The sequence below is a fragment of the Dermacentor variabilis genome, chromosome 8, assembly GCF_050947875.1.
Source record: "Dermacentor variabilis isolate Ectoservices chromosome 8, ASM5094787v1, whole genome shotgun sequence".
NCBI classification, from domain to species: Eukaryota; Metazoa; Arthropoda; class Arachnida; order Ixodida; family Ixodidae; genus Dermacentor; species Dermacentor variabilis.
In genome coordinates, this window is record NC_134575.1 from 12,047,091 (window position 1) to 12,516,263 (window position 469,173).

Consider the following 469,173-nt stretch of genomic DNA (forward strand, 5'->3'; position numbering starts at 1 on the left):
GCTGCTTACTAGGCGCAATAAGCGCACCTCGCGCAGTGTATTATAGTAAGCCACGCAACCAGGGCTACGTTTGTTATACTTATTAAACGGGTTAATTAGCTAGCTTCCATTAAGCCTCGGTTGGCGGGCAGTTGAGCGGGCGCTTCCTTCACTAGCAGCGCGTTAATCTTTGCCGCCGGTGCAGCGCAGTATATCCCCGAGCGACGTTCAACTGCTCCAAATTACCGCTCTAATTAAGTGAGCTGTCCTTCAAAACCGTGCGTTACGCGCGCCTGGGTACGTACGCCGTGTTCGAGAGTACATACGAGCGACACACGCCGACACGCACACGCAGTGAAACGTCGAACCGAGGCCGCGCCTCTGGGAACTACACTGCAGCGGGTCACCGTCAAAGGACGCGCCGACCGCTGTACCTATACGGCGCGGCAGGCCGCCGGGCACGGGCGTCCGCGGTGCGGCCAGTCTCGAATGACCGCGCGCAGCCGAGCGGATCGCGCGCTCTGCGAGACCGCACCGTGTGCGGTGGTACGGTACGTACACTACGCGCCACCACCTACGCGCACAGGAGAGAGAGGGGGGGGGGGTGAAACATAGAAGCGGTGACGACCCAGGAGCGTACCGTACCGCGTTTATTCGTGTAAGGCCCACACACGTGGGCTCTTCCATTAAACCCTTTTTGTCGGTAAGAAATTCTCACCGACGCTTGTACAATCGCAGCGGGCCAGGCAGGGGACAGAAAACGTTAACGAATAATTATGAACCACATTTTAAGTGAGCCGCTCTATATAAGCACGTGGTAAGCAGGCATCCATAAGCCCGCATGGCTCATCGTGCCTATACGCAGACGCCCACTATCAATCAGAAACAGCATGTCCTGGGTCAGTACTCGCTACGGAGACGTCACAGCTGAACGTAATCGGAACGTCGCTTCAGTTCCTGAGGTCTACGGACCCGCATAACAGACTCTGACAACGCTGAGCGTTATATCTGGACTGGATGCTCGCTTTGTGTGCCTTCGTGGGCCCCTTTCTGTTCCCTTGCCGCCCCCTTCCCCACGCAGCCAACAGAAACTGCCCCCATCTTTCGTTTATACTTTCACTGCCCGCAGCTTTCGTCTGACCAGCACGCGCTATCGAGGTATCCAAACAAAACTACGGGTCTCACACTAGCAAACACGGTATATAGCGCAGAAGCGCGTCTCAGATGCAGGACAGTGGAAGGGGCGAAGTTGCGCCCAGAGAGGCACGACACACGCTACAATGGGCTTCCCCGGACCTGTGCAGCGTTGCGGAAAGCTGCGGATCGAGCCGACATAAGCCAATCGCGCACCGAATTCACGCAGCTGTCGTCGCACGATAACGGTCTGCCATTCGCTGTCACGATTATGTCTGGCGTTGATTGGACTCTGCGTTTTCACGCGAGAGGAGTTTGTGAGTGAAGCGTTCTTCGCCGACATTCGAGCGCCGTGCTCGATCCCTGATTATATTTACAGCGCGCAAAATAACGAACCGACGAATATAACGATCCGCTACTGGAGGCGTTTCACCGTGGTTGTCAGATATGAGCACGCACAGCCGCCACGATGGAAACGCAGCTGACCGACACCATCCGGATAATACAAGAGTTCCGCACTCAGCCGTGACGTCACGCAGTGGACGGTCATCCTATAGTTCAACGCCTTCCAGATAACTGCTAGGCCTGCGCGTCACGTGACGTCATACATCCGAGCCTGGACTCGGCCACAGAACTAACGTACCTGCGTCACGAGCATGCGGCTTGGCTCAAGTCAGTCATCGTCATAGAGTCATCTTCATGACATCGCCAGCCTTTTCAACTTGGCCGTAACAAGGGCCTCTTCTAAAGATATCAAGGTCCTTCAGCTGTATCCATACTATACATGAGGGAGGTACTCACCAAAATACTGCGCCAGGGAGGCCAATTGCTGTTTTGGCGAGGGAGTGCCTATACAGAAGCTCGGTGGGCCCTGGTAATTTGGTTGCGCCATGACTAGTGTATCCCCACTGTGAGCCTGTGCGTGTTTTTCTTTTGTATTATTATATTCACTTATTTATTTGCCGACTTCAGGCGCCTCTCCAAGCCCGAGAAACGTACTGGCCGGGACGAGGATTCGAACTCGGGACCCTGAGTATAGAAGGCTGATGCTCTGCCTCTACTCCACGCAGTCTAGGATGGCAGAGAACAAGATGGCGTGATGAAAGTAGGAAATTTGCAGGCATACGACAGTGGCGGGTGGCGCGATTGAGACAAGGGAGATCGCTGGGCCTTCCTCCTGCAGTGGACACAAAATAGGCTGATGATGGCATATATGGCTGCTTGCTTTTTAACATCATCGCTCCATCTAAACCCTCACCCCCTTACGCCGAGTTTCCTCTCCAGCGTTCCTTGTGTTCCTCTCAACTTATCTGTTCAACGCGTTACGTAACATGTCCAGCTCCGCACGTTCGATCTCTCATCCGCGGTGAAAGTCTCGCTATATCTTAAATTTACGCGGATCACTTTTCGTCCCATCGCTCACTGCACCGATGCTTAGCTCCCTTCCGAACTTACCTGTTGTCTTCCGAGCTTCGGTGCCACTGACCAATGCGGGCAGAATGCAGAGGCTCATTGCGCAGGTATAGCGTGCGAATTCGTTTACGAAGAGTGGTTTGCAACTGGAGATTCGGCCTTGCTTTATAACGTCACGTCACGTGACTAGCATTCCTGGAACTTGTCCAGGAGGCGTTCACCCAGCCAGGCGCCGCGCTACGCTAAAGCACCGCCGCTTTGTTGTTTTCGCTGCAGCAATTTCCACAGGCTCCACGATGCTGCACCGTTTTAAGTGGCAGACGGAATACGCGCGCGACGGTGTCCTCCCGACCGCCTGTAAAATTGGCTACCCGAGAATGACGCGACAAACAGGGGGTATTGGGTGCAGCGAACAGTCCTGGAATGGAGGAGGAGGGGTACGCAGTGCACGGGGCCGCGCTTCGCGTACGGACCTCTACGTCGCCGTCGTCAGCTGAGCGTAATGGCGTCACGCTCGCGCGCTCACCGACCGGACCCCGAGGAGAGCTCGCCACCACACCCTCCTCGTCCTCCACCTCGTTTCACCACCGGACCACACACAACGTGAAGAGGACACCGGGGGAAGGGATCTCCGGGGGCCACTTTGAAACCGCCTACAACACCGCTGCGCACCCCGCATACCTTTTAAAACTCCAGTTCAACGGGCGGAAAAAACGCGCGCCGGTAACGATGTTTAGGGTGGAGTTATCGCGAAGGTATTGGCTGGCTGCCTCGCTCGCTAAAGGTTAACGCCGCTGTGGTGTACACGCTCCAGGAAATAGGGACCGCGTAGAACAGCGCCTGGACTGCAGGCTCAACTTGAAGGGACAACTATGAGTGTATTTAAAGGAATATGGCAACACTTGTGCAACAACACGAGCGCTCTTATAGGCTTGCACGCTGTGACAGAAAAAGACGCGAAAACAAAAGGCGGCTGGCAACGTTCCCCTAAAGTCCCCTAGTGGCTTGTATACAGTGGCTACGGCGTCACGCTGCTGAGCTATAGAGGGTTCCATCCCTGCCGCATTTCGATGAGGGCGGAACGCGAAAACGCCCGCGCATTGGGTGCACGTTAAACATCCCCAGGTGGGCGAAATTAATCCGTCAACCCCCAATGCGACGTGCCTCGTAATCGTATCGTGGTTGCGGCATGTAAAGCCCCAGAATTTAATTACCATATTTTGCTAAGTCTCCGGTACAGCTTGCCGTGAAGTCATGGATTCCAGCAGCGCCTGTTCGGGTTTAGCCTCCTACCGCGAGACTAGCGAAATAGTGCTTTAATACGGCGCAACGCACAGTTTAACACGAAGCCCGCGTATTCATATCAACTCGTGTTAAAACAAATTTCGCTTCGACAAATATTAGCAACAGACCCTCACTTCTGCCATTAGCAAGTTATGCTATACTGGCATGATCTGACCTTCACTCTCCGTCTCTCTCTTTTCGCAGTCTTTTTCGTATCCTACAGCTGACAGACGACGTAAACTATCAAACGATTTCCCCGTTATATCCAGTGCGAAGTATCCGTTATATCCGAACAACAATTTCCAAAAGCACGGAGGCATCGCCAAATAATGCCGTGTTTAGGCAAGGGCTCGAAGACCGCGTTGCGAGATTCTCACACCTTCAGTGGCTCGCGAACGGGAAAGCGCACATTGGGCAGGCACTAACTACAAGTCTACAGTTTTGACCTTTTTCAATACGACATCGCCGATGGAAACAATAAAAGTTAAGCGCCGCTTTACTGCGCGGTCGAGTAATATACGGGACAGGCGGACGACCCCGAGAGAGTAACACACACGCACTTCAGCCTTTCTTTCTCCGCCTCTGACAGGGCACACACAATATATATATATTGACTGACGGGGGCATACCACGGGTTCATTTCCTTGACCGCGGGGCAACTCTAGCTGACCGGACGCGCAGACGAACCCCCCGCTTGATTTACGGCGACGCTGGTGATGGTGCCTGCGGTGCACCGGTGTGGATACGCCACTGAGAGCGCTTCGATTTATGCCGGTCGCGGGACTCCTCCTAGGGTTGTGTATTTACGAGCAACCCCCACTCCCACCCCCCTGCGCTTCGCGAGTGTGCCACGCCTGGGCATGCAGGCGCGAGCATACTGGTCCTCCGAAACGGGACGGGGTGTCCTTTCCAAACGCTGTGCCCATATACCTCCCGTTCGAGACCACCCGGTCGTTGCGGTCAGTCTCGAACGTCCTCTTTAAAGACCTCTTTCTAGTGTTTTCTTGTCTAATTTTAAACGCAGAAAAATTGCAAGGTGGGCTTCTTTACAGCCTATATACCTATAGGGGAAGGAAGCTGGTCTTTCGAACTAGCGCTAACGTAACCGCCCACACACTCGGGAAGCTGAAGAGCAGAGTGCATGAGAATGTTTCCGGTGCGAGTGAGCTAAAACTGTCTATAAGACATACTGCGAGTTTGTGGACAAATGGTCCTAGTATTACAAGCGAGAAGAGCAGACGACATACTTCTGTTCGCTTCCTCGAGCAACAACTTCACTGTCGACCCGGACTTTGGTTCACTGAAACAATAAAGTTTATCTCTCTCTCAGTCCGAAGTGACCTTTCAAAACTTGACCATGGCTGTTAATCTTGCCTACAGCGAAAAATCACACCACTAGTACTCGTTGTCTTCTTCTTCTCCTTTCATTTCATTTTTTTTTTTTTTTTCTGCAGGGAGTTTGATGGAAGCTTTGCCGCATCATTGTGAGTTAGACTTAGCAGCCCGGTTACGCTATAGAGGTCAGGCTTAGTAACCAAACAACGGTAACTGGCCTTTGGTGGATTAGTAATCTAGATTTTCCATATTGATCAGTCATTCATATTGATAGTAATTCAAATTTAGTTATACTAGCGAGCTGGTTGCTATAGAGTCCAGTAAGACATCCCCGCGGCGCCAATTAACGGGCTCAAGAAATATGTGAGGTAGAATACCACAAACGCTGGACAACTGCCGACACTTCACACTGTTACGTCTCAACACCACAAATGCATTAATTGGGGTTTTGCCACGAATCAAACCACCACCCACCCATCAGCGCCTATCCAAAGGTCAACGCAGCGTGGACACCGACTCTTGACGGGTCCCACAAAAGTGCCTTCCCCGCACCCTTTACCTGGCAGCCTGAGAGAAGGATAAAAAGAAGGGGAACAACGACGACGACCTGAGAGTCACAGGTTGCTTTCTTGCCACATATTCCAAACCAGTCTCTTTGGAGGCGGTGTTACTGCGGGTTATTGCGAGCATGGGCGTGGTATCGCCATGAAGTCGAGAAGTGTGATTAGCTGCTGGACAGATTCAGATTGCCTAGTTAACTCACCTAGGCAAGACCATGGGATTAAAAGCGGAGACTCTTCGAGAGTGAAGACAAAGGGCCTTGATATAAACTTGAACGTTTAACTTGCTCCTGCATGAAGTGGGCTTCCGTACTGGAGCCGTGCAACTAAGCCACTAAACCCATTCCTTCATTTTCTACAACCTGACGTAGCAGTCGATGGGCTTGGTGGATTCTTTGCCTTAGAGCCACCCTAAGCCGCAGCACCCCCCTTTATTCAGAGAAGACCATGCTTGACTTCATCCTGGTGACGCCTATCGCGAACGTGCCCAAGACGTTCATTGCGTTTAATTCGGCGCGTTCACGGTCAGGCGTCTTCTATATAGATCAAGTCAAGCATGGGCTTCGTGTTAATGCGCATTTCTGAATAAGGGGGGGGGGGGGGGGCTAGCGTATGCAAAGGTACAGCCACATGCTGAAACCATATGCTGGTGGTGGTGGTGGTGGGGACATGATAGAACGTGTCCAGAAAAGCATATACCATAACCGCCTTCCTAACAACATCGGCACTGGATCTTGTTCCACCTATTTGGATTATTATGGGCACTGCCACCACATCGTTGCCGACGCAATCGCGCTCACCTTTCTGCTTCTTTTCCAACTCCTTCGTGTGATCGTTACCTGCCTCGAACTAATCAGTTGCATCGTGTTTTGAATTCTGCGCAATATCAGCACGGAGACCTTTGCTGCCTGTCATATAGCCAACATTTATTTCTCCACAGAATACAAAAATTCATTACACCGGTTATTTTCTTCGTCTTAATATATTTGATAACTCCCTCTCGTTGCTATTTTCAAAGCTTCGCGTTGTTGTATCATAGCAAGTTTGCCACATTGTTCATATCATTTTCTCCTCATTTTTCTATTGAATTTGCCTTGCGTTTTCTAGTATGTAAACTGCTTACTTCGTTATTAGTTCGTTATATCTGTACGTTTCTTTTTTGGCTTTTTTGCATTGAGTCCAGTTATCGTCATTTTTTTGTTAATCTTTCGCTTTTCTTGTTTACGTACATTCTCTTGTAGTTGTTTTATTTTAGTATTGAATTTACGCGTGTGGATGCACTCAGACCTCAGGGTTGTTCCCGGACACATTGATTGATTGATTGATTGATTGATTGATTGATTTATTTATTGATTGATTGATTGATTGATCGATCGATCGAACATTCGAGAGAGAAACTCGCCCCTTCGCCGTTCCATCGCTCCAGCGTGCGTGCTGTGTCGCTTTTCTTCAACGGGACACGAAGCTCCGAACGACGACAGTTCAAGCATCCTCTCTGCCGTGCGTCAAAGAGTACAACAGTGCCAAGCAGCAGCACAGGGGGGCCAAGCCCAGCAATGTCACAAAGGGACGCCGCTCTGCCGCGAGCACGGCGGTAATCCTATGAGGGTGCCGACAAAAAAAAAAAAAAAAAAAGCGCGACCGCAGAACTGCGTGTTTCGCGCAGGCTTTGCCGCTGAAACCCAACACGACGAGAATGCGTCCCGTTGCAGCCGCCGCGGGCAGGTCTTTTGTGCACGGTGTATACGTGGCTCCCTGCGACTCGACCACAACCGCGGTTCGGAGACGTCCCGGCGTGCGGGTTTGTTGAGCAGCGTGTGTGTACAATATTACGAGAGAATCCCATCATAGTGAGAGGATCTGAAGTTACTCGACCGATTCTTCTTTTTTTCTCCTTCTCTCTCTCTTTCAACCAGTGATGCCATGACATTTTCAACTTGGCTTCTTCATATGAAGGTTCAAACCCTCTAAACCTCGGGGAAAAAGGAAACTAATGACAAGCGTGAAAGCGCCCCAAGTAATTCACGACAATAACTGTTGCCACGAACCAGCTTCGATTTCGACACCCAGGAGTGGATGCGTCATAACGTCGTAAGGCACAACACACTATAATACCTAGCTCCGTTCCTGCGATCGCTGCCACTGCCGCTTGCGAGCACAGAAATAAGTATTTATTACCTTTTTTTTTGTCTTTCTCTTTTTCTTCTTCCCGCGCCACGTCATAGTGAATAATCTGCTACACGACGTCGGTACTGCTACACGGCGTCGGTAAATATCGCTCTGCGTCGTGCCGTTCCAATATCGTCTATGACACCAGGTCCGGAATTTCGAGACCAATTTCACTACAACATTGAGATATCTTGCGATGGGGTGTCTCCAACCATCGATACTTGCCAAGTCCCATCCTTTTTAGCTGCAAGAAGCAAGTGTACCATATAGAGAGTCTCTACGGCTTCAGAAACACGTGTCAGCAATTTTTTGAAACAGCCATATAGCTGCCAACTTTCGTAGCGTCTGTCACACAAACGGTCGCGTTTATCGTGATGACGTTTTCTCCCAACATGAAGTTCGCACAGCAGAATTCTCAATTCGTCCCATCCACGATCTGTGAGTAGCCGGTGACGTTGCCGTCAGCGATATCGTGGTCGTGCCGGCGTCGTTTGTCGTGTACGTTGTCGCGTTAGCTCTTGAAGCTTTTAGTAGGCACAAAAATTATTCTATTCCTTTTTTATTTTGTTTTTTTTTTCTTTTACGCGATACTAACACGGCTGAGAGCCCGTTGAAAGAAGCAATGAAAGGGTATATCAAATGAAGCTTAGTCATTGTGGATTACAGTTTTAAAAATGGAAACACACTTACTATCGCCCAGAATCTTGGGCTTTACGTACACAACTCGTCTGAATTCTAGCAAACAGTGTCTGCGCTTTACATTGCCTTCGCTTCTTGACAACTATGATACTAACAACTTTGATATTTCTGCTCGCACGTATTGCGAGCTAAGCGAAATGCATCCGTTATCTTGATTTGTACATATTGGCAACGTTATTCTCATATGAAATATTGTACTTTACCGATTGATCTTACTTTTGTTAGTTCGTGCTATATTTTACTGCCTGTGTAAGCTTATTTTGCGTGAATTCGGTGCGCTGTATCGCGCTCGTGCCAAAGTATACTTAACTAGGGACAATGACCTCGTCACGCTGCTTAACAGGAGTTTTTATCTGCAGTCCTACCACCAGTTTGTTGTGCATGGTGGCAAATAAACTCAGTTCATTTCAACCAAGCTTCATACGTATGAGCGAATGACGAACGTCAATGAAACCTTCGGCTCCTTTTTCGCGTCATAGCTGACAGCGGCTGAGCTGGACAATTTCATTATTTCCAAACGCATACTGTACGACAATGACTTTATCGGTTCCCCAGTTTTTTTTTCTTACAACTCATCAATAAACAAGGAAGGAAGGAAGGAAGGAGGGAAGGAAGGAAGGAAAAAGTGGAGAGGGAAAGGCAGGGAGGTTAACCAAGCAGTTAAGCTCAAGCGGTTTGCTACCCTACACATGGGAGTGGGATGGGGGGATGAAAGATGGGGAGGAGAGAGAGAGAGAGAACACAACACATAGCCCAACACACACATCGTCAGTTACAGTCCATCACTCTTGCGTGGTACGTGACATCACTGTCACAGCCGCTTGTCCAAGCCCGTCTCTTTCAAAAGCTGAACTAGTCCCTTCGTCGCCTTCAGCTGCGATGTCTTCTGTTGGCGATATGTGAAAATCGTTTCAAATGACAATAGTCTATTGTCAAGGTGCGCGAGAACGGACGCCAGTGACTATCTCTGAACACTATATTCAGGACAGGCGCACAGAATGTGTTCTAGCGTCTACTCGCAAAGACAGGCATTGCAGAGAGCGTTGTCGGCCATTCCAATGCGAAATGAGTAAGATTTCGTGAAGGCCACTCCTAGCCATAAGCGATAAAGCAGAGTGGCCTCTCTTCGGCGGAGTCTAGTTGGCACACAGAGATGCATCAAAGAGGGCAGGTGGTATCGATCAATAAACAAAATAAACTATATATATATATATATATATATATATATATATATATATATATATATATATATATATATATATATATAGTTCATTTTGTTTATCTTTTTTTTTTCAATTGGGCCGTATTCTACGACGATTCACCTTATTTCCCATTCTTTACGACCACTGCCATTATCTCTGACGTCACCGCGCAGCCGTTATCGGAGGTATTGGCAACTCGGTACGTCGGACATTAAAAAAATGGAGATTGGCCAATCGAAGCGGGTCGTTGCGAAACACCGTGCCTCGATCCGCCACATCGCTGTCCCAGCCGGCACACGTGAAGGCCCCCGCCGGTGGTGCCATTGCTGCTGCTCGGCGAGGCGGTCTCCCCCCTTTTTTTTTCTTCTTCTTTTGTTCTACCATTGAAATGACAATGAAAGAGATTTCGCCAACTTATAATGGTGACGGCAACTTATTTTCATCTTTGTTTTCCTTCTCAGGTCGCGAACGCGCAGCACAATGCGGCGGAACGACACATGGTGACACAAAAAGCGACGACAAACAAACAAAGAACAACATGAAAGAACGGGAGAGAAAGAGAGAGGAGAGGAAAAAAACGAAACAAGTGCAAGTAAACTACACGAGAAGAAGCAAACAAGGACACCTTTAATTTCTAAATTCCATTCGCTCCCCAAATTACAATGGCAGATAAAAATCAAGCACACAGCGGATGAAACCCGAACACGACGTATAACACAATGACTTCCCCCCGCCACCCTTTCTTCTGACTGGTTTAGCCTGTCTATTGTGTGGTACGACCTCGATCCCCTGGTGTAAATCCAGCAAAGGCAATAAATAACAAAGAAAACAAAAAAGAAAGCTGCAGCTTCGCCTTCGTCGGCGCAAGGCTGACAAATTGCACGACGTGACTTCCTAAATCGGTCCGTGCATTATGAAGGGCTCTCTCTCTCTCTCTCGACGCTCGGAATCGGATAGTGTGGTGCGCACACGTACGGTGCTAGCCTATATATACTTCCCGTCATTGCGCGCTTCTCCAGCATATATATATATATATATATATATATATAGTGATAAATGATAAAAACGAACAAGCAAATCACCTCAACAAGGACTATGACTAAGAGAAAGAAAAAATATATGACCATAATCAAGTGCGTACGGTAAATAACTTCAAGGGGTTCCGTAACGGATGTACAAAACATATATATTAGGGGTGCGCGAATATTACAAGTTTCGAATACGAATCGAATATTACACACCAACTATTCGTATTCGTATTCGAAAATTAACTATTTGGTACTTTCGTATATCGGTATATCGTATATCGTATATCGGTATATCGAAACCAAGCAAATGTTTGTTTTGCTTTGCTAAACCGACTATTAAAGTCGGGTTACCGTTCTCCGCCTTCTAAACAAGGTGTGCCAAATTATCGGAAGAGAAACAACGGGAAAAGCTCCAAGGCCGTGAGTGTTGGCGCTCGCTAATACACGTAGGGTAAAGTTTATTAGACAGACACAAACACCACAGAAAGTGAATGGGAAAACGGCGCCGCGGTAGCGCTCAATTGCTAAGAACGTCGCACGCGTAGTGCGAAGACGCGGGTTCGTATCCCACCTGCGGCCAGTTGTTTCTTTATATATATATATATATTATTACCATATCATCGAGCGATGCTCAAGAAACGAGCCGCCGCGAGAACGACGATGAAGTTGGTCGGTGCGCTTGGCGCGAGCGAGTGTCGGCCTGGCTCTCTGCTGGCTCTCTTCGCTGAAAGATCCTACAGGCCGGTTTGGACGATGGGCTTTGAGGCTACAGGAATTTTCATATTCCGTGGTGTACAAGTCTGGCCGCCTGCGCCAAGACGCTGACAGCTTCTCGCGTTACCCTGTTGACGATTCTGACTCCTCTAATATTGCCAGTGCTTCTTCTGTATTCTCTGTGTCGCAGCTGCTTCATTTCGCCGACGAGCAACGCCGTGACGCCTACATCAGAGCACTCATCGACCGTTTTCAGCACTCTCCGGCCGACGCTGCTCTACGCCTCTTCGTCCTCCACGACGGTACTCTGTGCCGTCGTAACCTTCATCCGGACGGCTCTGAGTTCCTACTTGTCATACCTAAACACCTCCGCTCCACCGTTATAGAAGAGCTCCACGACGCACCAACAGCAGGACATCTCGGCGTATCTCGAACCTATGACCGCGTACGTCGCCGTTTTTTCTGGCCGGGTCTTGCCCGTTCCGTACGACGTTACGTCGCCGCTTGTGAAGTTTGCCAATGACGCAAAAGGCCTTCCCAGCTCGCCGCTGGTTACCTGCAGCCGCTCGACATTCCTGCCGAGCCCTTTCATCGTGTCGGCTTAGACCTTCTCGGCCCATTTCCGGAATCTACATCAGGGAACAAGTGGGTTGCAGTCGCGGTGGACTACGCGACTCGCTACGCCGTAACCCGTGCTCTTCCGACCAGTTGCGCAACTGATGTTGCGGGCTTCCTCCTACATGATATCATTTTGATGCATGGTGCTCCGCGTCAATTGCTAACAGACCGTGGCCGTACGTTTTTGGCCAAAGTCATCGACGACATCATGCGTGCCTGCTCAATACGGCATAAGTTTACCACCTCCTACCATCCCCAAACGAACGGCCTCACTGAGCGTTTGAACCGCGCCCTTACAGACGTGCTATCCAAATACGTTTCCGACGACCACCGTGACTGGAACCTGGCTCTACCTTACATTACCTTCGCATACAACTCTTCCCGTCTCGAAACTGCTGGCTTTTCCCCGTTTTACCTCTTGTATGGCCGCGAACCAACGCTACCACTGGACACTGCGCTTCCGTCCGCCACAGCTTCAACTAGCGATTATGCCCGTGATGCAATCGCCCATGCTGACCACGCTCGCCAACTTGCGCGTGCTCGTGTACAAGTGTCTCAAGACAAGCAGAAACAACGCTACGACCTCCGTCACCGTGATGTCCATTTTGTGCCCGGCACCCTCGTGTTGCTTTGGTCACCTTCGCGTAAAGTTGGCCTATGTGAAAAACTCCTTTATTGTTACACAGGTCCATATCGCGTGCTCCGCAAAGTGACCGATGTCACCTATGAAATCGTTCTAGCCACGCCCACTACGTCCTCCGCTGTGACAACCAGTGACACTGTCCACATCGCCCGACTCAAGCCCTACAATTCTCCACACGCCTTGGATATTTAACAACACCGTTACGGTGCTTTTGCCGCCGGGGGGGGGGGGGGGGAGTAGTATTACGATATCATCGAGCGATGCTCAAGAAACGAGCCGCCGCGAGAACGACGATGCAGTTGGTCGGTGCGCTTGGCGCGAGCGAGTGGCTGCCTGGCTCCAGTGTAAATAGCCTGTAAATAGCCTCTTCTGTCTGTGTCTTTCGACACGCAACATTATTTATATATATATATATATATATATATATATATATATATATATATATATGGAATACGTACAGTTGGCATCAAACGTGTACGGACGTGGGACCCGAGAAAACATTGAAAATTTCGGAGCAGATTGTGCCCGTACGTAGACAGTAAAAAACCGTATACAATCGCATGTCGTTCGCATACACTACCGTAAAGGATGGAAGTCCGCATAATGTTATGTACACCCAGAGTGCGGAAATGTCCAGCTCTATCTCTGATTAAGCTGTTCGTAAGCTTTTGCCGCCAACTGCACATAACAAAAGCGCCCATTAAGCAAACAATAGTAAGGCGAATGACCGCACACACGCAGCTGTACATTAACGCTCCATTGCTTTCTTCCCTTTAAAAGAAAGGCAACTTCAAAAGCATACCAGCGGAAAAAAATAGTAAATCGAGGAAGTGAAAGAAGCGAAGAATGCTGCCCCGAGGAAGGGTTTGCATGGCGGCCGCCCCGACCGTAAAACGGCAACAATGCTGCGAGCCTCGGCGATAGGAGGCGACGAGAGGAAGTGCGATTAACAAAGGCGCCGAACCCGTGCTCAAAAAACCGCGATGAAAAGTGCCGGCGCTCTCCGCTTGGCAGGCAATTTTTCAGAATGGCCGCGTTAGTTCGGTTTGTTAACCCCACCCTTCTTTCATTTTTTATTTATTCATTTCTTCTTTAAATCTGCCACCGCAAGCTGCCAGAACCGTGCACCGTGTTAACGTTATTTGCGTCATGCGTGCATGCTGCACGTGGCAACCGCGTAAAAAGAAATTGCAGGACAGGGCCCTACTCTTGGGAAGTTTTGCAGACCATTAATTACATTTTTTGACCCAAATATTTTTTCTCCCTCCGTAAGGGCGCGCCGAGGCGCGTGCTGCTAATTGCTACCGGCGAAACATCCGAACGTTTTGCGTAATTAAAAAAAAGAAAGAAAATTCCGACGACAGTTCTCGATTTGTCGTACGCGCAGCTCGAATTAATCCATTTCATCGCGCGTGCAATTCCAGTCGCTGTTTCCTAACGAACATCGGGCAAGAAGTGCGAGGGGGGGGGGAGGGGCGGAGTATACACGGGCTGTATATCAGGAAGATGTACACAGCAATTCGAGAGTTCACGGAAACCCTATACTTTACCGCAAATTAGGAACCGAAATGACCGGCTGAGCGCAGCGCAAGCGCACGCCAGCGTCTGCTATGTAGTCCGACTGCACGTATCGAGAAACAGTTCGACGTACAAACTGTCAAAATGATTCTAGCTCGCGAAACTAGTACGCTCGGAAATGTGGACCCGGAAGGATCCCCCCCTTCTTCTATATATATATATATATATATATATATATATATATATATATATATATATATATATGCCTCTCTCTTTGTCTCTCTCTCTCTCTCTCTCTCTCCCTCTCTCTCTCGACACGCATGCAGTGTCACGTTGTAGCAGCGGCGCATAACAAGAGAAACACTGCCAAACTTTAGCGCGAGTTAGTGAGTGAAACTCTTCCAATATGGGCGAACTTGTAGCTCATATTCAGCTTGTGTATGACATTCTTTAGAGGCTGTTAATGCGCATAATCTACCAGCCGATGCTTTCGCGTTAGCGCACTTGTGCCCCCCGGGGCGGTAATCGTGGCTCTGTCGCTATGGCGTCCTGCTACATTAACTCGAGGTCGTTTGTTCGATTCCTGACCGCAGAGGCCGCATCACTATGGCGGCGTATTGAAAAACTCCTCGTGCGACGTTTGTATGAAGCGATGGACAACGGCAAGTGTTTACACAAGAGTGTACCCACTTCCCTCCCCCTCTTTCTTTTCGTCTCTTAAACCCCTTCTTCCGGGGGTTATAGGGTAGCAAACCGGACGTGCGTCTGGTTGACCTCGTTCTTGTTCCCTTGTGAAACGTCGCAACCCACTCTAGGGGATCGGCCATAAACCGGGCGCGGCGAGAAAACCCTTATCGATTCCTCTTTTTTTTTTTTTATAAATTAAGGTGAAACGAAATAAGTATCTTGCAAATGGGATATATAAAGCGTCTACTGCTACAGATATAAAAGATCAATCATGTAAGTGCTATACTTAAAAAAATATTTATGTGAGCATAATAAGAATTAAGAATTCTAGCATGCAATTCTTTTTGTCTCGCGCAGAAAGATGGCTGACCTCCTTTCCTTCCTTATATTCAAAAGGTCGTTGTAAAACGGTCGTTGTAAGTACTAAACGTACGTTAGTAATCGTTTGTTGTGAGAGCCACTAACTCGGTAATGCACTTACAGATGCAACTGAATTACATTTACGAACAATACAGTGGGGCCTACTCGATTTATAAGTACCGCTTCGATTGTCACATTAGGCCAATGGTATTGCAAAATCATAACAAGGTAAAATAATAGATTTGAAAAAAAAAAGATAAATAAACTAACGATACCTTTTCGTTATACATTAAGCATGAACTATTGGCATATGTAACGCTTTCCAGGAACATTACGGCCCAGTGACTCCGAGTGCATCAAGCAACGATAAATAACACATATTGATTAACGAAATATAAGCGCGACGCGACACGTACTCTAAGAGCAATTGTTCAATCGTATTTACAGACCTATGCACCGGTGAACACCAATGTATATGCATAAATAACCAAGGTATCGTACCCAAATTTCTAAAGCTTCCTGTTTGGGGTTATGTGTGCTGCGACATAACTATTAGCCCAGCATAATGAACGAAACAACGGTTCCTCTAAATCTTGCGTGAGACTGTCACAATAACTGCATCGTACACCACGGGCAGGCGAGGCAGTAGTGGCTTATAGTATAGTACATCAATTAGTATAAGCTAGTAAGAAGCCCTTCTGGCTCGTAACGGCAGCACTTACTAGCTTCTCCACTGCCAGGGCTCGAGGCCGTCTCCTCGGCAGTTGAATAGACTGGCTTCGACGAAGGCCGGAACGGGAACAGTTTACGCTCGAAACCATTCAAGGGCCGCACGGATTCGATCGCCGCCCGAGTGCTGGTATGTGTACGCGCACTGATTAATACGCGCCGATTAATGAAAGCTGTTAATCAGGCCCGCAGGAGAAGACGGTCCCATGCGTAGATATAGTTTCCAAGACCAACGCTCCAGCGACGCGTGCAGGGCCTATACACTCGGCCGCGATTTACGTTAGAGCCGCGTCTCGTTAGGAATAATGCACAATGCCGACGAGGGCCTTAACGCGCGCCTGTCGGGCGTGAAAAACGATCCACACTCCCCTGTACAACCGATTAAGTGGCCGCTATTAGCGAGATTCAACCAGAGATGAGTGCGCCCCCTGTACACACCAGGCCCTTCTCTCTCTCTCTCTGTCCTCTTTTTTTTTTCTTTTTCTTTACAACCTCCGTGTCGTAACCTGGACGGCTACACGACGTGCCCTGTGTGCCCAGGTTTTGCGATGCGCGCCCGTTCTCTGTGGCGCAGACGTCGGAATCTCGTCACCGCTAAGGTGAGCGCTATCTGCCGGGTCACTTTTTTCTTTCTGCTTAAATGTGCTCGCAGACAACAAAAGACATTCCCCTCTAGCTTTGTTGCATTAGAAAATTTCTCTAGGTATGGGTCTAGTAAGGGCAACAGCAAATGCACTGCAGACCATCAAAACGTAAAATTTACTCATATTTTCTCTCTACGGATTGCAGACGATATTACCAACAATATCAGATCGAAAAAGAAAAATAACGTATTTTCGCATTTCTTTATAGCGGCGCGAACATCGAGTGACACTCTTGTTTCTTGCGCAGCACTTCCGGTTCACCTCCTGTGACGATCGGGGACGAAATTCAACATAAATCAGAAAAAAAGAGTACAGTACAAAAATCGTGGGTTTCATTAGAGATATGATATCATAGCATAAGTTTAGTTACAAGGTGAGTTACTGAAATATCTGGAATAATTCGAATTAATAATAAATCACTGATTACCGCACACCAAAGCACAGGATCGTAGACTTTGGAGACCCGCCACGTGAGCACGACTTAGGCGAAATTCCTGGAAACCCGGAAGTAGAAAGCGGAAGTAATGACGTCACTAACGACGCCACACACAACAAGGTGTCACGATATTTAACCGGCTAATTAGTGGGAAAGTTGCCTGGCATAGACTGAACATCTACGTAGCAGAGCGGATGCAACGTCCCTCTCTCCTCTCTCGCTTCTCTCCCGGCGCTAACCTGCCCACTCACTCGCTCGCTCGCTTGCTCGCAACAGCTGCGCGCGCGCGCTCGTTACATGTTCTGACGTCAGCACCGGAGAGGGCGCGTAAGGTACGCTTCGCGCGCCGCTCGCTAGGGGGCTAAGCCCCACCAGGTGGCGCGCGCTGCACATTCTCCTTAGAGTTACTGTATATGCTACCTGCGGTAGCACATACAGTAGTAACTCTAATTCTCCTCGTCGGCATATCGTGCCAGGGGAGACACGTTCGCTCACCTAAAATTAAAGAACATCAACGCCGACGTGCGAGTGCCACTAAGAGACATCCAAGTCAAACAGGGTCGCCTATACCATTTTTTTCCCCTTTCTTTTGCGAAGGTATCAGGATTACAACGGGACCTTCGGGAACAGTCGCAAGAAAAGTTGGGTGACTAAAGCTTTCTTTTTTCTTTCCTTTTTCCCCTTTTACTTGTAACTTAATTCTCAGTCAATTGCGCCGATTAAAAATGCCTGGTGTCCTTACAACTTTTCACTTCGTATGTTCAGACGCTCGACTTTCTCCGTTCCATATCCAATCTCCATATCTCTTCCCACTGGCCCACGACGACCGCTTAAAGCTAGAGAAATGAGCGCGACATTAAATTAGGTATCTAGCCACAAGACAAAAGCGGTTCCAGAGGACTTAACTACCAACTTGCAAAAAGCAGCTTCGCTTTCCCATCACGCTCACGAGATTCTCCAGAGAAAAGACGACACCCCGCGAGAAGCCACACGCTAACAAGGAAGGGCCCAACAGTATACACTAAAACTACGTCAGCTGAACCTTAGAGAAAGGAAACGCTGACCAATCGAAGACGCCTCCTATACCCTCCCCCTCTATTTTTGACCCAATTCCGCCAGGAAAAAGAATGCCGATAAAGAAAAGTTCCTGCAATTTCCGCTGACACTCCGCAGGCGACTTTATTTTTAAAAGACCGTTATACACGTTTCGAGATTGCTACTCGCGTTTTGGCCGGTGCGCCAATGTGGCCAGCCCGCTTGGCCGCCACTCACAAGAAAACAAATTCTTAAAATTCATTGTAAGCCCTAACCGTACTTCAGCCTTTTTCGGCCTCATGCCCATATCCTGTATTTTTACCTCATCAACCATTATCATTGAAAAGAAAGGTGTCCAATCTGCGCATTTTACCAATGCTAACATATGGGGCAGAAACTAGGAGACTGACAAAGAAGCTTGAGCACAAGTTAAGGACCGCTCATAGAGCGACAGAACGAAGAATGTTAGGCGTAACGTTAACAGAAAGAAAAAGAGCGGTGTGGATCAGAAAGCAAACGGGGATAGCCGATATTCTAATTTACATTTATAGAAAGACATGTAACTGGACAGGTCATGTGATGCGTAGATCAGATAACCATTGGACCATTAGGGTTACAGAATGGGTGCCAAGAGAAGGAAAGTGCAGTCGAGGGCGGCAGAAATCAAGGTGGGGCGATGAAATTAGGAAATTCGCAATCGGTTGGCGCAGACAGGGGTAATTGGAGATCGCGGGGAGAAGCCTTCATCCAGCAGTGGACGTAAAATAGGCTGCTGGTGCTGCTACAGATGATGATGATGATTTTGTCGTTCTCCGTCTCCTTTTGTTCACCCTTGCCCTTCGCTGAGTAGCAGGTTAGAATAAAGTAGTAATTCAGGCCGGCCTCTCGTACTTCTATCTATCTATCTATCTATCTATCTATCTATCTATCTATCTATCTATCTATCTATCTATCTATCTATCTATCTATCTATCTATCTATCTATCTATCTATCTATCTATCTGTCTGTCTGAGCATCTATCTATCTATCTATCTATCTATCTATCTATCTATCTATCTATCTATCTATCTATCTTATAAGTCCACGAAGCGTTTCACTATTATCTCTTCGATAAACGAGCTTCTATAAACACCCCCGATGCAATAATGTTACAGGAAAGTACCTACATGCTCTTTTGCTTCTTTCATAAAGCAAGTAACGCAATCTCACGCCGCATCCAGGAGGGAAAAAAAGGTTTTCTAAACTTGATCACATGATCCTGTTACCAACGGATCATCTCAAAATATCCAAAGAAAATGTATGTTGATCTGCTTCAAGTGACACCAAGTTGAGACGACGCCAGAAGAAATCAGACCCTCTCTCTCTCTCTCTTCAAATGTGATCAGAGGATCTTGTTACCAAAGGTCATGACGCGTAGACGCTACCCTGTATTTCACAAGACCCCCAAAAATATATTTAAAAAGAACGAAGTGCAACGAGATGAATCGGCAGGGAATAGGGGCCACGCCACCTGAACCTCAGAGAAAGGAAGCTAGCTGACCAATCGGCCAACTTTATTTATTTATCTTTTTTCCACAAGGGGGCCGCCGAGTCGGGAAGAAAGAGAACTCGGACGAAAAGGCACCCGACGTTCCTGTGCTCGCGTGTGACACGACTGCTGGAAAGAGAGAGAGAAAGCCCCTCGCTGGTAGCTTCAGGAGCCCGGGGGTGCGCTCCCGGCGGCACGAAAGAAGTGCACGCGATCGATCAAGTTGAAAACAGATCGAAGACGATAAAGAAAATGAGATGGACCTGGAAAAGAAAAGAAAAAAAATATCAACCAGAACAAAAAAGAAAGGCTGAGACAAATGTCTGACGAGATGAAGAGAGAAAGAGAATGGGCAGAAGACCTCCCACATATCCGCCAGGAAAGACACCGATCTCTCACACAACTGGGCTCACGCGGGGGCGACAGGGCCGTAATCGCGGTTTCACATCGACCGCCTTCTTGTGGAAACGATGAGGAGCGAGGAGAATGAGGGTAAGAGAGATGAAAGGGGGAGGACTGAGACGGAAGAGGATATGGGAAAGGGATTGTGGCACGACGACAGATCATGCAGTCCCATCCTCACTGCGCACAAGAAGTTTTAAACTTGGGCCGGGGAGCAAACGCGGGCGCCGAGTTACTTTGGTGACAGCGGACAAGTCATGAGTGGGAGAGCGTGGGTTTGAGAAAGGGTGGGGAGGGAAAGAGGGATATAAAGGCAACTGAAAAGCGAATCAGGGAGAGAAGGCACGAGAACACGGGAAGATTGAGGCGAGAAGGGTGGGAGACCTCCGGGGAATGGACGATACGGAGAGAACGCGTATAGTTGGAGTAGATGAGATAGATATGGAATGTTATAGTCGCTGATATAGGAACGCAGTTTAACTGTCTCACTGGGGAAATGTGATCACCTTAACCGCGTTGTGAGGAAAGGGCGACATGGACAAAAAACACGAAGGAGGGGAGATGACGCCTCCGACAGAAGTAAAGCATAGCAGAGAATAGGAGAGGCGAAGAAAGACGTCGAAAGGAAGAGCAAGAAAGGGAAGGGATACGAAGGGAGAGGAGGAACATTCACCACAGACGCGACGCAAGAGGTTCAAAGCTTTACCCCAGCGAGGGGACAGATTAGACCAAAACGAGAAAGAAAGAAAGGAAGAAAGTTACGTAGGCAGACATCGAGACAGAAAAGGTGCGAGCAAGAAAATGAAACGGAGGGGGGCATCTATCGCGGACGACACAAGAACATGAGAGTTGTGGGAAAGATGGGGGTTGGCGGCAGCAGGAGGCCGGGCCACTTCCTCTGCTGTCATACCACCGTCTCCCTTCGTCGACGATGTAATTGGCTCGCTGTACGTATACACCCCCGCCTTATTAACCTGCGCGCTAATCGATAAATTACTCGAAGCGTTCCCCGCGTATTGATCACATCGCTGCAGCGGATAAAAATCTCACAGGACGAGCGACCTAAACACACGTGGAGCCGAGAAATTAGCTCTCGCGTTGTTCAGTCTTTTAATGAAGCGTCTTTATTGTCGCAAACGCAGGCCAACACGGTATGGCTGGCTTTGAAGAGCTGTCTCTTAAAAGACGTTGGCCCGTAGAAATTTTGTCAAATTTTCGTGGATTTTTTTGCCGCCTTAAGTACACTGAGTATTGGCATACAGGATGGATGCCTCTTTTTTCCGTGCATGACTTTTTCAAGGCGTGCTAGTGTATATAGGAATTGGGGATCGTAGGTTGAAAAGTATATATATATATATATATATATATATATATATATATATATATATATATATATATATATATATATATATATATATATATATATATTACTGAACATCACCTATTAACAAGGCCCTTTTTCGAAGGCATGTGGTACGTAAGAAACTCAGAACGCGCGGTCACGGTTCTGGTAGATAATGATTTGTACATAAGCTTCTGCGGGCGTATATGAATTTACGTGCATACAATAAAGCACAATTTTCCTGAACTATTCGCTAAATTTTGTAAATTAGACGCGAAACTTTACATGCTGCTACCTCATCCATACCATTCTTACGTGTAATCCGCACTGTTATGTTTCTTTCTCTTAACGTCGTGCCTGTTCTTCTTACTTTGATATAAAAAGGGCGCCCCACTTCTCAGCAGCTCGAGGAGATGAACTGCTCTCTCTCCGAAATCAGTTTTGCCCTGATAAGCGAGAAGAGCGGTACGTACGCGATTAGGCAGGCATAAAGACATGTTTGTTTTGTTTAAACACGCGAAAAAAGGGTACCACGGTAATTGAGCGTGGCAGCAAACGATCTTATCTGTCCGCATAGACACGTGCGCCAGCGAAATGCAGTCGGAAGTTTCCCCGGGGAGCAGCGCGGCCGCGACCACGTGTGAACCAATGAACGCGGGCACTGGACCGTACCGTTTATGCGGAGAGAGAAATAACTAACAAGTAGAAAGAAAAAGCAACAATGAAAAGACCGTCCACACACACCTTAAATTGCGAGTGCGCGAGATCGTTTTGTCATTTCGAGTGCGCGAGTTCAATCTCTCTCGCATACGGCGCCCTCTTAAGAGAGAACGCGCGGTTAGAACTTGGCTACCAATAACAGCTAAATTACGGTGTGAAGGCATGCCAAGTGGTTTTTCACGCGCAGGTGCCGTGCTATAGTGCCTCCTGTTAGTTACTTATTTCGCTCATTACAGAGCAGAGAGACGACTGCTGGCAACTGCGCCAGCTCGCTTCGATCACAGGCCATTGTCGGAGCACGCTGTTCTTTCCGCATTCCGCTTGTCCTTAGCATTCCCACAGTGGGGGGTAGCAAACAAGGCTCTGTTCCGGTTATACCTCCCTGCATTTCCCACCCCATTTCTAGCTTGCTTGCTTGCTTACTTGCTTAGTTGCCCTGATTGCGCACCTTTCGTGGGCTAAATACGCATTTTATTAACGATGATATACCTTTAGACAAAGCACACAAGACACAACAAACTTGGAATAGCAGACACTGAAAAGCAGCTCGTTGGTTTTAAGATAACAGTGAATCTACCGGCGATTCTGATGTAGCCAACCGTACTCTTGACTGATTACTGCCTTGCTTACACACACACACACACACACACACACACACACACACACACACACACACACACACACACACACACACACACACACACACACACACACACACACATATATATATATATATATATATATATGATGTTGGCGATCTTCCCTAATATAGGAACTTGTGCGCAATCAACTGCTCGAAGGAAGTGTACTCTCTAATGTCCTTTCAGCATCAGAAGATTTCCGAGTATACTTCCCAGTCCCACGAACAAAACTATTTCGTGCACAGAATCTTTCATGAGATTTGACGCAACATTTGTAAAATTGTAGAACGAGCCAAAATTCGCGAATTTTACGAACAATATTCGGGAGAGTAGCATGTCGTAATCCATCGCAGCACAGGGCGACGAGGGCACCGTTACAGACTTATATCGCAATAGGAATTATACGGACACTCAAAGCGCCTTCGCGCCGTCGCCTCCGCCGTGCTGCCCTTGCGTGGACGGCGCATTCGCGGCCCCCGCGTGCATGGTTAGAAAGTCTCCAGAGGCGGGCAGTGCGTTTGACTGCAAGGGCGACGTAGCCAGGTGGACTCGCCGTCGCGCCGCGCTCGATCGGCTCGGCCGAGACCAGCTGCAACGTTGCGACCGTTCCGCTGCCACCACGAGCTTGGTGCGCACGCACATGGGTGTTCCCGCTGAGCAGCTGCGCGCGTCATCCTACTGCAATTGTATGAAACTCTATACGGTGCGCACACTATACGCCGCGGTGTCAACACTGGTCTGAGCGGAGCGGGCATTAGACGTCAAGCTGCGAATCTGCCCAATCCTTTACCCGTGGGCGCCGACAAAGGCTGACGGATTTTCCGCCGAGGTGCGACGCCGCTGCCGACGTTCCTCATCATCGCGCTTACCGTCGTGAGACGCCTGGTATTTGCCAGGGTCCTGTTTCTGCAGCGCAGTAACCGCCGTTGTCTAGCGTGCTGCATTGCGCTACGTCACCTTCGCGCATTGTTAGAAGACCGCGCGAGTGGAGCTCGAGCGCTACGCACCAAACCTTACTGTCACTTTCAGTGATTCTCCTCAGGGCGAAACGGACTTCTTTATTTCTTTTTAAGGACAACATACCTGTACAAACGGCTTTAGCCTGAATTGGTGTTCATTGTGCTGTACGTGATATATACGCGGTGATAGGGCGCGGTGACCATGAACGGCTGTAATCGCGTGCCTGTGCACTCTCTTGGTACTTTATCATCTTTCTACAAACCCCTGCCCCTTTTGCCAGTGCAGGGTAGAAAACCGGATTTTTCGTTCTGGATAACCTCCTGCCTTTCTCCTTTCTTTCGCCTCTCTCTGTTGATAAAGTAAATGTGTTTAAGTTATATTGGTATAATTATTGCCTAATGTCTCCCTTCGAGAGCAAACCGTGCTGCACAACCACAAGAGCGATCAAACCAGATAAGAAAACGGCTGATTAAGGCAGCTTGATAGGCGCATTTTCCCCAAAAGTAAACAGCGCATGGCGGCAAGCGATTTATGTATTCAACAGAAATATACTCAGCAGAACACAACGTATACTCCCTTGAGCATATGCAGGCAGACCAGACATTGATTGATTGATTGATTGATTGATTGATTGATTGATTGATTGATTGATTGATTGATTGATTGATTGATTGATTGATTGATTGAAGCTCAATGATAATCGAGGACTAAGGGCGTGCATCAACGGTTTTCGCACAGTAACTACAACTGTTCTACTCAAACAAGTATTGAAAAATGAAGTTCAACGATAAAACCAATTTTTTTCCGCCTATGAAAGTAATTGGAAATAGAGCATTGCAGTGCAAACTTGGCACAGCGAACTGCACAGCAATGCAGTCATCAATTTTCAACTTGTGCGTTTGAATTATGAAGAAATCCAATTATTTCGGCCAGCCTGCGTCCGTAAACTCTAGCTTAAAGGCGTACGTATTAAACATACGGGGTAAAGTATCATCATTCATTGAACTGAATTATGGGGTTTTACGTGCCAAAACCACGATCTGATTATGAGGCACGCTGTAGTGGTGGACTCCGGAAATTTGGACCATCTGGAGTTTTCTTACGTGCACCTAAATCTAGACGCATGTTTCCGCATTTAGCCTCCATCGAAATGCTGCCGTCGTGGCCTGGATTCGATCCCGCGACCTCGTGCTTAGCAGCCCAACACCATAGCCACTAATCGCGGCGGGTAATGTAACCATTACGCAAAGGTGCTAAGGGTACGTGCCGCATAACAAAAGTAAAGTTAACAATGTATTGACGTTTATTGTACAGACATGTAATGTCATGAAAACACCACTGGCTCTGCAGTCTAATGGTTCCTTGGTTCTCCCATTGTTGACAACTATGTAAGTCTTCATCTTCTGGTGAACAATTTATATTGTTTTCATTACATTTCGCATTTCGTATCATGAAACTTCTCTCTCTCTCTCTTCATGACATGAAAAGCTATCGATAAACGAAATGCGAGCGAAGACCCACACAAACAATGAATGATGCATGTCGTGCAAGGCTGTCTTCGACAAAACGCGTTGCTAAGCACGAAGTCGCGGGATCGAATCCCGGCCACGGCGGCCGCATTTCGATGGGGCGAATGCGAATGTGTCCCCCACTATACGGCGCGCCTAATAATCAGATCGTGGTTTTGGCATGTAAAACCCCATAATTTATTTATTTTGATTTGTGTTTACCGAAACGCGTAACTTACAGATTCAGCTCACTGAAATTCATAAGGAGCGTCGGGGATAGTTAGTATGACAACACCTGGAAGCCCCAACTAATACATGGGGCCGTGCAACAAACCAACACTCGCGGTGCTTTGTTGAGCCCACATTTCGATTTGCATCAGATCGTAGTATATCGTCCATGAAATTTTGTCCACCAAAATCAGCGCACTAAACAAACTGTGAAATCCCTCAAAAGTTCAGCGGATTCCCTCATGTGACGTGCTGACGCGCACGAAAATGATGCATCTTTTTCTTTTTTTTCACAACGTGCGCCACGCTAGCTGTCCTTTATGGTCACCGAACAAAGCGGAGAGGTGCGTATGTTAAGAGCGACCAAGGTAAGTGTATAATATTACAGCCGTCTGTCCTGCTTACGGCACACCCTGCACTAAACACCCGCGTGCATTCCTGCACCAAGGCTGTTGTTTCTTTTTCTTAATACCTATAAGACCTATAAGCTTCGTGCATGTTACGCCACAAAGGTTATGTTCGAAGGTTTACGACCCTCACCTTTAAACAATTCTAGGGGTCAACTTCGTGCAGCGGTAGGGTTTGAGCACAAGGAAAGGTACGTAAACCACACCCATGCATTTAGCTTTTGACTTCGCCGATATAAAGAACAGCATTTTGCGATGGAATTAAATGTAAAACAAATCGCTTTCTTTAGATGGTCAGGCGCAGTATAGACGCTCCACTTTTGCAGCTATTGTGTGCGTCGTCTTTCGTGCCCTAAAACGGCATTTATGATTTCAATCATACCCGCGCAGCCAGCGTTTCTTTAATGAAGTCACACAGTTGGGAACACCGTCCTGTTACTTAACTGCCACATTAAGCCGGTCATTTCCACTTAATCGGAACCCTGACACTATGGCGTCGGTTGCGAGGTATCGCTGCCTGAACTACAGATGCCACTCTACCTGAACTTGAGGGCAAATTAGTTTCCACACGAAGCCTTCCATCAACACTGGTGGACAAAAAAAAAGAAAAGAATGCGTGGAACACTAATACGCGCATTTCGGGACAGATTCTCGTGGCAAAATCGACGCTTAGAATGTTGGCGAAGGTCAAGGCTAAATCTGCCACTTCTATATTTCCTTTTTTTTTTTAGATCGACAAGACTGAAATAAGGTCCTGAAACATAATGCAATCATAAACTACGTCCCCGCCGTTACAGGAGCCTCGTCCCCAACTTTGACATAAGTAACGCTACGCCATTCTTCGCGAGGTCCTGCACGACACAGAGCTCCGCCAACAGCTTGAGGCGCGGTACACGTCAGGCCGCACAAAAGAGCAGGCTCATACACCAAACCATAACGCAGACACATTCCAGACGGCTATACGGTAAAAGCTAAGCTGAACACGGGTTCTAGGCGGTGAACTCCTCAACAGGAGACACGACAATGCTTGCAGGCGACGGTTAAAAAAAAAAAGGCACTTTTGAAAAACGATAACCATAAAAGAAAACTACGCGCAACACGCCGCCATGCACCACTCGAAGGGTCTGTGACGGGTCAGCGGAAAGCCTCGAGCGCAGGGGAACCCTCCAGCGCACCACCGCCTTAACAGATAACAAAGCCACCAGCCGATTCGTCTGAAAAAGTAACAAAGAAAGATAAAAAGGAAAGGAAGATAAAAGCACCGGGCGAAAACGACCAAACGGGAGGAAACGTTGCTCCAGCAGTGAACAGCAGACGACGCGGCGGCGACTATAGTGTGTGGCGTCAGGATCTATGCGTTTCCCAGAACGACACCCGGCGCCTCCCGCCAACCCCGAGAGCTTCCCCGCTATGCACGGGAGCTCGCTCTTTCTTGCAGCCGTGCGATGCCATATTTATTTTTTCTTTCTTTCTTTTTTCGTGTATGTGCTCGCTAACTTTCTACGCACTCTTCTGCAAATTTTACCAGTTTGGTTGCTTTTTTCTATCTTTCTTCCTTCCTTTCCTTTTTTTGGGGGGGTGGAGGAGGGGGGGGGGAGGGAGCGCGCGCGGCACGTCATTTTCATGCCAAAAGACGCCCGTCTGCCGGCGCCCCTGACAGAAACAGACGGCGCTGTCAACCAGACGACACCACAACCGCAAAGGACGGCGTGTCGGGCGGTATCGTCTGCAAACTGTTCCAGCAGTTAGTTGGTGCATCGTCTGCTTGATTCCGCTACCAATCTGCGATGTCAGTTACCCTGACCAAACAGCAGGTAGGCTGACACAAGAACTAACTAGAGCTCACAGAGGTCAACCGCATTGTTAAACGTTTCTGTGTGCAAAGCTGCGTCCTTTGGCAGTTTTCGTTTTTTTCATGCGAGGCCGAAGCATTAAATTGGCGGCAGACCGACGCGCTCATAACGCAAACCTTCTTTACGTGGGTTTCACAATAACGCGGGGACATATGCGTTGACGTTGCGCGTATACCCAACATGCGCATGTTCTGGGTGGATCTCTGCATGGGGCGGCCACAGAACCGTATTCTATAGAACAAATGAGTCCGCTCAAAAGGTTGCGCGACCTGTGGTTCTTGCGACCTATGCAGTTCTTCGTTAAATTAGAAGCGTGATGCCTTACGAGGCGCCGAAATTAACATTTGTCGTGGAACTTGCATCCCGTAAACTTTTGCGGCTAACTGCACATGCAAAGAGCTACATTACAACCAAGGTGTGAAAAAAGGGGCGTGTTCAGATAAGTTCGGCCACGCATTTCCAGTGAACATATATAACGTTGTTCAATATATATATATATATATATATATATATATATATATATATATATATATATATATATATATATATATATATATATAAGAAAGGTCGTTACAACCCTACAACTTTGTAAATGGCATATTTGCGATTCAAGCAATAATGAAAAGTTAACTAATTAAAAGTCATTAACTAATACATCGTGATGAAAGAAATGCTGGCCTTAAGTACATACGACTACGGCTACTATGCAGTCGGTACGGTTTCTCTAGGGCTGTTGGGTATATTTAAAATCTTGGTCCAAGTTAGCTGTGTGTGTGTGTGTGTGTGTGTGTGTGTGTGTGTGTGTGTGTGTGTGTGTGCGTGTGTGTGTGTGTGTGTGTGTGTGTGTGTGCGTGTGTGTGTCGTAAGAAGCTAACAAACAACGACACTAAAGAAAACATAGGGGAAATTACTTGTATTAACTGCATTAAAGAAATGATAAATTAATAGAAATGAAAGTGAAGGCAGGTTCACACTCCACACCACGTGACAATGCCCCACCGTTCTTCCGCGCTGCGCCCATGCACGGATATTGCGATTCCTGTCTAAGTGTTTTCACGCCAAAAATATTCTGTCTTGTCAATCCTCGCTTTCCAATCCCATCCTGAAGCATTTTCGTGTCGCAAAAAAAAAAGGGGGGGGGGAAAGAAAAAGAAAGGAACCTGAAACCACGAGCATGCGCGGCCCACGTACACGGCGGTATACCGTTTATTCGGTCACGTTTCTCGCTCTGTAATTTCGACACGAAAGAAATGATGCAACATGTTTTTCCGGATTACATTATAGTTCAACTCAATAGCTTGAGGGTCTATTGAAGGCGAGCTCATTGGTATATGCATCCATGATAGAAGCGCTAAATAAGGACACGGACTAGAAGGAAGGAGACAGGACAAGTGCTGCTCCTGTCTTCTCCCTTTTAGTCCTTTCCGTGTCTTTAGCGCTGCCCTCTACCATACAGGTCAACAGACTTAATTTGGTAAGTTTTAAAGAAACTTGAGGATATGTTTTGTCAAGATTTTTCAATAGGCCTAAACTTGAGCGCTTTTCGTGCATTTTCAGTGCCTGAAATTTCAACGACTTTTCATAGCATATTTGGATAACCATTCTCATCACAGATACGGAGAAAAAAACAAGTATCGGCTTTGACCAACATTTTGCGATGTTACGTTCACGCTATTTCTTTTTCTTCCCATCATAGGGACCATACTATTTAATAACTAATCTGAATCGATGCTATCGACCAGTACTCTATCACTAAGTGCTTTTTAAAAGCCGTAGCCACAACACCTTTTCAGGGGAGCTAACCAAAATGCGGCAAAATTCTAAAAAAAGAAGTATCGCTTCTGACTGACCTGGCGCTTCCATATTTTTTCGTGAGGACAGGGCTTTTGCTTGTTTTTGTTTTTCGCCACACTAAGATTGATTTCGTCTCTCCTGGCATTCGAGCAGCAAGATATAATTTTTTGCTCAAAATTAAAAATGGTCACCGGACATGCGGGGCCGAACTTGGATATCTGAGCGCATCCTGGAAACAAGTGTTAGACCAACTCCATAACAGATGGAAATTTGCTTAATGTAATTATAGATCGTCCTGAGCAACCTATTGGACGGATTTGGTGGCAACAGTAAGCCGGCCGCCCGCTCGTCAAATGTGAGACAGCAGACGACGCACAACGCAAGTAAAATGTCGTAGCAGACGGCAATGGCAACGACTCGCACGGACGGTTAGGCCGCGCTGAGCCAACGGCGCGCCGTCTGCTAAAGGACTGTGCTTATTGCGCTGAGCATTAAAAACGCGAAAAACGAAAACAAATTAGGGGGGAGGGCAAATAACAAAGAAAATACATTCTCAGCCTTTTTTCGGCAGAGCGAATAATATGTAATCAAGTATCTACAACGCACCTGTTTGTGACGGCAAACACGCAACAAAGTTGCATTTACCCGACACTATTAGGAACACGCGCAACTTACACTCCCGTTTACCAAAGCTTCAATCTGATTGCCTCATTGCGCGTTGGCCACGTGTTAAGCTAAGCAGGGAACCCGATAAAGGATTAAGTGAATTCAGTGACAATGGTCAGTCGGGCGTCCGCTCATCAAGTGGGAGACACAAGCTGACGCACACAGCGGAAGCAGACGACAACTCATTCGAAGGGTTCGTCTGTACTACGCGACAGCCGACGGCGGCGCGTCGTCTGCTAATGGAGCGTGTTTGTTGGCCGGGGCTGACTGGAAGAGACGCGCGCGGAAGGACTTCCCGAGGGAGCCCGGGGTCCGGAGTGGACTGTGGTCGGGAGAGTGTGACGACGATAATGGGGGTGCCCTTTTCCCTTTCTCCCTCAGCTACGCGCGGACGGTTTGGAGACGTCGCGTTTCCTCTGTTCATCAGTCTAGATCAAGCCGTTATGAGCTTGACTCAATCACGTGTACGTTTGATGCATGTGGTATGTCTAATGCCATGACGTAACACGCTGGGGAGACGGCGACGGCCGGGAATAACATGCAAGAACCGAACTGCTGCATACGGATCCTATAGCATTTGAGGGGTACCGCATGCTCTTGGTAACAACGGATGCGACAACCACAACAATGCCAACAGAAAAATGGCATTTATTGCAACTTCTATACGAGAACAACAGCTGGCCGAAATACTCGCAAGGAATTGTTCCCTAAAGAGACGCGCAGAGGAATCAAGACATGCAAGGTTACCAGCGAATTTTCGCCCATGCTCAACACGCGTGTACAGTCACGCGAACGGGAGCGCGCCCGGGCGATCCTCCCGCAGAGCGCGTCACTTGGGTGAGTAGCTCGCCGATGTCCCGCAGCCGAAGGACAGTAACTCTAACAGGAACCAAATACGCACGCCACCACGCGGCGATAACATGGGAACACCCGCGCCATTTCTCATCGTAGCAACTACAATACGTCTGCCGCATGTGTGTTATGCAGAGAAGCTGAAAAGCAGAAGACGCAAGAATCATGCGGGCAAAACCAACCAAGAGATCGCAAGCATTGACTATCGGGGTAGTTGGTTCATTATCACTGAAAAAAGCGCTTCAGGTCGGGACGCAAGGGAAGAAGCACACGCAGACAGCGGAGTGTGTGTGTGTGGTTCTTCCTCTGTGTCCCGTCTTGAAGAGCTTTTTTTTTTTTTGTAATAACCAATCGAGTCAGGCGTCCCTACAGATTCAAGATATACTGCCAGCTGCAAGCAACCAAAATTCACCAGCTCGTTCAACTTCCGGCCCAGCTCCTCGCTCTCTACAAACGAACACTGTTCTTTCGATTTTCAAATCCCATCAACATAGCTCCTAGACATGGTATATCCTGAAGGAGCTGAAGAGACTCGTTCAGACGCCGGGAATTCATGTAGAAAGTAACATATATTCCACCTGCCGTGGTGGCGTAGTGGCTTTGGTGTTGCGCTGCTAAATTCGAGGTTGCGGGATCGAATCCCAGCCACGGTGGCCGCATTTCGATGAGGGCAAAATGCAAAAAAAAAAAAAAGAAACACCCGTGTACCGTGCATTGGGTGCAGGCAAAAGTAACACAGGTGGTCAAAATTAACACAGGGTCACCCACTATACAGCGTGCCTCAGAATTTATTATTAGGTGTTGGGTCACACGCGTGTGACCCAACACCTTCTTCTAACAGCCTTCTTCTAACGCAGAAGGCTGTCCCATAGTCAAAGACTGTATCGGGACCTCCTGTACAAGAACAGTTATTATAGTTAACATCTCAAAGTAACAGTAGCATATAATACAAGTATACAAGAAAAGAACGGTCACAGAACAAAATACAGAATTGATTACAAATAATAACAAGGTTTAGCATAGCTCAGGGTAGCAGGAAAAACTGTGCGGAAACAAAATACTAACAGTTTATTTACAACAACAAAAGAAAGAAAAAGAGAAGAAAAAATAAAGCGAACAACGACCGAATACAGTAAACCTTGTCGGTAATCTTTCAATAATAAATGCATTTTTAGCTCTCTTTTAAATTGTGATAAACATATTGTGTTTTTCATTATGAAAGGAAGAGTGTTCCATATTGACATGGATGTGAATTCTACAGTCTGTTTACCATAGTTAGTGCGGATTCTTGGTAAAAGAAAATTGTTATTCAACGCAAATCTGGTGGTACTATGAATCATCAGGTTAGATGGTGAAAATGGGATTGATGGTAGCTCATTATTCACAAATCTGTAGAAAAAAATACCTAGGTTGCATTTAGTGAGTCCGGGAATGGTAAGGATGTTATTCTCGTGTAGTAGGGAAGTGGCATTAGAAAAGCGTGGACAGCAATTAATTTTTCTTATGGCTTGGTTCTGAACTGTCTGGGGAGACGCAATATGAGTATTATAGGTGTTACCCCAACATATTATGCCATAAGTAATGTGAGAGTGAACAAAAGAATGGTAAAGTGAGAGTAACGTGGTACGTGTGAAGTAAGGGCGTGTTTTGATTAAGATGCGTATACCATAAGCTATTTTCTTTTTTATGTGAGCAATATGATTGTGATATATCAAATTACAATCAAGTAGAATACCAAGGAAAGATGAACATGAACATGGAGGAAGGCGGTGATGACCAGAAGTGATACGTGGTATGGATGGTGTGTTTCGCTGATGTGAAGAGAATACAACAAATTTAGTCTTAGTTGCATTAATTGATAACATGTTACCATTACACCACCTTAGCATATTTTCTAAGCCAGCATTTAACTTATCATAGTCATACCGTGGCTTTGGCACGTTAAGTCCCAGTATTTAATTAACTTATGATATATTAAAAAAAAACTATACCAAACTCAAGACGAAAGAGGCGCTGTGAACTTGGATGAGAGACTGAGATAATCTCATGGGTGGCGGCAATGCAAAAGAAATTTGATATGAGTAACTACTTAAGAGATAAAAAAGAAATCTGGAAAGAAACAATTTATGATAACCCAAAGAGAAGCTCATTATTTTTCGAAGCGAGATCAGGATGCCTTAGCACACTCACTTATAATGCGAGATACAAGGAGGAGGAAGCATGTGCTTGCTCCGGTAAAACTACGAAAACGATGGAGCATGTTTTCTTAGAATGTGACGATATCTGCCCAGCGATCGCTCAGGCACCTCTGGCTCCCTTGAAGCCCTTAGGTTCAGCGAGAGCAGGGGGAAAGTAAAGATGCCCGCAGTAGAGATTAGTAAGAGACGATTGGAAGATTGGAAGAAGAAAAGCAGGAAAACGACAAACAACGAAGGTGCACAAAAACAATGTTCCCAATAGGGGTTAAGAAAGTTTGGTGATGTGAATTCTTTGTGATTTCTTTCGTTCCCTCTTTCCTTTTTTCTTCTTTCTTTAGCATAGGTTGGACATTAGTCAATATAGTAACAAGAACTTGTTGGCGCAACCCACCACCCCGTTCCAAAACGAACGCTCATAACATCCATCCATCTATCCACGTACGAATGCTGCAACAAGCATCACAGCTAAGCACCGGTGTCAATGCCCTAATTTCTTTTTCGGGAAGATTAAAACGCGCATCCGAAGCCGTATGGCATATAATTTTCAGGACCATGGCGTAGATTGATTCCTACAAACGGTTTCATGAAGTCACACACCCAAACGCACAGATATATATATATATATATATATATATATATATATATATATATATATATATATATATATATATATAAGGTTAAAGAAAGAGAGGGAAATCTTCGGCAAAGAATTTGGGCGTCCGAGTTTACAATATACACGAGAAAAAAATGTTTTCAATCTGTCATCAGGGAGAACAAGCGCTGACTTCTCTGGCTGCAGGCATCGATAACGAACAGTCCATCGATAGCAAACTAAAAATGTGCACTCAGATATACAACTCAGAAAATCTCCAGGCTAGCGGCTCGTCGTCTGTTTCGTCTTATGTCATTGGATCGCTCCTGCCGCAACACAAACCAAGGCCGTTTCGTAACCAATATAGCAAAGGAAAATAGCGCAGACACCCCAAATCGCAACACACTGCTACCGGAGGTCCCGTAAGCCAACAATGAAACACTACCTGGTACGATCAAGTTAGACAAACAGAAAAGCTCTAGCAAAAAAAAAATATTATTATTATGATAATGCTCGAAAACTGCGCTAATAAGCACTTAATACTGCTGTAAGTGCAGTGTGCAGCAGTTCCAGTCTACTTGACATTCCACCCTCACAATTCCAGACTATCTCCAGCTGAAGTATATCCTTCGAAGTAAGCAGACGAGTGTAGTAGACTAACAAAAATTTAGCGGAATAAAAGAGGCGGCTGCAGTCTGTAGTGCGAACAGACGAACAGAGCAGACGGAACACAAATTTAGCAGACGAAAAACAAAAGACAACCTGGCTGCCGCAGACGATTCGCGACGCCTCCGGAGCAGACGACGCGCTTGGGCGCAGCAGTTGCACCCTTTTGGAAGGCCGCACTGAAGACGAGCGAATAAAAGAACCGCTTCACGGGCGCACCCCGCCACCCTGCAGCGCCGAACGAGGAGGAACCATCTGTGGCGTGTGTTTTTTACGACCAACTGCAGCGGCGGTTTCTATTTATCTTAGCTTCGACGCCGACGAAAACATCGCAGCCCCGAAGACGACGACGGTAAGGGTTGGGGAGAGACGGCAGCAGCTGCCTCGCTGGAACTTACTGACAGAAAGAAGCTCTTCATAAAGCCGGGGAGTCATCAAAACTCCGGACTGAGGCGGAACCCGCTGCGCCCCCATGGGGCCTCGAGAGTACGGCGCTGAGGGAGTAGAGGAAGCCACTAAAGCGAGACCGTACGGTGAAGTTCGACGAAAACCTGCTGCCCTCTATATGTTCGCCCATTATTCCTACGCGCGAGGGCATAGAATGTCGCTACCGATCAACATTGCGCATTAATTGTTTGATGTACGGTTTGGTGCGCCTGAAGGGACGGCGATCGTGCGGAAGAGGGGGGCAATGAGCTAGCACGTAACGCCTTCCATCTATACTTTGTTTCAACTGAAGCATAGATGCTTTTATTATTCTTTTTCCTCCAATACAGGATTCGTGCCAATTCTGACCGGCGCTGAAGCCAGTCTACTTTGACTGCCAAGAAGACAGCTTCGAGTAACAGCACGCATTTGGAAACGTCGCTGCGACAACACGCCCCCTTATGTCGCCAAAAAGAAGGGAAAGAAATGATATATATATATATATATATATATATATATATATATATATATATATATATATATATATATATATATATATATATATATATATATATATATATATAGAGAGAGAGAGAGAGAGAGAGAGAGAGAGAGAGAGAGAGAGAGAGAGGAAGTAGCTGAAAAGAAGAAATGCTATCGTTGCACTTTGAAACTTTGTGTGTGCGATTCTATAAAAAGAGCTTATTTCCATCGCACAAAAGGTCTCTTCTGCGTTTTCTTGTGGGCAGACGAGCTACCCGCCAAGCTTCCAGTGTACTTGCAGGCAGGCCACCATCTTGTTGGGGCAGCAATGAGTGTACTGTATAGGCCACTCTAGCAAAGTAGTCTGCACCATTTGTGACTTCGATTCTGTCTTCGCGAAGCTGTCTTCGCCGGATTCGTCAGAATTATAACGAAGCTTCTGTCCACTTTACTGTCATCGCGCTAGCCGTCTACGACGTGTGTCACAATACAGCCACAATTTACAGGGAACTAAGCGAAACATAAAAAACAGCGTTTTCTTCTTTTCTGTACATCGTAAATAAACCGGAATCGAATTCGCCTCTTGGGACGTCCTGCAGAGCGCTGCTCTGCGAAGCAGCATTTAAATAACGCTTGCTCTCTCTCTCTCACGAATACCCACGAGAGCGCCCAGGGCCGCCTAACCTCGATGATATTTGTGGCGCCAAGGCTTCGTCAACTGTGCTCGTGTTGCTGCGCTACTGGTCGACAATCAAGCCGCATGAAGAAGCCGCGACTTTCTGCGCGCTCGCAGCTGAAAAATCCTTGGCCCCCTGCCCCACCCCCCACCCCCTTATTTTTTTACCACATCGCGAGGCCTTTCACGCCCCGCGTCCTGCGTAACTGAAGATGTATACGTCCGCTGCATCAGCAGTGACAGCTATATACAGCGATAGTTGACGTTAACGAACCTTCACAGGAAACAAAAAAGATTTTTAAAAAAATTTGTTAAATATAAAGTAGGCGTGACAGGCACGCGCATTTGTGTTGTCCGTTTCCCTTTTCTTGGGTCAGTATCTGCCCGCCTACCTGTTTTCTAACATGAAACCCTACCAACTAGCTCAACATCCTGTCGTTCGAAGTTTTGTAACTGAAGCGTCACTAACTGAAACGCCTGTACACCAGATTTCCATCATACGGGCACTAAAGCGAAAGAAAATTGGGCTATACTAGTACAGTGGCTTGGGATAATACCAACAAAGGCGTTTTTTACGGTAGGAGGATGCTTGACAAACCAGAGAAACATGAAAGAAGTAAAGGCGGGTGGCGCCGCCACCTTGAAGCTCTGGTACAAGCCAGCTGTGACGTCACAGATTTTGAATGCGCCTGCTCGCGCTAAGTGGGCTCTAAATCGGTAAACATGGACTACATTCTATTCTAAAGGAATCAGAGACTGAACGCTGGTATGGCTTTGAGAACTCTTACTGCTCTGCAACGGGCTAAATACGAGAAAATACTGCGAAATCCATGACGTCACACTGACGTACCGGCTATGAGGTTTCGAAGCGAAAATCAGAACGATAACTCTCGCTTTCATTTTTTCGATCAGTATTTACTTATTTCCTGACAAACCAGCAAATGTGGAGTCTTGAGAAAACAATTAACCAAAGCAAACTTATCGATGTCTCTCTCAGACCTAAACCGTATGGCAACCCGAAGCATTTACTGACCGCTTCGTTACAACTGCAACAAACGTCAGGCACACTGCAGTGACCTTACTGTACGTGCATCGATGCCGCCTAATCCGCTGGTGTCGAGCGCCGATCCTCTGGCTTTGAATGACTCTAGGGCAATCGGCACGCCTCAGTTGAATAGTTCGCGCGCTCTCCTAGCTCTAATTCCTCTCCCCTCCTTCTCCCTCCGTCACGGCAACAGTTCTTGAAGAAAAGTACAACAGCGTGAGATCTGGTGCCATTGAGCAATAATATACCGCCGGAAAACTTCACAAATCGGGCATGGTGACCCGGTTGCGGAAAAGTTTGCGAAATAGAAGTTTGCCTCATGCTGAGTTTGTTCAACTCGGACTTATTATATCAATCAATCAATCAATCAATCAATCAATCAATCAATCAATCCGCTGGTCGGCCGGGCGGTCATCTTTTTTTATTGATTTTGGTGAATACATACATAATACCTGAACCAAGAGTCAACAGGCTGGTTGCCGGTCCAATTCAGTCTGCATGCGTACAATTCAATCCGCAATATTTTGCAGAAATTCCAACGTAACAACACCCTCGGAGAAGTTGAGACGACTTCGCGCGAGTTAAATCTTCGCTCAAGTGGAGCGGAATACCGTACGATTTCGCGCACTTTCTTAAGATCAAGCGGCAACCTGTGGCCGCGATGGGCTTGAATTCCGGCCCGCCGAGTCGAGGACATCGAGGTGCCTCCGGACGAGTGAACGACAAGCGCACCGACCGGCTCTACACCACTCTAATAAAGCCGGTCGTGGGCAAGCGCTACCCTCGACGGGCAAAGCGCAAGAGATCGCCAGGTGAGAAACACGTGTGCGCACCGCACCATGCTCGCAGCCTGCCACGGGCACAGCTGCCGCAGTAGCATACACGCCAAACTAAACTCCCGCCACAGGCGCCCCCCTCTCCACGGTGGTGTAGGCACGGCGCACCGAAACGGGACTCTGCCGCCTACCCACGAAGGAAGAAAACAAAACGCGCATATCGTTTTATTTATCCCCCCCCCCCCCCCCAACTTCCCCGATTCTTTGTCCTCTTCTCCTTTACGGTGAGACGGAAGTAGCTTTAATTTTAGACTTCGAGCGGCTGCACAGCTCTTGCGCGCGGGGCTAGGCACTAGTTTTGGAGGACCGCGCGGTGAGCTGCTGCGCAGCCGTACTACGCACAAAACGGGCGCTACTACACACGAGGTCTACGCACTCGGTGCCAAAGGGAAACCGACACGCATCCTACAGAGGTTGGTGCAGACCGAGTGAGGGGACTAAACTTGGGCACGTGGGCGCCTTGTATATTCGCGTCTTTCTTTCTCACCTTCGCGCACACCCTTTCCCTCTCTCTTTTATTCATCTTCAAGCCCGGATCGCAGATATATCAAGCGCCCTCACTCTATGGCCTCTGTTCTCCGTTCACAATCGGCGGCGCAAGCTTACAAATTCACGTCAGAAGAGACGCTGCACAGACCTCTGCCCGGTATAACGGTGCGCCGCGTTGGCACTCATTATAGGCGCTGGAAAGCGCCATTATGGTGGAACCTCGATGGTACCATCACGGTTGTAACTTTTTTTTGAGATGATATAGCTTCACTGTTTTCTAGTCATCGTCTCTTTGGCAGAGTTACAGCAACGACGGTTGTTAAGGCTACTGTGGCGTCTGTTGCAAGCCTCATCGTGTTTATCAGCATCGTTTTCTAGACGCATACAGAAATCGCTAGAAAAGTAGCTATTTGCTGCCAATCGTGATTCGACCCCCGGTCCGCGACGTCTGAGCCGTCGTGCCGTTCTCGGAACCATCACTGTCATCGTGCCGTCGTCGCGGTCGTACTTGTCGTAGTTTAACTTAGATCAACTGTATGAACTGTATGATGGCATTCTTCCAGAAGTCTATTTTAGGTAATTTCGCGTAAAATGTTCATACTTATAAAATAAAATGAAGGCCCAAGTTCCGTTTTGAGAATTTTTCGGCGAAACCATAGCGTCGGTACGTCGATGTGACATCACGCATTTCAATGTTTTCTCTCTCGCTCTTTCGTATTTGATTCGCAATACCTTGCACACATTGGCTCACAATAAAGGTCACTTTCTTTTGTATTTTTTATTTCAGTGTCAATCCTTAGTTGTTTCTCAAGTTATACAAATGTCGAATAATATGATGATTTCCTCTGGCCCTTGAGAAAGATGTACCCGGGTGGGCCATTATGTGGTCCATAGCCACAATATACTTGAAATTAGTCTATTAGGTGGAAAAGGAAAGGGAAAATACACCGTAAGTGACATAATCGGAAAAAAAGGAAACCGTCCGGTTTCCGGCGACTTGTTCAAGACCTGCCGTCTGAGCTCACTGGTTCAGGCGGGATAACGGAATTAAGATTCTCGCGGTCGCTGGAGAGCACATCTTTTGCTTAAACACTCACTTGTTCAGAAAAAAAAGTGGCAGTTTCGCCCGAAAGGCGAAGCATCGATTGCGATGGCAAATTAGTGACCATCTATATACACGAAGGAAACGTAGGCATAGTAAACAAATTAACAAGCACGGTGTCACGCGCGCACAAGCAAACATGAACACATCTCACTCGGTGACCTAGGAAAATCACTGTCAAAACGCTGGAGTGAGGAAGCACGGCAGCAGCAGCGAGCGAATTGACCTTCGTGCTGCGCCTCGCATCCAACGCGAACTAAGCCGCGGAAAGACAGCCCGCGGCAGAGTTCGTCCACGGCGCAGATGGGTTTAAGATACAGCGACCCGGAGTAGAATGCACCCCTGCCCTATCCTCCACCCCGGAGCATTGCGCGCGACGGAAGACGGCAAGCTTCCTCCCGCTTATCTCTCTTGCGTGCGCGAGATTGAGCCGCGATCCCCGGCTCACCCTCGCACGCTTCCACTCGCACATACTGCATAGGGCGCGCGGCGACGATTTTATCGCCCTTGGACTTTATATGGAACCTGACGGCGACGGGAGAAATGCGCCTGGAGCGTCCATATATTTGGTATCGCAATAAAAATGTTCAATGTCAAGCCGGAAGAAAGCACCGATCATAGAAGGCGTATGAAGCTGTCGACGCATCAACATCTCGGTGAGTCCACGCAGATTGCGGTTTCGGCCGTCTTCATCCCTGGCATTAATTAAGCTTCACTAGACAGGCGAAAACACTTGGACTGAGTGCTTCTATTTTGCTTAATAAATAAATTGTTCGTGTCTGTCTGTCTTGTAATTGGATTTGCCCGCAGGCGACCCCGTACACTTTTCATAATGGAAGGCTATTTATTCTTTTAAGCAGTAGCAGGAGTTACCGAAGAAGAGATGAAAAAGAGGAAATACTTTTTTTCCGCGATTTGTGAGTGGAGGCCTTTACTACAATATGCCGTTGTCAACACCATTTCCTGCAAAGCAGTTGCCTCTCGATGTAGCTTGCACATGTGTGTGTGTGTGTGTGTGTGTGTGTGTGTGTGTGTGTGTGTGTGTGTGTGTGTGTGTGTGTGTGTGTGTGTGTGTGTGTGTGTGTGTGTGTGTTTGTGTGGTTTAACGACTGTAAAGTAACGTATATGTTCTGCCTACTTGATTTGCAGAGTGTTTAACATCACTTGTTTTTTTCGTCCCCTCTGATTCTTCAACACGCGCTGTCGGTGATGCGACACAAATCAACGCACAAGCGCACCTGCCAGGTGCGTACACAGCCTACCGGCATAACAGATGGCGACGCAATTTCAGGTCATCCGTTAGCAGAGAACAAACCGGCTGGTTAATAAAACAGTAAGTTAAAACGAAGTAGTACAATGTTCGGTCAAACTGCGCCGATGTGACGACCAGCAGTATAGTACAGTTTTCAACGCGAATGCGCAAACTCGGCATGCTATCAACTCAACTGTCCCCAGCGCGCCACGTGCACCTGTAAATGATATACCTTTCCGCCAGCCTCCGGCCACGCTGGAAGACCGCACTGCTCAGCTCGAACCTGACAGCACAGCTCTGGGCCGTCCAGCTAGCCGAGGAAGCCGTTTCGAGACAAGGTCTCGGAACCGCGTCCGCGGCGGGTGCCCAGACCCACTAAAGAGACGCCGGACTCAAATCTTGTTGATTTGAAAATAAAAGTTTACGCTCCCGGTTTCGCCTGCAGCGATGACGAAACGTACCGAACTGTCGAACGAACAGGACTGACCGTAGCTGCTCTCAACGCCATACGAACTTCCATCAAGTTTATATATGACCGGCCAGTTCTTTAACGTCATTCAAGCTCGAGTTTGCTAAAGCCAGTGATCAAGTGATCATACTCGCAGAGTACGCTTTTAAGGGTGAACTGAATTTATTACACTTAAAAAATAAATGTAATCGAAAAAAAGCAAATGTAAGAATCAAGAATCAAGCAAGGCCCAAACATAATTGTTGCAGAAATTACTACAAGCTAATCATAATTGATCAGAGAATGACAATTGCAGCAGTGTTTCTGTTCAGAAACTACATACCCGTTACGTTAAAGATTCAAGTGAGCAGACGAAAAGCTAATTAAGGGAGTTGGAGAAAACTCCGACAAAAGCACTTTGCGGCAGTAAGTATAAACGACGCTCTTACGGCAAAGCGCCAGCGAGTAAGCAAAAATGTCAAAACTTACTTTTCGGCGTCCTGAGGCCCTTCTTTTTAGAAAGCGTCCGCAGAATCGCCGGAATATCCTCATTGCGTACAGCCTGGAAGAGCTGGTTCTCTTTCGACGCAGACGATACCGACGACGACGCAGACGACAACATACTCGAGGCGGGAGCGCGCACGCACTTCTTGGGGCGTAAACAGAGCTCTGTCAACACACGTTGAGCGCGGCACGGGCCGATTTGACGACGCTAGATTCACGGCTCGGTACGATCAATTATCACCGAAAGCGATAATCGAAAGTACGAGACCCACAAACCGCACCGCCCTCACATGCGCTGGCAGTCGCCGAGCCATGCTTTCGCTCTTCTCAAAACAGCAGAAGCAGAAGCAGCAATGGCGATGAACTACCAGCGCCGGGCGCCACTTTCGAAGACATCGCAAAACTCCGCGAAAACTTTCTCACCGCGCTGACTCGCGGCACGCAAACGACACGCACAGCATGGCACTGTCACCCTCGACGCCCATCACGCGTCCAAACACGACTTCAGCGAGAGTTGGAGGAGCCAGGGTCGAAAATCCGAACAGACGGCGCGGCGTCGACTCGCGGGTTCAAAAGCACGCGTCGTCGAGTGCCGTTGATCTCTCGGCGTGTTTACGCGCTTCCGGTGAACGCCACAGGCTGGCGCTACGGTCCAAGACAAAACGCGGAGCCCTTTTTCATAATAGCGCACACACCCTCCATGCATACCAAGTTCAAAACTTACCACATTCTTATACCAAAATTTTGCGTTTACAAATTGTGGCGCCACCTCTACGTAAACATTTAAACTATAATTTATTACATTTTGCTTTAAGTTACGAAAACGTTGATTTGCAAAGGTTCATAGAGAACGCGTAAATCTTTTACTTTGAATTTGTTGTTGGTAAGACGTGGCTGCATATTGAAGCCTACTGGAGTAACTTATGGTCCAAGAGGACGCCAGAATATACCCTGCCGCCTCGGCCAATCAGAGCAGGCCTTTCCAGCGCCGTTCTGGCTTCGAGAGTTTTCGAGCAGACGACAGCGTCGCGGGCGAGGCGTAGTGAAGAGAATGGAAAGAATGAGAGAATGAAGAATGGTCGTCTGCTTCTTTTTCTATGTTAGAATGTTTCGGATACTCCTTTTTTCTGCGTTACGATCTTTCGGCCTAGGCGTGCGGTTTTGCTTTGTGGCCTGTGCCGACTCCGGCGCAGGGTCTAGCTTGAGGGGAGAAAAACCTCCGCTGCTTTCTTCTTCATCTACTTCTCCGTCGGAGAAGTGGAGCGACGGCGAGCGTCCTTGGAATTTCTACTTCCTAGTTTCGCAGTTGCTTGCTTTTCGCTATGTTTACGTTTTCTTGATTCGCTTTCTCCGCGCGCTGCCGCCGCCACTTTCTCAGTTTATTTGCTCGTCCGGCTCCCCTCAACCGCACCACGATGGTACGGAGCATAGCGCGCCTTGCTTAAAGATAGGGCAGTGGGTGTGGCTTGCAAGAACGATAAGAGAAGAAACAAAATAAAGTACGCTTTTCAGATGCAGCACAGAGAGATCCCTTCAGAAACGATTGCTGTGGAAGCAGCAGCAGCAGACGACGACGAACAGAGTTTGCAGATGGCAGAGCCAACATGGTCGGTAAAGAAGAGTTGGGAATCGTCGCACGGCACGCCTCGTACAAGCGAGACCGTTGGAGAAATGAACGGTTCAGAATTCGGGAGAACGGAATAGCAGTACCGACTCAATTTGCCTCGTCCGGATAAAACAATTCACAGGCGGTGCGCTTGAAAAAGCACATGCAAAAGACGAAAACGTCAAAGAAACGAGTCGCACGAAGCAGCAGAGGAACTAAATGAAGCGCCTTCGTTGGGTCGCAGACGAACAATCTGCGAATGCAGACGGAAAAACATTCCGAGCTGTCTTCTATATACAAATGGGAGGTTCGTATCGCGCATTGGGGGAACAAAAAGCAAAGCAATTTCATTGGCGCGTTGGGCGGCGACCGATGGAATTGCGCGTTTATTAAATCAAACAGTGCACGTTTTGTTGTTCCGGCAATCGCTCTCTCCCCTGTAATCGGTCCCTTGATGTTCATTTCCCTTAGTGCATTTTCTGCCACGCCAGTACCGGCAATCAACTTTCCTAGCGCTTCTACTACACGCCTTACGAAGGCGCTGTAGATAACCGCAACAAAAACATAAACCAAACACCGTAATAAGTAACGGAGCAACAGTCGCTGGAAATAAATGGCCATCCGAGCTGCCCAAACGACTTGTACGAATGTTATTTCACAGAGTGCGGGCGTCTTACAGCCAAGAGGAAGTCAAAGCTAAGGGGGTGGCGCGTTTGACACTGAGCAGACGTGCTTGTACGCTGGGCTGGGGGCGTGCGGTTGAAGAGCCAAGGCTACATAGGTATATGTGATCGACTTAATACAGAAATAGCGTCCTGGAAACCATTGAAAGTCAAAGCACAGGGAAATGGGGACACGAGGAACGCTCGGGCGGGTGCTTCTTGTCTGCCGCGAGCTTCGTATAGAACCTGACAAAAGAAATAAATAGCCCCTCCAAAGAAATAAAAAGATAAAGTAAGGAAGACGAGAGAGAGAAAGCGTCGTTACGAAACGCCCTGCGGGATGATATCCATGTGCGTTCCAGTTCGTGCCGCAGTGAGAAAATCGTCCGCTCACCCCGCGAGCAGACGATGTCTGTCATTAGCAGAAGACGGCGTTTGTAAGGGCACGTGGAATGTATGCGGACGCATTCTCAAGCTACCGAAAATTATGCGCTCACGCTGGCTTTAGCTAATGTGAGCAATAATAACGCAAACACATTAACTCGAGCTCGTTCAACGAATTAGACGGTTGGAAAGAGATAAGCTAACGCGTGGTGTTTCCTGCTCAAGTCAGGTAGCGGCGCAGGCCCAGTTGGTTGAATATAAATACCTTTTACTAGGCAGAAGGATTACATATGCCTAATGGTTGCTGCCTCATGCAGCAATAAAGAAAGAAAAGAAGAAACAAAACGCAGGAGAGAGTTCGATGACAGTCGCACCTTCTTGCTGCGCTAGTAAACCTATGTCGGATTCAGCATCGGTAGCTGGGCTATAACGAGTCCCAACATCGGGTAGAAAGTCCAAATTTACTTCAATATTCGTAAAATGGCCGCAGTCGCGATCTTCGTCCCAGAGATCCGAACGGCGAGCAAGGAATCACGGGGGCACGCATCCCGCTTAAATGTGCATCGGGAAAGCATCGGGAAAGCATCGGGAAAGTCCTTTATCGGTCCCTGCTATCAAAGCCGGTGCTATATGGCCGGTGCGTTCTGCAGGCGCGGAAGTGGTGCCTCGCCGGCCGAAGTGGTAACGCGACGAACGATTTGGCAGAACTACGCGGCAGTGGTGGCGATCGATGGTGTATCGGCCACACCTGTAAACCAGTGTGCTGCGTTGCAGATTCTCATAACTTTTTTTTTATTGCGACAGCGTGCCTTCTGGCATAAATAATTATTCGCACGTGTATATACATGCCGGATTCGCGGGGGAAGTCCAGCAGTGTCCGGTGGTGAGGCCCCAATATCCACCTGTCTGCATCTGGCGGCCGACCTGGGGGGTGGTCCACATCGAAGCAGGTGTTTCTGGCGCAGGGCATGTAGAGAGGGGCAAGTCCAGACTTGAAACTCGCACCATGAAGGAATTTCGTGAAGTTCGCCAAAGAGTTTCAGCTGAAGCCTCCACATTCGCGACCCGCCCTGGTCACTTAGTACCTATGCATTTGCTGTGACATAGTTACTAGCGCTAACGAGACTAACGGGGAAAGAAAAAGTTGGGACAGGACAGAGCGCTCTCTCTTGTCCCAACCTTTTTTTTTCTGTTAGACTTATTAGCGCTAGCACCTATGTCACAGCAAATGCATGCACACCAACTAGCCCAAGTATCTGCATTAATTAGTACCCGTCGTGCTGCTAAGCCCGAGGTCGTGGGTTCGATACCCTGCCACAGCGGCCACATTTCGATGAGGGCGATCGAAACTCAAAAACCCTCGTGTACTGTGCATTGCGAAGACACTGAATAACTAAAGATTGTCAAAATTATTCTCGAGTCCCCCGCTGCTATGATCGTGTTCTTTTTTTTTTCTCCTGTACTTAAAGCAAGTTTCTAATCTGTAGAAGACTGTATCGAAGCTGATTGTGAAGAAAATGAAATAACCATAAGAAACACTCGAACGGCCAGCCGAACATTATACAAAGCATGAAAGTACAGAAAACTTAAGTACGAGTAACCATGTATGATAGTGCTTCACGGTGCTCCAGGTTCAATGATGAACCGCACACGGAAGTGGCACTTGCGGTACGCAGACGTAATCGGATGAACCAAAGCCCAACAATCGCCTTTTCTTTTTTCTCACTACGAGCAACGCGGGTCGTCTTATTCTTTTATTGATATCATATAAGGAGATGTTGACGCACAATTTAAGGCGCCGGCTACTCCTTATCTCTTGAATGGTTCCATCATACAACACACAGGGTTCAAGATTACATATGAAATAATCTTTCCACAGAAGCACCAGGACTTATCACGTAATGTGTTCACAGAAAGACTATGATATAATAAACACATGGTACATACAATATACAAGGTAAACGTCTCCACAGTTATGTAGATAAAAGTCTCAAAAATACAAACGATACTGTCTCCTAACGACACAGTCTCTAGTCAGCGGGGGGTACATTCATCGTGTAAATGCATTATCACGTATAGTCACAACAAAACAGTCAGCAACGTGTTCCTTTCTAGGGACACCTTGTACAACTATATATTGCACCATTGGCTTGAAACCTTTTCAAAAGCTCACTCGGAAAAAAAATTAGATGGAATGTTTTTCTTGGACACGAAGTCAGATGCATGCGATACTGTACGCAAACGGTTTAATAATATTGCTACGGAACAGTATTTGCGATCACGAAGAGGCGAGCAGTGTGAAGACGACTACGATTACAGGCTAGCGCGGGCTGTTACACCTTGGCCAAGCACGGCGTATTTTCTTGTAAATATACTTGTATATAGCTTTTCATCTGCGTCTTCCTACGTAACAATATTCTTAATTATATATTATTTAAACCATCTGCATACGGCAATTACAGTAATGCTTTTGAGAAAATCGTTCCCGATTGGAGATGGGTCGCTAACTTAGCCACTAGGCAACGCTGCCTAGTGGCTAATCAAGCTGCCCGTTCAGCCCGTACTGAGGACCACCATGTACCAATACCGTTTTCCTGAAACGGACGCAGCGCGTAAGCTCCGCCTGCTTGCTCGCCAGTGCACCACGTCGCAGTGGGATGAGCCACCATTTCAGGAATTAATTCCCTACTACACTCCATTGAACCCGCATTAAGCATTCGAGACCCATCGAAGCTTCGCCGTGGGGACGCCACACTTTTGCATCGACTGTGGTTGGGCGTTGCTTTTACCAAAGCCTATGCGTTCCGCATAGGGATGACCGACACCGCAACATGTGACCGATGCGGCCATGAAGAATCTATTGGCCATATACTGCCCGCAGTACAGTCCGCACAGGGAATTCCTTCGCCACGAACTCAAGCAGCTAGACAACCGACCACTATCGGAAGAAGGAATTCTACTACACGATCGACAGTACCTAACGTCACAGAAGAAGGCCGTGCAAGCGCTTCTGCGCTTCTTGCGATCTACCGGAGTGAGTGAGTGAGTGAGTGAGTGAGTGAGTGAGTGAGTGAGTGAGTGAGTGAGTGAGTGAGTGAGTGAGTGAGTGAGTGAGTGAGTGAGTGAGTGAGTGAGTGAGTGAGTGAGTGAGTGAGTGAGTGAGTGAGGTTAAGTCGGCTGGTCGGCCCCAGTCGCTCTTGAAGAAAACGATAGATGTTTGCAGACCAAAATATTTAAAGTATTTGTTCACTTAAGACAAATGTTTCCGAACATGATTCTGCTCAGGTTCATGTACAAACACGATCCTACTGCTTGCTCTGTTTATTAGCGACTCCTTCATGCGATTATTCTTTTTTTTTATACGTGTGCTATCACCTCCGACGACAGCTAATATTTTCGAACTACGAGTCGGCCTAGTTGGAACAGATTCATTTAAAAAAAAACTTATTGTGCGCAACATACAGGGACGAAGAAAAGGAGCAAAACAAGGACGAACGCTTTCCTCAGAAAAGGAAAGCGCTCCTCCTTGTGTTGCTCCTTTTCTTCGTCCCTCTTTGTTTGCACACAGAAAATTTCCTACCCCTATTTAACCAATCATGCAAGTGGAAATAGAGGCCTCACTATAATTATTGAACAAGAACTACTACTCACTTTTAGACGAACCCATGGGCATTGCTTGCAAGTCAACTATGGTTGCTTCGAAGTATGCCGACCAGACAGACTCCTGTATATAGCCTACACTTGCCTTGATAAATGTCTTCGCTCATACAACAACGAAAAACACCTACGTAGTGCCATCTTCGTAATGCGAAGATGTAACACGAGTTGAGTCTCATCACATCCTCGAAAATTGCTGCAGCGGCTGTCGTCTGCTTGTTCCGGGCGGTAAAACAAGCAAGGAATGAATACATGAACCGTGAACAAGAAGCCTGGAGGATACTCTATAGCCTCAATTAAGGAAATACGTCGAGTGTCTTCAGCCCACACAGATCAGCTGCGTGTTGCTAGAACAGAAACAAAACGAGAACATTGGAGTCAAAAGCTAATGAAAAGCCTAATGAACTGGTTCACGTTCGTCGCCACTCAGCATAATTATGTAAGGCAATCGACTAGAGTGATATACTACGCCGAGGAACATAACCATTATAGTTCACGTCGGAAATGAAATTTGGCTGTCTGCAAGCGGGCACTGCTTTCCATGTGTCGCACCGTTGAACATCCTGCTTCACTGCTAGTGATTGACAGCTAACGGCGATGACGCTGATGGACGGGATCAGCACTGTCGGGCGAATCATGCTCTTCTCGTGCAAGCAGACTGACAAGCCGAACGAAAAACGAAGAGACAGAGCAGATGTCCGAGAGGCGCTTTGTACTAGGACAGCTATGCAGAGGAAAGCAGACGTGCTCTCATGATCGCGTCGTCTGCTCGCTTATACCGTAACTTCTTGTGATTCGGCTGCCTCGAATATACACCAAACCCGATCGACGCTCTTCTTTGATCAGGCAAAAGACGCATCCTGCGATTATGTAAGGCACGTGTAACGCTACAGGCGAGCGGCAGTAGCGATACAATTCGCTCATACGGCAGCAGTGAACGGCCTAGCCGCGGGAGGCCAGCAGAAGGTCGTTCTCCACGCGCCGTCCGAAACCCAACGAACACACGGCCGACGGCAAAGCAGCTTACGCACTCTACGTATAACAACGCGACCGTTGTTTCCGCTATGATGCACATAGGTATTTATGTTGCATCTACAAGGGCAGCAGGCAGCAGCCACGACAGCTGACGTACCGAGCCAAAGCCGTTGTATATAGCGCGCGGTGACAGCTGTGCTGTGTGGCCCGGCCGAACGAACAGGACGGGTCCTCCCCCCTATACCGGAAAGCCGGCCGTAAATAAGTGATGAGACTGCTGCAGGCCTGCGGGCGTTCCATTTGCGAATTAGGCGTACGTCAGTGAGGGATCCACCTCCACGCGATTCCGCGTGCACTTCTTCAACCTACTCTCCCGCCCAACCCTCCTCCCCCTCCTCTCTCACCCACACACACACACGCACGCGCGTGCACGCATCGTATACTGATGTGCCCTGCTTGCTTCTTGTTCGCTTTCGCTTCGCTCCGCTGCATGTATGCCACTATACTGCCGCTGCTCCTTCCAGGAATGCCACTTGGCCATCAGCTTTTTACCCTCGCACTCGAGCAGGCCTTGGCTGGTTGCAGCGCCGAACACCTTGCGACGGCATGACGTTAAGTGCGAGCGCATCCCTACCGTGGTCGACGACAAAGAGCACAACGGTCGTCTGGTCGTCACCGTCCTACGCCAATCACGCTATCAGCGGCATGACGCGATCAACGTCGAGGAACTCTCGGAGGCACGGAATGCTCCCAGATACGCCGTGTGATAGAAATTGGGCGCAGCGCATTGCGATGGCTTTGTTTCCTTCGTGCCTTCCATTAGATATACCGGCTGCCTCTGACGCTTGAGCGTGTAAGCCTACGGCTTTCCCTGTTGTGCACCGCGACAGGTTCAGCTATACTTTAGCGCGCGACTCACTGCGGATTGCAGTCGAAATGGTTTGGATGATCTCATAACGCATTAATGCGGCTCTCCAGTTCTGCCATGCTTCGCGCGATGCGACTGGTGGCGAATAACTGCCTGGGGCAGTATTTGTCTGTCCTTTTTTTTTTCACCATTTTCTTTTACCCTTCTGCAGTCGGGCACCAAAATTAAAATTTTCTTACACCACACTGCAGGTAAACCCATGTCAAGGAAACGCGGAAGCTCAATGACTTTGTTTCGGTATAATGCGAAGTACATATGCGAGATCCCGATGGAGAAGCAAACAAAATCAACTTCCACAGACGTTATAACAATGTCACGTGTTTGTGGTGGCACTGCTACTCCGTGCGCGCGGGTGCGCTGTCACGTGGTATTTTTCATATTTCGCGGGCTTTCTTGATTTGCCGGGAAGGGTGAGCAAACACGCGATGGGTACACCTTGCTGGGGGAACGCCATTTCGACGTGTCTTACGGTTCTCTACAACCACCAAAGTTGACATCTCGACAATTAAAGCCACAATTATAAAGTTAGATGGATACTTTCAAATAAATAAATGATTCGTTTGAAAACATAGCGCAAGAACACTTGGATCCAGACACATGGGACAGACGAGAACGAATTCTACTTCCAAGTGTTGGTTTCGATGAACACACACAACGCCGATTTATACGCTCGTTCGAGCATGCATTCGTCACGCCACTTCTTCGTGTGAAAGCGCAAGGGCAACGCGTTGCATATCATCAAGAACTACCGCGCGGAAGTATTCGATGATAATTAAATCTATCATTCAGCTTATCATTTGTACCCCGCTGCAAAACGCACTCTTGTAACACTAATAAACTTCAGTTAGTATAGCAGCACATGATGATGCCTCGTCTCTCTTTCTCTCATTTGCGGCGCTGAAAGAAACCGTGCCTCAACATCCCTGATCACATGTGGCCCGGCAAAGTCAAATGTCAGCTCACTACAACCGTACTTCTTTTTCGGCTGTATACCTTTGCTCTACGTACGTGCACCCCAACGTCGTTCTGGACTGGTGCTTGCGTTGCGTCTGACTTGGAGCTCTTGCTGTAGTAAAACAGAACACGTTATACACTCGCATGGCATTCGCTCACACGTCATACCTGTGGAATGAGCATAGACCATTCCCGGGCCTATAAATATCAGTGGAGTCATCCAAGCCAATTGGCCTATTGCTACTAACATACGTCGATGTATAAGAAATAAATGTCGCGTCAGGGCGTCACGTGACAGCTGGTCGCTAGCGCAGTATCGCATCATAACGTAGAACGTTTGTGCTGCACACATTTAAGCTGTTCTTGAGCGGCGATGTACCGAGGTTCATGTTGAACTTCTTCGTTCGTTTTTCTTTTTAATTTCGGTCAGCTTGCATGGACGGGCCAAGGATTTTCCTCAGCCATGTGTGTTCCGTTTCTGTGTGTGCTTGTTTCCGGCCAGCAAGTGCAATTCACCTTTTTTTGTTTTTTTCTTCTCCCTGCAGCGTTAATTTAGCGAAGGAAGCTCGTAGATTCACAATTTGGCCAACCTGATGCATCGTGCCAGCTCTTCGAACTTGACAGAGTCGGCAGATTTTCGAAGCACCCGCGTTACCGACCCTCATCGTTTTTGTCTTTTATCTTTACTGTACACAGCTGCGATGCTGTTAGGTTTACGATGAGTAAGCGATACTGCCGCTCCCCAAGGTGCAGAGCCTAGCACAGCGCCAATCAGCTTAGAATACCGCTTCACTTAAATGCGTGCACCACAGCATGAGCCGATGTCGAGAGCAGGCGCGTACGCTTTCGCGTCTCTAAAAGGTCCTGCATTTCAAGCTCTCACGGGAGGCACCGCCTTTGCGAAGTTGCACGAGCCTTTGCAGACATTGAGACAGGGGCAGCGATATAGTTACAGGCATACTACTAACTACTACTACTACTACTACTACTACTACTACTACTAATTCTAACAATAATTATAATAATAGCACAACTATACTGCTGGTACAGTATATTGCATGCTACTCTTGCTGCAACCACTACTATTACTTCCACTAAGGAAAATTATGGTGATATCACCCATAGTGACTCTGCTAGTATACTGACGGCTATGATGATAGTACATCTATTACTAGTATTAAGCTTCGTATGGTGCAATTATTAACAATTATGCTAAGACGCCTCTTTCTTGGTTCAAGCGAGGCGCTCTCTAAGAATGCCACGTGGCAGCATCGCACGGTAAGTGGTCGTCACGGATTTCAACTGACAGGCGAAATAGCTAGCAGCACACGCATCGCCGCAACGCATCATCAGAATGGTTCAACTTACGCGCTCAATTGAGTGCGCGCACCCAGATGCACGCGTCGTTTATAACTGAAACGGACAAGAAGGCCGGCTCGTCTGCATGCGCGTGCAACCCGCAATAACATTCTTTTTCGGGCATTTCAGTTTTCAATTTATTTTTAACATTTCATTTCTAGTTTCGAGTCGATTTCGCTCACGCAAAGCGTCAAACATGAATTTACAGCTTTTCCAAGAACCCGCCTCCACTCCATGCAGAAGTTTTCCTTTGGTCTTAGTTTGCGTAAGCTTACGTCAGAAATGCAGACGTATCTCTACAAAGTGCGTCTGCAAATCGGGCGCGTTTTGCACCGCAGTCGGATCGGCGGAGCACTGCACAAAACTAAGGTGGCGGAAAACGCAAGCGCTCCCAAAGCGTTCCCCCCGCCGAGGCGCCCTCTCGTTGTGCGAAACGTAATTACTCGCACCTTCTCCCACGCGTTCACGCCGCGGTCCGGTTAATTTGATTTCGCATTCCCCAAGAAATATGACGCGCGCGAGCCTTCGCTCTGTTCCTTCTTTCGCGGCCGATGAACTTAGCGCCTTAATTCGGCACCGCTAACGAAAAAAGAGAGAGCTCGCCGCGCGTCGGCAGCTTGGTGCGATAAATTCTAAATTCAACCGAGTAAAATAGTTTAATGATAATAATAAGAGAGAGACAGAGAGAAATGGTTGAATGATGGAGCCGCACGTCTGCAGTAGGAAGTGCGTTTATTCAGTGAATGGCCCAATATATCTTTTGCATTGTTCCCTTTCTTTCGTTCTATTAGTCGATATTGCGAGATAGCCGTTAAAAGTCGAGGATACAGCAAGAGCTATGCGATCGGGTTAAACAAAAGCGAGAATTATTCTACCAGTTTTTTGTTAAACCACAGGGTTCTCATAGAAGGGACAGTGGAAACCTTATTGGAGGACTCTGACTGCATGCGGTGACAGCCGCGTTCGTGCAGTGCTTATGAAAGGAAAGCAAAAGACTGCCGGCGACGTGCGCCACTCCAAAAGAACAGCAGCATCTTCTCGTGACGTCACAAATTATAACGGCGCACGGACGAGTCCACATTTATCTATTAACTATTACGAAAACTAATTACGTAGCGTACTGAATCAGATTTATTGCAGATGAATGCGTAATATACGGTAATATCTATTCTTTTTTATTTTTTTGGCACAGCCCCCGACGAGCTCTACAACCTGATCTTAAAAAGCTGTAAATTCATGGTGCTGAATTTCGTTAACGTCACTAAATCTCTCGAGGTCTAAATTTATGCATTTTACTAATCGAACTTAATTCTTCAAACTTCCTACCTGTTAAGCGATGCTGTCGTTGAACTTACTTCGAGCTATCAGTACCTACCGGGTTCCGTTTCTGCAGTGATCTGACGTGGAAAAGCCACATCGACACCATCCTTGCATCTGCTAACCGTTGTCTTGGCCCCATCAAACGTAATCTGAAACACGCCTCGACGCACACGAGGACACTAGCCTACACTACATTAATTTCGCCCAAATGTTAAATACGCGTCAACTTTGTGGGACCCAGACCAAGAGTACACTGTTCATGACATTGAATCCCTGTAAAAATCGTTCTGCCATCGTTCTTATACAGCCATCGTTTCACGCTAGGAAACCTAACAGCATAATCATGCGCCCCATTTCTGCTTGAACCTTTGTGAAAGGCCTGCAGTATTTTGTAAATAAATAATCAAATCATGACACGATCCCCATGCACATATATATTTCCCAATTCATTCAACCACTTTCGCCGTGTGAATTGCGCACTTTGCGATCGGCTACTGCAGCGTCGAGACACTGAGGGGAACTTGCGGTGCCGGAACGTTCCCGAGTTGCTCGTCTAGTTAACTACAGATGCACAGCCAGACGAACTTACTCGATTGTTTAATTCTACTGTTATATACAGTTAGGGTCAGTATGAACAGTAGCACATTACTACGGCTGTGCACAGTGTTAGTAGAGTGCCGAAGGACATTACTGTACAAGAAAGGCTCATGAATGGCGATATAGTATACCCAAGAGCAGAACGCCTATGTCGTCACAAGAGATCCTGCGCTGGCGATATCTCAGAGCTCAAGAACGTCTCTGGTCCAGCGCTAGCTTTCTTTCAATTTCGCTCAACCGCAAGTATGTAAGCACGGTGCTTGTGACATCGTTATCGCATATATGGAGTGCAGATTGCGCTTAATCAGTGCGTCGACCAATAGATCAGAACGATAGACGAAAACACTTCGCTCACTAGACATCTGATAGAGGAATATACTAAGACTCACGGCAACATGTTTTTGTTACCCGTATCACTGTTGCCGAGCTAAAATTGCATTTTTATTCGTTGTTGCGTTTTAATTTTTGTTCTACTTTTCAATTTTCAATCCTTCTGTTACTTCCTTGTTTTTACAGCGTATATTGTCAATTTCGTTGGTTCATTCGCATTTTTTTTTGCAATAATCGATGTTTTACTTCGTTAAGTCGTTATTGCATATTGATCTTTATGTATGTATTTACTGTACTGCCCCCCTTACACAATGCCCCACGAGGGCTCTGTAGGGTACTTATAAATAAGTAACTATAAATAACTATAGCAGATCGTTCTGGTGGAGCTTGATATGTCGTAAAGCAGTAGGCTAAATACAAGAGTATTTGCATATACCGGGTGACAATTTTAAGTTTCACAGAATTCAAAGAAATATGGTAGGCAACCCTAATCGTTGACTTAGGTGCCTTCTCAGTGGCACTCGCACCTAGGCGTTGGTGTTCTTTAGGTTAACTTCAGGCGAACGCAACGGACGGGCCGATCTCGGGGGCAACAGTTTTCCATTAATTAGCCGGCTAAGTATGATGCCACCTTCTTGTGTGTGACGTCATTACTTCGGCTTTCCACTTCCGCGTTTCCAGGAATTTCGCCAAAGTCGTGCTCACGTGGCGGGTCTCCAACGTCTGCGATTCTGAGCTTCGATGTTCTAATTAACCCTAATTATTCCAGACACTTCAGTAACTGAACTTATAACTAAACTTACGCTCTGATATCATATCTATAAGGAAACCCACGAAGTTTGTACTGTACTATATTTCTTCTTTCTTTTTTCTGAGCTATCTTGAATTTCCTCCTCGGTCGTCTCAGGAGGTGAACCGGAAGTGCTGCGCAAGAAACAAGTGTCACTCGATGCTCGTGTCACTAAAAAAAAATCACCTGTCGCAGATAGCATGGTTTCATCCCTTGACCTGGAATATTCAAGGAGGAGGACATTACTTGCTCGAGATATAGAAACATATGCAGCTAACAGAAATGATCTAATGAACTTCTGCGTCAGTTACGTCATGGCTAGGGCTCCGTGTTTACGGATAAATCCGAAAAACACTCGGCGGTAAAATTTTTTACAATTCGGATTTATCCTCTAAACTCCGATTTTAACGGCCGATATGACCCTGTTCCGTTCTTTTTCGAAAGCCATTCGATAAAGGGTATGTTCTAAGCGATCATTAATACATCGGCCGGTCTGGCCGACATAAACTTGACCTCACGTCAACATTATCTCGTAGACCGCACCCATAGCACATTAACGAAGGGCTAACCCCAGGAGCGCCAGTCGACATCTTGATATACGGTCCCCTGGCGACAGCCTGCTGGCGGAAAGCATGGCATGCTAACATGACTCATTTCTGTATAGCGCGTGAATTTTGGGCAAGCAATATGGGAAGGAAACGAAAGCTTTCCAGCGACCACGTAAATGAACTTGGTGATTTTGAAGAGTCAACGTCATCTGAAGGAGTCATTGTTTGCAAGTTTTGTCGTGCGACAGATAGCATTGCCAATGGCAAGGGTGCCTCGAGAGTTGCGGAGAAACTACAATCACAACGCCACATCCAGCTGTGACGTCTTCCATCAGTGACGGCGATCTCATAAAGTATGTTTTCGTATATTATAAAAAGCTTTAAGGTTGTAATAAGCACAGACATAGGTGTTCTGTATTCAAGTATTTGTGATTGTGTGTATATGTGTTTGTGCATTCAAACCATCAAAACAACTAAAATACGCTTCGTCCGTTCTGCTGTTTTCGTGTTCAGCTATCACTTCTAAGATTTTGGAGTATTTAGAATAATGCAAAATTAAACTCCGAATTTCGGAAAATTGGGCATTCACGAGAAATAAACTCCGATAAAAGCCGAATTACCGCCAAAAAATAAACTTCGAAAAACATACTCCGAATTTCAAGAAATATAAACTACGAAAACTTGTAGCCCTAGTTATGGAACATACCGTGTAGACTCGTGTAAGGGCTGCACTTCCAACTTGGCAGTCCAAATTTTTGAAACAAAAATTCCATAGGAGAAGCAATCACGTTCGGTGCGCATAGGGACATTTTCACTTTTTGGCACTTTCACGTGCCGCGAGAGCTGCGCGTTGACCTCCGATGCAATATGGTACATCCGGGGATCCTGGGTGTGCGGTAGTCAACGGCACCATTTTGACCAAGAGGTTCGGTCCCGTGCAAGGGCCGCACCTCTTCAAAATTGTGAAAAAGAAGTGCGGCCTTCATACGGGTCTATACGGTACTGCAATTTACGAACGGTAGCCAGTGAGTTTGCCAGGCGTATCCACTGAGAATGAATTTTTAGGATGACACAAGTTTTGAGATGATATACTCATCGCCAACGTGTGCGACGAAATACAGGGGCATTCCAATTACTTCTGTGCTTCAATGCATAAAAGAGCGTTTTATTTTTAAAAAATCAGTGGTACAACAGTGCGTTTTTACAGCGAGTTTGATGTCGCATATATCGAAACCCGTGCCATCCTCAAGATGCGTCCTTAGTGAATTCGCCTTGCAAACAAACCGTCTACAATTCGTGCATTGCAATATGTGGCCTAAAGTAACTAATTGATAGGTTAATTGGTGATTTTATCAATTAGTTGATTACGTGTATCGATTTATTATGCAAGTAATATCCGCCTGTTTGGATATTCCTGCTGAAAGAATGGAATTATGCTATCTGCCACAAGTGACGTTTAAAAATTGTGTAAAACTTAAAAATGATCACCCTGTATGTGCTCAACATATGGCAGAAGAGGCAGTAAATGTCATGGTAATCACGATGATCCTCAGCTGTGGCGCTTAGCCATTACAGGCTAAGATGGTAAACAGACAAAGCGCTACACCACTTCGCCATCACTGTAATTAGGGCAACGTATTTTCTATAGGACTAGCCATATAACGCAAGCTCGGTAGATGCCCTCACGTTTATCTCCGGCAGCACTTTCCTTTAGGGCCAAGTGAACCTTTTCCAAACAACACACACTTGATCGAATGCACTCATATGCAAAGAAACGATACCGCGAATAAGAACGTGTGAAATATGCTTACAAATGTCTGTCCTGCTTTTATAGCTGAACAAACCCCACCACCACCCCCTAAACCTAATCCCTATATAAAAAAATTATGAAGTCGTATGCTGAACTTATTACAGACGTTTTCTAGATGCAGAGCGAAGACGTTGCGTACACTTCTTGCAAAGCTGTAGACGCTGAAGTTCGTTTTGGCTGCTTGCACTCGTCTACGAAATGTTCAGTGGGTATGCTCCTGTAATATCCAGGCACAAACAGACTCGCACTTGAACGCACAAGCAGAAACGACTCGACTGACCCAAAAGCTCGCGATACATGCTTGTGTCTCTGTGCGGCTTTGATAGCTGGGGGCCTTTTGGTGTTCGAGTCACTAATAGACGGACGCAAGCAGCCATCATGAATAATATAGACGACTACAGAAGCAATGCAATGGACCTGAAGAGGCCGAATTAGCAGGCGACATATCGCGCAGACGACGATCACTGCAGACGACGTACGTCCTTTCAGAAAGTGGTCATCCACGCTCGAGCGGGCACGAGCTGGGAACACAATGGCGCGAGCCGTCGCCCCAGGCGTAATTACACGCACCGAGAGCTCTTCTCGCCACCATTCGCGCCATTGTGTCCGCCCTGCGAATATTTCTTTATCGCGCTTTTTCAGGGGCGTGCGCGCTCGAGATTCCAAGCGTGCAGTTTGAAGAAAGAACCCGTTTTCAAAGCAACGCGGGCCGCAGTCGGTGCGTATGTCGTCTGCATAAAGGAAGCAGACGACTGGAAAACGTGAGCAGAACAGGTCGCGATGGTTCCAGCGTGCGTTGAGGCCGTTTCTTTTGATTTTTTTTCTCTTAGTGACATTTGAGAGGCTCAGGGAGATATCGTGGTTCAGGTGCGGTCGTGCGCAAGGCAGCCTTTCCGTACTCGTTGAGAACGTTTACTTACGTACAACACACAAAAGGATGCCAAGGAAAACAAAAACTCGACTGGAAACGCGTTCACTGTGCACCTCACAGTAACGTAGATCAATTGTTAACAGCAACAATCCCCGATATTTACCAGCGTTTACCTGCCTACATAATTGTCCTTCGGACTGTTGTATCCTTCCAAACATGATTAACCGCAAGATCTTGCAGGACAGCAACGCTTCGCTGCTTTCTCGGACGATGAAAGTCCATTTCAGCTTCTCACCTGGGGCCATAAATTATAACCACCCATTTCCTTTCCCTTTCTGTTCGCCCTTCATTGAATGTCGCTGCTATCACCGCGGGATCAGCAACTGGGCGCGCTGCGTGATAAGAACAGAATATGAAATTGAACGTGACGAAATGGGGGCCCTGGTGCCATATTTTAAACAATGCTTTTAAATTTTTCATTATTTGTGCCTTTTGCTTGCAAAGAGCCCCCCTCTTTCTTCCCTCTCTATCACTGGTTGACCGGCATCGGCCACTATGTGGAACTAGAGTTACTGTATATGCTACCACAGGTATACAGTAACTCTATGTGGAACATGCATAGTACGACCCCTATCGCCCAGATCCTTCCTCCGGCAATGCTTCTCTTACGTCGAACCGAGCAAGATCGAAGACAGCACACCATCGCTGACGACAGGTTCAATATTTCTTTATTATTATCAATAATGTCAGGAGAAAACGCGCATCGCAGGTGACAACAGCAACAATTAGAAAAATAAAACGACAGCATCACGAAACAACCGAAAAAAAAAAAAAGAAGTAAGGACAGGTACGAGGGTACATCTTTTTTTAACAATGTACAAGAAACCGCCGCACTATGCGCGGTGCCACAGTGTGAACAAGATTCGTGAAGCTACAGGCTACGTCGAGTGAACTGACCTTAATATAGCCCGATAAGTGCCAAGCAAAAAACGGCCGTTTATATTACATTACTTACACCGCGCTCTCTTATGGCGCTCTTTAATCGCCTATACCAAATAAGACAAGTGCTTCAGCATTCGCCTTAATTTTTAAACATATTCTGGCAGGTGTTCTTCGCCCCACGAGAATGTGTGTCACACTTAGAGTGTATTTCCCACTAAGAGGAAGCTTTAGCCCGGGCCCATCTCAGATGCCACCTATTCAAACACATGTGAAGCGCAGAAACGCTTTTCCGAGATAACCACTGGGCCGATTTTAACGAAAGCTTCTGCTTTTGAGACACAGAGAGATAAATTCTAGTGAGTGAAGGAAGTGGAATTTTTATTTCGGGCCTGGATTTAAAAAAAATAAAAATCGCCGAAAGTTGGCATGCGTGGTAAGCTTTAAAACACACATATATAAGCTCGAATTGTACAACTTCGTAGCTGTGTACCAAAAACAGATATCGCCCTTCTGTAAACTACATCTGTTAGCTCATCTAAAGCGGACAAGTTCGATGTATAAATTTAAAGCTTACATGCATTTGTTACAATACTTACAAGAATTTTGGAAAATACTTATTCACGAATTGGCAATATATTTTACAGCGGTGCATAGTATATCAATTGTGTCCGCTTCATATATGTGTTATTATTAAATGCAGATTTTAGATTTTTTTCTTGTTAATGAGCTAGAGTTGCAAGTTTCGTTTCTTATACATTTTGCAATTCTTTAATATTTATAAATATATAGTCAGCTTAAACTGAAGAATACCGGAACCAACTGTCATTAGATAATAAACATCTTTGAAATGTAACAAACCACACCGAAATCAGTACTGTAGTTGCCGAGAAAAACGCGTTCTCCTTTCCTATGTATTTAGATAGGATGCCCCCAAGTTAAACCTTCCACTTAACAATAAAGTCTGCAGCACAGCGTTTCGATTTTATACACACAGGGTGTCCCAACCAACTTAAGCCAAAGTTTAAATGTCCCAATTTAAACCAACGTTGAAAAAATATTCGGGCCGCGCCAAACGGTATCGCACATTTTTTTACGTCCTTTTTGATCTGTATAGTTAGTCAAGATTAATTAATCAACTCTGCAAGACTTCCAGCGCACGCTCCAGAAAAAGCGATGCACCTCTAAGAGGCCACGTGCGCCCTACAGGGCTCTCGAGTGGACTCCTGGGCACGTGTTCTGCGATGATCACTTCGGCGATACTATCGCCTCCGCGTGACGTAGTGCCCAACCACCCAATCAGCTCATCCGATTGTGCTCAACCAGCCAATCAGCGCGAACCTGATGGCGATGCTATCGCCGAGGCCACACTGTCGCCGAAAGTGATCATCGCGGAATACGTCCTCAGCTTAAGGCTCAGATCTTGTTAAGGCTTACATGTTGGAACTCAGTACCGCTTAAATTAATGCTCTAATCTTATCGAACAACCTACACGTGAGGCGGCAAAACACGAGTGTCTTGTGTGTTCGGTGAGCGTTCTGGCGATTGCACATGAAAACGATGGCCTGTCAGACAAGCGTGAAAAATCACAGCTGTAAACATCGGCCTTGCCCAACGAGCACCGGACACTTCCACTATGCTGTCGGAGATAAGCGAAGCAAGATAATGCGTAGCTTTTTCACTATGCTGGCTTCACAACAATATGGCGGCCGCGATAGCGCCAGTGAATAACCGCTATTAAAGTGAAGTTTACCAAAGGATGACTGCAATCATCATTATACGATAGCGCACGCTTCTTTTTCCTTTCCTTTCAGTGCAGCATGTGTGCAGAGGCACGGCGGCGCATGCGCAGATCTCCTCACAGAACGGACAGTCAGACACCACAACGATTCTAGTAGGCAAATCACAAAGCAACATTGCGATAGAACCTGAGATGCCTAAAAAAACGGTTTTTTTTCCCTGCCCCATCATGACAATATCATCAGGCCACCTCTGCTGGGTTGCCACGGCCATGTTTGTGAAAGGAAGCACCGAGACGCCCGACAGCGGCAACGAAACCAGCATCTCGCTGGCAAACAGAATGCCCCGAAAATGTAGTTTGCAGTGATGTGAAGTAGATAATAATGTCAGGTGGCTGTTCTCGTACTAAACAAACCGTCGTGGACTACTTGGCTAAAAGATTCTTTTACACCATCCCCTCCTTGTTTGAGCCGCACTGATGGCATGTAAAAAAAAAAAAAAAATTGCGCAGAGAAAAGTGCATGTATCAACGACAGCAGGGAATGAAAATTCTTAATGATTTGCCTCTCCTCAGAACTTCGATTCCCAATTATCAACGGCCCACAGACAGCACTAAACTAAGCCACCAAATAACCCATTACCCTCCTCCCACTGCAAGGTTATAACCCTTCACCTCCTACAACCCTGGAAATGAATCGTGTTTGTGCAATAAAAGTGGCTGAATAACTGTCAGTTTCCAGCGTGTAATCCACCGCATGTTCAGAGCATGTTTTGAACTCGAATGACGATACACAAGGATCCCTAGTTTTATGAACGACGAACAACCAGACAATGTGGCTTAAAGCTGTTTCTTTTTTTACACTACCGATCTCGCTTTCTCCACCACTGACCTGCAAGTGTAACACTGAGTAGACGACAACAGCTAAATGCCACTCAAAGCACATTACAAAGCGGCAAACAAGGACAACTAGTACAAGGAGACGTCCAATGAGGCAGGCCGCACTTTGTAAATGAGAATGCCGATCTTATGCGGCATGGACCACACCACCCTCTCAGGCCTACGCCCGGCAAACTATCAACTCTTTGTGGGAGTGGGTGAGCAAGGCTGGCTTGACCAGCAGGTTATGAACGTGTTTTTTAAAATATTTCTTTGTTTATTTTATGATCCCCACCATTGATCCTCCCTCCGTCTTAGGCTACTGAGCTATCCTTTTCATTAAAGTTCATTTTCTATTCTTCTCTCTGCACAAGCTTCCCAAAGCGCAAACACAAATAATCAAGGGTGTGATGAAAGTTTGCCTGGCATGGCTTGAAGTGAATCATGGTCACTGACCAAGTCTGAAGAAGAACCAACATTTCAGAATGACCCATGACTTGCAATGCCCAAGGCACGCTTCACCCATCCAATCTCGAAGGCCATGCATTGCCAATGGACAGAGCAAAGGCCTGGGGCATAATACAGTAACAATCTGTTTACCTTGACTTTATACCCTACAATTCGTTGAGAGCTGTTATCAGCAGTTACTGTAGTTTGCACGCATTCGACAGCGCTGAAAGATCTGAATTTTGAAGCAAAAGATTAAAAGCAGCAAAAACAGAATAAATGAAAAAGGACACCCCAGCCCTGTTAAACCTTGTCTTGTTCTTTAAGGACTGGTTGATATCAAACTAATATACCTATTAAAGCCTCTTAATGAAAAGAAGCAAACAAACTGGTTTTTGTTACACATGTGGCATTAAAAATCTGGACACGCACTACACTTCCTGCTGTGGGAGCACTAAGACAAAATTAAGTCTGTACATATGGTCACTGCTAAAGGGGCACTAAAGGCAAATACTAAATCAAGCTATAGTGATAGATTAGTGCTCGAAAATCTCTAAGGGGTCAATATTATCACAAACAGAGCCTTAATAATTGAGGAATTCAGGTAAATGCAGGACATCAATCATTAGAGACTCCCCCAGGACATTCAAGCACATGCCCGATGACTAAAGCACTCCTCAGTTAAATTCTGTCACTAGTACGCAACCACTCGTTGCACAAAACATCCTTGCGTTGTATTTATAAGACGAAATAAAATGGCTACTTGTCCAGTTCTATTTCATGTTTTGACAAAAGAACTCAATGAAATTACCCTTGACAGCGACTCAGGCGGTAGAATGGTTTCACTTTCGCTCGACTCTGCGCCGCCCACGCCTTAGCGTTTCAGTAGTTGCCTGATCGCGTAGTGCTGTGCTGGTTTTGCTGGCTCGCGACCCTCGCACAAACTGCAAGTAGCAAAGAATTCAACTTCCATGTGATGCCGCAGGATGCCCGAATGGTCTACGCCACTTGACCAAACAACAGATGGAGCAGCGAATCTACCGCTCTGTTTTGGCTTAGTATCACCGTCTGTCAGGCACCATTTTACTCACTGATGGCAGCAAAGGGCGGTGATGGTGTATGCAACTTCGCCACTCCCCCGGTTGGATGGCGGGAGATTTGAATTGTGATGATGCTATGCGGACCCTTCAGATGCACTTTTCTCATAAACTATGTCTTTTCTTGGCACGAAACAATTGTTGTGAGGTTTCTGCAATGGTATTTAAAGAGTCCACGTCAACTTAGTGTTTGCCTTTAGTGTCCCTTTAATTATCTGGCAACTAGTGCCCAGCACCTTAATGTACTACTTGCTAAATACATGCTTAGTCATGCCCAATGCGTTATTTTAAGAGCAGTGTCCCTAAAATTTGTAGCAGTCATGGAGCCCATGACACTCTGACAAGTTCCTTCAAGGACCATGTCCTTGCTGCTTTACAGTACACAGAGTTGGAAAGCACGAACATGCCAAGGGTTCCCACAACCTGCATTTAGTGCCCCAGTGACAAGCATGCTATACTTGAATTACATGCCCATATAACCTATTTCAAGCCCCGATGGGAAACTAGCAAGAGAGCTTCAAGTGACCTAAGTGCAACAAAACTGTGACATTCACAGGTCACGTGCAGGAACAACTGTTTTTTATGCTAATGAAACTCAACACATTTCATAGGAACCAAGCAATGCCAAAAGTTCAATGCCACTGAAAGAACACAGCTCTTAAAAGGAAGTTCACAGCGTGGGGAAGCAGGCATGTTACCTTAAGAATAATAGCAGCCCACAACTGTAATTACCACAACCAAAGAGATCACAGTCTGCTATGAAAATAACAGAAGGAAGAAGCGTTTGTCACAAACACTACACTGAAGGAAGAGAACAGGGTGCCAGACAAATAAAGAACAAGAATCCAATGTTCTTTGTACAGACTGACTTCAAAACATCCCTTCCAGTCTCCTGTTAAAGTCAACGCAATAATGACACTCAAGATGAGTCGACATGCATGTGACATGGCAAATCAGTTCTGCAGAATCCCGCAACGTGGAGGAAGTATCACGAAAGGAAAAAATTGTCGTCCACCTGAATGTAGTATGACGCTACAAAAGAAATCAATATGGATTTCTCATAGCGCTTTGCAGCATAGGAAAAGTTTATCCAGCTCCGCACCAGGGCTAGGATGAATTTTTCCTAACTGTGAAGCGTTCGTTATGAGAAACCCATATGGTTTTCCTTTGTAGCTTCGTGCTACGTTTGGATGGACGACAATTTTTCCCTTTCGTGCACATAACTGTGAATACTCCTTATGCACTAGCTCAGGTTGCAATTTTGTAAGAATGACACAAAAAAACAATGCCTTGGCAGTGTGATGATTTCCACACACTTTCTGCTGCTCCTTTGGAATGCAACACAAACAGCCACCTTGGAAAGGCTCCACAAACACAGGTGCAAAACCAAGCAAGACTTGAAATCTTGGCATCGCATGCTGTGGGTATGCGTTGCTAGAGTGCAACCTTGTTATACCAGAGTTGTCAAATGTCACTTATGAGCAAGTTATTAACAAAGACTCAATATTCCGTTCACTGGTCATCGCTGTTACCTTTCTGTGTTTTGGTTGTCGAAATTATGTGCCACTTCACGCATGTCATGAATGTCATGGCAGCATGCCTGTAATGGCACAGCTTGTGAACAAAGATAGCAGATCGTCTATGATACATTTTAGGTCACAAGATTTCCAGGTTTATACAACTAAGACGGCAAACACTGGTAACAGAATTTTCATATCACACCTCTTTCTTGTATAATTAGCATCTTTGGAGTATTCTTTTAAGGTTGCACTATAACATAAGAATGACGCCTCTCATCATACTTGTAGTTCATCAACAAAGGGAACCACAGGGACCTTGATGCATGCTCATCTATGACACATTCTTTCCCGAGAGTGGCACTAGTTAAAATACAGCCCTCACCATGAAACCAACTAGCCTACATTAAAAAGATTTTCTCAGTTGCACTGCTGTTTTCCCAACGATGCCAGGAACATTATATTAAAGCCATTTCGGCATAGCACATCAATGAACTCTAGCATGCCTCGTGAATGACAAAAATGCAAGAATGCCTCTTATTAGAAATAAAAGAATAAATAAAGTAGCTCACTTATGGACAAGTGTTTGTCACCTTGCCCTTCTTGATAATGCCACTCTAGAATATGACGCCCTATTTAATCAGAACCCTAAAACAACATCCCAGCTCACATTCAAGGCAAACCTTCCACCGTCTATATTTTAAGAAACGGCACTGCAGCCGCTTCATGGCATGGAATAGTTGAATCTCCAATCACCCAAAGACAACTATGTTTTTTTCACGACAAATTTGATTCTCAAGGGACATCACAGCATGCCTGCTGGCAGAAGTCTTAGATACAGGCTTGCTAGGCAGAACACCAAAAACATTTGAAAAAAATCCAGACACACGACCATTACATGGTAGTACCAGCAGTGATAAATGCTTTTGATCAAAGACGACATCATGCATAAATCACGCCTTGCAATGAGGCAGCACAGCTTAGCTTGGTTTTAGGGTATCCATTGTGAACTATATTATATATATATATATATATATAGGATGATCAAAAGTAACAGAAAATGTAATATTTTAATCATCTGCAAAATATAGGCTGTAGCAAGATTGTGTTCTGAAAAAAAAATGTACAAAAAGAACCCACTTTTCTTTTTATAAACAAGAGGTCTTTTAGTTATGGTTACACTTGTTGCCAACAGGTGGCACTTCAGTTGTATCACAACATCAGCTGGGCTGCAGCAGTGCCACCTCTCAAAAGCAAATGTAACTACTTAACATTTTTTGCAATAATTCGATGTGATTCTGTGCATTTCTGCAAACTCCACATCCTCTTCTGGTCTGTAGCTTCCAAATGATTAAGATTAGTTTTATGTTACAGTTTGATCATCCTGTATTTACACTCTAACCAAGTTCACCAAACAATTTGGCTGTTTTTCTTTAAGGGGAGACCTTGCTCTTTGGAGCTGAAAATTGGCCCAAACATCTTTATGTGTCCCACTGCTTCAGATTGATATAAAGCATTTATTCTTGCTTGACTGAATCCTTTTATCATACTTGATTGATCTAGCCTTTGCTATAATCATCATAAACATGTTGTGGAATGTTTTTCCTTGTTTTCTCAAAACCACACTTCCGGCGGTGTCCCTGTTTTGGAGTGATAATATTTCTGGTTCTACTTATCTTATCAGTACCATTATTTCTTTTGTCAGAAAGGTACACAAATAGAGAATATAGAAAAAACATTATAACATACATTTTCAGAAAGTACTTTGCCCTGGGTGTTACTAGGGGTCCACACTTCAAAAAGTTTGACATGCTGTAACTTTGGTTCAAATCAGTCTAGAGCATTAATTCTTGTACCACTGAATACTCCGATTACTCAAGATCATTTTTATATTCCGATACATATTAAACCATATATAGCTTAGTAAATAGCCCACCCCCAAACAAGTTTTGCATTTCTAAGATTTATAGAAATATATTTATTATGTAAGAAAACTGAACGTATATCTTAAATTAGCACATGGAAATACATAAACTATGCAAGTTTGATTAAAATCTACTTAGGAAAAAAAAAGAGTTCATAGATGCAGGGTCTCCCCTTAACAAGGCTCACAGATGCATCAAAAAATTCACACCTCTTATGCCATTACATGAACATCTTTAGGACTCGAACATGCTTTGCAAATGAGTTTAGAAAAGTTAAGATTTTTAAACAGACACCGATTGACTTCCTAGCCATTGACGATGTCAGGGTGTATGGTGTATTGATTACAGGCACCTTGCTTTTTTCTTTCATGCCCTACGGAGAAAGCCTTTGAGACCTAATAAGGTTATGAAATGGATAAAACGAAAACTTCTGGTCGCAGCTGAGCTGAAACAAGGAAAAAAAAAATTGATCTGCCAAAGTCACAAGAGATACGGCTGCTACTGTAATGCACTTTCCTGTACAAAGTCCACGGTCCACACCGGAAAAACGTGGTGCGAACCCGTGCTCCAAAAGTGAGCGGTAGCATCAACAAAAGTAATTTCAACTGCCCAACACCACCAAAATTACTCCTGTCACGGAATAGTCGTAATGCAGAGAGTTCAAAAAATAAATCTGTCCACAAAATGCCATGCACGAAACTCTGCTAACCCAACAACACTGTGCTGGCCAGTGTCGCACATTTTGCTTTTCACACTTTTTCTCCCTCCTCAACTTTACACGAACACATCTACAGTCGACCACATCGTCTTGTATACGGAAACATCACTTCCCTCTCATGACCGACCTCCCCTAACTTCTATACCCCTATGTCTACAAGGCGAACAGGCTGTTCTCCGTTTTCTCGTCCCGCTCCACGCGATTCCGGGATGGTGGTGGTGCGGGTGGCATGGTGGGTCCGCCGATGGATGTCGCTGTTGCCGTTGTGGATCCCGCGGTCACGGGAGGAAGCCGTTCCGCCGCAGCTGCTCGTTCTGCTAGGAACCGGTCAAACTCTGAACAAGAAAACCACGGGAAAGACGATAGAAGGGAAGGTGAATACTACCGCTACTGTTACTAAAAATAATGACTACAATAATAATAAGCAAAGCTGCCGCACATTTAATCAATTCATGAGTCTGCTCAGGGCCATTTTTTCTATAAACCAAATTATTTCAGCATGATAGAGGACGGAGAGAAGGAAAAGTAGTGATGACATGAGTGTGTGTGTCTCTCTTTGTGGGCAACTGTAGATTATGTTAAAATGTGCACAGAAAGAAAAGGCTACTTCAAGTACTACATTCGTGCGGATTAGGCAAAGTAGCTATGCACCTACTGGCTTTCTTTATCTCTACACTGTTGAGTGGGCTATTAAACTTCTAACTGAACTTCACATCTGCTGACAATTGTTGAAGAACAGCTATGTCAGCAGCCTTGTGGCAGGCCAGGTGACTCGCTTACAGCACCTCACAAACCTACTTTTGCAAAGATGCTGCTGCTCTGCACCCAGCTTACATTTCAAGAACTCTTCAATAACAGGTACCACATGAAGTCAAGTGTCTCACGAAATCTCGTCTGGTCGGGAAGAATCACGGCAAAAACAGGAAACGGACGCCGACCAAGGTGAATTTTTTTCCCCCTTTCTTTAACTGATGTTCTGGCCCCCACACGGGAGCCTTGTTCACAAAGATGAGCAAAGCAGGAAAGGACGAGGCTCTTCTTTCTGAACAAGGCTCACATGCGAGGGCTGCAACGTCAGTTAAAGGAGAAAATAAAATTAAAGAAATGTCACCTGCTTGGCGTCTGTTTCAAGTTTTCGCCAGGTACTACATGTTGCATTTCGAAATGCAGAAGGGAAATGCAGAATGGAAATCAGGGCATATTTACCTGTGCTGGTAATTGACTCCTGCCCAGTCTCGGAAGGCTAAGGAAAAGAGGTGAACGTTAATAGGTGCTTGCTACATGAACATGCACGCTGTACACACCACACCCTTTCATCACCACCGCATGAACAAGTGCTCACTTTAACAATCTGACTTGCAACCAGCTTTTGCAAACTATAACTTCTAGGAATCTGAGATTTCTGCTTGATTGAAACAATAAAGTTAGCCAGTTTGGAGCTGAATGAAATCGGCTCAAAGACAGAATTATGGTTCATCATGCAAACAGAGGTTACCAGTCATGTTTGAACATGGACAGGACCAGAAAATAAATACCAACAGGAACATCTCTGCCCCAATGCTTTCAAGATAATTGGGTCAGTTGCACTAGTGCCACCGACAAACAAACAGTATCCTGAACATACACCCTAGGCATGTTTGGCCTATCAGACAAGATTAATATCTGCAATCACGCAATCAACTGTTTATCAAGAAATTCTTTTGCGATTGAGGGCCAGAAGTTCGCAAACCACAGGGTCTACAAAAATAGCTCACGAGAAGTTTGTGTCTGCCAACCTTCTGTTGAGGAGGTATTGGCAGGCTAGTTTGTGTGATTTATCATTCATTGACGAGTCAACAAGTGTGCTGTATTCGAAACATTGTCTTATTTCCATATACCAGCACAGGCTGGAAATCTGAATTCCAGTCTTTGTGCCTAGGCTGAAAAATATTCAGCCCTTCCTTATGTCACACGATCCATAAACCTTTGACGTGAACCATACATTATTCGCATCCGTGTCCAGCTAGTCTCTTAAAATGTTCACTGCGACCTGGTTCACTGGTGGGCCACGGCAGTTATTCCCCCTATGTGGCTGTGCAGGGTTTTCCTGCAGTGAGCAAGTGACATCTTTGCTAGAAATGAACGAAGAGCTTCTGATCTGACAGATCCACTTTGAAGTTTAAAAGGAGCACAACTACCTGGTGACTACGGGTCACGACACACCAAAGGATAGCTATTTAAATCTGGTTTAATGGCGCAAAAGTGCCTTAAGCCATGTTGCGTCAGACACAAGGTGTTGAAAAAATAACGGTAGAGGCTGCAAAATATGTGTCGCTCTAAAGCCTATTCATAAAAACGGTTTCTTCGAGAAAGTTCAGAACTTCTGTAACTGGCCCAAGTGGTTCAACTCCCAAAATCGAAAGCGGGGTGTAAAGGTATCTGTAATTTGCATAATTCACGGAAGCGTTTTCTTCTTCCTCTTTCGATGTGTGGACATGTGATTACAATGTGCATCCCTGTTAATGGTTTCTGGCAGTTATCACATTTTGGTTGTTCTTTCTTTTTCAATGAATAACTGTGCGTGAGGTGTGTGTGCCTTATTCAAAGTTAACAATTCGAAGTCGGCACATGGTGTGCCTATTCAAAATTGGCTTCATCGATGTCATGTTGCACATGACTTTCACTGAAGCATTCTTGATGCTAACATGTTTTCTGTTCACCAAGGACAGATTTAGTAAGTTGCAGTTTGTTGTTTTCTCTCATTTCATTCACTTTGCCATTTGAAGGCCAGCACTTCGTGAATAGCTTGAAACCCGTCCCTAACTGGTACCTTCATCTTCAAAATAGTGTGGTGTTGGTACACCAGAGAAACTTGAAAAGTGACCCACCAGTAGGCCACAACGCACAGGAATCGAGGCTTCAAAAAGTGTTGTCGCAGTGAACATATTAATTCTTCTCATGCCTCAAATCCAGCGTTATTGGCAAACGCATGCACCGCATAGTCTAATAAGACACATGCAAACACGCATGCCCCAAAAAGTACGGCACATGCGTGCACCGATGCTCAATCAGTCGCGCTCTGAGTAACGAGCACCTACCTTTTCCCTTAGCCACTCTTCCATCTCGTCGAAGTCTCTCTCTCTGTGGCTCTGTCATGCAGCATCAAAAACAGCAGGGAAAAAAATAAAAACTCAAACGAGCAAACAAAAAAAGAAGAAACTGACCACCCACATGCCAGGCAAGCCTTTAAATTTCAGCCCAGAACAGAGAAAAATGTCACAAGAAAATGTGAGGAAAGAATCAGTATGTTTGCATGAGCAGCCTTAATAAAAGTTATGCAAGCTTTCTTTTTCATGTAATTTACCAGCCTCAGAGTACACTCTGCCGCAGATTGAAAGCTAAGCTCTGAATGTGGCCCGACGGCAACCTAGGGCGTATGGCAATCCCGTGGGAACCATAGTGTGATGAGCAATCTGGCAGCGCATTGTGCACCCGTCATGTAATCTGGTCATTTCATGTGGGTGTAGGATATCTTTATAGCCGACTGTGCATCACACTATGGTGAAATGCTTTATCCTAAAGCCCACAGATCCAGTCACGTTACCCATGGCTAGTTCACCTAATTGTGCTATTACTTCAAAAACTACTTTTCTTTTTCAGTGATTGAAAGTACATAGTACCCGGATAGTGCTATGCGGGCAAGAGGAGTGGAGGGGTGCATCTACACCGGTAGCCACCTATGTATTCGTAGCCCACTGATCAAGAACAGGATGTCTTTTCAAAGACGGTGAATGCTGGGGTGAAGTGTCTAGTGAAATGTAGGACTTTAGCAGAATACATCAGATAACGTACGGATGATTTCGATTTATCAATTTATATGTGCAAAATGATACCAACCCTTGAACATTATAAAACAGATTAAAAATCATGTTGGCTTGCAAGCACTTCGTGTGACAAGCTCAGTGTGGAAATCTCAATGTTCAAATGAAAGAGACAAGGCTAGGTACTCAGAGCCTATCCTGTTTCACCTTCCCAACTATCCACAACAAACCATCCCCTGTGCCTTTAATCGATCCTCTGCAAGATATTTAGCTTTTGTGGAAAGCTAATATGCTAAGCTTGAGGTAACGCTGGGGCACCACAATAATATACGTAAATGTGCAATTTGAAGACGACACAAGGAAGATGTAAAGATCACACACAAAGCACTTGTGTTACTGTCAATTTGCATGTTTACGTTTTACTATGACAAGCAAACTTGTCTAATAAACCCTTTCACAAGGAAAAAAAAAGAATATATATATATATATGTGTATATATATTGTAGCAGTTGCAGTATTGTAAAGAAAGATAAAAGATGCATTTAGTTGAAGCATTAATCTTAAATTTGGCTTTGAACATCTCACAGATAATGCCATGTTCAGTTATTAGTAAGAGTGGGCAAATATTCAGAAGTTTCAATATAAACCAAATACTGCACACCAACTATTCGTATTCAAAAATAATATATTCAGTATTTCAGAACAGTCGAAACTAACCGATTATATTGCAACAGAGAATGTTACATTGATTACTATTCTCCGTCTGATAAAGAAAGTATTGCAAATTATCAGAAGTGAGATGACAACAAAAGTTTTTGAAGTAATGCAGAAGCAAAGTGGATAATGCAAGCTTTCTTTTAGGTTTCACAGCGAAAGCCTACATGACAACCTGCGATTTTAGCTTGTACTCAGTCATTTAGTGTTTGGCAGTCTAGCTTTGCAGCAATTTTATCTTTTAACTACACTGCAACCTGTAATGTTTTCCTTGCAATGGGCTCTATTACAAATGTCTATGGTCCACAAGTACCAGCAGATTTTTTTCATCTTTGTTTTCCTTTTTCAGCAACCTTTAGTATTTTTCCGGCAGCCATTTATCCAGCGTTTTTACAAAGCTAGTCACACAGCCACCATTCTTCCCTAGAAAGCTGGTCTGCAAAAGGCTCTGAATTATAGAGAGGCAATTTGTGTAGTTTCTTTAATGGCAATTAAGTAATGTGTTCAAAAGTGACCTTTTGTCACTGACTGTTAGCTGTATCTTTTTTTTTCAAGCTATTCAGTACAATCATTGCACCTAAATATACCGAAATTCATGCTGTAAATATTTGCGTGTGAGCTTCACTATGAAATATTCAGTACCTACTGTTCGTATTTAATTTGTACTCAGGAAAAGTTGATATTCGCCCATCTCTAGTTATTAGTTGCTGAAATGTGTTGCTAAAGCTGTTAAGAGGCAAATGGACAGCTGCAATAAAGGTTAAAAGAGGTCACCTTTCATCATCAGGTCATCAAAATGACTTGCTGAGAAAATTTGGCAGTATGCAGGCCACACAAAAATACCTTTTTTGCACAGGAAAAGAAAATAAACAAAGCATAAAGACAGCAACTTAAGTTTTCTCAAGGTTCCTAAAGCTTAAAGGGACACCAAAGAGAAACAACAGACCACTTTGGTGTGATTAAGTGATCTTGAAAACTGTATTTTGGTTAATTTCACGATGATCAATTCATTATTAGGTGAGAAAATGAAGGTGAATGTCTTATTTTATCAAAATTTGCACCGAAACCCCACTGTTGGTATGAAAGTGTGATGTCACAGATTTCAAATTATCTCTTCATATTGGGGAAGCTGTGAGTCAGTAAATATTCTTGAAACTTACTAAGTTCAGTCTTTGGCTCTTTTAGAATGCAATGTAGTTTATATTTACCAATAAAAAATTAATAAGACCTGACCAGAGGTCGTCAAAATTTAAGATGCCATGATGGGTTAGTGTGGGAACTTTAAGGTGGCAATGCCATCCGTCTTTTTGTTTATGCATGTTTTTTCTCGTTTAGAAAGCCTTCTTTCACATTAAGAGTGGCTTTTTGTAGAAGGCTGTATTGTAGAAGGAACATTGTAGAAGGCTAATCTACTAATACAGCTGAAATTACTGTTCACTTTACTGCCCCCTTTAACTAGCTGCTGTACTTTGACAGATAAGTGTCAATGTAAGCAAAAAAAGGAAAGAAAGAAAAAATACCATGTGACGCAAAACAAGCAGCACGACACCCTGACGAGTCTCACCTCATGAAGGGTTTCCACTTCCACCTGGCGTTGTGGAGAAATCGAGCGTTGACATGGAAACAATGCAACAAGAAGCCAGCAAACATTGCACAACAACAACAACAGAATGTGGCGGACAGCCTCACAAGCAAACGATGACAGGCTGGTCCCAACACCATGCACCACACACTTCAAAATGCAAATCGTGCAAAGCTACAATTAAGTCAACTGCAACCCAAAAAACAAGCCAACAGGAGGCAAAAGGCTACTGAAGCTTCAGAACTCTGATATTGACGGTAAATTCAAGAAACATGTATTTCGCTGAACCACTGAGAGAATCAAAACAATTGCTAATTAATACCTTTAGCAATTTCTTTGTTGAGTATTTGTAGCACACACTGTGCAAACTGGCGAAATTCAAGTTGCCAGAAGCTCTTCTGTTTGAGCTGTAGTGGCAAACAAGTCTCAAGAAGCTTTAGCTTGAACATGTTGAAGTCTTTCAAGTCCCAACTATAACGACAGGAGGGCTAGAATATGAAAGTTCAACAGGACATATTTTTCACATTCCTTCATGTTGATGCTCTAGCTCTCCCATTGACGTAGCTGCACTTAGACTTTGACATGAATGTACGTAGCCCAAATCGCCATCTTGCTGCTTTAGCTGCAAATTCATCAGATGTTCAAAAACAAAAGCAGAAACGCGTTGACAACAGTGACACCGCCCCAAAAACATCACAGACGCACTCGTTGTGGATGCCGCTTTCCAAATACACTATTGCTCTTCGTTGTCAAGGCATTTTTGCTTTGACTTCACGTTAGTTACTTTTTCACCAGCTGTTGCATTACACTAGGAATGTCTGCTAATCCCAATAAGTTCACGTATACATGTGGACAGCACTCTGTTGAGTTATCATAAAGGTTAATGAAATAGTATTGTAAGAACCACACAAACAAAGGGTGGGACCACTAGGGAAGAACGTAAGATGGGCGTGCTCATTCTGTGTTCTTCCTAAGTTGTTCATGTCAACTTGCACCCTTCTTACAATGGACCGCATTTAATTTGCCTGCATCAGGGTCCTTCCGCAACTAAGGGCCAACTGCAAGAAAATTTTCCAATGCGTAAGAAGCCTACTTTCGGATAGTTCTGATAAACAGCAGCCTTGGTGCAAAATTGTTCATTTCAAATACTAGTCGATGCATACCAAAAGGCCCACAAAAGTACATATTTTTTATACCAAAAGTGAAAAATGTAAACCACAAAGCCATTACCATTAATTGGAAGTGATACATGACAGAATGTGCAACTCCTCCGCACAACTTTCGAGATTAATGGCTGCCCGCAATGTGCTGAAAAATTTCGAAGGCGAAGTGCTGTGACTTATATCCCAGCCACTAACCACCAGACGCACAATTTAGTGAAAGTGAAGTTTCGTTGCGGTTGGCCTTTAAAGGTACACTTTGCATAAGGGCTCAAAATAAATCCTGCATTCCTTTCGACTTCCTCGGAAACCTTACTGTTCCAGCCCATCCAAAGTCTATGCAGGCAGCTTCCAAGACGAGGCAAATGTAAGCACGCAGACAATCAAATGCACAAAAGTATTTTCGTAGCGTGCCACATGCTTAGGCGTGAATATGCTTTCGTGAACCCTTGGCAACATGCAAATGCAGAGCACACTGGAGGTCAGAATCCAGCTTTGCCACCTCTCACCTTCTGGCCTCTGACTTGTGCTAGTGCCCCGAGACCGACTGCGAGCTGGTCAATGTTGGTGTTGTCAGCGTACGTGCTGCCACTGTGATGGTCAAACACATAAAAATACTCAATTCGAGTTCAACTTTCGCAAATGCTTTCTTTGGCAAAATGTACTGACGATTTCAAGTTAAAATGGTTCCTTGGTCACTTCCGGTCAAATAACTTTGCACTCAGCTGGTGGTTGCACAGCACTAAGCAATGCTTTCCTGTGTAGTGGGGGTTACACAGGAAGCAACAGAAATAACAGTGGTCTTAATAAAAGTAAGGCAACCTTGGACACACACATGGGATGAGTTTGCATAGGTGACAACAGCGAGATTTGGCGCTTTTAACGTATAATGTAATGCACCTGACGCAACAACATGGAAAGGTACACTATGCTTAAAAGGACACTAAAGGCAAATATTAAGTCAAGCTAAAGTGAGTGCTCTAGAATATCTAAAGTGTCAATATTATCGTGAACAGAGCCTTAATAATCGAGGAATTGAGGTAAATGCAGGTCATGGTTAGAGACTCTCTCAGGATATTCAAGCACTTGCTCGATGACGAAAGCACTCCTCAGTTAAATTCTGTCACTAGTAGTTAACCATTCGTTTGCAAAAAACATCCTTGTGTTGTATTATAAGAAGAAATAAAATGCTACTTGTCCAGTTTTATTTCATTTTTGAGAAAAAACTCATTGAAATTATGCTTGACAATGACGCGGGCGGTCGAAAGGTTTCACTTTCGCACGACTCCGCACCCCCCACACTTTTGCGTTTCACTAGTTTCTTTATTGCACAGTGCTGCACTGGTTTTGCTGGCTCGAGAGACTCCTACAAACTGCAAGTAGCAGAGAATCCAACTTCCGTGTGATGTCACGGGATGCCCAAATGGTCTACGCCATTTGACAAGAAAGCAGCTGCAGCGGCAAATCTACCACACTGCCTTGGCTCGGTACCGCCGTCTGTCAGGCGGCGTTTTACTCACCAACGGCTGCAAAGGGCGGTGATGGCGTAAGCAACGTCACCACTCCCTCGGTTGGGTGGTGGGAGATTTGAATTTCAAAAAACGCATTCAGACCCTTCAGATGTAATTTTCTCGTAAACTAAATCTGTTTTTGGCGCGAAACAAGCGTTGCGAGGTTTCTGGAAAGGTGTTTAAACACTCCACATCGACTTAGTATTTGCTTTTAGTGTCCCTTTAACATTAGTAATTTTCCTCCTTACTGAGCCGGAAAATAAAGAAAGATAAATAAGAGAGAAAAAGAAAAACAAAGGGTCTTTTTCCGCAAAAATTATAAAATAAATTGCAGTGAGTGAGGTTGTGGGTAACATATTAACGAGAATCGCTGCTTTAACACAAATTGTGTGTTCCTTTTCATATTTGTGCAGGATTTACAATGCATGTACAGAAAGCTAGACACACACAACATGGCTGCAAGGCTTCAGCGAGATTGCAGAGTCACGCTTGCTCCCTCACCTGGGCTTAGTGTCGCTGCTATGCCGGGACTGCGCAAACATGTCAAACTCGTCGCCCGAGGGTTTGGCCGCCGGGTTTGAACCTGCCCCTCCAGTCCCAGCAGGTCCCAACGCTGAGAGTTTCAAGAAGAAAGTGGCCGTTATTGACAATCGTAAAGGAATGTGCACACAAAAAAAAAGGAACACAGAAGGCATGACCATACAAAAGTCGTGATCATCTGTCTCGCTTGGTACAAAATGAATGCAAATTGGATGCTTGTGAAATGGCTGACACTGGGTAGCTATTTTACACCTCAGAGGACATTACCAAATTCACGCTGTCCTGACCGAGTTCATCTCTACATTGAGTGAAATAACTGTGCTCCCCGAAATGCTAGACTTTATGCTTAAAGGCTGTCCTTTGTTATATTACTGCATTTATTAAAAACAGATGAACAGCTTCACATGAACATCTGCATGAGCTTACTCCTGTATTAATGTCACATTTTCTGAATGCTCTCATTAAAACTGCTTGCCACCTGATATGGCAGGCAGTGGGGCTTACAACTGCTAATCGAATTCAAAACAAGACACGTGAAAACGCAAGACTACAGTGATAAGGACACGGTAAGCCCTACAGCCAATCACCTGTTGGATCTCGGTGAACAGTGGCACTAGTTTCTTGCATTTTCACATATCTAACACGCACCATTCTGCCAACAAAATGGGTGTGAAAATTGCCTGCGTGTTATAATGAGACACAAAACCAAAACCGCGTTTGCGGCGTTGGCAACAAGAAACTGTCAGAGCTGTGAGATGCAGCATCATTGCCATCACAAGATGGTGGCAGAGCGTGCCTTCTTCAAGGTTGCTGCGGGTTTATTTTCTGCTCATCTACAATCACTTTCGAAGGTACTATAACTTTCGTGACTTTCGTGTGACTGAGTACTGGATGCGTCGGTGTATACGGCCGCCAACGTTGCTAGCACAGTGCCAAGTTTGCCATTTGCGCAGAGCGCCAGGAGCACTCGTGGCCACATATTTCAAGTCAAAAGCAGAGTCACATAAATTCTCGTGAAAGCAATAGCAGCAACTCCAAAAGTAATCACTCGCAAATACTGCCTTGCGTGCTTGGTATCTGTGGGCAATGAAATGCAAATGGCGACAACGACATGCCGCTTTCATTGTGAAAGCTCATTTTGAAAATTCAGAGGAAATTTAGTGGTAAATGTGAGAGAAATGCATTGCCATTACATCTCACCTCTTTGGGTTGCTGGGTTCACAATTAAAACAGCCTTCAGCACGTTGCAAAGTGTTGTTCAGAAGCTCACTCTTCACGCATCCTGCCTCTTGGACGAGCGAAGTGCAACTGACGGTGGTCTGGAGCAGACCACTGCAAGCTGCACCATCTATATATACAGGGTGTCCCATATAACTTGAGCCAAGCATTAAAGATATGCAAATGCCACGTAGCTGGACAGAACCAAGGTAATGTTGTTTGCCGTCGCTTAAAGGTACTCAGATTATTTTTTTTCATTTTGCCTCATTTTTTCATGTTGCTCTACAATTTTCTCATTGATACCTTTCATCTTATTATATTAATTCAGAAGTTGATTGATTAATTACAACTAATTATCTAATTTTATGGAATGAAAAAAATATCTGAGTATCTCCAAGTGACGGCAAACAACATTAACTTGGTTATGTCCAGCCATGTGGCATTTGCATACCTTTAATGCTTGGCTCATGTTACATGGGACATCCTGCATACACCTCTACCACGTGACTGGCTTCCTATACGTTACATTTTTCTACCTTTCACATATATTTTTTTCACGACGCATTAAGAACAGTTTCTCTTTTGTAAAAGAAATCCAGCACATCTTTTTTTTCTTTTAATCGCAAATGTGGGGACATACTATAATTTTCTTTTATAAATCAGGCACATATGACATTCAGATCCCCTCTCATTTTCTTTAAGCCCGCAGGAATTGGGTGTGCATTAGATTCATGGGCGCATTAGAATCAGGCAAATACAGTAAATTGTACTGGGTTGAAATAAAACATTTAACAACAACAACAACTAATGGACCAATCTTTCTCTCTCACCAAGCTTCTGGAGATCACTGGTTACATCTGGCTCACCCAGGTCGATGAGAGGTGCTGCATCTGCAGCGGATGAGTTCTGCAACAACCATAAGAACAATGAAGTTTCATTTACTAGTTGACCGATTGACTGATTGATTGATTGGCTTCAGCCTCCGTAAACCTTGCCTTGGCTACAAGAGACACAAAAATTGCACAGCTCTGGATTAATCTTGACCACTTGGTGCTCTTATGCACAGATATTTCTAAATACATGGCATTTTTGCACTTTGTTCCCATCAGAATGTGGCTTCCAAGGGCAGAAAGTGAACCGTTGCTTGGACATGCATCCTGTTAGTCGGATTTCCAGCCTGTAGTGGTACATACGTGACCAGCATAATGCTGTGTGGTTTTATGGGCTGGAGGTGCTAATTGTTTGGAAATTGCACTTAATCGCAGCGCCCTGATCTCGTGAATTTTCGAAGCCGACCGTACAATTAACTGTTTCCATAGGGAAGACGAGCCGAGCTCGTCAAGCAAGTATTTGCAGAAAAGACAAATGACTGGCCCAACTCATCCAATGCTGCTTTATTTCTCATGCAGCCCTCAAGACGATTTGAGCTCATCGATTGCTATGTGCTGGTAAACAACCACAGCTAGTGCAAGGAGCATATTCAAGATAAAGCACATCAATAAAAATCAAAAGCAGTGCCATCCTTAGAAGACAGCCGTCATCCTCCTCCTCTGCGATGCTGACAAAGGGTGCTGACTGCTGATATAGCCTCACGCTTTGTATTCTCGCCACTTAAAGGGACCCTAAAGGTTACTATTAAGTCAACGTGGACTGTTGAAATACCATCACAGAAACCTCGAAACGCTTGTTTCGTGCCAAGGAGAGACTTATTTTAAGAGAAAATGCGTTCTGAAGTGTCCGCGTGCATCTAGCGCAGTTCAAATCGCCCGCCCTCCGATCAAGGAGTACTGACATCATGGTCTCATAGTGACGTTGCGCCATCGGTGAGTAGAACGGCGTTCGCAGACGGCGCTACGGCTTTTCTGCGCAAAATGCAAACGCGCGGCCAGAAACAGAGCCAAGACAGAGCCGACAGCAGAGCGAAAGCGGGGGTATGGTGGCTAGCGGAAGGAGAAACGAATTACGTCCCACATTACGTCCCACGGCACACGGAGAGTCCGTTTTCGTTAAACTATACGCCGCTCGCAGCGTGGTCGGCGTGGTCTGTGAGAAGTGACGAGCCTTTTCGCACTCGCAACAGGGCATAAAAAAGTGCGAATCGACGCAAAACTCTGCCTAGAAACGTGCTTCGCCACAGCCAGGGCTCAATACGACCCAAGCTGGCACGACCCAGATGTCGTTTCCCGCACCGCCACCAGGCGCCGCTACTATACCTCAAATTCCAGCGCAAGACGCCCATAAGCTGGTACTTCATTCTATGACGCAAACTTCGATGCACGTCGCAATGGACCCTGACACCGACAGATTGGCTCGCGATGGTGGGCTCAACTTCAGCGATTTGCGCACCGGTGAGCGCGACCTGCTGCTGAGGGCTCGCACTGCCGGCGTCGTTGCGTACTACGACGGCGGCCTCGACACCGGCTCTCCGGAGCGGGAAAGCAACGAGGGCTTCCCACGACATCACATGGACGTGGCATTCTCGCTGCTTGTTCCAAATGAAAGTTTCGCGAGCCAGCAGAACCCTCACAGCACAACGCGATCACGAAACTACTGAAACTCTAAAGCGTGCGCGGCGCAGAGTCGAGCGCGCAGAGTCGAGCGAAAACGAAACCGTTCGATCACCCATACTACTCAAGGGTAACGTCAAAATGTTATTTTTTCTTTGAATCGAATAGACGTAGACAAGTAGCATTTTTTTCCGTCTTATAATCGAATGAAATTATATTTTTAATACAAGTAGTTGAGTATTAGTAACACAAATTATGAGGAGTGCTTTCGTCATCGGGCTAGTACCGGAATGTCGCTGGGGGGTCTCGAATCGTGTCATGCATTTACCTCTATTTCTCGGTTACTAAAGCTCTGTTCGCGATTATATTGACGCCTTAGACGTTCTAGAACATTGCTCTACCACTTTAACTTGAGTTTCTGGTAACCTTTAGTGTCCCTTTAACGTTGAAGAGAGACGTGTGAAATGCGAAAAGCGTCTTTGGAGTGTGTCTGCTAGTTCAACACTGCGTATGCAGAACCAACGGCGGTGCAAGAGGAGGAGAAAGGAGAGGGTGCTACTTTTATTTGATTTAGGGGCTTTAATTCGAGAGTGAAGCATGAACATGTATTTTTTTTTATCTGCCAGCTGTGGCATCTTTTGAGAGAGAAGTGAACGCTTCGAGTGACTTGAAAAAGAAAGTGAGGCAATGTAATGTGCTCAGGTTCTTCAAATGAGAATCATTTGGCAATACAGTGTGTTGGGCTGAGACATGTAAATAGGAAAAGCCACAACATGCAGTGAAACCCCCTGTGTGCAGTTTAGCCCACCTTTGTTGAAGCGAAAAATTATTTTTTCTCTTCAAATAAACTTCGCCTCTCCCACACCAACTTTTCCATAAGCCTCGCTTTATGTGACTATGAGAATCGTTTGCGAGGGAGAAAAAAATTGTATTTCAATTTGCAACTTCTTATTCCTTTTCTTTTTTACTGTCTCCGAAGGGCCCCTCACCAGGTTTGGACATTGCAAACAAACAAGCGCGGTTCGTAGATCACACGCTGACGATCCTGTCTGCAAAGTACCAAAGTGATGCACAGCTTGAACACAGCTGAAATTTCAAACAGAAGCCTGTGTGCCCTTCCCCTCAAGGAAGCACTGCTTCCCCCAGCCAGAGAGTCAAGGTCACATGCACAAATGCCTCTACACAAGACGTGCTGCATGAAACATCACCAATTATGGCGCTTGATAATGGTAAATCATCTAATGTGGAATGCACAATGCTGCCAGTGTAAGTGTGCTGCGCAGCAACAAAGGAAGAAAATTAAAAAAGAAAAGAAGGCAGGACTCGTCACGTAAACGTGGCTTGGTCCCTTGGACTCAGTATGGGAGAAATTGGCAAAGGAATGGTGCTTGAGGACGCTACCTGCTAGCAGTGGCACTCGCCTCCTGGTGGCATGGCAACACAACATTTGAATTTCTTATATGTCCTCTAATAATAAACCATTTTGAAATACCCCTTTGGTAAAACACTCCCTGGATGGGTTTAAAGGCTTAATGGAGGTTTGGTGGCAGAAAAGTAGGGAGGCAACAAACAACAGAGTTCCGAATTACGGCTCACAAAGTTTGATGCTTGGAATTTCCTGGCTGTAAAACAAGACAGATACCGCATTTACTCGCATAATAATCGCACTCACGTAATGATCGCACCCCGAACTTGTCACAGTGACATGTCGTTTGCCAAGTCTAGCTAATGATGATCACGCTTATCATCTGTCGAATGCTGTCAAATGCTATGCGAACGGCTCTTGAAGGCAAAGCGGTCTGCACGCACCAAACATTCTTATGCAGATGCCCCATTTCATTCCTTTCATCACTTTCCGCACTTCCATGAAAAAAAAAAAAAAAAAAAAAGCTAAAACCAAACTCGCCTTGGCTTTATTACTTGTAGGCTTCATAATAGTTTTAGCCAACAAAACAAAAAAGGCGCCTTTCGATTCTTCTCATCTGCACTCGTGGGCACGCAACAAATCGCGAGCAGCAACTGTGGTGGCCACGTTTACACTGATACGTTAGAAGTGTACCCTATCCATACGCCAACACTTGTAACACAGCTATGATATTCACCCACCCTTAGTGGAAACGTGTGTATTCGGATAGTAGTGAAGACAAATGCCGCAGTTTCCACAGCATGCCGGCCATGTGTTTCTATTTCACTGGCAGCTACAAGCGCCCATCCCTGTTTCTGTCCCTTCAAAGTGGACATGGCTATGTTATTGTCGCAAACTTGCCGATATTAACGGTATTATTCATTACTGATACGGGAGAAACTGTTTCAATGCGCGTAATGTACTCCCGAGAACAAAAATCTCGTTCGGCGCGTTCGGCTTGCTCCACCGGCTGCCATATTTGTTTTGCTGTCCCGCACTGTCACAGCGGCAGCTGCCTGCTTATTGACCTGTTGTCATCCCGCAGCAAATGCAGGATGAAAAAATAATAATAAAAAATTTTTTTCATGGGAAATTTAACCCGCGCAATGATCGCATCCCTGAATTTGCGTTGAAATTTTTTGACAGAAAGTGCTATCATTATGTGAGTAAATACGGTAAGAGATTTGGAAAAAGAAAAAGAAAAGGAAGAGAAAGAAAGAGAGAAGAAGAGAAGAGTTTGGGGGCTCAAGCCCACTGCCCCGTTTCGAAGTGGAGGCTCATAGCATCCATCTGTCCATGAAATCACATGTGTAGCTATGTTGGTATGCAGGAATGAAGATTTTTCAGTATATATTGGCACTGAAGGTGATCTGCACTGTCAGCTTCAAGTTACACGGTCTGCATGCAAGGAAACAAGCACTACTGTCACCTCATTCTGTGCAGTAGCCGTGGCAGAGGTGTCCTTGACTTGTCCCGTAACAATGGCTGTCCTCCGCTTCTCGAAGCGCTCGTAACGCAGAAACAGGTTGTTCATATCATCATTGATTCGAAGCAATTCCCCTGTCGTCAACAATGAAAGCACAAGAAACAATACAAAAACAGTACATCAAATTAACATGTTAAATCTACAACGAAATTTCACCACGTAAGAACCGTTGCCTGTTCAACATAAGTACATGCGACGCATCAGTGAGCCTCTAATCTTCTAATAAATGAAGCAAATTTTTAAAAATATGACCACATGCAATGGCAGAACACCGGGAAGCATGTGGAAAAGCTCGTGTTTCATTTATGAAAGCAACTATTTACAGCTTATGTATCTTTTTTTTGCTGCGATGCTACTGTTGGCTTGCTTGCTTATGAAGGTACAGATGTGGAATGGCAAATACCATGAAATCCCACATATAATACAAGCATTCTTTTTTCTGGATTTTTGCATGTGAAGTTTGCACGTCATACAATATCCAAATACCAAAGTCTACTGTGATTTAAGTGTTTTATTTCTAAAAGACAACCATACTTAGTCCTATTATAATAGGATAATTTTTGCCCTTCCTTCTTTCTACATTGGGGCCCCAAATTTGCTCCTTATATTTGGGTTCATATTACACGTGGTATTTTACAGTATATATTTGTCTGCATCTGCGAGAAAGTTGACACTCATGGTGATGCTGCTACCCGCTGCTACCCGCCTGCTGCTACCCGACCATCAATTGTACAGCAAACTTGCATAATCTCGACATCAATCAATTTGACCATTCTACCTAAAGTCCCACCAAGGTGACAATGCATGTACGAATTAATTGGCAGCTCGAAGTACTGGAAGCTGGAACACTGATGCCCAGATGAGCTTTGCACAGTGACATTTCACTGCAGAGTTGTGTAATAAAGTACAGTAGAGCCCAGTGTTAAATGAAACAGCAAATGAGTGTCTCGGGGCTGATCACAGCCCGGTTATCACAAGAACACCTTGGTAAAAACATTTTTTACTGATATAGGTTTGCCTGATATAGGATTGATGTGTGACAACCTGATATAGGTTGTCACACATCACAACCTTTCTTTCCTGTAAAGATACCTTTAGGCACTGTCGGTATGGGTACCAATTAGGTGTTCCCTTTAAGAATGGACCACACTGTACATTTGGCAAATTCACCGACACTGCATGCCATCATGTTTCACTTTTGGCTTAGTATAAGTAGTATTTCAGCAGCATGGAAGGAATTTGCACACCATTGCGCCATTCTTGTAAAAAAACACAGGGAAAACTTCACATCAGTGAAAACAGAAGAACAAGAAGAAATTAAATGGCATCACTGCAAGAAGTGTGCCCCTCGAGACTGTGTTACATTTAAATGGTGCCAACGCACCTGTGACTTCCTCGTTGGCCACCTTGTTGATGAGCTCCACCACTCTCGTCTGCATGGCATGGCACGTTTTCTGCAGCTCCTGGGAAGATTGAGCAGATGACCGGGAGGCCGTTAAGTAGACTGTGCAGATGACAGACTTCAACACAATATGTTTCTAAACACACACCCAAGCCTGCTTTTTTATTAGCTACGAAATGCCAAATGAATTGTTGTACAAGCCAACATCTTTCACAATTTTCAATTAGAAAGTGGCCAATTCATTAATGTGACATATGGCAAGGCGCCTGCAAGTGAGCTTCATTGTCATCATAATCTTGTATGCTAGCTCCACAACGAAGGCCTCTTTGAGTGATCTCCAATTACATCTGCTTTAACCCAGCTCCTACCATGCCGTGAGATGCCAATTTCCTCATCTTGTTTTACCACTTCACCTTCTGCTTTTCTCGACTACATATCCCTTCCCTTGATGCCGATTGTGCTACTCTAATAGAATGCTGATCATCTGCCATACATCGAGATTTCTTAGCCACTCCAGTTCACTTCCCAAAAGGGAGCACAATAGACACAGCAGAAGAGACCTGCAGGAGGACATACTTGAACTGGTCGGTGCATAAATATGTGTGGGTAAACAGTGTAAAGACGGCACACAGCAATGAACAATGACAGTGCGGCATGCTGATCAACAATTGTTTAATTTTACTGTCTGAAAAGCTCTTTACACACACAGCCTTATCCCTAACAAGCCTTTGATTTTATGGCCCGGAAACAACTTACACATACAACATACAAGGTTGTGCGTTGTGCCTATAAAGTCATTTTTCAGCAATAATGCCAAACAGTCGTTAGCGCATCGTCCTGCTGTGTCCTATGTTCGCACTGTTTACCTGCATGCAAAGATCTGTAGTTCATGAGGAAGCGAGCTCGAGACGAACGAGATCGTAACAATTTGTGCAAGAGCAGCTCGTTGATCTATCAGAAATGCGAGGTGCCTACTAAAGACTACAGGCACTGCGGCATCAGGTGTCCTCACCTGGAGCAGCTCCCACTCGCTGCGCTGCTCCTGACCGGGCACCAGTTCGGTCAGCATCTCGCCGAAGACTGTCATGTTGCGCTGGACGATGTCTAGCTCCTTGCGCAGCTTGTTCAGCTGCTCGGGTGTCAGACCCACGGGGCTTGGTGGCAGCGCTCCGGACTCCACCTCGCTTTGGGCCACGGGTCGGCCGTGGGCCGCATACGGGTTCACCCGAGGCAGTGTCGTAGGTGGCGGTGCTGTCAGCGGAACACTCTAGAGAAATGAATTTGTTAACAGATTTTTGGTTGTAGGCTTATGAGCTGCATACTGTGGAATCATGTTATAACAAAGTCGCATCCGACACAAGAATACCTTCGTTATCTCCAATATTCAATATAAACATATATAGTTGTTACATTTCGATATAAATAAAGAAAATTTCAGACATCCTACACTATATTCCACAGTTCATCACTCGCAAACTTTACTGTAGGTACATATTATATACTCTTTGCACACTAATATTGGTGAAAACCATTTGAGATTTACTTTATATTGGTTAATTTGTTACATCCAATATTCACTGAACAGAAAGACGGTGAGAGGATAAAATTTTTGCTTCCTTAGAGGGGGCACTGCAACCCTTTTTTTAACATGGCAAGAAAACGTTCTCGATCTGTAAACAATGATGCCAGGAACATTCCAGCCAAATATCATCCTGTGGCGTGCAGCAGAGATAATATTCACTTCATGCACACTCTCCAAAAAGTATGGCACACTGGCTTTTGAGGCCTTCTCTATTATGTCCAGCCTAAAATGCATGGCAACCTAGAGACAATGGGTGCAGGATGAGTTTGGACCAATGGCAACTTTATGCGGCGCCGCCGCGAATGTAATGGCATGCGACGGCTGGTTTGGGTGCAGCTAGCAGAGCCACCAGCTTGGTTGGTTGGTTATGGCACGACATTTCTTTTATTTTGCATTGCTGAAATACCACATGAAACCAAATTCAAGCAAACATGTTGAATTTATGGGCGCATGAGCAGTGACAGTGTTTGTTCGATTATATGGCAGTCCCGTTTATAAGGCGAGGGTGCCAGTTGCACGGAGCAAGAAACATTTAGAAGTGGAAACTCCGCTGTTTGCGGCGACCAGAAAAGGTCACAAGCTAGCGGAGCCATTATCATGCTGGCGGCCTGGAAAGAAATTACCGCCGTTTCGGTTGCCAGGACAACCGGTTGAGCGTGTTGCTCTCGTTCGGCCGCGCGCGCCTTACTTTTATTGAGGGCATGGAGGAAGTGGCCGGAGAGCGCGCCAGAGACGCCTGCCCAAGCGCTGCATTTTTTTCTTTCGCTGCGGCTTCTACGACGCGCCGCATGGCGCCGCCACTGCATACAGCCCCATCGGCGCATACAATTGTGACCTTATCTGCTCACCTGCACTCGCTCGCGCTGATGGGAGTTTCACCTCCTAAATGTCTTCCTCTGTGGCCAGTTGGAGGACCACAGAAAAGAAAATATTGCCTTATAGTGTGGCTTAGCCGCATCACGGCGCGCGCTGCCGTGAAGCCGCACAGTAGGACAAAATTCGCGCTGCTGTGAAGCCACACCTAAAGGCAAAATTTGCATATACGACAGGGGATGACTTCAAAACTTCGCCTTATATTCAAATAAATACAGTACTCAAACATGACTGAAGCTGGTTAAGTTATTTCCATCGTTTTAATCAAGGCCTCACCAGATGGAACGGCGAGAAGTCTCAATATGCATCGTCAGGAGGCAAGGGTACATACATTTCCGACACTACCTTGATTTTGTGTAGTTATTATAACCAAATAAAGGAGTCTTTCATTTGCAAAAGCTTTATGTTCGAAGTAAATGGTCGGTCTTCGCCTCCGCAGGCGTATTAGCTCCGGAGCTTGGACACTGAAGGCAAACATGCGGATTTGTAGTCGTCATTTTGCCATCTTCTCAGTGGCTGTCTTTTTCGTTTAGGGTACATTTTCCTTCCTCACGCTTCCCAGCGCTGGCTGGGTCTGCTACATGACTCTGTCTGCTCTGCACTGATGGCGAACCGCAACACAGTGGCATGCCCACCCTCGTTATCAATGTCAGCCTTACATGTGCACTGGCCGCCATCGCCGGTACTCTTCGCGCCAAGCTGTGCGAAATAGACGAAAACTTAAGATTGTGCTAGTCTATAAGACATTTAAGATTGCTGAAGAGTCTTAAAAAAAAAACAAGAAGAAGAACAAAGGAAACAGAGAATTGGATTGTACCTGACACATGTCTGATTGGTAAAAAAGAAATTTATTCTGGGATTTTACATGCCAAAACCACTATGCAATTATGGGGCACGCCATTGTGCGGAACTTCAGATTAATTTCGACCACTTGGGATCTTTTAATGTGCACCCAATGCATGGTACAAAGGCGTTTTTGCATTTCGCCTACATCGAAATGCGGCTGCAGCGGCTGGGATTGGATCCCGTGACCTTGTGCTTAGAAACGAAAGGAAAAACAAGGAAAGAAAGAAACGTACGTCTCTTTTTGTCCGTGACTCTTGTGCTGCTTCGCCAATCTACATGGTTAAACACACGACAATGTCAAATTGCACAGCAAAATAAACAACTGTAAAATAACCGTCGGAGAGTTTGCTGTAGTATACATTATTCGTGGAATGCATTTGCATCACAAATTGCACTAGTTTTCTGCTTGATGCCACAAATGTGGCCTGCCTTGTACAAGCAAGCTTCCTCAAAGGCGGATGCATGAAAATGCATTTTCTGGTTCGTCAGCACTTAAAAACCTCAGGGCGAAATCGCTGGAAGCGCCATGGGTGCTTCCAATTGCATATATTGACAGGCGAGGCACATTATCACACCCACTTCTAGAGGCACATTATCACACCCACTTTGCTAGAAGAATGTTCTAGCAAACACATAAGTGGGGGTGATAATGTGCCTCCCCTGTCAATATGTGCAATTACAGTTATCGACTGATAATTTGGACCAGGTGGGGACCATCTAAAAGTCTGAACGATCAAGAGCTGAAAGTAACGGATTTGATAGGAAATAAGTGAACTTATTCTACAAGTGTCAAGAAATGCTATTCATTGCACTGCTGCCTGCACTTATGCTTGTACACAGCCTGGCCAGTCTGTATTTTGACTGTTGTCATGCTGCTGCTACAGATGGATGAAAGCAAAGTCATTGCATGCACCAAACCTACATCCCCTGGCAACTTGAGCAAAGGTTGACTGTAATCCAACAGCCAAATGATCGTGAGTTTGCAACAGTCACTGCCTGCCACTTCCCTTTCTTTATTACCAACCTTGTCCGCACCAACATCGAGAGTCTGCCGTTCTCATCAGGTATGCATGCGAGCTTGTGCCCTTCCTACCAGCACATGCATGTACAAACTTTGCAGGCGTTTACAGAAGTTGCCACAGCCTGATCGTTCGAGAAACCAAATTCTGCTTCACGCATGCTGCTGTCAGTTCAGCCCGTGTGCCGTGATCGTACGCCCAATCTCTACGTAATCATTTACATGTATGAAAATATTCACAGCGAGCTTTCCAAGACAGCAAGCCGCTTGAAACCTCCGCCGGCTAGGCCTAACCAGCACGTCTCATTGGGAGTTGCCAACCAAAGTTGCGGTTTGGTGCCGAGTCAACGAAACACGTTGTAATGGCTGTACGGCACTAGGAAACCGGAGGAACCACCTTGATAACGTGAGGGCACGGGTGGCACAGGAAATACTCGAGTAGTGGCAACTTCATCTGTGGTCGCCATGTTTTTGACATCGAGTGTGTGCCAATCAGTCCGAGAAACAGAACGAGACAGTGTACAGCACGAGAAATTCCGGTCGCCGTTATAAGTTGGTTCTGTGGAGTTGGTGGCAGCGCTGCGGGGAATTTCGAATACTTGAGCAGGTCTGAAAAATTAGATTGCAACATTTTCTTGTTGTCTACTTCTTGCAAAGACCGCGGGTACTCGGACAATAACCTTTCTATATTTCTAAATTTAAATGGGTGCAAACATCCTAGTCGCATGCTTTCATTCTCGGTTATGTGCGGCTGCTTGGCCTACATATTTTCCACATGTGCAGCCTTTGAATAATGTTTCTTTCATTATAGTGCGGTACTGCTTAGAGTGTGGGTATTCGTGATTCTGGTGACTTATGCTATAAGCACTCTATGCTGTATTGTAGTGTAGTAGCAGTACTCTCTAGCATTCAGGGTGAATTGGATGAGTACCAGAGAGACGCTGGCACTCCCGGAATTTTCGACTCGCAAAAATAATGTGTTGAGAAAAATGAAAAAAAAAAAAAAAAAAACACTACTGAGAGTGCAAAAATATACGCTTTAAGTGACAAAAGCAGGTAGCTTTCTTCTAAAGCAGCATTTAAGGATAGCAAGCAAGTCGGAAAGATGCTCTTTCAAACAAGACCAGCATGGCTGGCTCTGATAAGTGCTTTTGGAATGGCAAACGGTACAAAACGTATTACAGTACAGTAAAACCTTGTTAAACCGTACCCGCTTAAACAGTAGTTCCGCTTAAACAGTAGTTCTGTTTTAAAAGTAGTAAAGTCAAATCCCTGACTCAGCGGCCATTGAACATAATGTGTTTTGTACCCACATAAACCGTACTAGCTTATTGCGTATGCATCGGTCAAAACGTAGCGTTTCCACTTTTCGTTGCGCAAACACGGCGGTGCGTCGTCTCCATCGAGCGGCCCAGAAGAACAAGACCCAGAGATCGGAACAATGGCCTCCAAGTGCGCTGCGCATTTGCGCGTGAAGCCACATCAACATCAACCTCATTTCAGCACTGTGCCAGAGAGATGCCGGAGAGCTGTGCGGCGTCATGCAAGTGAGTACTCGCGTAATGCCGAAGCTCGGATAAAAAAATGACGCTGAGTGCTCAGCACAGAAGAAAAATTAGACATCGTCTGTGCTATCGAACGTGACACGGAGAAGTCGGCGCTGGCACGTGATCGGGATATGCTGTTGACTACGGTGTGTGGCATTGGGAATGCGAAGAAGTTGCTCGGCACCGCTGCTGCGACCACGAAGAGATGTCAGCTACGAGCTTCGATTTTTCGCCATCGTTGCCTCTGCTGTTGCCGAAATGTCGACTAGCGACAGTGATGAGGACGGCATGGAAAGCGACAGCACAGGCAATTTAGGCCCGACAGTGGCAGAAGCTGCGCGTTACGTCAGCCTCATGAATGCAATCGTCGCGACGAGAACAGCACCCGGCAATGAAAAAGGCGCCCTGGGACTTCTGCAGCACTACTGCGCGCGTGCACGGAAAATACGTAATGCCAACAAGGAATCTGACATGCCAGTGTTTGCCGAGAAGAGGGGGCTGGCTGAAAAGCTGGCACGCAACTTCAGTAAGTTTGAGGCTGCTGTCGTCGTGCTAGGCCGCCGCAGCATCAAACGAAAATAACACTTTTGCCGCACGAAGTGAATAAATATTGCATGTTTTTTTCCCCTTTCATCGCACTCTCTCTGAGTTCCGTTTTCGACAGGTAAGTGGGCGATCGCATGCTAATTCGGTTAAACAGTACGACTGTTTAGTATATACTTTTTTCGAGCTCCGGCCAACTACGGTTTAACAAGGTTTCACTGTACTTTCATAGGCGAAACTGAGCATTTCAAGGTATATAAATACAGCGATTTCTTCCTCAATGACATGTCGTTTCGAAACAAGTTTCTTGCCAGCAGGTGCGCCATGATATGTATACATAGATAAAAAATAACAGAAATGAAAAACATACTAAAAAAAAAAATTTTTTTTGACTCATGGCTCTCTCAACACATAAAGGAACAGTTAAATGTGCGGGATTTGAACACAAACCTTGACAGCTTAGCTGCTTGTCTTGGCTTCGCTTGCTCCATGTATGGCGACTACTGAATTGACTAGAATTTAATTTCAATTTTAAGGAGGCAATAGCAATACATAGTAAGAAAAACATAGCTGTTTTCACTAATCCTGATGCTGAATTATCAAATTATCAAACAGCGCACTGTAGAAGCCGTAATTATGACTATCCCTATGCATTACATCTACGAGGTGAGTCACGGCGCTGTGAAGCTGTCAGAATAATCGAGTATGTCCAAATAATTGTTTACAACTGTAACATATCGACAAGCTAATTGTGCGTCTTTTTTTAAATTGATGCCCAGCCCTACTGAGTGGAGTACCAAATTCACAATGCCTGCGTGAAGACTTCTGCTGGTATGTACCCACCCTCTGCGGTGTGTAGATGGGTGCCATGGAGTCCAGGTCCGTCATGGGAAACTCGACGCCCTTGTTCTTGAGGTCGGTGTACACCTGGACGACACCCTGCATATCCGGGTGTGTGCGGAATGCATCTGCCCAACACTGAAATACAGAATGACGGCTCAGTTGTTCGGCTGCCAACGTGCACCGCAGGACCCGGCACTGCACATTGAAAGACAGCCTCGTACTTGCACAAAAAAAAAAAAAAAAAAAGAAACGCTGCTTTCGAGACTTAATTTAGCATACTAAGGACCCCAAGGACACAGAAACTTAAGACTGCTGCACCACCGTGTCACTTTATGTCCAGTTTAGCATCAGTTTTATGTACTTTTGTCCTTCCTGCTAGCTTATTACTATAACAAACCAACTAGCCCGTCAACTTGTACTTCAGCGACTATTTACAGTACGGTCTACTGTTAAAGGAGACGCCCACCTAGAACAGTCAAACCTCAGTGTACGAATACAGATACTACAGTGAATTGTCAGATGTAACAAAGTAGATCTAAAATGTTTCAGGCCGATGTCAGCATGTAAAGAATACATGCTCTCAACAAATATTGCATGCAACGAAGGTACCATTCGTTGGGTGTTCATTTAAATTTGACATTACATTGTTTTACTTCAATAAGGCAAATACAACTGAAACATTTGCCTTCATCGAAAAATTGGTTGAGGTTTAACTTTTGTAAACCTAGTTATCGTGAGCGAAAGGCCTGTTTGGCTTGGTTTTGCAAAGACTATGCACACAGTGTTTCATTAAAATTAAGCCACAAGTCTTTCCCACACTTTACACACGCTGCTGAATGGGTTGTCCGTGAAGCTGCAGTGAAACCTGGCTGTCACAGTCGAAGCTTTCCACCAGCCGAAGGGTGTGGTTCGTCAAATATTCGTTGTGGGTGCCGCTGCTTGTATCCACGGCTTTATCTTCTACTCCTTGTTGTTGTTCGTGTTGCTGAACGACGGCGGCAGCTGCAGTATCTTTGATTTTGGCACGCTTCCATGCTTGGTAAGCTTCTATATAACGTGCTAATCTGGCCCCCCTTTTCTCTGGTGTTTCGGCAGGCAACTTTGCCTTTGCTTGAAATTTCGCAGCCTGTCGTCTAGCTACATATACCGGATGATTGGATTCAGCCTGTCGCTTGAGCTGAAGCGCAGGCACAGACGGCCCAACTGGCGCGCCACCCATGGCGAGACTGAGTGACCAACCTTAGAGGGCCAAGCACAGGCAAAGCAGCCGTTATGAACCTTCGCCTAGTGACGTGGTACTGCAGAAGCGAGGCTTCGAGCAAGCGCAGCTGCGACGCCTCTCGGCAGCAGATCATGTAGCGTGATTGTCACACTTGCCACACTTGTGCTCCGGCGGCTCAAGGTCATTGCGACGTGATTAATGACCATTCGGCGTCTGGAGCGGTGCGGAGCTCAGTTTCACGGCAGCGAGATCTGCCGGAATAGCCCTTTCTGCGCCGATCGTTTCGGACCGATTTTCGCGGCAGCTGCCGCCGAATTCCCTCACCGTGGACCAATCAGAGTGCGACACAGCATTTCGAAAGATGGTGGCCAAGCCTGATGCGCTCGTCATATCGCAGTCTTCGAATGCGTCACGACATCGGAAATGCTCATCGAATTGGTGCATAACCGCCCCATCCTTTTCGACAAGTACCACGAGAAGCACAAGTACTAAGCGACCTGACAAGGTGGCACGATCAAGTTTCACGCGCTCTTGCAAAGCAGGACGAACCCACCAACGCCGGAGGCATCGTCTCTTCAGCGAATGCTTCTGCGCGTCACACATCGCCAGAAAAGCGCTTGCCGGCAGGCCTAGCAGTGCTGCCTCTTCCTGCTCAAGGTTTATTATTGTCGTTGTAAGCAGTGATGAAGCGGCCAAAATAAAAACATGTGAACTCTACGTGAGCGAAGATAACTGTGCAGTTTCAATAGGGTGTACTAGAAAGAGGGAGTGGGTCCACAGCGGACTTTCCACTGAGGATGTTTTTTATTCAAAAATTAGTGGCGCCATCGTTGCCTTCACCTGAACGAGCGGCTCCGCACACCGGTCGGATGCTTGTCGCGTCGGAGATCCTACCGCAGCTGCAGGGAGCTTTGACAGGCGTTTCACTCTGCTGCATCTAGTTCTGATACTTGGTGGCGGAAACAGTGATTTTCTTCCTCGCCAAACTGCACTCAATAAAATGGAGAAAGAGCGACGGAGACAATGCTAACGACACGACAACAATTGTGTGTCGAGCAGACGACAGCCACTTAGCCCGTGAGCTCGCCTCAGCCAATGGGTGTTGCCGAAACATGCGGAGCCTCAGGAGAAGGCGACAGCTGCACCGCCGCAATTTCATCATTCTTTGCAACACTCTCGGCGCTTGCCAAACCGTCCGCTGCACCCACTTCCCCATTCCAGTACCCTCTAGTTTTGTGCCACGGTAACATCCGGCTTAGCCCACACTTCCTTGGAGGTGAGCATCCTACATGGCAGATGGCTCTGTATTGCGTTCCGGCGGGGCGGTGGGCAAGCAGTGTGCAGACGCGAATTTCAGCGGCAGGTGAATTCCATTTGCTGTAAAGACCAGATTCCCCAGTGTGAACGTGCCATTAAAGTAGGGGCTGATATAATGTATTTGACTAAATTTATAGCAAAAAAAGAATTGTCTATGGGCTTTTATGTCATATCTGGGTGATAATGGATGAAAGAATGATAACTATACATTCATTTTAACAGTGACCCATACTATACTTTGACCAAAGGATAAATGAGCTACTTGTACCAAAGCAAAACAAGATACGAGACGTACCGGAAGGCTCTGGAATAATTTTGACCATCTGGAGTTCTTTAATGTGCATCTATGTCTAAGTATACAACCATTTTAGCACTCCACCCCCATAAAAGCATGGCTGCTGCATCTGGGACTTCAACCCGTGTCCTTGTGTTTGGCAGTACAATGCCACAGTCACTCAACCACCATGCTTACTTGTTGGCAGTCTTGTAGTAAGTGACCGCCGTAGCATATGAAATCGTGCTGTTGATGCCAACGTAGTTGGACCTTCCTCTCCTATCATCTCCGCCGCCCACCTCGGGCAAAATCGTTCCTCCGTACGGAACGGCACGTTCACTGCCGGGGTCATGTCACGGTGTCCCACCAGCAAGGGGGCCACAGGCACAGTGTCGAGGATGATGCAGACTGATGCGTGCAGACTTGTATCACATCTTGTGTACCGATGAGCACATCATAAACAGCTTATAGATACACTCACTCTCTCTCGTCCCCCTAACAATACTAACAATATTTTTATTCCCTTAGTTGCCCCAATTCTTCTTGATCACCGCACCAGTGCAGCATGCCACCAGCTCTTGACTCCTGCAAGTCACACGTGCTGACACGTCCCAGTCAAGTTTTCTCCCCAATGCAAGCTTTGTTATGCGCACCTGTATGAGGCTGAGCACCTTCTCCTGCACGGCAGTGGGTGGGTCGTTCTTGGGGCCAATCATCTTGACCAGGTCCTGGATAAAGTCCTTCTGCGACACCAGCAGGTGGAACCGACGGCCGCAGTTCTTCACACAAGTCTCCAGAACCTACAAATAAGCATTGGCAGCACTGTCAGCCCCTGAATGAAATGAGGACGGAAACAACGAGCGGGCTGGATACTAACGCAGAAATTTCTGTGGGAGAGCACGTGCCCTGGCTATGCCACAGCCCATGTGACATCAAGAGGCAATGAACCCGAGAAAGGATGGGGGAAATTAACAGTTGTCCAATTGAGCTGTATATTTATTAAAGTACTAGGGCTAAATTTACAATAAACTTGTTATTTTTAATAAAAGTGTGATGACAGCACAAGAGAGACGACCTAGCTGCTCATGGGAACCAAACCCACAACCTTCGTATGACGACCACAGTGTTCCTCCAATTAGGCTACAGTGATGGGTGTATTTATGTACATGCACTAACGTAGCCCAGAAAGTGTTAAGATAGTGACACTCATAACCATGGTAGCAAATATGGAATGTTCATTAAGTCACAGGTGTCCACATAGTATTTATATGAACCCCTAAGGCACAATAAGGAAAAAGAAAAATATCAGCTTGCTTTATAAGGAGAGAGAGAAAATGCATGTTGCACAAACCCCGACACAAGTTACATAATAAGCAACATTGTGCTGTCATTTAGTGATTGCAAATACTTGTGGTTACACAAACCTCCGTCTGCTGTCTCTCTACTGTTTCTTGTTCTTGTTGCCTGAAATGCTTTTTTCTTTTTTGCCCAGCAAGCCTTACCTCCTTTTTTTCATTTTCGAATTAATTTTTAAAAAAATGTTTTTTATTCCTTGCTGGCCATAATTTATAGTCACAGCCCCCTTCATTCTGTGAATGAAGTCATGTGGCATATCCACCAATGGGCTTTCACCAGAACAGGTGTTCCGAGTGTGAGGCCATAAAAAAAGCTGCCTCATCGCAGCAAACGCAGCTGCAGCTGTCTTCGGCAGACTGCAGGGACCTACTGCCCTGCCAGTTCCAGGCACACCTTATTTGCTTGACAATCTTTCTGCCTAGCCATACTTACTTCGTTTACTATATGCATGTAGGCTCTCTTAACATTACTTAAAGTGTGCTCTTCTCTTTCACTGTAAATGTTTTTTTTTCTTTCATAGTAGTAATTAGCAAAACTAAGCATTCCATTGTGTAAGGTGCAAGTACGATGACTAGAATTCGTGCAACTAGGTTCATTTATTCGTCATACTCGTATGACATAAGCATATCATCCTTCAAACGCAAGACTGGTCTTCCAAATCTTTCTGTGCGTCGTCGCATTGCCAGCCTTTGTCTGCTTCACCCGTTTTTTTCACAGCTTCCTCAATCGTGCACCCTAGATCACTCCACCGACACGCATATCCCACCGCACTAGCCATCCATATCAAATTGCACACTCACATGCTCACACTACCACCTTCGCTGTGTCATTTTTTTCTTGGTACAGCAGTGGACTGTAATGGCCTTCCCCGAGACGTTGCAGCAATCACGTGTCCATCAAGTTTTACAGAAAATGCCACAGCACACTGTTTCGCATAAAGAATTATTTGTAACCTTCATTTGTTAGCCAACCCCTTATGTAATACCCCCTAAACGGGGGTCTTCAAGGTAATAAAGTGATGTAATGTAACAAACACATTCTTGGGATTTTTTAGTTGGTTCTTCATGTTCAACCATATTTCTCCTATACTGGGTTCTTTACTGTCAGAATAAGCCAAGCACAGCAGTGACATCACCCTTGTCAACCTCATTGCTGTGCCAACCTGCTATAATATTTGGTTACTGCTTTTCCTGTGCACTGTCTCTCTGTCCTTGTACTTTTCCACTCTTAAAGGGAAGCTGAAACACTTTTCGAAAAAAATGAGTTCTCTGCGGCATTCTACAGTTTTGAGTCCCCTGAACACGAATATCTGGTTCAAAAAGGGCGGAAACAAGCGCAAGCGGCTGTTTTTTCAAGAAAATGCGCACCAGCGCCTCAGGGCATCGCGAGAACGCCGCTGTTGCCCGTGATTGGTCGGGGCCGCTGTGACGTCAATCGCGGCAGTCGCCGGTCGGCGCCGCCGCACGCCGCCGTTTCAGAGCGTAGCACGCTGTTCTACTCTGGCTTCAGAGCTGAGTTGTAAGCATTATGGAACGTTCTCGCTGTCTCGGACAGCTTGTATTTTCGCCGTACATGTTCAAACCGACAGCCGATACGGAAAACGATGGCAGCAATGGTGGTAACGGCGGCAACGACGATGTTGAGTGTGCCAACAGCGGGAGCTATTTGTGCACCTTCTCGCGCGTTGGAAATCTTAGCTGGTACATATGTTTTTTTTGTCATGTAGCTGCACGTTCTAATGACGAGAGAAAAAATGCGCTAATGTGTCACTGGGAACTTGCTGCTGGAAGAATGCCGAAGCACTAACTTCTCATTAGACTGTAAACACGGGTGCAATTCCGCGATGTCAAGCAGCTTGCCGCTGCTTGTCTAAAGTCCCGTGGTTTTTTGAGTGTTGATACACGATCGCGAACATAAGTGCCGCATTTCAAACCGCGCACATGCAGTGCTGCGAGGTACAGTCACGGAAGTTGCTTATCATACACATCCAGAGATGGCCAGAGGTATCATATGTGCAATATTCATACTATGGTTCGACGACTTTGCGATTGTGGCTCGATCAAGAATCGGTATGCGTGCTCCATGCTAGTGTTGACATAAAGATATTAGGCAGTTTTAGCACCGCCGTGTGGTAAACACTATAACTGCAACCGTACGTCGAATGTCACTAGGCAAGCCTATACTCCATTTCATACCTCAGGTGCAACACTGAGGAAGCTACGCACGAATTCCGGTCACTAAAGTTTATTACTGCGTGCGTTTCTGTCTATGCTTCGCAGCATGCCAGCGGCGTTTGCTCGCGCGAGCGTGCACGTGAACCTGCCGCGACGGGCAGCTTCACGAAAGAACATTTTACGAAAATCGCAAAAGAAAACAAACGTGAGCGGCAGCGGCGGCAGATCTCTCGTAGCGTCGTTCAGTAAAGCGCGGGACGGAAAGAGGCATGCCAGTACATGCCAGCACGCCGGTCCGGCAGCTCGGTCGCCGCGAATGACGTCACTCTCGCCGGTTCTCTCCTCTGGCAACCACCTCACCCGGCGCTCTGGGAAGCGATGGGGGCGTGTCCGCGGGGGTGATTTAGAAAGCGATTTCCGCCCCTTATATTAACAAAATGAAGAAAAAAATTTGGAACCGTAAATTATTAGGTCTGTTCTTCCCAAACCCAGCAATTCATGGAAACTGAAAACCGTTTCAGCTTCCCTTTATGTTTTCTTTTGTTGTTGTTCTATAACAAGAACTACAAGAACTAACCTTCACTTGTGGGCCTAGCCTTGACATATTGTTTGTTTGCTGTATGGTGATAAAACTTTACGCAGATACCACAACACACCATGCAAGGTGCAAAACAGGCAAGGTCAACAAACAAGTTAGAGAAAAACAGCATATTTTAGGCATTCACATACAACATTGACTATTTCAACGACATGCTCCACATTCTATGCAACCTCACATGGCATGTGCAGATAAACACCACACAAATGATGCAAACAAGTTAAAAAACAGTAATGTAATTATTTGGCCATGAGTGCCAAAACACGCACGCACATACACACTTAAAGAATATTGCGCTATACATGCAATCTGATATAATGCACGCTGACAAACAGACCCAATAAAAACAGTTAAAGGATGACTAATGAGACAGACATGCAGAATGTGGAAGAAGTGTTTGAGACTACAAATAATGCCTGCAATTACTCTACGCAGTTGAAATGAATGATGCAGCGAGCATTATACACATGGCCATGTTACAGCGCAGTTATCTATGTCGCAAAGATATCTCATGGCAGTACAACCCATCATGATGCCACCATATACCTCCATCACAGAGTCAATACTAGCCTTTGGCCATGAGTCCAGACAATTCTAACACCTACTTAAATTGCATGCTTTATGAGCAAAAATATGTACTCACGGTGAGAGCGTACATGACTACTGTGTAGTTCTTGCCCGCATTCTGCATGAGCCTCTTGCGTATTGCGCGGATTGCATCTTTTGGCCTGGGACAAACAGACAGGAAAGTTTGAGGTAATGGAAGGGTGCTTACCACCATTACTGCAACACAAAAATAGCAATTCATAACCATCATTTATTAAACCTTATAGACCCCTGTTGGGGGCATTACATTAGGGGAGAGCATACACAAGAAATCTTAGTTGAAATCAAGAAAAATAAATGGGGCATGGGCAGGACATGTAACGAGGAGGGAAGATAACCGATGGTCATTAAGGGTTACGGACTGGATTCCAAGGGAAGGGAAGCGTAGCAGGGGGCGGCAGAAAGTTAGGTGCGCGGGCGAGACTAAGAAGTTTGCAGGGACGACATGGCCACAATTAGTACACGACCGGGGTTGTTGGAGAAGTATGGGAGAGGCCTTTGCCCTGCGGTGGGCGTAACCAGGCTGATGATGTTACATAAGAAAAAAATATATATATTAAAGACAAAAGCTGGAAGTAGCACTACGTCCGAAGCAAAAGGGTGGGAAAGGATATACAAAGGCGTATAAAGTAAATGTTGATTCTTAAGACTGGGATGTCCATACAAACAGAATGAAACATGGCTGGAAACCCACTCCTACATTTATAAACTTTCTTGAAGCATTCAGACGAACACCACTGTGATGGACTTCACATGTACGATGAAAGGTGCCTCAAGTGAACTCACTGAATCACATTAAAAAAAACTTAAGCTTTTATTCTGAACACACAGATATATGGACACTGCAGGAAGACTGCAGTGACACTTAGACAGTACTTGTAAATATACACTTTATATATATATATATATAGACAATACTTATATTTGTACTTCTTGGGTAGTAAAATGATCATAGCAGAACTTTTTATTGGGCTAGTTGGTGCATGCATAAAGCAATAACTGTGGTGTTATTAAAACAATGAACACATGAAAAATGGCAGGAGGAATGCACACTCATGACTGGTTGATTTCAGGAAGGAAAGCAGCAATATAATTAAACGTACAAAGGATCACGTGCCAGCTTAATGGCAGTATGTTACCAATTCGATGTGCAATATCATGATTTGTAATTTTAAAAAATTCATTGAAGCAGTAAACAATCAGATTAACATGTCAGTGACACAAGCAACACTGCATTTTTTTTATGCGATATGCTTCGAGCAGTCCAAGCACAGCTGTGCCCTTGCACCTCCCAAATATCTTTATCACATGTAGTCGTGGTTCACACATGCGTGTATTACAGTGTGCAGGTAAACGAGCCCCACCATTAGTTCTAATATATAATTGGTGTTCCCGTGCACAGCCATGTATATCATGACCCCTTTGGCCTACACGGGCTTCTTCACAGGCGAGTGGAATTTCGTAAATGACACCAGTGGCACATTCTACAAACGGGCTGGCACGTTTCAACTTCTTTGTAGTATTCATACTGTCATGTTGTTCCCACCATGCTAGCACTTGTGGCTAATGCTTTAAAAATTTATTATCAGTAAACGTCAATCTTAGCCTTTCAAATTTTGTGCCCAAACTACAGCACTTTCTAGAAACATCAGCATGGTGTCACAAATGTAAAAATATTTTAGCACATTTAACTCCACAAAAGGTGCCAAAGTCATGTCTCTGCTTACCTTCAATTGCAGTGCCCCCATTTTTAATTAGTAGACAGCTACCTCACACTGAGCAGACCCTGGCAAAATCTTTGACAGGGGGAGGAGCTGGGGCAGTAATATCATCGTAGCTTCCCGAACCATATTTTTCTTTTACCTATTAAGTCTTGCTTACTTATGAAAGGGGGCGCCACTCACGATAAGCCCAACCTATGTTTCAGAAAGTACATCTACAAACATATACTTTGTTACAACCTAAGAATTCAGTACGAGCGCTGCCAATAGAACTGCTGTGCATTCGCTGTCTGTGCCTTCACATTCCAAAATAATTCACAAGACCCCATTACCGAAAGAAGTTTGCCTCTATCACTGCATTACGACAATGGGCAAACATTGCCCATTGCCATCTATGAAAGTTCTGTTTGAGTTGGACAGCAGTGTACTTCCCAGTGAAATCTTAGGTCAACACCAACTATACCTAAACTTAATATTTCTCTTTTGTGAACCCTTAAACTCAAACCCGAGCATGCCTAACGATGGCAGAGAGCAACCATGCAAAAATAGTACAGGCCATGTTTCTATGCTCACATTAAAATGAAATGAACAAATGTAAGAAACCCTTGAGACGATATGACCACCTCTGAATCAACTAGATCATAATGCAAAAGTTACCGGTGAAATTGAAGTCAGTGTAATCGTGACTAGCTGAAAGTACATTAAGGATGTAAATACTGCATAAATGGCATTACCCTTCATCGGTGTCGTTGACAATGTCGCATATCTCCATGTTGAGTGCCCAATTCTCTGAAGCCAGTGAGGCATCGGTTGCTTGCTCTGCAATAAACAGCCACAGGGGCTTTCAGAACTCTGGCTAAAACATTCACAACTGAAATGGCAGTCCTTATTTCATCTGATGCAAAAGATGCACACTGTCCCCAACCACCTCTTGGGGGAAAAAAAGGATAAAACTAGTAAAGCTAATCAGATACAGTGCTCTGCAAATAAAATTGCATTGCTATGCCAGAACAAAAATGTAAGTGAGAGGCTGATTATCACGGTTATTAGGGTAAATGAGGGAGTGATAAGCCTCAGACTGCAGCCAACATTCAACAAGAGGAGCCATCTTCATCGAGGCCTTGACGAAGACAGGTTCTCCAGTTGATCAGAAAAGTTGTCACCATGACTTGTCATCATTTAGTTACTTTACAAAATCAGTTCAGAGTGATGAAGTATTCTTTCAAATCGATATGTTCGTTAATTTCATGGTAAGCGGTTGATTACCAAAATATATGAAGGACAAATTCTCTTTTTTTAAATTTTGCGCAATACGCCAGCACATGAGTGTGATGTTATAGATTTCAATTTATTTTCTCATATTTTGGCATATGCGGAGCAGCAAGAGCTCTCAAAGTTCGGTCACTGGCTCCTTTATAATACAACGTAGTCCATCTTTACTGATATGAACTGCATCCAAGCAGATGCGTCTCAGTTTATGATGTCAAGGCAGGAACTTTGAATTGGTGTCAGTCACCTGTCTTTCATTTTTGCGTCTTTCTGGCTTGCCAACCCTCTTCTTATGGCAAGTGTGATTTTTATAGTATCGCGAAAGCTTAATTTATTTACACAGTCAAACCTGTATCTCTGTTTAGTGACCCATTAACTCACGTGGCAATGGTCCAAGTGCATTTTGGCCTACCTTGCATCTCAAGTCATTTAGAAAGCAAATCAACATAGCTTGAAAAAAATATATAATAAATTTAATATGTATGACATCTTCACTTGATGCATTCCCAGATTTACAAAGAAATGAATGTGAAGGAACAGCAAGAAAACTGTCAAGACATGAACAATCTACGTGTAATACAAACAGATTTTAAAAAAGATTTTTATATTTACGGAGCTCAAGATAATTTTAGCCAAGTTTTCCGTTCTCAAGTCAAATGTAACCTCATTTTGTGTGACGTTGTGAACATTCGACGAAGACATGAGGATGAGCACTAACTTTAAAAAGGACGTTTGGGCGAGTTGGTAAGCCATTTTAAACAGAACAGCGCATATTTTGACAGGTAAAAGGAGGGAGACACGACACGACAAGCGCTGACTTGCACCTGATGCAACACCCATGGTTATTCAGCAATTGCTTACACACGACAACAGTTGCAAGTCAGCGCTTGTCCGTGTCATGTCTCCCTCCTCGTCCCTGTCACAATACGCGTTGTTCCGTTTAAAACACTAACTTTAAACTGTTCTGCTTTTATTTTGTAGCGACATTTATAAATGTTGCTCCCAAAATAAACCGCACCATTTGGAAGTTTGCGCTTGTCTTCCTTTCTTCCTGCTTCTGTGTCTTAGTTTAACCCATGCGCTCCACACAAAAATTATGCAACACCAATCAGCCAAATAAGTTATGCTACTTCAGAAGAAACACATAGTGCTAATTTTCAAGCACATCTATGCTTAATTCCGTAAATGAACTTGCTATGTAGGGCTTTTGTAACCGTGCCCAATAGACAAATAAGTGCATGCCAGATCTGCCGCTTAGCTAGCCGCAGCTCTCTTCGTGTTTAAAGGAAGCTTTACAAGGAACGCTTCACAAAAGTGACAATCGCTTATGAACTGGATGGGGTTAGATTCAGCACACCGGAAGCTTCTAGCTCGCCCTGCAAACGAGTTTTGTTTAGCGGGCGACGGTATGATAGAGCAGGAAACTCATTCGAGTACGCACACAGATAGGGCAAATCTGCACAGATGGCTTTCTTTTTGTTGCGTGTGTTTATTTTCTGCACGTGCAGGCTGCTTGCCTTCATGTGCCGAAACAAATGACGAGAAAGCGTGTTGTTGTATATTTAAAGCCACAATCGTCCACGAGAAGCATACACCGTTTTCCATCAGAACTGTCTACGACCGAAAATGGCATGCGTTTCTGCTTTTCCAATTGTGTTCCTCACGCTGCCATGACTTCCGGCGACACTGTACCAATACGAGCCGGCTGAACGCGAAATTACTACAGCCACACCCATAGTTATTCTGCGATTGCTTACACACGGCGACAAACGCAGCCGCAGACGAGCCAACCCACTTGCGCGGTGATTCACGCGAATCAACGCTCACGCAAACCGCGGGCAACGCACCACGGACGCGAAAGGGAAAGCCGGCAAGTAGCGTAGTCGTTGTACGAGGAAACGTTCGCGCCTCAGTCGTCTCGCGTTCTCCCGAGTTTGGAACGACGACGAAGCACGATTGGGGTGGCTACCTTCCCCTTAGGCGAACGCCTCAACCACGGCATGTGAACGCCAGCTGTCAAGGTGCACCCGGTAATGGCCCCGCACTGCCCCCAAACACTTTCCCCTCGCAAGAAGAAGAAACGGAGGTATATCCTAAATATAGGCACGTCGGACCGGCCCCCTTGCGCTAAACAAAAGCGCTTGTCTTGGCGATTTCGTTCGCGTTTTCTAAAGCTTGGCCGTTATCAATTCGGTGTATGGGATGCGCTCTTTAGCCACGGGTAACGAGCTAGCACAGGGCTGCGTCAGCCGCACACACTCAGCGCGATTGCAGGGAAAACAAAAGCCCGGCACTCTATCCGCTCGCGGTTGTTGCCGAGCACCGGACCGCAGCGCATAGCGCACGACGGCGACGAGACGACGACAAGTCACACACACGCGTATCGCGACATCAACAAGTCACCGATAACGCGTCCCGTATATAGCAGCAGCGACTCGTCAGTGTGTTGTGCAAGGCTGTAGAACACAGCCCGACCTGGCAAGCGACCGACTAATTTCGGATGCAGGTGAAAGGCCCCGTCGTTTCCTGCTTCTCCGATGCGTGCATAAAAGTGAAAGAAATCCGCGCGACGTCGAATGGTGCGCTTGCTTGCCAACTAAACTCGACGGGCGGCTGTGCCCGCGGTCGCGCACACAAGCCACGACACAGATGCGATCACACTGGTTTGTGGTTTCACGATTAATTAACTATGAACGATCAATCTAGCCCTAAGTCACGCTTTGAGATCCTTCCCGCAGGACAATGGTTAAGGAGGAAACGGGAACCGTACGGAACTGCTTTCGCGAGCCTACAGCTGATTGACGCTCGGTGAACGAATTAAAGAAAATGAATTCATAGGTAGGCAAGGCTTACCTATCTTCTGGCCTACGGCCGTGTTGAAGGGGTTTCCCCCAAGTTGGGCCAAGAGCGCGGACATTTTTGCGAACTCCGTGGCTCGTCGTGTATTTTGAGCTCCGCAGCGGGTCGTCGCAGGAAACACAACGCAGGTGCCTATCGCATTAAACGAACGCCGTCCATTAGCGGCACGGCAAAACAGTTGTTTCGTTCTTCTCGTTCGATCAGTTTCGTATTCGAAAGAAAACGCCATCTGTTGCCGTTTCAAAGAAAACGAAATCGCAACAAACGTGAAACATGTTTTTTATCATTATTCTAAAACTTGAAATTATTTATTTAGCTCATTTATTTTAACTGTAAGGAACCTTCAGTGGTACAGCATCATAATTTTGCTGGTTTTACGTTGAGTTGTTGCATTATTCCTCCTGTAACTTGTACATTGTGTTTGTGAAACGGGGCCACTCCAATAATAAGAATAATAAACACATAGCAACTGAACGCATTTAGGCAGGTATTTTCTACTTATCTTTTTGTCTAACAAGTGCAGTAAGCACTCTTTAACACGATAAGCAATATCACCCAAAAAAGATCTAGCAGTCTTTCTAAAAATGGCGTCTACGCTTCAGGCTACACAAGACTGCAGCGCCATCTTTGTTCAACTATTTTCGATTTGTGAGTTTATCAGGAACGCAAGCGGCAGCCGCTCCCACTTGTTCGACGCTGCGCAGCTTTCGGGGTTCCGCCGACGGCGCGAATTTCTTTCGCTTACGCAGCGGTTGGCGTCGATAAAACAGAGCAGCTGTGTTCTTCCGAGAGTTTGTTTCCAGTGGATGAGAATCAAGAGACGACGTGTCTGCGATCCTCGATGAAAAGCAAGCATGATGTGGTGAACGTAAGCGGAAAACATGTCCACTAATTTATAGATATTCATTCTTTGTCAGCATCACTAAACCGTGCTAGCTGAACTAACCGAGTTACTCTACTGATTGCCAGGTTGTAGCGCTGTCGTTTTCGGATGATCCGATCACAATTAAGACCTCAGGAGAGCGATGTTTACTCAAGCCCCCAAAGACGGTGTAACATCATCGTCTGTTCTGCTTGTCGTTCTATTTTCTTTCGCTTTTATGTGGAGATCATCAAGCTCCAGTGGGGCGTCGGGCGCCTGCCAAGTTTTGCGGTATGCCGCAATTCCAGCTCGCACCCCCCTACCCCCGCCGTTGTTGTGCCTTGTACGGCGAATAATTCGTCTGCTCGTGGACGAGAGGCCAATGGCGTGCGCCTCCGTGAATGATGTCATAGCAATGTGGGCGTGGGGCCCGCGGGGCCGCGCCATCATCTGTGCACCTGTGCTGCCGCATTCACCGGCAGGCCGACAGAGACCGCCTTTTCCGCAAGCTCTTTGGTTTTCCGCAATTATCTGAAAGAAATTACTTGTATGGATAAGCTGGCTAAATTTAGGATTACTATGGCTGCAAAAATTAAATGCTTTGTGGCGGCATTTCTTAAAATAACTGGAAAATATTCTCTCATTTAATAAAACAATTGTTTACATGTTTTAGCTTTTATGCAAGTTGAGAGATGGCGCCAAAATCGCTTGTTGACCCATTTCTGCAAAAGTTTGTTTTGTCGTCTGCTCGAAAATTTTCACAGTTTGTTAGTGCTGAAAATGGTGACTGACGTTTTAACGCAGACCTGTAATTGCAGAGCGGAGCACTGTGAACACTGTGAACAATGGCAGCTCGAGATGCCGTGTGTGTTATCGTCAGCCGGGTTAGTCGGGTACGACGCCCGGAAAAATAGCTTTCGTTATCTTGCTTTTGTAGCCCGCTCTTGTCCCCGTGATATTTGCTCGGGTAGCCACCGTTCAGAGTCGCTGCTTTATCCCGGTCAAAGGCACAGAATGCTATTCTTCAATCATTGTATTGGACGAGAAATTGTCGTTACGTCGTCGTTCAGCCTTCCATAAAGCGAAGCGTGGAGCCTTTTTATTTTTTAGCCGTGACTTTTTTTTAGCTAGACCGACGAGAAATGAAGGATGACACTTATGACAGCAGGCAGGGTGACGCCTGTACGAGCCGTCCAGACGGCCAGATACCGTTGCGTCAAGCGTGAAACGATCTGCGTCTCTCTCTCTCTCTCTCTCTCTCTCTCTCTCTCTCTCTCTCTCTCTCTCTCTCTCTTTTCTACCTATGTGTGCTGCGCTGGCAATGAGAATCCATCCCTCTCTTTTCTTCTTTCGTTTTCTTTTTGATCTTGTGAATGTTGAGCACATTAGCATCATTGTGAAGCACTGGCGTGATCAAATGTATAGCTGGGTTTCTATTTCTACTTGGTTATGTTGTTCTTTTGTAGCCCAGACACACGGATCATTATAATGTGCAGCTCGGCTAAAAAATTATTGCTTGCAAATGTATGGCGGCGTCGTTTCCGGTTATGAAGAACTGTATTTACAGTCATATTTCTGCAAATTGGGTTTGCCATTCATTCTTGTTCTACACATTTCCGTTAATAAAATTTTCCCTCCGTTGTGCATTCGTTCCTTGAAGCTACAATGCACAAATACACAAAAAGACAATAATACCGGGTTTAAACACACGAGCAAGTGATGCATTTTCGAATGCTTTTTCGAGGCGGTTTGTGGGGTAATGTAGAGGCGCCGCGAAGACGGAGTGGCTCCAAAATAATTTCGTTCACCCGCGGTTTTTTAACGTACGACTATATAAGTACAGGAGCGTATTTGCATCTGCCCCATCTGAAAGCATTCGCGCGACAGGAAAACCAACCTGCAACCTCTTCCTGGTGCCCGTCATTGTCACGCTGTCGTTTTGCCACCGTCATCACTTCAGTAAAGTCAACCCGTTGTCAATCATGCCGTCGTTGTCGTTCCATCAACGTGAATCCTACTTGTGTCATACTCATGCTGTCATCACTCAGTCGTGATTATACCGTCTTGCTTAGTGCGCCATAGGCACTGTGCCCTCCCCACTCCTTTCTTTTTCTTCTCCATTGTAAAAACACTATTATTTACATATTAAATAGGCCCACGTCGCCTTCCTGCGTCGGGTGAGTCGCATGAGTCGCATGAGTCCCTTGCATTTAAATAGGATGACCTTATCATTCTCAACAAGCTCCATGACAGGAGTAATACGACAAAAAAAAAAACTGCTATGATAACGCGCGTTGATCATAGCGGCAAAAACAGCGCACTCCCTTCAGAAGCCTTGACGTATGGCCTTGTTGGTAAAACATACTCAAGATTGTTTTAAACGCATTCACGACCAGGACAACGAGGACTCGCTTGCCCTCGTTGCACGGGATGTATTTTTTTTTTATATATTTAGAGATGTCGGCTGAACACCTACAACAAATGTGACCATATATATTCGTCAGCGTTTTCGATATTCCAGACGTAAAGCGTAATAATAATAATAATAAAAAAAAAAACACAGACACCATGTAGTGTGTGACCTTGACCCCCAACACCGGCGCTTCTTTTGCATTTTGTGCATTTTACCGTCCCTCGGACAAATATAGGTAGACGCTACTTTTACTGTGTCATAGATGCAAACTTTCAGTAAAAACGGCTGCTGTTGCAGTTGCTGTATTACATATTAAATATCTTTTAACAAATTTTTTAAATATTTTTGTTTGAAGTGTTGAAGACTTCTCGTGAGAGTGACATGGTTGCTATAACTGTCACATCTGACAACAGCCGTCTGCTGCTTCCTGTTTTTGAAAGCAGACGACGTGGCAGCGGATATGCGTTCGCCTCAGAAGAGAGTGCACCGATATGCGCTCGCTCTCTCGATGGCTTATTGGTGCAATATCTGCCTTCCGCAAAGATTCGCTGCATGCTGACACTTGGGAAAACCATCGTCAAAATTTGGACGCAAAATGCGACAGAAAGAAGAGACACCACAACGCTGGTGTCTGCCTGGTGTCAGCGTTGTGGTGTCTCTTCTTTCTGTCGTGTTCTGCGTACCAATTTTTTCGCTGGTTTTCCCTATTGTCAGCATAAACCAACTGGCCCAGCATGCAACACTTCTAGGCTGCATGATGTTGGAATCAAGTCGTGCCGCGGGTCTCTACCGACGCTGGTCTCTAACTGACGCTGAATGCACAACATCGTGGGCGGGAAGTTGTGATAAATAATAATAAATTATAGTGCTTTACGTGCCAAAACCACTTTCTGATTATGAGGCACGCCGTAGTGGAGGACTCCGGAAATTTCGACTAAGTACACGGCTGTTTTCGCACTTCGTCCCCATCTAAATGCGGCCGCCGTGGCTGGGAAGTTTTCATTTTACAGGGGAAGGGGCTGGGGCCCGACCAGCTTTTACTATATATATAACTTTAATAACAGTTGCACTTGAAGAAATTTCGTGGTACCTCGAAGAATTGTTCACAGAATTTGACTGCCCGATATGAGTATATACAAGGCCTCATTGTAGGGGGCAGTTCACTTTCACAGCCGGAGAGCCCTCGCACCACCAAGAGACTGGCGACTCTCGGATGAGCCATGCGACAGGCCGATTCAGTTAAACACGTTAGCGAGATATATGTGTGTTTTGTGCGTATTAAGTCGTGCAAATACACACCAATGAAAAGCCATGTAACGCCTTGTGACAGCTTCAATACACAGAGATGCAATCAAGAAATATTTTCCTCACGAAAAGTCAATTGAAAAGACAACACGTAATATGTGTATAAAATTACGCAATTATGACAATGTATGAACAAAACTTATGACTAGAATTACTAGCATAAAGCAATGTGACTCCAAACGCAATAGTTTCATTACTTGTCGAAGCATGCTTTATGCCATTGGTTTGTCAGGCATACAAATAAACAAACTTATAAATAAATAAATAAATAAATAAATAAATAAATAAATAAATAAATAAATAAAAAGTACAGCGGTGTCTCAAAAGCGCGAATGGGTACACACCACAGCAAGCAGGAACATCATGTATTGCACGCGCTGTCATCGAGGGTGCTTGATGCGTGCTGTCCAATTTCCTGGGCTGTCTTCCCACGGCCCTAGTGTTGCAGATCGCGTAGTCTAAGAGACAGGGGGTAATCGGAGATCCCTGACAGAGGCCTTACTGTAGAGAACATAAATATAGGCAGGTGATGACGATGATGAATCTCGGGGCAAATCGCACGGCTGTACGAACCGTTAGCCCCTGCTGCATGCGTTCTTCGTAATGCCAGCGTGAGATATATTTACAGGTTTACGTGGTGCGTGCATTACATATTGTGCTTGTGCGCTTGTCATTTTAATACAGTAAGTGAATGTTTACTACAATTTATATGGCCGATATAACTAACGTATCGACTCGTGTAAGGGCCGCACTTGTTTTGTCGCGATTTTGACGAGCCTTACATGGGACCGGGCCATTTACTGTCGTGCTGTCGTGCATTTAGCTGTCGTGCGCGATCGGAATCAGCGCACCGAACTCGATTGCTTCTTGGTTGGGTGTTTTTTTTTTTAATATCCGCTGCAAACCTTCAGGGGTGCGGCCCTTACACAGGTGTGGCCCTTACATGGATTTATACGGTAAGAATCTTCCTTCATGTAATTGCCCTATAATTCGCAATCACTAATGCGGCGTCGCCTTTCCGGCGAAACTGCACCGTCCTTTTTCTTTTCTTTTTTACTGTGAGTCCGAGTATAAGCGATGCTGCGCATGACTGCTACTGATTCTGATTTCGAGTGAATCCGGCTTGGCCTCATTTCGGTTAGTGCGTGAATTTATATTTATATAAATTCAGTTATATAATTTATGACCCCTGCATGCAATTGATGATGTTTCCATCCCTAGTAAATGTTACAAATTAATAGAAGAGCTTTTCTTTTCATGAATCGTTATAATTGCGGACTGTAAAGAGAAGCGATACTGAGACACATCTCATTCACGCGCATTTCGCATGCCGTTAATAAAATACTCTTCCGAAGGGGTCACTGAAGTGCGCAGTTTTTTTCTTCAGGGTCAAAAAAGCACGCAAAACAATTTGAAGCGAGGTCAACATACATCAACATATTCATTCTCTAAGCACAGGCTATCCATACCATTAAAACTCATTGTTAATTTTCTACCCCCACCCCCACTTAGTCGGCGCCCCCTGTGCACAACCTATCTCGCAAAAAGGTTATGCTTTGACTAACTTTGAAAACTTCAAGTCTTCATGTACGCCTTACTGCCACTTGTGGCGTTAATTGTGATGTCCGTCACTCTCACGAAGCTTGGCCAGCGAAAGTTATTGCGCTTCGAATGTGTACCCTATACCTCATACTTTGAGATGTATGAAGTATACTCTATATTTCATACTTAGAGATGGCCGTAGCAGAAAAACGCAGTATCGTTGTATTTCATTTGTTTCTTTTTTATTTATTTTTGTCCACAGGTTTTACACATTACAGAGGGGACGAGCATATCAGAAAGTAAAAAATGAACATTCAGTCCCTAGAATTTAATATAATTTTGATGTGAACCGCTGATATGAAGCTTGGTCGATAAAAAAATATGGTTTTGTCTCGAATGTCCTATTTTCTTTTTAATAATCTGAGACATTCATTGTATTGTCTATCTGTTTGCGCTTCTGAATGCCGCGAACATATCTACTAACTAGCCCTGCTGACCATATCCTTCTGCAGTGCGGTTACGTGTTAACCTCCGGTGCCAATATTCATTGCATACAACTCGGTTAATCTGCGCCGAATGGGAGATAACGCGTTGTATAATAAGCAGATATGGTGAAACAATAGTAGGCGTCAGCAGCTGTGCATGCAACCGCGGGGGCAATTTAAGCGTCAGACACAACAGTGGACGACAGTCTACGGCGTTTGCACGAGAACGTATACACTCTTGACGTCAGCGGGACACACTTGTGTCGTGTCCTTCCTGTCCGTGTTCGTGGTTTTACGTTAAGTATACTATACGAAAATCTCACGATATATAGCAGCAAGTACATATCACTGTGCAGCGCGAAAAGAGTTGGTATAGATGCGCCAGCCTTCTTGCCGATTTTTGTGACGTCACAGCTGAGGCGACCTCCTTCCAATGCACCGGCGTTCCCCGCGGGAACTATGTTTCGGAGCGCGGAAGCACAGATTACAGGTGTCAATTGCGGTTGCGTGGCCGGAGTGGGTGGGGTGTGTGCATCGAATTCTATCACTTCCTATCGCACCTACTGTGCGATAGAATGTGAACGGCAGGAATAGAAAAAATAATGAGTGAATGTTTGATTGAATAAATAAGTAAATAAATAAATGAAACTTGCTGCTGCGAGAGTTGGTTATAGGTGGTTTGCACTGACACCATTGTGGCCGCCATCTTGGGGCACTAGCAGGTCGAGAAACTGCGTAAACGAGAAACGTGATTGCACGACGGGCGCGTCTTGCGCCGAGCGATAAATCGATAAGCGACGATCCGGTAAGGAAGAAAAACATTGTACGTGTGATAATATGGTGTACTGACGTCATCGTGGCCGCCATGTTTGCATATACTAGCACGATGAAAGGGTGCGTCCTCGACATCACGTGAGAACTAGCTATATCAGTAGCCCACCGTCAGTTGCACTATATATTTGTATATGTATATACGCACATATATATTCGAATAGTGCGAATATTGTACGAATATTTGAAAAGTTCGAGTGTTACCAAAATTATATTTTTACTATTCGTATTCGATTCGAAAAATAGATGTTCGAAAATGTTTGCATATTCGGTTGGATAAGAATATGCGAATCAAATAGAATGTATTGGTGGCTGTGCAGGAGCAAACGCAGTTCTTAGCATTTGTTTCTATCTCATCTAATAATATTGGGGCGATGTGCTGAATTTTGTGATGATTTGGTGCTGGTAGGTGAAACTTAGTTTGTAAAGCACAATTAGCCACTAAATGGCTGAACTGTGTGGAAAAGTCAGCCTCTCAGTAGGAAGGGTCGCGGCTTTGTGCACAACGAGGGTATATATATATATAGGTAATCTAAGCTGCCCCTTCCCCTTTCTACCTCTACCCCGTGACCGGCTTCCCACTTTTCAACAGAGACACTTAATTCCAATTTGACACTCCTAGTGGCGTCGCATTAAAACGACAGGACACCAGCACTGTCCTTTTCTGCGCGTCTTGTATTTTTCATTGCATTAATATTGCATCGTCGTCGCCGCAGTCTCATTCTTCCACGCAGGTAGTAGCTTCCCCGGGCTCCAGCTGCTGAAGTCCAAGCGGAGCGACTACACCGCCTCATGGCGTCGGGCGCCTACGCTGAGTTGCGGTTGCAGCAGGCCGACGTGCAGCGTCGCCTGCCGCAGGTGATGATGATGATGATGATGATGATGATGATGATGATGATGATGATGATGATGATGATGATGATGATGACACATACTCGCGGATAGGGATGGGTCAAGAATCAGAGTGGTCGCAGGGAAACAAACAACAAGAAGAACACCACCACCACCACCACCACCACCACCAACAACAACAACAACAACATAATAATAATAATAATAATAATAATAATAATAATAATAATAATAATAATAATAATAATAATAATAATAATAATAATAATAATAATAATAATAATAAGCAGCGAATTAAAACAAAGCCGTAGAAAAATGCAAGACTGCGAAATAAATAATGGTGTGTAATTGAGCAGTCAGTCCAGATGCATGGACGATTGCAATTAAACGAGAGGTGTTTGTTTGATTCACTTTCTTTCGCATCGACTGAAGGTGAAGAAGTCCTGCCCTTGCGAAAATATTTTCTCTAATGTAGGTGTCATTCATCGGCGTTTACCTAAGTAAAAAAAAAAAATTCCGAGGTTTAACTTACCAGAACCACAATATGATTATGAGGCACGCCTTAGGGGGGGGGGGGGGGCTGAGGGGGTCTCCGGAAAAATTTCGACCACCTGGGGTTCTTTATCATGGACCTAATATGCACGGTGCACGGGCGTTTTCGAAGTTTGCGCTCCCCATCGAAATGCGGCCGTCGCGGCCGGGATTCGATTCCGCGCCCTCGGCTCAGCAGCCCAGAGCCAAAGCCATTGTATAAGACACCAAGGCGATTTATCTATGTACCGGTACATATGGTGCATCTAGGAAACTTTCGTATCGAAGGATTACAAGTATAATAATGTAGTGCGTATGATGTATTTCTGCACATTTAAACAAGTGATCCTTTAGAGGATGTGTGCAAGTTACGTAGACGAAGAAAAAAGCAACACATATGCACTATATCTATGAATGTCTGGGGAGTCTTGCAGGGGTCAGCTTTAATCAAGGTTAAGCTCTCAGCGTGACGAAACATGATGTGCATGAATGAATCAACGAACGAACGAACAAATTAATTAATTGGTATGTCCGCGGTTGTCGTTGCACATGGACGTACGCGTAACTCGCGGTAGTTCAAGGAAGCGCAGACAGCCGAGAATCGTTAAACGCTTCACTATTGTGTCGAGCACCGTCCGAGGCCGAAGCGAAACTGAGCGCCGAAGGAAAAAGGGTCGCCCACTGTGGAGCGTGAGCTCCCCGAAACTATAGTGAAACCCGACACCAGTCTGGAGCAGCAGTCAGTTGCGTCGAGGATGTGACGGACCCGAGCGGAAGAGGATACAACATTAACTACATCGATCTTCGCCGCTGTTGGAAAATCGACAAGGGCTTTCATCAGCTAACGAGTACAGTATTTTGACCACGAACCCAAACTTAACTCTCTCGTAAAATGGCCGGTTGTCGGTATACGCTCCAAGGAGGCAGTCATCAATGGCCTCTTGCAGCGTGCACTGATCGCATTCCGGATAGTCCGCACGCCCGAGTAAGATGATGACGAGCCTCCTTCGTAAGTTCTGGCTTGCAGACTCCTTTTTAAAGCCCCGACTCTCGGTTTCAGCCTCAAGGGTATTTACTCTCCCCTCCACGATTTTCCTACCGATTCCAACCGATTGATCTGTCAGATCTATTTTCTCCCATTCATTTTCTTTTGTAGCTATGGTTTGCCTATTAACGTACATGTTAACCTTTCTCACGGCACTTCCTTTGCATGAATGTTACTATTTTGTTATTGTACTTTCATTTCTGTTGTCGCTCGTACAATACTCGCCCGTTTATTAATCCCCCGTAGTGGGTGTGCGCCGTAGCTTGCAACGATAGCAGCACCAGTTTGTGCAGAAGCATTGCGTGGATGTTCTGCATGGATGAAGGATATCATCCGAATCCATCGGCTCTCTATGGACTATAGGTGAAGTCGGCAATGACGGCGAAACAGGTGAAAATCCAGTAACCTGGTGCGGTATTCTCAAACGGTGCATTTTCGGGGATATGATCACTTTCTCGAGCTTTCGCGCGGCTCGGCACCCCTATTCAATTCCCATATGTATTAGGAAACTTATGCTCTATATTAATTTGGAATAATCCACCCATTTCTTGGCTAATCCCCCATCGTGCGTAGGACCCACACGAGTCACAGGCTACAACAACAACAACAACAACAACAACAACAACAACAACAACATCGTTCTGTGACAAGGTATACGGCGTTCGCGGCACTGTGCAATGACCGCGGCCGGCCATAGACGCCGACGCGTCTGGCGCCGGGTCACGTCTCCGAAGTCACGTCACGTCCCTGATCCTATCCGAGTACAATCCTATCCGAGCCGAGTCATGTCCTCGATCATATCCCCGAAAGTGCGCTGTTTGAGAATACCGCTCTCTGCATTCCGTAAAGGTGTTTTTGCATTTGAGAGCGCTGATTTGTCCCGTCGCTATAACCCGTTTATTACGACTATCAAAATGTTTATTGTACACCACAGTGAGATTAAACCACATCCTGCAACGAGGGAAGCTGCAGTTGAAAGGCTGCGCATTTCATGCACTTTTCGTGTCGTCTCTCGCAGCAACGATCATGTTTACTTGCCACAAAAGATTGGCAAAAAGAAAAAACAGAAACACCTTTGTCTTCACCATTAACCTTAAGGTTTACCCCTTTTTACGTCTCAAGGGTGAAGGTGATAGCCATGAGTCGAAACAAGCACCATTTATTTATTCATAAAGGTGTTAAATGTTCGGAGTACCATGATGCAAGAAGGCTTTCAATGTAGCGTATAGAGAGTATATACGTGACTTTACATACGCCTTATTGTGGCCCTATTCGCAGTTTCCGCTCTGCTGCAGGAGACAAGCTAATTGAGACAGCGCGTAGCTTTTGACCACGCTACCTGAATAACAATATGGGGGCCTCGATGACACCAGTCACGCACCCTAATAGTGTGTCTACTGAGATCCTCTAGTCTAGGCCAAATTCGTTGTTCTAAGGGGCGTGTCCGGATCACGAGAGAGTTATGATGCGGTTAAAGGTGCGGTTAAAGCCCCTTAAACTTCATAAAGCAGCGACACTCTCCTCCTCCGCCTTCACTCCTACTCGTTTCTCCTCTCTTTCATGCGCCCTCCTCGACCGTGGCGCCGCCTACACCGCTCGAGCGTAGCAACGGCGCCAACATGCGCTCCTCGCTACTCCGTAGACGCTTCTCGAGCGAAAATGGCGCTGAAGCACGGCGCGAAGTCCCACGTGATGCTATTAGGCCAATAGCAACGCGGCGTCGGCCTCGGCCAGAGCTCGCGAGGAGGCGGCATTCTTCAAAGCGTGCCGCTACTTTACGAAGTTTAAGGGGTTCTAGATGCGGCGCTAACGCCGCGACGTCTGGCGCAGGGCCTGCGCACCTGGACGGACGAGCTGCTGAAGCGGCAGGCTCGCGAGCTGACGTTCCACTTCCCGGACGACACGACGCGGCGCTACCTGTACGAGTCATGGATCAAGTACTTCGGCGGCGAGGCCTGCGTCGGGGCCTCCCTGGACAGGCTCGTGCTCAACTGCATCGTGGCTACGCCGTCGCCCTCCAATCCCGCGGTGCCCCTCTTCGTCGACATCGTCCTCGGCGGTGGAGGAAGCGCGCCGCGGCCTGTTGCGGCCCGAGGAGGAAAGAATTCGCCTGCAGCGGGCTCGCGTGGCGCCGCTCCTCCGAAGACCGTCGTCCCTTCGGGTGATTCCTTTGTTCACTGACGCAGATGTACTATGCAAAGCCTCCCTATCGAAAGAAACCCACATGCCTCATATACAATAATGCCACGTAAAAACGTGCATGTTCCCATATGTCATATGGGAACATGCGCGTTTCTTATGGGAACATGCACGAACAGATAAACCAAGCGCATTTGCGCTTGGTGTGTCTCTTTCTCTTACGTCCGTGTCTTTTTTGTTGCGCAATAATACTTCAGCAATGGATTACCAACTTGGCCCGGAATGATGCTGCCCGGAATTCGATGATGATGCCCGGAATTCGCATCCTGCGGAACCCGCAGGATGCGACTTTGGCACTCCCGCGTTCCTTTGTGTATTGTTGGTTTATTTTATATTTTTTCGTCACTTCTTCTCTGTGTGTGCTTTTCTTCCTTAGGTTTCTGTATCCCTTTAGCCCTTCCCCAGTGCAGGGTAGCACACTGAATATCTATTTCCCGGTTAACCTCCCTGCCTTTGGCGTCTCATTCATATCTCTCGCTCTTTCTCTAAGGGGTAACATATAAGAACCTGTATGTTCCCGTAGATCATGTGGGATATGTTCTGCGTGCTCCCCTTACCCAGTACATGAACTGATTGGGATCGCGTACGAAAACCTGTGTATTTCATATATCATATGGGAAAGGTCCCATATGCTCAAATAAGAATATGGGACTTGACCCATATGACATATGATGGAAAATACGGGGTTTTATACGGAATACCCAGTTCATGTACTGGATGTGAGGATCACGTGGAACATAACCCATGTGGTATATGAGATAACATACGGGATTCTGCATAGGACCTCCATATGTTCACGCGGGATTATTGAATGTGGCACGCATACGTCTTTTTTATAGGGTTGGGCAGGTATCCTCAAATTCAAAGTTTCAATTTGTAGCGGTTTCTGCGGTATACACAGTGATGTACTAAATTAGATCCACCATGAATTAACAAAGCATACATTCACGTTTGTCATGGAACCTTTGTCCCGCAAACTTTTGTGGCAGATTGCTTATTGTTAGATTGTTAGATCAACTTGACCAACAGAATGTGACCTTTTGAAGCTATACATACCGCATTTTAGACATCGGGACGCCTGAGGTTAACTTTTAGAACGTTTAAGGTCTCACTCGGGAAAAAGAAGAAAAGAGATGAAAATAAGAACAAAAGGGAAAGAGTGGGCACTGGGCGTGGCCCGAAGTAGACGCTTTCATTTTACGGACAGTTTTTCGAAATTATAAAAATTAACCACGTGTCTTTAAGTGATGAGCAGTGGTCAAACAAGGAATGTGTCACGCTGCAGCTAACGTATTCTTTATCAAGGTCAGGGGCTTGTCTTCGCTAACGAAGACAAGTATGCTGAATGCTGACTCTTGCCTGAGAAATAAATAAATAAATAAATAAATAAATAAATAAATAAATAAATAAATAAATAAATAAATAAATAAATCGCTCTTTACAGCAAGATGCGCTAGCTGTTTAGCGAAAATAGGTTGCTAGAGGAAAATTTTCTCCCTGGCAGCTTGACCATGCCCCAGCCACCCATAATGGAGCCGAAGACAGGTCGCACGCTGTACTTTCTTCGGAACAGCTGGGTTATAGGCTTAGGTTTGAATCACTAGCATTTACGTCTAGCATTTCGGTTGCTATTGATCCAGTCCCCACCTTCGAACACCTGTCTTGTTCGGAGCTCCATGCATTTGCCATTCGAGAATTACGAAGCTTACGGTAGCTCCCTCGGCTATATAATTCGGTTGTCTTATTAAAACCACAGAGTTCTTTAATTAACGTAGTGGTTGTCACATTATAACCTCTGCAGCTGGCGCACAGTAAGAGCACAAGTTACTTTCTTACCTACAGGTGAGACGGTCGTCAAGGATGTTCCTGCCGCGACGAAGAGCAAGAAAGACTCTGCCGGCAAGCGGCAGGACACGCCTTCGAAGGAGACTCAGTCAGTGGAAGCTCAAAGCAAAGACACCACGATGCCAGTTGGAACTAAAGTTGAAGACAAGAAACAAGCCGATAAAGACAAGGCGTCTATAGCTTCCGATAAAGTTGACTCGGCGAAGAGTGTCGCCAAAACAGACTCGTCTTCGAAAGAAAGGCCCGAAGAGACGAACAACGTCGCGGCCGATGTCCAAAACACCGAAAAGGTCTCCAAGACGTCCGCGTCCGAAGTTGCGGCCGTCTCAGCTAAACAGGATGACGCCAAGAAGCCTACGCCGGCGACTGCGCAGTCGGGTTCTAGCAAAGTCGCCAAGGTCACTTCGACTTCGGAAGGCGAAGAGAAGGAGAACGTCCCAGCAGACGTAGACGACACGTCGTCGGTGGAACTGCGCCGAGGTCCAAAGGACAGTGCTTCCAACAACAACACCGTTCACAACAAGTTCAGCTTCTTCAAGTGGCGTCCCCAGAGCCTGATGGAACGGCGCAAGACGTACGTGGGAGGCGTCAAGTTGCGCCGGAGTCTGATGGAAACCGGAAGCGCTCCTCCCAGGGAACGCGGCGCCGTCAATCGGCAGCCGTCGTTCGCCGCGCCCAGCGCGCTCAAGTTCCTGATCTACCTTTCGAAACTACTGGAAACCAGCAAGGAGAACCGCGAGGCGCTGGACGAAGCCGGCATGATCATCGGCTTCTGTTCCATGCTGCTGTCCCTGGTGTCCTTCAAGACGAGGACGCAGGTCGAGTCCTACTTCCGGGACAGGGTCGGCGGAATCCTTTCGACCGTCGTGCCATCCGCTTCCTTCCGCGGCGTCGTTCCTGTTCCGAACCGCCGGTTCCTGGAAGTGCTCCACGAGCAATTGACCAGAGGCTCGCAGCTTCAGACTCAGATCAGCGTCCTCGCCGTCTGCCAGTACCTATACTTCAAGGAAGCCGGGGACGGCAAGTTTCCGGAGCTGGACATGCGCTTCCTCAGAGAAGGCTACCTGAACCACACAATCGGAACGGGTCTGGGAACGCTGTCGCTGCTTCGAGCATTGCAGCAGAAGACCAAGCTGAACCCGGCGGCCATTCTCAGGTTCCTCAACTCTGACGTGACTCGCGAGTCTTGCGAGCGCGTTGAAGAGTTCCTCAAGCACCAGACGTCGCTGTCTGGGAAGAAGAACACCGGCAGGACATTCGGAAAGCCGCCCGCGCAGCAGCAACACACGTGGCCTTGGTGCCGCGTCGTCGACCCGAAGCAGTTCTCGAACCTGATGACCCGGGCTAACGCGTTTTACGCAGTGCGCGTCGTCTGCTGCCTGGACCCTCCGCCGGAAGACCGGATGTGGAAGAGCGTCGAGTTCGTACCGGAAGAGGTGAAGAAGCACGAACGCGAGTGGGGCGACATGTTCCGGCGGCACCTGAAAGACGGGAGCATCCGGAAGGCAAGCGACTCGATGTTGAAGCACCGGGAGGGCGAGTGGGCCCGGGCGCTGGACGCCATGTACTTCGTCGAGGACTTCGAGCTCCTCTCGGTCGGCTCGTACAAGAAGCAGAAGTCGTCGACGACGGACATCGACGGTTGTGGAAGCGATGGAACGACGACGACCACGACAGGCGGTACTGCGTAGTCGTTTACCTGTCGACGCGCGAAATGAACGAGACACGTACGTACGTGGGGCCAATACCTTCCGGAAGCTCAAATCCTGCGTGACCGTGACCTCATCTGCGTAAGCCTGCAATCCAGTAGCAAACGATGCTGTCCAAGGAGAAGAAACGCATAAAGCCACTAAACGTTGCCAGTGGGGTTGCCGACGTTGACGTCTCGGCTGTCAGCGTTGCTCAATATATCACTTCATGGACCGAAGTACGCAGCATTGAAGTTAACCACATGACTTTGGTAACGCTTCCATGGAAGGTGACTCGAATGGGAGGTGATGGTGTCGCATATTCCAGTGGTATCCCAGAAGATTCACTGAGCGTCGTACGCGAGTGCCATGTGTTTTATGACTATGTGGTGAACACTTACGTGCGTTCTTCGAGTGCCTTTGTTTTCGAAATCTACGTCACCTTGCTTCAACGCCCTCCGCCATATTAGGGCGCAACCAATTGGGTATAGCCATGGTTATACAATAGATACACGTACAGAAGTACAAGGGAAGGCAGGATTCAGTCCCTGACATCCATACCTTGTATTTCTGTCTATCCGTTTCACAATGCGCGTCAAATATTTTGACGTTGTGGGTTCCCGTGGTCGTGGCATTCTGGTGGTGCCACAGTTATTTTTGGAGCATAAATTTCTGGGTCGTGTGAATTGAAAGTGCCGTGAGAATTGTGGCTTCAAGAGGCAACGCACTATTTTGAAAATGAAATGGTAACCGCGGCATGCGGCACACGTAATCAAGGAGATACGCACATTATCCTTCCAGCGGCGCTTTAGCTCTTCCCGCTCATGTTCAGAATATCCGAAAGCAGCAGTTGATTGCTGGTGCTTGTAGCTTTGAATATCCAGGCAAGTATAGCGCTCGCATGTGTCGCACGATATCTTTAGGTGCCACCGCACAGTGGGACTGCTATCGCAGAGGTTATACGCCACGCGTACGATTTTTAACAGGTTTACTGAAGGACGCTGCTACACTGGCTATCTATAGGTTACGTTTCCCGCATATGAATCTTTCGTTTATTAACGCTGTCTCAGCACTAACCAACCGCGATGCAGCTCTTCTTGTCACTATAGGGCCTATAGGCGAAATTATGTTGCTTAGAATGAATGGTTCAGTGCACATTTGTCAAGCACGTGGTGTCAGAGCGGAGAGACAGGGCGTGGCATTACAAATACATTACGCTTACTAGTATAGGGTTTTATAGCAGATGTACAACAAATCCTGGCACAATAGGAGAGATTAGATCAAACAGCACGCCTTTAAAAATCGTCCTATGGCTCTGTGGTACAAACATAAGTATACCCGTACATTTGTGGTCCAATAAGAATGGAAACATTAATGACGTTTAGTACGCGAACCTATAAAACAGAAAGAAAGCGTTTTTTTCTGCGCTTGCCAATTTTTCGTTCTACATAGTTCGCGTCCTAAATGTCGATGAAGGTATCAACCAACCAGCCCAGCAACAAGTAGTGATACCAGAGGGAACGGCCGATCGGTCCGATAAAACAACGGCTACTGCAGAAATATAACATCCGATCAAACAACGGTCATTGCAGAAGTGCGACTTGAGACGTATAGACTCTCACTGTTAGGTGCAATAATAATAAAAACAATGAACACGCCTTACTTAGGCAGACAAAATCGAAAGCTTATCGAAGGAATTTGATATAAAATAGTAAATACCATACTGTGTACTAAGGACAAAAGGGACTCCCGTCGCGATGGCTATTCTGTGACGTTCTAACAATTGGCTGTCTTAACCCTTACGCACGTATACAAGCGCGCCTTTTTACAATACTTAGTATACGTATATATAGCAGCCTTGATGGACACGCACGTCATATTGCCTCCCTAATCATTAGTGAAGGTGGGCGCCATCTGAATCCCTTTCGAGGAGCTAGCTCTGTTTCCAGTAAAAGTGTCAGGAGGTACTGCCAGTAACAGACGACAGACGAAGTTACGAGCAGACTTACAGACTTGCCACACTTCCATCAGACTTTAGTTGCTGTACTTGATAAGTACCATAGTTCCATTGCTTTTGTCAAAGACCCTGCTACACTGGCGTTTCTTCATTACAGCATGAATGCTGGATGAACGGGCAGTACTGAACGCAAACTGCGTGTTCCGGTTCACAGTGGTCTTCAGAGTGCAAATGTACGTACTAATGTGCGTGCGTGAGGACATACATACATACATACATACATACATACATACATACATACATACATACATACATACATACATACATACATACATACATACATACATACATACATACATACATACATACATACATACATACATACATACATACATACATACATACATACATACATACATACATACATACATACATACATACATTTGGCGAGTCTTCGCCAACAGCACGACAACGAAGTCACGATGAGAACGACGACGACGAGTGCACGACGACAGCAAAACGATAACGACGATGACGACTGCGTACGACACGACAATGGCAACAAAATATTTCCCCCGCATTCCCCTTAGCCTGCCACTGAGAACGATTACAGAACGTTACAGTGTGACAACACTCCACAAAAGAATTGCGCAAGTGTTATGCTCTAACTTGGTTCCAATGGCGCATTGCTGCTCCGTCCCCGTAAAAGGTCCGTCATTGACGAACCAGCACGCTCTCATGCACGTGTTCGTGCGTTTGCTTCGTGTGACAATCATCAAACGTGTCAACAATTATTTTGATATATAGAATATGCGAAGAAGTAAAGACTGCAGTGCGGCCTTGTCTTGCCGTTTTCAAGGCAAAAGGGGGACTGCCTACGTGTAGTTCATGCCAGAGTGCTCATCTAAATGTGCGAGGGCACGTTCTCGTTTTCAGGTCGCTGCCACGTGGTATAATATGCACGCAACTACGCGGTGGTCGTAACGCAGCCGGTGCTGTGACGGCGCTGCCACACTTTCCTTGCAGCTGTGTGTTAAATTGTGGACATACGGTATACACGCGGCGTACGGTACGTGTGTGTGTGTGTGTGATTTTTAAAGGGGAATGGAAGAGATAAGTGCACTGCCGTAACTGTATCTCACAGGAGACGGTACGTCGCAGCCTTCAGCAGTGCACCGCGTGTATATATATATACTGACAATCAATGCCTCTATAGCTTAGTTCCTACTCCCTATACATAACACAATTTACAGAACAACGTCCTATGTACACGTCCACTGACACTGAGAGTTCAAAACTTACGCAGGGTTCAACAGGGTAAACGCGTACCTTAACAACATTTTAATCGAGAAATATATGCTACCTTTTCTATTTGAATGGTAATTATACATTACAGGGACGTGCAGGCTCAATATGGGTATCGAAGTGCCTTAAGGCTATTAAGATATAGATTTACGGCCGTCGCTATTTTCACCGCAGAGCGCGTAGCCGTATACAACATCGGCTCGAAGCAAAGGTTACGCTTGCTAAATTTTGCACGGCCTAGATGACCTTCAGCTCAACGCAACGCCAGCGCACTTGTAATAAAGCTAGAGATGACGAGTCGGTATTCGTCATGTCTCTGTAGCTCTCACACGTCGCCACCTTCGCGATCCTTTGCCGATGTACTACGTAGCTTCCTCGCCGACTTTGATTGTTTTATGCCGTTTCTCTCCACCAGATAACGGTGGCGGTTCGCAAACTGCTGGTGGCGAAACATGGCAAACGCATCATTTGCAAAGTGTCCACGCAATGAGGGACTAGTACAATGGCTACCCGCCGCTGTGCATAGCTCGGTGACTGTGGTGTTTTATATACTGAACACGATGTCGCAGGTTCGACTCCTTCGCTCGGGTCGCAGCGACGTCATTACGACGACTGTGATGCGAAGGTTAAAGAAGAACGTCTCAGTTCTCAGATTTCTGCGTGAATCGATTTAAATATTGGATTCAAGCGATTACCATGTTAAATTTGTTTGTTTCATTGTATTTTTGTGATACATTTCAATTCGTGCTGCCTGACTCATTTTTTCTTTGCATAATACACGTAGAAGCTATCCTTTCCCGCAAATTTGCGAGTGACATTTAATTTTTTTATGGTCATTTGCTTTATCCTCCAGCTTCTATAGTGGGCATAAGCAGTGAGATGAGAGGTACAAACAAGAGGATCGAGAAGCAACACCGGTCAAAATTTTTATCCCTAGCACTGATATATGAAACCTGTCATTTCTGGCGCGTAAAATTCAATCAGTTATCACTACGTTGATAATCATTCTTAAAAGAAAAGTGTCGGTGGTCTTGGTCGGTGGACAACAGCGCACAGTTTCTCTGGTCTGGTAGAACGCGTTGCGGTGTGATTTGTGTTTCGAATGAACGCAGTATAAATCACCGGGAAGTATATATATATATATATATATATATATATATATATATATATATATATATATATATATATATATATATATATATATATATATATATATATAACCTGATGGTGTCTGATGGATCTGCACCAAGGGTTTTGAAGAGAGAGTGCTACCTATTATTACCAGGAACTCTCAACTTTAGAACTTCGATGATGCAGAGATCTCTAGCTCGAGAGAAATGGTGCTTTCTGTTTTTTTAGCCCTTTACGGATTAAATGACGCAGCGTGGTCTACAGTTACAGAATCGTCTATCTGCTGGATGAGACAACGCGTAAACAGATGAGAAATGATCCAGCGCGCCAGACACGACAGTTTCTCGTCGTATAACGAAGATTTGTCGTTTCTTATACTTAGTCAGGGTACCGTCAGGCCACCTAAAATATGTCCCGCCCTTGCCTAAATGTAAAATTCAAAATCTTCATCGTGCAGCTGACTCTGTCTTTTTTTATATTGATGTGTGGTACATGCAGAGTGTTTATATATCTACAGTTATGCAAGAAGGAGAAAGATGATGTGTGCTAGTTTCTGATATTCAATGCCGTATACAAGGCTGAATTGTGGGGGCTGTTCTCGGCATGCCCATAACCTGTTTGTTGTTGTTATCACAGGAATTAATCACTTTTTGTCTGCGGATATTCTTACACCAAGATAGCAACCACCACCTCCTCCTCGGTAACGCCACTGATATTAACATTCCACTGTGTACATCCACAAATGGCGACTTCGTGTTGTTTTGTATGTGCCATATAAATATATTAGCAAGTGCGATGTAGACTTGCTGTTTATTCCAGTCATTAGGCGCAATGAGATGCGCCAGATGCAATAAAGTCTGTTTTCTTCCCACTGACCCGGCTTCTTGACCATTGTAAGTTTCCTAAATCCCAAGCTGGTGCTATGTGAAGCTACATCGAACTAGATCGTTGGAGCAGTACACCTGCGTCTCGTCTACAAAGGGCGCACACTGCTGTTAACCTAAATACGAAGCATTTCTTTGAGAACGCGTATGCTTTTGTACTTGAAGGGGTCACAAGACATAAGTGACTCTCTTTTAACTTGCCATGTACTGACAGCCGCTGACTCCGTAACCACGATATGAGGTCTCGAACGCGAACCTTATCGTAAGTTATCTATTTCATGCTACCAGATCGAGAGGCGCTCCTAGTACATCAGGACTCCTTGTACGTCATGGTCTCGGAGAAGGAGATCGCGCGCCGTGTTTCGCCGCGGGAGCGACAGATGGCGCCACCGTTCAGTCTCAGTCAAATTTGAGTTTCTTGTCTGGCGCCACTGCATACGGCGCGTACGTACTTTGGACAAAACCGGAAAGTTATGCAGCCAAATGCGTCATCCGATAGCGCACACAGGCAAAACATGCCTACACTGCGCGAAATTTCAGCGCGAAGGAGTCAGTGGAGAGGCGTAGGCGGTAGGAGTAAGGGCGTCAAGTGGGGTTACAAGATCGTTCGGTTTACTGGGATGGAGTTTCACACAAGGGACAGGGACGCGGACGAACATGTGCACAAACTCTCAACTACTCAAGCCATCCTAGTCACTGAGAATTTAGAATTGCTTATATGACTTTCATTCTCCTCTTTCATTTTTTTAATTAAAAAATTTTTGTCACCCTTACTTGCCTTATACATTTGACGTGCGCTTGTGAGCAATTAACAGTTCAAAGTGTGCGCACAAGTTTGTCCATGTCATTTTCATGGTCCTTTGTGTGAAATTCCAGTCCAGTAGACCAAACGAGAGTCAGTAACTTCGATTATTCCCATGTTTATTTACTCGAGTAATTTAGGCGACACATTTACAGCGTTAATATGAGCATGATACGTGAGACAGGCCTTTAAAGCTCTGTGCGCACGAGTGACTAACCTTCATAATTCGCTGAAGAGTATTCGGCTAAGCTGACTTTTCCGCAACAGCAGTATTTGTGGGGGGAAGCCCGCTTTCCGTTTCACAGACGGTGGCCAACATTATGGTAGGTGCGCGTGAAACCGTGCAGTACAACTGCCCGGCTTTGCACGACAGTGTGGATTATGCAGCACCACACCACCGGCGATGTAACGGAAGATGATAGGCTCAACGCTAAAAGGCAAATAATATGGATTGTAGAGAAGCAGCTGACATTCTAGCTGTGCACGCCATTTACTGTCGCGCGACAAACGTGACACAAGACATACAGAAGAAGCACCACAATCACAAGTATGATTTATTGGAAGAAATCAAGCACTTCTACACGTAGAGAGTGGCGGGTAAGCAGATACAACGAACAACTTGCACAGATTCCACGCGCAGGGTGAATTGATGTTATGCGAAGCATTTTGCAGGTGGCTGATCACCCAGCATCGTTCGGGGTTTCGCGAAGCGTTACCAAGTAGACGAGCTCATTTGTGTAAATCGAGTATAGTTGTGTGTGCGGCGCGAGTGCACGTGTGTGTGTGACGACAGCAGCACGACGACGACGACGCTGACGACGATCGTGTGACGTCAACGGCATGATTCCTACTACGTACGTTCGACGCGAATTTATACAACATACTGATTGTTGGGTACTTTATGGGTATCTAAAGGGCGTAAACGAGAGATACGCGGATTGGGACATGGTCTGCGACTACTTGTTATACAATAGTACGTACGTATGCATATGTCATGTGGCCTACGTTAAAACGGCGATGGCATTTGCACTGCAGCCATGAAATGTTAAAATGCGATCAACATGGGTCGTTCATGAACGCGGTACAGCATTGCACAGCTTCTACGTAGCGTTAGCTGCCGTGAGGACAATACTGGGTAATGAGGGCCGATCCCGAAGACTCTAACTCAGCGTCTCAAAATGCATGCTGTAACGAAGACAAAACACGAGAAACCGGCAAGTGGATCACGTGCCAATTGTCTCAAAGAGCTAGTCGGATTTGGCACGAGATGATTATATGCGTGTGATCTTGCCCGCATGGTTACAACATTGGGGTGCTGTGCTCGAAGTCAGACGTTCGATTTCACTGTCGGTTATGCGCTTCTTTTTATTAAGGCAGTCCGAAAAGAGGCGAGACAGCTAGCAACCTACATGCCTATCTAATAACCGCAAAGTGGTGCTCGGAATGAGGCAAACAATGCTTCGCATGAAAGGGAGAAGATAGAACAGAATCCAACGGCTATCACATGGCGTGTATAAAGGCGATTTTGTCTTTGTACAGTGATCCTGAAACCTGACTTAGACGTGTCGCGGCTCTAATGATTGAGCATGTATGTTTATTTCACCTAGTACGACATTCCACTCACGTCTACATTTCATTTATCTGTGTAGTAATGTTTCATTCGTTCTCTTGTCCTCGCTTCTCCGTTGGAACGTGAAGATTTTCGGACGATGATCGGCAGTTGTTGATCAAATGCAGACAGGAAGTGATGGAGAAAAGATGTACAAGAAATATTTATAGGTAAACTTTTCTATTTACATGGCAGGTTAAACAAATGCATTACAAACTTGAACAATTGAGAAACAAAGTCTCACTCTTCAACTCTCTCAATGACTGTTAGAGCCCAGACTCGTTCTAACGTACATAGTACGGAGGCTCACTGATCTATCCGCAATACTGATTTCAGCCAAGTCTGAAGGACAGCATGTCGTCCTGATTTTTATAGCCCAAATAGACAAAGAAAAAGGGCGGTCGGGCCGTTGGCCCGTCCCACAGATTCAGTTGCCAATGAGATGCAACAGTTTGTTAAGCCACAATCCAAAAGGATGGGCTTACTCTTAAAGGTAAACATATTGGAAAACAGAGCTATTTTCCTTATTCCCTAAAACTCCGTTGCCCTCTCGTTTCTGCGTAGTCAGTGACGGCTTCAGCAAAACACGCCAGGCCCCTACAAGCCGCCTCAAACTCCGATGGCGTCTCTAGACCGCAAATGTCTCAGAAGCCGGGGCATCGACACCGCGTGCTGCAGCCGCACTCAAGGTTTGTCCGCGTGAGAGATTTATGACTTTCCATGTCAGCCGAACTTATTGTCTACAAGACAAAGTTCTCCGAGTGCGTGTTTACAAGACGGCGCCGTCCGAATGTGCAGCTCACGTGCGCACTGCATGCACGCTGTAAGCTGTCACTCGGCACCGCGCGGGCTTTTCTCCGCACCCAGCATCAAAGGCCGCCGATTGCCTTCCGGACGCGCGGAAGAATAGATCCCCGCTCCGTACATGCAGCACGTGGTCAGTGTTGCTAAGCCCTTCTTAACCTCGGCAGCGCCTCCAATTAGCCAGGTACTCGGGAGCCAGAACCACAACACCGCGTACAGCAGTCCCATTCAAGGCTTGTCTGTGTGGCCCCGTGTGGCCGTCGGCGGACTGCCAACTCCGTGCGCACAATACCGACTTCCCTGAATCCGCACCTCGCTCGCCCCTGGCGCCTGCCATGACTCGTCACCCGACACCGCACGGTACTTCTGACCCCTCACAAAACAGAAGCGGTTGCCCCGCTGACATGGAGGGAAGTGAACCCCCTCTCTATACACAAAGCACGTGGGCGACTCGTTTAAGTACACAAACAATCAAAGCGGCCTTACAGCTGTTATGCTTTTTTTTTCTTGCTTCCTGCCTCCCATGCCATATGTCATGTATAGCAGGGCCCCAGACCCAGTCAAGCTACTGAGTGCGGCTTTTTGTCTGGGGTTCCTCCCAAATCTTTGGAGAATAAAATCCGATTCTTATTCTGCAGTAACGCTTCTGTGATCTCCCTTCTGCTCATGCCATGATGGCGATAGAGAACAAATGTGCTTCTCAAAGAGTGGCTGAGATCCACACGTGGTGCGACAGTAAAAGGGAGGCGGGGGAGGCAGCGCAGTGAATAGCTGCGTTCGCGCAGGCGTACTGTATTGTATAGCGTTCATTGGGCAACAGGCCAATATGGCTTTCGCTCAATCCCCAACTAGCCGAGCTTTCTATCTAGCTGAAATCAACATGAAGAATTGGAGCTTGGAAGGTCAGAGCAAATAATTGGCCGTATATTAGATTTACAGAGCCGGTACCAAGGGAAGGAAAACTCAGTCGAGGACGGCCACGGATTATATAGGTGGCTGGGTGAGATTTGGAAATTAGCAGGCGTATACAAGATGAAGCAGACCAACGCGCAGCAAGGATAACTGGAGATCCCTGGGAGAGCCCTTTTTCCTACAGTTGGGATAAGGATGATGATGATGATGATGATGATCCGGCGTCGTAGGTGAGTAAGCGAGGATCACACGCAGGAGACGCGCAGTTGCTAGTCCTCAGTTTATTATTGTGTTGCGCGTGTGGCGGCTCTAACGGCTCCAGTCAGGTGGCCGCTTGTGCTACGTTCAGCCAACAAGCCACCACATCTGTGCAGCATCGATTACAAAAAAAGAAAAGAAGAATAAGACACGTATGCTATAGTTTCCTTCGAAAGCAGTTACACCACATGATATCTTTGTCCGGCGAGGTGAGTTACTCCTCTTCCTCTTCTGCCTGCCTCTCTATCTCATATGCACACACAGTCACACACATACGCACACGTACAGTCAGCGTCAAAGGTTTACTAACCGTGCCGATTTGAGAAAACGTTCCAGTTTCCGAGCTGTTTGTGGCCGTAGATTGTAACGTGATTCAATACTATGTTGTTCGCATATATACAAGAGTACATGATGCAAGTCTGCATTCCAGGCCTCGTGCACAAGCCGCGTAAATATATTCAGATTTTGCTCAGCTCTTGCGGTCCGTAAGCTTCAGGCTCCGAGTATTGTTAAGAACGGCCCGCTGAGGTGCAAGTTTTGCCAGCCAGGTGCGACAGCGGCATCGACTTTTCCTGGAAGCCACCGCAACCCTCTAGCCACGGCGTCACTGAGTCGACTATGTGCGGAGAACAATACGCGCGTCCTCGACTCTCCGTCGCAGGAGCCGATATGAGTTCCACGAACCAGGCTTTGTGACGGAACACGCCACCGCCGACCCGGTCTGCTGTGAGCAAGGGAGTCCCCGAGGGAACGTAGTTGGAGGCCTTTTCCCACGCACCGTTCCTGACGTCAGCCCCGAGTTCTTCGAAGATCGTCTGACCTCGGTTGGGGACCGTGAACCTGTGCGGAAGTGTGTGTGTGTAAGCCCTCGCGCAAAGAGGCGGCTCGTCTACTGGTCGAACATTTCCCTCACCTAGGGATCGAGGGAGGACCGAGTGTTTATAAACCGCTGTTGTGCGGCTGCTCTGTACTTTCTCTCGCAATCATGCTAGACTGATGAACTGCAACGTCCTTATGTAGATACTGTAAATAAACCCATATTCCTCGTTCTTCATGAGAAGAAGTTCTTCCCTTCAACAACGTCCTCAGCGTGGATAAGTTGGACGACGACATGGTCCAGCTGCCATGTAATTCATGCCCGGCTACAATCTTGACAACGGGTTACGAGCGGTGGGATTGACCTCCCAATCCTCGCAGTATACGCGCGTGCTCATTCGACGCCACTACACGTATCGCACGAGGGCGCGCGCATAACACGAAATAGAAGCGAGATATAAGAAGGAAGAAAAAGCATGTGCTTGCTGTGGTAAAGCTAAGGAAACGATAGAGCATGTTTTATTAGAATGTGAAGACATCTGCGCAGCGGTCGATTTAGGCACCACTGGCCTCCTGAAGCCCTTGGGTTCAGCGAGGGCAAGGTTAAACATGTCCGCAATAGAGATTACTAAGAGGCGATTGGAATATTGGTGGAAGTAGGGAAACGACAGCAAACGGAGACGTACAAAAACAAAGTTCGCAATAGGCGGTCAGAAAATTTGGTTGTGGGAGTTAATATTGTTTTTTTTTCTTTATTCCTGTTTTAACCTAGGTAGGACATTAGGCAGTATAATAGCAGGAGCTTGGTGGCGCAACCCACCGCCCCGTTCCAAAGGGGACGCTCATAACATCCATCCATCTGGCAGCAGCAGCAGCAGCGGCGGCACAGAAACAATAGCGAGTGCGGGGCCGATACGCGGGGCGTAAGCAGAGCCACGGCTTTCGAGCCGCCCCACGCGACAGCAAGCGGGGCGTGCGGACGACGACCTCGCTGGGAATATCGTCTCGGATGTCGCGTGTGCGACCCTCGACGGCTCCGCGACAAGGCGCCGGCTCGCATTCCTGGCGCAACGCCTCGCCCTCGCACGGAATAAATACTACGCGCACAAACCACCCTTCTCGGGGGAAAGCTTTCGGCGCTGAGTCATCCAGACCTCTGGCATCGCCTGCCCGTCTTCGTTTTTTCCAACGCGATGCGTTATGTCACACACAACTTGTCCCTCGTCACGTGATGCCCCCGAGAACTGTCACATACCGATCGAACAAAGACGCTTCTTGACTCGCCACCAAAGAAGACTTGGTTTATAGCATAAGGTTGCCTACAAAGATTATACTAGAGGAAACTTGGGCGCCAGTGAAACGCAAGCATGGTGGTTCGAAAGAAAGTACTGTTCTGGACATTGTCATATTGCGCCATGTTGGTGAATTGTGCAATGGCGGCATTTCGAGCCCACAAGAGAGGTTATGGCAGCCCTCCGGGCCAATCGGAGCTGACAAGATGGCCAATTCGACGATCTGCAATATAGTAGCTCAGAATGGGAATGATGGGTAGTATATGGATTTGCCTAAACTATGTCCTTCAGGCTTGAAACGGCTTTGGAAACTGATAATATATTACGAAGTATTCCGTGATACATGCAACAATTCGCAATGATCGCGCATGAACGCAGTGACTTATTGCCTTGCTGTGTTTAGAAAATTACGATTGTTTGGAAAATTTAGAAGCTAAAGAGTAAAAAAAATAATGCTGCAAGTGTGTCTGAAGCCCGAAGAACGAAGATTGGACAACTCTAGCAGCTAACATCATTCACATGGTGGCTGAACGATCGCAGTGCCCGAATTGTCTTTGGTAATTTTTGTTGGAAGCCCTCCGAGCTGTGATACAACGGGCTTGAAACATCGCCGGAATCATCTTAGGGACTCTGGACTGAGGGTTCCTCCCATACTGCTCTCGCCATTCAAATATTATTAATAAAGATGTTTTACTCTCTCTTTCTCTCCGTAGTTTGTGGGCAGCTCTTCGGGGGACGCAGGCCTAGTAAATAAAGAGTACACTATAACTATGCCATTTGTTCATTAAATCGTTAGCGGGTAATGACAATACTTAACTTTTAGCGATCTAGAACTACAGTCATTGATGGATGGATGGAAACAACTTTATTTTTAATCCGGCAAATTTGACGACTCGGGCTCAGGTCTCCCATGAGGGGACTTCGAGGCCTTGCCTCGTCGCCGCAATTTGAAGGCTGGGTATGCCATGGAAACGACGAACGAATGGGATGCTGTGACGGGTCACGCGTGGTCTTAGTAATGAGCCGAGGATCACAGTTGTCCAGAAGACTACAATCAAAGAACTCTTTTGACCTGTGCCAGTGACTAAGGTCTCCATGAAACTCATGTTGAAAAACTATGGGACGTCAAAATTACAGAAGCTCTGAGGTGACGATGACTTAATTATTGACATCCCCTTTGAAACGGGGGCGGGGCTGTGATCAATTGTTACCTAGCCTGCTTGAAGTAAACGGTTAATTTATACATGCTTATCAATCTAGCATTTTGCATACACCTACTCGATCTTTTCTCTCTTCCTTAAAACATCTATTTCTACCTTGTGCAGTTACACATATGCCTGTAACGGATCCTGTCCCATCAATCCCTTCCGCTCATTTTTCCGCCACCAACATTATAAACGTCTCTTGCTTATCTAGACTGCAGACTGGTTAATGCTTCCTTCCGCTTTGAATCCCAAAGCTTGCGGAAGGTGTATGTTACCTACGGGTCTCACTGGGTGAATACATAATCCCATTCCTTTAGCATGTGACGATTGTCTCCGGATTTTTGCTGCAGCAGACACCTATGACCCACACCCCGTTGCGAATTTTTGTTCCGATATGTGTTTGTCCTTAGGCAACCACCAGCTCCGCCCTCACATGACAAGGTTTGTGAGGGCGGTGTTATCGTACAAAATTTCCTTTTTTTTTCTAATTTCTTTTTAGTCATTCTTGTAAATCTCTATAGTCTTTTTTGTTTCCATTCTCTACATTGGTGATGATGATTATTATTATGTTCAATGTCATCTCCTTTGAAGCGGAGAGGGGACAAATAGTCAGCTAGACTTCTTGATTTAATCAGGTTTTACTACATCCATGGATATTCTGTTGATGGTTGCGCCAGCTCGCTGTAGGCGAAAAAGTGCGAAACGTGGCGACCGCAAGAGTGACCTTAGTGTTCCCACCCGGAATACTCTGCCAACGTAACTATCGAAGCGAATGCCCCTAACAGGATAGTAAAACTCTATACATTCACGTATGCGAGAGTGTACAGTTGGAAACGGCACTTTTCTTTTTTCAACCATACGTTTGTCATTTCCAGCGCGCTTCAATAAAGTCACTCCGCGCGGAAACAACACAGTCTCCCTTTGTCTCGTGCTTGCTTGAGCGTCAGTTAGCCGAGTGGTCGTATAGTTCAGCTGCGCATGCGCAGTCACTCGCAGACAGGTTCGCTCGACGGGTGCATTCACTCGACTTGCACCACGGTGCGCAAAGGTCGCGGCGAGAATCGAGTCGTCAACGATGACCGCGAAACAATGGCTCCCAACGACCGCGCGAAATGCGAACCGGAAATGGCTGCGAGCGCCGCGAATGGTGCTTGCGTGCCGACGGCGCAATAGGTGGACGCCGATGCTATTGCGTTATTGCGTGCGGCTGTGCCACTCTCTCGCTGTTGTGTAGGCCTCGCGAAGGTGCGAGACTCACGAGAAATGAACTCCGGGGGTATTTTTCCTATACGTGCCGACACCACGATCTGATTGCGAGGCACGCCGTAGCGAGGGACTCCGCATTAACTTTGACCACCGGAGGATCTTTAGCGTGGCCCCGACGCACGGGATACGAGCGTTTTCGCACTTCGCCCCCATCGAAATGCGGTCGGGATTCGATCCCGCGACCTCGTGCTTAGTAGCGCAGCGCCACGGCCGCTAGTAAGTCACCGCGGCTGGTGAGTCACCAGGCTGCCTTTGTGGTAGCTGAAACGGGGTCGGCCATCCTACAGAGCGATACCCTCTAGAGATCCCATTGTCTTCAGTCCTTTGCGACGTAAACTCGGGAACTACTGCATAAAGTATTCGCGATGAATATGATGTCGGAGTCCCGCGGAAGTTTACGCAAATGTTTTAGTCATAGTCGTGCCGAGAACATCCCGGAAAACGGGCGACGAAAATCGCCTACGAGAACTGTTCCGAATAGAGCGAAACGATCTGAATGTCCGCGAGTCGGCATCGACGTGCAAGCACGATACGCCGTTTGACGTAATAGTTTTGCGGATACGCCGTGTTACGTCGTGACCTCTGCCTTTAGGCCAAGGACTTTTTACCATAACAAACGGGAGGAGAGGCCTATTTTGTTCAGGTACACGGAGAGATTGCTGAAACGCCCTTTATGCCCTTGAGCTGCCTTGGGGCGTCGGAAGGATAACCAAACTATCCTGGAGAGAGAGACAGCACTTAGTCGGCATTTGGCAAGAAAGGTGAGCATGATTTAAGTAGGAAATAAGATTTGAGGTCCGGCCTCACATCTCAATGAAGAATCTTTCGAAATGTTCCTTTCTTTCCCAGGGAACGTAAATAAGTGGAGTGAGTTTCAGCAGATGGGGTTGGCGGCAGTGCTGCAGATTCATTTCACGATGCTTTGTGTTCACCACAAGAGTGAAAGAAATGGTGCAGCGGGTAATGTTCAATTGAGTGAATATGAATGAATGAATCCGTATATTATCCATCATTGCCATGCTATCACAGAGTTTCCACCCAAAATTACTACAGAGGGCACTCTGGCGCGCCTAACGTTCAGCTAGCATGGCAATGATGGTTAGTACATAAACTTGTCTGATCTCCATGCGTGTGGATTCATTTGCTGCGCTTTGTCTGCCCAAGTTTTGAAACAATCATACATCTATAAATGCAGAAGGCAACGATACTCTGCGCATATGCAAAAGTATTGCGAATGTTTGCATTCGTAACGCATTAAAATGAACAATTCGCAAAGTCACAAAGCTCCATTGAAGCCGCAAAGACGAAGTCCAGTCAAATCCATGCGTTAACCATCATTCGTGCGCGCTGGTTGAACCGTGTTACGACCGGCCTGCCGAGGTAGTGACCTTCTAACCTCCATCAGCCCGCTGCGACGAATCGCTTCGTGAAGCCAACAATGCGCCCTCTTCGGACCGTCTTACGGCACCGGTAAGGCTGGACACGTTTAGCGGACGGAGTATTGTCAGCTGGTTCATTGTCGCCTTCACGGACCAATTCGAGCAAGAAGACTCCTGGAAAAGGGTGTTCTATACGGTGTATTTTTGAGCCCCTCGGATTGCAAAAATAACCTCAATAAAAATGAGGAAAACCCGCACCACCAAGGTATAGGCGGTGACCAACGGACTCCGGCAATCGTCACAGTGGTTTGACACACGCGGCAGCTAACTGCGGGCTCAGCTCTGGAATCGGGACGCGCCAGCTTGGGTCAAGCGTGACAACCCCTGTCCACGAGGCTTCACTCCGTTCGGTGTGTTCAGTGAAACAAAAGTGCGCGAATGAGTGCGTGACCGACTTTGAACGCTCCGATTGGACGAAGCTTGGACTGGCAGGGAGGACCGGCCGTTTCCGGCAGCTGCGTGTGCTTCGTTTTCAGTCATGCTACACTGATGAAATGTAACGTCCTTCACCCTTGATGTAGATATTGTAAATAGATCCCGTATTCCTCATTCTCTATGAGAACGAGTTCCACCCTTCAACAACGTCCTTAGGGTGAACGAGTCGGACGCCTGCATGGACCAGCTGCTCCTTATTACACGCCCGACCCCAGCTCTTACAACCGCCGTGCTTGCGGCGCCCATAGACACTACAGCGAGAGAGTTCTCACTGGTAAAAATTGGCACGGCTCTACGCTTAAAACGTGGCCTCTAAAATCGGGAAGCCAATCACGGAGGCCATGATTAAAGGAACCAGTCGCAAAACCCGCGCTCGCAGTCGACTTTTCGACCCGTCCCGAGCTCACGCTGTTGCTACACGCTTTTTCATTGCGCGCGCACGAAGTGCTCCAGCACGCGCCGGGCACGTGATCGCTAATACACCCACGACTCACCGGCGACTCGTCATGCCTGCCTCGGTGACGAACAATGTGAGTACGGGTGCTTTTTTCTTTTTTTGGCTCGCAACGACGACGTAACACGATACGTATCGTGCGTTCCGCGAAGTGATCCTGCTCGCGGCGTCCGGCTATATTACAGCATGTCTTAATGACGCTGCAGGGCCAGACGGAAAAGCGAGCGCTTCGCTTTCGATATACCCACGCACGCAACAGCGCGGTCCATTGCTCAAGTGTTGCGCAACCGCCCAAATGCGCCCTTCTCGAGTGTCGCTTCCTCAAGTTTCACTCACCATGTGCGAACGCTTTAACCACCAGCCCATCTCTTTGGAAGCTTCCCGGAGCTAAATTTCAGATAAAAAATAAATTAAGGGATTTGCCGCTCCATGTGGAGGCCATATTATGGCTATGAGGGAAGCTCGGGATTAATTTTGATGAGCTGGGATTCTTAAAACGTGAACATCGTCTCGTGTCCACCAGTGCGGACTGAGTTAACCAGATGGTCTTGTCCGTTATTAAATGCGAAATATGGTAAATGTGGCTACAGAAACCGCCGGCATCCCAAAACCACAGCTAGCGAAGAAAAAAAAAATGGAATTGCAAAACACTGTCGAAAGTCTATAACAAAATACCAAAACAGTAACAGAGCGAGTCCATCGATCACGGAGGGTGAAAAAAAAAAAAAAACATAAGGCCAGGCCATGTGAACATCGAGGAAATTAAAACTGCACGATTACAACGAAGGCTCCAAATAAAACAACAGACGAAGGAAGGAGACACGAGACAACCGCGTAGCGCCTACGTGGTTGTCTCGTGTCTCCTTCCTTTGTCCGTTGTTTTATTTTGCGCCTTCGTTGTAATCATGCAAAACCAACTCGCCCACCAGCACGTGCTCAGTAAAAATGCACATTGCATATATATACTGCTCACAAGGAATTTACCAAGTCTCCGTCCACGAGAGAATCCCATGGAGCCCACCATCGCTATTATTATTATTCACTCCTTTACGTCGTCGCACGAGTAGAAGCTGCATCAGTATACCGTATAGTACTTTATATAGCCCGACCCCCAAATCACACCAGCCTGCTTGTTCTTCGCGGTGGCCTGCGCTGCACGTTCCCTCACATTCTCAGTTGTGCTGTCGCACACTCCGAACAACTCCAAGCGCAAAGAACAAAATTTGCCTCGCAGGCCTTCCGAGAACCTTCCAAAGCGCCTTGAGCAGGTCCCTTTGAGGCCTCATTTTATACATCAGCACTGCTTGATCTCTCATGCGTGACCGTGAAGGCCCTCTTGCATCACTAAAGAAGAAAAGAAAAGCAGCAACAGAAGCAGCCGCACCCGCTATACATGACCGAAGCGAAAAAGGAAATGTAAACTTGTTTGTCTAAAAGCAGAGGGGGGGGGGGGGGGGGCGTCGCAGTGCAGCGTATACAGCGGGAACTACAGGGTCGCGTGAATCTCGTGTACGCTGCCGATGCCCAAGCACGCGCGTAAGAGCTTCGCAATTGATGGCTTTCACCGTGGCTACGGCACTGGCTGGCACGCCGAGACGGCTTGGCGCCAGAGGAAGCAATTACCCACGCCCCGTCGCAATCTTTTTCATAAATCGTTCCTCGGACTGCGAACGGGGAAGGTGTTCGCGCGGTGGAAAATGACGCCGATAATACGGCAAGGTCAGGCACGACGACTGGCTGCGGAAAACTTGCCGCGTTTCGTGCCTGCGATCCGTGCTCTATCGATTTATGATCAAAGTAATTTATTTTGTTGCATACACAAATTATACGCGTGTTAAGCTGTGTCTATGGACTACTGATAATTTCTGTAGACACTTCGACAGTTCATAAACACTCTGTGGCCCACGCTACAGACTGCAACAATGAACACTCTTTAGACACTCCATAAACTGCTAATAGCGTAGATATGGACTTATGGTTGTACGTATCTAATAAATTGTTCCCACGATGATTACAGTTAGATACAGGCAAACGGAAAAACTAGTCATACGCTTCTAGATCCTTGAGATATAATGACTACGCCGATGATTTTATTTGTACGGGAGAATGATTATATTTATTTTGAACTCCACTCACGGCGATTCACGATGCTACATTGCACAGAGTAGAATGCCCGTAAGACGCACAGATTGAAGTATAGTTCCCGCCGAAAATAGCGAAGCCACGCATCCTGTGCGACAAGAACAAGACGAGGTACTTCAACAGGAGAACACAAAGAACTCCAATAAGAGCCAGGAGATTCGAAAGTATAGAAAGTGCGAACTTTCCCTCTAAGTACGCCTAAAACACCGCAGCACTTTCGTATAGATTCCCAGAGTGCGATTCGGCCGCGGTGCTTTCGAAACAGAGCTGTACCTACTAAGCGGCTTTTCCAGTTTCTGCGACTTTACGACGCTTTAAGGAAAACAGTGTTAGTGTGAGCACGGAGAAAAAAAGGAAGTAAACGCTCACATAAAAAGAAGATGCTAAATCGAGCTTCAGTTTCGGACAAAAGCCATTCTGGCTGGCACTTCTTTTATTGCCACAATGAACAACAAGAAAAACACTACTATTTCGCACTCATTGAAGTACAACACACAACAGGCAATATATAAATTTATATATAATATATATGCAAAACAGGCACACAAACTACGATGCATATACAGTTGTAGAGCAGCAATTGTGTAAGCAAAGCCTCGGAATACAGACATTATTTGAGTCCTTAGGCGAAACCTCAAGCTGCCGTCACATGCTTAAAGGTCACGCGCGTGCTTCGACGGCACCGTACTCAAGCCAACCGGCGAGTAGAACGCGAACCAGTTTAGAATGGCCAAGCTAGAAACAGCTTCGTCTGCAGATGCACCGATTTGACGAGGAGGCCTGTATAGCCGAGGAGGACCGTTGTGGTTTGTGGGGGTCCGTGATGCAAGATGATATTGTGCCACTCACGACTATTACCGAAATGAATGTTCACGGTACTCGGTCGTTGCGCCGATCTCGTCGTTTGGCTATGAGCAGAAGGTTTAATGCAGCTTAAACCGCAAAGCGAAGCAATACGAGCTACCGCAATTCACGATCGGAGCGTGCGCAAATTGCTCCTCGGAGGTGCGGACTGCGAGCCGCGTTTATAACTAACACCAGGACCAAAGCTGTCGTTCAAAAGAAAAACTTCGCAGGTGCGTTAAAATTACCGATTCTCAACCTGCCACCACACACATGCGTTAAATGAATTTTAATGAGAGACGGCTCACACGTGTACTAAAACAAACCGAAGACGTGAACCGCCGCTAATATTTTGAAAGCAGCAGCGCCCGGTAACCGCAACGAAGTGAATATTCCTTTGGTCACGTCCGCCATAGCGAAGCGGCGATGGTCTGTTTCGCACAGCCACACCAGCGAAAGATTCTTGCTAGACGAGATGGTAGATACTTGCGAATGGACAGGAAGCTGTCGAGCGGACGCTTACACAAAGGAACAAGGTATACGGAATCACGAGACAGAAAAGGGAAACGCAGCCCGAACGCGAGGTTGACGGAGCGTACCGCGTACGGAAATTGGGCCACCAAAGATGCGTGACCGCGCCATCGTTGTTGTGAACAGGAGAGAGAAAAAAAAAAAAAGAGTTCCGTTGTCTTGACAACGCGTCACACTGATACCTCTTTCATTCTTTCGCGAATGATGATGCGAATGCGCCGCTTTCTTTTTTTTTTTTTTTTTTTTTTGTCGGACACCCTTGAGAATAAAATCAGTTGTAATTCTATAGCGCTCATCCTGTCCATTCCTTCGTCCATTGTGCAAGCGTCAGTTTGCTGGTGTCCCGTTCATTCGCAGAATGAATGAAAAAAGTTATTTAACTCTCATTAAAGGGAAGGGGGCAACGGCATAGAGGGTCTCCTCACTACATATCAGCTGCTTGAGGAAAAGGGGGAAGAACTATGCACGACACAGGACACGATCGCGTCGGCGGATTGGTTCCGGAAGCCAAAGCGATTTCAACATCGAGAAGAAGAGACCTCCCCCCCCCCTCCCCCACCGGTCGTTAGGCTCGATACATTCGTAGCTCACCGATTCTCCCCCGCCGTTAACCCGCCCCCCTTTCACTTCTGCACGCGTACCGGAGCGAGCTGGTAATTTGCGATTCGCCGCTTTCGTAACTCGAGGACTAGATAAATGCATCGACGGAGTAGTGCTCTCCGCCGAGAGGGACAGTACGGAGAAACACTAAATGAGTTTTCACTCATCAAAAAAGTGTTCTAAAACTCAATTTCCGTTGATTTCATTGCATAAGGGGGATTACTAGAAGAAAAAAAATCTAAGGGCAGCACCTTTATTTTTTTTTAATTTGGCCCCGATACCCTATGCGGTTACGTGAGTGTGACCTCAAGTATTTCAATTTTATTTGCGTATTTACGCTGTTGTCGCGCTGTAAAGGTTTTGACTAAAAGTTATAGCCTAATTTTACCGGTAAAAAGAAAAAAAAATTGACCATGCCCGAGCAGAAGCAGTCAATGACGTCAATATAAATTCAAGGCGGCGCGCCAGCCGTATTTCGTTTTGGTAGGCTCACCAAACATCCTGTAAAGGTGAGATTTACCTTCCCGTTGCTGTAGTACATTAATTTATTAATGCAGTCTTTCCCTTTTAGCGTCCCAGTAAGGCGGTAAAGAAGACCGCGTAAAACGTCATATTACACGCTATATTGCACGCACTTTTATTTTCTCACTTAACTAAAAAAAAGAAAGGAGGTAAGGGAAGGAAAACTGCGTCGGAGAAAACAGCTGGAGATATGGAAACAGGCTCGAATATTTGCAGACTTAGGCTTAGCATTCATTATTTCTAACTGAGTATCCTATACAGCGATACACATGCATTGTTCAAGAGATAACACGGTCTTAACATTCGCTACACCTGTCCGAGTACTCTATAGCGCGACACATGTAATATCTGAGAGATAACACGAGGTTGTTTTAACAGAGCATGCGCTGTGTAGCGAGACATCCTGTTTGGTGACGGATACGGGTTGGTGGTTGATACGATGTGACATGGAAAATAAGCTATGCGGCTGCCGTCGAATGCTCTAAAAAAGTCGTAGTAAGGTCCGCAGAAAAAGAAAATTCATCTGCACTATTTGAAATAATCAAAAAGCACCCCGTAAACAAGGCAAAAACTCTTAAGTGGTCACTTTGCAGGTACATAAAGACAATGATTTCGGTGGGAACACAAGTCTACTACCCACAAACATCCATACTGTCAAAAAAAAAAAAAAGAAGAAAACTCAATAACGGTAAATTTCACAATCTCTAAGCAAGCGTAAATACCAGAGCACCTGGCGTCTCTGTACCACCGAACCGGCGTCTGTATACTATCACGTTGGGACAAACATTTGTGCAAAAATAATGCTGTACTGTGCACATTCATGCGTGTTTTTGTCAAAGTGTGTTATTCAGTAATGACTTCACCGTTAAAAAAGAGGTAAGCTAAAAAAAAACATTGCGAGTAGTCCATTTTTGTTTGACTTTGAGTTCTTGTCGCAGGTACTGCTCCTGAATAATGTGCTCAACCCGTTGGCGCAATCACATGAGGCAGTAAAAACACAAAAGACCGTTTCTTCATGCCTACGTTCAAAGTGAGTGTTTCGTGCTTACTTGCTACATAGGTTTCTAGAGAGTATTCCACTGTCACAAAAAATGCCAAGTCACCAAAACTACTGCATCCTAAGGATATCAAAAGCACAGAAACAAGAGGAATTTGCGGGTGTAGAGTATGACCCAGTGGTAAAGGGAACGCCAAATTAATATTTTGGGACTAGTTACAGGCTTCACAAGAAGGCACAGGCACCAATTCTTGACCAACATAGGTCTGCCTAACGCGTCGCATCAAGCATTTATTTTTTCCCTTATGGGGTCAATGATACGTTCTAGTTATGTTGCTCTGCGTACTAATTAGCTGTTCCCTTTAACATTAGACAACACTGTACTGCGCAAAGCAGCGTCATAAAGCTCGCACACACGAAAATGTTTAAATAATACGCATTCTACAAGTAAAATGGGCGCACCGATGCGGGCAAATGGACACGCAGAAATGACGTTCATTGGGGCGTTAGAACGTTAAGAAAAAAAACCGAATGTTGTAAAGTTTAAATGGCATACGTTTGGATGACGTCAGGCATATGAAATGAATATTTGTGAAACTTTTATGTCCATGCTTCTTTTGGTGAAACTGAAGATAAAAAACAAACAAACAAATATCTGAAAAAAAGAGAAGGAAATCTATATATATGCTGTTCTATTTTCTCTCGACGATTGTGAATAAAAATGAGCGGCAGATGATGAACCCTAAAGTAGTATTATTTCAAAACAACACCACACGCGCGCTCGTGGCGCTGCAGCGCTTGCAAACACGATCCTTCGCTAGCGAAGCAAGTTGGTCCGTTCGAGATTTCGCGACACGGCATGCGCTGGAGCAACGTAAACCAGGAAATTCGCTTTCTCTCTCAACATGAGAAAACTATCCGCAACACTAACGAGTACTTGTTAACGGCAACAATTATGCACAGCCTATCTACAGCACACGAAATGCTGCCAGAGCTTGTCTAAGAGAAATTGTCATATTTGCCAAGCAAGTTCACCCACAATGAACAAGCGCCCTCGCACGTGGGCAAGGGGGGTTTGAGTGGAATCATTAGTGGTACTGTCATCACAGTGGTTTCGTCCACTGGCATCACTACACTTTGCACAGAAAAAAAAATAGCAGAGGGTAAACTGGATCGAGAAAATATGACCCACTTTGAGTATGCAAGATCGCGCGCTGTGGACCGAGTCCAAGCGCACCTCTCTCCTCCATTAAAGAAAGAAGGTATGGAAAGAAGGGCAATTATCAGAGAATTGCGATCAAAATCCTGCCTTAGGCATGTTTCTGTACGTTTTGTCCAAGTTGTTCGCTCACACAAGCACTTGTAAGAGGTATCTGACGCAAATCTCATGTTTGGCAAAACGAAAGCTTTTTCTTTTCGTTTTTACGTTCCCTCAGCTTTCTTCACAAATACTTTGGCCCCTTTTAGATAGCTCCGCGGCTGGTGCTATCGAAACGAAAAAAAAATTCTGCATTAGAGAAGAGGTTTGCATAGGTGGTGACAACCTTTCCTTGCAGGGATGCGGTTTAGGCAAGATTCTAGCAGGTTACACGTGACGAAGTCTGTAGGTTCCGTATTAGTGCGCACGGAATGGCGATTCTGTAACCCCTCGCACCGTCGCTGCTCTCAAGGAAAGGTCAGTGACATCTTTAGTCCGCCTGATGCAGGTAACTGGAATGAGCAGCGAAGTTTGCAATCCCTGCAGCGAACAACGTGACTGACATAATTCGTGCTGCATTGTGCCAATCTTGTCGCGTGAAGTAGTGTTTACAATGTATAAGGCTTTGTACCACTTGCAAGGTCTAGAATATTGTGCACAAATATTACGTGCCCTTCGTTGCCCACGTCATACCTCTCAGTGCTCTGAGCACCGCTCTGTCCGTTTTGGCGCACGCACTCCCACCCATTTTCTGCAAACAAAACCCATATCGCGAGCACTTAAACCGATTACGGCATCTGCTTTCGTTAAGTATCTTGGTTTGGCTCGAATGCAGATATCTCTCTCTGAACAACTCTCTACGGAGAGAGAAACAATATCCCCCCGGTAACCGCTACAAGAAACGACTCGATCTCGACAACTCTCGGGAAACGATCAGTGTCCCTGCCCAGTACGCCAACAAGTCGTCTGGACCGTGCTGCTTGTTGTTTTCTACCGTCTGCTGTCCCCCGTGTCTGTGCTGACGTCGTCATCACTGTTACGATGGTGGTGGACTCTCTGGTGACGAGGACTTTCCGTGGTCGTCGTGGTGACTTCCACAGATTCGCCGCCGGCTTCTTGTGTTCTGTGCTGGCGGTGGTGGGGGTGGTGATAGCGGTTCATCTCCCGTTCGTGTTGCGAAGCAGACGACTCTCCCTGCTGGCTCGCAGACGACTCCGGCTCGGCAGCAGACGCTGCGGAGTGGCTTCTTCCAGCAGATGACGCAGACGTGTCGTAGCGAACCCGGTCTCGGCGTTCGAGTGCCACCATGTGGCAGCACTTATGGAAGATGGTACCATGGTCGCCCACCACGCACTGCTCGAAGGTCCGCATAAGCCGGTGACCGTAGTCCGGTATCCGGTTTCGGCCGTAGAAGCCCATCTTCCGGTTGTGAGCCCGGTTCCTGTTCCGCATCCGGAGGCGCGCCGCGTAGAACTTGGCGAAGCAGTGGTAGCCCTTGTCGCCGGCTATCTGGCCCAGCATGCAGCACGTGATGTCCCGTTGGTTCTCCCAGCCTGCAGGCGAAAGACAAGAACGAGCCGGCGCATGAGTCGATACTTCGAGATATCTTTTGCGAACGACACCTTAAAGTTGCTCTACGAATGTAGTGCAAAACTTGTGAACACGGCGCATCGCTATGCTAGCATGCTTGCAAATTTGTCGATTTTTATGCAGTGTAATGCTTCGGCAATGACCGCCTTAGTGCTATTATTTTGTGGCAGAACATGATATATATTAATATTATGTATTAACAATGACTGCTGTACTGTCCGTCCAATCCGAAACAATAGGTCGCGCAAGGAGCGCTTGGATGAGGAGACACTGTTCGGTGGCCAAAAATGAGCTGTCGCACGTGGTTTGCATACATAAAGTTGTTAACGTATGTATGTATGTATGTATGTATGTATGCATACATGCATGTATGTATGTATGTATGTATGTATGTATGTATGTATGTATGTATGTATGTATGTATGTATGTATGTATGTATGTATGTATGTATGTATGTATGTATGTATGTATGTATGTATGTATGTATGTATGTATGAGCAGGGTCCTGCACATTTCGCGTAAGAGGAAGCCTTATTTTAGCTCAGGCCTAACTGCAATGCCGGCTATTCAAATACATGTGAAACGGAGAAACGCTTTTCTGAGGTAACCAGAGGGCCAATTGTAATGAAAATTGTTTATTTGAGAAAGAAATTTAAATTCTAGTGAATGTTAGAGGCGGAATTTGAATTAAGGCCTGAATTTCTAAAAGGCACTTTCCAAAAATTGCTAAGTCTGAAAATAATAGAAGCACGAAGTTTACGAATTTTTAGCTCTGCACAAAGAACAGATGTCGCAGTTTTGTAAACTGCATCCGTCAGAATGTGCAAAGTGGACAAATTTGATATATAAATTTATAACGTACGTGAATTTGTTACATTGTTTACGAGGACATTGGAAAAATCCTACTCACATATTAGTGGTCTGTTTAAGCGCCATTAATAATACATCAATTTTGTGAGCTTTAGATTTACTATTAGATCCAATTTACACAATCGTGATTGATTGATTGATTGAGTAACTTTTATTTTACAGTCCTGCAGAACGCGTATTAGCACGTCGCGGGCCGCTCCCACGTCGGGACCGACAGGCCTAGCCTGCCAGCCGCATCGTGGGCCTGCTGGACAGCCCAACGTTGCTCAGCCAGGAGTGGGTTGCGGAGGGCCGCCTCCCACCTAGTTGAGCTGAGGTCAGGGCTTGCTATAGAGATACATCCCCAGAGCATGTGCGAAAGTGTTGATCTATCCCCGCAAGCGGGGCACGCGTCGTCAGTGTAAATCTCCGGATATATCGCATGTAACGTGAACAGGTTGGGATAGGTTTCTGTCTGCAACAGTCTGACACAATCGTGATACCTTTCTTCAATGCTGAGTTAAGAGTTGTAAACTTGATAGTTTTGTTTTGTGAAAATGTTTGGTTTTTAAGAATTCTTATTAACAAATTTGATGGCCTAAATGGAAAATTCGCTACCAACAGTCACTAGATTTTAAATTTCTCTTTTAAATGCAGCAAACCTCATCCCTGACCGGCTGCTTTCTGTAGCTGCCGGCAGGCGGCGACACAAGTTTATGCTTGCGGCAGGAGGTCACAACCGCATAATGGAAGGCAACTTTACAAATCGTTCTTTAAAACCAGGCAATTAACTGTCGTAAGTGTTACACTGAATGACGTAGACTCCTAAATGCGATCCTTCTGCAATATTTTAGCAAGAACAGTGCAGTGGTAAGCGCAAGATGTATTTTGAAGCACTTTAAGCAATATATGGAGGACGCTGTATATACGTACGTACGTTGAAAAAAAAAACTCAAAGATGGGACAATCGGCTAAACGACGTATGACACAGCGATGACTACCCAGTTACATTTAATACGGCGACCACGACATATATAGCAGTAAACACTTAAGAAAAAGTAGCAATAGAGCAGGAAAACTCAAACGAAAAACGCTTGTGAGTAAATGCATCTGGCTTGTAGTACGACATGTGCCAGGAACAGCGCAGATATACACACGGACCGAAGGACACATGTGTTGCATCTAGAGTTAGTGCTGGTCGTGTCCTTGCACCGTCTGTTGTCTTTATTTACGGCTATTCCTTGCAGTGGAAGACGTGGAATCGGCGATGGGTAAGGTCAAAACAAAATACACTATACTGATGGGCGACTTCAATGCCAAGGTAGGCAAGAAGCAGGCTGGAGACAAGGCAGTGGGGGAATATGGCATAGGCACTAGGAATAGCAGAGGAGAGTTATTAGTAGACTTTGCAGAACAGAATAAGATGCGGATAATGAATACCTTCTTCCGAAAGCGGGATAGACGAAAGTGGACCTGGAGGAGCCCGAATGACGAGACTAGAAATGAAATATACTTTATACTCTGCGGTAACCCTGGCATCATACAAGATGTGGACGTGCTCGGCAAGGTGTGCTGCAGTGACCATAGGATGGTAAGAACTCGAATTAGCCTAGACTTGAGGAGGGAGTGGAAAAAACTGGTACATAAGAAGCCGGTTAATGAGTCGGCGGCAAGAGGGAAAATAAAGGAATTCCGGATCAAGCTACAGAACAGGTATACAGCTTTAACACAGGAAGAAGACCTTAGTGTTGAAGCAATGAACGACAATCTTATGGGCATCATTAAGGAGTCTGCAATAGAAGTCGGTGGTAACTCCGTTAGACAGGATAACAGTAAGCTATCGCAGCAGACGAAAGATCTGATCAAGAAACGCCAATGTATGAAAGCCTCTAACCCTACAGCTAGAATAGAACTGGCAGAACTTTCGAAGTTAATCAACAAGCGTAAGACAGCTGACATAAGGAAGTATAATATGGATAGAAATGAACATGCTTTCAGGAACGGAGGAAGCCTAAAAGCAGTGAAGAAGAAACTACGAATAGGAATGCGTTAAGAGACAAAGCCGGCAATATCATTACTAATATAGATGAGATCGTTCAAGTGGCTGAGGAGTTCTATAGAGATTAATACAGTACCAGTGGCACCCACGAAGATAATGGAAGAGGGAATAGGCTAGAAGAATTTTACATCCCTCAAGTAACGCCGGAAAAAGTAAAGAAAGCTTTGGGAGCTATGCAAAGGGGAAAGGCAGCTGGGGAGGATCAGGCAACAGCAGACTTGTTGAAGGATGGTGGGCCACCCTGTATACGCAATGCATCATGACCTCGAGCGTACCGGAATCTTGGAAGAACGCTAACATAATCCTAATCCATAAGAAAGGGGACGCCAAAGACTTGAAAAATTATAGACCGATCAGCTTACTGTCCGTTGCCTACAAAGTATTTACTAAGGTAATTGCAGATAGAATCAGTAACACCTTAGACTTCCGTCAACCAAAGGACCAGGCAGGATTACGTAAAGGCTACTCAACAATAGACCATATTCAAACTATCAATCAGGTGATAGAGAAATGTGCGGAATATAACCAACCCTTATATATAGCTTTCATTGATTACGAGAATGCGTTTTATTCTGTCGAAACCTGAGCAGTCATGGAGGTATCCAGGGATCAGGGTGTAGACGAGTCGTATATAAAAATACTGAAATATATCTATAGCGGCTCCACAGCCAACGTAGTCCTCCATAAAGAAAGCAAAAAAATCCCAATAAAGAAAAGCGTCAGGCAGGGAGATACGATCTCTCCAATGCTATTCACAGCATGTTTACAGGAAGTATTCAGAGACCTGGATTGGGAAGAATTGGGGATAAGAGTTGATAGAGAATACCTTAGTAACTTGAGATTCGCTGATGATATTGCCTTGCTTAGTAACTCAGGAAACCAATTGCAATGCATGCTCACTGACCTGGAGAGGCAAAGCCGAAGGGCGGGTCTAAAAATTAATCTGCAGAAAACTAAAGTAATGTTTAACAGTCTCGGAAGAAAACAGAAGTTTACGATAGGTAGCGAGGCACTGGAAGTGGTTCCAGATGGATCCAGGTGGATCCAGATCGTGAGACTGAAATAATCAGAAGAATAAGAATGGGCTGGGGTGCGTTTGGCAGGCATTGTCAGATCATGAACAGCAGGTTGCCCTTATCTCTCAAGAGAAAAGTATATAACAGCTGTGTCTTACCAGTACTCACGTACGGGGCAGAAACCTGGAGGCTTATGGAAAGGGTTCTACTTAAATTGAGGACGACGCAACGAGCTATGGAAAGAAGAATGATAAATGTAACGCTAAGGGATAAGAAAAGATCAGATTGGGTGAGGGAACAAACGCGAGTTAATGACATCTTAGTTGAAATCAAGAAAAATAAATGGGCATGGGCAGGACATGTAATGATGAGGGGAGATAACCGATGGTCAATAAGGGTTACGGACTGGATTCCAAGGGAAGGGAAGCGTAGCAGGGGGCGGCAGAAAGTTAGGTGGGCGGATGAGATTAAGAAGTTTGCAGGGACAACATGGCCATAATTAGTACATGACCGGGGTTGTTGGAGAAGTATGGGAGAGGCCTTTGCCCTGCAGTGGGCGTAATCAGGCTGCTGATGATGATGATTCCTTGCAGTATGTTTCAGCGAAGGCTGCTTTGTAGCTACACAATCAGAGACGAGGCTTTCTACGCGGTCTAAAATTTCTTTACACTCGACCTTAAAAGAGAAAAAAAAAAGGAGAAGAGCGACGTAAGGCTTTTTGCCGAGGACTACGTCGGCTGGAAACCTCGCGCCTGTGTTACGAGACACGGCCCACGAGAAAGAAGACTCCCGGTTCCGCGTAAACATGTTTGCCTCGTTCTTCCGGGCGCACGTAACAGCGATTTTTTTTCTCGCCCGACTGACAAGGACACGTGCTTGGGAAGATAAGTCCTCGGGGACGACTACGCGACGCGTCAAGCACGTCTTTCTCGCGATGTCGTAGCTTCTGTCTAAATTTCGAACGTTAGGTCCGGTCATTTTGAGCTCACGATTAAGCGCAATTCATGCGATGCGCGCTAACAATCGTGTCTGCTAAGTACTACATCGCTACGCGCCGCGGAAAGAGCTTAAATTTCACTCCGAACGCCGCTTGCCGCGCTCCCAGCCGGAGAGTCGATGTCCATCGCGCAAGTGCGCCTACGTACATGGCAGTTCTGTGACGTCACTCGTAGTGACACGTGACTCAGAGAATCATTCAAGGCAACATCAGTCATTTCTTTAATTTGTTGATTCAATAGACGAATTACACTTTAGAGAAATAACAAAACATACAAACCGAATCTCTGCGTGGTTTTTGTTTTACTTCGCACAGTAGCGAGAGAGATGTACTTTCGTTTCGTCTGCTTGTTCCAAAGTTATTAATCACGCGCGCAAGGATGGAACCTGTCATTTTCTACCGTGTCCCAGCGCTGCTCTTTCACCTTCTCGCGCCTGAGTGGGTACTCATGATTATGACACTGATTTATACCGCTAATCAGGTTTCTCGTGCTGAGCGCGCAAAATCGTTCGCCGCGCGAAACGAGACAAACGCAACAGCTCGCGCGCGAGACCGTCACCGGAAGTGCGTCACTCAGCAAAAAGGCTGGCGGTGACGCTCGCCTCCTGAAACCAACGTTTCCTGAAATTAAGGGTTCGGGGAATTTCAAATATTTCTATCTCTGCTATTAATGAACTAGCTTTAAAAAATTCTTGCGGTAGAACACTCCTTAGAGGGCACGTAACATCTTCAAGCCCGTTAAACAAAATTTGCTATGGGGCCTGGTGAGGGGTCCTTTGAAGAAAATCGGCAAACTCCAGTGGTCCCTCCGTCTTCTGAACTCATTTATCGCTACAGCGGCAGTGCCGAGAACGGCATCTTCTTTATGTCGAGTCCTTTCCAATATGACACTTCTCAAAAACAACTTCTTAGCAATGAGCGCGCAACATCTTAATCCGGTAAGGAATTTCCTCGTGGTTTCTTGAAATATTGCGCACATTCTTAAACATTAAGACAAGCGCCAGCTCAGTTGTTGGCGCTGTACATTGCAGCAGGGGGGCTTTATTTCGGTTCTTAGTGGCGATTCTCGGCCAATCCCACATGATGGGCATGAAGCGTTTACAGAGGCAAGCCAATTAATAAACCAACCAACCAAACCAACAGCGTAATAGAAATGACCGACACATCAAACATAATTAAAAGTTCTCAACTGCCGTCGCATGCAGTAAAACCACCGTAACACGAAAATACGGCGCCGATCGAAGCGGTAGGGACAGGGGGATGGCGCAGTATGATCTACCGTCTTTTCGCAGGACACAGCTTCCAAGGTTAGCTGTGAACGTTTCGGACGAACGCTAACGACCCTGTTTGGCAGGCTCGAGGCTTGTCATATCCCAGCGACGGTGAGACGTCGCCGAGTCGATTGATGGATGACGACAGCTAGGCGAAGAAGTTGTCACGGATCAGCGGACCACTTCCGGTCGCCTCCGTTTTTCTTTCGGTTTTCCACACCCCGAACTCGGATATACGACGCGCGGCTGTGGATGCTGCGCGGATCGTTATCGGTCCTTAGCCCTGTCAACCGCCGCCGGTTCCTACCGCCAAGAATACCTCTTCTCCCTGCGCGCACGCGCGCGGGAAAGTCGTCACGGAGTGACTGAACAAGCTATACGTCCGAGAACGAAGACGAAAAACGAGCGCTGGAGGGGAGGCAACGTGAGCTGAAATTTCAAGACGACACAACCGAGGAACGCTAGACCGGTTTGTGCTAGCAGGACGTCATTTCAAAGCCCCATACCAGCGTTTGCTTGCCAGAAAAAACATTGACTGTTGGCGAAGAAAACGAAGGTACATAACTCCGGTATTTGAATTTAGCGGCGACTAAACGTGGTGTCACGAATACTTCGCCGTGCTTTCGCACAGTTCGGCCGTTCTGGCACGAAAAGAAAACAGTTCTGAAAGGTTAATCGATGTTTCAAAGCGCATTAGACAAGGCGACAGAAAAGGACACAAATCGCTGTGTTGCTCGATTAAGCCTTTTAATTTCATCCTTCTTTAAATACGAACAATAAATGCGCCCCGGCAAGTCGACGTCGACATCCATGACGTCGTGGGCACATGGTGCGGAAATTTCAAGGCGCCGTCGCCCCCGGTCTATGATTCTTGCGTCTTTTACGTTTTGCAAAGCCTCGATGACACCGCAAGAATGGCCTATTTGGTGTCACGGAAGCAGACGTCGGCGAGCTCACCCTTGAGTCAACCTCAGAGCCACCCTTGAATCTCAGTGATCTCAAGCGAGTTCAAGTAGGTGGGAATATGAACGAGTCGAGATGAGTCCGCTTAGTGAGTCTGAATCGAAATGAGTCGAAATGGGCGGAAGTCTCAGTCAGTGTGTGTCCCAGTGTATCGAGCCTTGCGCGTGCCCGGGTGAGTTCAAGTAAGCGTGAATTACAAATGACTGAAATAATTTTTGAGCCCACGAGGCTCCACGCGAGGCTGGGTCCACGCTATCCCGACCATGACTTTATGTATCTATACGAGCAGGGTTGAGCCAATTATTCCGCGAGTCCTAGTAAGAGCCGATTTCGCGTATATGGGTAGGCCTGAGTGAGTATATGAATCCGTGAGCTTGTGAGTGAGTGAGCCTGCCTAAGTCTTATTTCGGCTGTTATTGTGAGTCGTAGTGAGTTCGCCGAGGTATGATTCCTGGAGGTTTCTAATTCGATTTGGAGATCTCAAGTTAGGGCCTGAGTGAACCTTAAGCTTGTGGTATAATTTGTGAGTTTGCCTGAGTGAGTTCTATCTATATTGTACATAGTTCCAGAGGTTCAATCTACAATTCTAGATCAACCTAGATCAACCTCCCCGCGCCTTTCTTAAATTACTTTTCATACTTTTAATTTTAACCTTACTTAAAGCGGCTGGTACCACTGATACCACATGAAGTGCGCTTAGTGAAGCCAACAGAACACATCAAAAAGAAAAAAGAGAACGAGAAGCAGGAGAAAAATAAACTGCTATATATGCAATGTATCAATAAAAATAAGACAAAAATGTTGACTTACTATGTGCATAGCATGCGTTAGCAAAAGAGAGAAAGCAAACCAGCAATGCTTGGAGATACGTAAGAGAATGAAACGACGAGAAGAAATAATAAGGAGGCAGCGAATGCTACCAAGTTCTCACGCATCTGTCCCGACGGTTTTCTACACGCGGAAAAATACAAAAGCAGGAGCAGGGCCGGGAACGAAACGTGAAACGTCCACAAACTCAGCGATGACATTGGCTGACGAACGCAAGTCAAAAAAGGAAAAATAAATGAGCAATGCGCACGACGTAGGAGAGACAGGCGGAGAACAGAAGGATCGTCTGGCGCTTCAACAAGCGTCGTCTGTAGCCGAGCAGATGGCCTGCGGACGCAGAAGAGACACTACACGAAAAAAAAAAAAGAAAGAAAGGTTCAGTGTCAATTGCAGGTGAAAAAATATCTAGTAAGAATCAGTAGCGGATTTTACTGCTGATGTAGCTTTCTATTGCGCGACTTTTAGCTCTCAAGGTCCTGAGAACATAGGTTCCTTGTGCCTGTGGCCCTCAATATAATTGTGTTTCCGCAAAGACTCATCCATCAGCCAGTAACGAGGACCCGGCGTATGCAAAATAAGCCGCAACGCACGATGAAGACTCACGCTATTCAGTAGTCAGCATCGATTGCAGCCAAGGTTTCAGCATCACAGATGAGACAACAGAAGAGGTCGTCTGCTTGCATGTTAACCGTGAGAGCGCGAAAAACGAGACAGGACGCAGAAAACGGTGGCGAAGTCACGTCACTTGGCTTTACTGGTAACAAAATCCGCATGTTTATTCACTAGCCTCGATCCCAATCCCTAACACTTGCAACATCGGTCAAACAAAACAAAGGAGGAGGAGGAGGAAATAACTTTATTGAGTCCTGAGGAAACGCCATGTGTAAACATTCTTTTCCGCTCAGAATCACAAACGGCGTTATATTCAATTCTGGGGTTTCACGTGTCAAAATCACACTCTCATTATGACACATACCGTAGTGAGGAACTCCGCATTAATTCTGACCACCTGGAGTTCTTTAACGCGCGCCTGAATCTTATGGGTACGTGAGTGCTTTTTTTTTTTCATTTCACTCCAGACAACTATAGCCCCGTGTTGCGTTTCGCCTGCGACACGTGGTTTTGCCGGCGCGACTGCGGCGGGGCGGCAGACATTTTGGCCCGATCGTCGTCGCCGCAACACTCATCGCCAGGTGTTTCCAGGCGCGACTGCGGCGATGCGACCGCCTAGGGATCATCCTCGCATTCCAGTCATTGTGCCCGAAACAGGCGATGCCAAAGCAGGGATCTCATTCCAGTCATTGGGCCCGAAACAGGCGATGCCAAAGCAGGGATCTCGTTCCAGTCATTGTGCCCGAAACAGGCGATGCCAAAGCAGGGACCATCCTCTCATTACAGTCATTGTGTCCGACCGGCAGCGCCACGACAGGGTGCTACGAGATCGTGCTCGACATGGTGCTACGGCATCGCTACGACAGTGTGCGTCACCATTAGCCCATTGTACATTCACGTGCTCGTCTTTTGAGGGGTTCCTTCTTGCCCTCAACTGCGAGAGTATAAAAACAGCTGCCCCCGGACGCCAAAAAGAGGGCTCCGATTTCTTCTGTTGAGTGAAGTGCTCTCCCGTCTCTCTACTTCGGTCAACCTGACCGCCAACTCTTTGCGATGTTAAAATAAACAAGTTGTTTTGTTGTTACCAGTCGACTCATGCTTTGCCGGGACCTTCGGATGCTTCCAGTTGTACCCCAGGCCGCCAGGCCAACGCTACCCTTGGGGCTTGCGACCCAGGTACAACCACGGGCGTCAGCGCCGAGTTCCCAACAGATCGTACCAGCAGTCCGATCCCAAACACCCGACGCACTTTTCTATGACCAGGGTGTCAGTGACCTTCCACTTATTTGTAGTGCTAACATCGCGGTGCTGTACAGCTCGAGGACGCATTGACAGTCCCATTGACGCATACTATATACTCAGCCAGGTGCCCAAATGTGTGCCTTGTCATTTCGCGTAGTCACGTGTCTGGCGGTCCAGTACATCCATTTGGCTGACGGTTCATCGTGCGAATACTCACTCGGGGTTGTGGGCGGCGTTGTCGTGATGCTGCTCTCTGCATCGCTGTCAGCGCCGTCTGGACTTGATTCGTCGGTGATTATGGCCCGCTCCTCAGAGTCCATATTCCGCAGGTAGTCTGCGAATGGCACCAGAGAAGAGCAAACAAAAATAAACGCACTGATTGGCTCGATCGAACAAGTTTTGACGATCATGTGCAAAAACAACCGCGTAAAAGTGTTTGCATCGGCTCGATCCTTTCGCGTCATGCCGATAAAGCCATGACGTTTCTTACAAAAGCCACTAGAGGCAACTCGGGCTATATTGTTCTATGGAAGTTACAAGTATGGTGATTTAGAGAGCACGGGAATGATGCGCGGTACATACATTTGCCCAAACTTCGTCCTCTGGCTTCATATGGCTATAGCTTTGTAAGTCTTCAAAAGAATATTGCATTGTAAATGCCAGAACTCGCAATGATTACACATGTGTGCAAACTCCGATTACCTTGCTATGTTTAGAAAGCTAGTAGTGCTAGGAAATTTAGAAAGAAAAGTAACAGTAAATAACGGGATAAGAATGTTCGAAGTCGTAAGCACGGAGATGAGACAAATATACGCGTAGTATAGTTGAGCGAAAGCAGCGCCAGCGTACCCTCTCTCTCTCTCTCTCTCTCTCTATTATATATATATAATTTTATTTGTAGGAAACGCAATGGCAAAGGCCTCGAGCAGCCCTGCCAGCCGCGGACGTTCACCTGCTCCGGCCCACCGATCTCTGGTTAACTTCCGCCACCGACAATATCCGATTTCAGGCACAGAATGGAATTTGTGAACGTTAGCAAGCACCATGACTCCTTTCCAGATCCCACGCACCACTTCATATTTATTGTGCCCCCAAAGTGCCCTATGTTTCACTGTTGATGCATTCCGCTTCCCTTTTATTTTCAGGTTGTCTTGGTGGGTGCTCGTTTATGTATACGCCGAGGTGTTTATATTGCTTGACTATGGGTATGACTCGCTGTTGAATTGACACCACGCAGTTACTCGTCTCGTCATTAAAGATCACAATTCCTGATTTCTCTGTGCTAAATTTAAGGCCTAGATTTGTCCTTGCGTTGCCACACATATTGGCCAGTCTCTGTAAATCTCTTGCATCGTCTGCTAGTAGCGCTGTGTCGTCTGCATACATCAGTCCGGGGACCACTTGCACCATTTGTCCATTACGCGTGTGTCATAAATCAAATCCTAATGGACTGTTTTCCAGTTGTCTTTTTATGCCTTTAACATTAAGCGTGAAAAACAGTGGAGACAAAGGGCATCCTTGCTTCAGTCCTTGGTGGATTTCCATCACTTCAGTACAATTTCGGCCTTCCCACACCATTTTTACTCGGTTGTCCCAGTGTATCTGCAAAAGGATAGATACGGTTGGTACGGTTACATGATCTTGGACCGCGCGAAGTGACGCGGATAGAGACTAGAAGCAGACATGTAGAGCGCTCGTCTTGTCTGCTTCTAGTCTCTGTCCGTGTCACTTGGCGCTACAGTCCATGATCATGTTCTATGTATCTCCCTCAGCACCTCCACGAAATCGCTATCTATGCCTTCGTGCTTGACAATATCCCACAACAACTCCCTGTGTATACGCTGTCGTAGGTTCCTTGTACACACACCGAAAGCAGCGCCATCGCGCGGACGTCACCCCTTCGCCAACCGGCGAACGGCCCAAACCCGGTTATATTTAGCAGACGTGTCGACGAAAAACGCCAGACGACCAAGGTTGTCACGATAACGGCGTACGAGGGGTCTTGGAGCTGAGGCGTAGACGAAATCAAAATGCGCACCACATGCGGGCACACGCACTTGTCAGCGTCAATATTTACTGATCGGCTGGAGAAAAAAAGAAAAACGAAAAAGAAGGCCTGAGCGTGGTCTTTCGGATCACGCGACAGTTATTTCTTTATGCTCCTTTTCTACCGCAGCGCGCGCACGCGCACACACACGCACACACACGCACACACACACACACACACACACACACACACACACACACACACACACACACACACACACACACACACACACACACACACACACACACACACACACACACACACAATCTAGAGAGAGAGGGGGGAAGGAAAGGCAGGGAGGTTAACCAGATTGAGTCCAGCTTGCTACCCTACATGTGGAGAGGGGAATAGGGAGTGAAAGAGAGAGAAAGAAAACATGAGTCTACACCGCACTTTCACAACTCTAGAAAAATGTGCACCATTTACGGGGCAAGCTCCCAATCAAAATTGGCATCTATCTAGCGTTTACGTTCTTTCACGCTGCGTTGCAAGTACTTTCAGATCACGTCATATCATAATTAAGAAGCCAACAAACAAATACGCCAAGGACAGCATAGTGAAATGATGATCTTGAATTGCAGCGCGAAGTGACACAGAGAGAGAGTAGAAGCAGACAGGACGAGCGCTACAGTTCAAGATCATGTTACCGTACCAACTCGCCCAACTTTCTATCCTTTTGCATAGGGAAATCACTTGTACTTACTCATTGACCTAAATAAGTGATAAATTAATGGAAAATGAAAGTGGATGAAAACTGAACGGCATACCTGTATCAGCGTGACATAGCGGTTCTGAGGGTAATAGAAGGAGCGCAGTGTGTTACGAGAGGAACCACACGCAATACAGATCATAATTTTTATTGTTGTTTGGGAGCAAGGTTAAGCCCCAAATGGTCTAGTGAGTAAAGCGTAGCTTTCTGGCACTCTTTAACAAAAGTTTGTACCCTTCACTCTTAAATATGTTTGCACACTTTGGGGCTTACCTTGTCTCACAACAATAATAATCTGTTTTGCGCGCCTTTCCTTTAACTCTGCGCGGCCGGTATAGTTCCAGGCCACATGCGCGTTATCAGCATGACATAGCATTATCTACGGGAAAGTAACCAGCGCGGAGTTTTCAAAAAAAGAAAGGGAGGGAGGGGGGAAACGCTAGCAAGGCAGACGATAATTGTTGTGGGACAAGATAAGCCCTAAAAGGCGCAACCTTTCTTTTGGTACCGTTTGGTGCTTATCGTATTTTAATATATGAACGAAAAGAAAGAAAACCGAGGGCCTAATTTTTATTAGTCATATAAAGCATATAAAGCATTGATAATCAAAAACAAGTTGACTTAATAGCATTAGATTTTTCAAAGGCGTTTGATAGAGTAACCCATCGAAAACTAATCAGCAAACTCAAAACAACTTTAGGCGATGGTTCCATTGTCAATTGGATTGAAGATTACCTAACCAACCGGTTTCAGTATGTTGTTGTTAACAATGAAATTTCTTCCATTGTACCAGTTACATCGGGGGTGCCTCAAGGGTGTGTCCTTGCTCCCACTTTATTCCTTATATTTATTAATGATTTACCCTCTAACATCCGCGTTAAAATGAAGCTTTTTGCCGACGACTGCATTCTTTATAATGAAATTAACTCTATGAATGACCACGTTGATTTAAACAGCGCCCTTCACGAGGTAGTGAAGTGGTGTAAAAAGTGGCAGATGGAGCTGAACATTAAAAAAAACTGCCTTTTTATCTATAACCCGCAAAAAACATAGGTCAGACTTCGAATACACAATCAATAATATACCGCTCACCCGAGTTCATGAGCTTAAATATCTTGGCTTGATCATTTCACATGACCTAAGATGGGAATCTCATATTAACAGTATCATACCATCTGCTTTAAAACGGCTGTTCTTCCTCAGAAGAAGACTTCGAGCTGCGCCACCGGAAATTAAACTGCTATCATACAACGCATTTATTCGCCCAGTTCTCGAATATGGTAACACAATTTGGTTTCCTTATAAACAACAGCTTATTAACAAACTAGAAGGAGTGCAGCGAAAGGCAATTAGATTCATCTTTAACAAATACAAGAATAGCGATTCACCTACCCAACTGCTAAAACAAGCCGGTATTCCTACTCTGCGAAACCGCGCCAAGCTAGCAAGACTAAAATTATTGTTCCAATTGATACACAATGCATTACGAATAAATACTTCGTTGTATATATCCCTAGCTGACACCAGACCTTCCCGCCATAAGCATTCATTAACACTTAAAGAATATGCATTTCGCACTGACTGTTTTAGATATTCGTTCTTTCCTCTTGCAATAAGAGAATGGAATAGCCTGGACCCCTTCATAACGACTAACACATCGTTGCCGAAATTTATAACCCTTGTAGAAGAGCTGTTGTGCAATAATTAGATTACGTTAGCCGGAAATAACACCACTCAAGTCATTGTATAAAATGAAATCTGTATGAGCATTGTATTTGCCTATGTAATTTCACCCCCTTTTGCCAAATGAAATGTACCCTTGTTTTATTTCCTACCATATGTGTAAATCTGCTTTGTGTCGATTGCAAATATTGTTGAAATCATGTAAACCTGTTTTTATCGCTATTTGTGAGTGTATAATATATGCCCAACCTGTAAAAATCCCGCTGGGATTGACAGTATCTGAAATAAATAAATAAATAAGCAGCCAACAAACACACCATGGACCGCATAGGGGAAATTATTTGTACTTATTAATTGAATTAAAGAAGTGATAAATTAGCGGAAAATGAAAGTGGATTAAAATACAGCTGGCCGCAGTTTTCATCCACTTTCATTTTCAATTAATTTATCGCTGTTCTAATTTAATAAATAAGTACAAGTAATTTCCCCTATGCTGCCCTTAATGTATTTGATTGCTGACTTATATAATATATATATATATATATATATATATATATATATATATATATATATATATATATATATAACGCACAATTTGGAGACGACTTCTCGTATGTGCCGTTTATATCGCGCAACTGAAAGAATGGCGAGCACAATGCAACAGCGACCTGACTAAAGTAGACACGTATTTCTGAGCCGTCTGGACATAAGGCGCCTTGATGCGCACGCTACAGTCTCAGTACTCAGTCACAATGATGAACAGAGCGCAGTTGGACAACCAAACTACCCTACTAAATTTACTATAGGGCGAAGTGTGGCGCTGCCATCATATAGCCGGCACACTGGAATGTCGGTTAGTCCGACCTTCGTATTTGCCGCCTTCAAACTCTCTTGTGACTCGCATTTACTGCCGTTCATTTGCCTTCGTCGGCCTGAATTGCGAAGCAATCCTTTATTTGTAAGCGCAGAAGGCACTAAGACTGCGCGCGCACGTGCAGAATTATTGCAGAACTACTGCGAATTGTTGCAGTTACAACGCAATATTTTGTTGAAAACGGACAATTTGCAAAATCATAAGACCGGTTGAAGTCAGAAGGACGAAGTTTAGGCAAATCGACGCACTTGTCCACCATTTCCATGCTGGCTCCCAAGGGTGATGACGATGATGATTTATTGGCATCTCTTTTGAAACCAGGCGGTGACAGTCACCTAACCTGCTCGAGTTACCCAGGTACGCTATCAATGCTCTTGAGTCCAGCATCTTTGTATACATCTACGAGGGCGAATCAGAAGGTCTTTGCCGTTATATTTTATTAGCCAAAATATGGTGCATGCAGGTGATTACGAGTACACATACTATACTACGTACCTAGTACACTATTTTTTCCACGTAGTTCCCGCACCGGTTCAGACATTTCAGACACCGCAGCCCCAAATTTTAGATGCCCCTGTGGTAGAATTTATGGCACGCCCCCTCCGCGAACGCTCATTGTCACGCAAGTCTTCAAGGCCTTTCGCGAACTCACGACACCACCACTTCACGCTTCTCAAAGCGGGACACCTTTCCCCATATATATATATACGTGGGCCGCATTTCCCTGTGCATTTCGATGGGCGTCCGTTCGAAAACGAATCACACTTCGTTGCTCGTACACTCTTAAACAAAATTGCACTCTTTGGGTCGTATCTTGCCACACAACAATAATCGTCGTCTGTCTTGTCGGCATTTCCTTTATTTAACGCTGCGAGCCCGGTACTTCCGAGCCACGAACGGCAGGCACGTTATCAGTATGCCATAGCATTCTCGACAGGAAAGTAGCGGGCGCAGCGTTTTCAAGAAAGGAAACGAAAGCAAGGCTGATGACAATTATCATTGTGTTAGAAATATAGACCCCAAACGGTGTACATTTGTCTAATTAGTGTACTGCGTGGACACGTGAAGCACAACCGCCACCTTCAACAACTGACAGCAGCGCCGTGCCGCAGAGCTACCGGCCCATGTTAACTTCGCATTTAAATTTTTTCTCTTCCTCAAAATTTCGCTTATCTTCCGTGTACCGCTACCTATGTCTGTAACGGATAAGGTCGTTACAGTTACAAGATTTACTATATAGGCTCCCAGCTCCCAAACAGGGAGCCTATACAGAAACTGTAGTTACACTAGCGCCACGGCAGAGTTCCCTCTAGTGAGTATTGTAGGGAACTCCGTGGTAATGGCCCCATTTTAAGGCCAGACTATAGTGCCTAGAATATACTGGCAACACCAAGCGTACAAAACAGGGTTTCACCTTGTGGCACAGAACCCACGCATAATGCATGGCACTGCATCACGTCCCGAAGCCGAAGCATGAACGCACTAAAGACAACAGAAGCGCGGCAAAGCGGAGTAAGGATATCGCCGGACAAATTCTGAAAAACAAACTCTTACACAAAGCAACGCGGAACTTCTGCGTCAACATCGTTCCCGTCGGCGCTGCAGATTTACATCCGGCCGTTTACATAATCGTTCGCTGCGTTCACAGCGCCGAGCTATTTATCTATAAAGGGTATATGCGTTCCGCGTGCGGCGGAAGTCCGCTTTCCAAGGCGACAGCTCTTAAATGGGAAACACATGTACATCGCAATCATCCGATTCGTCTGTCCACGCGATTAAAAAAAAAAAAAAGATGGCTGCTCGCGATCACCATTGGTTAGTATTCCTCGGGTGCGCTGGCCTCAACAAGGCCGACGTGCACGAGGAAAAATTTTTCGCTTGCGCCTGTTCCATCGAAGCGACCGTCGCACACAACTTACGTCTCCCAATCGGAATCCTCATCCCCGTCTGGGATCCTCACCAGGTCATGTTAATTGACGAAATCGAATCAGTACAATACTGTTAAGTTCGTTTCATCCTAGTTGACTACCATATCGCACTGCTAATGTTACATTAATGAAGACTACCCTTCAAACCTCATTATCTCTTCGCAGAAAGGAATCGCACATTTCCTTTTTTCCCCATAATATCTACTACCACAACGAATTTCTTCGCTTCCTTTGGATGCACCCAGCGCCTTATTATTCAGCTCGTCGTGATCACGTACCTAGATTTAACGTACCTCGTCACAAGTATTCCTTCCTGTAGTACTTCGATCGACTGGAATAATCTATCTACATCATTAGCAAAATGACCCCCCACTCGTTTCAAGAACGCATTAATTAACACGAAATAACGCGCGGTATGAAACTGTACAGTTGTATACTTATATGTGGACGTTGCCTGTTTCGCAAAGTGCACTTTGTGTATTTAATTACTCCGTATTATGTAAGCGATCTTTGCTCCCGGTTGTTATTGAAATATTACTATTTTTCAATACCTTCCTTCGTTTCCTGTACTATGAATGTTCAGAACTAATCTATCCTGCGCAACTCTAATAGAGCACCGGTTATCTGCCCTAGCTACGCATTATACACGACTATGCCCAACTCCAATTGTTCCTGTTCACCTCAACTAGAATATCAGCTACCGTCGCTCGGTCTCTAACCCCCCTACCGTTCTCTCACAAATCGCACATTTCAACGGAGCTCCGTGCCCTCGATGGGCAACGATCACTCCCGCCTGAGGTCAGAGGCAAGATCAAGGCGAACCCGATACCGTAGCACATGAGTCAAATGACGCCTAGCACGTCATTTGAGCGGTGGGAGGTACAGCTGACCGGCGATACCCTGGCGGGAGAAGAAGCTCCCGTCCAGCAAGTACGTCGAGCAGCCATGGCCAGTGGAGTCCTGGAATGAGGACACCACCCACTCGACCTCAAGAGCAACCACCTCGATGGTCCGAATAAATGTTTCTCTCTCTCTCTCAAATCCCACTGAAATGTGGGCGGGTCTGTATCGGCCAAACGGGCCGGTGTATCAACGACAGAACATGGGAGCACCGTAAATCGTGAGAAAAGGGAAGTGGGTCGAACTTGCCCCCTTCACCTCAGCGAGTGCAATTGTAAGCCGGTGCTCGGTGATATCAAGATCCTGGACAGAAGTCGCGATAAGTTGGCACGTGAGGTACTGGAGGCCTTTTTTATCGGTAAAAAAAGAAGAGGGGGGGAAGCATGTTGCAGTGACTCGTCGGTTGTCCTACGAAGAAAGGAAATTGAATTCGTGGGATCTTTCTTGTAACCATAAGGACCTAATAGGAAACAGCTAGGAGCGACACAATGTTCAGTTCTGCTTGGTGTGTTTGGTCATTTGGTTTTATTAGGCTCTATAAGTGCTCCTGGGTGTTGTTTCACTGCTCTGTTGTACTGTTGGTTTTGTTTAGTTGTTTTATTGGTTTTGACTCTGATTTTGCTATGAACGTGTGACTCTGCTAAGATTGCCTAACATCAGTAATGCTAATATTCATCACTGGGCTTAGGCAAAGGTCCCTTGGAAGATAGAAGATGCGTGCGGCCTTTGTATTTTTTTTTTCTTGACGGTTGGTTGTGATAAGCCGATTGTGCGATTGTCATGTGACAGAGTGTCCTTCATAAATTAGAGCACCGTTCTGTCCCATAAACAGTTCGTAGCCCAGCCTCTTTCCTGTCTTCTTGTATGTTTCCTCTGTGCATCTTCTGTTAGCAGTTTTTTTTTCTTAACGCAATGCACCAACTGGTCCAACAACGTGTTTTACTAAGAAAACTAATTCATAAATATACGCTATATACTAATTAATCTATAACTTAATATTTCATGCTTTGCTTTCTTTCGAATGTATTTTCCTTGGCGGGAAGTGAAGGTGACAAAATCTTGTTAATTTGCCGTGATGTACAGTCAACCAAAGAAGTTTATGGACCACGGGATCCCATAAAACTTTGAATTTCAGAGCAGCCTATAAAGGTAGCCAATAAAGCCATACATCACTATGTTGTTCGCAATTACTAGCAGCGGGTGGAAATGCAAACACAAGACTGCTGTGGGGCTGCGGAGATATGAAGCTTTTTCTCAAATTCCGTGGTCCGTAATATTTTGTGGGCGACTGTACGTGGAATGGTGTTTAGACTTTTAAGGGTTAAAGACACTTGGGGGAGATAGATTTAAGAAGCAATTAAATACTGTAATTGCTGTCAGGCGCCTCCATTGTGTTAGCGCTGGCGAGTTCTCATCGACAGTTCACATCTATTCTGCACTACACTGCACCCCCCCCCCCCACTCCCCCTTCAGAGCAGTCAACCAGACTGCTTTCCTAGTGAACCCCTCAGCATTTCATCTTTCACTTTCTCCTTCTGGGAAAGTCAGATGCGACGTCATGAAGAAACACTGGAATCGTGCGCATATTCGCTGCTGGACTTTATCCAAGCTTGCGCATTAGTTCGTGCAGAACAGCTGGAGTGGGTGGCACTCGAGATGGGGCGAAACGGCGCGATTTGTGGCGTGAATGTCCTCAGCGCTATCTGGTCTCCCTTGGAGCGAGATAAGCTACACGCACGAGGTGATAAAACGGGGAATAGCAGCACGATGTGTCGCATGAACGAGAACTTTTCTTTTTTACATTAATTGCAGTAGCACCAGGAGCAAACGAAACGCGAATCGACTTATAGAGGGCTGGTCAATAAATAAATAAATAAATAAATAAATAAATAAATAAATAAATAAATGGGAACTTCATACATCGTTAGGGGAAATGACCTAGTGGTTGTGGCTTTTCGCTGCTCTAGGTGCAGGGTTAGCACCTCCACTACGCTGTCTCTTATAACCTACTGTGCACATTAGAGACGTTAAGCCTACCCCCCCTCCCCCCCACATACACATATTTTATTTCACGATTGCTGTGATCCATGGGTTCGATGGCTACGGTGGTTGGCCACGATGGGTTCACGACATATCCGCGGAGTTGGTTTCCGCACAGGCTTATACCGCATTTAAAGATAACGTTGAATTGTGCGAACTGCACAAACTATGGATTACAAAACAATGTCGGCCATCAACCCGGGTACCGGTGTCTGCTCACGCGTGGTGCATCACGTGGTGCAGGTTCAACGAACTACACCACTCCGGTCCACCGCAGAGGCACAAACGAAACGAAAATACGACCAGGTCGCGGAACGACGACCTCCAACCGAAAGTACGCAGTACTTAACGCGACAACGGCGATAACGCCCCTGTGCTCGCAGAGCTGCATCCGACGCTCAGGAAGTTCCTGAAAACGATTACGAGGCCATTTGGTTGCACCGGACTAGTTATAATCTTACAAAACAGGCCCTCTAGGGCCAAGGCGGTGCGTGGTGGAGACCACTCGGCATCACAGAATCCCCATAAAAAAAAAGAAAAAAAGAAAAGAAGAAACACGACAAGCTGAGATCTGACCCCGCGATATCGCGGGGACGGTGACACGCAAAACTGGCCGAAACTGGCGCGCTCTCTCGCTGCTAATCGCTCGCGCTCTCGAGCCGTACCAATCTCCGAAGTGATCGCGCGAGAACACGTCACTGCCCTCGGGCAACATCCACCCCTCGAGGCAGCAGCGTAACACGGGGAGCTCCCTGGAAGTCAATTATTACGTCACCGTGGCGGTGGGCAATGAAAACACCAACGGCGAGGGAACGCTATAAGCGATGCCTGCTCGAACTTCGCGGCGGGGAGGGTGAGAGCGGGGTCAGAACGGTTAAGACTTCGCCGCTGCCCGCGGTCAATTTGACCCTCCCCCCCCCCCCCCTTCTTTGTGAGGCACGACGTGTCCCCGTGCACGTGCGCTGCTACCGTTCTGCAGCACCGCACGTGCACGAAAACACGTCGCCCCTTGCTTTGGAAGCTAGACACCCTGTCGTAATAATTGCGTGCAGCGCGGTGGAAGCTTAGAACGCAAATCGTCCCGCTCGGTGAACACAAAAGAGTGCGTACCACGTATCTGCGTTCACGAGGTCGGATGTTGCATGAAGCCTTGTTGGTGTGATCCATAATTCGTTACACAGGGCGGACTATCGCAGGACGGTCGGTCAGGAAGGGGACGACAGACGAGCTGCATCGGGCTGCTGTGCCGAGTACCAAGCGTTGGACTAACTCACGCGCGCTCGCACTCGTCGGCATTCATCACTCACGCTCCTGTTGGAGCCCAGTCGCTCCCTCGCGTCCACTGAAACTCACCCATGGGCGACATTTGTTCATCGTCACATCGCCCGGCACTCCCTCCATGTTCATACCCGCATCAACCCAAACTCACAGGCACTCACTGCCGTTCGCACTAGCGTCTACACTCACATCCTACGGCGCTCGCTAATGCCCGCATCTCCCGTCTGTGACACTGGTATGCAGCATACTCATAACATACAGGCTACGAGGCACGCCATCGCTCCGCAATAATTTGACCGCCTGGAGTTCTTTAACGTGCAGCCAAAGCACATGCAGAACACGAGCGTTATCGCATCGCGCATCCTACGTCGAAATGCGGTCGCCGTGGGCGGGAGTCGAACACGCGACCTCTTGCTCTGCAGCGGAACGCCACAGCCACTGGGCCTCCGTGGTACAGTGTCGCAAAAGTGCACAACACCGCGCACTTTAAACCGCGCATCGTTGCACGGTAATATTAGTGTCCGCAAACCGTGCACGATCGCGGTCTGCCCGCTCAGCCTCGCGTCCACAAACGCTGCACGGAACATCGAGCCAGAGCGCGGTTTGTGGGTTTCGGGTGGGCTCGTTGGCCATGCAACGGGAGCTATCGCTAGCGTGAGTGAGGGAGATCTCGAAAGCCGGGAGAGGAGGACGCGTGGCGCGAGCAAGGTCGCGCCACCCAGCCGTGCTCCAACATCTGCTCTGCGACCACGTGCCGGTCGCGCCACCCGGCCGAACAACCACGGGCACACGGGAGGGCACACGTCCCTTACGAAATAAATGGGGGGAGTCACGTGACCAGCAACAAGCTGAAAGGATCGTCCGGCGAGTTGTTTGCCGCGCGCACCTGGTGCTGTTATTGCGGAAACGCCGCCGATTCCGGCCTCGCGAAAGTATCGGACGGCATTCGCTTCGCTCGAACCGCCGACCAAACGCGGCTTCTCGGGGTTCGAAAGAAGTAACACACCATGCGCGCAGATTTCAAAGCGAAAGCTTTACTGGCCGCGAACTCGCGATTTCGCCGTGCCCGTGCACCGAGGAGGCACATGACGTCACACCACCTTCCTCGTCGTTGCGTTCGCCTCCGCTCGCTTCGCCTGCTGCGTCGCATGCCTGATAACATGTCGGAAGATTGAAAAGGAGAGCTCGTGCGCGCCGCAACCGCAGTTGAGGTGGCAGTATTGACGGCGACAATTCTGATAAGCAGGAGGAGGTCTGGAATCGACATCGGAACGAGATGAAGAGGAAATGAATCGCCCAGTGAACAGGCGAACAGCGCGCCGAACGTCTGACTAAACGCCGCAACATAGCTAGACAATCAGAGTATCCTGGACTTGCAATCAAGATTAACCATGGCTAACCATGCTATGCCTTAGCTTTCGCTACGTATATCCAGGCATAGCCGAGCTAAGCCACTGCCAATTTTTGTTTAACAATAACCACTGACGCATACTGTAACGAGCACCGGTGGTTTTTCGCGAATAAGGTCTGCAGAAATCCGCACGGTGGAAAACGCGCGACGTATCGAAAAATTGCCGTCAACCCGGTGACAGCATAAGAATTCAGCGCAAGCTCCGCCCACAAAACCGCACTGCACCTGTCCTCCGTGCCTCCGCGACGACGTCACAGAAATGAGCGAAGGTAATTGGTTGGCGCATCTATACAGCCTCTCTGTTGGACAACGGTGCATATACGGCAGCGTTCTTGAGTTGAGACCTTCTATAGAATACCGCGGAATAGTACAAATACAGAACACGGAATAGTACAGGTGCCCTCGAAGATTTCGACCTTGTCACGGGTATTCGTGCGATTTCTCCATACAGTCACTGTTATCCTGTTTGCCATTTGAATTTATGTTTCAGCTATTGAGTGAGACGCGCTCGCGGCTTCAGGTGACCATTGCGTCACAATTGTTGCAGCGTTCCTACACGCCGCACCTGTCGTCAACAGAAGTGCAGTGAGGTCCATTTCTAATAGGAACGCCTAAGTAGCATGCGAGTCAGTATATTTATACTGTCTACGATACTACTTAGGCTAAATTTGCAGTTTAAAGTGAACTTTTTGCTTAATACAAGAGTGGATGTTGCGACGCCTCAGTGGGACACCTTATTGATAAGGAGTGAGTCTGCAGGGCTTCCTCTTCGTTTTTTTTTTTTTTCGATTTAGCAGCTGCAATAAGCAATGTAATACTGATAAGGCGTAGTGGACCGCGTTGTACGCGACGCACGTCGCATCTTCTCGAATAGTCGCAACGACCGCCGGTTGATCAAGAACGCTGCACAAGGCGCCATAAAGAGGGGGGCAAACGCTAATTCGCGGCATTCGAACCGACGAGATTCAGTCTGTGCGAATGAGACTGATGAGCGCAATTATGACTAGCGAAGTTAGCGAAATTAACTTTTACCTGCAAACATCAGGACCAAAGCGCGAAGTTTCAACTACATTTTCATAAGCTGCAGTCGTCGAATGACGTCTTGTTCACGTGACCCGCAGGCCTACAAGCTATCTATAGAAGGTGCTGGCTCACCTTGACCCATGGTCCCGGGTAGTATACTGTACGGCGCACCATGCATGTGATTAGCGCTCCACACGTGTTACGCGCATGCGCCAGAAGTGGCTCTATTTGCCAGCAGATAAGGGTTCGACGCAATGCGCACTCGATATCGAGTGTTTGCAAGCATTAGCGGGAAAGTAAACTGGCGGCTTTCCGCGGGCTATGCGTTTCTTTTCCTTCCTTTGTGGGGTAAACGGAGAAGGACCACGTAATATACGAAGGTGACTCACAGCACCTCGCCTTGCTGACGGTCCTGAGAACACACACACACACACACACACACACACACACACACACACACACACACACACACACACACACACACACACACACACACACACACACACACACACACACACACACACACACACACACACTTGAGCACTCTCTCCATCTATATGCCGTCAAGGGGCAGTTGCCTGGAGCGCATTTTTCTCAGCGGTAGGTAGCGATGCCGTCTTTGTTTGTTAACGTAACATGACGATATGATAATAATAATGACATCTCGTTGAGGTCACGCAACGTGGCTGGTCAGTACAATGTGCGGCTTTAATTCATGCCGCGGCCTTTAAAATGGCGGCACATGCCTCTACAACTGTTCGCAAATGAGCTTTTTCGTTGACATGACGGCGTGACGACGATAATTTCTTGTTGGCTATTTCGACATCTGATCAGCGTCGGTGCGAAGTGTGGCACGAACAACGATTCGAGGCAATATTTTCACGCGTCCTCTCTGGTGTACCTCTGTCAAATGCGGGTCCGTGCTTTCAGTTGCTAAAGTTCTGCTGACTACGAATGACAACTGAAAGTGTGGGGCCAATTTCGTTATGAAGAGATGAGTATGGGGCCAATTTCGTTATCAAGAGTTGCATTTGTAGCATCTCGATGGCATGCGTACAGGCAGGGTTGAGCCCCGCAGTGTCGGGACACTGCTCCGAAAGCCCCACGTGACCGCCCAGTCTACCCAATTTCTATGGGCACAGGCGCCGTACTACTAAGTGAAGTTGTGGTGTTTAACGTCCCGAAACTGCACACTGGTTCATGAGGGTCGCCGTGGTGGTGGAAGGTTCCGGATTAATTTCGACAGCCCGGGGTTTCATCAAAGTGCAACCAATTAGAAGAACGGCGTGTGAGCGTTTTTGCATTACGGCACCACTGGGATTCGGCAGCCGCGGCCGGAATAAAACGGGCACCGTAGTTTCGATTTGCCACTTTAGGGGACTGTCACTTTCGTGACACGTGGCGTCCGGCGCGACTGGGATTCTACCCACCCGCTCGGCCAATCAACGTTAACCGATAGCGACATCCACAAATGCGATCGATCCGTAATAGAAATCAGGCACACGTCTCTGTGCACTCATGCTGCTGCCGTTTAGATATCCACACAATATGATGATTGCATGCGCATGGCCCCCTTTAAAAAACGGGGTGGAGGCATGCATTCCGCCAAGCTCGCTTTTTTGACCAGCGGAATATCAAATTAACTTATATTAGTCAATTGGCAAAAGGCCGCTCTACCGTGAAAGGATGCTTGGTAAGCCACAAAAGGCGCAACAAGAAATGGCAGCTGGCACAGCCATCGTGAAGTTTTCCCACCAGCTTGCTGAGACGACGTCGCGTGTCTCGGCCTATAATGTACAGGGTGTCCCGGCTAACTTCAGCCAGAGTTTAAAAATATGCGAATGCCACGTAGCTGGACAAAACCAAGGTAATGTCGTTTGGCGTCGCTCGGAGATACTCACATTATTTTTCGATTCCCCCTAATTAAATTAGTCTTAATTAATGGATGAACTTCTCAAATATTCTAGTTATATGAAAAGTGTAAATGAGAAAATTGTAGAGCGACATGAAAAACTTCCGACACAGCTTTCTGTTGTTGCTCGATACGTGCTACATAAATGTGTTTTTCCGAGCGCGACAGAAGCCCGCAAATACGTATTCGCGCATACGTATACGTGTATTCGCGGGCTTACCCTTACCGTCAAATGAGTGAAAAAAGAATTTCCGAAAACGACTTTACGAGTATAAAAACTGATTTACGGTTGCTTTACAGTTGAAACACGAGGGCTATTACGGGTAGCCATCTATATAGGTCAGTGTTGGCTACCAAGGCCTCCGGCAAAAGCGGCTTAGCCTTCTACAGCAATCCCCTGGTGGACACTATATGCAAACCTTCTTGTGGCGAGGAGTGACGGCACACGCGGTGGGTGCCGTATCTCCGCGGGCAACGTCGCCAGAGGTTTTACCCGGATTTTCCCTCAGGGAATGAGGCGACTGTTTGGACCTGACTGCTGGTACGATCTGTTGGGAACTCGGCGCTGACGCCCGTGGTTGTACCTGGGTCGCAAGCCCCAAGGGTAGCGTTGGCCTGGCGGCCTGGGGTACAACTGGAAGCATCCGAAGGTCCCGGCAAAGCATGAGTCGACTGGTAACAACGAAACAACTTGTTTATTTTAACATCGCAAAGAGTTGGCGGTCAGGTTTGACCGTAGTAGAGAGACGGGAGAGCACTTCACTCAACTGAAGAAATCGGAGCCTTTTTCTGGCGTCCGGGGGCAGCTGTTTTTATACTCTCGCAGTTGAGGGCAAGAAGGAACCCCTCAAAAGACGAGCACGTGAATGTACAATGGGCTAATGGTGACGCACACTGTCGTAGCGATGCCGTAGCACCATGTCGTGGCGCTGCGCAAGATCTCGTAGCAACTGGTCGTGGCGCTGCGCAGCACACTGTCGTGGCGCTGCGCAGCACACTGTCGTGGCGCTGCCGGTCGGACACAATGACTGTAACGAGAAGATGGTCCCTGCTTTGGCTTCGCCTGTTTCGGGCACAATGACTGGAACGAGATCCCTGCTTTGGCATCGCCTGTTTCGGGCCCAATAACTGGAATGAGATCCCTGCTTTGGCATCGCCTGTTTCGGGCACAATGACTGGAATGCGAGGGGGATCCCTAGGCGGTCGCATCGCCGCAGACGCGCCTGGAAACACCTGGCGATGAGTGTTGCGGCGACGACGATCGGGCCAAAATGTCTGCCGCCCCGCCGCAGTTGGCGCCGGCAAAACCACGTGTCGCAGGCGAATCGTAACAGACCGCCCCGCCGGGGAAAGGAGATCCCGATGGACAGGGGACTGCATCCGCTGTCCGGAGGGATGTCGCTCGATGATGCTCATAACCGAAGTCGGGCGTCCCTTGACGTTTCTTGAGCGCAGCGCACAGAGAAGGCCTCGTTCTCTCGTTCAGGTTCGCACGGGACACTGCAAAGTGACTTCGGGAGAGTTCACATTTTTGTTCTCGTTCCCGGCAAGCGTTAGAACTACGCTGAAAACTCAACCGCTCAGTCAGCAAGCACGGCACAACCCTCACTAAGCCCTGCCAGGCTCTTTCCCCTTTTTATACCAATGCCTAGTTCCTTACAGTAGTCTAGCATCACTCAGAACGCGTCCACAAATTGAAAAATTGCACTAGAAAGCATATCATCACTTTGAAACACTAAACAAAAGCAATATGTTAAAAAAAATCCTGCCTCAGGAAGAAAAACATCAGTAACAAACAATTTTGAGGCTGATTCCTACGTTAGGGGCTTCGACTTAAGCCATCGGCGTTACCGTTGAGACTCCCCTTTTTGTAACGCACCTCAAAGGAATATTGTTGTAAAGCGAGGCTCCAGCGCAGGAGGCGGCCATTTTTGGGAGAGATGGTCTGCAGCCATTGGAGAGGGCAGTGATCTGTCTCAATGATAAACCTCGAGCCGGCTAGATAGCATGACAATTTCTGAACGGCCCACACGAGACATGCACACTCTTTCTCGGTGGCGCTATACGCCTGCTCACGACTGGTCAGCTTACGACTAGCATACAGAACGGGGTGTTCTACTTCTCCATTTTCCCGTTGGCACAGTACAACGCCCATGCCTCGCTCACTAGCATCGCACTGAACAATGAAACCTTTTGTATAGTCTGGCGATCGTAGCACAGGCTGGCTTGTTAGGGCACTCTTTAGGGCGCTAAAAGCTCTTTCCTTGGTCTCGTCCCAGACGACTGTTTGAGGCTCTGTCTTTCTTAGAGCATCCGTCAGGGGAGCCGCGATATCAGAGTACCTAGGGATGTACCTCTGATAGTAGCCGGCGACACCTAAGAACGACCGAATATCGGTCTTTGTGCGCGGTTGCGGAAAGTCTCGCACAGCGGCCACTTTTATTTCAGAGGGGCGGCGACGACCCTGACCAATCATGTGACCGAGGTAGACAACCTCGGCCTGTGCTAACTGGCACTTAGGAGCCTTGACTGTCAAGCCTGCTTCGCGCAGGCGGGTTAGCACTGCCCGCAAGTGTGTCATATGCTCAGACCAGGATGCGGAGAATATCGCTACGTCGTCTAGATACGGTAAAGCGAATTCTTGCTGTCCCCGCAACACTTTATCCATGAGACTTGAAAAACAGTATGGCGCGTTTTTCAAACCAAAACTCAACACTTTAGGACGGAATGTTCCCATTGGTGAAATGAACGCCGCATACCTACTAGCCTCTTCTGTAAGTGGAACCTGCCAATAACCCCTGACCAGATCTAGGGTGGAAATAAACTGAGCGCTACTAACTTTCTCAAGGCGCTCCTCGATGTTAGGGATCGGATAAATTTGATCCTTAGTGATGGAATTAAGCCTGCGGTAGTCGACGCAAGGACGAGGTTCCTTGCCCGGTACCTCAACTAAAATCAAAGGGGAGGTATAATCACTCTCACCTGCCTCAATAACACCGAGCTGTAGCATTTTCTTTACCTCAGCCTCCATAATATCGCTCTGGCGGGGTGACACCCGATACGCCTTGGATCGTACTGGCTCTGTGGAGGTAAGTTCTATATCATGAGTAAGTACAGAAGTCCTACCAGGCCTCTCAGAGAACAGACCTTGAAACTCTTGTAATAGCTGGTGTAGTTCGGTTTTCTGCTCAGGCGACAGCGGTGTTTTACTGATAAGGTCACTAATGACTTGACCGGTGTCTTCCCTGTTCGTCACTGAGCCTAGTCCCGGAAGCTCGACCGGAAGCTCTTCAGGAACGTTTACCATCATGCACACCACTGCTTCCCTTTGTCTATAAGGTTTGAGCAGATTACAGTGGTAAACTTGCTGTGCTTTCCGCTTTCCTGGCAGACTTACCACGTAGTTAACGTCCGACAGTTTCTGAACAATTCGTGCTGGGCCCTCCCACTGCACGTCTAGTTTGTTGTTTAGCGATGTGCGCAATATCATGACCTCATCGCCAACCTCAAAACGACGGGCCCTGGCTGTCCGATCAAAATAAACCTTGGCCCTCTGCTGGGCCTTTGTCATTGCTTCACCTGACAACTCCTGTGCCCTTCTTAAGCGTTCGAGGAGCTTAAGCACGTACTCCACCACGACTGGGTCGTCGCCCCTACCTTCCCATGATTCTCGAAGCATGCGAAGCGGAGATCGAAGCGAGCGACCGTACACCAGTTCAGCTGGCGAAAACCCCGTAGCCGCATGCGGCGCGGTCCTTAAAGCAAACATCACCCCAGGCAGACACAGCTCCCAGTCAGTTCGATGTTCAAAACACAACGCTCTCAACACGCGCTTCATGACGGAGTGGAGCTTCTCAACGGAATTCGACTGTGGGTGGTACACTGAGCTGTGTAGCAGCTTTACCCCACACCTTTCGAGAAAAGTTGTCGTCAAAGCGCTAGTAAACACTGTGCCCTGATCTGATTGAATTTCTGCAGGAAAACCAACTCGCGCAAATATGGACAGTAGTGCATTAACTATCTCAACTGAGCTGAGTTCTTTAAGCGGCACTGCTTCAGGGAACTTTGTCGCTGGGCAGATCACAGTCAAAATGTGTCTGTACCCCGTGGCTGTTACCGGCAGAGGTCCCACAGTATCAATAACGAGCCGTCTAAAAGGCTCCGTAATGATAGGTACCAATTTCAACGGCGCCCTCGATTTGTCCCCTGGTTTGCCCACCCGCTGACAAGTGTCACATGTCCTCACGAAATGGTCTGCGTCCCGAAAACACCCTGGCCAATAGTACTCTTGCAAGAGACGGTCCTTAGTTTTCTTAACTCCTAGGTGTCCGGACCACGAACCCCCGTGTGACAAGCGCAACAGATCCTGACGATAGCATTGAGGCACGACCAGTTGATCGAACTCCACTCCTCGGCGGTCTAGATACTTCCGGTACAGGACTCCCCCTCTTTCCACAAAACGCGCAGTTTTCCTGGCGATACCTTCTTTGACATTGCAGCGCACGTTTTCCAGGCTGCCATCCTTTTTTTGCTCGGCTATCAAAGCCGACCGGCTGACTTTTAGCAACCTATCAAGTCCGTCTGACGTAGGCGCGATGAGCAAATCAGTAGATAGCTCTTCTAACTTTCCCGTGTCGGGATTTTCCTCTCCAGTATCTGGCGCCTTCAACGCTACAGACTCAATTTTATTCTGTTCGGGCGTGCTCTGAATATCAGTTTGCTGCGCCTCTGACCCTTTTTCGTTGGTTGATAACGTCGGCCCCGCAACTACCGCCTTTGCAGCGAGCTCCCGAACCTTCGATCTGGTTAAGGCCTGAACACTAGCTTCACCAAACAAAAGCCCCTTCTCGCGCAGGAGGTGATCGGACCTGTTTGAAAATAGGTACGGGTACTGGGGTGGCAGCATAGATGACACTGCCGCCTCCGTCTCAAGCGCTCCGAAAGGTCCTTCAATAAGCACCTTTGCTACTGGCAGACACACGCTATGAGCTTCCACGGCTTGCTTGATCCACGCGCACTCGCCCGTGAACATATGGGGTTCTACGTAAGATGGGTGAACTACATCCATCGTAGCTGCGGAATCGCGAAGCACTCGGCACTCTTTCCCGTTCACGAGGAGGTCTCGCATGTAAGGCTCGAGAAGCTTCATGTTCTCGTCAGTGCTGCCTAATGAAAAAAACACAACTTTTGGTGTTGTTTCCGGACACTGCGCCGAAAAGTGACCCGGCTTCTGGCACGTATAACAAACGCCCGCTCGCCTCATCTCGAACCGCTTTCTGCGTTCGGCTTCGGCTGCCGTCTCTTTACGTTTGGTCGGATTGCTTTCACTCGCATCCTCACTACGCGTGTCCCCCTTAAATCTCATGGGCGTGAACCTTGGCCTCTCAGACTTGGAGCCAAATTCACCCTTTTGACCGTCCTTAGCTCCGCGAGCTCGACGCGTCACAAACTCCTCGGCTAGCTCAGCGGCTCTAGCCACCGTACTCACGTCTGGCCTATCCAAGACCCAGTATCGCACGTTCTCAGGTAACCGACTATAAAACTGTTCTAGCCCGAAGCACTGCAGAACTTTATCGTGGTCCCCAAACGCTTTCTCTTCTTTGAGCCACTCCTGCATGTTCGACATAAGCCTATACGCAAACTCTGTATATGACTCACTTTTGCCTTTCTCATTTTCCCGAAACTTCCGACGGAACGCTTCCGCAGACAGCCGGTACTTTTTTAGCAGACTCGATTTTACTTTGTCGAAATCCTCTGCTTCCTCTCTATCCAAGCGAGCGACTACGTCGGCCGCCTCGCCGGGTAACAAAGTGAGCAAGCGCTGTGGCCACGTTTCCCGAGAGAACCCCTGCTTCTCGCACGTTCGCTCAAAGTTAACCAGGAACAAACCAATGTCCTCTCCAAGCTTAAACGGCCGCATCAGGTCAGTCATTTTGAACAATACGCGTTCTCCTGCACCGTGTGCCTGACTTCCATTACGAGCGCGTTCCATCTCTACCTCAAGACGCTTCATTTCCAAAGCGTGTTGACGGTCACGCTCTTGTTGCTCTCGCTCTTTCTGTTCTTTACGTTCACGCTCTTCTTTTTCTTTCTGTTCTTTACGTTCGCGCTCTTCTTTTTCTTTTTGCTCTTTAAGTTCGCGCTCCTGTCTTTTTGCAGTCTCCCTCTCTTCAATTGTCTCAAGGCATTCCGACAGCTCGTCATCCTCAGCCTCTAACTCAAGAATAGCCTTTATCAGTTCTGGTTTTCTGAGTTTGTCCGAGACATCCAGACCCAACTCTCTTGCAAGCTCCAACAATTTCGGTTTGCGCAACGACTTCAAATCCATGGCTGCTCTGAATGCTGCTTTCTCTACTGCTTACTATTGTCTTGCCGCAACTAACCCGGCAGCAACGACAACCACAATTACCAGCTCTGTTTCTAACACTAACAAAAGCCTGGCAAAGCTCAGAAGAAGAAAGTCCCGCACTCACCAAACCTCGCAGGCAGGAATTCCGCGCAGTCGTTCCGCTGCAGGCAACCAGTCGTCACACAGGGCTCGTTGCACTGCTCCCGGATCGTCGTTGAGCTGCTCAGCATACTGTCAACTGCATCTCTTTGCTGCTGGCCTCCGTTGTCGTGATCTCGCCGCTGGCAGACAGTTGTTTGAAGTCGTAGGCGATCTCACCGCTGGCAACCAGATGTTTGGGATCGCGACACTGGAGCGATCGGATGGGAACTCGGCGCTGACGCCCGTGGTTGTACCTGGGTCGCAAGCCCCAAGGGTAGCGTTGGCCTGGCGGCCTGGGGTACAACTGGAAGCATCCGAAGGTCCCGGCAAAGCATGAGTCGACTGGTAACAACGAAACAACTTGTTTATTTTAACATCGCAAAGAGTTGGCGGTCAGGTTTGACCGTAGTAGAGAGACGGGAGAGCACTTCACTCAACTGAAGAAATCGGAGCCTTTTTCTGGCGTCCGGGGGCAGCTGTTTTTATACTCTCGCAGTTGAGGGCAAGAAGGAACCCCTCAAAAGACGAGCACGTGAATGTACAATGGGCTAATGGTGACGCACACTGTCGTAGCGATGCCGTAGCACCATGTCGTGGCGCTGCGCAAGATCTCGTAGCAACTGGTCGTGGCGCTGCGCAGCACACTGTCGTGGCGCTGCGCAGCACACTGTCGTGGCGCTGCCGGTCGGACACAATGACTGTAACGAGAAGATGGTCCCTGCTTTGGCTTCGCCTGTTTCGGGCACAATGACTGGAACGAGATCCCTGCTTTGGCATCGCCTGTTTCGGGCCCAATAACTGGAATGAGATCCCTGCTTTGGCATCGCCTGTTTCGGGCACAATGACTGGAATGCGAGGGGGATCCCTAGGCGGTCGCATCGCCGCAGACGCGCCTGGAAACACCTGGCGATGAGTGTTGCGGCGACGACGATCGGGCCAAAATGTCTGCCGCCCCGCCGCAGTTGGCGCCGGCAAAACCACGTGTCGCAGGCGAATCGTAACACGACAAACCCGAGCGAAGGACTGCCCCTCGAGAGCTTTATCAGCACGCCGCAAAAAGAGGAGGCATCCTCGAGGACGCAGCTGGCAGCCTTCAGTGACAGCTCGCGCCGGCCGGGATGTCACAAGAGCAGTTGTACGTATAACACGTTGATCTGCCACACGACGTGATGACAGCATCGGGTACCGTATACGCATCGGCGAAACGCACGCGCGGTAGATGAAGGAGGATGGCCTCAGCTCGACGGGCCAACGTCTCGACAAAGGTTACCGCCTTTGGCAGGGCAACGACTTGACTGCCTTGGCAGGGATTATCTATGGCTCCCTTTCTCACAAAGGTTCCCTACAGTCAGACCATTAAACAACGCACCTGCAGAAACCGGAGGACGCGACTTTCGAGAAGTTCCGGAAAGATTCGTCCTCTACTTCAGTAGTGCGGCTGTACACGGCGTATCTGTGCAAGATCAGTAATCTCGTGTAGCAGTAATCTTGTACCGAACCATCGGCTCACGCTTGTCGCCGTAATTGACCCAGATTAGAACAACCTCCACAGGCGTCAACTTTTTCACCGAAAGTGTGGACAAAGAGTCTCAAACAGCACAGTACGGCCAACGGGATAACCTGTAAGGCTATATGTAATACATACTCCCCGCCATGGCCGACGGATAATGGCGGGAGTCTACCAAACAGCAGGCGGACTTCTCGAGGTAGTCATCTTGGCCCGGAGACGGAAAGAAGAGTTCCCGAGCACACGGCATACCGCGATGCGTGAAACGGTAGCGCATGGGTCGGACAGGACGAGAAAGAGCCCTTTGTACCAGAAATAAACTCGATTAATGTGGCTAATTGGCCGTGTTCGTACATGTTTGAAAAGGCCGCAGGCACAAAAAAGACAGCGCTGCCGCCTTTTTCGCATACTCCCCCGTGCCCTTCTTTCAAGACTTTCATCCTAGCTTACGTAGATTAGCTACTGGGGATAACTTCATATGTCGACCAAACAACAGCCTTTAAAAGACGTTTGCGCTTTTCTTTCGCGCACCTAAGCCAAAGCAGAAATGGATGGCGTTTTTGAATAGCGCCTCCATAGGACTGCGGCCGCGGGGTCAGAAATCGGAACAGCTCAGCTAACACAGCGACTCGTATACCAGACCCCGCAGAGTTGGGCTACTATACAAGACCAAGCTAGGCCTCGCGGCGTCCCTCAGGAAAAAAAAAATAATAATAAGAGAGAGAGAGAGAGAGAGAGAGAGAGAGAGAGAGAGAGAGATTAAGGAAAAAGAAGAAAGTCGGTGGCGCCTTCCCTGCGCACGATGCCGGGTCGACGCCCCTCCCCCGTGGCCCGAAAACGTCCCGTATGTGCTGTCAGCTGAGTTAAAGAAAGAAAAATAAAAAAGAAAACAAACAGAACGAACGACGGCAGCTGCATAGAAGATTCAGTAAGTGGCTCGCTGCGGACTGTCGCATATATACGGCGTAAGAAAAAAGAAGGAAAGAAAGGAAACCACCCTGACGTACAGGCGGTCTCAACATAAGCACACTGCCCAAGGCCGATAAAACTGACCAGAGCAGATGCTTGGAGATAAACGTGGCGCGGGCACACAGCCTCGCTTTCTAATTTCTTTACCAACTCTCTTGCTCTTTTCGTGGCGATGTCAACGTGCGTACGTACGGCGCCACCCGTTACAAGCACTTTCGCTATCGCCATTCGAGAAGGGCTCGCCAAGAAGCCGAGGCCGGCGCCTCGTCCCACAACGAGGCTGGAGCAGACTTCGCAGGCCGCTTGCTCATTAAAAGTTCAGTAAGAAAATTAAATAAAAACGTCGAAGCTTTCAGAACGCCGTCCGATCTTCTCCAAGGCAGCACGCAAGCCCCTTGGTATACGCAGAAAATCAGAGACAAGCACAGCGTGGAGCAAGGCGTCAGTTCAGAGCAGCGCTGTCTTTATAGGCAATGCCACTCGAGGTACACTTAAACGCCGGAACGAGCACCGCCGATAAGGGCTCGCTCTCGTCTGAGCGAGGCAAGAACACACTCGTCTCTTCTATAGCTTCACTCGTTCACTGCCACGGGTCTCGGGTTTTAACGCGTTTTCGTCGTAAGCACGCCAGGGGAGAGGGACGAGGGGTCAACAATCACGCCACGCGAGGAGATCGCCGATCCCTATCGCGGGGCGGACGCAAATCCATCAGGCCGTGTGCATGAAGAACGCGCGCGGCATGTATACACGTACAGCGAGCACTCGCCAGCACACACTACAGCTTCGAGCGAGTCACATTCACCCACTCGCATCGAAGGTCGTCCACTATGCAAACACTTGCACGAGGTCACTCGCACCTAAACAGATACGTTAGAAGGCAGCTTATCGGCCTGGTTCCAGTGGTTTCGGACTACGTTCTCGCGGTACTTTTTTCGTGCTCCGCGGGCTTTCTTTAGGGCACATTCACACCGGCGACTTGAGGAGGTCGCGAGACCATTTGCGACTCGCAATCAAAAAGCGACCGAAGGCGACTGATGTTCACACCGGCAAGCCCGGCTGAGCACGACCCGCAAGTCGCAATCCCGGAGATTATCGCTCTCAGCGAGAACTCTCGGAATCTACGCGGAATTGGAACGCGACGCCGGAGGAGGCCGGATGTAGACACACGAAAGATCACTTCCGGTGCGCCGCTGATTGGTTTATCAGTTTTGCGACCACGGTCGCGCGACTGAAAAATCGCGCAGAGAGCGACTGGCCCAAAATGGTCGCTTTTCAAGAAAGGCGACCGTTTGCGACCATTTGCGACTGGTCGCTTTGCGACCAACTTGGTCGCGCGACCACTGTCAGTCGCCGGTGTGAATGAGCCCTTAGGGCTTGGAAAAGAGTTTTACGTAGCGCGTATTGAGCGACAGAAAGCTGGATCGGCAATTTTTTTTTTTTCACGAAGGCGTACAATTTTTTCATTCACACTTTTGCTCTGAATATAATATTTGAGACGTTCTTTGATTAATTGTAACTAATTATATGATTAGGCGGAATACAAGAAAATATGGTCCCGACCTGCTCCAGGCGACGGCAAACAACATTACCTTGGTTCTGTCCAACTACGTGGCACTGGCGTATTTTTTAAAGTTTTGGCACGTGTTACGCGGGTCACACGCTATGTTCTGCAGAATTGTACGAACACACCACTTTTACAGTCGGCACTCTGTCTATTCAATTTCTTCACGTCCTTCGCGCTGAAAATAGCGTTATGTGCTAACCAGCGCGTCCAACAATGTATTCTTGTTAGGTTGCAGGTGCGCACCAAATGCACGGAACACGAATGTTTTTGCACACGTCACCCCCATATGAATGCGGCCGCCATGGCGGCTGCATTGCGTTACAGATTTATCAAATTCGACGAGATGTATTGTTCTAAAAAAATGAATTCACAGCAGTTATGCATGTGCGGATAAGCTCATTGTTTTTGTAAAAAAAAAAGAAAAAGAAGAAGAAGAAGAAAGAGAAAGAAAACGGAAACCGTGTTTTCTTGAAAATCTAGAAAGGTGCAATAAGTAACGCCACAAAAACGTCCGAAGCCACAAGTATGAAAATTAGACAAATCCACGTGCATGCTACCCACGACTCCCGTGTTACTCTACAGCAAGTTTTTTTATTATTATTTTTGTTGTTGTTGTGAAGCCCGCGGGCCAAACATTACACACGTTCCAATGAAGACGCCGGCAGACGTCTCCCGCTGTCATCGGGGCGTCCCCGCCGAGCAAAGCACAACTCCGCCTTGTAATACGAGCCGTGACAAGTTCCAGAATACATCGGGGCAATGCATTTTTTGTTCATTACGAATAGCAGTCAACGCTGACGCCTCAGCAGCGAGCTGAGCGTCCCAACTCCGGAACACCAGGCATGAAGAGAAAGCTGACTGGATTGCGTGCGCTTTTCAAGTTCGTTTCGCTGCCTTGGAGGCGCATGCGCAGTCAGAGACGTATCTATTAAACCCCATTTCCGGAATAAATCTGTCGCCGACAGTCCGTGCTAGTGTTACTGGTGATGTGACGATGACCCTTAGTTATGACACTTATCCACAAAGGAAGCTGGCCATGAATTGGGCAGTAGTAGAAAGAAAACTAGAAAAAGTGTAATAGTGTAAAATTAAAGAAAGTATATTACACGAATATGAACAGTACATCAACGAATAATGACAACAAAGTAACTTAATTCTCTGACTGTTATATTAAACTTAAGAAATATTTAAATAAATTAAAATAACATGATTTGTTATCTGTTAATAAAAGTGAAAAAAGAAAGTGCCGGCTTCGTCCTCCTTTTTGCTGTTAAATTCACCACGAATCAGGTACCAGGTCCGAGTGTCCAAAGGCCGAGTTTTCTCAAATGTTTGAGGGTACTGGGTCTTAGGTAGAGCTCCCATTTGACAAACTTTGCGCAAGAAAAAGAAAGAAAAAGAAAACCAGGGATACGAGGCACGTCGGAATGAATGCGTACGCGGTTTTCCGAACAAGCAGGCTAGGACCTGCACTGAGGTGTGAGAGGAGCGATAAGCAATGTAGGCTTCAGCAACACATGACCTGGTTCCTAAATGCGTGGCTTGCAAGGCAAGTAGAAACGAATAACACTCGTCTTTCCAGTTTACAACGAAAGACGCGACGAATAATGTCTTTTACTATTTTATTACCGCGATTCTTTATCTTTCATTCTCGAGCACCCTTTTTACAAAAAATGTTAGTTTGACTGCTCAAATACGTCAGATCGCAAATGCAGCGACGAAGAAACAAATGTTTCTTAGAATGAGGGAGAGTTACATATTACGGTGGTCTTATTATGCTGGTGCACCGTCTAGATGATAAGCTGGGTCCGTGACGTCACGTGAAAGCTATCAATACATCCTGTACTAAATGTTTCAGTTTGACTGCTCAAGTACGCACCATTCCTGGTTTCATGCTATGTTTCTTTTTACGATCTTTTTCCCTGTCTCCTAGTGTACTTATATGTATTTCGTTTCGTCTTGTACACGATTGTTGGGCTATGCTAATGATGATGATGATCATCATCATCATGGTTCTTTCTATACAACACCGAAAACGCCCAAACCTCCGATGGAAAACTTTCGGGGAAGCGCACGCTATGATCATTTCCCCCTAGAGGAAATTAGCCACTTACGAAACTAGGCCGAGAGAGGCACCGGGTGCGCGAACACCACACAGGAAGGAAAAGCGCGGACAGCTGCCAGCGATCGATGTGCACGATTTTGCATGCCTAATTTCCTCTGCTTTCCATAAACGCTTTCTCCTGCAAGCGATACGAGGCCGAAGGCTCACGGAAGTTTCGTTTTCGAATCGTGCTCTTTCTCTGGCGTGGCTCCGCTGTTGCTATGGCGGGCCGGTCAGGAGCGCGCCCGCAGTGTCGTCTGCATTTGTGAATGTCGTCTGCTCGAACAAAGTTTCACGCATCAGTAATTCCTACACAACGTGTCGGAAGTCGCATATCAGTGGCGCGTACGCTTCCGTGGCATGCCTTCTGATTGCAAATGCAGGTTACAACTAAAATAAGTTAGGAACGTGATTACGTCCTTTGTGTGGCTTCGCTGTTAGCTTTGCGGATGTAAACATAACAAGGCCAGCGTGAACGCGAACCATCTAACAACTAAGAAGCACCAAAAGTTGCGAACGAAACTCCAAACAAAAAGCTCGTATGCAATCGTAGACATCACTTCGAAACCGAATAGCTTTATATTGTCGAAAGGAGGGAATCAAGTACAACACTTCAGCTTGTGCTGAAAAGAAAAAGAAGAGAAAAGGAGGAAAAACAAAGCTAGCTGCAGCTACAACACAACAAGGTCACGGTAGGTGAACTATACGACTGTTCGGCGCACCTTTCTTGAATCGTCGCGGCAATTACTAAAGGAAAGGAGACAACTAACAGATCGAAGTTTTCGGTTGGGACCAGGTGATGTCCGGAACGTTGTCTGTTGACCGACATATGACGGGCGATGCTTTGTTTGCATTTAAAAGCCAAGTGCCTGCCCTGTCACATCAACAGTCTAGAAAACCGATTCGCTCGTTACTCCCTAATCTCTTCGTTAGATAAGAATTCCAACTCCTGTATTTGCGGAATACTAGTTGACATAAAGGAGACCCGTTAATTAAGTACTGTTTGCTGGATTATTCTGCTCCTATCGGCTTGTAACACCGCCGCAACCGATCGCGAATGATGCGACACACACACACACACACACACACACACACACACACACACACACACACACACACACACACACACACACCATGGTGACACGACGAGCACCCCGCGCGGTGCGAAAAAAAAAAAAAACCATCGCTTACCATCGAAGTGCCGATAACGGGCGACACCGTTGTGTAGTCCGAGGCAGGGTAAAATCGTGACCACCAACACCAGGCACCACAACGACGGTGAGCGGCCGATCGAGGCGCGGAATGCCATCGCCGTTTGTTGCGAGGCGACGAAACTTCGGGACCGGCACACACAGGCCAGCAGCAGAAAGAAACACGCGTTTCAACTGCTCGGGCGCACAACGGCGGAAGGAACCGTCTAGCGCGAGCCGCAAACTCTTCGAGAGTGTCTCGGGAAGTTCCCTGCGCCCTCAAACCGGTCTTATCGGTGTTCAAAGGGCGCTCGGTCGCCTTTTATACGCCTCAGGAGGAGGGCGAAGGAAAGCGCTTCGGGAGGAGACTCCTCCTCGCTGACGGCCGCGGATGCGAAGGGAGCGCGGCAGTGTGGAGCAGTTTTCGTTCTTCTGCTTCAGCTACTCCCGCTGGAGCTCGCGGATACGCCGGCGACCAAGTCCGTCACCGCACTGACCGAACAGTTTCTCGAGATTGCGACGACAGTAGCCACTGTCGTTACTGGCAGTCGTCCAGCTCAGTTCGCCTTCGTGGCCGTCGTTGATCGTACACTACCGTCAATTCCAGGCGCCTCCGTAAATATGCGGCTTACTGGCACTGCGGAACATTCGCTGTGTTTGTTCGGGATAGACAACGCCCACAAAAGTTTCGGAAAACAGATGGCCCGTCCGCTACACGCAATATAGTGCATCTGTTCATGCAAAAGAAAACTATGAAAACCTATCGAACGAGAACTGCGACCACCAAAGTATGCGAAAGCGCTGTCATTGCTAGCGACTTCTGCGCGACACGTATTATATGAACCGGTTTGTTATTCTGTTAAAGCTAAGCTCGGGGCCAATTCAAAGTGTTCTGACAACGGACAATTTCTGAACGGTTGCAAACCGTTTCCTTGGGAGCAAATTTTAAGTTCAGAAATGTGCCTTTAATTGGCGCGAAGTCACTTAGCCGAGAGACTTTTGGCACAAACGAGAAAACGAACTGAACGCGAAAGATACTCACCAGGTGCGCCAAAAGCGCTGCCATCACGAGAGACTTCTCAAAGCTGCAGCATTTCGAATATGCCAAAGCCATGCACAGAACTTGAAAGGCAATTTGATATATGTGACCAAGCATGTAAAAATTACTTGGAGCTATGCTACCTTAGCGGCCGTAAGCGATATGACTTAAACGCTCACCAACACCGTTCCTGCTGCCACAGTAGCACAGCGTTTCGCCACTTAGCACTCCAGATGCGTGGGAAAGACTGCCTACAGAACATTGCATAAGTTCTAGAGTTGGCTTTCTTCCACCGCGTCTGCGTTTCCTGGTGCGGACTACCCCAATGGACTACATAGTCACTAATGCAGGCGCAGAGCTTCCTACAAAAAATTTACGCATGCAGGTATAGTACAGTGGAATACATTATATAATCACATCACCTAATCATTATCCAATAGTACATAAAGCATACTGTCTGAACTGTGAAATGCCAGGCTCAAGGAAATGACATGATCTCAATGTGGTCAAGACAACCTACAACTCAACTTCCCCATAAGTGAGTTCAACTCTAAAGCACTCTTCTCCTTCTTTCTCTCTTTTTTTTTAAAGATTGGCACTGCAAATGCCTTCCAGATGGCAGTGACTTTGTGGTCAGGAATCTACTAGCAAAAAGAGTTGCCTGTCTTTAGAATAGAACAGCATAAACTCAGATGAAGCACAGAGATGGAATGGCATTCAAGTGCCACATAAAATTCTATCTCTATCCATATGAGTTTGTGTCACTAAATTTTAAAGATGCTTTACCAAATGGCAGAAATTTTAAAGAGTCTCCAGTAAAGCTTACTCTGTGCTTTTCTACATTTAATAATACCAATCACATGAATAGTTTCAACATGAGTTTTGCAGAATATGTACTGCAAAACTGAGGTGTACTGCAAAACTGAGGTGTACAAGAAATATCTGCCAACAAATGATTGGCTCCATTATTTTATGCCATGTATAAATGCTATGTCCACTTTGCATCCTCCTTGTGTTAGCAGATAAAAAATGCATTCAATATACATACACAATTTGACATGGTAACAATTTAAAAGTGTTTCACACCACAGCCACTTTCAGGATTCACATATGCAAATTTTGCTCAGCACTTTTGGAGAACATAGAAGTGGTTTAACCTGTAAAATAGCCCACTCAGCAGTTCACAGACAATAACATCAGTGGACAGATTGTGTAATTATGAAATGAGTCAGATAACAAAAAAAGGTGACTCACATTATCCTCACATGAAGTTTTAAGGTTGTTTAATATGGACAAAATGATTTGGTGGTGTTGGTGATGATACAGTAATGTGATTTTCAAATCTTGAAGGCAGCTAACTGCTCAAAGTCAATTACAATCTTCTTAGTCTCAGGAACAAGTTGCCTGGAAAAAGAAAAGTAAAAGAAAGGCTCAGTGAAATGTTCAATTTTTTACAGCCTTTAAAGACGACTAGTGATATCATCACCAACATGACTGTTTCGTGACTGATGAAGCATTGAGTTAACGAGATGAAAAACTTTTGGAAGAAGCCACTGAAGATGACTGCCAAAGTCAGCAAGATCTTTCTTGTGTAACCTGTCACATATCCCTATGCCATCCATGAATGACAAACCTTATGGTCACATCAGTAGACACAAGAAGTGGCAGTCTTGCTGCCAACCATAATGCCAAATGACACTATGACACAGTATATCTTGTTGCAATCACTGCACCCCAGTTGAAACTTCTTAGCAACCCCCACTATCCTTAGTACCCTGGCTGGAACTTTGTTGAAATCCATCAAGTGGGTCCAATCCATCAGCTCCTTGCCAAAGTGTCTGTCATGAATGGGGCGCTTTTGCTTTAATGTATTTAAGGCTGCATGACCCCTGTTAAAGTGAGCTAGAAGAGCTCACTATACCCCCATGTCACAGCTGAAGCCACAGCCCGAGCTACAGCCAATGCCACACCTGAAGCTGCAGTTGAAGCCAAAGCCACTGCCTGTGCCACAGCCAGAGCCACAGTCACATTAAAGGATACAGTGCACCATAGTAGAGCCCACAGTGCCAACTCCTGACAAACTGCCAGAAGAAGAGCTCCCTCATAAATACCCTTCATATAATCTTAAGCAAGCTGCATACTACGTCAGCGCGAAGTGCAGTGCAAGTGCTCGGTGCTCTAAATCCAGTGCTTGCAAGTCCCAAGTAAGCCCCGTGGCTCACCCGCAGCCTCCTATTCGTGCGACGACCACTGGCCCTAGGGTCATCCCAGATGTCTTCAACGAACATCACCAGCTATGGAACTTGACTTTGATGTCACAACATTGTGCTACACGCATTCACTCACTTCCTCTTTTCCTCTTTGGATTCCCCCTTTCCCTTACCCCCGAGTAGGGAGAGTAGGGTAGCAAACAGGATGCTCATCTGGTTGACCTCCCTGCGTTTCCTCTCTCTGCTTTCTCTCTTGGCACATCTGTTCTGGGGGAATGGTCAAGGATGGGAGACATGCCACTATCACATATGCAGTGCTGAAGTTGTCTGTTCATATAGAAACCCAGTGGTCCATGCTGTCTGCTCAGCAAGACAGCAGTCAGCACATACATAGTGGGCCCAAGCTAGTAGACAACTTGGGTCACTGGGTACATGCCACTGTTTATTGTGCGAGACTGTCCAACCATGCAAAGTAGCGGAAGTAACAAAAGAAAGAGCTTTTACTTTAAAACTACTTCTAGAGCGACTGTGCAGCATGAACTGCTGAAGTGAGAACGTGACTTGTTATCGGTTCCAAATGAACTAAAGTGCATTAACTAGTTCGCACAGGCCTCGAAACAGGTTTGGTCATTGTGAGTCAACAATTACATGGCTAAGATAACCGTGATTAACAAGATGTGTAGTACCAAACCTCTCACTTTGGTGACATCCCCATTCACATGTAGAGGCATAAGAAATGGCAGGTTTGTCATGGATGCGCTCTGCCCATGGTTGCAAATAAATGCCCTGGAACTCAACAGCTTAATGGTACCTTTCAAATGAAAAATATAAATCAATGTATTGTACCAGCACTAATCTAAGTGATTGAAAATTGGTAGAACACAGAACTCTGTACCAAAAAACAGACACCACAATTCTGTGAACTGCACTTGTCAGAGCATCTCAAGTGGGTAAATGTGGTACATATGTAGGCTTAGAAAGTATATGATATTGTTACAATATTAGCTATACTAGAGTTTCACAAAAGCCGTACTCACAAATTCTAGTCGTATATTTCAGAGCAGTGTATAATGCTGGTTAGTTATGTGAAGCTAATGCTGTAAAAACAGCTAAGTTTATGACGGACTGGACATATTGCATCAATTTTGTCCACTTTAGATGTTTCAAATGGTGCAGTTATAGAATTGTGACATCGTTTCATTTTGCTTCAGATATAAAGCAGTAAGCTCGATGCTGCAGTTATTTTTTCATATTTATGACTTTCAGCAACCTAAATAAGAACTCTACTCCCTAGATTTAGTATTTTAACTCCTTTTTTAATGCAACAAACCTTATAAATTTAAGGGCAGTCGGTGCCAAGCAAAATAATTTCTGAGTTCTGATATATTTGAAGAAAATCTCATGAGGTAAGACTTCCATGAGACTGGAAGACAGCAGTATATATCTGAGAGTGCATGATTAAAGCTGATATTCTAGAAGAAATTAAGGGGCAGATATGGAGACAGAAAGGTCTTGCGATGCAAAATGCAGATAACTAGTGGTCTGTTATAGTAATCAGTGCCAAGGGATGGGAAATGCAGCCGAGTGCAGCAGAGGATTAGGCAGTGCTCAGTGGCTACAGCACTTAGCTGCAAAGCACGAGTTCGTGGGCATGATCCCCAACTGACAAGGCACAATTCCAATGAGGGAAGATTGCAAAAATGCTCCTGCACTTAGATTCGGGACCGCACTAAAGGGAGGGTGATTAGGTTGTGCTATAAGGAATAACTCCAGCTTTGAAACCAATTGTGTTTTCGTTCGCCTAAGAAAACCAAGAGGTGTTTTAATCATGAACAGTTGAAAACTTAAAGTACAACAAACACGATGCCGCATTTACCGACTTGCTTAAGCTCACACCCCCTGAACAGTTGCTTTTGCTTTAATGAGCACCAATCATGTTCTTTTCCTGCATGTTCCTCGCAGTGTCTTTAATGCGCAGTCACCCCCTATCCCCCATCTTATTTCTTTGCTAAAGATAAAGGAAAGTAGCAGAATAGCGTTTGTACTAGTAGCATCAATTGAAATGCAAACAGAAAACAGTTGACGTGTGCCTGTTCTTTGCAAATACATGGAAGTGCGATACATAATTGCTCTGCTAAGTATGGAAAAGCCCCAAGTGCAAGTTTTTGATTCTAAATCAAACAACTTTTACAAATGCAATTGAACCTGTAAACATGACAATGCATTTGAGTAGTTCCTTCTTTTAGCGGAGGGGAGGAAGGGCAGTAGTTTTTGTCACAATAAGTTTTTCATACACTTCTGCCTATGCCATGCTTGGCTGTGACACTCTCTTTTTATCATTTTCCCTGCGAAGCTCCCACCAATTTGAATTCCTTGCACACTAAGGCATTTTTCCCGTTGGTTGACTAGGACAAATTGCTGTTTGTCATTGTTTCTCTTTCTTCCTGAGCACATTCACACCAGATTAACACTGTGATCAAGTTTTCTCTCAGCGCAAGGCATGCCTGCAGTATGCAGAATTCCTTTAACATTGCCGCCGATTATACAGCAAAGGTGGCACACCTGATAAGATTATATGTGCATTGTGAATAGTGTTGTATATCTTTAAATGTATGCAAGCACCAGCGGAATCAACGCTGCGAGACATGCATCGATAGCACACACACTTCCACAGTCAGATTACATTAGACGGCTGAGGAACAGGCTCACCACAATTGTTATGCTCTCGAGTTTTGCTTTCCTTTCTGGGCACAAGTTTACCCGATGAAGAGCTAGAATTTTAACACTTTTGGCAGTGTTTCTGGTACCTAACTGCTCCTACAATGTGAAGTATTCTTGGTCTAGTCCCTACAATGTGAAGTGCTGTTGGTCTAGTACTAAATGCAGCTTTCCTAAATGAAGTTGCTCTGCGAAATGACACAACACGGAGGAACACAAGCAGGATGTCCTGCGTACATGGAAGGGAAAGTTGTCATCTATGCGAGAGCTTCCTGTTAGCATAGGTTCCTGCCACCCTCGGGTGGGTGACAATCTGAGTCCTCCGAATGAAAGTTTCTCCATATGCCGGATTTCCACACAACTGATTTATATTAAAACGAAGCTTCCTTTGCCTCTTCCTTCGACTTTCCCACTGCTTCTGCTGCTGCTGTGGCTGTTGCTGTCACGCACACCGCGTGCGTCGGGGATGGTGGTTCAGAGCGTGTATATAGATGACAGGCGTGAGTAAGAGAGGAAAGGCACGTCGAATGTGCACAATACCCTCTGGAGCTCCCTGGCCATCACCACATTAGCCGCTTGAGAGCTGTAATTATCTGTAACTCACCTAAGAAGCATTGCAAAAACTGCAGCGCTTCCCTTTCTGCTAACGTGTGAGGCCAGAGGGGATGCAGATAGAACTGTAGAGAGGAAAAGAGGACAAGAAGGAGAGAAAGGAGAAGCATTTTCATATACGAGAGAGGGGGGAGGTGACGTAAGAAGGCAAGGAAAAAATTAAAATTAAAATTATGGGGTTTTATGTGCCAAAACCACTTTCTGATTATGAGGCACGCCGTAGTGGAGGACTCCGGAAAGTTCGACCACCTGGGGTTCTTTAACGTGCACCTAAATCTAAGTACACGGGTGTTTTCGCATTTCTCCCCCACCAAAATGCGGCCGCCGTGGCCGGGATTCGATCCCGCGACCCTGTGCTCAGCAGCATAACACCATAGCCACTGAGCAGCCACGGTGGGTAAGAAGGCAAGGAAACCCTACTAGTATGCGACAGAGCTTGCAGGGACACAGGATAAGCTCAAGTTCAAAGTATGGTACAGTACGTTGCTGCTATTTCTGAAAAATAAATATGTCAAATGGGTAACTTATGCAGGGCGTGCACAAGCAAAGCCGCATTAATTAAAGCACATTGCAGGGTGCTCATAATCCGAGTGTTGTTTTGGCACGTACAGCCCCATAATCCAATTCAAGTGTAACACTTCTGCCGTAATGCGATGTGCCATGTAAGGCAATGACAACGCTCAACCCTCTCAGAGGCTATAAAATATGGCGCACAACAATGCCTCCAGCAAACACCTCTCCCTGTGTGTTCTGTGTACTGCACACAGAAACAGCAGTGGTGCACTCAAGGTAACGTTTAACATCAACTCACCACTCTCGTGTTAGCCTAAACGTTGAAGAAATTAAGCTTTAGCCGTCAACATCAACACTAATTATTGTCAATCAAAGCATCCAGCACGGAAAGCTTCACTTAAATCGATTCCCACAGTGCGTGGGATCTGCATAATTTTACTTCATGCTGCAGTCTGAAGTCTAAGAAGGAGGGGCGAAGAGAAGCATAGACAAAGAAACATGACTGAAATAGCTGGGTGCAAGAATGACAGAACTATGTAAAATCAGCCTTATTTGCTATGTCCTCTGCGCGTGTCTCTCTGTACTGCATTAGCTTCAGCAGTAAGTTCCTAGTGCAGGTGTTACGAGTGCAGGGGATGTATTTTGCAACAATTCTTTTCATCTTCTAGTATCTGCCTTTTGCCGTTAGCTCGCACGAAGTCACACCCCTGCCATGCCAGGATTGATAGGCGGGACAGATGACAAATAAATAGAAGCACAGAAAAATAGCCTTTATAAAATATAAGCCCTGACTGATTTTGCAAGAACAACAAGAAAAAAAAAAAACATTTTCGCAGATGTATGCAGAGTCGAGCTACTCGAACTTTAAAAAGAGCAAAGCCATACAAGGGAGTTTTCAAGCCCTTCAAAACTCCTAGGGGACTGGCTCGCTACTGCCTGAAGTCTATTTAAGACTTTGCAAATGCTTCGTTATAACCGGTGAAGTATTTTTAAACACTTCATTGCATGCTGGCTTAGTACTTCTATACACCTGTTCCTGTACATTGCATGTTCCTGTGTGGATGCCAGCTCTAACGATGCCAGCACGGGGTCGTGCGTTCCAACGACCTGGCAGAGCTGCATCTCTGGCTCTTCTTAGTAATTGTTCATTGTTCATGTCAGTGTCCGACTCCATGTTCCCATCGATGCCCTGGTTACATGGCTGTTTTGGGGCTCCGATGCAGCGGCACTCACACCACCACCACATAAAAACTCTCGTGCAACTGTCATTAACACCCTTGCTGTAAAACAACAAACAAAGAAAAACAGCAGTGAGCTAACCTGAAGGTAACCCCAGCTTTGGTAAGAATGAGCCTTGACGCAACATAAGTCGGCTCTTCGGGGTGCTTGTCACACAGGAAGACCACCTGCCCGATTCCGGACTGGACGACCATTTTGGCACACTCGTTGCAGGGGAAGTGCGTTGTGTACAACGTGCAGCCACGCAACTCAAAACAATTGCGGTTGAAAATGGCATTCATCTCAGCATGGCACACTGGAGGAAAGTGAGGAGGCAGATAGGCTGTCAACAGGCAGCAGACAGATCGTAACAAACAGTGCAACAGTTTGCTTTTTAAAGGCTAACTGGAAAGAAATTTTAGACCAGGCAAAAAGCTTAGTTTCAGATAGTAAAGAGAGAGAGCAGCCTCTGTGCAAAATTCTATGTTTGAAATACAAGCAGATGCATTACGAAAAGCTAGCAAAAATAGATGTTTCTTATACAAAAACATGCACAAAGAAAAAAAAAGATGAAGAAAAGAATAAATTACTGCCTTACGGAAATAATGCAGAACATAGAACATTGAGAACCAGCAGGGTGGCTAGGCATGAACTCTGAGAATAGATGGTGCCTGCGGCATGCTGAAAATCTTGGAGGTCATGGTTTCAGATATGCATAATATGTGCTAGCCTCTCAATGTCCTCTGCTCACGTAATCAATAAACCAGACGATTACCTGCGCCGCAGCTTTGCCGAGATTCTATACTAATAGAATAGTCTACACTAGTAATTTATAACTAATCTAAGAAAAAGTAAAATTTCATTGCTACTGGCATTTACGTGAAGCAGGGAATCAAGAGGAGCTAGTCGGAGGTCCTTCTTATTGGAATTCCCTATTGTTCGAACTGGAAAAAGAATGCTTGTCACTGCCCATTTTCATTTTACTTCTCCAGCTTCCAAACACTTACAATGAAACTTGCATTTAGGATGCTCTGTAACATGCTTAACCTGAAGCTTGAGTTTGCGTTCTGATAACATAGTTGAAATCATTCTGGGCAGAACCAAGGATCATTCCTGAATGATTCTGGGTTGCATCATTTTGGGGAATGTTCAGTGGTGCAGGAACAACTGCACTGTTCAGCTTGCCATACTATAGGTGAACACAAAGTCAATCTTTTTTTCAAAGGCACCATGCATTGTACACCTACACATGAGGTCGGGCAATGTGTCAATCGAACATCCTGGCCTTATCCCCTTTCCACATTCTGTTTCACACTGTCCGACAAATGTAGTTCCAAGATACATTTCTGTTTGTCTTGAAGAAGTACATTACAATATCTCCTAAAGCTTGCTCGTACCAACACCTTTATAGTTAAATGAGCATCTGTCTCAGAATCGGAAGGCCCAGACAATGGCTGAATGCAGAAAGTACTTTGAATTTTACTGTGACCGCAGTTAAGTGATCGAAACTGAGTTTGCTCTGTTTGTCAGCCCATCAATTCCATTACACTGAAGATGACCATTGTTGTCAACGACATTATCCTGTCATCATCAGGCAGTCTCCAAAATCTTAGCTTCACCTTTGCACCAAGGCAAAGAACATAGCCACTACATTGCTTGCACTGCAGGCAATATAAGCCCCAGTGAACCGGCTTATAGAAAAGAGCAATTCTGACCCACAGAATGATGCCAGTGAGCACATGTATTCTGCACAATCAAACAATAAACACAACATAGTACTTGTATAAATGTACAGTATAGTAGGCACATAGGTATCTCTAAAGCAGACAGATTTGGTAATAGAGCACTACCAAACAATAAACACAACATAGTACCTGTATTAATACATTGTATAGCAGGCTCATAAAAAAAAATTAAATTATGGGGTTTTACGTGCCAAAACCACTTTCTGATTATGAGGCACACCGTAGTGGAGGACTCCGGAAATTTTGACCACCTGGGGTTCTTTAATGTGCACCTAAATCTAAGCACACGGGTGTTTTCACATTTCGCCCCCATCGAAATGCGGCCGCAGTGGGCGGGATTTGATCCCGCGACCTCGTGCTCAGCAGCCCAACATCATAGCCACTGAGCAACCATGGCGGGTTATAGTAGGCTCATAGGTATCTCCAAAGCAGACAGACCTGCTAATATAAAAGTGCATGATATTTAGCAGATTAATAAGAGAGGTGCAAAACCTAAGTTTCTGGGACACATCAGGTGTTAAAATTGTGGGCAAAATGTACACAGCACCTAGCCAAATAAGTGTAAAACAAGACCTAAAACCACTAACACTACAATTAAAGTCATGCCACGGCATCAATGGGCCCTTCTGAGCCGGGGGACCTGCTAACCGCTGCACTGTCACGTTTGGTGATTAGTGCAAGGCTTTGCACTCCACATAGATTCAGAAAGATAGGGTGCAAGATATTTTGCAGGCCACAATGGGCAACACTGTATAGACGACAATGATGGCGCACGTGTCGCACAGAAATTGTTGTTAGGGTGGCGATGTATCAGTGTGCAGTTCTCCGTCATCATAAACATGAAAACAGTGTCAGGCCACTATCAGTGTACACGTGACAATGGTGATAATGAGTTTCAAGTTTGGCACATACCTAGAACAGAAGATGTACTGATAGTCAGGCGGCTGACAGAAAACACTGTCGAAAGCATCAAGGTTGTCACCACCAATGATGTCAAAACAACAATGCCACAGAAGTTTTATTTAGTAGCTCGCGCAATATATCAGCACTGTGAAGGTAGAGAAAAAGTTTTTCTTTAGCTCAAATCTTGTAGGTGGTACTGCACATCTCATGTCATGTATAAACTTAGCGCTGAATACCAAATAATGCAGAAACAAAGTTGTGTGCATTACAATGAAAAATTCACAGTATGATTTATCTAAACAACTTTTCTTTCTTTAATATCACTAGTTCTATAATTATCTGTTTCAGTATTGTGTGACATATTTAATTTTTTGCACATTCTTACTTGCACTTAACACATTATTTCTCAAGTGCGTACCCCCCCACCCCATTCCTCCAAGCAACCATTGGCTTCTTGGTCATTCTCCCATAGTGAATGATTGCGATTATTAGAGATACAAGCAAGCAAGCAAGCAAGCAAGCAAGCAAGCAAGCACGCAAGCAAGCAAGAAGGTGATCGTTCGCTATGAAAGAATGCTGCTGCAATAGTGAATGAGTTCAAAGCCAAAGAAATTGCCAAAGTCTGCTAGCTGCTTATGTACCATATTTTTTACTTCAAAAATATTTTACATCTGTCACTAAAACGCAAGAATGAGGAGCATGGAAGGACCAGCTTCAGGAATACTCACCATACAGATACTTGGTATCAACGGGCGAGTCACTTGACTTGCCCCAAGGCATTTCATCATCGCTCAGTCCATTGGGCATTCCATTGTAGCCCGCTCCTACGATTCTATTCTCTTCGTTGACGATTACACAACCCACCTGCATTAGATAGAGATTGTAGAAGATTGAAGACGCCTGGACAGACTGGAATACAGCAGGCTTTCTTTAAAGGGACAAGATATTTACTTGCGGACAAGCTTTTGTGGCACTGAAGGGAAAGCTATAGGAGTGGAGCTTATTCACATGTGTTACTGTGCCAACTAATCAGGCAGCACCTGACAATGCTTTCAGTTTCTCAGAACACATAGTGAATCAGCATAGCTTCCATGTCCAATGGATGTGCCCAAACATTAAAGAGAAAAGCTGAAAAATAAGCAGACGTTAACACTCAGTGGTGCGTTTTGTCTTATTGTGCTGTTGTAAATAAAATGTTTGTATTTTCTCCTTCACAGCTTAAACTCATTGCCAGATGAGAATGTGGACTTTCTTCAGCAATGCTCTCACTTTTGTGTGATTTGTCTGCATAGATTTTTCCTTCCTTGCCCCAGAAAGTTGTCCGTAACTCAAGCCAGAATGGTAGATTAGACTTCTTGAACAGATGGTGTTAAAACCACACCAGGCGCTTCTAGTTCCCTTATCATTCATTGCGAATCTTTGGCATGCAGAATGGAAAAGATGGTAAACAAATGGAGAAGTGTCTGTTATATGAGGCGTGGTGTGCTCAAAGTAGTGCATGTCAGAAAACAATGCACCAGCATGGGGCTTTTAACACTTTGTAACAGTCTGCCAATTAAGTAATGCAAGTATGACAGTCTTGCACGGTCTCTGAGACGGTGAAACGACAGTGCCTTGGTTGTCTGCCCAATGCTTGATACAGTGAAGCCTTGGTTTCAGTGTGCTAAAACACTCAATAGCATCCATGCACCAAGGCAACAATATGAGTGACCATGGTCTGGAAGTGCCTGCAATGCCATTAGGGACATTTAGCAACATTGTACAAGGACAGCACCCACAAGTGTACGAACAGGCTCCTGGTCTTCATAGAATGCAAACCCATTGTGTGTAAAATTAAAAGAAAAGGAAAGAAATGTAGCAGTGGTTGCAAGATGTGGCATGGTGTACCAATGGCAGTATGTGTCTGGAAGTTATGCACAGGCATTAGTCTTTTTTATACAATATAGTGGCCTCACAAACCATGCCTGGGTGCACTTTATAAACGGCTGTAACATTCACCAAGTCATCACTTTGGCCAATATTTGTCTTTATATGACATTTTTTTTTCTTTTATTACTTCCTGCTTTTTTTGCACTGGCTGCCTTTCCCCCCCCAACTAAAGTGCCACCAAGACAGAAAAAAAAAAGAAAATGTTCTTTTTCTTTTTCCTTGATGCTCACAACATTCACCACAAATGCACCCTCCCCCTTCCCCCAATGTCCATGGGCCCTTAAAGTAGAATAAATGAAATAATGCAGGCATACTGATTCACCCTCAAAGAGTCTTGCCAAGTATGGCCATTTCTTTCCTGCCTGGCACAGTCTCTCCAAAATTATTAATTATCCTTCAAACAGCAATGAAGTGAAGCAGACTAAGCAAGAAAAATTATGCACCACTGACAAATACGAGCTAACAGTGAGCTCCTTTTTACCTGCGTATTGGGGTCCTTGCTACGCATGGCGGCAAGGTAAGCTGAAGACATGAAGTAGTCCTGCCATGAGAGGTAATTTGTGCGCTTTGTGTCTTTTAGCCGACAGCTCTGCTCCGAGATTCTGAGAAGGCGGGCTGTGCAGTCGCTCCTGCAGATTTGAAACAATAAAGACAAAAAAATCAATTTTTACCTCTGCATCTGCACTTGAAAGGGGGGAAGGCAAAGACCATAAAAGGCATGTGAGTAAAACAAAAGTAAAACAGAGGAAGGCAAAATAACAAAGGGACAGTGAAGAGAAAAATAACTTGAGCTGTGCCGGCACATTACCCTTCTATAATTCCAAAGAAAGCCACTCTTACTGTTAGAAGAAGCATAGACGCTCGGCAAGCCAGCAAAGAAGCGCAAACAAAGCATGGGTGATGACGGTCCCTTGAAGTTCCCGCACCAGCTTGCAGTGATGTTACGGATTTTGACAGGGTCTCCTTGAACCTAGCCAATTCTTTCTTGGTAAAGATGGAACTATATTTAATTCTAAAAGAGAAAAGATTATGGGGCTTAACGTGCCAAAACCACTTACTGATTATGAGGCACGCCGTAGTGGAGGACTCCGGAAATTTCGACCACCTGGGGTTCCTAAACGTGCACCTAAATCTAAATACACGGATGTTTTTGCATTTCGCCCCCATCGAAATGCGGCCGCCGCGGCCTGGATTCGATCCCGCGACCTCGTGCTCAGCAGCCCAACACCATAGCCACTGAGCAACCACGACGGGTTTAATTCTAAAGGATCCAGAAATTAAATTTAGCAAGCTTCAACAAGTTTTACAAAGCTAAAATGGCCCCAAAAATACTTCCAAATCTATGACATTGTGCTGACGTATCAGCATGAAACCCGAAAAATGCAGCTTCGACTTTCGTGCTCTCTTCTAATGATCAACCTATGACTGTGAAATTAACAAAAATGTAGCTTTTAGAGAATAATTTAATTGTCCAAATTGATCTAGTGGTTATATTTAGTGTCACTTCAAGATTACTCAAGAGGAAAAGTTGGGCAAGTTCGTACATATTAATGGTAAAAGGCAAATGTTAAAAGTGCAAAAAATATAACGACAACAGAACAGCAGACACCACCAGTTCTGACTGTGGCATCTGGTCTTCTGTCGTTCTTGGAATTTTTCATGCTGTACCCCTTTACCATGCTGCCTTAAGATTATTTGTTGCTGGGTCAGTTGGTTCATACCGTACCGACAAAGATTAATGAGTGTGAAAATGAGGATAAGGTAGAAAAACGTAGAGAGGACAAGCAGGAAGAAAAATGCTGAGGAGAGACACCCTGGCATGACCGATGCCATGATGAAGCACCTTCTTCCTAAGCTTCCTCATCCAGTCTGCGTGCAGCTGGCGCCTTTTCCGCCCTTGCCAATGAAGGCCAACAGAGACTTCGAGCGTGGCGAGAAGAAACTCAGCTGTCTATCTCGAGTGTCTTTTTTACATATTCGAGGTTGAAACATTCGTCAAACTGAAACGTTGTTAACGTCAGTGCAATGGTGTACATGTGGTTATTACCTAAGCAGTGACAGCAAACGCCAATCCAGCCACTGTGATAGCCACAGCTGTCTTACTTTATGTTGCGAAGAGCATCAGGCTTCACTGGCAATTATGACACCATGAATTTGGGATTGTTGGGGCCGCTGCTTAGTTTTCTTTCCCTCATGCTAGCAAAGATCACCACAATCCTTACACAAAAGTATTTGCAAGCCGACATTCTTAGTAATTTCCTTTCATCCTGCAGCTTGCATGATTATCTGAGAGGATGGAGGAATTGTATATCAAGTTCTATACAGCAACCAATTTTATCTAGAGGACTGCAGATAATGCTAAAATGGGGTCTCGCACACTTTGCTTGGATTTCTGCGCAACATTGAATTAATGCACATGTAGTGTCTTTGAGCCAGAAAAAAATGGGCCCAAGCAGAAAAATTGTGGCCTGACCTAGGAAACTAACCCCACCTGAACACCACTGCCATAATTGGCCATTGTTCTTTGAATGAGGCTGTCCTGAGCAGTTAAGAGCTGAAAATTTAATTCTTCATATTTGCTTCATGTGTACAGGACCCTTTTAGCAGGTTAACAAACTTCTTGCCAAAGCCCAATTCTTATTTCTTGTTAAGCAGTTTCAGAGTGAGGACTGCAGATATTTGCAGGGTAGTGCAGTGCTGAGTATTCTGCACACTTTTATTCTCCAACGCCTTCTTCACGAAAAAGTTATGAGCAGCTGATTCAGCAATCGATACCAATTGATGCTCTTGAGTTATCCCAAGTAAAATGAACACTGGTTGAGGAAGCGTAAACAGAAGAAACACGGAAGTATGCTAGAAAGTAATGCGAAATGTTTAGAAATAGATTACGTGGTCTACTACAAAATAAAAAGCCCTTTCTGTCATCATTTTGTTATATATATATATATATACATATATATATATAACAAAATGATGACAGAAAGGGCTTTATATATATATATATATATATATGTGTGTGTGTGTGTGTGTGTGTGTGTGTGTGTGTGTGTGTGTGTGTGTGTGTGTGTGTGTGTCCGCTGAATAAGAGCTTTAGTCATTCATTTATTTGTTTATGTTCAAAGTATGGCGTGTAGCTGTATCACGCTGCAGTGCGCGATTTGCTATTTTTCGCCCCATTGGCGACTCCGCTGCTGGGCGGCTATCAGCAGAGCAATACTACGCTCTGTCATTGAGAGGCTCATTGTTGTTCGAAGTTACAGATACGAACTTACTTCAGTGTTAGCTTTCGGTCAGGTGTACGGTAGGACTTGAAAATGCACGAAAAAGAAAGAAAGAAAAGAAAGAAGAAATCTAACTGCGCGATCTCGAGTCGCTACCCCATTCAAAACATCGCGCCGCCAGATCAGTTTTTCTCAACACATCAGGCAGGTGGCGCTACGTCCTTGGCTGGAAAATTTCAACACCTTTCACGTTGTTGAAACCGGACCGACTGGGCTGCGACTGCCGCCGTTTGCAAAGTAAAGCAGTTTGCTAGTATAGCCAACGTTTTGTTGCCACAGAATGTGCTGCAGGACGGCTGAGTCTTCCGCCCATTCAATCGCTACGATTCAAAACGAGGTGTCTCAGGCGCTTTCTAAACAGGTGGAATACGGCGAACGCTTAGTAAACAGCTGGAAACACCGCTCTGGAAATTCTTGGGAAGCAGTTGAAATGCTAGACCTCGGACAATATCTTTTCCTGGGAATCTATGCCTACAGACTCCATAAGCCAATAACGTTGACGCTTCCTCCTACGATTATATGAGCAGACATGCAACAGCCGACTACCTGAAAACACAAGCATTTACAGACGGCTTAATAGTTCTCAAAAAGCTTACAGCTCATCGGTCAGCCTCTTTTTTTCTTCCTCCGATGTAGGATTCATGCTGCAGACAATGCAATGGCTCAGGTTATGCTTAAAAAGTGCCAAAAATGTTATAACACAGTATCAATACAACTACAGGTTTGCCGGCATGATTGAATTGCGCACCACGTGTCTTCGGCTTGGCTCTTGCCTACGCTTCCATACGCGAGTCAAGTCACGAAAAAAAAAAAATAGCTGGTGTCCAATTTTTGATGCATTTGACGTGTATTCGGCTTTTAAAATTACTTCCACCGCATTCAAAAAGCAACAACACATACTTTAAGATTAGCACTTTAACTGGAAAGCCACCCCATGAGACGTGGATTTGGACACCACCTATATGAAACCCTAAGGTTGCTAAATTCACAATTTTGTTGCCACTATAGGGTTCATTTTATGCTTACTGCAAGCTAAAAGGCTTTCGAGATATCCACAGCGACGGGTGCCAATTTCTAAGGCCATGTTTTTGTCTACCGTAGCTAAAGATTGCACAAAATTTACGTCATGACTCCCATATTGAAATGCTTAGCATCGAAAAGAGGGGAATTGAAACGCAGGAAATGCCTGCGTTGTGCCATGGGGTGATTACGGTAGCAAAACAGGTCAGAAAGTGATATGAAAGCGTTATATTTTTTGAAGCACTGCCTATGTGAACCGTTTCTGGGAGGCGCGACATGTTTTGAAGGCCGTGCCGCCATGCTTTGAAGACATGAGAGATTACTGCCCGTGCCGGTACGCATGGATCGTTCGTGTTAGTTATTCGCTTACTGAAACAGCGGCCAGCTTGACCAGTTGGACCGGCCGCACGACAGAGGTATCTCGTAGATAATGAGCGTTCCATGCGTACCATAACGGGCAGTAATCTCACCTTGCACTGCAAGAGATGCGACAGCAAAAGCTGTTTACCGTACCTGGAACGCACTAAATTACTTTCAAAGGCAAAATCAAAAACAGAAAGAGAAAGAGAAGTTATCGAGAGATTCCATATCGCTGAAAGGGGTGACACCTGCACTAGCTCATCTTCTATATCACTATGAACGGAGGAAATTGAATTCTTAGATGGGCATATTAAGATTCTACCATGCACTTAGAGCACACGTGGCATTTCTATTTTTTGTCACTGCCTCGTGCACAAGTTAATCACAATCGTTTGTTCCTTGTTTATCTATTTTGTAGAACCTTATCAATTTTCTGTCTTATAAATATATAAAAAAAAGTCATTTGGGAGTCTGAGGTGTGCGTCTTTGTTTCTGTTCATGTCCCGTCTTCTTCGTACAGTTCAAAATTTTGCCGAATCTATTAACCTGCTGGCCCAACAACATGCCTTACCTCAGCGCACCTTTCGTCAACCAGAAACACGGAGCCGCCGTGGCGTCGGGGAAGCGTGCTAGCCGCGCACTCCGCATGCCCGAGCTCGATTCCCGGCCACACCAAGAACTATCAAGTTTTCTTTTCAGAGCCATTCATTTTCATTGTTTATAGGAAGCTTCCTGAGAAATTTGACCTCAATCCGAGCATTTTTGAGGCGTTTTTCCTGTTTGCGCTGTCGGCCAAGGGGAGAGAAACTCGTACAACGAGTTTGGCATAATGTTGCTAATATATGAATATCATCATCATCATCATAAAAACTTCATTATGGAGACTGAGGAGTTTGGAGTAATATGCGTAATGAAGAGTCAGCGCCTGATCTATTACAAGCACTATATAGTCTCTTCTATACTTGCATAGTTCAGTGCTCGCTTAGTGTCCCCCAGTGCTTGGGTGCGGCCTGCATACCCTAACCTAAAGCTTTCTATTGTTTCTAGTGGCCTTTGTCCCTCGACACATGCCACAAGCAGGTGTCGAACTGCTGCAGACGCGGGCGCAGGGCACTTTGGGCACTTCGCAGGCACTTCCAGTGCTGGGCCACAGGTTGCGGAAGAGAGTGAGGGCCAGGACCGCACCAGCCCGAATTGTCCGGAGAGAGACTTGCTCCACCCGAGTTCGATTACGAGGAAGTTCACGGACACACGGAGGGACAGAGCACGTGTGCTATTTAAAGGCTGGCAATAAAATAAGATGAAACAATTACCAGCCCTGCACTATTCCCAAGGTTGCTTCAGCAGTACATTGACTCGAATGCTTGTTTATCTTTATCCAGCGACAGCATTACACCGACTAACAAATGCTCAGTGTTATCGCCTAGCGCAAGACGCGTCTTTCCGTATCGAATGTTATCGATGGTTCTATCTATTGCCTACGTAGTCGCCGAGCCTTGTGTATTCAATTCAGTTCTGTGCCCGCGACGCGAATACTGGTGTACTACATTCCACAACTTCCGCGAGCGCCAGCGATTACGATGGAATGTTCATTGAGCCACGTATACGAAGAGCCGACGCGTCTGATCCGCAGATCAGATTTCGCCGATCGCCGACTGTGATCGCCGCTGTTCGCTGTATACTGAGCTGTTACTTGCGTTGCTGGGCACTGTTAGGGTTGGCGTCTGACACCACGTGGCGACAGGAATTTCCCCCTACCCTCTACTTGGTCGGAGCCCACGGGCGACAGGTCATTCACCCTACCTTCTACTAGGCCGGAGCCCACGGGCGACAGGTCGTTCCCCCTACCTTCTACTAGGCCGGAGCCCACGGGCGACAGGCCATTCACCCGACCTTCTCCCCGGATTCGTCGAAAAGAGGATCGACTTCTCCTACCCGTGCTCGGTAATGCAGGAGGAGGGGCCCTCTCTCTGTGCCTGTCACGTGTCCTCGACGGAAGCAAGATCCCGCCCAGACTTGTAGAGAGCCTACTAAAGGGGGGCTCCGAAATGTACTTGTGATATACTTCATACTTCATGCTCTTCTTATTTTCTTTCAACTACCTTTGAATAAACAGTGCAAGTTTCGCACTAGCAAATCGTCTCGCCCTTGCTCGGTCGCCATGGTCTACCGGATGCCTGCAGCCCGCCGACAACGCCACGCTACCCAATAAGTAATGTCGGTCGAGCTTCGATAGGCAGGAGTCGCTACTTCTCGGCAGCAGTACGGTACGCTACCCTGGAGTGCGCAACAGCACCGGTTCGTCCGATACAGTTAGCTTCGTGAACTGGGACACATAGCGCCAGAACGACACAAGGACGAAGCAGGAACACGGGACGAGCGCCTAACAAACTTTTGAGGTTGAGTAGGTTGAGCTGTCCCACGAGGAAACTTAAGCCAGGTTGTGCTACCGCGCACAAGGATCCTTTTGTAACATGCACTCGTAACCTGGTGTACAAGATTCCACTTTCGTGTGGGAAGTACTACGCGGGCCAGACGGGCAGATGTTTAAACGTGCGTCTGGCGGAGAATAGTAATGAAGTAGAGAGCGTCGGTATGGATGGGCATCTGGCTGCCCGTTGTAGAAAATGTGACGTGAAAGCACCCCGCTACCCTCTCTTAAGACAAACTGTTGTTGTCTGTCGCCACAGGAACAAGATAACGAGGGAAATTGTCGAAGCAGCTGAGATAGCTAGAGCAGGTGACGATTGTGTTAGCACGCCGTCTACTCTTTTATGTAAGAAAGAGCTTGAATTTTTGGCATACTAGTCACATGACTGTTTTTCCTTTCTTCTTTCCCTTCAGTGTGTCTGTTGCAGTGGCTTCCCTGTGAGTATATATATGCTTACCAGCTGCAATAAATCAATTGTTAAAAGTTAGCCCTCGTACCGTGTTCCTGCTTCGCCCTTGTGTCGTTCTTACGCTATGTATATATCCAAGTTTACGATTGAACTACCAACACGCCCAAACTTCTTCCCTGCTATAGTTTCGTGACTTGCGTTGTACCACTGCGGTTGTTTGCAGCCACTATACAACTCTACAATACACTACTCCTTTATAGCCAATTTAGCCAGAGCAAAACACTATTTTGCACTTTTTTTGTTTGCAGTAAGCCACGACATTACATAACCTGTATTGCTACACACCTCTGCAACAACAAAGTGACCGCTCTCACCACGAGAGGAGGCCTCGTGTAAGGCAGAAAAGGCGCGAGAAAGGAAGCCGATTGGAGACGCATGCGCCCATGACGTCCGCGACCCCGACTCTCGGTGTGTCGAATGAAAATGGCCTGGTGCTGGCCACGTTGGTTCGCGTTCTTGATAAGTGCGCCGAATATACGCATAGACGGCTCCTTTCACGAAGTGATTGACAAACGCTACAAAAGCGATCCAAGCAGTTGTGTCCAAAGGCAAGCAGCCGGGAAACGCAAAAACAACGTGCATTGCAGATTCGCAGTGATGACACCAGAAACTCATTGAACGTCATAGGTACAACTCCCTTATAGGCAATATGTTCCACTATTTTATAAATGTATTAAAAGAAAACGAAATAATTCTTTAAACGAATCTTCTCTATGAGATAACTTAAAGACGTCATCCTTGCTTAATGCCCGCCGTGCTTGCTTAGTGGCTATGGTGTTAGGCTGCTAAGCACGAGATTGCGGGATCGAATCCCGGCCACGGCGGAGCATTTTGATGGGGGTGAAATGCGAAAACACCCGTGGTACTTAGATTTAGGTGCAGGTTAAAAGAACCCCAGGTGGTCGAAATATCCGGAGTCCCCCACTGCGGCGCGCCTCATAATCAGATCGTGGTTTTGGCAACTAAAACCACATAATTTAATAATAGTAATATTCCTTGCTTAATCACTCGTAAGTTGGTTGGAACGAGTACAGGCCATAGTTTACGTCAGTTTTTACAATGAAACATGTCCTTATGTCACTTTTCTTGTGTACAATCATACCTTTTTCCAATTACTTATTAATATACTGTATCAGCAACCATGCAACTAACCGACGACCGGCCGGTCGATCGATCAACCAACCGAGAACAACCCGATGGCAATTTTTTTCCCTTCCAGAATACAGCATGTGAACGTACTACACACGCAACACGTGCGGAAGCTTCGCTGGCAACGCATGCCCGTGCAGCACATTTTAGGGGTCCGCGCCCGTCCACAGTGCTGGCCTCAAGCACGCCCAGCGGGCAGCCGCAGGAAGCGACCTAAAACAGACGCACCCGCGATAAAAAGGGCAGCTCCGGGGAACAGACTTTGGCCGCGGCGGAATAACACTCCCGCATCCCGCGACGGGCGCTTTCCGGCTGGTCCCCCTTTCCGAGCCAAGAAAAATCTGCCCCGTCATGGTTGTGATGGGTTAGTGCCGTTATGCTTCCTCTCTGCGAGTCTTGGCAGCCAGTGCTGCAATATACTGTTTACTACGGTGTGTTTTGGAGGAGTAGACTTGCTTCCTGCGGTGGCGTGACGATTCACTTGGGCACTTGCCGCAGCTTTCGGGGATATGGCATCGATAAGGACCGCGGCTTCTGATAAGGGCTCGGGCCTGGAAGAAGGACACGCTCGGCATGGTTACGAGATATCACTGCAGGCAACAGTTAAAAAAAAAATTCTGGGATTTGACGTGCCAAAACCGCGATATAGTAACGAGGCATGCCGCAGTATAGGACTCGGGGCAGGCAGTAAAAGAAAGTAGAAAAAAAGAAGCGTTTTTACATTTAGCTTCCAAAAGAAATGCGGCCGCCGTAGCAGGCATCGAACCCGCGTCCTCGAGCTGAGCAGCGCAACATGCAACTGGTCCTAACTATAATATGGCTGGAATAACCACACAGTGAAAGGCAAGTTACATTCGTCGCAGTCAAGGTGATCACAAAAGGTCCCTGTCACGGTTCCTGCGTCGGAGGCTATGGTAAAAGGCGACCCGTTCTTGTATAGCGGCGGCTCATGGCTTTATCACTGAACCAGGACAAATTTGTTAAAATCTAAGAAGCTCGCTTTTTGTGATTGCGAACCACCAGGTTATCTTCGTCGAATCCTGTTGAGAAATAGCGGTAGCTTAGGGTATTTTTTTTTCTTCTTATGGTGTCTTTTGTACCATGCTGACAATATTTTTTTGCCACTGCCTGCTTCAGAGGTGGGTGTCAAATATTCTTAAATGTTGATTTGTGGAGTTCGAGAAATTGAGAGGAAAGGAAAGGCAGGAAGGGCAGCGGAACATGTACGTCGAGTTTGCTACCCTACAACGAGGAGGGGCACATGATAGTCGTTCAGAAGATACGCCTCATCTAGCGATGGCAGACGCTGTAGCGGACAAGCTTTGGATTAATTTTGGCCACCTGAGGTTTTTCATGTGCACTTACCTAAACGTACTAGAGCGCATCCAGCTGCAGAACTCGTGATGTCCTTCGGCTCTCGACGATATTGTGCATAACGTGGCAAGAAACTATCGTCACCCTCTATGTGCGTGGCAGAAGTCATAAAGGGAAATTCCATATACATATCCCCACTCTGAAGCCGTATTTCGTCATTATCAATTTGATTTTATATACCGTCTTTATTATCATATCCGTATCACCGACTGGCTCTTTTGAACCGACCCATCTTATTCTTCATTATCAACCCGAGCGACTATTTTGTAACGATTAATTTCGCTGTACAACAGAGTAAAATGAAATGGCTCGTCAGAAGATAGCCAATCATCGAGCTGGCTATATAATTTTATGCACTCTCGATTTCTTATTGTTCGTTTCAGCCTTTATTTTCTAACCTTCATTTCACTTTTCATTTTTTTCTAATCACCCGTCGGGCTCGAATGACTATTTTGTAGCGATCCATTTCGTGTTCAAATGCATTCTTGTTTCGTCATTGGCTCGGAAGCCGCTGTGCCGCCGATATCGCCAGTATGAGCCACTTGGCGCGACGAATAAGAAAAGAACAACGAAATATAAATTGGATTTTTACAAAATAAAACTTCGGGACCGCTGGGTCACGGCTTCAAAACCATCGTGCCGTCATCGCCTTTGCCGTTGTCGGGTCAGCTACCGCAGCTCTGAGTGCTCCACCACCGCACCCCCCCCCCCTCTCTCTCTCTCTCTTGCATTCAGCCGTGATAGATCTTCTTGGAGACGATGGAGTTGTCATAAAAAAAAAGAAAGCTGTGACAAAATATTATGGTTGTGGGGTTGTCAGGAGGCGCATAGGGCCTCCTAGTTAGCAGCCGATCAGGCAACGATTAACCGATAAATTATTTCGGAGTAACTTCGTGGCTTCTGCCGCAGTTGTCTTAGCAATTCATCCCAACCGCAAGGACTTCCGTATTGCCAGCGCCAGAAGACAACGCAAGTCTTCCCAAACAACACAAATTTGTCGTCTGCTCTCCGGGGTGACGTCCGCGCGAGAACGCTGCACAACAAGACAGAGAAAGCAAGGGCCTCTGACGTCACCGTTTCATGCAGGGTGGCGAAAAAGCTTCGTACAGCCATAGTAATGTTGTTAGCGTACGCACCGAGATTTTTTGTGCACTGCCTATACTATGTACTCCGTGTTGTATACCACCCAAATGTTTGCATACACAGATAACGTCTCTTTCAGGTGTACACGAGTAAACAGCAGATGCGCTTCCTCCTCAGTGCTTTTTTTTTTCTCGCCCCTGCCTCTCCACTTCGCTTGTAGTGTACGCACTTCCGTACGCTCGCTATACGTTACTTACACACACGTATTCGCTAGAACCACGGGGATGTCGTAATCTTCGAGACGAGAATGAACTGCAGCGCCTCGCGGCGCGCCTATCTCGACCGACAGTTTCCAGGGGTTGTTACGCACAGCCCGTGCAATACACGGGCCCATACGCTGTCTCGGCCGCCGCTGATATGACTTCCGATAAGCTGGGACGCCAGTTGTCCCGGCCGTCACTCTCGGTGCACGCTCTGATAAGAAAGAGTCCCGTGAGTACGAAAACCGTATTGTTCGAACGAAGGGCATCGCAAATGTTCGGAGCGCTTCGGTGCATGGCTCCTCGTAAAACGCCGTCGGCTACGGATTGGGCGACGCGCCGTGACGTTCACGTGACGTCGACGTCGCGGAAGTGTCTGCCGCTGTATTATAGCAGACCGATGACGTAAAGCTGAGACGTCATTGCGACCCGACTGCGCGGTGGGAATAAACAGCGCATCCTTGCGAATAGATTTGTAACCTTCGGGAGTGCGAACAGAGGTTGAAAAAAAAAAATATGGAGCTTTTCAGTAAACTCGCAACCGCGCGTCAAGAACGGGGCACAGGCCAAAGGAAACGGGTACAACAAACAATGCCTCGTTCGTAACGCGCTTTTCCAAGTTTGCTACGAATTGCCAACTTGGGCCCAAATTCACACTCTGCGGAGCGTTTAAAACGTTGTCGCGCGTATGGACCACAACACAAGGTATTCAGGGCAACGGGCAAATCTCGGCGTTTAAGAAGTGCGGGACACGAGATAACTTCTTTCTTCGTTCCTTGTCTTAACGCTGACTTTTGTTGGTTACCACGAATCCAATCAAACCAGCTCAATTTGCAGTCTTAATTTCACCACAACAATGACACATCACAGTTCGAAGTAACAGCCACTGTTGAATGTACACCGGGTGACATTCTTTTTTTCTTTTTGGAACAGACAAAAAAAAATTACCTTCGGCAGATTACGTAATTCTGTGACATAAGCTTAATTAGTTGAAAAGGTGGGCATTGTACAGCAAATCAAAGTGTAGTGCGACCTAAGTAACAGACTCTCGCTAATTCATTTCTTGTTCGCTATAGAGCGTGCGTGTCCCTGTTGCGGAATGAATGCGGAGCAGTAACGAAGGTCGTAGCAGACGTTGTTCGATTAGCTAGTCGGTTCATACCTAATGAAAGTCGTATTCTTTGCACTGAAAGTGCAATTTAGGACAAAGGTGAGACATACAGCGCTAAATACATTTGGCTTTTCTGAATGCTACCCATTTAGCAAAAATTCTGTGCTCAGCACCAATTTTTGAAAAATGCTTCCTCAAACTCTATGGCGAAATTAACGAGAAATGTGTGGGAGAGGGAAAAAAATCTATTCGCACCCAGAAACTGCATACTTAAACGATCCACTTGTTTAATTTATCCGTAATATATCTGGCGCTACACTAGAATTAACTGCTCTTCTAATTGTCCGTAATGTTCAGGTTTTTGCAATAATATGCAACAAATTTCATTGAACTTGGTTCAGCGGTAAGCTAATGAGAGAACTCATGCGTTTCACATAAAATTGAATTGTAAAAAAAAAAAGATCTTGCCCGAAAGGCCAAGCATTGATTGTGATAGAAAATTATTAGACAGCTATAAGAAGTAAGGATAGAGAGAGAGAGAGGGGGCTCTTTATTGGAAAAACAGAGAATTTTGCCGGCGCGTATATAACTGCTGGCATGCTACTCTGTATAGGGATGGGGAGTGGGATTAAAAGATTCCAGAAAAGAGTTCGAGAAAAAAAGGATAAAAGTAAATATGAAATGTCCGAGTGGACCTGATACTAATATTTACAGGTGACATGGCGGGTAAATTTAAGCTTTTGTATAGGAAGGATGCAATTTTTAAAGCTTTCCTATTTGACCAATTTCTGTCAGGTAATTGAACAATAAATCCAAAACCCGTCGCTGTTTTGAAGGGCCGGGCATTGGACCTAAGATGCTCGGTAACGTTAACGGTTCGTGGCAAATCATGTCCATTTGGTGCTCAAAAAATTGTCTCTCGTCGCGGTACGCGGGGCATTCTAGTAATATGTGCTCAATTGTCTCTAAGTTGCGACAGTTATCACAGTATGGGTTAGTGGTAAGTCCTATGCTGTACAGATAATTGTTCGTGTATGCCACGTTCAGTCGAAGACGATGGTACAATGTCTCTAAGTGTCGAGGAAGTGGTCGTGGAATTTTTGGTCTCATTTCTGGGTCAATGTAACGTAGGAAGTTATCTTGGTGAAGCGGCAGATTCAAGATGCGGTCTTTTTCTTGATAGGCATATTTTTTTGCCATGTTTGAAGCATCGGCTTTTGTAAAATATGTTCTTTTGAACTTGCGGTATTGGAGTCCATTTCTGGCGGCTTCGTCCGCTCTTTCATTTCCCGAAATGCCGGCATGGCCAGGTATCCACTGGAACTTTATGCAATGCCCAGCAATCTTAGCCCTGTGGTGAAGATAAGCAATGTCAAATGCTGCTGGTTGATTATTGCAACGCTTGTGCCTGTTCCAGATACTTTGTAGGGCTCCTTTTGAGTCTGTGAAAATCACCCATGTCCTTGGCGGCTGCTGTCGAAGTACATACACAAGGGCCTCCTTAATGCCATATAGCTCCGCTGAAGTAGATGATGTCGCTCGCTCAAGACGAAACGAGAATCGTTGCCCTGTAGAGGTGACAAAAAGTCCGCATGATGAACGATGTGGAGTTGTAGAGCCATCTGTGAAAATGTGCGTTGCGGCTGCGTATTCTTTGTGCATATATTCTAAAGCTATCTGATAAGTCGCTGCCTGAGGCATTTTCTTTTTCGCACTGATTCCAGGTATATATGGCACGATTTCCAGTGGGGACAGTGTCCATGGTGAAATGTTTCGCGGCATAATTTGTGACGCCTGAGCAGGAATCGAAATAGATATGCTTCCGACGGCCTGCCCAAAGCTAGATATAGCACGGGTTCTGGAAATATCCTTCAAAAAGTGAGTCTTCGTATGAATGACGTGGCGGAGGTGTATCCGAAGTGTCTCCTGCGAACATAGCACTTCCAGAGGCAGGCATCCAGCTTCTGCTACAGTCCCTGACCGGGACGACCCCTTCGGAAGGCCAAGACATACGCGAAGGCAGTTGTTTCGTGCTGCCTCGAGTTTTCTCTTGCTTGTGGGAGATATTTTGTGCATGATCGGGAGGTAATATCGTAGTGTTCCGTCGACGTAGGCCTTATGGAGGAGCACCATTGATCTACAGTCGCTGCCCCACTGTGTTCCGGCTAAAAATCGGAATACGTGCGACGCCGAGGAAATCTTCTCACTCAGTTTTTTCACTTGGGGCGACCATGTGAGGTTCCTATCGATCGTCACTCCAAGAAACCTTTGCGTCTTGACGTATGGAAGGGCACGACCACCCAACACTAGTGGGTATTTGTCCATACACCTCCGCGTGAAAGCCATGGCAACGCTTTTGTCGGGGGACAATTTCAGACCCCTTGGATTTAGGTAGGCCGATATATTTGCTAGCGCTCTCTGGAGGCGTTGTTGGGTGGTACTGCGGGAACGCGCCGCACTCCAAATGCAGATGTCGTCCGCATACAGTGTGATTTTGACGCCAGGGGGCAGGTTTCTTTTCAGATGGATGAGGACTAAATTAAATAATACCGGGCTTAACACAGCTCCTTGTGGCACTCCCTTCTCGACGGCATAAAGCGCCGTGGGGCCATCCGGGGTACACATGAAAAGTTGGCGTCCTTGAAGATAGTCTTCAATCCATGCGTAGAGCCGTCCTCCAAGACCAAGGGTTTCCAAAGCGTCAAGTATTGCTTTATGATAGACCGAATCATATGCTGCCTTAATGTCTAAAAATAATGCAGTAGGTGTGTTTCCAGAGACCAATTCCTCTTCAATTGATGAGACCAAGGCAATGACATTATCAATTGCGGATCTATTTTGCCGGAAGCCATTCATTTCCTCCGGGTAAACTTTTGCAGTTTCCAAGAACCAATTTAGTCGTTTGTAGATCATTTTTTCGAATAGCTTCCCTACGCAGCTAAGCAGAGATATGGGTCTGAAGGAGGCGTAATTTGTTGGCTGCTTCGCTGGTTTCAATATAGGAATGACTTTCGCAAGCTTCCATTCCGTAGGAACCTCCCCAGTTATCTAAGAGGCGTTGTAGTATTCTAGAAGGCGTAGGCGAGATGTGTGGCCCAGATTTGCGAGCGCTGCATAACTCACGCCGTCATGGCCAGGTGATGATCGCTTGTTTACGTCGCCGATTGCTGCCGTGAGCTCTTCGATGGTGAATGGTAATTCTAAGTCAGGAAGGGTAGCTCGAGGTGGACTAGGCTGACGACTTGCAATTCGCCGCAAAGGTTGTGCCCCGTTGGAAAGGAGCCTGCAGTACTGCTCTGCCACCTCTTTCAGGGATGCGCGCTCATGTAATGAGAGGGCGATAAAAGGATACAGCTGTTGCGGCTCTTTGCGAATGCCTCTGACGACTCGCCAGATTTTGCTCAGCGGTTGTCGTATGTCCAGTGTCCCACAAAAGTCCCTCCACCTTTTTCGGTCCAGTTTGGTGAGGTAACGTCGTATATGTCTTTGTGTCCGTCGACAAGTTCTGAGGTCTTCGATATCCTTCGTACGTAGAGCCTTCCTTTCGGCACGCCTTCGAATGGCACATAACCTTTCAAATTCCTCGTCGTTTGTTGGTACATTACAATGCTTAGTGGCAGAGCGGGTACTTTGTTTGAGGTAATGAGCTATTGTCGGTATTATTTCTGTATTCGTAGTTGAGGCTGTGATTCCTTTGTCTACGGCTGCTGTGTAAGCTTCCCAGTCTACCGACTTCAGTTTCACTTTTCTGGGCGACGTCCGAAAATGGAGGGCAGAGATTAGGATCGGGTAGTGATCACTACCTCGAGTCTCGAAATCTGTACACCATCCGAACATAGGGGCCACTTGACTTGATACGAATGTGACGTCAATGCAGCTAACAGTCATCGGATTTTTCAGGTATGTTATGCTGCCATCGTTCAAGGGCTCTATATTGTATTTTGCAAAAAGCTTCGCCAGCTTGGCACCCCGAGCACATGTATGTGAACTGCCCCAGATCTCGTTATGTGCGTTGAAATCGCCACAAATAATATGTGGAGACTGAGTGTTTGTCAACAAGTTTTCCAATCTTGTCACGTCGAAAGGTGATCCTGGTTCCAAGTAGACGCCGATCAGGGTAAACACTTTAGATGCAATCACTGTGGTTGCGCAAATATATTCGTTCTTGTCATGTGGTGCTACGTCAATCGCAGAGGCAGGTATGTCGTTGCGAAAGCCAACGAGAAGCCGGCTAATTCCATGTTGTCGCCTTGAATGATGAAAATAATACCCCTTTATCCTAAAGTGCTCGTCGACGCGAGACTCGGAAATGACTAAAAAAGGGAATCGGTACACTCGCGTAAGATGCTTAAAGTCTGCTAACTTAGAGCGCAAGCCGCGAGCGTTCCACTGGAATATAGTACATGTGCGGAAGTGTTTGTTGGTGGACACCGCTTGTGAGACGATTGTTGGCGAAGCCATCGTTGCTACTGCGAAGAATCACGGCTTTGCGCCGTGAAAGAAGACGACACTAGCGGTTCCAAAGCCAGGACGGCCTCCATTTCAGGGATGCTCTTAAACGTTGGGCTGGCCCGCAGAATAGCCTTGATTGCGGCGAACATCATGGGAATCAGCATACTTGGTATCTCATTTGCAGTGCTGCCATCTAACAACTTTTCTTGGTTCTTCCTGTTCTTCTGCTGCGACCTTGAGGACACTTGTTGCTGTCGTGGGCTTGAGGTTATATCACTTGAGGGCTTTGATGGATTCGTTGCAGTTGAAGGCCTTTGCTGGTTTTCTTTCACGACTGAGGTGTAGGACTTTTTCAAAGCCGTGTCGCTGCGCTGCACCGTGTCGTGTTGCGTTTGGTTTGTAGATGTATACATCACATCCGGATTCGGTGGTGGTTCTCGTCGTTTCCGCACTTTTCCTTGGATTTGCTCCATCGTCCGTGCAAGAGTGGCTGATTTCTTCTTAGGGCACCCTCCGTATGACGCAGCGTGCTCAGCTCCACAGTTTGCACACCGAGGCTGGGAACGTGACGTACACTCCTTATGCGTATGTGGACCAGCGCATATCTTGCAGCGGATGGGGCCTTTACAATATTTCGCTATATGTCCATGTCTTTGACATCTGAAACATTGAGTAGCAGACCCCATGTATTCCGTCACAGGATAACTGCAGAATCCAAGCGACATTCGGTTTGGTAAAGGGGCGTCCTTAGAGAATTCCAGGATGACCGAGCGTCTTCGGGTTTCCGTTACTACGCCATCTTCGTTAGGGACGTAGAAAACTTGCCTTTTAGCAGATATGACTCCTTGTTCGCTCAAATACTCCTTGAGGTCGTCATCTGAGTACTCAACAGGAACGTCCTGTATCCTCCCGTACGTGGCAGAGTAGGAGTATGGAACTCGAGCTTCTACAGGAATACCCGATAGATCTGTCACTGTGAGGAGACGATTGGCTGCAGGAAGTGTAGACACTGTCACCATGAGGCTGCCATCCTTGTTGAGACGGTGGCTGAGTATCTTTTCTTGGGCTGTTGTCACGACCGCAGAAGCCAGAAGATTTGGGTTTACTTTCCATAAGCTGCTGTCAGGCTGAGTTGGCTTGAATATAACAGGAACACCTGCGGCTCTTTTCTTTTTGTAAGAGACAACAGTGAAGGCTGTCTGGTCCATCTCTTCGTTGTCTCCTGTAGATTGCCTTGCGTCGATGTCATCTTCACGTAGCCTTTTGCTTGCTTGCTCATCTTCTCTGTGGTCTACAGGAGCAACGTGCTGACCTGATTGCTGATTGCTTGCGACGGATGCCATCAGAGCATCACGAAGGGTTGCCGACGGCGGAGGCTCGCCGCGCTGCTTCGGTCCGGTGCGCGTCGGGAGCCGCTTGCTGTGCTTCTCTCGCAGGACGGTGACCCCCAGGCCGGCGTTCGGTGAAAGAGAGGCACAAAGAGTAAAAAGGCGCTCTACACTTGCTAAAAAACACTTAAAATTACAGACGGGCGTTCGGAAGCGAGCCTATCGCTCGTCGTCTTCTTCTTTTCCAGTAAGGATAGTAGTTGTATCGGCTGTATGCACTGGTAAACATTCCATTACTTACTAAATTAAGAAGTATGGTGTCACGCGCGCACATGAAAATATGGGCACATCTCACTTGATGACCTCGGAAACTCGCTGTCAAAAACGCTGGCGTGAGGAAGCGCGGCAACAGCAACGAGTGAACTGACCTTTGTGCTGCTTCTCGCTTAAACGCGAACTAAGCAGCGAGAACATAGCGCGCACTAAGCTATCAGCACTCGACGTACTCTGTCCCCGTCACAGATGCCTTTCAAGATACACTCTAACAAAACAGTTGCAGCCTTTGGGGTGTATATTTGCCACAAAATAATAATCTCCATCTGTCTTGCCCGCATTTCCTTTGTTTAACGCTGCGAGCCCGGAACTTCCAAGTCACGAACGGCATGCGCGTTATCAGCATGACAGAGCATTCTCGACAGGAAAGTAACGAGCGCAGCGTTTTCAAGAAAGGAAATGCGGGCGACAGATGACGATTGTTGTTGTGTGGCAAATATACACTCCAAAGGGTGTAAACTTTTTTTTAGAATGTAGGGCCCGCTCGGCCGCGCCATACGCAGAACCGCCGGAGTAAAACGTCCCCCCCTCCCCCCGTCCGGTGTCATGCGCGCGATGGAAAACGGCGAGCTTCCTCCCCGCCTTCCTACCTGGCGCGCGCGGGATGGCGCCACCATCGTCGGCTCACCCTCGCACGCTTTCACTCGCACATACAGCGCGCGGCGTGCGGCCACGGTGTCATCTCCCTTGGACTTTATATGGAACATCACGGCGACACCGACGACTACAGTGGTAACGCGCCTGGAGTATCCATATAATTGCTGTCGCAGAAAAGAAAGGAGTTGGCCCGGAGGTAAAAACTCCTCTTAAATTTGCTTCCGGTAAATATTGTTAGAATTTTTTTTATTGGGTGATTACGCTTTACGTCCCAGAGCTTAATAGGTGGTTTTAAGTGAACCCACGACCTCGTGCTTAGCAGTATAACGCCGTAGACACGGAGACACCGCGCTGGGCGGGGCCAGTAGTTGCGAGCAATGCGTGTAGCAGGGCGTAGCGACGGGAATGGACGCGTTTCTCTGACCCCGCGCACAGACTGCACTCCGTCCCCTCTTGGGCCTCAGTCATATCGGGTGTTTACCGAACCTCTTGACAGGCCGTGCAGCCCAGTTCGCGTGCACTTAGCACAAACAAGATAGAAAGAATCGAATACAAGGCGTTTGTCAAACAAGAATGATACTGCATGCTGCACTATTTCGTTTAGGTTCTGATGCAAACATTGTGTTTCAGGCATTGTTTTAAAGGTAACTTGCCAATTTTCGGTAATTTTATTTCGATAGCAAATATATGGACACTCCAGGCGCATTTGTGCCGTCGCCGTCATCATGATGTTTTTTATAAAGTCCAAGGGCGATAACATCGTCGCCGCGCGCCGTGTGCTGCATGTGCGCGTGAAAGCGTACGAGGGTGAGCCGACGCATTTCTAAACGACGCTAAATCTCTCTCGCGCTAGGGAGGAAAGTGAGCAGGAAGCGCGCCGCTTTCCGTCGCGCGCAAGGCACCGGGGGAAGGAGAGGGAGGGGCGTTATACTCCGGCGGCTGCTGCGCATAAGCGTGGCCACGCGGACCCTATCTTCAAAGCGATCTGCGATGGGGATAGAGTATAGGTGCGACGGGGTCTGATAGCTTCGTGTGCGCTGTGTTCTCGCCCCTTGGTTCGCGTTGAAGCGAGAGGCAGTGCAAAGGCCAATTGACTCGTGCTGTTGCCGCTCTTCCTCACGCCAGCGTTTTTGGCAGCGAGCTTCTGCGGTCATGGAGTGAGATGTGTAAAAAGTGTGCTTGTGCGCGCATGACCCCATGCTTGGCAATTTAGTTAGTAATCGCATGTTTACAAGTTTATACGGCCGATAAAGTTACTATTCTTCTATCGCAATCCTATCGCAACCGATGCTCGCCTTTCTGGCGAAACTGCCACTTTTTGTTAATAATATGCAGTATGCAATATATAGAACATTTCTCTCTTAAATGCAACAAATTTCATTGAAATCGGTTCAGTAGTTTTGACATGACAGCGTTTCTCGCATTTCACATAGATGCATTTAACCTCGTAAGAAAATCGGAGTTTGCCCCCGAGCTAAAGATTCCTCGTAACTTCCCTGCATAACGACTCCGCTGTCGGGTATGGAATCTGGATATCAATGGGCACTGCGTACAGTTAACCGTAAATCATCACAGAGAAGAGCGCAGCTTGCAGCTCTGAGCTGCAACTTCAAACGATGGTCGCAGCAGCAGAAAACATATTTCAAATCTTTTCGAATTGGTCTACGTCATCCCAGCTGTCCCCTTTATTATTATTATTATTATTATTATTATTATTATTATTATTTACATTCTTTTCCGCTGAGTATGTTTGCCGAGGTCAATGATCTCGGGGTGCTCGTTAATGCGTGGTTATGCTTTTCATCTTCGATAATACTGAATGCATTGCTACATACGCGTGGTCTGCGCTCTCCACGTATTCTTCGCCACCTCTCAGGCGAATTCAAATCTCCCACTCTTTTCCTTATGCTGTGTCAGGTTATATGCCTTTCCCAATGCGAACACGCATCGGCGGTGTGGAACGGGACTTCCAAATCCCACATTGACAGACTAGGAAGAGTCACGAAACAGTTCGTAGCAATTTACCGCCATCGTTCTTGCGCTGGCATTGCGCAATCTTGTAGCGCTTGCATTTTTGCCATCACTGCCGTCCCTTACCTGCCGGCGTATTCGCGCAGATCTGTTTTCGCATGAGCTCCTTCACGGAAACTTCAACTGCGTCGAGCTAATTAATTATGTCAAGCTTCGAATTCCGTAGAAATTCACGCGCGAGCGTCGACCATTCTTCGTTTCTGCTTGTCACAGCAAACATTTTGCTGTGCATAGGTTTCGAAATCTGCATAATACTTATTTCGCTTTTCTTGATATTTTTCGTCAGTCGCTTTTGCCGTTCTGTTCTCAGCATCGCATTGTCGTGTGCTAGTTTTTATCGGTATACGTACGTGCTCTCTTTCGCGTCTGATTTAATACATTTTGAGCTTGCCTGGCGATATGTCTAATGTCTCAGCAACTTTTTTTTTCTCGTACATTTAATGTTATTGGTGCACTGAATTTGCATTATTTTACCCGAATCGCTTCCCCTTTCTTTATTTATTTTCCCTTACGTTTGTACCTTTAGCTGTACAGTTCCTTTTTTTCATTACACTTGCTCACCAATCTTCTGTTTATTTTTTGTTTATCTCACATTTGTCAATAGATTAGAACTTGTTTCAGCAACTTTCTATGTCCTTTGTTGTGTGCCAATATTTATATAGTGCTAAAATGAATTTTCTGTGCATGGATCTCTTTCTTTTGTCATTCTATACTTTCTTAAAGACGTACATTATATACTGGCACACTGGTTTAGGTTACCTGTGCGCCCGTATTGAAACCTTATGTTTTCTCGTTCTTTTTCTGGGCATATGATGTAAAGGCTGGATTGATTAATTTACTTTTATTGACTCTCACGCATTTTGTTCTTTCTCCGCCCCTCTGTTTTGATTTCACTGTGGCTTTTATTGATTGCACACTTTTCCTTTTCATAATTGCCGTTTTCTGTTTCACGTTTTCCACCCTGTATTTGCATTTCTACCTTTCTTTTTTACCATGCGCCAGTACTTATACCTTAGCGTTGTTATTCGGCCCGTTAAATGAACGATTGATTGTTCATTATTATTAAACGCACCCTGTGCAATTTTCATACACCTTTCAGGGTGCTCCACTGCCCAGGGGGGATGAAATGAAAGATTTTGGTGTGCACTTCTACAAAACGCTAAGCTTCTCTTCGCACGCTGAACATTCGAAACAATGTGCTCTGCGCGCTCTTGGAATTGTTTATGGTGTATCGCATGAGTTTCACTCCCCAGTTACCTTTCTGAAATTGTACTCGACAGTGGGCCTTCTACTAATAGAGTTGGCCTCTCTAGTTTGGATCAGAACGTGCAAATCTATTCCTGGCATCACTTAACGCGTCCAGAACAAATTTATATCTATTTTCAAGCACCGCTTCGGCCGTTCTGGCGACCATAGCCCTACCCTCTAGCATACACCTCAATTCAAATTTCTAAAATCAAGACGCATTAAATCAGACCTTTTGTTCTTCTCTAAGGTGGTCCAGCGCACTGTACATTGCAGAAAGCTTCTCGATCATCTGCAACTTTCCGTGCTACAAAAGTATACCAGGCAGCATTCCGCGTTTTCTTCCCGGCCTTGTTGCACTTCATACTGTCCTATATATGGTCTGGCTCCAAAAAAACATATAATAAGTATTCTGCCTGTATTGACATATTTGTATACATGTAGATAATCATGTTGTATAATTAATTCCATTTTACACCCACCTCCTGGTTTTCCGCTTCCCTATTTGTTTCTATATCTCACATTGCTTTGTCTACCACATTTGTCGTCTCTGTACATTTTGTCTCACATATTACTTTTTAAGTGCACCAGTATGAAGGCTCCGTAGCTGCTTCCGGGCACTATAAGACGCATCTTATTATTATTATTATTATTATTATTATTATTATTATTATTATTATTATTATTATTATTATTATTATTATTATTATTTAGAAAACTTCTCAGCGCTATCTGCTATGTCATGGGACTTCTCCCGTAGAAATAATGCGAAATAATAGTGGCAGCACTTTCGAAATCTTTCGCAAACGCTACAGTGTTGCACATCCACACACTTGCCCACATCCTGTACATCATCAGGCCACGTGTGCTACGAGTGTCACAAAACTGGCGCTTGATCGAGTCGGTGCACGCGTTGCGTCATGTATCGCTTCCTGCAGTCATCATGCGTTTTGGAATATCGCACACAGGTGCGAGTTGCTCGGACGCCACACACCCAGAGCACTTTACGGTATTGCTACAGAATACGCAGCCCAAATTACAGTGAATTGCAGCTGTTTTACAGCGAAGCCGCGATTCAAAGCGGTGAAAAACGTCATGCGCCTGTTTCCAAGGTTTTTTGAAAAAGACTAGATCACTCACGAAGTTAATGTTTTGAGTGAATGTGGGGTACGTTAAGGGTGATATGCAGGCAAATTTTGAAATGTGTGTGCTAATTAGGGATTAAATGAAAATTGCTAAGTCCTCGTTTCGGCCCGTTTAGAGATGTTGCTTGCAAAGGTTCCCCGCTTCCATGGGGGAGCTCAGTAGGGCAGAAATTCCATATTTAGAGGAAACACGGGCAACTATACGGGTGACGTGTACTAAAATACTGAAATGAGTAGGTTAATTATGGCCAATGGACATTATGCGCAGTGTTCTGGCAAACTAGGTTTCATACGGGACAGCCATATACGTGCAGCGATTTAAAGTACGTGATTCGTTATAGGAAATTGAAATTCGTTTTCCATCTTTCTTTCTTTCATATCGCTTATCCAGAGCCGCGTCTACAGTGACCCATGTCGGCGTCAAAGAGGTTCGTTGAAAAGCGGCACGTGTGCACGCATTGGCGCGCAGTCGTTGACCCAAGCTGGCGCCACGGTCGGTTTCGAACCCCGTTACGTCAGCACGGGAGCCCGATGCGCTAACCATTCGAACACGGACTACTCAGCGACACACACACACGCACGCACACACACGCACGCACACACGCGCACACGCACACAGCCCCCAAAAGTGCGTGAAGTATTCTAAGAATCCTAATTTGCATTAAAAGTAAGAAAACGCGGCGTGAGTCATTGCGCAATACATTGAAATTTGCTCAGTTTGTGACTACGAGGACCGACTGGAGAAATGCACAAACCATCATGCTAGCATCTTCACTCCTTTCGAATGGAGTCTGCAATACATCGAAATAAAATTTTGCATCTTTGACACATTTATCAGACGGGAGGACCCGCTGCCGTGGTTCATTGGCTGTGGCGTTCCGCTGTCGAACAGAAGGTCGTGGGTTCGATTGCCGGCCGTGGCAACCGCATTTCGATTGGGGGCGGACTGCACAAACGCTCGTGCGCCACTCACAGAACGCCGGGCGGACGAAGTTAGTCCGGCGCCCTTAACTGCAGTGTCCCCCGTAACCCACATGCGCAGTTTAGGGTTGTTAAACCGTCAGTTTATTAACCACACTATAGATTGATAACATAGTACAAATACGGTTGCTGAGTGAAAGTTTCTACGCTGTTCATTAATCAGCGCAAGCTTCATTTTACTGCAGTGTGCACCCCCCCCCCCTCCATTAGTAGAGTAGTTTGCTGGGCCAGTTGGTGCATGGTGAACGTATAACGGTTTCCACCAAGTACGGACGCGAGCACAAGTAAGTAGAAACGGACAAGACAACGCTGGAAACCATTATACGTTCCCCCATTAGATGTTTAAAAAATTCTTTCTTTCTTTCTAGTGGCCTGAAGACTCGTGAGAAGGGCATTAGTTTACGCCACTCTTTCATAACGTGACGAGATTTCTAAAGAAGGAACATTAAAAAAGAAAGCCGCAGTTTCGCCCAAGCACGAATCAATGAAAGTGGTACATAGCGCATTACTATGCTCGAGGTGTAAAAACCGCATTGCTTAGAAAAAAAAAAGACGCTTGTCTTACAGTTCCTTCTTTCTATCTGTCTTTCTTTCTTTGTATCCTGTTTCTCGTATTGCCGTTGCATTGAGAGCCGCCATCAAAATGGACGGGAATGGGAAAAATCGTTTTGCTCGTCACACATTCGTCCATTTCGTTGAGGTTTTTTGAAATTGAGAAAAAATATAAGATATTAGAACGACAGAAAGCTGAGCTAGTTGGTAAGGATTCGTAATGCGTGTTGTCCACTTCCCTTGCGTCCGTGTCTGCACGCATTACCTTTTCTTTTCATCATAAAGTACATCAATTAACGTTTGGAAGAAGATCTTTTATTTAGACATTTATGTCCTTTCTTTTGCAAAAGTTGCCATAAATGGAAAGATTTCAAGAAACAAATAAACCACCAAGTATACATTTCCGTTATTCGAAAAAAAAAAGAAAGAATATTACAATTACGCACAGGGAATATATCGGAACAACTAAAACGGACAAAATCACCGCTACGAATTATCCCCGGAACATATTCTGAATAAGACTCTTTCAAAACTCACGTAAGCAACTCCAGTGTGTTCCGCGTTTATCGTAAGCTGTAATTTGTCCACTAGAGACGATATAACAACTAGCGTTTACAGAATTTGTGACATCGCTTTTTTAGGTCACGGTTACGAATTTGTGCCGTGCTTTGGAGTCCGGTAGTGGTGCATAATTAATCTATTTCGTCCGCTTTAGGTGTCACCAGAGGTCCATTTTTGCTAACTCTGCTCAGTGGTGTACCAGCTAGTTCTCGAAAGGGAGGAGGGGGGAGGGGGGCACACCGCGAAGTGTTGATAAATGAAAATTGCGGTTTAGCACTGAATTATTTAAAAGAAGCCGAGAAATGCGCCAGTGGCAGTTATATTATAACTAACCGAAGTGATTATCAATCATACGTGGTGAACCAACAGGGACCGGGATGTTATATTACTTTATCCGGACCCGCTCCGCCGCCCTCAAGTCCGAAACGATGACGGTACTTTTGCGTTTTCATAGAGGTTAGACGAGTCTAAGAAACTCGAGGTGATGGAGTCAGCGGAAGGAGAAACTTGTTCTTGGGGGGCAGGGGGGGGGGGGGGGTCAGATCAGCGGCGCTTCTTCATCCGCAAGAAAGGCGTGCGACGCGCGCCCCGTAGGCGGTTCGATAACTATGGCAGGCCGTGCATCGTCGGCTACATGCGGAGAGGAACGAAAGCCAAACCTCGCCGGAGAAGCAGGGAATGCGCAATAAGTAAAGCATCAGTCGCGTGGTCGCTATGGAACTTGGCCTCAGCTGTTTATTTAGATTTGCCAGTGCGCAGCAGCAAGTGCCAGATTTCAGATGTGTGGACGTGGGGGGGGGGGACAAATGGCATACTACCCCCCCCCTCATTTATGAGAGCTGAAGAGAGGCTGGTGCCCCCTTTACCCCTCCCCCGGGCAAATACGCATATGACTATGCTATTTTTATACCCACTCCAGGGACATTCTCGCCGTGCCGTACTGTCCGGAATAAAGTATACAAGTACGACGCGCCACAGCACGCGCATCGTATGCTGCAGTTGCGTGGGAAAGCGTGCGATGGCGAGAGGACGGTGGCTAGATGTGCGCCGTCCTCCCGCGCGCCCAATGTTAGAGGACACGTGATCGAGCGCGTGCTGGGGAGGAGAGCGCGCGTCTCAGCTTCTAGCCCTGTCGTGGCTGTGCATGGCCTGCATGGCTACCAGTGCGACTGCGCTTATACGCGACACGCGCGCCCTGTGCTGGTGGTTAGGTCGTCTGCTGTCGGTGCCAGGGCGAGCATGCAAGGGCGAGCCAAGATGGCTGGCGGCTTCGTGTGAGCTGCCGTCTCGCGCGCCTAGTGTTGGAGGTCGTGCAATCTCAGTTTTAGTGATGCGGCAAAGTCGAAATGGCGAAGGGAGAGCAGCACGAAACGTTCGCTTTGGAACAAGTGCATTGGGCTCCGGCAGCAATCTGCGTGTTTCGCGACCGGGCGCAAGGGGAACTGACTATCGCGACTCAGTCTCGCGCGCGAAAGGGAGGAAAGTGGGGGGGGGGGCAGCGCGCGAAGGAGGGGGGGCGGCTTCTACTCCACCAGCAAATGTGTACTTCGCGCGGCGGCACGCGGGCGCGCGCGCAGCATATTGAAAGCGGTCTTCAGACGGCTCATACCTTTGTGCGCGCTGTTTCCCGCAGCTGTTTGCGTTGAAGCGATAGACAGCACGAAGGCCACTTCGCTCGCATGCTGCCAGGCTTGCTCACGCCAGCATTTTGACAGCAAATTTCCGCGGTCGAGTGGAATGTCTTCTCGTTTGCCTGTGCGAGCTGACAGCATGCTTGTTAATTCAGTTAGTGAGCGAGTGTTTATATGACCGATAAAACTACTATCCTTACTTCCTATACCTGTCTACTAATTTGCTATCGCAATAGATGCTTCGCCTTTCGTGTGAAACTGCAACTTTTTAATGTATGAAACAAAACCTGTGTTAACTGGATGCCGAACAAAACGATTTCTCAATTGGCATGTATTTAAATAGGGCATCTTTCGAGGCGAATCTTTCTATGAAATTGCGTTCAGTAGCGCCATTTTACAGCGAAGCTGTTAAGTTCCTCAACGGTTTCATGCTGCCGGCGTGCGACGGCGAGGTCGATATAAATGCAACGCAATGTGTGTCAGAGCCCCGAATTGGCTCTGAAACGCAATGGTCCACGATCATAAAGTAAAAGTTACCTTGCACATATCTCATTCAAATGGACAATGCATATGGAGGTTTTAAAGCAAATAACTTTGTTTGCCTCCTTCGCCCGTTTTCGTGGTTGGACGGCGGTCGGTGGTATATAGGACCTGCGATAAGGCGCCAGTGCAAAACTGCACAAGAAGGTTGAGGGATGCGTTGGACGACGTACTCCAACTTTACAGCTGTTTGATACGCGCGTGCTGTTGCACGTGAACTTTGACTCGGGTGTCTGAAGGTTTACATGCGATATTGGAGCGCATAAACGCCCTCCTCCGTCACCGAGGCCCTCCAGCTGTCGCTGTTTCCTGAATGGAGGCCACATCCTGAGTTTTTAACGACCTGACGCTGTGCATATATAAAGACAACGTTAAAGTTCAACGCCTGTCCTTGCGTAAACCTGTGCCGCACATCCGTCGCCTAACGTGACTCGCCATCAGGGTTCAACACTTGGTCGAAGGAGACGCACATTAGAGGCCGTCGTATTCGAACTTGTGTGCTCGACCCTCACATTACATCCCCGCCTCGGCCCAACGACCTCGGTTGAACGCAGCCTTCTTTGCGCATGCTTGCAGGAGAGAGCGCACGATGTCCTTACTTCCACGCGCGTGAATGAAATATGGTAAGCGACCTTGCGACGGTGAGCTAAGTAGCAACAAAACCAGGTGCTATATTGTTCGTGTGTAACATCAGAAGACACCTGCGAAACAGAATGTCGAGCGAGCACAATCGCTGTAGTTTATTTCTAATGCGAGCACGTTCACTAAACGAATGTTGAACTGAAGGTAATCTGTACGTACACGCACCCGAGTTCTCGGTGAGTACCCCTTTTTTGCACATTTCTTTCCCTGCACAAATCAGTGACCCAAGGCCTCACACGTGAGCGTGTGTATAATGTCACGCATTACATTACCTGCCCGGCTTCAACTTTTCCTCTAAATGTGAACTAGAATATCGACATTAAGAGAAAAAGAAAAGCTAAGGCTAGGCACGCCATGTAAATAAACTATGGGGTTTTTACGTGCCAAAACCACTTTCTGATTATGAGGCACGCCGTAGTGGAGGACTCCGGAAATTTTGACCACCTGGGGTTCCTTAACGTGCACCTAAATCTAAGTACACGATTGTTTTGATTGTTTTCGCCCCCATCGAGATGCGGCAGCCATGGCCGGGATTCGATCCCGCGACCTAGTGCTCAGCAGCGCAACACCATAGCCACTGAGGAACCACGGCGGTTAAGGCACGCCATGTAATGCTTAGGGCAGAGAAGTGGTGGTTTATCATAGTTGCAGAATGGGTGCCAAGGGAAGGTAAGCACCGTCGAGGCCGCCAGTTAATTAGGTAGTGTGATGATTCAGAGATTTGCAAGATCAAACTTGGAATCGGCTCGCGCAAGATAGGGGTAAGTGAAGTTCTCTGGGAGAGGCCTTCATCCTGCAGTGGACATAATAATAATAATAATAATAATATTATTATTATTATTATTATTATTATTATTATTATTATTATTATTATTATTATTATTATTATTATTATTCCTAGCTCAGTGGACCCTTTATATCGTTCTCGTGGGCAGGCTCAGAGGGATATAAAGATGCGATCTGGAGACGAGATCTAGCAAAGAAATAGTCGAAGAACTAAAGATGATAAATGAAGAATGGTCAAGGTAGATTATTAACTGCCATGTTCATAAGTAACTGCTTAAAATGAGGTGATTAACTATCAAGTCACGCGCAGCATATCGCAGCGCGTATTTCGGTGCGGTGGCCATCCTCAGTGTTGCTCCCAGGAAGACAGCTCTTCGCAGCCTGATAAGCGAGTCAGTGAAGTAGCGCCATCCTCCATGGCTGCCGTCGTTGTGCCATCGTCGTAATGCCGTCGTCGGTGTTTTCGCGACGTCAACATGATCCTGAGCAGCAAATGACTTAAGGACGATAAAGGTGTCGTGAAGCCTGTCCTCAATGAATAAAGGATTCGTCTCTTCTTTGTATGCTCCGCGTTAAAATCTCTTTCAAAATCGTTAGAAAACCGGCATTCCGCACTTCACAGCAAATGTGGCAGTTATCAAAGACGCGTGTAAACAACGGCGCTTTCCGCGGTTCCCTCGCCTTGTCGACAGTGTCGTGTACTTTCCACTTACGCTTTGCGCGATTAGCTTAAACAGTAATAATAAAAGAGAGAGAAAGAGAGGGATAGAAACCCCGAACATCGGTGTGCGCAACTCGTGAGGCTTCCTATCTGGACTCATTATTTACCCGGTCGATTACAGACACAGTGCGGCGCGTGTCTGGGGTTTGCAACGCGATAGCGGCGACGCCATGGTGCGTGCCCTGCCAACCGCGGTCCACTCGAGTGTCAATCAAGCTCGCTGTCGGAGAATCACAACAGCAGCAGTTTCGGCGTAAAGCGACGACGTCTCCTCCAGTTCAGCCGTAATACGGCGATCCTAGCGTTTCACCCCGATTTTCACATATATATATATATATATATATATATATATATATATATATATATATATATATATATATATATATATATATATATATATATATATATACGCCCCCCAGCTAGAAATGTTCTCAAATGTTGCGCCTGTATTGTATACAGCGGTGCCCTTCACTTGAAGGAGACATTGCGCTTAACAATAGCGATTCTCGCTCGTCATTTATACGAATCACTCGCCATTTTTTTATTCACTGTTAAGATGTAGTCACATGTGGCAAACTATATACAAACACAAACACACTGCTATGCCACCTACGGCTCGGGGGTAGCGTTCAGGAACTCGCACGCCTTCCTCATTGTAGTCACTGGCTTCGCGACCACTGGCAACTGCAAGAAGACCGCCGAGCACCCCTCCCCCCGCCACCCTTACCCCCTTATATGCTGCTGCAACCGCTTCGATCGTTACTCTCTTCAGAGCGTGCTCAACTATCTGGACTGTCGACACTTTAGAGAGGCTAATATCCTGGATGCGTGGCTTCACCCGTCATCAACCCGGAAAGCTACGCATGATCTCTCGACTTTTCTAAAATGAGCGGACCCGAAAAGACGCTTATGGGCACCCGCGTCTGCTAATGTGCACGTTAGCTCTCTCTCTCTCTCTCTCTCTCTCTCTCTCTCTCTCTCTCTCTCTCTCTCTCTCTCTATCTATCTATCTATCTATCTATCTATCTATCTATCTATCTATCTATCTATCTATCTATCTATCTATCTATCTATCTATCTATCTGTATCCGCTTGTATTTTCCTTCTTTCAATCCTTTTTTATCTTTTAGAAGAGTGGCGCAAATTGACACGCACAAAAATAGCAAATGAACGACAAGATTGAAGCACTCGTCCTTTGTCTGTCCTCCGTGCATTTTCGTGCACAGTTGCTGCCCTCACTTGGCCTCGATAACATTCCTTCGTATACCGCAATTAATCAATTCTCTGTGTATGTGTACTAATTTGTGTTCCTCTTCTAGTACCTACGTTTCACCCATTTGCCCAATAAGAAATACTCCTACAATCCCTCATACCCTCTCCCCCTGCAGGATAACATCTGCTTGTGATATCTCTGATACACAAAAGTTATCGACAGAGCAGGCGACGGTGAACGACAGGGCATCTGTGTTCTGCCTTACTCTATTTTTTAGCTGCGAAAGGAAGGAAGTTTGGCTCTTTCGCCACTGAAAGGGCCCCGGATATATCCCAAAATATTAGTCAAGAACAAATAAGCTAGAAAAAATAGACGTCCGTTTTCTTTGTATGAATGCCTAGATTGGGACAAATACCACGTAACTAAGACATAGAATATTATTTGAGACTTTTGAATCGTTTGGTGCACATACGTCCGTTAATAAAAGAGGTCGAGAGAGAGCCTTCATACCCACACCTAGGCCAGCGCTAGGGTATGTGGGATGAAGGCTCCTTGAGATAATGATTATGCTTACTGGTATCCCCTGTAGAAACAGGGCGGAATCAGTCTCCTAGCCTGCTAATCGGGCTTTAATACATCTATCGCAGCGTAGCATTTCGCCTATCTCTTCTTGATCTTTTCTTTCTTCACCAAAACCTGTATACTGTGCAGTTACCTATGCCTGTAACATCTCCGGTGCCATGAATTTCTCCCCGGAATTTTTTTCCCAACTAATACTTTAAACGTCTCTTGCTTATCTCCACTGATGACCAGTTAACGTTTCCATCCCTAATAAGAAGTAGCCAGTGCCGCCTATAGGCACCAACATGTCCTGAAGCACCAGTAATAATAATAATAATAAAAAAATGGAGGCTCATAAGCCTCTTCACGTGCACTGAATGTGAAAGAACTATGTTCTAAAATTGGTACAGCGTAACATGGAAAGGAAGAAACAAGCCGAGCAGGCCAAAAGAAGGAACAGGCTTGTTTCTTCCTTTCCATGTTGCACTGTGCCAGTTTTAGAATGCAATACAACTCACCCAATTCTCAACCATCGTGAAAGCATTCAGACTTTTCCGGGGATACTTTTCACTTGGTCATGTGCTCGAATTAGGCAACATCAATTTTGGGAGTGGGCCAAGTCAATCTTGCGAGTGGGTCAGGTCGGTTTTCAACGTGGGTCGACTCAGTTTTCGAATGGGGCGAAATCAATATCTTCGGTGTGGGCCACCCAAATTTTCGGGGTGGGCCAGGTCAGTTTCGAACGTGGGTCAACTCAATTATTGAATTGGGCAGAGTCAATTTTGAGGATGGGTCACCCAAATTTTGGAGTTGGGCCAAGTCAATTTCTTGAGCTGGCATTGCGCAATCTTGTAGCGCTTGCACTTTACCCTCACTACCGTTCTTTACCAGCCGACGCATTCGCGCAGACCTTCCGTTTTTGCATCAGCTCCTTCGCGGAAACCTGAACTACTGAACTACGCTGAGCTACTAATTATGTCACGCTTCGAATTCCGTAGAAAGTCACACGGGAACACCGACCATTCTTCGTTCCTGCTTGTCACAACAAACATTTTGCAGTGTATATATATGTAGGGTTCGAAATCTGTATAATACTTCTTTCGTTTTTCTTGATATTTATCACCAGTCGACGCCACACGCATTGGCGTACACAGCACACTACGGCGGCTACGAGCAGGTGTCATGGCACCGACGCAACTAAAAAAAAAAAAATCAAGAAAAGGTTTTTGTCGAGACGGCGCAAGCGCTACCACGTGACTATACTCGACCAATAAATAGGAAAGCGCATACCTCATCGCCTGGCTCGTTTCGAGGACTCTGACGGAACGATGAAAGAATGTCGCTGCCTGTAGTTTTATACAGGTGGCTCAGTGGCAGCAGTATCAGCTTGAGAAGCGGCGTCCAGACAACGTTTATAGTTTCGCACGGTGATGTTTCCGATATCTTGTATCTTAAGATGCACGATAAATTCTTCCATGTATCTGCAATACAGATATTGACACACGTCTTGCCAGACGTATCGTGATACAGATACAAGATACCCAAAGAGTATGGAAGATAGCACGTAAGATAGATGAATCTTCGATACTGCCCAGCAATGCTTCAGGTGCACCTCTCCACTCTAGTGACACAGAGAAAGACGCTGATCGGGCGCCTGTTTACGATATTCCAGCTCAGCAGCAGCCGAAGAATGTCGGTTAAGCCAGAGTCCTTCCATGTTTTCCAAAAAAAAAATGGAAGGACTCTGGTTAAGCGCAGTGAACCACTTGAGGCGACTGGCCATGATGGCCTCGACTCTACCGAAGTCGAGTGGACGGACGCGCAGGAATGCGAGTCTAAATGGTTGCGTCGCTCAAGGAAACTCGAATAAAGCGCAGGTCCGTTCGTTGCTAAAATTCCACACACGCTGTTTCGTTTATGTTGGTTTTTGTAGAGCAAGAATCAATGGCATAAAAGAAAAAAGAAAGCGCTTCGACGGGGGCTAGTTGGTGCATGCCACCACGGTCCAACTCGAAGACAACACATTCGGCGGCAAATCACGTTCACTCACTTCCGTGACGTCTCACGGAGACGAACTTCTTTCAATATGTTTATTGCAGTTTGGAGGGCGGAGGCACAGAGGGGGCAATAGGAGTGCGGTTTAGTGGGTGGAGGTTGCACTGGATATTTGGGTTTTCACCGAGTGCACACACAGCGCCTACTAGCTCCCGGCCGTCGAAGCACGTCCAAATGTTTATTTCAATTTCCTCGGGTCTGAATTCGTCTACAGGGCCCCCGCTTCTTGTGACTGTATAATTAACCGTACCCACTGTTGAAGCAAGGTGCGCAAGGTACGTAAACCTTTTATGTTGGCGTATCATGCAGTGTCCGTATATGCGTGTAACCAGTGTCATTGTCGAGGACAAAGTGAACGGAGGGGCTAGATTTTTCTCGTTCGTCAAGACACAACCACATGAAAGCCACAGACAACGAATCCAGGGACCCTCTATGCTTTCAGGTGTCATCATCACCACCTTCATTACCTTATAATATTACCCTCGCCAACAACGCCACCGCGAGACATCGGCGTGTTTTTGGGGGCAGGCTCCGGCGGCCGCTTTTCCCACCTCTCCATCCTAGCCACTGTCCACTACAGGACAAAGACCTCTCCCAGCAACCTCCAATCACTGTGTCCTGCGCCAACTGACCCCATCTTTTATGCCCGATAATTTCCTAATTTCATCACGCTACCTAGTTCTTTGCCGTCTTCGACTGCGCTTGCCATCTCTTGGTACCCCTACTGCATTTCTAACTCAGGTACCATACGTGGGCTTATTAGCCACTTGACTCCCTCTTAAATTCACGTACTGCGTCGTGACGCTTGCGGTAAAAACGATGTTTCACATCAGACGGCATGGCCATGAGCGGCACCAGCTAACCCTCCCGGAATCGGAACTTGTACACATACACATATACCCGAGAAAGTGGGTGGGAGAACAGCCATTTTTCTGGCTCAATTACACGCGTAATGATGAAGATGTGAGTTTAGCTCCCAGCAGCGGCAAGTTGCTTCTTTGTCGACTTTCATTTCCCTATAGCTTATAACTTATGTACTTCAAATGAATGAATGAATGAATGAATGAATGAATGAATGAATGAATGAATGAATGTTTATTAACAGAAAGCTGGCTATATGACCTAAGTGGGAAGAAGTAGGTAGGGAGCAAAGGATAGAGGAGGGACACCGCGGGAATCAGCGGCCGATCCCGAGAATCTCACCCAAAGCTCCTCTAAAGGACGCGGATGACGCCTGTTTCGGATGGGAACGCGTAGAGCTCCTCGAGAGCACCCCGCTCGACCACTCCGCGGCCGGATCCAATCCTCGAAGTCGGACGCCAAGCCCCGGTGCTTGGAACGCTCGCTGGTCAGCGAATGCGCTCAGCTCCCACAGCAGGTGGTGAACGGTCGGGCGAGCGTCCATTTTGCATGCTGGGCACGCAAAGTCAGGTGAAAGCGTGTTACACTTGAGGGCGCTGCGACTGCTGCGGCACGCTCGCCAGCGGGACAAGACGTCAGGAGTTGGCGCAGCGCCGGGCCTTGTGCACTGAAACTTGGCACCCCCTCGGTCGTCAGGAGGCAGTGGATCCGGGTCATTCGGTATTTTTTGCGCCAGCCCTTCCCTAATGTTGCGCTTTCTTGTAGCAACATAGAAGTTGACTCCAGATCTAGGGATGGCGGGTGACTGGCACTGCCTTCGCAACGGTGGGTGGCAGATAGAGTCTCGCTCGCCGCGTTTCCCGAGATCCGGCAATGGCCGTACGCGCGCAGTAATGCCGGTGTCTGTTTGTAAACGCCGGCGTTCTTGCTTGATGAGGTGAGTCAGATGTGGCTCATCACTCCTTTCGTAGCTTACGCACCGCCTCTTGGCTGTCCGTGAGGGCAGTAATTAAGCGTAGAAGTTGGAGGTGCGTTGGCAATGGCTGCACGCAGGGTTTCAGTAATCGCTGCTAGCTCTACAGTGAGCACGTCGCGGGTATCGACCATATTTCGTAGATCGCGGCCGGTGGTTAGCCCTATGTCCATTCGGTGGAATACAGAGGCAGGCCTGGTGCCTCTAAGGTCCGTACGGGAGGGCGCGGCTCCGTAGAAGCGAGTCACTATCGGCGGTGGCTAAGTGGTGGTTGCTTTGGAGAATTACTTTGGAGACGTTGAGAATTCTTACCTGTTTCTGTTTTGCCTCTGTTTACTTTACTGTTGCTGTTTTTATACTTGTTAATGCTTATTTAAAGGGTTTTTGTACTTTGTTTTTCTTCTGTATAAATCCTGCTGATCACTGATTGTGACAATGTTTGACAGTGACCTACGTTGTTGTGTTCGATGTTCCGCCCACCCTTATGTAATGCCCCTTCCAAAGATATTTAAGGGCCAATAAATTATAATGATGATGATGATGCCTGTTCAGATTCATTCTTCCTGGCAGTGGCTTAGCGTCCACGACCTCGATCTCCTCCCAAAACGGGATGGTGTCCTGTGATAAGAGTGTGGGGGTCAGGGTCTTCGCCGGCGGCTTCCAGCAGCTGTTGGCATTGTCGCGTCGAGTGACGATGGAAGAGGTTGTCGCTTTCTTTGCGAGCTGTTATAGTAGCTGTCAGGGGAGGTAGTCTGGCATACTTCTGCTTTACTTCGAGCCGGGCATACCGAGGAAGACCGGCAACGGTACGAAGCGCCTGGTTGTGAAGCCCTTCGAGTTTGTAAAATTGCGCAGCCGTCAAATTGAATAGCACCGTATGCGGCCCTGGAGGCGAGGACAGCCTGCACAAGGAGACGGGCAGCGTCTGTACTTGCTCCTTCCATTCGCCATGAGATGCACCGGATGAAGCGGGGCGCCTTGCGCCATGCAGTAATGAGTTGTCGTATCCATGTCAATGCAGTTCCGGTGCGGCCAATAGGAATAACAGGCACGCGTATATGGCCGCGTTTGCTGGCTGCGCAACTGGATTGCCTTCAAAAATCAAGTCAACCGACGCGTCCGCGTCCCCGAGCAGAATCAGAAATTGTGTCTTCTTGGGTGGCTCGCACATGGCCGTGGAGGGCAGGCAGTCAGATATATATAGAGTCAAGAACGCGTTGTATCATTGCTGTCTGACCCTTCAAGGAGAGCGCGTGTGTCGTACTGAGGGCGATGTCACCGGCGTAAATAGTAAAGTATAGATCACGGATCAGCGCAAGGAATTTAGCTAGCCGCGCAATAACCACACTGAACTTGGTGTGGGAAACGATTGCTCCTCGAGACAAACCCCCACAATGGGTCTTGCTCTCCGGGCCTGGAGTTTAGATCTCAAATGAGCACTCAATGATCTCCAATGATCTCGAAGGGCTTGACGAAATTTAGGGGACGCTTGTAATGCCGTACTCTTCGTGGCCCTCGGTCCCGGCTTCCTGCATCACCGTGTCGAAAGACTTTTCGAGGTCAATGGCTACAAGATTGTCTGGCCGGCCCAGCCTTTTTGCCCCTGTGAGTCTTGTTGATGGTGCGCCGCAGGAGGTAGAGAGAGAGAGAAAGAAACCTTTATTGGAAGTAGTGATTTCTCAGTCGAGGTGGGAGGGTCCCTTATTCCAGGAACCCTCTGGCTTGGATCGCCCTCCGGGCCCGGGCGACGAGTTCGCGCTGGTCGACCAGGTACGGCTTGGAGATCGCAGCCTCCCACGTTTCAGCGAGGAGGTTTGGGTCTGCGTCTGTTGCTATTAGTTGTGGCGCTGTGATGCTTGCTCGGGCGTTCTTGCATTGCAGGAGGAGGTGCGCCAGGGTGTCTGGCACGTTGCAGTGTGGACAGGTGTAGCTGTATAGCGTCGGGTGGAAATGATGCAGTAAGCTTCCGTGGGTAAAGGTATTGCTCTGGAGTCGTCTGTAGTCGTTGCCTTCGTTTCTCGTTAGTTTTGGATGCGGTGGAGGGTAGACCCTGCGTCCAAGCCGATAGTGTTGTAGCAGTGCTTGGTAAGTTAACGGTATTCTTTCCGTTTCCTCCTCTGATTTGGGTGGGTGGGACCTGTCTAGAATGTCGTGCGGGGAAGCCCGGTTGATGCTTGCGCGGGCCGCGGTGTGCAGGAGGTAGAGACTTAATTAAAATCAAAGGTAACTTCCCCTATGCTTTCCTCGGCTTCATTGTTTGTTATGTTCGTGCAGTTGTCCGAGTCATGTGCGTCATCAATCGAATAATAGATCGATCAATCGATCGATCAATCAATCAATGGACAATATAATGGATAGTTGCAAAATACGAGCCCTGGCGAATTTACCCCCGTCTGGTGCCGCCTGAAGCAACGCTGACAGCTGTGCAACACGGATGATGCAAGTCCACGCAAATAATGCTCACAAGAGGGCGCAGAAAGTGAAACGTGACCAGGGGCTGACTAGCACTTGTTATGTTGCGGTGATCGTAAGACACCGATAACCAGGCAACCGAACCGCGGACATTGCACATGCAGCTTGTCCGACGCAAGAGTAATTATCTAATCTGTGGAACGAGCCCCACTCAGCGCGTTTCGAAAGGCTGGACAACCGGCCACCAGGCTCTCGTTATCCACTCGCCTGCGAGAACGCCCGCCGGCAACGGCCGATAGTTGGCTTTGCTCGCGACGCACGTATTTTTAGTCGCTTGAAAATTCTCGCTGTTTGGTCGAGGACGTCTGCGAGCAAAAGCAAACTCACTGTTTTCGTCATGCGCGCTGCCTGCCATTGATACTCTGGAGAAGCGAGAAAGCGTTTGAGCCTACGGCTTTCCAAAGAAATGGAGCGCGAATATTCGACACGTTTGAAGAACGAATCGAATAGGCGTCCTATTCGATGCGGTATTCGAGCAGAACAGTCGCTATCCGTAAATACAAACATTTTTTTTCTCGAATAGTTCGCGAGTATTTCAAAGCGTCGACCGTGCGCAATCAAACATAACATTGGAGAAGAAGTATACGACATACTTTATTCCTGCGGACACAGGCATAGTACACGAGAATTCACGTAGGGGAGCAGGCTACGTGCACGCAGGGAGCCACACTTTAGGGGTTATGATCATTCGCACTCTGTGGATAGTCCTACGGACGTTTTCAGCAAACGTGTGGAACTGCTTTGTGCATAGTATTGTATATTGTATTGTATATAACCCTGTAAGATGCCGCGAGGGCTTACAGTGTTGGAAATGAAAATTAAATAAATAAACCACTTATTTGTTTCCAATGCTCCACAAAGGTTTTTAATAAACGTTTCATAACGTGCAATATAATTAGATACGTGATAACTTTACATAACACTAGAATGCGAACGTCGTTCCAAATAAATTGTGAAAACAGCTGGCATTATTCGAAAAAATATTCGGAAAGTATTCGATATTCGGTTCGATTCGCATATGGCATTGCTCAATTCGTATTTGACTCGTTCTCAAAAATTGCTATTCACATACCCCTACTTCCAAAGCGCTCGTAACGGCCTAAGCTATACTGAGCCTGCGTGCAAGCGCAGTGTTAGGCTTTTGGCAGGGTTTGTAAGGGTATTAGCCGCCGCAAGATAAGTTGGGGAGGATTCGAACTTGCCGCTAAATTTAGCGATGTGCGATACAAAATGGTGAGAGGCCACCCAAATAGGTCCCGTTGGCCGCAATCGTTGATGCCGTGCAAGTAATCACATTTATTCGATAAACTTTGACCTCAGCCGCCGAGGTCATAGAGTCAAACCTCGATGTAACGAACCTCGATTTAACAAAATTCGCGATGTAACGAACACTTTTCATTTCCCGATCTTAGCTGCACTGAAAACGGAGTAGCGTTGGAAACCGAATAGCCTAACAAGTGAGCTTTATACACAGCGCTTGTACGTGTACGTTCCCTATTTTCACGCTTTGGGGCTTATCTTAATTTGTCCCCCAACAATAATATAGGTCATGAAAGAGAAAACTTGTCCACCCGACAGGTGCACGAAGTTACAGAGCACTAGGACGGATCCCGGACCCAGACGAATTTTTCTTCAAGTGCGAAACTTACTGCGAGACCCGTGTGGGTTTGCCTTGTACAGCTTCGTACTACAGTAAATGACAAATTTTCTCTTTCATTTGTCCACCTGGCGGGCTACCGAAAAACTGATTTGCAAATGTTGGTCATCTATCTAACGTGCATTTACCTTCTTTCAAACTGTACGTGCAGCCGGTATCGGTATACTTTCAGGTAACGAATAGTATGCGTGATATATGACTTTTCTGACGAGAAAGGATTGGGAGCGCAGCGCTAGCTAAAGGAAGTTCGCGCAAGGCGGATTATGATTACGATTATTAGTTTGAGGACAACAAAGGCCCCAAAGAGTGGAAGAAAAATTTTATAGAGTATATGAATAGACCTGTAAGGCCACAACGCTGAAGTTGTTTTTCCAAAGTTCATCTTTGCCATTGGAGAACGCTGCGCTTTTCATTGCTTATAGAAGGAACCGGTAGGCTTGTACGAGACAATGGCAAAGTGTGTGTTTACGTTAATTAGTATCTCTAAATATGTAATTTTACACAGTACTCGCGAATTTCCAGAAATGTTTGAGTAGAGCACTAAATACCCTGCAAATTCAATCGCTACTTGGAAGGTGCTTCCAAGGTACGATTTCCAATGAAATGCGACAACAAACGAACAAAAAAAATCTTGCAAAAAAGTTTAGGTTGGCTTGCCAGAATAGCCGTTTCTTGAAGCCAGTAATTGGGCAGTGAGAACTGCCTTGTAATTAATTTGGCGGTATCTTGCGAGCGTCTTGAGGAATAGATACAAGATACTTGGCAAATTTAAGGTAAAGTAGTATACGATTAGTGTTGGATGTATTTGCAATGTGCCGAGTTACTGTGAAAGATATAGGCGCAGCAAATCCGACGTATTTAGTTAAGTCAGGTTTGCAGAAGAGGCTACAAATTACAGCCCACGTTACAGCCAGTGTGACATGTGAAAACCATGACAAATTCTAAAAAAGAAATACTGTAACTAGTTGTTCCTTCGTCCCCTTTCATTTCACTTAAGCTTATTTCTACACGCCAATTAAAAAAAGAAGATACAAATGATTTCCCCTATGATTTTCTCTGTTAGCTTCATAGGGTTATTTTACGGCTTTGTCGACTCCGCGAACTCTATCGCTTCCCTCCAAAGCCCAACTTAACCTACTTTATTCCACCGAGGGGACCCGTGGGACTTGATCACTACTATAACCATGGTTAATCAATAGTTGTTTTCTCACTCTCATAAAAGTCTGTTGGTCGCTGCCTGCCTGATGGTCAACATCCGACACTGGAAAATTGCGCGTAGATCGAACCCGCGACCACGAGCTTGAGGTGACGCAGCAACGTGGTCGGTGAGTCACTGACGCGGCGCATTAGAAAAAAAAAATACGTCGCAGCACATTGGCTCGTCAATATTGATCGCAAATGGAAGATTACTCCTCAAATAATATATGACACGTGACGCCAGAGTAGATTACACCGCACGTGGAAAGACAGATTACGACAGGACGTTGCAGCGCGGATGGGAATGATACCAGGACGGAGAAGGCGGAGGACCACTCGAGATGCGACTCAACACGTCATAGCTTGCTTACAGACGCACATTCTGAGACCTCCGCAGAAAGAATTATTGCAGTACGAAGATATTTTTTCGAAACGCGTCAGAAGGCTTACATGAATCTTACCTACTGAACCCAGTGCGGAGGAATCACGTTTCCTCTGACGAAAACTGCGCATCACTACCGAAGGCGGTGCAGTCGGACACAGCGTCTCAGAGCGCTGTCGCGATGCAAGAATGCGAGAAAATGGCACGTGACGCACTCGCGTTAACTTTCAGACTGCACCTCGGCACGACAGAAGCGTGCGTGCGATGGTGGCCTATTGGAGCTCGGCGAGGACCTACGGAGTCGCCATCTGTCGGAAGCGCCTCTCTTGCGTAGTATGAGGGATCACCCGCCGTGTTGATAACGGTGAAAACTTGTCTCGCCATTGCAATGAGTGTGGTTGTTACCCTTTGTTCAGCAATGTGACGATTCTTGGTAGGGGCAAGGGCAAAGAAGAGCGAGAAATCTTGTAATCTTGGAAGCGTACTACATCAGTTTACTAGGTGATGACTGCGTTAGCACAACCTCGGTGCGCTCACTTGCTAAAGAATTTGAATTTCTAGCTCGGTCACGATAGAAACGTTTCTTGTTTTCTCATGCTATGTGATTAGCGATGATGCAGTTGCGCATCCTCTGCTGGCCTTGCTGGGACTACACCGATTCTAATAAACCTCAGTTGATAGTCCAGTCGTTGTGGTGTGAACCTCTCCTGGTGTCCTTTGTGTTTTTGACTGGTTTTTCGTTCAAGTATGTACAAACTGGCCCAGATTTCAACCCTTCTTCATGGCGACACTTTGTTGCCAATACCGCAACTAGCCCCACTGTCTACCCACTGAATGGATGGATGGATGCTATGATCGTCCCCTTTGGAACGGTGTGGTGGGTTGCGCCACCAAGCTCTTGTTATTATATTGCCTAATGTCCTACCTAAGTTAAAGGGGAAAGAAAGGCAAAAAAAATATCGCGATGAATTCCCACAACCAAACATTCTGGACCTTTATTGCGAACTTTGTTTTGCACGTCTCTGTTGTCTGTCGTTTCCCTACTTTTCTTCCACCAATCTTCCAATCGCCTCTTACTAATCTCTATTACGGACATGTTTACTTTTCCCCTGCTCTCACTGAACCCAAGGGCATCAAGCAGGCCAGAGATGCCTACATTGACCGCTGGGTGAACATCTTCCCATTCTAATAAAGCATGCTCCATCGTTTCCCTAGCTTTACCGAAGTAAGCACATGCTTCTTCTTCCTTGTTGTATCTCGCTTTATAAGCTTCCCTTTGAGTTATCATAAATTGTTTCTTTCCTGATTTCGTTTTTTCCTCTTAACTAATTACTCATGGAAGGCTTTCTTTCCATTGCCGCCACCTATGAGATTATCCCAGCCTCTCTGACTTTCCGCTTGACCTTCTTTGTCGCCGTGTTGCTCACCATACAGGTCGCATATTTGCTGGTAAGTTTCCTAGTTCTTTCCCTCCACTGTGAACCAATGTTTTTCATGTAAAAATACCTCAACACTCTCCCAGCCCATTTGCTTTCTTCCATGTTCCTGGATGGATGGATGGATGGATGGATGGATGGATGGATGGATGGATGGATGGATGGATGGATGGATGGATGGATGGATGGACGGATGGATGGATGGATGGATGGATGGATGGATGGGTGTCCCCTTTGGAAAGGGGCGGTCGGCTGCGCCACCAAGCTCTTGCTATTATACTGCTTCACCCACTTGAGAGCCATCTAGCGGAAAACTCGAAAGGTGTTGAGCGTACACGCGATCGGTGCGTTACTGTGCGCGCGAAATCACAAGCTTGTAACAAAAAAAAAAACAAAAAACGCCGTGGCTTTTATAAATGAGAGAATGCAAGGTCGCCCGAGACGCACGCTAGTGCGCGGCAGTCTATACGCCACAATCTAAATATGCTGTCGCGTACTTAGAGATGTTGCTTTTAAGCACCTGTCGATGATTGACATTTCACAGCAGCGCAACTGAGGAATGAGTGCCACCGGAAAGCATGCGAGAAAAAACAGGCTTGGCGCGCTATGACGTCCGCCCTTTTTTTTTCTGCACTTCTTGGCAGCGCCACGCATTGGCCGGTAAAAAATTGTTGTAAGGTGCATCTGTCTATAGTTTCGAAAATTCACGAATATGCTGACTTATCGCAGTTATGCAGATTCTTTATACGAGATCAACAGATATAGCGGGGACCGTATCACAACTCATACTGAGGTGCCAACTTGAAGTTTATTACAACTTTAGTCTACTTATAACGAATAACTTGTTCTTGCAAACATTGTATATTATATACACGGCTCTCAAGTATACCACCAATTGGTGAGTGGGACAGCTAGACAAAAAAAAGCCCGCAAGCATTGTAACAATTGTAAGCTTTAAGTTGACATAATCAAGTTTGTCCGCTTCAGATGTTCTAACAAATGCAGTTTACAAAACGGCAATAACTGTATTTGGTGCAGAGTTATGACATTATAAACTTCGCACTTGCTTTTCGGCAATTTTTTGTATAATGTATCAAGTCTTGAGTCGAAATTGTGCTTGCTGCAGTCACTAGAATTTACCTTTCTCTCTTAAATGCGACAAATCTCTTTCAAGTTGGTTCAACGATTCTCCAATAAGAGCATTTCTGCGTTTTACATGCATTGCGAAACCTCGTTATAACGAAGTTGAAGAGGACCCGCTGTGGTGGCGCAGTAGCTATGGCGTTGCGCTCCCAAGCCCGATTGCGCGGAATCAAATCCCGGCCACGGGGACCGCGTTTCGATGGGGGCGAAATGCAAGAACACCCGTGTACCATGCATTAAGTGCACGTTAAAGAACCCGAAGTGGTCAGAATTAATCCGGAGTCCCCCACTACGGCATACCGCACAATAAAATAACGGTTTGGTATGCAAAACTCCAGAATAAGGAAAAGTTAAAGGGGAGGCCAGAATTGCTTCACTATATCCATCGCTTTGTTACATACGTTACGATATGCACCACGAACTATGAATTTCTATGGGGATTTGAAGGGGATCTTCACTTACTTCGTTATCGCAATGAGTTCGTTATATTCCGTTTCATTGTAACGTTATTTGACTATACGTATAGGGACATCGGAGTTGGGCCCGATGCCGTTTATCTTATATTATAAAGTGCCGTGCCAAGTGATCACAACATGTGCTTTGTTTTCCACCAGTTCGAGGAGTGCGTTTTGCCGGGTTCGCTTTCCAAATGAGGCTGCAGCGCGTGCCTTCGTGCGTGGGGCTTCGCATGTGTGCACAACAATAGACGCATTAATGGTGCGAGCGTGTTTTCATACCCTTCGGGGGCAATTTGGAATCGCTTTAGAAGCGTACGTTTGCTGGCTCGTGGCCTCGCTCGATAGAGCTGCGCACGCATATTACATAGCAGCAACACAGCGCCAACTTTCGTCGCCGCAGCCGTAGAAACACGGAGCTGAGTTCCACTGCGTAGCTGGTAAAAGCGACGCGAGAAACGAAAGTTGCGGATTACTCGATCGCTATTAAAAAAAAGAGAGAAAAAATGCACTCATAAGTTGTCTATTTGAATGAGATATATGCAAAGTAACTTTTATGTTGTAGCCATTGATCGCTACGATTCAAAGCGAAGCGTTACTTTGCGTTTACACTTGACATCGATCACGTCGTCACGTGCCGACCTCCTTCACGCGCTCGTTGCAACAGCAACACGTCTCTGCGCGTCTCCCATTCGATCGCCCAATCATCGAACGGTGACGTTGTGATGATGATCTGAGATTTTTATGGCGCAGCAGCTGTGTAGGCTACTGGTGACGTTGTGCTCCGGGAGAGTGATTGCAGAGAGGAAGAGGTGCTCTCTTCTGCGGACCTATTAGGGAGCACGTCTTGGCGCCTTGGGGAAGGGGACGTAAAGGGGAAAGAATAGAGGTGGACAAGACGGTAGCAGCAGGCATACTTGACAGCGGCAGACATGCGGTGCATTTAGAGCTCAGACATCAGCCACGTGTCCTCCAGGAACCTAAGCACGTGCTTGAAAGCGGAGTTGTGGTACAGGCCGTGGAACACGAGTTCCGACGCCAAGACCGCGCAGAGGGCCCGGGTGTCGAGACGATGTGTAGGGAGGAACCCTGTCCTTGGAATGGGCGAATCAGAAGAGGAAGCTAATGCTCAAATGTCTTTGCCGCGCCCCGCGCGGTACCGTCCGGGCATGGTGACAGGCCATTTGCCGTCCAGGACCGGCCCATCCGAAGTCTCGCGAGTGTTTCCACGAACTTTCAAGGCGCAGGAGCTCCTTTACCGAGCGCATTCACCCCTGAAGAAAGGCAAATGTCAGGTCGGGGGACGCTTGTGCCCCTTGCTGCGAACCGGTGGGTGACCGGCGGCAGCGAGGGTCGAACCCGCGACCTCCGGCAATCGAGGCCGCGGGCAATTTGCCACGACTGCGGAATAGCTTCGCTGCAAAAGCTGCATAAAGACCTATCAAGGTCGGACCTATTCCCCCCGCTCTACAATTTATGTCACGCGTAAGGGACGTGTGACGTTTATTACCGGCTGTTGGTGTCTCTTTCGGCTGCGGACGCTTCGCACGTGCTCCTCTTGCTGGCGCGGCATACATGATGACGCCGCCAGCTGTGCCCGTGAACTTAATCTGGATTCCCCGAAAGCTTTTCGAGTCCGTACGCAAAGCACGCACTGACACTAGGCGGCTTCTCCGACCGGGAAATTTACTGTTTCGCATCAGGAACTGACGGGGGAAAAAAAAACGATATTTTTTAACGGCAATCAACAGTTTGCTCAATACTTTTGAAAAAAAATAATAATAATAAAGTGCCGCCGGTAGAACAGACAAAGTGAATGATCGTGTCTACATTCGTTAACCTTAACACTTTCAGCGCGATCACTATACCGGGTGTACCACGTAACTTGAGCCGAACGTTAAAAATATGCGAATGCCACATAGCTGGGCAGAACCATGGCAATGCTGTTTGCCGTCGCTTGGAGATACTCAGATCAACTTTTTTACATTCGGCCTAATTACATAATTAGTCTTAACGAATTAATCAACATATCAAAAGTTATGCCTTTCTGTAAATAAATTTCTCCCTCCTCTTCTGTCTCAAAAGTTATGGTTAGATGAAAATCGCCAATGTTAGAATTGTAGAGCAACGTGAAAACCTCCCAATACAGTTTTCTGCTGCGCAATACGTAAAAGTGCATTTCCGAGCGTGAGAGAAGCCCGCGAATACACGCAAAGTGCCTCGGGTGGCCTGTCGCGCGTCAATTTTCGCATTACTTTAATTGGAGATACGGACGCTCAACGATTCCGGGAGTGGGAATGACCCAATTCTCCCCATTCCGGTGAGTTACGAGGAGTGGAATTACGAAGGACCTCCCCTCTGCGCAACTCTGGTACGCAGCATTGGGCTGGGCAAGTATGGTTCAGTCCCACCACTGGACACGTAGTATTTATTTAGTTTTTTTTTTAATAAAGCCGCCCCGACAGGAGGCAGAGCTGATGCCTACATACCTCAAAGTGCCTGGTATACCATGACTCAAATGTCACTTCTCATTAAACCATGAGAGGGGACCTTGTCGCACTCCGTGCTCTGCGGCTGGCAGTGTCAGCGAGTGAATTAATAAGGCCCAGCGAGCACATTTACGTGCATACGAAATGAGCTTGACTCACTTACTGTTTAACTGGTCCAGTGAGCGTCTGAGTCCCAAACCTACCCGAAGGCTGTCAGTGACAGAAGGCGTCCGCAAACATTTCAACGGGATGCGAAAGGTACCCTGACAACCTTGATGTGACAAAGACGCGGTGATGTGGCCACTGCATCCAATGCAGGCATAAATAAACAAATAAATAAATTAATAATATAAGCGTGCTTCACTGGCGTGAATCTTCTAGGCACACAAAATTAATAGACGTGGCCAAGATTTCAAACGTTACTTGGCAAAGCACATCGTAGGAGCGACAAACATCGACGACGAAAATTGTTAGCGTAGTAGTATTTCACCGCCTTTGCCGTGTGGCAGTATCTGGTACCATGGTTCGTTATACAATACGAAAGTATGATCACGCTGTTTAAACACACGGGAGCATGGGAACATTGCCAAAGTCGATAGTCACGATGCGCGTGAATCGCACGACTGCTTTTGTCCGCTCGCCAATCAAGATTCGTGTTTAGAGCCCAAACGCGTGCTTGCGTTCGTATTTGCGATGCCATTCCAGCGTTTGCGAACAGTTGTTACTGCACACGCGCGCGTTGTTGGGAGAAAAAAAATCTGACAAGCATTTTTTTTTTTTTAAACTTCATTCTATTCTGAGAGATATCATTCATGACATAGTCGCATGCATGCCAAAGATGACTCATACACACGGGGGGGTCGAAAATTGTATAATATTTTGCAGGCGTCTCTCACAGAGGCGCGATTGCCACCGCAGGTGTGATGAAATCAGAGCTCGCATTATGTCACGCTCCGCCATTGTCTCGAACATTCATCGGCGATTTCTTTCTTTCGTTATTTCTTTTTTTTCGGATCCAGCCCATCAGGGCAACGTGATACCTGCCGACAGGTGCACCATGATATTGAGTTTTCGCCAGCTTCTCTTAGTGCGTCACGCCAGTCGTGGTATTGGACAAACGTAGACTTATGAGTCACCAAAGAGTGATTGATGTTTTCTATTCTCTAATTCCTCTCTGTTTGTTTGTTTGTTTGTTTGTTTGTCCACCCCTAAACCAGCAGCGCATTCCCGGTGGCTTCCCGAGCTCTGTGCCTATAAGAGGGGGGCATGACACACCACAAAGAAGGAAACGCTTAGCACCGCCTTCGATAGTCACCTGTCTAAGGGAGAGAAGGACTGGTTGTGAGCGGCCTCTAGCGTCCTTCAACCGCTCTACATCCGAGAACCGCGCTGTCCTTCGCACCGCTCTTTAGAACCCAAATGAACAGCAGCACCTTGAGAGTGCCAAACTAGCCTGTTGAGCTGACTTAGTTCGCACAGAGCCTTCGTCACCATCGACACCACCGATTGTCTGAGGTGACTCCACGAAAGGTAAGTCGTGAAATACAACTGATAGTTTCACCTCCGCGGTGTTCTCGGTTTGACGCGTCACATATATTTCCGATAAGAGTCTAGAATGGGGAGACAGAGGGAGCGACTCTGGAGATAGAATGTGACAAGTGGCTGCATGTTGGTGACGCCTCCTGAATGAGAAGAGCTAGGAAGAGAGCTGATCGAAGACATACCGTATATGTTAACCAGAACCGATCCCGTTTGGCTACCTTGCACTTAGCGATGAGAAAAGGGAAAGAAAGAGAGATAAAAAAGGGGAAGGGGGACATAGCTTAAACGCGCAGGATAAAACTAGAAAATTCCACCGCTGCTTCAGAGGAAGTCAGTCAATCCGGTCGACTTGAAAAATCGCAGTAGCGCTCTCGTGAATTTCTGCTGCTGCAATCTGCGACGCCGTGATCACGAGATCTTTATCAGAAAAGAATTATTTTGTTGCACGAAAAAGAGATTACAACCCAGAGAGGGAACGCTTAACTTGTGACTGTGATCAATAATAATTCGTACGAGTGCTCGCAAGTTCCCACAAGCGCCGACGGTTCCCTCATCAAAGCTGTCTTTCAAGTTCCTTGAGGTCGCGGGATCGTATCCCAGCCACAACGGCCGCATTTCGATGGGGGCGAAATGCGAGAACACGCATGTACTTAGATTTAAGTACACGTTAAAGAACCCCAGCTGGTCCACTACGGCGTGCCTCATAATCAGAAAGCGGTTCTGGCACCGTAAAATCTATAATTAAAAAAAAAGTTCCTTCTTCAGGCTCCAGGTTTTGGCCTTACGTTTATGTAATGGCGGAAGATAGGGCGAGCTTGATCAGAAAAAAAGAAACCCGAAAGACGCAACGCTGAAGTTCCTCTCACCGGTATCTCTTACACGGAAGTGTAACAAGGGGCACATGTTCGCGAAGGTATCGTTGGCCGATGACGATAATCGTGCTGGGCGACAGTCTAGATAAAATACAACAATGAAGCGCTCTTCGGAAACGTCCGAAACGGCTGCACACGGCACGCGTATTCGAAAAACGCCGTGCCCCAGTCTGGCACGTGGAAAGCGCCGGTAAGATAAGAGCTTGCGAAATCTTTATCGTTCGGTTCTCTCATTCCCGAAATTGGCCGGGGGTTTCTTTTGTGTTTTTTTAACGTAAGGTACGAACTATCTTAATTGTACTGCAGAAGAGCCATCAGTAGTAGCCGCCAGATAATAATTAAAAAAAATCATTTCAATTCTGGGGCCTTACGTGCCTAATCCGCGATCTAATTATGAGGCACGCCGCAGTGGGCGAATCCAGATTACTTTTGACCAACTGGGGTGCTTTAACGTGCGCCCAATGCACGGTACCCGGGCGTTCCATGCATTTCGCCCCCATCGAAATGCGGCCGCCGCGACCGGGATTCGATCCCGCGACCTCGTGCTTAGCAGCGCAACGCCGTAGCCACTGAGCAACCCCGACAGGTAGAGACAATAACTGATCGAATTTTACAGCAGGGATGACACCGTTGTAGAATGTTTGGTACAGTTTACAACCTGTGCTTATATATTGAGCGCCTAGATTTCAGTACATGCTTGTCTTGCTTGCTTGCTTCGTTGCTTGTTTGTTTGTTTGTTTGTTTGTTACATTTCCTGAAACGAAAATTATTAAGATCCTCGCGACATCCGTCGATGACAGAAATCTATTCGTGCGGTACTGCAGTTTTTGAGGAACACCGGCCTCAGTAACCGATTGTGGTAATGGTGTGCATCCTACTGTGTGAGCGCAGTGCTCTCTCTCTCTCTCTCTCTCTCTCTCTCTCTATATATATATATATATATATATGTGTGTGTGTGTGTGTGTGTGTGTGTGTGTGTGTGTGTGTGTGTGTGTGTGTGTGTGTGTGTGTGTGTGTGTGTGTCTAACTTCCTCTTTCTATTCCCCCTTAACCCCCGCGTAGGGTAGGAACCATCAGCTTGGAGCCAACGTTTCGAGAAGGTGACCTGTCTTCGTCAGGGCACTAAATGTCTTCCTTGCCAACGTTTGTGTGGTGATCGAAGGCTACTCGTGTAGGAACGCATTATTCTTATGCCTGCAGTCCTTTCCCATGAAGTTGAACAAATGTTCTGCCCTTTTGAGTGAACTGCACAACTACAATGTTAGCTACAAGTTTTAGGGTAGGAGCGGCGCCACCATCAAAAAACTCTCGGGAGTCAGTCGGCAAAGCCACACAGTTTCATGCAATTACTATAGCGAACTGTGGCGCTAGTGTCTGCGGGAGCTGCAAGCAGGGCAGTTCAGTCAGCATGGCAATGAATAAAGGTTAGTATATATGCATTTGCCTAAACTTCGTCCTTCTGGCTCTGAATGGCTTCGTGACTTTGCAAAGTGATCATTTTTAAGAAAGTACTACGTTATAACTAATTAAATGAATATTATTAAAATTGTCCGATGGCAGGATTCTTACACAGGACCTCTTTAGCACAGAAACCCGGTATTAAAAACATTACACAACGGACGCATGGACCACATAGCAGCGGTTATGCATGCTTGCAAAGTCTTATTACCCTCTGCATTGAAAAATATATAAATTGCTTTGAATTTTAGGACAATTTATGCCCATGTATAGCGTAATAAACCAAGCCACAATAACGTGTGAAGGCCCACGCACGATGATCACACAAATCCATGTGCTACCCATCGTTCCCGTGGTGGCTCAACGACTGCAACGCCAGAGTTCCCTCTAGTACTTGCTGGAAACACTATGGGCAAAGCAAAACACTTTAGGAAGTTAGGCAGAAGCACCTGGGATTTTAACGCTAAAGCGTTCGGAGTCGGCGTCCCGCGTCGGCGTTCGACGTCGCTTCGACAAAAAGAATTTCGAACCAAATTCTGAACCCCACACACCCAACCCCTTCTCTACCGCCAAAGTTGCTCACACCTTGTCTTTCATTCTTTACAAAGTTATTCCTCGGAATCTTGAGAACGGCGGCCACAAACAAATGTAATGAAAAAGAAAACCGACAGCGCATGCCTTTTATGTTAGCTCTTCTCAGACTGAAATAATAAAAGTGTGAAACAATAACGGGAGATCGACCCATGGAAGAGGCCGCATCCCTACCAGAAAGCTCGCCTTCGTGTGTAGAGTTCGTAGCCAGCGCTTCCCGCTAAGCGTTACGGTTACATAAGCTGCAGTTGCCCGGAAGCATGAAAAGCAATGATGGGTCTCTGAACGCTATCGCGCTCGACTCTTAAAGGCGAAGCTTAAGCGTCCTCCAAATTTTTATAACGGTTCAGAAAGTGAACCGCTGCCGTATACCCTCGCGTGTCTGGTCAAAATGTCGCGTTTGCTGACGAAGGCGCGTTTCCGATTAACCACGCGAGGGCAAGCCAACGGTTTGCTTGCCGAACAGCTATTTAAGTTCAGCCCTTCGTATAATGCACGACTACTTACGGCTCGTACGTTCTCTCGATCCAGCTGCAATGGATTTATCGATGCGTTGGCTAACGAGTCCTAGTCAAGCCCAAGTGCACTATAGCCACTGTCTTCACGCCATCTTGTTTGGATGCGCTTCCAACACATCTAGTCTTGCCGGAAAAGCACATCTCATAATACCGAAACGCAAGCGCAAATTGACTGAGCAACTGGCAAGGCCTGCACGTAAACAAAACGGAGAATGGATGCTGAATCTCGTTTCTATCTCCAACCCTTTGCGTCCCGATTCGGCGTCAGGTGAATCTGGTCACATCAATCTGGTCAATAGTTCTCTTTCTTTTTGATCGGGTAGTAACGATCGCTTGGAACATATTGGCCTCAGGAAGAGCTGTTGCGTGAAGTCGTTCACACGTAGAAAGAAGAAAAACAAGTTGAAGTACCAGACGACTTTTGGAAGACGACGACGAAGTTCGAAGGAGGCTTGTGGGCTTTTATGGGTCCGTCTTTTTCGAAGCTTCCGAGCCTTTTTTGGTCACCTAGTGGTGTAAATTTGATATCATCGGATCCGTGAAGAAGAGAAGATTCAGCGGATACCTGATTTTGAGGTGGGCCACCCCTTTTTTGGACTTCATTGGAACTTTTGTGCTCACGCCACGCTGGCCGAGAGCTAGCGTCTGGTAGACCTAGCGCGGCATGGCAGCAATGCACGTTGAAGGGGAAGTGCTCCCGGCGGAGGACTTTACTGAAGACCTGGGATGGCGGACAGTGTCCAACCGAAAATCTAGAACTACGACGAGGCATGGATTAGGTGATGGCGGTTCGCCAAGTGAGATGCCTGAACGACGGGGCGCAGGTGAACGGCGCGGAGGCTCGGCAATCAAGAATCGCATTGTGAAGGCGTCGCGCATGCCACCGATGCCACAAGAACACATCAAAATAGTCATTCGCCCACGGGGTGGACTGAATTTGGAGAAAGTTAGCTCTACAGCGGTGGGCAAGGCAATCGTAGAGGCGGCAGGCCTCGGTATTGAACAGATTCGGGAAGATGTTATTTGCCCGAACTTTATGCAAAATATCTTGGTGGCTAGTACGCCAGAAAGGAGCAACGCTGAACGATATGTGAGACTCAGGTCAATCAGAGTGGCAGACAAGGATTTTGAAGTCAGTGCGTACGAGACGGCCCCACACACTACGTGTAAGGGGGTCATTCGCAATGTAGACATTATGGATGGCCCCGCGACACTTGAGCGGAACATTGTTAACGATCGCAATCCGCTGGCTATGGCGGCCAAACGCATCAAAAACACAGGATCAGTCATCATTGTTTTCGATGGGTTAAAGGTGCCCAATTTCGTCAGATATGGGCCAACTCTGGTACGGTGCTTCCTGTATCGAAAGCAGTTGGATGTATGTTATGTGTGTGGCAAGCTTGGACATCGGGCGGACGTCTGCCCAGCCCCCGATTGTTTTGAATGCCGAGGATGCGGGGCTCGGAACCCTGAAGAGGATCACAACTGTGTGCCTTGTTGCAAGCTTTGTGGCGGACGACACCTGACCGCGGATAAACGATGCAGACAACGATACCAGCTTCCCTACGTCGTGCGTGTTCGACGACAGGAGAGAGCCAGGGCGGAGCTAACGGCGGAACAAGAGGCAGCCGAGATGGTGCAGCTGGTGAGCGCCCGCCAACGCTCTAAGGGACGCTCGCGCTCTAGGAGCCGCTCCAGGTCGAGGCAGCGGCCATCTTCTGGGACTCGTACGACCAGGAGCCGATCCGTTTCTATGGAGGCGCGGGTGCGCTTTCCTGCAGCTGGTGGCGGCGGCGGCGCAGCTGGGAGCCAGACCACCTGGGCTGACAAGGTCAAGGGTGGCATCAGCGCCGGCCGAGCGCCCGAGCAGCGCCAGGAGCATGTGGATGGTAATACGGATAGGGATAGGATTGCGCAATTGGAGAGAGAGAATCGTAGTTTAAAAGCAGCCATTGACGGGCTTATCAAAGAGATAGCTGAACTTAGGAACGGCTTACCTTCCGGTAACAACGATAGCTTAAGACAGACTGGGAAACATGATGACTCGGTTGAGGTACCAAGGTCTGTGGAGGTCGCAGAACAGAACATGGCGGACGAAGAGACGCCTGCTACGAAAAAGAGGGCCTTATCCTCGACCGTACGGATTCAGGGTAAAGTCGGTTCCGAGCTTAAAGCAATGATGGAGACATTGCAAGAAAGTGTAAATCAGATCATTAGTAGACTGGAGCGGATAGAAGAACGGGAAAATATCACGGATCAGAGATTAGGCAAAATTGAACTATATCTAAACGAGACGGTAGTCCCTGTTATGGAGCGGGAGTGCACTCGGCCGCTAGCCCAGCAGGGTAAGTCGCCGAGTGGACTTGAGCTCAAAACTAGTTCACCAAATTTCCGTGGTCAAGATGGCTCTATTAAATAGTTCATTTAGTATTTGGCAGTGGAATTGTAGGGGGTTCAATCATAAGAAGGCGTCTCTGCAGCAGTTTGTTAGAACGCATGGTGTCAAACCTCAAGTTATCATGTTACAGGAAACACTGACGTCTAACGTGACCTTAACGAATTTCAAAGCGGAAGTTAAGGATAATGAACAGGGCAGAGGACTCGCTACTCTCATTAATAGGAGGTTGGCGTATATTAGACATGATCTTCACATGGCAGATTGCAAGATTGAATATATTATGGTGGAAGTAATCTTAGGTCGGCAAAGGTCATGTCAGAGGAGCGTTTACCTGCTTAACCTGTACAGTAGCCCCCGGGACACGAAGCAGAGTTTCAAATCTCTCTTGACCAAGGCAACCAATCTGGCTAAGGATGCACCGTTGCTTATTGGAGGGGACTTCAATGCACCATATCATGTGTGGAAGTATGTTTATAGCACTATTAAGGGGGAGAGACTATGGCAGCAGGCACTAGACTTGAATTTAACTCTGATTACAGACCCCTCGTATCCCACCAGATGTGGCACGTCGACATGTAGAGATTCGACACCTGATCTCACTTTTGTTCGGGGGGTGGTGGATTCGTCCTGGTCCAATTATAATAAAGATTTTGGTAGCGATCATTACATACTTATTATTACTTTGGCAGTGGCTAATAAAAAGGAGCGCACATTCAGGATGGTTGACTGGGATGCATTTAGGAAAAGAAGAGCGCAGAGAATCGATGATGAAGGAAATGAGTTGACCTTGGAACAGTAGACTAGTCAGCTTAAAAGTGACGTTGAGGCGTCCACTAAAGAGGTTCAGACCGATATTGACACGGAACACATGGATAGTCGCCTGGCACATTTGTTGGAAGCAAAGCAGTCGATGTTAGCGAGATGGAAGGGTCAGAGATTGAATAGAAGGCTTAGAAAGCGTATAGCAGTGGTTAATCAGGAAATTGAAGACCATTGTCGGGTACTGTGCAAGCAGCAATGGGATGAAGTGTGCAATTCTATTGATGGTCGCATTAAGAGGGGAGGCGCATGGAGTTTGCTCAGACATTTACTAGATGAGACAAACACTAAGTCTAATCAGAGGACTGTGATAGGTAAGCTGGTCCATCAGGCGTGTCGGGACTCCACGGAGCAAGAGTTGCTAAAGGATTTGGCTCAGAGATACCTTCCTTTGGAGACCTGGCACGATACACCTGATGTGGTTTTGGAATATAGTGGAGACGAAAATGCAGCTATGGACGCGGAATTTACTGAAAGTGATATCAGGATGGCGCTGCAGAATCTTAATGGTCGATCGGCATCAGGGCCGGATGGCATTACGAATAAAATGCTACGGAATTTAGACGATGGGTCAATTGAGTTCCTTACGCGGCAGATCAATTGCCTATGGAAGGAAGGCTCTTTCCCGGAAGAGTGGAAACTGGCAACTACTGTTCTGATACCCAAACCGGGGAAGGCCATAGGGCTTGAAAATCTCAGACCCATTTCCCTGACGTCGTGTTTGGGAAAAGTCGCTGAGCATGCCATTTTAAATAGGCTAACGCGTTATGTTGAGGGCAATGGGGTCTTTCCGCATTCGATGATAGGATTTCGGCCCGGCCTCTCGACTCAGGATGCTATGATCAGGATTAAGCATCAGATCCTTGACCGGCGAACAAGGGATGCTAAGGCACTAATTGGACTTGATGTGGAAAAAGCTTTCGATAAAATCCGACATTCTTTCATTCTACGGGTGCTATCGGACTTGAATATGGGGCAGCGGCTTTTCAATTTTGTCAAGGCTTTCCTTGCGGATAGAAAGACATGTCTCAGGTTTGGGGAGATAAAATCGGAAGTCGTTAAATTGGGTTGCTGTGGTACTCCGCAGGGATCCGTACTCTCGCCTATGTTATTCAATCTGGCGATGTCGAAGTTGGCTAATAGACTGGACACTGTCCAGGATATTGGCTATTCTATCTACGCTGATGACATTACTATATGGAGTGTCGGTGGTAGTGATGGAGAGCTTGAGGCTAGGCTGCAGCAGGTGGTAACGCTTACGGAGGAGTACCTGGGTCTCATGGGGCTCAAGTGCTCCACTAAAAAGTCGGAGTTGTTGATCTTCAAATCTAAGAAGCTAGGGCGTAGGCCGAGGGGTTGGGTACCGGAAGTTGAGCCTTGCATTAGAATTCATACTAGGGACGGGTCGGTGATACCCAAAGTTGAAGCAATCAGGGTCCTGGGTTTTGTACTTGAAGCGAACGGATCGAACATTAGAACCATTCAGCGTATTACCAAGAAAACGGAGGAGGCCATAAGACTTATAAGAAGGATCTCTAATAGGCATACGGGTTTAGGGGAAGAAGGTGCGATGCGCTTAGTTCACGCATTTATTATGTGTCATTTCTCGTATGTGGCAGCTATGCTAAATTGGAATAGGGGGGAGAAAAATAAATTGGAAGTATTAATCAGAAAAGCCATCAAGGCTGCGCTTGGTCTGCCTATGACTACGTCAAACGATATGTTGTTACGACTGGGTTTGCATAATACTTTAGATGAAATTGCTGAGGCTCAACGTACCGCACAGAGGGAGCGGTTGCTAGGTACACCAGCGGGTAGGTATATATTACAGTCAATTGAAGAATAGGTGGCTGTGTTGCACGATAGGGCGCCCCTACACGAATTGAACGTGAACCTTAGGGCAAATATCATGGTTCGTCCATTTCCGCGGAATGTGCACCCCGTGCACAATGTAGGGAGGCGGGTCGCGAGAGCTAGGGCTTTGTTGCGAGAGGCAAAGGATCAGGAGGAGGAGTCTGCGTTTGTTGACGCCGCATGGATTAATGGTAAAAATGCTTATTCGGTGGTGGTAGTAGATGGCAAAGGGAGCGTTAGAAATGCTGCTTCCATTTATACCAAAGACCCGGGGGTTGCTGAACAGGTGGCTATTGCTCTAGCACTAATTGATTCTAGAAGAGTTTTGGTGTTTAGCGACTCGCGATCTGCGATTACAGCCTTCTCGAGAGGACTTGTTGCGGAACCGGCTAACAGACTGCTGCAGGGTCGGGATATCACTTCGCATACCGTTACTTGGTTCCCGGCGCACATGGGGACAGTGGAGGGAGCCCCGCGTAACCTCAACGAGGTGGCGCACAGGGAGGCACGAGGATTAGTGTGCCGTGTACTCCCTGAAGGGGCTGGATCTCCCGCTCCTGAGTACAGGGACCAACTGTTAACCTACAACGAAATCACCAAGCACTATTACTTAGGGCGCAGGGCATTCCCGTTGCCACATCCTAAATTAAGTAGGCCGCAGGCGGTTACATTAAGGCTTCTGCAGACACGGACGTACCCTAACCCGGTCATCATGAATAAAATTAATCCGGACTGCGGGGTTTCAGTCTATTGTAGTAAGTGTGGGGGTTTGCTCGATTTACAACACATGCTGTGGCGCTGCTTGGCGTTGGCCGGTGATGGTTCTCGAGGTGAACAGTGGTGGCAGCGAATGCTGCACAGTGAAGTGCTGGCGGACCAACTCAGGGCTGTCCAGAGGGCCCGTGTGATGGCAGAGGGGCTCGGCCTCTCTGTACCGACGTGGGAGCGGCCCGCATCAGTCCCAGACTGATCCCTCAGGACCTAAATAAAGTTATTCATACCATACCATACCAGACGACTTTGAAGGCATAGCGTGGAGTAAGCCGGCCGCGGGGACAGGCCTTCGTCCCGCAGCAGACGTAAGATATTCTAATGTCGATGATGAACCCGTCATTTATATCCCGACATTGCAACTGTGTCGCAATTAAGCGGGAGTAAAGACAGTGGTCGGAACAAAATCACGTTTTTTGGCTGTTCCTATTAGGGTAGTAATCATTATCACCACCAGCAACAACAGCCTGTTTAAGCAGCGAAGGACTCCCCCGGAGATTTCTCTCACCTCATGGCACCAACCTGCTTCCCTACCGCTCACGAGTGCGTCTCCTTTCTCATTACATCTTCCCTTAACGTCACACCCTGTTACTTTAACCGCGACCTCTGAGATCAAGCGGAGCTCGGTACTGCGCGCCTTCCGATCTCAGAGGCTATGTTCTAACAAACCCCCGGTTGCACCCGTCTAACATACCTTGCGCCCGTCTTCGATCTCCATCTTTACATTCCTTCTGGGCAGCACAGTTATAATTATTTTCTGTGCATTTTGTTTTCTTGACGCTTTCTTCTACTTTTTTTTATTTCGGTATTCCGTTCGCATCAGTGACATAATGAATGAGCATCCGCTTCGAATGCGGAAAGCACTAGCTTCGAAAATTAATTAAATTATGTGGTTTTAGGCGCCAAAATCACTTTCTGATTATGAGGCACGTCGTAGTGGAAGACTCCGGAAATTTCGACCGCCTGGGGTTCTTTAACGTGCACCTAAATCTAAGTACACGGGTGTTTTCACATTTCGCCCCCATCGAAATGCGGCCGCCGTGTCCCGGATTCGATCCCGCGACCTCTTGCTCAGCAGCCCAACAATACTAGCTTCGAATACAGCTGCCGCCGGAAATCCACCGGTTTTCTTTTCCAAACGGGTAGAAATGTGCCCCAGCCTGGCGCTTGGTTACTTGCGGGGTTTTTCATCTGAAAACGAGGCGCTATAAATAATTAATTATATGCGCTCATCATTCTCTCTTCCATGAATTATGCCACAGCACTCACGGCACGGGAAGGCGAGCTCCCAAACTAGGACACACGTAGGACGACGACAACACAAAGGCCGCACGTCGTTTGTATTTCGGCCTCTGTGTTGTCCTTGTTCTACTTGCACCTGTGCTTGCACGCTGGCCTTAACCTTACTATGAACTCTTAACAACTTGTTCAGCTTTCAGTCGTTCAAAGTTGCACGGTACATATAGCCTCTCTTCCAGTCTTCTTTGTTATCCTCCAAGTTTCGAGCCCATATGCTAGCACCATAGTACAGAACGCGGCAGTCCACATTTATCTTCAAGTGTATCGGTATGCTGCCGTTGGTTAACAGAGCATTACATAGGTGCGCAGCAATATCTGTAACGCACGCGAAACCGTGGACAAAGATATCTGTATCAAAGGGCGCCTGCCGCGCCGAGAGTGCTCGGTGGTTTTAATTGTATTTCTCCGCAATCGTCAATGCGATAAACCCTGAGGATCATATCAGACCGCTAGAGGCGACACGGCCAGGAGCCAGTGCTTCGCGTTGCAGAAAGTCTACGTAACGTATCGCGGCTACACCAACCGTTAGATTCGTTTATATCGGCTGATCACATCGGGTGAGGTGAGCGGGACCATAGGGCGGCCGCTCGCCTGTCCTCCCGAGCCGACGGGAATTGTTTGATACGGCCCACGGTGTACGCTGCCGAGTTATCCAAAAGGGAGTTCCGACAGATCGGTTGAGATACTGCGAAATATGCTGTCAATTGGCGCTTCGACTGAAGCGCTCCAGTGTCTGAACATTTCAGAAACGACACAGTTGAACCAATGGGTAATAACACGAAGCTAGAAACTCTAGCTCACAGTATACTGCAAGCGGCATGCACTTGCTCACACAAATACTAGTCGACAGCGTGAGCGAGTAGATGTTTATGAATTAATTGATTAATTTATTTAAACATGCCCCAAATCCCGACAAGGATTATTGTAGAAAGGGACGCGAAAAATTCACCGATGATTACGATACTAATTAATGCGAAATTTGAGCGCAGCTCTATGTACGTGTTTTCATTTCGCGTTATACTGAGGCATCGTACCGATCCCCGCCCCGACGGGCAGAGCGGCTATGCGCGGCGCTATGCATACACCGGCCACACATCACCGCTTCCCGGCAACTGCAGCTTATATGCAACCGTAAAATTTACCGGGAAACGTTTGCGGCTAAAGCTATGCGCGAAGGCGAGCTTTCTGGTGCTTTTTTTTCTTGTTATCTTCGCCCGCACGACTGGTGCCGCGGATGCGCGGACGTGCGCGCCATCTGGTGGTGCTTCAAGGTGTCTTCCTCTCCGCTTTCCTCTTCACGCTCCCGCTGCACCCTCCCCCTCTGCTTTCCTCCTCACGCTCTCTCTACCCTCGCCGTCTTTCGTCCGCCGCTGTGCTCGGCGTTCGCTCCTCTATCGTTCGCTGCGCTCGTTCGCTCGGTTACGCCGAGGGACGCCGACGCTCAACGCAGGAACGGCCGCCCGAGAGCTGCGCTCTAAGAGGATTACGAAATGCAAGTACAGAATAAATCCAACACGTGCGCACATGCGAAGGGTAGATCAATGGCTAAATAGATCAGGGCGTGGGCAAACATTCACATTGCCGCAGAATTACAACCGGGATTTATTTCGTCGGGTCCAAGTTGCCGGAAGCAGTGCAAAGCAATTTTTTCAGCACAAGAAACCGAGGGCCAGTGACAGATCAAACGTGTGAATGTTTCTTTGCAACCGTGCAATTATTAAACGCGGCTGCATAACGCGAGAAGGGCGTGTGTGTGTGTGTGTGTTTATAAATGCAATGCCCGGCAGTAAGAGCACGGAAGATGTCCGGCCTTTGGAGGAGAGAGTTCTATCGGCTGCTGGTTCCGACCTAAATCTACAGCGAAGGCGGTGGAAGCGCTTAAGTCTTTTAAGATGCTGTTGACGTTGCTGTCAGACCATTTTCGTTTTTGCGCGCTTACTCGTACTTGGTCCTATGTTGTTCCTCTGATATGTCCTTTTTCTTGGTAGTAGTAGTGCTTTGTCTTTTATACATATTTACACTGTAAGGCAGTATGCAGAAAGATGTAGCCTAGCGTAATACCGAAATTGCGCCCCTCGTGATTAAATACGCGAACATGTAAATATTAAGAGCATAAAGACAGTTGCAGTAACAATATCATACAAGTAGCTAAAAAAGTAAAATAATAAGTGAAACGAAAGAAGTAATGCAGCCAAGCAATGAATGAGAACGTGTTACCTATTCGATTATGTTTTCCCCATTTATTTCAATCACCGCTCCCCCTCCAATCCTCCTCTCTCATATGAAACCCAACCTGGTCATTCATTGCCTACCCCTCTCGAGCCTCCTTTCATTTCCGCTCCCCACACAGACCGCCTTACGCGGATCATTTCCATGCACGTGTTATTAGTTGTAAGCTCGCACGTGTCGTACTAAGTTCCGTCTTGTAGCACTTGCCGATAATGCTAACGGCAAGGCTCTCATTATACGAACAGAAGCCCCAAGAGGCTCAGAATTGCACTTGCTGAGCAGTGATTGCCTCGACGCCTCTCATGCAAGGAAGCAAGTGCGGGCGTTTCCACGTGGAACTTGTCACATGATCGTAGCCAAGGCCTGCAGCATCACCGTTGTTATTTCTTTCTTTCCAAACATGTCACTGAACACAATTCATTCGTCGCTCTTGGATCTAACCTCGGAGACTGTTAACAATGACGCTAAATCCAGATCCTGTCGGCTTTCCCGGGATGTGGCAGTGGATCAAGTGATCAGTGGTCAGCTGATGACCGTGGCCTACTCTTTCGCGGGGAAAAGTGTGTTGCACCTTCATCATGGGCATTCGGTGGCGTCGCGCGCGCGCCCGCACACCCGCACGCCCGCACACACACACACACACACACACACACACACACACACACACACACACACACACACACACACACACACACACACACACACACACACACACACACACACACACACACACACACACACACACACACACACACACACACACACACACACACACACACACACACACACACACACACACACACACACACAAAATGCGCAGAGACCATCGACGATGACCGGCAATGTAAGTGAATAGCCTTGACAAGCACACGAGCGAAAGAAAAAGCGACCGAGCGAGCGAGAGCGAGAAGCGAGAACGTTTTCCTTTCATAGTCCGACCACAGACGCACCTACACCACTGACCTACCACGAAAACGGCTGAAAGAGCCAAAGAAAGCTCTTCGCTTTAAATATTACTTCTGCTGCGGTGCTTAAGAGATGGGCGGACTGCAGTCGCGCGCGCGTTCCTCTATGATCCGAATTTGTCAAATTAATCGCAGCATCTGGTATTGTGGGAGCCTGAAGCGCACACAAGGCATTAAAATGAATCAAATAATGGGGTTTTACGTGCCAAAACTACTTTCTGATTATGAGGCACGCGTTAGTGGGGGACTCCGGAAATTTCGACCACCTGGGGTTCTGTGACGCGCACCTGAATCTAAGCACCACAGGTGTTTCTGAATTTCACCTCTTTCGAAGTTTCCGTACTTTCTTCCTCACGCGGTCACTAATTCTGTGACCGAATTCCAATATCTTGTTTTGTGTTCAGGTTTTACAGCAAAGCTGTTGGCCTCTATCTGGTCGGGATTTTTTACGGTGCGTCCTTACGTTAAAAAATAAATAAGTAAACTTTAGCGATCGAAGCGAAAGGTGCATACATTCTTTGGTATCACGCATACAACATACCAGCACAGAATTTGTTTCAATAAAAAACAAGCACGAAACAAGCATCAAAACCACATAATCTATGTCCTGCTAACAATGCGAAGCACGTAGCGGTCTCCGCGTACGTTTCCCGGTAAAGATTACTGTTGAGCAAGGTGCCGCGGCGACGGCAGCTTGCGACGTGGGTAGTGACGTCACTAGCCTTCCATATATAAGATAACCAGCCTAACAACTGATTTCATTGTATTCGAAGCCCTGCTACGGGTAGGCAACGCGTAGTTAAGACTCCAGAGGAGCATCGCGAATACGAGGAGCTAGCGGCCAAGGGAAAAGGAAACGGCAATACGAACAGCGGCGGCGTGCTCCCAAGAGAGAGAGAGAGAGAGAGAGAAAGGAAAGGGGAAAGGCCGGGAGGTTAACCAGAGGGGAAGATTCGGTTTCCTACCCTACGCTGGGGAGAGAGGGGAGGGGGAGGTACAGTGATAACCAAGTAGAGACAAAGAAAGAAAGGAGCACAGACATACAGTCACAGTCAGTCACTGTCGCAGCATACTGTCACCGCACAGCACGGTATCACTTGCAGCACTATATGAACATCTGTTCAGGCTACAGTCGCTTGTCCAATTCTGTCGCCCTTAAAAATTGCAACAGTGCTCTCGTCGCCTTCCGCAGGCGTGCTGCTAAAGTTAGCATTACTCCCATTACTCTAAAGCAATAAAGCATTTCATGCCCTCCTGAGCAATTGTAGTGGTGGTTTTCAACAGCTTCTCTGGACATACACGTTCGCAGGGCCGGGATGGCGAGTCAATTTTTTTTTTCACTTCGTTTCTCCACGTATCATTACGCTCTTACGAACTTTCTTTCCTTTCCTTGGTTGATTGTTTAGCTTCTTCTCTTTTTTTCCCTCGTCAATGGCTTTTTGTTATCGCTTATACCGTGATGAATAATCGCGTGTTGCCGGTCACCATCAACATATCTTCGCGCTGAGCGTGCTCGAAGCAATGCGTATACGATGCTTGCTTCCTATATTTAGGGGGCACATGTCATTATATAGCTTGCCCATCTACTCGTATATTCACTTGTTGATCCTATCAACCGTGTTCGAAGCCAGAGCCCCGTCCTGCCGTCCAACATGTCTCGTCCTCGTCGTCGCGTTCTTGCGCAGTCGCTCAAGCGCGACGTTATCTGCGCCTTACATCTCTGCTCGCGTAACTGATGCCCTCGTGTCGAGGCCGCATAATGGCTGACGCCATACCGCAGCCGCGACTCTTCGCCGCCCTTGGTCTCCTTTCATTCACTCATCACTCTGTCGTTGCTGATGCACTTCAGCTCACGCAGGCTCAGTCCCCTCCCGTGCACTCGTACCCGTGGGCCCCGATAACGTTTTCGCGCCGTTTTGCCCACCTAAACAGCAAACGATACGCTCGCGTTAACCTGGCAGCGCTCTCTGTAAACGATATACTTGCGTTACAGCGTGCAACTCAACCATAGAGTCAATCGTCAGCACTCCACGCGGTTGGCGAGTGGTTAGAGCTAGCGGTCATCGACCTCATAACTAGAGATACTCGGAAACAAAAACACGCGCTCTTTCTCGCGCTTTTTTTTTTATATACTCAACGCGCAGGACATTGTTCTTCGGTGAATGCCGGCAACGTGACCAAGCAAGTTCACTTTCCTCCGTAGCTGCAAGAACCTTTATGTTGATCCGTCGGCATTCTGCGCTGCTTTTGCCTTGCGCTACCCTTTTGCACGAATCCGAAATTTTGGAGCAGACACAAAGGAATCCTGCACCTCGCTTTCCGGCACCAGAACGCTAGAAATAACCCCATTCGTATCTTTTGTTTAGGGAGTCGTCTAACATCCGTTAATCCGCAAACTCAACTATATAACAATGTCGTGGCATGAACCCTGCGATAAAGAACGACGACCGACAACAAAACGGTCAGACAACTTTTGTTCGATGTCAAATGAAAGTATCTCATTTCGTTCTGTGCGCACACTGACATGACCGATACCGGAAGAACCTCGAAAAGCACCGAGGAATTCCACACGTGTAGGTGTGCTTATGACTCTCCTACGCGTGTTGGGAGAAATTGTAGGAGCTATATACTTGTAGCTCTCCTACGCGGAGTGGAGGAGTAAAGCGGAGCGAGTTTGAGACAGTTTTGTCGTGAGTGAGCATGCCAACCTATGATTTACTGCATAGTTTCACTTATGTCCAATGTATGCATACGCAGGAAGTGTCGTTCATCCCAGTCACTGACTCTACATATTGTAGTTGCTAAGTGGCAACGGCGTTTTCCTGCTGAGAGAGAGAGAGAGAAAGAGACAGGACTCATCCAAACGGCACGTGTTTAATCGTGTGCCCATGTCTAATCGAAAAGCGAGCCCATCAACATGCCAGCTTTTAGTGCGGAACTGACGAAACGATAAATCCTATTCTCGTCTGTCATAAGGATGAAAGACGTTCATGCAGGACGAATATACAGGGTATTTAAACACTCGGTGCGACAGGCAATTAAAAAAAAAATTGAAAGTGTTAGCTGAAACACCCTATAGCAGCGAGGCCTTTAGAAAAATGAAAAACGAAAACAAGCATGCAGGGATTGATATGTTAGGAAAATTGCATTCTTCATGACATTTATGTAGGTTTGCTTGTTGAGATATAGGGAAAGCAGCTCATAGTTTGTTCTTTAAAGGCAGGCTCAGTGCGAGGGCAGTTAGGAACAATAAGTGTGCATTATATTATATATATATATATATATATATATATATATATATATATATAGATATATATAGATATATATATATATATATATATATATAGACTGGTAATACATCTGGGATGCATTATGAATAGAAAATACATTTAAAGCCGGTGCAATTGAGGAGTGAGAGTTTTTTTTTTCAGACGATGAGCAATGTTTACTTGAACAGTCATTATTTCTCTACAGACATATATTTTGTGCTACCGGTGCGATGTCGACGCAACAAGATTAACCATATTTAACTAGCGCTAAGATAGACACACGCGCAGCAAGTAGGGACGAGGCACAAGCGCTACCAACTGTTCATTAGCAGAAAGTGTCCACACACACACACACACACACACACACACACACATATATATATATCGGAGAAGCTTGTCTCTTTCCTGCTACTCCACAACGGGAGTGAAGGGTTACGGGTAGAAAGGGTAGGGAAGAGGCACAGAAATGAGGTGAAGAAGCAAAACAACACTGAATGTCGGTGACCAGTCTAGTGCACGATTTATACACAGCGCGTACACAGTGCTTACACATGCGCGACACGTGTTGCCTTCGGCTTATATTGCAGGCCGATAGAGTTATACGCCGTCCGTAGTCCACGCACGAATTTACCCCACATGCAAGGTACGCGATCAGGAATAAAAGCACACTGTATACAAACACTCGGCACCGGGATGATGTACACGGCATCAAGACGAGGAGTTGCGCCAGTTGGTTAGCATTAATCGTAAAGGTTCGCAAAAGCGCAACACAACACACGGACAAAAGGAAGGCGCCGTGTCATCATTTTTTACCGTCCTTTTATCCGTGTGTTTGCGCTGCGCTGTTACGAACCTTTACAATGATGTCGCGTTGCATTTAGGCATGCGTCAAACGGGCTGTAGAAAACGCATTTGCGCGCTTTTATATAGCAGCAAGCAGCGGCTGGAGAGCTTCGAGTATACTGACCCGCAAACATTTCACCGCGAGATATGGGCACGGCATAAGCCACTTATCGGGAACAGTCGTCTCTTGTCACAGCGTATATGCGGGGACACAGCTTAGAAAGCTTATTGGGGGCAGAACTGTCAGCAGCGCTTTGTGTTCGTCATCGCCTCCTGCGTGCGTGCGTGTGCTTTGGCGCTAATTACCCTCAGCGGTTATGCAGGGCCAACTAACCAAACATATAGTCCTTCTTAACCGCGCCTATAGTTTCGTTACTTCGAACAACACACACACAATACAGAACTCTTTCTTTGGGTGCTGTGGCGCAGCCTGCGAAGACGTCACATGGTGTTGCACAGTGTCAACGTCCCACTAATACATTCCATGTCACATAGTGTACAGTCACATTTATTCACAAAGTCCGGCGTCTTCTTAAATAACGCAGCAGTGCCTTCACAGCGGCTCGCGCCGAGCAAGCCGACATAATAAAATGCGTTGGCGTTAGAACGAAATTTTAGGGCAGTTAGCTTAATCACCAACACTATGCGATAAATTAATCTAAACCGGCTCTGCTACAGTGACGGATTTCCACACACACAAAAAAAGACGGACACAAAGTTTTTTAGGAAAATTAATTGTTACTTCTCGGGCGATATCGATCCAATAACAGTTTAATGCGCGCTACACTGGGCACACGTCCTGCGACGTGCGGGCCTGGAATATGCGAGTCAAAACAAGGAAGGCGTGAGACGGTCTCGGTGTTCCGAGGCGAAATTTGTTCCGAGACGCATCGTCGCGTGCCTTTGCGAACACAGCCAAGGGACATGAATGTCCTCGCAAAGCAACAGATAAATATTAATCGAAAGTCTACAAACCTGCGAGAGGTTGTCCAAACCAGTTCATTCTCTTATTTAGTATCTCCGTTTTACAGCGAAGCTGTTAGCCTCTAGGTGATCGGAATTTTTCGTGCCCATCAGAAAAAAAAAAAAAAAACTGAATTGAAGGAAAGTGCATATCTCCTTTAGAAACAGGCATATAACGCACAGCTCAGTATTCCTTTCAATAAAGAAAAGCACAAAGCAAGCGTCAAAACCGCATAAGGCACCTGTGAACAATGCGAGAGACGTTCTTTCTCCCCGCGTTTGTTTCCCAGTAAAGATTGCGGTTGCATAATCTACTCCGGTGGGAAAGGGGCAACAGAAGCATACGAATCAGTCAGTGACGTCACCAAACTTCATATATAAAAGCGAGACCTGCCTGTAGCAACTCACTCGGTTCATTGCAAGGCAGACCACGCAAAGTTAAGACTCCCGAAGAGCAGCGTGAATACGATGCGCCTCGAAATTGTAATGCTGAACAACGGCGTTGTGCTAAGACTAGGAAGAACAATGAAACATTTCATGTCCCCATCGACGGCATTCGAGAGGTTTTCTAACCGCTTCGCTGGCCATTCACTTTCGCAGGGTTGGGATGGCGAGTCATCTTTTTTTCTTCGTTTTGCGTAACAAGAGGTCCACGATTACAGCACATCACGGCATTGTGCTATATTTCTGCAACGCAACCGAGGTTGTGAACTGTAGTTTGCTTCAGCAGCTCGGCGATTATATATTTGGTAGCTTCAGAGGTATAGCTGGAATCTCTACAGCTAATAAATTGAACGTGCAAACTCGAATACGTAACAATGATGTGCTTGAAAATTTTGAGCCGGTAAAGTCAAATAAAAGCAATAAAAGAAGTCAGACGGACGTTCGAAACCACAAGCCCGAATATCAGACGACACTTCCATGTACTACCCATCATTCCCGTGGTGGCTGAACGACAGCAGCGTCAGATTTTGCTCTAGTGATATTATGCACGCCAGCGTCTATGCTAACGATATCCGCGAATGCTCGATGATGGGTAATCAACGAGTGGTCAACCTTCGCAATCTTTCTCAATGGGAGCGACCGATGATGTGAGTCACGCGGTTGCGACCGCGTGCCCGCACGGACACTTGCGCAATGACGATGGTAAGGGTGGCAACGGATGAGAGAGCCGACATGGGTGGCGGCGGGGACGACGTCGACGTTGAGAGCTCCGTCGGTATCACCGTACGCAGCCTACCGAACAGGCGCGTGAGCGAGGAAAGAAAAACCGATAAGGCTTATCAGACGTTCTGGGCAGCAGTAGTCGTAGCCGATGTCTATCGGAAGGACCTCGATCCTGTGAAACGGTTCTCTTTCTCTCTCTCTCGCAAGCGAGCCACCGGCTTCCACCGGTCTGTAACAGATAGTAAAGAAGGCACGGAATTACCAAGAGAGCACACGCCTAGTTTTTTTTGCAACCCTCGTACCCAGCGGTGACTCAGCTCAAAAAAGAACGAGAGAGAACGGGACAGAAGAGGCGGAGAGATTGCCCGGTCACCGTATAAGGGGCTGCGAGTTCCTCCGGTCCCGCAGACACCCAGCAGTTCTCCGCGAACTCCGCCGGACAGACGCAGCGGTACTCATCGTCCGTGGACGGGAAGCGAATTCCTGCTGCTTCACCGGCGCCTTTTTCGCGAAAGGCGGTCCTTCTGTCCGTTTCCTGGCCACGCACGTGAATGATCCATACGGTCCCCAAGCGACAGTGGGAAGCCTCTGGTCAAAGCTGGGCCCCCGGCGTAGCTTGCGCGCTCCTGCCGAGGCGCTGACACACTGAACCGGGGCCCGTCAGCCTGCTGCCCGTCAGCGGTTCAGGTCAACGGCTCTGGTTCATTGAAAACGGCTCACCCGATCTACGAGAAGGAGGCTCGAGACCTCCCTGAGACAAAGTTTCCTCGAGGAAGGACGCCTGCCGGGAACTAGCGGTGAGTGCGATCGGCGCGTGAACTAGGGCACTTGCGGGAGACCTCGTGCGCGACAGCAGGTCCTTCCACGTCCTCGATGTGATGTTAAGTGGCGTAATATGATGCTAAGTGGCTGCAGAGACGGCCTAGTGGCGTAGCCTAATGGCACCAGCATCAGCAGCAGTAGTAGTAATCGTAAGGCGGAACCTTACGTTATATAACGAAACAAAATGCAGAGAGAATGCGATGCTGAAAATTCTGTCCAGGGTCCTGCTGGCTGCCTGCGACAACGCCGCTCCAATGTAGCCAGGCAATCTCACTTGGTGATAAGCGTTGCGGCTGTCGTCAGCCATTAGTGGTGAAGTGAGATGGTCAGTACGTTTTCGGGTTGGGGGGGGAGGGGGGGGGATGGGCCGCTCCACAGTCCTGGAGCATGCGCGGCGTGTCGCGGACCTAGCTCAGTATGGCGTATGTTTTTCATCTAATGGTCAGAGTGCAACGTATCTTAAGACTTAATTTTTGTTACTTGACATCTACGCATGCCCAGCGGAAAACAGGAGCAACTTGTGCGGATCACGCGTAGTGCCCACGATGAAGTGCTAAAATATAAGAAAAGAAAACGTGACAGTGTGTTCGTAAGAAGCACTCCGCAATTGATTGCATACCGTATGGGTTTTCTTGCAGATAAATTCCTATTGAGCGTCTTTAATGTGCATTGCGGCCAGAGTTGCTACCAAAGATATCCTGTACATTATATGTTGCACATCCCCTTCAAGCTTTCTCGGAATTAATTAGGAGGCGATTACGCAACGTAAATTACGTAACACCGCGGATCTGATGTCAGATTCGCGAAAGCGGTCACGAAACTGCGCGAGGCCTCCTAGATAGCGCAAGGCCTGTGCACTTCAATCCATTCATGCTATATTGCCCGACTACATTAATCTTTATAAATATTATCTCTATGAAATGTATGAAAGGGGTGCCGCTTCTCGTACCTAACATTTAACAAAACAAAAGATATTGTCTTGTCACGTTTGTAGCACATGCTACATAGTAATAAAAACCAGCTTGAAATGCGATTGTTTCCCCGAGCTGTGTTCAGATTACAGGAGGATATGTATCCTCCCCTCCCTGACGCTCTTACATGCAGCGACGACTGAACGCGAAGCGTTATCAGAAGTTATCTCTTTGTGAGCACATGATGCTATGGAGTCGTCATTGTGACCGTCCTTCGATTAAACCTTTCGTAATCACTGAGATCGTATCAAGAATGCTGGTAGGACGATAGGCAGCGCAGCTGGCGCCTTTTATTCGTAGTCTAGATGATCATCTGAGTGAACCGGCAATACTAGAACCCCTTCACCACCGATCATCGGCTGAGAAGGCAGTGTTTTGTGCTTTCTGAGAACGTCTGGCCTGTGCGAGCGCGTTTGACTCCGTAGTGCTGTCTGTGCATGTCTCTCTCTCTCTCTTTTCTTTCTATTCCCCTTCTTTTTTTTCCCGGCGTAGGGTAGCCAACCGGACTCCTGACTGTTTAACACAGGGGGTGGGGGCACCCCCAGCGTAGTAACAGGACGAATACAAATACAACACGATGAGGACGCATCTGCAGTTCTCACAAGTTACCGTCCTCTATATATCTTTCCTTATTTTACTGCAGATATTTGGTCAAGCGGATACACACTAACTGATAACGGCGCGGAACTTTCGAATGTGTACACGTTCGAAAATGAGCATAGCTCATCTTGGCGATTTCCATAGAACGAACAGCAGCCCTTCGAAAGACGCGTACGCGACAGGCGACTTGGACTGCGGCATGTTCTCGTACCATGGCAGTTGGCTCACAAACTGCGTCCCACATAGTCGCTTATATCCAGCGGAATACGGGCCTCCATGAGACTAAATAACGTTTGTTGTATTGTGCATTTCGCGTATGAGCATGCATTTACATGTTCGCGCATTTTTTTATCGCACTCCCTTTCATTGATCCCTCGTTGCCTCACCTGCATGTCGAGCCTGTCGCTATAAGTTAACCTCTTCGGAAACCATTAAGCTTTCTCTCTCCAAACCGCTCAAAAGAAGTCCTAGCGAGTGCTCGCGAGAGCAATATATATGAACAGTTTTTTGATGTCTCCTGGCCGGCTACCGGAAGATGTCGTTGGTCGAGCCATCTTTCAATTCGCCAAAAGTCGGTGTTCATCGTCGCGTTTTCAGCGAAGCTAGTGGACGGACCGGTCAAAGCGCGAACGCCACGACGGTCCACCGATCTTTGCGCTGCTTTTGTCGACATTGCATGGGCGTACTCGCGATTCACGGGGTCTGCCCCGAGTGCATCGTTATCGAACGCGCACTCGAACGTTCCTGCCTACGCACTCCAAGTTGCGGCTCGCGGTATACGCGATGACCGGATAACGACCCGACGGGAGGCCGAGGGTCGTTGGCTGCAGTCAAGGGAGAAAGGACTCGCGTTCGAGGTTGGGGAGAATCGAGAAACCCTATTCTGAAAACGCATACGCTGAAATTGGAAACGTACACTGATTTCAAAACGCGCACGCGGACATTTCGATGGCTTTCCCGCGCACATTTTTTTTCCGCTCAGCGTGCTCACTTTGTAGAGAGAGAGGGAAGGGAAGAAGGAAAGGCAGGGAGGTTAACCAGACTGAGTCCAGTTTGCTACCCTAGACGTGGGGAGGGGAATAGGGAGTGAATAGCGAGTGAGAGAAGGCACTCAAGTCTGTTGCCTTCAGGTAGTGAAAAAGCGCTCGAACTGCTTTGTAATTCAGGTACGTGCTTGGCACACGATATCTGCAACGATGTCTCATCGGTGGTGGCCTTCATGTATGTGGTCATCTCCCCAATCCAAGGCTAAAACTTGCACGCGCATACTCACGCACAACCAAGCGCAAAGGCAAACACAAGCACGCACACGCACACCCGCGCGCATTTTCTAAGCGTCTGCCTAACTATGAATGTTGCCTGCGCGGAGCAATGCTTCGAGACGGAACACGGTAAATCCATCAATTAACGTGCCCGCTCATAGGTGGCTGCCTGCACGTTTGCTGCTATCGGCTATTAAATGCCGATATTCCCAGCGCGCGCGCTACACCCGACAGGCGCAATCGTGTTTTCAACGGTAATGAGCACGAAAACAAGCCTCTCCATCTTCGCAGGAAAAATCCGGTCGTTCACGGAGAGAGACAGAGAGATTACGTACTTGCTATCTCTGGTGCGTTCTTTTTTTTACTGTTCGTGTAGTTAATATTCGTCCAGGAACGCATTCGTGGGCAACATTTTGCTTTTCTAATTCTTTTTTTTTTCTCTGCGTAATCAGAAATAATTTGCCGATAGCGACCGAGTCAATTGTTAGCTTATCTAGCCTGTGTACAACGGTCACCTATAGCGCCTGAACTTCTACGTATCGCGCCACCTGTTTTCCTGCGTTGACTACTTTGTGACTCACCGACGCACGAGTATCCACCCACGGTCACAGCTTGCACTTTAAGAAATGTGATTTAACACTCGAACATACCGTGGCATAGCTGCCCCTTAAAGTATATAAAGCTCCGGTTGTCAAAATCATTTCGCCCGCCGCGGTAGTTTAGTCAATATGGCGTCCTGCTGCTGGTCGTAGGTACGATAACCCGTCGTCGGGGCGGCGCAAGTAAAGAAAACTCACACGCCAAACCTTGGTCGCACGTTAAAAAATTCTGCGTCCTTCCGGTGTGGCGTCTCTCGTACGGCCACCGTGTTACCATGTCAATGTCGATCGACCGATGGACCCATTAGTCGATAATTCAATCAATCCGGAGTACTCGACCGTAACCTTAATTCGTTGTAGCATCTGCATTACTTTGAACTCCGTCACGTAACGTAGCGTAAACTCCGTCACGTAACGTAGCGTCACGTAACGTAGCGTAAACTCCGTCACGTAACGTAGCGTCAAGTCAGTGAGTCGATCGATCAACCAATGACGTGAAACCGCACCCCACCAGTCAATGCGCTGATGGCACTTTTTTCTCCAGTGTACTGCCCTGAGGTAGCTGTCAACAGAGCCCTGACTTGCTCCCATTTACTCCGCAATCACGAGCGTCGTTGGCGTTGCTTCCCCGCGCAGCGACCGCTTTGCATGTTTACAGCGCACGCAGTTGCGGCTCGTCGTAACGATCCCATTCGGCTATCAGCCGCTGCTCCGTACGCATGCGAACTGTTCGCCGTCATAACAATGGCAATATACAACGTGCGGCGTCCTTCTGCGCCTCCTTTCCCACGTCACTAGTCTACTGCGCATGCGCTGAACAATTCACTAGTTGCACGCAGCGTTATAGCCCACCGGTGAACGCGCGAAGGCCCGGAAGATAGGAAGACGCGAGCGCTCAGCCGTTACGGTGCTTTGACTCTGTAATGCCCAACGCGTCACTTAGGCTGTACCTAACAGAACGCGTTGATGGGCTCGTTGGTGCATGCTTGCAGGTTTAACAAGCACGCGCCTTAGACGGAAAAAAAAAAAAGGCACATGCCCTAAAAGAAGTCTACACCCTTTCGGGTGTGTCTTGACCCCAAACAATAAACGTCTTGGGACTTGCGTTTCCTTTCTTGAAAACTCTTGCGCTCGCTACTTTTCTGTCAAGAATGTCACAACACGCTGACAACACGCGCGCTGTTCGTGATTTGAAAGTATTAGGCGTGCAGTGTGTAGGTAAAACAAGGACACGCACGATAGATTGCGGATCTTGTTGCGGAACGAAAATACGCCCCAAAGAGTGCGATTTTTTTCTTTTTTTTTTCGAGCTACTGTAGCACTTGTCTCCTGTCTATAACATGTGCGGTTGTTGAACCTGCATTCATCGTAGCATATATAATAGCGTTTTTGACACGCTGGAGTGAAGTTTCAGTTGCGGATAGCTTGCGGAAAACAAGATACTAATTAATTACTATACTAAATAGATTTTTACTCAAGTGAATTGCATTTTTTGTATAACTGTACTCTATATAACTAGAAGTAAAAGTTAACAGTTTTTCTAATTATTCTTGGCATGGAACTGCGTTTAGGCATTAAAAACTATTTCCTTACCATCCATAGGAAGATTAGCCACTTTTTGAAGGATACAGTAACAATTTTTATTAACATTATTACGGTTACGATGACACCCTGTATATCAATGGAAAGCTAGATGATTGCACTGTCTAAATATTTTAATCTTGAAAAGAAATGCTAAGGCCTAATATGTAATACTTGTGAACAACGACATTCATTCAGAAATGGATAAAACGTTTGCACTGTTGCGTTGATAACATAAAAATAAGAAACAAATAAAAGAACGTTTGAAATACACAAAATGCTTTGACATCAATTACCTATATACACGTGAAAGTTTCAAAGTTCTAGGTCATGTAAGGAACACGAGTTATGAAAGAAATGCCTCGTGGAAACTGCGTTGTGGTTCTGGGAGTCTTCTTCGTCCGAGCTGAAATTAGACGAACTTTATTCGTCCTCAGAGTCACTGCTGATAGATCCATCCAAACAATCACTCGAGGATGCAACGTAATCGCGAAACGACGGCGACCGAAGCGTCTGCCATCTTCGAGATCAAACGATACGAACCACGCTCTTTGTACCGATTTATGTACCGCCATTAAAACTCGCCTCGGCTGGGGAAAAACACGACCACACTATCAAACTACTCGAGAAACGAAACGTTAGTGGTTAGGCAATAAACCAGATGGCTCGGCAAGTTCGTAGGAGCGCCGGTATAGTCTTAAACTTTGTAGCAGCGCGTGTGAGACCTGTATGACACATGTCTGTGTGCGTATGCAAGGAAAGAGTTACGGTTAAGCTACCATCATTTCGTCTGCTAAGAAAATCCAAAAGCGGCCTCACCGCTTGTCGGCACGGAAAATGGTGTGCTTCCTTCGAAGATCCGCGAACGACTACACAGTCAACGTGTTTTTCATTTCCCGCGTGTGTCGTGCTCTCTCTAGTGACCTTGTACTCTCGCTTTATTCCTTTATTTTTTGTCCTCACACCTTTCCCCCTCTCTCAGCGCAGGGTAGCGGGTCGGGTATCGTGATATGGTAAACTCATTCCTCCCTGTCACTTTATTTATCTATCCATCTCTGTGTCGTATGACGTGTCAAATACGTCATACAAGCCTCTGGATTGACGATGTGACACCTCGAACGTTAAAAAAAAGGAAAAAGAAAATAGGGCATACCTCATTTCTGAACCGGACTAGATTGCCGCAGGACCTGTGGCCGCGGAGCGTAAATAGAAATAGTGAACGTAGGCACAAATAGGCCTGCGAGTATGCGACATCGAAGTGGGGATTGCCGTCGTCACAATTGGGCGCATCTCGACAAGCGCCGCGGAGCCGACTTCCCGCCCTGCAACTGTCAACCCAGGCGGCGAAGAAACGCGTAACGTCGCCACCACCGAACCCGGCACCTGAACATCCAGACGACACCGAGCTCTTGCGCGACAGCGCGTACTACGTCTCAAGAAGGCAGCCGCAGTTCAGTGACGAATGCGCCCTGCAACTCGGTTCCGCGAAAAAAAAAAAAAAATAGGTTGATGATGATGATGAAACGACGAGACGGCTACCTTCTCCACGTACACGGGGACGTTGCTTTCAACTTCTATACCACGATATCAAAAAAAAAAAAAAAAAAAGAAAGGCTTTTCACTTTCGTAACATACCAGTAGGCAATGAAATCCAACTTGGAAAGCGATTACGTGAATGAGGCGTCTTTGTGTCTCGGGAGGGTGCGACAGCAAGGTGGGGCAGAAAAACAGACGCAATAATAATAATAATAATAATAATAATAATAATAATAATAATAATAATAATAATAATAATAATAATAATAATAATAATAATAATAATAATCAACAAAGTGAATCAAAACATGCGTGCTTGGAAGAAGTATTCAAGCTCTTAAACTGGGAAGGCTTCGGAGTAAGGATCAACGGCGAATATCTCAGCAACCTTCGGTTTGCCGATGACCTTATTCTATTCAGCAACACTGCAGACGAATTACAGCAAATGATGAGGACCTTAACAGAGAGAGTGTAAGAGTGGGGTTGAAGATTAATATGCAGAAAACAAAGATAATGATGAATAGCCGGGCAAAGCAACAAGAGTTCAGGATCGCCAGTCAGCCTCTAGAATCTATCAAGGAGTGCGTTTACCTAGGTCAATTACTCATAGGGGACCCTGACCATGAGAAGGAAATTCATAGAAGAATAAAAATGTGTTGGAGCGGCATACGGCAGACATTGTCAGATCCTGGCTGAAAGCTTACCATTATCATGAAAAAGAAAGGTGTACAATCAATGCATTCTACCAGTGCTGACATATGGGGCAGAGACTTGGAGACTGACAAAGAAGCTTGAGAAGAAGTTAAGGACCGTGCGAAGAGCGATGGAACGAAGAATGTTAGGCATAACGTTAAGAGAGAGAAAGAGAGCGGTTTGGATCAGAGAGCAAACGGGCATAGACGACATTCTAATTGACATTAAGAAAAATAAATAAAGCTGGGCAGGACACGTAATGCGTAGGTTAGATAACTGTCGGACGACTATGGTTGCAGAATGGGTGCCAAGAGAAGGGAAGCGCAGTGGAGGACGGCAGAAGACGAAGTGGGGCGATGAAATTCGGAAGTTCACAGGCGCTAGCTGGAATTGGAGGTCGCAGGGAGAAGCCTTCGTCCTGCAGTGGACATAAAATAAGTAGCTACCGCTGACGATGAACACAAATACATGTCGCGTAACTAGGCGCAACCTACATCTCAAATCAAACAAGCAGAATGGACAAATTATCCGCGCCGATCGAGCGAGCACGTCCGCACTCAGCCCCGTCGTCTCGCAAAGCAATGCGCGGAATTACGGCGGCACGCTGTCGTCGCGCACGACAGCCGGAAGCCGAAGGAAGACGCATACGACGCCGTAGTACTGCCTGGCCCTGAAACCGGTTGAGTACAGCACGGGACACGCCGCATGATGCGCCGTCGTCACGGACGTTGTAACGGCGTCGTAACGGTCGTGTAACGGCGTCGTAAAGGAACGAATCACCGCGAGAACTTTCGTCGCATGGCCGGACTGCGTTGTTGCACACGCGGGAGGCACATGCCCGCGTCATGCTGCCCCGTATACAAACGAGATGGGCACGTTCGTTTACTGCATCTTTCTTGCGTGCTGCCATTCTGCCGCCTGCAATGTCACTTTTTTTTTTTTCTACAGTGTTTGTATGCAGTTCGTCTTACAAGAAGTTTGTCTTAAGAGAAGAGGCACAGAACACAGTTTAACGTTTGCAATACTAAACTACGTCCGCTACATAGAACAATACGTTACGCTTTAAAACCAAAGTGAGATGCAAAAAAGGGGCATTTATTAGATTTGCATAATAAAAAGCGTCGCTTTGTACACTCTCAAGCCAGGTAGTAATTTCTGCTTGCCAGCGCTGCGAAAATCTATTCGCCATCACAAATGCTGACATTTCACTCACTTTGCTTAAGAAATCGAAACAAATATGAGTCAACCTGTTCATGGCATTGTTAGCTGCATCGTGCGTGAATAACACTGGTGCATCTAATGGTTCCTGCAGGCAGTGTGGTAATCATAATTATCAGATTGCAAAACAAGCTCGAGGACCTCCTCAAACAGTGTCTCTATGGAGTCGCTGATACATGTCGACACGTGATCGCTGACCTTACCATAGCTGCTTATAGGTCCGCAGAAACATCATTTGCTTCTAATGTACATCTAGCGCCAGTCGCCTCCCAAATATTTTTACCACCACTCGTCTTCAACTGCGCAATAGGCCGCCAGAACCCCAGAGAAAAGTTAGGCTTAATCGAATTAGCGGTTCGTGTCAAGTGGATTTCTTCTATAATTTATACTAATTTATTTTTATTTTCTTGCATTGGGTCTATGTGAAGCTATAACAAAATCTTCACGTAGTAATTCGACTAAGCCGGGTTCCTCTAAGCGGGTATGCACTGCATGCATCGTCTAAATTTTCTCTGCAACGATATCCTACAGCTTAGAACGAAGGCTGCGATTTTTTCTAGAAGTGTAGCTTCACAGCCGGTCCATATTGAATCAGTGTTCGCCTTTTTTCTGTTCCTTTCTTAATGCCTCCGCGCGAAATGTTTTGTTTGACCTCCCCCCCCTCCAGAAAGTGAAATAATAAATAAAACGGCAGGCTCGATCCCGTAACTCTCATAATCATCATCATCAGCCTGGTTACGCCCACTGTAGGGCAAAGGCCTCTCCCATACTTCTCCAACAACCCCGGTCATGTACTAATTGTGGCCATGTCGTCCCTGCAAACTTCTTATCTCATCCGCCCACCTAACTTTCTGCCGCCCCCTGCTACGCTGCCCTTCCCTTGGAATCCAGTCTGTAACCCTCAATGACCATCGGTTATCTCCCCTCCCTTACATGTCATTACATTACATGCATGGTTGCACAAATAATGCCAGTGTTTACGACCGTTTGTCATGCACGCGCTCACTCAAACCGTGCACACGAAGCCTAATAGCCAGCGCGAAACTATAGCCAGTTGTTGGCGATGACCGTCAACCGATTACCGGTAATGACTTCGAGGCAAATAACGCCTGCAGGAATAACTCAGCGTTACTCACAGAATGTCGAACACAGAATATCAGGGAATGTCGAACACAAATAGGCATGAATGTCAACGCTACGTCCTGCTGACACAAGCGCGACTGACTTAATCGAGCAACTTCGCTTTCCATAAGTCATAGTTGGGATAATAGGCGGGCACCGCGAGTTTTTGTTTCTGTGCCGTGGATCAAACAGCAGACGAACGATCGCTCAGTCATTTGCAACCTTTTTGACACGCGTACGTGACTGCATTTTCATCTTATCTGTAAATAATCAGATTACTTTCACAAATTGAGTTATTTGATCAGCACCGACGTCAAAAATGACGCGGCCGGAGCCAATAATTGTGGCGCCGGAGCCGGTCGCAAAAGAAATACATCTTTTGCGTGCGCCCACACACCTATTCCAGAACGAAGTTGTTGCAGGAAGATTAACGAAGGAAGGAACTAGTTAACAACAACGGGCGGACGGCCGCAACAGCCTTGCAAGTCTACCGCTGTAGTAACTAGAATATAAAGGGTAAAAGCAAACATAAGGCTACAACATCCGTTTCCTTCAGCCGGCAAGCTTGCACACAATAAGGTAACAATGCAGACGGAACGGATAAATGGAAGGTATGCTTACACTGCCTCTGCAGCGTTAACCAAAGTTTTGTGTCGTCTACCCACATAACGGATACCAGATGTGAGAACACTCACTGCTCGCCGCGGCGGCCGAAATAGCCGCTCTCTCAGCCGTGCCTGCAGCTGCCGTGGACCCTGTAAACAAGTGAGGAGGCGCCGATCAGCAGGCATTCTATGGTGGGCGCTGTCACGTGAACAAATATGGCGGCGCCCATGGGTATGGTGCTGTGAAGCGTCTATACGTTGGAGCGAAGCTTCAGTGGTGGATAGTTCAGAAAACCCGTAAATTGTTAGGTAATTAGAATATTAATTAATTATTACCAAAATAACACTTTATACCCTTCCCGGTATGAATGTAATCTTCATAAATAAATAGGAAATAAAGATGCAACTTAAATTTTTCATAATGTCTGAGTCGTATTTGGGCTTTGTGGAGTTAAAAATCTTTTCAACTTCAAGCGAACCGATGTCGGACGAACCAGGTTTACCCATTCTCCATCTCACAACAGCTACAGGGTGGCTGCTTGGGCCAGTTGAGGAAAAATTCCTTGGACAAGGAAAAATCATCTTCTAGTACGCAAAACCTGGAAGGAAGAAGGCGACACAGGAGAGAGTGCTCTGTCCTGTCGCCTTCTTCCTTCGTATAACTGCGTTTCGCGCACTAAAAACAATTTTTCCTTGTCTGAAGTGTCATAATAGCTGTTCGGAATATAAACTTAGGATGGTCATGGCGGCCGTATTTCGATGAAAGCGAAATAAAAAAAAATCGCTCGTGTACCGCGTGCATTGGGTGCAAGTGAAAGTACCCTAGGTGGCGAAAAGTGATTTCGGAGTCCCCCATTACGGCGTGCCTCGTAGTCAGATCGTGATTTTGGCCCGTAAAACCCCAGATTTTTTTTTAAGTATAGAAGCTTAGGATACGAACGCAGAATTGCGACCGAAATTTTCGTCCGCGATATGGTGGAGTTGGAAGCGCAGTTGGTGTCCCGTTTGCCCATGCTGCTGTCGACCACTTTGCATATCGCAAAAAAAGAAAAAAAGCGTGGCGTCTAGGAAAAAGCCCGGGCGACTTCACTGTGTTTATTTTAACCACGAAACAAAAGTAGCATAACTGTGTTGCAGCCTCTGGGCGCATGGCTTTCCTGTTCGTATAACGTCGCACTCATCAGACTGATAACATAATTACGCAGCGCAGCTGTAACTTGAATTATGTATTTTGATGAATGAATGAATGAATGAATGAATGAATGCTGTGTTAGTTGAGCTAGATATTTTTCAGTGGTAATTAATCGCATTCAGCCACCGTACGCACACATGCGCACGCGACTGGTATTTGCCAGTTCCGTCAAATGGTGGCAAGAAGAAAAAAACTACGGGCATTAGACTTCCGGTCAACCCCTTACGTACTCAATGAAGCTCTATTTCGTTTCAGTGCGTAAAGGAAGCGTATACACACGGACGCTTTTGTGAAGGTAACAAAAGTTTTACGGGACGTTGGAGGTGCCGCGTTCCGTCAGAAATGGACTAAGGATCGTTCTTCCTTTCTCGTTATTCCTGCAGCCAGTAATCACATTGCGTATGTCTTTTGACCCGGTGATTTAATACCTTTAGTGAAGAAGAGAACGCGACATGAGTGATTCTACAACAAGTGCAGGTACCGCAATTATGAGGGCCCACACACAAAAAGAGAGCACAAAGTATCATCCTACTTTATGCTGTCAATCTATGTTTATTGCTTAATAATTGTTTAGTTATTTGCGCCGCGTTTGTACACGATACACCGAGAGTCGGGAGAACGCCGACAGCCACAATGGGTGCCTCCACGAACTGATGCAGTACAAGCACCGTATCACGGTTCAAGCAAAAATACATATATGCAACGATAACAGCTCCACTGTGGAATGTTTCACCAACAAAAAGAAGCGCTCCGCCATGCGCGGTTGCTTGTCGGCACGGACTCGCATCTGGTGCACCAGAAGCAAGAGCGAACACATAGACAACATTATTGAGCGGCACTCGTTCCCAGTTGTGTATTTATTCCCTTGTACGACTATAGCTTATCGCGAGGATCAGACCGTGTGGGCGTCTCATTATTGCGGCCGCTATATCATCATCATTATTGCTGCGATTATTTTATTTTTCTACTGCAATGCATGTTGCACCTGCATACTGCGAGTCCGTTTTTGCCCGTATACAGCCGCGTTCAATATGAGTCGCGACACTGCGCTGCCCGTTGGTGCACAAGAGGCTCAGAGACTGCAAGGTGTCGCCGACGCACAAAAATATTGGTGACCTAAATGCCAGTAATATTGGAACCGTGTTTACTGCAGCTGAATTTTTCGTACGCTACTATATTAATCGTGTTCCACGCAGGTTCGACTAAGTAAGTATAACATATATTCTTAAGAATTTTTGCAAGCGTCACTGAACGTCGGCTGCTTCTTTAGTGGAGGTTCTTGCTATTACACAGTGAGAATGACAAGGACAATGACGTTCATTTTCGCATCAGTACAGTGTAATGATACGAAGGGGCGTGCGGAGTAACAATCATACCCCCGCATTCAGAAATGCGCCTCAACTTGAAGCTACGACTTGATTTGGACAAATCCGGCAGAAGGCAGTGCCGTGCTAGACGAAGTCAAGTCATGGCTTCAAGTTGAGGCGCATTTCCGAACTCGGGAATTTGATCTTGCCGCACAGAAGCTCCACCAACAAAGTGTGACATATCTGCAAGGATGTTCCACTTAAGTGCAGCTTACGTATAAAACGAGTATCCTTCAGCTTAGAGCTTTTTAACGATGTTTGTAAACCCCACATTTACGACATGTATTGATGGACTACTTTGGTAAACGAATAAAAAATAAATTAATTTATCTTTGGAGTTACCCATGGAAACATCCATTAGATTTTCAGATCTAAAGCTCACATTTTTGAAAACTCACATTTGCTGGGCGCGCGAGCGACGCGTCCAGCAAGCCGCTTCTTCCGTTCGAGTCGGCTCGTGTAGAACTTCGTAAAAAGGCCTGCAGCAACGTGTTTCACGAGTGCATTAAAGAAGACATATTTTTACTCGATGACAGAAAGCTTTAGCAAGCAGATAGACAGTCTTCAGATGGCTCGATATCCGAAGCAGCTTCTAATATTCGTGGCGGAATCGGTTCTAAAAATGGTAAAAAAGGAAACTACAGGACAGAGAAGCAGCATTATAACGCAACAGAAAAGAAAAAAAAAAAACAACTGTGATACCCTACATACATCGGTTAGCGCATAATTTGAAGAATGTAGGAAAACGGGCCAACGTGAAAGTTGTATTTCCCGCTCCTAAAAAACTTTCCCCAGTGCGTTCCAAAGTAAATGAAACAGCGAGGAACCCAGAGACCTGCTCCAAAGGGCCCGAAAACCGCTATGTAAATTGTACTGATGCTGTTGTCTATTCGGTATACCGCTGTCCTGCGGAAGGAAATATGTGGGACAAACGGGTAGATGCAGATCAATGGCCACCTAAGTCTCCACTGCAAGAATTGTGGTTGCGCTCCATTATTTAGGAACAAGTATTATAGCAAGAAACAAAGAAAAAATAACAAGAGCAATAACTGAAGCCACGGAAATAGCAAGCCTAAAGAAATTGCGTTAGTATGCCTTCTCTGATCGTTTCCCAAAAAATAGCTCGATTTTGTTACTCACGGATAATACAGCACGTGCTTCCGACGCAAGTCGATAATGTACGTTGACTAGAGATAGGGATAAGTGTAACATGTTATGTTAGACTTATTTTCCTTCTTGCATTTTTTGTCTTTGAAGGTGCGTGCTTGCGTGTGTGTATGCGTGTGTGCGTGCGTGCGTGCGCGCGTGCGTGCGTGTGAATGAAATCAGTCGTAAGTCAGCGTGTTCGTCCTTTGTTCGTCTTGCGTTCCGCCACTGTTGCGATGTCCCCGTACTTTCGCACCATGAACTAGCTAGTTAACTAACTAGCCAGTTGTTGACAAGTTCAACTTCGCACTGACATCTGCTAACCGCCTTGTTAGCTCAGGTGGTAGAGCGGCTGCTCCGGAAAGGCGGTGGTCCCGGGTTCGAGACCCGGACCCAGACGAATTTTTCTTCAACTGCGAGGCTTTCTTTCGAGGGACCCGTATGGGTTTCCTTTGTAGCAATTTCTAAGATTGGGTGGACCACTCATTTTCCATTTATTAATAACTTCTCTACACCTTGTGGGTTTCCGCAGAACTATTAGGTCAAACTTTTGAGTTGTTGCTGCTTACTCATGGGGAGACTCGGATTGATGTCAAAGGCTGGTTCGGGAACTATGGCCGTCCGGGTAAATGCGGCAGAATCCGAGAGGACAAACGGTTTCCTGATTTCCACAATTTCGTCGACATATGCGGTCCTCGTGCCCCTGCTGAGGTGTTTGTGCGCATGGCTCAAGATTGCCAGCATTGCTCTCGCTTTTCCTCCGCGCAGTCGAGCGATTCCTCTTGCGAAGCAGAGTGCGTGGTCCAGCACTCGCTGGCGACGGAACAGCGGCGTCAACGGGCTCGGGCGCAGAAAAAGGAAGCTGACGGCGGATGGCGTCAGCTTCCTGTGCGTGCGTGCGTGCGTGCGTGCGTGCGTGCGTGCGTGCGTGCGTGCGTGTGTGTGTGTGTGTGTGTGTGTGTGTGTGTGTGTGTGTGTGTGTGTGTGTGTGAATCTCGAGAATCTCTAAGGTGTCAATATTATCGCGCACAGAGCCATATTATCGCGCACAAAGCCTTAATGATCGATAAAGTGAGGTAAACTTGTCCAGTTCTATTTCATTTTTAGGAAAAAGAACTCATTGAAGTTGCCGTTGACGACGACGCGTGCGGTCGCATGTTTTCGTTTCCGCTCGACTCAGCGCCGCCCACGCTTTCGCGTTTCAGCACTTTCCAGATGGCGTAGTGATGCGCTGGTTTTGCTGGTTCGCGAAACTCGCACGAACTGCAAGTAGCAAAGCATTTAACTTACGGTTGATGTCACGGGATGCCCGCATGGTCCACGCCACTTGACGAAAAAGGGGCTGTAGCGGCGAATCCACCACTCTGGATGGATGGATGGATGGATGGATGGATGGATGGATGGATGGATGGATGTTATGAGCGTCCCCTTTGGAACGGGGCAGTGGGTTGCAACACCAAGCTCTAGCTATTGTACTGCCTAATGTCCTACCTAGGTTAAAAAAGAAAGAAAAACGTTACGAACTCCCTCAACCAAATTTTCTGACCCCCTATTGCGAGGTTTGCTTTTGTACGTCTCCGTGTTTTGTCTTTTCCCTACTTTTCTCCCACCAATCTTCCAATCGCCTCTCACTAGCCTCTATTGTGGAAATGTTTACTTTTTCACTGCTCTCGCTGAACCCAATGGCTTCAAGGAGGCCAGCGGTGCCTAAATCGGCCGTTAGGCAGACGTCTTCACATTCTAATAAAACATGCTCCATCGTTTCCTTAGCTTTACCGCAGCAAGGACATGCTTCATCTCCCTTCTTATATCTTGCTTTATATGTGCGTGTTCTAAGGCATCCCAATCTCGCTTCGAAAAGTAATGAGGTTCCCTTTGAGTTATCACAAATTGTTTCATTCTTCTCTCTTGGCTCAGTACCGCTGTCTTTTGGGCGCCGTTTTACTCACGGACGGCAGGCTACAAAGGGTGGTGATGGCGTATGCAACGTTAACACTCCCCGGGTTGGGTGGCGGGAGATTTTTATTTCGAAAAAGGCATTCGGACCCTTCAGATGCTACTTTCTCGTAAACTAAGTCTTTTCTTGGCACGAAACAAGCGTTGCGAGGTTTCTGGGGTGGTACTTAAACAGTCCGCGTCGACTTAGTATTTGCCTTTAGTGTCCCTTTAAAGAGCATGCGACCCCTCGCATGCTGGTTTGCTTTCCTTTGTTTTCTTTTTTTCATAACGCCACTGTATGTACGCGCAACTTTGTACTCCCGTTATTGAACAACTGTATGTGCGCGCAAGTTCGCATTCACGGCTGTTTTCGTTGGCTTTGACATTAGTTAATGCCCGTGTTGGTATTCATGACGCCACTAAACGTACGCGTGCTTGTGGTCATAGGCTACGTTTCTTATACACACAAGCACGCGTACATTTAGTGGCATCATGAATACCAACACGTGCATATAATGTCAGCGCATATAATGCCACGTGCATACAATGCCACTATGTGTACGCGCGAGTTTGTAAAGTTTGTATTCACGCTTTTGTTTTCTCTCTCTCACTTCTTTCCTTTCTTTTTACGGAGAAAAAAGTATAAATTGAACTTTGTTTGCTTCCAATCGCACTCTCGATGAAGGTCGGGCCCCGGCCGAAACGTCAGTAGAGTCCTGTTATTTTTTCCTGCGCGCTTTTATTCTTTGAACTATTTCTGTGCCGGATCCTGTGGTTCTATGCGTCACTGACACACACACACATATATATATATACACACCACGCGTTCGGCTTCCCGCACTTCACAAACACATTTTTTTTTTTTTTTTACGCTTTGACACTTGCAATGCGCGAACGCGTAAAAAGTGCGTCGTGGCGGTGCCGGCGTGCAGCGTCGGAGCCCCCTGCGTGCACTGCAGGCAACGTGTTGCGCACTGAGCGCGGCACAGCACACGAGTTACCCGCCGTGGTTGCTCAGTGGCTATGGTGTTGGGCTGCTGAGCACGAGGTCGCGGGATCGAATCCCGGCCACGGCGGCCGCATTTCGATGGGGGCGAAATGCGAAAACACCCGTGTGCTTAGATTTAGGTGCACGTTAAAGAACCCCAGGTGGTCAAAATTTCCGGAGTCCTCCACTACGGCGTGCCTCATAATCAGAAAGTGGTTTTGGCACGTAAAACCCCAAATATTATTATTATAGCACACGAGTTAATGAGCACAACCTCCTTCCCTCATCGCCCTCGCCCTGTCGAACAAGAAAGAAAGCCCACGCGCCAATCTCGGTACACGAGAGAAAGGCTCCGCCGCCGCTTCGAGGCTCGCCTGTAATGACCACCGGGTGTCGAATGCCAGCCACGCTCGTGAGGCGAATAAATCAAGGGCACACGTGCGCGAGCACAGTGACGCGCTAATTTTCCGCGCGGTGTTTGCAGCTTCGTCGACGCGCTGTTATTTCAATCCAAACCAACTGCCGAGGAAAGCCGACTTTAAGCCAGAGCGGAGTTGAGACAGTTTGCGCGGTGAGTACCCGATCAAACTATGAATTCTAAAGGCAAGGACACATGGGATGCGAGCCGTTGCGGTTCGTATGACGATAAAACAATGATCATATGCTCTTGGTGCTCTCTTTCGTTGTTGTTGACGATGTTGATGTTGTGTACAAGTATTCTGGTTTAGTGGTGCGGCCCATCCAAACCCGAAGTAGATGGATGACGTACGAGTCGCACGTTCTATTTTCTATATTAATCTTATATTCTATAGATATATATAGCTATATCCTAGTTATTCTGGTTATTTTTCAGTTCCCCTGGTCTTGTTGGTTATTCGAGCGTGATATTTTTGTTTGCGTACGTATCTGAATTTCATAATGACTCATACGCTCTTCGTATGGCATTGCGAAATTCAGCGAAGCGCAATTTATTTCCCCTCTTGTTTAAAATTGTGACAATCCGTGAATCGTTCGTGCAACGCCTATGAGCCAGATGAGACTGCTTCCACATCAGAGTATTTTCAGTTGAGCGTCATTGAGTAGGCGTTTAATCATGTTGTGCACGATACTGTCAGGTCCCCGTGCAGAGCTCTGACATGCGGCGGTCAAGGCCTCTGTCAGCTCGGCGATGTTGAAAGGAAGGTTATAAGGTTCTTTCTGCCCACATTTGCCGTCGATTGCTTTGAGTTCTGCTATTGCTTTGTGTCTTACGAATGCGTCAAAATAATCATTGGAACTGGATACGCGCTCGAAGTGCTCGCCAATTAGAGCGTCAGCTTTGTCTTCCAACCAATATACTTAATCCATCACTACGGGCAACAGATCTTTCTTCCCCGGTTATCCTTCTTGTCCAGTTCCATACTTTCGTCTCCTGAGTGCATGAATTTATACCTGAAATAAACCTCTCCCAGATTTCCCTCCTTGCATGTCGTCGCGTCCTTCTTCCCTGGAATCTAACATGTTTAAATTCTACAAGATTTTCTGCAGTAGGACATTCACGTAGTTTGCCCCAGGCTTTACTTTGTCTGTTTCGTGCCTGTCTGCAATCACCATTGCACCAGGGGACCCGTCTTTTGAATGAAGCACCAATTCTCAGCTGCTTCACAAACTTCTCAGCTGCGCGTCAGTACAAACTTCTCAGCTGCGTCAATGATAAAAGCGGTAAAGTATGATACAGCATGATATACACTAAAATTACTTATGAAATCACGCGATAAGTAGGTGGATTCATTAAAACATTTCCAGTCAGCTAAGGCTAGTTTCCTGCGAGGGACATGCCGAGGGGAGCCATGTTGTGTCACTAAGTTCAGCGTTACTGAGAACAGGGCCTGCTTGAATGTTCCATAGACAACGCCCACTCCGCACAAGAACGCGTCCTTAAATTCGCTATTATTTTCGTTATTAAATGTTCGTGCAAATTAAGCCGCCCCAGGTCATGTCCAAATTGATATTTTATTACATGCCATTCTGAGTCAGGAAAATAAAAGCAGAATCAATCGAAGAATATGAATTATGATGAATATTATAATAAGTTGCTTCCTTCTTAATGAAGAGGCACGCACCAGAGTTTACACGGAATTTTTCCACGAGTCGAGCTCTCGCGTCGCATCGCGAGTGTCCCCGCAACGTGTTGTGAGCTTTAATATCACCACGAGTATGTAGCCTACATAACCTCATTAGTCATAACCTCATTGGTCAGCTTCCGGAACCCAGGGTTCCGGAAGCTGACCAATGAGGTTATAAAAATCTGTTTTACCGAGATTATTATTTGGGAGTATATATACGGAACATACAGTGGACCAATTTGTTAAAAAGAATTGTCCGAACTAACACGGCCTCAAGGGCCGTCTGAAGGGCCATATGCTGACAAGCTATATAGACTTGCCTGTACGATTGCTGCTACACCACCGGACGACGCAAACGCGTCGTCTCGTTTTTTTCCCCGGAAGATGATGCACTGCTGAAGAATGTTTGTGTAGATTTAAGATGTCCCTCTTGAAGACAAAGCACATTTGGATTGTATTGTGTAAAAGTTACTTAATGTCATCGAGAATGTAGACCTCTCACGTTGCAGTGTGCTACTTGTGTATCCGTATTGTTAGCATCTTTGTGCTGTGTGCCAAAAGGAGTCGAGTTGGCTCATCGGAACCTTTCCAGGCCTCGTAATCCGGAGTTTGTCTTCCTTGGAGTGGTCGCGAGAATCGCGCTGAGAATCGACTCCTGGGTGCCGGCGGACTTTTCGGGGCAGACTTTGCCCCGAAAAAGCAGAGCCTTGGAAGCCACCAATCTAGAGGTCGATGAGCCCTCCTTCAGAGGCGGCGCACCAGCGCTGGCTGCTGTCGCCTGTGGTGGTGGTGGGGGGGAGGGGGGGGGGGCTGGTGGCAGTACTACGGCCGCAACCCTTTGGGGGCCGGGCCGGTGCAGGAGTCTGCATGCGGCGTTGCGGAAGGAAATGCGCTATCCTGAAGGGAAACGACGCCCGTGCTGACGTCTAGGTTTGTTCCCTTTGCGTGTGTCTTAATTTGCGGCAAAAAAAAAAAGAAAAAGCACGTCCTTCAGCAAACACCAGCTAGGCCAACAAGCAGTTCTGCTGAAAGGAAACGTTCTTTTTGATCTTTGGCGTAATTGTTTCCGTTTCCCTCTTCTAAGAGGGACATGACCGGGAGTGTGCAGGGTGGTCACCGTCGCAGTTTGCACTGTGGTGCGACTCAGCACAATTGTCGGCAGGATAATCGTGAGACGCGCATTTTTGCACGTGTGGTAAAACCACGGCAGCTCTCGGAGCCGTGAACAAATCGCTGGCATTTAAAGCAGCGGCGCGGGTTGGAAATGGAATGTAGAGTATAAGTTGGATTTTCAGGTAGCCTGTTTCAATATATTTGGGTAGAGTACTTGTGCAGAAGATCAAAAATGAGGTGCTTAGTGGGGATCTATTTGTCATCCTGCCTGCTCTTGATTCTTTGGACATTTGCCACGCGCTGTTCCTTCCAGCCCTCAAGGAGCTCGGTTTCACTGAAGTCTAGTGGGCCTTGCTCAGATATGACTCCGCGTGTACTGTTCAGAGAACTGTGTGGATTTATTGAGACGGGGGTATTACCGAGTTCAATAAGTCCGGAGAGTTTCGGTAACTGCTCCTTGTCGTGGACTTCGAGTAACAGATCAACGCTGGCTATTTCCGTGCCCTTGTAGCTGGGACCTAGTTTTTCACCAAGACACTTCGCAACAACAAGTGGTAATAGTGTTCTTGTAGTTTTTATCATTATTTTGACGGCTTAGGACGTGGTACTTCTCGTACATCTCATTGGCCTGGCCGAAAAGTTTCAGGAAGTCATTGGTGCGCCCCCTCTTGGAAAGAGGGCCATCAGGATGTCGGAGGAACGATGAAAAAGCCATAAAAGTAAACCATAATTTCGGTATCTATGCCAGCCGCCCAGTGATCCAAGTTGGCCCGACGGTTCGATTTGAACCCGGTTTTCACAGCACAGCAGCCTCGTGCTCTGCCAATTTGCCTATGGACTACCTATAGTGACCCAGGTTCATGGGAAAGAGGTTAGGCGTGGAAATAGATACATACTCGTATATACCGCACACTGGGTGCAGTTCTCAAGGAATGCTAACAGCATCACGAACCGCTTGCAGATATATGCCCTTTAAAAGTTCTATCTGCTTTGCCACTTACGGAAGTCTACCCGTTACTTTGCAAACGCTTCACCATATCGGAGCTTATTTTCCATCTTGCAAGTCGGTTTCAGCACTGTGGAAGCTGCAGCACTCCCTAGCCAATAGGGAGGCCGAATGGACCTCGGGATTTGTTCATCCGCGCCACATCGTCTGCTCGCCGCCACAGTAAATCGCGATATATGGCGCGCATGCGCAAAGGCCCTCAGTCCTCGCACATCAAGCGTCGCTGTAACTTATCATGTACCACCCGCCGTGGTTGCTCAGTGGCTATGGTGTTGGGCTGCTGAGCACGAGGTCGCGGGATCGAATCCCGGCCACGGCGGCCGCATTTCGATGGGGGCGAAATGCGAAAACACCCGTGTGCTTAGATTTAGGTGCACGTTAAGGAACCCCAGGTGGTCAAAACTTCCGGAGTCCTCCACTACGGCGTGCCTCATAATCAGAAAGTGGTTTTGGCACGTAAAACCCCAAATATTATTATTAACTTGTCATGTACCAAGCGAAAAAAAAAACACAATTTCCATAGTCTGCCATTATAATCAGACAGTTACGCCCGGAAGTATATTTCCGCTGCGCAATTGGGATGTCGCCTGTGTACGCACCGTGCCTTCGAGAGAACTGCGAACAACTCGCGAGGTGCAGTGCAGCGAGGCGGCGTCGCCAGCTGCTCTCTCTGGCAGACGTTTGATGCGTATCGCGGCCTTCACCGCAGGAACTCCCGTTAACAGCGTGTCAGTGTCAGAATCGCCATCGCCGCCAAAGGTCGAACTCCTAGCCCCTGCAGCCACATGCTGTCGGCAACCGGACGCGCTCTAATCGTGCATTGCGCTACCGCGAAGCATTCGTATACTGGGCAATTAATTCCTGCTGGCTTGTGCAAGTCTGCGAGTAGTGTTGCTTTTACGCGTATTTTAGAGGACACGACGGGCAATACCGCATCGTATACGAGAAGGACATTGTGTACATTGATCCTGAAGGGCCCCTTTCTTTTTCCTAGAAGACGGTGGCCTCCGCGGCGAGAGTCTGCTGCTGCCGATCGAAATAATGACTTGAGGGATGGAGAAATCGAAGCCCGCAGCGTGTTTTTTTTAGCCTTGTTTGCCTGTATTTCTTTCTTCTTTTTTTCTTGACTGCCTTGCGGCAGTGTTGCACGGGCCGGCTTGCAAATGAAGCGACAGGCGGTTTCTGTACTTCTCGGATGTCGCTTTTATTTTTCACGGAAGGTCCGTCCCCAATCTCCTCCTTTCCTTTTTTTTTTCATTGCGACAGCGAGTTCTACTTAGCGTTTGTACTATAGTTTGTAAACCCCCTTTGTTTGTCACATGTGCCTCCGAGATGCATAAGAACGAAACATCTCACTTGCGATAGTGAGTTCATCCATGGTGTTTGCCCTAGTTCATGTCCATAGGTTTGAAGCCTCTTGTGTCATACATCTAATCGCAAAAGTAAAGCGCAAAATAGGGAGAAAGAAACGCAAAGGCACGCATTAAAGTCTCCAAGGCAACAGCCGCCATTCGCCGAGTGCACTCGAGATGACGCCACAATTCCGCGGCGTCCCCGAAGGCCCCGTCAGGGCGCGAAGTATCTGCCCCTCGCTACAGCGTCGTGAGTTCGTCAATGTGCACACCTCATGCGGCGACCGATTACAGCAAGAGCACGCGCACGAAGGAGACGTGCATCCGCAATTAAAAAAAAAAAATATGGGGTTTTACGTGCCAAAAGCAATTTCTGATTATGAAGCACGCCTTAGTGAAGGACTCCGGAAATTTCGACCACCTGGGGTTTATTAACGTGCACCTAAATCTAAGTACACGGGTGTTTTCGCACCCCATCGAAATGCGGCCGCCGTGGCCGGGATTCGATCCCGCGACCTCCTGCTCAGCAGCCCAACACCACAGCCACTGAGCAACCACGGCGGGTGTAAACCCGCCGGGTTTGCCGCTATCGGAAAACATTTCACTCGCAATTTTATGCGAATGACCTTTCGTTTTATTATTATTTTTTAGCCCCCAAATGCGCTCCGCCTTTTGCATTTCAATCAACGCGCGCGCGTCGCATTCAGCGGGTCGCGTGACCGTCGCACGTATAACGCGAATAGGCCTCGGAGGAGACAACGCAATGTTTCTTAATGGTCTCACGCAATCCCGGTGTCCTCGCACTGCCGACATTCAAAACCTGCGCTACAAGCGTGTGCATATACGATACGAAGGAGAGAGCGGGGCGGTATAGTAAAGGCGCCGGCTCGCGCCACGCGCGTAGCGGGACGACGTGAGAAATAAAAAAAGAAGAAGAAGAAGACGAGTACTTTACGGTTGCCGAGGCATCTCGCCACGCCGCTGATATCCACAACAATCGTCGACGCCACGGCGTGACGGGCTCGTGCAGCGAGTTCGCCGCCGAGCTGCTCTTTACGATGATCCAAGGTTCGCCCCGACTGGGCGGCTCGGTCGTCCGCGACGCAGCGGTAACTCAGGCGCGGAACCATGATAAGGCAAAACTGGCTGAGGCTATACAGGAAACGCGAAGAAACTGTCGAAAAGAAGAAGAAGAGGCGACGTTGCGACTCATTGCGGAGCAGGCGGGAATATGCGACAGGAAAACGTCGAACGGGAACCGGACGACAGGTGGTTATCAATTAGCTCAAAGAAGTTTGTCGTCAACAATGTTTGTGGGGCAGTGGTTGTCGGCGACAGCGCGCGAAGACGGGAGTAAACAAAGCCACAACGAGAGCGCTACGCTGCCCTCCCTCTTTCTCTCCCAGCTCTGGCTCTGACGGGGCGTTTTGTTGACCTCGTTGTCGATAAGCGTGGCTCGAATCTTGGAAAGGGTGATAATTCCTACGTCAATCTAAAGGATGCATGCGCAAGTTCCCGCCATCGGCACTGACGTCATATGTCTCGTACAGACTCTAGACAAGTCACCCTGCGACTCTGCGCAACCTCTAACAAAGAGTATCGGTATAACGGAATGGCTTAATGACGGACAATGGACCTTGACTGTGGTATCCGTGGTCTCGCCTGAAAGAACCACAGCGTTAAACACCAAGTCTAATGTGTTCCTGAACGTGACAGAATAAGCCATATTGCAGAATTCGCCATCTCGTCAGCTCTAATTGGCCCAGAGGGCTGCTACGTTCTGCCTCTCTAAATTGGCTCAGCACACCGCCACGAAATTGCATCACAAAGATCGCTTTGAGCAGGTGGCCATTCCAGAGTTTTCTTCAAATTCCGTCATTGGTTAAGGCTGTTGCGACGACATATGCACTAGACAGAACTCTTGAAGAAAATTTCCGTATATAGGATTGAAACGGGTTTTCTTGCCATGATATCACACTAAGCAACTCTTTAATATACGTGGACAACTTCAGTTTTCAGGGAACTGTCACTGTTCCTCTCGATATTCTCGTCAGCGAGATCCCGATTTGTGCACGGCGCAAGTGTTTCAGAACGACGTCGAACAATCTCTTTTTTTTATTTTAGTGGCACAGTAGTGAGTAGGCTACACCTATATAAAGATGACTCCGTGTATCGCTTGATTGCACTTGGCTGCATTCTGCAAGCTTCAAGGTGACGTGTATAGGCGTGACCCTGTTGCATAACCCTTGAACGTCCTTCTTGACTTCCTATGTAAGGCCTATCTGGACACTGTTAAAATTCGCCATCCTGTCAGCTCTGACTGTCTCAAAATGCCTCCATTACAGAATTCAATAACATAGCGTGATTTGGCAATATCTAGGATAGCAGCACCTCTCCTCGCGAAGACTGGGACGCTATATTATAGACACTAACGCAACCCCCAATATTATCTATCTTGTCACCGCTGATTGGCTCACAGGACTGTATAGCCTCTGTGATTGGTTAAAATTTACGCCAATGTGGCAGGATTTGGCAATTCCCCAAATAGCCCCCCTGGTCTTAGGCTTAGTGACTTTGCGCACAGCGGCGCTATTGGGCACAGTCCTGGACCACCGCGTTTCCCTCTCCCGGCATCGCCTTCCTCCGTACGCACGACTGCTCCAAGCCACTTTGCGTTTACGAGGTGGCAGCCGGATGGTCGAGGTAACGCCGCGAAGCGAAAAGAATAAATAAATAAAACAATAACGATTGCAAAGAACACGGATCACAACGGCAATACTACTCCGCTATCTCAATGCCGTATTCTCAAACTGCTCCATTCGTGGTCGTTCTGTCTCGCAGATAAGGCTGTTCCTCCTCCCCCACCGAGCCCGCTGCTTGGTCTGCTGCGGCCCCCGCTGCTGCTGCTGCTGCGACCAGGGGCCGTCGAAGGTTTCGGCGCCGCGATATAAAGCCGAGGCCGCCACCGTGCCCGGCACCATGGGCAAGGAAGTCGTGCTCGAGTCATCCGGAGTCGTCCACCGCCACCAACACCACCACAAGCACCGCGCCGGCGGCCACCACTCGCTCCACAAGAAGCACTGCCCGCCGAGGGTCTCCAAAGGCACGACTCGAACAGCCATGCGGCACGACGCCATCCTCTTCAGCAACCTCAAGCCCCGGGAGTTCGCCCAGGAAGTCGTCGGCAAGACCAACAAGGTGAGGCCCGGCGCCGAGGCCTCGGTGCAACGGCATGCTCGGTTTGTCGGTTGATTCGGTTGTATAGCCGCGGTGTGCGTTCATTGCGATTTGCTTGAGCCCCGAGTGTATATACATAGCCATGCATTTCCGGTGGGCTATATACGATACGTGGCTGATAGTCGTGCACCGATATCTCTTGCCCTCAAGTTCGTGACATAACTGCTTGACGCAGCGACAAGAGTTCATCGGGAACCGTGCGGCTAGCTGCGCAAAGCCGTAGCGATGCCCACGTACAAAAGCAACGCCGGACACGGCGAGCGTGAACTGGTGACTAAACGTGGTGACTGCTGTGCCCGTTACGAGTGTGGGCTCGCCCTGGCGAGATCGCGGGGAAAAGGTTGTTGCGGCGATCTGGTGCGTCTGGTGTGCGTTACATATAGATTGCCTTTGAACCCCCGTCATGGCCAGAATGTGCCGATTAGTGTCGAAGACACCCGCACGTGTGTTGGCTTGTGTTGGTGACGACTCTCCAAATACTTTCGAGTGGTTGGTTCGTTTTGCGTTCGGCGATATAGTCTGTGCTTGCAATCGCCACGCATTTCTTACGGACGACCAATGGTTGGGTGTTGTGTGCCACGCGAAATACATTTTTCGAACTCGAGACACTTACGCGACGGTAACCAACACACCCATATAGATGACGTTGCGAATTGTAGTGGTGATTGCCGGATCAACGCCTGCGTATTTTTAAAATTATTTTTTGTAATTTACTCGCCACATTTCGCTCCGATCGAAATGCGGACGCCGCGAACGGGATTCGATCCCGCGTCCTTGGGCTTGTAACAATAGCGCAACGCCAAAGCCACCACGGCGGGTCTGCGTGTCGTTGTAGCTACGACCAGGGGTGATCATAGTTCTGAACGTTACTTGGCGTTGTGTTTAGTGAGCGACTGTGGTGCTCTGAAAGCAGCGATTACGTTTTAAGAATGACTGACATTGTTATATTGTGGAGTGAATGGCCGTCGTCACAGCCAATTCTTGCCGACTATACCACACGCTTCGTCCGCATGCATTACCGTGTCGTGGGCTGGTATAAAAAGGTGATGTGCCAGACTCTAAATGCTCCGAGTTTGAAAGTTGCGGGAATTCCCGATCCCGCGTGTTTGTTGCCGTTGCGGCGGTGACGTCACGCCAAAATGGGTCGAATAAGGTGGCGCGACTTCCGCAGAGCATCATTTTTACCACGAATAAAATTTTTTTAGCAGGGAAACTTGGGCAAGTTTGTACACGTCCATGCTTGACTAACGACAGCACTAGCAAAGACGAGAACGTTGAAATTAAGGTATACGTTCACACACAGGAGCCTGTAATAAGCGGCTAGGGTACAAATAAAAACCCCAAAAATAACATTTCATAGTTGCTGTTGCTTAGTGGTATTTCCGCTTTGCGGGCTGTTAACGATAATAAAACGGCGCACACGTCAGGTGTTCGGTCCGCGCGACTGTCGTATATTAACCGCGAAGGACCTTCGTGAATCCTTTAAAGCTAAATCTGTACGCAGCGCCACTCTACGTATATTTACTCACGCGCTGCGTTAGACGCTTCTTTGCTTTCGACTACAGTCAATGAAATTTAAGACGAGGTCATGCCCCCCCCCCCCCCTCTTTTCACCGAAAGAGCGGCGCGCAGACTCGCTCTGAACGCTGTTGGGCTTCTTCGCTTGGCACTGACGTTGAAAGCTGGGAAGATAACACGCCCGAGATGAAGCGCCGACGAGGCAACGACGACGCCTGCAGTTTATGGGGCAATGCAGCGACTGAAGCCGTCTGCTAATCCCCTTAATCTCCTCAGGCCAGCGCGTGGAAACGAGGCCACCAATTCCTTCCTCTCGTTTCAACTTGTTTTCATTCCTATTCATCTTCATTTTTCGCGCTCTGGGTAATTTGACGGCAATTCCGGGGGTCGAGTGTGGCTGTAAAGGCTAGACAGCCAAAAAACGGAGGGGGCTAACCGAGGGGCATGACTTTTTGTTAGACGCAACCGTACGAGAAGCCGATAAATAACGAAGCCAAGGAAAAGATAAGGGATGTTATTTGTAGTTTTTGTTGAAGTGCAGAAATGATAAGCTAAAGTGAAAGTGGGCGAAAAAAAAGAACACAAGCCCCCGAAGGGGCCTTTATTGATCACGTCATTTCTACACTGCAATTAAAACAACAAATAGTTTCCCCTGTGCTTTCGTTGGCTTCGTATGGTTGTGTAAGCGTCACGGAGATACAAGCTGCAAGAGTACTATACAGTTCTTTATTTCTTCGTTGGTAAAATATTGTAACATGAACATTTTGTTGAGAGAGAGAGAGATAAATGTACTTTTCAATCGGTCATTACTACAACTGATCAACACTCTTATTTCGGCTTTTAGTGGCTTCTCGTTATCTCAAGTTTACTTTAGGAGTCTCGCAGAGCTGCGAGCAATTCCTTTAATGTGCTCACGAAAACGATGGGCTTCCCTTTGCCTCACTCTCGCCCTGATGACCCCATGTTGTATACGATCCAAAAGAGGGTGAAGCGAAAGAGCGTCGCTTTTTCCCTGCTACAAAAGTGCCGGTATACTTGCTGATCTGCCAGGAAGTTCAGAGGTTCGCGCTTCCCCTAAGAAAAGTTCGGTTCCGTTGATTTCTAAATGTTCTTTCATGACAAAAAAAAAAAAAAATGTGTTGAACGCGTCTAGTTGACCTATCGAATATTCGAATAAAAAAATGTTAACTGTGTTCTGGTAGTAACGGTTTTGTTATAGCTCATTTGATATCCTCCCGATGAAATGACGTAACATGGTTATAACGACGCGTTTTGAGGACAGGACACGGAAAGATTGCACACAGGACCATTGAAGTTCGGCGACTGAACTGGGTGCATTCGTTCCGTGTCCTGTCCTCAAAACGCGTCATTATAACAATGTTACATCAAGCCAGCAACCAACTAGCCCATCTAAATCTGTTAATCTCGATGACATCAACGACGCGGTTACCTGTGATTAGAGGTTGTAGATGTGAGGTAGATAAGAAGCGTATCAGCCAAATGCATTGACCTGTTGTCATGCGAGGGACATCGAAGAATGAAAAGCTGGCCCGTTTTCTTTTTTTTTTCCGTTCACTTGTTCTCACTGTGCGCTTCTATAGAAAAAGGTCTCTGTAGGAGCGAGCATCGAAGTACCGCCCTTTATACGGTCAAGCTCCTCTACAACGAAACGACACGTATAACGAAAGGAACACTGTGTCCCAGTTCAATGGTGAGCGGTGCCGTGCGCCACCTTTACAACGAAATGAGCTGTATAACGAACGATTTCGGAGGCACTTAGCTGACTATACGTGCAGTCGAACGCCTTTGTAGCGAAGTTGTGTTTCATTTGATAGTTGATTTTATTTCGTATTCAGTGCATCATTAATTCAGGAGCCTATTTAAAACCTTGGTCTGGCTTCTTTCCTTTTATTTCTTTCTTTCTTAATCGCAGTCTTTGATGCGCACGCACTAGAAGCCTCAGAGAGTTAGCTCGCGTTAGCATGTGAGAAGCATGCGTGCGATCGTAGCCTGATAAAAAAAAAAGAAAGAAAAAGAAATTAAGGTTGCCGTGGCTTAATGGTTGCGCTGGAAGGCTTCGGATCATTCTACCATTGGATACTTGAGTTCTGTTTTGTTGTTGTTGTTGATCCATGAGGGTCCGAAATGATGCGAAACAGGGCCCTATCCTACCTACCACAAAACAGCTGTATGTTAGCGCTCGTCTCCCTGTTAGGTGTGGTCGTTTGCTCCGCGCTAAAGCTATTCTAAGCGCTCGACTTTTTTTTTTTTCTCAGAACTTTTCTTAAGGCACAGCATCGACATATTTGCAGTGTCTTTTTACGACGGTAGTGAGCCTGGATCACGTATTTGGAGGCAAAACAGTGTAACTTCGACGAGCTGACTACATGTAGTTTAGGTACTTTGCCACGGCGCATCCGATTTCCGCACATAAATATTAGCTTTTACAGGAGCTGTATGCGGTATGGCATGTATAACCTGTGTCCTGTCAGTGGACCGTCGAAACTGCCTTTACCACGAGCACCCCTTTAGGCGTAGGCTCAAGAAGTATATTTATCGCAACACGCCGCTAAGGGGCAATTCTCTAGCGCCTTGAGAAGAATAATGGAACAATATAGGTATCCTTAACAGCTGACTCACCACTTCTAACAAGCGACGTTGATAAATGTATCGTTTTGATGGTTTCTGGACTCCTCGGACTCCTTTGCGCCGACGATAACATCGACATACGTGGTTAATTGTGTTTCGTGCGCAACTGCAGGATGACTTGGACAATCCGTTCTACATCGTGGACATTGATGACCTACTCTACAAGGTCGACCTATGGCGCAAGTCTGTGCCACGGGTGAAGGCTTTTTACGGTAAGCTTGCTTCTGTTTGGCTCTATTCCAGAGGTTCTCTTAAATTTCCGGTGACAGCAATACTGACTTCAAACGCCTAAAAAAAAAATATTGGAGGCGTCGGTTCATAGAGTCTTCTTTCACAGTTGCATGGAAGCATTTTTTACGATATATATATATATGAGAGATAGAGAGAGAGAGACGGATACGCGCCGGGACAACATTTAAAGCTATGACCGAACCTCAGCAGATATCAGGTTGCAAACACTTCAACGACTTCTGCAGTAGCCGTTGGTTACCTTGCACGAATACTCTAGTTGGAAGGTACCCAAGCACCAATTACCTAGTGCTATAACAGTTAATAAAGCAGTGCAGCGACAGTGCTATAAGGATTGTCTAATTCTCGGCATGATCTGTAGAATTTCTACATTTTCTTCAAGAGCTGTATCGAAACCCACGTGGAAATACTTCATTAGAGGAGCAAGGAACAGCCGACATTGTCGCAGGCGACGGCATGCAGGGATACCGGCAATTGTCCCACGGTGCGGTGCACCTAATGATATGATATCCATGATTTCATGGTACATTTAATAAATGGGACATTTAACAATATACACTGAATGAGTTAGGACTTCTAAAGTATTCGTTCGAAACTATAATTTTGTTAATTCCGCGGTGACAGATTATTAGAAGCTAATACGAAGGTAAGAGTTGCATTTTTCTTTTCCTGTTTGAATTTTGAGCAGAAGGCCTAGCGCCGCTATGTCAATAGCACGCCACGGATTTCAAAGCTTTTTTTTCTTCCCCCGTATTTTGGCTTCTGCGACTGGGTAAATATTCTCAAATTTTGCTAATCTCCGCTTTGGCTGCTCTACAGTAACAATGTAGTCCATCTTTGCCGATAAAAATTTGTTTCGGCATCAGCTCGTCGGTTATGGTAAATTATGTTTTTGAAATGTCAAAAAAGCCACGATACTGTGAGAAAAGGCTTGGTTAGACAGGAAAGACGCAAAAGCGAAAGACCTTCAGGTTCACAGTATCGTGGCTTTTCTGACATTGCATAAAAATAATTTACTATAATACTGCTCAATTTTTTTTTCCCTTTTGAGAGACAAAAAGAGAGAGGGGTTAACCAGACGCACTGCCGGTTTGCTACTCTGTTCTGGGAAAGGGGGAATAAAGGGCCGAAAAGAGAGCGAGATCATTACTTGCTCGCGCATTCGAAGGTGCGCACCGATGTCTGTAAGCTACCGCAGACGCCCGTGTCACTAGCACCACCATCCCTTCGCAAAAGGGGGGGTGCCGGATGACTCAGCCGCCTCCCTCTCGCGTCTCCCTCCGACAGCCGTCAAGTGCAACGACAACCCGATCGTGCTCGAAGTGCTCGCGGGCCTGGGCCTGGGCTTCGACTGCGCCAGCCTCGCCGAGATCGAGGCCATCATGTCGCTCGGCGTGGACCCATCGCGCATCATCTACGCCCACCCGCAGAAGCACGTCACCTACCTGCACCGCGCGCACGAGCTCGGCGTCGACCTCATGACCTTCGACTGCGCCGAGGAGCTGTACAAGGTCAGGCTCGCCCCGGCATTGAAAAAGTTACGCTATACGACGCACTAAGGAACATTAAAAAAAAAACACTGTTCTTGTTAATGTCGCGGCAATGGGTTGATTATTCGAAGATGTTATAAAAGGTGTGAAAGTTTTTTTTTTTTTAATTTCGCGTCGGTACCCCGAGCCGTTACGTCAGTCTGACGTCACGGATTTCAAAATATTTTTCTCGTATTAGGGCAGTTCTGGCCGAGAAAAAGCTCCCGAAATTACCTTAGTATATAATGTACGCACTCTATATTTAAAGAAAAGCAAATTAACTAGGCCCCAGCAGACGCCACTGAAAATTGGTGACGTCACGGCTGGCTGGTGCGACGCCTTCGAGGCGGCGTCGCCACCTGCCTTCCCTTCTTGCGTCCCTTTCCGAGCCCCCGAATTCTCCAGCGATCTTTTCTCGTCGCTCCAGGTAAAGGAGCATCACCCGTGCGCTCGTCTGGTGCTGCGTCTCAAGGTCGACAACAAGAAGGCCTGGTTCGGCATGGGCGATAAGTTCGGCTGCTCCGAGGCCGAGGCCATCAACCTGCTCCACCTGGCCAAGGACCTCGACCTGACCGTCGTGGGCGTGTGGTGAGCTGCGCTACGTAGCCTTCTACGCAGAGACTAAGGCTGCACGTTGTGCCTGTTGCTGCGTCACGCTAAAGCCCTTAAGCGTAAATGCTGTAGGACTAAAAGAGGGACGCACACACAGACATGAAGAATGGACATATGACTGTATAAACGGACGAGAAAATTAGACAAGGACGTTAACCGGGTTGTGCCTGGCTTGCTTCCCTACAGTGGGTGACAAGCAATCGGGCACTAAAGGAAATAGAGAAGGAAAGGGATAACAAGTAATGCGCACACGCACGCAACAGCCTTCACTGTACAATCAAAGGAGTTCGCAGAACAAAGTCCTCTTCAAAATGAACAGCAATGTTCTTGCGGTCCACTTTGCGAATCCCTGTCGAGTTCACAGGTTCAATATTATTTTTTTCTCTACCTGTGTGAAGTAGAGAATGTACAGATGGTCTTAGTACGCGGATTCGTCGCTACACCATCTTCACCACCTGGCAGTGTTGCGTGCGCTAGCCAAGCCGTGCCAAGCGCAAGTGCGGCGCGGCTTAGCTAGCACGGGCAAACATTGCAGGTGGCGTAGAAGATGGCCGTAGTGGCGTGCTAAAAGAATCTGACGACACTTAAGCACTTCTTATAAGTTATGACTTCGAAAGCCTTAATGTCCAGTTGAACACCGCTGCGCAGTCCTTCGAGTTGTGAACTCCTCACAGGCAAACGAGCGCGTTGAGACACTTGGCGCGTTTTGATTTGGCCTCCCCGACGTGCAGTTAAAACGCAGCCGAGAGCTTGCGCGGACGAGGAACCTGAGGATAACGCATGCTTGCGATGGTGGCGTGGCGTCGCGGCGATGACCCGCAACACCTGGCGCTCATAGGTGGCAATAAAGGCAACCAATACGGGTTTCTCAAAGAAAGCTCCGCAGCTGAAGAAAAATTTGCCCTGGTCCGAGGACCAGAAGAAGTGAACCTTCCTGAACCTTCGACCACTTTGCGGGCTTCCGGCAGAACTTATTTTCCATAAATGCTTCTTACGTGCTGACTGCCTCTAAACCTAAACTAGTTGGACGGGCTTCTCCGCAAGAATAGACTTTGTGTGGTGAAGGCTGCTTTCAAGGCACCAGCTACAGATCTGTGTATGCGCGTCTGCGAAATTTCGCCGACGGTCGCACACGTACCGCCTCTCGCCTGCAACAGAGAAATACAAAACGAACGAGTTGGCAAACAAATAAGCTTTGTCTTCGCTTCACACCGATAGCGCTGCATTCTAGTGCCACAGTCCGTAAGTGGAAAGGCACTGGCAGGTGCGCCCCCTCGGCGTGCGGTTGTACTTCGTATCGGTGCGGCCGGTACAGCGAGAGCTAGGACTCGTGCGAGCCAACGAATAACGAAAGCCGTCCGCTTGTTCTAGTCAAAGTAAGATGGCGCATTCCCGTTGCACGCGACTGGTCCTTAAGTAAAACTTGCATTCAGTCTCCATTGCGCGGAGAACAATCATACGCGAACAGCTAAGGAGCCTTTCAGCCGGTTTTCTATCTTGGTTGGCTCGCGTGAACCCATAGCTTTCGCAGCACTGCACGCATTTGCTGAGCTGGCGAATAACATCTTCCTTCCACTAACAGTTCACACGAAGTAGTCGCAATACGTATTCCTAAGAAATTAGATTTAGTCAATTATCTTCAACGTAATTTTCCCCTTCCGTAAGTTTACTCGCGCGTCACAGAATTTCGCACGACAAAAACTAATCGGGCGTCTTTCGCAGCTGCGTCCTACACATTGCAGCCCCCCCCCCCCCCCCGCCCCGGCACGCACAGTGTGTTAATCGACTATCACTAAACGAACGTAACCTAACCACGTGTCCTTCCTTTTTCTCGCGACCAGTTTCCATGTGGGCAGCAGCAACCAGGACCCGGGAGCCTTCACGGGGGCCATAGCGGCCGCGAGACGGACGTTCGACGCTGGGCGCGACCTCGGCTTCGACCTGAGGCTGCTGGACATCGGAGGCGGTTATGCAGGGGAGAAGGGCTTCGAGACAGTCTTCCTCAAGGTAAGCAGAGCGCCTCTACCTCTCTAATATATATATATATATATATATATATATATATATATATATATATATATATATATATATATATATATATATATATATATTGCTGCCATGTGCCATGGTGACTCTGGCGTTCTGCTACTGAGCACAAGGTCGCGGGTTCGCCTCCCGGCCGCGACGGTCGCATTTCGGTGGAGGCGAAATGCAAGAGCGCTCGTGCACGCTAAAGGAACCGCAGGTGGTCGAAATTAATCGGGAGCCTTCAATATATCGTCGCCTCTATAGTCGGTTCCTAAACAAATGTGGCACCTACCTTTTTTTTTTTTTGCCCACCTGGTCGAACGTGTCACGAGAACGCGAAACAAATGACCATCGTAGAGCGAGAGGGGTGGGTGCTCTTCGGGACACTCAAATTCAGCCATGTTGTCATTTCGAGCCTTCGGAGCGCGCGTAGCCGCCTTGATTTGTGAACCAATCGTCGACTGCAGGATGACGAACGCAAGAGTGCGGAGGAAATCTGGGCGTCCGATGTCCCCGCAGAATTCCCTAATCTATACAGGAGTAGGGGGCTCGTAGCTGCTATATACTTGTAGTAATTGAGCAAAGACAATCAGTCAGGTCAGCCTACCGACTTTTCGACACTAGCTTTAGAATATAAAAAAAAATCACACAAAGAAATTCTGCACAATGTTTCCAGCTCGGCAACTCCGCCTTGAAGACATATGTCACAATAGCGTGAGCTTCAATCAATAGGATGTCCAAGACGAACTGAATTAGAGACGTTATATAAAAGCCTCATATACATTCATTAATTAGATTATTCACAAACTCGCGTAAACTAGTGCATTGAGTTTACCCCTCAAGTAGACGCCCTAATGAATGAAATTTACAGGTTTTCGATATCTGTTCTTGGTTAGTGTGGTACTTAATTCTTTTTAATGTCAATTTTCATCCACATTAAAAAAAATTCACTTTATATGGATATTCCTCTACGCATGCTTGTTTGTGCTGCTTTTGTACATACACGAACACGTATGTAAACCACCTTTTTCTTAAATGGACGTCAAAGAGCATTTGACAATGCGTGAAATGAAACTCTCTAAACGGAGACTGCGCGAGCGCCGCAAGACATACTATTCCACCAATCGTAGCCTCATCCTCTCGTCGTGCGTAACAGTCTCTTCTACTGTGAATATTCATCAGCAGAATCAACGTTCCCCTGTCTCCTTGCAGACTGCGGACATCATCAACGCAGGCCTGGACAAGCACTTCCCAGAAAGCTACGGCGTCAGCATCATCAGCGAGCCGGGCACATTCTTCGTGGCATCCGCCTTCACCATCTACACGAAGATCATTGGCAAGCGGTTGAATGAAAGCTACGATGGTAAGCGTGCGCACACACATCAAATTGAACATTGCGTGGCATTACATATTTACGAAGTGTACCATCATTAATGAGAGCAGGTTCTGCAGAATGTTTTGTAAACATAGGCTAGTATAATTCCTTCTACCAGCTAAACCAGCAGCTCCCTCGCACTCAAATTTTGCACAGAAGCAGCATTTCGTGGTGGATTCATTTTCGTACCAACATTGGGTAGACTGCTCGCCTGTTTTCGTCCAGAATAAGTCGGAGGTATGCGTGGCCTGCTGCAATTGCCAAACTTTAGCTGCTTAGCTGAAACCTAGCTAATTGAAGTGCTATCGTAAAGCCTGATTAGCAGGCTAGGTGAATACTTGTCGCCACCTTATTTCAAGGCTAATGCTACGAGACATTGTCTTCATCGGCGAAATCGTAAAAGCTTCCAAGACTGGGCAACGCGCATTCTTTAATCGTGGAGACTCTGCTATGACCTATGGCCTCGGAGATTGCACCGCGTTTTGTTGGTGCCAATAACCTCCTTGGTTGGTGCAGCCTCAAAGGCCACAACACACGCGTCTTGTTTCCCATTTAAACTGGCAGACAGTGCCACAGTTCCATTCCCGCCAATTCTACACTTTGAGTTTGCTGTCACCGCAGGCAACATGTAGTTTTCATTTTACATGAAACATGCAAGTGATGCATTCAAACATGGTAATAAAATGAGTCCATCAATAAATGCTACCTCTATGTGAAATTCGAGCGCAATGAGTCATCGCTGTAGCTCGAGGACCCATAATTATGTACTACAGTACATGACGGTCTTATTATGCAACATTCAGAGAGAGAGAGAAAGAAACGTTTATTATACGAAACAGTGTCCCGAGCGAAGCCGGGTATCACCCTAAGGTGGGAAGGCTCCTTAGTCCAGGAACCCTCTATTCAGCATAATTTTTTTTAAACGAAATATTTTACACATCTGGACTAACTCATGAGGCAGCACCTGATGGCTGGCACTTTTTGCAAGTATGAGAAATGGCTTGCACATCCGTGTGCAGCCCTGTGGAGTGCTTCAGCCTGCTGTTTAGTCCTTATGACATGAAAGACCATTATCGACTCAAGTGACCATTTTTCCAGCAAAGTGTTCTACAAGAAATTCGTTCTTGGAAAGCTAGCTTGCGACCGTCATTCTACATGTCTAATTTTTAGCTTCTGGTTCTCAAGGACTAACACAGACTGTTTACTTTCATTGCAGATACAAAGCCCAAAGAGCGCATGTACTATGTCAACGAATCTGTCTACAAGTCTTTCGTTGTCTCGCTCTTCAACGATGAACCTGTTGAGCCAGAGTCGCTACAGGTGAGCAGGAGTTTTCTTGGCTCTTGTATCGAGGTGTTTTTGGAAGGGGAAAAAGCGCGTAAGACAAGGGCAAGGAAAGAACGACAACATGTGCTGACTAACAACCTCTATATATATTGAGGTTTTAATTGGTTAATCTCGATGACTGCAACCACACTTTTAATTAGTTACTTCTATTTGTACTATTGTTGTAATAACGCCCAACCACTGATTATGTGGGCAACATGGCATTCAGGTCATGGGGAAAAGTAGAGGGGGAACAAAAGGCATGTACGAGAATAATTAGCCGTACGTGCATTTGACAGACGCAGCCAGGGAAGTCAGGAACAACAACTTCTCTCTGTGATCGCCAGGTGTCAAAGACTGAGACTAGCAAAGAATGTTGAAGAAAGCTAAGAACCGTGTAAAAAAAAATTAAATTATGGGGTTTTACGTGCCAAAACCGCTTTCCGATTATGAGGCACGCCGTAGTGGAGGACTCCGAAAATGTCGACCACCTGGGGTTCTTTAACGTGCACCTAAATCTAAGTACACGGGTGTTTTCACATTTCGCCCCCATCGGAATGCGGCCACCGTGGCCAGGATTCGATCCCGCGACCTCGTGCTCAGCAGCCCAACACCATAGCCACTGAGCAACCACGGCGGGTCTAAGAACCGTATAGAGACCACTAGAAAGTGAAAGGTGCAACTATGTGGGGCAGAAAAGCAGCAGTATAGATTATAAATCGGACACACATAGATAATATCCTAATCCAGATTTCATGTGATGCACAGACCAGATGGCCTTGCTGTGGTTGGTTAGGGTATAAGAATGTGAAAAAAAAAAAAATGAGGGGGATACAGGAACCAATGTGTGGATAAGTGTTAAAAAAACAGGAGTAAGGTATGTGCTGTTGTATTAAGCCAACAATGTAAGGGTAGTTAGCATAAGGTGCATTCAGTTGACAGGTTAGGATGATATCTCAATATTTCTGATATAGATTTGTCAGTGGGTGCGGGGGGGACAGGCTGCTGGTATGATAATTAATGACTGAACCTGATGTTCTTGGAACTGTCATGAATTGCATTCTCCCTATAGGCTTGATGTGTTAGCAAGAGACATCCGATTCCTTTTTGCAATAATGTTTCTTAGCAACGCCATGCGGCACTTAGTAAAAATCTGCAAACACATATTGCAGGATGGTGAAGGGCCACTGCTCTCTAGCATTGTGTGGGGCATCACCTGTGACGGCGTGGACAAGATCAAGGCCGTCTGCAAGCTTCCTGATCTGGCAGTTGGCGAGTGGCTCTATTTTGAGAACATGGGTGCCTACACAATCACCATCAACTCTCCGTTCAACGGCTTTCCCAATGCGGATGTGCACTACCGCGCAAGCAAGATTGTCGAGTGAGTAGTACAAACTGCAGAATAGACAGGCTGCATGTTCGAAAACAAAAAGGGCACTGTACATGATGCATAGCTCACTCAAAAATAACGAAGAAATTTCAAAGGTAATGGGTAACTCGAAGGGAAGTTCACTTGTTATTGAGGTTAGAGCATGCTATCTAAGAATGCAGTTATAAAAGGCTTACCAAAGATAAGTTTTGTGCAACATGTAAAAATACAGTGGAGGCACTCGCACACATATTTTTCTGCAATGTCGGAGGGTACATTCAGAAGCAGACAAAAATGTGGTTGGTCTCCATGAAGCCTTAAGCTTCAGAGGCAGTAATCGGAGGGCAAGCATCGGCAGAGTGAACATTGGCAAGATGTGTTTAAAAGATTAACACCACAGAAGTATACAGCGACATTGAATAAATATCAGCAAATTGACACAGCATAGCGTAATCATGTGCTTATCGTAGACACTAAGGAGTGGAAACTGGAACATGTAGTGACATTAACAATGCATAAGATCTTGAATATACTGGCCTGTAGTGGACTGTAATGGTGCTGCCACCACCCCATTTCAAAGGAAGCCCTACTCATCATTGACAACTGAGATTCTTGTATAGCATGTGGTAGTAGTGCAGAAACCATTTGGCCACCTCCACCACTATCCACCATTTAACCTGAGAAGTGAGGAGAATTGCCCTTTACTTTCTGATTAAATACGTAAGTGGTTCAATCAGATAGGCAATTCTGGCAAAATATTTTATCTTCTATCCTAGTTCGCATATCATCAGCCACTTTGAATGGCAATGCTTAAAAGATTCAGTTCAATTCTTTTTTAACAAAGTCTGTTTCTTGCATTTTGCTCTTCCAGGGACCACCTGCGGAGAAAGAAGCTCATCCTTTCCATTCTGGACACCGCTTGACAGGGCCCTACTCATTCCTACACAGTACTCAAGTTTTTATACTGTCAAAGTGACCTCCAAAGTCACATGGTCCAGACGATGACTGCAAGATCTGGCGTGACTGCCACACGCGAGGGGCCCACTTGCACACAATGGTGGCGTTCGGAAAAGGACCAACAAACAAAAATGCTCCAAAGACAAATTCGAACGACCTGTTGAAGGGCAGGAGAGGGTTCCACTGAAGCTAGAATTAGCCAACTGTCCTTTAAGCGCAAAGCCGGCATTTAGACTGTTCGCGAGATTTCTTTTGCAGTGTCAGTGTGTAAAGAGGAGAGTTGCAACACCTGGAGAATGACAGCTGCGATGATGTTTAGCTATCGCATGGTACTTTCTTTCATGAAAGAGCGAAACTGTCACCCACTGAGTAGTAGTACAAAGCTAAAGAGGAAGCATTTGTACAGAAATTATTTGCAATATTCAGGACTACGCTTCAAGTCGCAGGTCAAATTGTCATCGCTCAGCAACCTGCTAGCATGTGTGATAAAGCGGGCACCCCGGACAGGCGCTGGTCCCAGGGTCAATCCGTTTACCACGATAAATTTTTCTTGAACTGTGAAGCTTTCCTTCTGTAAAACCCATGTGTTTCCTTTGTAGCTTTGTGATACTTTTTGGTGGATGGCAATTGTCTCCTTTCGTGAATATTTGTCTGCCTTGCAAATTTCCGAACTTATTTGACATACTATATTAATTTTTATCTTTTTTGCAAGCTTTATACAAGTGACTCAGGATAATAATTCGTACGATTCTTCCCAGCAGGATTTTTAAACACCAACGCTCAATATAATGGTAAACAGTGACGGTTTGCCCTTGATGGAATAAGTTAACAATGAGACTGGTAGTTGTTTACCACTCAGCAAGACAAAAAGTCAATCATAGATGAAAATATAAACTGGAAGTATAGCTTAAAAGGCAAGGACTGCTGAAATTACAGGATTATCTCGATTTGTTTCACAAGAACATCCGGCTAGCCAGGATCAAGGAGCAATGAGATTTACTTGTTGAGCGTTTAAACAAAAAACTATGAAAATAGATTTTATGCTGTTTGACTGTGCACAGCACAGAAGCAGTTGTCCTGCTGGCTGCCTCAATAAAGATTTTGTTTAAAATGAGTGTGTCTTTCATCGCATAATGAATGCTACAATGAAGTCCTGGTGAAACCAAGTACAAGAAGGACAGAGCATTAACAGAAAGTTTAAGACTGTTGAAGTCATCAGCAATGACCAAACGCTTCAACAAGCAGACTTGTTTCTTTATGGCAAGCCATGAAAATGATTAAGGAAAGAGATGCCACAGTGCCTGTGCAGTCTGTTCCGTTAACTAACTACTTGCGACATATTAACCTCCATTTTAGAATTTCCTCATGCCCCTACTCAACTATGGAGAGAGGTTTTTTTTCTTCTTCAGACAGAGTAATGCTCATTTATCTTATGCCTAAATACAGTGAACGTAGTAGGCTTGGAAGAATGGAGGAAAATGAAGTTAAAGGGTATAGAGAAACATTCCGGATTGCTACCGTGTACTTAATCCTGCTTTCACACTCTTTGCCATAGTATGTCATTGTACCATTAAGTCCAGCTAACAACTATATTGCAGACTTGCTTTAGTCGGGGGCTCTTGATAGAAATGTTGGTTCCAAGCTGACACTTCCCTTTTTTAATTAGCCAGAATTCGTCAAGCACAGTCTTTTTAGTGAATTGCATGTTTCAAAGAATGCAGACTAACAAATACCTATGAAGCAATTAACAAAAATCAAACAGTAAAAGAGTGAATGATACAGAAGTTCCAACTACCCATATTTGCAAAGAATGCATTCCAGATGAAAAAGCAGCATATGAGCGACACCATGCAACCAATTTTTCATGAGTGATAGGTTGCAAGAACACTGATACTTACTACCATTGGGCACGGGATAAGATTTGCCCTTGCAATGTAAAAAGCCCAGCTGCACTTTATCCACCAGCGTTGATTGACTGATTTGAGGGGCTTGATGTCCCAAAGCAACAGTTGGGCAATGAGGGGAATCATAGCGCAGTGCTCCGGATTAATTTTGACTACCCGAGTTTTTTTTATATGCCCAGGATGTTTTTGCCTCGATCAAAATGCAACTGCTATAGCTGGAAATCAAGCCCACAACCTAAAGTCCTGCAGTAGAATGTCATAGCCACCAAGCCGTTATAGCGGTTCCTCCATCAACAGCATTGCAATTTGTGGACAAGAAGAAAGCGCAACAGTAGAAGGATTATTGAGGCATATGCTAATATAAAACTTGGCTACCTGTACATGTGATGAAAGTGCAGCATTGCTTGCCGAGAGAAAAAGATTGCAACTATCCTGACAATGATTTGTCAGATACCGTTTTTTTTTCTTCTCTGCTGTTTCCCTTATCAGATCCTTTGTGAATTTGACTGACTGCAAGTCCACAGCAGCATTTAGGTGTACTTTGCCACTTTGGGCAAATTCAACTTAATTCGCCACCCTGTCGCCAAAATTTGGATGTATTTACTTAAAAACTGGAATGTTATTTTATGAGGCATTATATTGTGATGGAAAAAGCATGAAAGTTTCGTTGGATCAGTTTACTGTTCCGTGAACAGTAAAGAAGGAACATATAAAACAACAAAATTAAATCCAGTTAGCATCCACTAGAATCTAACCTCTGTGGACTGCTGGTTAAATGTGCTGGTAAAGAGGTGCAAGGGGTAACGAGATGTGCTGGCGCCCATCCCAAAGTGCCACTTAGGCGAGCACCTGTTTCGCCTACAGGATGAAAGACACCCCTGAAAGTCCACTGCCTGCCATCAACAACCTATACAGTGCTTGCTGCAGAATAAAGGCCTGTCCCAGCAACCCCTCTCCTTCACGAGCCGACCTGATCCGATGCCTACAAATTTCCTAATATAGGTAACCTCGCCACCTACCATAATGCTCTTTCTCAGACCACACTTTCCTCCTGTTGGTAACCATTCCATCCCTTGACAGACCATTGATTTTCTGGTCAAAGTATTGCGTGATCTGTCCAACTCTGCTTCTTTAAGTACTTGCTCGTTTCTGTGCGGTTGGCATGGTTTACCTTTCATTCACAAGTACATACAAATACAAAAGTGCCTCCAGTAAGTATGCTCTTGCCTTTTATGCATTGGCTTGAACACAGTAGTGACTTGTCCTGCTGTTGCAGATTTAAGCTTCACGTAATGTATATAGTGCATGCCCACATTGCGTTGCTGTCACTTTCGCACATACTTTGTGAGGCCTAGTGTATCTTAACCCCAACTATATTCACAAATGCGCTTCAACTACACCAACTCGAGCACAGCGTCATCTCTCGACAAAGGATGACACTGCCTTTCAATGGTGGTGCTCTGTCACTCCTGTGACAAGAATTTGCTCAAGAAGCATGCACTCAGTCCAGTGCATTTGAGCACACACAAACTTTTTCTTGCCTTAATTAGCCTACTGTCTTCTTTAACATAAACAGAATTTTGAAATATTGCCTGGAGCATACAGCACAAATCTACTCATTGAGCTGAATTATTTTCAGAGGTGCACATTAGTTACACTAAAAATTGAAAGGCATAATTGTTTGACAAAATTTAACTAATCAACTTTTAAACTGATTATTTTGCACACATATAGCAAAACATGAATGGAAGCTAGCGATTTTGCAAAGCACATACCTGGAAAAAATTTTTAGACTACCACCAGTCTTGTGCACTGTCATTCTTGAAGTAGAAAAAGCTCTCTTGTTCGTTTTACTTTTTTACCTAAATACATCGAAGCTAAGATTAATGGAACACCAATGCATTTCGTCACAAACTTTGGGAAACTCTGGCTCCACAGTGCAACTGGGGCAGCCTCCTACCTTTTGCTTCTGGCATAAGCCTTACGAACACAAACACTAACATTCCTACGTAAGACCAAACGTCGACTAGCTGGCCCATCGGTCTCACTCGTGCACCATTATTGAGCTGCGGCACCTGCTCGTCGTGCCATCATTGTGAGACGCCTGGTAGCTGCCAGAGCACTGTTCCTGCTGCAGAGTACTGCATTGCATGCAGTGTCCCTGCATATTGAAACACTGTCTGAATAACTTGACGGCAACGCTAGGCCTTGCTATCACTTTCCGTGCTCTGCCCTTTGCCCAATTTTTGATATTGTGATGGTATTTATTAGTACATATTATCTATGTACATATCTGCACAGACCGAAGCCGAAAAACGAACGTTCAAGGAAGGAGGGGTTTACAATCCCCAAGCTCCCTCCCCGTTGGCGCACCACTGCTTGAGAGAGTCCTACATAAGCTTAGAATGCTGGAAAACTGACTATTCATACGGCTTCATGCTATGGAAAGGCATGCATTCACAACACAGTCAAGTTTTGCATGGCTTTATTTTCGTACTGCGAATGCTACATGAAGCAGTACTGCATTGTAGTTCACCCATTCATAAGCTCGTCAATAAAACAGTTTTATTGCTTTTACATAAGTGAAACTCTCAGCATATAAAGCAATACAAGTACAGTGCTCACGGAATTAAATGTGTCAGTTTAGGGACCAACTTATGCGCATACTTTAATTTCCACTTTCTACAGTTCATGCGACGTCAGCATAGTTTTGGCTCATACACTTAGATCAGAGTTCATATCCCCTTTAGTGTCCATATTTGTAGCGACATTGTATGGCACTCGAGTAATCGCACCCATGGAGTATCATACTTTGGGAGTAACATGGAGTAACCCATGTTACTCCATGTTACCCATGGAGTAACATACTTTGGCACTGTCTTTTGCATGCATTTTGTAGTAGTAGAAATATTTTTACTACACAACAGTATAATGCTTAGCCTCTGTGGAAGAGATCCATGATCAACAAGTTGTACTGAACTGACCCACAGAGATGGGCGATTGAGGTAGCTGCTGAAAATGGACCCTTAGGAAGTAGACTCTAGCTTCACATTGTTCAGAAAAAAGAGAAAGAGAGAAATAAACACACAAAAATGAAAAATATTGAAGTGCGATTACGTAGTCGCAAACATACAGTGAGATAAAGTGCCTGTCTCAAATGTGTGCACACACACACACAGCATTCAAAGTACATTTCTTCACAGCTTAACTTTGAATGTCTGCAGCTGTTTCTTCTGCGCATAGACAATGCTTGAGACCTATCTTTATATATTTGCTGTGTAAACTTGTTCTTGTACCATTTACACTACATACTTTTGGCATTGGGCAGCTGATTAGACACAAAGGGCATGCTTGCATCTACATTGTTGAGTGCATATAGACAATTTTTAAAAAATTGAAATCTCTTAATCTAACCTGTAATTTTATGCTTTGTATAAGTTATCTTTGTTGTTTGTACCAATACTTAACTATGCCAATACTACTATGTACCAATCTGCTTGATTTCTCAATAGATTGCATGTTGTTGGATAATAAGAACTAATAAAAAGTGGACCCAGTATACAAGATGCTAAGAGCAAGTAAAAAAGATCACACTTTCCACGTGGACAAAATCATTTGCATGTTGTTATCAACCTCCTAAAAGAAGTTTCCAGTATGTCATGGGTATTTAACAATTTAGCCCCCCCCCCCCCCTTCCTGGTTAGTAATATTCAGCAAACCTATCTTTAACAGCATGGTCACAATGTCCATGCAAGATTTGTAGAGCACATTTTATAAGATCACTTAAATTTGTTAGCAACATGTTATTTTTTCCAAGCTTTAAAGAAAGTGCCTGAAACCTATAAAAAGCTGCTGAAGCCCACCACTTGCATGCTGGAGTGGTTCTTTTATAAATTTCACAAGAGAAATTCATGTAAAAGGTAGCACGCTGCAAAGAGCAATGTTTTCAAATGTGGTCTACAAACTCTTTATTGACATTCTGGCCATAGAGTTAAAAGGGTAGAGAATTAATTGCTGCTAATTACTTACTACGAACACGAAAAATATAGTACGCTTCTTTAAGATCTTGCTAAAAATATGCAGTTGGTTTTTATTTGGAGAGAAGGCTTTGCTTGTTTTTAAAGGGACAAACAGTCCAGGACATGAACTGAGATGCCCCATTATTGATGGAAAGATCGTGCCTTGTAGTGACTCAAACGAGCACTGTTTTCCTCATTAAACCAAGATTTGCAGTTTTAACTCTTCACAAGTGGAGAAAAATTACTTTGGTGGCCCCACACGGCAAAAGCATGGCAACAAATTGGGTGGCCTACCATGTTGCATTCTATTGGTGTAAGCGGCTCCTGGGCCTATATTTAACACTGAAACGGAATACATTTTTTCTATTGAGTTTTTCTGTAACTTGCAATGTACAGCTAAATCTTCTATTCTTATGAGCAAATAACTGGTGCTGTCAGAACTCGTGGCTATGCCCAACAGAGGGCCCCACATTGCCGCTAACACTAGGATTTGAAACAGCCACAGATGTGGCAATTTATTGCAGGAGCTTTTTTATTTTCAGAAGTGGCTGAAAAGGTCAAAATGCAGATGGTTAACAAAAGTTACCCTCACCCTTGTGAAAGCCATCCATTGTTCTGCTTTCCCAATCTGCAAGTAAGGCTATCTGCAGCGCTCTTTTTAGTGTTGCTGCAATCTGGACTCCTATCCTTTACATTGGTCAAAGCGAAAAATCTTGCTTACAAAATTTCCATGCACTTTTCACAGTAAACGCTGCAGGTATGAACACTTGCAAGGATGAGCTTTTCGTTGTGACATAAAAGCTGGGTCCCTAAACTCGGTTGTCAGTCCCTTTAAAACTTGCTCCATGCTGGCTGAGACACTCAGCATACAGAGTGCTTCACGCAACTTGAGCCAAACTTTAAAAATATGCAAATGCCACATAGCTGGGCCGAACCATGGGAATGTTGTTTGCCGTCGCTTGAAGATACTCAAATTATGTTTTGCTTTATGCCTAATTGGATCATTAGTCTTAATTAATAAGCTTCCCAATTAATAAAACTGGATGCAAAGTGCCAACGAGAAAATTGTAGAGCAAGATGAAAAACTCCCAATGCAGCTTTCTGCTGCTCAATATGTGCAACATAAAAGTGCTTTTCCAAGCGTGAAGGAAGCTCGCGAATACATGCGAAATTGCCATGCGACTGGCCGCTTGAAGCACTTTGCGTGTATTTGTGGACTTCTTTCATGCTCGAAAAAAACATATTATGTAGCCCGCATTGAGCAACAGAAAGCTGCGTTGGGAGTTTCTCATGTTGTTCTACAATTTTCTCATTGACATTTTCCATCTAAATATAATATTTGAGAAGTTGATTGATTAGTAAAGACTAATTTTCTAATCAGGTGGAAAGCAAAAAAATGATATCTCTCCAAGCGATGGCAAACAACATTACCTTGGTTCTGTCCAGCTATGTAGCATCTGCTAATATTTAAAGTTTGCCTCAAGTTATGTGGAACATCTTGTATAGGCACATACGCCTGTGCATTGTACGGAGGCAGCGCAAAACAATCCACACTCCTGTTTTCTAAAAAAACAAATGTATATGCAGCACTGTCCTATCAGCACTTTCCATGTGGACTCACTGCCTTTTCAGCCACTGCTGCATATGTTTTAGCCACACTCCTTCACATAACTTGTTCTGACAGCACTGGAAGACAACAACTGACCCCCTTGTCAGCACCAAAGAACAGCATGCAGTAGTTAGTTTTCACTGACCGACTCTGCAGATAGTGGTGGGTGGCTTGGTCGCAAAGACAACATTGAAGACCACATCCCGAGAACCTCTGTGCAGTGCACTTTTTCACTTTTGCCAGTGGCTTGGTGGAAACGTGAAGTGTGTGCCAGCAAAACTGGTAGATAGAAAACAATCCGGCAGGTGCTCACCCAATACTACGGCATGGCAGCTTCCATCATGAATGCTATGCACGCACAGCTGTGTAATATTCGGCTGCTAAGCAAAGCCAGCAACAGTTATTTGCATCAGAAAACTTGTAAAACCCCAACTTCGAAGTACAGAAGACCAGTCACAGAGCACTGTTGTCCCTTGAGTGCTGACAAATGAGGCAACCAAAACTTAATACATGCAGCACGTCCAAACTTGCACAGCAGCAACAGGTGAGAGCGATGGCACATAAAAATGGTGCTGAGACGTAACAGTGAAGGTACTTCTTTAGAGAACAAAAGTACAGGTAATTTTTTACTTAGCCTTGCGTGCACACAGCATCAACAACTTATGCGTTTGTTTACGAATGACAAAGCCACAAGGTAACAATCCAAAAAAGTCCTTCTTCAAGTGAGCACATTGCTGTTGAGCTAGATGCAGTAACTCAGCGCAAACTTTGTCGCACTGAACGAGTTTCAAATTTTTAGATTGCGAAAAAAAAAAAAATCTTCAGAAGCACACAGCAACTTAAATGAAGAAGGCTAGTGAGAATGATCTGCATGCAACATAATTATCTGTCTTTGCTATGGCAACAGGTCGGCTGTCAGTCCTTACCAGTCATGAGTCTTCTCTTTAAGATTGCCTCTGTAGGATTCTGCAATAGCTCGCAGGGGGAAATGCTTCTTCATGATGGGTTACGAATGGAAAACTTCCAGCTCAACTTTGTTGTCTGTTATGAAGCCGTCATCTTCCAATACGCTGACTTCGATGGGTAGCGTGTCGCGCCCTACGTACAGTACTTCACTACCCATACACATAAACTTGCGTTCTGGCCTTTCCCAATAGAAGTCTCCTTCAAATTCCAAGTTGCTCGAGGAATCTGTGGGATGAATGAAGCGCAGCTTCACTGCTTTATGAAGAAGGTCCAAGAACTCATCGTGCAAACCCTTGATTATACAAGGGCGAAAGTGAACGGCATTAGTATTTGGGTAATAACAAAGCTGTGGGACCACCAGGCGTCCGTATAAGTAGTATGGACTGCCAAACCTATCCCGACGTTTCTGGCGACCTCGGCCACCAAGCCGAAGACAGAAATCATCCCAGTCATGTAGCGTCCACATACATGGCTGTGGATTTTCCGGTGCATTGTTATTCACACTGAGGGCAGCAGCAGCCAACAGTTGTAGGCCTCTTGCTGCTCCTTCTCCTGACAATGTTTGCTGCATGGAGAGGTCCTTCACGAAGTCGTTAATCGCTCTGGTTAAGTTGAAAGTGTCTTACCAGTACTCACCTACGGGGCAGAAACCTGGAGGCTTACGAAAAGGGTTCTACTCAAATTGAGGACGACACAACGAGCTATGGAAAGAAGAATGATAGGTGTAACGTTAAGGGATAAGAAAAGAGCAGATTGGGTGAGGGAACAAACGCGAGTTAATGACATCTTAGTTGAAATCAAGAAAAAGAAATGGGCATGGGCAGGACATGTAATGAGGAGGGAAGATAACCGATGGTCAATAAGGGTTACGGACTGGATCCCAAGGGAAGGGAAGCGTAGCAGGGGGCGGCAGAAAGTTAGGTGGGCGGATGAGATTAAGAAGTTTGCAGGGACGGCATGGCCACAATTAGTACATGACCGGGGTTGTTGGAGAAGTATGGGAGAGGCCTTTGCCCTGCAGTGGGCGTAACCAGGCTGATGATGATGATGATGATGATGATGATGATGATGAAGTTGAAAACCAGGGTGCAGTCCGAGTTGGACGCAGAAACAGCAGTGCCGTGGACATGGCCACCTCCTTCAGCAAAGGCTTGTGCAATCTTAGCACTCATTAACAACACGTTCTGGTTAAATTCCGCGGTGAGGAACTCTTTCATGCTCACAAACGAAGTGGGCCGCCAGTCGAGGCTGCTACCATAGCCGAATACTGCTTGAGTACTTGCTGAAGCCATCGCCGACAATATACTTGGACCAAAGTTTGCCGAGGGAGTGGAACGAGTGGAAACACAGGAGGCGCTGTTGGAACTAACCATTGTCTAACCTTCAATCACCACCACCGCCACCAAGAGGTAATCTAGTAACGTTGACCACCACCAACCACCACCTGTAACTCCCGCCAATGGGTGGATGGATGGATGGATGGCGGCTACACCCTTTGTAACGGGCGGCGGCTGGCGCCACCTAGCCTTTTGCTCCCCCTCCTATTTTTTTTCTTTATATCCCCTTCTCCTTAAACTAGTTTTCCCTCACCTCCTCTCCCCAAAATAAATATCTAAAATAGTATAGGAAACACTAGCTCCCCGATTTATGGTATTATCTCTCCCTTGACTTCCTCCACCAATCCTCTAGCCTCCCCTTCGTTACTGCCACTCTTTTCTCGTCTATTTGCCCTCGTTCCCCGGCAAAACCTAATGCCCCTTCCATATCTGTATCTGTCACTGTTCCCTCAGCCAGAGTCGGGTGAAGGTCTGTGCATCTCAGCACTATATGCTCTGTAGTCTCAATTTCGGCTCCGCAAACTGTGCACAAAAGGTCCACGTCTTCAAATTTAGCCGTGTGTTTTCGTTCTCAAAACCCCCGTCCTAGCTTCGAATAATAGTGAGCTGCCCCGCGAGTTATCAAATAAGAGCTCTCTCTTTATCTCCTGTTTTTGTGTGCTATACATAGATAGCACTGGCTTTCCGAGCATTCTTTCTTCCCACATTTTTCTTTCCGTCTCCTTCACCTCCTTTCCCACACTAGAACCACGTTGGACCCCCTCCCTCGGCTGTAGGTATTTAATCCTCAGCTTCCTAGTTCAATTAACGATAATGATGATGATGACTAAGACGCTCCACTGCAGGCTGCAGGTAGGGTAAGCGAAAGCACGGCCTTGGAGATTTTTGCTGGCGCTCAGGCACGTAACCAGGATTATTATTTTTTGGGGGGGGGAGGGGGGGGGGCACCGAAGGTAACCTTTCTATGCAATAGAGGGAGGAGGGTTTTTACCTTTACTAGTACAATTGTGAATAATGCCCACCATGAGCCATAAAGACGCGTAAACCCGCAAAAGAGAAATGAAATAAGGCGTACCTGTGATTTCTGCTGCTTAATTTGGGGAGGGTCGGCGGGCCGCCTCCTTCCCCCCCCCCCTCCTGGCTACGTACCTGCTCTCTTTTATAGAGGAGGTTATGGTAGTACAACACCAAACTCTATGGAGAAGTGGCAACGCAGTTGTCAGTTGTATCGAATCACAGTAGGCTGGCCCAGAATACCAATTTCTAATTCTGGATAATAATCTATGACATTCTGTGAGTGGCGTCACGGCTGTTCCATGGACACCCGGCGTGTTTCCTATTTGCCAAACACGTGGAAAAATATGTCATTCGGGTTCCACAATCTTTCTAAGGAGGTTGCATAATGCACCTTTCTCGGCTGATGCATTACGAAAAGGCATGGCCTTCGAGATTGGTGTTTGTGCAAATGAATTGTTCCTTTATTTTGCTTTTTTTGTTTACACAAATGATAAAGCCAACGTTATTCAAACCAAGCACTAACAATACAATATGTTATAGAAGTAAAGCAATGACGCAAATGTTTCGATGTAGGCAATGATGTAGGTGAGGCGTCCGTTTCAATGCGACACGGCCACCAAGTATCGTTATTACGCTTACCGCTTCTGGCTGTCGTTCAGTCATCACTGCTTATGACCACAGTGGTAGCATCGTGCAAGACCTACCGCACAATGCGTGATCACGCTTAGCAGAGCACCATAGCCATAAAGTATCTAGATCAACGACAAGTTCCTCCTCTCCTACTAAGCTTTCCCTAGCGGCTCGCGTAGGCCGTCATGTTCTTCCTAATGCTCTTTTTCTTCCTACCGCATTTTTTTACCTTGCCCTTTTAACGTGCATTTCGGCGGTGGCTGCTGTGGCTGCTGCAGCAGCAGGCAGCAAGAAGCGTACGGAAAGGTGTACATGCGCTGACATGCATCCAGCAAGCAGCGACAGATATACAGGTCACCTTCGCTGAAAATCTGTAGCCGACACAACTGCACAAGCAAGAAAACAAGTGCGCTAGTGCTTGTTTTCTTCTGCACCATTTCCTGCACCATGTCCTTCCTTTCTTCCATCAGTTCCTGCAGAGATAAATGGTGCAAAATACTAATAACCAACTGCACCAACTCCCCTGTGCAAATTTCCAATCTGTATCAGCAGAGATTCAAGCAGGAGTCTGGTTGGTCATGTTTCTTTCAGCAATGATTGCACTGTGTACATGCTCAGCAAGTGCGTTGGACACGTGGCAACCATTTTGAACATCACATTTGTGCTCTTTGAGTGAAGTTTCCAGTCTTACCAATGCAACAGAAATTGCAGTCTTTGCATGGAACCTTATAGATTACTCCTGGGAACTTATGTTCATCTAAGAGATCCTTCACATTGAAACCTGGTTGCAGAGCTTGTTGGATGGAACATACGCAATGCGTAAGTCATATTTTGAAAATATGTGTGACAGTGCTTCGCTGACACTAGGCATGTAGGGAATGCTGGCCAGTTTTTGATAAACTCATTTTTGTGCTGGTTCAGTATTCAGCACCTGTTTTTCGATTCTGCCCACGAAGTCAGCCGAACAGCCATTCTTTGACAGCTCTTGGCGTATTGTGAAAAGCTCTCTTTGGAGTTCATCTTCATGAGAGCATAAGTGGGTGGCGTGAAGAATCAAAGACGACACAACAGATGTCTTCTGCCCGATTGAGTGGCAGGACGCAATGTGGAGGTAGCAACCGGTATGGGTCATTTTCCAATACACGGAGAAAGACAGGCCACCATTAGAACGACTCACAAGTACGTCGAGAAAAGGCAACTGCCTCTTCTGTTCTGGTTCCACAGTGAATTGTATGACATGGTTCTATGGCATTGAGGCCTTGCAGCAACTGGTCGATGTTCTTCTGCAGGATACAAAAGCAGTCATCCACATAATGGAGAAAGACTTTTGGACAGGTTTGAACTCTGTCAGAACTTTTTGCTCCAGTGCCTACATCACACTGGTTTCGATGCCCCCATAGCAGTCCCTTGTTATTGCTTGTATATTTTTAGAGTTGTAGGTGAAGTACGTATTACTTAAACAAAACCGGGGCAGTTTTCACAGCTCAGAAGGATCCAGTGGTGTCCACTCAGCAAGGGTGGCATTCTTTGAACGAGCTTTCTTGCATGTCTTGATGACCAAGTCAACGGGAACACTTGTAAATAGTGAGGTTGCGTCAAACGACACATCACATCATCATCACTGAGATGAAGGTCCCGCAGTTTCCACAAATGCTGAAGGATTCTCAACATGTGTTGAGGTGCAGCCAGCTACTAGGCTCAGTACCTGGTGCAGATATCCGGATAGTTTCTAAAATAGTGAACGAGTGAAGTCCGCCATTGGTCGCCATTGGCCTGTTTTGTGCACCTTTGGGAGACCATAGATTGCAAGGGCTGAATCATTTGTGCATAAGAAATGATAGCATACTTTGTTGTACATAGGGCAGGCCAGTGGGAAGACACATGACAGCACCTTTTCCAGTTGGCTTTGAATGCCGCTTGTGGGACCCTTAGTTACTACGGTGTACGATTCTCCGTTATCGAGTAAGTTGTGCATTTTTTCGTTGTATGTGCAAACACTTTCTCCGTAGAAAGCATGCATAAGTATGCATGTACACTGGGTGTCCCAGCAAACATGGTGCAAGTTCAAAAAAAGAAAGGGAACACTTCAGCATGGACGAAACCATGTTGATTTGGTTAGAAACCACCTGAAAAAGCCTCCAGTATATTTGTGTTCATAATAATTGAGTAACCAAGTAAAATATACTAACTTTATGGCAATGTTAATAAGAGGTTTGTAGAGAACATCTAAAAACATTTCCATTTCTGACGGGGTACCGTGTATATACTTTTTAGTTTCAAAGAAAGCCACTGAAAGCTTTTAAAAAAGCCACCATGGCCCGCACCCTACGTACGCAAAAGTGGTGTCCTTTTTTATATGCTGAAAAATGAGCAGTGCAAAGTGATGTTTCCAAATGTGCTTTGCAAGTGGCCTTGTATTAACATTGTGGCCATGGACATTACTAATCAGTAGTTAATCCCTGTTAGCCACTTAGAACACAAAAAATACTGGCAGCTTTTTTAGGTTGCTAGCTATGTATGGCGGTTTCATTCGTGCCGAAAGCTTAATTTTTTTTAAACTTTCTGTATGCTAGCTGGGACATCCGGTATAGGCACATACACCTTTGCATTGTACGAGGGCAAGCCAAAATTATCCATACTCCTGTTCTTTAAAAAATGTATGCTACACTATCTCATCAGCATTTAGTGTGTGGGGTTCTTGACTTTACACTCACTACTCTTCAAGTCTGGACATGATAGATTGCTTTGGATTTGACAGCTGTAGGAGACACAAGTATTTATTTTGACTGCACCAAAAGAGAGCAGGCAGTGATCAGAAGTTTGTTGTCTGAATCCCTGGCAAACATGGCCCGGTGCTGTAAATAGCAATTGATGGGCGACTTTTTGACGAAAACATTATCGAGCACATCCAGTGAAGCACAGTGCGGCTTGTTTCTTCGTTTTTGGCACTTTCTGGTAAGGACATGAAATGTGCCACAATGAAGCTGTTGAGAAGACAGTGACAAATTGGCTGGTGCCCGCTCACTCCTTCAGCACAGCGGCTTCCACCTTGGCTGCCACATACTGCTGTGTAATTTAGAGCACAGCCCACAACAGTTCTTAGCAAAAAAGCCTTTGCCATACTTCTCAGACAACAGAAAACAAATAGTTGCACACTCCTTTGGTGCAGTCAAGTGAGGAGGCCACTGTTTCTTGCACAGCAGTCAAAACTTAATGCATGTAGCATGTCATAAGAGACGCCAACACTGTATGGCAAACATTGATAAGAAATCATGGCAAACGGAGAAGACGTGTGCAGGGTTTTTTTACACACCTTTGTATGAGAACACCATAAATAAGTAATTTGTTTACAAATGGCAAAGTCACAGTGTAAGAAATAAAAATCTTGTTTGCAAGCACCTCCAACTAGACTTGAATGCAGAAACTATGCGCAGCCACGCCTAGTTGATTTAAGCTTCCACTGAGACATATGGTACTAACATTGTTGCACTGAAAGTGTTGCAACCTTATAGATATCATACACCCAGAAAAAAAACTACTAACTTACTCAAAATAATAAAAGCTTTATGTAGCATGTCTAAACAGAAAAAGAGTGACGAAAATGTGTTTGAAACATAATTATCTGTTCTTTCCTCGAAAATGCAGGCCAGCTGTCAATTGTTACACGGTTACGATACAGCCTTCACTTCTCTCCCAAATCACCTCTGGGGGATGCGAAATGGCAATTCTATAATATTCTACAAGTCGAATACTTCGAGCTTAGCTTCGTTGTCTGGTATAAAGCCACCATGTTCCAGTGTGCTGACCTTTATTGGGCAGCTGGTTTGGCTCTATGCACAGCACTTCACTCTACCCATACACTCAGTTTAGTGTTGTGGCCTCTCCCAGTAGAACTTGCCAATAAATATCATGTCTCTTGAGGAATCCATGGGTTGAATGAAGCGCAGCTACGCTGCCTTATCAAGAATCCCCAAGTACTCATTGTACAAAACTTATAGGGGTGAAATCTAACAACATGCATACATGGATAATAACATATTCAGGACCACCAGGCATCCACTTATGTAATAGGGAGTGCAGAGTTTATTCCGACAATCTTGGTGACCTTGCTTGCCAAGCTGATTACAGCAATCATTCCTGCCACATAGAATCCACGTAAGTGGCTGTGGCTTTTCAAATACTTCAAATGCACGTAACCTAATTGAGATCGGCAAATTCCAAGAGAAATCTTTTAAACTTCGGCATGATAAACTAATCATGGAGAACAGGACTTACAAGTATGATAACACTGCAAATGGAGTCATATCAACGTCACAGCTACCATCACCCACTACTGAAAAAACAGATAGCATCCTTGTACCATTTGTTTATACTAACATAAGAAGCTTGCCACCCAAACGCAAAGCACGTTGCAGCCTCACTGATTCTTCCGATTGCAAACTTCTCATACTAACGAATCATAGCTGAATTCAGCCGTCGATAACACAGCTTAATTCATTACTCCCCAATTTTGACATATTTAGGTGGGATTGTGTAGAAAAATGTGGAGGAGGTGTCCTGATATGATAGCTTCGCATCACAATGTTTGTTGCTCCATTGTTGATATCACTTCACCTCTAGAAATTTTATTAGTTTTGTGCAATTCTTCCTACCCACAAATTCTTATTGGTGTATGCTCTCGACCCCCTGACACCAGATGCTTCCTTCATTATTCACTTCCATAGGGCACACAGCAATCTGTTACATCATTAAGTCATGTGCAACTACTCCTCTTAGGTGTCTAACCTTCCTGGTATAACATAGTCCAAACCAGCCATAACACTGTCCAAGAAAAACATCAAAAGTAATTTTCTTAACACATGCTTCACCTTAAGTTTGATGCAGCTAGCATGTACCCCAATGCAAGAAAACAGTGTTCTAACATACTCAACCTTATCTTAAAATCCCATCCTGACAGTGTTTCTTCTGTAACACGTACATCTACCAGAACTGAGTGATCACTCAGTACTGCATGCAGAATTATTCTGACAACTACCTCAGAGCAAAAAAGGAAAAAGAAGCCAAATTATACTTTACAATAAAGCTGATTATATGAATATTAACAATGCACTAATTAATTTTACAGCTGGTATATTATAGAGTTCCCAAAGCGCACAGTAGACACCAACTGGATGCATTTTAAAACTGAAATTATTGAACTCGCTAAGACTTGCATACCAGTCTAGCACCTTAACCTAGCGACTTTTGCTCCCATGGTTCAACAACACATTAAAATGACTAAACAATAAAAGATTATTTCACAAAGCCAAACATACCAATACTGCTCCTACCTGGGAAGAATATCACACCAGCAAAAAGGCATTTGGTTCTTTGGCTGCAACAGCTAAAATAATCTTTTGCTCAACAACACTCCCTAACATGCTGCAAAACAATCCCAAGCAATTCTGGAAATACATTAACCCAAATAACTATAAACCTTTATTATTATAGGATGACAATAACCGTGTTCCTGACCATAAAGTACTAACCATTTAGTACTGAAGTACTAAACTTTATCTTCTCTTCTGTGCTCACTTCTGAACCTAACGCTGACCTCCCAGACTGTCCTTACCTCAACCACCCAACCATGCCAGACATAACGCTTGAGGCATATGGTATCACCAAACTAATAGAGTCCTTCATATTAACATCCATGGCAGGCGTCGATGGAATCAATTCCAAAATGCTTAAGAACACAGTGCATGTCTCTAGTGTATTTTTGTGTCCTATCTTGCAGCAATCATTATCATCCGGAGTGGTGCCGCAAGACTGGAAAATAGGCAAGATAGTTTCAGTGCCAAAAAAATGGTCATCGTCATCGTGCCACAATCACCGGGCAATTTCCCTCACCAGTGTTTGCTCCAAACTAATAGAGTATGTAATCTATTCCCGTATTGTAGGATATCTTACATCCGTTAATTTTTTTAATCCTCATCAACATGGTTTTCAGAAAGGCATGTCTTGTGAGACTCAACCAGCTCTCTTTGTTAATGATATTATCTCACATCTTGATCAAAACGTACCCATAGATACCCTCTTTGATGGCTGGTGCACTGTGACATGCGTGAAGATGATCGCGTGACATAAGGTGGGTGGCTTAGTAAGCTGTAAAAAAAATTGTGATAAAGAGCGAGCGTGGCGATGCGACAACGAAAAGCAAGAGATGTCAAGCTAGATTGTGCCTTTAAGTGTGAAATGCTGATGTTATATGAATATGAAGAATGGATGAATCTAGTCGCACAATTCTGAACTGACTCGAGTGCATTGATGATGTATGTTTGATGAGGGTTCCAGATGGCGGCGGCATATTCCAGTTGTGGTTTGACAAATGATTAGTATGCAAGTATTTTGACGTGCTGTGGAGCATGACAAAGGTGACGCCTCATGAATGCAAAGGTCTTGTTCGCTGACGAAATTACGTTAGTCGCATGCGCATTCCAGGAATGTTCGTGGGACAGGGTTATGACTAAGTACTTATAGGCTAGAACTGATTCTACTGGCATGTTTGCAATTGTGTAAGTAGAGAGATAAGGATTACGACAGCAGGAAATCGAAACAAGTTCGCACTTTTTAGGGTTCAAGGCCATTTGCCAACGGTTACACCAGTCCTGTACATTATTAAGGCCATTTTGGAGAGATGCTTGGTCAGAGGTGTTAGTCACAGTACGCTAAATCACACAGTCATCAGCAAACATGCGAATAGGACAAGACACATGCAGCGGAAGATCGTTAATGTATATTAGGAAAAAGAAACGGTCCTAAGACCTTGAGCCTTGAGGGACACCTGAAGTGACAGGGAGGGGTGCAGAGGAGAAGTTATTGACAAGGATGAACTGGGAACGATTAGTAAGGAATTCTTTTATCCATTGTACTACATGAGGATCCAAGTTCAATCTGGATCATTTCATTAGCAAGCGGTTATGAGGCACTGTGTCAAAAGCTTTAGAGTAGTCTGGAAAGATGGCATCGGTTTGAACGTTGTTATTAAGATTAACATGGAGACCATTAGGGAAGATAGCTAGTTGTGTTTCACATGAAAGCCCTTTATGAAAACCATGTTGAGAAGGATTAAAGAAGTTTACAGAGTCTAAAAAGTTCATGATATGCGAGTATATGACATGTTCCACGTTTTGCAAGGAACACTAGTTAATGAAATGGGGCGGTAGTTTAAGGGGGAGTCTTTGTTGCCTGCTTTGAATACTGGAACGACCTTTCCCACTTTCCAGTCATCCCGTAAAGCACCTATAGACAATGATTGCGAGAACAACAGAGTGAAACATGCCGCGGATATATGCTTAGTATTCATTAGGATCTTTGAGTTAATTTCGTCTGCACCAGAAGTACATAATTTGTTTTTTTCAATGATCGACAGTATACCATCTATCGAAAATACAATGGGTGGCATATGCGATGTTAGGTTAGTAGGTAGTGGAAAGTCTGGAGTGGTAGTTTCTTTTGTAAACACAGAAAAAAATGCTGTGTTGAATATATCAGCGCACTCGGCGTCCGTATCACCAGCTGCATTCCTCACGCTGATAGTACAAGCTTTTGGGGATTTAAAATGCGCCAGAACTGCCGAAGATTTCGAATAAGTAGCTGGGGTAGGTCGACGTTATAAAAAGGTCTTTTAGCAGTGCGAACGGCACTCAGGTAGGCGTTCTCTGCCACGTAGTATTTTGACCATGCCTCGGTGATTCCAAGACGAGTGGCTAGCCGGAAGTGACATTTCATTGGGTTTTCAAGCTTTTTTAGAGCTCTGGTGAACCATGGCTTATTTTGATTGGTGTGCATACTTATTCTTGTTATATGCTTATTTACGAGTTCATTAATTTTGTTTTTAAATAATGTCCAGTTTTCTTGAGGCGAGTGCATATGGAATAATGTCTCAAACGTTGAAAAGAAGTCGCCTAACTCGTAATTAATAGCTTCGTAGTTCCCTTTATCATATAGGCATATAGTTTTGTTGGATGTTTGTTGTTGCATGGGTTGAAAGGTGAAGGTGGCATGGATCACTTTATGATCACTTACCTCACGGAGGTAAGTTATGGATGATAGACTGTCAGGATGACTGCATAGTATAAGGTTGAGTACATTAGACGTGTCTTTTGTAACTCGCGTAGGTTCTAGCACAAGTTGAGTTAGACTGAAATTAAGACACACATTAACAAATTCTTTAGCAGCATCATTGCCTATGATTAAAGCACTATTGTTAGTCCAGTTGATTTGCGGAAAATTAAAGTCAGCAAAAAGCAGGACCTCTGCGTTAGGGTGTTTTTCACTAAGTTCACTCAAGATGTTAAGTTTATGCGAAGAATCAGGAGTGTTATGTGGTAGTCTATAACAAACACCCAAGAGAACAGTCTGCAGAGAAGTGTGGCAGATTAGCCATGTTATTTCCAAGTCAGTCTCAATGGTTGTAAGCGTGCACGATAAATGGTGATGCGTAGCGATTAGCACACTATCACCTCGTGAGATTTCGCAGTCTTTCCGGTAAAGGCAGAAATTCGGCAAGTCAGCAAGAACCTCAGTATCGGTAACATCGTCAGTCAGCCAGGTTTAAGTTATCAGCAAATTACTGTTAGACGACAACACAATGCTAGACAGAATACAGCGTTTAGGAAGGAAGCTGTGTGCATTGGCAAAGATTACAGAATAGTAAAGGTTAGCTATTGTCAATACCGCAGGGCAAGGGGCTTTCCCGCATCGGGTTGGCTGCTATTGCAATTCTTTCCCACCCTGTGTGCGTTCTTCAAAAACATAGTGCTTATTACCCATGAACAGTTTTAAAGCGCAGGGAGTAAGGTGCCGATTTGCTTTTTGCGAATGAAACAAAGTGTCTGCGGGCAAATTGTATAGGACGTGTAAAATCCTCGCCAATGCTGAAGTTTGTCCTTTAAATTTACAGCCGTTAGAAAGAACAAGATCTTTTGTTTTATAAAAGGTGAACTTCACTATTATGGGGCGGTTATGATTAGCTGCACGAATGCCCAAGCGGTGCATGCGCTCTATTTCTTTTGGGTCAAGCGTGATGCTCAAACGTTTGCGACAGTGGTCAATGATTACATCCTCCGATTGCGCGAATGACTCTGACCCTGAAGGCTCATCAATACCATAAAAAATTACGATTGTTCCGCCGAGAATGGTTCTCGGCATCATCAAGACGCACTTCCAGCCTCTGTATTGCGTGTGCTGCGCGGGCACCATCACTCTTCACGCTTTCGATATCAGAACGCAAGGGGGCTAGGTTTTGGCAGTGGGTCTCCAGGTTAGTCATGCGCATGCTCAAATTGGATATTGCTTTGTCAGTTGTTGGTAACTGAGACTTGAAGCCTTGAATCTCGGTGACCAGTTGGAATTGACCTGCAGATAGGCTCCTAAGTTTCTTTAGTACGGTTTGACTATCAGGCCCAGGGTTAGTGTCGATGTCACCTGCCAGCAACAATAAAGAGCGAATAACATCACAACACTGAACAATGGAAAGGCAGCAATGCTCGGACAACTGCTTATCTTCATTCCTTCTTTTCTCAAACAGCTATTGATTGGAATAACCTTCCAGTCAGCATCATTACTCAATGATTCCAAGTTTTAGGTCTGCCATTGAATCACTCGCCTGATTGCATCATCTGCTCGTTATATCTGTAGTGTTCTCTTAAACGTGTTTCTGTCGATGTCTTAATATTTTAATCGAGATGTCTTCAAATATGTCTTCATTATTCAAAAAAGAGGTGAGGCGTGCAGACAGGACACAAGATTAGAGAAGTGGACAATGCAAACGCCTGTTTTTACTTACCTTTTCCATACATAGAAAAACGTTACTGCCACTTTTTGTACGCACTACGTTCAACACCCTTCAACATCCACTTAACCTGTGGATGTTCAAAGTGATGCAGTCTATATGTTTTTCTACGTTGCTGTTTCTCTCCTAACTCATTTCAGTGCTTACTGCAATGGTATTGTGTTTCTGCTAATTTGTATCCCATCCGTCATGTATAACCCCTCCAGTAGGGGCATTTGAGGTATTGTAATAAATAAATAAATTATTGCACATTTTGAAATATGTGTCGTGACTTCATATAAGTACTTGGATATTATACTGTCCAGTAGCTTTGGTTGGCCCTCACACATTTGCAGCATTGGCAATGATGCCAATCATGTGCTATGATACCTGTGTGGTAGTCTATGTCTCGTTTGCCTTTCAGTAAAACTACTAGCCTAGTTATCGCTTGCTCAGCCCAAACTGGAATATGCATGCTCAGTGTGGGAATCATACCAATCTAACCTGGCAACAGCGCTGGAATCCATACATAATAATGCAGCAAGGTTTATTCACTCCGACTACTCTTCTCACACTAGCGTCACTCAACTTAAGTCACCTCTGAACCTGCCAACCCTCAAGCACCACCGCAAAATAGCAAATCTATGTCTCTTTTACGAGTTTTATCACTCGCTGCTTCACCAAACTGACATCATGCCTGCGCATCACGCTTCATCCCATCATAGCCATTCAAAGGCTGTTTATCCACCTCCAGTTTCAGCACCGCTCATCTGAACTCTTTCTTTGTTCAAACAGCAAAACACTGGAATCATCTACTTGCTGAAGTGGTGCACCACTCCAGTCATTCATCGTTCAAGGCATTAATTGAAAATATTTTCTAGATATGCCCACTCCCCATGTGAAACCCCAAATTTCTAACACCGAGGGCAGCAGCCACCAATAATTAAGCCCCTTTGAAGCACAAGAGCACTATGGCACCCTTCAATCAATGCAAACATAACACACACCTCACAAACAAAGCACCAACACAATGAACAGTCATACAGAAACCTGATACAAAATATTACTTTGAAATGTTCCTATGGAAAAGTCATAGACCAACTTCTAATGGAGGTGGAAAACATGAAACATTAATCATAAATACCAAGGTAACTCAGACTATCCTTATTGGCTGCAGTACTGAAGGTAAACAGACAAAAATATGCTAAAGTAATTTGATACTAGAAAAACAAGAATGAATAGCGCACCAAAGAGCACGAGGACGATTCTCATAGTTATGTCAACATTTTATAGAAAACATTTATGCAGTTAACATTTAGTTATGACATTTATTACATATCACTTGTGCACTGTACTTGCAATGTAATTTGGTACTTCTGTTGCACGTTATGTGAACGTGTTATTCAGGTTACCTTCAGAATGTTGCTTTGCTGTTCAAAGCAGGGGTCTGTGAATATAAAAAAAATCTGAATAAAAATAACCTCTCGAATAGATTCATATTCAATATGAGAATTGACAATTTGCAGTTCTTCAATATTCATTTCTGTATAATTATAAGAGATAACAGCAGTGTTGCTGTATACAAACAGAAAGAGCTACACATATACTTCCAAACGATTCTGCTGCAGAAGAGTTGTGGTTAATTGTTGTGTGGACGCATCATTTCCTGAGCAAAGAAGTGGAGGAGGTCACTTTTGCACAATAGCCACTTTTGCACAATAGCTTCCAGTAGCTATATAAGCGTGCCTTGTAGGGAACCAGGCAGCCTACAAAATTTGTTGTCTTAGTTTAGACAAACCAAGTTGCTACATTTGGTCAATGTCACTCCGCTTGCATTCCTTCAGGACAACGTGTAGTGCTGTGGTATTAAACTTGGCTCCTTCAATGGGCATAACAGTCTAGTATGTGCATGCAATAACGTGCTGTCCCTTTCCTTCACTGTTATCATAGTCTTGGTGTACCAGATACAATCATCTTTTAGCCATTCCCGATTTACAAGCTTCTTTGGTTACCCAACACCCAGTTGTTAAATGTAGTACAGAGAGAGGGAGAGAAAACAAAGATGAAAGGCAGGAAAGTCAACCAGATGAGCATCCGGGTTTCTACCCTACAGTGCGGTTAAGTGAAAGGGTGAATAATTCAATTGTGGAGTTTTACATGCCAAAACCACGATTTAATTATGAGGCACACCTTAGTGACGGACTGTGGATTAATTCTGACCACCTGGGTATCTTTAACATGCCCCCAATGCATGGGACATTGCCGTTTTTGAATTTCGCCTCCACCAAAATATGGCCACTGTGGCCGAGATTTGATCTCACGACCTCGTGCTTAACAGTGCAACACCATAGTCGCTAAGCCACCACGGCGGGTGGGTGAATAATTGCAGTACAGTACATGTGAAAATAATGCAAATAGGTCCTTTCTACTGACTGGACTTGAAGCAACCTTTATCTCAGTTGAAAGTGAAAATATTGGGTACTAAATAAGGTGTTCGAATGTAGTTTTTTCCAACTATTCATATTCGAACACTCCTAGTTATAAGGAGAACAAGACAGACATGGATAACATTTTACTGCCAGCAGAGAAGGACAGAAGGTTGACAGACACCATGGTGCACTATAGCGCCCTGTCCTGTCTGCGTTTCCTTTTTGTGGCTGGGATTCAATCCCGCGACCTTGTGCTTAGCAGCCCAACACCATAGCCACTAAGCAACCACAGAGGGTGAAAAAATATCCTCAAAGTTAGGTGACATTACAGAGGGCAGTCCTTAGAGGGAACATGTGAAAACAGTTGGTAGTTCTTGCTAACAAACAACAATTAGCTACAAACGTGCCACACTCTAAAAGCATTTGTAACAAGCAAGTGTATGTACTGCTGTTCTTTCTTACACAGACTGCAAACAAGTTAAAATTTTCACACTCTTTTTGGCTTGGCAAACATCACGCTATGAAAGGCAACTCTCACTCTCTGTGAAGGACTAGCATGGTCATGCAGCTGCTACTAAGCCAATATGAGTTGAAGGGGTCATTCCAAAAGGTTGTGGAGACAAAGCACTAATGCAAAGAAAAACATCTAAAGAAAAGAATTAAGGACAACTGTGGCATGCACCTTCTCATGCTATTGTGCCATCAAATGAAATTACAGGTGGAGTTGGCTGTTTGCACTGAAGCCAGCTTCATGCACAGCAGATTAGCCTTATGCTCTCCCATGCAACATACAAAACAAGATCCCCAGTATATTTCCTTGTGGAATTTAATGCTGAAACATCTTTCTTTCTACCACCGACGCTGCAAGAACAGCACAGTGCCACCAATACCTTATAACTATGTATTGTGGTGTCGCCGACTTTCGAATTACTGTTATGCAAGTTTGAATATGCTTCAGTTTTGACAGGGGTGGAAGACAACCGTTTCCTCCCATGTCTGCAACAAAGGCAGTGTGCAATGGTAAGTTTTCTGTTGCCTGATGGCTAGGTTGATGCTGTACAGAGTGGTGGCCGACTTGCTGACAAAACATGCAAGATGATGTCCTGTGAACATCAGTGCGGCCCCTTTCTTAATTTTTGGCATTGGCATCATAGAAATGTGCGTGCCAGCAAAGCTGGTTGGCTTAAGACAGCAACAAACTGGCTGGCTCTCAATTGATCTTTCAGGATGGCAGTTTCCATTATGACTGCCATGTATAGCCATGCAATTTTTAGCTGCTCAGCATACCCCAGAAGTTCTGCGTCGGAGCATTTGCCAAGCTTGATCTTTAGACAACAGAAAAGGAATCACTGAGCACTGTTCGCCCTCGGAAGTAGGCAAGTGAGAAAGTCAATATTTTCTGAATGGCAGTCACAACTTAAGGCACCTATCGCCTCCAGAGAGAGAGAGAGAGACAGAAACGATGTATTGAACCAGCTAGTGCTGCGATGCGGCCGTGTCTGTATGTCATCTTGGAATACTAGTCTAACCCATACAAGACATGAAAAGTCAACACAAAGACAATAAAAATCACGAATACATAGAGATGTAGCACCATCTGTGTGTCGATGTGCCTTCTATAGTCCTTGTCTTATGTGTTATGCTAGTATTCCTTATGGAAAACATTGATTAGACATCACAGCGAAGAGAGGAAACAAGTGCAGGGTATATTTTGCCCCCCACCCTTGTGCACACACAGATCTACAAGTCACTGTTTACAAATGACAAAGCATGAAACAGAAGACAATCATGATTCACAGTGAGCACCTCCAACTCATGCAGAATGTAGTTTATGCTTCCACTAAGTGGTTTATGGCACAAATTTTGCTGCACCAAAGGTAATCCAACCTTATGGGTTGTAATAATAAAAGCAAAGAGCAAAAAGTAAACTTCAGAAACACATGGGAACATATGAGTTAAACAATAAAGGTTATCAGTGCAAAAAGTGTTAAATGAAAAAGGGTAACGGCAAAGAGCATGGAACATAATTATCTGTTCTTAACAACACAGGTCAGCTGTCCAGCTTTATCCTGTCATGGTAACATCTTTCCCGAAACACCTTTCTGAAGTTTTGCAGAAACTTCAAAGCAAAATGGCACAATGCGATATCTCAAGAGTGGTATATTTCAAGCTCAGCTGAGTCATCAGCTATGAAGCCATAATCTTCCAATGTCAAGACTTCTATGGACCTTGAGTTGCACCCTGTGTACAGCACTTCACTGCCCATACACTCAAAGTAGTTATCCGGCCTGACCCAACTGAAGTCGCCAGTAAATTCCAAGTATCTAGAAGAATCTGTGGGATGAACAAAGCGCACATTCGATGCTTCCTCGGGATTGTCCAAGAACTCATCGTATAAACCCTTGATTATGTAAGGACGATACTGAACATCATCGGTGCGTGGGTAAAAGCACAAACGTGGGACCACCAGGTGTCCATGTAAGTAGTATGGACTGCCGAACCTATCTCGACGCTTCTGGCGACCTCGGCCGCTAGACTCGGGGCAGAAGTCACTCCAGTCATCTATTTCCCAAAAGCGTGGTGGTGGATTTTCCACTAGAGCATTGTTCTTGTCACCAAGGGCAGCAGCAGCCAATAACTTGAGGACCCTGGACGCGTCCTCTCCCGTAAGTGTAGGCCGCTTAGAGAGGTCCTTCACGAACTGGTTAATCTCTTTGGTTATGCTGGAAGCCACGCAGCTGGCCGAGCTGGAGGCAGAATTATCCCTAGTATGACCACACCCTTCAGCAAATGCTTGCTTTATCTTGGCTTGCAATGACCCCATGCTCCGGTTGAACTCGCCGGTTAGGAGCACTTGCATGGTTTGTCGGTTCTCATACCGCTGACGCCCGCGTTCTGCGGACACTTCGCGCAAATGGTCGGCGAGCGACGCCCGACAAGTCTCTCTGATCCGTTCAACAGCGGTTGTCAGGGCATCATTGAAATTCGTAGCCTGCAACGCCATCGCACGGTCTGTCTGGGAGCGGAGGCGCTCTCCGAAAGAGTTAAGACTCGTGTGTAGTGATGCATTCTCATCCGATATCTTCCTCAGCGCGTCTTTCACTTCCACGAACGCGTTGGCAAAGTTTTCGCTCAGTGTCTGCTCGTTGCCGCAGGATGTAGGAACGCAGCCCGACTCAAGGTGATTAGCAAAGCGACGGTGCAGTACGTTGCCGCCGCATGTGGGACACTTCACAGCATGGAATCGGCAGGTGTTCGTGAAATGATCCAACATGGCAGAAGCATTGTCCTCAGCGTTGCAACCGTTGGCCGCATTCCAGCAGCGTACCCGGCGGTCCATGACATTGTCATTGCTGTGCGTTGACCATACCACGTCTTCCTCTAGAAACAGCTCTTTGTCAAGAGGGCAGCGCTTCCTCTTACAAGTGTCGTGGTTGAGGCAGTCGAGACACGGTTGACAAATCAGGTGACGGCAAGGCAGCGTCGCCGTCGCTGGGGGTACCAGTCCGCAAATGCTGCACAGTCTGGTCGACGGAAACGGGCTCACAAAAGAAGTAGGCCGCCAGTCGAGGCTGCTGCCATAGCCGAATACTGTTTGTGCGATCGCCGAAGCCATGGCTGTAGTAGGCGTACACGACGACTGTCACGAGACGTCTCATGCACACACGTGGACGCTTCCGCGAATTCGGAGGGTGTTGGCTTTGGCTGCTGGTGTAGCCGTGCAGCTGCAACTAATAACCTCATGATGATGATATTTGCAACATGGCCCACTTGACGCAGCAGCGGCAACGACAGCAGCAGCAGCAGCAGCGGCGGCGGCGGCGGGAAAGCGAAGGAAAAGGCAAAGAAAGCTTCGATTTAAAAATAAGCACTCCATAAAATGTCAGTATCGCTGAACATTGCTCGCGCAGTTACGCAAAAGCACGCAAATAATTTTTTTTTTACACAACGTATACGACATTTCTGGCGTTTGCATAATACTGCCTAGTAAGAACATAATTTATGCCACATTTATACCGCATTCATTTATACCACCGATATAGTTGCTATATAAAAAAAAAAATCGGGGCGAAAAAAAAAAAACTATTGTTAGTCGAAAATGTACCGTACCGAAAGTTGTCATTACATTGACCTACTCGGCTCAAAGAAATGTCAAATTTGCAATATGTATGCAAGCACCTCGCCACAGAACAAGGGTCAGTGCGCGCCCAGAAACCGTAACCGGAAGTGAAACCAAAAGCAGGTCACCCACACCATCTTTTGCGAATATTTATTTATGTATTAAAAAAACCTCACAGGCTCCAGCAGGAGTACTGTGTGAGGGGGGTGGGGGGTGGGATTATACAATATATATCTTTATAACTGGAAGCATTACAAAGAATGGAAAGAGATAACAAGGGTATGAGACTCATACTAAGGTACATAAGACGAGTTGACATTACATAATAGTTAGCGGAACGCGACATACACTATCAGAATGAATGGTGACATACACAATGTAAGAGTTCACCATTCAACACAGTCAAATTTTCCAAAAGGCACACCTCTTGATAGGCACATACCCAAGGGGAGGCCCGGGGGGGGGGGGAAGGGCTCCCCCCCCCGAATTTAAGACGCATACGCCCCCTCCCCGCGCCATCACTTCTCACACACTAGAGTTACTGTATGTGGCACCGCAGGTACGGTAGCATATACAGTAACTCTATCACACACATTCCTAAAGCGCCGCTAAATCAATGTTGACACTTGACAGCTATTCGGCGGTCAACATTTTGCTGCCTTTTTCACTCCTTCTGGATGGCGGTAGTTATCGGCGTCTCCTGGGATGTGAAGGCTAGTTTCCTCATCAATTCGGTGCCCGCGCGATTAACTCGAGATTCATTAATTCAGCTGCCATTGTCTATTCAACGGACAGGCGCATCGTTGTTGCTTCGTTAGTTCAACCTTATTCGTTTAGACTGATCCAGGGACCAGGAAAGGGACCAGCTGGTCTGTATGCACGTGGAACGAGTTGCGGCCAGAGAAAATGCCAATTGCGTTTAACTCTTCTTTTTGATTCATTATTTCCTGGAGTTACGGCTCGCCGCAACGCTGACAGATCCTCGGAACCATATACCAGCGATACGAGTTAGATAAGATGGAAAACAAAATAACGCGAGACAGCGTCCATCATCAAACGCTGCAATAACCCTTAAACTCATAGGCAATATGACTGTCACCCGTTAACTCGCCTGGTTTTTCCTTAACTGTACTGCTCTTTTCGTTAAAAATTGCTAAATGTACACAAGAGTGGCAAATATTTGAGAAATTAAGCGATCTATTAAGGGAGAGAGCCAAGGCAACAGCCAAACAAGGAAAAGCTAAAGTTAACAAATTTAACCGTTGTTTATGAAGATATTTATGGATCAACATCTCTTTATTTAACAAGGAAGTAGAACAGAAAAAAAAAGTGGAGAACAGTTCCACGTGTTCTAATGGCGCTTTTACAGTTATCCTTCGAGTCGCTTAACGTAGCTACTTCTCTGCTGTGCCTATCTAGGTGTTTTTCTAACCTTCCGCGGTGGTTGCAGTACGTGTAGGATCGCCGCTTCTTGCGCCATACGCGGTTGTACGCGACTGGCGGCCACGCTCCGTTACGTAACTTCCCAAATAACAATACGAGTCGGTTGTGGCACTTAACTTAGGGCAGTAAACGGGGCATCCAAATGAACAGCACCCCCCCCCCCCCTGCGAGTGTTCCACAAATATATATATCTCGATAATTCTTCCAGAGTCGGATACAACTTAAGTCTGCAATGAAGCCCCGCCCACGCCCTCATAACCGCCGCAGCGACTGTTCCTCCGCGAGGCTGCGAATAATTCGTACTTCAAACTTTTTATGTTACCCAAATAAGGCGGTAACTACAAAAATAAAATTATTAGCGCGTAATTTTATACTTTTCCCCTCGCCTAGTATAGTGTAATGGCGAATGCCTAATTCTTTGTTGAACTGAAATAACATGCTTGCTTCGCTACAACTATTTGTTGTGAAGTTTCACTTCAGTTGGCAGCGAAGTTTCATGAGTAAAACGGGTTCAGCAGTGAAATGAACTGCACCGCAGACTTTTGAAGAATGAAATGCTCAGACTCCATACATTTTGTTCATGTCTGTTACACACATCCTTGCTTCCGCCGATGAACAGACTCTTCAAGAACAGCAGACGCTCCGGAGGTATCAAGTACGACGCCATTTTGAAAAGGCCACATGACGATTTTGTTTGCTCCTGTGATTGGCTGGTGGAGTAACAACTCCGCGCGGTCCGTGTGCCTTTGTTGCCAACTGCTGTTTTTTAAAGTTCTATTCTACTAAAGTAATTTTTATTTTACACTTTCGCTTCTTTACTTGTTTATTGTACGAGTTCATTTGACGTGGTTTTTTTGTTTGCCAAGAAAAGGAGAGGTGTATCGTACAGGCGTACCTGTAAAATACACGTTATTTCATGTCTCTTTTGTGGGTTTACGCGTTTTTATGGCGAATGGTGCGCGTTATTCACATTCGCACTAGTGAAGGTACCCTCCCCCCCCCATATGCATAAAAATGTTACCTTGGGTTGGGCCCCCGCCGAAAAAAAATCCTGGGTACGTGCCTGCCTCTTGACATTGCCAAATACAGAAGTTAGCGAGAAGCGTGTACATAATTAGGAGAAAATTAATAAAAGCAACTGGTCACGAAAGAATAGTGGTTGCTTCATGACGAAACTTAACAGGGTCATGAGTGTGGACAACATTATCAGACTATTCCATATTTCAATTGCTAGTGGTAACGCTGATGAATTGAAAGCGTTTATGTGCCCAAAGATACGTTTGAAGGAGCGGCTGTTGCGCAAACGGCGAGACGTTCGTAACAGTTGGGAGAGAGGGCGGGCGGTCTGGTGCTGACGGTTTATTTCATGAAATACGCAGATTAGGGCAATCTTTCTGCGTGATTCTAAGGAGGATAATGTCATAAAATATTTAATATTATTGACACTGGAATGACGGCTGTAGTCTTTGGCAATGAAACGCGGGGCACGATTTTGAACACGTTCACGAGCGTTGATTAGATAGTTTTGATGAGGTGACCAAATTGATGACGCGTATTCAAGTTGAGGACGGACCAATATGCCAGTGATTCAGTCGAAGAAAGCTTGAGTGAAAGATGCACGCCAATGTTCTTGTAGAACGTTGTGCGTGCTATGTGGCAGTTAAGTTCACATCTCGACTCACGTCGACTCGACTCGATCCCATCTCGACTGTATCGCATGTGCACGCTGTTAGCACGGAGTGAGCCGGAGAGAGCTAGCAGCAACCTACCACGCCTCTTTTAGCTATGTGGGGGTGTCCTTTCTTCACCAAAGTGCACTGTGGCCGAGCTATATACGGAGTGATCAGCTTCAACTTATCCGGAGTTTTTGAAAATCGCCTGTGGCACATTACGTAATTTTTTGTCCTTGAGCTAGATTATTCCTAGAGGCGGACATTACTATAGCGCGAGAAATCGATAAAAATATTAATGTAATCAATCAAGCATCACCAACTGACTTCTTAATTACTTTACGGCACATTTCCAAGACGAGTCAACTTGAAATGAACCTCCGGGATCGCACCAGGTTTGAGATATTACATTCCAAAGTGTGGGACGTGAGTTCCAGTTACTTGGCCGTTATATGAGCGTTCTACAGTTACTTTTGTACTTCAATACACAAAAGAGTGCGTGGAACGAAAGAGCATTTTCCGCGGCGAGTTTGATGGCGCATATATCGCCAAACTGGTGCCCTCCCTAAACGTCGCTCTCAATACTAAACTTTGCTCCGATCGCGTCATGCGTGGCGCGATAATGGCTCCCTCTGCGCACGCGACACATGCAAGATCGAATAATGGCTTATTTCCTGTGCACAACGATACCAAAGTATGGCGCGTGGGTTGTTACGGTTGCAAAGATATGAGCGCCGTTATAAAGTGTTACACATTTTCGTTACAAGTGGTTTCAGCAAGCGGCCCCCGTTGCTGGTCCATTTCAAATATGTTTCACATCAAGACATATAAAACAAAAAATAGATTTTGCACGGGTGGGACAAAAAATAGGAACGTCTACGCAGTGACGACGATTTTTCGATGCACGTGTACGAACTGGAAAGTATAGCCGGCGCAACTGACCGCAACAGTGACGGGCGTATCATCTGTGATAATACCGCATGCAGTCCTGTTTATCGGCGATGCAGCCATTTTATAAATACCAACACCAGCGCGGTGTTCACCACACCTCGCCGTTAGCTGGAAGCACTCAGTCGTTCCTGCAGCTGTGCGGCGAAGAAGGGCTGTATGGCGTTGAACCAGCACGATCCAGCCATGATTCCCACCGCGGAGCACACGTTGTTCCGGTTCGGCAGCAAGCTCGACTGGCGTCCTACATGTTTCCTCGAGCCGTCGCCCTCGGATAGAACGTGCAGCGCCTGTACACTAGTTCCCCGGATGTTGATCAACTTGCCCTGTGGTCATCGGCTCTGCTGCCTTTGCTACCATATCAACGTCGAGTCACGCAACCACTGTCCCCTGGACAAGGAAGTCTTCAGACCCCAAGACGTTACGTATGCGGCCTTTCATGATGACAGTCTTCGCCAATACAAGGTTCGCTGCTGGAACTTTGGCAACGGTTGTGGAGCAGAGGGTGACATCATCTCCATGAGGGACCACTTCAACGACTGCCTATTTCACGCAGTCAGCTGCTTAAGGTGCGCTGAAAAGGTGCTGCAACGGAACATCGTGGATCATCTGTACTCGGGCTGCGTTGGGTACTCCATACCGCATACAGCCCTACAGCACTCTAACGGCGGCATTGATATGCGAGAAGTGAGCGAAGCAGTGAGAACGATCACCGAAGAGAACGAGCGCCTGCAGGCAGCGCTCGAGTCGTTCGAAAAGCAAGCTGTCGCCGAGAGACAAGCTCTGTTGATGGGCGTGTCGACAGTTGTTGCTCGCGCCATAGACGATGCCGCGCGGCAGTCGAGTTGGGCAAGCAGTGCTAACGTTCATTCTTCGGTGGGCAACATCCGAGGCATCCTCGATAGGAACAAATGCGTCCTAAAACAGGAATACCAGCGCATGATGCGCGCATTAAAAGGTAATGTGGCACAAACTTCAGCTGGAGATGGTAAATGGCCACGTGCTACTGTCGGTCACGGGCGGCTACAAGCATCAGAGGAGGCACCCGGCGGATCGTCGGCGACGCGCGCGGAACAAACGACAGCCACTGTCCAACCGACAGTACCAGGGAATCGCTTCAGGCAGGTGTCGGTCTCTCGTCCAAAGCTCGAGACCACTGTGAACGACATAGCCGAGTGCTGTGAGTGCATTTTAGAAAACTGGTCATTCTTCAGTAGCGGGCAAGAGCAAGCGAGCGTCTGTATTGGTCGATGTGACTGCACAGCTCGCCAATCCGGCTTCGGGTACATACTCAGTGCAGAGCTACGTTCGTCACCGACGGCCGGTTCCCTATACATGAAGGTGTTTGCGTTCAAAAGCTCCCTTGGGACCACAACCGGCTTACCTTTGGTTAAGAGGTTCTTGTTGCGGTTCCTTCATCCGAAATATGCCAAATTGGACGTGAGAGCGTGCCACGACGTTTCTTGGCTTAGATTGGGTACACCTTGGAGCATTGTGGGTGAACAAGTGGAGTACATGTGGTCCAGCAGCGCGTTGGGTAGTGTTCGAGATCTGGAAGCTGGCGGCTTCATCGAAAGCAACAAACTGCGCATGCGCTTCAAAGTGGCACCTTGCTAGTTCCATCGCGCTGTCGGTACGCACGGAAGTGACTTACTTTTTTTTTTTTCGTACGTTATTCCTGAGTGTAATTTCCTCTTCTGGCACATTTGTTAGTTCGATGATTGTTGATACGTCTGTTCGCCTGCATGTAGCTTTCAGCAAGCAACAGCTGCACTCTGCTGTTACAGCGTAAAAAAAAAAAAAAAAAACACCGCTGTCGACAGGCAGAAGGCGAGCGCGCAAGACTTCCGCTCCAGCATTTTGGCAGCGCCGCATCGAGAACTGTTTTAGATACGGCGTCTTAGTCGCTAGAGTAGAACGTGTTCTGGCATAGCCTAGGAAGCTACGGTTCTGGTTGTAACCTTTGCACGCAGCAGTGTGTCAGTAATATGTCTTAAATTAGGTAGGTTTGAATGCGCGCAGGATGGTAATCAAAGGATGTCAGCACTAAAAATTTAGTGATATGTACATACATTTTTGCAGTTCGATGCGTAGACGTGTTACCTTCATTACACCTGTGCCGATGTATATTGGATGAAAAAAAAAGAGAGATAAAAGCAAAAGTTAAAGCACTTAACTTCATTTGGCATCTACGTAATGCGAAGCAGTCTTGGTTTAATGCTTTGACGACGTGTTGCGAAGTGATACGGAGTGCAGGACATTGTGTTGTTGAGTGTTGCTGCGATACTCAGTGACCCAAGCTGGCGTCAAAGGGGTTCGCTGAAGAACGGCAGGTGCCCAGTAACCCCTTCGACACATACGCAGGAGCCCGTATCCAGTGGCCCCAGTGCCACATATTTAGGAACCTTCCGTTTTCGGGTAAAGCATCGTAATCGCCGATTTTTGCACCACCGAACAAGTTTTATGCAAATGGGATTAAGCGTGATTCCTCGCCGAAGTTGCACGGTTTAGTAAGGAGTGGGAATAACCGCAGGCGTTAGAAAAACCATCGAATGCTGCCCGCCTTTTGTGAGCAAGTGGTGAAGATATATGAATATGACACACATATGCTTCCTTTTCGCGATCAACGCTCAAGCAAAATTGTCATAAATAATAAAATCGGCGCTCGCTGGGCGTGAGTGAATGAGAGTTTGCTGCCCTTCCCTCCCCCCTCCTCTTTTTTTTTTCTGCCGCCTTTAATACATATTCAAAAATGGCGCATCGCTTCCCAGTTGCCGCACGTCCCGCACATGAAAACGGCGGTGCTGTGCCGGGAAGCGAACGCAGCGCTGACGTTGATCCGCATTGAAAATGATAGCTGTGACGTTGACAGGGCATTTCCTTGAATAAGGTACGATCGAGAAGGGTGCCATATTGGGCAAGCTGGTGTTCCGTTAATTTTGTTGCAAGGGCGTATAGAGCGAAGCAGTAAAACAGGACAACTGTTGTAACCCCAACCTTTATGTAATACCAACGGCGGGTCTTTAAGGAAATAAACATAAAAAGGCCCCGATAGTTCCAGGATGGACAGGAAAATCCTCGAAACGGGCGCATGACGTGAACAAAATGGCTTGAAGGATAAGTAAAAGCATCAACCGCAGAGAGCACAATAAAACAAGGTATCGCCAAGAACATATCTTTCCTACAGAGAAGCTGTTAAGGGCCAGTTCCCCCAGGATCGTGCCCGTGTGTAGAGACCAAACTCCCCGTATGTAGGCCGATACCGAAGATAGTGTAATACCGGTCGGACCCGCGGCGGAGGTGAATTAAGCAAGCGTTAAGCACTCCCCATACGTGGGTCGATCTCGAAGGTAGTGCAATGCCGGGCCGACCCGCGGCAGAGCAGGAGACACACGATACGATTCGGCGTCCGATCCGACGTGCGGCCTGGTGCGGCGCTGCATAGTCCGGCATGCGGCATACGACGATTCGGGGCACACGGTGCGTGCATCAGAAAGATCGAGCGGCGCGTACCACCCAGATACAGCCCCCCAGCTTGTGTTCATATACCAGTCGAGAAACGCAATATAAACAACTGTGCACAACTGCTTCGCTTTACGCGAACACTGTCAATAAAATTGCCCCTGTGAGTGACGAGACCTTCATTTGAGGGATCGTCAGTTGTTTGTGCGCAGGCGCTCCGACGCTGGCTTCCGGAGCGGTAAAATAGGTGAAGCAGACGAGCCGTTCATTTGAGGCATCGCCAGTCGTTTGTGCGCAGGCGCGAGTAAGAGTGGGCGCGAGAGACTAAATTTGGGGGCTTTTGCTCCTTGAATGTATGACTCTGCCTAGGCACTACGGGGGAGATTTTGTAGGCGTTTGTCTCTAGGCGTTCCGGCATTGCGGAGTGGGGTTGAGGTTATGCTCCGACGCTGGCTGCTGGCGCGGTAAAACGGTGAAGCAGCAGACACTGACCAAAGCCACTTAGAAAAAAATATATTCTAGGGGGCTTTGCACTGACGCCCGGTTTGGCGACCGCTGTGTCGGACAGACCGTCTCGCACCTGCGACGCATCGCGGTTGAACGCAAGTGGCTGAAAGGCCGCCGGTGACGATGACTCAGCGCCGCAGACGCGAGAAAGTAGAGAGCTTGAGTTCAGGGGACGCAAGCGGCTTGCGCACGCAAGAACTAGGGGCGACGGTAGTGCGCATGCGCTGACCGCTACGTCGGCGTCAGCGCATGCGCAGTACCATCGCCACTAGTTCTTGCGTACGCAAGCCGCTTGCGTCCCCTGAACTAAATCTCTCTGGTATATCCGACGTGCCTTCAAAGCTAGAACCCGGACTGGTCCGTGGTTTGGCGCTCACCGACGCCTGCGCGTGCCAGGGGTGTATAAGATCGGCTCCCCGCTATCGCTGACAGCCAATTTTTTATGCGAACACCCCCTGTCACGCTTCGACCTACGCGGCCACAACCTACGGGCAGCCCTGCTTCCAGCTTTGATCCCCCACTACCCCTTGGTTGACCTCATAGAGTTTCTAAATGAATACTGTATTATACTAATATGAAACTCTATGGGTGATCGACCTGGAGATTTTGCACCGCCTGCTTTATAACCTCAGGTGCTCTCTTCAGGCCTCCGTTTGCCGGTTACATGTGCCCTCCTGGAGCAGTGCTTGTAAAAAATCCAATCTATCCTCGCGACGAAAAAAGCGACCGGTGACTTATACAACACCAGTTAGAACCTTGCCCCTTCAGACACAGCGATCACCAAATGGGGCGTCCGTGCCCACTCCCTGACCGCACGGTGTTACGTGTGATCTGGCGATCTTCCGGGAAGCGACCAACGGAAAGGCGCCAACAGGCCTGCTATGACGATTTGCTTTGAAAGCACGACCAGACATCAGTTCCCAGCCCATCGGTGCCGCAATGGCTGCGGCGGCGACTCGTTTTGTAGGGAGGACAATCTGCTGCTCCCCCAGCCGTTCGGCGCCGGGATGTCTGCTGCAACGACAGCCGGCTTTGTGAAGGCAAGAATGTGCCGCGTCAACCGGGGGACGGTGCCGAGATGGCTAGGCGCAGTAGGCGGAGCAAGTATTGTTGGTGTGTACGCCGTCAAGGTCTGGTCTGGTTGGAGCAGGGGAATTCCTGGAACGAGATGCTTTGTGGTGCCGTCTCACGCAGCTTAGAAGTCGTCGGTCAGTGGCCACCACGGGCACTTCACGGATTGCAATGCGGGCGCTTGAGGACTTAAATTTACTTCACTCAGCCAACTGTCTACGGTCATCTTCGGATTTCCTTACTTCTAGAATTATCTTTTTAGGTGCTAACGCTCTGTTCCACATTGCGAAGAGGTGTGACACGAGGAGTGGTGAACTGTTTGAAGCTATTGTGTGTGTCCCCCTTGAAGGCTTCTTCGTGGCAGTGTTCAGCGCGCCACGCTCTCATGCGTGCATGTTATCTGCATCGTGTTCCACGCAAGTTGTAGATGCTCATTCACACATTGCGGTAAATTTTGGATTCGTCTTTCTCTGGTGGCATTCCATTTCACATATCTCGCATATGTATGCGGAGATATCTCCTTTTTCTGCAGTTAGCCAAGGCTTTGCAGCTAGCCCATGTTCGCTCGGTCTCTCCGTCATTGCTTGGGTGGCGGCTCGAAACAGATATGCGTTCGAACTGCAGGCAGGCGATCTAAAAATGCACTGATTGAGTAATTGGCACACGTACATTAGAGACATATACATTGGCTTATTGCTCTCATGATCGCGACCAACATTGTTTTTCGTGTAAAACGTTTCGCTGGTCACAGGCAATTTCATGTGCCAGCCGCGTCCCCAGCTATTTGGGGTCAAAATGAGATGCACTATCAGCCACGACAAACTTTCTGAAATCGAATCCTAAGCAGGTCGGCACGAAATTTTATGCACATGAGACGTAGCCGATATCCTGGTTTATCATGTCTTGTGAAGTGGTGACGCTACGCCAACTCATCAATGTCGCCGGTGGGCGACGTGATCGCTGCGAGCAGGGATCCTCGAGCTATCGCTTTCGAGTATACAATCACGTACACGCGATTTCGCGTCTTGTTATCGGATGCGTCGGAGGCCATCTGTTGCGCTGCGCAAGATGATGCTGGCCCAGTGTGCGTCCTGTGTCGAGTTGCATGAAATCGCGCAAAAGTGATCGTATCCTTGAATGCAACTATATATTTTCAAGCTGGCAACGCATAAATGGGCCGAATACGCCGAGCACGTGTAGGCCTTGCCGCGCGCTGCCATGCTGGTAGCACGTTTACATTTGCCCAGCTGTCCCGGCATTCGATTTTGCAATCTTCGGGCAGGTTCGGGTTGTCTTGGGATCCCAGCCCACGTGACTTCCTATCAGGACCAGAACTAGCTGGCTACCATCTGACTGCCAAAACTCCAAAAATCAAAGAGGCCCACTTTGGCCTGTTCGTTGGGCCTCTTTGACAGAGAGCTACATCATCCACATATCAGTACAATACATCAGTGGCCACAGATGCCATGTTCAGAGGATGCTACCACTCAGTTATTTATTTATTTATTTTATATATACTGCAATCACCACGCGGTGATTTTAGCAGGGTAGTACATACTTAATACAATGGCATGTACAGAAAAATGCACAGATTAATAATAATAAACCATTATATAAATAAATACAAAGCATACAGGTTGGGCACACACGAGGTTACACCGAGAAACTAAAACACCGTCACTTGAAACATGATGGAAACAAAATAATGTCACTGTAAACATGATAAGAAAAAAGTGTAATGTTGGTGCAGAGATGACGTTACTTCTTAGCTAGTTCCAGTCCACTATTGTGCACGGGAAAAATGAATACTTGAAAGGAAACGGGAGTTATAGTGAAATTGTGTATCTGGATGAGAAAGATATGATCTCAGTTATGTCAATCTTGTAATGCCCCTTTACTACTTGATATAAGAATTTCAATCGCGAACAACGATTTCTTTGTGCCAGAGAAGAAAGATTAGCAGTTTTTAAGAGCTCTAACTGAAGTTCTCGTAAATGTGTTATAAATAAAACGCATGGCTCTTCTTTGTACCTGTTCTAGTTTGGCGATGTTAGTTTTTGTAAAAGGGTCCCACATCACTGTAGCGTAATCTGAAATGGGCAGCGCAATGGATTCGTAAGCCAAGAGGCAAACAGAAGGGGAGGAAAGCTTAAGTGCTCACCTGAGAAAAAAAGTTTATGGTTCGCATTTGCAGTGACATAATATGAGTATTCCAACTGAGATCATTCGAAGTCCACAGCCCTAAATATTACAGCTACTAACTTCAGAGAGGAAACTTATTAATACTGTAATCGAAGTGCAAAGGTTTCTTTTTATGTGTTATTCTCATGAAAACTGTTTTTTCAACTTTGATCACCATCTGCCATTCAGGACACCAAGAAGCAACCCTCTCAAGTGCACTGTTAAGCAATAATTGGCCCGATTTGGTATTAATTTCGGAGTACACAACACAATCCTCGGCGAAAAGTTTAATATGAACTGGAATATCGTTTACAATATCATTGATATATAGGAGGAACAAAAGTGGCCCTAATACTGAATCCTGGGATACTCCAGAATCCACTGTTGCTGATGATGATGCTGTGTGGTGTTATATGGCACAAGGACCAGGTTTGGCCAAAGAGCGCCATGACAAGTGGTAATGTTGATGTATTGTGGATGGCGTGCACAATGAATTCCTCATGGTAGATGTGATACGGCGGTAAAGGGGCTTAAAATCTGTCGCTGTAAGTGGCGTAGAATATATAGGGGTTAAAATAATGGCGCTGACTAGGCAACAACGGCACACCACAAGGTTCAGTATTGTCCCCACTCCTCTTCAACATTGCCATGCACAGGCTCTCGGAGGAATTGTCCAAAATCCCGAGCTTGGGGCACGTCATATACGCTGACGATATCACAGTGTAGGTCCCAAGGAGGTCACTCGCAGCACTAGAGCAGACACTACAGGCAGCGGTAGACACCACAGAATCCTTCCTTAAGGGCACCGGACTCAGGCTATCACCTAGTAAATCTGAGCTGCTGCTCTTTAGACAGGGGAGACAAGGTGTTAGAAACCTTACGCCTTTAGAAACTCTGCCAATTAAAATCCCAGACAGCACAGGACGGGTCATACCCAGAGTAGAGAAAATTAAAATTCTGGGTCTTCTCATTGACGCAAGGAGCTGTAACACTACGGCCCTGAACCATCTCACAGGTCAGGCCAACAGTACTTTAAAGCTCCTGGGCCGGGTCTCAAATCGAAATGCAGGCCTTATACTTATACGCTCCGGACTCAAAAGGACTCTGGGACTCCCGCACGGAACGAGTACCGAACTCCTCAACAAGTTAGGACTTCATAACACTATAGATGAGCTCATTGAGGCACATTCGATGTCACAAATTGCAAGACTCTCCAACACTAAGCCAGGGTGTAAAATTCTAGATGAAGCCGGAATACTACCTCGAGGAGGAGACGTCCCTAAGTTCAAAATACCCAAGGAGGTGGAGACACAATTAGTTGTAGACCCCATACCAAGAAATATTCATCCTGTCCACAACAAGGGCAGAAGGGACGCCAGGGCCAAATACATTCTGGGTAAACTGCACCAACAACACAGCTCAGCTCTTTTTGTCGATGCAACTAGTTATGGATCGGGCAACCGTTATGCTATAGCCGTGGTCGATGAGAGCGGTAAATTAATAAGCGCGGCGTCACTAAGAACGAGCTCCATTCATGCCGCCGAAGAAGCAAGCATAGCACTTGCAATTACAATGAGGAGAGGCTCCATGATTTTCTCCGATTCCCGTACAGCTATTAGGAATTACTCAGCCGGCTTCGTCTTAGTGGAAGCACACAAGTTACTTATACACAGTATTAATACTCATAATTACGACCAACTGGATAGCTCACACCTAGTCTGGTTTCCGGCTCATTAGGACCACTCGGTCAGCCCCAATGGCTGCAATCCTAATGAGCAAGCTCACTCTGCTGTGCGAGATCTCACATGCCGCACATCAGATCAGGAACTGCTCCAGGATGACTGCGGCTCCTACAAAGACCCACTTACTACTTTTCACGAGATCACCTCACACTATAGGGACGGCAGGAGGTCTTTTCCTCCCCCTCATCAGAAGCTCAACCGAGCTCAGGCAGTCACATTAAGAATGATTCAAACTAAATCTTATCCCACACCTTTCGTGCTTAAAAAATTGACCAGGATTATCCCGCGGAATGTAAAAGTTGTGGACACACTCCATGTCTATTTGATCATATGTTCTGGCTGTGCCCCAACCAAAGGGCTTCGGATCTCAACAGTGAGGAGGACTGGAGTCGACGCATATCCAGCGAAGTCCTCCAAGATCAACTCCTGGCCGTCCGGAGAGCTCACGACATCGGGAAAGCCTTTGGCCTACCGGTGCCTACGTGGGCGGAGCCACCGACTTAGCCTGGGGGCTTGTGCCCTCGGACCCTAGTTTCTCTGGACTAAAATAAAGTTCTTGCCATGCCATGCCATGCCATGTTATGCTGACTAGGTAGTGACGTGGGCTATGGCAATGAGCTTTCGTTAAGACATGGTTTCGTTAAACCTTTCTGAAGTTTTGCAGAAACTTCAAAGCAAAATGGCACAATGCGATATCTCAAGAGTGGTATATTTCAAGCTCAGCTGAGTCATCAGCTATGAAGCCATAATCTTCCAATGTCAAGACTTCTATGGACCTTGAGTTGCACCCTGTGTACAGCACTTCACTGCCCATACACTCAAAGTAGTTATCCGGCCTGACCCAACTGAAGTCGCCAGTAAATTCCAAGTATCTAGAAGAATCTGTGGGATGAACAAAGCGCACATTCGATGCTTCCTCGGGATTGTCCAAGAACTCATCGTATAAACCCTTGATTATGTAAGGACGATACTGAACATCATCGGTGCGTGGGTAAAAGCACAAACGTGGGACCACCAGGTGTCCATGTAAGTAGTATGGACTGCCGAACCTATCTCGACGCTTCTGGCGACCTCGGCCGCTAGACTCGGGGCAGAAGTCACTCCAGTCATCTATTTCCCAAAAGCGTGGTGGTGGATTTTCCACTAGAGCATTGTTCTTGTCACCAAGGGCAGCAGCAGCCAATAACTTGAGGACCCTGGACGCGTCCTCTCCCGTAAGTGTAGGCCGCTTAGAGAGGTCCTTCACGAACTGGTTAATCTCTTTGGTTATGCTGGAAGCCACGCAGCTGGCCGAGCTGGAGGCAGAATTATCCCTAGTATGACCACACCCTTCAGCAAATGCTTGCTTTATCTTGGCTTGCAATGACCCCATGCTCCGGTTGAACTCGCCGGTTAGGAGCACTTGCATGGTTTGTCGGTTCTCATACCGCTGACGCCCGCGTTCTGCGGACACTTCGCGCAAATGGTCGGCGAGCGACGCCCGACAAGTCTCTCTGATCCGTTCAACAGCGGTTGTCAGGGCATCATTGAAATTCGTAGCCTGCAACGCCATCGCACGGTCTGTCTGGGAGCGGAGGCGCTCTCCGAAAGAGTTAAGACTCGTGTGTAGTGATGCATTCTCATCCGATATCTTCCTCAGCGCGTCTTTCACTTCCACGAACGCGTTGGCAAAGTTTTCGCTCAGTGTCTGCTCGTTGCCGCAGGATGTAGGAACGCAGCCCGACTCAAGGTGATTAGCAAAGCGACGGTGCAGTACGTTGCCGCCGCATGTGGGACACTTCACAGCATGGAATCGGCAGGTGTTCGTGAAATGATCCAACATGGCAGAAGCATTGTCCTCAGCGTTGCAACCGTTGGCCGCATTCCAGCAGCGTACCCGGCGGTCCATGACATTGTCATTGCTGTGCGTTGACCATACCACGTCTTCCTCTAGAAACAGCTCTTTGTCAAGAGGGCAGCGCTTCCTCTTACAAGTGTCGTGGTTGAGGCAGTCGAGACACGGTTGACAAATCAGGTGACGGCAAGGCAGCGTCGCCGTCGCTGGGGGTACCAGTCCGCAAATGCTGCACAGTCTGGTCGACGGAAACGGGCTCACAAAAGAAGTAGGCCGCCAGTCGAGGCTGCTGCCATAGCCGAATACTGTTTGTGCGATCGCCGAAGCCATGGCTGTAGTAGGCGTACACGACGACTGTCACGAGACGTCTCATGCACACACGTGGACGCTTCCGCGAATTCGGAGGGTGTTGGCTTTGGCTGCTGGTGTAGCCGTGCAGCTGCAACTAATAACCTCATGATGATGATATTTGCAACATGGCCCACTTGACGCAGCAGCGGCAACGACAGCAGCAGCAGCAGCAGCGGCGGCGGCGGCGGGAAAGCGAAGGAAAAGGCAAAGAAAGCTTCGATTTAAAAATAAGCACTCCATAAAATGTCAGTATCGCTGAACATTGCTCGCGCAGTTACGCAAAAGCACGCAAATAATTTTTTTTTTACACAACGTATACGACATTTCTGGCGTTTGCATAATACTGCCTAGTAAGAACATAATTTATGCCACATTTATACCGCATTCATTTATACCACCGATATAGTTGCTATATAAAAAAAAAAATCGGGGCGAAAAAAAAAAAACTATTGTTAGTCGAAAATGTACCGTACCGAAAGTTGTCATTACATTGACCTACTCGGCTCAAAGAAATGTCAAATTTGCAATATGTATGCAAGCACCTCGCCACAGAACAAGGGTCAGTGCGCGCCCAGAAACCGTAACCGGAAGTGAAACCAAAAGCAGGTCACCCACACCATCTTTTGCGAATATTTATTTATGTATTAAAAAAACCTCACAGGCTCCAGCAGGAGTACTGTGTGAGGGGGGTGGGGGGTGGGATTATACAATATATATCTTTATAACTGGAAGCATTACAAAGAATGGAAAGAGATAACAAGGGTATGAGACTCATACTAAGGTACATAAGACGAGTTGACATTACATAATAGTTAGCGGAACGCGACATACACTATCAGAATGAATGGTGACATACACAATGTAAGAGTTCACCATTCAACACAGTCAAATTTTCCAAAAGGCACACCTCTTGATAGGCACATACCCAAGGGGAGGCCCGGGGGGGGGGGGGAAGGGCTCCCCCCCCCGAATTTAAGACGCATACGCCCCCTCCCCGCGCCATCACTTCTCACACACTAGAGTTACTGTATGTGGCACCGCAGGTACGGTAGCATATACAGTAACTCTATCACACACATTCCTAAAGCGCCGCTAAATCAATGTTGACACTTGACAGCTATTCGGCGGTCAACATTTTGCTGCCTTTTTCACTCCTTCTGGATGGCGGTAGTTATCGGCGTCTCCTGGGATGTGAAGGCTAGTTTCCTCATCAATTCGGTGCCCGCGCGATTAACTCGAGATTCATTAATTCAGCTGCCATTGTCTATTCAACGGACAGGCGCATCGTTGTTGCTTCGTTAGTTCAACCTTATTCGTTTAGACTGATCCAGGGACCAGGAAAGGGACCAGCTGGTCTGTATGCACGTGGAACGAGTTGCGGCCAGAGAAAATGCCAATTGCGTTTAACTCTTCTTTTTGATTCATTATTTCCTGGAGTTACGGCTCGCCGCAACGCTGACAGATCCTCGGAACCATATACCAGCGATACGAGTTAGATAAGATGGAAAACAAAATAACGCGAGACAGCGTCCATCATCAAACGCTGCAATAACCCTTAAACTCATAGGCAATATGACTGTCACCCGTTAACTCGCCTGGTTTTTCCTTAACTGTACTGCTCTTTTCGTTAAAAATTGCTAAATGTACACAAGAGTGGCAAATATTTGAGAAATTAAGCGATCTATTAAGGGAGAGAGCCAAGGCAACAGCCAAACAAGGAAAAGCTAAAGTTAACAAATTTAACCGTTGTTTATGAAGATATTTATGGATCAACATCTCTTTATTTAACAAGGAAGTAGAACAGAAAAAAAAAGTGGAGAACAGTTCCACGTGTTCTAATGGCGCTTTTACAGTTATCCTTCGAGTCGCTTAACGTAGCTACTTCTCTGCTGTGCCTATCTAGGTGTTTTTCTAACCTTCCGCGGTGGTTGCAGTACGTGTAGGATCGCCGCTTCTTGCGCCATACGCGGTTGTACGCGACTGGCGGCCACGCTCCGTTACGTAACTTCCCAAATAACAATACGAGTCGGTTGTGGCACTTAACTTAGGGCAGTAAACGGGGCATCCAAATGAACAGCACCCCCCCCCCCCCTGCGAGTGTTCCACAAATATATATATCTCGATAATTCTTCCAGAGTCGGATACAACTTAAGTCTGCAATGAAGCCCCGCCCACGCCCTCATAACCGCCGCAGCGACTGTTCCTCCGCGAGGCTGCGAATAATTCGTACTTCAAACTTTTTATGTTACCCAAATAAGGCGGTAACTACAAAAATAAAATTATTAGCGCGTAATTTTATACTTTTCCCCTCGCCTAGTATAGTGTAATGGCGAATGCCTAATTCTTTGTTGAACTGAAATAACATGCTTGCTTCGCTACAACTATTTGTTGTGAAGTTTCACTTCAGTTGGCAGCGAAGTTTCATGAGTAAAACGGGTTCAGCAGTGAAATGAACTGCACCGCAGACTTTTGAAGAATGAAATGCTCAGACTCCATACATTTTGTTCATGTCTGTTACACACATCCTTGCTTCCGCCGATGAACAGACTCTTCAAGAACAGCAGACGCTCCGGAGGTATCAAGTACGACGCCATTTTGAAAAGGCCACATGACGATTTTGTTTGCTCCTGTGATTGGCTGGTGGAGTAACAACTCCGCGCGGTCCGTGTGCCTTTGTTGCCAACTGCTGTTTTTTAAAGTTCTATTCTACTAAAGTAATTTTTATTTTACACTTTCGCTTCTTTACTTGTTTATTGTACGAGTTCATTTGACGTGGTTTTTTTGTTTGCCAAGAAAAGGAGAGGTGTATCGTACAGGCGTACCTGTAAAATACACGTTATTTCATGTCTCTTTTGTGGGTTTACGCGTTTTTATGGCGAATGGTGCGCGTTATTCACATTCGCACTAGTGAAGGTACCCTCCCCCCCCCATATGCATAAAAATGTTACCTTGGGTTGGGCCCCCGCCGAAAAAAAATCCTGGGTACGTGCCTGCCTCTTGACATTGCCAAATACAGAAGTTAGCGAGAAGCGTGTACATAATTAGGAGAAAATTAATAAAAGCAACTGGTCACGAAAGAATAGTGGTTGCTTCATGACGAAACTTAACAGGGTCATGAGTGTGGACAACATTATCAGACTATTCCATATTTCAATTGCTAGTGGTAACGCTGATGAATTGAAAGCGTTTATGTGCCCAAAGATACGTTTGAAGGAGCGGCTGTTGCGCAAACGGCGAGACGTTCGTAACAGTTGGGAGAGAGGGCGGGCGGTCTGGTGCTGACGGTTTATTTCATGAAATACGCAGATTAGGGCAATCTTTCTGCGTGATTCTAAGGAGGATAATGTCATAAAATATTTAATATTATTGACACTGGAATGACGGCTGTAGTCTTTGGCAATGAAACGCGGGGCACGATTTTGAACACGTTCACGAGCGTTGATTAGATAGTTTTGATGAGGTGACCAAATTGATGACGCGTATTCAAGTTGAGGACGGACCAATATGCCAGTGATTCAGTCGAAGAAAGCTTGAGTGAAAGATGCACGCCAATGTTCTTGTAGAACGTTGTGCGTGCTATGTGGCAGTTAAGTTCACATCTCGACTCACGTCGACTCGACTCGATCCCATCTCGACTGTATCGCATGTGCACGCTGTTAGCACGGAGTGAGCCGGAGAGAGCTAGCAGCAACCTACCACGCCTCTTTTAGCTATGTGGGGGTGTCCTTTCTTCACCAAAGTGCACTGTGGCCGAGCTATATACGGAGTGATCAGCTTCAACTTATCCGGAGTTTTTGAAAATCGCCTGTGGCACATTACGTAATTTTTTGTCCTTGAGCTAGATTATTCCTAGAGGCGGACATTACTATAGCGCGAGAAATCGATAAAAATATTAATGTAATCAATCAAGCATCACCAACTGACTTCTTAATTACTTTACGGCACATTTCCAAGACGAGTCAACTTGAAATGAACCTCCGGGATCGCACCAGGTTTGAGATATTACATTCCAAAGTGTGGGACGTGAGTTCCAGTTACTTGGCCGTTATATGAGCGTTCTACAGTTACTTTTGTACTTCAATACACAAAAGAGTGCGTGGAACGAAAGAGCATTTTCCGCGGCGAGTTTGATGGCGCATATATCGCCAAACTGGTGCCCTCCCTAAACGTCGCTCTCAATACTAAACTTTGCTCCGATCGCGTCATGCGTGGCGCGATAATGGCTCCCTCTGCGCACGCGACACATGCAAGATCGAATAATGGCTTATTTCCTGTGCACAACGATACCAAAGTATGGCGCGTGGGTTGTTACGGTTGCAAAGATATGAGCGCCGTTATAAAGTGTTACACATTTTCGTTACAAGTGGTTTCAGCAAGCGGCCCCCGTTGCTGGTCCATTTCAAATATGTTTCACATCAAGACATATAAAACAAAAAATAGATTTTGCACGGGTGGGACAAAAAATAGGAACGTCTACGCAGTGACGACGATTTTTCGATGCACGTGTACGAACTGGAAAGTATAGCCGGCGCAACTGACCGCAACAGTGACGGGCGTATCATCTGTGATAATACCGCATGCAGTCCTGTTTATCGGCGATGCAGCCATTTTATAAATACCAACACCAGCGCGGTGTTCACCACACCTCGCCGTTAGCTGGAAGCACTCAGTCGTTCCTGCAGCTGTGCGGCGAAGAAGGGCTGTATGGCGTTGAACCAGCACGATCCAGCCATGATTCCCACCGCGGAGCACACGTTGTTCCGGTTCGGCAGCAAGCTCGACTGGCGTCCTACATGTTTCCTCGAGCCGTCGCCCTCGGATAGAACGTGCAGCGCCTGTACACTAGTTCCCCGGATGTTGATCAACTTGCCCTGTGGTCATCGGCTCTGCTGCCTTTGCTACCATATCAACGTCGAGTCACGCAACCACTGTCCCCTGGACAAGGAAGTCTTCAGACCCCAAGACGTTACGTATGCGGCCTTTCATGATGACAGTCTTCGCCAATACAAGGTTCGCTGCTGGAACTTTGGCAACGGTTGTGGAGCAGAGGGTGACATCATCTCCATGAGGGACCACTTCAACGACTGCCTATTTCACGCAGTCAGCTGCTTAAGGTGCGCTGAAAAGGTGCTGCAACGGAACATCGTGGATCATCTGTACTCGGGCTGCGTTGGGTACTCCATACCGCATACAGCCCTACAGCACTCTAACGGCGGCATTGATATGCGAGAAGTGAGCGAAGCAGTGAGAACGATCACCGAAGAGAACGAGCGCCTGCAGGCAGCGCTCGAGTCGTTCGAAAAGCAAGCTGTCGCCGAGAGACAAGCTCTGTTGATGGGCGTGTCGACAGTTGTTGCTCGCGCCATAGACGATGCCGCGCGGCAGTCGAGTTGGGCAAGCAGTGCTAACGTTCATTCTTCGGTGGGCAACATCCGAGGCATCCTCGATAGGAACAAATGCGTCCTAAAACAGGAATACCAGCGCATGATGCGCGCATTAAAAGGTAATGTGGCACAAACTTCAGCTGGAGATGGTAAATGGCCACGTGCTACTGTCGGTCACGGGCGGCTACAAGCATCAGAGGAGGCACCCGGCGGATCGTCGGCGACGCGCGCGGAACAAACGACAGCCACTGTCCAACCGACAGTACCAGGGAATCGCTTCAGGCAGGTGTCGGTCTCTCGTCCAAAGCTCGAGACCACTGTGAACGACATAGCCGAGTGCTGTGAGTGCATTTTAGAAAACTGGTCATTCTTCAGTAGCGGGCAAGAGCAAGCGAGCGTCTGTATTGGTCGATGTGACTGCACAGCTCGCCAATCCGGCTTCGGGTACATACTCAGTGCAGAGCTACGTTCGTCACCGACGGCCGGTTCCCTATACATGAAGGTGTTTGCGTTCAAAAGCTCCCTTGGGACCACAACCGGCTTACCTTTGGTTAAGAGGTTCTTGTTGCGGTTCCTTCATCCGAAATATGCCAAATTGGACGTGAGAGCGTGCCACGACGTTTCTTGGCTTAGATTGGGTACACCTTGGAGCATTGTGGGTGAACAAGTGGAGTACATGTGGTCCAGCAGCGCGTTGGGTAGTGTTCGAGATCTGGAAGCTGGCGGCTTCATCGAAAGCAACAAACTGCGCATGCGCTTCAAAGTGGCACCTTGCTAGTTCCATCGCGCTGTCGGTACGCACGGAAGTGACTTACTTTTTTTTTTTTCGTACGTTATTCCTGAGTGTAATTTCCTCTTCTGGCACATTTGTTAGTTCGATGATTGTTGATACGTCTGTTCGCCTGCATGTAGCTTTCAGCAAGCAACAGCTGCACTCTGCTGTTACAGCGTAAAAAAAAAAAAAAAAAACACCGCTGTCGACAGGCAGAAGGCGAGCGCGCAAGACTTCCGCTCCAGCATTTTGGCAGCGCCGCATCGAGAACTGTTTTAGATACGGCGTCTTAGTCGCTAGAGTAGAACGTGTTCTGGCATAGCCTAGGAAGCTACGGTTCTGGTTGTAACCTTTGCACGCAGCAGTGTGTCAGTAATATGTCTTAAATTAGGTAGGTTTGAATGCGCGCAGGATGGTAATCAAAGGATGTCAGCACTAAAAATTTAGTGATATGTACATACATTTTTGCAGTTCGATGCGTAGACGTGTTACCTTCATTACACCTGTGCCGATGTATATTGGATGAAAAAAAAAGAGAGATAAAAGCAAAAGTTAAAGCACTTAACTTCATTTGGCATCTACGTAATGCGAAGCAGTCTTGGTTTAATGCTTTGACGACGTGTTGCGAAGTGATACGGAGTGCAGGACATTGTGTTGTTGAGTGTTGCTGCGATACTCAGTGACCCAAGCTGGCGTCAAAGGGGTTCGCTGAAGAACGGCAGGTGCCCAGTAACCCCTTCGACACATACGCAGGAGCCCGTATCCAGTGGCCCCAGTGCCACATATTTAGGAACCTTCCGTTTTCGGGTAAAGCATCGTAATCGCCGATTTTTGCACCACCGAACAAGTTTTATGCAAATGGGATTAAGCGTGATTCCTCGCCGAAGTTGCACGGTTTAGTAAGGAGTGGGAATAACCGCAGGCGTTAGAAAAACCATCGAATGCTGCCCGCCTTTTGTGAGCAAGTGGTGAAGATATATGAATATGACACACATATGCTTCCTTTTCGCGATCAACGCTCAAGCAAAATTGTCATAAATAATAAAATCGGCGCTCGCTGGGCGTGAGTGAATGAGAGTTTGCTGCCCTTCCCTCCCCCCTCCTCTTTTTTTTTTCTGCCGCCTTTAATACATATTCAAAAATGGCGCATCGCTTCCCAGTTGCCGCACGTCCCGCACATGAAAACGGCGGTGCTGTGCCGGGAAGCGAACGCAGCGCTGACGTTGATCCGCATTGAAAATGATAGCTGTGACGTTGACAGGGCATTTCCTTGAATAAGGTACGATCGAGAAGGGTGCCATATTGGGCAAGCTGGTGTTCCGTTAATTTTGTTGCAAGGGCGTATAGAGCGAAGCAGTAAAACAGGACAACTGTTGTAACCCCAACCTTTATGTAATACCAACGGCGGGTCTTTAAGGAAATAAACATAAAAAGGCCCCGATAGTTCCAGGATGGACAGGAAAATCCTCGAAACGGGCGCATGACGTGAACAAAATGGCTTGAAGGATAAGTAAAAGCATCAACCGCAGAGAGCACAATAAAACAAGGTATCGCCAAGAACATATCTTTCCTACAGAGAAGCTGTTAAGGGCCAGTTCCCCCAGGATCGTGCCCGTGTGTAGAGACCAAACTCCCCGTATGTAGGCCGATACCGAAGATAGTGTAATACCGGTCGGACCCGCGGCGGAGGTGAATTAAGCAAGCGTTAAGCACTCCCCATACGTGGGTCGATCTCGAAGGTAGTGCAATGCCGGGCCGACCCGCGGCAGAGCAGGAGACACACGATACGATTCGGCGTCCGATCCGACGTGCGGCCTGGTGCGGCGCTGCATAGTCCGGCATGCGGCATACGACGATTCGGGGCACACGGTGCGTGCATCAGAAAGATCGAGCGGCGCGTACCACCCAGATACAGCCCCCCAGCTTGTGTTCATATACCAGTCGAGAAACGCAATATAAACAACTGTGCACAACTGCTTCGCTTTACGCGAACACTGTCAATAAAATTGCCCCTGTGAGTGACGAGACCTTCATTTGAGGGATCGTCAGTTGTTTGTGCGCAGGCGCTCCGACGCTGGCTTCCGGAGCGGTAAAATAGGTGAAGCAGACGAGCCGTTCATTTGAGGCATCGCCAGTCGTTTGTGCGCAGGCGCGAGTAAGAGTGGGCGCGAGAGACTAAATTTGGGGGCTTTTGCTCCTTGAATGTATGACTCTGCCTAGGCACTACGGGGGAGATTTTGTAGGCGTTTGTCTCTAGGCGTTCCGGCATTGCGGAGTGGGGTTGAGGTTATGCTCCGACGCTGGCTGCTGGCGCGGTAAAACGGTGAAGCAGCAGACACTGACCAAAGCCACTTAGAAAAAAATATATTCTAGGGGGCTTTGCACTGACGCCCGGTTTGGCGACCGCTGTGTCGGACAGACCGTCTCGCACCTGCGACGCATCGCGGTTGAACGCAAGTGGCTGAAAGGCCGCCGGTGACGATGACTCAGCGCCGCAGACGCGAGAAAGTAGAGAGCTTGAGTTCAGGGGACGCAAGCGGCTTGCGCACGCAAGAACTAGGGGCGACGGTAGTGCGCATGCGCTGACCGCTACGTCGGCGTCAGCGCATGCGCAGTACCATCGCCACTAGTTCTTGCGTACGCAAGCCGCTTGCGTCCCCTGAACTAAATCTCTCTGGTATATCCGACGTGCCTTCAAAGCTAGAACCCGGACTGGTCCGTGGTTTGGCGCTCACCGACGCCTGCGCGTGCCAGGGGTGTATAAGATCGGCTCCCCGCTATCGCTGACAGCCAATTTTTTATGCGAACACCCCCTGTCACGCTTCGACCTACGCGGCCACAACCTACGGGCAGCCCTGCTTCCAGCTTTGATCCCCCACTACCCCTTGGTTGACCTCATAGAGTTTCTAAATGAATACTGTATTATACTAATATGAAACTCTATGGGTGATCGACCTGGAGATTTTGCACCGCCTGCTTTATAACCTCAGGTGCTCTCTTCAGGCCTCCGTTTGCCGGTTACATGTGCCCTCCTGGAGCAGTGCTTGTAAAAAATCCAATCTATCCTCGCGACGAAAAAAGCGACCGGTGACTTATACAACACCAGTTAGAACCTTGCCCCTTCAGACACAGCGATCACCAAATGGGGCGTCCGTGCCCACTCCCTGACCGCACGGTGTTACGTGTGATCTGGCGATCTTCCGGGAAGCGACCAACGGAAAGGCGCCAACAGGCCTGCTATGACGATTTGCTTTGAAAGCACGACCAGACATCAGTTCCCAGCCCATCGGTGCCGCAATGGCTGCGGCGGCGACTCGTTTTGTAGGGAGGACAATCTGCTGCTCCCCCAGCCGTTCGGCGCCGGGATGTCTGCTGCAACGACAGCCGGCTTTGTGAAGGCAAGAATGTGCCGCGTCAACCGGGGGACGGTGCCGAGATGGCTAGGCGCAGTAGGCGGAGCAAGTATTGTTGGTGTGTACGCCGTCAAGGTCTGGTCTGGTTGGAGCAGGGGAATTCCTGGAACGAGATGCTTTGTGGTGCCGTCTCACGCAGCTTAGAAGTCGTCGGTCAGTGGCCACCACGGGCACTTCACGGATTGCAATGCGGGCGCTTGAGGACTTAAATTTACTTCACTCAGCCAACTGTCTACGGTCATCTTCGGATTTCCTTACTTCTAGAATTATCTTTTTAGGTGCTAACGCTCTGTTCCACATTGCGAAGAGGTGTGACACGAGGAGTGGTGAACTGTTTGAAGCTATTGTGTGTGTCCCCCTTGAAGGCTTCTTCGTGGCAGTGTTCAGCGCGCCACGCTCTCATGCGTGCATGTTATCTGCATCGTGTTCCACGCAAGTTGTAGATGCTCATTCACACATTGCGGTAAATTTTGGATTCGTCTTTCTCTGGTGGCATTCCATTTCACATATCTCGCATATGTATGCGGAGATATCTCCTTTTTCTGCAGTTAGCCAAGGCTTTGCAGCTAGCCCATGTTCGCTCGGTCTCTCCGTCATTGCTTGGGTGGCGGCTCGAAACAGATATGCGTTCGAACTGCAGGCAGGCGATCTAAAAATGCACTGATTGAGTAATTGGCACACGTACATTAGAGACATATACATTGGCTTATTGCTCTCATGATCGCGACCAACATTGTTTTTCGTGTAAAACGTTTCGCTGGTCACAGGCAATTTCATGTGCCAGCCGCGTCCCCAGCTATTTGGGGTCAAAATGAGATGCACTATCAGCCACGACAAACTTTCTGAAATCGAATCCTAAGCAGGTCGGCACGAAATTTTATGCACATGAGACGTAGCCGATATCCTGGTTTATCATGTCTTGTGAAGTGGTGACGCTACGCCAACTCATCAATGTCGCCGGTGGGCGACGTGATCGCTGCGAGCAGGGATCCTCGAGCTATCGCTTTCGAGTATACAATCACGTACACGCGATTTCGCGTCTTGTTATCGGATGCGTCGGAGGCCATCTGTTGCGCTGCGCAAGATGATGCTGGCCCAGTGTGCGTCCTGTGTCGAGTTGCATGAAATCGCGCAAAAGTGATCGTATCCTTGAATGCAACTATATATTTTCAAGCTGGCAACGCATAAATGGGCCGAATACGCCGAGCACGTGTAGGCCTTGCCGCGCGCTGCCATGCTGGTAGCACGTTTACATTTGCCCAGCTGTCCCGGCATTCGATTTTGCAATCTTCGGGCAGGTTCGGGTTGTCTTGGGATCCCAGCCCACGTGACTTCCTATCAGGACCAGAACTAGCTGGCTACCATCTGACTGCCAAAACTCCAAAAATCAAAGAGGCCCACTTTGGCCTGTTCGTTGGGCCTCTTTGACAGAGAGCTACATCATCCACATATCAGTACAATACATCAGTGGCCACAGATGCCATGTTCAGAGGATGCTACCACTCAGTTATTTATTTATTTATTTTATATATACTGCAATCACCACGCGGTGATTTTAGCAGGGTAGTACATACTTAATACAATGGCATGTACAGAAAAATGCACAGATTAATAATAATAAACCATTATATAAATAAATACAAAGCATACAGGTTGGGCACACACGAGGTTACACCGAGAAACTAAAACACCGTCACTTGAAACATGATGGAAACAAAATAATGTCACTGTAAACATGATAAGAAAAAAGTGTAATGTTGGTGCAGAGATGACGTTACTTCTTAGCTAGTTCCAGTCCACTATTGTGCACGGGAAAAATGAATACTTGAAAGGAAACGGGAGTTATAGTGAAATTGTGTATCTGGATGAGAAAGATATGATCTCAGTTATGTCAATCTTGTAATGCCCCTTTACTACTTGATATAAGAATTTCAATCGCGAACAACGATTTCTTTGTGCCAGAGAAGAAAGATTAGCAGTTTTTAAGAGCTCTAACTGAAGTTCTCGTAAATGTGTTATAAATAAAACGCATGGCTCTTCTTTGTACCTGTTCTAGTTTGGCGATGTTAGTTTTTGTAAAAGGGTCCCACATCACTGTAGCGTAATCTGAAATGGGCAGCGCAATGGATTCGTAAGCCAAGAGGCAAACAGAAGGGGAGGAAAGCTTAAGTGCTCACCTGAGAAAAAAAGTTTATGGTTCGCATTTGCAGTGACATAATATGAGTATTCCAACTGAGATCATTCGAAGTCCACAGCCCTAAATATTACAGCTACTAACTTCAGAGAGGAAACTTATTAATACTGTAATCGAAGTGCAAAGGTTTCTTTTTATGTGTTATTCTCATGAAAACTGTTTTTTCAACTTTGATCACCATCTGCCATTCAGGACACCAAGAAGCAACCCTCTCAAGTGCACTGTTAAGCAATAATTGGCCCGATTTGGTATTAATTTCGGAGTACACAACACAATCCTCGGCGAAAAGTTTAATATGAACTGGAATATCGTTTACAATATCATTGATATATAGGAGGAACAAAAGTGGCCCTAATACTGAATCCTGGGATACTCCAGAATCCACTGTTGCTGATGATGATGCTGTGTGGTGTTATATGGCACAAGGACCAGGTTTGGCCAAAGAGCGCCATGACAAGTGGTAATGTTGATGTATTGTGGATGGCGTGCACAATGAATTCCTCATGGTAGATGTGATACGGCGGTAAAGGGGCTTAAAATCTGTCGCTGTAAGTGGCGTAGAATATATAGGGGTTAAAATAATGGCGCTGACTAGGCAACAACGGCACACCACAAGGTTCAGTATTGTCCCCACTCCTCTTCAACATTGCCATGCACAGGCTCTCGGAGGAATTGTCCAAAATCCCGAGCTTGGGGCACGTCATATACGCTGACGATATCACAGTGTAGGTCCCAAGGAGGTCACTCGCAGCACTAGAGCAGACACTACAGGCAGCGGTAGACACCACAGAATCCTTCCTTAAGGGCACCGGACTCAGGCTATCACCTAGTAAATCTGAGCTGCTGCTCTTTAGACAGGGGAGACAAGGTGTTAGAAACCTTACGCCTTTAGAAACTCTGCCAATTAAAATCCCAGACAGCACAGGACGGGTCATACCCAGAGTAGAGAAAATTAAAATTCTGGGTCTTCTCATTGACGCAAGGAGCTGTAACACTACGGCCCTGAACCATCTCACAGGTCAGGCCAACAGTACTTTAAAGCTCCTGGGCCGGGTCTCAAATCGAAATGCAGGCCTTATACTTATACGCTCCGGACTCAAAAGGACTCTGGGACTCCCGCACGGAACGAGTACCGAACTCCTCAACAAGTTAGGACTTCATAACACTATAGATGAGCTCATTGAGGCACATTCGATGTCACAAATTGCAAGACTCTCCAACACTAAGCCAGGGTGTAAAATTCTAGATGAAGCCGGAATACTACCTCGAGGAGGAGACGTCCCTAAGTTCAAAATACCCAAGGAGGTGGAGACACAATTAGTTGTAGACCCCATACCAAGAAATATTCATCCTGTCCACAACAAGGGCAGAAGGGACGCCAGGGCCAAATACATTCTGGGTAAACTGCACCAACAACACAGCTCAGCTCTTTTTGTCGATGCAACTAGTTATGGATCGGGCAACCGTTATGCTATAGCCGTGGTCGATGAGAGCGGTAAATTAATAAGCGCGGCGTCACTAAGAACGAGCTCCATTCATGCCGCCGAAGAAGCAAGCATAGCACTTGCAATTACAATGAGGAGAGGCTCCATGATTTTCTCCGATTCCCGTACAGCTATTAGGAATTACTCAGCCGGCTTCGTCTTAGTGGAAGCACACAAGTTACTTATACACAGTATTAATACTCATAATTACGACCAACTGGATAGCTCACACCTAGTCTGGTTTCCGGCTCATTAGGACCACTCGGTCAGCCCCAATGGCTGCAATCCTAATGAGCAAGCTCACTCTGCTGTGCGAGATCTCACATGCCGCACATCAGATCAGGAACTGCTCCAGGATGACTGCGGCTCCTACAAAGACCCACTTACTACTTTTCACGAGATCACCTCACACTATAGGGACGGCAGGAGGTCTTTTCCTCCCCCTCATCAGAAGCTCAACCGAGCTCAGGCAGTCACATTAAGAATGATTCAAACTAAATCTTATCCCACACCTTTCGTGCTTAAAAAATTGACCAGGATTATCCCGCGGAATGTAAAAGTTGTGGACACACTCCATGTCTATTTGATCATATGTTCTGGCTGTGCCCCAACCAAAGGGCTTCGGATCTCAACAGTGAGGAGGACTGGAGTCGACGCATATCCAGCGAAGTCCTCCAAGATCAACTCCTGGCCGTCCGGAGAGCTCACGACATCGGGAAAGCCTTTGGCCTACCGGTGCCTACGTGGGCGGAGCCACCGACTTAGCCTGGGGGCTTGTGCCCTCGGACCCTAGTTTCTCTGGACTAAAATAAAGTTCTTGCCATGCCATGCCATGCCATGTTATGCTGACTAGGTAGTGACGTGGGCTATGGCAATGAGCTTTCGTTAAGACATGGTGCAATAAAACATAACAGTGACACCAGAATTTCAAGAGAGCCCTTGAATGCAGGGCTGTTAGTCATGTGCTAAAAGTTGCCTGGCCAAATGATTTTCAGGGTGTCGGTTTCGGCTAAGAAATCTATAACTACTTGCATATTAAAAAGCGGTTCATTGCTAAGGAAGAATGCGGGGTGAAGAGGTATATTTTTCCGATATACAGAAGGGAAATACTTTTTGCTCTCTGTTTCTATTGCAGGGTACTGAATAAGAACATGCAGCACTGTCAGACTATTGCTACACTTACTACAAGTCGGAGGATCGCCCCCAGTCAAGAGATAGGAGTGAGTACCGTATGTGTGGTCTATCCTTAATCATCAAAGAAGTACTTCCTTATACTGTGCTGTTTTTCTACTTATCCAGTTCCCCAGTTTTGGCGTTACAATGTGAAGCTTATTCATTGCTTGTGTATCCCACTAGCCTTGCCAATGATTCCTCAATTTACAGTGCAGAAAAGGCTTTAGGTCTGTAGCACGGATGGGGATATTTCCATCTTTGTCGCTAAAACTCACTGACATAGCCATTTCGTCAGCTGCTACATTGCCTTCTATACCCCTGTGGCCAGGTACCCTGCATAAGACGATCACTTGGTTGCACATATTTGCAGAGCACAACAAGGTATATAGTTCATTCAAAACGGAGTTCTTATGTTTTCGTAGGCTAATTAGGGCTCTCACTACACTTAATGAGCCTGTGAAGACAATAGCCTTAGCGATATTTGTGAGTCTTATGTGTTGAATAGCCTTAAGTATAGCGTATGCTTCCGCTGTAAAGATACTGGTGTGTGGGTTTAGTGCTCCAGATGTTGAAAATGACGGTCCCAGAGCTGCGTAAGCAACAACACTGTCACTGATGCAGATATGCTGTTACGGAAGCAAACAAACTGTTTTCTGTGGGTAAGGTATGCAGCGGTCCACTCAGTTATGATTATTTTTTAAAACATTATGCAATTTATAGAGTAGTTTCTTGTGAGAAACATTGTTAAATGCCTATGAAAAATCCATAAATATAGCATCAATTTGTGTACCATTGTTAATTGATGTTGCAAAATCGTGGATTGTTTCTACCAGCTGAGTACACGTCGAGAATCCTTTTTTAAAACTGTGTTGACATTTGGTGAAAAAATTATGATTATCTAGAAAATTTCACATTTGATTATGTGTAATGTGTTTGAGTAATTTGCAAGTTGTGGATGTTAATGAAATCGGGCGATAGTTCTTAATGTTGTTTCTCCTTCCACTTTTATGCAACGGTTTGATTCTGGCTGTCACCAAGTCATTCGGTAGTTCACCGTCGCGTAATGATTTGTGAAATAAAATTTGCAAATACTTAGCCATCAACTTGGCATATTTTTGAAATGAATATGTGATGTTGTCTGGCCCCGGTTATTTCTTTATATTCAGTTTTAACAGCATGTTGGAAGATACCTTGTTCGGAGGTTATAAGGTCTGGCATACGTGGCAAGGAGACACAAAAAAAGGTTAGGGCACCATCATCTTTAGCAAAAACAGATTTGAAGTGGTCGTTAAATGAATTGGATATTAATTCAATATCAGTTACCTGTTCCCCCTTTAATTTCGAAGGCATTGCAGTCCAAGGATTTAGGAGAAATAGTTCTCCAAAACTTTTCCGGTGATGCTGTAATAAAACTAGGTAGTGATTCCCCGTAGTAACGTGTTTTCTCTATGGACACCTGATTCATAATTTCAGAGGATAAATCTGAAATTAGATTACCACAATATGATGGATTGGAACAAGATTTTCTCTTTTGAAGTCTCTTTAGCTACCTCCATAATTTCAGTGTCCCCCTGGAAATCCACGAATTCTTACTTTTTGTTTTCTTAACAATGTTTGGCATGAAACGCATACAGCTGTTCAGAATATGCTTAAGCCGGTGCCAAAGAATGTGTACATTATCAATGCTATTGGCAAAGACATCAAAATGAAAAGAAAGAAAATCGATTATGGACATGTCATCTGCTTTAGAAAAGTTAGGAAAGGTAGAAGTTTTTCGGATTTCATTTGTAGAGGCAGAAGATACATGAAGTAATACAGCACGGTGACCAGAAATGCCACGAAATACTTCACAGTATGCTTTAGGAAGCATGTCTCCACTAACAAAAAAAAAAAGATCCAGAATCGATTTAGACACACCCTGCACCCTCGCATGCTCTTCAACTACCTGTGAAAGATCAAAACCAAAGGCGATATCCAAGAGTGCATCAGCAGTGGTATCACTACGCTTGCTGTACGACATGGAGGACCAGTTCACATTAGGCAAGTTAAAATGTCCTGCCAAAATAATGAGATCACCGGATTTAACGTAGGTGTTCATGCATTCCCGTAATTCGTCTAGAACGGTTATGGTAGACACAGGGGGTCTATACACTGCTCCCAAAACATATTCAACATTAGCACAATAAACCTTGCAAAAGATGCATTCTATATCAGGTACATCGGGAATTTTTTGCACATTTAAGGACGTCTTGAAAACAATACACACACCACCACCTTTAATGCCGCGATCTTTTCTGAGCACACCAAAACCCGGCGGGACAAATTCACTGTCGTATATTGCGTTGGTCAACCATGTTTCCATTAGAATAGCAATATCTGGATTATGTATCAGCAGAAGTCTCTCAAACTCAGTAGACTTGTTTACAATGCTACAGTTAACATTGAGATTTGTAAGCAAATGACGCTTTGGACTGCATTGTCAATTTCGTTTTTTTTTGTATTGAGATGACAACGAAAGCCCTTTTGTTCATCCCATCCATACATGACGCCATCATTAATGCTCAGCTTATCACATAGTGACTTAACTTTCACTCTATTTGCTTTTTCCTCCGAGGTGCTTTTCCATAACTGTTTGTGTATTTCACGCGCCTATTTAGAAAAGTCCTCTGACACAGAATATCTACTACCCTTTAGTTTGCTACAGGCATTCAGTATGGATGCTTTGTCGCGGTAGTCCAAGAATTTTAATATAACAGGACATGTTTTATTTTCAATCTTTCGACCTAGTCTATGTATCCCTTCGATACTGGCATCATTTACATTCTATATCGTGCTAAATTCTTCTGTCACTGCGCTTTCAAGCACCTCGGTTGTCTCGTTATAAGACTTGTTTACGCTGAAAATAATCAAGTTGTTCCTCCTTCCCCTGTTTTCGAGGTCGTCAATCTTTTCGACCAAGGAAGTAAGTTGTTTGTTCAATACAGATACTGTGGTCTTAACGTAGTTAACCTTGCTGTCCAGCGCAGCCACAGTTGATAATTGCTTCTCAACGAGCTCAACTCTACTTGTTAGGACAAAAATTTTTGTTCCATGTTTCTGAGTTAAGTCGAGAGATGGCACTGAGAGGCCAGCACATTCCTGCACAGAGTTACAATGCGGCAATGCGACTAGGTAGCAAGAACATGTTCTTCTGCAGGAAGATGCAATTAAAATGGCTAAACTTGCATTTTCTTTTGTATACAAATGCAGTGTAATTTGCTTTTCAATCGACAGTTGTGTATTACTTTTCAGAAATTGTTTCCAGGTTAAGGTCCGTCAGAAGAAGCCAATTCCAGTGTGGTATTACTTCTTCCTCACATTTCACTTTAATTCCACATTTACAGAGGCTGTTCTGAGCAACAGTGGCACATTTATTATTTTGGCCCACAAACTTTCTAATTTAGTCTCAATTTTAACTTCTTCTGTCCATTCAATCCCCTAAAAAAATTCATAACACTTTCCTTAATAGTTCCTTTGCTTAAACTCTACTTTCAATCACATGGCAAAACTGAATTCATGGCAAGTTGGTTTGCCCTATATTGGTTCAGACAGACCCAAAACTAATTTTTCGGTCTTGTGGTGTCCTTGATTCTGCCTCCTTTCCTTCTACTGTTGCAATAATGAATCTATAATGAATGGCTCCCTCAACTTTCTGTATATTCTTGTCTGTCACAATATAGGTACACTTAATTTATACTGTGTGTTTCCATAAAGGTTAATAAAATCGCCCTTAAGGGTTTCCTGGCTATATTTCCACTCTCATGTTAACATTGCTTTTACAGAAAGTGTGACGAGTATTTGCTTATTGGGAAATATGAAATGAGAACATCACTTCACCACAAATTTACAGATACAGTGAATTCCTGCACCCAAGAAAATAACGAATATCACAGGCAGCTGCACCATAATGTTGAGAGTGGTTAATTACACAGGTAACAGCAAGAAGGAAATTATTCACTGCAACCAAGGGCATAACAAGACTTTTTTGGGGGGGTATTGCCACCGATAATAAATGCATGTAGCATCCAGTTGATGTAGCATCAATGGGCCATATAGCATGCACGTTTCATTCATTTTCCACACTGCCTTGTTTTTTTTTATGTGTCATATCTTGCCCCATGCCCACTTCGCACTCCTACATTCAAAGACACTGTAAAATGTTGTCTTGCCTGTGATGTTCTTAACTAATCAAAATTTGGTAGAAGTGCTTGAATTTCATGATTCACGTGATGTTAAACGAAAGCCACCAAGCAGACTCTTACACAACGGAAAACGTATAGGGGCAAATGTTTAGTCCTGCTTACACACGGGCGTTAGCATGCCTTCATTGTTTTCCTAGCTGCTCATTCACATGTACAACATGCCCAGCAATGAACTCTGTTGACATGCCTGAAGTGTGTCCTTGTGGATAACGCGTAAATAGTACACATTTTACACAGGACATTTAAAACGCAGGGAAGTTTCGTGCCTTATTGTATGTGATCCTGTACTATTGTGAGTACAGAATATTTGGCAGAATTATTGGATGAATTCGCAACTTGACATATGTCAGCATTAAGCGTGCATACCATGGATTATGCAATTGTTACACCAATTAAATATGAGTAAACACAAATGTGTTACAAATTTACACTGCCCATTCTCTTTTGGAAAGAACTTGAAATATCATCATCATCATCATCATCATCATCATCATGATCGGCCTGTTTTATGTCCACTGCAGGATGAAGGCCTCCCCGAGATCTCCAATTATCCCTGTTCTGCGCGAACAAATTCCAACTAGCGCCTGCGAATTTCCTAATTTCCTCGCTCCACCTAGTCTTCTGCCGTCCTCAACTGCGTTTCCCTTCTCTTCGCACCCATTCCGCAATCCTAATGGTTCAACGGTTATCTAACCGGCGCATTACATGACCTGCCCAGCTACATTTTTTCCTCTTGATGTCAATTCGAATATCGTCTATACCCGTTCGCTCTCTGATCCAAACCGCTCTCTTTCCACTCTTAACGTTATGCCAAGCAATCTTCATTTCATCGCTCTTTGCGTGGTCCTTAAATCGTTCTCAAGCTTCTTTGTCAGTCTCCAAGTCCCTGCCTCATATTTCAGCACTGGTAAAATGCAGTGTTTGTACACCTTCCTTTTTAATGATAATGGTAAGGTCAGGAGCTGACAATGTCTGCCGTATGTGATTCAACCCATCTTTATTCTATGAATTTCCTTCTCATAATCAGGGTTCCCTGTGGTTAATTGAGCTAGGTAAACGTACTCGTCCACAGACTCTAGAGCCTGGCTGGCGATCCTGAAGTCTTGTTCCTTTGCCCGGCTATTCATCATTATCTTTGTCTTCTGCATATTAATTAACTCTACTCTTACTCCCTCTCTCTGTTAAGGTCCTCAATCATTTGTTGTAAGTCGTCTGCATTGTTGCTGAATATAACAATGTCATCGGCAAACTGAAGGTTGCCGAGATATTCGCCGTCGATCCTTAGTCCTAAGCCTTCCCAGTTTAATAGCTTGAACAGTTCTTCCAAGCACGCAGTGAATAGCATTGGAGAGATTGTGTCTCCCTGTCTGACCCCTTTCTTTATAGGTATCTTCCTACTTTTCTTGTGTAGAATTAAGGTAGCTGCAGAACATCTGTAGATATTTTGCAAGGTATTTAAGTAAGCGTTCTGTACTCCTTGATTACGTAATGCCTCTATGACTCCTGGTACCTTGACTGAATCAAATGTATTTTCATAATCTATGAAAGCCGTACAGAGAGGCTCCTTGTACTCTGCGGATTTCTCGATTACCTGATTAATGACATGGATGTCATCCATTGTAGAGTATCCCTTCCTGAAGCCAGCCTGTTCCCTTGGTTGACTAAAGTCCAGTGTTGCCCTTATTCTATTGTAGATAATTTTGGTAAATATTTTATATAGTACTGTGAGTTAGCTAATGGGCCTATAATTTTTCAATTCTTTAACGTCTCCCTTTTTGTGGATTAGTATAATGTTTGCATTCTTCCAGTTTTCTGGGGCCCTTGCAGTCGATAGACACTTCGTATAAAGAGCCGCCAGTTTTCCAAGCAGTATGGCTCATCCATCTTTGATTAAATCAACTGTCCCATCTAGTGTCGATCTTCCTCGTTTCATGTCTTGCAAGGCCCTTCTGATCTCATCGCTAGTTATAGGATGAGTTTCTGTATCCTGTTCATTACTGTGTCTAATGGACGTATCCTGACTCCTCTGGATATTGTACAGGTCTGTATAGAATTCTTCCGCTTCTTTTACTATATCTTCGAGATTGCTGATGATATCGCCCTGCTTATCTTTCAGTGCGTGTATCTTGGTTTTTCCTATGCCAAGTTTCTTTCTTACTGATTTCAGGCTGCGTCCATTTTTTACGGCTTCTTCAGTCTTTCTCATGTTATAGTTTCGAATATCACTCATTTTCACTTTGTTGATCAGTTTTAACAGTTCCGTGAATTCTATCTTATCTTTAGAGTTTAGCACTTTCATTCTTTGTCGTTTCTTTATTAGGTCCTTTATTTGGGAGAGCTCGCCTACAGGTTGGCTTGGTGCATTGCCTCCCACTTCAATTGCTGCCTCTGAAGCCAGCCTAGCTGCGGTTTCGTTCATTAGCTCTAGGTCATCATCATCTCTCTGTTCTAAGGATGCATATTTGTTTGCAAGTACCAGCCCGAATTTGTGTGCTTTTACCCTTACTGCCTCTAGGTTGACCTGTTTCTTCTTGACCAATTTTACTCTTTCTCTCTTCAAATTGAGGTGAATCCTAGCCCTAACTAACCTATGATCACTGCACTTTACCCAACCCCTCACTTCTACATCCTGCACTATGCTGGGATCAGCAAAAGTATGAAGTCAATTTCATTTCTTGTTTCACCATTAGGGCTTTTCCAGGTCCACTTTATGTTGCTACACTTCCTGAAGAAGGCATCCATTATTCGAAGCTTATTCCTTTCTGCGAATTCTACCAGCATCTGTGCTCTAGCGTTTCTAGAATCGATACCGTAGTTGCCAATTGCTTGTTCACCAGCCTGGTTTTTCCGCACTTTTGCATTGAAGTCGCCCATTACTACAGTATACTGAGTTTGCACTTTTCTCGTCGCTAATTCAACATCTCCATAAAACTGATCTACTTCTTCATCATCGTGACTGGATGTTGGAGCGTAGGCTTCTGCTACCTTTAATCTATACATCTTATTAATTTTGGTTATGACTACAGCTACCCTCCCATTAATGCTGTAGAATTCGTCAGTGTTGCCCGATATGTCTTTCGGGATTAGGAATCCTTCCCCGTATTGCGTCTTATCCGGGAGACCTCTATAACAGAGGACATGTCCGTCAGCAATGTATAAGCCTCACCAATTCTAGTCTCACTAAGGCCGATGATATTGCAAACAATGTGTGATAGTCGAGTCCAGTTGTTGCGCGAATGAATTGACTGGTGTCCTGAATGTAAGGTGGAACTGTCGGAACTACGTCCTTAATTCTACAGCAGCAGTACAACAGCAGCAACTATGTCCTTAATTCTGGCAGCAGCAGGGGCAGCTTGACGAGATCATCTAAAACTCGTCCGCTATCATTGCAGCATAAAGTGCGCGGCCAGTATTCATCGATGTTGGAAGCAACCGTCGGCAAGGAAGGCAGTCAGCGTGACGACGACAATACGCCGGCGACGGCACGTCCACCAGGGAAGCGCCTACTACAAAAAGGGCCGCGTTTTCAGAGAGGAATCACTTGGTAGCAGCAGGGGCAGCCTGACGAGACCATCTAAATCTTCTCCGCCATCATTGCGGCCGGGTTAGAACGTTTTCCATACAGTGAAGTGCCATTTCTGTCCTTTCTGCCCAAACTGCTGCCAACGCCGTTGCTTGTGTGCACTGTTTTGTTGCGTTTGAGATGGGTGAATCTGCTGAACTTAGGAAGGAAATGCGCGACTTTCAAGCTAAACTTGAACGGGATCTAAGAAAAGAGCTAAGGGAAGTAAAGGCAAGTCTCGAGTTTTTCAATAAAGAATTCGAGGACAGCAAGCAAGAACGTGATGAGGTCGCAAAAGTAAACAAAGAGCTCCAAGCGGCTAATGAAAAGTTATTAGAAGAATGCCAAGCGCTCAAAACGCAAGTTTTACAGCTCGAGGATCGAGTGACTTTCTCGGAGCAGTATTCAAGGAATGGGAACCTTGAGATTAAAAGGATACCTTTCTCTGAAGATGAAGACCTTCCGGGTGCTCTTGATAAAATAGGGGAGGTTTTAAAGGAGCATATTGAGAAAAGCGACATTGCATTTGTCATCGCGTCCCCGCAAAAAACCCCAACACTGTACCGAATGTCGTTGTACAGTTCAAAAGCCGTCCCAAGCAAGACGCTGTGCTCCAAAAAGCACGTAAAATGCGCTTATCAACTGAGGACCTGGGTTTTTCACCAAGCACGTCCCTATTCATCAACGAGAATCTCTGTCCAGCACTAAAACGAGTACTTGACATGGCTATTGAACAAAAGAAAGCAAAAGGGTGAAAATTTGTCTGGACAAGGAATGGTAGGGTTCTTGCCAGGAAGGAAGAGTCGTCATCGATTCTGTACCTTCGCAATACTCAGGACGTGGAAAAAATGGTTTAAGTGTCTTCACTTGTTTATATTTTGCATCTCGCCTGTAACATGGCTCAGTCTCCGCACGACATAAACACCCCATTTAATACATCGAGAAAAATCGGCTTGAGTTCTTTTCATCTGAATATCAGATCAGCAAGGCATAAAGAAGACGGGCTTTCTATTCTTCTAAATGAATTTGATTTCGATGTAGTAATGTTGACAGAAACGTGGTATTCGTCAGATACAGACGTTTACAGGCGTGATGGATATAATAGTTTCTTTCTAAACAAACTTAATAAACAAGGTGGTGGGATTGAAATCCTCATCAAAAATAATCTAAATGGGAAATAATTCCAGAACTGTCTCTGTTGACTGAAGATTTTGAATGCCTATGCTTGAAATCGAGAAAATACATCTACTGCGTGATCTACCGAGCGCCAAACGGTCAATTCGATGAATTCATTTCCCACATTGAATTGCTATTCAACTACGTGAATGTAAATAATTTAGAATTACTACTTGCGGGTGATTTCAACATTGATGTGCTAAAATCTTGCCCTGCGCAAGAGACCTTTTTTTTGGCAGTAGAAGCAAATGGTCATGCTATCACTACTAAAACAGCAACACGTGTTACAATGTACACACAGAGACTTTGATAGACGTTTTTATCACCAACATTGATGCAAAAAGGAGTTGTATGTAATGACATAAGTGACCACTTTCCGATATACCTTTTTGTTGAGTGTGAAGGTAAAAGAACGCATGCGCAAACTTCGATGACAGTAATTTTCCAGAACATCACCCCTGTAACACTGGAATCTTTCTACTCAAGTCTTGTGAATGAAAACTGGGATGGCGTATTCCACTGTGACACTGCAGACGAGGCGTATGAAACATTCATATCTATTTTTAAGATTTTAAAGCGAATTTACTGTGAACAACTTAGATAAATTATCTTAAAGCCACATCATAACAACCGAAATCCCTGGATCAGCCGTGAATGTTTAAGGCGAATAAAAAAAAAGGCTAGATTATATAAAAAGTTTGACAAAACGAGGTAACTTTTAGATTTAAAAATACTTAAGCAATATAGAAATAAGCTGAATTCCTTCCTGAGAAATGAAAAGCGGCGTTTCCTGCAGCATCAGCTCCAACAGGAATCTTGTAAGGATAGTGCAGACGTATGGAAAAAAACTAAACAAGTTGCTAAATAGAACCCCATCGTCGCCAGTTATCAAATATATCGTTTTTCAGGGCCGCCGCATACATGGCACAGAATTTGCCGAAGAATTTAACACATTTTTTAAAGATGTCAGCAGTTCTCGAAACCCTCAATCTCTGAGCAGCACAATTCCTAGGAATAACCGCAGCATTTATTTTGATCCGACAGATGAATGCGAGGTATGTAATATCTTCAACTCGTTGAAAAATAGCAAATCACGCGATATTGATGGCATACAAATTATTTCAGTTAAATATGTGCTGAGTGTTATTGCCCCCGTACTGACTTATATATATCTAATCTGGCGTTATCAACAGGTTGCTTTCCCAAATTAATGCAAATCTCCAGAGTAATTGTACTTTTAAAGAGTGGCGATAAAAACGACGTGTCCAACTATCGACAGATTTCTATTCTGCCGATTTTTTCTAAGGGCCTAGAAGAAGTAATTCATAAAAGACTCATGAACTTCTGCAATAAGCTTAACCTCATTAATACGTCACAACGTGGTTTCCGCCCAAACAGGTACACTGAAACAGCCTTATTAATGCAAAAAGAAATAACCCTCGAGGCACTTGCAAACGGGGAGATGTGCATAGGTGTTTTTGTGGATTTCTCGAAGGCTTTTGATCGGCTAAACCATCAAATACTTCTCAACAAGCTAGAAAGATATGGAATCCGTGGCACTGCAGCTTGTCTACTAAAGTCCTACCTACAGCATCGATATCAATGTGGAACAATAGATCAGCATGTTTCAACCCTTCAACCTATAACCACTGGAGTTCCGCAAGGAAGTATTTTAGGACGACTACTGTTTACTGTATACATAAACGACATAACAGATATCAGCAACCTTCCAAAATATCTTCTGTATGCAGATGATACGAGTCTCTTGTTTAAGGGCAATCACATTCCATTGCTCATTTCAAACATAAACAGTGTGCTAGAAAAATTGAAATCATGGAGCGCAGTAAATTCCTTGATAATAAATAGTAAGAAAACAAAAGCGTCACTTTTTCATTACCGGCAGAGCGTCCTTAAATCAGACCTTAGGCTAAAAATAGACAACTCTATTATAGAGGTGGTAGACACAGTAAAAACACTAGGAATTTTCTTTAACACGAACATGCGCTGCAACCCTCACATTAGCTCCACTTTGCGCAATTTATCAAAGTGCGTCGGAATGTTCGCGAAATTTCGCTCCTATCTATCTGTATCGATTAAATTAATAACATACAACACATTATATATGTCGTATGTTAACTACTGTTTCCTTGTTTGGGGCACCACTACTCAAGCTAACCCGCACAATATATACATGCTGCAAAAGAAAGCAGTACGTTACATAGCAAATATTGACTACCTCGCACATACCGAAGAACTGTTTACGCGACGCAAAATCATACCCGTTCATAAGCTATACGAATTTTTCTTAACCATAAGATATAAAAAATCAATTTTTTCACAATGACAACTTCTTGACAGCATTGTCATCCCTCGAATCAAACTCAACGCCATAGTCGTTTCGAAAACACGAACGTTGGACCATTCCCTTGCATTGTGGACACCTATGCATTGTGTATTAATGAGCATGTACCAAGAGTTTATATCGATTGTTCTGAATTTCTTGTATTATATTCTGTTATGCAGTGTGTGTGGATTTTGCCCTTTTTTAAAACTCTTGACCTTGCTGTACGCCATGTAGGGGGACTCGGGCGCTCTCAAGCGAAAATCGTTCGCTTTTTTTTGCCTGAGCCTGCCCACATGATAACAATGTAAATAAAACTGACTTGACATCTTCAAAAAAATCATTTTTTTCGTATAAGGGAGCTGAACATTCGTGAAGGCTTCCAGGGCACCTGTATACTTCCAACCTCAGAGGGCCGAGGGGGAGCGTGCGCTAGGGGCCCTAGCTTCTTGAGTCGCGACGGAGTGCTGAGTGAAGAAACGTTCAAGGGTAAACCTTTACGGTTTCGATTTTGAGTCGAGCAGGTGTAGGTGTGCTCTATGATAACGCAACGAGCGATTCCTACAACATAAAACGCAGCGCAAGCCGTTGAGGCTGCTCCATCAGTGTACAGGACTGTAAGCGCTAATGGAAATAAAAATGCAAGGCGATGGAGGCTGGATGACCAGCCATATCGCATAACAACGTAAATAAGCGATTGCAAGCACGGATAACAATAATCATCACTGTCATCATCATCACCAATTAATTTTATTTACCCTAGACGACGAAGGCCCCTTCCAGCGATCTCTAACTGCCATTGTCCTGGGTCCCTTAACCCCCGTCTTTTTCCTAATTTTACATGAATCACCCCTTTACCATCTTCGACAACGCTTCTCTTCCGCCTTTGCATGAAATATGGAATGCTAATAGGTCACTGATTATCTGCCTACGCATTACGTACCTGACCAGCTCGATTTCTTCTTGCTTAATGTCAACTTTACATAGACAATTCCTGTTCCCTCTCCAATGCGCACCGCCGTCTTCCTGTTTCTTAACGTTACTCCTACCATACTGGGTCCATCACTTGTTGCGCCGATCTTAGCTCCTCAAGCATTCTTTGCGAAATAAAACTATGCTGGGCTAGTTTGTTTATAATGTTTCGAAAAAAGATAATGCGCAAAACGGACAAGCACGAGAGGACCGAAACACGGACTAGCGCACCCTTTATTGACATGCAAGTTTCTTCCCCATATGTCAGTACCGGCAGAATGAAATGATTGTGCGCACTTTCATTCCAAGGACAGCGAGTAGCAATGGAGAAAAGTATACACTGGCTGCACTCAACTCGGCGAGCACGCGTGTCCTAATTAACGCACAAATTCGTACTCAACACGGAGACCATTGTTCGATGTGAAACCACCGCGTTCCAATGACACAATGCTCACACGGTGACTCGACGTCTGGTAGGGGACTTCATCCTGGGGATAGACATCGTCTGTTGTGCGCTCTTCCCAGGTAAATTGTTCGTCTAAGATGAAGTTCTTGCATTCGTCGGTGGGATGAATGAAGTGCACCCTGAGCTTTACGTTCACGGGCCAGTCTAAGAATTCGTCGTACAAGCCTTCGCGCACAAACGCTTGTATTCGAAACTCATCAGTACGAGAATCGAGGCTCAGCTCGATGAAAAGACGGTAGCCATAAAAATATGCGCTTGGACTAACGTGTTTGATGCAACCAAAATCGGTCAACCTGGACCGGAACATCTCCCAGTTTTTTATGGTGCACTCACGTGACTCTGACACGTCCAGGGCGCCGTTTGTGACTGCTAGAGACGAGAGAGCGAGCATTTTGAGGAGCTTAGCCGCTTCCTTTCCCGACAGGTCTTCCTTCTTCATGAGCTTCTCTCGGCACTTCGTGATCTTTCGACTCACGTCGGAGATCAACCGAGACCGTGCCGATGACATAGGAGCGGTTCGCCCGTTGTTTTCTCCTTCGGTCGATGTTTGGTCTGCGATTTTACGGCAGACCGATTCCGCTTTTCGGTTGCATTCCTGGGCGGCGGCCGCGACTGTCGAGCGCTCCCTCTCAGCAAGGGCTTCCCCGATCTGCGAAACCACTCTGTGCCTGTGTTCAGCCAACAGAGCCCCGGTGTCGACTCGGCTAGTCTCAGTGGCGCTTTCGATGGCGCCCCTCGCGGTCTGGTTCAAAATGGCGGACAGCTTCGTTATCGAGTCGTCTCTGAAGGAGGGAAGACGCTCCTCGAACGACTCCAGCTTCGACTCGATGGAGGTACACTTTTCCGAGATCCCTCTCAGGGCTTCCCTCACCTCCAGCGCGGCATTGACAAAGTTGTCGTCGAGCGTCGGCTGCCCAGGGAGATTGGGCGGCGCTCGGCAGGACTCCAGATGGTCGGCCATTTCCAGGTGCGGTACCCTGCCGCAGCACCTGGGACAGCTCACGACGTGGAAGCGGCAAGCGTTGGCAAAGTGCCCCAGCATCACCGAAGCAGCGCCCTCGGCGCTGCAGCCGTTGTCGAAGTTCCAGCAGCGCACCTTGCGGCTCAGAAGACTGTCCTTTCCGATACCGGACGACCAAAAGACGTCCTCCTCTTGGAACGTTTCCTTGTCCAGCGGACAGCGGTCGCTCCCACTTGCACTTCCTTTGTAGCACGGCTCGCAGAGCAGGTGACGGCAGGGCAGCATTGCCGTCGCCGGCGGTACCAGTCCGCAGGCGCTGCACACTCTGGTCGACGGGAAAGCGGGCACGAACGAAGTCGGCCGCCAGTCGAGGCTGCAACCGAAGCCGAACGGCGTCTGCGTGCTGGCGCGAGCCATGATCGCCGGATGAACAGCTTCGCCAGCGTAGCGCGCAGCCTTCGCCCAGACAGTACTGCGTCGGGTTTCCAGAAGGGGACGAGTTATCTATCGCTACCCACGCAATAGCAGGGCCGGTTTTTTTTTATCGCCACAGAGCCGACGATAACACGCAGGTGCGCGGAACAAAGATAAGACGAAGTGAGCCGTCGCGTCCAAAGAGTGATAATCCGACGGTGCTATTTCAAGAGCTCACCATAGAGAAAGATATTCCAACAAGAGCGGACAGTCCCATAGAGCCCAGAGGCCGAATTGACTGTAACGCACCGGTTTCCGTTTTGGGCGCGAGCGTTTTGAACGCCAGCTGGTACAACCACGCCGGCTACGCTGATCGGCGCGGCATTTTTTTTTTCGCTTCTACTGCTGAACAACGCGCGGCCTTGGCGCGGGATCGTTTCATTATTTAGTAAAAACGATTGCGAACGGTCTTTACAAGCCCCCACCGAATCTGTGTCACGTGCAATTTCACAAAGAAAACGGAAGACGTCTTCTGAAATGATGAAATGTTTATTTTGCTATATATAAATGCTCGTTCCGGCCTTCTCGTGCAATCATCCGAAGTCGTGGCACCAGGTAAGCAGCAGTCTTTGCTGAACGAAGCTCCACCGGATGTCATCAGCTGAAAAAAAGTAAATTACAAGCAAAAATATGTATCATTTTGGTATATTGACCTAACAGGAATATTGCGCGTAAAGGCGAAACGTGCGTAAGTGGTGAACGAGCGGCATTACAGATAAATTCACTTTTACATACATTTAGTAGCAAATAGACTCCTCCCAAACAATGCCCTAAAATCTGGAGAAAATATCCGATTTTCAAGCATCCCTGCCTTCGCGGGTATTATTTCCTGCACTCTAAGAGCACAAATACACGGGTGACTGCGCGTTTCCTAAACGACTTGGCCTCAGTCGATGCGATGGTAAGCCAAGTATATACACAGTGTAATGAAGCAGAAGAGCCCAGGAACAAGGCCAGCCAGATCGTCTCTTCCATGCCTTGTCTTGTTGTCCGTGCCTTCTACCACGCCTGGACTTTCGACAAGACTTCTCTCGCAGTATGATGGACCATACCGCATCGTCGAACGGACCTCTCCCGTCAACTATGTCATAGAGCCGCTTACATCGACATCCGACAAGCGCCGCCGTGGACGGGATGTTGTTCACGTGCGCCGCCTGAAACAATTCTATGACCCGCTCGTCTCCACGTCGTAAGTCGCCAGGATGGCTCCGCTTTTGCACCGGGGGTAATTGTAATGAAGAAGAAGAGCCCAGGAACAAGGCCAGCCAGATCGTCTATTCCATGCCTGCTGTGCAACCAGTGGGCCAGCCGGATCGCCAGTGCTTGGCACGAGTGTGAGCCGTTCGAGCTACCAGCTGTTCCTGCTCTGCGTCACCTGCCTCCTCGGTTACGAAGGGACGTTACCATCGGAACTGTTCAGTGCACCCATTACAACAGAAATGGCTACAACACAGGCTGTGAGCCAGACCATGTTACACGCTCGCAGAATGCCTTCTAGTCGCACTCAAGACAGATTCGTGGGTGCAAAGCCTGTTTTCAGTTGCTCAGAAGATAGAAATGTAAAGTTCTTGAGCCCCTCGGCGTTATCTTTTACGAGTCCTACCAGCGCAAGCAACACACTCCCGTGTTATCACTCTCGGCAATCGCTGGTCGCGTTTTCGACAAGCGCGAGTACCGAAATATGGTATATGTTGTTGCAGGGCCATAAAAAGCGTCACAAACTTGTCCCACTAAAATTCAGCGCACGCCAAACCAACTCACCACGGCCGGCTTGCTTTTTTGCTAACAGCTTCAAGACCCCAGGCGCAGCGAGCATGCCTCAAAAGTATCCCAAAAAGTTACGAAATTAATTACAATAGTTTTTGGCGCCAAAGAATGCGTCACGAACTTCTCCCAGTAAGATTCAGCACACGCGAAACCAAGTGCGGCACACAGCCGAGCTGCTTTTCGCTAACTGCGCCGAGCACGGCCACTGTGCTTGAAAAGTAGCCCAAAAAGTAGCGAAATTAGTTGCAACAATGTCTGGGGTAAGAGAAAGCGCCAGAACTTGTCCGGGTAAGATGCAGTACACGCGTAATACGTCACAAGACCGAGGTGCTTTTCGTCCCAAAGCCAGCTAGCTGCGGCAAGCGTGCCCAAAAACTACCGAAATAAGTTATAATAATGCTTGGGCTCATAGAAAGCGTCGCAAATATCTCCCACTACGAGTAATTAACTCAAACTAACTAGGCCTGGACGCGCAGTTGTTTTTCGATAACTGCGTTTTGTGCACTAAGCCTAAATGTGCTTGAAGTGCGTCGCAGACTGTCAAACAAAATTCCTCACCTTTATGTAGTCCAGTAGTGCAGCGGTGCCGTGTCGAAATGCAGACGGAACCCAAGAGAACGCCAAAAGATCCCCCCCCCCCAAAAAAAAAAAATAAAACGGGCTACATCCAAAACAGGCGGGTCGCCGAGCACGCGAGCTTCGCATGTGCAACCTCGCTCGCTCGCTCCTGTGGCATGTCTGGCGCATGACGCATATGCATGACGTATGAACGCGCGTCTGGCGTGCCGCTAACTTGTTGCTAGGCCACGGAAGAAAAATAAGTCGCCAAGTATATAAGTTAATTTACACGCAAAACTTTTTTAGTGGGAAAAGCTGAGCGTGGTTGCGCTTGTCAGCGCTGCAGAAGACGCCCGGAAAAGGAAGCTGTCGAATAGGGGTGTGCAGTGACTCGCTGTAAGAATATAGCCTCAATTACACATGCATGATGTGCGGTCATGATATCGGTTGACCGCGCTTCTATCATTTCTTATCGTTTAATCCGAGCTTTGCTTCAGCCTCGCTCTCATATACGACGCAGTAAGTTAAATGCGCTGCCACTTTGGTTGAACCCTTAGCGCAAGAACTTTTTGGCTAAAAAACTTGCGTGCGACACGGCACAACTCTCCGAATTACGCCCCAGGTTCACACAAATTCCCACCGATAAAGCGGACAGTTGTTTATCTGATGGTGCACTTATGGTGCGCTGACTTGACACGAGCAGAACCCTTTAGTGAAGAGCAAACGAATCGTCCGACACGGTACCGCGCTGGATGGTCAGTGGGTTACATCAATCACTCGGTCATAGCGTCATAGCGCGTCTCACCGTAAAGCCAGAGAACCACAAGCCTAATATCAGGTGCGCATCTTCAGGCGCGTCGTCACTCCTGTCTGTCACATTGCGTCGACGCGAGGTTCTTTAAACGCCACAGCTGCACTGCAGTCGGTACAGTGGCGTATAGCATAGCTTCGGCAAGATCTCAACCACAAATTCTCACGAGTAAGGACAAATAGCTTCCCCAACGGCGTCCACCCATGGCGTTCACCGACAAGCATACTTTGTTCGGCTCCGGAAGCTGCCTCGACTGGCGGCCCACATCATTCGTAAACGCTTTCCCTCCGGACAGACTGTGCAGCGTCTGCAACCTCGTCGCTCCCACGCTGGCCACGTTGCCCTGCCACCACACGGTCTGCAAGACGTGCTACGACTTCCGCCCACGCAACCACTGCCTCCTAGACAAACAGACCTTCCGGGAGGCGCACGTCTTGTGGAAGACCTTCTGCAGGGACGACGTTCTTCGCCTCGACGTACGCTGCTGGAACGCGCAACACGGCTGCGACTTCGTGGGTGCCGTTCCCGCGATGCTGGAACACTTCGCCAGATCCTGCGCCTACCACGCCGTGAACTGTCGCACGTGCGGCCGAAAGGTCGTGCACGGGGACCTTTGGAAGCACCTCGAGTCCGGCTGCGCGTCGCACCGTTTGGCCGAGCTAGAACCTCTGGGCGACAACCTCGCGAACACGTGCCCGGGAAACTCCGCTGAGCGAACGATCGTCGCGAAGAGCGGTCAGCGGCCTTTCTCCGAGACGGACAGCGCGATGCCGCCGGCGACAATAGCCGACGAAGCCGAAACAGCGCCGAGACACGCGAATGCGGCCAGCCTACCGGTCAGGATTCGAACCGCGCTCCCTGTGGACGACCGGGGAGAGATCGAGGATGTTGCTACTGGAAGAAGCCAGAGCGCTGGACTTTTTCTCGAAGGAGAGTCGAAGCGGAGCTTGGAAGATGCGTTCGAGGTCGCAGAAGCGGGAGCTGGAGCGGCCCAGGCCGCAGTCCTTACCGCCCCAGCTTCCCATATCGATGCCTTCGGTGCAGTAGGGATGACGGTGGTCGTCCCTGAAAACGCGCCGACTCGTTGGAGAGCGTCGTCGACGCAGAGAGAAGCGGGCGTTGGTCTCCGACACGCAGCTGGTGTCGGTGCAACCGCCGGTGATCCGATAAGCGTTTCCGAGCCTTACGAATGGTGCATAGATGACGTGCCGTCCTTCATAGCTTTCCGGTTGAATTCGGATCGTCCGAGGCGTCTGTTCAGCGCAACGCGGTATTATTACGGCTACCGGATTGTGGCGGAGGTGGTTATCTCTCCCACGCATCCTTACAAAATTCGACTTAAGGCGTACGCGTTCGGCGGAGCTTTCGACGAGTTACTGACGTGGCCCGTGAATAGAACGCCGACGCTGCAGTTCGTTCATCCAAGCGACTGCAGCCGCGACTTCGTAATGAGCGAGACCACGCCATGGGGGAAGGACTTCACGAATGGTACCCCCCGAGGCGCCCTCTACACGTGGGCGGGCGCGATGTTCACGAGCATCGCCGACTTGAAAGAGCGAGGCTGCATCGCGAACAGCAAACTTCGCTTCCGTTTCAATTTGGTGTAGCTGTAATCACTGCAAGGCGGTCGCAGCTGATAAACCAATGTTCCTTCTCTCCAACGGTGACCGCTTATCAATGTTAGCACACTTTTTCTCTGCTTTGGCCAACATTGTTCTCTTATTTTTACTTTCTTGGGCGTACGCGGAGACGACTTAAACCTAGCGTTAAACTTAGAAAACAATCTTAGCTCCAGAAGGCGAGGTAAACACAATGCGCTATACGCCCCCGACTGCTGGCACTAAAAATGTTTTCCAGGTTAGGCTGTTAACATGCCCATCATACAGCAGTCTTAAACTTCGTTTTTATCCGCTTTCCCCACCCTCCCAACCTCTTCCCAGAATGCAACTGGTGGTTACACTCCTTGTTTTATTTTACAGTGCTCGAAATAAGCGAAATCCTCGCTTTCGTTCCTGCCAGCGATACGTGCAACAAAAGTCATGATCTGCATCCTGCGAAGCATTTCGTTTTGCCATAACCTTATGCCAAGTATAGGTCTCTGCACTGTGGCGTTTCTTAGGCAATAAAACAAGCGTATTTTGTTCGGTAAAAGCCGGAACACTTCTCAACACAACGCTGATCGAAACACTGGAACCACTTCTCCAAAAAGATTTAGATCACCAGACTTTCCGCTGCGGAGACTCCGGCTGCTCACCCAAGCTGGAAAGGACCAAGGTTTTGTGCAAACACGAGAGAAACCTTAGAAGCGGTAGAGGTTCACAGGATGCGGGACGCCTGTGTCACACCCTTCGGTGTTTTATTACGGCGAAGCTTTCTTTGCCTTTCCCAGTGCTGCTGCTGTCTGGCACACTGGGTCAGCGCCTGGTTCAGAACATGCGTATACATGACAGGAGCGCGGCAGAAAGGAAAGGCAACGCGAGAAACTCGTTTGGACCTTTGCACTGTGGATGGATGCTATGAGTGTCCCCTTTGGAACGCGGTGGTGGGTTGCGCCACCAAGCTCTTGTTATCATCATGCCTAATGTCCTACATATGTTAAAAAAGAAAGAAAACAAAACACGATGAATTCCCATAACCAAAGTTTCTGAACCCCTATTGTGAACTTTGTTTTTGCGAGCCTCCGCTGTTTGACGATTCCCTACTTTTATTCCACTAATCTTCCAATCGCCGCTTACTAACCTCTACTGCGGACATGCTTTTGACCCCTGCTTTCGCTGAACCGAAGGGCTTCAAGAAGGCCAGCGATGCCTAAATTGACCGCTGGACAGATATCTTCATTCAAATAAAACATGTTCCATCGTTCCTCTAGCTTTACCGCAGCCAAGCACATGCTTCTTCTTCCTTCTTGTATCTCGCTTTATAAGTGCGTGTTCTAAGACATCCTGATCTCGCTTCGAGAAGTAATGAGCTTCCCTTTGAGTTATCATAAATCGTCTTTTTTAAGATTTCGTTTTTTAAATGTAGTTACTCATGGCAGGTTTCTTTTGCATTGCCGCCACCCTTGAGATTATCTCAGCCTCTCTGACTTTCCGCTTGACATTCTTTGTTGCCGTGTTGCTCACCATACAGGTCGCATAGTTGCTAGGACGTTTCCTAGTTCTTTTACTCCGGTGTGAATCGATGGTTTTTGCTGTACAAGTACCTGAAAATAGCCTCAACCTCGACAACGAGTGCCACCAAGTGAACAGGGCAAGGTAGGCGCCCAGCTCACACGGTTTCCAGGGCTGAGGAGACCACTGTTAGGAACGGGCTGCAGAGGCACCAACATGCAAAGTTTTCCCAGCCAGCTGCAGCAGCGGGTTGGCGTTTTCTAGGAATCGACCGTCAGTCTCCAGCCGAACGGCGCCACTAGGTCTACTGTGGAGACTTGCTTTGAAAGGACGTGTTACGTTTAGCCTACGACGCGCGGTTTAGCCGGCGCGGCTGCAACAAAGCGGCAGACATTTTGGCCCGTTCGGCGTCGCCGCTACGCCTCCCCGCCAAGCGCGTCCAGGCATGTTCTGATGCCACGTGTCTTCATGTGCGTGTGTGAGTGTATGTGCATATTGGTGCCCACGCTTGTCGAAGCGCGGCAGCCGGGGAGAGGAGCTCCCAACAACTGTGAAGCGAGGGGGTCTGACAGGCGGCGACACGACAGTGTGAGCCACCTTCTCCTCCCCATTGTGCCCGACCGGCGGCGACACGACAGTGTGAGCCACCTTCTCCTCCCCATTGTGCCCGACCGGCGGCGACACGACAGTGTGAGCCACCTTCTCCTCCCCATTGTGCCCGACCGGCGGCGACACGACAGTGTGAGCCACCTTTTCCTCCCCATTGTGCCCGACCGGCGGCGACACGACAGTATGCGTCACCTTCTCCTCCCCATTGTGCCCGACCGGCGGCGACACGACAGTGTGAGCCACCTTCTCCTCCCCATTGTGCCCGACCGGCGGCGACACGACAGTATGCGTCACCTTATCCCATTGTGCCCGAGCGGCAGAGTCACGTGCTCGTCTATAGAGGGGTTCCTTCTTGCCCTCAACTGCGAGAGTATAAAAGCAGCTGCCCCCGGACGCCAAAAGAGGGCTCCGATTTCTTCTGTTGAGTAAAGTGCACTCCCGTCTCTCTACTTCGGTCAACCTGACCGCCAACTCTTTGCGATGTTAGAATAAACAAGTTGTTTTGTTGTTACCAGTCGACTCATGCTTTGCCGGGACCTTCGGATGCTTCCAGTTGTACCCCAGGCCGCCAGGCCAACGCTACCCTTGGGGCTTGCGACCCAGGTGCAACAACGGGCGTCAGCGCCGAGTTCCCAACAACTCGTGCCAGCGGCGCGATTACAACAACCGGTGCCATCGGTGGGACCACAACAACTGTCTGCCAGCGGTGAGATCGCGACAACGGAGGCCAGCAGCGAAGATATGCAGTTGACTGTATGCTGAGCAGCTCAACGACGATCCGGGAGCAGTGCAACGAGCCCTGTGTGATGACTGGTTGCCTGCAGCGGAACGACTGCGCTGAACTCTTGGCTGCGAGGTTTGGTGAGTGCGGGACTTTCTTCTTCTGAGCTTTGCCAGGCTTTTGTTAGTGTCAGAAACAGAGCTGGTAATTGTGGTTGTCGTTGCTGCCGGGTTAGTTGCGGCAAGACAATAGTAAGCAGTAGAAAAAGCAGCATTCAGAGCAGCCATGGATTTGAAGTCGTTGCGCAAACCGAAATTGCTGGAGCTTGCAAGAGAGTTGGGTCTGGATGTCTCAGACAAACTCAGAAAACCTGAACTGCTAAAGGCTATTCTTGAGTTAGAAGCTGAGGATGACGAGCTGTCGGAATGAGACCATTGAGGAAAGGGAGACGGCAAAAAGACAGGAGCGCGAAATTAAAGAACAGAAAGAAAAAGAAGAGCGTGAACGTAAAGAACAGAAAGAGCGAGAGCAACAAGAGCGTGACCGTCAACACGCTTTGGAAATGAAGCGTCTCGAGATAGAGATCGAACGCGCTCGTAATGGAAGTCAGGCACACGGTGCAGGAGAACGCGTATTGTTCAAAATGACTGACCTGATGCGGCCGTTTAAGCTTGGAGAGGACATTGGTTTGTTCCTGGTTAACATTGAGCGAACGTGCGAGAAGCAGGGGTTCTCTCGGGAAACGTGGCCACAGCGCTTGCTCACTTTGTTACCCGGCGAGGCGGCCGACGTAGTCGCTCGCTTGGATAGAGAGGAGGCAGAGGATTTCGACAAAGTGAAATCGAGTCTGCTAAAAAAGTACAGGCTGTCAGCGGAGGCGTTCCGTCGGAAGTTTCGGGAAAATGAGAAAGGCAAAAGTGAGTCATATACAGAGTTTGCGTACAGGCTTATGTCAAACATGCAGGAGTGGCTCAAAGAAGAGAAAGCGTTTGGTGACCACGATAAAGTTCTGCAGTGTTTCGGGCTAGAACAGTTTTATAGTCGGTTACCTGAGAACGTGCGGTACTGGGTCTTGGATAGGCCAGACGTTTGTACGGTGGCTAAAGCCGCTGAGCTAGCCGAGGAGTTTGTGACGCGTCGGGCTCGCGGAGCTAAGGACGGTCAAAAGGGTGAATTTGGTTCCAAGTTTGAGAGGCCAAAGTTCACACCCATGAGAGCAAAGGGGAACACACGTAGTGCGGATGCGAGTGAAAGCAGTCCGACCGAACCTAAGGAGACGGCGGCAGCCGAAGCCGAACGCAGAAAGCGGTTCGAGATGAGGCAAGCGCGCGTGTGTTATACGTGCCAGAAGCCGGGTCACTTTTCGGCGCAGTGTCCGGACAGAAAGCGGTTCGAGATGAGGCAAGCGCGCGTGTGTTATACGTGCCAGAAGCCGGGTCACTTTTCGGCGCAGTGTCCGGAAACAAAACCAAAAGTTGTGTTTTTGTCAATATGCAGCACTGACGAGAACATGAAGCTTCTCGAGCCTTACATGCGAGACCTCCTCGTGAACGGGAAAGAGTGCCGAGTGCTTCGCGATTCCGCAGCTACGATGGATGTAGTTCACCCGTCTTACGTAGAACCCCATATGTTCACGGGCGAGTGCGCATGGATCAAGCAAGCCGTGGAAGCTCATAGCGTGTGTCTGCCGGTAGCAAAAGTGCTTATTGAAGGACCTTTCGGAGCGCTTGAGACGGAGGCGGCAGTGTCATCTATGCTGCCCCCCCAGTACCCGTACCTATTTTCAAACAGGTCCGATCACCTCCTGCGCGAGAAGGGGCTTTTGTTTGGTGAGGCTAGCGTTCAGGCCTTAACCAGGTCGAAGGTTCGGGAGCTCGCTGCAAAGGCGGTAGTTGCGGGGCCGACGTTATCGAACAATGAGAAAGGGTCAGAGGCGCAGCAAGCTGATATTCAGAGCACGCCCGAACTGAATAAACTTGAGTCTGTAACGTTAAAGGCACCAGATACCGGAGAGGAAAATCCCGATGCGGGAAAGTTAGAAGAGCTATCTGCAGATTTGCTCATCGCGCCTACGTCAGACGGACTTAATAGGTTGCTAAAAGTCAGCCGGTCGGCTTTGATAGCCGAGCAAAAGAAGGATGGCAGCCTAGAAAACATACGCTGCAATGTCAAGGAAGGTATCGCCAAGAAAAATGCTCGCTTTGTGGAAAGAGGTGGAGTCCTGTACCGGAAGTATCTAGACCGCAGAGGAGTGGAGTTCGATCAGCTGATCGTGCCTCAATGCTATCGTCAGGATCTGTTGCGCTTGTCGCACGGGGGTTCGTGGTCCGGACACCTAGGAGTTAAGAAAACTAAGGACCGTCTCTTGCAAGAGTACTATTGGCCAGGGTGTTTTCGGGACGCAGACCATTTCGTGAGGACATGTGACACCTGTCAGCGGGTGGGCAAACCAGGGGACAAATCGAGGGCGCCGTTGAAGTTGGTACCTATCATTACGGAGCCTTTTAGACGGCTCGTTATTGATACAGTGGGACCTCTGCCGGTAACAGCCACGGGGTACAGACACATTTTGACTGTGATCTGCCCAGCGACAAAGTTCCCTGAAGCAGTGCCGCTTAAAGAACTCAGCTCAGTTGAGATAGTCAATGCACTACTGTCCATATTTGCGCGAGTTGGTTTTCCTGCGGAAATCCAATCAGATCAGGGCACAGTGTTTACTAGCGCTTTGACGACAACTTTTCTCGAAAGGTGTGGGGTAAAGCTGTTACACAGCTCAGTGTACCACCCACAGTCGAATTCCGTTGAGAAGCTCCACTCCGTCATGAAGCGCGTGTTGAGAGCATTGTGTTTTGAACATCAAACTGACTGGGAGCTGTGTCTGCCTGGGGTGATGTTTGCTTTAAGGACCGCGCCGCATGCGGCTACGGGGTTTTCGCCAGCTGAACTGGTGTACGGTCGCTCGCTTCGATCTCCGCTTCGCATGCTTCGAGAATCATGGGAAGGTAGGGGCGACGACCCAGTCGTGGTGGAGTACGTGCTTAAGCTCCTCGAACGCTTAAGAAGGGCACAGGAGTTGTCAGGTGAAGCAATGACAAAGGCCCAGCAGAGGGCCAAGGTTTATTATGATCGGACCGCCAGGGCCCGTCGTTTTGAGGTGGGCGATGAGGTCATGATATTGCGCACATCGCTAAACAACAAACTAGACGTGCAGTGGGAGGGCCCAGCACGAATTGTTCAGAAACTGTCGGACGTTAACTACGTGGTGAGTCTGCCAGGAAAGCGGAAAGCACAGCAAGTTTACCACTGTAATCTGCTCAAACCCTATAAACAACGGGAAGCAGTGGTGTGCATGATGGTAAACGTTCCTGAAGAGCTTCCGGTCGAGCTTCCGGGACTAGGCTCAGTGACGAACAGGGAAGACACCGGTCAAGTCATTAGTGACTTAGTCAGTGGAGCATCGCTGTCGCGTGAGCAGAAAACCGAACTACACCAGCTCTTACAAGAGTTTCAAGGTCTGTTCTCTGAGAGGCCTGGTAGGACTTCTGTCCTTACTCATGACATAGAACTTACCTCCCCAGAGCCAGTACGATCCAAGGCGTACCGGGTGTCACCCCGCCAGAGCGATATTATGGAGGCTGAGGTAAAGAAAATGCTACAGCTCGGTGTTATTGAGGCAGGTGAGAGTGATTATACCTCCCCTTTGATTTTAGTTGAGGTACCGGGCAAGGAACCTCGTCCTTGCGTCGACTACCGCAGGCTTAATTCCATCACTAAGGATCAAATTTATCCGATCCCTAGCATCGAGGAGCGCCTTGAGAAAGTTAGTAGCGCTCAGTTTATTTCCACCCTAGATCTTGTCAGGGGTTATTGGCAGGTTCCACTTACAGAAGAGGCTAGTAGGTATGCGGCGTTCATTTCACCAATGGGAACATTCCGTCCTAAAGTGTTGAGTTTTGGTTTGAAGAACGCGCCATACTGTTTTTCAAGCCTCATGGATAAAGTGTTGCGGGGACAGCAAGAATTCGCTTTACCGTATCTAGACGACGTAGCGATATTCTCCGCATCCTGGTCTGAGCATATGGCACACTTGCGGGCAGTGCTAACCCGCCTGCGCGAAGCGGGCTTGACAGTAAAGGCTCCTAAGTGCCAGTTAGCACAGGCCGAGGTTGTCTACCTCGGTCACGTGATTGGTCAGGGTCGTCGCCGCCCCTCTGAAATAAAGGTGGCCGCTGTGCGAGACTTCCCGCAACCGCGCACGAAGACCGATATTCGGTCGTTCTTAGGTGTCGCCGGCTACTATCAGAGGTACATCCCCAGGTACTCTGATATCGCGGCTCCCCTGACGGATGCTCTAAGAAAAACAGAGCCTCAAACAGTCGTCTGGGACGAGACAAAGGAAAGAGCTTTTAGCGCCCTAAAGAGTGCCCTAACAAGCCAGCCTGTGCTACGATCGCCAGACTATACAAAAGGGTTCGTTGTTCAGTGCGATGCTAGTGAGCGAGGCATGGGCGTTGTACTGTGCCAACGGGAAAATGGAGAAGTAGAACACCCCGTCCTGTATGCTAGTCGTAAGCTGACCAGTCGTGAGCAGGCGTATAGCGCCACCGAGAAAGAGTGTGCATGTCTCGTGTGGGCCGCTCAGAAATTGTCATGCTATCTAGCCGGCTCGAGGTTTATCATTGAGACGGATCACTGCCCTCTCCAATGGCTGCAGACCATCTCTCCCAAAAATGGCCGCCTCCTGCGCTGGAGCCTCGCTTTGCAACAATATTCCTTTGAGGTGCGTTACAAAAAGGGGAGTCTCAACGGTAACGCCGATGGCTTAAGTCGAAGCCCCTAACGTAGGAATCAGCCTCAAAATTGTTTGTTACTGATGTTTTTCTTCCTGAGGCAGGATTTTTAACATATTGCTTTTGTTTAGTGTTTCAAAGTGATGACATGCTTTCTAGTGTAATTTTCCAATTTGTGGACGCGTTCTAAGTGCTGCTAGACTACTGTAAGGAACTAGGCAGTGGTATAGAAGGGGAAAGAGCCTGGCAGGGCTTAGTGAGGGTTGTGCCGTGCTTGCTGACTGAGCGGTTGAGTTTCAGCGTAGTTCTAACGCTTGCCGGGAACGAGAACAAAAATGTGAACTCTCCCGAAGTCACTTTGCAGTGTCCTGTGCGAACCTGAACGAGAGAACGAGGCCTTCTCTGTGCGCTGCGCTCAAGAAACGTCGAGGGACGCCCGACTTCGGTTATGAGCATCATCGAGCGACATCCCTCCGGACAGCGGATGCAGTCCCCTGTCCATCGGGATCTCCTTCCCCCGGCGGGGCGGTCTGTTACGTTTCGCCTACGACGCGCGGTTTAGCCGGCGCGGCTGCAACAAAGCGGCAGACATTTTGGCCCGTTCGGCGTCGCCGCTACGCCTCCCCGCCAAGCGCGTCCAGGCATGTTCCGATGCCACGTGTCTTCATGTGCGTGTGTGAGTGTATGTGCATATTGGTGCCCACGCTTGTCGAAGCGCGGCAGCCGGGGAGAGGAGCTCCCAACAACTGTGAAGCGAGGGGGTCTGACAGGCGGCGACACGACAGTGTGAGCCACCTTCTCCTCCCCATTGTGCCCGACCGGCGGCGACACGACAGTGTGAATCCATGAATACTTTGTTAAGCGCAAAAAGACAGACACAAGAAAGACGACAGGACAAGGCGCTACTCTCAACTGACATCATTTTATTGCGTCACTCCTTTATAGACCGCTCAAACCAGAGGAACATGCGCAGTGAGCACCATGCGGTGGAGCCACCAACATCCGATCCCAAGAGCGCACTCATGCGACCGAATCCAAAAAACCAAATTCAGCGCTGTACAAGGTTAAGGAAGGCACACTAATGCACAGTGACCCCAATGACTGAATGAAAAATGCTTCTGATAACTCTCGGGCGGTGGTGTCACGACTCTTCTTCAAAATTGTGGTATCACGAAACATGGGTTTGCATTTGCATGTTTTACAATGCTGAGCCAAATGCGAACCTGTGCCTGTTGGTATGGATCGCTCATGTTCTCTCAGGCGCTCGTTAACACAGCGGCCTGACTGCCCTACATACACTTTGCCACATGACAAGGGAATTTTATAAACCACACCGACGCTGCAATCTACAAACTTCACGTGGTTCTTTTCACAATCCGGTTTTTTACTTGTTTGAGAAATACGGCTGCACAACATCGACAGTTTCTGAGGAGCGGAAAACACTACCGGAATTTTGTATCTGGTGGCGACATTCTTCAGATTGTGAGCCACTCTGTGGCAATACGGCACAACTTCAGGCCTTTTCTTTTGTGTACTGCAGTTACTTTTATGCCGCTTGCCTTTCAGTTTTTGAAGCAATACTTCCGAGACTGACGTCACCACCACACTTGGGTAACCAGCAGCCTGCAGCCTATTTAACTGTGCAAGGAAACTCATGTTCGCAGAGTGATGACAAGACTTCTTTAAGGAAGATTCTAAACACATCAAAGCAATGGCGCGTTTCACAGTCTTTGAATGCGCAGACGCGTAAGGTAAAAGTTCTTTACGTGCACGTGGCGAGTACATCCAACAGGCGTGGCCTGTTTGTAAGGATAGCTGCAAATCTAAAAACTGGAGTTTACCGTCCCTAGATAGCTCATGTGTGAAAGTTAGACCTTTGCCATTGTCATTGAACAGAGTTAAAATATCAGCTACCGTCACGGAGCATTCGTTGTTAGTCTGTTTTATCACAACAAGAAAATCGTCAACATATCTAAAAATTTGAACAGAGTCATTGTTTAAGGCACTCTTAAGGGCGCGATCGACAAACGATAAAAAAATATTACAAAGAGCAGGCGCCACACATGAACCAATACACACACCATTTTTCTGGATAAAAAGGTTATTTTCGAACTGGATAAAAGTTGCACTTAAATAAAATTCAAGAAGGGACATGAAACTTTCCGAAGACAACCCAGTCGCATTGCGAAAATCTACCTCGCCACTTTCTTCGATGCACGTCATCACACTGCGAAATAGCTCATCATGCGGTATCGAATAGTAAAGATCTTCGACGTCAATAGAAAAAATGTCGGCTACTGAATGGTTGTCTTCCAGAAAAGAAACAACCTCGAAAGAATTCTTTATGCCATAAGGATCGTCAATAGTTAAATGCTTCAATAAATAGTTCAATAAATGCTTCAATCGTCAATAGTTAAAAGGCCTGAAGTTGTGCCGTATTGCCACAGAGTGGCTCACAATCTGAAGAATGTCGCCACCAGATACAAAATTCCGGTAGTGTTTTCCGCTCCTCAGAAACTGTCGATGTTGTGCAGCCGTATTTCTCAAACAAGTAAAAAACCGGATTGTGAAAAGAACCACGTGAAGTTTGTAGATTGCAGCGTCGGTGTGGTTTATAAAATTCCCTTGTCATGTGGCAAAGTGTATGTAGGGCAGTCAGGCCGCTGTGTTAACGAGCGCCTGAGAGAACATGAGCGATCCATACCAACAGGCACAGGTTCGCATTTGGCTCAGCATTGTAAAACATGCAAATGCAAACCCATGTTTCGTGATACCACAATTTTGAAGAAGAGTCGTGACGCCACCGCCCGAGAGTTATCAGAAGCATTTTTCATTCAGTCATTGGGGTCACTGTGCATTAGTGTGCCTTCCTTAACCTTGTACAGCGCTGAATTTGGTTTTTTGGATTCGGTCGCATGAGTGCGCTCTTGGGATCGGATGTTGGTGGCTCCACCGCATGGTGCTCACTGCGCATGTTCCTCTGGTTTGAGCGGTCTATAAAGGAGTGACGCAATAAAATGATGTCAGTTGAGAGTAGCGCCTTGTCCTGTCGTCTTTCTTGTGTCTGTCTTTTTGCGCTTAACAAAGTATTCATGGATTCGCACCAACTAGCCCGCCAACGCATTGTGCTGAACGACAGTGTGAGCCACCTTCTCCTCCCCATTGTGCCCGACCGGCGGCGACACGACAGTATGCGTCACCTTCTCCTCCCCATTGTGCCCGACCGGCGGCGACACGACAGTGTGAGCCACCTTCTCCTCCCCATTGTGCCCGACCGGCGGCGACAGGACAGTATGCGTCACCTTATCCCATTGTGCCCGAGCGGCAGTCACGTGCTCGTCTATAGAGGGGTTCCTTCTTGCCCTCAACTGCGAGAGTATAAAAGCAGCTGCCCCCGGACGCCAAAAGAGGGCTCCGATTTCTTCTGTTGAGTAAAGTGCACTCCCGTCTCTCTACTTCGGTCAACCTGACCGCCAACTCTTTGCGATGTTAGAATAAACAAGTTGTTTTGTTGTTACCAGTCGACTCATGCTTTGCCGGGACCTTCGGATGCTTCCAGTTGTACCCCAGGCCGCCAGGCCAACGCTACCCTTGGGGCTTGCGACCCAGGTGCAACAACGGGCGTCAGCGCCGAGTTCCCAACAACTCGTGCCAGCGGCGCGATTACAACAGACGACAAGGCGTTATTCCGCAGCCTCTTGGCGTCATGATGACTGCTGCGGCGACTGACTGCGTGAGGAGGACAATACGCCGAGTCAGCAACTCTTCGTCGCCGGAATGCCGGGACGAGGTCGGCGAACCAGGCTTTGTTAGTGAACTCGCCATCACCGACCTGGTCTTGCGGGAGCGGGGGAGTTCCTGGGGGAATGTATTTGGCGGCACCGTCCCACGCGCCTTTCAAGACGCAAGACAATGGAGAACGACGGCGGCCGCTGTGCGGGGGTCAGCTCGGCGATTAAGAGGTGCCTGCTTAGGGCAAGACCCAGTTTTGCGAAGACCGTCTCACCTCGGTGGGGGCAGTGAAGCCTGTGCGGAAGTGTGTGTGTAAGCCCTCTACCTAAATGCGGCTCGGCTACGATGACTCTGGTCGAATGTTTTCCCTCACCTTGCGATCTAGGGAGGACAGAGTGTATTTAAGCAGCTGTTGCGCGGCTCATCAGTGTGCTTTCTCTCGCAGTCATGCTAGACTGATGAACTGCAACGTCCTTATGTAGATACTGTAAATAAACCCATATTCTTCGTTCTCGATTAGAACAAGTCTCACCTCAACAACGTCCTCAGCGTGGATGAGTTGGACGACGGCATCGGCCAGTTACCATCTAATTCATGCCCGACTCCAAACATTACACAATCCGCAAGGAAGGCAACCAAACAACTTCGTCTGCTCTTGGAGAAGTTCAATATTTCTCTTTCAGAAATAGAAGCAAAATGCTTTTGCACATCTGATTTGCCTTAAAGGCAAGGGTGTTGTATCACCTGATTCTGTCTTTCGGTATTCTTGTTCGTCTCTTGAAGTTAACGTTGTGAGGACAAGGCCTCATCTATTTTACGTCTCCCTCCAAACTCTCCAATTTCCTCTCGCATGTATCCTATTCAAGCATGAACTTAAGCACTCCTCGCATTCAATTGCATTAGTAAAATATTGGTTCATCCTTAGAATTAGGCTGAAACAACGCGACGAAAGAAACAGCTACTACAGTAGAGGCGCTCATATTATTCATTTCTTGTTTGTGTCCTTGTTTTAGCTTAGTTAGTCCGTTGCAGTTCAGCGTTCACGTTTGCGGGGGCTTGAGGCCAAACCACAGGCAAGCTCGCGCCTACGCATGCGCAGCTGGGGACGGGACAGCTCGCGTGCTTTGAAGAGCGGTGAGAGCGCAATCTGTTCCCTGATAAGGTCCCTAGATGAAAGAAGTTGAAAAAATTCAGAACCATTGCACTCTACGATGGTGGATGACCAGCGGAGCTTTATATATGGCGATAAATATGTTAATATATCGTGTCATATATACTCAATGTTAATAATAAATATGTTCACTCAAAATAAAAGACACATGCCACAGTGTTTTCACTTTTTTGTTTCATCAGATTGCGTACTCATTGCCTCCTGGATTTTAAACCTTCCTTTGTTTGCTTTTTCGGATTTATTATTTGGTCACCAAGGTGACTATCGCTTGACGATCGCTACGATATACGGTCAGTGGCTCTGTAGCGACACTGGAAAGGTTCTTGGTCAATGCGATGTCCATAGACGACCGATGACGCGTCGTGGGCACAACGGTGTTTGTGTAACATTGAAATGCCGAACCTTTCCGAGAGAAACGCCACGAACCACTTTCCGTCTGGCCGAGACATGTCTATGTTCAAATCGCTCACAACTACGACGGGAGTGGAGTCGGTATACGGGCGATCCAACCAAGGCCGCCATCTTGTACACGTTCGAAAAGCTCACGTTCGATTTCGCCTCATGCGATTGGACTAGATTGGCCTAGGCCGCGATATCGGCGCAGCCCGGACAATCGCGCGAGGCGAAATGGAACGTCGGCTTTTCGAACGTGTACAAGATGGCGGCCCAAAGGCGTACACGTTTGGCGTTTGCGGCACGATCGTCGTCCGTGTTACGTGCCGCCCGCCATCACCGCGCACATTCCCGCTTCTGTGAACGACGGTGTTCTTCGTACGAGCGCTGTTCTTCCGCAGTCCTCACTGCACGCGGCCTACCAACCGCACGGGTGGAAGGGAACCGAGATAAGGTCACGTGGTTTGCCTATGGAGCCCGTTATGTCAAACCGCAATCCATACTGAACGGTGTCTATTCCGGTTTTATCTTTTTATTACGCCATCTTTTAAATCACAATGCTTCTTGACACTTCTCGCGATTAAACGCAGCTGGGGCACACGCGGCGACACGTTTTTGTTTTACGCTTTAGCTCTTGTAGCTTTCAGGTGGCGGCCATCTTTCTTGACTATATACGCACACAAACCGCCAGAACCTAGCGTATAATAGCTCGGCTGTAAAACTTGTTCTATCTAGGGACCTTAGTCCAAGCCAGATACGGCACATCCAGTAGACATATCGGCACCCAGCGAGACCCGTAGGAAACGTCCACAATCCAGAAGTGCTGGGATTCCAAGCGGGTGGAAGCTTTAACTGGCCAAGTCCACATAAGCAAGAGATTGACGGAAGCGGAGTCGTTACAAGCATACGTACAATATAGATATAGGGGATTTAATGAAGAGGGAAAAGATTAAGGAGAGACAGGCAAAACGCTAGACGGCGATAGATGTAGCAAAACCTGATTACAAGCAGGCTATAGGAGACTACTTGTCGCCGCCTCGTTTCGAAGGGGATGTCAATAGACATCAACTCATCATCAAACAATTTTTTTTTTTCGCGTAAGGGAGCTGAACATTCTTGAAGGCTTCTAGGGCACCTGTATACTTCCAACCTCAGAGGGTCGAGGGGGAACGTGCGCTAGGGCCCTAACTTCTTGAGTCGCGACGGAGTGTTGAATGAAGAAACGTTCAAGGGTAAACCTTTACGGCTTCGATCTTCAGGCGAGCAAGTGTAGGTGTGCTCTATGATAACGCAACAATATCGAGCGATTCCTACGACATAAAACGCAGCGCAAGCCGTTGAGGCTGCTCCATCAGTGCATAGGACTGTAAGCTCTAATAAAAGAAAATAACGTAAGGCAGTGAACGCTGGATTAACAATCACATCGTACAACCGAAGCGAGGCTCCACAACAACAACGTAAATAAGCAATTGCAAGTACGGATAGCAATAATCATCCCCGTCATCATCATCACCAATTTATTTTATTTCCCCTAGACGACGAAGGCCTCTTCCAGCGATCTCTAATTACCTTTGTCCTGGGTCCCTTAACCCCCGTCCTTTTCCTAATTTTACATGAATCACGCCTTTACCATCTTCGACAACGCTTCTCTTTCGCCATTGCACGAAATATGGAATGTTAATAGATCACCGATTATCTGCCTACGCATTACGTATTTGACCAGCTCGATTTCTTTTTGCTTAATGTCAACTTTACATCGACAACTCCTGTTCCCTCTCCAATGCGCACCGCCGTCTTCCTGTTTCTTAACATTACTCCTACCATAGTGGGTCCATCACTTGCTGCGCCGATCTTAGCTCCTCAAGCATTCTTGGCGAAATAAAACTATGCTGGGCTAGTTCGTTTATAATGCTTCGGAAAAATATAATGCGCGAAACGGACAAGCACCAGAGGACTGAAACACGGACTAACGCACCCTTTATTTACATGCAAATTTCTGCCCCATATGTCAGAACCGGCAGAATAAAATGGCTGTGCGCACTTTCGTTCCACGGAAAACGAGCAGCACTCAAGAAAAGTACACACTGGCTGCATTCAATTCGGTGAGCACGCGTGTCCTAATTAACGCACAAATTCGTACTCAACACGGAGACCATTGTTCGATGTGAAACCACCGCGTTCCAATGACACAATGCTCACACGGTGACTCGACGTCTGGTAGGGGACTTCATCCTGGGGATAGACATCGTCTGTTGTGCGCTCTTCCCAGGTAAATTGTTCGTCTAAGATGAAGTTCTTGCATTCGTCGGTGGGATGAATGAAGTGCACCCTGAGCTTTACGTTCACGGGCCAGTCTACGAATTCGTCATACAGGCCTTCTCGCACAAACGCTTGTATTCGAAGCTCATCAGTACGAGAATCGAGGCTCAGCTCGATGAAAAGACGGTATCCATAAAAATATGCGCTTGGACCAACGTGTTTGATGCAACCACGATCAGGCAGCCTGGACCGGAAATTTTCCCAGTTTCTTATGGTGCACTCACATGGCTCCGACACGTCCAGGGCGTCGTTTGTGACTGCGAGAGACGAGAGAGCGAGCATTTTGAGGAGCTCAGCCGCTTCCATTCCCGACAGGGCTTCCTTCTCCATGAGCTTCTCTCGGCACTTCGTGATCTTTCGACTCACGTCGGAGATCAACCGAGACCGTGCCGATGACATAGGAGCGGTTCGCCCGTTGTTTTGTGCTTCGGTCGATCTTTGGTGTGCGACTTTACGGTTGACTGATCCCGCTTTCCGGTTGAACTCCTGGGCGACGGCTACGACTGTCGAGCGCTCCCTCTCAGCAAGGGCTTCCCTGATCTGCGAACCTACTCTGGGCCAGTGTTCAGCCAACAGAGTCCCGGTCTCGACTCGACTAGTCTCAGTGGCGCTTTCGATGGCGCCCCTCGCGGTCTGGTTCAATATGGCGGACTGCTCCGCTATCGAGTCGTCTCTGAAGGAGGGAAGACGCTCCTCGAACGACTCCAGCTTCGACTCGATGGATGTACACTTTTCGGAGATCCCTCTCAGGGCCTCCCTTACCTCCAGCGCGGCATTGACAAAGTTGTCGTCGAGCGTCGGCTGCCCAGGGAGATTGGGCGGCGCTCGGCAGGACTCCAGATGGTCGGCCATTTCCAGGTGCGGTACCCTGCCGCAGCATCTGGGACAGCTCACGACGTGGAAGAGGCAAACGTTGCTGAAGTGCCCCAGCATCACCGAAGCAGCGCCCTCGGCGCTGCAGCCATTGTCAGCGTTCCAGCAGCGCACCTTGCGGCTCAGAAGACTGTCCTTTCTGATACGGGACGACCAAACGACGTCCTTCTCATGGAACGTTTTCCTGTCCAGCGGACAGCCGTTGCTCCCGCTTGCACGTCCTTTGTAGCACGGCTCGCACAGCAGGTGACGGCAGGGCAGCGTTGCCGTCGCCGGTGGCACCAGTCCGCAGGCGCTGCACACTCTGGTCGACGGGAAAGCGGGCACGAACGAAGTAGGCCGCCAGTCGAGGCTGCAACCGAAGCCGAACGCCGTCTGCGTGCTAGCCCGTTCCATGATCGCCGGATGAACACCTTCGGAAGCGTACGGCGCAGCCTTCGCCCACAGAGTAGAGAGTTTTATATTAAGGGACGCAAGCGGGGCTTGCGCACGCCAGAACTAGGGGCGACGGTACTGCGCATGCGCGGACCCACACGTGGCTTGCGCATGCGCAGTACCATCGCCCTTGTTTCTTGCGTGGGAAACCGCTTGTGTCCCCTGATCTAAAACTCTCTAGTATAGCGCCGGGTTTCTAGAAGGAGCGAGTTATCTCTCGCTACCCGCACTATAGCAGGGCCGGTTTTTTATCGCCACTGGAAGCTGACGATAACACTCAGGTGCGCGGAACAAAGATTAGACGAAGTGAGCCGTCGCGTCCGAAGAGAGGAAGAGCGATAACTTATAAGGTGTGCCCGACGGTGCTATTTACTTCAAGAGCTCGCACGGAAACAACTCAAATGAAATTGTGCCTGAAGTTTACTGCTGAGCATGAGCGCGCGAGCGCACGCCCAGCAACATTTTCACAAGCTGCAGATGTAGGTGCGAACACGTGTCGTTTGCACTACGTATGCGCACGTCGACGACTCCAGGCGCATTTCTTCATCTGGCCCGAATTCCTGAACGTCATTTTGCTCACTAATTACCAAAAAACAAGCCGAAGGCTACATTTGTGTCTTTAGAGAGAGAGAGAGAGAGAGGGAGAGAGAGAGAGAGCAGAGAGCAGTTGCGGCTAAGTAACGGTGTTATTGCAATGGGAACATGTTTCTGATCTTGTCGTCCACAGCCAGGATGCCGGCTCCTTTGTGGTGCCTCAAAAAGTGTCCCGTGTATTTGCAGTTCCGGACATTACGAAGAGTCTTCAGCGGCTCTCAATCAGAACCCACCGCGTCGGCGGTGTTACTAAAGCCCCATACGTTGACCGGGTATTGGCTGACACGGACGGTTCGGTATCTGGATCTAAACGGGCGCCTTTGTTGACCCAGCTCGACCGGTGTTCACAAGTTCAAAACTTCCCACACCACGATATTCTCGGCATACAAACTTCGTTTGGCTCAAAGCTGTAGAATAAGAGAAGAGTAGGGAAATAACAAACAACGGGGGCGTGCAAAATCAAAGTTCACAATAGGGGTTCGGACAGTTTGGTTATGGGTACTTATCGTGTTTTTTCCTTTCCTTTTTTTTCCATTGTTAACATAGGTAGGACGTTAGACAATATAAAACAAGCGCTTGGTGGCGCAACACACCATCCTGTTCCAAAGGGGAAGCTCATAGCGTCCGTCCGTCTGTCTGTCTGTCTGTCCGTCCGTCCGTCCGTCCGTCCATCCGTCCGTCCGTCCATCCATCCATCCTACCGTCCGTCCATCCGTCCGTCCATCCATCCGTCTGTCCATCCGTCCGTTCATCCATCCATCCGTCCATCCGTCCATCCATCCGTCCGTCCATCCGTCCGTCCATCCGGGACATGTTTCCGCGCGCGCTTCAAAGAGTAGTGCACTACCCATATGGTAGTTCCTCGTAGCTGTGGTACACTTACGTGGGCGGTAGAGATACAGGGTAGGTCTGCTTTGCAGAGAACGGCAGAGCGCCATTGCTCTGTTTCGATCGCGCGTGTGCTTTGTGGCGTCGCGTGGCTCGGCTTCTGAGCGCCTAACGTCTGTTGTGGAAATCCGTAAACGGATACGTGCTACAGATACGTGCTACATAAAAAGTGTCACGTATCGAGCGAAAGAAAGCTGTATCAGGGAGTTTTTCATGTCGCTCTGCAATTTTCTAATCGACACTTTTCGTCTAATTATAGTATTTTAGAAGTTGATTAATTAATTAAGACCAATTATCTAATTAAGCGGAATGAAACAAAATAATCTGGGTATTTCCAAGGGACGGCAAACATTACCTTGGTTCTGTCCAGCTACGTGGCATTCGCATATTTTTACTCTGGCTAAAGTTAGCTGGGACACCCTGTATATTGTGAGGTTGTAAATTTTGTGCCATGACTTGTGAAGTACAGCCAGGAACTCCGTGCTTTTTGTATTTTTCAATCTTTGTTTTTCGTAAGGTGTTCCTGTTTTTATTGCACATCGGAGCAGAAAGTATCCGACGCCTCTACGAGCTAGCCGCCACAAATGTCCTTACATATAATTTAAAAAAAAGTTTGGAGACTATTACATTCCTTATTCGACAGTTTCTAATATTCACACATCTCTACAAAAAAAAATGTGGCAGTGTTCATCAAGGTCACTTGAAGTTAGGAACTTCGGTAGCGCATTCAACGCCTTCTGGAGTCACGACCGACTAAACCGGCGTGCCAAGACCGTTGGCTCCGAAGCTGTATGGCCGAACAAAGCCAAGCGTCCACTGGGCCGTTACGCTCGTCGGCCTGGAACTTCAACTCGTGGTGTCCGCACAGCAATCCGGATGTACGTTCTCCGATGTCCGATCTCTTCCTCCCTGTCGCTACTGCTACACCGTCGCGCAGTGTAACAAAGCTGTCGCGGTCCGACGACAAAGCCGCGCTTCTTGCCCGACGCATGCGGTCGTCTCCGCTTTCCCGGCGCCGATCGAACCCACCACGAGCCGCTACACTTCGTCGGTATCGATGCCACCTTCCGAAGCCAGCAACGTGAGTAATCCCGTCGCGTGTCCCCAGTTAATTGAACACACATAAGAAACAAGTATCCACAGTACACGACGGGTTCACCACTCTTAAAAGTTTCCGCGCTTTGGTGATTATCTTGTCCCACAACGATAACCGTCATCCGCCTTGCATGCGCTTCCTGTCTTGAAAACTGTGCACTGGTTACTTTCCGGTCGAGAATACCATGTCACGCTGATAACGCGCGGGCTGTTCGTGACCTAGAAGTACCGGTCACGCCGCGTTGGAGAAAGGAAATGCGAGCGTTAGAACAGTACAGAGGACACGATGCACCTCCTGCAGATCGCTGCACAAGATAGATGACGATTATCGTTGTGGGACAAGATAAGCTCTAAAGGGTGCAAACATTTTGATGAGTGTAGTACGTTGTAATGTCTGTATTGCGTGCCTTTTCCTCCTCTAACGCTAAGCGCCCGAGACTTTCAATTCAGGAACACTTAAAAATGTTTGCAGCCTTTGGGGCTTATCTTGTACCACAACGATAATCGTCATCTGTCTTGTCAGCATTTTCTTTCTTTAACGCTGCGCGCCCGGTACAATTCCAGGTCACGAATGGCAGGCACGTTATTAGCGTGACATGGCATTCTCGAAAGGAAAGTAGCGAGCGCTGAGTTTACAAGAAAGAAAACGTAAGCGACATAGAGGACCAGTATAAGTTACACCTAAAAGGGACTTGTGCATTTTTTCTTTCTTTGCTTTTCTTTTTTTAAGAGGGGGGGCGACTGAAAATTTCCAATAAATTCTAGCGCCAGTATACGCCCACGAAAAGCAACGTCTTCATGGATAGCACGATTCGGCACTCCTCAAATATGCGACTCCAAAGAAGTACTTCAGAAGAATATACATTTGGCCGAGTTGGTACTGGTTGAACATCTTGGAAGGGCAGCGCAAGACGACGAAGGCAAAAGACGGGAAAAACAACACACAGACATCAGCGCTGTCCTGTGTGTTTCCCGCCATCTGTGTTCGTTGTCTTGCACTGCCCTTTCAAGAACACTTCAGAGTCTCCAATTTGCCCCGCATCACACGACTCGTGAGCAGTTTGCGCGTAAGATAAGAACGGACCACCATGGAGCTCTCAACAAAGAACGTGAAATCGCATTTCGTTGAGTGCCTGGAGACACGGCATCGTTGGCAATAGAGAGATTGAGTTTACCCGCAAACTTACTGCCGTTTACGGATTGCCGCATTGCAGAAGCCACGGACGGTGATTATTTAAGCTGGTGGCGACATCTTGTAATAATTTGTCCAACTGCATTGTGTCCGAAAAAAGAAGAGATTTATGGCACATCAGAGTTAACGTCGAAGGGAAATCACAAACGTACGCTAGCGATAGGGTCCCTATACGGACACTTTATACATCAGCTGCTAAGTAGGCTATGTAGAAGTCACTGCCCTATTAGCTTTCTGTGATATCTGGTTAGATACAGTGTAACCAGATGCGCGTAATCACATGTTGGCGTACGAGCTAAAACTCCCTCAGAATGAAAACAGAAGCGCGAAAGAAACAAAGACGAGACAAGTACGCAGGACTGGCCCTTACCTTTGCGCTTTTCGCGCTTCTGATTTCCTTCTCAGTTATGAACCAACCCGCCCCCTAAAAATGTTCTGCTAAAACTCTCTAATGACTTCTCCGAAGCGGCTGCCCCGTGCGCAAATAAAAAAGCCGGAACGATTCCGGTCTCCCTATATAGAAAAGTGACGTCGCAAGAAAACGTTAATGCCTGACTGAAACTACGAAATCTACGGAAAATGCCATAAAGGTGGGAGGTGACGCCCTCACGCAGTTATTAAAAGAATTTAGACGTGAAAGCAATAGCTGAAAGGTCTTTCCGGGACCCTTTGACACATATCTGTCTCGCATATTATAACCGACAAGCATCTTCCTTTGCATCCACATCACCCACTACCCTCCCCTAACTGAACGAAATTTATTTAGTTATTTATTTATATCTTTAATGCTTTACGTAATAACCTTATGCAATGAATCTATGCAAGGTGACTCGTTCAGTTCTCCGAGGACACCGCGGCTTCTTGTATGACGCATAAATATAGGAAAGAAATGAGAATTCAGTTATTATTTATTAAAAAATCTCACAATTATTCCAAAAAGGCTACAGCTACTCCCCTAAATTAAGCTGAACATGCTCCGCATTTTCACTAAATGTAAACTCGGTGTGACGTAACGCTCTTCCCACAACACGCTGCGTTCCCATGTTCCCATGTTCCTGCGTTCCTTCGACGCGTACGTTGACTAAATGGGAAGCGGAGCAGACGATCGTTAAGCTGCAACCTCGGTGAAGTTATTGTTTCGGCCGCGCAAATCACGGTTCTCGTGAAGCGAACAGCCGGCGTCTGAGCGTCGACCCTATGTCAAAACACGGTCATTGTTCTTGCATAAGGTGTAGTTGAACTCAACGTTCAGAGAAGGCACCTAATTCTTCGCTCCGTATAATTTCAAGACAATGACGAGCTGGATCTTGAGCCAGAAATAGAGCATGAACGAGAACCGCACCGAAAAAGAGCTAGTAGTCAGAAATTTCAAGTGAAAAAAAAAAAAGCCGTAGAGAAAATTACTAAGCGCACAGCCACAGGGTTAGACGAGGTTCCTGCTGGGATGATTAGTGATATAGGATCAAAAATTCAACAATTAAGCAAGCTCTGCTAAAAGCAGTAGAAAACAGCCTTCAAGATAGGCGAATACCAGACAGTTCGCGACAAAGTAGAATGAGTTTAATTTATAAAGGTAAGGGGCAAAACCGAACACACTCATATAGACCATTGACCATTACATCGGTAACATTACAGTAACATTACATCGGTTATACAGACCATTGACTGTTACATCGGTAACATAGAGGTTAGCTATATGCATGCAATTATATTAAAACTGCAAGCATGGGCAGAGCATAGCAGCATATATGGAGAACTTCAGAATGGCTTCAGGATCGGCATGGCGTCTGGATCCTAACTTATTTGTTCTTACCCAGTGTAGTGTAACATGCAGAGAAGAAAGGAAACCGCTATAGTGGCTTTTTATTGCTGTCAATTATATGGACACTGAAAGCGCACTTCTGGCGTCAGCATCGCCGTGAGGTTCCGCATAAAGTCAAAGGGCGATAAAATCGTCGCCGCGCGCCGTGTGCTGTATGTGCGAGGGTGAGTGAGACGGCGATCGCTCCTCAATCTCGCGCACGAAAGGGAGGAAAACGGGGAGGAAGCGCGCCGTTTGCAGTCGCGCGCGAGGCTCCGGGGAAGGTGGGGGGGGGCGCTCTATGGTGCGTAGGAAGGTGGGGGGCAGGCGTTCTACGCCAGGCCGCTGTATCTTGAAAGCATCTGCGAAGGGGACATAGACCACCGCGCGCTGTGTTTTCGCGGCTTAGTTTGCACTGGGGGGTGCGAGACGCAGCACGAAGGTCAGTTCGCTCGCTGCTGCTGCCGCGTTTCCTCACTCCAGCGCGTTGACAATTTCCGCGGTCGCCGAGTAAGATAAAACTACTTTCCTAACTTCGTATAGCTGTCCAATAATTTGCTATCGCAATCGATGCTCTGCCTTTCGGGCGAAACTGCGAAGTTTTTAGGCATTACAGTAGCGTATGACAACGCATACCGCAACATTTTGTGGAATATTCTGGAAAGAGAAGACTTAGGCGACGATTGTAGACTGCTTTTGGGAGATATTTACCTAGAAAATACGGTTTGCGTTGAATGGAAAAGGATGAGGAGCGAGGAGAAACTTGATGTCAACAAGGGACTGAGGCAGGGGTGTCACTTTATCCGAACTGCTGCTTATGATGTACATGGTAAGGGGGGAAAGGGCAGTAGAAGGTATTAATATCAGGTTTAATCTCTCATACGAACAGGCGGGCACGACAGTAGAGCAGCAACTGTCATGTTTGTTCTATGAGGACGAGATTGTGTTGCTTGCTAACAGGCAAAGTGATATACGCAACGTCTGGCTAATATCTGTGGACACGAAGGTGAGAATTTAGGACTTAAATTTTGTGTAAAAAGCAAGTTTATGGTATTCAATGAAAAAAGTGAACAGAGTCAATACAGAGGGAGGAAATGCACCGGGAACAAGAATACACATATCTTGGTTCCTGGATCAACGATGGCAAAAGATCACAGAAACACATAAAAATATCAATAATAGCAAAGGGGGAGAGAAGTGCGGCCGTAATGAAACGCGGAGGGATTTGGGGATACAATATGTACGAGGTGCTCTGGGTTATGTGGAAATGTGTAATGGTTCCAGGAATTGCATTTGGAAATGCTGTTGTTGTTTGCTTGAAGTCAGAGGTACAATCAGGACCCGATGACAACCAAAGGTCAATGGGACACCTAGCGTTGCGCATCCACGAGAAGACTACAAATGAAGCCGCACAGGGTGACATTGGCTGGACAAGCTTTAAATTGAGGGGAGCTCAGAGTAAAATTGATTTCGAAGAAATGCTGCGGAATATGAAAGAAAATAAATTCGAGGGAGTGTTCGAGTGTTTGTACAGGAAAAATATTGTTTCACAGAGGAGTAAAAGAACTAGAAAGCTTACCAGCGAGTATGCAACCCTTATATTAAACCACATGGCAACAAAGAACGTCAAACGCAAAGTCAGACAGGCTGAGACAATCTCCTGGGTGGCGGCAATGGAAAATAAACAGATTATGAGTAACTAGTTATAAGGTGAAAACAAAATCAGGAAAGTAACAGTCTATGATAATTCAAAGGGAAGACCTTACTTTTCGAAGCGAGATCAGGAAGCCTTATAACTCGTAGTTATAAGGGAAGGTACATCAAGGAAGAAGCATGTACTTGCTGAGGTAAGGCTAGGGAAACGATGGAATATATTTTATTAGAATGTAAAGGTATCTACTCAGCTGTCAGGTTAGACTCAATTGGCCCCCTTGAAACTCTTGGGTTCAGGGATAGCAGGGAGAAAGTAAGCATGTCCGCAATATAGATCAGTAAAAGTCGATTGTATGTCTGGTGGAAGAAAAGTAGGGAAACCACAAACAATGGAGGCGTACAAAAGCAATGTCCCAATAATGGTTCAGAAAGGTTGATGTTTGGAATGTTAAGCCTGTTAAAAAAAGATAAGATGTGTAAGACATTACGCAAAACAGAAAATTGGTGGCGCAACACACCACCCCGTTGCAAAGAGGATGCTCACAACATCCATCCGTCCATCCATCTCCGGTATTCCGTATAACGTAATAGTTTCAGATAGGGCTAAAGCTCTCTATTTCTCCGGGCGAACATGCGATTATACATGTGAATAGGTGATTGCAGTGTGACACACAAGTTGCTGCAGACACTATGACACCAAGCAATACGAAAAATAAATACAACTTGCTACTACCAGTAAATTTTTGCGCGATCACATATCTCAGAGGCGCATATGGCACATAAGATGATTCATACAAGAGGGGCTGCGCACGTTGTAGAACTTGATATCGCAATTGTAATATTGAGAGGAAGTAACGTTGCAAAAATAACTCTTCGCTGTAAAAAACATTGGTTTCTCGATCATTCCAAGTGATCTGATCTACCTTTATCTTCTTATCACGCAGATTGGAGTGAACAGTCGGCAAGTTATGCGGTGTGGTTGGATCCCGGTGGTGGCTTTTTCCTTCTGCCTAGTCGTCGCCACTGCGCAGCCAATGGCTGCCGGCATGGGACCGCTTCAGTCGGAACCGCCTGGTAGCTTGGGAGCAAAGCCAAAACCAGCTGGCACTGAGATACATTGCACGTTCAGAGTGAGCGTCTTACGTTGCTAGTGCGTTTAGTTCTCAGTAAGCTCATCCGGTGAAGCCAGGTGCGATCGGTAACTGACCTGCGCTAAACTTATCTGTTTGCGTATCTTTAACCACGCAATAATTTATTATGCTTGAAGGCAGGCTTCAAAAAAAAATGTTATTACGAATTTTTCTTCGTTGTCATTTCGTCGTCGCTGTGCCGTCGTCATCTACATTTTCTCATCCTGCTGCCATCTCCATCATCGACATGCCGTCATCTTCGTCCCCTTTGTGCCACTGTAGCAGCTGCTATGCCAGCTGTCAAATGACTTTGCATTGGGCGCTATTTGACATCCTAGCAAATTTACACTACCAAGCTCTCGCTTGCCTGGCTTGTACAATAATCCTCGACGATTTCCGCCAAATGTTTGCTTCTTTATTTTGCGCGGTTCGTCTTGATTTGTTTGTCTTGTCACCGCGTCGTGGCGTTCCCATTGCACTTTTCGCAAATGATCAATCAGTTCGAAAGTGGGAGCTTCCCCGTGCACCTTCTATGTCCCGTCTTTAATTGCGCTGTTTTCCTTCTTGCTCACAAGATGTCTGCACTTGTTCTTCAAACGACACTCATAATGTCAGGTTCTTCGCAAACTCCTCCACTTGCACATTATTAACTCATTTATTCATGCTTAACAACGCGAGCATCCGAGTGCTCACTCGGTCGCAGGAGCTGCAAGCATTGCTGCGCTTAACGTCGCGTGTACAGACACGGCCACTGCTACCGGGAACACAGTAGCTTGTGGTATCGCTCCGCAGAGCGCCACCACCGGCGCCACATGAAGTCTTGGCAGAAGACTCACCATAGCAGACGACTTGCCGGGATTTTCGCCAATCCCTTTGATTGCGCCTGGGCCACAAGAATTCATGAGGCGTCGGTTGTGGAGCTCTCCACCGAGCAATGCGATGACTCCCGTGTTCTCGCTAGCGGTGACCGCACCTGTACGTGCATCAGTTTCTAAAGGTTACCCACGTTCAACAAGAAAGAAACTTTGTTGTCTGACGACTATGGTCCGAGGCGTCCCCGCTGGTAGAGGTGGCGCACAGTGGTGGCGAATTGGCGACGCGTGCGATCGTTCACTGGATGTGGTGCACCAGGACCAGCCACAGAGTCTGCCGCAGGTCTTCGCGCGGTGGGGCCCAGCTCAAAGATGTCACAGGTGAAGTCAGCGTGGGCCGAGAACTAGGGGAGCGACTGCGACCCCTCTTTTATTCTAAACCCAGTGTCATTGAAACTTGCGCAATTTGGACACGTTTATAAAAGAGGTGACCAGTGTCTAACTACCAGGAGGAGGAGGAGTAGATTTTAATGGAGAGAAAGGAGGAGAGGTCGGTCTAACTACCAAGTTTCTGAAAGCTCCTTCGAGAGCGAATGGAAAGATGCGGCACCGGTCCCACAACTGTAAACGCCGTAGTTCACTACGGCGTTTCTTTTTGAGGAACAAGCTTCTTTGACATTGTGCTACAGCCTGGTGGGTGACAGCCTTTTTCTTTATTTATTTCACCCACTCAAAAATGTCCATGCTTCGCTCAGAGCTTCAATGAATTGTTTTTCACTTCTTGACAACTTCTCGTTTGCCATTGCAGCTGTGTCCTAAAGCCAAGCCGGACGTGATCAACATCCACTTCGTGCCACATTCCCACATGGACATCGCCTCTCACAGGACCTTCGAAGCCAACTTGAGAAGTGAGCGCACCCGAAATTAGACAGGCTTAGCCCAGTCGTTGAAGCGTAGGTGTATCCCGGAGCAGCAGCGGAGGTGGCGACACGTAATACTTGAAGTGCATATAAATCTAGGTTCAGACACATTTTTGTCTCTCAATTCCATCGAGATTCAGCAACTAGCTAATGACTTCCACACGAACCTAGCCTATCAGGCTTGATCAAAAAATTTTTATTGTCCAGGTCATTTTAAGAAGTGAAAGACACCGCAAACAACCCATACTGGCAACGTTCTCGGCTAGCCGAAAATGCTGTCCAATATACGTAGCGGTGTCGGGGAGCTTCGCTGTTGCATACGGTTCTTCCCAATAACTACCTGATGTCTCGCGTCATTCGTTAGCTTTGCTTTATTCGCGCTACGCGGGCAGGGCAATGAGTCTTCCTGTGCCATTCCAGAGGTGACGTCCATCCTGAACTCGGTGAGCGGCGAGCTGCTGAAGAACAAGAAGCGCATGTTCAGCATGACCGAGGTGGCCTTCCTCAAGAAGTGGTACGAGTCCAGCAGCGAGGTGTTCAGGATCATCTTTAGGAAATTCATCGCAGAAGGTACGCGCCACCCGCAGTCCTCGGGAAAATGGCACACCGATGGCATTCGCGTCCACTGCACACAGACACAATCAATTACTGTAGTTCCAGCGCTACAGTAGCAGCAGCGCATGGTACGCGCGCACTAGGCGAACGCCGCACTGGTCTAGACCCAACCTGGCGGCTAAATGTGTTTAAAACGCAATCCAATCGTTTCATCAATGGATGGATGGATGGATGGATGGAAGAACTTTATTGAGGTCCATCAGGTCGCGCTAGTTTCCTAGCCCGAATTCAACGGGCCGCTCCCACGTCGGGACCGAAAGGCCTATATCATTTCGGCCTCTTCGCGGGCCCGTTGTTCTGCCCATAGCTGTTCTTCAAACGTGAGACTGCCTAGAACTGCGTCCCACCGCTCTTCAGTGTTGTCTTAGTCGTTGCGTAGTACGGAGCAACACCAGAGCACGTGACTAAGATCTATGGTGTAGTTACATTTATCGCTTGTTGTAGGAGTAGAGAATTCCGGATAGATCTTGCTACATCAATGACTTCTTTTTAGTATACTTGAAACCAGACACCTCGGTCAAGCTTACCGCTTCCAACTTTATCGCTAAACGGACGCTCTGACGTTCGTGAGACTTGGGACCCTTGATACGCACAAACGCTCAAGCGCTGTTTTGTGGGGTGTAGATGTGCGTAAGAAGTACGTAAGAATATGGTGCCTCGATGCGTGCGCTCTCGAGGCATCCTACGTAAGACCAATTCCCCTGGATCTTTATATAAGACAGCACTGTGGTACCATATACGAGGCCCTAGCGTTGCACAGAAACCAGAGGCCCAGATGCCCAGATTCAGTGAGGAAGGCAATAATAAATGCTACCGAAACAGATGTCGCGCCAGGTTGCCACTCTGCAAAGAGTGTACCTGACAGAAGCGCCGTCCATTTAGGAAAAAATGGGGGCGATCCGAGACGCCGTCTTGGTTCCCATCGAATCGAGGTTCACGCAGCGATGGCCTTGTCGCCGCAGGCCGTGTGGAGTTGGTGAACGGCGGCATGGTGATGAACGACGAGGCGACCACGCACTACTCGGACATTGTGGACCAGATGACGCTGGGCATGCGCTGGATCAACGCCACGTTCGGCGCATGCGCGCTTCCACGCGCCGTCTGGCAGCTGGACCCTTACGGCCACTCGAGGGAGCAGGCAGCTCTCTTCGCACAGGTGAGTCACTTCGGCCACGCTTTGACTCGTGGCCCTGAAGGGTGCCATCTCTTCGTTGTGATCGCCAGGCACAAGTCTCAAAAGTGGTTACTACGTACACAACATAGATCACGAAGTACGTGCAAAAAATCACCCGTTACACAATAGTCGAAAAAAGAAACACACGTCACGCATTAGGCGGTGATCTTTTACGCAATAGATAACACCCCTCATCACTTATGACAGACGCTATCAAGAGAAAAAAAAATATCACCTCCCTGTTCGCTATTCAAGTAATCTTTATGCAACAAGAACTTCGAAAATCCTTTCCACGCTGATCCGCTTGCCCGGTTGTAACGTCGCTGAACACCGATAACCATGACGCTAACAGTCAGTTCCTGCAACACACTTCTCCCCATTACGTCAGCCCGTGTAATCAGTGTTAATTTTTTCCTACTGTAATTTTACAGCTTTTGTTTCAGCTGCACCAATTTTTAAAAAATTGCCTGTGGCGGATAGCACAGTTTTAACCCTTCATCTAAATTACTCGACGATACGATCATTACTTCTAAGAGAAATCGATATGCTTATTTGCAACATGATTACGCCCATTAACTTTTTAATTACTAACTTTAGACCCAAGTTTCAATCGACGAATAGCAGCTCGTGAGTTCGCAAGGTATACTGATGTGAAACGAATTCTGAGGATGACACTGGCTTGAGATGCGCGCCGTCAAAGTTGCGATAAAAATACGCTGTTGTTTCACTTACCTAAAAGAAAAAACTCTGTTTCATGCAGCGAAAGCACAAAAGTAACTGGAGTACGCCAATGCATTTCGTCGGACACTTTGAAAGTTAATATATCGATTAAGCGTTTCGATTTCTCGCAGAAGTAATGGCCGTCTCATCGATTAGTTTAGATCGAAGGTTAGGACTGTGCTAACTGCCACATGCAATTTTTAAAAAAAATTAGTGAGGCTAATAAACAAGCATGTTGTATATTACTCGCTGAACATTCGCTATTCGTTGGGCTTTCCTGGGCGTTGAATGGCACCCGACAGTTGTGGGGGCTGAGCGTCGGGCGACCTGCGCGCAGATGGGCTTCGACGGCCTCTTCCTCGGCAGAGTGCACCACCTGGAGCGGCGTTGGAGGGGAAACCTGGACGCGCTGGAGTTCGTGTGGCACGCCGACGAAAAGCTCGGTGGGTGGTGCGGTGTCACCGTATGTGCTCCCTTTTCATGTGAGCGAACGTACGGGACAGCAGGCAGGTGTAGGGAGCCTAAACAAGTAGGCTCCCTAGGCATGTGGCAGACGTAGCGTCCTCTACCGTACTCAAGCAAAACTTTTGCTTGGGCTTGTTGGTTCATGCTTGAATGAGTAAAGGCAAGGCGCAAAAGACTAGGACGAAAGAAGGACCTCTCGTTTGTGTCCTGTCGTTTGTGTCCTTCTTCCGTTTTGGTCTTTTGCGCCTTGCCTTTACTCATTCTACCGTACTCTCTTGCCGCGAAGGCGAAAGGGCGAGATAAACCGGATTCCGTATGAAACACTGTGCCCAAAGACTATATGGACGGCGAATAATATTTGTTGGCAGTATCCTTCGTCCTCCGTCCGGGTAGTCTCTGCGCGATGTACGCTCATGTGTCTAGCCTGGCAGCACGCGATGGACTAGTCCGGATTCCCTCGAAGTGTCGTAGTTTGACAATGGCTGCACCATCTGTACGCGCAGTCGACGAAATACGCGTTTCAAAAACGCACGAAATGCTTACGGTGTCCTTATCCAACGTGTGACGACGATTACCGTCACAGCCTTTTCGTTGAAGCGATTTTTTAAAGTCTATTTTAAGATAATGCCATTTCCGAGAAATCTGCAATCACAACTGTGCTTGCGCCGGTCGACATCATCCCACGTCCTGACAAACCAATTTCGTAGCCAAGGCGGGTACGCTCATTGAAGGAGGAGGAGGAGAAAACCAGCCGCTTGAATGCAATCGCACCTTGCAAGCTACGCCGCTGAAAAACTCTAGCTCTCGCACTGGTATATCAGGACAGTTATTTCGGTGACAGTCATACGTGAAACGGTATATAACTAATATCGAAGAACATTTGAGAAGCCTATGTGTGAATTAACGGCTTTCACTTTCACGACTGAAGTGTGTGCCCCGAAGTTATACGCTTCGAGTTAATCGGTAAATCTTGGTTAACCGATTAACTAACAACAACGCGTGTTTCTCAGGCGATGAAGTCGGCGACAGCGAGTAATGCGTTTTCCGAAGAACGTCGCGTTTTTCTGTGCGCTGCGCAGTCCTGCAAAATTGGCATCGGATTTGCTGAAGTAGTACGGGTCACACGGCTTTCGACAAAACTGCTTTCGGTTACCAAGACGAAAGCATTTGTCACCATGTAAGGAAAGTTTCACGAGCACCGTAAACTTTTTTTCAGTGAACTTGGAAAAACTTCAGCATACATTGCTTAATGTTTAACTTCCAAACGTCTTATGTTTCTGTAAACAATATTTTCGCTCTGGACTATTCCTTCTCTGTCCAAAGTTGATGGAAAACGGGCTGTCACCGTGCGGTGCCTAGGTGATATGAAAGCTTACTTGCATGGTTCTGTCTTTATTGTCGAGGTAATTTCACAGCGATGGTACAGAAATTCGGTCGCCGACATAACTTTGTTGATAGGCGCCCTCAAAGCACTGCTACGGGCGTGACCACATATGTTACTTGCCACTGGCTTTCCAACTACTTTCAGAGTGGGAGATCTTCACCTCCATTTTGCCCCACCGTTACTCTCCCCCCGGCGTGGTGAACTTCAGAGAATTCTTTCTCACGGTAAGATCACAAAGCCCTCTGGCCGATTCCGTCGTTGCTCAATCGTCACTTACAGCGCATACAGCTTTTCAAACCTTGCACGTTATCTCCGCATCCAGTTTTCTGTAAAAGACACGCACGTTCCTATTCTCAAACGATCCTCCACTCGTATCTCTTTGCTCCATTTTACCGAGTTGAGCGCAAAGCCAACTCCTAGACTGGAGAAGGCACTGCGGTTCTCAACAATTGTCGCCTAGTGTCGACGAAGCTCAGCGACTTGTGTCGAAGGGAGACGTTGCCACCCACTTTGTGGAGCCGAGGCGGAGTGAGTGGAAGAACGTCCTGGAACACGGAGGGAAGAGAGAGAGAGAGGGAACAAATCTCTATTGCGTAATGCTCCACATCGTGAACCTTTGTCTGAGATAAAAATCCGGCGTTTTCAGTTAATGTTATCCCGCAAGGCCTAGCTTCATGAGGAGAGGGTGGGTTGCAATGTAGAATCCTGAGATTTAAGGCCCAAAGATAAAGATTTGAATTGTGAAAATGAGATAAAATCATGACAAAGCGGGTTTGAAAAGTCGGCCGCGACTTTGTGCGTGGTGTCAGAACGCTCCAGCCATTGATAAGGCATCCTGATGGGGGCACCCAGATTTTCCAAAACTTCCTAATTTATTTCTAAAATACAATATTAAATGCTATTATCGATATCTCATTGCTAGGACTTCACATGGATACAACCGCTTTTCTCAACTAACAGTGGCCTATCAAGGTAAAGACCGGTTTTGCACCGATATAAAACAGACAAAGCGCGAAGAGTTGCATTTGCCTGTCTACTTTATTTTTTTGCACTCATGGTCCTTTCCTTTATGATTCTTTTCTCTTTTTGTTTTGTATCATGCACTAAAGTCAGAGCTGTAGAGCTGACGAACATTCAAGTATAAGTGTCAATTAAGTGTTAGTTTTTTGCTATAAGGGTCGTCATGGCACTGACGCCACTGAAAGTTTCGTTGTGTCGAATCATTTAAAGCTATGAGCAAAACGAGAACAAGGGGAAAGCAGGAGCAACGTTTCGACAAGTGGACTTGTCTTCTTCAAGGCCTTGAAGAAGACAAGTCAACTTGTCGAAACGTTGGCTCCTGCTTTCACCTTGTTCTCGTTTTTCTCCATTATACGACAGTTACTGATCCACAAAAACGTTCACGTCTAAAAAAAGGGTATCGGCTGATTCTGTTGGAGTGCTTCCCACAGATTCAATTTGAGTAGATGCTGTCAAGATGAAGCTTTCCAACTTTCCAACATTACAAATACTTTCCAACTTCCCCCCCCCCAAAAAAAAAAACAGTAAATATTATATTTAAACGAAACAACCGATTTCTTGAGCATTCAGAATTCTCTTCAGCGTAATTATTGTTGATAAATATATTCTTTTTCTGCACGATAACGTGATAAAAGAAAAGTACACGCTACTTGTACTTACTCGCTGATTTAATAATAATAATAATATTTGGGGTTTTACGAGCCAAAACCACTTTCCGATTATGAGGCACGCCGTAGTGGAGGACTCCGGAAATTTCGACCACCTCGGATTCTTTAACGTGCACCTAAATCTAAGCACACGGGTGTTTTCGCATTTCGCCCCCATCGAAATGCGGCCGCCGTGGCCGGGATTCGATCCCGCGACCTCGTGCTCAGCAGCCCAACACCATAACCACTGAGCAACCACGGCGGGTTACTCGCTGATTTAAGCTGTGAAATAGTGGCGAAGAGAGCTCGAGGTGCTTAATAACGTAACAAGATGTCTCACTTTGGTTTCCTTTCCTTTCCGTTGTGTTTTTTCAGGAAGAAAATAAAGTCAATGTCGCGCAGGGCTTCATAGACGCCATAGAAACCGTAAGTAGCGCTCTAACAAAGTTTTAACACGACTTGCGGTGCAATGAACATCACGTTTTTATTGCGCAATTATCATTCATAGGTTTTTGCACCAACTAAAGGGTATTTTTTTACTAACTGCGAACGATCGTACTGGTTTGGTGGAGGCACACTAACAAATTTCAATAGTAACAAGGACGTCATTGCAAAAGAGGAGGATAACAAGTTCGCATTCAGGGTAGATGGGAGCAGCACAACATATACGACGCAAAAAGGAGCCCTGACAAACACTATCATCAGCGCTTGTTTGAGCTATAGCGTCATGATAGCAGATTTGTTGACGACATCAATATTGAACTGACAGAGTGAGAACAGGTTGATCGATCAATCAATCAATGAATCAAACAATAATAAATCAATTAATGAATCAAACAATCAATCGGTCAGTCGGTCAGTTAGTGTCAGTCTATAAGTGACTGAATGAATGAATGAATGAATGAATGAATCAATCAATCAATCAATCAATCAATCAATCAATCAATCAATCAATCAACCAACCAAAGTTTACTTTCCTACTGACAAAGGAGGGGCTGGGATCAAAAGCCGTGCTTCGTCTTCGACGAGGTAACGACTCCTAGTTACCTCCTTGTTATCGTAATTATCACCCAGGAGGTGGGGTAGCCTGCACGGCGATCAGCCAGGCTAAGATTTCCGGCATATCATTAAAGCTTGTAGCTCTCTGTTTGTAACACGGCAACGTTGCAGCATGGATACATTGCACACTTCTTAAACAAGTCACAACAAATCACGCATTATAAGAAAAGAAAAACTTGCAAAAGAAGTGATATTCACTATAAGGAAAATAATTCAAATGAACATATATGCAATACGTGAAATTTTCACAGTGCCGCACATGGTTCCACGCAGTGAAAGTCTGCTTTTGCAGAATAACGTGATTAGAGGTGTCCCGCAATGAAAATGGTCAAAATAGTATTTCGAGAGATAATTTATTAGAGTGGGTACAGGGTGACGCAAGGACTGTTTGCTGTAATACGCCTTGGGAGTGGGGACATTCCACTGTTCTTTAAACCTAGCCATACTGTTTCGTATTCCCTTGCAGATCAGCCAAAGAAATACCGGTGTCATTGTTACGTAAAGTAGATTTGTACCATATAGTAAGCTTTTAATCATAGAAAGAAAACGCTGGGGGCATGATAGGAAAGGCAGAGAGGTCGAACTGAGGTACATTCATTTGGTTAGTTACTATGTGCTGTCCAGAGCAGGTAGGACAGATCAGTATCACGAATGCGCTCAATTTTCTTTGTCAGCAATGAACGTATGCGAGCTGGCCCGGTATTATACATTGGTTCAAATATGAAAAGAAAAATTGCATTCCACCCGAATGCAGCGCAAAGCTGCAAAAGAAACTCATACGCGTTTGTCAAAAGGAAAGCTTCGCAGTAGAGGAAAAGTTCGTCCTGGTCCGGGATGATCCGGGAAACTTTCCCTTAATTGCGAAGCTTTCTTTTTGAGGAAACTGTATGAGTTGCCTGTAGCTTCGTGCTGCATTCGCGTGGATGGCAATTTTCTCTTTCACGACAGTTTCTCCACCTTGCTGGATTCCACAGAACTGGTTTGCCTGTTTCAGTTATGCTATCGTCGAATAAAGGAAACCACCACCTGAACTTCAAACTGAAAATTGCTCTCATGCGCTGCAAGTTGACTTCAAATAGTGATCATTTTCTCCTCTAATATTTGTCGCAAAAAAAAAAAAAGGCGTTGGCAACGTTACTTCCATGTTCGCTGCCACTGACAATACGCCGTTTTGATTCCTCCGTGTGGCAGTCAGTGCTGTAACGCCCGAGTTCACACGTGAACTCCAGCGCTGCTGACTGTTCTACAGCGATGTGGGCGTTACGGTTATCTATTTCAATTAGGAATATTTTAATTTTTTTAAGCTGTGTAACACTGACAGCACTGCATATGAATTATCAGTCTTTAATATGCTCGGCATTGCCAGTCTAAACCTTATTTGACTGGTTTCTAACTGCAATTTGAGATATGTAGAAGCACTTGCTTTCTTCTGTTTATGTATTGCTGTCCGCTTTGATGCACAATGTTTTCTTTTTTTATGGTTGTTGCAGCCGGAATTTATTGATGCCAATATTCGCTTATAATTACTACTTTGTCGCACCATGTACACTTGCATTGTTATGTATCACCCTGACGTTGCTATGCAAGGTCTTCTGGGCCGCGTTAAGCTACAGCTTTTAACCCCGAAAAAAGTTGGTTTGATTTGAATCCCCTAAGAGGACGACGTACTTTTTTCTTTGCAGGCACCACAACCTCTTGATTCTCCGAACGATGAGTTCCAAGATGACCCGAGCAAGGTAATTAAGCCATCGCATTCTCATGATCGTCATCATGCACCTCTAGCTCAATGCGGGCCAATGCGTATCCCCTCTATGCCTCACGCAGTGTCACTGTGCTCGTGCAACCTGAGCAGTGCAACTTATTTCATCAAGACACATCACACCAACTAGCTCCCGTCGAAACACTTGTAAAGATATTTAAAAAAAAACGAACAAAAACGCAGATTCTGCACGCAGTTAAAAAGAATATACAAAAGGGAGTCGGAGAACACGCACACAGAATGCCGTACAGGCGATGCGGGTAGTCTAATAAATAAATAAATAAATAAATAAATAAATAAATAAATAAATAAATAAATAAATAAATGAGACATGTACAGTTCCGCAGAGGAGCGAGCAAGCTCAACAACATCAAAGCAAACATACTTACGTGACTATGCATAACTAAGCGTAACGCGCAAGCGCACATAATATGCGTATGACGCGTTCAAATGAGAGAAATATGACTGTTCGCTCGACCCGATGATTTAGCGTATACAAAGCCACGAACTCGTCCCTTCTCGAAGGAGATTTACTACGCTCGTACAATTACAGAAGGGTGACAAACTGGAGTCCACGTCGGGTGAGAGGTGTCAACCGGGCTCCACGGACTGCGGTCCGACGACGTACCTGGCCACCAGGTCGCGCTACGAAGGAGCGGCGCAGGAAAGACCGCAGACGTCCGATGCCCGGCAGGCCCCGGATGTGCCTCCCGTTCAGGCGAGATTCTACAGCGGGAGCTCCCCGCGGCTTGTGCCGTTTTATCATTTACAGAGATAAAACGTCAAACTCATCGCCCAAGCGAACAAGCGTGAGACGTCGGTTATCTTCACTTGCTTACACTCTTTGCTGCCAGCGAAAATTTAGAGATATGCGCGCATTGGATAGCGTGCGGCATCCTATGCGGCTGCGTGTCGCGTATTCGAGTTTTAGCGAGTCCGATATGCCGGTATACGCGAGGGCGTTTGCGTCATACAGGATTGATTATTATTATTATTATTATTATTATTATTATTATTATTATTATTATTATTATTATTATTATTATTATTATTATTATTTTGAAAGCAGGATAGCGAATTATCTACCAGAACGCGTGCTGTCTAACACACAAAAAAGGTACATTTGTATTCAACATAGATGCAGATAAGCACGTCATGCTTTTCACAATACGTACAGTGCGCCTTTTCAAAAAAATTGCTTATATCATTCTGCGTACTAAAATGATACGCGGGGCCTCTTTATGATAGCACTAAGTGCCACGTACTTCCATAGGGATATATTTTCTCACTTATCATTTCCATCTTGCCGTTGCTACCCTGAATTGAGAGAAGGAAGGAGAAGTTGCGCCTCCCACTGCTCGCACTGTAACTGAAGGACGTGATGTCCGGCGCAGTCCATAGGGACACACGCATTTCGAAAGTGGTGCTGCATGTATAGGCTCAGGATATCTAACGGGTGGTGTCCGAAACTTGGCGGCCATGACGTGTTTGCGGCTTTGCAGCATTCGAGATCTGTTTTCTGTTAGTCAGACTAAGTCGTAACTGGGGCGTGGATTTGGGCACCACCTATTAACAGATAGACATACATGCAACATTACCTCCACGACACCTATCCCGCAGCGACAACGCGTTCACAAAAATTGCCTCGCTCACAAACGAATTGCAGCTAGTATCTTACATAGTAAATAAGGTCAGCTGTCAATGGCGCAATAGTTGATATCCTATGCCGCAAGCACAATATGTTGCAAAAGAAACAAGCTTACTTACCTCTGCTATATTGCAGTAACTACTGTTCTAGGGGTGACAGTGCGAATATTCGAAGCCTCAGAATACGAATATTTTTGGAATAGTTTTTCAATCATTAAGTACCCCAAATGTGCGCAATCAAGTATAACGGTGTAGCAAAGAAGGCGATAAATGTCCCTCTGGTTCCTATAATAGACATAAAACAGGATAATATACGTATGTGTAGCACGATATGTGTCACTCAGAGAGCTAGGCTTTTCCGGCTAAACCGCTATCATTCGCACTCAGTTATGAGTACCGGGCATGCGGATAAACTGCTTATTACTTTCTAATGCCTCGTTTGTGTTTTTATTAGCCAACGCTTTATAACGTGCAAAGTAATGGCATTAACTTGTTAACATTGTGAATACACTGTAGGATGTGAACATTGTCTTATAGAAGAGTCCGCTGGTTGGTTATTGCTCGTAATCTTATAGTTATGGTAATAAAAGCTGTTCAATTCACTTTATTTACCAGATAATTCTGGCTGGCTAGCTGAGCTAAGAACTCTATAAGCTCCTCGATAGGAGCCCAGGTAGCCGCTAAAAGACACACACACCAAATGAACGTGTCTGATACAGAAACCAAATGGTACAAAAACAGAGTAAACCCCCCCCCCCCCCCCGCCCCAAGAAAAAAAAAGAACAATAGGTGCACCATCAAAAACCTCGATATAGCAAGAATAGCCACTCCAGAAACTTGAAAAACAAGGATAGCGGCATGTATAATCGTTATTCGAAAGCTAACATGGGAACTGTAACCGATTACCAACAAAATGTTGTGGTCACACGTTATGAAAGTAAAATAAAAAGAAAGAAATAAAACTCAAGAAAGCAAAACTCTGTTGTTTGTGTACAACATGATGACGTAGCTAAGATTTTGTTAGATTGCACATGTTCTTTGTTTACATTTATTAAAAATAAGAGAGAGCTTATATTACAGGCATGTTGTACTGAAAACCTATTTGAAGAATAATCCAACACTCGATACGCTACTGGCGCTATACGATTCGTATTCGGTTCGATCTCACAAGTTACTGTTCACACAGCAGTATACAATTTTTCGAGCACCTGGCTGAGACACTCGACGTAGTGTGCAGACCCGCTCACGAGGTGAATTACCCCCGTCACCTTGGCACGCAGACTGGTCGTGGCTACCAGACGCAGCAACGCATCGTTATGTTCGGCGACGACTTCGCCTACACCAATGCCACCGTGTGGTACTCGCAAATGGACCAGCTCATCGACACCATCAACTCAGTGGTGAGAAGCACCGAGTTGTTGAACTTCGGTTCAAGGGAGTATAGATGAGTCAAAATACTTGACAGACAACAGTTGCAGTACCATACTTACGTAGTGTTCTTTATACACAAGTGCTGAACCCTTTAACTTGAACTAACTCAATCTCCCTTTATGTAGTCAACTTGCCATATGGCCCAACGTGGTCCTCCCTATCCGGGTAACTGCCTGCTCAGATTGTTTTCAAACGTTGGACCTCAGCGCGTCCCAACTCGCTCCTTGGTCCCTTATTTGTAAAAGTTTAAGACTTCTTATAATAGCCTATAGAAGAGAATATGCGTAAATGTCTGCTCCAATCGCATGGCTTCAAATGTGATTCCCAGCGCGTCCAACTCCTCACCTCGATCCCTATAGTGCTAAAGTTCCCAAAGACTCCCTAACAATTTCCGCAACAGTGTGCGCAAACGAGAGCTCAAATCAGCTTCAAATGCCGAGTCCCATGGCTTCATATATAACTCGCTCCCACGGCGCAGAACGGCAGCCGGTACAACGCGTTCTACTCGACGCCCGAGTGTTACCTCCGGTCGGTGCACGAGCAGTGGTTCCGACGCAAGAAGGGAGGCTCGGAGAGCGCGCTCTCGTACGGCGGCGACTTCATGCCGTACTCTGACCGCGACTACGAGTGGTGGACGGGATTCTACAGCAACCGGCCGCAGCTCAAGTACCACATACGCCACGCGTCGAATTTCCTGCAGGTAGGCGTAGAGACCACGCTGCCACACGGTTTGTTGAGATATACACGTTATAACTAAAAACGCGAAAATTCTATCCGCTCGCACAAACACCACTGACATTGCTATTACATCATCATCGCGACTGGAGGTTGGAGGGATTATTGCGGACGTTTCGCTTAACCTTCCAGCAGTCATTTTATCGTAAAACGTGTCGGTCGGTTAACAAAGAAAGCTAAGCTCTTCAATTTAAGAAATAACTGAATGCTGTCAGCTAAGCGCGTATTTTTTGTCTCGTGTTTTTTTATCATTGGTCAGCGCTATTTCTGCCGCCGTTTCGCAGGTCTGCCGCCAGGTGACGGCATTACTCAACTTGAATGAAGGAGCCAAGATACAAAATCTAGGTGCGTGAGTTGCTGCCGTTTTTTGCCTTTTGCTTTTTACGATATCTGCGGTCTTCATAAATAAATAAAGTAACATTAATTAAAGAACGGCGCCTCTTCCAGATTTGTAAAGTAAAAAAAAATTCCTATACGGAAACCGGAGAACGCGGTAGTAAACAATGGCCGATTTTGCAAAAGAAAAGAAAAAGTCACGCTTTCGGGCCTCGCACCTTCAAAGAAGTCATAAGTGCCCACGTCAATTGCTCGTTTAAAAAAAAGAGTTTTATTGCGATAGCAATTACAGGGACACGCCAGGCGAACTTCCCCCGTCGCCGTCGTTGTGATGTTCCGTATAAAGCCCCAACGGCGCCAACATGCGCTCCTCCCGGCTCCGTAGACGCTATTCGAGCAAAAATGGCGCTGATGCACGGCGCGAGGGCCCACGTGATGCTATTAGGCCAATAGCGACGCGGCCTCGGCCCGAGCGCGCGAGGAGGCGGCGGCATTCTACAAAGCGTGGCACTATACTTTACGAAGTTTAAAGAGCTTTAAGCAGGCGTCCTCAATGCTAGCGTGGCCGTTGCTGCGAGCCCAGATGGCCAGCCGAGATGGCTTGTGGCTACAGGTGCGCTGTGTCCTCGCGCGCCTATGGAGTTGGAGGTCGCGTACTCTCAAGTTCCAGAGATGCGTTGAAGCTAGAGGCAGCTCGTGGCGCTCTCTCGCCGCTGCTGCCGCTCTTCAGCACGCCATCGTTCTGACAGCGAGTGCCCGCGATCTCCTAGTGAGATCTGTTCATGCTTGCCCGTGCGCGCGTGACACCGTGCTTGCGAATTTAGTTCGTAAGCGAATGTTTACGGCCATTTATACGGTCGATAACCTTACTCCCTATAGCTGTCTAAGAATTTGCTATCGCAATCGATGCATTCGGGCGAAAGTGCGACTTTCTTTCTTAATCTTCGTTTGTTTTGCAGAAATGGCGATCGCCATGGCACAACACCACGACGGTATCACGTAAGACTCCAATAATGGAACACAGCTCACAAATTTAAAAAAGAAACACCTTTTTATTTTTTCAGGCAGGAGATGTGTGGAGTGTAAGAAACACATCTATCAAAGTGACGGGTGGCGTACGCCACTTTAGAATTCCCGAAGCAGCTTTCTGTGACGTCACGTATTACGGCAGCTCCTAGCCGAGGCTAGCTGATTTTTGCACGCAAAATATAATTACAGCTAACTGATAAATACTACAGAACTTCATCTTGCACATTTTGTAGACTTTACCAATACAAAATTGTCCCGCATCCGTGATAAGGTCGCGAACGATATGATACCACACAGTGACGACTCGGCTGCAACGGGTGGTGCACCGATTGGCGCACCGAAAACTGGGAAGTATGGTTTTGGTTTTATCCACTGTTTCCCTATTAAAGAGTCCATACGGCCCATAACTCAAATATCCACAGTTTCATATGATATATCCGAACGTAAGAGTTGTTATATTAGATCCCAATAAGGTCATATCCGGATGTGGGAATACTGGCTTTTTATAGGGCAATCATGGGTCTTTTTTTCCCCTGCACAGCACTATGAGGAAGGTTATCAACCGGGTAATCTATTCGTTGAGACTGATTTGGCGTTTAACACTGCCTTATGCTTAAAGAACCGTAAATATTCAGTTAAATTGTCAGAGTTCATGCAGGCTTCTTCACCGAATATGCCAGAATCGCTTAGTGTAATCAAGCAAGAAAAGACGCGGAAGCAAAAGGCGATTTTAGACGTGACTTTTGATATTCCCACACTGCCTACTTTTGACACCATTAATTTGACAGAATTTGCTCGGGATTAGTCAATTGCTTACTTAAAGAGAGGAATTACATTGCATTCTAAACGAAGCGAATGGTCAACTTGGTTGCTTTGGTGAAATTTCTCTCCACAATAACGGTATAAGTGCACGCTAACACCTCAATATCTCTGACACCACGCATCGTCACTTGCTCGGGGTCTTAGGCGCCAAATTAAATGCCGGTGTATTACGGACCTTCGCTTCCCCCCCCCCCTCCCACTAATAATCGACCCTTTCCCGCCAAAGGAAATCAAACAATGTTTCGAAAGAATATTTCACTAAAGAGATTTAATGTTTACGTTTAGTGTACTTCTTTAGCATCGCCACATTTCGAGCATATTTAACTGTCACGCTCAGCTGTTTCACAGCTCCGCTCGTAGCCTTGCTGACACGCACGCTACGCACCCGACAGGGGAACGAGCAGCAGCGAGGTCGTCGCCGAGTTCACCCAACGCATCAGCAAAGCTCTCGACGGCTGTGAGGTGAGTTTGCCACAAATTTCCCAGGATTCATCGGTGTACGACAAGCTCTTCTTGCGTGTTCACAAGGGAGGGAAGCGATCGCTTTAGAGCTGAGGAAGTCAGCCCTGCGGCGGCCACGAGGTCTTTGTAGTTACCACGCGTCTACATTCTAAAAACAGTTGCACCCTTTGGGGTGTACATTTGCCGCGCAACGATAATCGTCATCTGTCTTGCCCTCATTTCTTTCTTTAACGCTGCGAACCCGATTCTTCCACGTCACGAACGGCATGGGCGTTGTCAGCTTGACAGAGCATTCTCGACAGAAAAGTATCGAGTGCAGCGTTTTCAAGAAAGTATACGCAAGCAAGACAGATGACAATTATTGTTGTGGGGCAGATATACACCCCAAAGGGTGCAATTGTTTTTAGAGTGTAGTTGCACACTAGTCACCACCTTGGTATGACGGCAGTCGGTAGCGGCATAGTTAGTAACAATACCGACTGAATAATGCATAGTCACTGTTACTAACAAGTCTCAGCCACCAATTGCAAACGCAGTTCGCACTACCGGATGCAAAGTTCCTAGCCTATAGCCCATACACAGCCCACCCTACAATACATCATAGCTAGCCCGTTATATGGGTTATCAGCTCGAAAGTTCGTGTCCGGGAGACCCAATAGTAACAGTGACTACCTTGCTTAGTAAGTAATCTTACTAACTCTGCTGGTACCAAGCACAGTTATGGATAGCATAGGGTGCGGCACTAGAGGCGTTAGCTACAACGACCTTTTATTTAAAAAGAATGTTTTCTCACGCACGGAATTGTTTCGCAGGAAATCGTCGCTAAGGCTATCGACAACCTCTCCAGCATCGGGTCAAAACGGCTGCTCTACCCCAAATTCTGCCGGACGCTCAACCAAAGCGAATGTCCGCCGTCGGAGAGTCTTGAGAGGGTAGGGCTCCGTGAATACATAAACGAAAAATTGAATCAGTGTGAACAAGGAGGGAGGGGTAACACTGGCATCAGCTATCACGTAAAGAGAAGGAGAACACAGGACACTAATGGTAATGAATGCCACGAACAAAAAGAAAAAAAAAAACACTTTAAGCAAACAGCGAGGAAGCAGAGTGGGGATCACCTAATAATCGAACAACGACGATAGAAATCGCGATGCGTCGAAGACTATATGCCACATAAAAGTTAGTGTATGTGCAAAATGTTCTTAAATGGATGCGTGTTTAATAAAAACTACCTTTAGCTTGGTAGTGTTTAACCAGAAATTAAAAACTTTGTCAAGATTTAAGAGGGAGTTGCACATATTAGGTTGCGACAAGACGGGAGCCAGGCAGAAATCCAATAATTGGTCAAAACGATACATGGCCGACATAGCAGAGTGCGACGAAGGTAATGAATATACGTTTCGAGCGTTTTGTTCCAAAAAATAACCAAATACTTTAAAATGAAAACACAATAATTGTTATAACCAATTATTTACTTTCTGTTCTTTTATTTCTTCGTGAGCACTCTTCGGCGACAGTACTCATTTGGTACAGAAACACATTCTAATGAGTGCAGCGTACTCATTCACTTGCAGAAGTCGTTTTCCGCTAATGACGTTAGATATCGCCGTTTAGCAGCAGAGTAATTACATTCAATGCGAGTGTATTCGATGCAAATGACTCTAAATATTCCTGTGTGATAAGGGTAGAAGATTCAAAGCTCGTCGCAAAAGATGCCACGCACACAAAGACAACGGTTCATCACGCGTCTGAACAAAACCAGAACCTTCTGGCGTCTTTTTCGAGCACTTCACCTGTAAAGGATGCATCGCTGCTAGATAGCTTATCATGCGGCAAAGCTAACCCACACCGCTGAAAAAGAACATTTGTTGCCACAAAAGTGCTGCAGTTTGCTAAGGATTCGCGCAGTTCTGGGATGATTCTTCGATGACGACGTGTTTTATTTTCTTATTGCTTGCGCTATTCGCAGTTCTTTGTGTCGGTGTACAACCCACAGAGCATCATGGTGAAGACCCACGTTCGTTTCCCCGTCGCCACGAGTGGATACCGTGTCGTCAACGACCAGAGAGCCTTTGTACCCTCCGAGGTGATGTCAGCAAAGAACGCTGCGGAATTACACGTCTGAGAACACGTCGCTTCCTAATATGTCCGACTAATAGCTCACAAGAGTCTGCGAGGATACCGGCTTGTTGCGTTCGTTCGTTCGTTCGCTGGCTAGTTAGTTAGTTAGCTAGTCAGTTAGTTAGTTAGTTAATTAGTTAATTAATTAATTAGTTAGTTTGTGTGTGTGTTTGTGTGTGTGTGTGTGTGTGTGTGTGTGTGTGTGTGTGTGTGTGTGTGTGTGTGTGCGTGCGTGCGTGCGTGCGTGCGTGCGTGCGTGCGTGCGTGCGTGCGTGCGTGCGTGCGTGCGTGCGTGCGTGCGTGCGTGCGTGCGTGCGTGCGTGCGTGCGTGCGTGCTTGTTCGTTCATTCGTTAATCTGTTTGTTTGCTCCATCCCTAATTCTGACGCATCGCAGATAATTCCCATCCAGCACGCGCTGTTCCACATTCCCGAGAGAAACAGCACATCGTTCCACGACCTCGTGTTCCTCGCCACCGTACCTCCACTAGGGGTCACCACTTTCCTCGTGCAGCGGTTCCGCGGTGAGCACCGCGCGGTGTTGCTCCAAACCAAATCAAAAGTAGGGGGTTTAAGTTGGTTTAACATCCCGAAACTTCACAGTGTGTATGAGGGAGGCCGTAGTGTAGGGTTCCTGGTTAATTTCGACAGCCTGAGGTATGGCACCCAAACAACGATCTCTTGCTGCGCTGCTGAGTCACCGTGGCAGGTTTAAGCGTTCCAGTAGGATCAGAGCACGGTGTGGCACTGTCTCTAAAATTCGGGTTTTATCTGTTGAATAGGTACTTGAAAGCAATAGCGCAGTGAACCACTTATCATGAGCCTGCCTCCTTACCGATCAAAAGGAAAAAAAGAAAGAAAATTGGATATTGCCACGTGGACATTGAGTCGCACGCATTAGCTCGAGCAGTAGACAGTGAAATTGCCGAAGGCAAGCGGAACTGTCTCGCAGCATACTGCTAACTCCGGCTTAATGATTCGAAAACACAGTACAATGTGTGCTTATGTACAAGCGATGCTTTTTCCCTCACCGCACAATAAAGTCTTTCTGACGGCTTCGTGAGATTCAATAAATATGTTTTTTTTTCATATTATTTTTTAGCAAGTCAGTTCTGCGGAGCAACCCTGCAAGGTGGAAGAAGGTTCATGAAAGAAATAATTGTCATCTAACAGACTGCAGTACCAAACTATAAAGAACTTTCAATACGGGTTTCTCAGAAAAAAAAAAGGGGGGGGGGGGTTACCTGTTGAAGCAATTTTTTATTTCTTTCATGAGCCTTCCTCCACCTTGCGGGCTTCTGCAGAACTAATATTGCATATTCTAGTAGCCGATAATTTCGGCCTCGCTCGGTGATCTGCTAGCCTCCTCATTAGCTCAGGTGGCTGAGCAAGCGCCCCGGAAAGCCGTTGGTTTCGTGTTCAATCCCCCGGACCTAGAATAATTTTCCTCGGCCTGTGAAGCTTTCTTTCTCAGAAACCCGTAGTGAGTTCTTTTTTTTTTTGTAACTTTGCGCTGCAATATGGTGGACGACAATTTTCGCTTTCGTCTTCTTTCTTTGTCTTCGTATGTCCAGGAGCTACATTCTTGAGACAGCAAATTAAGGCAAGTGAACGTGAACTCTCTGCCGGCACTGACTACGTTCTCAAGAACAAGGTAACGTACTTTATCTACTCATATAGTCACTAAATCTAAACTTCGTGTTATAAATGCAATAAACTTCCACAATACCGGTCCCGCGGCTGCCAATGAGAACTCTTTCTCCGTTCCCACGTATTCAGATAGGAGCTCCGAGTTAAAGCTTCCCCTCAAGAGTCGTAAGTACAACAAGTTTTCGAATGATCGCAAGTAGCAACCTTTGCCAATCGTCGACACAGAGCTATACTCCGGAAAAGTGTCCTGCGTTTGAGTCACATTTTGAGTAAAAAAAAAGTCACGTCAGTGAAATTTTGCATTTTTAGCTAACACCTCACAGTGAGCTTTAGTTGGTAATAGTTCGTGTTTACAAACAGCGCACACGACAGGACAATTTCTTAACTGCAAATTAAGTCATGCACTAAAGCTCACTTATAATAAAGTTAGCGTAATTAACAGTATATGGCTTTAAAGGTATCAAAATGTCACATAATTTCTTTTAGCCGTAAGCGTGACAACTCACGTTTTTCATACAACGTCAATAATAAAGAATTGTTACATACAGTATCATATAAATATTTGGGTGTTCACCTAACCTAAAACTTCTCCTGGACAGACCACATTGCAGCCATCTGCGCAAAAGCTTCAAGGACATTAGGTCACCTACGTCGTAATCTGAGTAATTCACCTTCCAACATCCGGAAATTGGCCTATCGGACATTTGTTCGTCCACAGCTCGAGTATGCATCATCCATTCGGTCCCCACATCCTACCTACTTAATCGACATGCTCGAATCAGTCCAGAACCGAGCTGCCCGTTTCATCTCGCGTAATTATAGCCACCACTCCAACGTAACGCAAATGAAACTCGATCATTTCCTCCAGCCTTTAGTTATTCGCCGTAATACGCCGTAATATTGCTCTGTTATCCTTGTTTCACAAATATGTTTATAATGCCACACAATCCACACTGCATATCTAGATCGCCTCAAACACGTCTCGCCAATTAAATAACTACTTAAGCTTTGCGCGCATGTACGGTACGGCACACTCTTTTAACTTTTCCGCACTCCCTACGGCCATTCGCTTGTGGAACAATCTGCCTGATCACATTGCTTCCGAGTCAGATAAAAAAATAAACTTCGTCATCTTCTACACGAGCATTTCTCGTAATAGCGCTTACAAATCACTTTATCTTGTTTCTTGCACTTGGCAATGTGCTTCGAACTTCTTGCGATGTTTTTATTTCTGTTGATGCATTGCTATCTCGCTCTTATGAATTGGTATGCTATGCTGCGTCACGTGTTCAAGCTTGTATGCCCTGTATATATTATTGCTATGTTCCGTCTTTTTCCCGAAACATCGCTTGAAGCATTGTACTCCTTGATCTGTTCATTTTTCCTGTATTTTACTTTCTAGTATTAGTGCCTTACGTTAAATTTTACTCGTGTTCTTTCCTTGAACTGTACCTTTGTGGCATTTTGTTACTTCATTTTTACCTTTTTCATGTTTTGACCTTTCTAGTAATGTTGATGAGCCCTGCATTGAGACGTATCTTTTGTACTAGACTTCAGAAGGCTGCTTACTCTCTTTTATTTATGCTTTGATTTTGTAACACCCCTTACACAGTGCCCCCATAGGGCATGTAAGGTATTTTAAATAAAAGAATAATAAAACATGATATGTCGTTAGTTGCCGATCTGTACTTTATTCAAACTGCTTGTTACGACTCAGAAATTGTGGAGAGGAACATCTCAACTTCAATGCACTTCAATTTTCGTTTCATCTTGTTCTTCTTTTTTTGCACAGGTCATCAACCAGATAAACATATATATGTTGTTAGATTTTCATTGAAGCTTCGACGTTAGATACTTTTTCTCGTTGACCCTGCTTGCATCTTACTGCCATACATGGCAATTTAATTGTAAGCTGCTTGCATCCTCTACAACCCATCGACAGGCCTTTGATGAAGGCCTTCGACCTTTAGCTCTACTGTGGCCTTTGACATTTGACGTAAAGGCCTCTTACATTTAGCTGTACTGCGATTTTCTCTACAGTACAACCTCTACCGTGCGTATTCTTCTTATAAAAGCTGTATGGCATGCGCTCGAACAGTGGTACAGTGTGGCGGTGGACTCCGGCAGCTGCCTGTTGAAGAAAGTCGTGCTCCTGGGCCAGAACCAGCACGTGGCCCTGGAGCAGACGTTCGCCGGCTACAGCTCTGAGTACGGCCACGTCCTGTTCGCGCCCAAAGAAGCCGCTGCCGAGGAGTTCCGCGGGAACGCCACCTGCCGTCTCGTAACGGTAACGCCCCCCTAAATTCACGTTAAGTCGACTACAACCACACGAGGCAAACAGATAACGAAGCCACAAAAAGCACAGAAGAAAAGAACAGTACCAATATGTTATTTTCTTAAGTGTAAAGAAGATAGGCAAGATGGCAAGCACAATCAAAGTGGGCGATATGACTAATAGCCGCGGGTGGGAGCCGGTCGCACAGCTTAGGCAGTTTACGCGTTCGAAACTTTACCAGCAGATGATGCGCTCCTGTCATTCTCCTCCGTAGGTATTTGCGTGTGTCTGCAAGATTATCGCCGGTGCTGTTATCCAGCCCCGCTTATGACTATGGCATTTTTGAAGCATACTTGAATGCCCCCCGCGGTAGCGCAAAGTAGAGCACCGCATGCATAATACGGTAGATGTGAGTTTCCTTTTCTCTATTATTTATGCATTTAAACAAGAAATACCTCCATAGAAAAATCCCGTGTGCCGCATACGTTCGGTTCCTATGCTCGAATAGGACTCTGCACGAAAACCTGCTTTTTTCCCATATAAGCCCACATAATGATACACGATCAAGGTAAGGGACAAATTGGTCTTTTCCAACAGGGAATGATTGGTTATCCCTATGCTTTACCTGGCTTCACTGTCTGCCTCGCGTGGCTCTATATGACAACCAATCACGTCTGACTTTTACCCTTATCCTTCCCACCCCCTAAACTAATCCAATGCCACATTGCTATTCTGTGGGGCCATTTTGGAGTTCACGCAGTGCTCAGCCGAAGGACAACGAAATTACACAGGACATGCGCGATCCTCCATTGATTTTTTTTCGGAAACACACAAAGAAGGGAAACTAACAGCACCTAACTAAGACACATGAAGCGCCAGAACGGCTGCAAATTTGAAGGTGAGCTATCAAAGCCGTGCGCACCAGTGGCACTCTATACCTTCGGCCGCCGCACGTGCTGACTAAATATCCAAATTCTCCATCCCAGAGCTGCACTGATAGTTGACTCACGCACCCTTCCCCCCTTTTTTTTTTGTCTCATATGAAAGGCTTCAATTATTTCGTACGTGCTGTTAGCTTTCTTTGTTCGTGTGTTTCCGAGTAAAAGTCAGTTGACAGTCGGCGCATGTCCCGTGTACTTTCTTTGTCCTTTGTCCAACTGTGACCGCTGCAAAAATTTCAACATGAACGACTAAGCAACTCGCTCTGTCTTTCACCTTAATGTCATCCTGGAGATTGTTAAATTCCTCAAATTTTTTTCAAGTTCGCACTTCCTGCCTGCTTTAATTGGCATAGAAGGCCGAAACGGCCTTTTTTATTGGCTCAAAGAGAAGAAGGCGGACCACCACAGTACTGCGGAACCTTATCGTGACAAGAAAAGCGCCCATTATGGAAACTGTGGCTGAATAACGTCAATCTGAACTATTCAGAATGTCATACGTTTATTTGAATTGTCAGAAGGTTGAACTGTTCCAATATTCAAAAGAGAACTGGGAGTAATCATAAAAACGAATGCCTTGATCCGGTCGTTGAAAAAGTGATGCCATATCGTGAAGGCACCCTCGAGCCCGCGCAGCCACTTGGATACCAAATGTATTTTCACTATTCACGTTTAGGAGTACCCTCTCATCAACCATTTGCAGTCATCTCGCATGGCGCCTCGGGAAACTAAAATATCTGAATTAACTGACAATGTTCCCAAAGTAAATACATAAAAAAGCTGGCTTACCAACCAATGTTCTGTGGTTCATTCGAGTCGATCGGAATTTTTAGTTATCGCGAGTCGGCTATGTATATCACACGCGAACGAGCAAGACAGGTATGTGCAAATGGTTTACAGCCTGCCCCGTTTCCCGACTTTCTTCAAGAAAGCGGTTTGTCGTATCTAGCACTACGAGCATTACGCCGCTAAATCAATGAACCAAGCAGGGTCGGTCGGTCGGTCGGTCGGTCGGTCGGTCGGTCGGTCGGTCGGTCGGTCGGTCGGTCGGTCGGTCGGTCGGTCGGTCGGTCGGTCGGTCGGTCGGTCGGTCGGTCGGTCGGTCGGTCGGTCGGTCGGTCGGTCGGTCGGTCGGTCGGTCGGTCGGTCGGTCGGTCGGTCGGTCGGTCGGTCGGTCGGTCGGTCGGTCGGTCGGTCGGTCGGTCGGTCGGTCGGTCGGTCGGTCGGTCGGTCGGTCGGTCGGTCGGTCGGTCGGTCGGTCGGTCGGTCGGTCGGTCGGTCGGTCGGTCGGTCGGTCGGTCGGTCGGTCGGTCGGTCGGTCGGTCGGTCGGTCGGTCGGTCGGTCGGTCGGTCGGTCGGTCGGTCGGTCGGTCGGTCGGTCGGTCGGTCGGTCGGTCGGTCGGTCGGTCGGTCGGTCGGTCGGTCGGTCGGTCGGTCGGTCGGTCGGTCGGTCGGTCGGTCGGTCGGTCGGTCGGTCGGTCGGTCGGTCGGTCGGTCGGTCGGTCGGTCGGTCGGTCGGTCGGTCGGTCGGTCGGTCGGTCGGTCGGTCGGTCGGTCGGTCGGTCGGTCGGTCGGTCGGTCGGTCGGTCGGTCGGTCGGTCGGTCGGTCGGTCGGTCGGTCGGTCGGTCGGTCGGTCGGTCGGTCGGTCGGTCGGTCGGTCGGTCGGTCGGTCGGTCGGTCGGTCGGTCGGTCGGTCGGTCGGTCGGTCGGTCGGTCGGTCGGTCGGTCGGTCGGTCGGTCGGTCGGTCGGTCGGTCGGTCGGTCGGTCGGTCGGTCGGTCGGTCGGTCGGTCGGTTCGGTCGGTTCGGTCGGTCGGTCGGTCGGTCGGTCGGTCGGTCGTAAAACTAGGAACACATAGCGCGTAACAACCTCCTGGTTATCTCTCTTGATATATAGCGACAGCCCTCAAAAGTCGTTGGTCGTTAGTCCCGAGTTAGATTCGTGGACCAGTGCAAAATTTCCTTCATCTGGGGAGAACGCCAGGCGGGAAAAGACGGATAAAGAAGCCGCATCACATTGGATGAACGCTGTCCAGTGTCCACTGTGCACTCTTTCTTTGGCCGTGTCTTTCTTGCGCTGCGTTCTCCCCAGTTAACAATGAACCAACTTGCACAATTCGAAGCCTTGCTTCATCTGGGAAGTTTTCTTAAAGAGAAGCCCGGATGGGCTTCATTTGTTGCTTCGCGCTAATGTTGCTACATATATGGCTATCGTACAGGGACACTACTCCGCGCACTCCCTAATGAATGACAATTTTTACCTTTCACGAAACTTGAATTCTGGGGCTTTACGTGCCAAAACGAAGATATGTTTACGAGGCACTCACGAAACTGCATCCGCCTATAGTGGATTTCCACAGAACATTTATTTGTGCCAAGCATAACCAGTTTTTCGGGCACAGTCGCTCACACTGCCTCGCTCCCACACAAGGCAGGGGCGTGCGTTCGACCAATCCATTGGACATTCGGTGGGTCAGACTGTGGACGAATGAACGTTTTGCCATTTGCGCTTCTGCGCAGAGCACCATCGTGCAGGAAATCCACCAGTGGTTCAACCCATGGCTGAGCCAGGTCATCAGGCTCTACGTAGACCAGGACTACATCGAGTTCGACTGGATCGTCGGACCCATCCCTACCTCGTGAGGCCTACGAAACGTGTGCCACTAAATGTCAATTACCCTTAAGAGGAAGCTTTAGCTCAGCTACTCCTATCTATATACATGTAAAAGGAGAATTCGTTTTCTCTTCTTGATGAATTTATAGTTATATTTATAGTTATATAGTTATGAATTTATAAACTTCGTGCGTCTATTTTTTTTTCGAACTTGCGAATTATTTAAAATTCTTTTAACAAGATTGATGTCCTAAATCGAAATTCCGCTTCCAACAGTCAATATAATTTAATTTTCTCCTCAAATTTAACACATTTCATTAAAATCGGTTCAGGTGTTATTTCAGAAAAGCGTTTTTCCGTTTTACATGTACTTGAATGGGCCGCATCGGAGTTGGGCCCAAGCTAAAGCTTTGAGCTGGGGGCACCTATATGAATATATGTGGATGGAGAAATCGTTTTTCTCGGCAACCACCGTACCGAATTTGATGAAGTTTGTTGCCCCCCCCCCCCCATTTCAAGTAAAAAGCTATAATCTAGTGAATGTTGCAAGCGGATTTTTCATTAAATCAGCCTTTCTTTATAGAAACTATTGAAAATTGCAAATCTTCAGAAAGAAAACAATCTAGGTTGCAACTCATCAAAGAAAAATGATGTGAAAATTCTGTACATTGCATCTAATAGTGCATCGAAAGCGCATAAAATTCATGTATTATACATGACTCTAAGTACACCACCAATATGTTATTAGAACTTTTGCAGAACCCTCATAAACATTTCAACAAATTCACGTAAGAAATAAATTTATATATCGCATTTATCTGCATTGGATGTTCTAACGGATGAAGTTTCCGATCTTCGGCAATCTTTGTTATAGAATTCAAGCCCTAAATTAAGATATCTCTTCCAGCAGTCGCTATAATTTAACTTACTCTCTCAAATGCAACAGATTTCATTAAAGTCCGCCAAGGGGTTATGTCAGAAAGGCAATTCTGCATTTTACATGTATTTGAATAGGCGGCATTGGAGTCGGTCTAGAGCTAAATGTTCCTTTCAGTTGTTAAAAATACGATCTAATTCTAAACTATACGTAACCGCGTACAATCAGTGCACTTGCTTGTGTTTTTATTGCAACATACCAAGAAAGGCCTTCGGTAGACGGATTGATAACCGAACGAATTTCGGCGGTAATGTATTTACTGGAGCACAGAAAATTCAGCGGCGATTTAGCGGTAAATGCAAGAGAAATACGTTATCATTACTTCGCACCTCTTTGAGGTCCCGGATCCATGACTTAAACGACTTTCACCACATTGCAAAATGTTGTTGCTGAGCTCTCTCGACACACTTCCTGCCTCTTGGAGAAGCGAAGTGCGACTGACGGTGATCCGGAGCAGATCGCCATCGGTCGAACTACATGCATTTATACACACAAACATGCAACATGCTCTTGTAAGCTCTCTCACTCCCTCTCTGCCTCTACAGCTCCACCACGTGACCGGCCACACACACACACACACACACACACACACACACATATCTTTCCATTTTGGCACTTTTAGTGGTAACTCATCAAAACAATTGCACTCAATAGCCTACGCGATGTTTCATTCATCTGTCGTTCAGCACTGCCCAGGACAGCACGACACGTTACGTATACACCGATGCTTATTGACTGAAATGAGCATCACGAGCAGCCCCGGGCAGTCGGGGACAACAAATCGAATCCGACATTAGTTGCGTACCGTGTTCGTTCAAGGCTCGTAAAAGGCTGTTTTCAACTTATTGCAGACCCCCGTCGAAGCTCGGTTACGACGTGGTAACTCGCTTCAAGTCTAACCTGACCAACTACGGCGTCTTCTACACGGATTCTAACGGCAAACAGACAATGCCACGAGCGTGAGTACGAGAATTGCCTAAACGAGAGCGATTCGTTTGTTGATACATCATGCCTCTGCTAACTTTTCTTTTTCACTCTGGTACGGTTGCGTTTTAGAACTTAACCAGAGTCATGACAATTGTAAGGAATTGTCTCACATTTAGTCGAAGTACTTGCCTTCTCGCGTTGTGTGCCTATCTTTCAATTTTATACATGTGTGTCATATTGAACATACGCGCACTTCAAAACTGCACTATAGCGTAGTACACCTTCCCCCCACTTTCTTTTGCGTTTAAAAATGTTGCAGATGTTTAAAGATGTTGCGTAAGAGTCCACACACTGCGCTCCTGCGGTTCTCTCTCCCTCTCTCTTTTCTGCAGTATTGCGTTTTTGTTTGCTTGCTCTTTAAAGGGTGTTCCTAATGAGCGATTTTTCTTTTAGATTGTGCGACCTTCCGTGTCTTGGCTTCCAGCATGCAGCCGGCAGTATCGAAAAAAAATTGTAGTCTGGCCCGAAAGGATTGATTGTGATAGCGAAGTATACATACTTGCACGAAGTAAGGTTCGTAGTTTTACTCGGAAACATTCGCATACTAATTAAATTTTTAAAAAATCACGTTGTCCCGCGCGCACAGGCTAGCACGAAGCGATCTCACTAGCGATGCCCGCAAACGCACGCTTTCAAAACGCTGACATGATGGAGAGCGCAAACAGAGGGATAAGCGAACGCTCCTGCTGCGTCTCCGTTCAACGCGTCACCGAAACCCGAGATTACGCGAGCTCCAGGGCTTGGCGCGCACGAAGAAATGGCACACGAGCCCCAGACTTTGCCACAGACGGAGATCACCTCCAAGATAGGGCGCGGCGGCGCACGGCTGAGCTAGCGGAGTAGACGTGCGCTCACCTACACCCATCTAACCCCCTCTTTCTCTCCAACCTTTCGGATATTTCGACCTTTGGGATATTTCGATTTTTCGGATATTTCGACCTTTAGGATATTTTGACCTTTCAGATATTTCAACCCTTCGGATATTTCGACCCTTCAGATATTTCGAGCCAACCTTAATTTTTTTTTTAATTATGGGGTTTTACGTGCCAAAACCACTTTCTGATTATGAGGCACGCCGTAGTGGAGGACTCCGGAAATTTCGACTACCTGGGGTTCTTTAACGTGCACCTGAATCTAAGTACACGGGTGTTTTCGCATTTCGCCCCCATCGAAATGCGGCCGCCGCGGCCGGGATTCGATCCCGCGACCTCATGCTCAGCAGCCCAACACCATAGCCACTGAGCAACCACGGCGGGTGCGAGCCAACCTTGCGGTCCCGCAAGTATCAAACTAACGCGAGTCTACTAGTACCGGGATATCTTGCGTTTGGCGATACATTCCGGTAATTTAAAGCCTTGCTGAGAAAATTTTTATACCGCTCTTTTTTTTTTTTTGACGCAGCGCTAATGCGACGAGACCGTGGGACGTGAGCGACAAGAACCGGCGCGAGCGCCACCTGGTGCAGTCCAACTACTACCCGGTAGTGTCCTGGATCTACGTGCGCGACAGGAAGAGGTCGCTCCAGATGAGCGTGCTGCCTGACCGTCCGCAAGGTGGCACCGCTCACCAGTCCGGAACCATCGAGCTCATGGTGTGCAGTGGCATATAATAGTCAAAGCACTGCAGCGTTACGCGTATACAGTTTCGTGCTGGGAAATGCTGCGGAGAAACCAGGTGCTAGCGGGTGCGCGCGCGGGCAGTATACGGCGCCTGAGCCTAAGCTAAGCTATAGCTTGTCTAAGCTTCGTACTTCTGGCTTCGAGATACCTTGCGGCTTGCTATGTTCTTGGAATTAATTCATCATCTCAGATTGGATGTGGGCCAATGATTGTATGCTCATTTGTTTCTGACCTGTACCAATCCGCCGTATTGAAATATTAGCTAAGGTCGTCTGCCCACGCCGTCACTATGAATGTTCGTTGTCGTCCCGATGATGATGGTGAGTTCAAAACACTGGCATGTACCTTCAACGGAGAACTAGCCAAGAAGTTGGCGCTAGAACAAGTCGCGTGTTACGCATAATTGTCGTCTTCGTGGCGCCTTTATCTTCCCCGTGAACGCTGTCATCGGGCCAGCCATCGCACTTTATGGGCATCACTTAAAGGACACTAAGGAGGGGGAAATTGTAATGTTATGTTAGTTAACTGACCGTTCACAATACCAGAACAAGTGACTCTTAATGTGAGAAGCGGCTTGGTACACCAAAAAGAAAAAAATAAGGAGCCGCATCAGCTCGCTATGACGTCAGCGATTTCGACGGCGTCTGCTTATGCCTGGTTAGTTTTTTTTAGACCACAAGATGGGCTACGGCTACATTCTATTCTGAAAGAGACAAACAGTAAACCTCAGCAAGTATTAAGAAGTTTTACTGAGCGAGAACGGCCAAAATACGAAGAGATATATTGAAATCCACGACGTCACATTGAGGGGCGAAATTTAAAAAAAAAGTTGCAATTTTTTACCTTAATTTTTATCACTGTAACGCTAGACCTCTCACTACAAGGTTAATGAAAACACAGCTACGAAAGAATACTTTACCAGTCTAAACTGATGTGATTCTCTTTAGCATCCTCTTAGGGCTTTCCTTCAAGGTGTTCCTTCGCAGCGATTCCCCTGACAAGTTCACATTCTCGCTCGATATCGGCCACAGATCCACCGGCGCTTCATGGGCCACGACGGCAAAGGGGTGGTGCAGTCCCTGAACGACCTGGGCGTCGACCGCAAGGGTCTCGTGGTGCGCGGCCGCCACCTGCTCCACCTGGGCGCCATGGACGTGGCCGCGGGGCGCGTCCGGCAGCTGGCCAACGGCCTCGTCATGGCTCCCGTGCTGGCCTTCTCCGAGGGAATCACGCCGCAGACGCGCACGATTGAGACGCGCAACGTGAGTGGGCGCACCCCGCCACGCTTCTGTTCGCCGATAAATGTGCACTCTGAGAAGGCGCTTTGCACTTTGCAGAGAGAAATAAGTGTACTTGAAATAGCAGAGAGGTCGGCCTGCTGGAGTTGACTACTGTATACCTGTCATACTCTGCGCGGGGATAGAGAGAAGAAGAGAAATGTTGTTACCTTCTTAACGGTGCTGGTTTACACCCCTATACCCTTAGGGATGTAAGAAAACTGGAGAATCAAGCCATCGACGATGATCGTCAATGCAAGCGAATAGCCGTAGGCTTCTACAAAAATATTCGCTTTATTAAAGTAATGATGCGATCGCTGGCGTGTATTTGTTGAAGTGAGGACGTTTAGAGAGCGCTTGTTGTTTCATCGGGTAATTCTGTAGAGAACAAAGTCGTTATAACCAGCACATCTGTAGCGGTAGCGTAGGTGACTTTACATACAAAACAGTTCGATGCAACCTGTCTTCACCGGGGCAAGCTCCGGCACCAACAGCGGCTGCCATGCTCCCCTCCCGACGTAGCCCTCTCTCGCAGCTCTCACGGAGGGAAGGCGTGCGAAAAACATATATTCACCCACGATAACCCGAATACGGATGCAAAAAAAAAAAAAAAAACTTCGAAATCTGTGACCTCTCACTGACGCACTGGCGCTAAAGTTACGATGGCAAATTTTAATCATTCCAACTTTGAACTTTTCTAATGCTCACCGTACTGCCACGAAACAACGTGAGTAATCGTTTACGAGGAATGCTTTATCGGCCTTGATCGACTCGGCCCCTTATCTCTAGTGCTGTCGCTTCGGGACCCGGTAAACAGAATCCGTATCGATCACAGTCACCGTGCAGCTCTCATCGCGAAGTGCACTAACTGCGCACGTGTACTGCCGCCGTGGTGTGCGCGCTCGCAGTTCCGCGGCCTGGGCGCTGCTCTGCCGCGCGGCGTGCAGCTGCTCACGCTGCAGCAGCACGAGCCCAAGAGGGTGCTCTTCCGGCTGGAGTACATGCAGCCAGCCGTCGTGCCCCGCGAGACGCCCGTGGCGGACGTGGCCGTGCCTCTGCACGTGAGTATACACATAGAGATCCACCTGCCTTCCCATATACCACGTGCAACGTCTATCTTTGTACGTCATTCGGATTCCGCGATTCGACCCTCAGCACCGACTGTTACTGCGGTTTCGGCCAGATCCTTTACCGCTGAACGAATGCAGAAATCCTCTAGAAGCGCTCTTAACTCGACAGACATATTGCGCGCAATAACCTTATCGCACATGAAGTCGCCCCGATATACCCTGTTTCAAAACAATCGCACACACGAAAAGAAGAAAATCACGATGATGATGATAATAACGATCATCATCATGTCACCATGAATTATATTTTCTCAAAATGACGCGAAGCCACTGTCGAAAATAGGCGAAGAAACGGATGGTAGCATAAGGACTATAAGGACTATACGGACTATAAGGACTATACGGCTGCCGCGATCCAATAAAAATGGCGACCGTGCGAACGCGCCAAAGCGTGACGTCACGAAGATGCGACGGCGCTGCCTTCATATGCGGCGCCAGGCAAACTGAAAAACAACGTCAAGCTCTTCTGGTGTCAACATTCTCGAAAGGCTAGATAACAGGCGCAGTCGGGTTCATAAACGTTTACTTGGCAAGTACACTGCTTTTCAATGCGGCAACTTTGACTTCGCTCTTTCTTTGCCTGCATTGTGCCCATACATACAGGCGGTGCGCCGCGTTAACCCCGCGTCAGAACGCTCTTCTACTCGATCTCAGGCACGTCTCGAACGTCACTGAGCGCCTCGTAACACTTAGACTGCGAAGCGAAGCACGTGACAAAGCGCTGCCACGTGATATTTTTCTTTTTCTTTTGTGCGAAAGCGTCCAACGGCCCATTGGACGAAAAAGCCAGCGGCGTCTGCAGCAGCGAAAGGACACCTATATTGGTTGCGACGCCACGTGACGAGCACGAGAGAGGCGCGCACGTCACGTGACGTCACTGTGCGACGCCACGTCATGAGCGCGCCCCTCGCGTGCTCGTGCGACACTACCTATAGACACTGGCTCGCGCTTGCTGGCGAGAAGTTTACGGACACGCTACAGAACCCGTGCGACGACGCGCTGCAGGCTCTGATGTCCACGTACCAGACGAGCAACGTGCGCGAGGTGACCCTGACGGCGAGCCAGTGGGTGGACGAGCAACCCGAGCAGTTCGAGTGGAACGTGACCGTGGCCAGTGGCCGGCGCCGCGGATACTCGCCGCGCCGCAGCGGAGACGCCTTCGACGAGCAGGGCGGCGGCGGCAACAGAGGCGCCATCGTGAAGGCTCACATGGCCGTCGGGGAGATACGCACCTTCGTCGCCGACCTGGTGCTGCCCAAGTAGAAGAGGGGGGCCGCCGCCCGCCGTGATCTGCGTCTGGGGAGATAAAATGAAAAACAACGTCAATGACGCACGCAGTGGTGTGTGTGTTCCATATAAACGACCATTCCAACGGAGTCCCCCACGTGTTCCGCTGTACTTCGCAACTATGTCCCCAAATGTGGACACATTATTACCGTGCCCAGAGCCCTGGGTTTTAGGGACAGTGCCGCGCGACTGGCCGCTCGAAGCACTTTGCGTGTATTCGCGGACTTATCTCACGCTCGGAAAAGCCCTTATGTGTAGCACGTATTCAGCAACAGAGAGCTGTATCGGGAGTTTTTCATGTCGCTCTACAATTTCCTAATTGACATTTTTCATCTAATCATAATATTTGAGAAGTTGATTATTTAATTAGGACAAATTATCTAATTAGGTGGAATGAAAAAAGTAAGCTGAGTATCTCCAAGCGACGTTAAACATCATCATCTTTGTTCTGTCCAGCTATGCGGCATTTGCCTATTTTTAAACTGTGGCTAAAGTTAGCAGATTTTTTTAGCGGCACCAATTTTTTTAAATATTACCTATGGCCGATAACACAATTCTAACCCTTGATCTAAATTACTCGATGAGGTGGTCATTACTTATACGAGAAATCAATCTTCAATTACATAATTAACGTAACCACGCTATAGTTACCTCTTTAATTAATTATTTTACGCCACATATTTCAATCTACGAATAACAGCCGCTGAGTTCTCACGGCGTACGCACTTGGAACGAATTCTCTGGACAGCAACAGTTCCGGGTCGTTAATTTCAATGTGTCCGACGAAATGTGCATTGGTGTTCCAATTACTTTCTTATGAAACCGCTGTTTCACGCATTGAATCATGAAGCGCTGTGTCTTCGTTGCCTTGTCTTGTCCTGGTGTTTTTTTTTTTTTGTTTTTTTTTTGGGGGGGGGGGGGTCTTTGCGCCAAGACCTAAAATCCCTAGATCTGGGAAACCTCCCTAGGGTTGGCAGCACTGATAAGCACGGAGTAGTCCCTAGTGTAGGTCTTCGAGCCTGAATTTGTCCACTGTTACAAATTCAGGTGAACCCGGAAACGGAACAACGCGCATTGGAGTAGTATCGGAATTGTTCAATATCTACACTAGCCTCCTGTATGAGGCCGCGGTGGCGTTGTTCAACACAGCGATCACTGCTGTTGGTAAACCAGCATGACACGTATAGTAAGCTTTGTGCTTCGGCATTGCCTTTTTTAAGCCCTGTAAAGCCTTAATACACCAACAGGACCGCATAAAAATCTGGCGGCTGTTTGTGAGAACACAATTCCGTAAGATGGGTGAGCGCGTCGTAGAGGACAGGACGAACAAGACCGCGAAAAGAAGAAGAAAAGGTTTTACCATCTTCTTTCGCGAGAAAAAAGAAAGAAAGAAGAAATTCAGACGCCGCAATAAGACCTCTCATTGTCATGCTGCATGTTTGGACAATGCGCTATACAGAACAAAGACATCTACAACCCAGCATACCACTACTTCGGCCGCTCGCGCAGTCCGCAAACGGTCGCTCGACAAGTGTAATTCACGCTGTACGTTAGGCTGTTATTACAAACCAAAACTATTTTATTCGTCGGCGAAAACCTCGTCTAACAAACGAGACAGTCGCCTAATGTATCAACGGATAGCAGTTTGAACGCCTGTTAAGTAACCAGCACTACTTAAATACCCTAAGAACCCACACTTCTGGGATCATCATACGTTTCGGAACTACTTATTCTTGCTAAACTCGAGCATAGATCGACGTACAGTGAGAATGCTGCAGTAAAGTTACATTAGGGAAACAAACTTCTAGAAATACCAAACTGCTCTACGAGTCTGATTGTGTATACGTTCACACACGCACGCACACATCGCGCTGGGTGCTGTCCGCCTCAACGCCACAGAAACTACGACCACGCTGACTTGAATGGCTTCATTACGTCTCGCACGAACCGCTTCCCCCGTAGAAAAGGCCGCGCGTCAAAGAAAATATACCACGCGACGCGAAAACAACCACCAGAAGCATGCTGACTGCCCACAGGTGGCGCCATGGAGTACGCAATATTTACGCGATATCGCGGCAGCTATCAAATAAATAAATAAATAAATAAATAAATAAATAAATGATGCAAATATATCCGTTGAAATAGCGAAGCTACCCAAAAGCCGTGTTAGTAATTTTTACTCTTCTGCAAAAAAAAAAAAAAAAAGGGCCATTCTAATTGCGAGAAGACGCTTGGTAAGTCACAAAAAAAAAAAAAAGAAAGAAGGTAAAAACGAAAGATAGGTGGCGGCGCCTCCTCGAAATTGCCGGACCATCTCGCCGTGACGTCATGGATTTTGAAGCCGTCTGCTCGGACGTAGTCAACTTTTTATCGGCAAGGACGGGCTACGTTAATTATACCCTGAAATAGCCAAAGACTGAACCTAGGAAGTTTCAGGAACCTTTTACTGGACCGTAGCGGCCGAAATGCAAAAAAAAAAAAAAATGGTTTGTACTCCGTGACGTCGCACTGACGTGTCGGCCATGCGATTTCGGCGCAAAATTCAAGAAGGAAACTTTGCCGGTAATTTTCTCATAATCAACCTATTACCGCGAAATCAACGAAGGCGGTATTCTTGAAGAATAGCTTATCAATCTAAATTTACTCAGTGTTTCTGTTTAGTGTATGTAAGTTAATGAAAGGCACGCAAGGTAATTGATTACTGTTTATAGCGACAAGGTATAATCCCCAGATGATGCAAACTTTTTCTCACAGTGAACCTGATAGACCTTGCTTTGGTGCTAAAAGTGGTCAGAAGCAACCGGTGTGACGTCACGGCCGGGTGATTCTTCTAGAAATCGGCACGGCACAGTATACACGACGAACATTTTGTTTTGCTGCCATGTATTTGTCAAGTTATGTAGTCAAGTATTGTAAGCATGTTGTTATGTATTTGTCAAGCCATGTTTGTCAAAGTTAGGTGGGCGGGTGAGATTAAGAAGTTTGCAGGGACAACATGGCCACGATTAGTACACGACCGGGGTAGTTGGAGAAGTATTGGAAAGGCCTTTGCCCTGCAGTGGGCGTAACCAGGCTGATGATGATGATGATGATGGTGATGATGATGATGATGATTTGTCAAGCGCAAGCAGGAGCCGAATCGAGGTGAAGTACGAGCAGTACGGCACGGAGAAAGGAAAATAAACTAGAAGGAAACACTGTACGTGACGGGGCCAGCCTTGGCAAGCCAGCTCTTCGTGAAGTCGTCCCTTTCGCTGTCTGTGCCTCAAAAACAAAGCCGGTACAACGTCCGGATGTGCGCTCGGCATACTCCGCCCAGTGTGCTTTGTTCTCGCTTTATTTATTTATGTTTATTTATTTATTCAAGATACCTTACATGCCCGAATAATGGGCATTGGGTAAGGGAAGCTTCAAAAAAATTTTACATAGTATAAAGAGCATACAATTATACAGAACATAAAGCGCTTTGTTAATAATAATACAAGAAATTCAAGTTTACGCAATCTATAAAATCCTCAGATAAAAAGAAGCATACAAGAAGCAACGCCGACAAGTAGTTATTTTAAGTAAGAAATGAATGTTTGTCGTGACGAAATTTTTCTTTGTTTGCTTCAGCTACCAGGATATCGGGAAAGTTGTTCCACAAGCGGATGACACGTGGAAGCGCAGATGAGTTTAAAGCATCTGTTTTACCATAGATGCGCGTGAAAGAAAGACGATTACGCAATCTTCGTGGGGTGAATGGAGCAACTTGCAGAGCTATTGGTGATGGCCTTGGTCAGTGAACGTACTTGTGAAACAGCAATAAAAGTGCTACATCACGAGGAGTGTTCAAAGAATGAATTGATAAATTGTTTTTAATTTGCGTTATACTTTCATTGCAGTTGTAATTTTGTGAGATACATGAGCGGCTCTATTCTGAACCGATTCTAGCATAGTGGTTCAATAAATATAATGAGGGGACCATATAAAAGAAACAAATTGAAGTTTAAGGCCAACAAATGCAAGATAGGCTAATTTGCACACATTAGTCGGCGTCTTACGGAGGTTCCGGCGTAAATATCCCAAGGATCGGGAGGCATTTCCGCTGATGTTGATACGTGAAGTCCAGGAAAGGTTTGATGTCAGGGTTACGCCTAGATATTTGAAAGAACTCGACACAGGATTGTTATTAGCATAGTATGAAAAGTTGGTAATGTTTGTGAGTGAAAGACATTACATTTATCTGGATTAAGCAACATTAGCCAGGTGCTACACCAACTTATAGTAAGGTCAAGATCATTTTTAATTTTTCCGTGGTCATCAGTGCTAGCACTTACTCAGTAAATTATACAATCACCTGCAAAAATCCGCGCATGAGAAGATATGTTATTCGGTAAGTCGTTAATATATATCAGGAAAAGTAGTGGACCGAGGACACTGCCCTGTGGCACACCAGAGGAAACGTAAGAGAGCGGGGAGGAAAAATTGTTAACCACTGTAAACTGCTGCCGATTGGTAAGAAAGTTTCGAATCCAAGATAGCGTTAAACGTGCACTGGCTCCGGTGCACGTTTCCTCCCGACATGCTCGCGGAACCTCGGTCGTCTTTGTCGCAATGCGGGAGTATGCATATACGCAGCCATATCAGTTGATGCCGCGCCTGTTGTCTTCAGAAGACCGTGCGCTGGGCGCGACGTTGCGAGGCACTTAACTTACCGCGACGCTATCACCTATTGGCCGCATCTCCTCGGCGTTTGTTACGTAATGCTATTTCCTAGTTATTTCCTTGCTCCATGGGCAAGGTCAGTGCCGCTCGATGAAAGCAATTGCCCGGGGTGCGTCTTTCCACCGGGCGGCCGTGCAAGTATTCAGTGTAAGGTTATGGTATATCGTATGTACACTCTAAGAACAGTTTACACCCTTTGGCGTGCCCCTTCTGATAACGCGCGTGCCGTTCGTTACTGGAAAGTTCCGGGCTCGCAGCGTTAAAGAAAGGAAACGCATCAACGCAGATGACGGTTATTGTTGTGTGGCAGAAGGGGCACGCCAAAGGGTGTAAACTGTTTTTAGAGTGTACATATTAAAACTGTTCAACCAAAAAAGAAAATCTAGAAAACACGGTGTAATATTGCAATTATAACATCTATGGGGTAATCGGTCGCCAGTGCTCTCTCTGACAATAGAGCACCGTGAGTCAGAATTGTATCTTGTACCACGTTTTTTTTAATGTTCCCTTTTTTTTTAACAGCTTCGCTAACGTTGACCGGGACACTCCATATAGGTATACACTCAAGGCAAGTCTATGTATAGTCGGTGAATGAAGCTGTAGCGTAACATCAACTTTATTTAGCGTACCTAAAAGCGAAATTCAAACACTAAAGTATTCAGACATGTGCAAAGGAAGAACAAGATCACACAGAAAACATGAACCATAACGTTATCGAAAGAACAAGATATATAACATAAGAGAAATAAAGCTATAACGGTGGCGAGAGACAGCTGTGCAAGAGAAATTGCATCATCTGCTATCTATCCTGTCTCTCAGTGCAATGTTTTAGAGTCCGCGCATACCTTCGGTAGGCGGACGTCCACTTCACAAAACCGGCGACGGCATCGGGGACGATCTTGAAGATACGCGAGCCGGTAAGGGAAGCCCGTTACAGTTCACCGAGAAATGACCGGCACCGGAATAGAACTCGCGGCACAAGTTGAATCGCAGGCGAAGCGCGTTGTTCTTGACTAAGCCACGCCGTTCCAGCTCCGAAGCAAACACGTTCGGTACGCTCCTCCACATAACCCTCACTGCCTCGTCGTCGTAGTATTTCTTCGCGTGACCCGCCGCAGCTGCATTCGAATGCCTGTATATAACTGTCAGCGCCGTTTCAAAGTCGTTCTTGGGATCTCTCGGATGCACGAATTGCAGCGACGCGCACGAATCGAAGAGGGGCTCGTCGTGCGACCCTCCTCCTTGGAGGGCGTAAACGTCACCGTGAACCATGCCAGTTTTCGGCGAAAAAGTCAGCTCCACAACGATGCGGTGTCCGTAGACGCACTTGAAAGCGTCGACAAAAAGCGTAAGCGGCTTCGACGCGTCCTCCGCGACGAACGAGGCCCATTCTCCCACGATCCACTCGTAAGACCCCGAGGCTTTCGGCGCTCTCTTTGCGTCTGGTTGTCGGGAGCCTGGCGCTGCGTAGATTCGAGGCGCTGCTTCGTTTTCAGTCGATTCTCGACGGTTGCGCATAGCCGCGGAAACACTGGAGATCCACGCCTGGATGGTGGCGACGTCTTCGCCCTTTTCCCGCTCTACGTCCGAGGCTTCCGAGGCCATGCCATTCACAGTCTGCACGATTCGGTCGCACTGGGGAGCGAAAGCACCGATGATGGCGCGTTCGCTTTCGGCTAGGGCACCCTTGATCTCAGACACTACTTTCCGTCGGTGTCGGTCGAGTAAGGCACGAAAGCTGTCGCTGGCGCCTCCCGGGGCGTCCGTCACACCGCCGTTGACGATCGCGGGTGGCACGGGTGTCGTACTGTGTTGCTCGGCGCAGAGGTGCTCTTCGGACGATTCGATCTTTGCGCGGCGGGCAGCGTTCTTCGCCAATATCACATCGAGCGCTTCCCTTACTTCCGAGAAGGAGTTGACGAAGTTGTCGCCCAGCACGTCGCTGGGAAGGAAGGGCAGAGTACACGTCTCCAAGTGGTCCGCGACGTCCCGGTGAAGCAGCTTCACGCCGCATCTTCGGCAATTCACGGAGTGGAACCTGCAAGACTTGGCGAAGTGCTCTAGCACGGCGGAAGCCATGTCCTCGACGTCGCAGCCGTTCTTCGCGTTCCAGCAGCGCACCCGGCGGCCCAGCAGGTCGCCCTCGCTCATGGTGCACGACCACGCCAGCTCCTCTTCTCCGAAGACTTTCTTGTCCAGGGGACAGCGGGCGTCCGCCCCGCCCTGGTTGTCGTGACCGCAGCAAGAGCAGCACATCGTGTGACGACAGGGCAACAGGACCGACAGCGGCGCCACCATTCGACAGACGCTGCACACCGAAATCTCGGCGAACGGTTCCAGAAATAATGTAGGCCGCCAGTCGAGTCCGCTGCCGAAACCGAACACAGTTTGCGTGCGTGCGGGGACCATGGCTGCTTTCGCTTTCGGAGACGGCAGCGCTTATCTCCGCTCCGCTCGACCAGCTATTTAATATCGCTGAGCAGCCAACGATGTGGAAGTTGCTGGCGCGATGACGTCAGACGAGCACTTATAGCGCTGCACACACCATCATGACACCATGACCGTCAACGGAAGCGGCGCATTCGCTGTACAGGTCAGGAGCTAACTGACGTTCCAGGACCCACGTGATCGCCCCGCTGGCTACGAAACTGCAGGAGGCACCCTTTACTACCGCAGTCGTAAAGCGTGTGCGCCGAAGAAGTAACCGAATTGGCCGCATGACAGTGTCAGTACTGCTCCAGTAGTTGTTGATGTGAAGCATGCCTAACAGCCTTCCTGCCTGTACCCCACTTTCTCACACTATACCGCTAGAACATGCGCACGCGCGGGAATGCACGGGCACGGTCGCTCGATAAAAAAAAATTAGGGCAGGAGTGATCTAGGACGAGTGCAGAAGTATAAGCGAACAGACGAAACGCGTCATGTATGAGGCATGTCGTGCTCCCGTCCCGCGCTTCCCTGTGGACACGCTGCGCGCCTTCTGTCGGTGCCGCCGTGAATTCCGCGCATGCCCAGTAGCACATACACATTGACCCAAGTCTGCGTCAGAGAGCTTCATTTTGAAAGGCGTAATAGCGTGTACTCGTACGCCACATAGCCACGCGGAATCGGTCCACATTCTTATACTGCACTACTGTCTTCGAGATCGGCCCACATTTCTGGTTGGATAGCGAGATAGTCGAAAGAAAATTGGGAAGGTATTCTGTAAGAGTCTACCTAGTGGACATAGGTCCATTTCGTCTGCTGCTGAAGTGCTGATTGGCTATGGCGCCTTGCGCTGCAGACGTGCAGCGCAGCCCAGCCAATTAGAACTTCAATAGCAGACGAAATGGGCATGTCCGCTAGGTGGACTCTTGCAGAATACCTCCCCTGGTATGATAATGACAAGAATGCTATTCGCATTAAATCGCACACATCAAGCGGCCGTGGCAGTGTACTGCCCTTTCTTCTAGACCCACTTCTAGACATAAGAGGTGTATTGAAATAATCGAAGCTTTTGAGGTCTAGTCTGTCGGAAATTACCCAAAGTACGATGAATGAGAGTAGAGGGGGATCTTAGGAGCTCCACTTTTTTTAGTGGCAGTATCGTACTAGGTAATATGCAAAAAAAAAAAAAAAGATCGCACGACGTGTTCTTGAGTTGCGTGATCTACGCTGGTTAAACACAGTGCGCGCCGTCGGCCATTCATCCTTGTCCACACGCGAGCGCACCTGTTTTCACGCTGAGCTCGGGGCTGATCGCACTATTTGATAACTGGATGTGTCCAGATAATTTTGTTCGGCCGGGCATGTCCGGTGACCTTTTTTAATTCTGATAAAAAAAAATTCAAACTGCAGTGCGCAAGCTCCCAGAACAACGAAATCAATCTTAATTAGTTTTGCGAGAAAGGAATGCTTTGAAAAAATTAAAGAAGTACCGGGTAAGTCAAAATTAAATTAAAGTTAAATTCTGCGTTTTTTGCGTACTATAGCCGCGATACGATTACCGTGGTGGGAACACTCCGGATGAGTTTTCACCATGTCCTTCAACGCGCAGATAAATATAATTAAGTACCGGTTATTTTTGTATTTCGGCCCATCGAAACGTGGTCGGGAATCGAACTCTATACTTCTAGCATAGCAGCGCAGAGCCATAGCCGCGAGACCCCATGGCGGCGGGTCCGCCCGGTCAGCCAGAAGTGCGTTCTGTGGATTTTTGCCAAATACGCATTTTGTGTAGCACCCAATGAAAGAAGCGTTGCGGCTGCGGCTCTACAGCATTGATTCTAAGATTCTAATTAATTATCGCAAAGTATCCATAGGCTATGATACGGAGAGGAAGAAAAAAAAAACGATAACGAAGCACTGTACAATGCAGGCCAAAGCCCAGATACCTTTCTGCGCGTTTATGGGAAAGCATGGCTTTCAAATTTGGTCGGTCTGTTGGTCATGAAAGTAACTGAAATTCGAGGCAAATACGTTTGTCCTCGTCGGCACCGAAAATCCTCGAGAAACGCGCAAGGTTAGGCATCGTATCGAATATCAAGTCTAATACGGAATAGTTAAACCCACATGTATATATATTTACAGCATAAATAGTTATTTCTGTCTAATTAGGAACAACCCCTGTACTTGCTATAGCGCAAGAAAGACAGCTAATAATCAGAGACAATGTACTAGTGTTATTCACAGGATCACCATAAATGTAAAAAAAAAAAAAAACACTGCACGAATAGCATCTCAACATACTTAAAGCGTTGTTGCAAAGAAGCTTAAAAAAATACAGGGTGTCCCAGCGAACACTTTCAAAAATCTTTGAGTTGCCTGTGGCAGATGTCACAATTCTACTTCATGAGCTGGTCTACTCGAAGCGGCGGACACTGCATTAAAAAAATGAGATGCAGAATCGACGAATTAATATAAATGCACTAATTAAGTTTCAACTAATTATATTAGGTCCCATATTGCAATTTACAAATTCTAGCCGTGGAGCTCGCAAGGCGGATCCACTTGGAACGAATTTTCATGCTTGGCTTCGGGCCGAGACTTTCTGCGCAAGATGCGTTCCTAATCCTAAGGGAAGAAGTTAAAAATTAAATTATGGGGTTTTACGTGCCAAAACCACTTTCTGATTATGAGGCACGCCGTAGTGGAGGACTCCGGAAATTTCGACCACCTGGGGTTCTTTAACGTGCACCTAAATCTAAGTACACGGTGTTTTCGCACTTCGCCCCATCGAAATGCGGCCGCCATGGCCGGGATTCGATCCCGCGACCTCGTGCTCAGCAGCCTAACACCATAGCCACTGAGCAACCACGGCGGGTGGGAAGAAGTTCTCAAGGGCATCCCGAAGGGAGGAGAACACCTCCTGCTCGCACTCGACCTAAAAGGGGCCTTCGATAACATCTCTCACGAGGCCATTCTCAAGGGACTGAACGACATCAGCTGCGGGGAGTGCATCTTTAATTACGTTAAATCGTTCCTGACGGGCCGGACGGCAACCATCGGAATAGGCCAGACTTGATCGGATACGATCGACGTGCCGAACAAAAGAACACCGCAAGGGGCGATAGTCTCCCCGATTGTCTTCAACGTCGCGATGCTAGCGCTGACCAAAGAGCTGCGGAAGATCCCCAACCTAGGTTACGCGCTCTACGCAGACGACATCACGCTCTGGGCCACCAAGGGCTCCCTAGCGCGAAAAGAGGCGACCCTTCAACAGGCCGTGACGGCCGTGGAGAGATTTGCGGCAGCGAGCGGGATGCGTAGCGCGCCCGAGAAGTCCGAGGTGATCCGGCTGCACGGAGGAGGAATCTACAAGTCCCCCGGCCCTATCGACCTCTATCTTGAGGGCCAGAAGATCACGGAAGGCAATAAGACTAGGATTCTGGGTTTTGGGATCCAGAGCAACCTGAAAGCCTCCCCCCCCACACCATCCAAACCCTAAGGTCTGCCACCAACCAGATCTCGCGGGTTATCAAACGAATTACGAGAAGCCGCAAGGGCATGCGAGAAGAGGACACGCTTCGCCTCGTCCAGGCTCTGGTGATCAGCAGAATAACGTATAGCATGCCGTATCACTACCACTCGCTAAACAAACGCGACCAAGAACAAGTTGATGCCATCATCAGAGGCGCATACAAAACGGCCCTGGGTCTCCCTGTCACCACCTGAAACGAGAAGTTAGCGGCCCTCGGTATCCACAACACCTTCGCTGAGCTGTCGGACGCGGTTATGGCTTCGCAAAAGGCCAGACTACAGAACACGGCGGCGGGCAGAGCCATCCTCCACCGGACCGGAACAGCAACGGAGCTCCGTGCCCTCGATGGGCAACGATCACTCCCGCCTGAGGTCAGAGGTAAGATCAAGGCGAACCCGACACCGAAGCACATGAGTCATGAACTCCATGAAGGACGACGCAAGGCTCGCGTCGACAGACAGCGCCGACAGTTCAAGGGTGACCCGTACGTAACGTACGTGGACGTGCCGGCGTACCCTGTAGGGTGTTTTGATCGCACCGCTGGTACGATCTGTTGGGAACTCGGCGCTGACGCCCGTGGTTGTACCTGGGTCGCAAGCCCCAAGGGTAGCGTTGGCCTGGCGGCCTGGGGTACAACTGGAAGCATCCGAAGGTCCCGGCAAAGCATGAGTCGACTGGTAACAACAAAACAACTTGTTTATTTTAACATCGCAAAGAGTTGGCGGTCAGGTTTGACCGAAGTAGAGAGACGGGAGAGCACTTCACTCAACAGAAGAAATCGGAGCCCTCTTTTTGGCGTCCGGGGGCAGCTGTTTTTATACTCTCGCAGTTGAGGGCAAGAAGGAACCCCTCAAAAGACGAGCACGTGAATGTACAATGGGCTAATGGTGACGCACACTGTCGTAGCGCTGCCGTAGCACCATGTCGAGCACGATCTCGTAGCACCCTGTCGTAGCGCTGCCGTAGCACCATGTCGAGCACGATCTCGTAGCACCCTGTCGTAGCGCTGCCGTAGCACCATGTCGAGCACGATCTCGTAGCACCCTGTCGTAGCGCTGCCGGTCGGGCACAATGACTGTAATGAGAGGATGATCCCTGCTTTCGCATCGCCTGGTTCGGGCACAATGACTGGAATGAGAGGGTGATCCTTTGCGGTCGCATCGCCGCAGTCGCGCCTGGAAACACCTGCCGATGACCGTTGCGGCGACGACGATCGGGCCAAAATGTCTGCCGCCCCGCCGCAGTCGCGCCGGCAAAACCACGTGTCGCAGGCGAAACGCAACAAGGGGGCCTCTTCGCGGTAGCCGCCGTGAACGGGAGAGACCCCAGCTGCGGATGCGACCATAGCCGCGGCGCTGGTAATAAAGCGTGGACGCCGGGCCACGCGGGTCTGGAGGGGAACGAAAGGGCGAACGCCGTAGCTCGAGCGCTAATCAACGGAGAGGGGCAAGAACAATCGTCTCATTCAATCCCCACCCTTTACCTTCATGCCACTGCCGTCCAATTACTGCGGCCGACTCGAGATCCAGCGACTCAACCGCAGGATTTATCCTCCGCCTCACAGAAAGCTCAGCACTAAAGATGCAGTAGCTCTCCGACTTATTCAGACAAAAACATTTCCAAACCTACACAGATACAGAAAAATGCTGCCACATACATATCGCAGTATCTGCCCCTGTTGCGGCGACACACGCCCTACACTCTTTCACATCTCGTGGGGGTGCGGGGGCAAACCTCAACACTTATAGAAGCCTAGTACGTCATTTGAGCGGTGGGAGGTACAGCTGACCGGCGATACTCTGGCGGGACAAGAAGCTATCGTCCAGCAAGTACGTCGAGCAGCCATGGCCAGTGGAGTCCTGGAATGAGGACACCACCCACTCGACCTCAAGAGCAACCACCTCGATGGTCCGAATAAATGTTTTCTCTCTCTCTCTCTCTCAAATGACACCAGTTTCGAGCTATAAATTCCCGAACTTTGCGGAGAAATGCATTGGCGTTCCAATTACTTTATTAACAAAACGTCATTTCCGGCACTGAATCACACAACTGCAACACCAATGCATTTCTCCGCAAAGTTCGGGAATTTATATCTCGAAACTGGTGTCATTTGAAAATTCGTTCCAAGTGGCCCCGCCTAGCGAAGTCCACTGCTAGAATTTGTAAATTGCAATATGGGTCATAATATAATTAGCTAATAAGTTCATTGGTGAATTTTTGTTAATTAGTGGATTTTGCATTTCATTTTTTGTGCAAGTAGTATCCGCCGCTTCGAGTAGAACGGATCATTAACTAGAATTGTGATATCTGTCACAGGCAACCTTTAAAAAAAATTGAAAGTGTTCGCTGAAACACCTTGTATATATTAGCTGATGTATGACTAGCTTTCCAAAAAGCGTTAAATAAGTTGATCCCGAGAAAACATCAGGAATTGTGGGAGGCAAAGGCTGCTGAAGGACGTGTCTGCCGTAAAAACATGTAAACAGGCCCGTTGCATAAGCATCACATGGATGTGGCGTAAAAGATAAAAACTGCTACCCGACTAAACCCACTAAACGACTAGACCTGTGACTAGACTTCCAAAGTCACCAAATGACAGACCACAAACATAAAGCACGCTTGTCAGTAGGCTTTCGCCGCGAAGCCGAAAACAAAAGCTTGTATTGCCTTTTTTGTATGGTTTGTATGTGCATTAGTTCGAAAACTTTCTTTGTTGTTGCACTTCTCAGAACTTGCAATACCCTTTTTAGCAGACAGATAATATTAGCACTTTAACAGTACCTTGTTCTGAAACTTTGGAAAATGCAGAATATTTCTTTTTCGAACAAGAATAGTTGTTGGGTTATTTTTTATTCGTATTCGAAACTTAGAATATTCTTCCAGCCTTAATTTTGTAAGTTCATTTATTCACGCGCAAGGTCATAGTGTGCCCGACGTTAACGGATACTTTATATACAGCGATACCGTACAGACATACTTTGTAGATAACTTGTACCTACTTTAAGGCGCCAAAAGACAACACACAGCGCACGAGAGAGGACAACGGGAAAGGCGCTCTGTCCCGTTGTCCTCTCTTGTGTGCTGTGTGTTGTTTTTTGGCGCCTTAAAAATAGCACTTGCCCAGCAAGAAGTTCTTCTATAGATAATGTATCTATAAACGTTGGGTGCGTCTACATGCAGTGAAACGAAAGGTGCCATACTTACTGGCTACGAGGTGATGGGCTGGAGTTCGATACAGCTCTTCAACAATAACTAAGAACTCTGAGGTGGCAAATTACGCACGTGAACCGAAACCTAACTTTACCCTCGCATACATAAACAAAGCCCGGCAGCATATGGGCAAGTACGGTACACTTCCCTGCACGTTGCCGACTGAGCTCACTTCAATCATCTTGGTTGAATTTCCTTTATATTCATAACTGCTATGATTCCAATAGCAGCAGTCACGATACGCTTCCGTGTCACTTCTTGTGCAAAATATAAAGTAGTCGGTTTCGATGATGGTTTCGATTTCGTTTTTACATTGGCCGGAGCTTTCGGTAAGTACGCAAGTCAAATCGGAAAGATGGCGTTCTGAGTGACGTCATGGGCGGCATCTGGAAACGCTGTGCTAGCTGGGACACGCTTTTCTCATCAACTCAATGCGTCCTTGGACGAAAATGGATCGACGGTAGCTCCAGTCGCCGTGGCGGCTGTAAATGCTGTGGGGCCCATGTAAACATTGCATTCGACAGCTGACATTGTCACGTGCATTGTTCTATTGTGAAAGGCGACATCTGTCGAGCTAACCAAGGCATAGCCACTGCTAATTCTGAGATCTTGTTGTGGCGACGACTTCTCCAAGCTCGATTTCCTGGGGGCCGTGGGAGTCGAGACTTTCGGAAACCACGGTAATGTAGTGCATCGATCCTTCCTTGGTCGCGAAGCGTAAACACGCAACCGATGTGCACCCCGCGAGGCGCACCAGCTTCCGCCGTTGTGTAAACAGTGGCTGCGTAGGCGACTGCCGAAATGTCCGCGCGGTTCCTTTCTATTTTTAAAACAGGCAAGCCTGCTGCCGTCATGAAGGTAGAGCTGGGCAGCGCCGCAGACATTCACTTTGCCGTGACCAGCCATAACATCGAAGCCATCGTCAGGCACGTCTCTTTGGGAGGCGACGTCAACGCCAAGCTCCAGGGAGCGACGCCTCTGGGAGCAGCCTTGTGCAGGTCAGCCTTTCGATCCTGTTTAGGCAGCGTACAGGATGTGCAAGAAACGCCCCCGGCCAGTGATTGCGCGCGATAATTGCGGCACCTTGCGATTTCTTGCGATTACGCTCGGAATTACGAGGTACTGCAATTTAAGAAAGGGCTTCAAATTCAGTTTAAATTTTCATTGATACTCATCTCGTAAGGAAAATTCGAGTCTTTAATTACCGTCTGGAATGATTTGGAGCACCACTCATTTTACCCTCATTTAATTTTGTTTCGCACCCATGATAAACAATTAGATTTTCTAGATTTTCTAGATGTTTATAGAAATAGTAACAATGGTAGCTCATAACCGCGGAAATTGGGGTATACATTTGCAAAATGGTGCTTGTATGATACATATCTCACCGACTGCATGCAGTGCAGTGAAGGGTAGAACTTGTGTCAGCCATTCAATAACGAGACCTAATTGCATGTTTCAGGAAATTTGGTTTCGTCTTAGTCTCTTTCTTTCTTGGCCTCGTGTTTCTGGACACTCATCATCATGAATGTTTTACAAGTTGCCAAATTCACAATCCTTTTGCAATTACATCACTTCCATGACACTGACACAAATGGAAGCGTCACACAAAGGGTAATCAGAGGCAGACAATGGTGGAACTCATCATGCAGGTCTCTTTTCTGGTTGGCTGACACAACCTTGCAGCCCTGCACAAAGGCGGTGAAATGGAATATAAATAGCTCTAACGAATAACGACTTACTTGCAGGAAAGCATGGGACACTGCACAGATTCTGCTGTCCCTTGGAGCTGATGTGAACCAGTTCAGTCGAGACAGTGTTGGCCGTGAGGAACCACCGCTGTGCATTGTCTGCCGCCTGGGAAATGTCGACATAGCAAAGATGCTCCTTCGAAACCCTAGTATGTTGCCCTCAACATTTGTGCTTTGTCACTTGTGTCTACAAACTTGACAGCTGGGCTGTGTTCATCGTTGCTGTTCTCGTGTTTTTTCGTAATCACATCACACATTTTCTAGTATTAAAAGAAAGGGGGACCTCATTATTAAAAGTCAAAATGGTTTTTGAGCATAGTTTCATAAGCAAAATGATTATAAAGCGTATACATGTACAACTGGAAGCAGTAGATAATTTTAAATGATTAAGAAATTGCAGCTACATATTGGTAGAAGCAAATGTCCACTCGCTAACGCAAAGTGAGAATTCACAGTTCAATGCACATTACAGGTGCCCTTGTCAGGAAAACTAAATGCGCATGAGCGGCAAGCATGTGGAATCGTGGTTGCTGCGCGTTTTGTTTTTTGTTTTCATCCCATGGCCACAGTGCACCAAAAGCTCAAGATATGAGAAGTAAATGCATTGTATGTGGAATAGACACCACAAAGACGACAGATAACAGTGGCGCTACGCTGTCTCTTTTCTTTGTGTTGTCTATTCTGCACACAAAATGTTACTTCTGAAGACCGCCAACTAGCTTAATGCCATGTCATTCTAGAATATACCTTAAATTATGCTTTATTTAGCACTGATAGCATCATCAGGAATTTTGAAGATATAGTAAAAGCAGCGGAAGAATTCTATACCGACCTGTACAATAACAAGAGCAGCCAGGAGACCTCCTTTGAAAGTAGTACTGAACAGGTTACAGAGGCTCCTTCTATCACTTGCGATAAAGTTAGAAGGGCCTTAGAAGAGATGAAACGAGGAAAGGCGGCAGGGGAAGATGGAGTAACAGTCAGTTTAATCAAAGATGGAGGCGACGTCATGCTTGAAAAGCTTGTAACTCTTTATACAAAATGTCTCACAACTTTCAGGTTCACAGAGAACTGGAAGAACGCCAACATTATACTAGTCCACAAATAGGGAGACGTTAACGAATTGAAAAATTATAGGCCCATTAGCTTAGTTACAGTATTGTATGAAATATTCACAAAGATAATTTCCAATAGAATAAGGGCAACACTTGACTTCAGTCAACCAAGGGAACAGGCTGGCTTCAGGAAGGGATACTGTACAATGGATCACATCCGTGTAATCAATCGGGTGATCGAGAAATCTGCAGAGTAAGATCAACCTCTCTACGTAGCTTTCATAGATTACGAAAAGGCTTTTGGTCATAGAGGCACTGCGCAATCAAGGAGTAGCGGAGGCTTATATAATCTGAATATCTTTGCAAATATCTACAAATATTCCACAGCTACCCTAAATCTCTACAATTAGGAAGATACCTATAAAGAAAGGGGCAAGACAAGGAGACGCAATCTCTCCAATGGTATTCACTGCATGCTTGGAATAAGTATTCAAGCTATTAAATTCGGACGGCTTACAGGTAAGGATCAATGGCAAATATCTCAGCAACCTTCGGTTTGCAGATGACATTGTCCTGTTCAGCAACACTGGAGACGAGTTACAACAAATGATTGAGGACCTTCACAGAGAGAGTGTAAGAGTGGGGTTGAAGATTAATTTGCAGAAAACAAAGATAATTATCAATAGCGTGGCAAGGGAACAAGAGTTCAGTATTCGCCAGTCAGCCTTTAGAGTACGCGAAGGCATATGTTTACTTAGGACAATTACTCACAGGGGACCCTGATCATGAGAAGGAAATTTATAGAAGAATAAAATTGGGTTGGAGTGCATACGGCAGGCATACTTGGATCCTTACTGGAAGCTTACCATTATCACTAAAGAGAAAGGTGTACAATCATTTCATTCTACCGTTGCTAACATATGGAGTAGAAACTTGGAGACTGACAAAGAAGCTCGAAAGCAAGTTAAGGACTGCACAAAGAGCGATGAAACGAAGAATGTTAGGCGTAACGTTAAGAGACAGGAAGAGAGCGGTGTGGATCAGAGAGCAAACAAGGATAGCCGATGTTCTAATTGACATTAAGAGAAAGAAATGCAGCTGGGCAGGTCATGTAATGTGCAGGTTAGATAACCGGTGGACCGTTAAGGTTAGAGAATGGGTACCAAGAGTAGGGAAGCGTAATAGAGGATGGCAAAAGACTGGGTGGGGTGATGAAATTAAGAAATTCGTAGGCGCAAGTTGGAATAGGTTGGCGCAGGACAAGGGTAATTAGAGATCGAAGGGAAAGGCCTTCGTCTTGCAGTGGACTTAAAGTAGGTTGTTGTTGATGGTGATGATGATCAGCATATATTTACTTCTACTCTGCTGTTTGAGTAGAAGAAATTTGACTGTTGACTTTAGCCTGCAACAGACTTGACTCAGCTAATGATAATGGTGGATTAGCTAGCTGTCGGTTCACACAAATCACTTAGAATGCAAAAGAACACATTCAGTCTACAGCTCAGTCTCTCTGCAGGCATCCGCGTGTGCCGTAGGGACATGTTTGGCAAGACCCCTCTCTGGCTTGCCACCAAGCATGGACGGCGCGACCTCGTGTACCTTCTCCTCGTCCACAACTCCAGCGTGCGTGGCACCACATGCTTCGCCGACTGCCCCATATGGCTGTGTGCCCGCTACGGTGCGCGACACACTATTGCCGACATGCTTCTTGCTGCCGGAGCACCCCACGGCTCCTGCGACGGAGCAGGGAAAGACGATGTGGCCTGGGCGATGGAGCGTGGGGACGTAAAGCTGCTGACTGTGTTTCGGCTCGCTGGTTTTGGTGCCGGTAAAGTGTCGCCACCAAGCCTGCAGTGGCTGGCTAGGCGGGCCTACTGGATAGGCCAGGAGGGTAGGAGGGAACCAAAAGGTCGGGACCTTGAGGGCATGCCCAGAAGAATCAGAGATTATGTGATGCTCAAGGACATCTACATGCAAAGCAGTCAGCGCTGATGTCGTGGGGCCATTACCTGATTATTTTTTCGAAGAAATCGCTACTCACACACCTTCTCAACAACTCCACAGTGCAGCAAAGGCTAGGGCTCTTGTCAGGGCAAACGATCGGCCTGTCACCTTTCTTGTGTCTGTTGTCTTAACGCTGCAGTTATTGCTTTAAGTATGAACTGACTAGCTCAAGAATAAGTGTTGCTAAGCAATCCTTAAAAAGAGCTGGCTGTGTAGTCTGAGAAGGAAAGGAGGGCTTGCCCATTGTGTACTGCTGATCCTTGCGTTAAACTTCCATTCAGTTGGCATCACGTGGAGGGCGAACAGAGGAGGTTATTCAAGGAGCCCCTTCTTCTGGTTCTTCCTTCTAATTGGCTGGCACGACCTGTAGCTTTCACTACACTGCGTGGAGTTGGCGAGAGTATAGATATTGCATGCGGAGCCCGCAGAGTTGTGGGTCCCCGAGTTGCACATGATTCCGCTGCAGGAGTGTGTGGTGACCTGTGTGTTTGACACCCAGCGCTGGCACGTTCGGGCTGTGTGTACTGAACGTCTTGTTAGGCATGAAACAAATACAGTTGGAAGGAAACCTGGGGCAAAGCTCCACATTAGGAAAAAGATACCCGATGAAGCCGTATCAGCACAAATAAAACAGAAGACAAGGCACCACGGGCACTCTCTTCTGTTCTTTGTGTCAGTTTTATTTGCACTGATACGGCTTCATCAAGTATCAACCAACTAGGCCAAGAACAAATTACTTTAAATTAGGAAAAAAACAGGTGCATCGGAACCTGCTTAAGAATTTTACTATCAACGTAGAAAACTTAAGACGCGCAGTACCTGTGAGAAAAAAGAAATATATATTTCTGCAGCCTGGGCATTCATCCTGGCACTCTAATTTAACATCTGTACTGGTATACAGGAACAAAAAGTGTTGTGCAGCTTTACTGACTGGAGACACAAACTATTTGGAAATTCAACTTTTTCATGGAACTGACATCCTGTAAACTTCCGACACCTTATGTGCTTGCATTGTTTTATTCCAGCAAAATATATAATACTTGGACCCATAAAGAGCTCAGCAAGTTATTATTAATTCAGAGTACGAAACGGCACATGCACAAACACAGACGCCAGGAGAATGCACAGAAGACAAAAAGAATGCTCATTTTCGTTTCTCATATGCCCGTGTTTCCTAGCTCAACTTTTAGTTCTACAACACTTAAATGGAAAAAACTAAAAAAAAAGAAGCATCAGTATTGGAAGAGTAATGTAGGGATGCGGGACATGTTAACTAGCTTTATTAAAACTTAAGCGTGCAATAATACACTGGTAGGGGAATATGAATTTCACTCTTATTAGTAACAAAATTCTGCTCGTTTACACATGTTATTTGAAAGGACCTGTTTGCATTCTACTTGTTTGCTATAGTACAGTCGGCCACAAAAGCTTTAGAATATTGGTTTCTTGACAAATGGAAATTTCTGTTCTGTTAAGGTATGGTGCTACAGTGGTCCACCTTGTAGGTCACGAAAGCTACCACAGATTGAAACTCTGAACTTGAGGCTGCGCACCGAGACTTTGTGGGAATTCAGGTTTTTCGCAAATGCGATGTTCCATAAACTTTTGTTGCACACTGTACATTTATTATGCAGAGGTTATCTTTTTCTCTTTTTTTTTCTCTCTGTCCCTTGTTGTTGTGAAGCCTTTTCCTGTGCATCTTCCTGCCTGTCAGTTTATTTCTTTTTTTTTCGAGTTACAAGTGCAGCATTTAGCGAGCACAAGCTTGCCTAACAACATGCCTATATTGTGTGTCGGTTGGTGCAAACGAGTGAGAAGGTTCAATTACTGTCACAACCAGCATAAAATATGACAGGTTTTACTGTAAACTGTTTGCTGAACTGAGACATAGATAGAGCTGTCATTAATAGACACTGCCCATTTTCGTCCATGGAGAAAGCACTGCCTAGATATTGCATACCTAGAGAGACTTCAGATTTATAAGGGATCCAAAATTTTACTTTTTCAATATTTGCTTTTGTACACAGTTACTTACCTTTGTGCTTAGCACATAAAAGTGACCCAGTTATATACAGTCACGAAGCACTAGGCTTCGTGCAGGTCAGACAAGTGCAGGTCAATTAAAGCCAGTAAAGTGAATTTGGTTGGCAGTTATGTTTGCACTGTCTGCTGATAGCAACTAGTACAACTATACAAGCCTGTTCTGCAAAACCCAGATGACCTTTTGACGTCAGGATCGTATAACATCATACATAAAGGATATGAGTCGTAGTTTTTCTGTCCACTAGCTTGATTAAGAGAAAAGGTGAGGTTGGGTACTGGAACGTGCAGACATGAATGATAAAGCACTTGCCAGCTGTTTGCCAATTTTGCTGCATGATCAGTGTATGCTAGTGCTGGTATCAAACTAACTAGTGCTTGTGAAAAGTGCGGCTTATGCTGTTGGTGCTATGCAGAGTTCCCCCGCCCACCTCTAGAGACATGGAATATCTGGTTTTTATAATACGAGTTTTTATAACACAGTTTGTATAATGCGCATGTAACACATGGTATTAGAATGTGACATGGTCATAACTGCTGGCCATGTACTCACCTGTTGCTCACAACAGATCTGAGCTCTGTACATTGGAATAGAGGTCAGCTGGTGATGTGATGGTTTATTTTTTTTTTCTTAAAGAATGACTAGTTGTGTAATTCAAAGTGAGAACTGGAATGGTAACTGAGTGAAAATGATCTGGATAAGTGAACTGGATCAGGACAGGAGTGACATGTTCTTATGTCATCTGCTGTGGCGACTTAGGGTTGAGTGGTTTTATGCTTGTGCCGCATGCCTGGTGTAACAAAATCAGTTAGCCACAATACTCGGGATAATTATACCTTGCATTGCTAAAGGAAGCTTTAAATAATAGGATGATAAAGAGAGACATTAAGTGACCTTGCAAATATGGTTGATGCTTCTGAAATTTGTGAATAGGTCAGCTTTTCTGCGAGCTTAGGCGTGATAAGCCGAAAAGGGTGTAAGAACGAAAGAAGGTTGGTGGCATTGTCACGTGGAAATTCGTGTACCAGCTGCTTATGATACTGTAGGTTTTGGCAGCGTCTGCTCTGGGCTAGGTAATTGGTTGGAAAAAAAAACAAAGTTGTGTTGCATCCGGAAGCGAGCAGAGAGTCAACCTTGTATGTGAAGATATTGTGAAATTTGCAATGTCCAGTTGAGTTCTTCGGTTTGGGCAGAAAATTTGAACAATGCAAAATGGGCCTTCGTTTTGTCAGTTTAGTTAACATTCATACTTGCACTACCTGGAAATTGAGTTTGCTTACAAAAGAATAATCTACCAATCTAAACTGATTTGTTGTTTCTTGTTAGTTTTTCTTTCAAGCGGGCCAGATATTTCAGTTATGCTGTTGTTTCTCAAGATGATAAAGTGAACAAGTTAGAATGGTGTGTGAAATTCACATGACAATTGATGTATTGAAAAGGCAGCGTTATTTGTCACATACCGTGATGAGCTTAATTACAGTGCTGAAGTTTTTCTCAGCTTAGAACAAAGGGTAAAAAATGCACTCCCATGTAAGAAAAATAAGAACACACTAATTTGCAAACAGCATGAGCATTGTTTTTTAACCAGACTTTGTCAACTTCAGCTGCAGGTCTCAAGTTGGCCAGATTGCAATGGATGTGCTTGGGTGATGGCCTTGTTTAGGAGGTTTTAAAATTTTGAAGTATTTAGATTTGCCAAACGTTCTCTTCACGCAGTTGGAGCGTTAGAAGCATTAGTTATTGTGCACACGAAGTGTGATAGTTTTTATCACAGTACTCGCAGCACATCAACATAGTGTAGTTTATGCAGAGCTTGGCAAACAACATATTCAGGCTCATCCACTCATCAAGGAAGCACCTAAATAGCATTCAGTCTTATAGCAGCTTAAGTTTTTTAATGAAAGCCTGAAAATATATTATTCATTTGAAAGCGTGAGAAGTTGGTAATGTGTGGGTATAGTACTAACTGTGCAATAAGCTGGATGAAGACAGTGTTCGTGTGGTTAGCTGTTCTTATTTTTTTTTTTTTCGTGCACTGTTAGTATATCCACATTCTTTCGTATATAGATATCTGCCTCAGGCATCACATTGGCCACATTTATTTATCAGTAGGAAATATAAACGTGAGAGTTATTTCAGAATGAAAACTATCAGCGTTTCCCATGATCTTCACTTTTGAAATGGCCTTAATATAGAATATGCCTTTCTTGTAAATGCTACACAGATTTCAGCACTTTAAAAATAGCACGCGAGGTTGTTAGATGGTTTGTGCTAGCCTTGGGGAGCCGATGTCTTTGATGGAGCAATCGCTTTCCCGCTGGAGTAGCCTTTATATATATATATATGTATTTTTTTTTGGGGGGGGGGGGAATCACATTTTACTACAGCGTTCTCGATAAATGATGCAGTTAACTGTATGCAAATTACGCTCGTTTGTGGTCTCTCGTTAAGAGGCCCTGACTGCATTTGGGACCTGGAGGCAGCCGAAGCCTTAGCTAGCGAGGCTGCCCGGAACAAGTTTTAAACATACAGTAGCATTTCTGTGTGGAATGTGACCACAATTTCCACCTAATATCAATACTACAATCACTTCGTTTGCACTGTACTGTATTGTATAAGTACTAGATAGTGACTGCCACCATGGCAAGTACCCCTATGTGCACCCTGCATAAAAAGTTCGAAGGTACAATTGAACTTCGGTATAACAGATTATTTGATACTGATGTAAATCTAAAACGTTTCTCACTGACATCATCATGTAACGAGTTCACGCTTACAAAAAACATCATACTATAACGGTAGGTAAAGCCAGATGTGACTTTGTCATAATGAGGTCCGTTTGTACATGGTAGCGACCCTTCCTTATGCCTACATATTTTACTTCTCTTAGCAGATGAAGTCTGTAAAACTGTTTTCATCTGTTAAGTTAAACTGTTTATTCCTCTTGCTCCTGCAGAGATATAACTTGAGCTTCTATGCAGATTATATGGTGCGTTTTTTTGCTCTGTATAGTAACATATCTTTGGTCACTTTTGAATGGCTGATGTAGTTGCTTGTATAGTACTCAATTACTTTGCTGACTTATGATCTCCGTGAAGCTGTTTTCACTGAAGTCGTGGGTGCAATAGTACCATAATGATAGCAGATGGTAACAAAGAAAGCATTTATAGTGCACTACGTCACTGAAGTTGCATACTTATGGAAGACTTTCTGTGCCTTGAGATTCTCAGTGTGATGCTTTGAGTCGGTCGACGAGCTGTACACGCAAGTCTTTCTCATTGTGCTGGTATACGTTTGCAGTAGACCAAAGACTCGACCTTGTAGCCTGTTTATCTAGACAGCGGGGAAAAAAAGTTGTGGCTGAAGATTTTTGTCATTGTCGTCGCCATCTTATTTATCGCAAGATCGAGTTTGTAGTGTGACTTGTTGGCTGGGGAATGTTTGAAGATGTTCGCTATTTTCACTGCTGTCTTACTATTTATTGCGTTCAGAATACCCTACACTATGCAGTCTGTGAAACAGTGCTGTATTCTCTCTAGTCAAGTCTGTTGATCAGTTAGCACTGCTGTCTTGTAATTTAAAAGTGTGGATGAGTGGTGATGTCTTTGAACGAAATCTCCTTCATTTGACGTCAGTTTGCATGCTGAACCTATTAGAAAGAATTTCCTATAATTAGCTTTAGGCCCATAACTAGACTTTTTGGAATAGCAGGTTAGAAAAAGTCTAGTAAGATAGAGCCCCACCTTGACGAGGGTTGCTGGTTTCAGTGGTTACTGTATGAGTGATGTATGATCAGAAGTGATGTACTGTGCGTCACAGAAGTTTCCCTGCCATAGTGGTAGCAGCCTGCTCAAACATATCACGTGGAAGCAATGAGCCGACTTGAGCATGTAGTGGATTCCAGAGTCCTCTGTCACTCTGAGGTTGTGCGTGTTAGCGGGCAGTAGTACTGCTACGTGGCAGTATCTTAGAGCCAGCAGCAAGTAACAAGTAGTAGTATAGTCGTGCCGATATGGAGGTGGTTGTGACCACATCGGCTTGACCTTGATCTCCTGAAAAAGAGATGTTGCAGGATGTAAAAAAGGTAGAGAAGAATCTAAATCTATGCACGTCCCAGAACTCTTTGCAAAAGATTTGGTGCATCAGGACATTGTAATCCAGCTTGCTTACGCGTAAAGTGATCACCTTCATTTTGTGTGTGACTGTACAGTCATAGGCTACGTAACTGTGAACACAGGATCGCATACCACTTGATGGAGGCAGAGCACTATTGTGAGCGGCTGGTGCATTCTCATTGTTTATAGGTTTAGCAGACGCACTGCCCAATCACGCACACGTGTGCTACCGTCAATACGGCACAGCGTCTGAAAATGACGGAACATGCAGTCTTGTGCATATGCGCATTTACTTTTAGTCTGGCAGTAGACTGTAGCAGACTGCTCACATGCACAATGTATATCTTCTAGACAAACCATGAGAGTGTACTATCCCTCTGCCAGAATGCTCTGCCAGTACCCAGCATCAAGTGCTCACATGTTCATGATCACGAAGATTGTGACTGTCTGCCTCTGCACCCTTGGTGAAAATATGATCACAGTGCCCCATGGCCATTGTACGATTGTTGTATGGACACGTAACGATTGTGCAAAACTGTTCCTGCGTGGTTCAGGAAGCTTCGTTATTTGCCGTTGGCCATTTTGCGGCTCAGCAGGAGAGACCTCCTTTCGTCAGTGTTCCCTGAGCTGTGCAGACTCGCACGCATATGAATCTCACTGTTATTTTGCGAGAGCCGGAACAGGTGTGCAAGGCTTAATGGGCAATGTGCAAGACAGTGTGCAACCTTCCTCGAGGTACAGAGAAGTTGGTGCCAAAGTCTGGGTGTTTATTCTTTTGCCTAGTCTTCGATGTGGCACGCATGCAGTGCTGTGGCGAGATGCATTTTGTGGTTGTGTTGGTGGCACGCCTTTGAATAAAGGTTATGAGATTGCCTTGATGCTGTGCAAGCATTATTCTGTACAAAAAAATGCTGTTGTGCTCCTGTTGTCAAGCCTGTATGAAGTATCCTACAACTATTATTCGAGGCAAGCTTTGTGCTAGTGTCTAGGGGAGCTGCAGGTAATGCTGTTCAGCCAGCGTGGTAATGGATTGGCTTATGCTTTCTGCTTTGGCCTTCAAATGACGTTGTAGTTTATTTTCAACAAAACATTGTTACAAATGCAACACTCTGCAATGATCATTCACGTGCATGTGTGTATCCTTATGCATTTAAAAAAATATTGCATGGATTGCAAGCATGCAGACTAGACAAATCCATGTGTATTAACTGGCAATTGTTCCCATGGTATCTTAACAATCTTGGCACCATAGTTACCCCAGGAATTTTTGGAAGAACCCTATGTCCTCGGAAGCTATCTCCAAAAAGCATGCTCCGATTGGTTGATACAGGCAGAACCCATTAATGCACGCACAAAAAGTGCAAGCACTTGACTATTTCCTCTCCTACCTTCCTACTGCTCCCCATCAAGCAACTGTTTATGTTACATCAGAACAGAATAAGTTCTGCAAGTCACTGTTGGATGCATAATAGCGCAACAAGGAAACAAATACTTAAGGAGGGAGTAGAGAAACCGAGCAGGCATAAGCTTCAGCTGTTTATTGTTCGAGCAGAGTCTGAAGAAGGCAACAAATGCACGTGTGCAGCAGTCGCGTCGGAACGTTACTGCAGCGTATCAAACAGCTGGATTTCATTCGCAAGAAGATTAACGTAAGTCACTAAAGCAGTTTGTGCCTTTTCTTTTTTATGTAAGGTCTCCAACAACTCTCAAGCCAACATGTCACTACCCCTGCACAGCGTCATTAGCAACACTTTTCTGGGAACAAGATCCAGCTATTT

The 469,173-nt window shown here is 46.7% G+C and overlaps 11 protein-coding genes across 17 annotated transcripts in view; 5 read left to right on the forward strand and 6 right to left on the reverse strand.

Annotated features, from left to right (window-relative positions):
* Positions 1–42,419, reverse strand: part of LOC142589624 (caskin-2-like) — a 330,427-nt gene extending 288,008 nt beyond the window's left edge. The window contains exon 1 of the mRNA XM_075701132.1: positions 41,792–42,419. Coding sequence (XP_075557247.1) covers positions 41,792–41,924 — 133 coding nt within the window. The 5' untranslated portion in view covers positions 41,925–42,419. The remainder of the gene's footprint in view (positions 1–41,791) is intronic.
* Positions 42,420–59,303: 16,884 nt separating this feature from the next.
* On the reverse strand, positions 59,304–106,065 carry LOC142589627 (TOM1-like protein 2). Of its 4 annotated transcripts, XM_075701136.1 has the most exons (16): positions 105,825–106,061; positions 102,437–102,521; positions 100,019–100,103; positions 95,901–96,047; positions 92,435–92,569; positions 88,717–88,755; positions 86,195–86,449; positions 85,165–85,243; positions 83,724–83,854; positions 79,213–79,288; positions 77,126–77,237; positions 75,623–75,704; positions 73,936–73,959; positions 70,935–70,985; positions 69,064–69,100; positions 59,304–68,192 (listed from the first exon to the last, which is right to left on the reverse strand). In XM_075701136.1, the coding sequence occupies exons 1-16, from the start codon at positions 106,057–106,059 to the stop codon at positions 68,011–68,013; spliced, it is 1,755 nt and encodes a 584-aa protein (XP_075557251.1). In that variant the 5' UTR covers positions 106,060–106,061; the 3' UTR covers positions 59,304–68,010. The 4 variants fall into 4 exon arrangements, with proteins under 4 accessions (XP_075557251.1, XP_075557252.1, XP_075557253.1 ...); XM_075701137.1 differs by lacking the exon at positions 73,936–73,959 and having other exon boundaries at positions 105,825–106,064; XM_075701138.1 differs by lacking the exon at positions 88,717–88,755 and having other exon boundaries at positions 105,825–106,056.
* Positions 106,066–106,476: 411 nt separating this feature from the next.
* Positions 106,477–126,696, forward strand: LOC142589626 (uncharacterized). 2 transcript variants are annotated; one of them, XM_075701134.1, is made up of 4 exons: positions 106,477–106,698; positions 113,985–114,126; positions 117,527–117,857; positions 119,738–126,696. In XM_075701134.1, the coding sequence occupies exons 2-4, from the start codon at positions 114,061–114,063 to the stop codon at positions 121,429–121,431; spliced, it is 2,091 nt and encodes a 696-aa protein (XP_075557249.1). In that variant the 5' UTR covers positions 106,477–106,698; positions 113,985–114,060; the 3' UTR covers positions 121,432–126,696. The 2 variants fall into 2 exon arrangements, with proteins under 2 accessions (XP_075557249.1, XP_075557250.1); XM_075701135.1 differs by having other exon boundaries at positions 114,003–114,126.
* Positions 126,697–140,538: 13,842 nt separating this feature from the next.
* LOC142589628 (uncharacterized) lies at positions 140,539–186,574 on the reverse strand. Its single transcript, XM_075701141.1, has 3 exons — positions 185,889–186,574; positions 156,476–156,592; positions 140,539–146,383 (listed from the first exon to the last, which is right to left on the reverse strand). Exons 1-3 carry the CDS (start codon positions 186,004–186,006, stop codon positions 145,821–145,823), a joined length of 798 nt encoding a protein of 265 aa, XP_075557256.1. The 5' UTR covers positions 186,007–186,574; the 3' UTR covers positions 140,539–145,820.
* Positions 186,575–188,192: 1,618 nt separating this feature from the next.
* On the reverse strand, positions 188,193–442,517 carry LOC142589638 (deoxycytidylate deaminase). Of its 3 annotated transcripts, XM_075701161.1 has the most exons (6): positions 202,652–202,824; positions 199,256–199,403; positions 197,574–197,709; positions 194,300–194,513; positions 192,459–192,531; positions 188,193–188,330 (listed from the first exon to the last, which is right to left on the reverse strand). In XM_075701161.1, the coding sequence occupies exons 1-5, from the start codon at positions 202,696–202,698 to the stop codon at positions 192,498–192,500; spliced, it is 579 nt and encodes a 192-aa protein (XP_075557276.1). In that variant the 5' UTR covers positions 202,699–202,824; the 3' UTR covers positions 188,193–188,330; positions 192,459–192,497. The 3 variants fall into 3 exon arrangements, with proteins under 3 accessions (XP_075557276.1, XP_075557277.1, XP_075557275.1); XM_075701162.1 differs by lacking the exons at positions 192,459–192,531; positions 202,652–202,824 and adding an exon at positions 442,499–442,517; XM_075701160.1 differs by lacking the exon at positions 192,459–192,531.
* LOC142589635 (ornithine decarboxylase-like) lies at positions 267,695–308,488 on the forward strand. The gene is made up of 10 exons (XM_075701156.1): positions 267,695–268,106; positions 293,367–293,723; positions 298,042–298,141; positions 299,466–299,689; positions 300,135–300,295; positions 302,161–302,326; positions 303,560–303,710; positions 304,939–305,042; positions 306,221–306,429; positions 307,289–308,488. Exons 2-10 carry the CDS (start codon positions 293,505–293,507, stop codon positions 307,338–307,340), a joined length of 1,386 nt encoding a protein of 461 aa, XP_075557271.1. The 5' UTR covers positions 267,695–268,106; positions 293,367–293,504; the 3' UTR covers positions 307,341–308,488.
* On the reverse strand, positions 331,228–334,812 carry LOC142589629 (uncharacterized). The gene has a single exon (XM_075701142.1). The coding sequence runs from the start codon at positions 334,713–334,715 to the stop codon at positions 333,249–333,251; it is 1,467 nt and encodes a 488-aa protein (XP_075557257.1). The 5' UTR covers positions 334,716–334,812; the 3' UTR covers positions 331,228–333,248.
* Positions 402,565–413,835, forward strand: LOC142590828 (lysosomal alpha-mannosidase-like). Its single transcript, XM_075703231.1, has 7 exons — positions 402,565–402,893; positions 408,498–408,683; positions 410,304–410,403; positions 410,836–410,985; positions 411,993–412,301; positions 413,227–413,367; positions 413,813–413,835. Exons 1-7 carry the CDS (start codon positions 402,870–402,872, stop codon positions 413,833–413,835), a joined length of 933 nt encoding a protein of 310 aa, XP_075559346.1. The 5' UTR covers positions 402,565–402,869.
* LOC142589632 (lysosomal alpha-mannosidase-like) lies at positions 422,190–442,634 on the forward strand. Its single transcript, XM_075701147.1, has 16 exons — positions 422,190–422,305; positions 422,815–423,036; positions 423,356–423,416; positions 424,367–424,406; positions 425,651–425,720; positions 426,533–426,652; positions 427,690–427,806; positions 428,237–428,363; positions 429,414–429,493; positions 431,588–431,776; positions 435,223–435,341; positions 437,105–437,212; positions 438,642–438,831; positions 439,891–440,121; positions 441,045–441,197; positions 442,272–442,634. Exons 1-16 carry the CDS (start codon positions 422,222–422,224, stop codon positions 442,527–442,529), a joined length of 2,169 nt encoding a protein of 722 aa, XP_075557262.1. The 5' UTR covers positions 422,190–422,221; the 3' UTR covers positions 442,530–442,634.
* LOC142589634 (uncharacterized) lies at positions 442,503–450,453 on the reverse strand. Its single transcript, XM_075701155.1, has 2 exons — positions 448,106–450,453; positions 442,503–442,562 (listed from the first exon to the last, which is right to left on the reverse strand). The coding sequence occupies exon 1, from the start codon at positions 449,667–449,669 to the stop codon at positions 448,128–448,130; it is 1,542 nt and encodes a 513-aa protein (XP_075557270.1). The 5' UTR covers positions 449,670–450,453; the 3' UTR covers positions 442,503–442,562; positions 448,106–448,127.
* Positions 450,454–456,822: 6,369 nt separating this feature from the next.
* Positions 456,823–468,268, forward strand: LOC142589637 (ankyrin repeat domain-containing protein 55-like). The gene is made up of 4 exons (XM_075701159.1): positions 456,823–457,109; positions 457,265–457,427; positions 458,178–458,329; positions 460,752–468,268. The coding sequence occupies exons 2-4, from the start codon at positions 457,282–457,284 to the stop codon at positions 461,225–461,227; spliced, it is 774 nt and encodes a 257-aa protein (XP_075557274.1). The 5' UTR covers positions 456,823–457,109; positions 457,265–457,281; the 3' UTR covers positions 461,228–468,268.
* The last annotated feature ends 905 nt before the right edge of the window (positions 468,269–469,173 follow it).

Excerpts from the sequence above, each read along its gene's own strand:
- LOC142589637 (XM_075701159.1), top strand. The coding sequence starts at position 457,282 with ATGAAGGTAGAGCTGGGCAGCGCCGCAGACATTCACTTTGCCGTGACC. Across the intron at positions 457,428-458,177 it reads CTGGGAGCAGCCTTGTGCAG|GAAAGCATGGGACACTGCAC; the intron begins GTCAGCCTTTCG and ends ACTTACTTGCAG. Across the intron at positions 458,330-460,751 it reads GATGCTCCTTCGAAACCCTA|GCATCCGCGTGTGCCGTAGG; the intron begins GTATGTTGCCCT and ends GTCTCTCTGCAG.
- LOC142590828 (XM_075703231.1), top strand. The coding sequence starts at position 402,870 with ATGCCACCTTCCGAAGCCAGCAAC. Across the intron at positions 402,894-408,497 it reads CACCTTCCGAAGCCAGCAAC|ATTGGAGTGAACAGTCGGCA; the intron begins GTGAGTAATCCC and ends CTTATCACGCAG. Across the intron at positions 410,986-411,992 it reads TAGGAAATTCATCGCAGAAG|GCCGTGTGGAGTTGGTGAAC; the intron begins GTACGCGCCACC and ends TTGTCGCCGCAG.
- LOC142589635 (XM_075701156.1), top strand. The coding sequence starts at position 293,505 with ATGGGCAAGGAAGTCGTGCTCGAGTCATCCGGAGTCGTCCACCGCCAC. Across the intron at positions 298,142-299,465 it reads ACGGGTGAAGGCTTTTTACG|CCGTCAAGTGCAACGACAAC; the intron begins GTAAGCTTGCTT and ends TCCCTCCGACAG. Across the intron at positions 300,296-302,160 it reads CTGACCGTCGTGGGCGTGTG|TTTCCATGTGGGCAGCAGCA; the intron begins GTGAGCTGCGCT and ends TCTCGCGACCAG.
- LOC142589628 (XM_075701141.1), bottom strand. The coding sequence starts at position 186,006 with ATGGCATTCCGCGCCTCGATCGGCCGCTCACCGTCGTTGTGGTGCCTG. Across the intron at positions 156,593-185,888 it reads CCGTTATCGGCACTTCGATG|ACTACCTGCGGAATATGGAC; the intron begins GTAAGCGATGGT and ends TGCCATTCGCAG. Across the intron at positions 146,384-156,475 it reads AACGCCGCCCACAACCCCGA|GCTGGGAGAACCAACGGGAC; the intron begins GTGAGTATTCGC and ends TTTCGCCTGCAG.
- LOC142589634 (XM_075701155.1), bottom strand. The coding sequence starts at position 449,669 with ATGGTCCCCGCACGCACGCAAACTGTGTTCGGTTTCGGCAGCGGACTC.
- LOC142589638 (XM_075701160.1), bottom strand. The coding sequence starts at position 202,698 with ATGAATCCTACATCGGAGGAAGAAAAAAAGAGGCTGACCGATGAGCT. Across the intron at positions 194,514-197,573 it reads TGATACCAAGTATCTGTATG|TGTGCCATGCTGAGATGAAT; the intron begins GTGAGTATTCCT and ends ACTTTCCTCCAG. Across the intron at positions 188,331-194,299 it reads AAAGCTGGGGTTACCTTCAG|GCAACTTGTTCCTGAGACTA; the intron begins GTTAGCTCACTG and ends TTCTTTTTCCAG.
- LOC142589626 (XM_075701134.1), top strand. The coding sequence starts at position 114,061 with ATGGCGTCGGGCGCCTACGCTGAGTTGCGGTTGCAGCAGGCCGACGTG. Across the intron at positions 114,127-117,526 it reads TGCAGCGTCGCCTGCCGCAG|GGCCTGCGCACCTGGACGGA; the intron begins GTGATGATGATG and ends CGTCTGGCGCAG. Across the intron at positions 117,858-119,737 it reads GAAGACCGTCGTCCCTTCGG|GTGAGACGGTCGTCAAGGAT; the intron begins GTGATTCCTTTG and ends TCTTACCTACAG.
- LOC142589632 (XM_075701147.1), top strand. The coding sequence starts at position 422,222 with ATGTTCGGCGACGACTTCGCCTACACCAATGCCACCGTGTGGTACTCG. Across the intron at positions 429,494-431,587 it reads ACTACGTTCTCAAGAACAAG|TGGTACAGTGTGGCGGTGGA; the intron begins GTAACGTACTTT and ends GCGCTCGAACAG. Across the intron at positions 438,832-439,890 it reads CCGGAACCATCGAGCTCATG|ATCCACCGGCGCTTCATGGG; the intron begins GTGTGCAGTGGC and ends TATCGGCCACAG.
- LOC142589627 (XM_075701136.1), bottom strand. The coding sequence starts at position 106,059 with ATGGCGTTTTCTTTCGAATACGAAACTGATCGAACGAGAAGAACGAAA. Across the intron at positions 77,238-79,212 it reads CAGTGATCTCCAGAAGCTTG|CGTTGGGACCTGCTGGGACT; the intron begins GTGAGAGAGAAA and ends TGAAACTCTCAG. Across the intron at positions 75,705-77,125 it reads AGCAGCGACACTAAGCCCAG|TGGCAGCACGTACGCTGACA; the intron begins GTGAGGGAGCAA and ends TGACCATCACAG.
- LOC142589629 (XM_075701142.1), bottom strand. The coding sequence starts at position 334,715 with ATGGCTTCGGCGATCGCACAAACAGTATTCGGCTATGGCAGCAGCCTC.